General features: G+C 39.4%; 4 protein-coding genes, 1 non-coding gene and 1 pseudogene across 6 annotated transcripts; 3 read left to right on the forward strand and 3 right to left on the reverse strand.

Annotated features, from left to right (window-relative positions):
- Positions 1-10,963: 10,963 nt before the first annotated feature.
- On the forward strand, positions 10,964-11,938 carry LOC136857130 (U6 snRNA-associated Sm-like protein LSm2 pseudogene; annotated as a pseudogene).
- Positions 11,939-12,068: 130 nt separating this feature from the next.
- Positions 12,069-151,189, reverse strand: LOC136857129 (uncharacterized). Its single transcript, XM_067135539.2, has 11 exons — positions 151,000-151,189; positions 117,496-117,608; positions 117,169-117,363; positions 103,461-103,593; positions 81,551-81,678; positions 75,220-75,348; positions 62,722-62,904; positions 62,101-62,314; positions 44,595-44,809; positions 33,354-33,550; positions 12,069-15,543 (listed from the first exon to the last, which is right to left on the reverse strand). The coding sequence occupies exons 1-11, from the start codon at positions 151,029-151,031 to the stop codon at positions 15,376-15,378; spliced, it is 1,707 nt and encodes a 568-aa protein (XP_066991640.1). The 5' UTR covers positions 151,032-151,189; the 3' UTR covers positions 12,069-15,375.
- A 23,888-nt stretch (positions 151,190-175,077) lies between these two features.
- PAPLA1 (Phosphatidic Acid Phospholipase A1) lies at positions 175,078-474,025 on the reverse strand. 2 transcript variants are annotated; one of them, XM_067135540.2, is made up of 13 exons: positions 473,872-474,025; positions 289,535-290,398; positions 285,437-285,768; positions 271,161-271,290; positions 261,887-262,221; positions 236,359-236,509; positions 225,305-225,549; positions 216,668-216,877; positions 204,486-204,669; positions 201,343-201,537; positions 197,250-197,392; positions 193,079-193,260; positions 175,078-176,505 (listed from the first exon to the last, which is right to left on the reverse strand). In XM_067135540.2, exons 1-13 carry the CDS (start codon positions 474,017-474,019, stop codon positions 176,166-176,168), a joined length of 3,459 nt encoding a protein of 1,152 aa, XP_066991641.2. In that variant the 5' UTR covers positions 474,020-474,025; the 3' UTR covers positions 175,078-176,165. The 2 variants fall into 2 exon arrangements, with proteins under 2 accessions (XP_066991641.2, XP_068081170.1); XM_068225069.1 differs by lacking the exon at positions 473,872-474,025 and adding an exon at positions 361,234-361,341.
- On the reverse strand, positions 238,663-238,739 carry TRNAS-UGA (transfer RNA serine (anticodon UGA)). Its single transcript has one exon. It is a non-coding gene; the product is annotated as a tRNA-Ser (tRNA).
- Positions 337,126-443,948, forward strand: LOC136857133 (uncharacterized). The gene is made up of 11 exons (XM_067135541.2): positions 337,126-337,535; positions 348,009-348,247; positions 351,771-351,926; positions 354,739-354,868; positions 359,007-359,261; positions 384,160-384,381; positions 400,880-401,096; positions 403,930-404,083; positions 410,991-411,114; positions 433,957-434,136; positions 443,359-443,948. The coding sequence occupies exons 1-11, from the start codon at positions 337,151-337,153 to the stop codon at positions 443,499-443,501; spliced, it is 2,205 nt and encodes a 734-aa protein (XP_066991642.2). The 5' UTR covers positions 337,126-337,150; the 3' UTR covers positions 443,502-443,948.
- LOC137496940 (uncharacterized) lies at positions 458,560-463,306 on the forward strand. The gene is made up of 3 exons (XM_068225071.1): positions 458,560-458,675; positions 459,071-459,365; positions 463,007-463,306. Exons 1-3 carry the CDS (start codon positions 458,571-458,573, stop codon positions 463,267-463,269), a joined length of 663 nt encoding a protein of 220 aa, XP_068081172.1. The 5' UTR covers positions 458,560-458,570; the 3' UTR covers positions 463,270-463,306.
- Positions 474,026-487,587: the final 13,562 nt, after the last annotated feature.

Below are 487,587 nucleotides of genomic sequence, written 5' to 3' on the forward strand. Positions count from 1 at the left end.
GTGTGTGTTCCTTCGAAAGGGACAAACGAACCGTTTCACCGTTCTGAGTGAACATTTATCCGTGTATTTATGTATATAACGATCCCATGGCCCTTGGCTGCATTAAATTAAATTAAATGAACATAAACCTCCCAATATCATTAAATAAATCATCACTAACACACGCCCAAAACATACTCAAACTGTTTCACCTAACCTTCATACGAAAATAAACAACACTGAATACTCAACTAACCGAATACAGAAGAAATATAATGTTAACTTCGATGGAATAAACCTACGAAATTACACGGATTTAAAATGTAATATCAGACTAGCATACATATTTTAATCATCTTTCAAGAGCACAATCATACAACCAAGCGCCATCCTCAACATCTAATCCCAAGCAATGCAAATACAGTCTCTACTAGAGGCGGAAAACTATCGATAGTCCTATCGATAGCGACCACTATCATCATTCATCAATAGAGTTGCCTATTATCGATAGTCAACGATATTTTTTCCTCAGAATGTCTCGCACATGCCACTGAAGTGATTTATGAGTGATTTTAGACATTACATAGCATGAAATAGTTGTGCTTTCTACTGATTTTTTGTGGATTGTTTTCAATAAATGTTCTATTTTCTGGCATAACAATATGATTCGTTCCACTTTTTTGAAAACTATCGATTACTATCGATAGTAGAGCTCATGATATCGGAAAATATCGATGGCGATTACTATCAATAGTTTGCCGCCTCTAGTCTCTACCAAGACCAACTACAATTACATCAGACCCTAATGCAGAAAAAACATGGCGGACATCGGCGTGCGATATGAGTGGTTGAGGGAAAGGTTATGCATGTTTATTCCGAGTCACCTAAAGAAAATATCACAAGTCGAACCTCATGAAATGCAACTCACTAACTCAAAATATGAATAATTAAACACCATAAGTAGCGTTATCGCGTATTGTAAGTCTAAATGAAATTTCAGAGGGGAAGAACGAAGGGAGATTTATTGTATCAACGTCAGGTTGAAACACAGAGTATAAAAATATTTCACATATGAATCTCCGGTCAGCAAATACTATACATAGATGTCAACAAATTACATTATTAACCTTACATGAAATACTATGTAACACTACCATTAACCACAGCCCATTATGTAAAACACGCAAACAAATTTCCCCAACAAAATTTCAACCCTCCAAAATCCACCTGTATTGTTGAGTAGGTACAAGCGATATTTGTACGGTATGATAAACTTGACCGTCTAAAGCACTCGTCACCTTAAAACTCATCAGAATTGATGGCATAATAATATTTTATATAAAAAAGAACATAATCCTCACGTTAACTCACGGGAAATGTGGTTAGGTTTAGTTTACGCATGTTCACTGTTAAATGTTGAAAATTAATTAAATTACATCATTCTTGCACCACCGTTTAAGATTAATTTAGTCTCTAAATCATAAATCTTGGTCATGATTTTCCGGATCTTTCTGGGACTGATTCAATTTTCTTTGTAGTAAGGTACCTTGGCTAATAGGGTAAATGCTAGGATAGGCATCATTAGTTTTAACATCGGAAGTTTGCTCGGCACTGGAATTAGATCACCACCTTCTATAGGTACCGGTATATGTCTTCCCTCAGAATACATTTGATTTCAAAAATGATAAAATCATTAATGCACACAACATTATTAGTCCTATGATTCGTTTCGAAGTTTTCCTTACGAATGCTCTTAACCCAAATTTGCCTTAATACTAGGTCTATTGGAAACGGGAACACTGAGCTCTTACTTACATCCAGGCACACAGCACATTGAACTATAAACATATTGCATAGGTAACTAAAAATAAATAAAGTACTTTCGGAGAAGAACACGAGAAACAAAATTAACCTAATCACCACCGACATTGTTGGAATAAATAAGCTCTTTGAGAACAAACAGCTTCTTAAGGCACTGAAAGAGGATCTATAATCTTCTTAAGACCATAAATAAATATCATGTACGATTAATAATACTCAAATTTCTATAAATATTTGGTAACAACACGGCTTACACAAATCAAAACAAACGCATGATAGTACTCCAGCTGCCGCCATTATGGCCAGTTTCGATAGGTCGGTTAAGGTCTGAGATATTGTAGTTTGTCTTGTCTCTACCATCACCGCTCTCCACTATGACTGCTGTAATACGCCTTCTCATTCGCCCAGTCACACGTGTAAACGAGCGAACACGGCGTAGTTACCAGTTCAGGCGCTTGGAGCGCTGAGAAGCTGGCAATAGTCTGCTTGATGGAACACGCTCAGTGATCATTGCTAAGAGTGCTGGTGTAATTTGAGCCTATGTTTACCTTATTCGGATTGTTTCTTTAGTCTTGAACCGTCTTAATGTATATGTACATAGTGTTTACTGCGTGTGCCTTAATATAAGATGAAAAGCAGATCGGGAAGTGGGATTTCGTTTCATGAATTTCCTCTCAACGACCAACAACGTCATAAATTGCTAAATGTTATTTTAAGAAAGGATTTCTCGCCGAATTTCAATTGCAGATCATCGAGACGATATGTTTGCCACACCGAATAAATCCATACTTTCACGCTACGTAGGAGATATAAACTGCGAGACTGGAATAACACTCATAGTAAAGGAACGCCTCTTAGTAGAAAGTCAGTGCCTAAATGAAGCAGAGAGATTTTGATTGTCGGTAGTCCATCGAACAGCAAATGTTATATGACCAGAAACTCGACACCTTCTTTCATTCCATGTTGAGCGAATAAAAACTACTCAAGATGACTGTCATGCAAGCGAAAGTAGAAATCGAATGACCCTAGTCAATAACCTTTTCTGTTTTATAATTTCTGCTGTGACTATAAAATAAAAGTTACGGCAGAATTTTTTTCTTTAAGAGGCTTTTAGGCACAGAGTTACATACATTAACACTCAAAACAATAAAGGAAGTCTAAGCCTGCTTTTTTCGTGTTGCGCATTGTGAGTGATAATCATAACACTAATGTTAGCAGCATAAGAATGTCTTCTTCAAAAACCGAAGATCTGTCATCCTGTTGATAGTAAAGTGCCTCTTCTTGCTTTGACAAATGGCACATTCTGAAAAGTAAGAAATTCTTTACTCAAAAATCTATGTTTGGTAGTTCCCAGGATATAAATGGTGATTTTATCAAGAAATTGCATTAGATGCAATCAAATGAAACTCTGGAACCGGTTCGTTTTTGTTACATGCAAAAACATCGAGCTGTCTAAGTTTTAGAAAGTGAATTTGCGGCGCGAGAAATATATTTTCGCGTCTGAAGTAATAACGGCCCTAGAATATTTAAAAAGACCATTCGTATACAAATACGCACGATTTTTTAATGCAGGTACCACTGTCAAATACATAAGGTTGATTCGACATACGTGTCAGTAGCACAAATGTAGCAACATTGCAGTGGGACAAGATGCTTGATTCTTTTGAGAAGACCAAGTTGTTGAACAGTGCTAATGGACATGATTTATAAAAGAGATTAAAACAACAGGCTACAGTACCCATCTGATTTGCCATTGTGAATTTTGAAAGTTATTCATGATTTTCTATTGAAAGCACAACCATTTTGTGCATAAAAATCTTGTTTCGTCTATGAGTGACTAGTGCCTGTGTTGCGTGGTTTTCCTCACTTCAGTTGTCCTAAAATTGGTCATTCATAGTTATTGAGTGAAGTTATTTGCGAGTGAGCCATTCCAGTATTCTTAAATAACATAGCCACACAAATAACATATATCTTTGAAAGAATTAAACGCGAGAATGCGAAACACTTAAACAGAAAATTGTGTGAAATGATTTAGGCTACTACCTACCGTTAACATTATTTTGTACGTTTTTCCGCTGCGGGGGGTACGTTATTCACTAAATTTCTTTATTTAGGTGTAAAGTGTGTTTCAAATATGTTTATTGAGTGACTGATTATATATTTGAACAGAAATATGTAGAACACTTAACGTGTGCTGTAATAAATAATAGTATATTAATGCCAGGGAAGCAGCGCTCGGTAATAGAAATGGGAACTAGGCTCATGTCGCTCATATTGCTGTATTGGGAAGGCTTATTAGCGCAGTCATAGCAGGGGCGGTGCGAGGTATTGTTGCAGGTTTGCACAACTCCCAATAATTTTACGCTTCATTTGTCATCTTTTCTTTCTATTTTGCAGTTTAATAAACCTAACATGTACTCCAAAATGTGTTGAAACCAAGCACCTTTTGTCGTTCGATGTACTAATACTTCGTAACGAACCAATAAACTCCGCCGTCTTCAAATCAAACTCAAGGGGTTGACTTTCCTACGCCAAAATCCCTAGCGACAGCGCGCCGCTGTTTAGTTTCAGCAGGGTCAAGCCTAAGCCTGTATACGATGTATAGCATCAGGTAGCAAGCCCGCCAGTATCGGTCCTAGGGAGTTGCATGAGACCAGCAAGTCCCCTGTCGAAAAACAACTCCACATGTCCCCGTTAGATTGCACCACTCTGCAGAGATGACTTCATCCCTGCTTTCTCTCCACTCGCAACGGTAATTTAATAAGGGAAGTAAGCGATACGCAAGGTATCCGTACGGGAAGCAGTCAAACGTATAGCGCAAAATCCGTTACGAGAAGCGGCAAAGTTAGGCCTAAAATCCCACACAGTGCACCAGCTAAAGTGTCGAACATTCTTATATTTGGTGATAGCCAGGCGAGGGGAATTGCGGAGAAAATGAACAATAAAGGTTTTGCAGCTCCGGCTGTCGTCTATCCTGGGGCCCCAATGAAGAAGGTATTGGAAAACACGGAGCAGGCGGCAAGAAATCTCGGAAGTCGTGATGCAGTAGGGATCATCGGCGGGACGAACGACGTAGCTCACAACGACGCTAAAAATGTCATTTCTGAACTTAAATGTACACTAGGTAAGCTGACTCACACTAACATCTTTGTAGTGAACGTGCCCCACAGGAATGATTTGATTAGAGACTCGTGTGTGAACATTGAAGTGGACAAAGTTAATACAGATATGGTTAAAATTTGTAAACATTTTCGTAATACACAGGTAATTGATAGCAGCAGTTTCGAGCATGGCCTTCATCTAAACAATTCACGTAAACGAAAGATAGCAAATATTTTTCTAGATTTTATTAATCTTAGGATACGTACTGTAAAAAAGGCAACTCCCTTGAGTTATAATACTGACCAGGAAAACTAGTAGAAAGAGCCAGCTGTACTTCAAGCTGGCTCAGCCAACTAGAAAACGAAACTCAGGAAAGTAAGGAATTTCAAGTTACCCAATTGCAGCAGTCAAGTTTTAGGGAAGAAGGGGGTCTGAGATTGCTCTTGATAAACTGTCAGAGTGTAGTAAATAAACAATTAAAATTCGGTACATTGATGGAATCTTATGAGACTGGTGTGGTGATAGGAGTGGAATCGCGGTTGAGAGAAGGGGTGGGTAATAGAGAAGTATTTCGAGAAGGGTACACGGTCTATCGTAGAGACCGAGAAGATAAAAATTGAGGGGGGTGTTTATTCTGGTGAAGGAAACTTATTGTTCACATGAATGGTTTACCGATGAAAGGGATGAAATATTAGGGATAAAATTAATTTGTGATAATATGAAGGAGGTGGGAATTATAGGAACATACAGGCCTGGAAGAGAGAAAATAGACATGGAAATATTAGAGAAACTAATAGATTATACTCATAAAAACAATAATAATGATGTGGTAATAATTGGGGGAGATCTAAACTTGCCAGAAGATGAATGGAATGGAGCTGCAAGTGAAGCCCATGAACAGAAACTGGCAAATAAGTTAATTTGGGAGGGAGGATTTACACAAGTAGTACAAGAACCAACTCGTCTCAATAACTTACTAGATGTCTTCTTGGTTAAACCATGGGAAATTGTTGATAAAACTGAGATAATTGAAGGAATAGGTGACCATAAGGCTGTAATAATGGATGTAGGACTCGTACCAAAAAGGCTTAATAAGAGGGTTACACAAGACAAGAAATTGTACAGAAAAACTAAAGTTGATGAATTTGGGACTTACCTTAAATCACAATTCAGTTGTTGGATAAGTGAAGGGAGTAATGTGGATACACTTTGGGCTAAATTTAAAGGAATCATTTGAGAAGGAGAGAAGAGATTTGTACCTGTTAAGAAGGGTAAAATGACCTCAGACCCTGTTTATTATACAAGGGAAATAAGAAAATTAAAAAGAAAATGTAGAATAGTAAACAAGAAAATCAAAGAAGGTAGCGAGAGTAGAGAAAGTAGAAAACAGCTAATGAGGGAACTGAATAGAGTGAAAAAGGAAGCAAAAGAGAATTATATGAATGGCATTCTTCAAGAACATAATGAACACAAAGGGAAATGGAAAAATCTGTATTCATATATCAGGAATCAAAAAGGAAAAGGAATCCAAATTCCTACAATGGTGGGAGAAGGGGGTGAACACTATTTAACAGATACTGAGAAAGCAAACCTCTTTAGTAGGGAATTCAGAGATTCAGTAGATGATTGTCAGGAGTTGGAAACCGAAACAGACGATAGAGAGGGAGAGACACAAATGGAAACAAGAAGCTTCTCATTCACAAATGAAGATATTTTCAGAGAAATCCAACTGCTCCAGCAAGGAAAAGCAGCAGGAAGTGATCAAATTACTGGGAAGGTGTTAAAGGCAATGGGGTGGTACATAGTGCCTTATTTAAAATTTCTCTTTGACTATGTCATAAATAATAGTGTAATACCAAAGGAATGGAAGGAATCTATAATAATGCCAATTTATAAAGGAAAGGGTGATAAAAGGAAACCAGAGAACTACAGACCAATCAGCCTGACCAGTATAGTTTGTAAAATACTGGAGAGTTTAATATCAAAGTACATCAGAGGGAAATGTGATGATAAAAATTGGTTCATGAGGAGCCAGTATGGATTTAGAAAGAAATTTTCTTGTGAGCCACAACTGGTGGGATTTCAGCAGGACATATCAGACCAGTTGGATTCAGGGGGCCAGTTAGATTACATAGCCATAGATCTTTCCAAAGTCTTTGTTAGAATGGAACATGGAATATTATTAAAGAAATTGGAGGGAATAGGATTGGACGTAAGGGTTATACGTTGGGTAAAATCATTTCTAAATTCAAGGGTTCAGAAAGTCAAAGTAGGAAATAACGTATCGCAGGAAGAGAAAGTTTGGAAGGGAATTGCACAGGGTAGTATAATCGGTCCATTGCTTTTCTTAATATACGTGAATGATTTAGGGAATGATATAACATCAAAAATAAGATTGTATGCAGATGACATAATTGTTTATAGGGAAATAAATACCATTGAGGATTGTTCAGAATTACAAAGGGACCTTGAGAGTATCCAACAATGGGTTGAAGAGAATAACATGAAGGTTAATGGAGACAAATCAACTGTTACAACATTTACAAACAGGAGTTTTAAAACTGAATTTGAATATACTTTGGATGGTGTAGTTATCCCAAAAGATGGCAAGTCCAAATAGTTAGGTGTAGGATTTGAAAGTAATTTGCACTGGAAGGGTCATGTGGATGGCATTGTTGGGAAAGCATACAGATCGTTACATGTCATAATGAGGGTACTTAAAGGATGCAACAAAGAATTAAAGGAGAAAAGTTACCTAAGTATGGTTCGTCCATTATTGGAATATGCAAACAGTGTTTGAGATCCTCACCACGAATACCTAATAAAAGAAATAGATAGTGTGCAGAGGAAAGCAGCAAGATTTGTAACAGGGGATTTCAGGAGAAAGAGTAGTGTATCAGAAATGTTAAAGGAACTTGGGTGGGAAACTTTAAGTAAGAGAAGGGAGAAAACTAGACTTATAGGATTATATAGAGCCTATACAGGAGAAGCAGCATGGGGAGATATCCGTGAGAGGCTTCAGTTGGAAAATAATTATATCGGCAGGACTGACCACAAATATAAAATTAGAAGGAATTTTAGCAGAAGCGATTGGTGTAAATTGTCATTCATTGGGAAGGGTGTGAAGGAGTGGAACAGTTTACCAGGGGTAGTGTTTGATCTTTTTCCAAAATCTGTACAGGTATTCAAGAAGAGAATAAACAGCAACAGGGAAAATAAATGAAATGTTAGAGGGCATTCGACCAGTGCAGGCTATTGTAAATAAAAAATGTGTGTTAAAAAAATTAATTCCATCCCCTGGTCCATGGAGTTTGGACAGCCAAATTAGGGGACTGCCTGTAGGGGTGAAGTACAGTGGGGACTTCAAGGGCCCTGGGACCGCTACGGTAGCTGTGAAGGCCGTTCAGGAACTCTGAAAAGGGGCTCTGGTTAAGACGCAGCAGGTCGTTATGCTACTTAGGTTCCAGAATGGGTAAAAAAAGAAAAGAAAAGTAAATGAAAGTAAATAAATGCAATGTAAATTTTAATCTTATACCGGTTGTACAGTATCATTTGAAGTAATTCCACATACTGTATATCAGTTGACTATATTTGTAAGTAGTTCAGGAGATATTTTAAGTAGAATTTTGTAAATATAAATTTATTAAGGATGAGCTGTGTGTTTAATAGAAAAAGTTGGTAGCGTAAATTGTATAATATTGTATTATAGGAAAATGTTCTCTTGTTAATTTAATATTTAGTGCTTGACAATAATGTATTTTAGTGTACCATTTGCCACCGAGGTAGACACCTCATTTGCAAATAAAGAGATTTGGTACACTTCATGGGCAATCATAACCTTTTATTAAATCCCAAAATTTGTTTTGAGGATATACTTTCGGAGGAAACATTTTCTCATCAGCATAACTTCATGTTATACATTTGCCAACCGTAAAACGAGCTTTGTGCCAACATCGTCACATGTTAGCGACATGGAGTTGTTGGTGTTAACGTAGACGTTATGTTTACATTTAACACCTGCAGGTCTTGGTGTGTTTTCAGGTGATTGAGTGTTTTGGTTCTAGATAATTTTTCTGTGCGTTATTATTAAAACTGATGGATTATAAATTGTGAGTAAGAGTTCGTAGTTTAGTTTCAACAAATAGTGTGTACGTCCATCTATTTAGCACAAGAAAGCAAAGCAATGTCACCTACGTACAGGCCATGAAGGCCCTTGTAGGAGTGGAAGATAAAGGCTTCCACCATTGTTAACCTCGGCACATGATGGGGTAGAGTGGTTAGCTCTACGCCTGGCCGCCTTTGCTCCTAGAAATTAACCTGGTACGCATTTTTGGTGTAGGCTGAGTGAACCTCAGGGCCATATGCACCTCCGGAAGTGGAAAACTCGTTTCTTAAATTTTACGACTTCCTGACGGGGATTCGAACCCACGTCCTTCCGGGCGAACCGAGCACGCCTTTACCGCCTCGGCCAGGCAGCCCCTATTTAGCACATGAATTCAGATCATTGTCGGGTCCTGTTAGTTTAGCAGAGTTTATAATGACCAACAACCTAGAGAGGACGTTCACTGAACTGAGTGCTTGAAACTGCTGAAATTTAATTCTTACAATCCCTATGACGTCTGTCGAAGCAGAAAGATGTTTTTCTACTTTGAATAAAATAAAAACTTCCTTAAGGAACTTTATGACCCAGGAAAGATTGTCGACCTTGGCGATGCTCTCTATAGAAAGAGATCGCTGATTGAAATCGCAGACTTCAATCAACGGATGACTGACAAGTTCGCATCAATGAAAAACAGGAGGGCGAATTTTCAATTCAAGTGAGGTAAGAATAACTGTAGTTATACTCTTATTTCCTGTATTTTAATTGCTGGATATATTTCAATTTTAACATGAATGCAGTTCATTACATACGGATACTGAGGATTCTTGTTATTTCTATTAGATTCTCATTTAAAATTGCAACATTGAAAATTTTGGTGCAACACCCAGTCTCTGATACGACCAGCCGCCACTGAGTCATAGTAGAGGGCGATGCTACCTTTTTTTTTTTTTTTTGCTTTTTAATTTAATATATTTAATGCAGCCAAATAGCCATAACAGATAATATAGGTTACATTGATGGGTTACATATTTGCATAATCACTTATAGACATTGTTCTTCTTGTACAGAATTCAATGTGGTACTGTTCACACGTTTTTCCACATAGTTTGCACTCACAGTCTATACTTGTGTCATGGAAGTGTTTTGATTTGCAGAGTAGGTGATGAAAACCGTGAACTGCTAATCTTGTAATGACATGTCTTAATTCAAAATTAGCTTTTGTCCACGAGCGATCTATCATTGCCCCTGTGCCATAGAAGTCTGGTTGGACTTCTTCTCTCTTCTCCGTCAGATTTGCTAGCAGTTTCTTTGATGCACCAGTGTTCGGTAGTGGCATACTTGTCCTGAGATCTTCTATAAGAAATGATTCCCTTGCGACGAGATATACAAGTCTAGATCGTGTCGTTTTTGTTACACCTATCACCTTCTTTATATACCGTAGTTCGCTTTCACCTTTTCCAAGGTTGATAAGTTCCTCGTTGTTAAATGTGTCCAGATAATTTCAATGCCATAAGTCATTATTGGAAGAATTTTTACTCTGAATAGTAACATTGCTGTCTCCAGACTAAGTGATCTAATGTTTTTTATATCATGCATTGCCATCATTGCTTGAGTTGCCTTTTCTGTGACATGTTTTGTGAAACAATATGCGCTCGATTGCAGGGTGATGCCTAAATATTTGAAGTCTGATACTATCTTTAATTTTTTATCCCGAATGAAGGTCTGTGCTGAGGCGGGTACTCTCCCTCCTTTCCTGAACACCATGGTGTCTGTTTTTGAGATGCTACCATTTAAATGTAGTTGAACTGTAGGTAAATGGTCTCTACTGTATTTGTCCCAATTTCATAGATATTCAAGACTGCCAACATAAGAATACAAAAACAACAACAGAAATAAATAAACAGTGTTACTGGATAAAGAGCAAAGCTAGGCCCAATAACAGACTGTCATACTAGAAGAAGAAGAACCCATCCAATTTGAAAATTAAACACCTACTTGGGCTGGAAGAGTGCGGTTTTCTGCGGTACTGTCTGATAGCAAGGGATATTTTTTGTTGTACTTGATCCTACCCTGAATATAAAATACTTCAGCTTTTCTTAAGCCGTGATATTTGAAGTAATAGTTTTGTAACTGTGATCTCTGCATAGTCTTAACAATGTTGTTCTACTCGTTCTTCAAGTCTTTGGTTGGAAAAGATGTTGTTGTTGAATTGAAAAATGACTTGAGCATGTGTGGAACTTTACATTCAATTGATCAGTACTTGAATATTAAGCTGACAGACATAAGTGGTACTGATCCAGACAAGTATCCTCCCTACATGCTGTCTGTGAAAAGTGTCTTCATCCGAGGTTCTGTTGTACGATATGTACAGCTTCCACCCGAGGACGTTGATACTCAGTTACTTCAAGATGCAGCAAGGAAGGAGGCAGCTATGGCAGTGCGATAAAGTAGGCGGAATTATTTCTGCATTCCCCGTGTCATGTTCGGCAATTCTTTCTTCTGCATTGTATTCCCGTTACTTTTTATTGTCGCTTCTTTGAGATGCTGATGTGTTTCATTAAGTTGTGTGGTACATATCCTGAAGGTGGTTATGATTTTGTATATAATGTCTCCATGTGTAAAACAGACTTAAGGCTCGAAAACTTCAGTTGAATGATAAAATATCCTTTTTCTTTGTGTGTTTCCGAATGTAACTTTTGAATGCAATGTCATCGAGATAAACAGAAGGTACATAGTGAGAGGGCTATTGTGCTTCCAAGTTTCTTATTGATGTAATGTTATGCAATGAGACTTAAATTCTTCGTTCATGCATTGTTCTTACTTTGTTCACTGTATTCATATTATTTGAACTGCAATTGTGTTCTATAAGGCAGTTATTTTTGTGTTCTAGCCTTTCATTCGAGATTTGAGATTAAAGATTTGTATATCCAGTAACGTGTTAAAGTACTGTAGGCTATGTTGACTTTATTGAGGTACCGTATGGAAAAAAGTGGATTTTAGAAGTAGTGCCGGTGATTTGTAATATTTTGGTAAATTCCATTTGTATAGTCCCTATAACAGGAATACTTGCCAGGGGGAAGCAGAGAGGGGGGTGTATGTCTAAATGCATTTATAACATTGTATACATGATATGGGCTTATGCCTTGTCAAGAAAACAAGGTGATACCGTACTCTTTACATTTCACAGAGAACTGCTCCGCGTCTTCAGAAGAAAACCTAGACTGTTCCCGAGGAAGTCGTCTACAATAATGAAGGTTTTCTTGTGAAGACGCAGAGCAAAGTTTTCTTCGCAACGCAGAGTTTCATCTTGTTTTCTTGACACAGCATAAGCCGAAAAGCCCATATCGCGTATACAAGTATGGGTCATGAAAACATCAGTGTTAGCATAAAATATTACTGTACTAGCTGATGTACCTGTGCTTCGCTACGGGATTCTCAGAAAGACTGACTTTGTGGTTTTCTCAACCTGAAATCAACATAGGTCATTACAAAAACGTAAGTATGAATGTAGCGATTAAAAGCAATGCTATCATATAAAATACTCGATCAAATGGAAAGCCGCACGTTTTATCACTTTTAACGAACAGTGCTGCGGTTAGATTGCGGTGCCAATCTAATAGTCCAAAGTTCCAGAGCTGGGATGACCAGGCCGCAGATTGCCATGAACACTCATCTGCCATTATTCCGCTAAATATGCACACTGTTCATTCCAATCAGTGCCTCAGAGTAGGGAATGAATAGCCTGAATGCTATGATGGTCCAGTGTGTTACATACCAGTAGTATCAGAAAATTTAAAAACCAGGGGAATGGCATGCTAAAGAAGAAAGTTATCTAACTCCCCAGCTACTTCCAATCAATATTCAGGCAGGCTGTTACACTCTGTACGACTGGGCGAGTTGACCGTGTGATTAGCGGTGCACAGCTGTGAGCTTGCATCCGAGAGATAATGGATTCGAACCCCATTGTCGGCAGCGCTGATGATGGTATTCCGTGGTTTCCCACTTTCACACCAGTCAAATGCTGGGCCTGTACCTTAAGGCCTAAGGCACTCCTAGCCCTTTCCTATCCCATCGTCGCCATAAAACCTATCTATGTCGGTGCGACGTAAATCAAATAAAAAATACTCTGTATGCAGCAGTAATCCTATCTACCGGAGATGAAGGGCAACAGATGACACAAAGCACATCACGACAAACAATGGTCAATGTAATGTTATTGTTGATCAATGTTATGAGCTTTCTGTATTGTAGGCCTTCACATTTAGTTTTCTTTCGACTCTGTGATTTGTAAAATATTTTATACCATAAACTGTAGTTTCTTATTCTCCGACTTCACATACCGATTTTCATTAAATACTGTTTACCCATTTCTGGTTACTCGGCGCTGATATGCACTTAGTAACAAAAATTCAAAATCATGAATATCTTTGTGATCATAGCCAGTACGGTAACAATGTACAGTATAAGACATGAATAATAGGAAATTTAATACTATATAACCATACTTGTGTAGCATTCATCGATTACACCTTTAATAAGAAATATTTGAGAATTACATTTTAGGCCTTCCCCTAAACTACAATTTCACTCAGCGTGAATAAAATAATTTACAGCCCAGACTATTGCGACTTATCCCCCAACTTTGCATACCCATTTTCTTTAAAATACGACCACTAATAACATAAATAGTCGAGAATTCAACTTTAGGCCTTCCCCTAAACTACCATTTCACTCAGCGTGAGTGAAATGATTTATAGCCTAGATTGTAGAGGCTCATCCCCCGACTTCACATATCGATTTTCATTAGACCACTAATAACATAAATAGTTGAGAATTCAATTTTAGGCCTTCCCCTAAACTACCATTTCACTCAGCGTGAGTAAAATGATTCATAGCCTAGATTGTAGAGGCTCATCCCCTGACTTCACATACCGATTTTCATTAAATTCTCTTCAACCGTTTTCTCGTGATGCGTGTACATACAGACAGAAATTACGGAAAAGTAAAAAGTGCATTTTCTTGTTACTATGGACATGACCGATACAGAAATACCATTATTTTCAAATTCTGAGCAATGTACAGACAAAACTCTTATTTTATATATATAGATTGCTAAAATAATAGTGAGAATTACAATAATTCCATTAATATCTATATTGATGATGTTTGTTCTGATCTCTGTGTAGGTTGTAACAGTCATCTATGAAACTTTAATTGATTTGGTGAATAATGAGCATGACGAGAACTATAGTGCTACTATACGCTAGATGACACTGAAGATATATCACTAATAAAAGAAAGATAACACTATAACAGGTCAATGTAGGAAGAGGGAACTATGGAAAGAAGAGAAATGAACGAACATGAATTCACAAAAGAACATCTTAATGCACTGCAATCTTCACATAGATATACTCTCTCTCTCTACCTATTAATCCTAGTTCTTTTACATCCTTTTTTTCTTTTTCCTCAAACCCTGCCAAGCTGGATTCTGCATCCCAGCTTCATCAGGACAAGCTTCAAAACAGATTGAAGAGAGTATCTGGAGAGATATTTAGTCTTAATTTTGGGAATGTAGCATAAAAAGAAAGCAAGATAAACAGAGGAAAGGAGATACAAAAAATTAGGTTTATGCAGGTGGTTGAAAATTAGGAACATCGAACAAACAGAAGATTATTTTTTTTAACAATTGGCTTTGTCGGACTGACACAGATAGGTCTTATGGTGATGATGGGACAGGAGTGGGGAGGAAGTGGCCGTGGCCTTAATTAAGGTACAGCTCCAGCATTTGCCTGGTGTGAAAATGGGAAACCAAGGAAAACCATCTTCAGGACTGCCGATAGTAGGGTTCAAACCCACTATCTCTCGAATGCAAGCTCACTGCTGCGCACCCCTAACCACAGGGTCAGCTCGCTCAGTAACAGAAGAAGAAATGAATCTATTGGATCATTGTCCTACTATTCTGTCCATAACATTTTCATAACAGACACCATACCAAGTCTCACTGTTGCATCACATGTATTATCTATTGAGACACTGTCTAATAGCTTCCTCCCCAGACTTGGACTCTTCCATTTCCTTGCTTTAAAATTGTGCTGTAGTACAATGTTATGGTGAATCAGTTGCCTATAAAAGAAAATGGTTTTCCAAAAAAACTATCTAAAATAAAAATATTAAGATTGTTATTAGTAACAAATCTTATGCTGCATTTCCTCTTCTAGTCTTCACATCTTTGATTTTATTTTATTTATTGGAAGGTTTGGAAAAGATAAATGTGAATCTTAGTAGTGTTCAAATAGTTGTCTGCTGATATTGCATGAAGTGTAACAAGAATAAGAACATACGTTCTATAATTTTTATTGTTTTTATTTTCAAGTAAATGCATTTACATCAATCCATTTAAGGTACTCAGATACCCTAGTGTAGAGATCTGGAAATGCAGGGATCACAGCACAGCCCGTCACTCCAAAACTTACAATACCAACAAGTACGTCACTTCCATCAGGCTCTTCTATTGTTAGAGGACCTCCGCTGTCACCCTGGCATCAGAAATATAATATTTTGTAATATACCGATAGACAAAGTACATATATATATATAAACAATCACATCTTGCAGTAATTTAAAATATTATGTACAGTTATGATTTACAAGGAACACTGTTTCCTCTTAAATGTGAACCACAAAGTCTCCTTTATCAAAAGATTATTTGCCAGGTTGTCAAAACTTTCTACTCTTTCACAAACAGATCTGTTTTTGTACCATATGTATTGCTGTTTTTGTACCAAATATATTGCAATATTTTCTAAAATCGCAGTGCCAGTATTTGTCTGTGTACAATATTGATTGTGATTTTAATATGAGAGCAGTTCTGTTTTAACACAGCTAATCCAGACTTAACCAGTACTGGTACTGTTTAATGGGAGTGGTAGCACTGCCCATTGTGTGCTAGCATTCAGTCACTCCAATTTTAATAGTACATGCAACAAAACGAGCACTGCATCAATCCTCTTAAGATATTCAGTTATCCTGGTGTAGAGATCTGGAAATGTGCATGTCTGACATGCATGCACGTTGTGAGGACAGTTCCTGATGCCTACTGTAGTGCTTACTTGAGTATGGCAGTCTGCAGTTGGAGTAGTGATAATGATACAACAGAGGAGGTGTTTTATCTTCAAACACTATTTGTGCTCATATGGAGTGGGGCATCAAAATGGACAGAGCTTGTGCTGTTTTAAAGAGCAGACCAGGAGCGATTTAAGAAGGCAGCATCAAGTAACACAACAACGTTATCTGTCATATATTATCAATCTTGTGACAACAGAAGGGGATTACTGGTTGCCCAAGGACTGTCACAACAAACAAGAATCACGGACGATTTCTCCAGCAGGTATTACAGTTCCCAAAGCATAGTCTGCTATGAACATCGTTGAAACTTGGTGTGAAAGATAGGTCTGTTTGGATGTATAAAGAGCTGGGGGATTTCTGTACCAAATTTAAGTTGCACAGCATCTAAAAATGGATGAATGCACTTGAGTACAGTATTGTAGCTAAGTGTTGGCCATGGTGTACGCAGACCCAGATTTCTTGTGCAACATATGGTTTACAGATGAGACATATTCACCATTATGGCTACTTCAACCAACAATCGACCCATTTTCTAGGGTTTGAACAGCGTGATGTTATCATACAAAAACTTCTGTACAGTGTGCTGGTTATGTTTTGATGTGCTATGTCCAGACATAGGATATTGCACCTTTTTTCTTTGAGGATGATGCAGGAAATCTGCTAATAGATATTGCTAACAGTAAACCAGGGATGCTACAGAGACTTCATTACTGCCCATTCATACGGAATTGGTCATGCCTGAAACCTGCCTCTGCAACAACAATTTGATTCAGACAGATGAAGTTACAGCCACACCACTAAAGACTTGCCCTTCTACAACAACACTTTAGAGATAGCTTAATTTCCCATGGAATTGAATGCCCGTACCTTTCCCACTTTCCATATCTCATGCTTAGAGTAAATTAATGTATTATTAGGGTCCACCTTTTCAATACAAAATGTAAAGAGTTTACATAAATGATTAGGGACTAGTTTCGACCTAGTACTAGGTCATTGTCAGCCTAAAGCAAAATTAAAACACAAATACCGAAGAAATTAAACAATGTAAAGACACATAAGATCTCGTAAAAGTACATACCATGTGAGATATTGTGCAGCACTATGTTAAAAAATAACTTTATGAAAGAGATTCATAAAAAGTCCAGTGCGCGTTAAAAAGATGTTATAGATAGGAATCTTTGAGTTGCTGGATATGAAGATTAGAATATGCTGGCTCCTTTAAGATGCTGGTATCCAACTGAAGAACCACTGAGCCGAAGTACGTTGTTTATTTATGAATAAAGTCCAGTGCGCATTAAAAAGATGTTATAGAAAGGAATTCTTGAGTTGCTGGATAAGGAGATTAGAATATGCTGGCTCCTTTAGGATGCTGGTATCCAGTTGAAGAACCACTGAGCTGAAGTCACATCATTTATATACGATTAAAGTCCAGTGCGCCGTATAGCATTAAAAAGTTGTTCAGGATGGAAATTTTTCAGTTGTGGGTCAAGGAATTCAATATATGCTGGCTTCTTAAATGTGCTGCTGTATATTCGAAGAACAACTGAGATGAAGTTACGTCGTTTTTTAAGATATTCATAGACGTAAAAACACACAAATGCTGGAAATGCTCTTCAGTTTTTTGGAACTTGAAGGAAGGTAATTGTTGCGCGTGGAGGCTTAAGAATCCAGAAATGCGCTACATTATGTTAAAAAATATAGATCCATAAAAAGGTCCAGTGCGCCGTATAAAAGTAACAAGTTGTAAAAGTAATCCTTAAGTTGTTGGTCATGGAAATCAAAAAAGGTTGGTTTTCAAGCGATGCTGCTGTTCATTCAGAGATCAATTGAAATTACAGTAACATTGTCTTCTCAGGATGTTTATAAACTTGAAATAAATGTCGATGCGAAGTAAGATGCTAGAAGAAAATTCTTCTGTTTCTAGAATCTTGAAGGACGATGGATGTTACGCGAGGAGGATTAACATATATGGAGTTAAATAAAGTTGGATAGAAATTCGCAGTTCAGTGCAGACCATACATTTGACTCTGAATAAATGAAATTTGGTCAGGTGGAAGAAAATATTTAAATAAAATATGTCATAAGGGAATTAATACATGTTGTAATAAGCTGAAGAGAGAAATGGTGGGGTAGGTGAGGTTCAAAGGAAATCTTGAGGAGGTGAAGGGAAAAAAAGAAAAACGGTAGGAGAAAAGGGGGAGGGGTAAGAGGGTAATAAGGTGGGGCTGAGGGATGTGGGAATGTGGAAGATTGTTTAAGAAAAGTTTTATGAATAGAATGAAAAATCGGACCTTTAATATTTGATTTTGATTGTCTGAAAAGCTGAATGAGCAGGTTAAAAAGAATGCTCGGTTTTATAGAAATGTCATTAAGATTGAAGTTTGGATTAAAATATTGGTCCAGATGTATAAAACAATTTTCTGTTATGTTAAGGAAGGGTCCTTTATTCATAATTTTGAAAATTACCATATCATGTTTAATGTCTGAAAATTTATGGTTATAATCATTCTTGTGTTGACCAACTGCTGAAAATTTATTGTATTTTAGGGCATTGACATTTTCATTTAATTAATATCTCATGCTCCCAACCTGTTCATCAACAATCTACAGGACCGTTATGAATAATGCGTGAAATGTGAGGGTGCACATTTTGAACGTGTGCAGTACTGACAGAGTTAGATGCATTTTGCTGTCATTAGTTTGCTTGTTATAATGATGTTCAGAGCATATGCCTATTTGTCATTTCAGTAGCCTACTGTTTGTTTTGCTGCAGACTATATTTATAGGTGAACGATAGTATCAAGTTTAAGGTTCAGTCATTTACTGAACCTGAAGCCATTGGTTAGTGTTCCTTGTTATGTAGTTGCTCAAACTATTCCATTTTTACTCCAAAGGAATCATAGTAAATGTCAAAATCATAGAATATATATTGGTTAGTATTCTTTGCTAGGCAATTGCTCAAACCAGTGAGAGAAGTGTGAAAAGACCAGAGGCAATATACCACCCAAAGATTTTCCCACTGGCATGCCTCTAAGAAAACAATGTAGTATGATGTTTAAGATTTTCATTTAGAAACTTCCAGACTGCTTTTAATCCTGGAGGTGCAACTTCTGATTCTCTTTGTTTCATACAACTGTTTTCATCAGCACTGTGACGTCCCTTTCCTAACTATATTTTCACATAGGCCTATTTATTAGGCTTGAAATTGTGTACTGAGGCCTTTCTCAATTGCAGGAACATAAAGTTTCTGACAGTTTTCGCTTGCAGTCAGCTCTCCTTTCAGGGGAATATACACTCATATTCATAAAAAACAGAACGCCTTGAAAGACTAGAGATAGGAAGTTCATATTCGCAGGACATGCTCATTAGCATGTTCTGCAGAAACTATCAGCATTTCAGTCATCAGTCATCTAGGTTCAGCATGTGTCCTGTTGCCTAGTAGGCACTGGGTCCTCCATGGGCACTGGTTACTTGTTCCATGCGTGATGGCATTGACTCGTATAAGGCGCGAATAGCCATCCATGCTGCATTCACCTGGTTCCACAGTTCATCTTTGGTGGTTGGCATTGGGTCACAGCGCCGCACCCGTCGCTTCTCCATATCCCACACATTTTCGATTGATAACAAGTCCGGTGATCGGGCGGGCCAGGGCAACAGTCTGACATCCTGTGACAACAAGAAGGCACGCGTTCGTGCAGCAACATGTGATCGCGCATTGTCCTGCTGAAATATGGCGTCTGGGGTGTCGTGCAGAGAGGGTATGACTACAGGTCGCAGCATGTCATTCACATAGGTCAAACTGGTCACAGTGCCCTGGACACGCACGAACTGTGATTTGTGGTTGTACGCAGTATCATCAGACACCATAAGGCCTAGAGTTGGCGCTGTATGTCTTGTGTGAATTCAGTCAATGTGATGCCTCTCTCCCTGTCTGCAGTGAACCAAAATGCGGCCATCATTTTCAAACATACAGAACCTGGATTCGTCCGAAAACACTTTCTGCTGCCATTCCTGTCCCCAGCGATGTCGTTCTATTCACCATTGCAGTCTAGCATATTTATACGCATTAGTCAAAGCTAGGCGGAGAAGTGGACGACGCGCCGGTAACCTAGACTTAATAAACGGTGACGGACTGTCACTCCTGATAGTGTACGATGTGTTACACTGTTGTGCCAGAGCAGAGGAGGATGCAGATCAGTCCTGCAATGCCATTCGGATGAGGTGTTGATCTTCTTGGGGGGGGTTATGTGTTCTGTATGGTCTGACCAGACCCATCTCGTTGTGTTCTATGGTGTTCCGTGAACCATTCTGTACACATCCGTTGCACTGCCGACACAATTCGTCCCACACGAGCAGCAATTTCCAGGATGGATGCATTACATTCTCTCATGCCAGTTATGTGCCCTCTTTCAAACTCACTCATTTGGCAGTGCGGTTTTCACATACGTCTGCGAGGCATCCTGCACATCTGCTCGAGTCACACTGATTCATCACCTTCGGTTTATAGCGACAACGAGAGCTGCAGGCACATTTTACCAGTCGATGGTGGTACGCCGACATATCGATGTCGACCTTGAACCTGAGGACCGACATAGTTCAAATGCTAATCATTTCTTCAGAACATACTAATGCACATGTCCTGTGAATATGAACTTCCTATCTCTAGTCTTTCAAGGTGTTCTTTTTTTTTTATGAACATGGGTGTATTACATTCATCCCATTGAAAGAACGCCCATATTCTGCGGTTGATACAATCATGGTTTTCACAGTTCAAAGCAGAGGTTTCAAATCATCTGACATTGTTTTGTCTTATGCATACAGCTTAAAAGCTGTTATCAGTCGTCACTGATCTGCATTTGGGACTCGTCCAGGTGGCATGTTCCCTATTAGTTGACTACCTAATCTTTTCTTAATTAAATGAACTTTGAAATTTATTGAACATTTTCCTTGATAAATGTTTCCATTCCCTAATTCCTGTTCCTATGAATGAAATTTTGCCCAAATTTGTCCTCTTAAATTAAACTTTATCTTCATATTATGATCTTTTCTACCTTTAAAAGCTCAATTCAAGCTTATCTACTAATGTCAATCCATGCCATTTCTCCACTGGCAGTTTGGAACATATCGCTTAGTCGAACAGCTCGTCTCCTTACTCCCACATCTTCCCAGCCCAAAGTTTGCAAAATTTTCATAACAGTACTCTTTCGTCGGGAATCGCCCAGAGCAAATCTTGCTACTTTCATTTCGATCTTTTCCAGTTCTCGAATCAAGTAATCCTGGTGTGGGTCCCTACACTGGAACTATATTCTAATTGTTGGGTCTTAACCAGAGACTGTCCCGCTATAGGAACTGAAATATAAACTTCGGGCCAATTGTTTACTCTAAAATTTGCAGATTATTTAAAAGTTCTTCATACTTTATTGCTAAAGATTGTGAGTTTGAGGAAGATAATCTAGAAGATTACCTAGATTACTTAGCCTTCTCTTTTCCTATTCTTCCACAAATGCACTGTAGAAAGCATTTCCATCAAGCTTGCACATTAGTCTTCCAGTTTCATGCAAGTTCACACCATTAAGTTTCTTACACTCAGCTGCAGTTTTGCTAACTCTGTGTACCTTGAAACCTAAACCAGACATGCCGACTGTGGTTTAAATGAAGTCTTAACATAAATTCCTGTATTGTCAATGATTAACACTTTATTTTCATCACTAACACCTAATAAACATTATAAATAACTTACCCTGTTTAAACAGTTTACCAGTAGTACTTGTGTTTTGTAATAAATAGATAAGGTGTATCTGTGCAGATACTGGCAACAATGGCCATCATAAGCTACATGTTGCAACCTTCTAAACTCAATTATATTACATAACTTGCTCGAAAAGAACAAAATATTTGTGTTGAAATCAGTTCTAGAACAAGGATAATACTGGCAGAACTATGCACTTATACAAATTCATTATTACTCTTGAAAGCTACTGTTGTCTGGAATGGAAACTAATGGCAATTTGCAAATCATCTTACTTCCCACACTGGATTAATCTATTCCTTTTTTACTGCAAATAAACCTCAATAAGTATTAAAATCAAAGAGGATGTATTTGGTAGTGTTCTTTTTTAGGCAATTTCTCAACTATTCTATTTTTACTTAAATGATCTCTTGTAAATGTTCATGGGCACAATCACTAGATATAATGTATAGGAATGGAACAAACAAGTGCATATCAAGTCATATATAGGAAGATAAGAACATTGAAAGGAACACAGAAGAAACACGACAGGATGGAGATTACCCTTGTCCTGTGTTTTCTTTCTATTTCTCCCTTTTCCCACACTGAGATATCATATAGGGCTTTTCTACAGTCTGTTTGGTTTGTTTGTTTCTCAAAGTTACTTTCACCAAGAATGCTTAGAACTGGCATTGATACTTGCGGTGGGTGAGTTTGAAAAAGTGTGTTTCTTTTCCTTTCTTTTTTTAAGTGGCTGCCATTTCATGGTTCTGATTTAGGTGTGAGGCATTGTATTGGGATCAAGGAGTACAAAAAATGTTGTGCACTTGCACATAGGCTATTATCTGCTTAATTCAGAACTTAGAGGGTTTGTCTGATATGGTAAGTGCGACAATCCTGAGCTCCTCTGACCACTATGCACAGACTGTAGGAAACTCCCTACATTATCAATCGTCAATGCTGTCTCCTTTACATCCTTAACTATAAACCCTAAATACCCTCATAACCATGTGAAGAGATCTGCAATCTTTCATTATAACCTCATTAATGTGATTACTCCAATGAAGATCATTCCTTATATTAACACCTAGCTACTTACAGTGACCCCCATGAGGTACTATCATTCCATCAACACAGTAATTAAAACTGAGAGGACTTTTCCTCTTGGTAAAACTTATAATCTGACTTTTCACCCTATTTACCATCATACCACTGTCTGCTGTCCATCTCACAACATTGTCTATGTCTTTTTGTAGTCGCTCACAATCCTGTAACTTATATACTACTCTATACTGTTTAACATCATCCGCAAAAGTAGTCTTATCGATGATACCAGTTCTTTACTCGCATCATTTGTGTATATTGTACCTGACCGGAAGTATGAACCAGTGACCCGGCAGCATTAATTTATTTTTTAGCATCATGTCTTTATGTGTTGCTAAGTCATACAATGTGATGAATCTGGACATTACTAAAAGAAATAAGTCATACAATGTGTCAGTGTAATTTATGGACAAATTTTACTAGGAGATTTGTATTATCATTGATTTAGATAAATTATGCCGAAGGAACAAACGTTGAGCACTGAAATTTCTACTGCAACACCTGTTCACCAGATGTCGGCTAGGGGAATTCCAAAGCTCTCTCAGAGGAAAAAGGGACGTGAAAATAATTGCAGCCAATTGTATGATCGATTTGTTTATGGATGATGATAAAAAGTTATTGGGATATGCTAACCACCTGTTAAAGGCGCATTACCTCATTGATTTCACCGAGTTTAACGGAGTGAGATGTCACAAGCTAGAAGTTATGTATACTACTTACACAGATTAAGAAAAGTGCTGCTACATAATGCTCGTATGAGTTAACAGGGTAATTATCATCGTGTGTGGCAGTTCAGACCTCTACAGGCCGATCATTGAAGTTTACTCCTCCATGTCCTTGGCCCTGGATCCTATGGAAAGTTGGTTTATGGTCGCCACTGTTGTGTCCATGTTGGTGAAATTATCCTGGGTTCTACTGCGCTTTCGGCCATGCCGGGCCTTTTCTAATATATGTGAGGGTAGTGTTCACTTCGAGGATAGTTCTACCTCAGTTTCGAGGCCGACAGCGCGCGGACCAGTATTTCCCTTGTGAGTGCTATGAACTTTCAAGAACACAGGTAGATGAGCTTCACTAAGATATGCTATGTTGCGAGTGTTAAGAGTAGGCTACATAGTTTTAATAACTTTCTATAGTGATAGAATGATAAATGTTTGTAAGGAGGGACTTGGGAAATTATATAATTCCACGAGGTTATTGAATGGACCAGTTACCTTGGTGTTAGGAATAGCTTCAAATTCAGTATTTAGTGTGTTCAAATAATAAGGTAGGAGAAAGGAAACTGTCAATGTAAGTTTGGGAGGTGATTGAAACAGTGCGTTGTTGCATAAAATAGTGCCGTAGTAGTAATCTCATGAACTGTGACTCTGTGTGACAGTAGAACCCAGGATAATTTCACCAACATGGACACAACAGTGGCGACCATAAACCAACTTTCCATAGGATCCAGGACCAAGGACATGGAGGAGTAAACTTCAATGATCGGCCTGTGGAGGTCTGAACTGCCACACACGATGATAATTGCCCTGTTAACTTATACGAGCATTATGTAGCAGCACTTTCCTTAATCTGTGTAAGTAGTATACATAACTTTAAATGTAAAGAAGCTTAGCGCAGCTTACATGTCATTTTCATGTACAAATTGAGGGGAAAGCCAGTAGGTAAATCTTTTAATATTTGTTTGATATTTATGGGTTTTCATTTCATTTAATGTTTTACTTGTTTGTTGAATTGTCGTGATTGGAACTAAAATAAATGAGTGATAAATTAGCCATATGCCTTTGCCGGCAAGATGTAGTGTTTACAGTGCACTATGTCTTTTGGTATGGGCTATATCAAATTTGTTACTTTCATTGACCTGTCTTGGTCTCATCCTTGGCTTTGACAATATGAAAGTGACTGAGGTATGAGTGATGCTAGTAATACCATTCCTTATGCAGCCAGTCCCTGTTATGAATGGTGTGAAAATATCACTCATAGGGTCGGTTGGTGCATGCATTTCAGTGGGCTTGGCAGACTGATATGTAATAGCAACGGCTGGCTCGGTGAGGAAAGCAACGGGAAACTACCTCACCCCTCATTTCCCTAGTACGCCTCTTCAGTGACGCCTAGGCTATTGATGACAGCTGTTGGCGAAGCTGCAGAGGATCAAACCAGCCTTCGGACTGAATACCCAACATACAACACACGAATTAGCCATCATCTGATGGTTTAATATTGGGGGATATTTTTGAAGGTTTTTCTTGTGTAAATTTAACGATATGTTTTATATTGCACAAGAGTGTTTAGTAATAGTGTTTGGTTAGATTTATTAGGATGACACTCCTTCTTAACGTAGATTTTGCTTGTGCAGCATGACACAGATGAAAGTAGTTAGCATTGTGTTTAATTTGTGTGAAAAACAACGGACGGGATTCAAAGCCATACCCACCAAAACTGATAGCAGGGATTCACTTTGAGAAATCAGATAGATATTCCCCAGGCAAATAGGGAGTACTCAGAATTTAAGCCATGTTAGTGACTGAGTATTGTGAAGATGTCTGATGTGTTTTACTTTGTGTAAGGCAGAATGTGTATGTTTAGAATAAGAACTCATATTGGTAGTCTGTAGATTATGAGAAAATATGAAGGAACTATTGGGATTACATAGGATACAGAAGACTGCCATGAATAACAAAAGATTTCCATGAGAATATTAACCCATTGTCATGCTGTTATTTTACTTGAAAAATGTACCTTGGAATGGATTACAGTTTAACTTCCTACAGTTAACTGAAGTATTTTAAGGTATGGTACACCGACGGAAGCCTTGAATACTCTACTAGACCTCCCATCACTATGCAATTTCATGAACGGACAGGCTAGAATGAGTTCATATAGATTGGCACAATCAGAGTGCTGGAATGCACAAAGACCCAATCTAGAACACTGTAAAATTAACAGAGTAATAACAAAGGAAGTTCTACACATTTCTTCTGATCATATGATACCGAAGTACAACTTTGAAAAACTGTTTGAGACCCAGATAATTAAAAAAAAAGAAGACTGGGATATCAACAAATGGAATACTGAAAAAGAAGATATAGTGTGGTGGACTGATGGCTCAAAGGCTGGGGATGGCACAGGAGGAGGGATCAACGGGGGAAGACCCGAGAGATCAATCTAGATGATCCTGGGCAAACACACTACAGTCTTTCAAGCAGAAGTAATAGCTATCACAGCATGTCTTGAAGAAAATCTGAAAATGAACTATAGGAATAAGAACATTTTCATTTTTACGGACAGTCAAGCGACCATTAAGGCACTACAAGCAGTCCGGATAATATCCAGAATTGTCTGGTATTGCCATTGATTTCTCCTGAAGCTCTCAAGGTACAACATTGTCAAAATAATAGGGGTACCAGGGCATGCAGGTATAGAAGGAAATGAAAAGGCAGATAAACTGGCCAGGAAAGGGGCAGAAACATATTTTGTAGGTCCAGAACCTGTATGTGGGATTTCCTATGGACAAGCCCGACACTATATAGAAAAATCGGTACAAAAGAAACAAATGGAGAACTGGAAAAATACTCCAGGATGCAGGCTTGCAAAGGAACTGATAAAAGGAGCAAACAAGAAGCATAGTAAAGAACTGTTGAAACTCAGCAGAGAAAATATAAGATGGGTAGTAGGACTGTTGACAGGACACTACCATCTTAAAAAACACCTACATAGAATTGGAGTAATAAGAGACAATATATGTAGGAAATGCAATGAAGCAGAGGAATCAGCTGAACACATACTTTTCGAATGTGAGGCAGTGGGTAGAATCAGACTTTCCACTCTAGGACTACCAGGTGAAGAGAGAGAGAAAATCCAAGAAGACCCAATAAGAAAATCTGCAGCTTTGTGAAGAGAGCAGGTATATCTAAGTGGGAATGAAGGAAAAACATGGTAGCAAAAGATCTTGGAGGTCGACGCTAATTAGGAACTAATATTTAGAGGCCCCATGAAGAAAAGAAGAAGAAGAAGGTATGATACACCTTCAAACATTCATCCACATGGTGGGCAATTTTGCATTCGAAGCAAGATTCCTTCTGGATTCCATGCTCAAAACAGACTTTACATCTGCTTGATGGAGCTGATTTACTTGCTGTAGGAGAGATCTTCTCTCAGGAAAATGACCCCAGTGCCTTCCCTGGGACGTCCTCTAGTGGCGTAATCAGGAAGGGTGACATCTTCCAGAATTCGCTCTGCAACGTTGACTTGCATTGATGAGAAGCTAATTCTGTTTTTCCTGCGCTCAGCATGCCATGTTCTGCAATGTCACATCCAGCAAGTAGAAGTACAATTTCTTGTACCCTTTCACATACCTGTGCATGAGAGGGTAAGATGCTAAGCACTGGTCATGTGAATCCACACCAACCTTTCCTGAATTGTAGTCCAATACAATGTTTGGCTGTGGTTCCTTTTTACTTTGGCCATACTTCTTTTCTACCTGTATGAAGTGTGGTGTAGACTGTACTGTTGACATCATGTGCACAGGCTTCTTGGCAATCCATTTTATAGCTAAAATACCATTGGAAGAGGTGAATGTGAGTTCGCCTTTCTTCAAACTTGTGAACTTGAAGGTAGGTGGGATGAACTTTCTGTATAGTCATACTGTTCCAATTGCATTAGTGTCCCTCTCTGACAATAGCCTGAATAATGTACGAGAACTATACCAATTGTCCATGTTCTCCAAACACCAACTAATTCTTTGCAGAGTTCAAGCACTACCTTTTCACTTGTTAACAGCAAGTAGAAATTGAGCATTTTTGAAGGATTATATTGGACATAACCTAATCTACCTCAGAACTTAATGAGGCTTTCATCAATAACTGCTTTTTTGCCAAGAGAGTAAACTTTCTGAAATCTGTCCCAGGAGGTCAACTACTGGTCTTAGGTTTTCTCAATTTATCCCTTTCTGTTTCTTGTGAATCTGTGGCAAAGTGTAGATATCTTGATATTGCTGCAAATCTTCTGTAGGGCATTGTTTCTCCAAATCTTGGGGACTCCACAACACTTCATTTAGTCCAATAACTTTGCTGTGTTGATTTCTTTGACTTTGACATCAATATACAAAGAGCAAATTGTGCTTTTTAGCTCATCTGGAGTGAGTGGGTACCAGCAAGCTTCGTCATACAACTTTTTTTTTTCATTGGGTCATTTTCAATAAAATCAATTTTGTTTAGCTGGAATACTATGATGAACCAGTGTGTTACGTACCAGCAGTATCAGAAAATGTGTGAACCAGAGGAATGGCATGGTAAAGAAGAAAGTTTTCTCACTCTCTAGCTATTTCTTGGCAATATCCAGTCAGGCTGTTATACTCGGTACGCAGCAGTAATCCCACCTATCGTAGTTGAATGGCAGTATAAGAGACAAACAACATCACAACAAACAATGGTCAGTGTAATGTTATTGTTGATAAATCTTATGCGCTTTCGATATTGTAGGCCTTCCTTCCCATTTAGTTTTCTTTCGACTGAAATACCATTCTTATCATAGTCGGTATGGTAAAACTGAATAAAGCTTAAATAATCAGAAATTGTATTCCCTATAACTTTTGTTATGTAGTACTTTTCGATGGGACACAGGTATTTTAAAATTAAATTTTAGGTGCCTTCCCCTAAACTACAATTTCATCCAGGGTGAATAAAATTGTTTTTAGCTTAGACTGTAGTTTCTTATCCCCCCACTCTATATACTGATTTTCATTAAATTCTGTTAGCCCATTTTCTCATGGCTTGGCATTGAATTGGACTGGGCAACAAAAATACAAATTAATGAATATCTGTCTTCATAGCTGGTACGGTAAAAATGTAGCCCAGATTTAACGGCATGTTATTTTTATTTGTGGGGATTGTTGAAAAATGTTTTTGGGAACAACCCTCACACACTAGATGAACTTAAAGACAATATAAGAGTTGCAATTGCATCCATCAGTGCTGAATAACTTGGTAGAGTAACCGAAAACTTCATTAGGTGATACCGATTATTTTGGCAGCGCATGGGGAACATTTTCAGTATAAACTGTAAAAATGGTGAGTAAAATGCATGATAAATGCATGATAATGATTTCTGAGCATAAACTGTAAACATGGTGATTAAAATGCATGATAAATGCTTGATACCGGTAATGCATGGTAATGATTTTTGAGCATAAACTGTAAACATGGTGAGTAAAATGCATGATAATGATTTTGAGCACCATATTCTGCCGTACATACGCATGCGCGATAGCCGGCAACTGAACCGTCACTGGCGGCCAAGGTCGAGCTTGAAAGTCCCTTTCAAGCATAAATAAAGACCCTGAATAAGTGTGAAGAAAAAAAAACATGACCCATCTACTTGAAGGTCCCCTTGCATGCAGCTGTTCAATCAACTTTGTCTCTCACGGACACAGGTAGCTCTTATAGTGCCAATGGGATAGGAAAGGGTGCAGTCCCAGCATTTGCCTGGTGTGAAAATGGGAAACCATGAAAAAAATCCTTCAGGGCTGCTGACACTGAGATTCGAACCCACTATCTCCCAACCTTAGCTTACTAGTGGTTTCCTTCACTTTTCGTGTTGAAGACACTTCAACTACTTGTACCACTTTCATCCTACTGCACTATCAATTGATGCACTTTCACCTGTATTCAGTTATTTTTCAAAATACTCCACTCACCTATCTAGTATATTTCCTTCTTCACCTTTTATATTCCCATCCATATCTTTACATGTATTTAAGGTCAAAAATCCTTCGTCATTCTTTTCACACCTTGGTAAAATTTCTTAGTTTCATTCTCAGAGTTGATTTCCTCTATTTGTCTTTTTTGATTTTTGAGATAGGATGTTTCTTCTGTTTTAAGATTATATTTTCCTCTCTTCTACTGTTCTTACACTCCTCATAAATTTGTCTTATTCTTCTATGCATCATGATTTTTCTATCTTCATTCTTCTTTTTAATTGCTATTTTATCAAACCATTCTTCATTTCTTATTCTTTTCCCATAACACTTGTTTTGCAGTTTGTTTGATGATTTCCATTTTCTTTCCAGTGAACTATTATCTACCTTTGCCATAGTTCCTTCAAAATTCTTACTGAGCATCTCTTGGTATTAGGTTACTGTCTCCTCCTGCCTTAGTTTATCCAAATCCTATATTTTTTCTCATAGTAAGGAAGATGTGGCTAAATCTGCAATATTAATGCAAAATTGGAAGTATGACACGTTTTCAGAATGATTATCAAAATAATATTTATACACCGGAACATCTTTTAGTTATGGTATATTTCTTTAGTGCTTCAGAACAATACTATACTTTTTTCAGTTAACTTACTTAGTTGCAAATGTAATACTTTGTATAAAAACGCAGCGGTGTGAGTAATTCCGCAGCATGATATGACTAATTCCGTAGTAGTCCATGAATTCATTACCAGTAACACTACAGATACTACTACTTGAAAGTTGTAATAAAAATTGTTAAAGAACTCACTTTAAAGAGGATAAGTACTGAAGTTTCTACTGTAGATGCTACCACCAAAGGGATTCACTGCAGAACTTGCAACCTTTACCATCAGAGTACAAGATGTTTAGAGGACATAATAAGCACCTTCTTATCATGCTGGGCTAAAGCCATTGTAAAGTTATATTTCAGTTACTGCAGAATTAGCCATACTGAAGATTTAGTTAAGCGTCTCCTACCTGTATAAGAATAAACATTTGCAAGTCTCTCATAATACAGTTCTCATCATGTAATGATCAGAGTCACAATCAGAGTCGCATAAAATTCCTCACATCCATGGTTGTTAAAGCATCTTTCCTTGACACCATGGCATGAACCTTGAATGCGGGATAGTTGAAACCAACGGGTGTCTGGGAGCTTGCACCATATGTATTGAACAACATACACTGTATCATGACTGCATACTAATGACAGTTCAAGAAAGTCTACAGCATATCTTATCACCTCCACCATTCAACCCCCTCTTCCAAGACTGAAAATGTTTCTCTGTACCCTTTACAATGAAGGATGTTGGTTGCTGCTTGAACCAATTCTCCATAGCATCATGAATCGCTTGATTAGTATTAAAATGTTTACTCTTTTGAGCCTTTTTGAACAGACCAAAGACACAGTGGTTGCAAGAGCAGGGATCTTAGCTGTAAGGCTGTTGATCGATAAGACCCTAGCGTGAATGGCACAGACTGTCCATTGTTGCCTTGACAGCATGTGAGTATGTATTATGCACATATTATCATGGAGCATAAGCAGTTCTTGATAGTTATCCCATCAATGGCTGTGCAGTTAGGGTTGCGTAGCTGTGAGCTTGCATTTAGGAGATGGTGGGTTTGATTCCCACCGTCAGTAGCCCTGAAAATCGTTTTCTGTGTTTTCCCACTTTCACACTAGACCATGGCCACTACCTTCCCAATCTTACTCCTTTGCCATCCTTGTATTGCTTAAAACAATTTTAGAGGTTAAACAAGTAGCAAAAATAAAAGTTGCCCCATCCAAAGCAACTTTGCAAAATAATTCAATCATGCCATGCTATACTCCTTTTGATGTATCCATTACATACCAATATACGTAGGCAAGTCAATAAGTATCTGCACGTTTGCTCTATGATGTGTGCTCACCAGCCGCTAGATGGTACCGTTGTCTACGTCTGGTAGGTTTCAGTGTTATTAGATCAGTACAGCTTGTGCTGTTGCGATGTAAAGATGGGTGTGCCACTTTCTGTTTGCTCCCCTGAAAATGGTTTTCCATAGTTTCCCATTTACACACCAGGCAAATGCTGGGGCTGTACCTTAATTAAGGCCACGGCCGCCTCCTTCCCACTCCTAGCCCTTCCTTGTCCCATCGTCGCCATAAGAACTATCTGTGTCGGTGTGACGTAAAAAGCAACAAGCAAAATATTTCTCTGTTTGCTCCAAGGAAGAGCAGCATTACGTAATCCATTTATTGTAGCCTGAGGGTGTACCAGGAACGGAAATTCATCGAAGACTTTCAGCACAATACAGGGACAGTGTTTTGCCACAGCAAAGTGTTTACCAGTGGATTGAACAGTTCAAAAGGGGTTGCACGAGCGTGAAGGATGAGGAAAGATCCGAGAGTCGATCTGCAGCCGTAACTGATGCCAATATTAAACAAGTGTGGATATGATCCTGAATAACAGATGAGTGACTGTTGATGAGGTGCCAAACCATATGCATATTAGCCATGGTTCTGCATATGAAATCATGCAGAACAGGCTTAACTTTCACAAAGTCTGTTCGAGATGGGTTCCAAGACAACTCAATGAAGAGCAGAAGCGAAATAGTGTGAGAATTTGTCAGCAGCTACTGGACCGTCATGCTAACGAAGGTGAAACGTTTCTGAAACGGATCATCACTGGAGATGAAACATGGGTTCACCACTTTGAACTAAAGAGCAAACATCAGAACATGGAATGGAAGCATCCGGGATCCCCAGTCAAAAATGAATTCAAGAGTCAACCTTCTGCAGGAAAAGTGATGCTCACAGTGTTTTGGGACTCTCAAGGGCCAGTCCTGGAACATTACCAGGAAAACGGGGAAACAGTGAATGTTACAGTGATATGCTGGTAAGCAAGCTGAAACCTGCAATTCACAACAAACGCAGAGGTCAATTGTTGGAAGGAGTTCTTTTGTAGCATGACAATGCGCGTCCACATACCACTGCCCACACCGTTCAAACTCTTCAGATGCTGCGTTTCGAGGTGCTGGAACATCCTGCATACAGTCCTAATCTTGCCCTGTCAGATTACCATCTGTTTGGTCCACTAAGAGGCCGTCAGTTCAGCTCCGATCAACAGGTGAAGGAAGCAGTGCATACATGGCCTGCTGTGCGAACAAAAACCTTTTTTGCAGAGGGTATCAGAAAGCTTGTTAAACGGTGGACCATGTGCATTGAAAAGCGGGTGACTATATTGAAAAATGATATCAATAAAAAGTGTGTCCTCTTTTTGTAATAAATTATAAAACTTGATTGCAGATACTTGTTCACTTGCCCTCGTAGCTTCAACCTTCTCCGCTATTCAAGGTATTCGTGTTTCAGACTGACCACATTCTGTACTATTACTACAAACACCAAGCCATATAGTTCTGCCTCCTTTCGGCCTCCTCCTCAAGAATTTATAGCATTGCCAGCTTGTGTCAGTTACATATGAACAAACCTTATATATTTCTTTTGAATTTCACTAAACATCTCTTGATGACTATCTGATGCTTGTTTGTTCCTTTTCATTACTTACTTTTATTTGAAGTCTTAACCTAGCATTACTCAGTTTGTCTTACAAGAATATTGGAAAATGAAGTACATTTGCATTGGCTGCACACTGCACATAATCAAGTGGGTAGTGGGTACTTACGAAGCAGGTCCCTTGTAAAGACTCTGGAGCAGCACAGATCATTCCTAAACCCACTGGTTCCTCAATGATTCTTGCACACTGGAAATTAGAGAGAGTTTCAACAGTCAACTTCTGCAGAATAGGACTAGGTTCCCCCATGGGAAATGAAGTAATTCCCCAACCAACCACCGTGCCACGACGACCAGTGTAAGAATCAGCTGGAACATAGAACAGTTACAAGAAAATGAAATGTAAAGTAAAGTAAATCTGAAAACTACAGTATATATAGGCTCTGTGAAACATGTGGAGTGATTTCGTAGGGTGTTATCAAAATAATGTCAATTAATTCAGGTGTTAGGTTGTGTGAAATCTAAAATACTGTACTAGAATGTAATCCAAAGTAAATAAGCATATCGGTAAATTGTACAACTTCAAAAGACTTGTATCTTGATAGTCATGAAATGCCAATCCTACTAAAGGGCCTATGGAAATAAAATTGTACATGGACTAGCAGAACGTAAACTGTATGCCAGTAAATTGAAAACAAAAAAGGTAAAAAGCTGAGACAACAAGAAGGAAACCAAAAACAAAGAAAAGCACAGAATGACATGCTTCATCCATTCGTGGACATCTTTAGGCTCCCCTAATCACATCAAAAATTAAAACCAGCTGGCTGTGCGGTCTAGGGGTAGCAAACCTGCCTCTTATCCGGATGTCCCAGGATTGATTCCTGGCCAGGTCAGGGGTTTTTGCTAGTTTGAGATCCTTGCAGCCTATTTGAGAACACTTAAAGAGCTTTCTGATGGTGAGATAGTGGCTCTGATCTAGAATGCTAAGAGTAACAGCTGAGAGGATTTGTCACACTGACCACGAGTCGCGTCATAATATGCAGGGCTTCCGGCTGAGCAGTAGTCATTTGGTAGGCCCATCACGGTTGTGGCACCATGGAGGGGGGGTGTTATATTATAAAGGTGCATTTGTGGATTATGGGGTGTTTGGTGCATTGTCCTGCTCCTTGGCTGAATGATCAGCATAGTGGCCTCAGTCCAAAGGGCCGTGAGTTTGATTCCTGACTGGATCAGGTATTTTAACTACATTTGGTTCATTTCTCTAGCTTGGGGACTGGGTTTTTGTGATCATCAATATACATCTTCATTTACACACAACATATCACACTATCAATCATCACAGAAACATGCAGTAGTAAATACATCTCTTCACATAGGGTTGGTATCGTAATACTAGGCTTAATCCACAACCCCAGATAACAGAAAACGTCAGAAAAGAAATTTAAAAATGGCTTTTTTAGTGTGATAAAAAGAAAAGTGGGTGAAATAGTTGCATACTAAATTGTGTTCTATAGCCTAGAAGTCAAAAAATGAAGGAGATGTAGGTTGCTGGAATTCTTAGTTTTTTATTCATATTATATGTAAATAGTATTTGACTGACTGGAAGCTCCTCAGTATCCATAAATGCTTGACATTGGTGCATCAATAATTCACTTACAAGAGGCAGAAACAGGACCTACAAAATAAGCTAGAGGGAGTGGGCTGGGGGAAATCCTTTACAATGTATATACAGTACAAGAAAATTTTCAGGCTTGTAGTCTATAATCAAATTGGGTTTTTAGCTCCCGATGTTTTGCAGAAAACTGTGCCCAGAATTTTCAAGGGTCCACTCTCTCTGAAGTTCAGTGACAAGCTGTGGCTGTGCACTTCCGATATATATGACAGTAGCTCAGTGTTGTCCGCACAGTCAGCACTCGTTGGTCTACTGTGATTCCTAGTGGTCACTGATTGGTTGTATTTACCCTAGCTTTTCCCCGCTCCTGTGTCCACCTGCCTTCTTCCTACAGCAATGTATTTTGCATGTTTCCCTGTTCGGTTTCTTCATTCCTTCAAAATGGAACGTTAGAAAATTTCTCTGGATTCCCATTATAACTAAGTGTTAACAACTACCACATTTGGTTACAGAGCCTGATTACGTGTATTCAAAACAGCAAAGGTTGTGCTTGTATCCCAAAATTATATAGTGTCTGTGTGCATTGATATATCCACAAAGATGCACACAAAATGCTGTCATTTGCTTACACTAATTTATTTACAACTTATTTTCACATTAAACACACATCAATAAACCACCATTTTCAACAACTGACTATCAGAAAGCATAAGGAGGAGACTGCCCAGAAGCATGTCGACTACCAACTCAACAAAACCAATTCCCACACTTCAAACACTCGCTAGCATGACTTCTACACAAGTCTGATCAAAACAACTCCTGTTAAATAATAATTCAACTCCGTCATCAAGACTGCCTCATATATATATATATATATATATATATATGTTGCCTGGCCAGGCTTCTAGAAGGATGTTACACAACACATTTTTCTCATAAATTCTAGAGTGCCTAATAGCATAGTTACAATGTAAAGAAGGTTCTACATACTGTAGTTCTCGTCATACATAGCATTATTCTAGTCATTACAGTGTGTTGTGCAATATTGTAGTGGATTATACATCATATATACAGGTAATAATAGATTATATACTATTAATTACATGTTCTTACATTAACTAAACTCATATTAATATATATACAGCACATGTTTCATGACATAACCTCACAAATAATACGATCGTCTGTACGTATGACATAACTACATAAATAATAATACTAATACTAAATGGATGTAAACACTTCATAGCTATACCTCACAAGTCATAATGATAATAATTTGAGCTTGATATTGGCATTATATACCCATGGGTTAAAGAATATTGTTTTCAAGTTATATCAGTCTATTACACTTGCATCAGCGTATACATACAGAGAGAGGTTCTTATCTACCTTATATTAAACTTTAGTTTAACATAAGAAAAAAATGTAATAGTTACAAGTAATTCTAATGTTTGAGGGCCAGGATATTCTTTATACATCTTGGGAAATGTAAATATTTGTGTTGGATTGTTTGTAAGTTCTGAACACATTTGACTGACATATGTTTCATAATTCTTCATGTTGTTTTCATGTATATCCTTTTGTCCTTGCTTCCTTTTCTATTGCTCCCTCTTCTGATGCTGACCTGTCAGTATGTTTCTGTATGTGGCACTTGTGGGTTATTTCCCTTACTTACTTGACTGTACTGTACAGTAGCAATCTATAAAAGCTGTTTATTTTTACTGATATTCAAATGCTGAAAGCAAAGTTTGGATTTTCCCTTGTAATGTTACCTTTCTATTAAAATCCAGGGGGAAGAAGCTGGGTGATGGTGGAAAAACATGTAAAAACATTTATGAAGGGTGTAAAGGGAGTGTTGTCTGTGATCAAGGTTTGATTGGGGTTTGCAGAACCATGCAAATATGGTTTTATTCTGTGTCTGATGCAGTGGTGTATCATGGATTCTTCACTGAGGGGTGAAACTAGTAACCATGCAGTAACACAATGTATTAAGTAAATTCTTGGTGAACTCGACTCTGTGATTCTTTTTGCAGAATTCCTTGGTGATGTCATCGCAGAAGTACTCAAGTGCTTTTATATCAAGAAGAAGGTCCTTCTCTATAGACATCATTTCTAATGAAGAGAGATGACTCTGACTTTGAGAATTGTAGGCGAAAGAATTTATTCACTTTAGGGCCGAGAAAGAGCATTTTGCAGATGATTATTTGGTGGGAATAGTTGTAATCAATGTGCACAATTTATAAAGATCAGGAAGACTACTATGGAGACCACTGGCTAATAGGAACTTCTGGACTTGAGCCACAGTTTTCAAATCAAATGAAATCAAAATCTCTTTATTTGCAAATGAGGTGTCTACCTCGGTGGCAAATGGTACACTAAAATACATTATTGTCTTGGAAGTGTTCAAAAATGAACATTGCCCTCACTTTGGATTGAAGTTGTACTATATCAGAATATTTTCCATAGACTTCCATCAGTTTATTATATTGCTCTTTAGAAACATTGCCAGGGAAAAATGAAAATTTTTTATAATCAGGCATTTCAATGAAGGACAAATCTCTAGATGAACAGGAGCAATATTTTAACTGTACTAGAATAATATCATGGATTTCTACATAAATCATCCTATACCCATCTTAAACCATATCAGATCAGATCAAATTTCTCTTCTGTTCTGTCCCAGACAGTAACAAATCCACTGTTTCACATTATTATTGATACTTTAGTTAAGAATTCTCTGGTGCAAAACGCAATGTCTGGGGTCTTAGCTTGAAGGATGTCGTATGCAACATCAGTCAAAGAAAAGCTAGCTTAGGAAACCTTTTCTTGAGGACACTGTCCAGCAGGTTGGTTCTCTTAGAAGAACTGCTAAAAGAATGCTGCAAAGCCACTTCTCATTGCGAGGAATATACAACATTCTTTCATCATGTCACAGCTTGAGAGAGAACTAAATTAAGCTTGTGTGAGTAGCAATGGTTGAATAGAGCCTCAGGAATGACTTCTTTTAAATAGTTTGTAGGCCTACACCATTCAGTTGACCTGCAAGCACCACTGCTCCATCGAAAGTCTGCGCAACTAATTTTTTGTGGCAGTCAGATTGATCCAGACATACAGTCGCAAATCTCACCAATGCATTCCCTGTTCTATCAGAACTCACATTATAGAAACCAACAAATCTTTCAACATCACCATTATGAATGTACCTGAGAACAAAAGACGACTGTGAAAAATTCAAAACATTGGAAGTCTCATCAATCAGTTGCAATTCAGCTTGCGAGGTGAAAGGACGTTGTGCTGAGCGCGTAAAAAGTATAGGAGTGTGCTAACATGGGAGTTTCAATTGATCAATACAGGTGTGCTATAGGCAGATGGCAGAGCAGATGGAAAGTGAAATCAACTCAAATGGTGAAAAACAATTTCAACATCACGCAAATAGTATTGTCACTATTGGTGGTAATGGTGGTACTAGTGATCGGTGGAGTGGAGCTAAATCCTGGCCTTGGGCTGTGGTGGGAAGATATTGTGGCATTTCACAGTTCTATATATGCACTAGTCGGAACAAAAATGGAGTTCAAGTTACTAAAATGTCAATGTGAAAACAGCTAACATCAATACGAACTAAAATGATGATCTTTTCATCAGGTAGTTACCAGAAGAACCGTACATAGAAGGCGGTGAAAAAAGAATGACAAATGGAGATTATTTAAACCAATTATTAGGAAGAAGCAGCAAGCAAGACGTAGACGAGTACAAGTAAAGAAACCTGTTTATTGTAATTAAACATCTAATATTGACGGAGAGTATAATTCGCGGCAACACGCACGACATCAGCTGCAGAAATTAAATTGCTGCGCGAAATTAAACGACCAGCGAAAAGAATTATCAAGATTGAAAGAACGATACGTCACGACTTGACCTTGAAGACCTATATTTGTCTGATACTGCTTATTACAGACAGCAGAGACTGACCAGCTGTCAGGTGCATTTATAATAAAGAGAACATAGAGAAATCACATTTGCTTTCGAAGCAAGATAGATAGTTATTACCTATCTCACCTTATTTGAAACTACTATATTGTGATTAATCGTCCCAAAGCAGAACTTACATATCATAAGCATTCCAAAACACATATTAATTGTAAGATGACGACACTAAGTAACATATTTTATTATTCTGTTCCAAACGCATGAGATTCTACTATGATGCTGTAAAAGGACGAAGGCGGTACTACTCGGGCTATGGCAGCGCGATCCGATGTTGATACTCCAGGATGATTAGAGATCAGCTGGGAGGAGCTGAGATGTACCCATACAGCTAAAAGAGAACCATGGAGCGAGGTCTACTTTTCCAGTGACCAGATGCGAGATGGCAACAGGATTCAATAAGTAAAGTTAAGTCCTCTATGAGTCGTTTTCGTAAGTAAAAATCTTTCTTTATATGGCTATGTGATAATATGTTTTGTGACAGTGTGAGTGTGTGCGTACATATACATCGAAATGAGGTTATAGGATGTAGGTATTCATCTGCTATTAATGTCAAATGCACATGTGCGATGATTTCATCAGGCTAGTGGGTTAAGAGATCGTATTTAGGAAATGTCTACGGTGAAATATGAAGTAGTACAGCTTAGAGTTATGATACATTTTTCTTTGACACTATGACGGTAGGAATAATGTTATAATATGAGAAGATTGTGGCACATATGCATCGTGTTTAATGAAATGATGTGCTTATAATATATTGAGATGTTTATTACGTGAAGTATGGAATGATAATTGATGAATAAGAATGATGATATAGGCTGATGATGATTAGTGATAGTAATATTTGTTTTTCTTCGAGAGATTGGTCATAGTAGTCTTATGTGAGATGATGTTATTTCCAAGCTATGGATTCTGAGATATATATTGAAAATGTACTACTTTCAATTGCTAATTCTAATCCTAGGTACACGCAAGGTAGCTTAGGATACGATCTCAATACCATCAGTGCAATGTTATTTTGAGTATTAAGGGTCATCAAACGAGCCATGAGGCTAACGATGATAATAATTTGTCCTTCACTGAATTATTTATGACAATTTTAGAGAACTCTCACACTTGATAACCTAATTTCTGATTTTGTTTAAGCAAGTTGACATATCACTGGAGATCTAGTTATATAAGGATTTTTTTTGTTGAAGATAGAGTCTTCTAACATGCCAGATTTTCTACCTGTGGTATGACTTGTTAGAAAATTAGCAAAATACACTTGATAATGCTACTTTTAGCCAAATACGCACTTAAATTAATTCTTAACCTTGGATTAAGGTAATAATTCCTAGGATTTACCACATAAGCCATATGACTGTATTATTTTAAGATCAATTACGACTTAGAGCGGACATGACTTTGCTTATGCTGAGGTCAAATACTAAGAAACAGGATGATGCAAATACCACTTAAGCATACTGTATATTAATGAACTGAAGTTATTAGAAGATTGCAAATGATTTTCCATGTGATTTTCAGTTGTATATGGACACAAAATATTAAGTACAGCACAGAATGACATTTGTTTTGCTAGTCATGTATGAGTTAAATATTAATTGACAGAATTTTTAAATTATTTTGAGGAGCAATTTGGCTCAAGAAGAAGAGATTCCAACTCTTAATGAAATATTCATTAGACATTTCAAACTGCGTTCCACATTCTTTTGAACAACTGTGATCTGGAATAATGTACATATTAATTAATGTAACTTTCTTTTCATTTTCATCTAGCTAGATGCATCTAATATTTTCAGTGATATTTAGTATATTTTGCTTAACCAATACTTTTAATTTTTGAACTGATTTTCTGGACATTATCTTATATTTTACTTAAATATTTTCAAGAGGCCAAAGTGTTAATAGATTGATAATTATGGCCTAGATTTTAGTTACCTGCTACTAGCTTTCCAAACTTAATTTTTCTCTTACTTCAATTTAGCAGTGACAGACCACTGCATACTGAATTAATGGATCAACGAAGATCGAATAACTTTAATTCCAAGCATCTTAGTTTGACAAACAAGAATTCTTAGAGTACTACGAGATTATTTACTCAATATGAGATATTTCAATGAGGTTGTAGGTGAACCTTTTTTTTCCAATATTTGAATTGAGCAATCAATAAATGATTAATGGTGAAACTTTGCAATTCTTTTAATGTCTACTTAGGATAAGAATTAGTTGTAAGACTACAATAACTTATTCTACCTGCGATTTCTTTGGCGACATATATGGATTAGTTGTAAGACCGTATTAACTTATTTTATCTGCAATTAATTTGGCGACATGTATATATGGTATCTGATACGTGTAGGTGACGTCCTTCGACATAGGTTGAGATTTACCATAAGTTCACCGGTGTACTTTCTCAAGCGGAACTCATAGCCCATAAACGTTAATCAGCAAGAATTACTTATAGTAAGAGCTAGTCTGGATCTCATGCGTCCTCACCTGGACGCAGGAACGGTGCAATATTGAGAAGCTCAAGGAGGCCATGCACGAATGCCAATCGGAGAAGACCAAGGAAATGTTAACGGAACAAAAAAATGAATTCAAGGCTTTGAAGACCTTCATACAAACAGAACTCAAGGATATCAAAGAGAGCATACTGCAGAACAAAATCGAGATAGATGAAATGAGGACAAAAGTCCTGGAGCTAGAAGAAAGGCTAAGGAACCTCGAAGAAAAGGAAAAGACACGAATGAAGGAAGATAGGAAGAGAAACATAATAATCTACGGCGTGGTAGAAACAGAGGGGATATATTAAAATAAGGGACTGAGAGAGAACCATAATGAAAATCATTGTTTATTCTGTGGAGAAATAATGGAAGAGGGTCATCTATTGAGAACATGTAGGGGAACTAATGTACTGAAAACTAAATATTTTGGTGATGAATATAAATTAAAAGTAGAAAGAGAAGGAATTTTATACAATAGCTAAATTGTTAAATAAAGAATGGAGCACCCCAGGAAGAATAGCAAAGTTTTTTTGTATTTTAAGAAGCATGTGGCAGAAAGAAATGAAAAGAGATTAGCACTATCTAAAAGTAGCCTACTTTTACTGTTAGTATGTAGGGGAACTGACGTACTGAGAACTAAATATTTTGGTGATGAATATAAATTAAAAGTAGAATGTGGCAGTAGGCAATGAAAAGAAATTAGCACCACTAGTAGGTTTAACTAATATTAAATGTAATAATATAGAAATGGTTGTATTAAAGAAGCTAAGGAAGGAGAAGATACATGTTGCCCTAGACTATATAATATTGTTAATGTCTAGGACAAAATGAATTATATTTAGTACAGTAATAGTCAAATAATTGTGAAAGGGAAATGTATTCATGTATTGAATTTAATGAATTGCAATAAACGAATGCTCTCTCCCCAGTTTCAGGCAATCCGGAACTGGGAGACGGTAGTATTCTGTTCTAATAAAAAAAGTCTCATCAATCATAATTCCTACAAATTTAGCTTCCCGAACCTGGAACTTTATTTTAGCAGCCATTATAGTGCTGATGCTTTGAATTAAATCATTCTGTATGAGTGGAGAAAGTCCTGTAAATACAGTTGTTTTTGTGAACTAAGAATTTAATTAGGTTAATGTAAAGGACTCAATAGCCTCATTATGCCCACAGAATGGTAACTCTTACTTCCCAAAAGGCATGTCACCATAGTCAAGGTTTCAGAATTTCCCAATTTTTTTAAAATGGCTTTGTTGTGCCTTAGAATATTTTTGCTGCTGCTGCTTATCCAACTGTAAATCTATCCTAGTTTTACCAAATGTACCTAAGAATACCAATACATCGATATCAGAATCTGATTTCTCGTGCCTCTCAACAGCAGTGTGCGGATTGTTTAGATCTACATATCCATGTTTCTTGCTGTTCTGAGGGGAATTTTCACTTTCAAATAATAAGCAAGGCCAACAAATAATTTGTTTAGTGACTCAGAGCCTAGTGCTGTTTTTTAAATTTGCAAGGGAAGGGAGAGGCTTTAACTACAGTATTTAAATCTTTTCATCAAATGTCTGACTTGTTGGCTGAATGGTCAGCGTAGTGGCCTTCGGTTCAGAGGGTCCCGGGTTCGATTCCCAGCCGGATCTGGGATTTTAACCTTAATTGGTTAATTCCAGTGGCTCGGGGGCTGGGTGTGTGTGGCGTATTCAACATTAGAAATCATTCTCGGTAGGGCCCTCATCTTCACAGACATGCAGGTCACCTAATAGGCCGTCTACTAGAAAAAGACCTGCACCAGGCCTCTCCGGAGGCCATACGCCATTATTATTATTTTCAACAAATGAATGGATTGTAAATGGCTTTTCAAACAGCTTTGCAATTATATCCATTTTAGACTCACCCATTGTTAAGACCACATATGCACAACACAGAATAAAACATCAAATACAAGAAATATCACAGAAACAACACACAATGAATGTACTCACTAGTCAAAGAATCACATAATGAATGTACTCGCTAGTCAACCACTACTCAAAACACTGGAGGTAAATCACCCCAATGGCACTGGTCACTTTTGTCATGTTGGGTTCTCGCCAGGGGTAATCCTTGGTTCCTGCTTGCGGTAACATTGGACATTCCAACTTTCTCCAAGCTGCTAACAGATGATGAAGTAGCACATGGATGGTGACAGAGTTTCAATTGCAATGACATACTTCAGCGGGTTTCAGAACTATGTCTGCCACTGAATGCAGTTTTAAGATTGAATGCATTACGTCCTTAACTTCTCCATTTGCTCTCTCTTTCTTTCTACAGTGGAATAAATGACAGGACTATACCAGCACCACATGATGTCAAGCAACGGAACTAGTGCAGTTGTGCGGAACTTCTGAGAGATGAAATTATTAATACTTGACTTCAACAACCTAAAATCGTACTCTGACAGTTCTTTGCACTATCATAATGCAGTAATCATATGCTCCTGGTCTGATGGTATTACTGGGTTACTCTCACTCAAACAAACAATGAACATGTAGGCTACTTCTTACCAGATGGAAAATTTACACAATTGTTTATAGAATAGGCCAGAGCCAGCAAACAAAATGGGTATTGTGTTCTATCAAGTAGTTCCCACCTAGAGATCCAGAATATTGTACTACAGAAACATCCATCATGAAGCTGCTGATACTAAGGATAGCCTTGCATAGATCATTAAATGCAATGGTTTCCCTTGCCTTCTGCATTCTATGCCATTGACAAATACTTGGTTCTTCGTATTTAGATATGATTTTGGACCTTTGGAACAAAAGAGTCCCCTGCTCACTACCCCCTTGTCTGCTGTCTATAGAGGTCATTGGCTTTGCCTTAAATCAAATGGTATTCAGTCCATATGTTCTCTACTTCAGGGAGGTGAACATCAGGATATTCCCTTCCTCAAGTCTGGGACCATAATGGCCTCCAATACGCTAGTGCCCGAGGAGACCTGTTTGCCCAGGCCTGGTATAGGAGAATAGCGGAAGAAAAGGAGAGACTTGCTCCACATCAGTAAAAGAGAAATTATAACGTGTTGGACAACAGTAGAAGAAATCGGATTTCCATTCAGATACAGCTTGAAATAGAAAATAATTTACAGTTAATGAGGTGACAGTAAGTGTATAGGCTTTTAAGAATCAAAAGTTACTTACTTTACAAAGGAATGAATTAGGAGGATACATTTAATTTTTTCCTTTGTGAAGTGAAAACAGTCAGTACGGAATGATTCTAATATCTTGTAAAAGAAGTTATTTAGTTTAAGTTTTTTTAATGTTACCTGGATTGGGTAAGCAGGCTGGCCTCACACGATATGAGAGAGCTACAGGCTTGTCCAGACGAAGCATGGCAATGTCGTTTGCCAACAGGAAGGGATGAAAATGTGAATGGAAGAGTACTGTTTTTACTCGTCGTGTAACGTGGGCGGTTTCGTTGATCGTAGTCAAGTCGTGATCACCAAGCTGCAGAACGATGGCTTCTACTGGAGTGTCACGGCTGGAAATGAGTAGATTTTATTATATGGTGTGATTTATGAATAACGTTTTACTTTCATAAGAACGAGAAATTCTCCATTCAGAATAGATGTAAATGGGGTCTTTTATGCACCAAAAATACTTTTCCTTTACCTCATATAATTTCTAATAGTTAACACTTCCCACAAGACTGAAGATCTGCCAATATGTGTTGATGCGTACCATCCTGATGAAATTTGGAAGAAGAAACAAACTTGTTAGAGGCTAACTGGACAAACTGGAATTGATTGATAAAGAGAAGGCCATATATTTGAAAACGCCAGTGTGTGAATAAGTGGAGGCTGGCCTTGTCCTTCTATATTTGTCTTCGTTCCCTCTTTCTATCGCTCCCTCTGCCTACACTCGCCTGTCCTACTATGTTTGCCTTTTCATGTTCCTCTTTGTCTATATATGACTTGATTTGTCACTTTCTTGCCCCTTTCTATTTTTATATTGACCTAGTGTGAACCTTTTCTCCTTCTCTGTTTGTCTTCTGTTCCTAGTCTCTCACCACCTGTATTCAGCTCTATCTTTTTGTCCCTTTCCATTTCCTGTTCTTATCTATGAGGCTGAATCAAAAAGTAAGTTACACTAGCTCTCCGCGAGAGTATCCTGTGTGTTGTGACCGTGGCAAATGCGGTAACTGCTGACACGTCCAATAGGAAGGTTGGTGTGGTATCCCGTCGTGTTGTGCGTGCAGAGTGGGCTAAGCTCAGTGGAACGTCGATCGGATGTTCACTCCAAATTGGAGGTGCGTGCAGTGATCAGATTTCTGTGGGCTAAACGGCTCAATTGCACAGACATTCATCATAAAATCACTGCTGTATAAGGTGAGCATGGAATTTCTCACCCAGGTTGCGTAAGGCAATTACAGAAGCGGGGAAAATTGAGCGCCGGTGTGATTTTTTGCTAGTTGCTTTACGTCGCACCGACACAGATAGGTCTTATAGCGACGATGAGACAGGGAAGGGCTAGGAGTGGGAAGGAAGCGGCCGTGACCTTAATTAAGGTAGAGCCCCAGCATTTACCTGGTGTGAAAATGGGAAACCACGGAAAACCATTTTCAGGGCTGCTGACAGTGGGGTTCGAACCTACTATCTCCTGAATACCGGATACCAGCCGCACTTAAGCGACTGCAGCTATCGAGCCGGTGTGATTTTGTTGCACGATAACATGGCAACATCCTCCATACAGTCCAGACTTAGCACCATGCGATTATCATGTGTTCGGTAAGCTGAAGAAGGTTCTTGGACGATTCCAAAACGATGAGTAGGTGAAAGCATCTGTCTCTAGGTGGTCACATAGCGCTGGAGGTGATTTCTATGCATCCAGAATTGAAAAGTTGGTTGACCGTTCCGAGGAGTGTTTACAGCCTCTTGGGGACTATCTGGAAAAGTGAACTTGCATTATAAGTTGTCATAGCTGTGTTGCCTATGTGTAAGTGATTTCATAAATGGCCATAACTTAGAAGTGTAACTAATTTTTGATTTGCCTTCATAGCTTTATCTACCCCATGGCAAAATTCACAAGTGAGTTTGTTGGTGGGCTGAGAAGAATAATGGATGTAGAAGAAAAGGGACTGGTGACGAAAGAATGAAAATTGTGGTGTATAAAGATGAGATTGTCCCTGTCTGTTTGTGTTTTCATGTATGTCCTTCTTAATCAATCAATCCGTCACTACTGATCTGCATTTAGGGTAGTCGCCCAGGTGGCAGATTCCCTATCTGTTGTTTTCCTAGCCTTTTCTTAAATGTTCGCAAAGAAATTGGAAAATTATTAAACATTTCCCTTGGTAAGTTATTCCAATTCCTAACTCCCCTTCCTATAAATGAATATTTGCCCCAATTTGTCTTCTTGAATTCCAACTTTATCTTCGTATTGTAATCTTTCCTACTTTTAAAGACACCACTCAAACTTATTCGTGTACTGATGCCCTCCCATGCCATCTCTCCACTGACAGCTCGGAACATACCACTTAATCGAGCAGCTCGTCTCCTTTCTCCCAAGTCTTCCCAGCCCAAACTTTGCAACATTTTTGTAATGCTACTCTCTTGTCGGAAATCACCCAAAACAAATTGAGCTGCTTTTCTTTGGATTTTGTCCAGTTCTTGAATCAAGTAATCCTGGTGAGGGTCCCATACACTGGAACCATACTCTAGTTGGGGTCTTACCAGAGACCCCTAAATACTCATAACCATGTGCAGAGATCTGTACCCTTTATTAACAATCGTATTTATGTAATTACCCCAATGAAGGTCTCTTCTTATATTAACACCTAGGTACTTACAATGATCCCCATAAGGAACTTTCACCCCATCAACACAGTAATTAAAACTGAGAGGACTTTTCGTATTTGTGAAACTCACAACCTGACTTTAAACCCCGTTTATCATCATACCATTGCCCACTGTCCATCTCACAACACTATCAAGGTCACCCTGCAGCCGCTCACGATCTTGTAACTTATTTATTACTCTGTACAAAATAACATCATCTGCAAACAGCCTTATCTCTGATTCCACTTCTTTACACATATTATTAAGATATATATATATATATATAAGAAAACATAAAGGTCCTATAATACTGCCTTGAGGAATTCCCCTCTTAATTATTACAGGGTCAGATAAAGCTTCGCCTACTTTAATTCTCTGAGTTCTATTTTCTAGAAATATAGCCACCCATTCAGTCACTCTTTTTTCTAGTCCAATAGCACTCATTTCTGCCCGTAGTCTTCCATGATCTACCCTATCAAATGCCTTGGATAGGTCAATCGCAATACAGTCCATTTGGCCTCCTGAATCCAGGATATCTGCTATATCTTGCTGAAATCCTACAAACTGAGCTTCAGTGGAATAACCTTTCCTAAACCAAAACTGCCTTTTGTCAAACCAGTTATTAATTTCACAAACATGTCTAATATAATCAGAAAGAATGTTTTCCCAATACATGTCAAACTGACTGGCGTGTGATTTTCAGCTTTATGTCCATCAGCCTTTCCTTTATACACAGGGGCTACTATAGCAACTCTCCATTCATTTGGTATAGCTCCTTCAACCAAACAATAATCAAATAAGTATTTCAGATATAGTACTATATCCCAACCCATTGCCTTTAGTATATCGCCAGAAATCTTATGAATTCCAGCTGCTTTTCTGGTTTTCAACTTTTGTATCTTACTGTAAATGTCATTGTTATCATAGGTAAATTTTAATACTTCTTTAGTATTACTCACATCCCCTATCTGGACATTATCCTTGTAACCAAGAATCTTTACATACTACTGACTGAATACTTCTGCCTTTTGAAGATCCTCGTACCGAGCTCGATAGCTGCAGTCGCTTAAGTGCGGCCAGTATCCAGTAATCAGGAGATAGTGGGTTCGAGCCCCACTGTCGGCAGCCCTGAAGATGGTTTTCCGTGGTTTCCCATTTTCCCACCAGGCAAATGCCGGGGCTGTACCTTAATTAAGGCCACGGCCGCTTCCTTCCACTTCCTAGGCCTTTCCTATCCCATCGTCGCCATAAGACATATCTGTTTCGGTGTGACGTAAAGCAAATGGCAAAAAAAAAAAAAAAAGATCCTTGTATACACACTCCTCTTGTTCATTAATGATTCCTGGAATGTCCTTCTTTGAACCTGTTTCTGCCTTAAAGTACCTATACATACCCTTCAATTTTTCACTAAAATTTGTATGACCACCAATTTTGCTTGCCATCATGTTATCCTTAGCTGACTTCTTTGCTAGATTCAATTTCCTAGTAAGTTCCTTGAATTTCTCCTTACTTCCATAACCATTTCTAACTCTATTTCGTTCCAACCTGCACCTCCTTCTTTACCATTCCTTACCACCTTTAAAGGTACAAACCTATTTTCACATTCCTTAACTATTGCTTTAAACCCATCCCAGAGTCTGTTTTACATTTTTATTTACCATTTTCCAGCAATCATAGTTACTTTTTAAAAACTCCCTCATGCCAATTTTATCATCCATATGGTACTGCCTAATAGTCCTAATTTTAATACCTTCCTTTCTTTCACATTTATTTTTAACTACCACAAGAACAGTTTCGTGATCACTAATACCATCTATTACTTCGGTTTCTCTATAAAGCTCATCTGGTTTTATCAGCACCACATCCAAAATATTCTTCCCTCTAGTTGGTTCCATCACTTTCTGAATCAGGTGCCCTTCCCATATTAACTTATTTGCCTTTTGTTGTTCGCATTACTTTTCCAATTGATATTTGGTAAATTGAGATCACCTGCTACAATCACGTTCCTTTCCTTATCGTTTCCCACATAGCTGATTATCTTATCAAATAATTCTGATAATAATGAATCAGCGTCAGCGCTACCCTTTCCCGGTCTGTACACTCCAAAGACATCAAGTTGCCTATTATCTTTAGAGATGAGCCTTACACCCAGAATTTCATGTTTTTCATCCTTAACTTTTTCGAGCTTACAAATTCTTCTTTCACCAGAACGAATACTCTCCCTCGTACCATTCCTATCCTATCTCTACGATACACACTCCAGTTCCGTGAAAATATTTCTGCATCCATTATATCATTTCTCAGCCATGATTCAACTCCTATTACAATATCTGGTAAGTATATATCTATTAAATTACTTTTTCGATTCCTTTGTTTACAGTGCTTCTACAATTGAGCACTAACATTTTTATGTCATCCCTACTTGATTTCCAGTTGGCTTAACACCGCTCCCTAGGCCACCCCGTTTCCCTGAATTTACCTGCCTATAACCCTTCTAAACAAGTTTCCTAGCTTATATATACCACTGCGGTTTAAGTGAAGGCCATCTGAGCACAGATCCCTGTCTCCTACCCTCCCATTAGGATCTAGAAATCTCACTTCCAGTTTCCCACATACCCACTCCATAGTCTCATTTAAATCCCCAATCACCTTCCAGTCAGTATCCCTCCTACAGAGTATTCCACTGATAACAATCTCTGCTTCCTTAAACTTCATCCGTGCTGCATTTACCAGATCCCACACATCCCCAACTATGTTGGTACTTATACCTGCTTGCCTTACGTTGTTAGTACCAATGTGAAACACTACCACCTTCTCCTCCTTCTTGTCTCTTTCTGTTGCTCCCTCTTCTGATATTGACCTGTCATTTTATTTAACCTATTATGTGTTCCTATTCATGTTTCTGTCTTTTTGAATATGATTTTACATGTATCTGTTCCTCTCCATTACTGTACACTGGGGTAACTTTGCCCGAATTTGAAGGTTTATTAGAAATTCTGACATGTAAATAACAGTGAAAACTGAATTTAGATGAAGTAGATGATATCTCACAATTATGATCTTCATGTGAACAAATGGAGAGAAATTTGTTGCACATCATTCATTAGCTGGTTTATAGATAAATGAATTGTGGCTGAAAATCTGTCAAAATGGCCCCTCATTGAGTGTTTATGCCCGCCCTCCTGACGAAGCTGGGAAGCAGAAACAAGCTCGTCAGGAGCTGAGAAGAGATAGATGCAGAAGAACTGGGATTGATAGGAGAGAGCTTATCTATTTGAAGACAGCAGTGTATGAAGATGTGGAGATCGTTCTTGTCCTTTTGTGTATCCATGTTTGTCCTCGTCTCCTATTCCTGTTGATTGCGGCTGCAATTTCCCCAGATTTAGAGTAACTTCAATCAACATAAGTTCATTGTTCACAGGTTATGTTTTGTTTGCTATTTGTTTTACATTGCACTGACTCAGAAAGGTCTTATGGTGCCGATGGGATAAGACAGGGCTAGACTGGGAAGGAAGTGACTATGGCCTTAATTAAGGTATAGCTTCACTTTTTGCCTGGTGTGAAAATAGGAAACCATGAATAAACCACCTTCAGGGCTGCCAACATTGGGGTTCGAACCCACTGTCTCCCAAATTCAAGTTAACATCTACATACCTTGAACCACGTAACCAACTTGCTTGGTGTACACAGGTTACTTTGGATACTTGAATAAGTAAAATATTGTTAATGATACAAAATTATTGCAGTTATATGAGCAGTAAGGTAGAATGAAACAAATGTATTCATTGAATTTTTAAATTTATTTTGCATGTTTATATGCTTCAATTTAAAAGCACTGAATGTTTAATTTTAATAAAATTCTCTCATGAAATGTTTAAGTTAAAATGTGTTATTGAATTCAGTTTCTCTTAAATGTGCCCACTGAACATGCTTCACAAACATATTGCCACATCTTGATAGACCTGCATAGACTAATAAAACACAAATGCTCTGGGAATTCCAAACATTTCAGATGCCTTCCGAATGGAAAGTCTCTCATTTTAAATTTCATTTAAAGTTCTCTCACTATAGAAAGGGATGTCATTTTGATAATAATGGCCTACAGATCTTTTTTTGAAATTGTAAGGCATGGCTGAAGTTACTCATGAAATTAATGCAATTGTATTTAAAATATGAGAGCCTTATTTAATATTTCCCCAAAAGATTTGCAGAATGTATTGCCAGGCAGTTACCTAATATTAGTACAGGATGTAAAGCAGTTATATTTGTTGTAGAATAACTTTTTTTTTTAGCAATAGGCTACAGACCACACTACCTACAGTATTTAATTAAATATGAAATTAAATTTTTGCAAGTAAATGGCCTGACCAGAAGAATGATTGAAAACATGAACACAGATGTTGACAGATCCCGTCTGTTAGCGTCTGATTGCACTATTTGGAATGAATATCAATTCTAAATTTGAAGTGCCTGTTGAGAATAAGTGATTTAGAAATAGAATGGTTGAATTTTCCCTTGGTGGCCAACGTAACCCTAACTGATGGTACTTCGAAAGGAGTTAGTTATGGTGGATTTGACCAATTGCTGTGACAAATATATGAATATGTCAAACATTATTAAAGAAAGGTATTAGCATGACTCTGTTATCATACAGGTCAACTTTTTCAAAGTTCTCATCCTTATTATACTAGATAAATAAATGCAGTTCACCCATTTTGATATATCCAAGGAGCATGTTGCTGTTTTATGATAGATTACCTGAAAATAAATCATTTTTCTGTAGTGGTAATAAACATTTGTGGCATAAACTAATAGTAATCATGCCCTTCTTCCTGCTCCTGAAATTCATAGCAAAAGAAACAGTAGCGTAGCCAGGATCAACCGATGAAGGGGAGGGGTTATAGTTACAAAATACTGGTAGAACATAATGAAGATGCGTGTGTGGTGCGCACATGCATGACTTGTCTACATAAGGACTCTGATACAAGTGGATTATGTTGATATTCAGATTGCAGTACACTACAAAATCTTACATTAAAATACAGAACAAGAACAATATGATGAAGGTCAATAGTTTTACAGCTTACAATCTAAAATCCAATTTTCGAGGCTTCTTAGAAAATAGATTCAACAGATCTGATGATTTTACAATTATGTCTCTGAATGTTTGTTTAGTTTATAGTCAGTTTCTGTTTATTTTATTTTATTTTCATAAAAATTCCATGGGGGGGGGGGGTTCTAACCACCAGTAACACCCCGCCCCCCCACCAGCTACACCCCTGAGAGAAACCTGCTATGGTATCTAAACTCCATTAAATTGTTATGAGACAACCTCTTTGCTCAACACTGAAAATGTCAGACATTGCAGCAAAGCATTAACTCTACAAATTGTAAAAAATTGGTAGTAATTAGGCCATGCTGATTTCAAATCTGTCATCCGTTTTTCTCCATCGCTCTCAGTTCTTTAGAAATGGTACCCTAACTTATTCGACTTATTGTAAATACTTCACAGATTTGGTTGGACACCCGTGAATAGAATTTGGAAGTTTAAAAGTTCTTATTGATCTATTACACAACAATATAAACATTAAATACAGAATAGGTAGTACACTACCCTTAAACTTTGGATCCTGATGCAGTTTGGAAGCAATTTCTATGCAATATTCTTTTATGCAATACTTCTTTCCTGAGAATTTAATTGAAGTTAGTGATGAGCAAGGTGAATGTTTTCATACTTCTGCAGAAGTATGAATACAGAAAATGAATTTTTAATGACATCCTATATTGTAAGTTTCTGTAGTTATTTAGAAGATCACCGATAAATATATCACTATTTCGTACTTTCTGTTTCCTAAAAGCCCATTCACCACTTCTTTAAATGATGACCACTCAGCAGGTTCGGCGACATTCAGCTTAGTATCGAATTTGGAATTTTGAAGTAATTTTCTTATCTGTGGTCCAATGAAAATTCTTTCTTTCATCTTGGCTTCACATAAACTAGGAAACATTTCTTTCAGGTATTCGAAACCTTCCCCTGTTTTGCCCATTTCCTTCACAAAGTTTTTCATCAGCCCCAGTTTTATATATAAATGTGGAATGTACACATTTAAAGGGTTCACTAATGGTTTATGTTTTATATTCTGCTTCCCTTGTTCAAATTCTTTTTTTCTGGGGCTTCTCTTCAACTATGCAATGTTCTTCAGTAGCTTGACTGTCTAACAGATGCAGCAAACAGAATTTTGTGAATTCATTCTGTAATCCTAGGAGAAGTTCAGTTAATTTTAAATGACCACAAATACATCGCCAACGGTCGTAGCCGTGTTGAAACACCGGATCCCGTGAGATCTCCGAAGTTAAGCAACATTGGGTGTGGTCAGGGGTTGGATGGGTTGCCACGCGCTGTTGGTGGGGGGTAAGGGAATGGAGGAGCGGAAAGGAACTGGCCACCCTACCGCACGTAAACTCCGGCTCATGACACCTCTGCGGAGGTTCGGACCTGCCTTTGGACAGAATAACCCTTACCTTACCTACAAATACGTCAGTTATATTCCTTGCATTTAATGGCTTCTAGAATCAGTGACCTTTCTAGGGTTTCTTTCTAACGGCATTAGCCACAGGAACTGATGGCAGCTCATTGCCATTGTCATGGTAGCACAGCCTTCAAACTAATTTTTTATGAAGTCCAGCCCCACGGTGTAGGGGGCAATGCGTCCGCCTGTCACCCGGCCGCCCTGAGTTCGATTAACGGTTGGAATAGGGGTATTTAACTGTGATTAATATCCCTGGCCTGGGGACAGGGTATTTGTGTTGTCCTTAACGTTCCTTTCCTCACATTCAACACTCTACACTTCTTTCATTCCAATTACACGCAGGTTCATATATCACATGGTGCAAGAACGGGCAAAATATCTCTATAGGTCGATGCCCCGAACAAATAGCATTTATTATTATAAATTTTTTTTTTGGATAAATCTATAAATAAATGTCAATCATCATTATTGTATACAATGTTTAGTTTTGACATCAAATCATTCACATCAACAAGCACACAGCAAACTATCTTTCCTAAAATATGGTAATAAGTCTTGATTTCTATTTTGAAAAATGGTAACTTTTATGTCCTTTCCCAGTAAATTCCACTCCTGAAGTCTTAAAGCCAGGAGTTCTGCATCTTACTTTGACAAGTATAATTCATGCACTTAGACATTCAATTTGTTTTATGCAGGGAAATGTGGTTTTCTTTCTTCCTGAGGATTGTGAAATGAATTGTTTGATGTTGATGCCTGATTCTGAAAGTTCTTGCCATTTTGAAGGGCCTAACAGTATTGGTAATGCATTGTCATAATGTACTAGTCCTCCTCTATGAACCATGTGACCTTGGCGCGGTGGGGAGGCTTGCGTGTCCCAATGACGCAGACAGCCAAGCCACAGGTGCAACCATATCGGATGGGTATCTGTTGAGAGACCAGACTAACGAATGGTTCATCGAAAGCGGGGTAGCAGCCTTTCGGAAGTTGCAAGGGCGGAAGTCTGGATGATTGACTGATATAGTCTTGTAATAATACTCAACATGGCTTAGCTGTGTTGATACTGCTACACGGCTGAAAGCAGCGGAAAACTACAGCCGTAACTAACTCCCGAGGACATGCAGCTCTCTCTGTATGAATGATGTACTGATGATGGCTTCCTCCCGGGTAAAATATTCCGGAGGTAAACTAGTCCCCCATTCGTATCTCTGGGTGGGGACTACACGAGAGGGGGCGATCATCAGGAAGATGGATACTGACATTCTGCGAGTCGGAGCGTGGAATGTTAGAAGTTTGAATCATTGTGGTAGGTTAGAGAATCTGCAAATGGAGATGGATAGACTAAAGTTAGATGTAGTTGGTATAAGTGAAGTACGTTGGCAGGAAGAACACGATTTTTGGTCAGGTGACTACCGAATTATCAACACGAAATCAAACAAGGGAAATGCAGGAGTTGGTTTAATAATGAATAAGAAAATAGGGCAGCGGGTAAGCTACTACGACCAGCATAGTGAAAGAATTACTGTTGTCAATATAGACACCAAACCAATGCCCAGCACAATAGTGGAGGTCTATATGCCTACTAGTTCAACGGATGACGAGGAAATTGAAAGAATATATGAAGATATAGAAGATTGAATACAATATATAAAAGGTGACAAGAATCTAATTGTGATGGGAGACTGGAATGCAGTGGTAGGCCAAGGAGGAGAAGGTAATACAGTAGGATAATTCGGATTGGGACAAAGGAACAAAAGAGGAACTTGGCTGGTTGAATTCTGCACTGATCATAATTTAGTCCTTGCCAATACTTGGTTCAAACACTACAAACGACGGCTGTATACGTGGACGAGACCTGGAGACACTGGAAGGTATCAAACATACTTCATTATGATTAGGCAGAGATTCAGAAACCAGGTGTTGGATTGCAAAACTTTCCCAGGAGCAGAAGTGGACTCTGACCACAACTTGTTGGTCATGAAATGCCATCTGAGGTTGAAGAAATTGAAGAAAGGAAAGAATGCAAAAGATGGGATCTAGACAAGTTGAAAGAAAAGAGTTTGAGGGATTGTTTCAAGGAACATGTAGCACAAGGGCTAAATGAAAAGTCGGAAGGAAACACAATAGAGGAAGAGTGGAGAGTCATGAAAAATGAAGTCAGTAGGGCTGCTGAAGAGATGTTAGGAAGAAAAGATCAACTAAGAGTCAGTGGATAACTCAGATGAACGACGAAAATACAAGAATGCTAGAAATTAAGAGGGCAGAAAAGAATACAGGCGATTAAAGAATCAAGTGGATAGAAAGTGCAAGGTAGATGCTGCATACAGGAAAATCAAGGAAACCTTTGGAGAAGTGAAATCTAGCTGTATGAATATTAAGAGCTCAGATGGAAAGCCACTTCTAGGGAAAGATGACAAAGCAGAAAGATGGCAAGAACATATCCAACAGTTGTATCAAGGTAAAGATGTAGATAATTTGGTTCTGGAACAAGAAGAGGCTGTTGATGCTGATGAAATGGAAGACCCAATTTTGAGGTCAGAGTTTGACATAGCTGTGAGAGCCTCCCCACCGCAGCAAGGTCACATGGTTCATAGAGGAGGACTAGTACATTATGACAACGCATTACCAATACCATTAGCTCCTTCAAATTGGCAAGAACTTTCAGAATCAGGCATCAACATCAAACGACAATTAAAGCACCTGGAATTGATGACATTCCTTCTGAATTACTGACTGCCTTAGGAGAAAGCAGCATGGCAAGGTTATTCCATTTAGTGTGTAAGATGTATGAGACAGGAGAAGTCCCATCCGATTTTCGGCAGAATGTTGTTATACCTATTCCCAAGAAAGCTGGTGCTGACTGGTGTGAAAACTACCACACCATTAGTTTAGTATCTCATGCCTGCAAAATTTTAACACGTATTATTTACAGAAGAATGGCAAAACAAGTTGAAGCTGAGTTGGGAGAAGATCAATTTGGCTTCAGAAGAAATGTAGGAACACGAGAAGCAATCCTGACTTTACAGCTGATCTTAGAGGATCGAATCAAGAAGGACAAGCCCACATACATGGCATTCGTAGATCTAGAAAAGGCATTTGACAATGTTGATTGGACCAAGCTATTTACAATTCTGAAGGTGATTGGGATCAGATACCGAGAACAAAGAATTATCTACAATCTGTATAAAAACCAGTCTGCACTGATAAGAATCAAGGGCTTTGAAAAAGAAGCAGCAATCCAGAAAGGAGTGATGCAAGGCTGCAGTTTGTCCCCCCTCCTCTTCAATAATAATAATTTCGTGTGGCTATTTCTACCCGAGTGCAGCCCTTGTAAGGCAGACCCTCCGATGAGGGTGGGCGGCATCTGCCATGTGTAGGTAACTGCGTGTTATTGTGGTGGAGGGTAGTGTTTTTTGTGGTGTGTGAGTTGCAGGGATGTTGGGGACAGCACAAACATCCAGTCCTCGAGCCATTGGAATTAACCAATGGAGGTTAAAATCCCCGACCCGGCCGGGAATCGAACCCGGGACCCCCTGAACCAAAGGTCAGTACGCTGACCATTCAGCCAACGAGTCGGACTCCTCTTCAGTGTTTACATAGAACAGGCAGTAAAGGAAATCAAAGAGGAATTTGGAAAGGGAATCACAATCCAAGGAGAAGAAATCAAAACCTTGAGATTTGCCGATGATATTTTTATTTTAACTGAGACTGCAGTGGACCTTGAGAAGCTGCTGAATGGTATGGACGAAGTCTTGGGAAAGGAGTACAAGATGAAAATAAATAAGTCCAAAACAAATGGAGTGCAGTCGAACAAAGGCAGGTGATGCAGGAAATATTAGATTAGGAAATGAAGTCTTAAAGGAAGTAGATGAATATTGTTACTTGGGTAGTAAAATAACTAACGATGGCAGAAGTAAGGAGGACATAAGATGCAGACTAGCACAAGCAAGGAAGAGCTTTCTTAAGAAAAGAAATTTGCTCACTTCAAACATTGATATAGGAATTAGAAAGATGTTTTTGAAGACTTTTGTGTGGAGCGTGGCATTGTATGGAAGTGAAACATGGACGATAACTAGCTCAGAAAGAAAGAGAATAGAAGCTTTTGAAATGTGGTGTTACAGAAGAATGCTGAAGGTGAGTTGGATAGATCGAATCACGAATGAGGAGATTCTGAATCGAATTGGTTTAGAGGAGTTCGATTTGGCTAAATTTGACAAGAAGAAGAGATAGAATGATAGGACACATCTTAAGACACCCAGGACTTATGCAGTTGGTTTTTGAAGGAAGTGTAGGTGGTAAGAACAGTAGGGGTAGACCAAGGTATGAATATGACAAGCAGATTAGAGCAGATGTAGGATGCAGTGGTTACATAGAGATGAAAAGGTTAGCACATGATAGGGTGGCATGGAGAGCTGCATCAAACCAGTCTATGGAGTGATAACTCAAACAACAGCAATGTACTAGTCTGATGGCTGATTGCAAATTGGGGTATGAGATTCTGTGTTTATGAAAAATCTGTTATTTTGGTTATGCAGAAGTAATAGTCATCGGTATGACTTGCTTGCTTATGCCATATCATGGGAACTGCAGAAGGCATATGCTATTTTTTCCCTTGTAGCCACCGAGTCAGTTTTACATAGAACCTATTGCAAGTTATATCCGTTGCAATACGGTACCTTCATCTTAATCACTGAGTGGAGAGTTGAAATGCAGGCAATATGCAGGTTTCCGCAGTTGTGTGATAGATTTCCTTTGATTACTACATGTGAATTCTCCACATACAAAACAAAGCAATCCAGGGAATGAATACACTCACATTTGTGCTACGTAATCATTTAAGCATAAAAATGCAACAAAACTTGAGAATTCAAAACTTTGTATGCAACAGCTAGATCCTACCACCAAGGTTTAGTCTGCCTCCATAGCGTAATGGTTAGTGTTGTTAGCTGCCGTCCTTGGGGACCCTGGTACGATTCCCGGTACTGCCAATCTGTATGGTTGAAATGGTACATGCAGCTCACCTCCATTGGGGGTGTGCCTGAAAAGAGGTGCACCACCTCGGGATGAGGACACGAGTTTACTTACCAAGGTTTAAACAAAGATACTTACTAGCTATTGAAAAATGTTGAGAAGCAAACTTCAAACTCTGATAATTTCTATAAACACAGCTGCAGTCATCTACTTAAAATAAGATGAATGGTTCTAATCTCATCCACTTAACAAAACTAATATTTATGCATGCAGAGGTTTGCATAAACTATACAATATTTCATCTTCCTGATGTGATAGAAATAGTCCATTTTCAGCAATGTATCAGCACATTATTTGCAATAAAGTCCATCCCTTCCCTTACCAGTTTCCAAAACCTTGTTGAGTTTGATAATGCTACAGCAGTGAAACTCCAGATAGAGTTTGTGAAACAATGAAAAATACAGCTGCATGGGAGGTTATTCTTGGCAACAGAAACATTACAAATGCTGCACGATGCTTGTGCCAATGTCTCATCAATGACAGAGAAAGCCAATTTTTTAATTTGCCCACGAGGGCTACTGAAACTGAAAATATCATAATTATCTATGGAAAAATCAATGAAGAAATATAATGTAAGATAGATTCTATCCACCATTAGTCATATCGTTTGGTTTGAAACAAAAAATTGCCAAGTAATATTTTATATAATTTGAGATAAATGCAACTGAAATTTCAAACACTCATGAAAAATATTTTTTAGATTCTTGCGAAAGCACTTTTCAATTAAATTCTACCATATTCTATTTACCGAATGTATAATCTCCCTGCCTCCCCAGCGAACCATGTGACCTTGCTGCGGTGGGGAGGCTTGTGCGTCCCAGCGAAGCAGATAGCAACCATATTGGATGGGCATACTGTCAGGAGACCAGACTAACTAATGGTTCATTGAAAAGGGGGTAGCAGCCTTTTGGAAGTTGCAAGGGGAGCAGTCTAGATGATTGACTGATATGGTGTTATAATAATACTTAACATAGCTTAGCTATGTTGATGCTTCTACGAGGCTGAAAGCAACAGGAAACTACAGCCGTAACTAACTCCCGAGGACATACAGCTTTCTCTGTATGAATGATGTACTGATGATGGCTTCCTCCCAGATAAAATAACCCCCATTTGGATTTTCGAGTGGCGATTACACAAGAGGGGGCAATAATCAGGAAGATGGTTAGTGATATTCTGCGAGTAAGAGTGTGGAATGTTAGAAGCTTGAATCATTGTGGTAGGTTAGAGAATCTGAAAAGGAAAATGGATAGACGAAAGTTAGATGTAGTTGGTATAAGTATGTTTGCAGGAAGAGCCGGATTTTTGGTGAGGAACTACCGAATTATCAACACAAAATAATAAAAAAGACCTTTATTTTAGAACTGGCTCCCATGTACCCATCATTTTCTTCCGGCACGGTAATATTATGGGATTCAAGGGCAAGGGGGGTTTTGACACCACTATTTTCAATCAATTTTGCAGATTAGGACATTGTAAGCCTTTGCATTGTTAGTTTTCTTCTGGCTCGGCGATTAGAATATGCAAGGTCAAGGGAGTCTTTCATTTCCCCTCCTATCATGACTCTCTTTTCCCTTCTTGTTCATGACTTTCCTTCTCATTATCTTCCTGATCAATGTGGGCTAATGACCACATGGTTTTTCACCTTATAAAAGCACCATTACAATAACAACAATCATTGCCAGAACTCATCACCATGATGATTGAACAATATTTCCATGTCAGCGATATTCAGCGTTGATGGCTTTTTGTTGACACTCAAAATTTAAATTTGTTAAGATCTCTATTAACCTTCAGCAGTGCTGTTTGAGGATCCAACCAGTCTCAGAGGTGAAGACTTAACAGATGGACATAGTTAATATATAACTGTAACAGTAATACCATATAGTGGAGATGAGTGGCAGTATTTCTACTTGGAATTTCGTAAAAATAAAATAATCGCAGTTATCTTTGTTATTTTTCCTTGTGCAATAAAAACACATTTCAAATAACAAAACTCAATGCAAAGTTATTGTCGATCAATTTTGTGGGTTGGTAGGCCATCACATTATTACATTATTAGGTTTCTTCTGGCTCTGCGATGTAGAGCATGCGAGGTCAAGGGAGTCTTTCATTTCCCCTGCTTTCATGACTCCCTTTTCCCTTCTTCTTCATGATTTTCCTTCTCATTTTGATGGTCATCTTCATTATCTTCCTGATCAATGTGGGCTGATAACCATGTGGTTTTGCACCTTATAAAAGTAACAACAACCACTGCCATCATTGCCAGAATTCAACATCATGACAACGATTGAACAACATTTCCATATCACCAATGTTCGGCCTTGATGGTTTTTTGTTGTCACTAAATTTTCAATTTGTTAATATCTCTGTTAACCTTTGGCGGTGCTGTTTGAGGATCCAGATGGACATAGCCCATACTGTAAAAATTTATCAGACATAAATGATCGGAAATTGTAGTTTTTATAACTCTTGTTATTTACAAATTTTTGATGTCTGTCTGTCTGTCTGTTAGGTCATCAGCCCAGAGGCTGGTTGGATCCACAAACAGCACCACCAAAGACTATGCAGTTATAGGGAAACCTCAAAAACTAATGGCAGAGACCAAATGAGGCGTACTAGGCAAGATGAGGAGTGAGGTAGTTTGCCATTGCTTCCCTCACTGGACCAGAAGGTGCTACTGCAGCACGACTGATCCTATGAGCAACACCTTTCATAACACTCAATATTAGTTGTGCTCCAAATGTCATTACTCAGCACTGGTATTTCCAGAGATACTTGGAATTTTGTGAAAAATGAAATAATTGCAGTTATCTTTGTTATTATTCCTCATGTAGTAAAAATGCATGAAACATAAAAGATCGGGAATAATATTTTGCACACCTTTTATCAAGTACAGTTTTTTGATACAACTAGTATTAATGGAGAAATTTAACGTTTCCTGTTTTGGTCCCCTTAATATTGCTACAAAACTGTACACTAATCAAATAATACTTAGCCTAGAGCACTCTCTAGATATCCTTCAAGAAATTCAAGAAATTTCAAGAAATTCAGACCAGCCATTTTCCTGTGATATTCAGACAAACATTTAGGCAGACAGACAAAAATTGAACTGAACCCACTTTCGACTTTTGTATACATAATCTGAGATAAAAATGAAGTTGTGAGGCAAAATTTGAAGTCTACAGACAAAATTGTAATTTTGTATACAGTATATAGATGATTCATTAACATTTTGAATTTTCTGCATTAGCTCCTCGACTGAGGTTGGTGTTAATTAGAGCATCTGGCCATAAAAACTTGCCGTATAATTTCATCTCGCCTCATATCAGGAAACAGGACTAAGGGAAAGGTAGGCTACACATTAACATTTTGAATATATTGTTGAAAACTTCAAACTGCTACTAAACCAGCTAGATACAAAATTAACCTTATATACTCACGTCATGAGACAGTGGGCTGCAGTGAGGACAAACTGTTCATTTATTAGAGCACCACCACAGAAAAAGAGTTCCTCTAGAAATATGGCTACCTGCCATGGAAATTCATAAAGCTCTGCGTCAGAACCTCCCACGATCCTATCCTCAGCAATGAAATCACTACGCTCTACTTGGAGGGAGTGAGACAATTGTTGCTGGAGGTGCTTCTTCATGGTTCCTGCCACAAAATAAGTTTAATTTATACAGTTGTTAGAAGAAATGCTTGTAAGTGAGAAAGATCAAGTTTTGACTTTTAAGGAATATTTATTCCTATCTACAAATACTAATTAAACATTATCATTCTCTACTACTTTGAAGGAGCAAGGAATATTTTATGGACTGCACATAGACAAATTATCTTGGTTACAAATTAACAGCATATTCTACTAGCGAAACCTATTATTTTGCAATGACTTCTGCCTGAATTACTAAACTAGGCATAAGGATTTCTAGCCATTCTATGATTCATTTGCTAATTTAGGAGTGGAATTTTATTATTGTTGGCTGAGAACCATTTCCTTACAATAATCACATTTAATATGAATTCTAAAGTAAGTTGTTTATTAATAAGACATGCAGTATTACCATAGTAGAAAGTATTAAAGACTGGCTCTGGGAAGCTCCACCAGGTGGATCCTTGGTAGCGATAGCTGTGCCTCCTCCATTTGACATCCTGCCACAGCTGGAAGAGACTGGGGAAATGTTCCATGAAGTGTTCTGAGGCTGTGGCTGATATATCCTGGTCTTTTCTTCCACATGTGCTGGGAACTAAATGAAAATGAGAGATAAAAAGTGACCATCCAATTGGGCTATCTATGAAAGAACCATTTATGGTTTGTGTGTAAAACTTATTTTATCTCCAAGTTTGTGTTCTGCACAACAGAAAATAGAAATTGCAACACCACAGAGGAATATGTCATTTGTGTTGATATTACTGATATGTAATGATGCCAGGCTAGGTACATAAACAATACTGGCTTTAGCCCATCTGGATTGTTCATATGGCTCCCTCCACCTGATTGGTCATGGATGAACCACTTCTTGAGTTTATTTGACATGTAGTCCGTGAGGTACACTGATCTGAAGTGTTTGATTGTGAAACATACCTCATTGGCAGGTCTGAGCAGGATATCAACAACTCTCACTGGTTGATAGCGCCCGGATTATTGGATTCCACGTGACCGGGTTATCTATGCAGGCTCCAGCTGCATATGTTGGCCGGAATGCATCTAGGTACAAAGTGTATGGCAGCAGTGGTCAAATGAAGGGGCATATGCTTGGAGACGTGGGACAGTAGTGTAGGAGGATCGCCATACCATTTGGACATCCTAGACAGACCCCCAAGCAACTGCAGTGGAGATTCAAGTTACCATGGCACCACACATTACAATTACCAATTGTTTGTGAGTAGCTGGCTTGCGATCCTGTATCCCTGCAGCAAGTGTTCTGCTGACCCCATGTGTTGGATGTGTGAGGCTGTCCTGGTGTCAGGAATGGTTATGCTGGGTCAATGAATGGCAAAAACTCATCTTCAGTGGCGAACAGCAGTTTTGTCATGGCCGCAACGATCATCACAATTGTGTCTGACAGTGTACCAGGGAGAGGGGCCAAACCAATCTTATTTTGGAGAGGCACACGGGGCCGAACCCAGGCATTACAGTCTGGGGAGCTATTGGCTTTATGTGAATCTCCATTGGCAATTGCTCAGGGCACAATGTCTGCTCGACAGTATGTTGGCAGGGTAGTCAATCCAGCGGTTGTCCCTCTGATGGCAACCATTGCAAATGTGATGTTTTAGCTTGACAATGTCTGCCTCACAGTGCAGGCATCTTCAGGGAAGCTTTCTAAGACAGTACACTTTTATGGTGGCCCTCTAGACCCTTGGTCCTAAGCCCTATTCAACATATGTGGACAACATGGATAGACACTTGCACAACTTCTCTCAGCTATTCTGAACTGTAGACGAACCGACCTTCATGTTGCAGCAAACATGGGACGCAATTCTGCAGGACGTGATCCAGGGCCTTCTTGATTCCATATCACGTAGGATTCAGCAATGTATTGCAGCTTGTTGCAATTTCCATTTTCCATAGTATAACTTTGAATCTGAGATACAGTATGTTCCTCAGGTAAAAAAAAAAAAAAAAAAAAAGAAATGAATCAAACTGTACTCAATTTGCCCATGAGAGATTTTAAGGAACATTTTAGTTTTACAGGACAGTGCATACAAGAAGGATTTTTCTTTTTCTCACAAATTATTGTACCAATAGATTTACCTCCATTTAAGCATTTTATTTATCCATAAATGTTTTACTTCCTGTTTTTCATTGAGAAGTATTTTGAGTCTTGTGCATGTCTATGTATGTAGTTTAAATTCCTTTCATTAGATTCATTCAGATTCTGAAATATTTCTTATACATTCAAATTCTAAAGCATTCCATAGTATTGTGAATAGCTTGCATATAAATGAGTGACAGAATTTTCCTGGAATACTGGTATCTGATTGCTTAAGAAGGGAGTAGATAATAATAATGTTATTGGCTTTATATACCACTGACTACTTTTATGGTTTTCGGAGACACCGAGGGGCCGGAATTTAGTCCTCCAGGAGTTCTTTTATGTGCCAGTAAATCTACTGTCACAAGGCTGATGTATTTGAGCACCTTCCAATACCACTGGACTGAGCCAGGATCAAACCTGCCAAGTTGGGGTCAGAAAGCCAGCGCCTCAACCATCTGAGCCACTCAGCCCGGCAAAGAGAGTAGAAAAGGTTGAAATAATTGCAAGAAACTCACATCACTATGAGTACTTTTCATGGATTGTTTTTTTTTTTGTTTTTTTTTTGTTTTGTTTTGTATATTTTGTCCATAGGCCTACTCTAATTCATTTACAGCTTCTTAATGTGAAACATGGGTGCTCGCTTTCCAGAAAGCAGTTTCTCTTATGTTTGACCTGCTGCTGCCAGTATAAACCTCTTTGTCTCTGTTTCTCTCCTTGTGTTCAACTTTATCTTACATATCAAACACATCCAGTGGTATAGTGCTAAATTTTTCATTCCCATGTCCTTGTCCTCATGTTTTTTTTCTTCCTTCTTTTCTATTGCTCCTTTTTCTCACTCTAGACATCTCATTGTATAGGGAGTATATTTAAGACTTCCCACTTCTGTTCACAGGCTGTGGGAATCCCCATGCGGATGCCACATGGCAGGGACTCTCAAATGTCCAAAATCTCATGCGTGCAAACTGAAGCGCAGGAGTTGTATGCACTGTGCATCAGTCTGACTCGGCTCAGTTTGGACCAGCGTTTTGTCTCAGGGTGGTTCGGCTAAGCTCGGCTCGACTGTTCGGATGATGGAGCACTGCAGAGGAAGTGAGGAAGGGGGAGAGAGCACTATTGCTCAAAATTAAGGAGTGGGGTCTGCACTCTCGTCAACCTGGCAAAGTCGTCTTTTGCACCGTGCACCGTGCAATGCACCCTAAGAGGCCCTGCCATATGGCATGTGTCAAGTCTAGTGTGATAAGAAGTGTTGACAGCTGAGCCAGTGCTCAGTTCACTAGTAACAATTGGACTTTTAGAGGTATGTTGTAAGGTTATTATCATGATGGTGAAGTACACTACTGCACAGAGAATATTTTTGATCAAGTGTTATTTGCACAAGAAGAAGAATAAACCAGTTCTTAAGGTTCCTTTGAAAATTCCATAGAGAGTTCCCTGGTTCTACAGTACCATAAAAACGTTACATGCATCAACTCGTTCACAAGAGGCATAGTACTGGTTCCATAACTAATAAGAAAAAACAGTGAAGGAGAACAGCTCTCACACAAGAGAGGTTAGAAGATATACAGCCAAGACTACAAGTTAGTCCGCATAAGTCACTTTGGAGAGTAGCTCAGGAAACACGTAAATCACATTCATAAGCACATTATGCAACAAAATTATTACATTTATGATCTTACCGAACTCATTCAGTCCATAATATACAGCCTACAGATTTCATTGCACGAACAAGATTTTGCAATTGGCTAATGAATAGTGTCCACGGTGGTATTGTGGATCCAAGCTTTCTTTTTATGAGTGACGAAGCAGGGTTTCATTTGAGTGGATATGTCGCTTCACTTAACGGCAGGATCTGGGACACAGAGAACTTGCGCGTTTTATAGCCAGGACCTCTGCACAATGTAAAAGTGAGTGTATGGTGCACGATTAGTGCCCGACGAGTTATCGGTCTGATATTTTTTCAGGAGACAATTTACTTTCAACCGTTACATTCTCAACCTTCTCAAACCATTTTTTGCTGAACTGACTGAAGAAGAAAAAAGAAGGTACGATTATTTCCAACAAGATGGTGTTACGGCTCATATGGTGTGTAGCTCTTTGAGATGGTTGCAGGAAGTGTTCGATGATGATCAGATCATCAATAAAGGCTTATGATCCCCTCGTTCACCTGATTTAAGCACCTGTGACTTTCACTTCATCTTCTGTAAATACTGGTGAGTTCAGTTTCATTCATTTATTTATTTATTTATTTATTTATTTATTTATTTACTCTGAGCATGTATATAGCTGGTGAGTTCAGTTCTGTTTAGTTTCTATAGGCATAATCATGCTGCTTGTTACGGGCACTGCCCTTGCTGTCACCGCTTCTCTGCACTCCTATGCCTCAGTACTCCGCGATGAAGTCTTAAAATATACTCCCTGTATTTTTCCTAACCTACACTTAACTCTCGATTAACTGAGATAATGTAGGGTTAAGGCTTCGCGGATAAGTAAAATCACAGTTAACCCACAAAAAGTTAAAAATAGAACAGGCATACTGAAAGTACAGTTAAAATGATAATAAATTATACTACTGTATGGCATTGTTATTTTATTAACTTACCCAATATGTTGCAGTAAAAGTAGCATTTGGCACAATTAATAAATGGAAAAATAAATTGCACTTTTCGTTGAAACTAATAAGGCAAAGAAAAATATTCAGACTACCTAACTTTACTCTTTCTGCAAATAATCAGTCATGGTTTTCTGCTTTTGTGCCGAGAAACACTTTTTCTTTATTTTGCTTCTCAAGTTTCTCAAAACAAGTTTTTCAGTTGATGAGAGCATCATCCTGGCCCTCGATGTACTCTAGCAATGAATCGATATTTGCCAGAGCAGCCCCATGAGTAACTGTTTGTTGTGTGGCGCGAGCGGTTGTTTCCCCATCCTCATCACTTTCACTTCCTGCTCCCTACCTGCTCTTTACTTTGTCAACAATCTGTTTGTCTGGCAGCTCATCGTAGCCTTGGTCATTCTGGTCACATTCAAACCACTGACGAATATTGTCTTCGTCAACTTCCTCTCCACCTGGGACAGTTTTTACAGCTTTATTTACTGTACTAACTATATTTGCTTCATCAAATATGAGAAATCCATTGTCTTCAGAAATATTTGGGATGATTTTTTTTCCAAGACTGCACAATTGTAAATGGTTTTGTTTTTCCCAAGTTGAATGAATCTCATAAATAGCATTGAGAATTGTAAATTGTTTCTAAAAATGTTTAAATCATTGCCCTCTTCAGTCCCCTTTTGAAGAAGAGATGACCGATAATTTCTTTTAAGTGCAGATATTACACTGTGGTCCATAGGCTGGATTATTGCAGTGACATTGGGAGGCAAAAATTTTGCATAAATGTTGCCACCTGATGATTTTAAAATGGTTTGATTTGGGTGTGAGGGCATATTGTCTATCAAAAGAATGGCCTTTTCTGAGAGTCCATTTTACTTTAAATATTTATGAACTTCCGGGACGAAGTTATTGTCAAACCAAAGCTTAAAAATCTCACTGTTCATCCAAGCAGACTTTTGGTTCTTGTACACAACAGACAAATTTTTGCTCTCTGTACCTTTCAAAGAGCGAAGTTCTTTTGCTATTCCAATGGCGAGTAAGCGTAATTTATGAGTGCCTGTTGCATTCACGCAGGTCATAATTGTCATCCTTTCTTTAGATGCTTTATAGCCTGGTGCAGTATGCTCCTGTTTGAAAGCAAGAGTACGGGTTAGTAGGCATTTCGAATACAGGCCAGACTCATCCGCATTGTAAATTTGTTCTGTGACCAAACCCTCATCCAGAACAAATTTTTCAAAATTCGAATTGAACTGTTGAGCAGCTTCTGTGTTTCCACTTAACAACTCGCCTTTTGCGCTGACATCACGGATGCCACGTCACTGTTTAAAGCGTGTAAACCATCCAGATGATACATCAATATCACCCTCCATCCCAAGAGCTTTGAAGAAAACTTTTGCTTTATTCATACAGATCGGTCCCAATACTGGAATCCTTTGAACTCGCTGTTGTGAAAACCACTCCAACATGCATTGGTCAAGCTCCACAAACGTAGATTTTAGCACAGTTTTTCAGTTTGCCATACCACTGTTTGCATTGGACAAACAAGCAAATGATAGAAGTTTGTCTTTGTTGCGTAAAATATCCTGCACGGTGGAATCGCCAACGTTATATTGGACACACACCTGTTTAATGGTAGGACCTCATTCTGTATTTTGTACAATATCCAACTTCTGTTGAATCGTCAAAACGACATGCTTCCGTTTTATTGCCATTGTTTGCGAACTGAACTGCACTGAACAAAAACAAGACAATGACTGAGAGTGGGGTGGTGTGGAGTAGAGCAGGTGCTTGCTGCCAGTGACACACCAGCTACAAATAATTTCAAGGTCACGTCACCCCTGGCACTATTACGTCTCGGCAATATTATCCCGACCCTTTGTAATTCTTTATTACTGTAACTCCTAACACTTGTGCCTTTTTTAGTGTTTTTGATATCGCAGTTAATCCGCAACACGGTTGATCCAATTACGGGAAGTCGAGAGTTGAGTGTATTAGGTTTCTATCCGAGTTCCGATCTTTATCTCTATAATACTTCAGTCATTTATTTGTTTCTTTCCATTTAATGTAATTAAAAACCATAATAGTTCTATCTGTCTATATTAAGAATGCTCCTCAATGCGAGGTTTCTCTCCAGCTAAACAACACAACAAAATACATCAGCATCATGATTTAACTTAAAACAAATCAAGATGAAAATCAAGAACACACTAAGAAATTGTTAGGTACACTTCAGTGACATTTTTCTATTTCTCTTGTTCTTTAGCATCCATTAACAGGCCATACTTTTGCATGAACATCAGTATGTTATGTGACCTGTTAGATAATTGGTGACCTCTTCTCCTTCCTGCTGGCTTCCATTCTTTCATGATCTTTGGTGTACAGATGCCAACCATTCTCTGCACCTGTCCATACCAGCATAATCTCCTCCAATCTATATCATCTAATATATTTGTCTCAGCATGCATCCATCTTCATATCTGTGTTCCTTATCCTTTCTCACCTTGATTTTGTGGCTGGTCTCCAAAAATCCATTTCAACTATGAGTAGCTTTTCTCTGTTGTTCATTGTTCACACTTCGGCACCGTATAATTCTATGCTCTGCAGTATTGACTTACAGATTATGGTCTCCATCATTCTATTTATTATGTTTTGTCCCCATAAAACTGGGTTATGCACACCATTGGTCTTCCTGTCATTTCTGACCCTCTTCAAAATCTCTGTATTAGAGGTTCCATCAGTTTTTAGAATAGAACCTGGGTAACAGAAGTTCTTAGCTTTCATATTTTCCCCCCATCTATATAAAGATCACCAGGGTCATTTGATAGGTACTCTGTTTTATTTAAAATTTATCTTTAATCCCTACTTCTGGTATTTGAAAGATAACTTATTGCACATATAGTTCTACTTTGCTGTCATTTCTATAAATCGGGTACATTAAATGATCATGGAGCTGGCACTATCCTTGTCCGAAAGTCTTCTGCCTATCTGTGGTTTTATAGCTATGGAGTAACAGAGGGCTTGGATTCCACTGATCCAGAGGATGTCCATGTAGTTCTGGTAGTTGAAGAGATGACCGATAATTTCTTTTAAGTGCAGATATTACGCCACGGTCCATAGGCTGGATTATTACAGTGACATTGGGAGGCAAAAATTTTGCATAAATGTTGCCACCTGCTGATTTTAAAATGGTTTGATTTGGGTGCGAGGGCGCGTTGTCTATCAAAAGAACGGCCTTTTCCGAGAGTCCATTTGACTTTAAATATTTACAAAGTTATTGTCAAACCATAGCTGAAAACTGAACTCACCTCGATCATGCGTACAGGAATAATTTGTGAACAACCCAGAAACTGATGTAAATCTTCCAGGATACAGAGAAGATGTCCATGTAGTTCTACAAACCAAAGGGCTGATTACATGGTTTATGAGAAGTGTTGAATGAGTTGGTGTTAGTTGCGAATTCATTTGACTGAACTCACCTTGACCATGTGTACAGGTATAACTTGTGAACAACCCAGAAACTGATATAAATCTTGCAGGATACAGTTAAGGTCCATGCAAAAGTATAGCCTGGTAATGTATTCTAAAGATCAAGAGAAATGGAAAAATGTCACTGAAGTGTACCTAACAGAGTTTTCTTGTGTGTTCTTGATTTTCGTCATGATTTTTTTTTGTAAGTTAATCATGATGTTTATTACAGAGGAAGTAGAAAGCTTAAACTATATAGGCCTATGCAGAAAAATCTTGCATTTTCTGTAAAATTAGCTGATACTTCAGCTAGCCAGTATTCTTTGTCAAGAATAGGCATCTTATTTATCAGACTTGATTATATTTTGAGGTTCATAAGATTGAGAACTTTCCAAGGATGTTGTAGCGCAAACATGTTGCTGTAAATTGTTGACAAGAGCAGTTCAGATAACTATTGAAGACAATTCAGTTGTTTTTTGTTGTTGAAGTAATTGCTCCAAATTTCACTTTCTCAACTGCTTTTTAGAATTCTAGATTTTTTGTGTCAGGTCACTCTTTCAGTTGATTCTCCACTGAATCAGCAATTTATTTCTGCCAACAGAGTAAGTTCAAATAATGCATCATACATTCAAGCTAATCCTTCTTCTCAATACTTGGCATTTGGACAGGGCATGGTAGTGTCTCAAGTGTTGGCACATCTAATTTGGTCATTGCAAATCTAGCATCGTGTCTATTGAGAGAGATATCCCTGTCTTTCTTTCTTTTCCAGGTCTGAGAGTTCCTTACTTACTGTTGTCTCAGCTGCATATAAGCATTCAGGTTTGACTACAGTACTGTAATGCCTGTACATGGCCTGATAGAACAGTGATTTTGATTCGTAAATGGTCTGATATAGCCTGAAAGCTGTTTCCATGTTTATCATCCGTTCTTCATTTGCTGTCTTTTCTTGATGTTTGGAGTCAGAATCTCACCTAGGCACTTGAATTTCTTACCTCATTTGATGGGTCCATACTTAGTCTTCATTGTCCAGGATGAATCTATGGCATTTTAGTTCATGTACTGCATCTTTGGGAAAGATATTTGCAATCTTCTGAGGACTTTAATCTGGTTAGTTGCAATTTGTAGCTTCTCTGCAAAAACTTTACATCATCAGCAAATGTGGGGCATTCAAATTTAAGCCCAGTTCATTTTGAGACCTAATCTAATTCCATTTGGAAAGTTGAAAGTTTTTGCCATTCCCTGATAACTTGCTCTGAAACACATTTAAACAAGATTGGAAAGAGACCATCTTATCTTAAACCTATTTTGATTTCAAAGGATTATGATAGTTTATCAGTGTTTGTTGGATAAGTGTTGTAAGTATTATCAACTATTCCAAATTCATTAAGCACTTTTATTAATATATTCCGGTCTGTGTGGATTGAAGTCCACAAATGTCATGATTGCTTTCTTGTCTGCTGCTAATATCTTTGTTTTGGTTAAGGTCTTGATGATAAAAATCTGTTCTGCACATGACTGTCCTTTTCTAAAGCTAGCTTGGTATTCTCCTAGCTCTAGATCTATGTGTTTTTCTATCCTACACTGGAGGGCTATGGAAAGTATCATGTAGGCAGCTGGTAGAAGTGATATTCCTGTGTAATTATTGACATTTGTTTTGTCTCCTTTCTTGTGCAGCAGGTGGATTACAACATCCCTCCATTCATCTGGGATCTCTCCTATGAGCCAGATTAATTGAATAGTTGACATCTTGTTTTTTAAGGTTATGACTGATAATTGTAACTGAGAAACTTAGCTCAATTAGCAACATAAATGTTTGAGATATTGATTAAGTTACAGACAGATTTCTTTCAAAAAGGAACACTACATGTTATTTTGCATCAAATACATATCACACATAAACATAATTATCTGTCAGTAAACAGAATGCACAGTCCTGAAACACAACAATAATCAATTCACTGTTTAAAATCAATTATTTAAATGAAAAAGTAGAAGAATTTTGGTCACAATTTGAAGAAAAACAGTTCAGAACTCTGGAAAAACATCTCAAGATGATATAGATGTTGATTCCCATAGGGAATCTGAAATATTTGTTCCGAATGAGTAAATTTATAATACCAATATAAATGGTCCGTTATTGGACATTATACATTTTCCAGCCAACTCATTCCTGGTTGCCAGCACTTCGCTCCCATGTGCTAGGCTGGGCTCATCAGTTGGTACCTAGCACACCTACCAAGACGCTGGCTAGTGCATACCGTGGAGGCCATTACGTAGGCTAATTGTAGCCACTGGCAGTGCCAATGCACTATGAGAGACTTTGTCTCATTATCAAAAATTGATGCCTGCTTGGCCATCAGATGATATAGATGTTGATTCCCATGGTTATTAGGTCGTGGGATCCGAACCCACTGGTGTCTAGTTGGCCATTTTTGTTCTGTACTTAACATCTCTTCAACACGTACTAAACGTACGTAGCACGACCTAATAGGTTGAAAGTCGGTTTCGATTACAATGCGGTCGTGAAAATTCAATATTCATTGACTTGGCCCTCAATTGCAATTTAAATGCACTTTACAGTGTGATGGTAGTAGTACCAGACCTGTAGCTTAGATCCTTTCCAACAGAACAAAGAGGCCTAGGCCACCATAGCTCAATTGGTAGAGCAACCGGCGCAAAATCGGGAGGTTGTGGGTTTGGATCCCACTGGTGTCTCGTTGGCCATTTTTGTTCTGTATTTAACATCTCTTCAACACGAACTAAATGTACATAATACGATCTAATAGGTTGAAAGTCGGTTTCGATTCAGGTACCAGTAACATTATCTGACCATACATCCATACCCTACATCACTGCCTGCATGGTTGCTATGGTTATGCTTTTGTCACACATTTTGTCACATCACATACACAGATTTTCGGATGACCCCCAGCCATAAGATATATTTATGTCATAAAGTACTTCAAGTTGTTCCTGTAACTTATCTCCTGCATATTTCAGAAGTTCAGCAACAACTGAATTCTTGCTAGATGCTTTGTTACTTTTCAAGCTCTTTACAATATCCTTAATTTCCAGTTTTTGTTTTGTGGATCCTGGAAGGTCATTTTGTCTTTTGGAGAGTCACAGTTAAGCAGTTCTTTGAAGTATTTAGGTAAGTGTTCACAGCTGTGTTTGTTGCTCATAATCAGTTTACCTTGGTCATTTTGGAAACAGATTTTGGGTGATGAGTAACACTGAAGTTGGGAATAAGTGCTTCATGTTCTGTTTTCTATTTTGGATTTCACTGCTCCACCAACAACAATTCACGAATTCTTTCCGCTAATTTGTTAATTGATTTTAAAATTTATTTCAAAGGTAAATTTACTATCTTCATTTAGGTTGCCTCTATTCAGTTAAGCTTTTATTTAATAATATTGTATTTTTTAAATTCTTCTTCTTTCCTTGAGTAATTAGTATTCTAATTTATTATTAAATTAATATTGATGAGTAAGTTTTTTTTTTTTTGCTAGTTGCTTTACGTCGCACCGACACAGATAGGTCTTATGGCGACGATGGAACAGGAAAGGGCTGGGAGTGGGAAGGAAGCGGCCGTGGCCTTAATTAAGGTACAGCCCCAGCATTTGCCTGGCGTGAAAATGGGAAACCACGGAAAACCATTTTCAGGGCTGCCGACAGTGGGGTTCGAACCTACTATCTCCCGAATACTGGATACTGGCCGCACATAAGCGACTGCAGCTATCGAGCTCGATGATGAGTAAGTAAATGAGTTCTCATTTCACATTATTATCAGAGGTATGCCTTTGGTATCTTTATAAGGTCCCTACCTCTGTGCTGCATTTCAGCCTGGGCTATGCTTGCAGTATGTTCCACCAGTTGCTGATCCAGTGGTATCAGTGTTGAATGCACTTGCCATGTGTCAGCAGTAAGAATAGGCCAAATTCAGACTGGAACATGTGTTGATTGTTCAGGGACTAGCGATGTTAAAGCAAAAGGAATCACTGTATCATCAAAGACTGACCAACTGACTAACTGAGGAGTCATAGATCTAATGCACTACTGTGATAGAGCACTGGACATAATCAAACAGTAGTTCCTGGTATTGCTGATTGCTATCATATTTTGAACACATAATACCAGGTTAATTTCTGGAGGCAAAGGGAGCTTGGCATAGAGCTGCTCACCCTATCATACTTTGTGTCAAGTCTATGAATAGTGAAAAAGCCTTTATCATCTACTCCTTCATGGCTTGCACAGAGATGGCCTTGCTTTTTTTTTTTTTTTTTTTTTTTTTTTTTTTTTTTTTTTTTTTTTTTTTTTTTTTTTTTTTTTTGGAGAGCAAGAATTAAATCACTATGCAGAATTATGGTTTAGGATAAATGAATAAATATTCTTCTGTGGTTTTAATTCATAATTATATGTGGATATTGCTAGCCTGCTTGCAGACTTAAGGCAGACGCTCTTGACAACAGTGGGCAACATCTGCTATGTGTAGGGAACTGCTTGTGATTATATTGGAAAATAGTGTTTTGTGTGGTATGTGATTTGTAGGAATTTTGGGGATAGCACAAACACCAGTCCCTGACAGAGTGAAAGTAACCATTTAAGATTAAAATCCCCATCCTGGCTGGGAATCGAACCCAGGTCCCTCTGAACTGAAAGCCACTGTGCTGACCATTCAGACATGGAGCCAAAATTGTTTTCTATCATAATGAATGATGACAAGCACAAATCACCTCTAAAGTTATGAAGTTCAGAACAACGAATCTGCAATACTTTTATCTTCCAATGGTAATAAGCTTCATTTTGTACGAGGATTGCTAACTTCACTGGTTTATTTTGGCCTGGATTCACTGCCACAGTAGCTGCAACAGAGCAAGAAATTGTTAATTTACCCTTTATTATTCAAAAAACAAGATGCAGAGAGATCAAGAAACTACCAGCTAGTTCTAAGCGATAATGGATCCCACAAGATTTGAGTCCTTAAAATACAAAATATACAGATATTATAACTAGCAGCAATACTGAAAAATATCCTTCATAGAATCTGGATCTGACCATTCATTTCTCCTGAGTTATTAATGTAGGCATTTCTTGTAAAAATACGTAGGGAAATCAATAAGTATCTGCAATTTTGCTGTAATTGTCTTTAGGTTGGCTCTGTGGCATTGTGTGCTTACCAGCCGCTAGATGACACCTTTGTCTTTGTCTGTGGTAGGTTTCAGCATTATCAGATCAGTACAGCTTGTGCTGTTGTGACGTAAAGACGCGTGCGCCACTCATGGTTTGCACCAAGGAAGAACAGTGTTCCGTAATCCACTTTTTGTGGTCTGAGGGTGTACCAGGAGCGGAAATTCATAGAAGACTTTTCAGCACAATACGGGGACAATGTTTTGCCACGAAGAAGTGTTACCAGAAGTGTTTAACAGTTCAAAAGGGGTCGCACGAGTGTGAAGGATCCGGACGTCCATCTGCAACCCTAACTGATGCCAATATTCAACAATTGCATGATATGATCCTGAATAACAGAAGACTGACTGTTGATGACATGGCAAACCATATGCACATTAGCCATGGTTCTGCATATGAAATCATGCATAACAGGTTTAATTTTCACAAAGTCTGTTCGAGACGGGTTCCAAAACAACTCAATAAAGAGCAGAAGCGCAATCGTGTGAGAATCTGTCAGCACCTACTGGATCGTCATGTGGATCATCACTGGAGATGAAATATGGGTTCACCACTTCGAACCAGAGAGCAAACGTCAGAGCATGTAATGGAAGCATCCAATGTGGCAAAACATTGTCCCCATGTATTGCTGAAAGTTTTCTATGAATTTCCACTCCTGGTACACCCTCAGACCACAAAAAGCAGATTACAAAACGCTGTTCTTCCTTGGTGCAGACAGACAGTGGCACGGCCATCTTTATGTCGCAACAGCGCAAACCGTACTGATCTGATAACGCTGAAACCTACCACAGACATAGACAATAGTGCCATCTAGTGGCTGGTGAGCACACAACACTATAGAGCCAACCTAAAGACAATTAGAGCATAATTGCTGATACTTATTGACTTGCCCTCGTATAAGTAAATTTGTATTACAGACTGACTGATATACCTTTCAGTGCCCTGTATTTGATGTAGAGTCAGAGGAGACTTTGAGACTGAGCATACCAAAATAAATAAATAAATAAATAAAATAAATAAATAAGTGATGTCCAAAAACTTGTAAAAGACCCATTATTATTACTACTACTTCCAAAATGAAACAAAATCTTAACTTGTTCCCACTGCAAAGAGGAGACAGGAGATTACTCACATTTCTGCCTATGCTCCAGCCTTAAATTTCAGTTCCAGTTTTTATTCTCATTACTCATATTTTAAGAAAGTATAAACTTTTCAAAGAATCCCACATATGTAAACTTGTGTGTTGCCTTGTATGCATTACATAAATTGGATCATGGTTGACATTACTATCATAAAATAGTAATTTATGTAAGAAGTAGCTAAAAAGTGCTTGATTACAAAGGGGAAGTAAAATATGGCACCGGTTCAGTCCTTCACGATTTGAATATTTGTAGGATAAACATAATAACATTTTCAAATGTACAAATCATAGTTATTTAGGGAAAAAATTCAAGAATGATTGAAACAGCAAAATGTTTTCTTAATTACAGCTTGAACCGCATGGTACATTTAAGGAAGTTTCTTAAGAAGTGTTATTGGGAGGTACATTCAGGGAAACGGAGTGGACTAGGGAGCGGTGATAATGGTATAGGGATCTGGAAATCGAGTAGGAGGACATAAAAATGTTAGTGTTAAACTGTGGAAGGATTGTAAAAAAAAAATTTTAAAAAAAGGAATAGAATTAAGTAATTTAATAGATACATACTTACCAGATATTGTAATAGGGGTTGAACCGTGGCTGAGATATTATATAATGGATGTAGAAATATTCTCACGGAACTGGAATGTGTATCATAGAGATAGGATGGGAATGGTAGGAGAGGGAGTATTCATTCTGGTGAAAGAAGAATTTGTAAGCTATGCAAAAGTTAAAGATGACAAACATGAAATTCTAGGTGTAAGGCTCATTTCTAAAGAAATCAGGCAATGTGATGTCTTTGTAGTGTACAGACCAGGAAAGGGTAGCTCTAATGCTGACTCAGAATTATTCTAAAGTCAAAATGGAACCGGAATGAAGTTCGTTACTTTTCAGAATTATTTGATAAGGTAATCAGCTATGTGGGAAACGATGTGGAAAGGAATGTGATTGTAGCGGAGATCTCAATTTACCAAATGTCAATTGGGAAGGTAATGCAGATGACAAGAAGCATGAACAACAAATGGCAAATAAGTTAATATGGAAAGGACAGCTGATTCAGAAAGTGATGGAACCAACTAGATGGAAGAATATTTCGGACATGGTGCTGGTAAAACCAGATGACCTCTATAGAGAAACCGAACATACTTGTTCGTGGGAAGAGACCAAGAGGAAGACCTTGTGATGTTTGGGAAAAACAGATAATCAAGGGCCTTGAAATTAGAGATGTGAACTGGTGTCACATATATGAGCAGCATAGGGTAGTGATCACAAAGCTGTTTTTATCATAGTTAAAAATAAATGTGACAGAAAGGAAGGTCATAAAAGTAGGACTGTTGGGCAGTGCCATATGACTGATAAGACAGACATTTCATTTGACTGGATTGAATTGGATTTGTTTATTTATCATGAACAGAGTTATTATTTCTCCAATTACAGATGATATAATAAACTCAAATAATAACAATATTAACAGCACTTACTACTAATAATAATAATCACTAAGCAGTATACAATACTGTATTTACATATTTATATGAGAGAGTTTCTAAAAAGTAATTATGTTTGGTGGAAAATGGTAAATAAAAATGTAAACAGATTATGGGATGGATTTAAAGCAACTGTTGAGGAATGTGAAAACAGGTATGTACACAGTTATGCACCTTTAAAGGTGGTAATGAATGGTAAAGACCCACTGTATTATAACAGAGAAGTAAAGAGTAAGGAGGAAGTGCAGGTTGGAAAGAAATAGGGTTAGAAATGATTTTGGAAGTAAGGAGAATGATGGGTAGCATAATTACAGTCGTACAAATTTTAGTGAAAAATGGGAGGGTATGTACAGGTACCAGTACTTAAAGGCAGAAATAGGTTCTAAGAAGGACATTTTAGGAATCATTAATGAACGCGGGAAGTGAGTATGTGAGGTTCTACAGAAAGCAGAAGTATTCAGTCAGCAGTATGTAAAGATTGTAGGTTACAAGGATAATGTCAAGATAGAGGAGGTGACTAATACTGATAAAGTATTAAAATTTACCTATGATAACAAAGACATTTACAGTAAGATACAAAAGTTGAAAACTAGAAAACCATCTGGAATTGATAAGATTTTGGGGGATATACTAAAGACAGTGGGTTGGGATATAGTACCATATCTGAAGTACTTATTTGATTACTGTTGCTTGAAGGCGCTATACCAAATGAATGGAGAATTGCTATAGTAGCCTCTGTGTATAAAGGAAAGGGTGATAAACATAAAACTGAAAATTACAGGCCAGTCAATTTGACATGTGTTGCATGTAAGATTTCAGGGAGCATTATTTCTGATTATATTAGACATGTTTGCAAAATTAATAACTGATTCGATAGAAGGCAGTTCGGGTTTAGGAAAGGTTATTCCACTGAAGTTCAACTTGTAGGATTCCAGCAAGATATAGCAGATATCTTAAGATGGGGGAGGGCAAATGGCTGAATCGCAATTGAACTATTTAAGGCATTTGATAGGGTAGATCATGGGAGACTGCTGGCAAAAATGAGTGAAATTGGACTAGACAAAAGAGTGACTGAATGATTGGCTATATTTCTAGAAAGTAGAACTCATAGAATTAGATTAGGTGAAGCATTATCTGATCCTGTTATGATAAAGAGGGGGCTCCCAAAGGGGAATATTATTGGACCTGTATGTTTTCTTATATATATAAATTATATGAGGAAAGAACTGGAATCGGAGATATGGCTTTTTGTGGGTGATGTTCTACTGTATAGAGTAATAAATTAGAAGTTACAAGATTGTGAGCCACTGCAAAAACTCCTCGATAACATTATGCGAGGGACAGCAGGCAATCGTATGATAATAAACGGGGTTAAAAGTCAGGTTGTGAGTTTCACTAATAGGAAAAGCCCTCTCAGTTGTGTTAATGAGGTGAAAGTTCCTTTCGGTAATCACTGTAAGTACCTCGGTGTTAAAATAAGAAAAGATCTTCATTGAGGTAATCACATAAGCAGGATTGTAAATAAAGTGTACCGGTACATGGTTATGTGGGTATTTAGGGGTTGTAGTAAGTAAAAACAAAAATGGATAAAATAAGGAATGTGGATATCCGACAACAGCTTGGATTGGAAAGAAGCTTGCTGGAGACTCTAGAAGTGAATAGATTGCAATGGTATGGTCACATGAAAAGAATGAACCCTCACAGGACTCCTCAAACATACTTTGACCACAATGTTCCTGGGAAGAGACCAAGAGGAAGACCTCGTGATGTTTGGGAAAAACAGATAATGAAGGGTCTTGAAATTAGAGATGTGAACTGGTGTCGCATATATGAGCAGCATCTGTGGATGGATAGAACAAACTGGAGGAGGCTCGTACACAACCACACCCGGCTTGCTGGAGCGAAGAAATGATGATGATGATGAGTAAAGGGCATGTAAGTCTCTGTTAAGACCCCAACTACGGTATGGTACCCTTACCAGGATTACTTGATTCGAGAACTGGAAAAAATCCAAAGAAAAGCAGCTCGATTTCTTCTGGGTTGATTTCTGACAAAAGAGTAGCGTTACAAAACTATTGCTAAGTTTGGGCTGGGAAGACCTGGGAGAAAGAAGACAAGCTACTTGACTAAGCGGTATGTGAGTGACAACTCTCATGACCTGACATTGGTGGTGATAATAAATAAATTATTTTTATGATCATTTTGCTTAAGTGGTATGTTCTGAGCTGTCGGTGAAGAGATGGCGTGGAATGAGATTAGTAGACGAATATGTTTGAGTGGTATTTTTAAAAGTAAAGATCTAAATATGAAGATAACGTTGGAATTCAAGAGTACAAATAGGGACAAATACTTGTTTAGAGAAAGAGGAGTTAGGGTTTGGAATAATTTACCAAGTGAAATGTTCAATAAATTTCCTAATTTTTTTTTTTTTTTTTTGCAATTATTTAAGAAAATATTAGGTAAAATACAGATAGGGAATCTGCCACCTGGGCAACTGCCCTAAATGCAGATCAGTGGTGATTGATCATAGTATTCAATTAATATACAGTAGAGGTTTTCCCCTTAAAACAAGCTTTTCACACACATTTTATTAATTTGGGAAACATGAGGTATATGCCACTATCATTACTATGTTCAAGAAAGGCGATAATGGGGTTTGTGGTAACTGTCGTGGAATATCACTTCTCTCCATTGTGGGTTAAGTTCTTACTAGAATGTTGCTTAATCATTTCCAGATTATCTCCACAAGGATCATCCCTAAGTCCCAGTGTGTTTTTCGAACCTCCAGAGGCACAACTGACATGATCTTCTATACAAGACAGCTCCAAGAAAAGTACAGAGAGGAATAGGAAACTCCTTTTCCTTTTTTTATGACCTGGGAAACGCATTTGATCAATCCTGAGATCAGCCATGTGGGTAGTGCTGAAAGGCACAACAGAAACCCTGAAAACTCTGAAGTTATTGTGAATATATTGTTGCATATTTTGAGACTTTTAATGCATATCTCAACACTATTTATAACATTATTTGGGCTGTACTATATTTCAATGTTCATACTCCTTCGTTTTTGTCTGTATAACTTCAGGTTACTATTCTTGTTCCCTTTGTATAGTTCTATTGATCCCTCTACTCTGCAGTATTATTTTTTCCTTCCTGCTTCTTATCTTTAGTTACAGTATACATTCCTGCTCTATAGTGCCTTTGTGAGGGACACGAATGAAAGAGAAGGTTTTATTTCATTAGTCTACTTACTGCTATATCCTGAGAGAGGCCCGCATTGGCCTGTGGTGGGACCATCAACAGAATTAAGAATAAAGATCTGATCAATATCACAGACGCCACCCAGTTTCCGGGCCAGTTGAACTTTCTCGTACTCAATCCTAAAGGAGAAATAAAAATTATAGCATATTACTGTTTTACTGGTATTACATAATCACAATACTGTAAATACTTGTTTACAAAAAAAATGATGTAAACCCACAACAGGGAGTTATTAAAATAAGCATCACACAGATAAACTGGCAGGATATTTTTAATTAACATCAGTCACAAAAGGCATCCAAAGTCCAGCTCAGCACAAGTCCAATAAACAACATGGGCTCATTTTATTCCATTCTGAAGCAATGAAGAAACATTCACACAACTATACCGACCCCTGTTACCAAAGGTGAAATGGTTTCCTAACCGAGCGTAAACCAAATTGAAAGAAACAAGATTTCCTCTTTTTCTTTCCTTTTGGACAGTTCTGTTCCCAAATTTTCTATAAAGAGTATTCAAAACCATCATAAAAGAGAGACTTTCAATTCTTTCATTTCCACTTGATTACTACAGACGAGACAATTGTCTTTTATTGGATTATGTTTGTCACACAAATCGCTGCGGTACTCAGTTCAGCCAGCATACACCCTTAAGACACCATGGCCAAACAAATTCCATGGTGCAAGTTTAAGTAACAAGAACAAGTGTTGGCACGAAAAGTTTCAGTCAGCTCCAATAGCCACTATGTGTAGAACAAGCTATGCCATGATTAAGATAGACCCCTGCTCACCTGACCTGTTTTTATGGTAGCACAACATGACAAGAACACAGTTTTCTCTCCTGGGTGAACCACAGTGAGATGCTGAGCGGTTGACTTGGATTTTCATCTCAGTAAATATATGGAAAGTGAAAGAAAAATGGGGAGAAACCCAAAAGAATTGCCTGCATTACGTCATAATAGTCCAGTAAGCGGCCAGGTGATGTGGAGGTCACATGAGTGGGAGAAGTTTTTAACGAGTTGACGAGGAAGGCAGGCACATACTTTTGAAATTAGTCGAAGGAGGCCACCATCATAATAAGCATGAAGTTCTTGAATCCATGTAGAATCTCAACTGCGCCGAGAAAGAGGCACGAGGGCTGGATAAGTTGCTCAGCATGATGAGGGCGAAAGAAATCCCAAGGCCAGAAGCGATGAGGTGAAGTTGATAAGGCAGCAAGCAGGATGTTTGGAGAGAAGAGATCTCTAGCGGGTGAGTAGTCATTACAATGGGCATGTGCCTCCTTGTTTGCAAAGTATAGCCCTAAAAAGAGGGCTGTAGAAAAATAGGTTGCTTATTAGTTGTATTGTGTATTGTCACTTGACAAAATTATTCTGGAGTTCCTGATGTAATTTTTTTGTTACCCAAAATGTTGATATGTTAAGCAAGTGCCCATATAGCAATTTGAGAGACTTTCCATATAACATCTAAAACAACCTCTTCTTTATGACCAGATATTATAAGAGCATCTCTAACAGGAAGTGTCCTTCCAAATGCCTCTACCACACGTAAACATTGTTCAAGACTCTGAAACAAATGACTGTCATTTTTCTTCTCAGGAAGTTGCTTGTAGTTGTAATGGATCTTGTCTTGTTTATTCATAGATGGGTATCATCTCAATGTCTTCATTACTAAAGTACATTATATGTGTAGACTAGTAATTATAATTACATTTACTTCCACTTCAAGAGTGAATGAAGGAGCTCCATGTTGTGTTGTCTATTCATAGGAGTGGAGTTCAGGCAGCATTTATACTTAACATTATGTTGCGCTGCATGGATACAATGAAACTATGAATATGATCAAACACATCTGATTATGTAGGATTCGTACCTTTGATCCATTTTCAGATCTTAAAGACCACATGCACCTTACTGATTCAACCACACCTACTGTGCTTGCAAGATGTGCTCCTTCCACCACAACATTTACTTTCATATTGTATCTCTAATTCATGCTCTCTGATTGCAATCTCTTTGGTCTACTTCTTGCACTCATGTGCAATTTTTAAAATACATGTGAATATCAGTTCTTCAGCGTGCAGCTTCTGTTTAGTTTGCAGCAGTTTGCGGTGTCTGTAAGCACATGGTACACCTGCATTGTGTTCATGTGTGTAAATTAATCTACTGGCATTTGTTATTTGTGCCAAACAATCGTTTGTGTTGGGAGCAGCACTAAAACCTCTGCTGTAGATCACGTGGAAACAGAGAAGCATAACAGTGCTCTGAGTCATGGAAAATGATAACGTGAAGTAAATAAGTAGTAGGTAAGTAGAATGAATAATATTATCTTTTCAAATATGCACGAAGCAATGTAACTGAATGGCAAAACTGACATACAGCACAATACAAAAGTACATTTTACGTGTGTTTATATTAGTCCACAGAAATTGTGAAAAAGCTGTGGTAACCTTAGTGTAGTGGCAATGTCTCTCCAATGCCAGTTGGCTGTTGCTAGCTATATTTTCATGCATTGTATTCTAAAACTAAATTGAGAAGAACACAGAGATGATAGAGTAAATTTTTATCAACAGAGAAATTCATAGTGGTTCGAGTTTATTTTGCGATTTGCAGTTGGTTAGCGGTCATTGGTGGTGATAGTGGTGATAACTGTTTAAGAGGAAGTACAACTAATGTTGTGGAGAAAAGTATAGACACCCGAGTTAATTCTTTAATAAAAAGCTTATCCGTTGTTGCACATAAAAACTAGCTACACTAGCATTTAGCTCATGTTATTCTACATTTAATCACGTGGAGTAGAAATTGTTATCATACCCAGTTAAAATTTTTATGCAGGTTGAGCAAAAAAAAAAAGTGCCAGTATGCTTTTCATTTCCAACGGACCGCTCACTTTGAAAATTTTAAAAGTATTGATCTGCTCATTACCAAACTTTAATACATCTTAAAGTAACTTACTGTTGATCTGTATACCCAGCTTTTATTTAATCTGTTAATTATGAAAGAGGTTGTAAATTTTGTGAAACAATGTTTTCTTATTACTGGGTGATCATAGCCGTAAAAATTTGGCTTGTTATGAAGCTCATGAGGAGCCTCAGTGGTTCAGGTGGCAGTGCGCCGGCCTCTCACCGCTGAGTTCCGTGGTTCAAATCCTGGTCACTCCATGTGAGATTTGTGCTGGACGAAGCAGAGGCGGGACAGGTTTTTCTCCGGGTACTCCGGTTTTTCCTGCCATATTTCATTCCAGCAACGCACTCTAATATAATTTCATTTCATCTGTCATTCTTTAAACGTTGCCCCAGAGAAGTGCGACAGGCTTCGGTAGCCGGCATAATTCCTGTCCTCGCTGCTAGGTGGGGACTTCATTAATTCCATTCCTGACCCAGTCAAATAACTGGAAACAGGCTGTGGATTTTCATTTCATGAAGCTCATGAGAATGTCAAGCTAAAATTAAAACTGCTTTTTTCCTGCATGCAATTCTTGACTTTATATTGATTTATACTGTATTTAACTGGGTGGTTGTGTGAGAAGAAATCAGCCTACCAGCCAGCGAGAACAATGCACTTGGCCCTGGAAACCCTAGCGACGTTGCCGGGTTGAACGTCAGTTGGGTGTTCCCTGCTCTGCAATAAGTGGATGTTTGTTCTTTTGTTTAAAACCTTTATTGGACTACCGCTCGGTATATCAAGGATAGAATTAGGTAGTATATCTCGTATTTTGCTGTAAGTTCAGTCTTATAAGAAGGACCTCTTTGTTTCATTAATGATTAATGCATCAGTGCACTTCGCAGAATTATTTGGAAACTTACTTTCCTCAGAAGTAGAGAAGAAGCCATTGTTTCTTCAAAATGTCTCACTTTTATGTGAACAACAAGAATTGCAGGCAAAATGAAAGAAATCTTCACTGCTCGATTCTGAAAGGAATGTAAAGGTTGTGTGTTAATCCTTCATCGTTGGCTTTTCCCGGTCAGGAAAACTTTAAACCCCTACAGTGTGTGCCAAAAAATCCTTTACTCTTTGTGAGATTCCACAGCTGAACGGTGAGTGTGTTGGTTTTTGGATACACGGGTCCCGGGTTCAATTATTGGCCAGGTCATTGAAATTTATCTTCACTCAGGGCTAGGTGATAACTGTATCATCTCCTCAAGATATCAGTAGTAGTGGTGGGATGTGTTCATTTTCTGAAACATTTTGTATTTAAAATTCCGGGTGATCTGGAAAAATACCACTCTTCGTCATCTAGCATGTTATTCCACTATTCCACCTTCTCACCCCATAACACATTCATTACAAAGTGAAATGGCGTATGGCTTTTAGTGCCGGGAGTGTCCGAAGACAAGTTCGGCTCGCCAGATGCAGGTCTTTTGATTTGACTCCCGTAGGCGACCTGCGCGTCGTGATGAAGATGAAATGATGATGAAGACGACACATACACCCAGCCCCCGTGTCAGAGAAATTAACCAATTATGGTTAAAATTCCCGACCCCGCCGGGAATCGAACCCGGGACTCCTGTGACCGAAGGCCAGCACGCTAACCATTTAGCCATGGAGCCGGACCACTACAAAGTAGCTCTACATGACTCAAAGCTGATACAGAGAATTGAGAGTTCAGTTGGCGCAGCAAGTAGGCCAAATGAGCAACACCGCTCGGTGGATATGCTGATTTCTTCTCTCAAAACCACTCAATTAAATATAAATCAATATAAAACCAACAATTGTATATAGGCAAAAAGCAGTTTTAATTTTGGCCTGATGTTCTCATGAGTTTCACAACAAGCTGAAGTTTTTACTCTTATGATCACCCAGTAATGAGAAAATGTTGTTTCACAAAATTTATAACAGCCTTTTTCACAAATACCAGATGATATAAAACTTGGTATATCGATCAACAATTTAAAACATATTAAAGTTTGGAAACGATCAGATCAATACTTTTAAAGTTATGAATTTTCAAAGTGAGCACTCCTGTGTTAGAAGTTTAACTGCTTACAATAAAAATATTTACTCCACATAATTAACCAAACCAAACCAAACCCCATGGCACTACAGCCCTTGAAGGGCCTTGGCCTACCAAGCGACCGCTGCTCAGCCCGAAGGCCTGCAGATTACGAGGTGTCGTGTGATCAGCACGATGAATCCTCTCGGACGTTATTCTTGGCTTTCTAGACTGGGGCCGCTATCTCACCGTCAGATAGCTCCTCAATTCTAATCACATAGGCTGAGTGGACCTCGAACCAGCCCTCAGGTCCAGGTAAAAATCCCTGACCTGGCCGGGAATCGAACCCGGGGCCTCCGGGTAAGAGGCAGGCACGCTACCCCTACACCATGGGGCCGGCCCACATAATTAAACTTAGAATAAAATAAGCTAAATTTTGGTATAGCTTGTTTCTATGTGAGACAAAGGATAAACTTTTTACTAACATATTAACTTGGGTGTCTATGTTCTTTTCCACAACGGTGAGCAATCATCCTCTTGACTAATCAGAAGGAAAACAGAAGAGGTCCAACACTTTGAAGAATGAAGGTAGGGTATCAGCAAAAGGGAAGAGCCAAGAAGGGCATGAAAATGAGACTCCCTAGGCCTCGCAAACCGAATACCATAGGGGATCGGAAAAGAACAAGAGTTAACCAGGGGAGGTCAGATAGTAAAGATTAAAGTGAGGAGTCTGACACAAGTGAGTAGAAGCAATGCTAGACTCAGCTAGGAGAACAGTGGTTGCCAACCCATGCTCCCAAGTTCAGAGCCCTGTTCCCCTTTTAATTGCCTCTTACAACAGGCAGGAGATACTGTGGGTGTATTATACCACCCCCACCCACAGGGTGTCCAGTGGTCAGTATGGAAACTTCATTTGTATATCACGTCATCATCATCTGCAGTTTCCAGTTGTTGGCCAGGTCTGCTTTGAACATAAGCCTCTCCATCTCCTCTTGTCTACCCACCACTTATCCCTAGTCCCTCATGCCCAGTCCTCTCCTCTTCTCTGTACACACACTTCCACTCCTTTTATCCACCTGTCTCTTTGTCTTCCTCTTGGCCGTTTATCTGTTATCTCCATTTCGTACATCCTCCTCGGTATCCTTTCCTCTGTCATTCTCTTCATGTGTCCATACCATCTAACTCTAGATGCCTCTATCCTATTCTTTTACTATATATTGAACCTTCTCATCTTATCCCATCTTGTCACTCCTATCCTGCTTCTCAGAAATTTCATTTCACTTGACTGTACGAGGTTTGTCCGGAAAATACGTATAAATCTGTCGGGGTGACGTATCACGTATCGTGGAGGCGCCGCCAGGTGGCACTGCTGTTGTCGCCAATGTTCTCAATGCTCAGTTAGAGTCAGAGAGCTCTGCGTGTCAGTAGCAGTGTGCGGCTGCTTGTTGAAAGTTACCCGTTTTCACCTGCCGTCGGTATGGAGCTCTCTCTGATTGAGGAACAGCGCATCAACATCAAGTCTCAGAGCTCGTGTGGCCCGAGTTCGACCGGATTTGGCACAATACTGAATACTGTATCATTTTTGATACAAAAGTATGTTTTCACAGGCCATTCATGATACAGATACAGTGATCTAATATAGGTGTGAACGCACCTTACGAGTGCTTAAACAATGTGAGACACCCATGATTAAGGATTCTGGTTCTCTGGCATTTCTTAAAACATTTTAGTATGTCAAACATAAGGCATTATGTTACTATATGTACAATATATAAATTGGTTGGGTTGCATTATGCTTGCATATTTTGTAAAAATGTGAAGAGAAAACAACTTGAATTAAATAACAGAAGTAGTTCAATAAATTTAGTTTGGAAAATAAGAACTTTTACAGTAAATGTTGTACGCCACAGAAACGTGCTATAGTGAATACGTTCCTCCACATGGGGTTGGTGTCATGAAGGGCAACCAGTCATGAAACTGGACCAGATCTACAGGAAATACCGACCCCAAGATTGAAAATAATAGAAAGAAGAAGATCACTTTCATACCATGTTCATATTCTAAGATACATATTTTGGTGGTAGTCTTTATATAATAAATTTTTCATTTGAGCAGACAAAGTATTCAACATTCTACTCTGCATTCTACAAAACAGACAATATCATATAAATTTATATTTTCAAAAGAAAAAAATCGAAACAGTAAACCTATTAGATGAATTTCTGGTTGAATATTCTTTGGATCAATCCCTATGGGTTAATTTACCGAAGGGAGAAAGTATTACTGATGAAATGCAGTGGCGTATACAGAGGGCTATCAAGGCTATTATCAGTGAAGCCCAAGCCTCAAATGAGAACGATGGAAATCTAAATCTTATTATAATGTAAGCATCTGACACATTCTTCCAATTACAAAACTTGAAAGCATTGAGAAAGAACGTCGCTCATATTTCTGAGAGCAAGGCATCGGAGACTAACATCGCAGCCCAGGCCTTCGGCCCACTCCCCTCGACCCGCCGCGCGAGGCTTGCTGGCGAATGTCAGAATGGTGCGGGGAACGAGGGGATCCTAACCTTGAGCTGGGCTAGGCTTCAGTCTGTCAAATCACTGCCACTAACGAGAGAGACAGCGGTGGAAAGAGAAGGGCCAAAGACCCGAAGTTCTCTGGAAGTTGTCCGAATTGATGGGATTCACCCATGTGCTACAGTATCACAAGTTTGTTTTTGCATGTGCAGGACATCTTATGGATTGCTTATAGTTGGAAATTATTGGTATATTTCAGTTGATCTCAGAACAATATTAGTTTATCTGAAATAATGTTTAACGTGACTGTGGCCTTGTGATGTTATTTTTGTGAAATGGCTGAACCGTGTGTAAGTTGTTGGATAAACCATTCTCGCAACTGAAATATGAAGGTAAATTGCTGATAATTAAAAATGGTAAGCCTACCCCACCTCTTATTCAGTTATAGTGTGAACAGGAGGAGAAAAACAAGAATCCGTACAAAGGGTATTTCAACATAAAAAGTATGAAAAGTATTTGGTTATGTGGCTCATGCGAACTTCACAAACTTTATTGTTGACCATGCTTATTGTTTGCAACTGAGAAAATTATAATAAGAAGAATAAGAATAATAATCAGGGGCGTATTCTCCTTCAATGCAAGGCATTCATTGCATGCGTTATGATAACACAAAGAACTGTCTGATGTACGATTTTAGGTTGTTTCAAGTCGAATATTAATGATTTCATCTCTCAGAAGTTCAAAAGGTCCGCGCAACGGTACTGGTTCCGTTGCTTGACTACGTGTGGTGCTGGTGTAGTCTGGCCGTCTACACCACTCTAGGAAGAAAGAGACAGCGAATGGAGGAGTTAAGGATGTAAGGCATTCAATCTTAAAATTGCATTTGGTGACAGACGTAGTTCTGAAACCCTCCGAACGATGTCGCTGCAATTAAAACTTGGTCAGAATTTGTCACCCCATACCCGTGCTACCCTCTGCCATCTGTTAGCAACTTGGAGAAAGTCGGCATCTTTACAGCGAACGGGACCCACAGATTACCCCCCCAGCGAGAACCCAACGTGACGAAACTGACCAATGCCACTGGGGTGACTTACCTCCAGTGCTTGAGTTGTGGCTAACTAGTGAGTTAATTCATTGTGTTTTCGGTGTTTTATTATATTTTGCGCACATGTGGTATTAACGATGGATGAGTCTAAAACGGATATAATTGTAAATCAGTTTGAAAAGCCATTTACTGGCCGTTCGTTTGATGAAAAGATTCAAATAGTTAAAGCCGGGAGACCACTACCTTCCCTCGTACATTTCTTCTTCTTCTTCTTCTTCTCCTTTTTCTTCTTCTTCTTCTTAATCTGCTTACCCTCCAGGGTTGGCTTTTCCCTCGGACTCGGCGAGGGATCCCTCCTCTACCTCCTCAAGGGCAGTGTACTGGAGCTTCAGACTGTGGGTCGGGGGATTCAACTGGGGAGGATGACCAGTACCTCGCCTCACCTGCTATGCTGAACAGGGGCCTTGCGGGGGATGGGAAGATTGGAAGGGATAGACAAGGAAGAGGGAAGGAAGCGGCCGTGGCCTGAAGTTAGGTACCATCCCGGCATTTGCCTGGAGGAGAAGTGGGAAACCACGGAAAACCACTTCGAGGATGGCTGAGGTGGGAATCGAACCCACGTCTACTCAGTTGACCTCCCGAGGCTGAGTGGACCACGTTCCAGCCTTCCTACCACTTTTCAAATTTCGTGGCAGAGCCGGGAATCGAACCCGGGCCTCCGGGGGTGTCAGCTAATCACACTAACCACTACACCACAGAGGCGGACCCTCGTAAATTTAAAAACAGAAAACAAGAATTGTGTACGCACGTTCAATCCAGAAACTTACAGTAAAACTGTTTGGCTCGAGTTCACCTACATGTAATGAGGGTGAGCTGAATTGAAATTTACTTAATACATTGTGTTAATTGCATGGTTACTAGTTGCATGCCTCAGTGGAGATTCCAGGATACGCCACTGATAATAATGTCCGCCTGTGTGGTGTAGTGGTTAGTGTTTACCTGCCACCCACGGAGACCCAGGTTCGAATCCCGACTCTGTCACGAAATTTGAAAAGTGGTACGAGGGCTGGAACGGGGTCCACTCAGCCTCGGGAGGTCAACTAAGTAGAGGAGGGTTCGATTCCTACCTCAGCCATCCTCGAAGTGGTTTTCCGTGGTTTCCCACTTCTCCTCCAGGCAAATGCCGGGTTGGTAACTAACTTAAGGCCACGGCCGCTTCCTTCCCTCATCCTTATCTATCCCTTCCGATCTTCCCATCCCCCACAAGGTCCCTGCTCAGCATAGCAGGTAAGGCAGCCTGGACGAGGTACTAGTCCTCCTTTGCAGTTGTATGCCCTGACCCAAAGTCTCACGTTCCAGGGCACTGGCCTTGAATGTAGAGGTGGGATCTCTCGCTGAGTCCGAGGGAAAAACTAACCCTGGAGGACAAACGGATTAAGAAAGAAATAATAATGATAATAATAATAATGCATAGCCTCTGGAAAGGCTTGATGGTGACCTGATGAAATGAATGGTGAAGACGTCATAAGCATCCAGTCCCCGAACTAGGGAATTAAGAGTACGAGGCGGCTGATTCTTTAGCTACCATCTACATTGATCAGGTGTTGAGTATTGACAGTAGCAGAGGCTAGGGCTTGTGAACCATCCTTAACACAGTGGGCTACTCCGATGGCTATTAGCTGCAGCTCAAAACCCTTAAGGCTTGACGTTCACTAAACCAACTACCGGAAATGGGTAACCTAAGTCTAGTGATTGCCCATGTCTTGATTGCAGCATACGCCACTGATGAAATGTTCTTTGGGGAAATGAACCTAGAATCGTCATGTAATGTTGCTTACCATTTCTCCCCCATTATTTCCGAAACTAGTGATATATACTTATGGGTATTTTCTAACGGTTGGTTTGAATTTTATGTTGCCACCCTTCTAGTGAGGAGATCCTGCTTACCAATTGCTACCGTTCATATTATTGTATCCCGAAAGTATCTTGCTCCTTGGCTGAATAGTCAGTGTAGACTCCTTCGGTTCAGAGAGCCACGTTTCAGGCTCTCGCCTACTGACTCCAACCTGGCAGGTTCGATCCTGGCTCAGTCCGGTGATATTTGAAGGTACTCAAATACTTCAGCGTCGTGTCGGTAGATTTACTGGCACGAAAAAGAATTCCTGCGGGACTAAATTCCGGCACCATAAAAGTAATTAGTGGAACGTAAAGCAAACAACATATTATTATTTACAGTATTGTTTTAAGGGGAAGTGCAACTAGGCATCCATTCCCTATTAGGACAATATCAGGCATTTTGGCATGTACAAATAATGTAGCAACCTAGCCAGTGTGGCACTGCGTACCGTATTTCTCTCAGTTCCTTCATTATTCCTTCCAGAAGTACGTACAATGCGAGTGGTCGGAAACAACGTGAACATGGTATATGGAGCGTTAGAGGGTTGGCCATACTGATAAATAATTTCAAAAAATAATTTGACATTTCACGACGTGGTCATTTTATCAGCTGCGACTGATGACCTGCTTGAGAGCACCAATCGAAGAAACAAAACCCTTGCCATGGGAGGGATTTAAAGGCGGATCTCCGAGCTGACAGGATCGCGCCATAGCAAGTACGCTACGGTGACACCGACTGAAACCCACGGTGTTTTTATATTTGATGCTGATTTCTCGAGCCGACCTTACATCGCGTGCAGATTTAGTAACACCGCCTCGCAAAGCCCATTCGAATTCGCCCACGAAACGATCTGATTGGCTGATTTCATCAGCTGATAAAATGATAACAGCGTAAGATGTCAAATTATTTTTCTCAAATCATTTATCAGTACGACCAGTCCTCTAATGCTTGTATACCAAGTTCACACTGTTTCCGACCATCCTCTATATACCTATAGAAGATATGAGTTTTGTCTGTACATTGCTCATGTTTGTTTCAAAAAAAGAAAGGAAATAAAATTTTTAATTTTTCGTCATCTCTGTCTGTCGTATGTATGTATGTATGCACGCGCATCACAAGAAAATTGCTTGACAGAATTTGATGAAAATCGATATGTAAAATCGGGGAATAAATCACCATAATCTAGGCTATAAATACGAATGTATTCACACTAGATGATATGGTAGTTTAGGAGGAGGCCTAAAATTAATTCTACCGAGCTCGATAGCTGCAGTCGCTTAAGTGCGGCCAGTATTCGGGAGATAGTAGGTTCGAACCCCACTGTCGGCAGCCCTGAAAATGGTTTCCGTGGTTTCCCATTTTCACACCAGGCAAGTGCTGGGCCTGTACCTTAATTAAGGCCACGGCCGCTTCCTTCCCACTCCTAGCCCTTTCCTGTCCAATCGTCGCCGTAAGACCTATCTGTGTCGGTGCGACGTAAAACAACTAGCAAAAAAATAATAATAATAATTCTCAAATATCTATGATATTAATGGTTCTATCGATAAACACTACATAACATAAGTTACAGATAATACAATTTCCGGTCATTTATGTCTTATACGCTTTTATCGTACCGGTTATGATAACAGAGATAGTCATGAATTTAGACTTGTGTTGCTTAGTTTACGTAAACACCGACTATCGCAAAGATGGATATATTATTGAATGCCTGTGGTGGTTTTGTCGTGATTGTCTTAAAGTGAAAAACTGCATGATCATCAGACCATATCGTTAAAGCGAATTGTAAAGTACCGGGCGAGTCGGCCGTGGGGTTAGGGGCGCGCGGCTGTGAGCTTGCATCTGGGAGATAGTGGGTTCGAATCCCACTGTCAGCAGCCCTGAAAATGGTTTTCCGTGGTTTCCCCATTTTCACACCAGGCAAATGCTGGGGCTGTACCTTAATTAAGGCCTCGGCCGCTTCCTTCCAACTCCTAGACCTTTCCTATCCCATCGTCGCCATAAGACCTATTTGTGTCGGTGCGACGTAAAGCCACTAGCAAAAAAAAAAAAAAAAAAAAAAAAAAAAAATTGTAAAGTTGACTATCAAAATGAGAGAAATATCGTGAACAAACGTCGTGAAAGCAGGACTATCTTTACCTCAGATACCATAATATCACAGAGTTGGACGAAAATTAAATATGAAGGTCTGCAATATAAAAAGCCCTTAAAACTGACCAACAATAATATTGCTTTGACTATTGATTGTTACCCGGTCTCGAAAGCCAAGAATAACGGCCGAGAGGATTCGTCGTGCTGACCACACGACACCTCGTAATCTGCAGGCTTTCCGGCTGAGCAGCGGTCGCTTGGTATGCCAAGGCCCTTCAAGGGCTGTTGTGCCATGGGGTGGGGTATTGATTGTTACGATATGCTTTGTCTCTTCCACTGCCAGTCGTCTCCGATAGAAAACATTACTGCTGCGTACCCAGAAGAACAGCCTGCCTGAATATTGGCGGGAACTAGCTGAGGAGTTGAGATAACTTTCTTTTGTAGCATACCATTCCTCTAGTTCATACATGTTCTGATTACTGGTCCGTGACACACTGGTTCATCATAGTATTCCCGCTATTCGATCCCTGCTATCAAGCGCTGTGCACACTTTACAGAAAACGGAAGACCAGTGTTCGGTGCAGAGTGGGCTTCGGCCTACAGGTGGCTACGGCAGGTCCGTGGTTCGACGGCTCTGCACTCCGACCGACCAACCGAGCAGAGGAGGGGTGCCGCCACTCTGCCGTGGCTCTACGTATCGGCATTCAAGAGACCGAGAGGGGCTGGTCCCCACCGTCAGCTGTCCTCAGAATGGTTTTCCGTGGTTTTTCATTCTCCTGCACTAAGGCGAATGCCGGGACAGTTCCTAGTATAGGCCACGGCCGCACGCCTCCGAACATTCCTTCACCGTATCATACGCGTATCTCCCTGACCTGAGAGACGGCGTTACCATCTAGGAGGCCCGCCGTCCCCTTCAGGGATGGAATGAAACGTTTTAGTAGTAGCGGGAATACCAATGTTCAACGCTGTCCGTGGTGGGGTCATTCCAGTTCTAGAACTTGGAACTGTTAGACCGCCAGCGTAGTACAGATCGTAAAAAGTGAGAAACTCTATCGTTTCTCATTTGATCGAGCATTTCATATGATAGAATTGCTTTTAAACGCGACATTCCAGTTGGTTAATATTGTATTTTGACAAGAGTACTGAAGTCATTGTAATGAACTAAGTTATGTTGAGTTCAGGTTAATGTTTTTCTGTGTCTGACATAACATCAGGGGAAAGGGGATGGGTGGATTTTAATGAAACTTGGTATTTCACATTAGATAAGATCGAGTAGGATCTTAGTTGTAAGTTGTCCAAGAAATTTCACCAGGGCGGGGTGCTTCAGAAGGGGCCTGAAGCATAAAACTCAATGTTTCTCTCCAAGAGTTGCTTTTGCACGAAAATAGCTCATGGCTATTTTTTGATCTTATACTTCTTTCTAATACAGACAAAAGACGGGAAATATCAGTGCCAGTCTTGTGAAAGTTTAAGTCCAAGAGCCGGGCAGAGTGGCTCAGACGGTTGAGGCGCTGGCCTTCTGACCCCAACTTGACAGGTTCGATCCTAGCTCAGTCCGGTGGTATTTGAAGGTGCTCAAATACGTCAGCCTCGTGTCTGTAGATTCACTGGCACGTAAAATAATTCCTGCGGGGCAAAATCTCGGTACCTCGGCGTCCCCGAAACCCGTAAAAGTAGTTAGTAGGACGTAAAGCTAATAACATTATTATAATTATTATTCCAACTCTTTAGACTGTAAAGAGAGTTGCTATACAGATCGTTCCGGCAACGTTAGTACATCTGTCGCTATTTTTTTTTTTAAATATTAACCCGATAGGCCTTTCTTTTATATGGGAGGAAAAGATCAATTCAAGATCAGCAATAATGCAAAACAAGAAAAAGAAAGTTCAAAGGGCCACAGAGAGCAAGGGGAAATGATTACTTCACGACAAGCCGCTGACAGAGAGCCTCCGTGGCTCAGGCGGCAGCGTGCCGGCCTCTCACCGCTGGATACTGTGGTTCAAATCTCGGCCACTCCATGTGAGATTTGTGCTGGACAAAGCGGAGGCGGGACAGGTTTTTCTCCGGGTACTCCGATTTTCCCTGTCATCTCTCATTCCAGGAACACTCTCCATTAACATCTCATCTGTCAGTCATTTATCATTGCCCCAGAGGAGTGCGACAAGTTTCGGCAGCCGGCACATTTCCTAATCCTCGCTGCTAGATGGGGGCTTCATTCATTCCATTCCTGACCCGGTCGAATGACTGGAAACAGGCTGTGGATTTTCATTTCAAGCCGTTGACAGGAAGAGGCATACCCACTAAGTCTGGGAACAATGTGAGGTGAACGAAAATGTAATCATGCATACGCTAAGTGAGTCCCGTCAACGACGGGTACTATAGCTAGTCTGACAATACAATGACGGAAAAAAAAATCCAAACACCAAGAAGGGTTTGTGATAGATTAACGAACGTTGGTAGGCGTGTTTATACACCTGAAAGATGACGTTGATTCAAATTTCCCGCAAATCGCATTAACGTGGCGCTAGTAGCGGCCCCATGACGTTGCACATCAGGTTTGCTCTAAATACGGGCTGTACTGTGCGAGAGCGTAAGTTACCTGTGAGATTGGACGGAGTGACTGTGAGTGGGTCAAGAATGCCTTTACGACGACGAAGAGGCCAGTATCAACAGCTCACTACGGTTGAACGAGGCCGTATAATAGGGCTACGTGAAGGTGGATTTTCCTTCCGCGTTATTGCAGAACGACTTGGCAGGAATGTCTCCACTGCGCATGCGTGCTGGCAGCAGTGGTTATGAGAAGGTATGCTCGTAAGAAGACCGAGCTCCGGACGTCCCCGTGGCACCACCGAGAGGCAGGATCGCGGTATTCGGCGTATGGCTGAGGCGCAGCGGACTGCGTCTGCAGCAGCAATTCGAGCGGCAGTTGGCACCACAGTGAAGCAACAAACTGTTCGAAATCGGTTACTTGAAGGACAGCCCCGAGTAAGACGCGTGCGGCGTGCATTCCACTTACCCTAAATCACCGCCATATGCGACTTCAGTGGTGTTAAATGAGAGCTCATTGGAGGATGGAGTGAAGGCCCGTTATGTTTTCCCAGTGATTTAGTTGGAACAAAATATTTACAGGAACTCAACTTATTAATTCAGTAGTTTCCAAATGGACTCGTATTGGGTGTCAAAATCAGCGAATTCATGTCTCCAACAAGCTGTTTCATCAGCTGAACTTCTCCCTTTCCGTAGCCATGACTTGACATATGGTTGTGTGTTAAATAAATGCACAGGAGGTCCAACGCTGCTTATGAAAATAAGTCCGCTTGATCTTGCAACCAGCAGCCTATTTCTCTTTTCGGTGTCGATCTCATTCATGGTACTGAAAGCTCTTTCAGCTTCTGCTGAAGAGATTGGAATGGTCTGTACAGTCTTGATTAAAGGCATCAGCTCCACTGGAATTTCCTTGGTCTCGACATACTTTATAAAAGCATTAATGTACCTCCTCCTGTCTGGCATGTGGAAAAAGTCACAAAGGTTGCCAGCACTCTCATCACCATAGCAGATATCCAAAGTAGAAAGTGGAGGGCCAATTATTTTTTTATAGTACCTTTAAATCACTGAGAACTTTTGTTATTCTCTCATATGTCTGCTGACTAGAGCTGGAACCAAGATGAGATGATGTGGACACATTTTCCATAAGCCTGTTATTTAAATTGTTCACAATACTTCTGATAAACTACTTTCCGTCAATTTTTACAACTTTTTCGAATCATGTAATCCTATTTTTGTAAACTTTTTGATTTCTGCTGCTTTATGAACTGTTCTGTGAAGCTGAGTTACACATAGATTCAAACACTTTTATAGTGTGCTTGATTGCATTTTGAGCCTCTGTCAGACTTGTCTCTGTTTTCTGCAACTCTAATGACAAATCAGCTAACTCAACAAGAGCATCATACATAATTGCAATGTTTTGTAGAAATTCTACACATGTTAACATATTTTCTAGACCTTGGAATTTTGCCCTTTCTTTGGAGTCTCTCTGGTGGTCATTTTTGGCCTCACTATAATGTTTTACTAGTGCACTATAGTTTTCCCAGACAGCTTTTACAGTTCTCTGGCCTGATGTTACCCATCTTATTGTAAATAATTTCCCAATCTTCTTAACTCTTTGTTCCAGTGAAGCACCACAAATGTTGAGTTACCTTTGATTTTTGGGAGACATGCTATGTAAAGAATACAATTTGTCAAAGAAAGAATGGAAATGATTAACACCTGTAACTTCATTTCTTGTACCAGAAACGGCCATTCCAAGCGATGGTTTAAACAGTGCCAGATTACTATATCTGGAAATAAATTTAAAAACTGTGCTCCAACTCATTTTTTCTACCTAACATTACAGAGGCCGCATCACATGCTAGACCAACTAAATGTTCAGCTAGAAATTTTCATTCATCCCATATGAAGAAAGATTCTTCAATATCTCTCGAGTAATAACATCTGCTGTATTTGATTAAAGTTCTATCAAGTCCCAGAAAAAAGGAACAACTTCAGAATTATCTGAAAGGGCACATCTCAAACATAATACATATTTTACACTAACTGTTGTTGGGTCTTCAATCATAATACTGATTCTCCTCTGGTTATCGGTTATAGATTTTGCTATTTTATTTCTCATTTCCTGTCAAATGTGTTCAATAATATTAGCACAACTAAAATTTGTATGAAGAACTCGTCCAATATCTAAATCATTTAATTGTTGAAGTTCAACATAAGTCTGTAGGTCTACGAAGGGTCTATTTCTTTTCGCAATTGAGTATGCTGTTCGAAATACTCGAACGGTGGTTTCTAGGTGTTTGACATTCATAGTGTCCAAGCAACTTTCAAATATATTTTGATGAGATTCTGATTTTTGTAACATAGCTCTTTTGTGAGATTCTGAATGTTTGTGCTGAAATTTTTTTCCGAAGGCTTATTTGTTGTTGATTAATATTATTTCGGTTGGGATGAACCTTGCTTTCTACCCATACTTTCATTAGCTTAAATCCTGCCCCATTAGAAACTCCTAATCCTAATATACTTTCCTATATAGGTACTTATATTGCAGCCTTTTTTTTTCTGCAAATAACCACTTGTTCTCTGCCAAAAAATAACGGTACTGAGACTCCTTCCAATAGTCTGGAAAATCTTGTTTTCGGTAGCTGGGTCCTTGAATTTCACAGTCGATGGTAGAAGGTGTAGAACCATAACTTAGATTCTCCCTTGAATCTGCATCACATTTCAGCAACATTGAACCCAGGCTCTGTCTTTATACTCAGGTCTTTAATGAAACTAATGTTCTCGGAAGTCCATTCATTTTCGTTTTTACTTGAGCCATCACACACATTTTTAGTATTCTTTGATTCTTCATTTTCATCCCCAGCACGTTTTTTTTTAACCCAGCCACTTCAGTAAACTCATGGTCACACTCACAACTCACTTTCACAGCCACTGGAAAACTTGGAAGGTACTAGGGGACTACTGATGTTCTTTAACTGCAAAGAGATTCCATTATATCTGCTTCACAGCAACACATTGAGCAAAACAAAATAAAACTTGGATTCACACAAATAAAACAAGTGGAAGAAAGTTGTGCTCACTTCCCGCTCTCCGAATCCAATAGCAGTGTAGCCAATCTTAGAAAACCAGAAAACCGCCCAGGAGTGTAATAGCGACCGAATCTTATGAACATAAAACCGTAGGGTTCGATATTAGTTCGCTAGAGTACACCCATGACGTTTCAGCGCTATCTACAGATTATAAGATTTTCTTACTGAATGTAAAAATATTACGTCATTCTAAAGCGGGAAAGTATTTTCCGGAACGGCGTTCCGGCCCATTCCGGTCCAACTAAACCACTGTGTTTTCCGATAAAAGCAGGTTCTGTCTTGGTGCCAGTGATGGCCGTGTGTTAGAAGGAGGCCAGGTGAGCGCCTGCATTCCGCCTGTCTGCGGCGTCGACAATCTGGATCTACTGTACACTGAGAGTTCTGGTCTGGGATCAATTTCCTATGATAGCAGGAGCACTTTCGTGGTTATCCCACGCACCCTGACTGCAGATGTGTACGTCCGTCTGGTGATTCGACCTGTTGTGTTGCTGTTCATGAACAGCATTCCCGAGGGGTATTTTCCAACATGATAATGCACGCCCCCACGCCACTGTTTTAACCCAACGTACTCTACAGAGTGTCGACATGTTGCCTTGGCCTGCTCGATCCCCCAATGTGTCCCCAATCGTGCACGTATGGGACATCATTGGACGCCAACTCCAGCGTCATCCACAACCGGCATTAACCGTCCCTGTATTGCCAGACCAAGTGCAACAGGCATGGAACTCCATCCCACAAGCTGACATCCGGCACCTGTACGACACAATGCATGCACATTTTCATGCCTGCATTCAACATTCAGGCGATTACACCAGTTATTAATGGACCAGCATCACACATTTGCGATGGCTTTTCTCGTGCGGATATCAACCTGTAGTCTTGTACCTTTAATCAATAAAATATGTTACCTCGACAAATATATAGCCAACACTTCTTTATTCTACATTCCTTATTTCGCGGTGTTTGGATATTTTTTTCAGCCAGTGTGTAAGATGAAATTAAAGTAAGTAACATTGCGATTTAGTGCGTTGGAACTGGCTGAAAGTTTCGTTGGACTAGATTAACAACTGATAGGGAATCTGCCAGCTGGGCGACAGCCCTAAATGCAGATTAGTGGATCTGGAAGGTCACACACAGTTCTCCGCGTGACCAGAAGGTAGGTTTTGTTTTGGTTACATCCTATCTAACAGCTTGCAAGTTATCTCTTTCCACACGGCGACTCGGACTGCCCCTACTGATTCTTCTAAAAGCTGTGAAGTGGCTAAGAAGCTCTTTCTGGATTTGAGTCTCTTTTCAGCATGCGTATATCCAAAGAGCGGGAGTGGTGGATGATTTATGACTTTCGCTAGTGCAGTCAGGTGCGGTAGTCTAGAAATCTACGTTGTTGCTATTTGCATCGAGATACTACTGGTTTTAATAACGTTTGGTGAATTTCGTAAGTAACTAATCAAGATGACTGCTATTACAGATCATAAGAGACACTACGCATAGTGCACTCACCGATATTCATGAAACTAGTAACAATAAAAATACTTTCAGATGATGAACAACGATACCCATTTAGTCGGCAATCATCAATATTCAATAGTACAGACATAGAACTTTTGTTGTTAACTAGTCAGTAGCAAGAAAAATGAGAAAGAGATTTAATTAGCTAATGATGCTACATGATATTGGCAATAATGAATATAAAAGTGAGAGATAGGCAAATATTTTTGACACTAACAGCAGACTTGTTTGTTTAGTCCTCAGCCCGAAGGCTGGTTGGATCCTTAACAGCTCCGCCATCAGCTGTCATAGGTGGCCTAGGCATCACTGAAGAGGCGTACTAGGGAAATGAGGAGTGAGGTAGTTTCCCGTTGCTTTACTCACCGAGCCAGAAGTTGCTATTACATATCAGTCTGCCAAGCCCACTGAAATGCATGCATCAACTGACCCTATGAGCAATATTTTCACACCATCCATAGCAGGGACTGGCTGCAGAAGGAATGGCATTACTAGCATCACTCATACCTCAGTCACTTTCATTTTATCAAAGCCAAGAATAAAGCTGAGACAGACCAATGAAAGTAACAAAATTGCTCTAGCCCATACCAGAAGACACAGTGCACTGCAAACACTAGGTCCCGCCAGCAAAGGCACAACCGCAGATTTAAGAAGTGAAAATCTTCACGAAGATCTTTATTCAATGTAGCCATATTTAAACCATGCATACTTAAACATGTTTACAATCTAGGTAAGAAAACTTGGTTATGGACGAGGAATTACAGTTTGATTATGTTGTTGCGTTGATAAACGCACGATGAAGGACACAATCAGAAAAGTTTTGAACGAAACTTTTCCAGATTCTGATTTCATACAGACCGAATGGTTGAGGAAGTTTGTTTAGAAATCGTTAGTATTTCCAACTCTGAGCCATTAGTAGAAAGTGCATTCGTTATGAAGTCATTGTAAGTTGTCCAAGAATCTACTAATAACTTATTTCGCCGATAGGTGGTAAGAATATATCACTGATCCATGCTTTTAGATGTTCCTTTGTTAGTTTACGAGATCTACAAGTAGTTGCGCAAACGTTTACTGCTACTAAAACCAAACCAAACCCCACGGCACTTAACTCCCTTGAAAGGGCCTTGGCCTGCCCTGCGACCGCTGCTCAGCCCGAAGGCCTGCAGATTACGAGGGGTCGTGTTGTCAGCACGACGCATCCTCTCGGCCGTTATTCTGGGCTTTCGAGACCGGGGCCGCCATCTCACCGCCAGATAGTTCCTCAGTTCTAATCACGTAGCCTGAGTGGACCTCGAACCAGCCCTCAGGTCGAGAGAAAAATCCGTGACCTGCCCGGGAAATCGAACTGGGGCCTCCGGGCGAGAGGCAGGCACGCTACCCCTACACCACGGGGCCGGCGTTTACTGCTACTACTACTAACATGGTTTCATTCTGTGCCGTCATGGTGTATGGCGAGCCTCGTAGAGGGTGACGTCCTCTCGAAGACCAGGAGATGTGTTGCAGGTGATTGAGATGCAGAGAAGGTAAGAGGGTAGTGGCCGTTGACTATAAAAGGAACTGTTCCGGCATTCCCCTTAGTGAGGAAAATGGAAAACCATTCTGAGAACAGCCGACGGTGGGACCAGCCCATCGCCTCCCGAACGTAGTGCCGTGCCTACTCTTAGCCAAAACTACTTTGCTCGGTGGACCAAACTTTCTGCTTGTTTCTTGCAATACATGGATGATTGCCGCCAGTGTAGGCGTCATTGATATTTTGTTTCGTTTCGTTTTTTCTGTCTAATTGTTTAACGTCGCACTAACACATGAAAAGTTTTCGGTGAAATATTGTTCTTCATTTTGACAGTATTTTTAGTGACACTGATTTCGTCAAAATTGCAGTAAACACTGCGAGTGGTGTCAAACTGCGTGTAGAAATACCATACGCATGCGCCAGGAAACTGTGTTGCCATGGCTGCAATTTTCCACTTGAGCCGAGTTGCCCGTCGCTTTTCAGTAGGAGACTGCGTTGTTGTAAGGTAAGATTTGTGTTTAAACTTTTCATACATTTTGCTTCTTACAACATGGTAAACAGTGCAAAGCCTGTTAAAGAGACCTTTTTCTATTAGAACTCTGGTGGGGAAAAAAGTGGAAATAAAAGAGTTGGGTAGGCCGAATCCAGAGTGAGTATATTATATTATTGTTTATATAATTTCATTTTTTTTTCATTAGAACATCATACGAGATGGATGCTGAAGTTAACAAGTCATCAAAAGGCTGTATGAGATAATACGTACCTAACAGCGCACACGTCATTTTGTATGCTGACATCGTAGTCGCAGGCCAGCGTCCCCATTGACTGGGCCGGGTAGTCTGGAGACAGGAAGTACGTAACTCGCTCTGCTGACACGTCCCCGCATGACAGCTCAACTGGAAGTAACAACATCTTGTATGTTATCATTGTACACATCTGTAACAACTAACTTTCCACTCAAAGAAGCCGTCACTCTGCATGCTGGCTGACTGCAAAGCGGGTTGCGAACAAATTATTATTATTAACAAATACATCCCAAATGGGAAATATCCCGGTGGCAATGCTCACTTACAGTAGTGTAATACTAAAGTAAGGTTAATATGATTACCCAACATCAAACAAATAAACAAACAACAAGAGTAAAACAAGCAATTCCATGAAAAGAAAATATTATAAGAAATACTACTACTATTTTAATATTCTAAATCCAGCATCATCATATACAAATTCACACACAACTTAAGTAGTTGCAGTGCTTAACACTACGGCTTACAATACTATAGTTTGAGCTTACTACTAGCTTAACACTACAGTGATAATAATAAAGTTAAAAATATAATTACCCTATAAGAACAACAACAACAGTACAACAAGCCAATCCCTGGAAGTAAAATATTACATACTACTAGTTTAGAGTTCTAAATTCATCATCATCATCATATACAAATTCACACAAAACTTAAGTATTTCCCAGTGCTTAACACTACAGCTTACAATACTACAGGTTGAACTAATTACTAACTTAACATAACAAGTGATAATAAAGTTTAAAATATTGGTAATTACCCAACAACAACATGAGTACAACAAGCAATTCCCTGGAAAGAGAATACCACAAGAAAAACTACTAGTTTCACAATCTAAGCCAAGCAGAAAATCACAAATTCAGTGTCCGTAATTTACAACTTTTACTTTTCACTTAACACTAGCACTAATGGCCTTCTTAAATGACTTGATACCGGAAGGGAATCTATCAAAGACTGCTGCAGGTAATTTATTCCAATCTCTTATGAACCTGTTTATGAAGGAAAACTTTCCCACGCCCGTGTGCTGGTTTCTGGCCCTAATTTTATGCTTATGATCATTTCTCGATAAGTATGAGGTAGGTTTCAACCTCTTCTTAATACTACTCCAGACAGCCCTTTCCGTATAGCTCTTATAAAGACCACACAGGCGAGCTCTAGTTCTTCTAGATTCTAGACTTTCCAAATTAATGGTATTTCTCCTATTCACGGTTACGAAACGCATCGCTCTTCTTTGAAATTTTTCCAGGGAATTGATTAAACCCACCATGCACGGTACCAGCACGCAGATCCATATTCGAGAATCGGTCTTACCAAGCATGTATAAGCTTTACTTTTGGCACCAGAATTGGAAGTAAAGAAATATATTCCATTCTGTTTACAAAGCGATTGAAACGCATCACAAAAAGATATATCCAACATCCGTTTAAGATACTCTACACTAGTGATGGGCAACGCTCTCGCTCGAGACTATCGAGACCGATCCTCCTGTAGTGCAAGCTGTGCGGCGTACCAGTAAGTACGACTGTAAACTTGATAGTATATCGTTCTCATATGAAAACGTGTGAGCCAATACATTTTGTCAAAAGCCTGGAAAAGTACTGCATGTTCAACTGTGAACCCCTTAATACCATTAATACCCTAGTTATAACCGAATGTCAATATCTTAAACTGTTCACGGCTCATTTGAGGTAGAAATCTTAGCTGAATAACCCTGCATAATTTGTGAATAACTGTAGATAGGATGTACACCTGCTTGGATACTGGAGGCGTGCATTATTCAAACTTGAGACGCGGAAGATGTGGTTTACTACATATGCAACCCTCATTACACATCAGTGGAACGTGTTGGGCATTAGTTTATAAACTAGGTTTTCAGTGGCGGCTCGTTTGGGAGGCGCTAAGGCGCGCGCCCCCCACGGGGTTCCATTAAATTCGGGAATTTTAATCTTAAATGTTAACAAGGGAAATATTTTACTATAAGATTATTATCAAGGGCGCGAGTTGTACTGTGCTGCGGCGCGATGCGCTGCTGGCCCTACGCAGGAGGGCGCTCTCTCACAGCGGACCAAATACTCCCGAGTCTCGCTTGACTGGCCTTGAGGGAGCCAATCAGAGGCGCAGTAGAGATGTGCTGTTCTACGGAGATTCCGGCGCGTTTCTGCCGCGGCCCATCGTTGCAGCCAACCTACCCGAAACATTGGTGATCTGATTTCTATTTAACAGGGGTCAGTTTATGCCATTTCTCTCCTAAAACTAGGAACTATTTTACTGAGGCACTTACCTGAGTTAAATGTGCCGGTATACATTTAAAATAGTCTTGTAATTTTTAGGATTATTAACTAACGAAACGAGTAACGACTGTAACTACTGGCTCCTCGCACTTGACTCATGTTGGCCATACTCACTGGAGAGCGCGATGTTTAACTTTGAGTTAGTGAATGACCGTGATGTGACTGTGACAAGGTGAAATTAGGAGAAAGGTTGTGATTTATATGTAGGCGTAGTGTTATGTATGCACTTCGTACAGTATGATTACCGTCGAACATATTAAAGAACTAACGTTTTCTTCTCTTTCTACCGAGAAGAAAGTCGAACTGAAGGAGTGTTTTAGGCCGACACCAGACTTCTTGTTGAAAAAACCGGAGACAAAGAAAAATGAAAATAGGGCTTTCCAAAGACAAATTAGTTCTCCTGACGTATATAACAAGAACTCGCGGATATGTGGAAGTGATATCTCAGAAACCTTTTACTGCTTTCCTTGCCCGCTATTCTCCCGTTCTAGGAAAGGAGATAAATGGATCACCACAGGGGTGATATCAATAGTACCATGGACTTTGAAATGCTTGGTGAAGTCAATGTCGTGTCTTGTGTAAGTGATCACTACAATGAAACTATTCGTAAACATAACTCGATGGTGGACAAGAACAGGCAAATATTATTATTATTATTATTATTATTATTATTATTATTATTATTATTATTATTATTATTATTATTATTATTATTATGTTCAGTCTTCAGCCCTAAGGCTGGTTGGATCCTCAACAGCTCTGCCATCAGCTGTCATAGATGGCCTAGGCATTACTGAAGAGGCATACTAGGGAAATGAGGAGTGAGGTAGTTTCCCGTTGCTTTCCTCACTGAGCCAGAAGTTGCTGTTACATATCAGTCTGCGAAGCCCACTGAAATGCACGCACCAACCGACCCTATGAGCAACATTTTCACACCATTCATAGCAGGGACTGGCTGCAGAAGGAATGGAATTACTAGCATCGCTCATACCTCAGTCACTTTCATATTGTCAAAGCCAAGGATAAGACAGAGACAGATCAATGAAAGTAACAAAATTGCTCTAGCCCATACCAGAAGACAAAGTGCACTGTAAACACTAGGTCCTGCCAGTAAAGGCATATAATAATAATAATAATAATAATAATAATAATAATAATAATAATAATAATAATAATAATAATAATAATAATAATCAAAACAATTGCGTATGCATTGCACCGTATAGTGTTCGAATTGTGTATCTTGATAACATGTTTTGAAGAACTTGAGATATTTGTGGAATTATGAAACTAAGGTGCGCCCCCCACTGCTGATATCCACGAGCCGCCACTGTAGGTTTTACAATAGTAGTATAAGTGCGGGATTCGGGCGCCACCACCACCACAGGCCCTCCGTAGAGGCATCCTCCTCCTCCTCCTCCTCCTCACGCTCTCGGGCCAAGAGCGCGAGCCTAACCTCACATGCGCCATCTTGGAGGGGCTTAACCTAACATTTTATGCGTAAGAAAGCTAGCCTAACCTCATGGAAGGGCCTAACCTCAGTTTTACAGCCGGATGCCCTTTCTGACGCCTAAGAGCGCGGAACTAACCTCACATCCGCTATCTTGGAGGGGCTTAACCTAATTTTTTATGCGAAAGAGAGCTAGCCTAACCTCATGGAAGGGCCTAACCTCAGTTTTACGGCCGGATGCCCTTCCTGGCGCCTAAGAGAGTGAACTTAACATCACATCCGCCATCTTAGAGGGGCTTAACCTAACTTTTGACGCACAAGACAGCAAGCCTAACATAATGGAAGGGCCTAACCTCAGTTTTACGACCGGATGCCCTTCCCGATGCCAATTACACAAGATGGTGGCTATACATGGCTCCTTATGAGACGCCTTAAGGGTGCTTGCGCAAGATGGCAGTCGCAAGATGGCTGCTATACATAGGCTCTTATGAGACTCCCTACGGATGCTTGCGCAAGATGGCTGCCCGGGTGCTTGCTCACGATGGCGGCTGCTCTTATCAGACGGTTTAAGGGCGCTTGCACAAGATGGCGGCTGCTCTTATGAGACTCCCTAGGGATGCTGCGCAAGATGGCGACTATACATAGCTCCTTATGAAACGGCTTAAGGGGGCTTGCACAAGATGGCTGCTATACATAGGCTCTTATGAGACTCCTTAAGGGTGCTTGCGCAAGATGGCTGCTATACCTAGGCTTTTATGAGACGCCCTAGGGATGCTTGCGCAAGATGGCGGCTAATTCTACAAGATGGCGGCTATACATGGCTTCTTATGAGGCGGCTTAAGAGTGCTTGCGCATGAGGGTGGCCGCAAGATAGCTGCTATACATTGGCTCTTTTGAGACGCCCTAGGGATGCTTGAGCAAGATGGCGGTTAGAAGATGGTGGCTATACATAGGTTCTTATGAGACGCCTTTATGAGACTCCCTAGAGGTGCTTGCGCAAGATGGCAGCGACAAGATGGCGGCTATACACAGCTCCTTATGAGACGGCCTAGGGGTGCTAGCACAAGATGGCGGCGGCTCTTATGAAGAAAGCTAGCGTAGAGGTTACTGCGCAAGAATGCGGCTGCTGTTATGCATGCGGTGGAGGGCAATTTGAAATTCTACGTGCTCTTCAAAGCTACGTTCTTTTTGACAGCGGCCATCTTTAATCAACAAAGCATCGTGCTGCCATCTGTAGCTACTACTTTTGAAATGTGGTGGCGGCAATGTCTACGTGTTTTTTGACAGGTGCCATCTTTAATTAACAGAGAACCGTGCTACCATCATTAGCTACTACCTTTGAAATCTGGTGGCGGCAATTTGAAAAATTCTACGTGGTTTTGATAGCTGTCAGCCGCATCTTTAAACAACAACGCATCGTGTAGCTATCTTTACGGCACTAAACCTCATCCATATACATGTGGTGGAGGGTAATTTAAAAAATTCTACGTGCTTTTTTGACAGCTGTCATCCGCCATCTTTAACCAACAGAGCACCGTGCTGCTATCTTTACAGCACTAAACCTCATACCTTTGAAATGTGGTGGCGGGTGATTTAAAAAATTCTGTTAGCTATACAGCAAAACTTTAGTGCATTCGCGAACCTAACCTCTCATCTACCATCTTGAATGAGACTATCCTTAGTTTACGACAAGATGCCCTTCCCAACGCTAATTAGCACTTAGAGGTTACTACACAAGATGGTGGCTGCTGTTATGACCTTCTTCTCTGATAACATGTATCGCGAAGGCTAGAGTGAGCACGTGCTGCAGTGATGACGTTGTTGTGCATGTTTAGACTTGATCGTTTTCTCAAGAGTAAGGAGGCAAAAGAATGCAAGAAGTATGCATCGTGAAAGCAAGAATGTGCATGTGCTGTAGCGATGACATCGTAGTTGTGCATGATTAGATTTGCAGATTACAAAAGAAGTGAATGAAACATAACAAAACTAGAATCGAACACTGTACTCGATGTCGTTAACTTCAACATGCGTTTAGAACATTGTTTGATGTGTTCAGATCACTAAATAAGTAATAACAAGACTAGAATCGAACACTGTACTCGACACAACATGTGTTTAGAACATGTCAGGGATACCTTTGTTCTAAGAAGATCAGATTACCGCACATTCCTTGTAGGGCTAAAGGGCTAATAGGCTAATAGGCTGAAGGGCTGATGGGCTAAAGGGCTAATGGGCTAAAGGCCTAATGGGCTATGGTGCCTTTCCTCTCTTTATCTGGGCTTGAGATCGGCTCTACATCTAGAGGCGGAGTTAGCACCCTAAGGAAGGGAGAATGTTAAAAATAGTCTATACGAATATAGCTACTCGATCGACTATATACTACAGAACGGTGACTTAGGTGAGGGTAAGCGCTGGGATTGTAGGAAGGTGTTTAAGCTGCTGTACTGTCGAGAGAGAGAGAGCTATTACTTAATAATACCTACACGACGTAATTCTTGCTCTATTTCAAAAATATCTGCTTTGTACTCTGTGTAACCGGCATCATGATAGGCTCTTAGCAGTTGCAAACGTTTTACGAGTACGTTGGGGTCTTTACAGTATCTTATGTCTACATAGGGTAACAGAGGCTTGTTGTGAGCTTTGAGCCTATATGCAGACAGTTGATGTGTAGAGACTTGTTTTGATGTAATACGTGCTTCAGCAGTAGCTTTTCTAGGTACAAACTTAACTTGTTTCGATAGCAATGAAACGTTGAAGTTTTCTTCTTCATCTTGCATCTCTTCTTGATATGTTTGCACTGCGACAGAACGTGTAGTAGGCTTAGAAAATGAAAATCATCAAGCTTTAATGGCAATGAAACATTGAGATCTTCTTTTTCTTATTCTACTTTCCCTTTACTACTGTTTTGATCAACATCATTATCCTTACTATTATAATCATGATCTTGCCTCTCTTTATCTTGAAGTTTGTGCTTAGTAACAGAACTTGTAGCAGGCCTAGACAACAAGGGAGAATTAAAAATCTCTCGCAGAGGTGTACTTTTTAAAAATAAATCAGTGTTCGCTTGACTACAGTTGAGATCTTTGTATTTTCTTCTCGATGAAGCTACATTACATGCGGCTTCATGACGTTGAGCGTTGTATGTGTTCTTGAACTCTCTTCTACAATGTTTGCATTGAAAAATTGTCCTACATGATATCTCATGACGTCTCTTGTGATAGCTTCGGGAAAATGCTTTTCCACACTCTTTGCAAATATACCTAGAAATAGGTTTTTCCATGACGGACTTTTATCTTCTGCTAACAGACTCTTCTTTAAATCTGCTAGACACTTGTTACTCGCTACTTCGATGATGCGAACAGCTTAGCGATTAACAGTAAACTAACACAAAAGCGTATAACCAATGTAGCAACAGTGAGCAATAATAGTTTTTTGAGATTTTGATTCAATACTATAAGTTCACCAAAGAAACAGTATTACACACATATTACAATTAAATAGAAGTACGGCGTGATTATAAAATTAAAAATAATTTATTATTTGACTACACTCTAAGAAACTAACAGACAATATTAAAGAGACTGACGAATGCACGCGGCAAGCAGGTGAATCATACCTCAGTGTCCACGACCTTGGCAAAAAAATATACGCCTGTTACCTTTCCTCATAGCATTTTCAAAGTCTCCGCTACTTGCTGTGGTGCTATACAAATCGGTTAGCCGGGACGAACGACTGTTTGTGCGTATTTTCGATAATAATTTTGTTAATAATTTAAAATTTGTACAATTTTTTAAATAATTCCTAGTTTCAGCCGGCTAAAATGGAATAAAAATGTAATGTTTTCTCTACAAAGTCGCCCCTACTCTCTGTGGTGTAGAAATCTAAATCGATTCCTCTCCTCTTGGCTATTCTTCCTTCTATATGCTCGGTATAGCATAGCTTCTTATGGATGGCAGTGATAGTTGTAACCTCAGATCTTGTACATAGAAGGATTCTTCAGCTAGTTCATAAACCAGCCTTGTCGGTGCAAAATTTCCCCACTCTCAATACATGCTTTAAAAATCGACCCACAACAGGTGGTTTCTACTTTCGGCAGGCTTCGGCTACTCTCGGGTTATGACATCACGGAGAGACCTGCCGGTAAGAGACTGTGGAGTAACGTGCGAGTTTATTTAATATGTGCAAGTGAGTTTTGTTTTTATAGTTTCATGGTGCTTTCTACGAGTTAGTCACTAGCCCTGTGGTGAATAGCTGCTTTCTTATTCCAGTGTTATTCCAAGTTCGACTTGATTTGATGTCGAAATTTAACCCTCATGAAAATGCAGTTTTAGTTGTTTTTGAATGAGCAATACTTTATGGAAAACATAAACTATTCTTTTTAGGCGCTTTTTTAGCAACGATGAATGAGTAAAAACATAAGTCCACAAAAATCCGCATACAGTCGACATAAAATCGATATAAAAGTTCGCGGATTGCAATTAACATACCTTTTATGAGGTGTCCGGTTGTTGTGTGTAATAACAGCAGGATGTAAATCAGGAAAGATCCCTCCAAAAGTCTCATCAAATACCTCAGTTTCTCGAAAAAAGGAGGAGTTAAGAAAGCCGCGGGTCCAAAGATGTAGGCGTGATGAAAAGTAGAACGTGGATTTGTGCCGTGTGTGTGTTTGAACGGGATCTAAAGGGGAAAATTATTAGGGCTTCCTTCCAAACGTATGTTTAACGAAGAAGCTGCTCCCTATAAAAATTTGGGTATTTTGCGGAGCATAGCTTAAGTGTCCAAGGGATTTAAAAATGAGCGGGGGTGCTGTAACTCACAGTCCAACTGAGCAAGTGGCTGCGGAGTTTGAGTCACGTAGTTATCAGTTTGAATTCGGGAGATGGTGGTTTGAACCCCACCGTTGGCATCCCTGAAGATTGTTTTCTGTGGTTTCCCACTTTCACACCAGGAAAATGCTTAATTAAGGCTACGGCAGCTTCCTTCCCACTTCTAGTCCTTTCCTCTCCCATAGTCGTTATAAGACCTATCTGCTTTGATTCGATATAAAACAAATTGTAAACACTCACAGTCCAAAAAGGGAGAACGGTCTCGAAAATGTCGAAATTTAACCCTCATGAAAATTGTGTACTAAAGACTTAAGATTTTCAGTTTCTCTTTTATTATTATACTAAATAAAAGCCAATTTTGAGATAGTTTGTCTTTTCTTAAACTCATTTTTGTATCATTCTACGAGAAAACTAGACTATTACAGTATGTTTTTTCCCTAATATTTTAAAGGCAGAATTTGTATTTCTTTAGCTTCCCTTCTTTTAATTCACGTGTATTTAAAATGTAAAATCACTTACTTTTTCATTATTAAAACTCACCTTTACCTTTTATGTGTATTTTATGTCAACTGAATATGGAATTATGTGGACTTTTGTTTGCCCTCATTCATTATAAAATAAACTATTGTTGTATTAGGAGCTTTGTCAACAATAATGAATGAGTGCAAACAAAAGTCCACATAATTCCATATTCAGTTGACATAAAATACACATAAAAGGTAAAGGTGAGTTTTTATAATGAAAAAGTAAGACATTTCACATTTTAAATATATGTCAATTAAAAGAAGGGAAGCTAAAGAAATACAAATTCTGCCTTTAAAATATTAGGGGGAAAAATACTGTAATAGTCTAGTTTTCTCGTAGAATGATACCAAACTGAGTTTAAAAAAGACAAACTGTCTCAAAATTGGCCTTTATTTAGTATAATAATAAAAGAGAAACTGAAAAATCTTAATTCTTTAGTACACAATTTAAAATCTTTGTGGAACTTCTAATTCTCACTAATAAAGTGAGTGTTCCTACGAACAGTCGATCGTTTGATGAAAATGTTCGCCAGTTTTGAGGATCAATTTAATTTTTTGTTTCTTGATTATTGACATGCATGATTCCATTGTCGTTCAGTTTTCCTTGCGTCATGGTACTGCGTAGGTAGGTTTTAAATCTTCTGAAGGCGGAAACAGAACGTTCTGATGTATATGTAAAAATGAGTATAGGTAAAGTGATCTTTAGAAAACTTCACTATCTCTGAAATCAATTAGCCTTCCTGAAGTTTTGGATGAATCGTTTCTTTCTTTCTTTCTTTCTTTCTTTCTTTCTTTCTTTCTTTCTTTCTTAATCTCATTACCTTCCAGGGTTGGTTTTTCCCTCGGACACAGCAAGGGATCCCACCTCTACGGCCGCAGAGGCAGTGTCCTGGAGCGTGAGATTTACGGTCGGGGATACAACTGGGGAGGATGACCAGTACCTCGCTCAGGCGGCCTCACCTGCTATGCTGAACAGGGGCCTTGTGGGGGATGGGAAGATTGAAAGGGATAGACAAGGAAGAGGGAAGGAAGCGGTCGTGCCCTTAAGTTAGGTACCACCCCGGCATTTGCCTGGAGGAGAAGTGAGAAACCACGGAAAATCACGTCGAGGATGGCTGAAGTGGGAATCGAACCCACCTCTACTCAGTTGATCTCCCGAGGCTGAGTGGACCCCGTGGCAAAGCCGGGAATCGAACCCGGGCCTCCGGGGATGGGAGCTAATCACGCTAACGACTACACCACAGAGGCGGACTGAATCATACCTAATCAATAAACTATCCATATAACTCACGTGTGATTGAGACTAAAGTAAACAAGAGTTTCTTAGTGGGCTCCTCAGCCTCCTATTGGTAATGTAGGGACAAATGGAATGAAATATGACAGGGAAAACCGGAGTACCTGGAGGAAAACCTGTCCCGCCTCCGCTTTGTCCAGCACAAATCTCTCACGGAATGACCGGGATTTGAACCACGGAACCTAGCGGTGAGAGGTCGGCGTGCTGCCGCTTGAGCCACGGAGGCTACGCTAGGTTTAAAACTACGACAAAAAGTTCCCATTCTTCTTGCTTTTCTTCTGTTATTCTTTATTAAATCTTTCTTCTCTATGTTTGTAGGGCGTGTTGAGCACCACCACAAAATGTTGGGGGGCTGCTCGAACACCGTAGCATCCCTGTAGTCGGCGCCCCTGTAAGTGTCACATGATAAAGTAAGAAGAGAGGTGCAATAAAAATGGCTGACGAATTGTTAAAGGGCTCAAAATATAACACGACTATTGCAAGCTCACCTCCTCCTACAGCCACTCCACCTCCCCAAGCCTGTGATAATTCGATGGCCCTGTCTGAAGAAATTGTAAGGTTGAAAAAACAGATGAAAGAAAAACTCACAATGGTCACAAACTGAAATTAGAGATTGCGTAGAGTACATTACATCAAATTCGCGTATCAGTAATTTGCGTAAGGAGTTAATTAAATGCAGGAGGTAAAAACATTCTGTTCAGAGCATTCACACAAAACTGGTAAACGATCAGAAAGGAATTTTTACTGAAAATCAAATAAAGAAGCTCACAAATAAAAAAAACGCGTGAATTTGACTGATGAAGATATATCGGCGGCTTTCGTCTTAAGGTACCTAATGAAGAACACTTACATTTAAACGAGACAGAAACTACATTATTCTCTGCTTGGATTTTCAACATTGGAAAGAGGGGCTTCAAAAATTGACATATTCTGAACGGAAGAGGAATCCTGGAAGATATTCTGTATATGATGCAGATAGCTGTTGTCTCGTATAAAGACCGCTCGGAAACTGTAGTCCTCCCGTTTGACGAAATGCGCGCCAAAAGTGCTTTCGAATATGATTCTCTGAAGGATAAAATCATTGGTTCCAGTTTACAATTGCAAGCTTTGATGGTGAGAGGACTATTCAAGAATGGAGCAAGTAGTTTGCGGTGATTTCGATAAAAAGATGGCAAAAGTCATACTAGACAATTTGGTTTCACCTCTTTCAGAAATAGCGTACGGAGTAATAGTGTGTGTTTTGACATGGACCTAACGAATTAAGGTTTATGGAAAGCATATAGAATCGATGAAACAAAAACATGGTTTTTGAACCCGTGAACGTCACAAAAAGTATACTTCTTTAAAGATACCAGACCCTTCTTGAAACTAATCATGAACTGGTTTCCCGACATCGGCTTCGAATTTTCAAATTGCGACATTCTCCTTTAAAGTTTGTAATTATGACAGCCTGTTTCCTTTGAAATGAGCTCCTTCTCGTCGTTTGCTATTCACATTCCTGTAATTTAAAATTAATTTGTAATTTGGTTTCTTGCTAATGCACTGATAGCCTCATTAGTTTGCTATGAGAGTTGAAGCCACGACCGTAATACTCTTCATAAATGTTATCCAGTATGCCGTCATCAGTATCTTATAATACACTGGGCCGCGACTTTTTGGGTGGAGATACTCACTTTGACTTGACGGTTTGTGTTGCTCTAGAGATGAAAGTCTGGTACTGCTTGAATAGCCAGCTTCAAAACCAATATATCTGACCAGCGTAATGTCATGCATTTCTGTATCATCCCCATTATATTTCTGCATTATCATACTATATAACATATTCGCGACCTTCATATCCTCGATTCCGATTGCGTTTCCATATTCAGCACGTCATATCTTTGTGTCTAGTGTTTTGAAAACTTTCATGGAGTTAATTCTCCTAATGATACCGGTGTACGCTGTAACCCACAACCGAACACTCAAAGAGACGCACTCATACTGCAGCTACACTTGCCAGTGCAGGTACAACATGCCATCATCTAATGGCGCTAGCAGGCAACTGCTGAGTTTTGCACTGTCACAGACAGTTTTTATGAAATATATTATGTTATATAACTGATGTCACTGACACTAGTTCACCATTGTGATTATTCTTTTACACAGAGACTCTGAGGCTGGAAGACACAGTGCTATCACTTATCTGTGAAATCCACAAAGCAATATGTTATGGGAGGGAATGCGTTGGGGAGGATAGATTCTGCTTTAAACTACATTAACGATACGTTGAAGACCGAGCGAGTTGGCTGCGTAGTTCGAGTAACATACAGAATCTGTGAACTTACATTCAAGAAAGGGTGGGTTATAACCCCACTATCGGCAGCTTTGAAGATAGTTTTCCGTGGTTTCCCAATTTCACAACACTCAGATTAAGGTTGTATCTTAATTAAGGCCATAGTTACTTCTTTCCCAGTCCTAGCCCAACGTCGCTATAAGACCCGTCTCTGTAGGTGCGACGTTAAACCGATAGGAAAAAGTATACCTCGAAGAGTGCGAACAAGTTTTACGTCGAGTTTTAAGTGTCATTTTCTCAGAATTCATGGTTTACCACTTCGTAGTAGGAAGGAAAATGAGATGTTCGATTCAAACGAAAACTGTAACTTCAAAGAACTTTTGAAACCCACAGCTATATATGACGAATTCTTTAAAAAAATAAAAAAATACATAAACATATGGTAATCCAGGGAGTGGGAAAACAAGGTACTGTATATGTCAAAAATAATTTGCAGTGAATTTATTTATCTAATGCGAGAAAAGACATTAAATGGAAAATTGTGCAGGAAATTAAGACATCCAAATGCTATTCATACCGTACTTAATAATAATAATATGACAATTATTTAACAATTAATATATTTAAATTATTAATTTGACGCGAGCCTATAAGGATTATAAGTAGACATTTTATTGGTTCTCTGATCGCGAAAGCCAAGCTATACGGCTGAGGATGTCGTGTCGCTGAACAAGTGACACTTCAATATCTGCAGGCCATTTGGCTAGGGAGCGTTCGTCTTAGCAGGACAAGCCTCTTAATGGGTTGTTGTGCCACAGGTTTTTTATTTTATTACTTTTGTTTTTTATGAAATGCATTATGTTATATAACCAATCTCCCTGACACCGTAACAAACCGAATCCCTGTTGTAGTAACAGGTCTTTCGAACTTTTCCTCCATTTCTTGACTCTTTTCTCCTCGTTATAATTGATCCACTGCCGTACTCCATTCATAATATGAGTTACTTACATACACAACAAAGCAAATCCCTGTTGTTGGAGCAAATCTCCCCTCCCTTTCCTCCTCGATGTTGGCACTCCTGTTTGGTGTAGCAGACCCCTTCATTTGATCCTGACACACATCGCTCTTCCAAGTACTTGAAGGTTGTGCTTCCTTGTTCAGTTGGACCAGTAGAGAGTGATGTGAAATTGGAGCTATCGAGTGCTGGAATAAAAAATTAAAAAAATAACGGCTAGTTTACCTAAAGTACTTGTTTCTTATACTTTATTGCTTAATATTTGTGTATGACTTAACACAAATGGAACATTTGCTTATCCCAGAGTAGTGAATACTTACCCGTGACATTTCTCTTGTTGGTCCGAATCTCAGAATAGGGAGCGAACGGGCGTGGCAGTCTGTCTGAGTCCACCGAGTTCAGTTCGTAGCTTCTCACCAGGATACAAAGAAATCTGAAAAAGTGGTCACAAAAACATTTGATAGTATATACTTTGAGGTATCGATATTCCTTTTGCCTACAAGCCATATCTCCGACCTCAGTACGGTATTTTACAACAAAGATCAAGCTTACTCAGTTATCCTTGTTCTGTTTATTGCTGTTGGGGTTATTTATTCGTTGAAGGGACTTGGAATACAAGGTGATACCCAGAATTTCAGAGATTTTGCTCATAGAAACATGAATACTTCCGTTAACGCCTAATTTCTACATCACTTCAAAGTAGTTACTATGAGCTTGAATACAGCGATTCCAGCTATTTAAGCACTCACGAAAGTCTTCCAGCTTCAGTGTGTACAACACCTCCTGAGATTCCACTCGAATCTCTTCAGTGGAGTCTAAACGCCACCCTTTCAATCGGAGTTTCATTTTAGGGAAGAGGTGGAAATCGCACGGGGCCAGATCAGACGAGTAAGGTGGAGGGGGGGATTGCGAAACGGTGGTCATGTTTGTTGTCTTGAAGCCCCTCACAGTGAGCGAGGTCCGTGCAGGGGCATTGTCATGACTCATGTTGCAGCAAGACCGTATCCAGGATTATTTTGGAAGTGGTTATGATTTTTTCGGCGGGGAGCGGGGACTTCGAAAAACATATTGGAACAAAATATTGTAACAAAGAAAGGGGCCGTGTTTTGGTTATCATACAGATTCCATCGAATAAAGGTTTTTCAAACAATTTTAGAGCACTTCCTTTTACAGATCAACGGGTTCAATGGAAAGGTAAATTCTTAGCGGTGTAATGCCAGCTCACGCTGTGATTGCGAGACAGAGTTGTCATTTGTTTTAAAATAGGGTTAACTAATTTGTAATTATAATTATTAAAAATGTTAAAGATTGGACACATTTTAGAAAACATTCCAGCTACTTGATAACATGAAAATATGTATACGTATATGTGTATTATAATTGATTTTTAAATTAAAGAATTATGCCATCTGAGTGTCTTATTTAACAGTTTGTTCTTGCTTACATGTTAAATATAGGAAAATGTCATTAATTTACAACTTACATTTATACATCGCATAAAATTAATTCGTTTATATTTTTAAATAATATTTTCAATTTTTCAAAGTTACTTTTAGCCAATAAGTATGTATTTCTTTTTCAGTGTTTTAAAGCAAAGTATCATGTTTGCATCTCAGTAATGTTACTGAAATAGGGGTCACTTCACATACATTGTTTTGACACATTTATATTATCATTTTCACTTCATTCATCAAGTCTGTCCGGATTACTTTTTCAAAAGTGTAGATGAAAATACTTTTAGTTTTCCCGTAAGTACCACATGTTGCCTTTTTACATCAATTTATAAGAAATAATGTTTTCATACAATTTTTGAGATTTTAACATAAATACGGCATATTCACTAATATGTCCTATGTTAAGGAAACGGATTATAATTTTTGCTGTATAGAAAAAACTATTGCTAAGAAAGGGTTAATATTTCATATATCTTATACACAAATATATGTGCAAATATTAACATACGGCAAATTTAATTCTTTGATTACGTCTACTTGCATATAATCTACTTAAAATCAATTCATCCCTACAATCCAATAAACTAAAACATTTAACTCAAATAAATAAATAAATAAATAAATAAATAAATAAATAAATAAATAAATAAATAAATAAATAAATAAATAAATAAATAAATAAATAAATAAATAAATAAATAAATAAATAAATAAATAAATAAATAAATAAATAAATAAATAAATAAATATTATAGCAATTTATATAGTTTATAACACGTTTTCATAAAACGTGGGGGCTCTTGTAACGTTAGAATAAGTAACTCGCAAGATCGCGGTCAAACTATCACTATTGACCATTAAGAAGTTAATTGGTAGTCAGAACGATGCGACGGTGAGACATTATGTCTGAATACGATTTTGATTCATTTTTTCCATTTGTTTGCTGCAAAATGACCCTTTCAATCAATCGCCAATAAATCAATACATCAGTCACTACTGATCTGCATTTAGGGGCATATTATCTATCTGTTGTTAAACTAGTCGTTTCTTAAATAATTTCAGAGAATTTGAACATTTATCGTTCCTTGGTAAATTATTCCAAGCCCTACTCCTCTTCCTATAAACGAATATTTGCCCAAGTTTGTCCTCTTAAATTTCAACTTTATCTTCATATTGTGATTTTGTAACATACCACTTAGTTGAGCAGCTCGCGTCCTTTCACCCAAGTCTTCACAGCCCAAAACTGTAACATTTTCGTAACGCTACTCTTTTGTCGGAAATCACCCACAACAAATCGAGCTGCATTTCTTTTGATTTCTTCCAGTTCGCGAATCATGTAATCCTGGTGAGGGCCCAATAAAGTGGAACCATGCTGTAATTGTGGTCTTACCGGAGACATATGGTCTCTTTTTTTACATCCTTACTACAACCCCTAAATACCCTCATAACCATGTGAAGAGATCTGCAATTTTTATTTACAACCCCTTTTATGTGACTGCCCCGTCTACGCAGTAATTAAAGCTGAGAGGACTTTTTCTCTTTATAAAACTCACAACCCGACTGTCCGGCTCCATGGCTAAATCGTTAGCGTGTTGGCCTTTGGTCACAGGGGTCCCGGGTTCGATTCCCGGCAGGGTTGGAAATTTTAACCATAAATGGTTAATTCCTCTTGCACGAGGACTGGGTGTATGTGTCGTCTTCATCATCATTTCATCCTCATCACGACGCGCAGGTCGCCTACGGGAGTCAAATCAAAAGACCTGCATCTGGCGAGCCGAACTTGTCCTCGGACACTCCCGGCACTAAAAGCCATACGCCATTTCATGTTTTTACAACCCGACTTGTCACCCCGTTTATCATTATATCATTGCCTGCTGTCCTATAGGTGGGGAAAACAAAAAAGAACTAAAATGAGTACGCTAAGAAAATTCAGTTGGTATTTGTTCATATTTCTGTGGATCTGAATCTGTACTACATCTGTTTAGTCACGTCATTTTCAATTTACTTTGTAAGGAAAAAAAAATTATGTTCATTGCAGTGTCTGTACTAGTCCAGTGCGGTCAGGCTGGCCCAACGTCATTGCGGGCAGCTTACGTAGCAAGCATACGAGATCGGTGAGTGCTATCTCTTTGACTCTTATAAATCCTTAATTTTGTTTTCGAGGACTTTGAAAGAAAAGAAACGCACTTCAAGATAGTAGATTGGGATCTTTATTAACAATTACAAATCAGTGTACACTTCTAAATTGAATGTAAATGAATATTGATGTTGTATAAGTAATAAGAAGTGTTTAGTAGCAAGAGTATTTGTAGTTTTCCCCCCACATCTGGCGACCGTGACAGGACAGGCTTAAATTAGCAATGGATAAGGTAACAAAAATTCGTGCGGTATATCGACGTACATATACGCGAATTTACCATAAGATAGTCGACAACTGAGAGAGTGAAGAAACATATCCTATTTTCATTGAACCGGACTTTAACTTACTGCGGGAGAAAGATGAAGATCTACGGGCACTAGGCCTGCGGATATTCGATTTGATGTTGGAGCAAGACATGGATGAGGATGACCTAGAGAAATGTGTTAGTGCCACTGATGATATAATTTGTAAATTTAATAACCTGCAGATTAAGATAGCTGTTATGTTAAAAGAGAGAAAACAGCAGAATATTATCAATGAAAGTACCCCAAGTGTTATCTCATTTACTCAAAGAAAATGTAGTCTTCCATTTCTAGAACTTACAAAATTCAGTGGCGAACCAAAGGACTGGATACAGTTTTGGGCCCAGTTTAGAAAATTGATGAAGATACCAGTTTAGATCCCTCAGATAAGTTCCAGTATCTCATTCAAGCCACTACTGAAGGCTCTCGTGCCAGAGAAGTGGTCAATAGTTATCCCGCTACCAATGAGAACTACCCTAAGGCTGTGGAAGCATTAAAGTCCCGTTTTGGGAGAGTTGCTTAGGCTCGTAACCCATCCTCTGGCATGACCGTATGCTCATTATATTGCCGACTTGAAAGTTACTTAAGGGCTCTGGAAACTTTAAAATTTACTACGGATAGGTGTGAAGCAATGCGTTTTCCTCTCATGGAGTCTTGTTTGCCTGAAGAACGTCTACGAGCATGGCAAAGATCTCTAGCTTCACATGCACGAGAGGCTAACAAACCCGGTGAGGACCCCGGAAAGGTTTGGCTGAAACAACTCGTGAAGTTTTTAAGATCTGAGGTCGAAAGTGAACAAAGAATTTCTATGGCAATGGCTGATTTCGGTCGCAGGGGTGCGGATAAATCTACACGGAAAGTCATAAAGCATATGGCAAAAGGTGCAGTGAGGCAACCCACATTTGTTTCAAATGATATTCCCACTGCTGCAGGGCTGTTCACCGCCTCTAAAGGTGAGAGGAAATGCCTATTTTGTTCTTCTGGGCACAGTCCTCAAGACTTTATTAAAGCTCAAGACTTGTTCTTATTAAAAAGACGACACGTGGTGGATAAAAATAGGGCCTGTTTCTGCTGTCTGCGAGTTGGGCACCCAGCTAAGAGATGTATACATCGTCCCGAGTGCGTCAATTGTGGAAAGGGGAATTTTGCATTAAGGTGTGGATTTAGAAAGAGCGATGCAGCAAAAGGTATGAAGTTGCTCGGTCAGTGATCCAAAATAATGATAATGTTGTTAAAGATGAGGCCCTTGCAGCTGTAGCAAATCATTGCAATGTTCTAATGCAAACACTTGTAGTTTATGTCAGAGTTAATGATCGAATGCGTAAGGCGAGACTTTTGATCGACTCGGCATCTCATCGCTCATATATATTGGCTAGCACTGCTGCTGAAATTGGGTATGTTCCACGCCCTCAGGAATTAATTCAGCATTCACTTTTTGGAGGAGCTGCCACGGAAGTGGTGCAACACAATGTTTTCACACTTTACCTTTCTAAATTGGACAAATCATATCATTGCCATTTTGACGTGCTTGGACAATTGAAGATATGCGGACGAATTACCCCTGTTATTGATGGCCTTTTGATACAGGAACTTGCTTCGCAAAACATAGAGTTAAGTGATGTTAGCTCTTCGACAGATATTGAGATTTTAGTTGGAGCTGATTTTGCTGGCAAACTTTGGACTGGTAGACGGGCATAATTGAGTTCAGGACTAGTAGCAATGGAGACAATTCTTGGCTGGAACATTGACAGGGAAAATTCCTGATATCACACCCAGTAATGAGAACCTAGCCATGGTGGTATCAAGCATATTGACCAAAGAAGCCACCAGCACAGATTTGTGGACTCTAGATACTTAAGTGATTAGTGATCCGTCGGAGAAACTGAGCAGGTCTGAGATCGAGTCTACTACACAACAACATTTCCTGGATACAGTATCAATCAATAAAGAACGTTTTGAAGTTCACCTCCCGTGGGTTGAGAACCATCCTACAGAGCCTGATAACTACCAATTATCACTGAAGAGACTGCAGTCTACTTTTAAGAAATTTAGGACTGAGGGTTACTATGATACTTATCAGGAATTACTAGATGATTGGCTGAGGGAAGGGGTGATAGAAGAAGTGCCTCGTCAGGAATTGGATGTTCACTGCCACTATTTGCCTCACCGTCATGTTGTGAAACCTGGTTCAACAACACCAGTGCGCCCCGTGTTCGATGCCTCGTCTAAAGAAAATAAACAATCCAGCGTCAATCAGTGTCCTGAGAAAGGTCCCAATTTAATCGAGAAGATACCTTCTGTATTGGCACGTTTCCCATTGAAGAAGGTGGGAGTTATTGGAGATGTAAGAAGAGCTTTTCTCCAGATCAGCATTAGCGAGAGAGACAGGAATTTTTTGAGATTCTTATAGTTAGACAGAAATGGAAATCTCAAGACATATAGACATTATCATGTTGTTTCTAGCGTCTCTCCGAGTCCTTTTCTGTTAGAATCATGCATCAAACTTCACCTTGAAAATACATTAGTACTGTGTGAGGAAGGGAAGTCACCATGGCCCAATTCATTTGTGGATCTTCTTACCCATAGATTCTATATTGATAATTGCTTTGCCACCGAGCTCGATAGCTGCAGTCGCTTAAATTCGGCCTGTATCCAGAATTCGGGAGATAGTGGGTTTGAACCTCACTGTCGGCAGCCCTGAATATGGTTTTCCGTGGTTTCCCATTTTCACACCAGGCAAATGCTGGGGGCTGTACCTTAATTTAGGCCACGACCTTTCCTTCCCACTCCTAGCCCTTTCCTGTCCCATCGTCGCCATAAGACCTATCTGCGTCGATGCGACGTAAAGCCAATTGTAAAAAAAAATGCCTTGCCAGTTTGGACGACGAAGAACAATCTAAAGAGTTTATTGACGTGGTTTCAGGTGTCATGAGGGGACGGAAATTTTGTCTTCGAGGGTGGGGGTTGACCGGAAGTAATGACTTTTCCGGACCTACCAATGTGTTAGGATTCTTATGGAACAAGTCCAATGATTCCCTAGCAATCAATATAACAAATAAAGTTATTTGGAGTCTTTTTTGATCCAGCGGATGTCATAGGTAGTGTAGCACTAATACCACAATTGTTGCTACAATAAACTTGGAGGAAGGGTTTGATATGGGATGAAGAAGTCAATGAATAGATCAAAATGAAATTCTTGAGTTGGCTTGAAGATGTTCCTCTTTTAGCTCGAGTTAAGATTCCTCGTTGGGTGTCTAACGGCAACAGCCCAGGCGACTTCTGAACACTTCACATTTATTCAGAAGCCTGTCAGAAACCATGTGCAGCGGCTGCGTGTTGAGCAAGAGGGTGAATTTGAGTGTTCACTTGGTGGCTGCCAAGTCAAGAGTTGCACCAACTGGAAAATCAGGCAAGGTATTGACCATTCCCAGGTTAGAACTTTTAGCAGCATCAATTGCAACGAGATTAAATGCATCGATTGTAAAGGATTAATGTATTCCATATATTAAGACAATGTTTTGGACAGTGCTACAACTTTCCTCGCTTGGATTCAGCGAAATGAAGTATGGGATGTCATGAACTGAACTAAAGAGATACCGGAATTGTCAGTTGGTTGTGAATAGCGACATGTTCCTGGAAACGAAAGCCCATCAGATCTTTCATCACGTGGCTGGCAAGTCAAGAGTTGCACCAACTGGAAAATCAGGCAAGGGATTGACCATTCCCTGGTTAGAACTTTTAACAGCATCAATTGCAACGAGATTTTATGCATCGATTTTAACGGATTATTGCATTTCCGATATTAAGTCAATTTCTGGATAGATGCTACAACTGTCCTCGCTTGGATTCGGCGAAGTAAGCATGGGATGCTTTTGTTATGAACCGAACTAAAGAAATACGGGAACTGTCGGTTAGTTGTGAATGGTGACATGTTCCTGGAAAATAAAACCTATCAGATATTCCATCACGTGGATTTTTTTTTAAGAAGTTGATATAATGTCATTGGTGGGAGGGCTTTGGTTGGTTGAGACAAAATCCGGATTGTTGGCAACAAACTGACGTTTCTTCTAATGAGGAAGAGATAAGTTCGGAGAGAAGGAAGAATGTCGTTTCATATGAAGTAATTCAGGAGGCACCAGTAAAGGCTGGTATTACCGACACTTTTCTCAGTACAAGAAAATTGGAAGGATGCTTCGCTTTCTGACCAACTGTCGCACCAGCAAAGCTCAACGCATACATCGTGACCTCCTCCTGTGGGTGGGGGTGGTAGAATAAAACCCACGGTATCCCCTGTCTGTCGTAAGAGGCGACTAATAGAAGCCCCAGGGGCTCTGAACTTTGGAGCTGGATTGGCGAGCTCGAGGCCCTTAGCTGAGTCCTGGCATTGCTTCCATTTACTTGTGCCAGGCTCCTCACTTTCATCTATCCTATTCGACCTCCCTTGGTCAACTCTTGTTCTTTTTGTTCTTTTCCGTCCCCGACGCTGTTAGGTTTCCGAGGGCTAGGGAGTCCTTCATTTTCATGCCCTTCGTGGCCCTTGGCTTTCTTTGGCCTATACCTTCATTTTCGAAGTGTCGGATTCCTTCCATATGTTCTTTCTGATTAGTGTTAATATAGGATGGTTGCCTAGTTGTACTTACTCTTAAAACAATAATCACCACTATCACCACCACATCGTGACCTGACAAGTGAGGAATTCATCACAGCATGGAGGAAGATTTTACAGTGGGTACAGGAGGAAGTGTTCATATATGTTTTCAATCCTAAACTCAAAAACTTACTTCCATTTGTTGACGATCAGGGATTGATTCGTTTGATAACCAATATGTCTAACAGGGAAGATGTCAAGGATTGTTGTCATCCCATTGTGCTCCCAAATGCTCATCACCCACTCGTTCAGCGACTGATTATGGACGCCTATCTTAGCAACTGACATGCTGATACGCAGATGCTTTTGTCAATTCTGAGACAACAGTATCGGATTCTAGGAGTTAGGCAGACAATTAGAGCCGTTATTAACTCCTGCACGATTTGTAAACGTCACAGCTCAAAGAGGTTGGCAACTCTTTCTTCATCATTATCCGAGAGTAGAGTGCGTGACGCAATAATTTTTGAAGTTACTGGAGTTGATTTTGCTGGTCCTCTCTACATCAAGGCCGATGGAACCTCCAAGAAGGCATGGGTTCGCTTATTCACTAGCGAAGTTTACCGTGCGGTACGATTGGAATCGGTGTCTTCGTTATCCACAGACAGCTTTCTACAAGCATTCAGACGTTTCTGCAGCAAACATAGAAGACCTGTCATTGTCTACAGTGACCAACGGACAAATTTTGTTGTGTTTAACAACTTCTGTCACAAACGGGATTGGAATCTAGTCTCTCAATACAGTTTAGCGTGGAAGATAAATTGGCGTTTTAATCCTCCAGCTTCGCCATGGTGGAGAAGCTGGTGGGAACGACAAGTAGGAATCCTCAAAACTCTTCTCCGTCGAGTGCTTGGTCGATCATCTGTCTGCTATGACGAGATGTGAAGAGATGCAGACAATCCTCTGTGACTGCGACAACGTCATAAATTCTCGGCCATTATCCTATTTGTCCGACAACCCATCAGATCTTGCTGCTCTAACTCAAACACGTTTCTACACGACGTAGAAGAAGTAGGAGTACCTGAGTATAACCTGTTCGAAGCCACTGCAGTATCGCCATCAGATGAAAAATAATCTTAGAGAAAGATTTCGTACTGAGTATTTCGGTCGCTTGAAGTTATTTTCCAGCAAGAATAAGCCACGTGATCTCAAACTGGGAGAAATTGTTTTGATTGGCAATGATGGCACTAAAAGAATGGATTGGCCATTGGGACGAGTTACTGAACTTTTTAAGGGAAAGGATGGCAATGTTAGAGAACTTCGTGTCGTCACTGCTTCAGGCGAGCTTATAAGGCCAGTTCAAAGAATCTAACCCTTAGAACTCGAGTTCCAACTGCCTGAGGATATCCAGGAAATCCGAAACCACCTAAGGAAAGACTTAGTTCCAGGTGAAGAAAATATAAAGAATAATCACGCTGCAGGAACATGTGAGTCTTCTATTACACCTGAAGATGGCCCTCAAGTTTCAGAACAGGCAGTGTAAATAACTCGTCTTGGACGATTGGTTCACAAGCCCAAAAAGTGAAATTTGTGATGTGTGTTAATTAACATATTTCTTTGTATTTATGTTACTTAAATTTATCATTTTGTTATTGTTTCAGGCATATAATTCATTGAAGTGGAAAAGTGTGTAATATAAGTCAGTTTATGTCAACATTGACTTGACTTAGGTGGGAGGATGTGGTGCAAGATTGGTGAGTGTAATCTCTTTGACTCTTATAACTCCTTAATTTTGTTTTCGAGGCCTTTGGAAGAAAGGAAACGCACTTCAAGATAGTAGATTAGGATCTTTGTTAAAAATTGCAAATCAATGTACACTTCTAAATTGAAAGTAAATGAATATTGATGTTATATAAGAAGTGTTTAGTAGCAAGAGTATTTGTAGTCTTTTCCCCACACAAGATATTCCGATTTGATTTATACCGCGCTCGGTATAAACAGTCCGTTTTATTTTCTTACATTTATATCTATGCATTCAAAGAAAACTTGCACGTTATAATTTTTGTGTTACAATTTACAAAGGTACAGTGTTTAAGCGTAAAAGCTACGATTTACAATTCCTTGGATGAAAATAACAGTATTTCCATTTTTTAAAAGTATAATTTCTGTTAATCATTCAGAAAAACGTAATAATACCTATATTTCAAAAAGTTTATTGCTTGATTTTGCACAGTGTTGTGTGACTTTCCCTGTTCTGTGAATTTCTGAAAAATAGTATAGAAATCTTATCAGGCGTCCGATGATAATAGCTAGCCTCTAAATGGCGAAGGAGTTTCATCACGAGAGAGAACATAGATACTTACCATCCAAGATTAAAGTACAACAACAGTGTAAATATATCTAGCAAATAAATGTACAGTATGCCTTCAAATAAATAATCTAACTAATAACTGATGTTATTTCCGATAAGTACCGGTATGACTGGTTTGTTGGTGAGTTTATCAGATAATTCAAATCTAAGCAACCACAAGCCACAGCTTATCCACTTTAACTCTGTATTATATTAGACATGTTTCTAAAAGCATCTCTTAAAATGCAACAGTGAGCATTGTAATTCATTACGTACAGTACAAATATATTTGTATCCGGTCAAAGTACATAAATTGCAATGAATATAAATCACTTGTTCCTTACAACGTAAATTGAAAATGACGTGGATTTCTGCCCTCTTCCTTAAATTATTTTTGTCTCCATTTCAAACTCGGGTATCGCCGCAGTGATCGAGACTGACTGGGAGAATTTCCCCCAACCTTCACGGCCTGTGACGTAACCACAACGTCACTCTGGCTGAATAGCATACGCTCATCGGCTGCCTGCCCGCCCACCCGCGGGACGATGTGCCCAGCGTGAGCACTTCTGGGCTACAGAGTATCCTTGCGAGCCTTTCTTTTAGCAAATACAGTAGAGACAATACGCGACACTCTGCGCGATATCGAGGGACAGCTATTCGAGCTCTCTCTGGCGGGTTGACCTGAGAACTACTGATTCTGTCATAAAAGCACGTGCATTTGTGTGTGAAGTTTTTGGGGTTATTCATGTGTTTGCATTAAGTTGACATAACTAAATAGTAGTATGTGTCACTCCTTTATATCTCCTGTCAATATGAGTGGAAAGATATGTGCTGCGTTTGGTTGCAGTAACTATGAAGTGCAGAAGGATTCGCGGTCTTTCTAACGTTTCCCTCGTGACAAGAAAATGTAAGTAAATACTGTGTTTGCATATATTTCCTTCAAGTTACAAAGATATATTTATAGTACTTCCTAAACTTCTGACCTGCGCGACCCATATTTTAACTGGCTTAAAATATAATAAGCTTATTTTATTGTATTAGTGCAGCAGTTAACATTCAATTCAATATTGTTGTAGGTGTGATCTGTGGGTTTTGATTTAATTCAGGAAAATGCATATGCAGATGTGTGTGGCTGGTTGTGTTCCAACTTACCCCATTTGGAATGTCGTAATGCGTTGTCAAGCACTGAAGAAAATATGGGTGATTTAAGAAATGTAATGAAGATGCAAATTTGCTTTACCCTAACGTAATGGCAAGTATTGCTTATAGGGAAACTTTGAATGTTTCTGCGGCTAAATTTATAGGATTTTCTTTCTGTTAGTAGGCTTTAAGTTGAAAGGAAAATTGTCCAGCTCTTATATGTAAATTCATTGAATCATGTGTAAGGAATGTGCCGACATTTTTATTGACAAGTGTACTAATGTGATGTACAATGCTTTTAAATGAGAAAATAAGACAAATCTAGCCTGAAAGTTCAGGCAGGTATGCTAAAGCTAAAAAAGTAATGCATAAATAAAAGATCAAGCCCTTTCACAACAGTCCATTTCACATCTTGTTTATATGTCTAATTTCAGTCTTTGAATAATAACCTGTTAAATAATTCTTCATTCATGTATGCAGAATTGCTTTAGCAACTTTAAAGTTAATATTTTAGCAACACTTTCTTTCTAGACATAATTTATTTATCCATTTCCTTATACACATTTCCATTGATATTTGAATTTAGTGCAAATTTTCAGGTCGCGCCACTAGGAGCGCCACTTGCGAATTGTCTCCCATTTTTAATAAGGCTAAATGCGAAAGTGTCGCATATTGTCTCTACTGTATTTGCTTTTAGTGCTTTTGAGTCAGGGATTGGTGGTTTGTTTATCGGCTGACTCAGGTAAGAGGAAAATTCCAAATGATGAAATACTGTTTTAGTGATCATCACGAACTGTTTAAAATAAATTTTCATTTATAAGCATGAATATGCGACAACTATAGTATTTGGGACGCAGTCCATAGTAAGACTGAAAAATTTGAGACTAAAAACGGAATATTTTATTTACAAAAATGGAATCGATTTGAATTATTTACTATAGGCTATGGAAAATCCTGTTAAGAATTTTTATTTCAGACTCTCTTAAGTATGGTAGCGTATATCTGAAAGCTGAACTTCTTGATTGAATGGTCAGCCTATATTGCAGCTGATAATGAGAACGCGCGCGCGTGCGCGAGTGTGCGTTTGTGTGAAAGAAGAAGAAGAAGAAGAAGAAGAAGAAGAAGAAGACGATGATGATGATGATGATGATGATGATGATGATGATGATTAAGATGAAGATGATGTGAAGAAGAAGAAGAAGATCCATATATATATATTGTGCTTTGATAAATTTCACTAATTTTAGTAACTTGGTATTAGATATACCAAATTTTTGCATTCACCATACCTTCTTTTACAACCCAGTACAACCTTTGACAAAAATAAGCTAATACTCAACATTTTCAGCATATCTCTCATGACCTTACTCTATATGTTCTAATCACTAACAGTTTGTGAATTGACAATGCACTGATGTCAAGGCTGTAGTGATATTCCTAGAATTGTTAAAGGGGTTTAAAAACATTATTTCGTTTAACATGCAGTGCTATTCTGTTTGTGGAGTGTATCATCTCATAATGCCCGAAGAATCTGATGTGGGTTCATCTCGTCATTACCACCTGTGCCAGTTCAAGGTCCCTTCACCAGATGCTTTAGAAGTCTTATGCTCTTATGTCCCTTCCATTCTTCTAATTCTTACTTTGGATTTATCCGTCAGAGGGTAACTCGTCTTTCATTAGTTACCCATTGATCTCCGCCAGCTTATTAATTATTTCAAATACGTTAGAGACAATACAGGACATCCCTCTAGGGATACCAGGACCTTGATGTCGGTGTGGGAGCTTGTATATTCGTTGATCCCGAGGGCTGTGCTAGCTCAGGGTTTTCGCCATGCCGGATTAGCCTCGGAGTAGGGCCGGACTAACAAGGTGTCCCCCGAGTAGCCTAAGAAGTTCTGTGCTTTATTTTCTTCATTTCTACCTCGCTTTTTACTATCCTTAATGTTCATTTCTCTGGCTGTCTCGGGTAGAATGTTTGTTTTCTGAGTGAGTATCCCCTGTCTGTCTTAAGAGGCGACTAAAAGCGGCCCCGAGGGCTCTTAACTTGGGAGCGTGGTGTGGCGGTCGCTGAGCCCTTACCTGAGTCCTGACATTGCTTCTGCTTAATTGTGTCAGGCTCCTCGCTTTTATCCGCCCTGTTCGGCCTCCCTTGGTCGGCTCTTGTTCTTTTCCGACCGCGACGGTGTTGGGTTTGCAAGACCTGGGCAGTATTTCATTGTCGTGCCCTTAGTGGCCCTTGTTTTTCTTTGGCCGATGTCTTCGTTTTTTGAAGTGCCGGACTTCTTCCATTTTCCCCCTCCCTTATTAGTTAATAGAGGTTGGCTGCCTAGTTGTACTTCCTCTTAAAACAATAATCACCACTAGGCCTAACACACGCCACTTCCCGCTTTAACCTTGTTAAAATTGAAGACACTTCGCTCGTGGCGCTCATTGTGGCGAGGACTGGTAAGTTGCCCCCAAATTCAAAATCAATGCAGACTCGTATACAGAAATATGGGGAATGGGTATATTTTATCTTTCCATTGTTAAATTCGGGAATTTGATGTACTTTATTTCAGGACTATTTCAATGAGCGCCTTCATATTTACAACACTTAGACTACCGTACATGCCTTCGCGATTAATTTAACACAGCCGTTTCTTTAGAAAATAATTTTCAGATAATTTACGAAATTTTAATCCTACCCTTACATTTTTGTACTACTTTCTGATACAAAATTTGAACTAAATGAAATGTTCAAAAACAGCCGTGTTAAATCACGTACTACACTTTCAGTAATAGATACTGAAAATTTCAGATTCTCATGTAGAATAGTTGTCTAGAAAAAGGATTTTCCATGTCCAAGAATTACTTTCTTTGGAAAATGGCTATCAAAGTTGTTGTCAGGTTCTCAGTACATGCCGGCACCATAGGAATTATCTTCTTTCATCTCAAACAAAATCTTTCGCATTTCTCTTCTCCCCGCTGACTTGTTTTGTAGCTCCATAACTGCCCTGTCTGCCTTCTTAACCCTCTCACTGTCAACGGATTGCATACTGCATAGTTTACACATATAGGTTCCCACACTACCGATAATTTTATTGATCACCTTGCATTTTTTCAATGCAGCCTTTGTTAAATCCTAAGATTGCATCGTAAACACCAACATGCAGGTTCCCTATCCGCACAAATGTTGTCTTGGGGAGTTCCGACCATATTACATTGTTTACGCTCTCATTGGGATTTTGCGTTTTACCATGAAGGCACTTTTTCAACAATGCACTGTCGGAAAGATCTTTGAATATTGGTTTTATCACGTCAATAGTGGGAGTGATACACTGTGCTTGTGCTCGTAAACATCGTCAGGTTCTAACCCCCTGTTGTAATCGCACCAGCTTTCGTTTCCTTTAGGACACAATCCATGTTGTGGATTCTGATCTGTTGATGCCGTGTGAAATAACAGGGCCCAAACAGCACGCTTCATGTCTTCAACACTCTGGATGCTTTGCCTAACAGCCAAACCATAATACAGTAGTCTTGGGAGGCGATTTATGGCATCGTCTCTAAGCTTCCCCCTTCCTTCAAGGGGCTTTCCATCTGACAGCTTAGTATCCTTTCGGCTTTCTTTGAGCCTTCGCAACCACGTACCCATTCTTTTCTGGATATTCCCTATGTGTTCCATTTTCGTTATATTTGTGTCATCTCCATATGGTTTCGATGTCTCTATAGTTCTGCATGCTTTAGAGTCCATATCACCTAGGTAGGCCCTAATTGGTGTATTTTACCATGTGCCATGATAGTGAACGCTGGGGCAATTTGGTCACCCCTGCGACCTCCATGCCACCACTAGAACCACTGTAATTAACCTCGCAGTCGTCTGAATGGTTTCCCTTCATTCTGTCCACACATCTGAAATATTTAGACAATATTGCCACATCGATAACCTTCCCAACGCTTGTGGCTGTGACGACACCGTTCAGGAGCCAGGAGCCGTCGAATGCAGTACTCAAATTTGATTTCCATCATTTTCACTAACTGCCTCCTCAACTACTTCCTTCATGCATTTCAAGGTAATATCCTCTTCTACAGAATCAATACCATTTACGTACCTACGGAACTTATTATATTATTATTTTTTTTTTTTTTTTTTTTGCTATTTGCTTTACGCTACACCGACACAGATAGGTCTTCTAGCGACGACGAGATAGGAAAGGCCTAGGAACGGGAAGGAAGCGGCCGTGGCCTTAATTAAGGTACAGCTCCAGCATTTGCCTGGTATGAAAATGGGAAAACACGGAAAACCATCTTCAGAGACAGTGGGGTTCGAACCCACTATCTCCCGATTACTGGATACTGGCTGCACGTAAGCGACTGCAGCTATCGAGCTCGGTACCGAACTTACTAGGATGTGGGGGCAGATTCAGGACACTATAGCGAATGATACCAGCTGACTTTCCCATTCCAACTGACAGCAAGCCATACACCAGTCTAAGATCAATCGCACGAACTCTGGTTGTTCCTTTCTCCTCTACTGCACTCTCACTTTCTACACAGGCAGATGAGAAAAATTCCACAACATGGGAACAGTTGCCACAGGTCAACAAAATTTGAGCTGAAAGACCTACACGATTCTTTATAGAAAGACTAAATCTACCCTCTTTGCACTGTTTACAAACGACACTGTTCGCACAAATTTCACCCAATATCTTCATATCAAATACTGCGTTCATATCTCCTTTTGAATTTTCAAGAAATGTTTTATACTCTTCGTCTGATGACCAGTTTCTTTTCAGAAGAACTGACATGAGTACTCACTTCACATCGCGAATTGCTTGGCGATTCGCTGTTGAGATTATGAATTTTCTGGTCACTCTTAGGTTTCTCAACACGACTCCTCTTCTTAAAAACCTTCAGAGTGCTTCTAGGGATGATGTCCACTAACGTACACGCAACCAGTAGCGGCGATTATGGGGGGGGGGGGGGCGAGGGAGGGCAGTCGCCCCCAGCCCCTCACATTTTGTGGAGAAAACGTTATATTTCATTACATTTTAGTCGGCAGAAACTGGGAATTATTAAAAACAAGCAATTTGTACAAGCCCTGTTGTCTTATCAGCTACTTCTTTCCTTTATTCTTTAACTGTTAATAACGTTATTAGCGGAAATGCGCACAAAATTTCGTTCGCCGCGGTACCCAATTCGTATAGTTTCACGGCAAGTAGTGGAGACTTTGCATGTGCTGTGAGGAAGGGTAGCAGGTGGATATATATTTTATCCAAGGTCATGGACATTTGCATTGCAGTCTGTTAATTTCTTAATGTGTACTCAAATACTTACTGATTTAGAATTGTATAATCACGCCCCTTTCTATTTAATTGTAATACATGTGTAATATTGTTCTTTTGGTGAATGTTGCATTGTATAGTATTGAATCAAAATGTCAAAAAACTATTATTACCGCACTGTCAACCTTTACCTCTCTGTCGTCTGTTAAAATTCGCTCACAGAACATTCAAAAACTTACAAATTTGCAGCTTTTATTTCCCCTTCAGTTTTAATGTATATACACTGCATCACCCCCCCCCCCCCATCTCGCTATATCCCTCAAACCCGGGTAGTTGTTGTCTGTACAACTTTTTGCCCCCCCCCCCCCCGACTTCTAATTCCCAATCGCCGCTACAGCGCAATACAAGACGGACACTAGTCTGTAATTCAACGAAATTATAACACAATCAAGCCGGACACAAATTGGCGCGAGAATTCAACAGTTCCATGGACACCACTTCGAAGATGGAACTAAGCAATTGAAAACAAACAAATGACGATCTAAAGAGCTCACCACCGCAGCCAACTTCAAGAAATAAAAATACGTTCAAGGATGACTAGATGGAGAAATGGTTTTTTGCTTCCAAGCCACTGCCACTCCATTGCCGTCTGTCATTTTTTCCAGAATTTAGTGCCCTTAGGAATGATATATGGCAAAATTATAGGTACCATTTGAAAGTGCAAAGTCCACAGAGTAATTTGACCCCAAAAAAGCAATTTAGAAAATTTCGGAAGTTTTGGACACACTCACTCCCCTAATAATCTCCACTAACACAGGACACTTCCCGCGTTAACCTTGTTAAAATGGAATACACTTCGCTCGTGGCGCTCACAGTGGCGAGGCCTGGTAATTTTTTCCACTTCTTGAATCAAGTAGTCCTGGCGAGGGTCCCATACACTGGAACCATACTCTAGTTGGGGTCTTACCAGAGACTTATATACCCTCTCCTTTACATCCTTACTACAACCCCTAAATACCCTCATAACCGTGTGCAGAGATCTGTACCCTTTGTTTACAATCATTTATATGATAACCCCAATGAAGATCTTTCCTTTTATTAACACCTAGGTACTTGCAATGATCCCGAGAAGGAACTTGTATCCCCTGACCCAAAGTTTCACACTCCAGAACACTGTCCTTGTGGCGGTAGAGGTGGGATCCCTCACTGAGTCCGAGAGAAAAACCAACCCTGGTGGGTAAACAGATTAAGAGAGAAAGAAAGAAAGAAAGAAAGAAAGAAAGAAAGAAAAGAACGATATAATAATAATAATAATAATAATAATAATAATAATAATAATAATAATAATAATAATAATAATAATAATAATAATAATAAATAGCACGTCAGCCAATTTCACGTAATAAAAATGGAGATTATCTTATTAAATGGCAGTGAAGATGTTATGAGGTGAGATTACTATGACAATTATGTGCACACAGATTGGAGATGGCGTCTTAATAAGGGCGAGGCCTCAATAAATACAGTTACCGCATATCTGCAGGAGCATCGCACTCGGAACACCACACGCCTTCATTGTTCGCACAGGGAAGTTAAAGAGTTGTAATAACGTTGCATGAGTTGGTGACAGTAGCGTAGCCAGGATCAACAGATTTGGGTGGGGGGAGGGGGGTGTAATAGTTACAAAATGATGACAGGACATATTGAAGGTGCTTGTGAGTGTGTGGTGTGCGCATGCAAGAATGTATTTATAATAACACTGGTACAAGTGTATGTTGATATTCAGATCGAAGTACACTACAAAATCTTACATTAAAATGCTGAACGAGAACAATATGATCAAGATCGACAGTTTTACAGCAAATGTTATATTCAAATTACAATCTAAAATCCAACTTTTCAGGCTTCTTAGAAAACAGATTCAAGAATTTTCAAAGGAGCCAACATATTGAGTCGACTTTCGCTTGTTTATTGACCGAGCTCGATAGCTGCAGTCGCTTAAGTGCGGCCAGTATCCAGTATTCGGGAGATAGTAGGTTCGAACCCCACTGTCGGCAGCCCTGAAGATGGTTTTCCGTGGTTTCCCATTTTCACACCAGGCATATGCTGGGGCTGTACCTCAATTAAGGCCACGGCCGCTTCCTTCCCAGTCCTAGCCTTTTCCTGTCCCATCGTCGCCATAAGACCTATCTGTGTCGGTGCGACGTAAAGCCAATAGCAAAAAAAAAAAGTTTGTTTATTGTCAGTTTCCATTTATTTTCTTTTGCAAAAAAAAATTCCATGGGAGGAGGGGTTCTGACCGTCAGTAACTCCCCCTTCGCTACTCCCCTGAGTATTACGAATATTGAAAGTGATTATATAATAATAATAATAATAATAATAATAATAATAATAATAATAATAATAATAATAATAATTTTAATTAATTTCTAGCCGAGTGCAGCCCTTGTAAGGCAGACCCTCCGATGAGGGTGGGCGGCATCTGCCATTTGTAGGTAACTGCGTGTTATTGTGGTGGAGGATAGTGTTATGTGTGGTGTGTGAGTTGCAGTGATGTTGGGGACAGCACAAACACCCAGCCCCCGGGCCATTGGAATTAACCAATGGAGGTTAAAATCTCCGACCCGGCCGGGAATCGAACCCAGGACCCTCTGAACCGAAGGCCAGTACACTGACCATTCAGCCAACGAGTGGGAGTGGGACATAATAATAATAATAATAATAATAATAATAATAATAATAATAATAATAATTTTATTACCGAGCTCGATAGCTGCAGTCGCTTAAGTGCGGCCAGTATCCAGTTTTCGGGAGATAGTAGGTTCGAACCCTACTGTCGGCAGCCCTGAAAATGGTTTTCCGTGGTTTACCATTTTCACACCAGGCAAATGCTGGGGCTGTACCAATTAAGGCCACGGCCGCTTCCTTTCCACTCCTAGCCCTTCCCTGTCCCATCGTCGCCGTAAGATCTATCTGTGTCGGTTCGACGTAAAAAAACAACTGGCAAAAAAATAATTTTATTTTAAGCATCATATATACAAAATTCACTCACTGTTTCACAGATACATCCGAAAGGGATAAAACTAAACATTTTAGAAACTCTAGAAATTTACAAGCATCAATTAATAGATCCTTAACACATGCTCAATGATAAAAGTGACAATGTATAATTAAAAACTAAGCTTCGGCAGCAATTTCACAATTTATTCTTATAACTCCTGGGTGGGTTTAGGAAGTGGTTTGAATGACATCTGCCGGGAAGTTCGGCATAGGGGGGTGAGAAGGGTGAAAAAAAATAAAAAATAGGGGAAGGTAAGTAAACCGCAAGACAAGTCTGATGAGCGGGTTGCCTAACCAACAGTATGTGAAGTTTATGTGTGTTTCTTAAAACTTATCTTCTCTTTCTTCTTCTAAAAACGGTATATAAAAATAAAAAGTCCAAGTTCACTCCCCATGGCATAGGGGGCGAAAAGGAGTGATGAAAGAAAATGTCGAAAATGATAGAGATAACGTGTGAATTTGTGTGTATGTTTCAGTATACTGTAGCTCTCAACCAAACTAGATACACATATAACTTACTGTCTGGAAAAATTACTATAGGGGCAAGAAAACCCTAGCACCTCTAAAGAAAGGGGTGAAATGTAAACATCCGAAAAATGATCGATATTAGTGGCGAGTTCATAGTCTTTGGGGTAGCTGAGATGAAGCGTGAAACTCTGGATGCCGTCTGAGCCAAAGTTCATTCCCAATCGAGATTGGAGTTAGAAGGGGTGAAAGGAATGGCCAAAATGACCGAGATAATGGATGTACGCGTGCATGTTCTACTATAGCTCTCAACCAAACGCGAAACTCATATGACTTACTGTTTGGGAAAGAAAACTGTAGGGTAAGACACCCTACGGGCGGGGGTGGAAAGGGGGTCAAATATTAAAATAATAGAAAACGACCAATATTAAAAGTTAAAACGATGTATGTTAATAAATATAGTTTTTCTTCCGCATTTAATTCAACTATTTAGAAACATCTAACGCAGTTGAATTAATAAACGCGGGCGAAGCCGTAGGCACCTGCTAGTCTACAATAAAATAGTATAATATTCTTAGAAAACAACTGTGTATTAAATAGAGCAACAATTAAATGCCACAATTTCACTACGTGATGATAGAGTATAAGCTTTGAAACGCGTTGTGGAATACAAATTAATAAAACGTGTAACTGGTAATTATTTCATAAAGAATAAATCACCTATATTTACCAAGAGTGTCACACTTAACTTGCACAAGCAATGCTCCAAACCACGAACCTACAACTTTAACGGGAACGGAACAGGATGAAGAAAAGCTGAGCACAAAGTAACTTACACAGTTTGTGTTTTAGGTTGATATACTTACACAAATGTATTCATATCCTAAGGGATAGATGGATACGCACTCACATGAATTCACTCGCACTGAGAAGTATATCAGCGAACATACACTGACAGACAGAGCAAATGCAACACCAAGGAGGAGTGGTTCGAAAGGGATGAAAGTTGGGGAAAAAACAGAGTCGGCACGGAAGAATAATTGATGTTTATTTCAAACCGATATGCAGGTTACACAATGCGCACGGCATCGACTCAGTAGGATGTAGGACCACCGCGAGCGGCGATGCACGCAGAAACACGTCGAGGTACAGAGTCAATAAGAGTGCGGATGGTGTCCTGAGAGATGGTTCTCCATTCTCTGTCAACCATTTGCCACAGTTGGTCGTCCGTACGAGGCTGGGGCAGAGTTTGCAAACGGCGTCCAATGAGATCCCACACGTGTTCGATTGGTGAGAGATCCGGAGAGTACGCTGGCCACGGAAGCATCTGTACACCTCGTAGAGCCTGTTGGGAGATGCGAGCAGTGTGTGGGCGGGCATTATCCTGCTGAAACAGAGCACTGGGCAGCCCCTGAAGGTACGGGAGTGCCACCGGCCGCAGCACATGCTGCACGTAGCGGTGGGCATTTAACGTGGCTTGAATACGCACTAGAGGTGACGTGGAATCATACGCAATAGCGCCCCAAACCATGATGCCGCGTTGTCTAGCGGTAGGGCGCTCCACAGTTACTGCCGGATTTGACCTTTCTCCACGCCGACGCCACACTCGTCTGCGGTGACTATCACTGACAGAACAGAAGCGTGACTCATCGGAGAACACGACGTTCCGCCATTCCCTCATCCAAGTCGCTCTAGCCCGGCACCATGCCAGGCGTGCACGTCTATGCTGTGGAGTCAATGGTAGTCTTCTGAGCGGTCGCCGGGAGTGCAGGCCTCCTTCAACCAATCGACGGGAAATTGTTCTGGTCGATATTGGAACAGCCAGGGTGTCTTGCACATGCTGAAGAATGGCGGTTGACGTGGCGTGCGGGGCTGCCACCGCTTGGCGGCGGATGCGCCGATCCTCGCGTGCTGACGTCACTCGGGCTGCGCCTGGACCCCTCGCACGTGCCACATGTCCCTGCGCCAACCATCTTCGCCACAGGCGCTGCACCGTGGACACATCCCTATGGGTACTGGCTGCGATTTGACGAAGCGACCAACCTGCCCTTCTCAGCCCGATCACCATACCCCTCGTAAAGTTGTCTGTCTGCTGGAAATGCCTCCGTTGACGGCGGCCTGGCATTCTTAGCTATACACGTGTCCTGTGGCACACGACAACACGTTCTACAATGACTGTCGGCTGAGAAATCACGGTACGAAGTGGTCCAATCGCCAACGCCGTGTCCCATTTATCGTTCGCTACGTGCGCAGCACAGCGGCGCATTTCACATCATGAGCATACCTCAGTGACGTCAGTCTACCCTGCAATTGGCATAAAGTTCTGACCACTCCTTCTTGGTGTTGCATTTGCTCTGTCAGTCAGTGTATTTTTAGAGTCAAATCGCTATGTTTACACTAGAACACATATTCACGAAATCCTGTCCGTGCGACACGTGAAGTCTATAGAGGAAGATTTAAAGATAAAAATTTCATTGTTCCGTATTGAAAGTATTAACGTTAAAAATTAAATAATTGAAAGAGGTTCAACCTATTCAATACATAGGAAAGAAATGTAGTGATTACATTTTATTTAATAGTAAAAATAAATGGGACCGGTTTCGACCTTACTCCAGGTCATCGTCAGCCGTAAAAACATGTAAAACAATGCATATGAAAAAGAAAAAGAATAAGATTAATTAAACTCTGGATCGGTATAAGATGAAACAGTACGTAATATTAAGAATGGTAGTATGGCACACGCAATGATAGGCGAAGATTCACAATGTTTATGAATATTGGAGAACAGTCAAAAGGGTCAGTTTCCACACTCTGTCAGGCACAAAGTCACAACACTATCAAATAATATATGAAGATCATAAATAATTTGAAGTCGCAGACGAATAGATTTGTAGAAGCAAACCGCCAGCTCCCGGTGATCAGCGCGGCACATTCAAGGTCATGCGCTGCGGTCTCGAACGCCAAAGTAGAATGGAGAATATCCTGAAGGTCCAGTATTTGTCTCGGTTGCAGGAAGTTAAGTACGTGTATATAGAAATATACAACGCAAATCAGTATAATTGAATGAGTATTTGTGCTCCTGCTAAGTTCTTGGAAAACAGTTGACTTGAAAAAACAATTGTAAAGAGAAAAAAATATCGTAAAAAGCGCAATATCAGAAAACAAATGAAAACTTATATGCACAGTGCGCTATTTTTTAAATTGAAAAAATTTTAGGTCATGATTGAAGTAGTCGAAGTTGGCGCAAGACAAGAGTTAAAATTTGAAAGAGGAAAACCGAAATGAAGGTCGATGGTTTTTTTTTAGAGAAGGTAGAATAAATTAACAGAGGAAGAGTGATAGTGAAATAAGAGAAAGAATAAAAAGAAATTGAAGTTAGATGGTATTGAGGAAGGATAAGATAGGGAAATGAAGGAGGGGTAGTTTAGGGTGGGTTAGGAGGGTGGGTTATTGGAGGTAGAAAATTTGGGTGGGAACTTTGTAAGGCATGGAAAATAGAATTGGGGTTTTGGAATTTGGAATTTTTGAGAAGAAGAATTAGGAAGTCAAAAAGGATATTGGGTTTTTCAGAAATGTCGTTTAAATTGAAATTAGGGTTGAAGTACTGGTCAAGGTGGATAAAGCAATTTTCAGTAATGTTTAAGAGGGGGCCTTTGTTAATGATTTTAAGTATATTCATGTCATTGTCAATACTGGTGAAACTATGCTTGGAGTCTTGTATGTGCTGTCCTATGGCAGAGAATCTGTTGTATTTAATGGCGTTGACATGTTCAGAGTACCTGATATTGAAGTTGCGGCCAGTTTGTCCGACGTAGGAGGAATTGCAGTTGTTGCATTTGAATCTGTATACACCAGATTTAGAAAAAGCATTAGACTTATTTAGAGATTTAGAGTTGTGTAAGATATCAAGATTTCTATTGTTAGTTCTAAAAGAAATTTTCATGTTATGTTTTTTAAAAATATTAGTTATTTTATAAGCATCCTGAGTGAAAGTGAAGGTGGAAAAAGCAGTTGGTTTTATTGTGTCTTTAGATAAAGTGGTTTTTGGACGGTGTTTGAATTTGTTGATGATGCGGTTTATGAAGGAGTTGTTAAAGCCATTGAATTTAGCAATGTTGCGGATGGTGTTTAATTCATTATTTAAATCTTTTTTGGACATAGGGGTGTTGAAGGCACGAAAAATTAAGCTGTTATAAGTAGCACGTTTATGAGCTTGGGGGTGCGAAGAATCTTGTCTTATTGTGGTTGCTGTTTGGGTTGGTTTTCTGAAAATTTTGTAAGATAAAGAAGAAGGATGTCTAGTAATGGTTAGGTCTAGAAAATTAAGAGTTTAGTTGTGTTCTGATTCGAGGGTGAATTTAATGTTAGAGTCTAAGTTGTTGAGATGAAGAAGTGTAGAGGCTGCGTTGGTTGATTCCTCATTTAATATTACTAATGTGTCATCGACATATCTCGCCCAAAAGAGGATGTTGGAGAAAATATTATTATTATTAATTCTTGTGTTTTCTAAGAAGTCGAGGTAAATTTCAGCAAGAATGCCAGAAGCTGGTGAGCCCATAGCCAAGCCATCTTGTTGATAAATGGTGTTGTCAAAGGTAAAATAATTATTGTTGAGAACTAATTTTAAAATAGACATGAAGTCTTGAATTTCAAGTTTACTTAGGTTACTGAATTTGTTTAGGTTGTTGTTTATAATGGGGAATAATTTTGAAATTGGAATACTAGGGTACATGTTCACAATGTCAAAAGAATGGAGAGAAAGATTTGGTTGGATTTCAAAATTATTTAATTTGCTGATTAGATCAGAAGTGTTTTTGATAGATTTGTTGGATAAAAATCGATAATTTTTTAGTAAAAATGTTTGGATGAATTTAGAAGTGTTGTATAGGGGACTGGGTCTGTAATTGATTATTGGACGGATGGGAATGTTAGTTTTGTGAATTTTAGGGAGGGCTTTGGCAGTGGGTAGTCCTGGGTTCATGTTTATTAATTTAGTTTTTTCTTGATCTGTGAGGAGAAAGGAAGCGTTTTTTTAAGTATGTTTGTAGTTTGGAAAAAACTGACTACTTAGATAAAACCAAAAACTTTTTCAGTGACCCTTCTTTCTCTATAGTAAAAAAAGACCCAACCACAAAAATCCAACGCCTACTCACGCGTTCTCGAGAAAATTCCCGTTGCTTTCACGAGCACGAGATGGCGACGGTGGAATGGTTAGCGTTCAAGCTTCGTAATCGCTGGATCGAGTACCGTTCATCTCTTTTATTTTTCAACACTGGTCATATTCTTTCATATTATATAATACACATATATTACAGGTCAAAGCGTCCAGGTGCAAAGCAGTTCCGGGTACCTTAACCGATTTCACCATCAGGTATGAGGGATTTTGCAAATCACGACAGCCATACATTGTCAGGAAAACTTTATGCATTTTGTCGTTTACTTGTCTTCTTCTTCTTCTTCTTCTGTTTACCCTCTAGGGTAGGTTTTTCCTCGGACTCAGCGAGGGATCCCACCTCTACCGCCTCAAAGCGCGTTTACTTGTCGGTAATTATAAATAATATATTTTTTGTAATGATAACATTTAGAATCCGCCTCACTGGGAGTAGAGGGGGGTTCGATTCCCTCCTCAGCCATCCTCGAAGTGGTTTGACGTGGTTTCCCACTTCTCCTCCAGGCCCCTGTTCAGCATAGCAGGTGAGGCCGCCTGAGCGAGGTACTGGTCATCCTCCCCAGTTGTATCCCCCTACCCAATGTCTCACGCTTCAGGATACTGTCCTTGAGGCGGTAGAGGTTTGATCCCTCGCTGAGTCCGAGGAAAAAACCAACCCTGGAGGGTAAGCAGATTGAGAAAGAAAGAAAGATAATTCGCTCCGCTCCCAAATCTACTCCACTCTCTACAGCAGGCTGCTGTCAACCGGCCTGAAGTATCTTCCACTCTTGGCGACTGGAAGCTCACTAATAGTCCAATATTTTTTTGAGTTAATCTTGTTAGTTATTCTAATTACCTTCCACTCAGTCATGAAATACAGAACTAATGGATCTTTAGATGCCGTAACATTTATCGTCTAAAACTAATACGAAAATATACGACTTCAAATCCGGCTCTGTAATGACAGACACACTCACAAAAGCGATCGTGAAGTTGAGAATCAATATTTTACGAACAACTATGAACCCAGGCTTAATAATGCCACAGTTTAAAGAAGGAAGAGAAGTACGAGCATTATTCCACTTGTAGGTCGCAAAAAGTACAGTAATTTAAGATTATTTCGTTATGAATTTGTAAATTATGTTGATATTCAGATATAAATATTTGTAATTTCTGTTGTATACGGAAGGAGATTTTTAAGACTTTTCAACGGGGAGTAGGAATGAAATTAACTCATCTTCATTTTACATCGTTGAAATATAAACAGACTGACAATTCTCGTGTTCTCTGGATGAACTATCAGTAAAAAAAAAAAAAGGCGTATGGCTTTTTAGTGCCCGGAGTGTCCGAGAACAAGTTCGGCTCGCCAGATCCAGGTCTTTTGATTTGACTCCCGTAGGCGACCTGCCCGTCGTGATGAGGATGAAAATATGATGATGAAGACGACACATACACACAACCCCTGCGTCAGCGAAATTAACCAATTATGGTTACAATTCCCGACCCAGCCGGGAATCGAACCCGGGACTCCTGTGACCAAAGGCCCGCACGCTAACTATTTAGCCGGACACTATCAGTAAAGTTATCGGTGCGCTATGTAACCTGCAAGTTATTATTATTATTATTATTATTATTATTATTATTATTATTATTATTATTATTATTATTATTATTTACAACCTGGTTTGGGACTTCAGTGATGTAATAATGTATAAAAATTTAGGTACTATAAAATTAAATATTATGATTCAAGCACACTGTAATTTTAAATTCCTCTAACGCACATTTCCCGATTATCTGAATAGGTAACAAGGTATAGTAGGTTAGAAGAGTTTTAGAAAAGAATTTATAGGCCTACAACTACCGTCGATCAAACTACTGTATTGGTATGTTCATTCGAGCTTGGAGGTTGTTTATGAAACAACCAATAGGCCTATAAAATCCAATAACACCCATTATTTTCCTCGTTTTATTTCACGTTAGTCATGTAGGTTTGGAATTTTAAATTTATACTTTTTTATGGCAAGTGGAGCGCAGGAAGTGTCAATTTTTAAACGTGTTTCAACTATTCGTCAAGTTTAAGAAAGTATTTCTCAAAAACACGTTATCTGATCGAATTCAAATTTTAACACGACATACAATGGAATTTTTTTTTTACCTTGTTTATAAATTTCAGAATTTCATGGTCCCAAGAAAAAGAAAGCTGTTATCACTTTTGTAAGACAACTTTTTCTCAGCTCAGGGTGGTTGGAAAATTGCGTTCTTGGTCGCTTTGTAATCTTTATATTATGTATATCCAATGGTTATGCCGTATGGCTGTAAAATACGTAAATAAATTCAATTCCTTCATATCAGTTTGTATTTATATTGAATAGAATGATATGCATCACTGGCCGGCCAGTACAAGGAAAGACGTGAGTCGTTGCCACGGCGGTTAATGCACTACCTGATCTGTATACATATCGGTTGGAGTTTTATACAACGGTTGTCTGCGCGCAACGGTTTCGGTGACAACCGTTGTCTAAAAGCAACTGTTTCGCCCAGCACTATTGCGCTATATATGCCGTAACGACTTAAAAAGTAAAAGAGTTATGATCCTAAGATTCCCTTTCGACCTCAATTCATGTTTGTTAAACTCTTGGTTAATAATCAAAAACTACTGATCGGAGTGGGATACATATCTGACCTAGAAGTGGCACTACCGAAGTTAACCCCGCTGTATGAAAACATAATCATTCTTGGTGACTTCAATACTAATATCCTAGTTACAAGTAACGAATCATCCTTACAAAACTTATTCCACGGCATGGATTACAATACACTGACACTGGACGCGACTAACCACGTTCACACAATAAACCATACCTCTCACACACTGATCGACCTTATTATAACAAACAATCCGCAGAAAGTGGTAAAACATGGACAGCTTGCTGTACCAGGTATTTCAACCCACGATCTCATGTAGTAATGTTACTCTCTCAAGGCACTAAAATACAAACCCAGGTACATAATGCAAAGAGACTTCAAGCATTTTGACATTGAGGTAATACGAAATGAAGCATATCAACTGCCGTGAATGACATTCCACTGACAAATGACATTGATTATAAGGTTGACAGCCTGAACTCATTAATACTAGGGCTGTATGACAAATACGCTCAGGAGAAACAAATTCGAGTTTCTCATCCTTCATCTCATAGGCTAACAAATGAAATCAAGTCGGTCATGGCAAATCGCGATTAATGGTTTAGGCGATTTTAAGCGAACTGGAATCGCTAGTGATTTCCAAAATTACCGTATTCTTCGAAATAAAGTTAAGCAATTAATTAGTAATAGCACGTATAAATATACTCAAGAGATAACAAACAGGGGAAGTTCAGCACTAATATGGAAACATTTGCATCAGATGGGTATAGGTCGCAGCCTGACCAAGCGGGCACCCAGTATACCACTTGATGATCTAAATTCTCATTTTACGAAAGCAGCGTATACTAATAATATTAATAATAATAATAATAATAATAATAATGATGATGATGATGATGATGATGATGATGATGATGATGATGATGATGATGATGATGATGATGATGATGATGATGATGATGATGATGATGATGATGATGATGATGATGATGATGATGATAATAATAATAATAATAATAATAATAATAATAATAATAATAATAATCCAGATGATGACCTAACTGCTATTGATATTAACGCCATAAATACTCATTCTCGAGTAAATCAAGTAACAATTTACATTCAAAAAAGTTAGTGCGAACGATATGAAGCGCGTAATTTACTCCCTCAAGTCAGATGCTCCGGGTAATAACGACATACCTTTATCTTTCATTTTAAAAATATTATTGGTGCAATATTAGCTATTCTGACGCATATATATATAATCATTGCCTCATGCAGGGAGTATTTCCAACTATGTGGAAGTTCGCTATCGTCATTCCCATTCCTAAGAAGAATTCACCTAGTTTACTATCAGATTATCATCCTATTTCATTCTCCCACCCCTTTACAAAGTACCAGAATGCTTAGTACACGAACAAGTCCTTGCTTACTTGACTAACTACTCACTGCTTGATCCTTACCAATCTGGTTTCAAGAAAGAGCGCACAGCACAACGACTGCCTTACTGAAAGTATATGCGACACGCAATGGATATTCGACAAGTGACTGTACTGGTTCTACTTGATTTTTCTAGTGCTTTCGGTGCCGTTGTTCTTCAACTGCTACTTTCGAAATTGGATTCATTACATTTCAGCAAGATGGCAAAAACTTTTTCACTTCGTACCTCAAAAATCGCCGTTAGTGTGTCACAGCAAATAATAACAGATATTAGTGGCTTAACAAACCCCTAGGCGTCTCCCAAGGGTCTGTACTTGAACTACTGCTATTTGCAGTTTACATACACAATGTTGCCAAATCGATTATACACTGCACGTAACGGTATCATCTTTATGCTGATGATCTGCAGATCTACTACCACTCAAGAACTGATAACATTTAGAGTGCTGTAATTACGACAAGTTAACGCAGATTTAAGTCTTATAAGTAAGTTTGCACTGAGTAACAATCTCAAAATTAATCCTCTTAAAACGCAACCAATAATCATCAGCACTTCAAAAAAACAGTCCGCCTCTGTGGTGTAGTGGTTAGCGTGATTAGCTGCCACCCCCGGAGGCCCGGGTTCGATTCCCGGCTCTGCCACGAAATTTGAAAAGTGGTACGAGGGCTGGAACGGGGTCCACTCAGCCTCGGGAGGTCAACTGAGTAGAGGTGGGTTCGCTTCCCACCTCAGCCATCCTGGAAGTGGTTTTCCGTGGTTTCCCACTTCTCCTCCAGGCGAATGCCGGGACGGTACCTAACTTAAGGCCACGGCCGCTTCCTTCCCTCTTCCTTGCCTATCCCTTCCAATCTTCCCATCCCTCCACAAGGCCCCTGTTCAGCATACCAGGTGAGGCCGCCTGGGCGAGGTACTGGTCATACTCCCCAGTTGTATCCCCCGACCAAGAGTCTGAAGCTCCAGGACACTGCCCTTGAGGCGGTAGAGGTGGGATCCCTCGCTAAGTCCGAGGGAAAAACCGAACCTGGAGGTTAAACAGATGATGATGATGATGACTTCAAAAAAACAAATCTTAAATCAATACGACATTCCTCTTGTATCACTAAATAATACCATTATTTCATATTGTGAAACAGTTATGAATCTTGGTGTGGCTAGAAGCGAAACATTAAACTGGTCGCAACATGTGACGAATGTGTGCAAAAAGGTATATCACAAAGCCTGCATCCTCTGAAACGGTTTAAAAATATATTTCCTTGGTCCCTGAAAGTAAAGCTCAGTCACTTTTGTTTCTAATTCTCGAATATTGTGATACAGTTTTTATTGATATCAATAATCAGCAAGGCATGTGACTGCAACGTGCCCAAAATGCATGTATCAGGTATGCATTTGACATACGTCCATATGCCCACGTATCCCCCCATACTATAGACAATTACCTTGGTTACGACTGAATGACAGACGTGGACTCCATGCAACTATTTTGGTGTTTGAAGTGCTTTCTGAAAACACTCCTCCTTACCTATTCACCAGATTTCGTTACCTTAGTTCCCTACACCTGTTCAATACCCGGTCAGGCTGTGCGCTAGAAATTCCTGTACATCCAACTGCAACCTACAACAGATCGTTCACGATCACCGCCAGGAACTGATGGAATGAACTCCCCAATGACATCAGGGAAGCTAAATCTAAAACAAAGTTTAAATTCCTCTGCCAGCGTCATCTTATAAGCACTTCCAGTCTTTCTTGAGTGTGAGTACCGGGCGAGTTGGCCGTGCGCGTAGAGGCGCGCGGCTGTGAGCTTGCATCCGGGAGATAGTAGGTTCGAATCCCACTATCGGCAGCCCTGAAGATGGTTTTCCGTGGTTTCCCATTTTCACACCAGGCAAATGCTGGGGCTGTACCTTAATTAAGGCCACGGCCGCTTCCTTCCAACTCCCAGGCCTTCCTATCCCATCGTCGCCGTCATACCTATCTGTGTCGGTGCGACGTAAAGCCCCTAGCATAATAATATTGAGTGTGAGTGGGATGCATGGATGAGAGTGAATATGCTTGTTTATTGTAACGTGTTACAGTTTATACTTTATACTTTAGTTAGTCTAGTTTATACTTTAGGTTGTAAAGATTTAATATGTTTAAATTAGGTCATTTCAGTTGTTATACTGTCAGTATACATTAAAATGTAAATTGTTGAAATTCTTACATTGTAAAATTGTAAAAATTTTATTGTAAATTAGTACTCATTTATGGTACATGAAGTGGTTAAATGTAAGAAAAAGCCAGGAGCTCTAACTTCGTCACAATAAGGTCGCTTTAATAATAATAATAATAATAATAATAATAATAATAATAATAATAATAATAATAATAATAATAATAATAATAACAGAGCACTGTAAAAGCTAGATCTCTGCAGCAAAAGGCATTAGTGAAACTAAGTACAGATACATGTGCTGGCAATAAAGAGAGTCATAGTAAGTTGAAGGCAAATCAGTAATGTTCAGTTACGTAATAACATTACCAATACCGGTACCGAGCGAGTTGGCTGCGTGGTGCACGTTGCATAACTGTAAGCTTGCATTCCGGAGGGTGGGTTCGAGCCCACCATCGGCAGATCTGAAGATGGTTTTCCTTATCCCCATTTTCACACAAGGCAAATGATAAGGTTGCGCCTTGATGTAGGCAACTGCCGTTTAATTACACATCTTAGCTCTTTCCTCTTACATCGACGCTGAATATACTTGTCTGAGTTTGCGGAACATAGACAGAATGGAGGGGCTAAAGGCGGTAAAGGTGAGCTCGGTTTTACCGAAATGAGATGGTTTCGATTTCCTGTCAGGAAGTCGAAAAACGTAGGAACGAGATTTTTCCTACTGTAGAGGCTCGTGGTCTTTGATCACTAGGTATTTTTCCTCTCCCCCCCCCCCTCTCGCCCTCTCTCTCTCTCTCTCACACACACACACACACGATTTATTTGCCGGGATGAGTAACTCAGAAGGTTGAGGCTCTGGCTTTCTCACCTCAACTTGGGAGGTTCGATCCTGGCTCAGTCCGATGGTATTTGAAGATACTCAAATACGTCAGCCTCCTGTCGGCAGATTTACTGGCATGTAAAAGAACTCCTGCGGGACTAAATTCCGGCACCTCGGCGTCTCCGAAAACCGTAAAAGTAGTTAATGGGACGTAAAGCCAATAACAGTATTATTCTCTCTCACACATACATACGATTTCTTTGCCGGGCTGAGTAGCTCAGACAGTAAAGCGCTGGTCTTCTGACTCCAGATTGGAAGATTCGATCCTGGCTCAATCTGGCGCTTTTTGAAGGTGCTTAAATACGCCAGCCTCGTATCAATAGATTAATCAGCTTGGAAAATAACTCATGCGGGACGAAATTCCGGCACTTCGGTGTCTTCGGAAACCGTAAAAGTTGTTAGTGGGACATAAAAACATTATTATTATTATTATTATTATTATTATTATTATTATTATTATTATTATTATTATTATTATTATTATTACTTTGTCTGGAGAAGAAGTTGTTACGAATAGTGGAAGCGCTTACCTTCTCAGTTCAAAATTTAGGAAAATCAATATGAAGCGGACGTGGGAATTACTTAAGACTTATCAGGCTGTCTACACCTATCTAAAATATAATTGACAATGTTCATACAGATAGAATAGACGTAGTGGTTCTTGTGTGATCTGTCTAGTAGAGATTTATCAACAACGTTGTAATCACCAATAAAAATAATTACACCCTAATATATTTTCAATTTAAAAAATAGAGTAGTTTGGCAGACGGTTTTAAAATTAGGTTCTTTGTATACTCACATTATAACTGTCTGTAATAACAAATAGACCATTATTTGTAAATTCCAGTTCCTTGTTCTGAGAACACTTTGTTCTCCATTAACTAAAATATACACAACAAATTATGTCCACATATTGATGTCACATATTGGTAGGTGGATGCACCAGAGTTCCATGTTCCACTGACAGTGTTTGAAGTAGACTGTTATTACCACGCTCTCATTGTTCCGCTAGGCTAGAATAACTGCGTGTTGAGAGGGAGCTCATCGCTCGTCACAGACGAGTTCAGCAAAAACACGGAAGGTACGCGTGTGAAAACTTAGCACCCACGCTCCTGCTATAAGAATGGGGTCTGCGAATGCAGTGCGTGTTGTTTGAAAGACAGGACTGCGCAAAAAAAAAAAAAAGTATGTCGCTATCGGAAATACTTTTGAAGATCAAACAGATGGAGGTGTGGTGATCGTTGCTTTAATATCTTCAGTCGTAATAAAACATCTGGAGCATAATAAAATACTGCATGTTATGAGAAACGTAAAAGAAAGAGGAATCTAATGGGTTCACACTTCTTTTACCAGATTTTCTTCCTTTTCAAGTCATAAACATTAATTCTAATTTTAAGTACTCTTGCATCATCCAAATTAGTAGGTATGAGGAATGTAATATCTTATTCCTCTTACGATGTTTTTAGTAACATTGTTACACTGCCTCCATAATATCAACATTCATTTGGTGATTTGTTTTATTCAGCAGATCTTAAATGATGGGTGAAGATATGTTTATATATAATACTAGCTGTTACCCATGGCTTCGCTCGCGAGGATTTCGTAAGTTGATACAAATTAATTGTTCCTCGGTACTGCACTAAGACATTATCTGAAAATCTCTAAAGTATAAAAACTCGCCGAAAAATTGCATTTCATTTACGCCAAAACCTCTTTGTTAACCACGTTTGTGGCGTTGCCTTTTGGGGCTAAGATGACGAAGCTACTGGCAGAGCTAAATCTGGAACTTGCGACATGGAACTCTACATGTGAGAAACAGTCCAAAAAAAAAAAAAAAGAGAGATTACAAATACCAATTTTCATGCCTGTAACATGTTAAAGTTTATGAGATATACTGGTGATATACTAATTTTAAAAACTGCCCCACTCCTTGGCAGAGAGTTCATCGTTGAGGCTTCCAGTTCACAGAGTTCCGGTTTCGATTCCGGACTGGGTCGGATATTTTAATCGGATGTGATGAATTCTTCTGGCTTGGGGACAGGTTGTTTGTGTTTGTCCCAACACTCTCCTCTTCATATTCACTCAACACACCACATTACCAACCACGATAGGAAAATCTTCCCTACACATAGGGTTGGCGTCAGGAAAAGCGTACGGTCGTAAAACAGCATCAAATCCACATGTGCGACACAGTTCACACCCGCGACCCTACAGGTTTGGGAAAGAAGATACTCATTTTAAAATATCACCCGCTTAAAAAAAAAAAAAATTCACATTCTTAAGTGGATTTTCCAGAAAAAGTGCGTTCATTTGTTTTTAAAAGAGATTCCAAGTACGGCCTACCAATTTTAACGTCTGTAACACCTTCCGTTTCTGAGATATATGTATCCTCATATAAAGAATTCAACTCCTTCCTCACTTCTTTACAACCCTCACCCCTTAAGTGGATTTTCTGAAAACAAAAATTTGTGTTCTTTTATTTTAAAGGAGATTCCAAATACAAAATTTTATGTCTGTAACATGTTAGGTTTTTGTGATATAATGTAGACTAGCAAATGTACCCGTGCTTCGGTACGGTATTCTACATTGTATACGAATATCGAAGTAAATTACTGTACATTAAGAGAATAAGATTTTTTAAAATTGCATGTATCTTGGAGTTAATCCGAGAAAAAGCACAGGGAGGTCCGCAGACGTTGTTTCCAATGTAAAGTGCGAGCTGCGGAGTTGTGATGATAATGACAGGTCCACTTGTCTACCGCAATTCACTATGCGTAACGTCAGTCACATGTTGATGGGTAAATTTGTTTATAAATCGGGGGCACCCTTACAAGGGGGCATCTATACCCAATGACAAAGAGAATCAGGTAAAAGAGTTTTGAAAAAATACACGCTCCCTTGCCTTCCACTAGTCAAATCGAGAAGGGAATTATTCATTACAATGGTACACAGACGTTGGAGGAGGACCCCATTACTACTGCCAGTTAAACTCGGTGTGGGGAGTACTGATTACAACAGCAGACGCCCTCCTGCGGACAGTCACTTTCGATTTGTAAAGCATAAATTACAATGTCAGACACACCCCTTCTAGATCGCTACAAATCGACTTAAATGAATAAATGTAGATCGACATACGGAAGTATATGCATGTTCACCTTCATTTACAGAATAAATGCTTCTAAACGGTGCATCATATCGAAAAACGGATTGTACGAAAAGATGCCTCTAGTCTCATTTAGCGATCTAAATGGCTGGTCCTATGATATTACCTCTATCTCATCTATTTAAAGGTAAAATTGTTTTAGAAACGTTGAATAGGGTGAAATTTGTGTAAGGTTTTCACACAGTGAATTAGTTTTCAGATACTTACGCGACAGCTTCAGATATAGAATTTGGCTCACATGTGGCTAGTGGGTGGGCCAATATTCGTGTAGAATTTGATGATCCCATCTTTCCTATAAGTGAATCAAACCATCAATTATACGTGTACAAAGTGCAAAATTTACGTAAATCCAGAAATACAGCCAAATTTAACGCATAAGGGATAGAGATACGACAAAAAGTCACAGGACCAAAGTTGTAGATCACTCCAAATTGAATGGAGATTGTGCCATCCGTTTTGTGATACGACTTACCATTTAGCCACCAAATACCTCGAAAGGAAGGTCTGCACCGTCATTAAAACTGCCTCCATATTTCGATATTTTTCGGGGATAAAAAATAAAATGTTTAAACATCTCGTAAATTTTCCGTCGCTTACAAACAAAAAGCTATAATTTTGCCAAATCTCTATTTTCTAACTCGTCTGGGAGATTGTCCTGCCATCTTGATATGGGGGAGGGGGTTAAAAATTAGGACTTTCAGGAAACATTTAAGCCCATGAAATCTATAGGTTATCGTTTTGAATAAATATCACGGACTGTGTTCTTATGCAGATTTGAAACTCCCAGCGTGCCCCCCTCAGTGAATTTTGAGAATTTTAGATTTTTCTAGGGATCCTGAAGTCATCAGCTTGTCTGGTACCAAGTTTTAAGATTCTAAGATGCCTAGAATGGTCTCATTAATTCACGTCTGTTTTCATTTTTATGCCTTAATTTATATATGTATGTAGTACAGTATGTATAGATCGCGTCAAACAATTTATTTTGACAACATAAAAAGTACAATTTTTATAGTTAATCGATTTACAAAGGTGGCTATGGAATAGGCAAGTTGGGAGTATTCTATCCTCTATGGTATTAAAAGACCTGGCGGGAACAGCTCTACAGTATTTTGTTTTCCCGTTTGTTTTGAGCTATCCCCTTTTGAATACTGCCGCTGAGTCAAGAGGGTGCCACCGGTCATGTTCACATTTCGGTCGTAATGCAACCTCCTAGACGTAGACTGACCTTGAATGCAGGTGTAACTAGTGCTTCCTCTCTGTGGTCGAACGAAGAATCGCTGTGAAGTAATGTCTTGGCTGTTGTTTCCACAGTCTATTGGTAAAGTTGGGCACGCATGCGCAAAATGCAGAGTTCCTGCTTTCTGGCAAATAGCTTATTCATTCTCGCTGAGCTGTGATCGCACAGCCCAGCGCCGCTACCCGGCGTGGAGAACACGACTCGCTACCTGGTTGTGAGGGGAAATAAATAATTTCCTGTTCTTTCGTATTTCGTATTTTTCAATGCACTTTATTTGATTGCAGATAATATTTTTAAAGAACCATTTATTTTTCAAATAGGCAATGTGCTGCAGCACTTCAGCACATAAGGTACGGCCGCCCCTGATTGTGATTTCCTTTAATAAAAATGTCTAGTTTATAAATGTCACTATAAAAACATACGTAACATGTAATTTTGCATTACGACGTTGCTGGTTTTATTTGAATGATTTTAGTAACATTGGGAAGTTCTGTTTTTGCGCGCTCACATCAAGTGTTTGAGTTCGTGAATATTTTGCCATTGCAAGTGTTATTGTGTGTTTAATTATGTTTTATAATTTTTTTATGAGGAATGTGTATATGGGTTGGGGTGGTTTGCGTGTTTGTTCAGTGTGGAAAACTCAGTGGAGAGCTTCTTGACAACCGCATATCGGTATGGTTCTCAATATTTGCATTTTTGGGGGGGGGGGGGGGGGTTTACAGCACACAACTGATTTTCTGCACCAGCCGCCACTGGTTTAGAATAAGGGATCCTCTCACTCTCTCGTTTGTTCATAAGTAGTGCCTGGATCTTATGACCACTCAGGGTCAGAGTTTCTTATGACATCCCTCAAGAGTGTTTTCTCCATAAATTATGGGAACGTCGTGGGATTTGAACTCACAAAGTTCGTTTAGATAACCTGGCATACTAACCACTACACTATTTCTGCATTTCAACAGGTTATTAGCTGGACAATCCCTCATGTGTAACAATAGGTTCAAACATTATAAGTATATTTGCATTCTGATCCCAAATTGGACAAACAAATTGTTCGTTATTATTACTAAAAATTTTGATTAATCCTATTGAGATCACTGCTCATAGACAGGTCTGCCAGCACTTTCCCTTACATATTCTTTGCTTTATAATTTTGCTCACAGATAGCGTGAATGACGCGTGGGTGGCGGAAACCTTTGAAGCGACTTCTAATTTTGTATCTACATCCAGGGCCGTCGCGTGGTATGTAGGCGCCCAAGGCAAGGCTTAAATCGCCGCTCCCCCCACCACCCCCCAGTAAAACTCGTAATTTTGTTCGTTCCAGCTCTTTAGAACCACTTCATTATCCACCACCTATGGGCCCGCCGTGTTGCGGACTGGGAAAACAGGCAGCTATTATAAATAACAGCATCATGGATCATCCATCCTCCACTACATGTTTGATATACATATACAAAGATTTGATTTATTTATATACAAAATACAGTCTTTGATTTTAAATTATTTGTTCTTGTCTTTAGTGCGTTTAGTCGTCTATATACGAACTTCAACACTGAAAGGCATTCGAGTGGCTTTTGCATGAGCAAATGTTGTTAGAATTTCTCTAAAGTCTAAACTTTTTGGAGTGTAATTTTCTATTGCTAGAATGGCGAGAGTGTTCAGCCTTACATGTGCCATTGTAGAACGCAAATAAGTTTTTATAAGCTTAAGCTTACTAAAGCTTCGCTCGGCACTAACAACTGTCACGGGTATTTTTTTCTATTTGTTTTACGTCGCACCGACACAGATAGGTCTTACGGCTACGATGGGATAGGAAAGGCCTAGGAATTGGAAGGAACAGGCCGTGGCCTTAAGGTACAGCCCCGGCATTTGCCTGGAGTGAAAATGGGAAACCATCTTCAGGGCTGCCGACAGTGGGGCTCGAAGCCCACTATCTCCCGATTACTGGATACTGGCCGCACTTAAGAGACTGTAGCTGTCGAGCTCGGTACGGGTATTGTTAGTAACACTCTTAACGCGACCCACAAGTTCGTAAACAAATTTTCACTGTTAGTGTTTTTGATCATACGCATACTCCTTTAGGTGTGACTTTGTTCTTTCCATGATCCAAAATTGAACTTACATATTAAAAAAATTCAAGATACAGTTCAATGCCGTTGATATCAGACACTTCGGTTGTTTTGTCAGTTAAATATCTTCAAGGTCCAAACAACTTTGTTGTAGACCTTATTTTCCTGGAAGTTCAGCAACATTACCCAAAAATCCCCACACTTTTTGGTGTTCTTTCAACGCAGTTGACCTTCTCTTAAGTGAGTTCAAAACTTTATCCACTAATGGATAAACTTCTCTCATAAGGTTTCTTCAGGTGACGATTGCATTTCCTCAGAAGACTCATACAAAAAAACGCGTTTTCGTTTACGAATCCTTTTCTCGGGGAAATGTTCGATACCAAGTTCAGCAGCTATTCCTTTAGCGGAGATTATTGCGTCCACATATCCATTCTCTCTAAATCTGTTTAAAAACTCCAAACACTTATTGAACTTTTCAGAACAGTCACTGATGTCTACCTCTTTTCATTGAATCCTTTTACTGATCAAATTCACTTCAAAAAGAATGTCATTCCTCAAGATCAAAGTTACGATGAAGGAAAAGTCTTCCATCTGATTAGTCAAAGATTGACCTTCAGAGGCTATTTGGGGCCCCCAAATTGGGGGTCATCAATTTTGTCGCCTAACTCAACCAATGCATCCCTAACTTCTGCGTATTGGTATCTAACAGCCTGAACAGCACATATGCGAGATTCCCAACGCGTTTCACACAATTGCTTTAAAGTAAGTACTTTAGTATGGTCGCTTACTTATTACACATCAGCGCTTCGTTGAACTAGAGAAGATGGTTAAGAGGCGTTCTAAAATCTATATAGCCTACATAAAATAAGAGTTTTGTCTGTACATTGCTTACAATTTAAAAAGGATGGTATTTCTGTATCGGTCGTGTCCACAATAACAAGGAAGTGCACTTTTTAAATTTCCCGTAATTTCTGTCTGTCTGTCTGTCTGTCTGTCTGTGTATCTATCTGTCTGTATTTATGTACACGCATCACTAGAAAACAGCCAAAGAGAATTTAATGAAAATAGGTAGCCTATGCAGAGTCGGGGAATAAGTCACTACAATCTAGTCCATAAATTATTTTATTCACGCTGAGAGAAATGGTAGTTTAGGGGAAGGCCTAAAATTTGATCAGTGTTGCCAACTCAGCTGATTTTCCGCTAAATGTGGCGGAATTTTAAATGGAACAGCGGATAAAATTTCCTTTTAGCGGACAGCGGAATATTTTTGATGGATTTTCAAACTTGTGATAACGGTTTTCAGCGGTAACATTATATGTTATCGTAAGGAGAAACAATAATATAAAACTTACCATCATTATTTGCTGCTGCTGCTGTAATCGTCAATGAAATCATGGTGAACTGGGTATGTTGTGTTTGATACCGTGTTTCTATGCAAGTATTAATGCTCTAAGCCGAAAGGAAAGGTGCAGCAAAGTAACACAAGATGGCTGTCTATTCAAGTCGCGAGAAATCGTGTCCTTTCCAAAAGGCTTGAGTTAATGGCCCATTTTCAAGGAAAGTCGACGGAAAGTTCCTTTGGTTGCTCTGAAAGGGTAATAAAGATTTAGGATATTGGTCTAATGCTGTTGCTGAAAGAGCTCTCATCCAATTACATTAGGTAAAAAAAAAAAAAAAAAAAAAACAACTTGAATGCCTACCGCTATTGTTCACCATTCGAACAGGTTTGAAACGAGTGAAAAATTGTTGCAGTGATTATGAATTGGCATCCGATATTTCGAAAAGGAATGTTACCAAGGCTTCATATAAAATCACCGGAGAGGAGAAGAGTATGAAACCCTGTTCGAAAACTGGCGAGTGTCGACTTAATTTCCTCTGTACAAAAAGTTGGTATATGCCATTTTGATTTAATTCGAAATTTAGCGGAATTAGCGGATAAAATATTTCTCGGTTGGCAACACTGTCTAGGAGTGCGAAGGAAGCGACCGTGACCTTAATTAAGGTCAGCACTTGTATTTGCCTGGTGTGAAAATGGGAAACCACGGAAAACCATATTCAGGGCTGCCGACAGTGGGATTCGAACCCACTATCTCCCGGATGCGAGCTCACAGCTGCGCGTCCCTAACCGCACGGCCAGCTCGCCCGGTTTAGCTTACCCCTTGTTGATGGTTGTTTTAGTGAACATCAAGCTTTAAGAGTTTTGAGCCGCAGCCAGAAGCCAATGGAGATGTTGTTGTGTTGTCAAGGCTGCTTCACTAGCTACTGCCAATGCTCAACCCCTGATCAGTGGAAACGGTAGCCTAAGGTTAGCAAATTAAAGTCCAGCTTTGTGGCTAAAAGGATAGAATGCTTGCCTTTGGTCCAATGGCTCCGGTTCAATTCTTAGAATCAACTCCTTTGTATTTTTAATTCCTCTGGCTTTAGGACTAGGTGTTTATGACAGCTTTTCCGTTCCTTTTATCCTCATTAGGTCACCACCAACCCTACACAGATGTCGTGCACTATTATTATTATTATTATTATTATTATTATTATTAAATCAAAATGTTGAATTTTACAGTGATTATACTCATTGTTCACTTCACTGGTTTATTAGCTCCCTCAGGAGATCAGTAGTGGTGTCCGACCCATGATCATGGGTTCAATTCCAACCAACAAAAGAGAACACTAAATCTGAAAGATTGCATTTCATTTTACACGTAGCAGATCTACGTATAAAATGAAAACTATATTACTCCTATAACAGCAGCCCTGCATTGTCTTGCCAAAAGGATGTCGAAGTAAATGGGAGTGAAATACCAGCACTCTGTTATCTATATAATTAAGTCAGAAGTACGAGGTGAGGAAGTATATATGATCAGGAACGCATGGTTGTTAGTTAGCAGTGGCAATCTGACGGAGCGAAGCCTTCACACGTATCTCCCCCGGTCCCCGCACCTATCTAACATACAGCAGCAAGCTGTGTGAGGTAGGTTGAGGGGAGAGGGACTCAGAGCCTCTTCTGCAAGCCAGTCTTCGATGCTTTGCTCTCAGAAATACGTGGGATGTTTTTTCTCATTGCTTGCAAGTTTTGTAAATGGAAGATTGTATCAGATGCTTACATTATAATATGCTTTAGACTTCCATCATTCTCATTTGAGGTTTGGGCTTCACCAATAGCCTTGGCAGCCCTCAGTATATGTTAATGTTGTAATGATAATATAACCGACTGTTATGAAAATATAGTCATAGTTATCATATGCCTTTTTATTGAATAGGTAGACCCTATCAAGCATTCCTAGGCCAGAAATTGCTGAGGGACAGCTGCAAAGGGAGCCTCGAGACTTTATGGGTGTATGACGTGACTGTCAACATAGGACTTGAGCTATGGCTTGGTAGGCAAGAGATAATGCTCTGATGCCCAGGAATGCAACCCTGAGTGGCAAGAATAACACTTCCCAATGAAGGGGTGATACCCACCTAAAGTGAGGTAATGGTGATGGCATGGCAGGAGGGTCCTGCACAAGGAGACAATGTGCTAGTGGATCCCGGAGAAACAACCACTGAACTAGGACTTTACCTGGCCAGGACATTTGTCCTGAGACAAATACTGAATTTGACATTACGGGATCAGAAGATACGCAGTGGGACTGAGCTTGCGATGTGTGAGCCAGTCATGTGCATCATGCCAGTGGGTGACGACTCACATGCCCCGGAGGCAGATGAAGATTTGGTCAAGGATCCAGAAGATTATCTCTGACTCACATGAACATCTGGAGATGGGTTACCTGGGCCACATCTTATCATCAGAAGGAGTAGACTCAAATCCTCAGAAATTAGAAGCCGCCATGTACTGGCTGGTGTCCAAGGACAAGTGAGAACTCAGAAGCTTCCTTGGCCTTTGCACCTACTATCACAGGTTTATGCTATAGCTATGAAGCCACTCATGCAGTTTATTGAGGAGAGAAGGCCGTTCAACGGTTGTCAAAGGCAGAGGATGCCTTCCGTACACAGAAGGAGTCTCTGTGCATGGCACCAATCCTGGGAAATCCCAAATGTGAGAAAAAGTTCATCATAGACACCAGCGATGTGGGGATTGATGGGGTGCTGTCGCAGTTGCAGAATGGCCAAGAGAAGGCGATCACGTACTACAGCAAAATGCTGCCCAAAGATAAATGGAACTACTGCATGATGCACTAGGAACTCCTGGCCATCATAAAGACCACAAGTACCTGTAAAGACAATCATTCCATCTAAGCACCAACCACTCTGCCCTGACAGGGCAGGTGGCCTGTTGGTTACAATGCCTCCAAAAGTAAGACTTCATCACCGAACACTGTCAGGGAAGAAATCACTGCAACTCTGATGCTCTGTCTAGAAGGTTGTGCCCACTGCCGGAAAGTGGAGAGGCAGGTGGGTGCCATGGAGGTCCAGGCCGTGAGGGCTATCCGCTGAAGGCTGGGATGGAGCTGCTCTAAGGAAGGAGCATCTGAAGGATGACGACATCGGGTAGGTTTTGCTGAATGTCGAGTCAGGACAGTGATTGGAGTGGAATATTGCCAAGTGCAGCCCAATCTACAAGGTTTACTGGGCCCAGTTGACATCTCTGAATGTCAGTGACAGGGTGCAAACCAATGTGTGGGAGTCAACCGATGGCAAGAAGCCGATTGCACAGCTGATAATCCTCCGCCTGAAAGCAGTCACTGATAATTTTGGCCCTACTCTTCGCTGTGTGCTACCACTCAGGAGAACAAGTCAGGAGTACAAGTGGAGTGTTCTGAAGTCTCTTCACCACTTCCCTGCAAGCATCTCTTGACTACTACAAACCTTGGGGGAACTGGAGATTGAGAATGATCCAGGTGAATTCACCTTCTGGGATGCTCTAGGCTGCTACGGCCTCCCTATATAAAGCAGACTGGACGATCTTGGAGTTGAGTTGATGAACTGTTCCAATTGCGAAGTTTATTTGTGTTGTATTCAGTTCTGTTCTCTTCTATTGTGGAGTTGAATCGGTCTTGAGTGAAATCAGGAGTCCCCCAAGTCTTGTCTTGTGCAAGTGCAGAGTTTATGAAGACTTAAGCGACTGCAGCTATCGAGTTTGGTCAGTTGGTTTTTGAAGAAAGTGTAGGTGGTAAGAACGGTGGGGGTAGACCAAGGTATGAATATGACAAGCAGATTAGAGCAGATGTAGGATGCAATAGTTATGTAGAAATGAAAAGGTTAGCACAGGATAGGGTGGCATGGAGTATGCATCAAACCAGTCTATGGACTGATGACTCAAACACACATCGTTTACAACGTCCCGATCACTGTCATCACTTGCACCAACTTCGTCATCCTACCAATGCTCGATTTGATCCATAAATCTCAAAATAAATCGCAGTAACTCCCTGGAAATAGGACGCAATATAATTATTCATAGGTCATTTTGTAATATCGTGTCCATCCCACTGTAAATAATCACAAGTAGAAAATATGTCACAATTTGCCCACTACCACAATTGTGTAGTTAATAAGAGTATATAATTTTATAATAAATAACGGAAGAATGGATGACATACCGAAAGACTGAGTAAGATTAACAAGTCGCCAATACACGCCTGCGGACTGAGACTCCGCAAGTCTGCAGTTGACAATATAAACTTCTCTAATCAACAGCTCGGCGATTATTGAGACATTCTCACACCATCATGGCCTTTGCATTGTTGCAGAAGGAAGCTACAAGAAGGCAGCTTGTTTCACCTTGCTTTGTTGACCTGAGATACCAAAAAATAATAAGTACGGACTCTCCCTCCGCGGCGCACATAATGGAGGGTTAAATTACCCAGAAAAATCAGGCATTCACTGATTTTTAATCTGAAATTGATCTCCAACAAGTGAATGGATGGGCCAAATTCTTCGTTTGACCAATGCTTGTATTAACATGTCAAGTAAGAAGACCCTAATGAAAAATATCTTTAATCTAATTGCAAGATGTCTTTACTAATTGACGAGAGCACTACTATTAGCCAATTATCTTTAATAATATACTGTATGTAAGGACAATTCTTCCTGATATGGATGAACATACAAATCTATTACTGATATTGAGTTGTAAAATGTGTCTGTCCAAGGACATTTTTTTCTTTTCCTTTTTTTTTTTTTTCATCCGGGAGATAGTGGGTTCAAAGCCCACTGACAGGAGCCTTGAAGATGGTTTTCCGTGGTATCCCATTTTCACACCAGGCAAATGGTGGGGCTGTACCTTAATTAAGAATATGGCCGCTTCCTTCCAACTCCTAGGCATTTCCTATCCCATCGTCACCATAAGACCTATCTGTGTCGGTGCGACGTAAAGCCACAAGCAAAAAAAAAAGTAATTTTCAATGACTGATTAATGCATTGAATGAATTAGGCTTCTCTCAAGAATTTTTGAAAGAAAACCTTATTCCAGTAGCATGTGATGGAGCCACTGTGATGTTAGGGGGGGAAAAAAAGTCATAATGGCTTTGATTAAGGAGCAATATCAATGTTTTGGTACTGTGCAAACCAGACTTGAACTGTTTGTTGGAGATGTAATTACGAACGATTTCCCATCATTTTAAGTAATTTCTTCACAAAATTTATATATTACTAGCAAGATACCCGTGCTTCGCTATGGGATTATACTGAAATTTATAATTGAATGCTTATTGTTTTAGATATATAATCCGCCAAAATTCACGATCTGACTTGTTTTCTATTATTTTACACCACGTTTCCTCCCATTTTTCAATCTTCCTTTCCAGCAATCGATTTCGTACTTCCCGGGCTAGGCTCAGGTATTCTCCCGGTCAGTTGGGTCCGTAAATCTTTGCCATCTTTTCCTATAATCATTTTTAATAAGGATAAAATCCTTCAGGAGATCCGGCGTGGTGTCATATTGGGTGCCTTGGCGGCACTGAACCTGCGGCCGGACTGCATTCTTAGTCATTATCCGTCCAGGAGCCGTTTCCAGCGTGGTCCGCACATTTGACGACGGTCCGGAACATAATAATAATAATAATAATAATAATAATAATTATTATTATTATTATTATTATTATTATGGCTGATGACAGGGAAAACCGGAGTATCCAGAGAAAAACCGGTCCCACCTCCGTTTTGTCCAGCATGAATGTCACATGGAGTGACCGGGATTTGAACCACGGAACCCAGCTGTGAGAGGCCGGTGTACTGCTGCCTGAGCAACGGAGGATCCTTAAAAGTACATTAATAACAGTAAAATCAATTGGTCTCACCTCCTTCCACACCCCACCGCCGTTAAGTTTATTTAGAGCCACCCCGCCCCCCCAAAAAATTAAAAGAAGGCTTGTTTCTTTATGTTTAAGGGAGATTCGAAACACCAATGTTCATGTCTATTACCTTCAGTTTTGAGATATAAGTATCCCCATAAAAATAATTTACTTTTTTCACTTCATTTCACACTACTCCCCCCCCCCCCCAAATGAATTTTCCCGCAAAAAATACTTGTTTCTTTAATAGTACAGGATCTTCTAAATATCAATTATCATGACTCTAACTTCTTCAGTTTTTGATTTATGTGTCCTCATGAAAGGAATTCAACTCCTTTACACTTCTACCCTCCAAGATGGTTTCCCCCCCAAAACGCGTTTTTCTTTGTTTTTAAAGGAGATCCAAATACGAATTTTCACGTCTGTAACAACTTTAGTTTTTATTAGATGTATGTATTCTCATACAATTAAGTCAATTAATTTTTCAATTTTTTCACCCCCCCCCCCCCCCCCGTTCATTGGATTTTCCAAGAATACGTGTTTCTTTACTTTTAAAGCAGATTGCAAATATCAAATTTCACGTCTGTAACATCTTCATTTTTGAGATATCAGTAGCCTAATTAAAATAATTCAACATTTCAGTCAGTTTTACTCCCCCCCCCCCTCCACCCAAGTGGTATTTCCGAAAACTAAAAATACACGTTTCTTTATGTTTAATAGAGATTAAAAAAATACCATTTTTCACTTCTGTAACATGTTCAGTTTTTTTATACTGTAAAAATTTCATTTTAAAATGTCACCCCCTTTTGAGTTCCCCTTAAGTGGAGTTTCCAAAAACAAATCACCTATGTTTCTTTACATTTACAGGAGATTCCAAACACCCACTTTTTACGTCTGTAACATTTTACGTTTCCAAGATATTCTGTAGATATAGTCTTTCAAAAAATTCACCCCAATTTGTCACTCCTGTTTAACCGCCATTAATTGGATTTTCCAAAAACTAAAAAAATACGTGTTTTTTTATTTTTAAAGGAGATTCCATATACAAATTTTTGAGTTCTGTAATATCTTTCGTTTCTGAGATATATGTATCCTCGTTAAAGGCATTCAACCCATTTTCACCCTTTTACACCCCTCCTATTGGGATTTACAGGAAACAAAAAAAATACGTGTTCCTTTATTTTTAGAGGAGATTCTAACTATCAATTTTTACATCTGTAAATTTTAAAGTTTTAAGATGTAGACACACTCATTTTAAAAATTTCACCCCCCTTTTCACCCCCCAATAATTGGATTTTCCAAACACGAAAAAATACATGTTTCTTTATTTTTAAAGGAGATCCCAAACACCAATTTTCAGGTCTGTAATATCTTCAGGTTCTGAAATATAAGTAGACTCATGAAAGGCATTTGACCCCTTTTTCAACCTTTTCCACCCTTCCTATTAGGATTTTCCGAAAATAAAATATACGTGTTTCTTTATTTTTAAAGGAGATCCTAAATACCAATTTTCAAATCTATAACCTTTAAAAGTTTTGAGATATAGATACGCACATTTTAAAATATTACCCCCTTTTTATCCCCCCCTTAATTGGATTTCCCTCACCCCCCCTTAATTGGATTTTCCAGAAACAAAAGAATAGGCGTTTCTTTATTTTTAAAGGAGATCCCAAACACCAATTTTCAGGGCTGTAATATCTTCAGTTTCTGAGATGTAAGTACCGGTATCTTGATTAAAGGCATTCAACCCATTTTTTCCCATTTTCACCCTTTTTCACCCCTTCTGTTGGGATTTTCTGAAAACAAAAAAATACGTGTTTCCTTATTTTAAAAGAAGATTCTAAATACCAATTTTTACATCTGTAAACTTTTAAAGTTTTGAGATATAGATACACTCATTTTAAAATTTCACCCCTCTTTTCACCCCCTTAGCGACGGAATATCCAAAAATCCTCTCCTAGCGAGCACCTACATCTTAATATGAATGTATCTCCAAAATTTAATTTCTTTATGTCCAGTAGTTTTGGCTCGGCGATGATGAATCAGTGTCAGTCAGTCAGTCAGTCAGTTAGTTAGGACAAGTTACTTTATATATATAGATGTCACCAGTCACTTAACAATGGCAATGAACTGAGAAATATTTCTGATGATCTTGAGCAGTAACTATACAACAATGGAAGAATTATAAATACTCTTTGGGTAGCTTCAAGTTACAGAAGAGTTTCAGCAGTTTGGAAAGACTATGGATGACTAGTGGCACATTTTGAAAGAGCAAAACAGGATGAGAACAGCAGTAAGAGTGAAAGAGTAATGGTCTCTTCAAAGAAATTACGAATGTTGATTTTATTCTTGATCTTGGTCTTATGTGTAATGCTCTTCCAGAGTTATTGATTTTATTCTTGATCTTGGTCTTTTGTATGATGCTCTTTGAGAGTTGTCAGAATTTGGCGTTGGACTACAAGCATTACATACTATCCACTTCATTCCGTATCGATATTGTAATCAAGATAACAATTAAGTAAAAGGTTCCACCTGATCGATATTTTTTTATTATTTAGCCTTCGGCTAAATTTATGTCCTTAAGAACTTACAGAACATGTTTTGATTGCTTGGCAATCATCATCAGCTGTTTTGCTTAAAGCTTAGGTGAAAAAGCATTAAAACATTTCATAATTAAAATTAAAATGTGTTAGTAAGGGACGTTTAAGTGGTGAGGGAGGGTGGATGGGGGTTGTGTTTGTTAAGTAAGATTAAAATTATACAAATTAAAAACTATTCTAAACTAAAACATCTTTGATTTCATTCGTTGTCACTTGCACTGGTTCATTATTAAGTTTGACAGTTTTCCGTTAATACCCCTATCCAATTATTCGTTGTACGAATTTTATTCAGAATCATTAAGTCGGGAAGTTTGGTTTACTACCTGTAACCGGTAGAGAAAACATGTTTGTTAATTGAGAATACCTGGAAATGTGTTTCCTAAAGGAATTATTTATACTGTGAAAAACTTATTTAAACTTACCCGTCCAATTTGTTCTTGTTCTGATGTTTACACGTAAATAATTCCTTTAGGAAACACATTTCCAGGTATTCTCAATTAACAAACATGTTTTCTCTACCGGTTACAGGTAGTAAACCAAACTTCCCGACAGTAAGAAAGGTCTAGAAAAAGAAGGAACACTATACCATCAAGACAAGTGTGCAAGAGCATTAACGGAAAACTGTCAAACTTAATAATGAACCAGTGCAAGCGACAACGAATGAAATCAAAGATGTTTTAGTTTAGAATAGTTTTTAATTTTAATTATGAAATCTTTTAATGCTTTTTCACCTAAGCTTTAAGCGAAACAGCTGATGATGATTGCCAAGCAATCGAAACATGTTCTGTAAGTTTTTAATGACATAAATTTAGCCGAAGGCTACATAATAAAAAAGTATCGATCAGGTGGAACCTTTTACTTAATTGTTATCTTGGACTACAAGCATACGATACGATTCTTTATAAGGCTCTTAAAGTAATATACAGGCAGAATCTTCTGTTTGAAGATAGGAAATTTTATATTTGATCTATCATGAAGGTTGCAGTGCAGCTGGGAATTTGAAATTCAAGGGAATTACCCTGGAAAAGTGAGAAGAAAGTCCAAGCTGCCAACAAAAAAAAGCTCACCTAAAATGTTCTATGACAGCTTAAGACAACGGATGGAAAATAGTCTGTTAACAAAAGAAGACACACAAATATCAGAATGGACAAAAGTATACGGTATCCTGAATGTTGGCCAGATAATGTTTAGAAGAATATAACTCTTGGTGAAGATGAAGTACAACATTTACAAGGGCTTCTCTACACCTCACAACTGGAGTTCATTGATGTTTATCAAGCTGGTACGTCCTCTACAAGATTTTCGACCTCTACCATATGTCAACTCCTGGTGCCTGAAAGGAGGACACAAAGACCAAAGAATGTTCACATGAAGATGGCTGCAGCTGCATCATGTGTCCAGTTTGGAAGTTACTGTAATGGAAAAGGTACTAATGACATGTCTTAATTTTTGCTAATACTGTATTTAGTTACATATGTTGAAGTCTGAAAGTTAATGTAAAGATTAGATTAAGTTGTGTTTTGCCTTATAAACTGGGTTAGACGTTATGGTACACTACGTGTTTTAAATTGTTTAAATAATTTACTGAAACCAGCTATCTAGTAGTAAAATATGATTATATGACACCATAGAACCTGTAGCCTGAGACTCCAGTATTCTACGTTTGGGATGGGTCGAGTGAGTATCGGTTAATGTTTTTCCAGAAAAAAGGCACTGATAATACTAATTGCAATTGCATGTCCTCAGCCAATGTAAGCAAGCATTTTAATCCAACACCGTTTAAGCTGACTACCTGTCAATGTTCCATTTTGCTCTATTTAATGGAAAAGAAATCGGAACTCTATTGGCTGTCCTTTTGCGAGCATAGGACATGTCACAGAGATATTTTTACATGTCACCATGTCAAAATGAGATGGATTGTCAAATATACTTTTTCCCTCCCTTAGAAATCTGATTACCTCGGCTGGGTTTGAATCCACAGTCATGGACCGGTGTCTAACTCTACTACTGATCCACAGAGGGCGCTACGAAAATTATAATTATTTCAACATTTGGAAAGATGATAAAAATTACAGTGATATTAAAAAAACAATGTAACATTTATTTAAATAAAATTAGATACATTTTATATTAACATACATACAATAATACAGGATATCTAGCATTTTCTGCAGAATTGAACCTTTTGCCAATCGATGTATTAAATAATACGACTCGAAAAATAAATAAATTGTTAGCTTAGAAACTGCAAATATTAATATCATACACAATTTGTCTAAAATACTACCAGAGCATCAACAAAAATTTGTGTTTTATGGGCTATAACCCTTAATTCTTCTCCAGGTAAAAGAAGAGCATTACTTAAATCAATACATGTAAACACATGTTAAAAATAAATAGCTGGGAATACAAAATGTCAGAATTCTCCTGTCTTCCCTCCTATTAACAGTAAAGAAATGACCTATGAACAGATTGCACATAAAATATGAGCAATACGTAACACACCTAGTGATTCAACTCATCCAGCAATTTTTTGAGTTAGGTCATGTCGATATTATACAGACCATGCTGTAAATATTCACAACTATCCACTAGTTCAACTGATCTAAGGTTGCCACATACACGGTCTCCCACATAAACTAATATCGAACACACGGTGTTTGTACTCTGTGCTATGGCAGTTGCCTCAGCTGAACTTACGTAGTGCATGGCCACCCTGCTTTAAGTGTGGAAGTGCCTTTCTACCTAGATTATACAGGCACTGCAAGTGGTAACCACATTCTGGCTAACGCGAGTGAGATCTGTCACTGTAATGTTTCTAATTTAATTTGTAATGTTTTCTTTCAGTTCCTTCAATGTGCGAGGATTTCTTCGATTCACTTTTTTTTTTCCAGTTTACCTCTCAAGTAAAAATCATCTGTTAGATCTGGAGAACAAGGGGGAAATAAACCAGCACTGATCACTCTGTATGCAAACACTTTCGAGATTGTGAGAAGGGAATCTTCTGATGTATGAGCAGGTGCTGAATCTTGTTGAAACCACCCATGCGATTTTTCTTCTTCTGTTAAATGATGGAAGAACAGTGTCAAAATGTCATCTTGGTACCTCTCTGCCTCTCTGCATTTACTACTATCTCAAAAAAAAAAAAGGCCCAATTTTTGTCTTGCACTAATAGTACACCAAACACCAATCTTACCTTATAAAAGATGCTGAAAGTGCCTTCCTTCCTAGGTTATACAGGCATTGCATCTGGTAACCATGTAATGAGGGACCATTAATATGAATCCAGGCCTCACCCGAAAAGAACACAAGCTGTGGGTCTAATAAACGATCATTCACCGATGCAAGATACCACTCACAATCTCTCACTCTTGTAGTTGGATCAGCAGGTTTTAAACAAAAGGCTGTGTAAACCTGTACAGTTTGATGTGCAACAGCTTTGTAGCTCTGTGTGCAAAAGAAACCGAAACTCCTATTTGTTGTGCTAATTTTGTGATTTATTTGGCGACCGTTCAAGATTTGCACCAATGTCATCTAGCTTTTCTTCTGTTAAAACTGTTCGTGTGTGAGCATGTTTTTTATTGAGCACTGAGCCAGTAGTTTCAAATTTATTTACAATCACCTGAATCTGTGCTCGTGAGGGTGACATTTCACCAGGAAATTGCTGAACAAATGTGTCGCGCACCCACCGTACTTAAAATAACTTTCACATGTGAAAATAAGGTGTTGCAATGATAAATGTCTCACCATAGTAACAGCTGAGATTCCGACTGGCGATTGATGCTTGTGAGGTCGAACACGTGCACGCTGCTTGCAAAGAATTGTGTAGAATACTGAAAAATACTGCAGCTTACGTATCGAAAAAAAGCCACTTGGACGGTCTTAGTTTATAAGGGAGACCCTGTATATGACAAATGAAATCACAACTTTTTTGATCTATGGATGCAGCTGGGAAGGAAAATTACATAATAGCCTATGTACAAATATAAACAAATTTATTTTCAATGTGATTTAGCACACCAGGCATATTTTTCTGACTGTTAGAAAGGTATGTTCAAAAAAGCAAAGCAAAAGCAAATTCATCTCCATATAGACCATGAAGACACTTGGAGAAGTGGAATGTAAAGGTTTTAACTATCTGAACCTCAGCACTAAGCGAGATGAGAGTAGTCAGCTATCTCTAACCCCAAGAATTAATCTAGCACTCATTTTTGGTGCAGGCTGAGTGAATGTTAGGGTCATGTGTCTTTTGAAACTAGGAAATTTTGTTTTTAAAATTTCTGACTTCGTGATGGGGAACTGAACCTACATCCTTCCGGATGAACAGAGCACATCTTGGCTAGACAACCCCTTGTTATACATTCCAGCAGGTTCTTATTTTTTTAAATACATATAATTCAGTACAACTGAAGTTTTTCATCACAGAGTGTTCATGAGGGAAAATATCCTGCTCTCTTCTCAAGCACAACTGCAGGTGTATGGAAACAAGGAATATATTTGACTTAGACTCTAACAATATTTTCAAATCGAAAAGCAAGCAAATACATATTTTAAAAAAATCTGATATCACATTCTTTTGTAGTGATACACAGTAAACCAAATTTAATATTGAGTTTGTCTTGACTGTTCACAGTAAACTGAATCATCATTTTTAAAGATTTCTCGTGGAATCCTTTCTTGGTACACAAAATAGGGACAGCTTAGATTTTTGGGACATATGGTAACCCTACACAGATCATGCTACTTTGTTCCTCCTGAACTAGTTTATTCTTCCTGAGACTTTTTTTTACACATATGTTCTAGATAGTGAAAATTCTTCTCTGCGTCAGAATTCTAAATAATAAAATATTTTCAACATTTAAATAGATGAATACTGATCGTAGTCAGTAAGCAGTAACAGTGGCATATGTCCCTGAACAGCTATATTTGATGTATTAATATAACAGAAATTCAGCCAGTCCTCTGTGGAAAATCCACCACAGGACAAGGATTCAGCCTTGTGCATAAATATCAGGACTTGTGAGAGCTGGACCATGGATGAGATTGGTGTTCACTAGACGGGAACTAACAATAGGCAAAAATAAATCCTCATTTCTTGAAGACTGTGAATATGACCTCACATTCTATGGGAAAAGTGCTATGCCCATTTCCTACAGCATGGCTTTTGACTCAATTGGATAGGATTCTATTACAGTCAAGAATCAATATCAAATCAACCTGCCTTATTAGGATGGATTGGTTTAGACCAATTTAGTCATCATTTCTGACCTTACTGAAGGGGGAGGGCTATCTTTAAAGACACTGTATGCTAACAGCAGTTAGCCAATTCTCAACTGCTCAGGAAGCACAACTTTACTCTAGCAGTACAACAGATGGCAAGAATGTTGATGCTGGAGAGGATCTACTATGGTAATCTTACAAAGGGTGGCCAATTCAAAAGCAAAGATATCGACGGGAAGTGGACACCTAATATATTTATTATGTCTATTCACGGTGATGTCACTGGATTTAAATCTACTAAGAGACCATCAATCCACAGGATGACATGTATCATCTGATCACCTGGATCCTATTTATCATAATTACGCATTTTATGAAAATAATATTTATTTATTTTACTCACTTTGAGTTTTCTATGTCATTTCTGTACATTTCTAGCATTTTATGTCTAACAGGCAGAGAAATTAGTCATGGTGACACTATAGCCCAAAACTGTGTTCATGTGATTTGTCTGTGGTTTACAGCCTTAAATTTGTCCTAGTAATGCAACCATGATCTTACAGGCAGATCATATTCTTTGTTGATCACATATCTGAAAATGGACAATGCCCAAACATTCTAACAGAGAACTCTACAGTCACAACTTTGAATAACAAACAAACCTTTTGTCCCTGAGATGCTAACATATTACATAATTTTCTTAACCCTTGATCACTAACCTCTCCCACAACAAACATTATCACTAACCATTCACCTGTGGGACTATGTAAATGAAACCATCAATATCTACAATTATCACCTTTATGCACATAATAAAAGTAAACCAAAACTTAAAAATACACATATACATGCACACTTTCCTATTTTCGAAGACCTAAAAGTCATTTCTACATAGAGCGCACTTGTTCAATTCTTGGTCACTGCACATCTCCATCATAACCAATACACTAAGAAAACATCAATTTCAATACCTTCAAAGGATAAAATTGCACAAATGTTTTTCTTTCATTCTGTTCTGGGTTAAATCTCTCTACCACTGCATTTTCTCCGACCGAGCTCGATAGCTGCAGTCGCTTAAGTGCGGCCAGTATCCAGTATTCGGGAGATAGTGGGTTCGAACCCCACTGTCGGCAGCCCTGAAGATGGTTTTCCATGGTTTTCCATTTTCACACCTGGCAAATGCTGGGGCTGTACCTTAATTAAGGCCACGGACGCTTCTTTCCCAGTCATAGCTCTTTCCTGTCCCATCGTCGCCATAAGACCTATCTGTGTTGGCGTGATGTAAAGACAATAGCAAAAAAAAAAATTCTCTGAAAACATAAGGGATCATGTTTCTTATCAGCAGCTTGGTTTACTAGTGCATACGGGTCCTACTTTGAGTATCTCTTATTAATATTAGCAAATGATGATTAACTTTAAGGTCTGTCTATTTGCTCTTACCTACCTACGTATCACTTAAACATTCTGAACAGGTATTTGATCGGTGGCTACCACATACTGTCCAACTGCAAGCAGTGCAAAAGAAGCAAATCTGCAACCTTGAAGGTGAAAAGAAAACTTTTTTCCTTCTTGTAAAGAAGCTCTTGCTCAGGTTTTTCGCACTTCCGTATTTACTTTGAGTATTTCACCTAACATTGCTCTCAGCAGCTGCAACAAATTTGACTGCGAAAGGCGGTGCCGAAGGCGAGGTGTAATCAGATCATCACCTAGCTGCTGTGCATAGATCATTTGCAAGAGTGATTTTTCTCCCATCCTCAGAATACTGTGGCAGTGTATTATGTAATCACTGACAAAGAACAACTTGATTATGTAGAAAGAAATACATAGAAGGCAGTATTCGGTCTTTCTTCTACAGCACATACCGTCATGTTATTAACCATTCGTTCCTCAGATGATGGCACTCCGTAATGAAATTAGGCAAAAAGGAACTTTCAGGCCTTCTCAGGTTAGGACGCATGCTGGGAAAGGTACTGAGAAGGAAAAGAAAAAAGTTACTGGAAGTGTGGGGGGAGAACATTCATCTCTCTGTGCGTCGTCCAGCAGACAAATGGTTAGTGATACAGGGTTAAGTGGCTCCTAAGTGGAATTGTGGGAGGATCTCTCTTCATGATTTCATGCCAACAGGAATATTATTTCATACCACTCAAGTTAACCACTATATATATATTTAATAATAATATCATTATTATTATTATTATTATTATTATTATTATTATTATTCCTATGCATTCCCAAAGCTGAAAGTAGTTGGAGAGACTCATTAACAAGGTAAAACTGGGAATAAAGAAAATTAATTTTCAACTGAACTCCATACATTAAATAAATGACTTCGAATACATTGACTGAATTTGTGATTTATTTTAGCTTTGTTTTTCTGAAGTAACTATATCACCACAATGTAGATCAAACCAGAAATATCCTTCATTCCTTTACAACCATAAATTGTAACGATGAAAATATTGTAACACAGAATTTATAACAGTGAAATCAGTTGCATAAAGGTGAATCTGTTAATTATGAAAAGATAATCTCTTTTAGAGTAATTCTCAAAGTTGAGATTTTCCCTTCCTGTACTCAGTCCCTTAATTAGACTTTCCACAGTATGAATTGTAGAGTGAAGCAGATCCAATGCGATTCTTCCAATGTACTTTATATCCTCTTACTTTCATATTTAAATAAACCTAAATTTTATATTATTAAAAATGTTTATATACAAAATAAAATTGCCTTTTAAAATATACAGATTGTTATAAAATTTACAGCTTAAAAATTCAACCAAAGCATTCAAAGCCTTTATTTTACATCTAATAAATAAACTCTCTGCTTTCAAAAAATGATGAAACATATTTTAGTTACTATTTTCACGTTGATTTCCTCTCCATTATGAATCATTACCACAACATGAATTTCAATACTGAAGAATAGAAAAATAGAGAAAGCAAAAAAGAAAATAACACAACTTCATGAAAGCTTGGTTACTGAATATTATAAAAATATGACAAACACATCTAAAACTTTATAAACTTCACTAGGACACAAATTATACAAAACTGATACAATGCATGCACTTTTCTGGTTTTGTTTGTCATATGAGGAGAGAATCAAGTACCAGTAAACCATTCTTGAAACAAAACCTAAATAACTTACGAGTGCCTTATCATTAATACTGATACTATGCTCCATACAGAATTTCACATTTGAATGTGCAAGATTAGGGCTATATACAAGAAGAAGAAGAATCATATCACACAATGGCAATTGTTTCAGCAGCAATGATACATCAGATGTTGAATGAATACAGGAATTGTTATAAAATTTTTGTGAATGCATGATCTTCTGTCAATACAATACAATACAATACAATACAACGAAAGAGAGGCAGAATAAAACTGGAATCTGAGACAGAAGGACCCCTCTCTCAACAAGTTATCAAATAAATTTTCTTTCAGATTACCTTTTCATGTACACTTCGTTTCTTTACCAAAGTTCACAAGCAATGGATGTATATAGGGCCTTTAATGCAGGCAGAACGCAGGTGGACACTGTCCCCATACTTTGGTGCAGCGGGAAACTGCTTTATCCACGGAAAACATTACTTTCCTGGCTCTACTAGCATTTTTCTTAGTTAAATGTTTGACAACATTGCCTGAGATCTGCAACAACTAACTGGGGTACTCCAACACAATATGCCAAATTTATTACTCTTTCGGTAGCTAGTAATTTAAAAAAAAAAAAAAAATTCAAAGAGAGTCCCCCACTTCTTTTTGTTAGGAATCAAGCCCTGGATGTGATTTTAAACATATGAACACATTTTACCATTCACCATCATCCTACTTTGTTACATGGAAATTTTTCTCTGCAAACACATGCTGAAGAAGGGCTTGGATGTATTTCCCTCCACAAGTACATCAAATACCCTCCACAACTAATTTAGACTTCATTCTCTAAGGCTCTGTAATTCCAGTCATAATGGAGAGATATAAAGGCCCAAAGAGAGGCATATACAAATTTGAATACGATTTCTTGAAGGATATTCTCAGGTTTTCACTTGTTCTCAAACTACCAGCTCCACTCATTAAACAAAGTACCGGTATCTTTGTAAGTCAATTAACTAGCAACTCACTTATCATAATACAATAATTTGCAGATGCAATATTGTTAACTTTTTATGATAAAAATAATACAAGCAATAAATAAAACCCTTAATAACAAAATAACATTAATAAACTCTGGAAGAGGCAAAACTTTGCACAACCAAGAAACATCTCTTCACTTACAAACTAAGCTTATGATTTATACAACCATTCCAATTACAAAAGTTAAAATTTACACTATTTATAGTTCTTATGTACTTTACATTATTCATTAAATTACAGTTTTATTAATAATCATTTTATTTACAAAAACTTATGTATAAAACATTTTTCTTAAAAAAAGAGGAAAACATTTATTTCCTAACAAAACCTGCAACTGGAGGTGGACCCAAATGCTTATTTTCTGAAGGTGGTGCTGTAGGATCCATTCCTAATATTGGCTGGCTACTGGAGGGCACTGGAGACTGGCTATAGGAAGGTAGTGTTCGAGTGCTGTGATGTGATTCATCTCCCACAAAACTGGACATGCTAGGCCCTGTTAATACCAAACTGTCTTGATATGGTTGGCTATAAGAAGAGGACGAAGCTACCTTCTCATAAGAAGAGTTTGACTGAGGAACATTGCTGTCAGCAGATATACCCATGGCACTATAGATCTCCTTCAGTATCATCAACATTGTATCTTCTGATTCCCTATAAATAAAAGAGTGAACAACTTTATATCTTTCAAGCACAGTAAAGTATCAACAACTGCAAGGAAACTACAATAACAGCAGCAGAAAACAAGAAAGGAATGCTATCTACAAATTACAGCCACATTATCAGAGGTACAACTCTGGTTTTCCCTGTCATCTCTCATTCCAGCAACACTCTCCAATATCATTCATTTTATCTGTCAGTCATTCATCATTGCCTCAGAGGAGTGCGACAGACTTCGACAGCTGGCACAATTCCTATCCCCGGTCAAATGACTGGAAACAGGCTGTGGACTTTCATTTCATTTATCAGAGGTACAGTAAACCCTCAATTTAATGGACGTCGATTCAACTGACTTGGGATATATATATATTTCAAACGAAACTTTAAATGTATGATTAACATTCTATAAAACAATTTTGCTGCAGTAATAACAATGGCATGTGGCCTCCAGAGAGTCCTGGTGCAGGTGTTTTGAGTTGACGCCTGATAGGCGACCTACACATCTGTGAGACCGGGGCCTTAACTATGATAAATTCTAATGCTTAAGATGGCATACATGCGCGCGCACACACATCCCTCAAACTATTGGAATTAACCAACGAAGGTTAAAATCCCTGATCCAGCTGGGAATCGAACCCAGGACCCCTTGGGCCAAAGACCAGTACGCAAACCATTTAGCCATGGAGACGGGCTTTACTGCTGTAATATGGTTGCCATTTAGTTAGTAACTGAATGAGGTTGTCAACAGATGGTGGTAGCGGCAGGTAGAGGACATAGAAATAGATTATTGAAGTGTGATGTCCTCTCCTTACTTACACACTCATGTGTTCCTTCAGTCGCAATTCATCTTTGGGCTCGTTTGTGATCTGCCTGCTACTGTAAGATATGTAATTATTGAGCATGTGTTTTGCAGTTACAGTTTTCTTTACTAACGCAGACATGTACAAAGAGTTGAGAGAAAATGCATCACTCAAAAACTCAAACTGATAGGTGCCCTAAAAGCCCAGGAGCTAGTGCCCATTTGACCTTTAACCAATGCATGTGAGGCTCACAATAATTTACTATCGAAAAGGAATCATAGGTTATAAATAATTTAATAATTATAATAATTAATTTAATAATTATATTATCGAAAAGGAGCCCAAAAAATTGGTATGTGTGAACTACAGGAAGAGTGAACTCCTCTAAATAAATCTCAGGATAGGAATGAAGAGTGCGCTCTGGGCAGAAGTGAACAACAGAGGTCTTCGCAGTTGAAAACCAAAAGCCATCTTTCCCTGTTCCACTCTTCTAATAGTTTGTTGTAATCATCGCTCTGGGACTGCCATTTTTTGAGAGCTATAAAGCAGACCAAAATCGTCCACATATAGCGTCGGTACTAGAGCTGAACTAGCAGCAGTGACAATACTATTTATGGCAATTGCGAACAGAGTGACACTGTGTAAAACAAGCCCAGATGTGAAAAACACATATGTTACAACAGGAGGTGCACACACAGACTAGAAATGGGTATTATAGGCTGAGAACTGTCCACTGCATGCCAAGACACGCAATAGCACATTTGGCAGTGGAGTATGATATTGGACAGGGCTTAAGGGTATGAAGATTCAAATCCCATTAAATACTTTTTTTTATAAACAACCAATTATCTGGGATGTGGCAAGGTTGCATACTTCATAGTGTCCACGGACCGATTTATTTCACCCTGAAAGGGCGTTGGAATCGTGGAGCAGGGTTCGAAGAGGCTAGAAAACATTTGATAGGATTGCGATTACTTACGTCGTTTAACGCAGCACCTGCTCAGCTGACAGTTTTCATGGCCAGTACAGAAATGCATGCAATGTTGAAAGGACTGTCTAGCATGTTGAAACACCTCTGGTGTAACAGATCATCATGACTCAGTGATGAACTGTCTAAGGTGATAAGGACTAGCCAACTCCAGTGCATAAAACAGTTGTTTTACATGGCCCCACAGGAAGAAAAAATTCTGCGGTGTAACATCGGGCATGCCAGGGGACAGGTCCTCCCCTTATTGAAGCCACATCATGCAGTGGTCATGAAGTGGCACATGTTCCAACAATGGTGAGTTCATTGTGGAGAAACCGCAGATAGTGTGCTACCATCAGATGGCCCTCAAAGAAATGGGGACGGATGAGTTAACCATCCACAATCCACAATGCCACAATATTGTACAACACTGTACCTGAAAAGCTGCTTGTCATACCCAATGGAGGTTATCCACACTCTAGTTGCACATATTGTGGCGATTAATGGTTTCATTGTTGTAGAACCGTGATTTGTCTGTAAATAACATGGTCACTGAAAAGGCAGGATGAATTTCATTACATGCAATAGGATCAGTGTCCACATGCTGTAAGGCCCACTGACAGAATGCTACCCAGGCTTCAAAATTATGACTGTGGAGCTCCTCTGGTAAAAGCAGATGTATGGGTGAAATCTATTAGTATCCTCATAACAGATGTCTAGCTGATTTTAGTCTCCTGTGCAATGGCCCCTGTGCTAGTGTGAGAGTTATATGTTGGATAGCATCCAACACAACCTCTTCATTGCAAGCACTCAACATAGAATGATTTTAAACAGGCCATGTCCTTCCCAGGGACACAGCTGTATGCAGATGTTTCTCCACACACCAAAATGTTATGCCTGCATAGTGTTCTTGATACAGGCGTTGTGCCTGATAAGCATACTGTCTAGCTTCTCCACAGATGAGTAGCATATCCACACACTTGCTGGAGGTATACATCATGACGGAGGGATTTTTTTTCAATTAGCTTCACGTCGCGCCAACACAGACATGTCTTATGGCGACAATGGGATAGGAAAGGCCTAGGAATGGGAAGGAAGTGGCCGAGGCCTTAATTAAGGTACAGCCCCAGAATTTACCTGCTGTAAAAATGGGAAACCATAAAAAACCATCTTCAGGGCTGCTGACAGTGGAGTTCGAACCCACTATCTCCCGGATGCAAGCTCACAGCTGCACATCCCTAACTGCATGGCCAACTCGCCCAGTGAGGGAGTGAATAAGCTTTGTGATGCGTTGTGACCTACCTTGAAGGAGGGAAATTCACAGAGCTACATACCTACCTGCCACCACATGTTGTTATCATTCCAATGTCCGACTCGTTGGCTGAATGGTCAGCATACTCACCTTCGGTTCAGATTGTCCTGGGTTGGGGATTTTAACTTTCATTGGTTAATTCCATTGGCTCGGGGGCTGGGTATTTGTGCTGTCCCCAACATCCCTACAACTCACACACCATACATAACACTACCTTCCACCACATTAACATGCAGTTGCCGCCTACCCTCATCAGAGGGTCTCCCTTACAAGGGCTGCACCCGGCTAGAAATAGTCATACGAAATTAATTATTACTAGCAGTTTCCTGCTGGCTCTGCCCGCAATGTACAAAGTATGGTGGTGTTCTTTACTATCCTCACAGATGTATTTGCAAAGTTTACAGTTAATGAAATAAAGCACATGATCTGCTGTTGTAATAGAATGTCAACAAAACACTTGAAAATACATCACACAAAGAAAGTGAATTAAACGTTCCTTGGAAAAACACTATGCGCCGAACTGTTAAAAAGTCCTTCAAAGATCTTCGTCATGGAGACAAATGTACTCATAACTTTTCTCAGAATCTACCAATTTAAGTAGTTATTACCTCAAAAGAAAGCGCTTAATCCAATGAGCGTCTTTAGACCAAAATGAACTGTGTACCTCAATTGGAATGAAAGATATGATTGCTTCAATGAGAAAAAATGTTGAAGAAATGAGACGTCAAATTGAATGTGCACTCATAACTTTCCTCAGAATCAACTAATTTTGAATAGTTAAGAGCTGAAATGAAAGAGCTTGATCCACTGAGTGTTCTCAGGCTAAAACGAACTCCGTACCTCAATTAAAACCAAAGATATGATTGCTTCAAAGAGAAAAAAAATTGAAAAATCAAATAATTTGGGGAAGGTGGAAGTTAAGTGATTAATGTACCTGATGACAAATCTGTGCATGAATAACTTTCAGTTAAAAAAAAAAAAAGTAATGAAGGAAATCGACTAGATAAATGGCCGGACTGACCGACTTTAGTTTTCGTAATAATTTTTGGTATATAGATTATCGATTATCATTCCTTTTTTTTCCCCCCCCCCCTGCTATTTGCTTTACGTTGCACCAACACAGATATGTCTTACGGCGACGATGGGATAGGAAAGGCCTAGGAATGGGAAGGAAGCGGCTGTGGCCTTAGTTAAGGTACAGCCCCAGCATTTGCCTGGTGTGAAAATGGGAAACCACGGAAAACCATCTTCAGGGCTGCCGACAATGGGTTTCGAACCCACTATCTCCCGATTACTGGATACTGGCCGCACTTAAGCGACTGCAGCTATCGAGCTCATTGATTATCATTCCAATGGGGCACACTTTTCCCTATCTCTGTCCTACAAAGCTTGGAACCCGTACGACATACCTAACTGGAATGTTGGTTGCCTGTGTCCTACGCACAGACCATCACCTCCTCATCCTTGTCCAACCCATCTGCATACCCAATCCCACCATACCAATGGCCCTTTTCAGGGCCACATAAACGAATCAGTCTGTAGAAACTATTAAGTATGCAACCTTGCCAGATTCCAGGCAATTAGCAGTACAAGAATACAAAATCACTTGCGTGGGATTTAAAGCTCCATTCCCTCGAGCCCTGTCCACTATAATTTCTCCGACTGCACCACTGCTAAGTGAGCCACTGCGAGGCTTGGCATACAGCGGGCAGTTCCCAGCTTATACAATACCTGAGCTGTATATGCACCTTCTGTTGTAACATACAAATTACATGTATCTGTGCTCGTTTTACAGATTCGTTCAGGGTACTAATAATGAATTCATAATGGCACTCACGATTTTTGCTGTCTTCTACTAGCCCATAACCACACACTTCATTATATTACACCACATTGGGGAGAGAGACTGATGTTTTTCAAAACTGTAATAAATGTGGCGGGTTGCATAAAACTGGATCGCAAGGGGTGGGTGAACCACCTGATATAAACGATTGGGTCATTTATAACCTGATAAGCATTTGCTCAGATATGGGGTTATGAGATTAGCTGGAAATTTTTTATCAGGCAACAATTTACTTTTTAAAATACATTGAAATCTTGACACAACGATACCGGGCGGACCAGAGAAAAATATTATTGTAGTTTTGTTATATCAATGATTTATCCGTTATTCATTCACATTTTGACAGGAGTACAGATAAACCCTATGACTGAACTACATTAATTACCTCACAATTCACAACATTTAATTCCGACAAAGATGAGATTTAAGAGCATAAAACAAAGAATACACAAAAGCTAAAAGTAGAATAGCTTAACTCATATTCAATCAGCAACAGTATACTGTACACTGTTATTTACTATGTTAACTCATTTTTGTTCTGTTTGATCAAACTTGTTTTTCACATTAGCAAAGAACTACAATATTCAGAGCAATTTATTGTTGTCAGCAGTGCTCAACAGTATTGCAAACATCGGAAATTATAAGTCATAAATGAAAGAAAAGTTCCACCTAATCAATACTATTTTATTATCACATGTAGGACTGGTTTCGACCTCTCGGAAGGTCATCCTCAGCTACACTAGAATTGCATTTACATACTATGCCTCATATTGAGAGTTAATGACATAATCTAGAATTCAACAATTTTATAGTGGTAATACCCATGCTAAGAATTCAATGTTTTACATAGTTACAATTACAAAAATTAATTGCTCTTATTACACTCAATGTACATATGTAAGAACTAATATGAGTTCGTCTTTTCTTTAACGTGATGAGTATGTCGGAGTAATTTTTAACATAGGCATTTGCCTAGTCAGTTTAATGTATCTCCAATCTTATGAATATTTAGTCCTGTATGACATGAACTTAGTTGAACAATTGTAAAATAGCCAGTATTATAGTCGTTTTAACAATAATATACACTAAATATGTGTTGATAGTTCAATAAAACAAATGACTAGCCAAAATAAAACATCAGTAAACATGGTTTAATGTGCTTGACTGCACTGTTGATTGTCTAATGCGGCAGGTAACAGTGGTTCTTGCGTTGTACAGTTCGTGTTATATTAGAATAATAAGAAGTTAGCCCTTAAACAGAACACTTAAACACATTAAAACAATAAAAGTCACAATAAAAAATTAGTAAACATGGTTTAACGTGCTTGATTGCACTGTTGACTGTCTAAAGCGGCAGGTAACAGTAGTTCTTGTGTTGTTACAGTGCGTATTATGTTAGAATGATGTGAAATAGCTCATAAGCAAAACTCTTAAACTCATTAAAACATTAAAATCACTGTAATGTGTGTTGGACATAAACTGCAGACAGCCAAGCAGCAAACATCTCAACCACCCCACAGCAATGTTCACCATCATAAGAAAGGAAAGAGCCACCATTAACGACCTTGGATTCAAAAAGTGAACAATTTCTAGAACATTATTCAATGTCAAACAAATAGGACTATCCACAAGTTACAAATACTAAATTGAAAAGTGGTTGAGTAATATTCAATGCATATTGGCAATGATTATAATAATTTAAGCTTATAACTTGCAAACAACATAAGAAGGTGCCTGTCACTTATTACTTTGGACTGTCAATTGAAGTTTCATAAGATATTCATAAGATTGGAGATCCATTAAACTGACTAGGCAAATGCCTATGTAAAAAATTACTCCGACATACTCATCATGTTAAAGAAAAGACAAACTCATATTAGTTCTTACATATGTACATTGAATGTAATAAGAGCAATTAATTTTTGTAATTGTAACTATGTAAAACATTGAATTCTTAGCATGGGTATAACCACTATGAAATTGTTGAATTCTAGAGTATGTCATTAGCTCTCAATATGAGGCATAGTATGTAAATGCAATTCTAGTGTAGCTGAGGATGACCTTCTGAGAGGTCGAAACCGGTCCTACATGTGATAATAAAATAGTATTGATTAGGTGGAACTTTTCTTTCATTTATGACTTATGGTGACTATCAATATGGAACAAAAATGAAATTTATTAATCAAGATCAGAAATTATAGTTTGTTTCATAATCTTTACAGAAGGAGAAGTATACAAAGATCTTATTGTACCAAATAACCCAATAATTCACTGGAACATAACCAAAATTCTAAAGAAATTTAATGAGTGCTTTACAAGATAGCTCAATTTGAAAACAACAATGGCTCATTCAAATTTCTGCTCTTCAAATGACTTTTTTGTGATCCCTGAAGCCATCTCTTTTCAGCTTCGACTGAGTTAATTTATAACTGTTAGGCTCTTCAGTGTGCCGAAGCTAATTTTGAATCTGTTACAATGTGTCTTCTTTCTTTCAGGTAGTTTATAAAACTGATTTATTCAAAATTAGTTTCAGGAGACTGAAGAGCCTAACAGTTACAAATCTTCAAATGATGGTGATCTGTCTTCCTAACTCTTTCACAGTTCGTATTATCGTAGCATGGAGAGGATAGCATGACAGCGGGGTAGGAAAAATTAATTTCAATACAGAGACTTTTTGTTGTCGAGAGTATTATTAAATCAAGATGAATTTTACACTGAATTAACCCTTTAAAGCATAGTGGTTTTGATTGAAACCACCTAAAATTTTATTTTATATTTTCCTTATGCCTTAGTGTATTATTTGATACCACCTCTGTGAGGTGCTGTTCTCTGGTAATGATTTTTGAAACTGATGAAATAGGATGATATGTATAGAAATTCCATGGAGATATTTTGTGCTTGAAGTATTGTGTAGCAGTTGTTTTGAAAGTGTAATTTCCTTTGGTGTAATTTGATTTGATTGTTTGCATTTCAGGTACATTTATTGTTGTGATATCTAAGAAACTAATTGAAAATAATAAATACATGATAATTTATGAAGTTTTAAGTTTAGAGAATGTACGGAAATGTGGACTGCAGCTTATCGCATGTTGAGCACCATAACCTTACATTTTTGTTCAGAGCAGAATGTTGAGAAGTAAGTTAGGCAAGAAGGAAATAACTTAACTGTTGAAAGATATTACGTCAGATGGGGAATCGGAAGACGATGACAGTGATCCAGGACGTGATATGAAGATAGTGAAATATATGCTATATAGTGATAGTGATGTGTGAATAAGACCAAGGACACCAGTCATACGTGAAGGCTTAGAAAATAATGGTTATCACATCCATTTCAGCAATTATTTTACACGCTTAGCACTAGTCGAGAAACTCAAATCAAAGGGACTCCTTTCCTGAGGAACAGTAAGGATTAACTGGAAAGGGATTCTAGCTCTGAAACATGACAAAGAACTCGAGAGGGGTGAATGTACAGGCAAGTTAGATCTGATGGTATAAGTTGTGTGAAATGGAAGGACAAGTGTACAGTGATGTTCTTGTCAACTATGGAATCACCTACAGAAGTAACCACAGTAAACAGAAAAAACTCAGATGGTAGTGTTACAGAAGTAACATGCCCAAAAATTGCACAATCTTACAGGAAATAAGGGACGTGCAGACAATGCAGACATGCTAAAATCCTTCTATGCTCTTCATAGAAAGTCAAAACGATCATGGATGCGATTATTTTGGCATTTCGTTGACGTTTCAGTTGTGAATGGTTATATTATGTACCGCTTAGGTAATGCAAATAAGAATATGCGTCTGAAGGATTTTCGTAGAAATGTTGTCTCTGGCCTAGTAGAAAGTAAGAGTTTCAAGGAGTCTTATGGCCCATCTACCACTCCTAAACTGATGAGTTTTAAACCTAAAGTGGCAGCAGAGAAAGGAAAGCCTGAAGCAAAACACATGCCAATACATGGGTCTCAAAACACTGTGGACAATGCAGTACGAAGACGGCATGATGGGATTTGAACCCACTATCCAGTGTTGTCAACTTATATTTTCAAGATCCGCTAAATACTACTAAAAATCCGCTAAAATTCTGCCAAGAAATCCAATCTCAAATAATAATAATAATAATAATAATAATAATAATAATAATAATAATAATAATAAAAGTAAATATCTCCACTCACCTGATCTGTGAGTTTCACTGGGATTAACCCCGTGCCTGCGAGCCGGTGAGCTAAAACTTGTAGGCGTTTTACTGCCGGGTACAATCCCCTACCTCAAGGGCCACACACAGAACAGGCCGGTTCATTAAACGGTCTTCCTTCATAGCATAAATATAAATGCTACTTTTTCAAAGTTTCATTATCTGTCGTCATTCGTCAACTAAGAGATAAGTACCCTTTCCCCACGCATTACAAATTGATGATACCATGATCTCATAACATCAAATCAAATTAACAGGTTTTTCCTCATGTGACTGCTAGCTCCTGACAAGAAATACGAAATAGCTCAGAGACAGACTAGAGCACAATATTTTTTAAAAAAAAGGAAAATCTATAAAACGCTAAATTCCGCTAAGATAAATGTAGAATTCCGCCAAAAAATTCGCTGTCCACTAAATGGTATATTTCTCCACCGACAGTCTTCTAATTCCGCCAAATTTAGCAGAAAATCCGCTAAGTTGGCAACACTGCCACTATCTCTGGAATGCAAGCTCACAACTACACAGTCAGAACTAAGTAGCCAACTCATTAAATACTCCAATAATTACTGTAGCTATGTGTTTAATGTGCCTTCAAATACTATTAATCTCTAGACACCTTAAGTATTCGAGTTCAGTCCTGAAAAGAAATTCTTTCAACATGCTAGCAGTCTGCTGACATGGGTCTTGCTGCTCTGAGACTCAATAATAGTAAAAGACCAGCACATAATCAGTAAAGCTACACTTTCACACCAGTGATACTCCAAAATATTTGTTTCCAGTCATACCGGAAGACTGTGACAGTTACTACAAGCCAGCTTGTTTTTACAACTCAGTGTTCAATAGAAAACATCCCTTTCCTCCAGCACTAGTTAGGATCAACACACTAGATTTTCCTCTGTGGATTAGCAGTAGGGTATCAGCCTCCTGATCCGAAGATTGTGGGTTCAAACATGGCAGAGTAATCAGATTTTTGAAGGGCTGAGAAAAGGCTATTTGGCATTCCATGTTGTACGATTTCGGAGACACATTTGGTGTTTACCTGATAAAATTAATTAAAACTCAGCCAAAGAGTTTTGGTTACAGTATTTTCTGTCATCTTGTAGAGTAAAATGAAACATTAAAACTGACACAGGGGAAGCCTAAATGTTTTTAAATCAGAATGCCCGCATACAGTAATAAAGGCCATACAATAATGATTATAACGAATTAGTTAAGAACTGATAAGAGAAAATGATATGTGTAGAAAGAAGAACAATTAAAATTTGCTACCAGTATATTTACATTGTTAGATATATAAATTTTACCTGTTCTAATCATGGATACTTTTATTATAATTTTTTGTTTTCATATTATAACCTTTCAATGGATTGCGAGTCGTAGATGAAGGAATCATTGAAGTTTATAATAGTATGGAAGCTATTTGAAATCATGTGAAAGTATACATCCAGTCAATTTACGTCCAGATACATTGATAATTCGAAGTAAGTCGAAGTACGTGGTAAGCTTTAATTAAAAAAATTAAATATATGAGAATTCATAAGCTCTGAACCCCATGGTATCTAACGAATTCACATCCAGAAGTTTAATATTGAAGTACAACCAACTACTGTTGAATGAAAAGGACTATATTCAACGCGAGAGTAAACTGATTTCTTATGTGCAATGTTCAGTTCCGATAACAGTTTATACAATAGAGGCCATGGACTGAATTAAATATTATGAATGATACATGTCAAGTTCACCTTCGTTTGCACTAGTCATGCCTATGAACATCTACAAGTGATTGAGAATTTATGAAACGATCGATTAGGACACAATTGAAGAAAACAATATGAATTATTGGGTGCATTCCATTGTTAGCATTCCTGATTGTGAGAGTAATTTATGTCAAGGAGAATGTTCCTTGAACATCAGAAATATTAAAAAAGAGGTTATATGGTAACAATTTATTCTCAAGTATAAAACCGCACGCAATTATATTATTGTTATTATAGAATAGGGTTTTGTTTTTATTAAAAACAATGCTTTTTTTTTTTTCTAGTGGCTTTACGTCGCACCGACACAGATTGGTCTTATGGTGATGATGGGATAGGAAAGGCCTAGGAATTGGAAGGAATCGGCCGTGGCCTTAATTAAGGCACAGTCCCAGCATTTGCCCAGTGTGAAAATGGGAAACCACGGAAAACCATCTTCAGGGCTGGCGACAGTGGGATTCGAACCCACTATCTCTCGGATGCAAACTCACAGCCGCGCACCCCTAACCGCACGGCCAACTCGCCCGGTTAAAAACAATGAGAGAAGGAGAATGAGCATCGACATTGACACACACAGACATGAATGAGATAAAAGCTGGTTGCAGACTAAATTAATCTGTATAGTTATTATATGCTAATAAGTAAAGTAGATTGTAAAGATATAAAGCATAGCATTTAATAGAAAAACAAAAGGCAAGTGTTGTATCAAAACGTTAATATATCTGTTTTTTGGTGTGTGATACTGTACTAATCGTTTTATATAAGTTGCAGGTTGCATCATACCAGGTCAGATGGAGAATTGTTATACTGAGATATCCACTAGTATGGTCATGCAGGCCTAAACCGGGTTGGGATCCCGGCGGGTCTGGAAAAATGTATTGAAACAAACAAAATGATAATATTCCAATGACCAGAATGATGGAGCTGTGTCTTCAAGAATTAGTCAGATACAATGAGAACCAAAAGCTTGTCTTTTTTCCTATTCTGTTAGAATTGTACACTAAGTAGATGGAGATTTTCTTTCACGTTTATAACTGTGACGTGTTATATGTAAACACAACTTGAGCGATGCTATAAGATCATCTCTAAGCATCTTATAATATTCGTGCAGTGCAATAATCCTCTTAAATAATAATGGCATAATTGGAATCATAATTTATAATGCGCTATTTCATCCGGTTTCGAGCACACAACCATGGATTATGATACGGGAATTTTACTAGGAATTAATTGATCGTTTTCTGAAGTACGGACTTCCTAACTAATTCAATGTGCCAATCAATACATGGATAGTTCCTATTGCTATGATTATAAATATTTATTACGTGTGTCGAGATTGGAAGTTTCCTTGTAAAGCAATGTTTCATATAACGTGAATGAGTCTTCATGACAGAAATACTGTATTAAACCGCGTTGATGTAGATGGTGAAGTTCACATGTATTTGGAACCGAAATAGTCTTCTTCGGTAATTTTGAAGTTATGTATTTAAAGGAAGGATTTTGAATAAGCATACTGTGTAGATGAAATGATATGTTTGAATGATACGGTCGTCGAAGTAAATGACATGATGTTATGTGCGATAGTTATGTTGTAATATTTTGTTGGGAAATAAGCATTACTTGTAATGTAATGTCATCTTTGAAGAATCCCAATAACGTTGATAGTGAAGGTAATGGAATAAATGCTCATCATGCGAATATTAAAATGATATGGAGGAATAGACAAGCATTTAGAACTTGATAATTATATTTCAAAGGCATTGTTTTCCAAGGAATATTTTCTTATTGGACATGTGAATAGTCATTAATAATATTAATTCGAGATAAATATGATAGGAAGATCTTCAACACAATGTTATACCAATGAGATGTACGAGTTATACAATGATTGGAAATGAAATTAGGGTCATATTATGTGATGTAGAGTCGGCTCCATGGCTAAATGGTTAGCATGCTGGCCTTTGGTCACAGGGGTCCCAGGTTTGATTCCCGGCAGGGTCGGGAATTTTAACCATCATTGGTTAATTCCTCTGGCATGGGGGCTGGGTGTATGTGTTGTCTTCATCATCATTTCATCCTCATCACGACGCGCAGGTCGCCTACGGGAGTCAGATCAAAAGACCTGGCGAGCCGAACATGTCCTCGGACACTCCCGGCACTAAAAGCCATACGCCATTTTATTTCATTTCATTTCATTTCATTTCATTTTTTAAATTTTAAATGTGATGTACAACTTAGTATTTCCTGTAGAATAGCAGTTGTTGTAGTGCACGTGTCTTGTAGATATTAGTAGAATTTCAGATCTTTGGAGGAAAACCTATGGATGGATCCAGATGCTGTGGTCTCAAATCATGATTGTTGATGATGGTATTATGTAGTTTTGAATGCCTACTTTATTTAGGTGCAGCGATTTGAGGACACCATGATTATATTCTTATTCTTACAGTTCTTGCGATTATTTATCTGAGATTAGCTGCAGATCTTATTTTGAAGGTCCACGATTGTTTTATTTTTAGGTTCCATGATGTTGCACATATTTATGTAATGAACACTCAAGTTGTTAGAGTTCGTTGATCTACGCGACGATTATAATATTACATTAATAAAATATTAAAGGACAAGGTTTTGACCTAGAAATGAATAGATATGAACGAATAATATTTCTTTAATTTTTGGTGGCAGACAAAATAAATAATTTAAATAATTATACTGTAAATTGTACATATAAGTCTTCAGCAATTTTCATGTTGGCAATAACGATTTGTTTGCTTTGTTTAACTTAGGCTCGGTTTCTTCAACGAATGTTAAGTGTTAACACTGCTGTTAAGAAGACTTAACACACAATTTAACAAAATGGTCGTCTCATCAAGAATTGTTAACTCTAACAATTGTTAAAATTTCAAAATGGAGGCATGTAGAAGATGTACGTTTGAAGCTTTACTGCTGTATGAGGACTATTTATAAACTGAAGAAGGCAAAGGACGACCCATACTAAGAAATAACGACCTTTTAGAGTTGTCAGAAGAAAGATTTCTAATAACCGAAGCCATAATGAACAAGGTACTAGACAATATAGAAAATAGAATAGAGTTTCCAACAGACTGCAACTTACCAATCTCTCCAGTGCAGCAGTTGCTTATAGATTTTACAAGGATGGGTCAGACCCTGCGTCCAATCGATTTCAACTAGCTTAATGTACCTGTTGGGGGACACTCAACAGTAACTCGTGTAAAAGGGTTTGGGTCAATACCGTACAGTTTCGTTTTCGAAATAAATGAGGACAAATGTCATGAGGCAGGATCCGCTTCAGACCACGTGGAGGGGATAGAACACTAAAATGCGAACACATTTAACTTGAACTTGTTAGGTCCGCAACCTAACAATTTCCGAAAAAATTATGAATTCCCGATTGTAAAGCACCGCGTATATACTTGAAAAGTTGCAAAGTAGTCAAGTGTAGCAGTGGCCGAGTGGTAATCGTACTTGTCTACGAACCGCGACGATGAGAGTTCGAGTCCCGCGTTAGATTACTAAAAATACAAATTTAATTAATTATTTCAGGGAATGTGAAGGTAAAAATGCAAATAAAAGTAATGATCAAATTGCAGTGGAACTTTATTTCCTACCTCAAATTAATATAGTCCGCCTCTGTGGTGTAGTGGTTAGCGTGATTAGCTGCCATCCCCGGAGGTCCGGGTTCAATTCCTGGCTCTGCCACGAAATTTGAAAAGTGGTATGAGGGCTGAAACGGGGTCCACTCAGCCTCGGAAGGTCAACTGAGTAGAGGAGGGTTCGATTCCCATCTCAGCCATCCTCGAAGTGGTTTTCCGTGGTTTCCCACTTCTCCTCCAGGAAAATGCCGGGATGGTACCTAACTTAAGGCCATGGCCACTTCCTTCCCTGTCCCATCCAATCTTCTCCCCATCCCTCCACAAGGCCCCTGTCAGCATAGCAGGTGAGGCCGCCTGGGAGGGGGGGTACTGATCATTCTCCCCAATTGTGTCCCCCGACCCAAAGTCTGAAGCTCCAGGACACTGCCCTTGAGGTGGTAGAGGTGGGATCCCTCGCTGAGTCTGAGGGAAAAACCAACCCTGGAGGATAAACAGATTAAGAAGAAATTAATATATATACAGAGAAAGAGATCCAGCAGTAACTGTGAGAACGTTTAGACCTATATTAATTTCAGGTAGAAAACAAAGTGTACCGGTACTGCAATTTGTGCAATATTTTTGTTCCATAAATAACGTTCCCTGAAACGAGACTCGACTCACGTCTACGACGCTCGCAGACAAGTACGATGACCACTATGCCACAACTCCTAAGTATATACGCCTTGCAATGGAATCTGGGATTCATCAATATTTCAGAAGTTATTAGGTTGCGGACCTGACATGTTTAAGTAAAATTTGTTCGCCTTTAGTGTTATATCCCCTTCACTTTGTCCGAAGCGGAGGTTTGTAATGACATCTGACCTCGAGACACTTTCCATGTAGGCCTAATTGTAGGGGCAAAAGATCTTCATAGGTCGACGTCCCGAACAAATAGTATTTTTTTAAAAAGAAAAAAGGCCTAATTGTAGGCGACTATGTTCACGAGGGCAAGAAAAGAGTGTGTAGAATTCTACAAAGAATTCTAGAATTCTACAAAGAATTCTTGCTGCCATTGCAGCATTAACAAGGCACGACATTATTTTCCCCGCAATAAAATAATGCCTGAAAATCATTCAAAACATATCAATTATCACATTTTCCCGGTGATGTAGGAACCTGAGATTGCACTCCTACAAGAATAGGCTATATCGAATGTTGTGATATAACAGTCCGTTATTTCATTTTTTAAGCACACTCGCATAATTTTAAACTATAACAACATTTGTCTCACATTCATCATAATAACGCTGTTGTTGCCTCTTACTTGACACGTTTACTTCTTAGCGGTCTCCGCTAACCATAACCTATAATAATGTGAACCATGTGTCTGTGTGACAAAATACTATTTCAACACGCCACTAGGAGCGCTATATGTAAAGAAACCAAAGACGCTCACTGCTAAACGCATTCAGAAATCTTATGGAAATGTGTTAATTTGTCTTTAACAATTGTTTCATAATAAATGTTGGAAATACGTTCGTGAAACAGGTACTTTTAAACGAAGTGTTAAATTAATAACAATTGTTAGTTAACATTTGTTAAGCAAAATTTAACATAGAGCTGAAGAAACCGGGCCTTAATGTTAGATTGGTTAGATTGTAGCACCTTGCGAGCAAGAAATGACAACCAATACAAGTATATTGGTATTTATTTTTAACTGCGTTGATTACCATGTTGAACATTTGACTTATCCATCCATTTTGCAAGATTTCATTTATTATTGTTGTTAATTATATTTTATCAATGAATTGATTTGATTAAAGCGGAACATCCTTCCAATTAAAATCGATTCTCAGTATTGTCATTTATAGATTAAGAGTTAAAATAGCATCAGATAATTAAAAGATACATATTCTCATAATGACGATGATAACGTGCTAAGGATCGCCACGAATTGTAACCGATGCCTGATTGAATCCGTACGTCCGCGAGTGGAATCTTGTGGATCACCGTTGAGTAAGGCCAAGGCATATCTACAACATTTCTTCGAACCCATAATTATACTTATACTTGAACAGTTAAATATGTGACTGGGAAGCTTACCAATAACACACATGACTTCCAAGAGCAAACAGGTATTCGTTGAAACTTTCTAGGGGAGCTTCCTGAAGAACATAATCCACACGTCGTCCACCATTCAGCTGGCCCACATGCACATCTAGGTCAGGCTCTTCAGCAGACTGATTGCTCTCTGTCTCCTGCTGTTTCAGTTGTTCTTCAAGGACCTGCAAAACGATGTTTAAAAGTCACTATTTTTTTAAGTTATGCACATGAGGGATAATATCGAAGTCAGGAAATAGCAATAACGAGATAACACAATGGAAAGGGAAAACATGCCATAATTTTAAACTTGTTCATTAAGTGCACATTCAATGCAAATAAAAATTTTACTTCCAATGTATTCCAATACAGTTTTGAAGCAGCATGAGGTTTGGTGACAACAGATCCAAAATGAGTTTATTTGGATGGGAAAAAAGTACAGAGGACTCATTTACTACACCTGGGAAACTAAAGTCAGTCCATGATGGTGGTGATGATGATGATGGCATTTTTGGAGAATTATTTATTATGCCTTTAACTTGAACACAAACGTCATAACTTTACCAAAAACAAACCCATATTAAATTTCCAACAGTACTGTAGTACTACTTCCCACATACCCAGTTCACCAACTTGCAGTGTTGCCACTGTTCTCTATTACTGAACATGATGTGTCTGATCTTTAAACATGATTTTCAAATATTTCAATACTTCATAAAATTCTGAGAATTAAAGCTTCATTCAAGATGGTTTCGAGTCCAAAATATTCTGCAGGAGTTGACAATAAGAGCTGAGAAGTTTATGCAATAGGATGTTTTTGTTAACTGTCAAATGTTGATGACATTAGATCAGATGAATGCAGGAAAATGCAAAAAGCTCATTGGAGGACTGAAAGACACATAGATCTATTGATAACAGTTGATGAGGAAATGGCAGTATGTGAACATGTTACAGTTACTGCTTGCCATTTTGTGTTTCCATGTTTTTCCCCACACTGACCTGCCACAGCATTCATCCTTCAAATATGTTTCTAAACTCCTTCCTGCTTCTTAGATGATATTCATCCACTTAAAACACTCCCATTCCATATCATAGTATACGGACAAACTCCCATCAAATCTGTGGTTGTTTGCTATATAATGTTGCCAGATGTATGGTTTTGCCCGGAACAATGTAGTTTTTCCTCATTTTGTTCTGCGTATGGTGCATTCTCTTTCATCGAAAGTATAATCAATAAGATTAAACATCGTCTGCAAACCACGCTTACCAAAGATAAACAAAGTCATAATTCCTATTCAACTTTTACATTTAATAATAACGTTCACAGAGTCACTAAGATATTCAAAAAGAATAATGTAAAGATATCTTTTCGCACAGATAACAAAAGTACCGAAGTTTTACACAATGCAGCTACTGTAAATAAATCTAACCCTTATCTTAGGTGAGGTGTTTATAGGTTCCAATGCAATGACTGTGGCAGCGCCTACCTAGGGCAAACTGGGCGCAACTTTAAGACAAGGTATGGCGAACACGTTAATGAAGTAAAATATAATAGATTCTCCGCTGTGGGACAACATATCCATGAGCTAAGACATAATTTTACAAACTTGGAACAAGACATTAAAATATTAGAGATTTTGAGCAAGGGACCATTGCTGGACGCTACCGAGTTATGTTACATTCATATAGACCAATATTTTGACGCTAACCTCAATCTTAATGATATATCTGAAACTCCAAAAGTTATCTTCGATTTCCTGATAACATTTTTAAAAAGTGTTCAAATCCCAAACAAGAATTTAATTTTACGTATAATTCGCAACAAGTTTTCCCGATATTCATTCCGCAATCCACGCCCACCAGACTCCCTCCACACGCGCGGCCAACATACATCGTCTCAACCCACCCCTACTTCCCCTTTCTAGCTACGTCCGATCATGCAAACCAGCTCAGAGCCTTCATTGTTCATTGAGCGCGGCTAGTAATAGCATCGCCTTACGGCATTACAATCACTTTATCATTTTTCTGATTAGAGCCACAACACATTTAACACAGGATCGTTAACTGCATTTTAATATATTTACAGGTTCCGCATTGAACCAGGAAACATTGGTTTCACAAACATCACAAGAAACTACTTTAATGTTTCCACCTCATAGGCCTAAGACATAGAAGATTTTATGCAGAAAATTCCATATGACCAACCTTCACGTTTTTCGAGATGGTTCAGCAGTATACAAGTTGTAGTGAAATGGAACACAACATTTTATCTATCGCTCAACAAATTTAAGGACTCCATAACTGCTTGATCATAAGAATATCATTTAACCAATGAACTTTTATTATACGACTGACTTGCAAGTCTTTTACTTGTCATAATAGTTTTTAATGAGTTAAGGTTTTAATTATAGATTTAACTGGATTTCATGCCAAACATTTTAAGACATGTCATGAATTTTAAGGTTGCCTATTTTCGGAAAAAGCTGAAGATGACGCAAGTCCGCGTCGAAACTAGTCCTGTGAAATTTAATATGTTGTAATTGAATAACAGCATTAAAATTGTATTGAATAGGTGGAAATATCAAGTTTATTTATTGTAATTCTTGGTTCAATACGGAAAAATGAAATTTCTTACGTTAACTTCTCTAAACCGTGCGCCCAATGTTCCGTTTTTTAAAATATTGCGGTTTAAACAATAGTATAGTATCGAAAAATGCGCAGTTATGATCAAAATATTCTGTATTCTGACCAATGATCAGTTGTCACAGTTGAGAACAGAGTCTCTTGCAGTGTGCTAGCGGCACTAGTGGGCATATAATGAAAGAGTATTTTCAGTAATGGCAACAAAATGGAGAGATGACAGAAACAGATGCTCAGTAGATTTAATCAAAATGAACTTCTTGTGTACTTCAGCTATGATGAGAATTGTAAGGAATTTCTCAAGAAAGTTTTGTTGAATAGGAAACTGTTATCTTCAAACGGCAAGTACTTGTGAAATGTTCCAATGTAAAGACTAACGCATTATTAGTTTGTAATAAATTAAGTACTACATATTTCATGCTGACGCTGTTATATTATTATCAGTATTTATTTGTTAATAATATGGAATCTAGTTAGTGTTCCTTATTTGCCACTGGAAATCAAGCAATCCTATTGCTATAGGAGTAATTTAAGTTTCAGAGAATCTTCACGAATTAAGTGACCAAATAGTAAGGAATACGAGGAAGAGAAAATGTTCTTAATGGTTACTGATTCTGTATCTTGATTTTACGATGATAAAATCTTTGTTTTCTAATTTGGTACATTCTACTTGCTCTGCACGTCCTTTGCCTCGAGTAGCTGAAAAGTCCAAGAACTTGAAGTAAAAGTAAATGAAGCCATTACCCAAGTAAATATCTTTTGAAAGCCCCTCAAAGAATTTTATATAACATGAAAATGATGGAGGGTCTTCCTCTACTTCATAAACTTATCACAACTTCATAGTACTTTCAAAGTTTTCCAGAATTACAAGCTTCCAGTTAAAATTTTCTCTCAAGTTAGGAAATGCCTCCTGCAAAATTTCCCTACCTCTCTTGGAACTGCTGTCAGCTTCCTTTCAGCCCCTACGTTTAATTCCTGGTCAGCTAAGTATTTTAGTTGCATCTAGTCTCTAGTTTGGAGAGCAGGTGTTTGTGTTTGCCTTTTACACCTCTCTTCATTTACACACAGTATACCACACTACAACCACAACAGAAACACATAATGGCAAATACATCCTGCCACATAGTTGTGTCAGGAAGGGTATCCAGCCATAAAACTGAGCCAAAATTAAATGTGGTACCAATCCCAAGTACTTGGGAATAGGGCCAATACAGAAAAGAGAAACTTCCTCTACCCTGGGCAATGTTTTGCAGCATCAGCATAAAGTTACAGGAATACACAAAACAAAATTCAATGCATCACTGCACATCTTCATTATATCAAACTCTTCAGAGACACTTACTCTACAACATGCAAACAGGAGATAAAGACCACTTCCATGGTGTGCCTGAATGTTATCAAGACTGTACTACTCAGAAGTACAGTAGTATGAATCCAAGATCTACCATTAAAAAACAATGAGAATTCACTATTTGAAGGAACTAATAAAAGTATGTAAAATCAAATCAGAAATAATGATATTAACTGTATCTACCTTATCAACCTCTTGTTCCAAAGCCTGACCATCAGCACGATGAAACATCGCCAATTGGTAAACCGTGTTCCAGGTACTGCGAACGGAATCAAGAAGCTTCTGCTTCAAGTCAGCACCCACTCTGGCCATCGTCTCCTTCAGTTCTGTGGCAAAGAGATTCGTATATTTCATAAGAAGCGAATTTTCAAATAAGAGGCAACATTGCTGTTACACTTTAGGAGTGAGAAAGATAAAACACAGTTCTTTAGAAAAACACGTACAGGTTTTAAATGTATTCTGATTACCCAAGTAAATATCTTTTGAGAATTTTATAACATGGAAATGATGGAGGATCTTTCTCTGCTTCTTAAACTAATCACAACTTTGTGGTACTTTCAAGGTTTTCCAATTATATAAAGGTATTAAAAGTATTTGGTTAAAATTTTCTACAGTTAGGAAATGCCTCCTGCAAAATTTATTTCTGTTTTTTTAACAACAAACATATTCCCAAGCAAGGATAAGGATCTTGTTATTAGGTCTCAAATGTGCATGTTCCAACCTGATATATTCCTCATATGTAAATGTTTAGTTCCTCTGTGTGGAACCAAGTTGATTGTATTAATGGTATTTATCCAACCAAATGTGCTGGGGACAAAAGAAACAATTAAACTGTGAATAAGGAATAAATGAAAAACCAGTAGCTGAGGAGAATACAGAAACCAGAATTTTGTACACAGTTGTGAAACTACTATTCATAAGTTACCAACACTATATCTTCATTTTTAATGTTGATCTACATGGTGTCTGATAATTCCCACATTATAAGTGAATGAATTAAATATAGCTGGTCATCTCCTTAATGTATTAATTTCTTTATGGGTGAATCATGTTGATGTAATACGATCACCTTGACATCATTTAACTATGCACACAGGAGCGTTCATCACAAAAAGAGGTAGTTGATATCAACAGATGGTACAGGAAAGCATGGTTACCCGATTGCTGAATATGTTCAACAAAACAGGGCTGATTTTTCCAAAACTAAGAAGTTAAAAGCTCCTACCAATTTCCTGAAACAGTTCTGGCAAAGTTCCATGCCAAGTCACAGTAGAACATACGGAATACGAGTTTGGAATTACGCATGGCAAAGAGCACCCTTTCTTTTTATATACGCTGCAGGTTCTATGGCACTTGTGGGAAGATGGTCCTTAATATTCAAATGGAATGTGTTAGAGGTTTCTCAATGAGAAGCTTATTATGTATGTTATGCATTATCTACAATTGTACATTCTTGTTTGACAATTTGACAGTTTGTTGTAATTCTCTAGTTCACCACCAGATGGTGGAAAGTGTAGTGTTTTTAAGTCATAATGAGTGTGCAGTGGATCAGTCAAGTAAAGCAGGTCCTGGAAGGAGGAGGAGTTTTATGGCACCAAGTTGAGAAGGAAGAAATATACCTGAATAGACAAAGACGGATAGCGCTCTTGTAGCGCACCCGGACAACTGGAGACGTTTGTAGGATGACGATGATTATGATGAATGAGTGTGCAGCTGAAACTTGCCGCTTGGTTCAATCGTGGTTGCAAACAAACGCAATGTGGTTAAGTGATGTTTATTTCAGTATTCAAAGCTCGGCATGCCATCAGCATGGCACATTACAGAAATAAGTGTATATTGTGTCTTTGTAAATATTTAATTGTACTCTGTTTCATTACATGTTTGACTGTTCATGCTACATCTGTGTAATTTGAATTCAGTCCTATGAAGTGCATTAACCAGAGACATTGAAGCAATGAAATTTACAACACCTAGTTTCAAATGCTATTCAATCACAAAACAAGTATTTTTATGTAAATAGAGAACTGAATGAGTAGAACCTCTGATACTGGTTGCCTATTAACCCACATTGGTATTCCAGGCACAAGAACCAGAGCAGGTCATGGTATGGTGTGGAATTTGGAGCAGAATGTCACTGGACCATTCTTCTTCCTTGGAAAGGTGGGAGGAGAACTGTTGCAACTCAGCAGTGAAAATACAAGAATGGTAGTAGGACTGTTGACAGGACACTGACATTTGAAAAAACACCTACATAAAACTGGAGTAATAAGAGACAATATGTGTAGGAAATGCATTGAAGCAGAGGAATCTGAACACATACTTTTCGAATGTGAGGCGCTGGGTAGAATCAGACTCTCCACTCTAGGACTACCAGGTGAAGAGAGAGAGAGAGAGAGAGAATCCAAGAAGACCCAATACGAACAACCTGCATACTAAAGTGTGAAGGGAGCGGGTATATCTAGGTGGGAATGAAGGAAAAACATGGTAGCAAAAGATCTTAGAGGTCGACGCTAATTAGGAACTAATATTTAGAGGCCCCATGAAGAAAGAAGAGGATGAAGAAATTCAAAATTTCTCTGTGTCACGATAGCATGCGTCTTCCGGAATGTGCAGGGGTAGCTTTCCGCACTTTCTTTCACTTCGGTGTGTCAACAGTGTGTTTCATAGTTGCTAAGTTTGAGTGAAATCATTTTTCTTTTGTATTCAGCGTTTTAAGGAACGCCACAATATCACATAACAAGCTGTGTGCAGAGAAGCAGAATCCGCGAACACTTGCGATGCCGACAGTTGGTGAAAAAACATGGCTCATAATTATAATCAATTTGTATGCACCAAACAATAATATCTATGCCAATGAACTGCATTTTTTTAATGCCTAGCCCAAACAGAGTTTTTTAAAGGGGATGGGGTCACTGTACTGTGTTGCAATGCAGACGGAAGCGAAAGACTTCCTCCCCTCATCATAGGAAAGCTTGATAAGCTACGATATTTTAAGGGCGTCGGGTACTTTCCGTGCAAGTACAAGGCACCTGAAAATGCAAACAGAGTAATCCAAAAAATAAAGCACTTGCATAGGGGAGCCAGTAAAAGTTGTCCTTGTGTTTCAATCGTGTTTCTTTTTTCCTTTTGTTGCGTGAAGTTATGTTTGCTACTGAGTTATCCAAGTGCATTATTTGAATAATCTAAAAGCACCTTGTTGGATACATTTTGGAAATAGTTCTTTTCCATGGCATTTGAAAGGTTTAAAATGTGAACCAATATTAGTTTCACGCAGTAACGGGTCTTGAATATTTTGTGATGCAGCAAGGATTGATATTTCTGAAGCACCAATTTGCGATTAATTCGAAATCACATAATTCTAAGTCCGATTTTGTGTCCCAAAAAGTTTGAATTAACGAGGTTTTACGGTATCACAAAACTAACATTAGTGTTTGCCGGTGTGTCTATTTCAAGTGTTTACATTTCATGAAAAGAATTATCCACCATCGGTCGTGTTAATATTGAAGTAAAAAGAGACCGCGTGCGAAAAGTGTTTAGCCGTGGAATGTGATAAATTTGTAAGTAATTTAGGAGAGGCTTCTAATTATGCAAGAGACAACGAACCTTTCGATCGAGCTTATTGCAAGTTCAGATTAATGAAATGCCTAGGCCTACTTGCTAATTTTCATGGGAAATATCTTTTATAGCAGTGATAATGTATTTTTATAATCTCTGATATGTTCAAGCAAAGCAGCTATATTCGTAAATTTACACGTTCATATTTGCGTAAAGACTATGTGGACCTCGCGGAGTAATATGAAATGTTTATGACTACGTTACTCTTTTGATGGAAGGAATTTTAGTTCATTTCTTTTTTTTTTTTTCAAAATGATCTTTTATAAAATTAGGGTGCGGGGATTATTAGTGTAAATACGGTATTTTCATGCACATTTTCAACATTTTTAGCGCATATGTGCAAGAATATTTTTGGAGTTTTTAGTGCATATGAATCCGGGCCCTACTTATCACCACCACCACCACCACCACCCTCTGGCTCCATGGTTAAGTGGTTAGTGTACTAATCTTTGGTCCATCCTCACAGACGTGCAGGTCGCCTATAAGGCATCACCACGAAAGACCTGCACCAGGCCTTTGAAGAGACCACATGCCATTATTATCCGACTTTATTAATTTTCGGTGGAGAAATATACATTTTCGATAAACCACGAAGTTTCCTGTAATCTCTATACCACTTATGAAATCTTACTGAAGGGACATAGGTTACAATTACACTTACCCAGGTGCATTCGTTTCCTTCCTTTATGATGGGGTACCATAACAGGTTTTAATGATACTAAATCTTGGTTGATAAGTGCTTCTATCCTGTATGCTACAGGATCAAAAGGATGGAAAATATTGAAGAACGAAGGACATGTTGGCAATTTGAAATCTTCTCCCAACGTATCAATTCCTCGGACTGTTACAAACATCCCTGTAAGTAAAAGAGAAAACAAGATTACAATGCAAATAGTTAAAACTCAAAATATTTTATGAGTGCTTTATCTGCAGTACAGCTAAAGCCTGGAGTGCACTGAATCTGTAACAGATCAAGAACTTCCTAGAATGTCAATTCCACATTGTTTAGTGAATTCTACGTAAAGTAATCTATGTGTTGTGAGAGAGATTTTAATAATTAATGTTATTTGCTTTACGTTCCACTAACGGCTTATACGTTTTTTTGAGACGCTGAGGTGCTGGAATTTAGTCCTGCAGGAGTTCCTTTACATGCCAGTAAATCTACCGACATGAGGCTGATGTATTTGAGAACCTTCAAATACCACCGGACTGAGCCAGAATCGAACCTGCCAAGTTGGGGTCAAAAGGCCAGCCCCTCAACCGTCTGAGCCACTCAGCCTGGCAAAGAGTGATTTTATTTAATTGCATGGCTCTTAGCATTACCCAAGAAACACCACAGGGAGGTCACGATACACTGTTTCTGATTTGAAGTCCAGGCTGGAGAGTTTACATTATAATGGCAGGCCCCTTGCCTACTGTCAATCGCAACTGAATTGGGTAGTTGTCATTTTATATTTTTTGCTAGTGGCTTTGTGCGAGAAACCAGTAATATGTGTTCTTTGTGTTGTTTACTTCTTTGAACTTGGTTATGTACTCATTGGAATGGGGTACTCGGTGAGTGTGAAAAAAGGAAAATGGTGTGATTGTTTGTGGTTTATAAATGTCTGGAGAATTAAACCTTGTGTGAAAGTATATTCTGTGTTGTGAACTATGTTCACATGTGTAAATGAAGTCCTGTAGTTATTAATGTTGGTGCAAGGATCTGTGACACGGGTAGTGCGCGAGTGTCTAACCCAACATTTAGTTTGGTGACCCCGACGTGTTAGTATAACTGTACGTGCCACAATGGAGAATTTGTGTAAGAAACGGAAACCTGTGAGGATATCATTAACGAAAACCTCCCGACTTTTATTAGATGAGCTAAATAAAGACGCGAAAAATGACGAAGATGTTAGGTTAATGTCCGTAAAATTGGAACGGTTATTTCAAGAACTTTCGATGTTAGATGAGCAAATACTGGACTTGGTTTTGCAGGAAGAAGGGAGTGATAAGAAATATGAAGATGAGTATACCAATATAGAAGAGTATAGGGATAGAGTGGACACTGAGAGATTCAAAATAGAAGCACACACTCAGAGGTTAGGTGTAACCCAAGAAAATGGTAGGTTTGAGATTGCATGTTCTGTTGAGTATAAAAAGATAAAATTACCAAAAATAGAGTTGGTTAAATTTAGCGGTAACTTAAATGACTGGCTTTCCTTTTGGAGTCAGTTTCGCAGAATTCATGAAGATGAAGACATAGCAGCAGAAGATAAATTCCAGTACCTGATCCAGGCAACAGTTCCAGGAACAAGAGCACGAGAAATCATCGACAGCTATCCACCGACTGCAGAAAACTATCAGAAGGCAGTGGACGGACTGACTGAAAGATTTGGTAAGAAGGAGTTGCTGACAGAGTTCTACATCAGAGAGCTCCTTGAAATCTCTGTCTTCAAGGATGCAGAAGGAATCCTGCGGGTGAAGACGAAAATTGTGGAAAGGAAGGACGATGATAACTTCAAATGCCCCATTGTCTTGCCAAACAATCATAAACTAGTTCAGCTTTTGATTCAGGAGGAACATGAAAGACTGCTTCATAGTGGAACTCATATACTACTAGCTCACTTGCGACAAAGATACTGGATACTGAAAGGTCGAAGAACTGTTAGAAATGTACAATGTTGATTAAAGATAAAAGGTTTCCACCTGTTCAACACACTGACATAGTGACTTAATTAAAATATCACATATTTATTATTATCACTATGGTACCGGTTTCAGCACTTCCCGTGCCATCATCGGCCAATGAAAATTTGCAAGGTATTTTGGGTAATTACATGAAATATTTATGCAGTATAGAAACATATACAGAGCATGCTATCTAGTGATGTGAAATTTTACAATTATATATATATATATATACACATTAAAATCTGTGTGATTAAAATACAAAGACCGCTTAATCTTTTAAGATGTTAGACACGTCATAAAACACAACACTTTCTTGTGCATGTCAAAAAGATTTTTACAGCTAAAATATATGTGAATGGCCTTGAAGAGTACAAGGTGTTCCTTTTAAAACTTTATCTTCAGTCTTTATACACTTATTGACGTACTGAATTAACTACTGATTTCTAGAACATTGTTCCTTTTGTTTATGTGATTAGGATATTTAATCATTGTTCATATTTATATGAATCAGTTCCTCCTAGTATGTATTCCTGAAATTTCTATAACATACAGATTTTTTCTGTTAGAATGTCACAGTCTTTGTGTAGCTATTCTAAAACATCTCATACTTAATATGATTTAAGCTTGAACTCTGCATTTTTGTTGTTCGAAAATTATTGTAAGGCTGAGGCCGTGCGTTGATAGATGAGATATTGAGAATTTCAATATCAGGTGGATTTTGACGAGTTAATATCGATCTCGAACCAACATGGACCTAGAAATATAGAACGAATTGTGAATTTTACGTTAGAATTGTAAGCTGAAATAGATTCAGGTTCACCCTATACTCAACCTTGTTTAAACACTACCAAGTTTCAGAAAAAAACCCTTATCAGCCTTCATATTAACATTTTGCAGTATTCACTATTGTGCGTTTCTGTGGTAGTATGGTGTGTTGTGTGTAAGATGTATTAAGATGAACACAAACACCCAGTCCTAGAACCATAGAAATTAACCATTCATGGTTAAAATCCATGGGCTGGATGGGAATTGAACCCAGGGCCCTCCAATATGAAAGCCAGTATGCTGACCATTCAGCCAAGGAGCCGGGTACAGAACACATCAATAAAAATGCATTAATTTCGAATTACTTACCAATTGGTGAACCCATAGCAAAGAATGCGCTGGGGTGAAAATTTAACTGTGGGTATGTAATGTAGGGTTGTCCAGTTCCAGCATTGCCCATTACATAACTGACACGATGGCTTAGTTTTCTGAGGTGTGGTGGTGGGATTTTGATGCTTGACATGGGACTTAAAGTGTCCTTAGAATCTTCATCCTAGAACAAGTAGTTTAATTTGTATTTATCATTCCACATAGTTAAATTTCTTTTCATTGATCACAGTAAATGAGAAAACTGAAGAGATAGAGTACATGTTCATGGAAAGGTACAAGATACATGCGTACTCATTTATGATTCAAGTAACTGAACTGAGTTAACACATAATATTTATTTTAAAATAGGAGCTGAACTTAGGTTTATAATTTCATCTAATTTTTTTAATGAACAAGTGTAAGCTGAAATAGATTCAGGTTCACCCTATACTCAGCGACCTCAACCCTGTGTTTAAACACTACCAAGTTTCAGAAAAAGACCCCTTTATCAGCCTTCATATTAACTTTTTGCAGTCCTTTGTTGTGTGGGACTGACCTAAACAACTCTTATAGCACTTCCATGTCAATTATGCTGACTTTATGAACATTGTTGGACATGCCAGTGAACGGTCAACTGTTCAATGTTCATATAAATTTTTGTGAGAGAGTAATCCAGTTAGTGGAATAAATAATTTGTGTTTGTAGGAAGTAATCAAAATTAGCAATTTCTTTTTTCCAATTTTACTCTGAGTAGTTTTTCGTGGTTCCTGGTGTGGGTTACTGTAGTCATGCCCTAGTTTGTGAAACACGGGCAACGGCTGAGTGGCCTAGTAAGCGGTCCTGAGAGTCAGGATACCAGTTGCTATGGAATAGGAGTGGGCATCTCGAAAACATTTTGAGTCATGGCCTTCTTTGCACTCAAGCGGCAAGGACTATACAGGATCCGCCAGAAAAATGTATACACTCTTTACGGAACAAAAACTATTTATTGTGTGTTCTTTTACATTTAAATTTTGATTACACATATAGTACTGTCTACAGTTAAACATATGGTTACATGAGATGTTCAAAATGTTCACCGTTGGCTGCCAGACACATAGCAGAACGACGAGCGGTTGCTGCAACTATGTCCGTCAATGTTTGAATGGGGATCTCTGCACATGCCACTGTAATCTCCTGGCGAAGGGCCTCCAGCGTGCGTGGCTTACGTCGATAGACTTGATTTTTCACAGTTCCCCACAAGTAAAAGTCCATAGGTGCAAGATCTGGCGAGCGTAGGGGGAAGTCAATGGACCCTCGTCGTCCAATCCAATGTCCCGGCAAACTGTCATCCAGGAAAGCTCGTACTGCTACATGGTAGTATGGTGGCGCCCCATTCTGTTGGTAGAAGACTTCATCATCGGCTCCATAAAGCGCACGTACAGCTGGTAAAATTAATCTGCGTAACATTTCCAAATATACTGCTCCAGTGACAGTACCATCAAAGAAAAAGGGTCCTAGTAAGCCCTTTGATGACAGTCCACACCAGACATTAACCCCTTGTAGATTGACCGCCTTGTCCACATGAACATGTGGATTTTTCGGAGCCCAGTAGACAAAGCTATGTCTATTCACTGTTCCATTAAGTTTAAACTGGGCTTCATCAGACCACACTAACTTTGTCAGAAATTGTTCATCTTGGGTTACCACTTGCTGATACCATTCGCAAAATTGCATTCGATGATCGTTATCGCCCTCATTAAGCGCATGCAGTAATCGTGGGATGTAAACTATCCACTTAGCTGTTTTCAAAATTTGTTGTACACTTGTACTGCTAATCCCCACTTCCCGTGCACATTGCGTAGCAGACTTCTGTGGAGAATTAGCATAACTTTCCAACACGTGAGCCGAGGAAGCAGGACTGGTAGCGGTGCGCATTCTTCCCGATCTTCATTTGTGAATATCACAAATTGTTCCATGCGTCTCAAACTTCCCAGCAATGCGTTTCAAACTCCCTCCTCCACTGATGCACTTCAACGGCATTATCAAACCTGATAAACCACTTCAGAATGTACTTTCGTTGCTCGAACGTCAAGCGTGCTCGAACCATTTTGTTTTCCCACTATCGTGATGCAAGTACCGACATCTTTTGAGCGAAAGACCATACTACAACATTTAAAAACAATGATAATAGTTGACAATGTCATGTCCCGATATCGTCTAACAAAGAGTGTATACATTTTTCTGGCGGACTCTGTACAATCTACAGGTGGTCTTCAACCTGTTATAGGAGAGATCCTCACTGGGACTATGTGTAAGTAGGGTAACATCCTGCTTCAGAGAATTTACCGAGCTCACAACAATTCCATTTGATAGACGAGGGACTCCTTGGAAGCAACTTGGAGAACAAAATGGAATTTGATGGGGAGCTATCAATATTAATGGGGCTTATGGAAGAAAGAAAGTAGAACTGGCTGAGTAAGCAAAGAGGATGCATCTGGGTATGTTAGGAGTTAATGACCGAGCTCGATAGCTGCAGTTGCTTAAGTGCGGCCAGTATCCAGTATTCGGGAGATAGTAGGTTCGAATCCCACTGTCGGCAGCCCTGAAGATGGTTTTCCGTGGTTTCCCATTTTCACACCAGGCACACCTTAATTAAAGCCATGGCCACTTCCTTCCCACTCCTAGCCCTTTCCTGTCCCATCGTCGCCACAGGACCTATCTGTGTTGGTGCGACGTAAAGCAACTTGCAAAAAAAAGAAGTTAATGATATACGGTTAAGGGAGATATGAGGAAGAGATCATAAAGCATTATTAACAAGTGTTAAAAACGGAAAGGCCGAGTGTGGGGTAGGACTGTACACCAGAAATACTATTGCATGCAACATGGTTTCTATTAATATATAAGTAATAATAATAACGTAAACGTGGAAACGTTTACGTTGTTATTATTATTACTTATATATTATTCTCAGTTCAATACGGACCAAAAACATGAAATTCATAACCATCAATGGTTTCTATTAGGCATATAAATGAGCGAATATTGTGTGTAGATTTAGCTGCTGGAAGAACTAGAATGAGAACTGTCTCAGTGCATTCACCAGCTGAGGGTGCAGATAAGGATGAAGTTGACAAGTTTTATGAAGCACTGAGTGACCTTGTAGTCAGGATCAACAGCAAGGATAGGACAGTGCTAATGGCCCATTTCAATGTGAGAGCTGAAAATAGAATTGAAGGATATGAGAAGGCGAGGGGGAAATGTGGGCAAGCTATGGAAGCTAATAGGAAAGGGAAGCAATTACTGGACTTCTGTACTAGTATGGGATTAGCAATTACAGAGGCATTATTCAAGCATAACGCTATTCACTACCATACTTGGGGAGGGTAGGGCACCAGATCTATTATACACATTATCATATCAAACTTTGAGTTCAGGAAATCTGTTAGGAATGTGCAGGTATTCCAGAGATTTGTTGATGATACAGACCACTATGTTATCTGTAGTGAACTAAGTATCCTTAGGGTAGAATATCTACACAACGAGGAAATTAGACATATGTTGATACGATGAGCTTAGATGTTAGGTCCCTTTAAACAACAATCATCATCATCATCACGATTAGTAAAAATTTCCAAACAACAGACAGTAAGCAGGTTCAAGACATAGAAACAGAATGTGTGGCATATGGAGATGCTATAGTAGAAACAGTAAGGGAATGCCTAGGAACAACTGTGTGTAAAAAAGAAGGGGAAAAGCAAACATTTTGGTGAAATGATGAAGCGAGTTCAGCATGTAAACGTAAAACGAACATCACTTTTGGAGGATGTTTAGGTGCTTAATGATGTTCTCGCTCATGTTTCTCTACACACATAAGGAACACACTGTCCTCAAACATCAAAATGGCTTTCATCTGAAAATACGACTTTCTTGCCATCTGTTACGGAAATCACACTTTTCAGTGTCGACTCAGTTAATGTAACTTCAAAGCTTTTCAGTCTGTTGAACACTAATTATAGAAGCTATAACACTATGACATACTTGCAAAAATAGTGCATCTTTTTTCTGCAGTGATGCTGATGCAGTATTATTTGGTTAATTTACTAGGTTCCCACCTGGGTAACTATGTTATGAATCACATTTCAAGCATATAAAGTTTTGCAAAAAGTTTTTTTAAACATTTTGTTTTATGTTGTACCGACACAGAGACAGGTCTTATGGCAACGATGCGATAAGAAAAGGCTGGGAGTAGGAAGGAAGCAGACATGGCTTTAATTAAGGTACAGCCTGGTATGAAAATGGGAAACTAAGGAAAACAATCTGCAGGGTTGCCTACAGTGGGTTTTGAACCCACTATCTCCCGAATACAAGCTCACATTTGCCAAAAAAAAAAAAAAAAAAAAAAAAAAAAAAAACTTATTAAGACTGTAACATATTTGTAAAATAGTGTGTGTGTGTTTTTCCTTTCCTAATCTTCTACAATCCTGTCTTTATGTACTTTACCCCATATCAATTGCTTTTCATGCGTAGCGTTCATCAGAAGCTGCTTCTCTGCTTGTCTGCACACTCCTCTTCATCTTGCCTCAAACTGTCTGGAGCTAAGTTTTGTAATGTGAACATTCATCCACTCTGACCCAAATCTCAGTTTATGTCAACAGATGAGAGCTTGGGGTTTATTTTGCTCTTCCTAATGAGTAAACAGTCTTCTTTTGATGTAGTCTTGCATTTCTGACTACAGTTTCCTTCCTTCAGCAATAAAAAATGACCCAGTTTCTTGGTATCGTTTCAAAATTGAATTTACCATGGCCGCACTACCACCACATTGTGTAACAATTTGTCTGTGTGCTACAGAGGTACATTCAGCTAATGTCATAATTTTTTAACGTACCTGTGGGTTGTATCCATTATCAATTTGCAGTACAATAACATGGCAATACTAAAAATGTATACAACCTTTACCAAATATATTCAACCTATTACCGAGTAATAAAGAAAATCCAATAATGCCGCCACACACGTACAATACAATTACCTTGAAAGCGGAATGCACAATTCTGCCAACATTAGTCATAAACAATCTTAGAAATTACTGTGTTCGGATAAATATACACATTATTGTAGATACTGGCTAATAAAATTACTACACTACAATCTACTTACATCCCACTAACAACTTTTTACATTTTTTGGAGATGCTGAAGTGCAGGAATTTTGCCCCGCAGGAGTTCTTTTATGTGTCAGTATATCTACCGACACAGGGTTGTCTTATTTCAGCATCTTCAAATACCACCGGACTGAGTCTGGACTGAACCTCCCAACTTGGGCTCAGAAAGCCAGAGCCTTAACCATCTGGTACTAAGCATTAAAAGGTTAGAAATATTGCCATGTAGTTAGACATATATTATAGACTGTTCAGCGAGTTAAGCGAATCTTCTCACCAAGCAATTGAAGTATTTATGATTCAGAGAGGGGTGGAGGAGGGTCTCCAAATGCAGAGCAGGGAAAAAAGTTCATGTGCCCTCCGAACAGGAAAACTGACCACAACTGTGTCACTCAAACAAGCAGTTTGTCACGTATTGTTGTGTGCACATGAACTGTAATAATAATCTCAGTGTCAATGTTGTTGTTCAATGTATTGTTATACATCAGAGTACACAACAGAAGCCGGGAAATCAAATGTACAAACTAATGCAGGTTTAGAGAGCGAAGAGTTAATGGCATCATTGGTTATAATGTCTATTACTCGTGTGTTTGTTTAATTTAATGTTATTTGCTTTACGTCCCACTAACTTCTTCTGTTAGTAGCGTTTGGGATCGAAACGTAAAAGCTACAGGATCAACCATATCCTGTAGTTCGGGAGACAAAGAGGACAAGGAGGAGGACACGGAAGAAGAAAAGAAAGAAGTCACTGCAACTCCATCATCATAATCGTCACCACCATCATTATCATCAAGGAGATAATAATAATAATAATAATAATAATAATAATAATAATAATAATAATAATAATAATAATAATAATTTTCTGACACATTTCAGTTTGAGTGATTGTACGATTCATTTATGATGAAGAGATTTAATGCTCAAGGCATTTTCTTAATCCGCGTACCTAAACAGTGAATAAGATTTTTTAAATTCCATGTCTCTTAGCGTTATCGAGAAACAGCATAAAGAGGTCCACATATGTTGTTTCCAATGTAAAGTGCGATTTGTGGAGTTGTGATGACAACGGCAGATGCACTTGCCTACAGCCATTCATAATCGAGATGGAAATTTTCATTACAATGACAGGCCCCATTACCTACTGCGCGGGCACAATCGATTAGAGGAGTTTTCATTGCAATGGCAGGATCCATTTCCTACTTCCAGAGAGACAACAATTGAGGAATTTTTATTATAATGGGAGGAACCGTCTCTACTGCCAGTCAAAATTGAGTTGTAGTGTTATCATTACAATCACAGGCTCCTTTTCCTAATGCCAGTCAGTTTACTACCAGTCACATCGAGTTGGTAAGTTTCCATTATAATAACAGGCCACTATGCCTAACGTCAGTCACATTTTAGAGGGTGAATTTGTTTACAATGGCGGGCACCCTTGCCTACTGCTAAACACAATCGGGTAAAGGAGTTTTGAAAAAAAATCCATGCTCCCTTACCTTCTGCCTGTCAAATCAAGAAGGAAATTATTCACTACAATGGTACACAGGAGTTGGAGAAGGACCCCATTCCTACAGCCAGTCAAAGTCGATCTGGGGAGTACTGATTACAATAGCAGATGCCCTCCTGCTTACAGTCATTATCGATCTGTAAAGTAGTAATTACAATGGCACACACAACCATTCTAGATCGCTACAAATCAACTTCAATGAATAAATATAGATCAACATAAGAAAGTATATACATGTTTACCTCCAGTTAAAATTTAACTGCTGGTAAACGGTAGATCATATTGACAACCGGATTGTACGATAAGACGCCATACTTAGCAGTTTAAATGACTGGTCCTATGATATTTTCTCGTATCTCATTTATACATGGGTAAGTTATTTTCACAGTGCATTACTTCTCAGATACTTATGTGACAGCTACAAACACAGAATTTGGCTCATATATAGCTAGTGGGAGGGCCAATGTTTGTGTAGAATTTGATGATTCTATCCTTTCTATAAGTGTGTCAGAGTATGAAATATATGTGTGAAAAGAAAGAAAAAGAAACTTACGTACAATTGAGAAATACAGCCAAATCTAACGTTGGGAGAGAGAGAGATACAACAAAAAAATCATAGGACCAAAGTTGTAGATCACTCCAAACTGAACTGAGGTTGTGCCATCCATTTTTTTTATTACGATTTACCATTCAGCCACTTAATATCTCGAAAGGAAGGTCTGAAGTGTTATTAAAATTGTCTCCATATTTCAATATTTTTCGGTGGTAAAAATGAAAAATTTAAACATCTCAACATTTTTCCGTCGATTACTGGCTAAAAGCTATAATTTTGCCAAATTTCAATTTTCTAGCTCGTCTGGCAGATTGTGCTGCCATGTTAATTTGGGGGAGGGGGTTAAAATGAGGACTTTCAGGAAACTTTTAAACCTACAGGTTATCAATTTGAATAAATATATCCGACTATGTTCTTATGCTGAGCCCCAAATTTGAGACTCCCAGCGAGGCCCCCTCAGGGTATTTTGAGAATTTTATATTTTTCCAGAGATCCTGAAGTCATAAGCTTCTCTGGTACCAAGTTTTAAGTTTCTAAGGTGCCTGGAAGTGCCTCATTAATTCACGTCTATTTTCATTTTTACACTACAGTATATATAAGTTAGATCATTCTAAACCGACTTCCATTTATTAATATAGATTATATTTCAGCCCCTCCCCTAGGGGTACTAGGGACGTCTTGTCCCCACAGTATTTTTTCCAGATAGTAGGTAATATTTGTATGCCCCCACCCCAAAGAGGGCCAAACCTGTAGTTTAAAAATGTCCAGAGTGTCACAATTCATCTTAACGACCCCGAAATCAATGGAATAAACACTATTTTTGATTATTTTTGTACATCACTCCCCCCCTCGCCGCCATCCCAAAGGGGGATGAATTTGGACTTTTAAAAAATCCGGAGTGTCACTATTCATCACAGCAAACCCAAAAACTAAGTATTCGACACTGATTTAGATTAATTTTATATATAACACCCCCCTGACCCCACACCGCCACTAAGGGTGCTAGGGATGGCTTACCCCCCCCCGTGCTCGTCTCCTGATAGTAAGTTAGAAGTGTACCAAGTTTCGATGATTTTGCTCCAGTGGTTTAGGAGAAGATGTGTCATTTACATACAAATATACATACATACATACATACATACATACATACATACATTTTTATATATATAGACTAGCTGATGTACCCGTGCTTCACTTCGGGATTCTCAAAAGACTGAACTTGTGGTTTTCATAAAATAGTTCATTACAAAAATGTCAGTAGCTGTGAGCTTGCATCCAGTAGATAGTGGATTCGAACCCCACTGTCGGCAGCCCTGAAGATGGAATTCCGTGGCTTCCCATTTTCACCCAGGCAAATGCTGGGGCTGTACCTTAATTAAGGCAAAGGCCGCTTCCTTCACACTCCTAGCCCTTTAGTACCCCATCGTCACCACAGGACCTATCTGTGTTGGTGCGACGTAAGGCAAATTAAAAAACATACTCAGTACGCAGCAGTAATCCTATCTACCAGAGATGAGTGGCAACAGAAGACACAAAGCACGTCAGAACAAACAATGGTCAAAGTAACGTTTATGTTGATCAATTTTATGAGCTTTCTATATTGTAGGCCTCCACATTTAGTTTTCTTTTGACTCTGTGATATTACAGCGTCTTATAAAATTATTTATAGCGTGGATTGTAGTTCCTTGTTCTCCGAATTTACATACCAATTTTCATTCAATTCTGTTTACCCATTTTTTCGGGACTCGGCGCTTGAATACCTCTGTATTCATAGCCTGTTCCGTAACAATGTATCCTCCCCTAAACTATCATTTCACTCAGCGTGAATAAAATTATTTATGACCTGGATTACAGGGGCTTATTCCCTGACTTTGCGTACCAATTTTCATTAAAATAGGTCCACTAATAACAAATATTTGAGAATTAAATTTTAGGCCATTCCCTAAACTACCATTTTTATCAGCGTGAATACAATTATTAATGACCTAGATTGTAGCAACTTATTCCCCGACTTTGCCTACCAATTTTCGTTAAGATGCGACCACTAATAACGTAAATATTTGACAATTAAATTTTAGGCCTTTCCCTAAACTACCATTTCACTCAGCGTTAATATAATTATTTATGGCCTAGATTACAGCGAATATGCATACCGATTTTCATTAAGTAACAACCATTAATAACATACATATTAAATTTTAGGCCTTCCCCTAAACTACCTTTTCACTCAGCGTGAATAAAATTATTTATGGCCTAGATTGTAGGGACTTATTCCTTGACTTTGCATACTTTCATCAAATTCTCTTCAGCCATTTTCTCGTGATGCATGTACAGACAGACAGACAGACAGACAGACAGACAGACAGACAGACAGACAGACAGACAGACAGACAGACAGACAGACAGACAGACAGACAGACAGACAGACAGACAGACATACATACATACATACATACATACATACATTATCATTATAGACTGTTATGCCTTTCAGCGTTCAGTCTGCAAGCCTCTGAGAAGTTACTAAACGTCGCCACAATCCTCGATTTGCAACTAGTGTTGTGGCCTCATTTAGTTCTATACCTCTTATCTTTAAATCGTTAGAAACAGAGTCTAACCATCGTCGTCTTGGTCTCCCTCTACTTCTCTTACCCTCCATAACAGAGTCCATTATTCTCCTAGGTAACCTATCCTCCTCCATTCGCCTCACATGACCCCACCACCGAAGCCGGTTTATGCGTACAGCTTCATCCATTGAGTTCATTCCTAAATTAGCCTTTATCTCCTCATTCCGAGTTCCCTCCTGCCCTTGTTCCCACCTGTTTGTACCAGCAATCATTCTTGCTACTTTCATGTCTGTTACTTCTAACTTATGAATATCCTGAGTCCACCCAGCTTTCGCTCCCATAAAGCAAAGTTGGTCTGAAAACAGACCGATGTAAAGATAGTTTCATCTGGGAGCTTACTTCCTTCTTACAGAATACTGCTGATCGCAACTGCGAGCTCACAGCATTAGCTTTACTACACCTTGATTCAATCTCACTTACTATATTACCATCCTGGGAAAACACACAACCTAAATACTTGAAATTATCGACCTGTTTTAGCTTTGTATCACCAATCTGACATTCAATTCTGTTGGATTTCTTACCTACTGACATCAATTTAGTCTTCGAGAGGCTAATTTTCATACCATACTCACTGCACCTATTTTCAAGTTCCCAGATGTTAGACTGCAGGCTTTCGGCACAGTCTGCCATTAAGACCAAGTCGTCAGCATAGGCCAGGCTGCTTACTACATTTCCACCTAACTGAATCCCTCCCTGCCATTTTATACCTTTCAGCAGATGATCCATGTAAACTACAAACAGCAAAGGTGAAAGATTACAGCCTTGTCTAACTCCTGTAAGTACCCTGAACCAAGAACTCATTCTACCATCAATTCTCACTGAAGCCCAATTGTCAACATAAATGCCTTTGATTGATTTTAATAATCTACCTTTAATTCCATAGTCCCCCAGTATAGCGAACATCTTTTCCCTCGGTACCCTGTCATATGCTTTCTCTAGATCTACGAAACATAAACACAACTGCCTATTCCTCTCCTAGCATTTTTCAATTACCTGGCGCATACTGAAAATCTGATCCTGACAGCCTCTCTGTGGTCTGAAACCACACTGGTTTTCATCCAACTTCCTCTCAACGACTGATCGCACCCTCCCTTCCAAGATGCCTGTGAATACTTTGCCTGGTATACTAATCAATGAGATACCTCGATAGTTGTTGCAATCCTTCCTGTTCCCTTGCTTATAGATAGGTGCAATTACTGCTTTTGTCCAATCTGAAGGTACCTTACCAACACTCCACGCTAATTTCACTACTCTATGAAGCCATTTCATCCCTCCCTTCCCACTATACTTCACCATTTCAGGTCTAACTTCATCTATTCCTGCTGCCTTATGACAATGGAGTTTATTTACTATCCTTTCCACTTCCTCAAGCATAATTTCACCAACATCATTTTCCTCCTCCCCATGAGCTTGACTGACAGAGACAGACAGAAATTATGGAAAATTAAAAAGCGCATTTCGTTGTTACTGTGGACACGACTGATACAGAAATATCATCCTCTTTTAAATTCTGAGCAATGTACAGAAAAAACTCCTTTTTTATATAAACAGATTATTATTGCACACAGGGCTGAACATGAAGTGACCATGTGCTGGTGTATTATTAATTTCTGCTTATTCAAAGTAATAGGTCCACTATAGACCTCTAAAACTGATATGGTATCCATGAAACACTGGAACACACATTTTTCTGACATTTCACTTCTTCATACAACTTCATATTTCAGTTTGAGTGATTGTATAATTCATTTATGATGAGATTAATACTGAAGGCATTTTCTTAATCCGTGTACCTAAACACTAGCAATATAGTATTAAAAGAGCCTGTGCTCAAAGATTATTGTATGATGGGACTGATTGCTATGCAAGGTGCATGTATTATTAAATGCTGGGTGGTCACACGCCCCCCCCCCCCCCCCCCCCCCCCCCACAGGCAGAGCATGTGTCTGCTGTTCAAATAACTGGCAGGAAGATTCTCTTAACTCACTGAACAAACTCTATGACACTTTCTTGACTAACAGGATCATTTATTGGTCTCATCTCCTTCCACCTAATATCCTACACACTATGTTACACTAGCACATGCTAAAGATAAATATAAACTGTAAATATAAAATAAATGAATTAGTCCATATTTTCCAAATGTAAGAAGGCACTCTCTTTTTTTTTTTTTTTTTTCCAGCACCTAGCAATGTAGGCACCTAGTATTTTAAGAAAAATATGTAATAAAATAGAAAGGTTTAAAGGTCTATGAGAAAGTTTACAGAGATAGTTTAGAACTCTTAACAGTGCACAACATTCTCTAGAATTGTTTCAAGTTTTATTATATGATGTGTGTTACTTCCTACTTACCAAAGAAATAGGTTCAAGGGAACCTTCCCTGGAGTCAGGCTGTGGAGACCCAGGAGTGACTGGTGGCTTCTGATGGCAGAGCAAGTCAAATAAAATAAGTGAGCCTAAACTATGGCCACCAAGGGACACACCTCCAGTAAATGACGGGTGGCGACTTCGAAACAGTTCATACAGGCGATTGATTTCCCTGCCAACTGTATGCATGATGGTCTGGGGAACAAAAGAAATGGTCTTCAGCAATCAAGTCTTTCCATTATTTCTTTTAACCAAAACAGAATATTACAAACATATTACTCATATTTTACTCAATTTTGATCTCAGAATTATGGGTGTAAACATTAGGTTAGAATTGAGATAACAGGTTGCATCATTAAATATTCTGCCATGGTATCCTGCCATAAATTACATAGAATGAGAAGTACTAGAAATATATATATATATATATATATACTTTTGGAATCTTTCTCACTCAAACTCTGGTGCACATGTACCAAATCCTACTGACAATAACCATTATGTCTCAGTCATCGACTTCAGGTTGTGCTTTTTAAAACTCTATATACAGTACATTAATAAAAAGACTGTCATACGAATACATATTTATGTTATTATTAGTATTATTATTTAACCCCTTAAGCGGGGAGCTCGGTACACACCGGCTCACTTCCAGGTGGGGAGTGATTTCCCTGATTGAAGAAATATTTAATTACTTGCTTAAAAACAATCTTAGACTAAAATGAACTATACAAGGGCCCTAAGAGAAATATTTACTTGAATACAGTGTATTAAATTGTTGAAAAATCCTATTATTTCAATTTTTCAATACTTTGTGCAAGAACGTACTAAGTGCTTTCACACTGTGATACCGAGCTTGGTTCTTCCTAATAGCAAAGCTCTGGTTTTTGTTTACACAGTAATATACAGAAATATTTTAGGCAGTTTGCCAACAATCTCTGCCTGGAAATAAATTTTTCTGTACATGTAAATTTACAAAGTTTACATGTAGTTCAACATTTATAATGGAATAAATGTTATCATCATCATCATCATTTCCCCCTTATCCAGCTCCTGCTAGGTCGGTGTATTTATGGCACTTCTCCATCTTCCTCTTCCATGATTCTTCTTCCACGATCTTGTTCCAGTCTAAATTTTGTCTTCATATGACGCTCATCACTGATTCAATCCACCTTGTTCTAGGTCTTTCTCTTGCACTCTTGCCCTAGCACTTTGCCTCCAGCATCTGCCTTGGAATTTTATTCTACTCCATCCTCTGTCTTTCCTCGTCTTTCCTATCACATTTCTTAGGAATTTCATCTTCTCCTTCTACTATTGCTTTTCCCATACCTGTGGAGTTGCGGGTGCAAACTGTGTCGCACATGTGGATTTGGCCCTGTTTTACGGCCGGATGCCCTTCCTGACGCCAACCTTATTACATTTGAAGGATGTAATCACTATTGCGTGTTTCTGTGGTGGTTGGTAGTGTAGTGTGTTGACTGAATACGAAGAGGAATGTGTTGAAACAAACACAAACACTTAGTCCCCGAGCCAGAAGAATTAATAAAACACAATTAAAATTCCTGACCCGGCGGGGAATCAAACCCGGGACCCTCTGAACCGAAAGCCTCAACACTGACCATTCAGCCAATGAGTAAGACTTCTTAGGAATTTCATATCACTGGCTTGAATTCTACTCTCTTGCCTGCTAGTCAAAGTCCAAGTCTCAGCTGCATAAGTCAGTATGGGTACATAGTACATTTTGTACATTCTCTCTTTACTTTTCCTTGGTACTTCATTGCTCCAAACAAGTTTTCTTACACTTTGGTAGAATGCATTGCCCTGCTGTACCCTCCTGGTGATGTCCATGTCCACCCTAGTATTTTGCATTAATTCACTTCCTAGGTATTTAAAGCTGTCCACTATTTCCAGACTGACTTCCGATTTTCACAGTGCCCTTTCCATGTCTTTTCCCCCTCGACATCACCATAGTTTTGCTCTTATCCGTACTGATTCTCATGCCTTACTTCTGAATTTTTTTGTTCAGTACATCTAGTTGCTGCTGCACTTCTTTGTTGTTCTCTCCCCAGTCACAACATCATCTGCAAATAGCAGTATCTTCATCTCTTTATCTCCATAGGCTTCCTTTGTTTCCTTTACAATTTCATCCATGACCAAAATAAACAAAAAAGGTGACAGCACACTCCCCTGTCTTAGTCTAATCTTATTCCTTTTCCCAAACCTTCTCTCTGGGGACACTATCATATGCCTTTTCTATATCTATGAAAGACATAACCAAATCCTTTCCATATCCCCAGTTCTTTTCCATCAGCTGTCTCAAGCTAAATTTTGGGTCCACTGTAGATTTTCCACTCCTGAACTCTCCTTCAATCTTTCTTCCCATTCTTCTTTCTAATATCCTTTCCAGCATTTTAACTACCTGCGATATAAGTGTGATTCCTCTATAGTTACCACAGAATTTCTTGTCCCCTTTCTTAAACACTGGTATTATTATCCCTTTTTCCAGTCTTCTGGTACACAACATTTGTGTTTCCACATACACTTTAGTAGTCAGCACAACCATTGCATACAAACAGGTCCAGCAGCCTTTATCATTTCCGCACTGATTTCATCCATCCCTGTTGCTTTTCCCATCTTCATCTTTTGTACCACTAACTCCACCTACAGCATTGTTACATCATCCTCTGTTGTTGAGTCCTCACACTGTATTACTTCTATCTCCCCTGTACAGTTGTTCACATTCAACAGCTTATCAAAATACCCCTTCCATCTTCTCTTTACCTCTTCTGGGTGTGTTAACAATTCCTCATCTTCCTTTTTCACTAGCTTTGTGATAACTCTTTCTGTCCTCTTATTTCTTATAAGTCCTTACAGCATCCTTTTACTGCCACTTACATCCACTTCTATTTTTTATGTAAATTTTTCCCAACTCTTCTCCTTTTCTTCTCCTACCACCTTCTTATATCTCCGTTTGCTATTGAGATACTTCCTTTTGCTTTCTTCTGTTTGATCTCTGTTCCATTCTCACCAGGCTGTCATCTTTTCTTTCACCACTTTCCTCACTTCCTCACTCCATCACGGCGTCTTCTTTTCTTTCACTCTTGTAGATGTTCTGCCACAAGTACTCTCTGCTGCACTAACAAATGCATTTTTAAAATTGGCCCACTCCTATTCTACATTTTCCACTTCAGTAACTGGGATTTGTTGCTTCAATCTCTCCTGAAAATCTTCCTGTACATTTTTGTCTTTCAATTACCACACTTTTACTTTGCTTTCTCTTATTTCTTTTAGTTTTCCTTTTTTCCCCAACCATAATTTTGCCACCACAACTCTATGGCCCCCATCAAATGCTTCTCCAGGTAAAGTTGTCACATCCATCAACTTCCTGAGATTTCTCCTTTCCACCAAAAAGTAGTCAATTACTGATTTTGTCCTTCTGTCACCCCACCCATATCTTGTAATTTGCCTGCTGTTCTTTCGAAACCATGTATTCCCCACTATCAGTCCATTCCTTTCAAAGAAGTCCACTAGTTCCTCTTCTTCAAGATTCTTCTTCCCATATCCATATGGTCCAATGACTTCTTCCTTTCAATGTCTCTCGTTTCCGACCTGTGCATTCAGATCTTCCATAATAACCACTTCCACACCTGAAATTTCTCTTTCTCCAAGAATCCTTCAATATCTTCTTCCCTGTTTCCCATCTGTGGTGTATAACACACTTGTATGAAGTGCATCACTTCACTCTTCATCTTCAGTCTAATCTTCATTATTCTGTCACTCACACATTCCACCACTTCAACATACTTCTTCAATTGATTCGAAATGATTAGTCCCACTTCGTTTATTGACTCTTGGCCACCACTCCCGTACAATGTGTATCCTTTCCTCAATTTCTTCCTTCCATTACCTCTCCATTTCACTTCACTCAGCCCCACCATTTCCATCTTCTTCTTCATGAAATCTACTACTTCCTCCACCTTTCCTGTCAGGGTAATAAGATTTACTATTCCTATCTTAAGGTTGGTTACTGGTCGCCCATTTCTCACAATTCCCCCAGTACCTTGAGAACTGCACATTGCCTTAAGCAGGGGACGCCCTAATCTTTTCCGAGGTTGATTTACTAGTACCATACCATATGTAGGCTATTATTACGATGGGGTCGCCACTTCCAGAGGCATTTTATACCTACTGCCAGGTGTTATTCTGGGCCGCTCCACTGGAGTACAAACGCCTTCTGTAGCCGCTCGTCTGGAGTAAAGACACTGCAAGTTTCCCTCTTCCGCCACCGATGCCGTACCATAGTCCACCTTCTCCACCACTGATGCCACTGGGGTTTTCACTCATACCCTGGGCTTGGGCCTTCCATGTTTGTGACCCCTGGAGGGAGGGTGTCCCCGTATTTTAAAGCCCCCAGGAACTGGGCTGCCTGTTGGTCCGCAGTTGTATTGGGTATTTCAACCAGCCCTACTGAATTGTAGGGTCCTCCTATCCGCCACCTAGGGACATGCCCTCTAGGGCTTAAGAGGCTCCCCCGAAGGGGAATAAATACTCACAAAATCTTCTGTTATGTTTGTTAGCCATTTTGAGGGATCCAGTTTATACATCTACAATTCATAAGTGATGCACACGGACTATATTATACTACACTACACATAATATTTACAGTATTTAGTCTTCACAGTGTTACATCTTTTACAGTTGTTCATTATGATACACATGGAAGCAGATCATGTTACATACCCTGTCCCGCCTTCGCATAATTTGTATGATTCCATTCCGAAACGCAATCAATTTCTTGGTATGTAAACTTTTCATCCTAGCCACACTTTCCATAACAAGAGGTTCTCATTAATTGTCACTTTGCCATCAGGGGTATAAGCTTACGAAAATTTTACTACCAGGTGGTCAAATATTGGCTTTATCTTGTACGGGAGGAATCTGTCCATTATACGCCTCATTGTCAGAGAAATGTAAAACGCTGTGGAGGAAAATCTAATAATAATAATAATAATAATAATAATAATAATAATAATAATAATAATAATAATTACAGCCTCCGTGGCTCAGATGGCAGCGCGTCGGACTCTCACCGCTGGATACCGTGGTTCAAATTCCGGTCACTCCATGTGAGATTTGTGCTGGACAAAGCAGAGGCGGGGCAGGTTTTTCTCCGGGTACTCCGGTTTTCCCTGTCATCTTTCATTCCAGCAACACTCTCCATTCTCATTTCATAGCAGCTATAAGGCATTAATAAATCACTTTGGAAGTGGCGACCCCATCGTACTAATAGCCTATGTCTGCTTCATTCATTACATCCCTGACCCGGTCAGTGACTAGAAAACAGGTTGTAGGTTTTCATTTTCAACAGTAATTAATGTTATTGGCTTTATGTCCCACGAACAAATTTTATGGTTTTCAGAGAGGCTGAGGTGCTGGAATTTAGTCCCGCAGGAGTTCTTTTGCATGCCAGTAATTCTACCAACACAAGGCTTGAGCACCTTCAAATAACACCGGACTGAGCCAGGATCGAACCTGCCAAGTTGGTGACAGAAGGTCGGCCAACGCCTCAACCGACTAAGCCACTCAGTGCGGTGAGGAAAAATCTCTTCTGTGTCATCAGCTCATAGAAAATAGGCATAGTCAACAAGAGATTGCAAGAAATATGTCCTAATTTAGGTTTCTGTACAATCCCCTGCAGCAACAGTATGCCCATAAAAATCTTCATTTCATCCTTATTTGTCTGGACCTGGTCTTGATCTTGACTCCTTCGTTTCATCTTACTAAAATGGGTTTTGTGTGCGATTTTCTGCTGAACATCTTTTGTATGTTCGGCTATGTTCTGGCATATCTAGTTATCAAAAAATAATTCATATATTTCGCTCGGTTTTGTTTTCCCTAAAACCTCTCCCTTTACATCAGGATGGAATTTTAAATCAAAGCAGCACCTTCTTTGTTCATTTTCAGTCAAAGTTTACAAAGAAGTTGCACTGGTTGTAATATTATCAGTATTATTGTCATCACTGTCACTGTCTTGATCGCTGCTTGAACTGGAATCGAACACGTGTTGTCTCTTTTGCTACAGCTGAACATTCGCATCAGCTGGGCCCGAAGTCTGTACATTCAAGCCTGCAGTACTTGTTCCAGGTAAATTCTGTCACTTATGAATTCCCCTTCGGCAGAACTTATTTCACTAACATCACTATCCTCCCCACTAAATTCCAACATTTCATTTATCATGACCTGTAAATCATCTTCCTCCAACGGTGGGGCCGGTATTCCTTTTAGACATTTTAGCGGAAAAAATGTAAGAAAAAGAATTGAATAGAACCCTGGTCTTTGCAGTTTGGAAGTAAATCACAAATTGTGCCTGTATTACAGAACACATGCTTGCGATAATAAATGTTGTGTAACTCGCAGTAAACACACTCCAGTTGTGAAGGAAAATCTCAAGGATGGGGATAATAAATCAGGTCACGGTTCTAATGTGTCATCAGAGAGGTCTGTTTAGTGTCATAATCTCCAGAAATCCCTTCTACAGCAACATTATTGAATCCTTGGGACAATTAGGCGATGAGCTAAAGCTTCAGTGCAAGGCTATTAGGCTTTAGGTCGTTCTTGTCTAGACGTAAATTGCATTCTTTATGATGCAACTCGTGGACAACACACTGGTATTGGGAGAACACAGTTGAAAAATTTGCAACAGAGGGCAGACTCATCCAGAATACGCTGCTGAAAAAGAAATAAACCTCTGCAGGCAGGCAACTGAGAAAAAAAAAAAAATAGAATTGGTGGATATATCCGCGTTCCCCACCAAGCAAGAGACTCGTAGCTGCGGATCTCGCTGCATCTCCCACCGAACAGGTTAATTATTAACACTTTTTGGCCTTCATTAAACCACTTTAGTCAATTGTATGAATAGGGTTTCTCAGTTTTCTGCCAGCCCAGCACTTCTTCGTTCTCTTGGATCTAAACTTTCTTTCTCTGTCTGAAATCATCCATCCCACTGACCATCTGTAGATCTTGATTTGTAGTCTGATTTGTTTGTCTTCAAGTTTCTTGATTTTGTCTGTTTTGTTTTGTAACTCTTTTACTGTAATTTGTGATTCCCACATATCCTCCTTGATTTCTGTAATCCATCTAAGGTAGTCATTATTCCTACTGATTGTGGTGTATAAAAAGTTTATTTTCTTGTTAGTTCCTGGAATTTCTAATTTCCCTACAGGAGGAAAGAGTAAAATAGGCATTCACCTTATGCCTACATTACTGAAATATGATATAAAAGTCTGCTTATTAGCGCAAATGCAATTATTGTTTCATGTGTTATGGGAATACAAGAGACCTGCATTATTGCATAAACTGGCTGTGATTAGCATAAAAGCAACAATGAAATTATTGTAAGCCTCAAAAAGTCGAAAGTTTGGTGGAAGTTCAGTGTTTGAACATATGCAAACCTATAGGCTACTGTAAAATGAATAGTTCCTCAAGAGGGAAGATGAAACTGCAACTTGCTGTGAATCAAGCATGTGGAGTGAGAGGTAAATATTTTTATGTTTCTTACTGAAGAGTTCCGTATTAGCCTACATTTTGTTACTGACTGTGCTTTGTGAACTTTCACACTAATCACCAACTTTTATGTATAGAATGTAAGTAATACTGACTTCCAACTGATTTAAATTATATCACTTTTAACATATGCTGCATTACTATTAGTAAAATCTCTTTTTTTAAATATTATTATTATCATTATTATTATTATTATTATTATTATTATTATTATTATTATTATTATTATTATTATTGCATTAGTGCTATTTATTAACATTAAACATTGCTCCTAAACTTACTACAGGCAAAATGTTTCTAATCTCAAAAGATGTATGGCTTAAAGTTTCCGCTGACAGACCTGACCTAACTGCCTACAGGACATACTTCATCGATACCTGTATTCAAGAAATTGATATCAAAATGCATCATACCGGGTGAGTTGGCCGTGCAGTTAGGGGCGCGCAGCTGTTAGCTTGTATCTGGGAGATAGTGGGTTCGAACCCCACTGAAGATGGTTTTCCGTGGTTTCCCATTTTCACACCAGGCAAATGCTGGGGCTGTACCTTAATTAAGGCCATAGCCACTTCCTTCCCATTCCTGGGCCTTTCCCGTCCCATTGTCGCCATAAGACCTATCAGTGTCGATGCGACGTAAAGCAAATAGAAAAAAGACAAAAAATTCATGATAGAAATGCTTTACTTCTGCTGAAGGAAAGTGTGACCATATGAAGCGGACCGAAACCCATTAGTTCAGCAAAATATGCAGATTTGCAAATGTTAACTCAGTGGATTCCACGGCAATACAGAGCATTTTACAGTGATCCATCGAAAACAAGACGACAAATTAAGATCTACATAAATATGTGACATACAGAAAAAATATACAGTACGTAACATATACAATTCTAAAGCATTTGTATAAAGAGCAATTGGCAGAAATGTGCAGCCAATTACTGTTTTTAGCTTATATTGTAAAATTAACAAATATATTAACAAACAAACAAATTAACAAACATAAGCCCTTTTGCTTGTCAGGTATGGATTTGGGTATGGTTTTGCAAAGCACTCCTCCACTTACCTGGCAGAAGACAGGACTTGTGTAGAAGAGAATATCTAGAAGTGTATCATTAGTGAAATGGCGGAGTCTAGGAATGCTGTGAAGTGTTATTGCCTTAAGCTTGCGATCAATACCAGTATCTTCTCCGTGAAGAGTTGAATGCCAAGAGACAGGAAGTACTTCAATGCGATTGACTTGTGCCTGTTCCACAGCTGTACGGAAGTGTGACTGTACCAACTGCAGTGACAGACTTCGGAAGTCATCAACTGTAAACAACAGAATGAACAGAATGAAACAGAGCAAGGATTATAAATAAATAAACGAATAAAATTTATTTTTAGATCAAGTACCCCAAGATCAACCATTTTAAAAACTGCTTAGAAATGTGAAATCAGAAGTTACATTTTAAAATTTTGACAGTTAATTTGGGTGGATAATAATGAACAATATGGTTGGAGGCTACTGCTAGTATTAGTGGTCAGGAACAACAACAACAACAACATGTCCTCAGCTACCATGTACAGGCATATTGTTTTGATGCAACTAGAATGCCTGCATGTCAATTTAGATATTCTCTCTCTTTTTTTTTTTACCGGATGAAGAGAAACAGATCTCTGTTGAGTGATCTATGGTTGAGTTTTAATTAATCAATGATGATGATGATGATGCTTGTTGTTTAAGGGGCCTATCATCTAGGTCATCAGCCCCATTTTTAATTAATTTAATCAGGTAAATATGTCACCAGAGATCTATTACATAATGACATTATACAACATTAAGTGCTGAATGGATTCTTCCATCCTTTGAAAACCCAACTACCTCTGTTGGGTAAGAGACTTAAAGGGAGACTAGGGGCTCTCAACTTGGGAACATGGATAAGCATGCACAGTTCCTCTAGCCGAGTCTAACATTGCTTCCACTTATTTGTGCCACGTTCCTCACTTTTATCTTTCCTATCCTACCTCCTTTGGTCAACTCCTGTTCTTTTCTGACCTTAATGGTATTAGCTTTGTGAGGCCTAGGGAGTCTTTTATTTTCACGGCCTCTGTGGCCCTTGTCTTTCTTTGGCAGATACCTTCACTTTTCAAAGTGTCAGACCCCTTCCATTTTTTCTCTCTGATTAGTGTAAATTGAAGATGGTTGCCCAGTTGTACTTCCTCTTAAAACAATAATCACCACCACTACTGGTACTCTACCAATGATCAACAGAAGAAGCTAATTACTGTACCGTATCTCCTGTTTCTTCTAAATACCAGTCCTGCTAAACAATAAAGATCTTTCTCTAACATCCATAACAAAAGTGTGCCTCCTGACTTGGAGCTGGCTGCCTTCCTTGGGACAGTATTAAAATCTTTACACAGTAAATTCACATATAACTTCTTTCTGCCCTTCAGCAATTCAACTACCTCTGCTGGGTATGAACTTGTAATTTTAGAATCCGGAGGTTGATACTCTACTACAGATCCACAGAGGTAGGTTTATTATTAGCAGAAAGAGAATTAGAACTTCTTTAATATAAACCATACATGTATATCTTTTTTTCAAAGTAAATGCACTGGATACTCTATATCGTACCTAATTAATCTTAATTTTTATCAACTAAGTGATGAACTCCAAAGGAAAATTGTATTTTAGGCTCAAGATATTCAGTCGCTTGATTTCCTGCTAGTGATATTCTTCTAGTAGCCCACAGAATTGGTAGTTAGCATCAGACACAGATTTTTCAGGATTCTCATAGAGGACACTAGAGGTTGCGGAGTCACTGGAATTCTTGACCATTTGTTATTCTTGAGGACATCATTTTAGAAAATTTATTGTCTAGATGCAGCTGTTGCAGACTTCCAGAGGATGCTGATTCCTAATATCATGACGTAATCTTAATATTTAAAGAGGGACTACAGTTTATTTCTATTTCTTTGATCATACGGTTGGTATAAGCGACAACGTTGTGAGCATGTCACTGGAGCACCCAAGTTGTTTTATTAAATTTTACTGAATCATGTAATGATTTAAAGAAATGACGAAATACTGAAAGACATGAATTTTTGGGGTCAACGAATACAAGTGCCAAAGAATAAATAATTCAAATTTTATTTGTTAACCAGGAAGTAAATGATGTAAATAATGGAATCTGTAATGTTAAAGTTAAGCCTTCAGCAACTTTTGTGTTGGTTTCCCTTTCTTTTGATGGAATCGTTGGATCTTTGAATTTAATGTTCATAATATTGCCAACATATTTTAATTGTATTATGAAAGCTTGTTATTAGGATTCATTGTAACCAACAAAAGTTGGGATTTTTGGCTATTTACAGTCAATGATCGTGTTCAATTTTAACTAGCTGTCCAATCATGTTGCTATTTCAATTATTTTGTAATTAAGTTTTGTTAAAAATATTATTCATTAAAACGGAATATCCCTCCAGAGTAAAAATAATTCTCGGAATTCTTATTTATAGGCTTAGTATGACAGTATGATATAGACTTAAGTAATTGCAGGATATGTGGTCTTGTACGTCAACAACATCTCAAAGTTTAACGGTGTGAAAATGTGACCCGACTCGAACTTGCACGTCCCTTGAGTGGAGTTTCTTGCATCTCCGCATGACACCAGCCGCAGCATAGTACGATAATTTGAACCCTAAATCACAAATCCGTGTAAGGTCACAATGAGAAGTGTGGGAACTTGCACTTCTCTAATTGCTGTTGAAATAATTTCAATGTGTTTTGGAATGCTAACATGTAACTATACACTTCATTTAAAAGCCTGCCTTCCCCTTGTAATCCCCCATTCGAAAGATTCAAAGGCTGAGTTAAGTCTGAGTATTGCTGAATCTCATAACCAGTTTCTGTCATCCAATCTGACACTTCTTTCTGTTCAATGTTCATAAATGGGCTTGTTTCTTCACAAAGTTGAAATAAATATCTCACATGTTAACACAACTAAGCCAGTGATGATGGTGATGGTGGTGGTGATGGTGGTGGTGATGATGATGATGATTGTACCGGTTGGTACACCCCGACCCCGCAAATTTAAATTGTGCGCCTACAAGTAATCCCCTACAGGAAAACCCTGAACTTTAATAACTGAAGCAACTCTACAGTTGCCCAGAAGATGTCACCACTGTAAATTTTGTAATTTTGAAGTGTTCTGAATGGTGTCTATTTCGATTTTGTGTTTGTTTTGCCCTGTATCAAGAAGTGTGGACATTCCCTTCTAGATGTCTCTACAGAGAAAAGACTACGATTGTGCACTCTGGTGCGAAGTGAAGGGACTGTTTTTTAAGAAACTTTGTATCTATAAGTTTGTTCTTTGTTAAATTTCTTCCTCATTTTTTTGGGTTGGCAATACTGATCTCTGTTTCCGCTAGTTTTGAATTCAGCCAATCCCGAATTTTCTAAATTAATTTTCCTCCAATCCTAGATTTCTTGTTCATGTTGTGTGTAACTTTTGATGTTAGCCAATAAAGGGACGGGGTGTGGCGCTTTTATTTCATGAAAGGTCTCGAAGCTTCCTTGTGGGTATAAAACTGCTGAGGTTCATGGCTCGTTGCCACTCCATCTACATCTTGCTTAGTGTGTGAATATGTAGCAGGGGGCGGGAAGCGCCTCTTTCTTCGGGCAGCAGTTCATCAACAAGGTAATGGCCGTTTAATAACTTTATTTCTTGCTAGCTCAGCAGTTTAACCCACGGGGCAGGTTCGAAACTTTTCTCATGTAACCTACCTTTAAAATGTAAAGACATTTGGTAAAAATTCCGTCTCTTTAACTACAAATTGGGATAGAGAGTGCCTAACCCTCTCGAGCTCCCACTCAGATTGTTTTGAGGTGACTACGTTTTCATAACCGATTTTCTTCTTTCTTAATGTAATAAAGTTTTCTTATACAAGTCACCTCCCTAGTATGGGATTAGCCCTTGTGTAAGCGGCCTAGAGCCGAGTAGGTTTTAATAGTGTAATGTAGGAGTGCAAGCTACGCCTCCAGTCATTTTGTATTTTGGGCCATTTAATTATCCTGTTCTTTTTCAGCCGAGGCCCAGTAGACTGGGTACTAATACCCCTGTTTCATTTGGTGCGGTAGCGGCAATTGATTTGTAAGGTCTGGTGTGCCTTTAATAGGCTTGACAGATAGAGAGCGGGACAGCTCTTTATAGTGTTGTGGTAAAAGGGCCTTAGAGAGGCTTGAGATGTAAGATTGGGAGCTAATGCTCCATGTAATTAAGGGGGTTCTGCCCTTTAGTATTTTTGTTGTTGTGAGCTAAGAGCTCAGGAATTATACTTGGGGCTCGAAGCCCAGATCTTGTAATAACCCCCGAAATCTTGTGATTTCTTTGTACCTGATTTTGGCTATGTCACCATTGTTAAGCTTTGAAAATATAACCTTTATTGAAATTTTAATGCATCTTTCGGACTTGTAGTTAGACCCATTCCAGCCTGCACCTTCTCCAACCTCTGCTGAACCACCAAACCCCCTAACAATGATGATGATGCTTGCTAACATCTAGGTCTTCAGTCCCTAATGGTATGAAATGAGACAAAATGTAGGCCTCATGACAATTTAAAAGTCCAAAACTTATCCACTGACCAGAATTCAAAACATGATGATGAAGAATGAATGGATGAATATGAATTTAAAATAATCAGAGGACCCAACTTGCAATATTGAAAGTTGCAAATATTCCAAAATTAATCCACTGACTACAATTAAAAAAAGAGACGATGAACAATGATTATGAACTTAAGTTGATCCTGCAATGCCCCACCTTCCCAGAAACTATCTTAATACAATAGTATATACTGATCAAGGGGCTGTTTCCAAAGCACAATCCTGAATCCATGATGCTTGTTGCCTAAAGAGGTCCACATTCCAGATCAATGGCCCTTCATAATGGTACTTATCCGTAGGAAAGTAAGAACCATGGTATTTCTCATGTAGCAGTACTAATCATGAATAACGTAGATTTATAGTGTTCCACACGTTGTGGCGCTACTCACAGGTAATGTAATATGCACAGGTAACACAAACCTATGGCATTTCTCACATTACGGCGCCACACATAGGCAACGCAAACCCATAGTGTTCCTCACATAGGTGTACTAATTACAGGGATTTGTACTATCCCATGATGTTCCTCACATTGTGGGTGCTAATCACAGGCAACACCCAGACCCGTGGTGTTCCTCACAATGATACTAATCACAGGCAATGTAAGCCCGTGATGTTCTGTATATAGTGGTACTAAAAACAGGTACTGTAAAACCCATACTGATTCACCCTCTGTTGCTACTAATCACAAACCTATTGTGTATCTAACACAGCGGTACTACTTACAAGTAAAGGCGACCCATGGTGTTCCTCGCATGATGGTACTAATTACAAGTAGTCTTGTGGTTCTATTTCAATCATCCCTTGGTCTTCCCTTTTAGTTGCCTCTTACGACAGGCAGGGGATACCATAGGTGTATTCTTTGCCTGCGTCCCCCACCTACAGGGGGTTGTGTGTTTCGTCTGCAAGAGCTATTTCATTTCACTTAAGTCCGCCGGTAAGCCGGTTAGGAGCCCCCTATCCGCCACCTGGGACAAGCCACATCGGAGTATCACTTCTCCCCCTGCTACGCCAGCGTAGTAGGTTCGTGGAACTAAGCCAGTAGATCTTGCTATGACAAATTACATTGCCATATTCATAATCAATTTCAACCAGAAATAACTGGAACTGCTGATGGTTGAGTCAATGAAATCAAATATAATTAATTGTAGATGTCACTGCGTTCATCACACGATGTAATAATAATGTTATGTTTTTACGTCTCATCAACTACTTTGATGGTTTTCAGAGACTCCGAGGTGCCAAAATTTAGTCCTGCATGAGTTCTTTTATGTGACGGTAAATCTACAGACACGAGGCCGATGTATTTGAGCACCTTTAAATACCACCGGACCTAGCCAGGATCGAATATGCCAAGTTGGGGTCAGAAGGCTGCCTCAACCGTCTGAGCCACTCAGCTCAGTACATGATGTAAGTTCAGTACTTTTCCACGTAACACTTGATGATGAATAATGTAGTGTAATTCAAGAGCTATATCAGTATTTCTGTTACTAATTACAAGTAGTCTCGTGGTTCAAATTCAATCATCCCTTGGTCGTCCCTCTTATTCTTCTAATTAATCAGGGTTTTGTACCACTCATATTCTTTGCTCCAGCTGTTGTTCCCATTCTAAATCGAGATCCATCAATGTTTCATTCAGTGGAAGAAACAAATCCTCGCCTGCTGTAAACTCAGAGATGTTTCTTAAAAATTCCAGCAACTCAATAATTTAATATGCTTTCTCAATGCCAGGAATAAAAATAAAAAGTAGTTCTGTATCACGGACGTCATTACTTCCAACCAAAGTCAACAAAAAGTACAGGAATGATCAATGTTTCACCCCGAGTTGTTCTCATAATTGTGCTCTTCAATAAGCTGACTGAATTTATTAACTGTTTCTTCTGTTACAGAAAACACACAGTTCTTCACGAACTCACCATCAGAAAATGGTTTCCCTTTCATGCCAAATAAACGTGGAACTCTATAGCTAGTGCAAACTGTAGCTACATTTTCCTTGATATGTTTCATGAACATTTCTTTCTGAGCGCCGAGAAACAAATCTTGAACTCTTTTTCTTCCGTAATACTCCATCCTATTTATTATACACAAATTTATGCTTAGAGTAATAACGATGCCTGAATGTATTCTTTAAACAGTGAATTATTTTCTTTACACATCAGGGACATCACTTTTCCACAGTTCTCGATACAAAAATAACGAGTCCATTTTTCTTCGAAAACATATTCACTGTGCCCACTCTCCTATGTTTGGAAAGGGACATCTTCACAAACAAAACATTAAAATGTCTTAAAATGTTGTCCAACATCTTGGCGATACAAGCAGTCCCTGGAAGGTGCCCAAGTACAACCTGCTGCCATCATCCTGACTGTGGCAAGACTGAAACTTTCAGACATGTACTTGATATCTGTCCCAAGAGAGAACTACAACCACCATCACAAGGTCAGATCAGCTTTATCTTCAGCATTAAAAGAAATGAAGTGGCAAGTTTATGAAGTACACTCATGTTCATAGAAAACAGAACACCTTGAAAGACATTCACGAGACATGTCGATTAGTATGTTCTGCAGAAACGATTATCATTTCAGTCCCCTAGGCTCGGCATGTTTCCTGTTGCCTAGTAGACACTGGGTCCTCCATGGGCACTGATAACTTGTTACATGTGTGATACCATCGACGCGTATAAGGCGCAAATGGTGTCCTGGAGTATAGCCATCCATGCTGTATTCACCTAGTTCCACAGTTCATCTTTGGTGGTTGGCATTGGGTCACAGCGCCACACCCGTTGTTTCACCATATCCCACACATTTTGGATCGGCGACAAGTCTGGTGATCGGGTGGGCCAAAGCAACAGTCTGACATCCTGTGACAACAAGAAGGCACGTGTTCGTGCAGCAACATATGGTTGCACATTGTCCTGCTGAAATATGGCATCTGGGGTGTCGTGCAGAAAGGGTATGGCTACGGGTCACACGATGTCATTCGTGCAGGTCAAACTGGGCACAGTGCCCTGGACATGCACCAACACTGATTTGTGGTTGAACTCAACAGTACCCCACACCACACGGCCTTGAGTTGGCGCTGTATGTCTTGTGCGAATGCAGGCAATGTGATGCCCCTCCCCCTGTATGTGGCGAACCAAAATGTGGCCATCATTTTCAAACAAACAGAAACTGGATTCATCCAAAAACACTATCTGCTGCCATTTCTGTCCCCAGTGACGTCGTTTCATACACCATTGCAGTCTAGCATGTTTATGCACATTAGTCAAAGGTAGGTGGACCGTAATAAATCGCAACGGATTGTCACTCCTTATAGTGTACAATATGTTTAAGAATAATATCACCAATATCATAATGGAATAATAATATGATTGTTAACATCTCCAATATCACATAGGAAAAACTGTAACATTCCAATGACATGAAGCGTAGCTTACAGAAACATATAAATTTTGTCACATAGATTCTCACATCAGCTTTCTGTATGAATAGCAGCAGTGTGACATGCCCCTCCCCCTTTATATATATAAAAGCAAAATACCACTTACCAATCATGAAATCTCCAGATCCAAAAGACATAGAAAGCCGAAATTAGGAACATAGGTTCATATTTTTGCTCTAGAGGTGCACTAAGAAAGGACTTTTCGAAATTCAGCCAGGGAGAGGTACCAACCTTGGAAGTGGACTATCAGTAATCGCCGTTCGCCTCAGAGAAAAATTTCGAGTGAAGTCCAAAGCATGCTCCTCCCTTCTCGATAATGACACCCCTTTTGCCCTTCCCCCTAGCAATCTATTAGCCATGCGATTAGGGGCGCGCAGCTGTGAGCTTGCATCTGGAAGATAGTGGGTTCAAACCTCACTGTCAGCAGCCCTGAACATGGTTTTCCATGGTTTCCCATTTTCACACCCGGCAAATGCTGGGGCTGTACCTTAATTAAGGCGACGGCTACTTCTTTCCCAATCCTAGCCCCTTCCTGTCCCATCGTCGCCGTAAGACCTATCTGCGTTGGAGCGACGTAAAAGCAACTTGAAAAAGATAAAAGTAATCCACTCGAAAGTTATTACAGAATAACATTTGCAAACAACCTGTTAGTTCTGTGATAATACATTCCTTGTAGCTTGTTTCTCATGCAGCAGCTGCTTTTCAGTGTGGTTTTTCTTGAAGCATCCTTCCCACTGTAATGACATCTTCATTTCTGAACCACAAGCGATTCCAGTGAAGATGTGCTTAATGTAGGCCTCACTTCTTTCTCAATCTTTCTGTCAACTGTCAGGTACACTTAACGCAGCAAATACAGCATTACTGAAGCATTTATAGTGGAGAAGAGCAGCGCCTGAACTCCTTCATTCACAATTAATTTTACAACGCTTATGGGTAGTAAAAGGAAGTCACGATTGAATAAGTATCACTGCCAACTCACAAGCATTGAAACGAGGACGATTTAGGAGAAAAGCCTTTTTCCTTCTTTTCTTTTTTCCATAGAAAATAATTTTTTTCCCTGATAATGTCAGCTTTTCTGTAATAATTTCACCTTTGACCGCAATTCCATAATCGTGAGGTGAAATCTGTAATAATTACGGACAATCCGTAATAGTTGGCACCTTTGACAAAGGTAACATATAATCATTATAAAATATCAAAGCCATTTTGACAGTGCTGATGTAATTATTATTATTATTATTATTGATATATACCGTCGTATCAGCACACACGTTATTAAAACATAACCGGTTTTCGGACACTAAGGTCCATCATCAGTGTTAATATTTAAATTTAATTTCACATAAGTGTGCTTCCTACGTAACCTTGAGGTGACGCAACATCATGTGCTTGCAGTGTGGTTCTGTAGTTAAAGCTGAACGTTTGTTAGTACTCGACCAACAGCCTGAGCACGAAGGAAAGCCAGCCTTACCATGGTATGTCCATAACTTTTACAACAACATTGTAAGTTTACATGTATTGATTTCATAATTTTACACTTGTTTTCTTTTTTCTCATTTTACAGTTGATGTCAACAGGGCTACAAATTTAAACTCATTTTAACTCATTTTGACGACACACTTATGTGAAATTAAATTTAAATATTAACACTGATGATGGACCTTAGTGTCCGAAAACCGGTTATGTTTTAATAACGTGTGTGCTGATACGACTGTATATATATCAATAATAATAATAATAATAATAAAAGGTAACATAAGCATACAAGTATGAAGGATGGGAGTTTTCCACTTAATCAATACAAAGTACAATACAAAGTATTAATTAGGTGGAAAACTCTCATCCTTCATTACTTGTGTGCTCAAACTATCAACACGGACCATGAAGCTGATAGATTATAGTAACATAAGCATAGGCGAAGATCAAATTTGTCACACAAGGACGAGACAAAGCTCACTGTATGTCTTAAAGTCCCTTTGCGACACTGCAAACCACGTTTCAAGGCCCTAAAACAACCATTTTTGAGATATTTGCACCACATGCCACCGCTTTACAGTCAAAGTGCTGGAGAGCAGATGTTGACAGACTCACGAATAAGTTGACTTCCACTTTGGCAGATAGTGTAAGACATGCAGAAAGATTGCAGGAAGGAGATATTACTCTGTGAGAGAATTTCACTGTGTTCACTGTCAGTTCAGAGCTGCCAATCACCAAATCAGAAAAACCCTAGATTAATTACTGAAGAAAGCAGTCCAAACCAGATTGAAATGAATGAAGACTATCAAGAACGTACTTGCCGTGGCCACCACAGAAACAGTGCGGGTGCCCTACGAGCTTAAGACATGACCCTGATAGTGTTAGAGCAAATGACTGATTGAACTACAAAAACCCAGAATTTGTCAGTACTGTATTATAACATTACCGTACTCTTAGTCGAAAGGAAGATCTGCAAAATATACATACACCCTTGCATCATATTTATATGTCGCACCGACACATATACGTCTTATGGTGACAGGATAGGAAAGGGAAAGGAGTGGGAAGGAATCGACCTTGCCAAGTGTGAAAATGGGAAAATACGGTAAACCATCTTCACAGCTGCCGACAGTGGGGTTCGAACCCACTATCTCCCGAATGCAAGCTGACAGCTACAGGATCCAAACCATGCAGCCACTCTCTCGATTTAGTATATTTAAAATTTTAAAAAAATTGTTAATGTTTTATCACTGCATCAACACATGGCATTTTTTGGTGAGGCAAGGATGGGAAACGGGTAGGATTGGGAAAGTAGTGGTCATGACCTTAATTTGCAGAGTGTGAAAACGGGAAATCACAGGAAACAATCTTCAGAGCTATCGACGGTGAGGTTCGAACCCGCAAATTCCTGAATCCAAGCTGAAGCTACGCGACCTAAACCACGGAACCAACTTGCTCAGCAGATGAACTCCTTCTCTGCTTTACACTATCAAATTACATCACCATCCAGGTTATAATAAAAGCTCAAAAATATCTGGTCCTAAGTTAAAACTTACCAACTTCTTCGACTGAGCGGAATTTGAGATCACATGCAGAACCAACTCCATGCACAAGGAAAAGAAGATGATCCACTTTGCTTGGCTCTCCTTCATCAATATCAAATTCATCAACTCCACGTTTCACAACACGAGGCCTAGTAGGTACTTGCTGAAATAAAAAAAATTCCTTTCAGAGCATCTCCCAAGGTACAGAAAGATATTCCTAAATTAGGTTAATGTCTGAGGCTTAACTCTTCATACATAACTGCGGTTTTAACAGTTAATCACACTGCAACAGATGCAATATTAGGAACATAGCTGAAGAGTAAAAATACACAATGAGTCGATCATAAATAAGGAAATGTTTATAAACAGAACAGAATTTTGATTTAGTTTTACAGCATGGCATCCATAAACAACAGTAAATTCGAAATGGGAATTCAGTAAAACATCTCTATAAGACACCCCTTCGGAACTGAAGAAAATGTCCATTATACGAGGGTATCCGCTCGAGAGAGGGTATGAAACGAGTAACATTAAAAATAAGTAATGTACTATGTGTTACAAAAACTCTTGCAAATTAGTGTACAGTACATGTACAGTATACTGTACTATATTTCTGCAATGTGCTGTACTCACATGAGAAAGTTGTAGATGTACTGCTGCAGCTGTGATGCATGGAAGATACAAAAACACTTCTATGTAAAACTCTACTGAATGTTATTACCGTACACCACGTTAAATTTAAGACTAAGTTAAAAGTTAAAACTCACTAACTTCTTTGACCGAGCGGAATATGAGATCACATGCAGAACCAACTCAACGCACAAGGAAAAGAAACTTTAAATCAATGTGATCATACAGCAGTAAAATATTAAAACTTGAAAAAGATATTTGTTTTTTTTTTTTTTTTTCTTGTATACAGCGGTTTAACAATGATATTTTCATTATGTGCAATTATGTCTTGTCTCAAATTTACACCTTTTTCATCAATGTATATATAATATAATTCTTTCAGTCTCTTAACAAAGATCAGGGCCTTAAAGTATAAGGTTATTGGCAGCACAACAATTTCCATATTTTCTTCAATGTCAGCATTAGCATCACCTTTACTGCCACTTTCATGTGAATCTTCATTTTTGTCCACCTTCCCTTGGCTTGACTGAAGAACTGCTTTCACACCCCCAGTCTCACACTCTATTGGAGTATCTAAATCTATTTTGATATACGAAGGCTGAAACTTAAATAGTGGCAACTATTTATTTACAACAGATACAAAAGAGTTACATGTTAGCAACCTTTACTGTCCTTCAATGTAGTCACCAGCATTGTGTATAACCCGTTGCCAGCGATGTGGAAGTCGTAGTATACATTTAGCAGAGCCTGTTCTGTTGATGGTGCGAATGGAGCAGTCTACTGCTTGTCGAATCTCTGCAACAGTTAAGTGGTTCCTTCGTCTTCGGAATCAAAGTGTGTCTTAGCAGTGTCGTAACGCAACCACTTGTGCATTTCCGTCAAATCATGCGGAACCCATCGTGATGCAATTTTTCGCATGCCCAGGCGTTCCTTCAAGATGTGAAGCACAGTCGTATGTGCTAATCCGGTTTCCTGGGCGAGCTCACGAATCGTCTGGTTTCGATCACTGTCCAGTAACGCGGCAAAAGCATGCACTACTTCTTCACTGACGTTCGTAGGACGATCTGCCCGATGAATGTCCGCCAGTTTGCCGACCATCGTTGAAGGCTTTTACCCAACGTGCCACTGTTCTGTAAGGCAATGAAGATTCCCCACAAGCCTCTTGAAGACCTTGATGACACTGTCGTGCTGTACGACCTCTGGCACATTCAATCTTGATCCAACTCCGTTGTTCCTGTTTGGAAAACATAGTGACAATGTTACGTTAGACCGCTAGCTGAAAAGTGACTCTGTTTCTCACGCTTGTGCGCACGCAGGTGATGTGGGAAGGGCGAGTCCATTTGCTCTGAAGTAAGGTAGGTATGTAACCAACGTGTGCTATCAGCGACAATATTAGATTCCGTTGCATAGCGTCTCCACAGCAGTGTTGTCACTATTTAAGTTCCAACCCTCGTAAGTGTTTGCTTCTACCCTATAACCTGCTGTATTAATTAACTGTTATGTTGCTTCCCTTTCAGGATTTCCACAACTAGCAGGAAACCCAGCTTTCAGAAAGTAGTTACAAAGTCAATGAATATTGAATTTTCACGACCGCATTGTAATCGAAACAGACTTTCAACGTATTAGGTCGTGTTACATACATGTAGTACGTGTTGAAGAGATGTTAAGTACAGAATAAAAATGGCCAGCCGGACACCAGTGGGATCCGAACCCACAACCTCCCGATTTCACGTCGGTTGCTCTACCAATTGAGCTATGGTGGCCTAGGCCATCTTTGTTCTGTTTGAAAGGATCTGAGCTACAGGTCTGGCACTGCAACCGATGCAAAATCGGGAGGTTGTGGATTTGGATCCCACTGGTGTCCGGCTGGCCATTTTTGTTCTGTACTTAACATCTCTTCAACACGTACTACATGTATGTAACATGACCTAATACGTTGAAAGTCTGTTTCGATTACAATGCGGTCGTGAAAATTCAATATTCATTGACATGCCCCACAACGGGCGACTTAAATGCACTCTACAGTATGCTAGCAGCAGTGCCAGACCTGTAGCTCAGATCCTTTCAAACAGAACAAAGATGGCCTAGGCCACCATAGCTCAATTGGTAGAACAACCGACGCGAAATTGGGAGGTTGTGGGTTCGGATCCCACTGGAGTCCGGCTGGCCATTTTTGTTCTGTACTTAACATCTCTTCAACACGTACTACATGTACGTAACACGACCTAATACGTTGTTTAGTTACAAAGTGTTGAAACTATAATGCTTTTCCATGCCTTGGTAATTCATTAAATTGTTTGGAGAACATTCAGTCTCTTTATCAGTGTCTGAAGGGTTCCTTCATTCCCATAAAGTTCTGATACAATTTGCTTCATTACTAACTCTCCTTGAACAACGTGCATAAGCAGAAACGTATCAGAAAGAAGAAGAGATTAACTGCCTGTACATGACCTTGAAGTTCTGCTTTTTTTTTTTTTTTTTAATACTATTGGCTTTACGTCGCACCGACACAGATAGGTCTTATGGCGACGATGGGACAGGAAAGGGCTAGGACTGGAAAGGAAGCGGCCGTTGCCTTAATTAAGGTACAGCCCCAGCATTTTCCCGGTGTGAAAATGGGAAACCACGGAAAACCATCTTCAGGGCTGCCGACAGTGGGGTTCGAACCCACTATCTCCCAAATACTGGATACTGGCCGCACTTAAGCGACTGCAGCTATCCAGCTCGGTCTTGAAGTTCTGAATCATTCCTTGGTCAAGTGGCCGAAAAACCTATTTTACATTATTGATAAGAAAAAGACTATCTTCACATTTAGCAGCTTAATTGTATCTGGATGTGATGCTGCACTATTGAGGATTAACAACACTTTTCTCTCCTGGCATATTTCCCTAGTTATCCATGCTTTCCTCTTTGTAACGTTCCAGACGTTACAGTGTAATTATGTTAATTTTATTATGTGTAATTAATTCAGGAAGTTAACGTCATGATATTTATTTTGGTATGTAATTGTATTATAATTCATGTTTAATCATTTGCTCACTATCATTTCATTACTTTGTAACTACGACTTATAAACGAGGGCTGAATATCCTAATATTCACTTAGATTCTTGCGACAGTTGATTAAAATTAACTTGCAGTAGATTTCAGTTATCTTGCCACATCACCGAGGAGGAAGGGAGGACAAATTTAGACATCAAGTTCTGAGAAAAGCGAGCACGTGTTCACGCGTCCTAACGTAAGCTACCGTATTTCGACCAGAATTATTCGAACTGATCAACGCCTATATTTTCAAAGGAGCGTCATGTTGCCATGGATACTGATTGAAAGGACGAATAGAAGAACAGTTGATATCTTGTGTGGGACCCATCTACTCTAAAATCTAGAGTGGGGAGAGAAGTGTCATCTGATTGGACCACGTGTAGCGGCCTGTAATTAGCGCGAGAGAAAGTTATAAAAGGGCGTGTTGGAGCTCCTGGAGGGTCTCTCTACAACGTCTTATTCGCTCTCTACATTATTCTACGAGTTATTCTACAGCTTCTACTTGATTTTCTACTTGATTCTTCGTCTCGATACTTAGAAATTCTGAATGAGGGGTGTATAGCCACTCTTATCAGGAAGTACGTACAGCACGGCTATAAGACCGGTTTGAACCAGTCTAAGTCAATAGATAGTTTTAATCTAGATAGAAATGAAACTTCAGAGAACATTTTCAGTAAAGTTGGAAGGATTCTTAATTGAGTATCCTCTCCATATAACCCAAGGTGGTTCTTCTAACTGTGACATAGGGCTTATCTCCAATCTATGGAATAAAGCATAATAGGGAGTGTTAGTTTTGAAGTCATCTTCCAATTAGTGGTGGGTGCAATTTGCAAGGCAGGAATGGTACTGAGCTGCAGATGAAGAGATATCAAAGACGACCGGTGATGTTCCAGCTACAAGGAGGGAAGCTTTCCAAGGACCAGCAGAACAAGACGACATGGTGAGCAAGCGAGTTAAAGATATTGCAAGTTTTCGCGAAGTAGAGTCATTCAATTTTTTGTTAAATTCATTTTCTATGTTAGATTCAGTTCTCGTTAAACCGTCGTCATTCATCTTAAATATAATAAATAGTATTTTTCTAGTTCATTGTAATCAATCTGCCTTAATTAGCCTTTTGATTTCTAATTCTCCTACTTAATGATTAGTGTACTATCACCTCACCCCTGTGATAAGAGTCTGTCCAAGCTTGAATATAAATTTTATCTTTAAGTCCTCAACTTAAAGATTGGCGCCCTTTGCTTGCTTGGTTGCATTTCTCATTTGATGATTGTTCTCCGAAAGGGGAAGTCACATAAATGCCGCTCCAACGTGTGGCGAGAAAATCATTAAGTACGGAGCAGTTAATAACGGTAACGATATCAGAATTAGTATTATGGGCAAAATTTGGATATCCACGTTTCATTAAGAGTGTTTGATTGTGGGAAGGGTCATGGCTGATCAGACGAAAGAGGAGAGGATGTTGCGCAGTGGACGGGCGATAAAAGGCAATAATGTATTGAGTTCAGAGGAAGAGTTGTGTAGTCTAGGAGAGGAAATTGAAGATAGAAGTGTAAGTAGTATGGAGAGTGAAGGCAAGCAGAAAGAAGTCAGTATGGAGTCAGATGATAGTAGGATGGGGGGCGAAGCGGAAGTAAACACTAACAATGAAAGTAATAATAATGATCAGTTAATGGGAATGATGCAGTTAATATTGAGTAAGATAGAGGACAGTAAATCTGAAATAAAAAATGAATTGGAACAAATTAAATCTGAGCTTAAAAGTGAATTAGAACAAACTAAAGCTGAATTAAGCAGGGAGATGAGGGAAAATAAGGAGGAAGCGAATCGGAGAATGGACGAACACAGTAGGCAGTTACGCGATCTGGTGGTAAAAAATGAACATTTTAATAAGCGATTAGAGGACCAGGAAAGTGAATATGTACGGCAAGGGAAAAAGGTAGAAGAAAAGTTTGCGGAACAGAGAAGTGAATTCCTGGAATTAATGGGGAAGGAAAACAACTCTACTAGGGAGGAAGTAATGAGGCAGGTCACTAGTATTGATAAGAGAGTTGAGACTCAAAGAGGGGAAATACGGATATTTAAAGACCACGTCCAACAAGACATTGACACGGTAAAGCTTAGAATAGAAGATGAGACCCGGGCAAGTGAAGAAAGGTTTGCGATAGCTGAAGAGAATAAGATTGAAATTAGGATATTGAAAGAGAAGCAGGTTAATTTGGAGAGAGAAATTGATAGGAGAGACAAAGATGTAGAATGCCGGATGGAGAAAGCAGAAAATCAGTTAAAACAGGTGGCAAAGGATAAACAGGTTTTCACGGGAAGGCAATGTCTAGGAAATAGCTACATTAGGGAAATTGAACTACCTAAATTTAATGGGAAACAAACGAACCCGCTAGATTTCCTTAAAATAATTGAAAAACGATTTGAAAAGCGTCTAGAGGAAGGGTCTATGGACTGGGAAGACGTTATGGAAAATATTGACCATGCTTTTGTAGGAGAAACTCGGTCTTGGTTCATGGTATATAGGCAGACGATGACGAACCTGAAAGAATTCAGAAATAAGTTTAGAGAGAAATTCTGGAATGAAGCGATACAAGCTCGGGAGAGAGAAAGGGTGGTATTTGGGAGGTACAAACAGCATGAGGGAGTTACTATGACCGAGTACTTCCTGGCACATGTCATGATTTGTCAGAACTTAGATGGTATAACCGAGGGGTCTGATGTAGTAAGACTACTTTTAAGACATTTTCCGGACAGGGTGAGAGAAGCGGCCTGTATGCAAAAAGTTGGAACTATTCAGGAGATGGAGAACCTACTAGGCAGTTTTGATGCTTTAGGTAACCTTAGGAGTAGAACGGAGAATATTCAGAACTTTAGTCATCACAACGGAATGAGACATAACGGTAGTACACAGAATCACGAAACTCGCAATCAGTTCAGACCTCAGCAGAACAGCAGGAGAGGAGCATCTGAATATAGGACAGGAAATTCCCAACGGAGGCCAGAGCAATGTACTAATGAGTCCAACGTCAATACACAAAGGGAACCTTTAAACTAACGAGAGGCTGTAATGTTAGGTCAGAATTCCAGCCTAGTAAGAAGGTAGCGAAGTGTCTTGCCATGAAAGTGTTACCATATGACCTCGATGTTAGAGACGATTTGTTGTATGAACACGAGCAGAATAATGAAGAGTCAAGTAATAAAGTAGTCAATCCCGTTGTTAAATTGAAAGTCTGGGGGGCGTGGGTTAAAGTTTTGATTGATTCTGGTAGCCAAATATCATGTATTAGTTCTCAGTGGTATGAGTCATTAGTGAAACAGGGTATTCAGTTGGAGGAAATGCCTGTTAAGTCTACTTTCATCATGACGGCTGTTGGAAAGAGGTCTAAGCAAATTTGTAAACAAGTAGCTGTCCCGATCTGTATTAATAATTTTATTAGCGTTCAGATATGTTTGGTAATTCCGCATTTAATATTTGATCTTATCTTGGGATCTGACTGGTTAACGTTAAAATTGGCTCAGTTATATTACAATGATCTAGTGCTAAATTTGAGGTGGAATAATGAGGATATTAAGGTCAAGTTTGAGGAGGAAATTCAGAGGAAAACGGAAGTTAGTACAGTGTGGAGAATGAAAGAGGTTTCTAAAGTAAATGAAGAGGCTAGTGAGGGCCTGAAGTTGTGTCAGTTGTGGATTCATGAGGATAAAATATGTGGCTTGAAAGAAGCCGTAAGTAGAAATGAGTTGAATGAAGTCCAGAAGGACAAGTTATTTGAAGTGTTATGTGAACACGTGGAGATTTTCTCCGAGAAACCTGGTGTTACCCATCTGTATGAACATTCTTTTTCTGTGCTGGATAAGACTCCATTCAGCGGACCGCGATATCCGATACCACACAAATATGCAAAAGCCGTAGAAGATCAAATTCAAGCTATGTTAGCAGACGATGTGATTGAATTATCAAACAGTCAATATGTTAATCCCTTAATTGTTGTGCCTAAGTCTGATGGATCAATACGTTTGTGTATTGATGGCAGGGAGATGAACAGACGCATTGGTGCTGATCAGTTGAGATCACAAACCATTGAAGAGTTGATACAGAATTTTCAGGGTAAGAGTTGGTTTTCTACGTTAGATCTCAGGAGTAGTTTTTGGCAGATACCTTTAAGATCAGAAGATAGGCCTCTTACTGCTTTCAGCTATAAGCATAGTTTGTACCAATTTAGGCGTGTTCCTTTTGGGACCCGTACGAGTTCGGCAGCTCTTATTCGCGCACTTAGTATTGCCTTGGGAGATGATACTGGAGATTATGCTACTATTTATATCGATGATTTGGTTTATCCACAAGGAATTAGGACATTATGGAGCTAATAAAGTTCTGTATGAGATCCGACAGAATTTTATATGGGACAAGATGGGAAGAGATATAAGAAAAATTCTTTCCACTTGCGATCTGTGTCAGCGTAGCAAAGTTCCTAACCGCTATTTAGAAGGACCTCGTCAAGCAGTAATCTCAGAAAGACCTGGTGACTTGGTGTGTACTGATTTATTTGGACCTGTGGTTAAGGGACAGTTCGGCTTCCAATATATTTTAGTCATTATTGATGCCTTCTCGAAATTGGTCAGATTATACGGTATGAGAAAAGCCACTGGAAAATCTTGTAGTCGTATAATCAAAGAGAAGTATATACCTGAATTAGGTACTCCTCTTAGAATATTATCAGACAGTGGACCGCAATTTATTTCGAGAAAATGGAAGTCCATAATTAGAGAGCTAGGTATTACACAGGTTCATTCATGTATTAGATACCCTCAGGGTAATATGTGTGAGCGCGTTATGAAAGAGTTATCTCGCATGTTTAGATGCTTAGTGTTCGATAAGCATACAGCCTGGGTGGCTCATTTATCCCGCATAGAGACATGGATCAATGCAGTTCAACATGAAAGCACGAGATTGACGCCGTCACAAGTTCATTTTGGTTGTAAGCCTCAGAATGAACTAGTGAGAGTATTAGGTTTGCCTGAGGAACCCCCTCGTAATGCTGAATTTTACGTCCGACTGGCACAGGAGATACCTGTCGTGTGAGGTGGCTGAACCGGATTGTGAGATATAGGTCAGTAACTCGGGGAAGTTGCCACTTGTTATGTCAGACTACGAGCGGTATGTGTTTACGTCTCAATTGTGGTGGTATTTCCTAGTTGTGTTTGAAAACAAGGAAAGTGTTTGTGTGGCGGTAGATTTACGCTTGTTCAAAGACGATCGATCATCTGTTTTCCGTATGTGAGGCCATGAAATTTTATATATTTGTTTTCTGAGATGTTACAGAAGGCTAATTAAAGCTGGCGACGGCAAATAATTAATTTTCCCGTATGTGCATTTCTAACTTGCAATAATTTTACCGTGAGCTTAAATCACGTGTGTATTCGAGTGAAGTGTATTGCATCCTGCTTCAAGATAAAGTTGAAACATTCGAAAGAGTGATAAAAGTGTAAATTGTTTGTATTATTTGTTTTCTATGTTTCTAATGTAAAAGATTGGAAGAGAACGTGTTATTGCTATCTAGCAAAGAATGTCGGAGAGATGTGGGGAGTAAAAGGACAGATAGACACTCGGCAGAGTTTGTAATCTGAATTGTATATATTATGTTATATTCTCTAGGGTAATCTTGTTTTTTTTACAAAAATGGAAAGTTGCTTATGATGGGCATAATTTAGCATCTAAACCTCAAGATGAACTGAAATAACAGACAGTCGCAATGGTAAGCAGTCTAAGCGAGATATGGAAAGAGTGAGATATAATTAATTGTATGAAAACACTGTCGCTCGTAATGGGCAGGTAATAGAGGTATTACAAGTCAATGTGGGAGTAAGTGTGTGAGTTCTCAACTCATGTGATATTTGTTAAGAACTCATGGGGGCGTATGTAACGTTCCAGACGTTACAGTGTAATTATGTTAATTTTATTATGTGTAATTAATTCAGGAAGTTAACGTCATGATATTTATTTTGGTATGTAATTGTATTATAATTCATGTTTAATCATTTGCTCACTATCATTTCATTACTTTGTAACTACGACTTATAAACGAGGGCTGAATATCCTAATATTCACTTAGATTCTTGCGACAGTTGATTAAAATTAACTTGCAGTAGATTTCAGTTATCTTGCCACATCACCGAGGAGGAAGGGAGGACAAATTTAGACATCAAGTTCTGAGAAAAGCGAGCACGTGTTCACGCGTCCTAACGTAAGCTACCGTATTTCGACCAGAATTATTCGAACTGATCAACGCCTATATTTTCAAAGGAGCGTCATGTTGCCATGGATACTGATTGAAAGGACGAATAGAAGAACAGTTGATATCTTGTGTGGGACCCATCTACTCTAAAATCTAGAGTGGGGAGAGAAGTGTCATCTGATTGGACCACGTGTAGCGGCCTGTAATTAGCGCGAGAGAAAGTTATAAAAGGGCGTGTTGGAGCTCCTGGAGGGTCTCTCTACAACGTCTTATTCGCTCTCTACATTATTCTACGAGTTATTCTACAGCTTCTACTTGATTTTCTACTTGATTCTTCGTCTCGATACTTAGAAATTCTGAATGAGGGGTGTATAGCCACTCTTATCAGGAAGTACGTACAGCACGGCTATAAGACCGGTTTGAACCAGTCTAAGTCAATAGATAGTTTTAATCTAGATAGAAATGAAACTTCAGAGAACATTTTCAGTAAAGTTGGAAGGATTCTTAATTGAGTATCCTCTCCATATAACCCAAGGTGGTTCTTCTAACTGTGACATAGGGCTTATCTCCAATCTATGGGATAAAGCATAATAGGGAGTGTTAGTTTTGAAGTCATCTTCCAATTAGTGGTGGGTGCAATTTGCAAGGCAGGAATGGTACTGAGCTGCAGATGAAGAGATATCAAAGACGACCGGTGATGTTCCAGCTACAAGGAGGGAAGCTTTCCAAGGACCAGCAGAACAAGACGACATGGTGAGCAAGCGAGTTAAAGATATTGCAAGTTTTCGCGAAGTAGAGTCATTCAATTTTTTGTTAAATTCATTTTCTATGTTAGATTCAGTTCTCGTTAAACCGTCGTCATTCATCTTAAATATAATAAATAGTATTTTTCTAGTTCATTGTAATCAATCTGCCTTAATTAGCCTTTTGATTTCTAATTCTCCTACTTAATGATTAGTGTACTATCACCTCACCCCTGTGATAAGAGTCTGTCCAAGCTTGAATATAAATTTTATCTTTAAGTCCTCAACTTAAAGATTGGCGCCCTTTGCTTGCTTGGTTGCATTTCTCATTTGATGATTGTTCTCCGAAAGGGGAAGTCACATCTTCTCTTTCCATTCAAAACCAAACTTTGCAATGTCCATGTTCTTAAAATACCTTGCCTTTGCAGCTTTACCTATCACAAGGAACTTCTCCTGTTTTCCATTCATATTTGCACATAAGAAGATCATAAGACAAGCCTACATAATTTTTCCACCAGTACAAGGGTTTCCTTTCAAACACAGAGTTTTGTTGGGTAAAGTAAGGGAAAAAAATCCAGTTTCATTGGCATTCAAAATATTTTCTGGAGAATACACATCTATGATTGAAGGCAATTTTTCTTGCCAGTTTTAGACAATCTTCATATTAACACTAGGTGATCCTCTGCAAATCACTCTGAAGTTGATACCATGTCGCTTTCTGAATCTCTCTAGCTAATAGGTTAATTCTGCTGTGAATTCTAACGCTTTTGCCTGACCTTTTATTTTACCAAATCATTCTAGCACTGCCTTGTCAATAAGAATTCCACTACCTTTTTGAAACTATTTTATCCACTGTTTGTTGCCAAATAAATGTCATTCTTTCATTAGTTCCTCTTGATTTTTCACAATTTCTGCTGCCTCTGTCTTTCCAATCTTAGTATTTAAGCCTACCTTTTGTTTTAAAGTTGAACACTTCCTTGGAGCCATGTTAAAACATACTAACGTAAAACTGAACACATCAAAAGCCTACGACTCAATTTAAAACTAACCCGACAGAGAAAGTACAAATTCCGGCGTTGTTGAGCATTTCCTATAATGGAACTGAGGGGTGATGAGAGCATAGCTTACTGCTGCTTTCCAAGAATTTGTACAACCCGCGCCACACATTACGGAACTGCTATTCTTGGAAATACTCTCTGTGCAGAATGTAAGTAAATACTGTACTACAGCTCGGGACACATCACTGCAGGCCTGAAGGTCAACCGACTCACTGTTCCGCTTTTTACCCCTTCCGGCGGTGTTGTCATGCTATTCCACTGTATCTTTAGTCGTCTACTTTATCTAGATGCCAGAACGTGCAGTTGCCTGACAACAGTGATCTTAATTAAGGTTGTTTTCAACTATGTGTAATTCTGACAGTGATAATGAGGATTTTCCTCGTACGCCACCACCGGGAAGACCAGGAAAACGACTCTGCAAGAAAGACTTCAATAAAGAGTGTAAATGTATTATTACACATGTGTACAGATTTTTCTAAACTTTGGCTGATAATCCAGACATTTTAAATACTGTAAAATTCAAGCAAGTTCAAAATCTGACTGGAGATACATGTAGAGTAGGTAGATCAATTGTTCAGAACATTAAAAGGGCTATAGATAATGCTGAAGAAAACGAGCCTCACTTCAGTACGCTGTGGAAGCACTTTAAAAAGAGAAAATAAAGTACAATAACCGGATTAGATGATTTCGATAAGGGAGCAGAGCAACTGTCATTATCATCATCATTTCCCGTTTCCAGCTTCCCGGATCAGGTTGTGAATCAAGGACCTCTATCGCTGCCTTGTCTCTCCACCACTCTTCTCCTTTTTTAAGTACATCTTCTGGTTTTCCTCCCCTCTTCTCTATGCACTCCCACACTGAATCTGTCCATCTCTTTCGGGGACTTCCTCGTGGTCTCTTTTCTGTTAACTTCTCTGAAAAAACTTTTTTTGGCACTCTTTCTTCTCCCATTCTCATCATATGCCCATTCCACTTTAGCTTTGTCGTTTCTATCCTGTCTTGAAGTTTCAAGATTCCTGTCCTTTTCCTTATCTCTTCATTTCTAATTCTATCCTTTTTTGGTCTTGCCCTCGATACTTCTTAGGAATTTCATCTCCGCTGCCTGTATTCTACTCTCTTCTCGTTTTGTTGTAGTCTACGATCCTGCTGCAATTGTCTGGTGTGAAAATGGGAAACCACGGAAAACCATCTTTAGGACTGCCGACAGTGGGTTTTGAACCCACTATCTGCCAAGTGCAAGCTGACAGCTACATGACCTAAACCGCACAGCCACTTGCAAGGTACCTATATTTTATTTAGATGAAACATTTGTGAACCAAAATCACAGCAGGAAAATTATTTGTTTGATTGCAACAAAACTTTTAAAATAACAGATGCTGAGAAACTGCTGCATGACGCCATTGAGAGAGTGACTACAGAGGACTGGAAGAAATGTGACAGATACGCAGAAGTCTTATAAGACGTGTATTCATGATATGGCCATTGAACGAACTGTGAAGCGATGACTCCCGTGGCGCGTGAAGGAGGTCGTGCTTCTCTGTTGTACCATACGGAGATAATGATAATCAGTGCAAAATAATATGTTGTTCTTTTCTATAGTGTTTCATTCAATGAATATTTAAAATTCAGTTTTTAGTCGCAGAAACATTTGTATCCTTAACTGAACTGAAATTGACTTACTATTGTATTTAATTAATTATATTACAATTTAAAAATTTAATATATGCTGACCTAATTTTGATGATAAATTCCAAATTTGCTCTGGTTTAATATCCTCATTGCTTATCATCATCATCATCATCATCATCAGTTGTCTCCAGTTTCCCAGGTGTGTGCTCGCCACTTCAGTCGATTCAGGTACCATTCTTCTTCCTGTAATTTGTTCCAATCCATTCCTCTCTATGTTCTAGTTCTTGTTTGACTTGTTTGATCCATTTCCTTCGAGGTCTGCCTCTAGATCTTTTGCCATCTTAAGGTTTTCTTCAACTATTTCTTAGCTACTGACCAAGAATCCATGTTCATTACATGGCCATACCATTTCAATCTTGATCTGGTTATGGCATCACATAATGATTCTCTTATTTGAATCTCTTGGCGAATCCTCTAGTTGCGGAGCTTATCTCTCCTGGTTTTTAAGTAGCATTGTCTGGAGGAATTTCATTTCTGCAGCTTGGAGTCTACTTTTATCTCTGCCTGTGATGATACAAGTTTCAAGGCCATAAGTTGTTATGGGCAAGAAGTAAGCTTGATAAAGTGTTCGTTTGGCTAGTATTGGAATCTGGCTGTCCCAGAGAAGGCCTCTAACCTGATAGTAAAGGACAGCTCCTCTTTGAACTCTGTTTATGATTTCAGCATTTGATCGGTTATCTTCAGTCAGGACACTGCCGAGGTATTGGAAGTGGTTAACTTCTTGCAATTTCTGTCCGTCTACTGTGATATTTTCTCCTGACTTTTGTCTGTTGACTGTCGTAACAACTGTTTTCTTAAGGCTGATTTTAAGTCCAAATTCCTTAAAATGACAATTCCAAGCATTAATCTTTCCTTGAACTTCTTCCTCATTACCTCCCCAAATAACCACATCATCTGCAAATTCAAATGCCTTGAATGCACTGTTCTTGCTGTTCTGTTTCACTCTTTCCATTATCCTCACTGTTATGATAATTTATATTTTCATGATTTTTCTGTACAAAACAGAACAAAATAACCTTTTCTTCCAGTTTCAGGGTAACTAGGAAGAGGGCACTTGTTAATCAGCCAGATGTAAGTGATTCTTATACATTTTAAGTGTGAAGTTCATGTATTATAAATCAGCCCTTCAGACCCCCCCTGAGTACAAATGCCAGGTAATCACTTGTCTCAGGACTGCCAACGATGTGGTTTGAACCCACTGTTCCCGAGTCTGCGAGTAGCTTGAACACATTAACGCTTGCAGCTAAAGCACATTTCCTCGCAAACATTAATTTAAGAAATGACATATAGACATATCACCTCTTAATAGAAACAGGCTTGAAAACTTTTAAGTGCTTTATTGTGGTGTAGAATGAGAGAAAGAGAAGGAACATGAGTTCAGTTGGACAACACCACAGTGGCTACGCGTGACCTTGAGACCTGCAATGTTGTGTTCCGAGCTATAGAAGAATAATTTCATACAAAATCAGTGCACACACAAATCTGTTTTGGTAACAACTGTCCGTTTAGGAGAGGTTTTACTGGAGCTTCTAGTGGCTGTGGTGTGTCCGCGTCCATAATGGAGAATGTGCATGTAAGAAGAGATAAATTACTCACATAAAATATGGGATTTTATCATGGACCTACAAAATCGTTCGCTGAGGAGGGGTGTCCACCGGTGAGAGGTGTCTGTTAAAACAATCTTTACTGTAATTGCCAAGAAAAGGATGAGTAAAGGCTGTTCATCCATCTAAATATGAAAATACAGAGAATGAGAGAAGACTCAAAGGCCCACACATGGTACAATAGAACATTTACAAAGGGGAAGAACAAAAGACAGCTCCCCCCACTTAAACTGGGAATTCTTGTTTATGACCTTAGAGATATGCCCATGTTGAGTGCTGTTCCAACTCCTCCCTGAATTCTCATAGCACTGAAATGGCAAAAACAATTTCACCAGACTGGCCTGTATAGAGGAGCACAGCATGTGAACTCATAGGCTATGTATGTAGCACAGGTACAAAATTCCTCTCTCAGCATATTCAGTTAGGTTACCTTAAAAACTTCACAAATTACTAGAAATTACATGCAATACGACTCTTCTTGAAATCATCCTTACTATATGGAAATGCTGGGTGCCATCATGACCAGAAACCTATTTACTCAGTTTCTATGAAGGAGTAACAATTACACTGTAAAGACAGCTTGTTGGCGGAATATCACAGCAACCTAGGATTGTAGATTTTTCCAATTATACAGTTATCTGAGTTTCAAGTGCCATGTTACTGTTGTTAATTCATAATAGGGATTCAGACATTCAATGATTATCTTCTGTAAGTTCCCTGAAGACTTGAAATAAAGGGAAAACTTAATAGTGAACATATGTTTTAAAATCATGAGAGCAATCCCACCATAATGTGGGGTAATGAAACATATGTTCACTGTTCTCCAAACTACAATGATCAAAGATCTATCATTCAGAAATCTTACTCCCAATGAACCTTGATCCCCGACTGATTGCTTTCAAGAAAGGACAAATAGAAATATTTTTGCTGCAAAACTCACGACTAATCGGCACCCTTGCCTATTGTTGTTGAAATGCATCTCAATGTATTTGAAAGGAAGTGGGCTAGTGGCTTTACGTCGCACCGACACAGATAGGTCTTATGGCGACGATGGGAGAGGAAAGGCCTAGGAGTTGGAAGGAAGCGGCCGTGGCCTTAATTAAGGTACAGCCCCAGCATTTGCCTGGTGTGAAAATGGGAAACCACGGAAAACTATCTTCAGGGCTGCCAATAGTGGGATTCGAACCTACTATCTCCCGGATGCAAGCTCACAGCCGCGCGCCGCTACGCGCACGGCCAACTCGCCCGGTTGAAAAGGAAGTGTACCTAAACAAGATTTCCAATGGGTTATAGAAACATTACTATTTACACGTTGTCTACAGTGATTGCGCATTGTTTCATATATTAATTTGTTGTTTTAATGTATTTTTCATATGAATGTTTTGTTAATCTAGTTGTTTTCTCTTGTTTAGAGAAACAAGAAGGTATTAACCCTCAGTTGGTCGTGCGTTGATCCCTTCGGCACCGTTTTTCTTCACCCAGTGATAACACTAATTAAAGTCTCCTACAGTGTTGTTTTCCATTGTAGCTTCTGTTCCTATGTAAACTGTAAATTATGGTCGACACTATTTATTTTTGTTGCTCTGTTCTTGAGTGAAGTGTTGACAAACACAGGGTCGGTCGTTTAGACCGTGGCATGCCTTGTAAGGAAGGCAAAGATTTTTGTAGCGATGCAGTGTTTTCATTCAGCAATTCTGAGTTATATATTGTACATTTTCTTTACAGCTGGTGGACTTCTTTGATTTTATGAACCCTTAACAACAGATCCTTGATAAAGACGAAACTGGTAGACATGAGGTGGGGGTAGAAGATATTTTGCAAGAATGTGATCATAACATGGACACTGAGAATGAATTTTCTGAAGGAAGGTAATGTTGGGAGTGATTTATCAGATACTGATGGGCTTTTGTTTTAAGAAAGGACAATATGACAATCTTGACAAATTTACCACACAATTGTTTTATCATCAACATGTTCTAGTATACTACACACACAGGAGAAGGGGGAGATAACAATCCTAAGAGAAAGAAAACTTTGTGACATTGTTTGAAACAGTTTGTACTTCACTTTTCAATTCTCTTTATGACTTGCAAGGCTTTATTAAGCATGTATACGATGTAGCCAGCAATTTTGACATAAGAACCAAGGGCAGTGATACGACCAACATGCGACCACTAACGTTGCAGAATTAAGCAGACCTCACTATGGTTAATACGTGTTAAAATTACTTCAAGTAGTTTTACAAGAAGTAGCTAGTACGAGTATTATGCATGCTGGAAAGAAAGCAGGAACAATGTATAGTCTTCTGCTGGTGAATCATGTAACCAATTTTACTTGATTGCCTTTGCTATGATTAGGCAATGTAGAAATAAAATTAAAACCAAACAAGGAAAAAGGCTGCATTTGCCTGATGTGAAAATGAGAAACCATGGAAAACCATCTTCAGGGCTGCCGACAGTGGGGCTCGAATCCACTATCTCCCGAATACTGGATACTGGCCGCGCTTAAGCACTGCAGCTACCGAGTTCAGTAAAGGCTGCTTTTTACCGGGCGAGTTGGCCATGCGTTTAGGGTCGCGCAGCTGTGAGCTTGCATCCGGGAGATAGTGGGTTCGAACCCCACTGTCGGCAGCCCTGAAGATGGTTTTCCGTGGTTTCCCATTTTTACACCAGGCAAATGCTGGGGCTGTACCTTAATTAAGGCCACGGCCGCTTCCTTTCCACTCCTAAGGCTTTCCCGTCCCATCGTTGACATAAGACCTATCTGTGTCGGTGCGACGTAAAACAGAAAGAAAAAAAAAGCTGCTTAATAAATTGGCAGTAGTTAATATTGTGATAACCAGATGATGATAATGGGAATGTCACCTTATTCAATTGGACCCTGCCAAGAGAGTTCAGCAAATACAGACTGGAAGAATGTCCACCTCCATAGCATAACGATTAGTGTTATTAGCTGCCATCCTCGGGTGCCTGGGTTCGGTACTACCAGAAATTTAAGAATGGGAAGAGGGCTGGTATGTGGTTGAAATGGTACATGCAGCTCGCCTCCATTGATCCCTGGCTGATTGCTTTCCAGAAAGGACAAATAGAAATAATTTTGCTGCACAGCTCGCTTACCTCAAAAAACCTGCGCCACCTTGGGATGAGGACACAAGTTGTCTGGCTCCATGGCTAAATGGTTAGCACGCTGGCCTTTATTTCAAGGGGTCCCAGGTTCGATTCCCAGCAGGAAAGGGATTTTAACTTTCATTAGTTAATTCCTCTGGCTCAGGGACTGGGTGTTTGTGTCATCTTTAGCATTAGAATTACTTTCATGTAGGGCCCCATCCTTACAAGATGCTCAGGTCGCCTATATGGCGCCAACTCAAAAGACATGCACCAGGACTCTCCAGAGGCCACACACCGTTATTATTATTATTATTATTATTATTATTATTATTATTATTATTTGAAGAATCCAAGTTTATATAACTCCTAGGAGAACAAGGAGTAGATGGCATTATAAGATTACTACAGACTGCAAGGAAATGGGCACCAACAGACAGAGGCAACACTGGATTGGAAGAAATGGAGGCTAGTACTGAGAGCAGCATTAGCAGTCAAGAGTGAGTGAATGACTGTGTTACATAAAATACCCTCACCACGACAGTCCTTTTCAGCACCAAGACTGAGTATGACTTTAGTAAATGTTCAGCGTTTATCATCCAACAAGGAGGAGCTAGATGTGGCATGATCACATGACCAGAAACGTTGGATAAGTTGCATTCAAGTGACTCACAAAATTACGTGCCTTTACAGATTTACAGTCACTGAGAGGAAGTTGGATGAAAACCAGTGTGGTTTCAGACCACAAAGGGGCTGTCAGGATCAGATTTTCAGTATGTGCCAGGTAACTGAAAAATGCTGCAAGAGGAATAGGCAGTTGTGTTTATGTTTTGTAGATCTAGAGAAAGCACATGACAGGGTACCGAGGGAAAAGATCTTCACCATTCTGGGGGACTATGGGATTAAGGGTAAATTATTAAAATCAATCAAAGGTATTTATGTTTACAATTGGGCTTCAGTGAGAATTGATGGTAGAATGAGTTCTTGGTTCAGGGTACTTACAGGGGTTAGACACGGCTGTAATCTTTCACCTTTGCTGATCGTAGTTTACATGGATCATCTGCTGAAAGGTATAAAGTGACAGGTAGGGATTCAGTTAGGTGGAAATGTAGTAAGCAGTCTGGCCTATGCTGACGACTTGGTCTTAATGGCAGATTGTGCCGAAAGCCTGCAGTCTAATATCTTGGAACTTGAAAATAGGTGCAATGAGTATGGTATGAAAATTAGCCTCTCAAAGACTAAATTGATGTCAGTAGGTAAGAAATTCAACAGAATTAAATGTCAGATTGGTGATACAAAGCTAGAACAGGTCGATAATTTCAAGTATTTAGGTTGTGTGTTCTCCCAGGATGGTAATATAGTTAGATTGAATCAAGGTGTAGTAAAGCTAATGCAGTGATCTCGCAGTTGCGATCAACAATATTCTGTAAGAAGGAAGTCAGCTCCCAGATGAAACTATCTTTACATCGATCTGTTTTCAGACCAACTTTGCTTTCTGGGAGCGAAAACTGGGTGGACTCAGGATCTCTTATTCATAAGTTAGAAGTAACAGACATGAAAGTAGCGAGAATGATTGCTGGTACACACAGGTGGGAACAAAGACAGGAGGGTACTCGGAATAAGGAAATAAAGGCTAATTTAGGAATGAACTCGATGGATGAAGCTTTACACATAAACCAGCTTCGGTGGTGGGGTCATGTTAGGCGAATGGAGGAGGATAAGTTACCTAGGAGAATAACGGACTCTGTTATTGAGGGTAAGATAAGTAGAGGTAGACCAAGACGACGATGGTTAGACTCAGTTTCTAACGATTTAAAGATAAGAGGTATAGAACTAAATGAGGCCACATCACTAGTTGCAAATAGAAGATTGTGGCGATGTTTAGTAAATTCACAGAGGCTGAATGCTGAAAGGCATAACAGTCTATAATCATAATGTATGTATGTATGTGTATGTACAGATTTAATCAAATTTGAGGAACGAAGCAAATTTCAACACTAAATTACCAGGTTTGTAAAAGGTTATTTCAACAGCCATAATCTAATATGGGTCTAGTTGGACATCAACTGAAGAGGTGAAGCTATTGTGGAAATTGCAAACTCATGTCACCTAATCCTGCTGCACAATAACAAACATCCAGAATCCTACAATGATTAGATACAAGTGTCAAAAATACTTCTAGTAGTTTTACGAAAAGTAGCTAGTATGAGTCTCATGCATGCTGGAATAAGTATTATTCCCTCACATCTATTTCTCATTTGGGAAAGATAGCAAAACTAGCTGGCAGTCCCACCTGAAGGTGACTGGCACATCACACATCCCTGAAGCAGAGCACAGACCCACAGAAGATTCACAGAAAGGGAAGGCAAAGTTTACAGTGACAGACTTGTCACAGGTACTGTCAGTTGCTTAAAATAAGCCGATTTACTGTATGGATTCAAATCATTAATATACAAAGTGACCTGTGTCACCAGTACAATCTAAGCTAAGAAGAGTAAAGCTCTATGTAGAAGAGTAAGAACACCAAGAGTGAGTTTTGCTGGTTTCAAACCAAATTTGTTAATGAAAATACGCACTCCGCCTCTTTTCTGTTTTGTATTTTTGTTCTAAATGAATGTGCAAATGATTCCTTCTTTTACATCATAGGAAACATTTCCATATTGATATGATTGTATAAGTAGCATTTAAGCAACTAGGCTTCGTTATACAAAATGGAAAGAAATATCTAAATACTATGTTCTCTCGAAACTCCTTTGTGAGTCAAAATAAGAATATGCATCTGTAATATGTATATCATGTTCAAATTTATTTATTTATTTATTTATTTTTTTTATTTACAAGAAGCATTATCAATCAACTTCTAGGTTGAGAAGCTCATACAGTTCAGTGGTGTGTACAGATATTTGTTGGAGGGGGACAGTTCATATTTAAGCTGGTAATTCAAGACCATTTTACCAGTATTGTGTTTACAGCATGCAGCAAAAGCATTACTGAAATACAAACATGTTCTGAACATTAAACAGTAATGAAACCTGTCATTGCAATGATGTTGGATGCTGCAAGATGGAGCTATAACCTACACCACAAGGGGGTTACTTGCCTTTCAGCAACAATACTCGGAGATCACCTAACTTCCTGTACACTTACTACTCCCAGGATCTCATGCCTCCAGTTGCTTATATATATGGAGAATGATGAAAGAATCCATTTTCCAGTCACAGGAACCATTAAATTCTATTTCTCCAAATCATCAAGTCATATGCAAACATCATTGCTCTCACTCCCTCCCCCCATCCTTCTTGCTTTCATTTTCAATATCTCATCCATTACCATAATGAATAGTAAGAGGGAGAGTGCACTGCCTTCTTTCAAGCCACTTTTCTATTCCACCTAATCTGTTCTTTCTCCTCCTGCTTTCATACATCTCATGCTCCCTTGGTAGATTTACTTCACTTCATTTATAGTCTGCTTTATGATGACTTGGACCAAAGGCCAGCATGCTAACCATTTAGCCATGGAGCTGGACAGCAAAACAAATGATTATGAGTAAAAAAAATGAAATCTTTTATTTAATCTGTGAAGTTTCTTTTAACACTTGTTGTAATGCAAGCCTTATTTATGTGTCTATACAGCCCATCTACAGGGTATACTGTATCTGAACATTAGTAACATGTCCTACAATGCGATGTGCAATTGAGGTATAGGTGTTGCACATAGCTGCTACCATACTGATCTTGTCATCATCCATTTTATTTACCGACGAGGCCACATTTGGAAGAGATGGCATGATATATTTGCATAACACATACACACGTGGGCAGCTGAAAATCCCCAGGGTATGGTTGTCGATAATCAAAAGCACTTTGAATATAATGTGTAGGGTGGTACTATTCATGACTGACTGATCAGGTCATACATGCTACCCCAATGACTGCATGGATTTGTATGTCTGACCTTCTTGAGGGACACACTGCCTGTACTACTGGAACATGTACCCCTAGCAGTTTGTCACATCAGGTAAATCATGTATGATGGGACCCCAGCACGCTTCAGTTTGCATGTATGCTAGTTTCTGGACAACACCTACCCACTTCTGTGGATCGGGCATCGAGGTCCAGTGGATTAGCCTGCCCGGTCTCCTGACCTTAATCCACAGGACTTTTATCTGTGAGGACACATGAAAAGTGTGGTGTACACTACTCCTGTTAAGGAAATCAACGACCTAGAACACCTGTGTAGCCGTTCAACAGGATCCAGGTATCTTCGAGCAGCTTTGCCAGTCAATATTGAGGCTACTCATGACAGACACTTTCAGCATCTCCTGTGATGGGGTCAATGTATGTTCTGTAACAACAATGATGTAACTTGGTAACAACACATTGTAGGATAAATGTTCATATGTAAATTTTTTAAAATTTTCAACCTAATACCATATCTATATTTTTATTTTTGTAATCTCATAAAAAATTTGGAATCGAATATGTAATATACAATGCTACACTAACATAGGGTGTTTGTATTTTGTGCTAAACTGAAAATAATAAAGCAATGATGGTATGTTTATATCTACCTCAAAAAACACAGCCTCAGGCTAATATTCGGGATAAAACCTCCGTTATATCTAACCTAACAGTGCTAAATCACCAACATATTTACAGCCAAACAATGACACTAAGAGACAATTTCATACAGCATAAAATTCCACAACTTTCCTGGAGCACAATTGGGTGTCATATGATCAGCATTACAAACTGAGCGGAGTGGCTACACGTGTTAACGTGCTAAAGCTATGGAGCAAAGTTGTTCATTCGGGAGATGCGTTGGCTCAAATCCCACCATAAGCTGTCCTACCATCATTGCTTTATTATTTTCAGTTTAGCACAAAATACAAACACCCTATGTTAGTGTAGCATTGTATATTACATCTGATTCCAAATTTTTTATGAGATTACAAAAATAAAAATATAGATATGGTATTAGGTTGAAAATTTTCTGTTGTTTCTTATTTTCACTTCCAGGCAAATGCAGGGACGGTTCCTATTCATAGGCCTCAAACAATTCTTTCCATCTCTTTACCCAATTTCATTCACCACCATTCGTTTCACCTGGCATCAGGAAGGACATCTGGCCGTAAAACATGACATATAAATTCATCTAACCACATCCCCAACCCTGTATCAAGAAACGGAAATAAGGAGTAGACATACAAGATCAGCTTTACAAATTCTACTGTAATTAATGTCAGTATCATGGCCAGTACATAATACAATGCTATCTATGGATTTAAAATAAATAAATATGACGGTGAAGGCAGCAGGGGAGGTAGGGAAACAGCGTCTTTATCGGGTGTTGAAAGTAGTATGGAAGGAGAGGAAGACCCCTGAAGACTGGAAGAAGGGGATAATCATACCCATTTTCAAGAAGAGGAATAGGAAAGATTTTAAGAACTATAGGGGAGTCAAGCTGATATATCACTGTGCAAAAGTGGTTGAGAAGATTCTGGAGAATAGAATCAGAAAGAGGGTGGAAGAGAAGAGAAGACCAATATGGCTTCAGATCAGAAAGGTCGACAGTAAACCTTTTATTTGCAGTAAGACAGTTACAAGAGCATCATTATGAATGGGGTAAAGATCTACTGATGGCCTTATTGGATTTAGAGAAAGCAATGAGCTATTTTGTTTTACATCGCACCGACACAAATAGGTCTTATGGCAACGATGGGATAGGAAAGGCCATGGCCTTAATTAAGGTACAGCCCCAGCATTTGCCTGGTGTGAAAATGGGAAATCATGGAAAACAATCTTCAGGGTTGCCGACAGCAGGATTCAAACCCACTATCTCCCGGATGCAAGCTCACAGCTGTGAGCTCCTAACCGCATGACCAACTCGCCCGGTGAGAAAGCACTGAAAGCATATGATCACGTGTGCAGAAACAAGATATGGGAAGCCTTACAGATAAAAGGTGTCGAGAAGCAGACAATAGAAAGAGTGCGGGAGATGTACCATGAAAGTGTCAGTTGCGTGAAAGTAGGAGAGAGAACAGACTGGTTTGAGCAAAGAAGTGGATTAAGACAGGGAAGTGCTCTGTCACCTTAGTTCTTCGTTGTAGTAATGGACGAGCTAATGAGAAAAGTGGCAAGGAAAACTGATGAAGGAAAAATGAAAGCAATGATGTTTGCAGATGGCTTGTTAGTCTGGGGAGAAAAGGAAGAGGATGTCCAGGAACAGTTCGATGCATGGGAAGAGGAGGTGAAACAATATGGAATGAAATTTAATTATTAAATCTTTAACAACTAATTTATTGAAACCACCTATTCAATATTCATGAACGGCTTGTTCACTCCAATATGACCTAATATCTTGTACTTCAGTGCAAATTGTTATATAAAAAAATATTGATTTATGAATAACCCTAGTATAGCATCCACTCAGAGCTCTGACTTGGAGACAGATTTCATGGCTGATGATGTCTGCAATGACAGGCGAATAACTAGTATTGAATAGGTGGTTTCAATAAATTAATTGTTTAACATTTAATAACTGAATTTCCATACGGTCAAAATGAAAATAATCACTTGTAATGAAATTTAATGCCAAAGAAGAGCAAGATAGTGATCACAACTAGAGAGAAGGAGAGATGTACGAGAGGGATAATGCTTGGAGGGGAACAGCTTAGGAAGGTAGAGAGTTTCAAGTATCTAGGAAGTATCGCAGAGGAAAGTGGAAGAAATGAAAAGGAAATAAGCAAGCATGGAAGACAGAAGGAGCATTCCTGAAAAGTGTCAGAAGGCTGGTTTGGAGCAAGGATGTCCCTCAGAGAAGCAAAAGAGTGATATACAGGACGTAATATGTACCTATTCTGACGTATGCAACAGAAACTTGGGTAATGAGGCAGAGAGCCAGAACTAGGATACACCCAAGTAAAATTACAGTTTTGAGAAGCACGATAGAAGTGACAAGAATAGATAAGATGAAAAACAAGAGCATTAGAGATATAGTAAAAGAAGAGCCACTACAGAACTGGAGAGAGGCATCTGGACTTAGATGGTATGGACACATGAAAAGAATGACAAGAGGAAAGGATACCAAGGAGGATGAATTAAATGGAGACAACAGAAAAACGACTGAGAGGAAGATCAAGAGACAGGTGGATAAAAGGAATGGAAGAGTGTGTACAGAGAAGAGGAGAGGACTGGATAAGAGTGAAGAGGGAGAAGTGGTGGGAAGACGAGAGGACATGGAGAGGCTTATGTTCCAAGCAGACCTGGCCAACATCTGGAAACTGCATATGATGATGATGATGATGATGATGATGAATCCAGATAATCATACTTAATTATTTATTTTAGTATAATGAGCCACAAAAACCTACGTCCACTATCTACAGATTTGTTCTGCCAGTTTCAAAATCACAACAAGAGTCAAAACTTACTGGTGTGTTACCCCAAACATCTGGTGATGTGGCTTGTGGAAAATGAACCATCACATTTGGTCCATGAAACATAACACTTTCTCCATTAGGAAATTCAACTCGCCGATGCCACTCATCACTCTTGAAAGCGATCTCGAATTCTTCCTCCAACTTGGCTGCAACACTCTCTTCATAAGGAACATATCGACTATCAGTAGCACCTTTATAAAACCATGAGCAACGTCGAACCTCTGTTGGCTTTTCCTCCCAGTATACTGCTTTCCTCTGTCTTTGTTGAATTAGAACATCATAACGGCCTCCATCAGTGGCAACAGTAGTATCCGCGGAGATTTCAGCTAGAAATACAAAACCACACAAATGTTAGTGAAATAAAAGATGGGTTTTCTTGACAACATACATTACTGCTGAAAATCAAAAGAGTGTAAAAAGAAATATTGGAAAGCAAATAAAATATGTACAATTAGCATTAAAGCAAAAATACAAGATGCTTCTCTGGCTAAGAGAAGTGGTGGTGGTGGTGGTGGTGGTGGTGGTGGTGGTGGTGGTGATGATGATGATGATGATGATTGTTTAAAGGGGCCTAACATCTAGGCCCGTAATGGTATGTAAAAAGACAAAATAGAATGACAATTTAAACGTCCAAAATTCATCTACTGACCAGAATTCAAAATGTGATGATGAAGAATGAATGGATGAATATGAATTTAAAATAATCAGCAGATCAAACTCACAATACTGAAAGTTAAAAATAATTCCAAAATTGATTCACTGACTAGAATTAAAAAAGACGAAGATGAACAATGATTATGAACTTAAAACAATCAGTGGATCTAACATGCAATTTCCCACCTTCCCAGAAACTATCTTAACACAATAGTTTTACTGACAAAGGGACTGCTTTCAAATCACAATCCTGAAATGATGATGCTTGTTGTCTAAAAGGGTCAAACATTCAGGTCAACGGCCCCTCATAATGATACTTATCACTAGTAAAGTAAAACCATGGTATTTCTCATGTATTTAAATCTAAGAATTTCATTTTTTTGTCCGTACTGAACTGAGAACGGAAGATAGGAAACTTAAAAGGGTCCACCTTTTCAATACAAATAAATGTTATAAGTTTATTTACAACATATTTTTACTTGGAACTAGTTTCGACGCTGTTTGGCGTCATCTTCAGCCAAAATGTGGGAAATAGGCATAGGCGTAAACATGCAGACATTTACATTACACAAGATGTTACATCATTGTGATTAAATAAGAGACATGAAATAGTGAATTACAATGTCAGAAATTGTCAGTCCACAAAATGGTCATGAAGGGTGAAACAAAATTGTATAAACATGAGTTAGGACTCAAAAACATAATCAATTAAAGAACATATAAACCGCAACAAAACCACACGGAAGTTCGAGATGAAATTGGCGTTGGAGATTCAAATTTTTCAGACATTCTTCCATTGGATGTTGCCTGGTGCGAGTGTAGTACAAAACATAGGTTAGGGTTCAACAAACACAATCGTCTCAAAAACGCACATAACATTTTTAAAAATATTTTTGGGTTGAGATGAACTTGGCAGTTGGGGATTGAAATTTGTATTCACTTATTCACTAAGCGTCATTTCAAAACCAGGTGCGAAGGATGAGACAAAATTGCACAAGCATGAGTTTGGACTCGATAAATGCAAACCCTGAAACACATGCAACACACTTGAAACTGTAAGTTTGCGATGAACTTGGCACTTAAAGATCTGCGTTCACTCATTCGTTGAATGTCACTGGTGCAAGTGTAGTTCAAATACGAGTTAGGATTTAACAGAATCAAGCCTCTCAAAATTGCACATGACACCTGAACCCATCGTTCGAGATGAACTTGGCAGTTAAAGAATCAAAATTTGTAGACACTTCTTCATCAGTTGCCATATAGGTCGAGCGCAGCATAAACATGAGACAGGGCTCAACATACCCGAACTTTTACAAATGCATATAACATATCTAAATCCAAGTGTGAGATGAACTTGGTAGTTGAAGATTCACATTTGTTGAGGGTGTAGTAAACATATTCAGCTCGACAAGAATACAATAGACCATAGATAATAGCACAGTCAACTTCTAAGCTCTCAGAGGAACGTTTTACATAATTCGAATTTTGTATTCTTGTCGAGCAACGTTGCAACAATAGATCACAGATAATAGCACAGTCAACTTCTAAGCTCTCAGAGAAACGTTTTACATAATTCGAATTAAGTACCCTGAACCAAGAACTCATTCTACCATCAATTCTCACTGCAGCCCAATTGTCAACATAAATGCCTTTGATTGATTTTAATAATCTACCCTTAATTCCATAGTGCCCCAGTATGGCGAACATCTTTCCCTCGGTACCCTGTCATATGCCTTCTACGTAACATAAACACAACTGCCTATTCCTCTCGGAGCATTTTTCAATTACCTGGTGCATACTGAAAATCTGATCCTGACAGCCCCTCTGTGGTCTGAAATCACACTGGTTTTCATCCAACTTCCTCCCAACCACTGATCGCACACTCTCTTCAAAGATGCCAGTGAATACTTTGCGTGGTATACTAATCAATGAGATACCTCGATAATTGTTGCAATCCTTCCTGTTCCCTTGATTATAGATAGGTGCAATTACTGCTTTTGTCCAATCTGAAGGTTCCTTATCAACACTCCACGCTAATCTTACTACTCTATGAAGCCATTTCATCCCTGCCTTCGCACTATACTTCACCATTTCAGATCTAATTTAATCTATTCCTGCTGCTTTATGACAATGGACTTTATTTACTATCCTTTCCACTTCCTCAAGCATAATTTCACCATCATCATATCCTTCCTCCCCATGAACTTGGTTGTTGGCAACCCCACCATGAAGATTTTCCTGTTACGTTGAGAAGATTTTCAAAGTATTCCCTCCACCTGTCCAGTGATTCCCTGGGATCTGTTATGAGTTCACCTGAATTACTCAAAACACTGTTCATTTCCTTTTTCACTCCCTTCCTAAGATTCTTTATTACTGTCCAGAAAGGTTTCCCTGCTGCTTGACCTAGCCTTTCCAGATTATTACCAAAATCTTCTCACGACTTCTGTTTGGATTCAACAACTATTTGTTTCACTCTGTTTCTTTCATCTACGTACAAATCCCTGTCTGCCTCGGCCCTTGTTTGGAGCCATTTCTGATAAGCCTTCTTTTTACGTTTACAAGCTGCTCTCACTTCAACATTCCACCAAGATGTTCGCTTTTTCCCGTCTTTACACACAGTCGTTCCTAGGCATTCCCTTGCTGTTTCTACTACAGCATCCCTGTATGCCACCCAATCTCTTTCTATATCCTGGACCTGCTTACTGTTCACTGTTCGAAACTTCTCACTAATCATATCTGTGTACTTCTGTCTAATTACCTCATCCTGGAGATTTTCTACCCTTATTCATTTGCAGACAGATTTCACTTTCTCTACCCTAGGCCTAGAGATACTTAGTTCACTACAGATCAGATAGGGGTCTGTATCATCGAAAAATCCCCGAAAAACCCATACATTCCTAACAGACTTTCTGAGTTCGAAGTCAGTTAAGATATAGTCCATTATGGATCTGGTACCCCTAGCCTCCCATGTGTGGCGGTGAATAACCTTATGCTTGAGGAATGTATTCGTAACTGCTAAACCCATACTAGCACAGAACTCCAGCAAACGCTTCCCATTTCCATTAGCTTCCATATCTTCCCCACATTTACCAATCATCCTGTCGTATCCTTCAGTTCTATTCCCAACTCTCGCATTGAAATCGCCCATTGGCACTATTCTATCCTTGCTGTTGACCCTGACCACGATGTCCCTCAATGCTCCATGAAACTTGTCAACTTCATCCTCATCTGAACCCTCACATGGTGAATACACTGAAACAATTCTCGTCCCAATTCCTCCAACTGACAAATCTACCCACATCATTCGCTCATTTACGTGCCTAACAGAAACTATGTTGCGTGCAATAGTATTCCTGATAAACAGTCCTACCCCATACTCTGCCCACCCCTTTCTAACACCCGTCAAGTACACTTTATAATCTCCTATCTCTTCCTCGTTATCTCCCCTTACCCGAATATCACTTACTCCTAGCACATCCAGATGCATCCTCTTTGTTGACTCAGCCAGTTCTACTTTCTTTCTTCCATAAGCTCCATTAATATTGATAGCTCTCCATCGAATTCCATTTTGTTCGCCAAATTGTTTCCAAGGAGTCGCTCGCCTGTCAAATGAGAGTGAGACTCCATTATTCCCATATGTCTGAGGCTTGCTTAAAATGTTCTGAGCTCAGTAAATTCATGAAGCAGGATGCCACCCTACTTGCATATAGTCCAATTGAGGATCTCTCCTCTAACGGGTTAGGGACCACGGTGGATTGCATAGTCATAGCCACCTGAGCACACGGACGGTCACGGCTCAGAATATGTCCGAGATGCCCACTCCCATTCCATAGCAACTGGTATCCCGACTCTCAGGACCACTTACTAGGCCACTCAGCCGTTGCCCATGGTTCACGAACTAGGACGTGACTACAGTAACCCACACCATGAGAGCAAACTTATTCTACCATAATTTTAAATGAATGTATTTTTATCAACTTTTCCACTATTAAGTCCTTGTTAATTAGGCCAATGATTCTGCCTTCTATGATGTTTTAGTAAAATAAGTTTAAGATTGTAAAATGTACAAATAGTTTTTAAGTCATTAGTTACACAACATAAACCTACCTTTGAGATTCTAGATTGGCTGATGACGCTCTATAAAGGAGCGAAACATGCCCCGCATATAACTTCATATTAATGAGGAAACTCTAAATGTAATAACATTTTGATGTATTGAATATTTATTTATTTATTTTATTTATTAATGCCTTTTTTTCAGTGGCGAAGTTAGGGCTCGAGGCCCTCTCTTCCACTTAACCACATACTAATCAAAACCATACATAAAGTTATGAGATATTTAAAATAGTTAAAACCAAACAAAAAATTAATAGAATTGAGAGCTATTTTAAATACATTACTTAATAATAAAACTAATTAAAAGTAAGAACTCTTAATAATGACTTATCCTCAGGCGCGCACACATTCATACTTCAACCATTCAGTTAGCTGTCCTCAGCAGGTAGTCTCGGCAGGTGACCTTAAACCTTTGTAAAGAGCTAGTTTCTCTGACCTGAGCTGGCAGGGAATTCCATAATCTGGCGCCGGTCACTACAAACGATCTATTAATTTTATTTGTGCGGTGCACTGGAATAGAAAGAGTGGATCTGGAACGTGTATTTAAGTTGTGAAATGATGATAGAAAGGTGAATTTAGAAGAAATATACAGTGGCTGACTTTCCGCTAGTACTCTAAATACCATCGTTAAAATGTGTAGCTGCCGACGTTTATCAGGCTTCAGCCATGAGAGAGCCTTATAGTATGGAATAATGTGAACATCGTACCCAATATTGTAAATAAATCGCAGGCAGGAATTCAGTGCTCGTTGAAGTTTAAGTGTTTCTTCTCTTGTCATATCAACTAGAACAACGTCACAATAATCAAGAATAGGGAGAACCAGTGTCTGTATTAGTTTGGCCTTAAGCTCAAATGGAAATACATCCCTTTGCCGTTTAAGAGGGTGTAGCGCTCCAAAAATCTTTTTACAGATGATTTTCGTGTGATCAGACCAATCAAGTGTTTCATTCATAATTACGCCGAGATTTTTAACTGTTTTATTGTAGGGAATAATGTTACCATTCAGTAGGATAGGCGGGATTGCAATATTGTTTGAGCAGTTCAGTAATTTTCGTGTTCCTTTTATGATTGCCTGAGATTTTGTGGAGTTTAGTATGAGAGAATTTCGTTGTGCATATATACTGAGTCGTCGGAGGTCATTGTTAATATCTTGTATTGTTTCATCTAAGTCTGAAGTCTTGCAGTGTCGATAAATCTGAAGATCGTCAGCATAGAGGTGGTGTGTGTTATTTCCTGTCACTGATGATATGTCATTGATATAAATACAGAAAAGTAAGGGCCCTAGAATACTGCCCTGTGGGGCACCACCAAGTTTCATTTTCCATTTAGAGACCTTGTCGTTTACTGTTACACGCTGCTGACGGTTACTCAAATAAGAACTAAAAAACTTAAGCGCAGCCAGGTCAAAATTTAGTAGTTCCATTTTCTTTATCATAGTCTGAATGTCTATAGTGTCAAAGGCGCTACTGAAGTCAAGAAGGATAAGTATAGTAAGCAGTCGTTTGTCCATAGCATTTCTAATGTCTTCAGTAACCTTCAAAAGTGCTGTCGCGGTACTGTGCCCCTTCTTAAATCCAGACTGCAAAGGGTCCAAAAGAGCATTTTTATTTAGGTACTCCAGAACCTGCTCGTATATTAAACGTTCGAAGGCTTTAGAAAGCGCAGGGAGTATGGACACCGGACGACAGTCAGAGGGTGATTGTGGGTCTAAACTCTTAGGTACCGGTATAATATTGGCTGTTTTCCAGACAGTTGGGAAAGTTCCGTTTAGTAAACAAACGTTCAGTATGTGCATCAGTATATGCAGGACAGCACCCATAATGTTATGTATAAAAGCAATAGGAATATCGTCTACACCTGTGACCTTTGATTTAATCGAGTACAAAGCCTTTTTAACCTGATTTTCTGTGACACTGTGAAATGTGAATGGTGGATTGGCTGGAGGGGAGGGCGGTGAGACGGTACAGTTAATTGGGGTAGGTTGAATATTTATTCTACTAAAGTAATCGTTCAGTTCGTCAAGTGGAATGTCAGGAGTTGTCTGTCTCTGTTGATGTTTTCCTATTCCCAGAGCTCTAAGTTGGTCCCAAGCACGATTAGAATTTATGTTGTTAGCTAAATTCCGGAAATATGCACATTTTTTATTTCTGATTAATTGCTTTGTGCGATTTCTTAAGATCCGGTAAGATTCGAAGTCTGCGTCATCTAGGGTATGCTTATAATGTCGAAATAAAGAGTCACGGTGGGCCATCATTCTCTTGGTTTCATCATCTAGCCATGGACAAGAAGGGCGAGAAACCTTTATTCGACGTTTGGGGGCATGTCTGTCATATAAGTTCTTTACCATCGTATTAAACAAGTTAACTTTAGCGTCAGTATCATTTAGACTCTGTATATCGTCCCACGGTAGTTGATAAGCGTCATATTTCAAGTAATCCAAGTTTAAGTCCTTCGTATTTCTGACAGTTATGTACTTGGGTTTGTATTTAGGCACTTTGAGGGAATAGGATAAATATATAAGGTCGTGGGTCGAAATGGATGGTACAGGGATTTGTACATGGGTTATTACTTTACCTGGGTTGTTCGTTATAATGAGATCTATGAGTGTGTGTGATAAACGGTTTGTTGCATACACGTGGTTCGTGGGTTGTAGTGGGAGAATGGTCATGTTACAAGTACTAAACAAATCTACTAATCGTTTACTGTCATGAGTCGTATTAAGTAGGTTACAGTTAAAGTCACCCATAATGATTATGTGTTCATAAATAGCTTGGAAGTCTAGTAAAGACGTTTCGAATTCGGTCATATCAGTTACACCAGGCGGTTTGTATATGACAGAAAACATCACTTTTTGTCTGTTGATATTTACTTCAACGAACATGAATTCCGGCCGTGTTCGTACACCCTGGGAAGAAGTACATATCACTCGGCTCTGTAGATCGTTTCTACAGTAAATCGCTGTCCCGCCACCACGCCTTCCATCTGACCGATCGAAGCGTATTAGATCATATCGATCGATATCAACCATGGAGGAAGGGATGCTAGGAGACAGCCAGGTTTCAGAGATGCAAAGTATATGTAAATTATTTTCCGTTAGTATTGCTTGAATTTCGTCGTAGTGCGCCGGAAGAGAAAGAGCATTTACATGGCAACACTGTAGACTGTAAGAAGAGGACGACAATGCTTGTTTCAACAGAGTACCGGTACTTGCTGAGAAGGGAGAGACCGAGAGTGAGGGATTATTGATACTGTCACTGCCAAGGTCAGGTCCAGGTGCACAATAACTGTCTAGCTGAATACTAAGAATTCCAACAAGTAGATTATAAGATAACAATACATGCTATTTAGAAAAAGGAAACTCACCTCGACTTCCTGGAGAATGAGACAGCTAACAATCACTTGCCGGCATTTACACACACATTCACACATTCTTAAAAACACTATAATAATAACAACAACAACAATAATTATTACAAGAAACATAGTTGTTAACGTTTATCCCACTAAAACTTTAAAGATTTCAAATCCGCATTCGTGGTAATAATCTTCTTAGTGCCGTCTGGAAGCAGAACTACAATACGACCATCTAGTGTCCACACATTTCTCATGCCGAATCTGTCCCGAGCAGAATTTAAAATTGCCTTACGTGTTCTTGTCAGCGATTCAGTGATCAGGATTTTCGTGCCTTTTAGCTTGCGCTTAGCACCCCACACGCGTTCACGTTCCCAGTAGCGAGTGAACTTGACGATAATCGGCCGCTTACCCGCTGTTAGTACCTCTGCTGCTGTCCTCTGAGGCTTTCCAATTCGGTGGATTCTATCGATCCCTTCCATGGGCACTTCCAACTCTAGGTGTTTGGAGAATACGTCCTTCACTTTTCTGTAAATGTCTTCATTTGGTTCCTCGGCGATACCATGTATGAGCAAGCAGTTTCTTCTACTGTACTGCTCTGCCTCATCCAGTAGCTCGTCATGTTCCTCCAGTTTATGTTGAAGATCATTTAGTTCATCTCTAAGCGTCTTGAGTTCACTGGTTATCGCTGACCTAAATTCCATGAATTCCTGCCTCAAGGAAGCTAGGGAATTACCAGCAGGGTTGGTTGTGCTGGAGCCTTGGGAGCCATCAACAGGGCTGCCGACAGTGGGGTTCGAACCCACTATCTCCCGGTTGCAAGCTCACACCTGCGTTTTCCTGTTCCATCACTGCCGTAATACCTATCTGTGCTGTTGCAAAGTAAAGCAAACTATAAAAATTTTTAAAAATAAAAAACAGAGGGAAAAAATCTTGAGAGACAGAATGGCAACAAAAACCAGAACAGCAAATATGACTGGATTGTAGAAATTACTGTAGAAGAGGCTCATTTATATACTTGCTGAAGCAGAGAAATTATTATGATTATGGATTAATGACCATGAGTACGTAAATATGCTACAGAGCCTTTATACTTTAGTTTTTTATTCATGAATACATTACAAAACATAACATTATTACTTACGAGAATTGAAAGCCTCTTCCAGTGCTAACGAGTCCACCATACTGAATGGCTCCCATATTACTTTAGTTTCCACCTCTTTTTTCCGGAACCAATGGTGATAAACCTTCCGATAAATTGGCTGCCCCTGGGTCTGGAACACAAAACTATGTGATCAGTGCCAACCAAAATTTGTTCACCAGACACTTCAGTCAGGTGCCCTTAGGAAATTATAAAAATGTAATTTTTCTTCTCAAGAAGAAAAAGAAGAAAAAATATTGTGATACAGTAAATTACTGATCAGTTATACAAAAATAAAAGTTCTAAATGACCATACAGCTTTATTGTGCAGTAAATAACACTGAAAGATGTCTAATGCCTAATCAACTGCAGAGAATTTCTGCATGAAATCAATATGATGAGCCTTCCAGAACAATTTTCCCATAGCACAAACAAAAAAGACCAATCTTCTTTCTAGTTCAAATTACAAATAAAAACCCACAGGTTAAACCACAGTCACCGAGCAAGTAGCTGTGTGGTTTGGGCCACGTAGCTATTGCATTCGGGAGATAGTGAGTTCGAACCCCACTGCCCGCAGCCCTGACGTTGGTTTTCTGTGGTTTCCCTCTCTCTCCCTTCTTCCTAGGGACACCACAGGCACTTCAATACATTTGTAATCTTGATGTAGAACTACAAATGATTTTCATATATGCCATACAATAAATAAAATGTGGTTTCCCTATTTTCACACCAGGCAAAAAAATGCTGCGGCTGTACTTTAATTAAGGCCACAGTCACTTCCTTCCCCCCTCCTAGCCCTCTTCCCCCCATAGTTGCCTTAAGACTTACAAGTATCTGTGCAACATAAAGTAAACTGTAAATCCTCATTTAGGCCTAGTTGATACATAATTTTATAACTCTACCAATTTAATAATTAGAAGAAGAATTCAAACTCTCCGTAAGATTGTCTTATTACAATTAGTAATTAATATTTACTAGAATAATTACAGTAATAAATTCTTTGAATGAAGACCCCACTGCTATATTAACCTTATATGACGAAGTCCTATGATTACTGGTATATTTCCCATTTGCCTGTAAGGATTTAAAAGGACATTAAATGCAATTTATTTGTTTTCATAATTGGTACTGTTCAAAAGTCAGTACTAAATTCCTAGCTATTTTATGGTAATTATACATCCAAAATTGACAAATTATAATGTCATTAATTACTTTGAAAGTTGCTTTACGTCGCACCAACACAGATAGGTCTTATGGCAAAGAAGGGACTGGAAAGGGCTAGGGGTGGGAAGGTAGCGGCCGTGGCCTTAATTAAAGTACAGCCCCAGCATTTGCCTGGTGTGAAAATGGGAAACCACGGAAAACCATCTTCAGGGCTGCTGACAGTGGGGTTCGAACCCACTATCTCCCAAATACTGGATACTGCCCACACTTTAAGTGACTGCAGCTATCGAGCTTGGTCATTAATTACTAAGGCTAATGGTAAATGAAGGGACATTGAGCCCTATGTATGTCATCTAAGTATTAACTGAGATTCATAATACAAAGAGTATTTTCTGATCAAGTTTCTTTTCCTTACATGTACCAGTTCCCTGCCTTCTAATCTAATGCTCATTTTTGGTTCACAAGTTTTTAAGAGTGATTGCTGGTTTTACTTCTACAGATCATTATCTTTTTATCACTGTCAATCCTGTTGAGATCATGCATACTTCCCATTCAACATAAGAATACAATATAAAAATAGCGAACTAGATATTTGGATGAAAGGTGGACGGAAGATGCGTCTAAGAAAAATCGAACTTCCATATCGTTGAAGCAACTGACTTTGATAATTGTAATTTATCAACAAGCAAATAATGATTGTGCGAGTTGGCTGTATGGTTTTGGCTGTGTACCCATGAGCTTACATTGGATAGATGGTGGGTTTGAACTCCACTAACAACAGCCTTGTAGATAGTTATCTGTGCTTTCCTTTTTTCTCACCAGACAAATGATGGCGCAATGTTAAAACGAAAAGGAAAAAAGTTAAATGAAGAAAATGGAATTTCTCCTTTGGGTGGTACCTTCATTTTCCCAAGTGTAGGACCCCTTCCATTTTTACCCTCTGGTAAGTGTTAATAGAGGATGGTTGCCTAGTTGTAATTCCTCTTAAAACAATAATCATCACCACCACTCTACCATAGTATGATCAACAAAATGTTAAAAGCACATTTATGTAACTTCTTTCAACAAAATATGTGTAGGTATAACAATGCCAACTCAAAGCCCTCTGTAAGAAAGACTAAAGCTTTAAGAATTCTGTAACCACAGCAACATTCCAACACAGTGAAATTCATCTTCTATTTAGAACATAACTACCATATAAAGGGAATAAAATCCAATCTGATGATAGATATTAAAGTAAAATGTAATATCAATAAGTAGATACCATTTTTAGCAGGTTCCTAAACAAGAAAATAAAATGAGCAGCTCTACCATAGAGCAGTAAATACCATGGATTCATACAATGAATTGAGGTAAACTTCTACAAAATGAACCCAGTCAATAAAATAATATACAGTATGTGTACTTCTTATTTCATTGTTTACTGTTACTATGGTAAAGATATACTATCATGGAAACTACAAAATGCCTACATGAACTCATGTAATACACCACTAACTAGGCCTATTTCAATACATTCTATGGCAGCAATTGTCCAATGCAGAAACCATAATTATTTTTTCGCTTTCACTGCTTGTGTTTGAATTCACATGCATTTGCATCCATTACTTGTAAATATACAGTATGTACCGTAATCTGAATTGCATCTGCCTCAAAACAGTCACCTGATGAGAAGTAAAAATACATACCCCAAATTAAGGAAAGTGTCAAATTAAGGAAAGTGTAACAGGAAAGGTCGATTCACACATCTCCAGGACGTGACGGCGCTCTCCGTGTCCGTATCCGTCCTTTCCGACATGAATATTTCACGTCTGTTCTCACACTTCAGTTCCATGCAGTTCCGCGCAAAAGTCGGCAATCAACTGTTCCATGATGACTTTTTTTAGTGATGATGAACAGTTAATGACAGCTATAATCTTGGATAAAGAGGAGAAAGAGAGGAAGAAACAGTGGGTTCATCCTATTTGGAAACACAGGGGTAAGGAAAGAGTTTTCTACTCTATCCTCCTGAGGCCCAGAACATTTCTCTTTTGGTCAAATATCATAAAAGTGTATACTCCCTTAACGGTGTCTTGGTGGGAGACAGTGAAGTGAGAAGCATATCACACCAAAATAAATGAATTGCCCTCAAAAAATGGAACACCAACAAAAGGTCAATTTTTATTTATTTTATTTTTAAAATATTTTTTTACGGGATATTCCATTTTAAAACATGTCCTTTTAAAAGGACACCAGGCCTCAGGAGGCTATATTTATAAGTGCTTGAAGGACGAGGAAGTAAAATTTCAAGGATACACTATATTTGCTTTTAATTACTTGAAAAATTAAATAAATGAAATTGTTGATTAATTTTTAATACCCCTGACTTTGTAGGTTGGGGGAAGAAAGTGCCTTGCCGCGCCAAAGACGGACCGATTTTCTTAATCTTAAAAGCAAAAAATGTTAGTTACCTACCTTCAGCTTCCACTTTCTCGCCAATTTCGTCCCATACACGCTTCTTCAAACCACTATCCATATATTTCGAATCAGCTAAATTATATAGAAAAGAGTGTACCTTCACTAATTCAATCAGCAGTTCAGCCTTCATTTTGGGAGGTAAAGAACAGTTCAAACATACACAGGTAACCTCAGTACTCGAAGAACGCAGAGAAGCAGGAAGGCGGCAAACGAGAAATCACGTCCGCAAAAACAAGAAAATATCGTTGGCGAGTGAATACGTACTGACGGCATGGATCACAGAGAAGCACTGAAAGTCATGGCGAATGACGTCAACGGAAGTGTTGGAATTCATTCCTTTGTTTACATGGCGACGATATTTTATTTTCATGGAAGATGCCGTCACGTCACGGAAAGCGCCGTCACGTCCCAGAGATGCATGAATCGACCTTAAGGGAAATGCAAACATTTATCAAGGGTTAGAATATTATAAGGGATGATTCTCTGAAACCTGAAATGCACACCAGTATTCTCAACAGAAAACTATTAATTTAACAGTGTTCTAGTTAAGGATGTACAAATCTAACGTTGTAATGGTATTTATCCTCTCCTGTCACTTACTCCTTTCAATGTATTTTATGGCTATTTTATTCAAGAGCTATGAACACTGTAATTATTAGCGGTGAAAATTTATTGTACATGGATCTTCTATCATAACCTGGGCTAGGTTTTTTGGTGTTAAATTTTCAAAAATTTAGCAAAAAAACCCTGTGTTTATGGTTTAAAATATGGAAGTAATTTCAAGATAAATTTTAATGCCATACATTTATACATTATGTTACTAAATCAATGAATGGTGATTTTATGCATGGCATAATATTTGCAACATTTAGAAAATAAAGCTTCAAAGTAGAAAATAATAAATTGTACCTTCTGAAAATCGGCCTTACTCAGTTATGCTGTACTTATATACAGTGGAAGCCTGGTTAAATGCGGTCTGATTCACAGCGGATTCAAATTGAGCACTGTACAAAGTACGTCTCTGGAAAAAAGATCATAAATAAAATTCTTATTTTTAAATCTAGTAATGAACTGCATAAAGGGATTCTGCATTACAGTCTATAACACTGTTACAGACTCCGAGTTAGAACTTTTGGAAACTGCGTGCCTGTCTATTCACAGAAATAATGGGACATGAACAATGGGCCAAGCTTTTCTGTACCACAGGGACGGTAGAATAAAACCCACGGTATCCCCTGCCTGTCGTAAGAGGCGACTAAAAGGGGCCTCAGGGGCACTGAACTTTGGAGTGTGGTTTGGCGACCATGGGGCCCTTAGCTGAGTAATGGCATTGCTTCCACTTGTGCCAGGATGCTCACTTTCATCTATTCTATCCGACCTCCCTTCGTTAACTCTTGTTCTTTTCAGACCTCGACGGTATTACGTATGGAGGCCTCGGGAGTCTTTCATTTTCATGCCCTTCATGGCCCTTGCTTTCCTTTGGCCGATACCTTCATTTTTTGAATTGTCGGACCCCTTCCATTTTTCTCTCTGCTTAGTGTTATATAGAGTGAAATTTAGGGGTGAAACATCAGAGACATTTGAGATTAAAACTGGACTACGGCAGGGAGATAGGCTCTCACAACTATTATTTAATTGTGCTCTAGAAATGGTAATGAGGGAATGGTTTAGGAAATGTCCCCCCAAAATAAAGATTGGCCGAAAAATCAAAACAAATTGCCTGGGTTTTGCTGACAATTTAGCATTACTAGCAGTGGACATAAAAGAAACAAAAACCCAGATACCAGAACTTCTAAACATTGCAAATAAAATTGGCCTCAAAATATCATTTGAAAAAACAGAAATTATGCACCAAAAACCAACACAACTAAAAGAAGTTGCCATAAATGGTAATAAAATCAAAATAGTAACTCAATTTAAATATCTTGGAGAAATAATAACACACAACCTAAATGAAAAATCTCAATCCAAACAAGAACAAATAGATTAGCTAAAGCACAAAAATCAACATGGGATATCTACAAAAAGAAATGTCTATCAATAAATGCAAAAATAAAACACTACGACACAGTTATAAAACTGGAAGCTACATATGCAGCAGAAACACTTTTTCACCTGAATAAACAATCAAAGACTGACAGACTTCAGAAAATTGAAAGGAGGATTGGAAGAACCTGCATCAACAAAAAATACCAGAAAGATGGACAGTGGGGGTTAATACCTAACAAAGTTGTGTACAAAGAGCTAGAACCCATTACAGATACTATGCGTAAGAGGAGACTGGGATTCTTTGGACACATCATGAGGATGCAGGATTCGAGACTTCTGAAACAACTAGTACAACACAATCTCGTCTCAAAAAATACCACAACAGGATGTAAATGGATCAGAGAAGTAAGAGAGGATCTGAAGGAAATAGGCCTTACAATAGAAGACACCACAAATAAGATAAAATTGAATACAAAACTCAAGAACACAAACCTCCACTTTACCCTTACATAAAACAAACCAACACCACGCATATTTTCAACTGAGGAAAGGGCACAAAGATCGGAGCGTCTGAAGAAGCACTGGGAGGACCGCAAAGCCCAAACAACCCTTCAAAGAGACCTGAACGACGGATTGACTAAAGTGATCCTATGTGTTCATAAAAGAAGAAGAAGAGGATGGTTGCCTAGTTGTACCTCATCTTAAAACAATAATCACCACCACCACCACCACAGGGGAAAGTTAAGATGACCTCCCATCTTTCTTAACAACTTAAATTTGTTTGCCTGCACCTGTGCTTTCAAAACAAGATGTATGTATTTTTAGATTTTGTCAGACAATCTCCTAGTTAGATGATGATGATGCTTGTTGTTTAAAGGGACCTAACATCGAGGTCATCGGCCCCTAATGGTACAAAATGAGACGAAATGTAGAGCTCGGATTTTTATGTAGTAATAGGTTAGAATGCAAAGTTTCTGAAGAGAGCAGCAAGTATAGGCTACCTTCACAACAATTGTGCTATGAGGTTTGCATAAACACTAGGGGTACGACCCATCAGAACTCCTATAATTTATGTTACTCTTGCCACATTATGGAAGAGCAGGTGGCCGACACTTCCTATTATCCAAATTTAGTTTGCTTTGGTAATGACAATTTAAAAGTCCAATATCCTCCACTGACCAGAGTTCAAAATGTGAGGACAAAGAATGAACGGATGGATATGAATCTGAAACAATCAGTGGATCCAACTCGCAATGCCCAACATTTCCAGAAACTAGCGTTAAACAATAGTATTACTGACCAAGGAACTGCTTCTAAAGCACAATACTGAATCGATGATGCTTGTAGTCTACAGGGGTCCATAATCAAGGTCATCGGGCCCTCATAATGGTACTTATCGCTAGAAAAGTAGAACCATGGTATTTGTCATGTTGCAGTACTAATCAAAAGTAGCGTCGACTCGCAGTATTCCAAACATTATGGTACTACTCACAGGTAATGTAATGCACACATGTAACACACTTATAGTGTTTCTCACATTGCGGTGCCATTTACAGGCAACGCAAACCTATGATGTTCTTCACATAAGTGTACTAACCACAAGGACTTGTACTATCTCGCGGTGTTCCTCACATAGTGGGTACCAGTCATAGGCAAGGCAGAACCATGGTGTCGCTCATATAGTGGTACTAATCACAGGTACTGTAAAACACAGCCAGCAGCAAACACTGTTGCAACTTATCACAAACCTATTGTGTACCTAACAGAATGGTACTACGCGCAAGTAAAAGCAACCCATGGTGTTCCCTGTGTGATGGTACTAATTACAAGTAGTCTCATGGTTCTAATTCGATCATCCCTTGGTCGACAGGCAGGGGATACCGTGAGTGTATTCTTCATCTGCGTCCCCCACCCACAGGGGGTATCTCCTAGTTAAGTCTTGAGTTCAGTTCAGGTGCCATATTGTCACCAAAAAAAAGCAAAGCATACTTTGTGAACAATAAATCGATCGTGTGAAGAACAGGAGGTCGAACGTGTCTATTTTAGGTGCAGTGTCTTTCCTAAAATTGTGTTATCTTGTAGCCTACTATTGTTTCCCTATCTTCTGTCACCCTACAGGTCATTTTCCATCTATCACGGTTAAGCTATAATGTGGGGTAAAGCATTTGCCTTGACAAACGCATTAAATCAAGCTTCTACTGAATTTGAAAGAGGTAATCACAATAATTGCATACATTTATCAACAAATTCTTTACATGCATCACCTCTTGGCTTTAATGCTTCTGATTTATAATTGAGGGGCTCTGTAGTAAAGTAATGGTTAATGTTGTCAAGTTTGTGGTTGCTATTAAACAGACCTTACTATTATTTACACATTAATTACCTATTTATTATTTATTTATTTACTCATTATTTAACAGCAACCAAAAGTGAATCACAACATTGACAAGTTTGTGGTTGCTATTAAACAGACCTTACTATTATTTACTCCCGAGCTCCTCAACTGAATATACACATAGCTAAGTTGCATCATGCTACATAACTTAAAAGAAAAACAGACTGCTCATCAACATCTACGAACTCTGGTAATTTGCTGAACATTGAAGACTATCAAGGTAATTTTGTTTGTACAAAAATATAATGCTTGAAATATTTCAATATTACGTTCATCATTTAACCTCACAGCTTTTTTCTTTTTCATAAGTCTTAATTCAGCACATATTTGTAATGAATTCTCGACTAGAGCTTTTCTTAGAATTAACATCTTCAATTAGTTTATTAATTTTATCATCAAACTAGCCGATGTACCCGTGCTTCGCTGTGGAATTCTGCACTGTATACAGAATTCTAGGTTCAGCAGTGCACACGTGAGTAAGATTGTATTAAATTGCATAGCTCTTCACATTACCCCAGAAACGCGACGGGGAAGCCACCATACATCTTTTCTCTTGTGAAGACTGTGTTAGGGAATTTTCAGTGTAATGGCAGGCCCTCTTGCCTACTGCCAGTCAGAACTGAGTTAGGCAATCTTCATTATAACGGCAGGCACTCACTCTCCACGGGCCTTTGTAGATCCTCAGGAAGATTGTTTTTGTGGTTTTTCCAAATGAAGTCAACATAGGTAATTACAATTATGTCAGTAGGAATGTCGCGATTAAAAGCAATGCTTCATATGAAATATTCAATCAAATGAAAAACTGCACATTATCTCACTTTTAATGAACAGTACTACGCTGCCCATCTAACAGTCCCAAGTTCCAGAGCTGGAATTACCAGGCCGCAAACAGCCATGAACACTCCTCTGCCATTATTCTGTTAAGTGTGCACATTGCCCATTTCAATCAGCGCCTCAGAGTAGGGATCGAACAGCTGGAATACTGCGATGAACCAGTGTGTTACGTACCAGTAGTATCAGAAAATTTATGAACCAAAGGAATACGAGTAGCATGCTAAAAAAAAAAAAAAAGAGTTATCTAACTCCCCAGCTACTTTCCGCCAATATTCAGGCAGCTGTTATACTTGGTACGCAGCAGTAATCCTATCTATCGGAATGAGTGGCAGCAGAAGACACAAAAGTCATCACAAAAACGATGGTCAATGTAATGTTTTTGTTGACCATTTTTATGAGCTTTCCATATTGTAGGACTTCACATTTAGTTTTCTATTGACTCTGTGATACTAGGGCATCTAGTGTAAATTGACTCCTCCCTTCTTTCATGAATTCCTTTTGTCTTATTCTTCAAGCGATCGTTCCTTTACGTGAACACTCCTCTGCCATTATTCCGTTAAATGTGCACACTGCTCATTCCACTCAGCATCTCAGAATTCTACAAGATCCTAGTTACATATTTCAATTATATTGAATTATAATATATGTATATACATACATTTTCACGACCGAAGAGAATACTGGATCATTAAGCTATTCATCGAGTTCCGTCGGCGTTTGAAAGCACAGTGCCGGACGTTGAACATGTTGCGCTGATCTTTGGGAGCTGGCAATTTACTTCAATTGAGCGACTCGTCTTCGGTCTCTGCACGATTTTGGTTCTTCATATTTGTTGGTTTGTGTTGTGACTTTGCGCCTGATAGTGTATGCAAGCTGACTCACTTAACTGTTCTCCGCTTCTCGTAAACATTTTGAGACAGTGCCGAACTTTGCGTGTGCTATGCTGCTGTTCACAAGATTGCGCCTTGCTTCTTTTAAGTCACCTACCTTCTACTTCTTCTGGATTTTACAGTGCCTATCCCCATTGTTTTATATTGCCTCTTCAACTGTTTTTGTGGGGACTCGTTCTTTAATTTCTTTCTTACCTATGCATTGTTTTTTTTGCGTTTTATTCGGGTGATGATGACCCGGATTGGGGTCGAAACCGGTACCGCTTCTGCTTATAATTAAATAGGAATGTAACCCTACATTTCTTATTTATTTGTATAATAGGTTGAACTACCTTATTATTTCAATTTAATCTCAGAGTAGGGACTGAATATTGGCGGGAAGTAGATGGGGAGTTAGATCTCTCTTCTTTAGCATCCTATTTATCTGGTTCATAAATTTTCTGATGCACATAAACCTTAATTAATACCATATTTCTTGGTTCTATTTTGATTTTCAGCATTATTATCCTTTCACTGCAACCCCAAATGCCACCATGAGTACTTAATGAGTAGATCCCGCTGACTTGCTATATAATATAGTTGAAGGAATGAACGAACGAATGTTCACCACAAGAGAACAACATACAGAACATCAGATGAACATCAGATCAGTGAATAACAGGCTTTTGACCACATCAGTCATGAATGGAACAGATTTGGAACCTTAAGATGATAATGAAATATTATCAGTCGAACCACAGAGAAGTCACTTTTGGAGATTCAAATTTAAAAAAAAAAACATACGACTCAATTGGCCGTATACTTCAAAAATATGGTGTTATGACAACAAAACAATTATGTGAATCCAAAAAACATTTGACAGACACAACCTCTACAGTAAAATTCATGGAGAAAATATCTGATCCTTTTAAACTAGGAACAGGCATTAGACATGGTGATGAGCTGTCCCCACTCCTGTTCAACCTAATTCTAGATAAGGTCATTAAAACATGGGAAAAAGAAGTACCTGGAATAATATGGGAATAAAAGCTCACTGGTTCAACATAAAATGGCTTGCCCTTGTTGTCAGCCTGGCAATAATTACCAGGAAACCTGAGGAAGGCAGACACACCATCAACAAGCTTCATAAGATGGCTATCAAAACTAGCTAGGAGCCCAAATATGGAATCACTTGTAACAAACTATGGCAATATCACACAAGTTTAAGTACTTAGGTAAAATCATCGGGAGCAATGGCAATGAAAGAGTAACCAATAAATCCCATGCAGAAAAACTACATAAAGTCTGCAATTAAAAAAATACTTCCTACCAAAGGTGAACTTTGACATCACCATACTGTTGTTCTCCCAGAGACATTTTACATCATCACCAACCATCAACATCCAGGATTATGAGAAAATGGAGCAGCAGATACTGAGGAAAATATTCGGACCCAAGTTTCAAGAAGGTATCTGGATGTGAAAAAGCTAGGAAGAACTTATTCATTAACTGAGCGATTCACTTCAGTTGCATGCAAAAGACGTATGAAGTTCTATGGACATTTAGCAGGAAAGGATAACTCCTGAGTGACTAAGAAAACCTTTTGCGTTATCAATGAAACATGGGTATGCTGGCTAATAGACACACCAAAAGATCTCACAGAAGTCGATATTAACCCACTGACAACAACAAGGACTACATACAGAAAAAAGATTAACACCCATAAATTTGCAACCGAGAATCTAACGGCAAGAAACTTGAAGCTAAGGAACAAACGGACACAAGAAAAAAGACAGGCCCATAGTGGAAGGATGAGAAAGTTTTGGGAAAATTAGAATAGGAAGGTCACGCTGAAGAATTTCAATGCAATATAATGGTTCTATGTGCTCTTTAGAGGAATACATGCGTATAATAATAATAATAATAATAATAATAATAATAATAATAATAATAATAATAATAATAAATAATAATAATAATAATAATAATAATAATAATAATAATAATAATAATAATAATAATAATAATAATAATAATAAAGTGGATCGGGAGTAGAGTCCTGGCCTCCAAACCTGATATTGCAAATTCAAACATAACAGAGAGAGTTGGATTTTTGAAAAGCGGAAAACAAGTCCACTTGACACTTCATAGTATCATATCAGCATGTAAAAAATACAGTTTTTTTACCCAACAAAATTAACTGAAACTCGGCCATAGATTGCCCTACAGAGATCCTGTTTATTCTGCCACCTAATACAGTAAAACAGGGCATCCAAATTGAGGTGGTGGTAGCCTTAAGGCCTCAAATTAAAATTCCCCCAGGTAAGAGGCAAGCATACCTATCCCAATATATATCCATCTGCAAATAACTAGGTAGCTGTGAGCTCAAACGAGGCTCTTTCCATTACAGCATTCTTAGCAATGATGAAATATACAGTAACATTTTCTGCAGATCCAACTTGAGTAATATTGTGATGGTATTAATTAACATATATTCTAACCCTGTGTCCATGAATATTTGTCAACAAAATAAATTAAACACACTCAGAGAGATGCACACAGTTCATGCATTACTGGAATGATAGTATTTCCAGTGACCATTAATAACAATAATAATAATAATAATAATAATAATGTTATTGACTTTACGTCCCACTAACTACTTTTATGGTTTTCGGAGATGCTGAGGTGCCAGAATTTAGTCCAGTAAATCTACCAACACGAGGCTGACATATCTTAGCATCTTCAAATACCACCGGACTGAGCCAGGATCGAACCTGTCAAGTTGGGGTCAGAATGACAGCACCTCAATCGTCTGAGCCACTCAACCTGGCAGACCATTATTAAGTCTTGATGGTATCTGAAACTGAATGCAGTCTATTTCCTGAATTCTAATGTGCTGTGATCTGATAAACATAAACTGATAAACAGTGCACCTTTTTCACATTTCCCACTGTGAGGAAGGTTTTAAAGACAGCCAAAACTACTTTCAAATAAATTGTTCTCTGAGATCCTTTTTTTTTTTTTGCTACTGGCTTTACGTCGCATTGACACAGATAGGACTTATGGCGACAATGGGACAGGAAAGGGCTAGGGCTAGGAAGGAAGCGGCTGTGGCCTAAATTAAGGTACAGCCCCAGCATTTGCCTGCTGTAAAAATGGGAAACCATGGAAAACCATCTTCAGGGCTGCCGACAGTGGGATTCGAACCCACTATCTCCCGAATACTCGATACTGGCCGCAATTAACCCGCCATCGGTATCGTTGTCCGCACTTACGCGAGAGGTAGCGTGTATAGGAGCTCCCTAACATCGGCTTGGTATATGATTTTAGTTCTTATACGAGCTCTTCTCGGCAGTTTGAATAAATTATACTAGTATTTGGGTATTTAGTATATATACTTACATATTTGCATATATCCACAACTGTTTATTACCTAAATACTTGTTTCGACTCGTACACTGTTTTCATTATTATTTATTAATTATAATTAAAATTTTGTTTTAACAGACCGGTTTTATGTTAACTATTTATATAAATTTACATAACTATTACTAAATATTATGAAAAGTAACAAAAATCCTTGGCATTACAAATACTTATTACAGTACAAAACAAATGTTAACATGATTTGTAAACCTCATTATTTTGAGTCATTGTCCTGTTCACTCATTTCTTTCAACTTGCGAAAAACATTCACTGCATACTACTTTTGTTAGTCCAGTGTGTTCTTTGCACGTTGAGCGTTTGCACGCATCACAGCGAGCTGACGTAAATCGGTTTTTTCGATCTGGGAGTAGGCACATCTTGGTTTCCGCCCGGAACGTCTGAAAATATAAACAGTAAACACCATAGCTTTTTTTTTTTTTTGGTAATGATTATAAACAAGTTTTACAAAGTGTCCAATTAGATACTTGTAAAAATGTAGAAGTGAGAACTGTTAGCAATACTTATCCGGGGCTGCTGGTGTCGCATTTCTGACGGGACGTTTTTGTCCAAAGATATTTTTGATGGAATTTCTGAGACCAATTGACAGATCATCGACTAAAGCACGTCTCAACAGATGTGGCTTTACGATTTCCAGGGCAAGATTCTTCAATCCAGCTCAAAATAAGAGATTCACTAGGCCTATTAGCCATTATAATTTCACTGTGATACTGTTTACTAAAACATTACACCAGCACGGAATGTGCAAAAACTGTGACGCCAAAGGTATCGAGGCTAGAATGCTCCTAACACTGCCTGTGACGCGACCGGTATCGTAGCGAGGCGCGGACTAACAGTCCAGATAGAACGCACTTCCCCCACTCCTCCACGTGACATGTGGGCTTGAATCATCGCGTAACGAAGGAAAACATGTGATTCATATACTCATTTGAGAATACCTGGAGTTTGAAAAGTTTGAGTCTTAAACCGAAAAACTTTTCTTAATAAGGAATGTTTTTGTTAGGGGCTACCTAACAACGATACCGATGGCGGGTTAAGCGACTGCAGCTATCGAGCTCAGTATCTGAGATCCTTGATATCAGTATAAATGATACATATGTAACAATATTACTTTTCTAGCTTACCAGGTTGGAGAAAGATGGAGGAATTACAGCTGGTTCCGGTGATGAAGCAGCAGTCTGGTAAGCTGACGCTGGCCCACCTGCACTAACGGTTGGTACAGATGTCATTGTTGCGGCCATCACTGAACCTTGGCTAGGAACCACCAACGGTGTAGATGCATAAGCTGATGATGATAGAGATGGACTGGAGTAGCTTGTTGGAAGGTAACCTGTTACTGGAGCTGAACTTGTGGGACTGATTTCCTTTGGAACTGGAGTAGTAACAGATAAACCTGGAGGCTGAGCGTACTGTAGTCTCCTCTGACCACCAAGGCGGTATGTGTTGCTTCCTCCAGCTAAAAGATGTAAGCATAACAGGATATGAAAAGCAAGTAAAAGAAAAAAAAACTAACACTACAGGATATAAAAATAGATACTATCATATAAATCAGTCTATGGTGAATTGGATAACTAGACCCCTTTAAATATACATTTTAGGAAACTAAAATGATTCTTCTTCTTCTTCTTTTATGACCACATACGATCACTTTCAGTCAGTCCGTCGTTCAGGTCTCTTTGAAGGGATTGTTCGGGCTTTCTGGTCCTCCCAGTACTTCTTCAGACGCTCTGATCTTCGTGCCCTTTCCTCAGTTGAAAATGTGCGTGTTGTTGGTTTGTTTTGTGTAAGGGTAAAGCAGAGGTTTGTATTCTTGAGTTTTGTATTCAATTTTATCTTATTTGTGGTGTCTTCTGTTGTAAGGCCTATTTCCTTCAGATCTTCTCTTACTTCTCTGATCCATTTACATCCTGTTGTGGTATTTTTTGAGATGAGATTGTGTTGTACTAGTTGTTTCAGAAGTCTCAAATCCTGCATCCTCATGATGTGTCCAAAGAATCCCAGTCTCCTCTTACGCATAGTATCTGTAATGGGTTCTAGCTCTTTGTACACGACTTTGTTAGGTATTAACCCCCACTGTCCATCTTTCTGGTATTTTTTGTTGATGCAGGTTCTTCCAATCCTCCTTTCAATTTTCTGAAGTCTGTCAGTCTCTGATTGTTTATTCAGGTAAAAGAGTGATTCTGCTGCATATGTAGCTTCCGGTTTTATAACTGTGTTGTAGTGTTTTATTTTTGTATTTATTGATAGACATTTCTTTTTGTAGATATCCCATGTTAATTTTTGTGCTTTAGCTAATCTATTTGTTCTTACTTGGATTGAGATTTTTTTATTTAAGTTATGTGTTATTACTTCTCCAAGATATTTAAACTGAGTTACTATTTTGATTTTATTACCATTTATGGTGACTTCTTTTAGCTGTGTTGGTTTTTGGGGCATAATTTCTGTTTTTTCAAATGATATTTTGAGGCCAATTTTATTTGCAATGTTTTGAAGTCCTGATATCTGGGTTTTTGCTTCTTTTATGTCCACTGCTAGTAATGCTAAATCGTCAGCAAAACCCAGGCAATTTGTTTTGACTTTTTGGCCAATCTTTATTTTGGGGGGACATTTTCTAAACCATTCCCTCATTACCATTTCTAAAGCACAGTTAAATAATAGTGGTGAGAGCCCATCTCCCTGCCGTAGTCCAGTTTTAATTTCAAATGTCTCTGATGTTTCACCCCTAAACTTCACTTTTGATTTGGTATTGGTGAGAGTCACTTTTACCATATTTATTAATTTGGGGTGTAGTCCAAGGTGTCTTAAAATTTTAAACAGAGATTCTCTATGGATGCAATCATAAGCTTTCTTGAAATCTACAAATGTTATCACCATATCTCTGTTTCTTCCCCTGTTATAGTCCATTATCAACTTAAGACTCATGATCTGATCAGGACAGCTCCTCCAGGGTCTGAAACCACCTTGATATTCTCCTAGTTCTTTATCAAGTTGTAAACTTATCCTATTAAGGATGATTATTGAAAATATTTTGTATGTTATGTCTAGGAGCAAGATTCCCCTGTAGTTATTAGGGTCAGTTTTGTCCCCTTTTTTGTGCAGTGGATGAATGAGGGCTGTTGTCCAGTGTTCTGGTAGTTCTTCTTTAATCCAGATAGAGACAAGTTGTTGATGGAGGGCAACTTTTGCTGATGTTCCTGCATATTTCCAGACTTCCGCAAAGGTATGATCTTCTCCTGGTGCTTTGTAGTTTTTTAATTTATTCAGAGCTTGGTAGACTTCCTTTATTGTGGGGGGATTGATGTTCTCTGGTAATGTTTTTATCGGGGTGTTGGTGTCCAAATGAAGGAGTTCTGTAGGTTCCTCACAATTTAAAAGCTTGTTGAAATGTTTAGCCAGAATTTCTGCATTGTCTTTATTGTTATGGGCCAGCTTACCATCTTCATCCTTCATCAGTAGGGTCGGGGGTTCATATTTTTGGAGCTGCTTTCTGAAGGTTTTGTAGTAGTCCCTTCATTGAGTTTTACTGAACTGTTCTTCAATTAACTGCAGGGTGTCCTTATGATGTTGTCTTTTTATTCTTCTTAAGACTTGGGTAGTTTCTTTCATAACATGATTCATAACATGAAAAATTTTCTACTTTAAGATGATCACATCTATTACAAGAAAGTGGACTAGACAAAAACCTTTCTTACATGATTCAGAGGTAAGATTCCAGAAAAAAAAAAAAAAAATAATAATACTGGAACATGGCCTCCAGAGAGGCCTGGTATAGGCCTTTGGAGTTGATGCCCTATAGGTGACGTGCTCACCTGTGAGGATGGGGCCTACCAACAATGAATGCTAATGTTGAAGACGGCACAAACACCCAGACCAGACCCCCAAACAAAGCAATTAACTAACGAAGGTTAAAATCCCCAATCCCACCGAGAATCAAACCTAGAACCCCTTCGACTGGAGACTAGCACACTAACTATTTAGCCATGGAGCTGCAAAACTTAATAATGAAACAAATTAAATATTCAGGACCACTACTGGATTAAAAATGAAATGGTAAACATGCATTTCCAGTATGTGTCATGGGCTGCAGAAACCAAAATCAAACTCTTCCCTCCAAAACTATCCTACACTACAATAACAAGCAGTTATCTACACATGGCAGATGCCTCATCGGAGGGTCTGCCTTACAAGAGCTGCCAAATTCTGAATTAGGATCAACTTAATTCCAAGCAAGCGAGCTAACAAATTCTTTGTTTTATTTGTTCATTTTATGTTTCAAACCTTAAATCTAAAATACAACATAGCCCTACACAGAAAGCTATTTAGTAATGAATGTGTATAGTATATATAACTTACCAGTTGGTGCAACTGTAGCAACAGGAATTGATTTAACTGATTGTGAAAAACCTGAATACTTTTATTTTTGCAATCAATGAAATTTAATTATGGTTGCTTTCAGGGAACAGTCCTACAAATGAGGCTTGCAGTGCTGTCTCACTGATGCACTACCCACCAGCATCTTGGAAAGATGTGGGATCCAACTGAAATGGCTTTCAGTGCCGGGAAATCCCAGGACGGGTTTGGTTCGCCAGGTGCAGGTGATTTGACGTCCGTAGGCGAGCTGCGCATCGTGATGAGGATAAAATGATGATGAAGACAACATATACACCCAGCTCCCGTGCCAGGGAAATTAACCAATGATGGTTAAAATTCCCGACCCTATCGGGAATCGAACCCGGGACCCCTCTGACCAAAGGCCAGCATGCTAACCATATAGTCATGGAGCCGGACAGCGAATTAGAGAATTTGCTTTACGTCGCACCGTCTTATGGCGACGATGGGATAGGAAAGGACTAGGAGCGGGAAGGAAGCTGCCATGGCCTTATTTAAGGTACAGCCCCAGCATTTGCCTGGTGTGAAAATAGGAAACCACCGGAAAACCACCTTCTGGGCTGCCGACAGCGATTCGAACCCACTATCTCCCAAATGTTAGATATCAGACTGAACAATATGACACACTTCTCTCTAGCAGCCTTCCTGTTCAGGAGAATGTTTCCACAATCTGCCAAATTCTAAATTAGGATCAACTTAATTCCAAGCAAGCGAGCTAACAAATTCTTTGTTTTATTTGTTCATTTTATGTTTCAAAGCTTAAATCTAAAATACAACATAGCCCTATACAGAAAGCTATTTAGTAATGAATGTGTATAGTATATATAACTTACCAGTTGGTGCAACTGTAGCAACAGGAAGTGGTACTTGTCTTGATGATGTATTCAACAGTGGTGGTGCTGGACTGTAACTAGTTTGAACTGGAGGAGTTGCTGATGGTGATGGATGGAGATCAGGCTGTGTTAAAGAAGGACCTGTCTGAAAGGATGGAGGCGATGGTGATGGTGAGGGATGAGTAGGACCAGGAAGCAGTGCTGGAGATATTGAACTTAGGAAAAGTGACTTATCTGTTGCAGCAGGGCTTTGACCAGTTTGAGGGGTGTAACTCGGGGATGAAAATGGAGGTGGTGCAAATCCTGTTGGTGGTTGGATGTGCAATGGAGGAGCAGCTGGAAAAGGCTGAGAAAATGGATCATTTGTTGAAGGTTGATTACTAAAATAGCTGAAAGTAGTAGGCTTCTGTTCTGAAGCTGAGGTTAGAGATGATGTGGGAAGTTGGCTAGATGAGAATGGTACCTGGAGCTGTGGACCACGCTCACTTGCTGCTTGGAGAGTTGGCTTGACTTCAGAAATTAATGGAGATGGCTTGGGAGGGTGGTTGATTGGAAGCGAAGCCCAAGGTTTTTGATCAGACTCTGTTACTGACTGACGAAGGGAGTGTACTTCTGATACAATTGGGAGTGAAAATGTAGATGACTGGCTGCTTGAGAATGCAAGTTGGGGTTTCAAATCAGAATCACTAGCAGCCTGTAGACTTGGTGCAAGCAAGGTGGTGGATGGAAGACTGCTCGAGAATGGAAGTCGTGATTTTGTTTCAGATGCAGCTGCTGGCAGAGGACTTGTTTGTACTTCAGATACTAATGATGTTGGTAATGGCGGTGCATTTTGACCAATAAAGCTGTCTGGCTCACCAACATCTAAAACAATAAAATTTTAAATTAGCATAACTAATGAACAGATTTATCTAGACACAGCCGCATGCCTGGCTAAGTAAAAAGAATGGCAACTTTTAACTCACATTTAGGTAAATATTATCACTGCATTATTTTACTGATTGTCACAATTCTATTCGATATGATACCACTTTTCAGCAGTTACAAACAAAAATTATTACCAACAGAATTTATTCAATTTCATAGCATTCAAAATGCTTTAATTGTAATTTAGAGAAAATTCAGTAAGTAATTTACAAGACCTGTATTCATGACATTCTGTATCTAAGGTTACATATGTATACTTTTCCACACAGAAAAACAGTAATTAAAGTATATTACAGCCATGTCTTGTAAGGTCAAGTGTTAATGCTCATTTTCTGATAAAAATTCATAGCGGTATCTGAAGAAACAGTTTCCAAAGCAATGGTCATAACGTATGTCAAGATAGAGGAATCATCATCATCATCATCATCATCTACACCATGGTAAACTTACACACTAAGACTATAGATATATACAATATAATTATAAAAACAGAAAAATGTCCCACAATTAGGAAACAAAGTCGCAGGACTTGATCCATGCAATGGTCTCCTCTTCTGTTATATGCAAGACCTGCAGCCTACCAGGAAATCATCTCTTACTGCACTAACTAGACTGCAATGCAGTCATATAAATTGTCCCTGCAGAATCCCCACTTGTGCTTTATATGCTTGCACATGACCAGTACAGCATCAGTTCAGCTGTACAAATGTCTGTCTTGGATGATAGAAACCAGGCACTTCAGCACATGAAACGCTGATTAGTTCATGGTTACATGACTTTGCCTCCACTGCCCTTTCCACCGTTGGGTCAAACCCACCTTCCACCAATTGTGTTGCATCTTTGTGTGCTGGATCTTAGCCACTTTACAAGTAGAGACTAGAGGTCTGCATGTAGAGCGATAGAATCATCCTCAAAGACTTTTCTCCACTATCAGAAGTGCTATTTCCTATGGATGTGAGGGGGTGGGGAATAAAGTGTGAGAGAACCAGAATCAAATCTAGCCGATCTTATTGTGCTGCTGATAGTCCTAATGGCTACACTGCCGGGCTGAGTGGCTCAGATGGTTAAGGCGCTGGCCTTCTAACCCCAACTTGGCAGGTTCGATCGTGGCTCAGTCCGGTGGTATTTGAAGGTGTTCAAATACGACAGCCCCGTGTCGGTAGATTTACTGGCACGTAAAAGAACTCCTGCGGGACTAAATTCCGGCATCTCGGCGTCTCCGAAGACCTTAAAAAGTAGTTAGTGGGACGTAAAGCAAATAACATTATTATTATTATTATTATTAATGGCTACACTTAACTGTACATCAACCTTACTGGTGTGACTACTGCAAAGCCAAATAGGTCAACAGTACTCTGCTTTAGAATAAAAGAGCAAGTGTTGCTCCATGAAGCACTGATGCACCTGCTCCGCAAGTTGTGCCTGAGTTTCTTGACAACATTTATTTGAGATTTTACTTTCTGTGCAGGTTAATTAGATAGCTTTGGAATGTTAGGGCTCTGCTCAGGGTAACCCCAAAATATTCATGGTGTCAAGAGATCCAAATCTTAGTACAATCTGCACCGATGCCATGAGTCTTCATTGTTGTTTACCTGCTGATCAATGGCTGCACTGCTTGAAGGACAGGCCAGCAAAATCCCTCTGTTGCATTGTTAAAGTCAACTTATTACATTTGAGCCATTACCTCTTTAAACCAGATATTTTTCTCAGAAAACTGATTGAATATCATAACTTCTTCAATACAGAGGTAAAGTTAAAGATCAGAGCCTAGAATCTCCAGAACAGAAATTTACAATGCAAACTACAAGATTTGGGAAGTGATCAAATAGTTAACTTCTTTTTCCACCACTTTTTCCACACACTACGCAGTTTGCAGGTGTGAACTGTGTTGCACATGTGGATTTGACCCTGTTTTACGGCCAGCTGCCTTTCCTGATGCCAATCCAGTGTGGAGGGATATATTCCAATATTGTGTCATCCTGTGGTGGTAAGTAGTGTAGTGTATTGTGCGCACATGAAGCAATGTGTATTGAGACAAACATAAGCAGCCAGTCTCTGAGTCAAAGGAATTAACCATATGGAGCTGGACTCCCTCACTCTGCCAGAATAGAACCTAGGACCCTTTGAACCAAAGGCCTTGTCACTGACCATTCAGCGAAGGTGCCAGAATAGTCAAATTGATCTATAAAACAGTATTTTTTAACTTTACAACACTACAAGCAATACAATCCAGTAGCATCTCAATGCATGTTGCTTTTTGATTAGCAAGTTGGCCGTGCGGTAAGGGGCACGCAGCTGTGAGCTTGCATCCGGGAGATAGTGGGTTCAAGCCCCACTGTCGGCAGCCCTGAATATGGTTTTCCATGGTTTCCCATTTTCACACCAGGCAAATGGTGGACTGTGCCTTTATTAGGGCCACGGATGCTTCCTTCCCACTCCTAGGCCTTACCTATCCCATTGTCGTCTAAGACTTATCTGTGTCGGTACGATATAAAGCCAATTCCAATTCCTTCTTGATTAGATACTTTAAAAGCTGACCTCTTCACGAATATTTTTTCTTTACAACTGACTTTACACTGCAATAACACAGATAGATCTTATCTGTACGACAGGAAAGAGCTAGGAGTGGGGAGGAAGCGACCATGGCCTTAATTAAGGTACAACCCCAGCATTTATCTGGTGTGAAAATTAGGAACTACGGAAAACCATCTTCAGAGCTGAGGTTCGAACCCACTGTCTCCCGAATGCAAGCTCACAGCTGCAAGCCCCTAACCCCACAGCCAACTCGCTCGGTCACGAATATGTCTGGGTCATTTATATAAATAAAATTACAATTTTGTCTGCACACTTCAAATGTTTGCCTCATACCGCTTTTATCTTGGATTAGGTATTCAAAAGTTGCAAGGGTTCAGTTTAATTTAATTTAATTTTCTGTCTGTCTGTCTGGTTGGTTGTGTGAACAACACGGGAAAATGGCTAGAGAGAATTTACTTAAATTCCGTGTTTAAGTTGAGGAATATCCGAAGCACGCACCAGGTGTGGCGTAGCAATATTAAGGGGATGAAAACACGAAATGTCAACATTTCTCTGGTAATATAAACTGTATCGAAAACTGTACATTATAAAAGTTGTGTAAAATAACATTTCCAATCATTTATGTTTAATGGACTTTCCCCTTAAGAATAATAAAAACAGAGGTGTTCGATATTATAACATTTTCACAACCTTCCAGGTATCTCCGGAAATATTTGTTCCATCTAAAACCAGTACATGACAAAAGTAAAATAAACTACAATTTCCGATCATTTATACCTTACATTTTTCCATACGGGTTGTGCAAAGTACATCATTGTTGAATATCCCTAACATAGAAATACTGTTCAATAGTCATAGTAACGAGCAAATGGAGATGATGGTCGTTATTGTCATGATTATTTTCATAAGGGACAAAACCGCGTGATCATCAGCCTATACTGATAGAGAAAGGAGGATGCTTATGATAACGGCTGAATTGAGAAAGTGGTGAAAAATAATAAAAAAGGGAGTCATGAAGGGAGGTGGAAGTGAAGGACTTCCTTGCCCTCGGATGCACTAATATCACCGAACCAAAACAATGCCGTGGTCTAAGGCCACAAAAATATTTTTAATTTTTTTAGCGTATGGCTTTTGACGCCGCGAGTGTCCGAGGACATGTTCGGTTCGCCTGGCGCAGCAGGTCTTTCCATGTGACTCCCCTGGGCTACTTGCGTGTCTGGGTGTGAGATGATGACGGTAGTGATGATGCAGAGAGAAGGTGACACCCAGTATCGGTGGTGGTGGTGGTGTTACTTGTAGAAACAACATAGATTTGTCCTTGTATGAACATTTATGTCCTACATAAAAATGATATTCCAATGAGTTGTATTTTTTATTTAGTAAGGAGTCATTTTGTGTTGATTTTTTGTATGTATGTGTTTAAGTCGAGATGTTAATAAACAGATGTTCAATAGTTAATTACGTTCTCTTATATAATTAAACCTGATGAAATGTTGTTTCCGTATAAACCCACCTGTATGAATACTTATGCCCCGCACTGTAAATGTTGTGCTTCCTTATTAAAGTTTGCATCTGCTACCTCACATATAAAAGCACACGTGTCTAAAGTGCTGCCGAACGCAGTACGTCCATCAAATAGCGTACCGTACCATACAATATCAAACAAATCATTACACAGAAAATGCGTCAAAAAGTGTGCAACAGATCTCCGTCCCTTTACGGTTGTTTCGGGAATAGATTCCTAGATCTATGTCCAAAACGAGTTACTGTTGGCGCAGACTAGGGACGAATAAACTTTGCCGATATTCTTATTACAACAATTTATTTATTAAAAGATCGCCTTTATGGAGAAATAACAACACAGAATATCCAAGACTTGCTCAGCTAGCGAAGAAAATATTGTCCATTCCAGCCTCCTATGCGGCAATTGAAAGAAATTTCAGTTCGGCTGGTAACTTCATTAGTGACAAAAGGAACTCACTTAATCAAGATTCATTCTGTACTAAAACAAACACAATAATGGTGAATGTTTGTGACGATATTAAAGACAGTACAAGTCAATATTCTGCGTCTACTAACATGGCAAGTTGATCAGTGTTTATAAGCTCACCGGACAAAAAAATAGCCACCCTAGTGCGCACGAACAGATGGATTGTTACGCCTGTACATATGGTGCAGCGAAAGGGTCCCATGCTCGACCACACGCGCACTGCCTCTACGTGAGCACAAGGCGGTAGCGATCAGTGAGACATTGATGTTTCAAGCGGACAGTGTATGTCAACATGGGTAGATGTAAGGAAGTGACAGAGTGGCAAAACGGGGCAATCGCGTTTGGCCGTGTCCATGGTCATACGGTGCGTAAAGTTGCCGAATTTGTTGGTGTTTCGCAGCGGACTGTTCAACGTGTCTACCAGCAGTGGTGTACTATACGTGGCCACGAAACACGTCAGGATTGTGGGCGGATCAAGATCCTGATTGAGAGAGACCGGAGACGCGTTTCACGGCTTGTGAATCAAAATCGCTTCCAAACCCGAACAGGAACTACTGCAATCAGTGAATACAGGTCCATTCCAACCTGTTAGCGAGAGAACAATGCGACGGGAACTGCATGCAATGCACATTTGGAGTCGGTCACCTCGCAAGAGACCATTGCTCACACAGGCTCACAAAGCTGCGGGTATTCAATGGGCTAGAAATCATCGCACGTGGACAGTGACTGGCGGAACGTAATATGTTCTGACGAATCACATTGTTTGCCTGTATTCCAATTACGCATGTCGTCGAGTGCACCGAAGTCTAAATGAAGCATTTCATCCTGGATGTGTGCAAGGTCAGGTTCACGCCGGAGGTGGGTCCGTGATGTTTTGGGGGTGTTTTTCGTATCATGGATTGGGCCCACTCACTCAGGTGGCCACTGACATGAACCAGCATGTTAATTTAAACTTTGTGGATGATCAGGTGCTGCCTTTCTGTCAATATCTGCATGGTATGCTATTGATACCTCGATTTTTCAAGACGACAACAGCAAAGTTCATCGGGCTGGACGTATATGTGACTGGTTTTATGAACACTCCACCACCCTATTGCATATCAATTGCCCTGCAAAATCACCTGACTCGAACCCCATTGAAAAGGTGTAGGACCTGTTGGTAGGACCAGCTGGTAAAACGCCAACAACATCTGGTGGAATTGCACGATCAAATCGTTAACGAGTGGATGCGATGTACCTGCACAACCTTGTAGACTCGCTTCTTAACTGAATCCTTTTTTTTTTTTTTTTGCTTTACGTAGAAACCGACACATATGTCTTATGGCGACGATGGGATAGGAAAGGTCTAGGAATGGGAAGGAAGTGGCCGTGGCCTTAATTAAGGTACAGCCCCAACATTTGCCTGGTGTGAAAATGGGAAACCACGGAAAACCATTTTCAGGGCTGCCGACAGTGGGGTTCGAACCCACTATCTCCCGATTACTAGATACTGGCCGCACTTAAGCGACTGCAGCTACCGAGCTCTTAACCGAATCCAGGTGGTTATGAAGTCCAGAGGTGGAATTATATGGTATTAAATTACGCATGTAATGATTTATCCAGAGGTGACTAATTTTTTGTCTGCAGTCTAGCCTAAGCAAGCATCGCGTGCGGATGTACTGGGTCGAGTGTGCCGGTAGAGCGGGAGTGGAGTGTAGTGTAAGCGGAGAGTGCAAGAGGAAAGCTGAGAGTGACGGGGATGATGATTGGTGTGGAACAATATCGGGCAGTTATTGGAAGATGGCAGGGGAGAAGGAAGGAAACAGCCAAAAGAGAGGAAGGTAAAGTGGAAATGGGAATGAAGGGTGAGTGGATGTTGGTGGCAGCGGTGATTATGGTACTGCTAGTTATAGGGGGCGTGGAAGTAAACCCCGAACCGATTTCCAGTGGCAATATGAGCTGGGAAGATGTGGAAAACATAAGGAGGGTGGTAAAGGACGTTATGGAAGAAGTATGCCCGTTTGAACAGATTCAAAATATGATACAGGAACAAATGAGAGAATGGGTCCAGAAAAAAACGGACGAAAAAATGACCAAAGTGAGAATCAACGAGGGAGAAATTGTCTTACTCAGAGAGAGAATAAGATTTATGGAAGAGATGTTGAAGCTGAAGAGAGAAATAGAAGACAGTAGTCAGGAACGCAGGAAGAATTGCTTATTTATATATGGAGTGCCGGAAGAAAAGGGTGAGGACAAAGTGGGGACAATTTACCAAGTTGTGGACGTCATCCAGAATAAAATGAAAATTAACTTCAGCGAAGTAGATATAGATGATGCAGAAAGGATAAGTAAAGCGCATGGTAACAGGCCTATAAAAATGAAGTTATCCACATCGATGGCTGAAATAGTGATAAGAAACGCGGGGAATCAACAGAGTGAAAAAAAATTGATTAAAAAACATGGAAACAGAAGGGAAAAAGAATCTAAGAATCCTAAAGAAACATTTAGTGAGGGCCAGAGTTCAAGGATTAAGAGCGCACACTAGGGGGCAAGAATTATTGGTAACTACTGGCAGATGGGCTAAATTTTGGACTGTGGCGAAATTACAGGTATTAGAGGAGGGTCTGATGCAGGAAGAAGTTGTGGGGATGAGAGTGGAAGAAAGGCAGGTAATAGAAAGCAGCGCAGGAGAAGACGGGCATGGTGACAAGGAAAGAACAAATGGAAGCAGTGAGCTGTGTGAGCTTAGAATAGCGTCGAGATCGGAAGAAAGGAAGGTAAGAGGAGCACAGAGGAACAGTGAGATCATAGAGGCGCTTGTAGAAGGAATCGGTGAAGTGCTGATGAAGAGAAAAATACAAGACAGGGCAAGTGGACACACGCATAGTGAAAAGAATGGTGTGACGGAAGAAGCAGAAATAAGAGGAACTACTATTTAAGGGAGAAGCATGAGTTTAAAGGACCTATGGGGTAAGAAAGGTAAAAGTGAGGAAGGCATAGTAACGAGAAGTAAAAAGTCAAGTAGTACTAGTAAGCAAGCTAGGTATTAATGAAAGGTTATTCGGTTTGTAAATAATTAGATTGGAAGACGTTAAGAAGTTAAATTTGGTAGGTGCTGGAGTGAGTTCAATGTATTTGAGCTAAAGGCGAATGAGTTATTTAATGTGCAATTCAATGTGGAGTTTGGATTGGAAATATTGGAAGGGGAAGGCATTTGAATTTGAATTGAATTTGAATGCACACTTGAAAATATGATTATTGCAGCTTGGGAGTGTTTCCGGTTTGCTAAGAGTGAAATTTATTTAAATGGTAAGAAGTGGGATGATGATGTCATAGAACATAACGAGAGGTAACTTGAAAGTAAAACAGTGCACAATGAGGTGGTGGTGATGATGATGACGATGCTTGATGTTTTAAGGGGCCTAACATCTAGGTCATCGGCCCCTGATGGTGGTACGAAATGAGACGAAATGCAATGACAAAATAAAAATCCAAAATCCTCCACTGACCAGAATTCAAAGCGTGAGGACGAAAAATGAACGGATGGATATGAAGTTAAAACAATCAGTGGAGACGACCCGCAATGCCTCAGTCTCAGAAATTGACGGAAAACAATACTAATACTGACCAAGGGACTGCTTCTATACCTCAATACTGAACCGATGATGCTTGCAAGCTAAAGGGGTCCAAAATATAGGTCATCGGCCTCTCATAATGGTACTTATCGCTTGGAAAGTAGAACCATGGTATTTGACATAGTGCGGTACTAATCAAAAGTATCGTAGACTCGCGGTATTCCACACATTATGGTACTATTCACAGGTAATGAAATTCGCACATGTAATACAGACCTATGTTGTTTCACACATAGCGGCGCCATTTACAGGCAACGCAAAGCTATGGTTTTCATCACATTAGTGTACTAACCACAGGGACTCGTACTATCACGTGGTGTTCCTTATATAGTGGGTACTAATCATAGGCAAGCCAGAACCCTGGTGTCGCTCATAAAGTGCTACTAATCATAGATACTGTAAAAGCCTGACCGCACGGTGCTCCTGATTGCTACTAATCAAAAACCTATTTGGTACCTAACATAGTGGTACTACGCGCAAGTAATAGTGACCCATGGTGTTCCCCGCGTGGTGGTACTAATCGCAAGTAGTTTCATGGTTCTAATCCAATCATCCCTTGGTCGCCCCTTCTAGTCGCCTCTTACGACAGGCACGGGATATCGTCTGCGTCCCCCACCCACAGGGGGTGTGTGTTTAGTCCGCGAGAGGTATTTTATTTCCCTCAAGTCCGCCGGCAAGCCGGTTAGGACCCCCCTATCCGCCACCTGGGACGCGCCACGTGGGAGAATCACCTCTCGCCCTGCTACGCCAGCGTAGTAGGTTCGTGGCACAAGGAGGAATCAGTAAAAAAATAAAGGACACAGACTCAGCAGATGACACAACGTTATGGCTAATCAGCAAGGTGTAACAGATCATAAGTGAATATGTAGGAGTGGAATGTATAATGACTTGCTGTGTCAGCCAGGAGAGGAAAAGTAGGGCACTCCCCTTCACATGGGTGGCCATTCGCCAGGTTGCCGTAGTGCCGTTTAATTTATTTTAATTTTTCTTGTTTTAAGTCATTTTGTTTTTTCTTTCTGTTCATACAGTTGCCGTGTGTATGATTTTGTTTTGTTTCGCCGATGCTCAGTTTATGTTTCATGGCGATGTATTACCATGGCGATCAAATCTCCAATAGGGGCTGGCCAGGGGCCATTTTGCCGTGGTGAAAATTATTCATTCTAATTTTCTCTATTTTGGTCTGATTGATTGCTCATTTTATCTAATTTAATTCAATCTAACTTTCTGTTAGTATAATTATTGTGTTTCCTTGTTGCACCAGCCGCCTTGCCTCAAGACTACAAGCTGATAGCCAACCCGCTCTCGAACGTATGAGGTTCGAATGAGCGTTGTGCCAGGCTCCTCAATTTCACCTATCCTATCTGACCTCCCTTGGTCAACTCTTGTTCTTTTCCCACCTCGACCGGTACTAGAGCACTCTAGGTCTAGTCTTTCATTTTCACGCCCTTCATGGCCCTTGTCTTTCTTTGGCCGATACCTTTGGATCCCTTCCATTTTCTCTCTCTGATTAGTGTTATATAGAGGATGGTTGCTTAGACTTCCTCATAAAATAATCACCACCACCACCACCGAGCGAGCGAACTGGGTCGTTTGCAGAACTCTATTCCACACCGTAACATTTCTCCAAGGTGTAGCCGGTATCACGGTACCATGGTTTGGAAGGATCCGTGAGACTGGGAATGTGAAAAGTTATAAATTTTCATTTTACTCTAACGTCAAGTTCCTCCTACTATGTTTGAATCCAAAATAGAAACAGGTCATTTAACATTAATGGAAAATATCTTAAGCCAGTTTTCGCCTTTACAGGCGTCCTCTACGGTAGCATCACCTGAGAGTACACGTGGGTATTAGTTTTTTTTTTCTTTTTTGTAAACGAGACAAGCCAGCGCGGGACAAACTCACTGGTATTAGTGACTAATGAATACTACTTGACTTCCACTATGGACGTCACAAGACATCATCAATTAATTTGAAAACAAGAAAGATAAAAAATATTTTATGACTTCATGAGTTTTCGTTTCATTTTATACGAAACTTGCAAGTGCACTCTTTACAACAGAAGGTTACTATTTTGTCTTTATTAATGTTTGAAAAAAGCTATACCTAGACTTTTCATTTGTATTCCATTTATAATATAGTAAAGCTGTAATTTAAAAATTTCACAATCAACGATACAATTACGTGTGTGGCATTACTGAAGAAACAATTTTCATTATATTATTATTATTATTATTATTATTACATGTAGACGAGGTCTCCCTAGAGTTAGTCCACATTATGAACATTTTCTTCAATGACATTCTAGCGGGGAACACGGTCGTACTACCATTAATCCTGGTTCTGTTATTCAGCCTGCTAATAAGCAACCCTTCATACATCGACCTGAGGACCACTAAGAAATAATGCTCGAACTTTTAGGAGCTGCTACACCTTATTTTCATAAGATGTCACTAACTGCGCCCTAACAGTAGAGCCCTGCACGGATGCGATATCGCGAAGTTAGGGTGTTGGCGGATACAAACTGAATGACAGTGCGGATAATTTTGCTGATAATTTCTAAATAATGAATTTTATTAATTTTCACTCACGTATATTCTTATTTTTGCTTGTGGTTAGGCGACCCTTGACAGTGGTATGGGCGGATGGTAACATATAACGAACCTTGAGACCATAAAGCCGTAAATATTAACGTAGCCTAACAGGCCTCTGCCCGCAATTCATCGAAGGAATAAAAGTCAATACGTCGGTAGTTGTCGCAAGAGAAAATCCCTTATAAACCTGTGATTGCGAAGGGTCTGGTGCCGGGTATCGGGCCAATTGTATTAACAGATCTATCCGTTTCAATACCTTGGGTGTAATATATTGTAGTTAAATAGTCACAATATTCGCGGATAATCATTGGTGGATGCGGATAATATGTTTATATCCGCGCGGGGATCTACCTATCAGCACTCAGCTCCCCGCCAATAACGGATCCCGCAGTCGCCTTCTCATCTTGTCAGAGAGAGGGAGACACCTACGTGGCCCGCCCCACCCCTTCAGGGTGGAAAAGGAAAACTTTCGGATAGGGTAAGATAGTATAGGACTTTTCAAGGTGTTGCTGGTCCTCTCCACGTGGAGTACAGACATACCTAGGTCGGACGGCTGAGGCAAAGTAAGCAACAAGGCTCTCAACATGTAAAAGCAACCTTAAAATCTCTTGGCGGAAGGAGATACTTTAGTGGTGTTATAATGTAAATGTTAGGAAATGTTGAAGTTCCTACCCTATTTCATTTAATTATGTAAGCCTCTCCTCAAATTATTTATTACATTTCAAAAAGAATGTAGGTGCCAACATATGGCTACAAACTTCTGAAGGACGCACGAGTGTTGACTCTCGTTTCCCCCTTTCAATCTTCTTCCAAAGAGACTAGAATTATTTTAAATCTACATCCTTTACAAGTTTTCAATTGTAATTTTCTCTCCCCCCTAGTCACAGATTAGTTTGGGCTTAGACTCTGCATAATTGGGAATTTATGCCCCATTAGATGTTTAATGTGTCATTATTTGGGAATCGTGAGTAATGTTTTCTATGCCCACATTCTCTTTGCATTGCTGGCCTATTCTACATTTAAATGTTTGCTTCGATTATGGATCTAATTTGCGATTATGGCTTTTTGTAGGATGAGCTCTGCTCCCTTTATTTTCCTGGAATATCTTCCCTATTTGGATATCGGGATGAATTTTCCTTTGGAAAGGGTAACGAGCATTGACACCGTAATCGATTTGTACCTCAATGTATTAAGGCCTACTGGGTCTATTACGAATAAGTTATTTCCTAGTGCTCTGAGAACACCAAGTATATTTCCTATTAAATTGTTATTTCTTAAACAAAGAAAAGAGAAAAAAGAAAGAAAAGGGAAATCATTGTTCAACTTTAATATATATTCTTATCTACGAAAGGCTATGGTGAATGTAGGCCTACTTATTGATCCTTCATCCAACCCTAAAGGCCCTGCCGCTTCTTATTCCCCACACCCTGACTACCATAACAAGAATTATTATTATTATTATTATTATTATTATTATTATTAAAAGCGAATAGTTCAACTTCTAACCATACGCAATTTCAGGAATTATCTTGAAATATATGCTCGTTAATTCATTTCCGGATGTCCCAAGGAACCTTCAACTACGACTGAGTATGTTAAATTAAAATCATCTATAACAACCACTGAATCATGTTCAAATATAGAATAAAATTCGGATATTATTATTACTAAGCGACTTTAATGAGGCGAAGTTAGGGCTCCTGGCCGTTTCTTACACGTAACCACTTCCATTTTTACAATTTAAGACTTTCAACAATTTACATTTTAATATATACCGGTACTAAGAGTATAAAAACTGAAATTATCTAATTAAAACATATTAAATCTTTACAACCTAAAGTATAACATATAGGTAAACTAACTAAAGTAAGAAAAGTATAACTAAACTATAAAGTATAAAAAGCAACACGTTACAATAAACAACCATGTTCACTTTCACGTATGCAGTCCATTCACACTCACGCCCAAAACTGGAAGTGCTACGTTAAACGCAAGGTGCCATTGTTTCATTTCTGTTACAAGATCCTACTAAAACGCACATCAAATTTATCTAAACGACGTACTGGAAAGAAAACTACGCTGCGATGTTCCTCGGTAGGGAAGGGGGCTCCCAGGACGTTCTTGCGCGTATTTTCGTAACCATTTAAAAAGTGCACACAACAGAAGTTGTAAAAAAAATCATTTATATTGAACAGTTTCCAATTTATTTTCTGAATTAACTATGCGTTACAGATATATCGACGGACCAAAATTCTAACCCTAATAACTTCAGTTCAATAGAGCCACGACAATATAACCCGATTATTAGACATTCTTTCTTAATAATAATAATAATAATAATAATAATAATAATAATAATAATAATAATAATAATGTTATTTGCATTATATCCCACTAACTACTTTTACGGTTTTCGGAGACGCCGGGGTGCCGTAATTTAGTCCCACGGGAGTTCTTTTACGTGCCAGTAAATCTAGCAACACGAGGCTGTCGTATCTGAGGACTTTCAAATACTACCGGACTGAGCCAGGATCGAACCTGCAGAGTTGGGTTCAGAAGGCCAGCGCCTCAACCGTCTGAGCCACTCAGCGCGGCTTTCTTTCTTAATCCGTTCACCCTCCAGGGTTGGTTTTCTCCCCACGGACCAAGCGAAGGATCCTACTTCTACCGCCTCAAGGGTAGTGTCCTGGAGCGTGAGACTTTGGTCGGGGGATACCACAGGGAAGGAGGACCAGTACCTCGTCCAGGCGGCCTCACCTACTATGATGAACAGGGACCTTGTGGGAGATTGGAAGATTCGGAGGAATATACATGGAAGAGGGAAGGAAGCGGCCGTGGCCTTAAGTTAGGTACCACCCAGGCATTGCCTGGAGAAGTGGGAAACCACGGAAAACCACTTCGAGGATGGCTGAGGTGGGAATCGAACACCTCTCTACTCGGTTGATCTCCCGAGGCTGAGTGGACCCCGTTTCAACCTTCATACCACTTTGAGCCGGGAATCGAACCCGAGCCTCTGAGGTTGGCAGCTAATCACACAAACCACTACACCACAGATATACGACGAGATAATTATCTTCCTTTCATAACAAAAGGAATACGAAGAGTTCCGATCCTCTGCAAATAGACACATAAGCAAACGAAAGGGAAAGACCGTGAAAAGTGTGAAAATGGAAAATTCTCCAGGCCTCGCAACCCAATACTGTCGGGCTCAGAGGAAAACACAAGTTGAGCAAGTAGAAGCAATATTAGACACAGCTACGGGGCCCGTGATAGTCGCTCCACGGTCCCAAGTGGACAGCCCCCAGTGAGAATGACAACAATCGAAACAATAGGGACGAGGTATTTAATTTCAATATCATACTTGATTTAAGGATGATTTGAATCTTAAGACTCCACGGTGGGAAATAAGCAACGGTGTCATTAATTTACCACGCCTGCAGAAAGGCAGTTTTTGAGAGCATGATTCGATGCGGGACACAAAGAATATTGATGAGGTGACCATGTTTCAGGAGTACCTTGACACCAATCATAAAATGAACGTTGTTGGCTTTACGTCCCACTAACTACTTTTACAGTTTTCGGTGACGCCGAAGTGCCGGAATTCAGTCCCGCAGGAGTTCTTTTACGTGTCAGTAAATGTACTGACACGAGCCTGACGTATTCGAACACCTTCAAATACCACCGGACTGAGGCAATGATAAAGTATAACCTATAACTGCGGTCAAAAAACGGCATTATATTGTTAAAAATAAAACGAATCATTAATGTTTGTGGGATGTGCCTAGTTTGTTTAGATGGAAAACTGACGTGTACAGTAAAGAAACAGTAGGGAAGTTTAGTTTATACCTTTATTTAAGTGTGATTATTTGTAAGCAGCTCAGATTGAACGCAAGGCGGATGTTTAAAAGGCGGATGGTAGTAGTAGTAGTAGTAGTAGTAGTAGTAGTAGTAGTAGTAGTAGTAGTAGTAGTAGTAGTAGTAGTAGTAGCGGCGGATTCGACACCGAGATCTTCAACACAGACAGCTTACATTACTTAGTCGATCGACACTGAATAAACTTTTACAAATTAAAAATAAGCCTGCAAAAGGAATGCAGATGAATGAATTTGTTCTATTAGCTGTAATTAGCCGGCCCCGCGGTGTAGAGGTAGCGTGCCTGCCTCTTACCCGGAGGCCCGGGGTTCGATTCCCGACTAGGTCAGGGATTTTTACCTGGAGCTGAGGACTGGTTCGAGGTCCACTCAGCCTACGTGATTAGAAATGAGGAGCTATCTGACGGTGATATAGTGGCCCCGGTCTAGAAAGCCAAGAATAACGGCCGAGAGGAGTCGTCGTGCTGACCACACGACACTTCGTAATCTGCAGGCCTTCGGGCTGAGCAGCGGTCGCTTGGTAGGCCAAGGCCCTTCAAGGGCAGTAGTGCCATGCGGTTTGGTTTTAATTAGCTGTAATTAACGTCAATCTCGTGATCAGTTCACTGTGGACCAGTGGCGGCTCGTGATCAATTCCACCAGTGGGGCCCCGATATTTTTTTTTTTTTGCCATGGGTTTCTACACTGTACTGTACTGTACTATCCTGTACCACAAAAACTCTAAAAGACAGTACATATAGCAACATATATCGGCCTAAATATATACAGTAAATAGTTAATAATAAATAGAATTGAACTCACCAAATGGCACATTACTTATAAAGCAGTTGACCACGCTATTCTTCTGACTACCGGGCGAGTTGGCTGTTAGAGCCGCGCGGCTGTGAGCTTGCATCCGGGAGATAGTGGGTTTGAATCCCACTGTCGGCAGCCCTGAAGATGGTTTTCCGTGGTTTCCCATTTTCACACAAGGCAAATGCTGGGGCTGTACCTTAATTAAGGCCACGGCCGCTTCCTTCCAACTCCTAGGCCTTTCCTATCCCATCGTCGCCATAAGACCTATCTGTGTCAGTGCGACGTAAAGCCACTAGCCAAAAAAAAAAAAAAAAAAAATCTTCTGACTGGCAAACATTTCGATGACTCTGTTGTTGAAGTTGGGAACTTCAGCGATTTCCTCTTTATGAATTGATCAAACAGTGAGTTAATTCAGTCTGTTTTGACCCATATTATTCCAAAGGTAAATATTGACTCTTTTTAATATGCTAAAACGTCGCTCTGCTTCCGCTGTTGAAACCTGCGTAGTTACTGCAATTTGTAGTGTTGTGTACCTCAGAGAACGATTCTTCAAAGGAATGTTTCATGAAGAATGTGAACAAATCACGGACAGAAGGAATATCTTTAAATGTATCACTGCGATAAATCACTGAAAGTTAAATTTCTCAGTTTATCTTGGGAAATAAATGGACTGCAACTCAATGAAAAATTATTGACTAAATTCGTTGTAAAAATTCTCTGGACGTAGCAAACATTTTCAGATCAATCGGTCTTTCAGTTGGTTTATCACAATATCACACACTTCTTTGGCATCAGATTTACACCACAGCTGTATTCACATCTTTTTGTTGTTGGAGTAGAACATTCATCTTCGTCTACTTGATACCTTTCATTGTTCTCTCTTATTTCAGAAACAGCTGTTTCAAAACCATGTAATGCATTGGATATGGTAACTGCATTGGCATTCTGAGTCGGAATCGTGTTATACCTACAAAATATCGACATGTTCTCATAGAAGAATTCCAGAAAAACAAAAATTCTGAATTATTAAGTAATTGCTTAAACCAAAACACTCCCTTATTGTTACATCATCCCAACCATCTTCGTTCTCAATCCTCTCAAAACACTCCACTACTCAGCAACCTGAGACTGAAAGCTCCATCTTGTTGAAGAAACTGATCGCAATACATCACCTCTCTTAAGCGATGAAGAGTAAAACGTAGTGAATTCAGTAATGTTTGCGAAGAACAACCGAACAGATTTCATGTTCTTGCTACAAGCATTTCGTATTACCAAACGTAGTTGATGAGCGTAACAGTGAACGTACTTGGCATACGGAAAAGAATTCTTTATAAGAGCCTGAACACCTCCCTTACTTCCTTGCATCACCGCGGCTCCATCAAAGGAATGGGCTATGAGCTTTTCCTCAACATTGAAAGGTTCAAGCAGTATTTTCAGAACGTCGCTGAGACCATACCTGTCCTATCAGTAACATTTTCAAAGGAAAGGAATCTCCCAACAGGTTTATTGTCCTTAATGATAACACTACTCAGCATGATTTTTGCGGCAAGACATCTGATACATGATTTTAACTAAATAAGGTCTCCCGATTTCAGAAATGTCATTGGTTCTATTGTATCACATCTAGTTTTCATGATATTTGCCATTTACTGTTTGAAAATGTGTCATTGCGGCACAGTGCTGCATTGTGATAACGGCGAATCGGGTGTTTGTGGATTCCTACAAGAGAAGCTTAAAGGCTGTACTACTTCATAACGGAAACATTCTAGCTTCGATTCCTGTGGCACATTCGGTTTCACTAAAAGCAAATTACAATATATCACAATGCAAACTGTTTTAGATAAAATCAAGTATCGTGAGCACCGGTAAATTTAATTTCGTGTGGCTATTTGTAGCCGAATGCAGCCCTTGTAAGGCAGACCCTCCGATGAGGGTGGGCGGCATCTGCCATGGGGAGGTAACTGCGTGTTATTGTGGTGGAGGATAGTGTTATGTGTGGTGTGTGAGTTGCAGGGATGTTGAGGACAGCACAAACACCCAGCCCCCGGGTCATTGGAAATAACCAATGAAGGTTAAAATCCCCGACCCGGCCGGGAATCGAACCCGGGACCCTCTGAACCGAAGGCCAGACGCTGACCATTCAGCCAGTGAGTCGGACGTGAGCACCGGTGGGATGTGTGTAGTGACTTGAAGGTGTGTGGTATTGTATTAGGACAACAACCAAGCTACACTAAATTCCCTTGTTATTTATGTGAATGGGACAGCAGAGCTAGGGGCAAACACTGGTCTACACCTTCCTGGCCCAAGCGACAAGTTTTGACACTTGGTGTGAAAAATGTTACAAATGCTTCATTAGTTGACCCACAAAAAAATGATTTTGCCACCGCAACACATCAAACTGGGAATCATGAAGCAGTTCGTTAAGGCCTTGGACAAAAGTAGCCTCTCTTTCAAGTACATTGCAAGCAAATTTCCACATTTATCTGATGCAAAAGTCAAGGAAGGCATTTTTAATGGCCCACAAATTATAAAGCTTATGAAAGACAGAAACTTTGAACAGACGATGAATGCCATGGAACTTGATGCATGGAATTCAATAAGAGACGTCATAATGAAGTTCCTAGGAAATGAAAAGGATGAACAATACGAAACAATAGTGAAAACGATGTTGGGTGATATGAAAGAGTTGCGTAGAATGAGTCTGAAACTGCACATTCTCATTTCGATCAATTTCCGAAAAATCTTGGGGCTGTTAATGAAGAGATGGGAGAGAGGTTCCATCAGCTCATCAAGGAGGCAGAAAGAAGATACCAGGTGAGGTGGGATGAACCAATGATGGCTGACTACTGTTGGTGTTTGAAAAGAAAAGACAAACTTTGACGCAGTCAGACGCCGGGGAGACAAGCGTTCATTCCAAACGGTCATCTAGGACTGTTAAAGTTTATTTTGTTCACATTTATGAATTCATAAAGATACTGAATAAAAGTTACATTGTTTGCTTGTAAATCACGTTTAATTGTAAAAATAGAATGCATTCATTGCCTCAGAGTTGTTTATGTGTAAATCAGTATTGTATTTCAATAAATGCTAAATATTTCATTGTAATTTTATACTCAATAATTAATCATTGTATATAATAACTCAAGACAATATTTAACTATTTCAAAAGATATATAATAATACAAAGAAATATAGATATTTCCAAAATTATAAACATTTTTCAGTACTTTTGGGTCGATCTCTTATTTTGATATACCTATTGCGAGAAAACGTGACGTGATACGTAGAAACGGACAACGGATTCGTGTTCAGCGACCCAAAATTAGTTAAGATCACATATCACACCTCTTGCCGCAAGAAAAAAGTTTTAAAATGCTGGGTTGTGTAACACATTGATTTTGGCAAGTTATGTCTGTTACTTCATCTGCCTGCATAGAAACAAAAGTTGCAGTGTTAATATCTTTGACCAAGTATTCAACGTACATTTGATACATTTCTCAATTTCTCTTCGGAAATAAATGGACTGACTGCAACTCAATGAAAAAGTATCGACTAAAATCGTTGGAAAATTTCTGTGAACGTAGCAAACTTTTTCGGAATAATAATTTCGAAACTACAAAATATATGAGCCTATTGGAATCGGTCTTTCATTTGGTTGATCACTGATCTTTGGCATCTACAGACAGACTTACACCAGAGCTGTATTTAGATCTTTTTGTAGCAGGCGAGTTGGCCGTGCGGTTAGGGGCGCGCGGCTGCAAGTTTGCATCCGGGAGGTAGTAGGTTCGAACCCCACTGTCGGCAGCCCTGAAAATAGTTTTCCGTGATTTCCGATTTTTATACTAGGCAAATGCTGGGGCTATATCTTAATTAAGGCCAAGGTCGCTTCCTTCGCACTCCTAGGCCTTTCCTATCCCTTCGTCACCATAAGACCTATATTTGTCGGTGCGACGTAAAACAGCAAAAAAAAATATATTTTTGTCGTTGGAGTAGAACCATCATCTTCATCTACGTGATACCTTGCATTGTTCTCTCTTATTTCAGAAACAGCTGATTCAAAACCATATAAACCGGGTGAGTTGGCCGTGCGGTTAGGGGCGCTCAGCTGTGAGCTTGCATCCGGGAGACAGTGGGTTCGAACCCTACTGTCGGCAGCCCTGAAGATGGCTTGCTGTGGTTTCCCATTTTCACACCAGGCAAATGCTGTGGCTTTCTATCGCATTACAAAAGAATCATACTTGACATGGATCAAATTATTTCTCCATCCATACGACAGAGGAACACAAGAATAAGGGAATGTGTGGATGTGTGGATGCGGAAGAAATAATTCTGATCACTCCGAGGTAAGTAATCGTCCTTTCTATTCTGTTAAAAGTGTTATTTCTTGTACAACACATACTTCATTATTTTATTATCATTACTCTATGCAGCAGTTTAGAATGTAATGTGGGGACAGGAAGAGAAAGAAGTATGCCAAGTTTCCTTGATATTAGCCCCCATTTATAACACACAACTGTACTTAACTAGTGCAGTATTTCTATAATTATAAAATCATAGTTTTGTAATTTAGACCCTATTAACGCGAAAATGAACAAGTTTCTATACCTAGCAACTTAACCAATACTTTATCTCTGTATTTAAACAGAAAATGTGAAATAAAATAAGAGAATGGGAAAACTTCTATATGTTTCAGAATTGTCTGAATTCCTCATATTCCATATTTTTTTAAAGTCTAACTTCTTTTCGTCATAATGAGGAGCAGTTTCTTCTGAAAAATGAATCGTATTTCAATTATATTGTGTTTATTAACCTGGTAGGTTTTAGACATGTATATAAGCCTAGCGTAAAACAAAGCATAAATAACTAAAGAAAAATGCGACATTAATTACCGGTACCTAAAAAAATTCATTTATTTTTATTTTTGGGAACAATAGTTTTTCTTCATATTCACTAGATGAAGATTGTAAAAAGTCGTCGCCTTCCATAATAACCTCAATAACCTAACATCTGATTAAGGTATCGCAAGGAAGAAAGAAGCGTACATCAGGAAGCAATAATTCAATGTTTCTGCGCATGTCACAGAAATGTACGGATCAGTACCTGCTCTAGACCGCGGACTACTTCCGACCGTTAGGGATCGATGCGAAGAGTTAGTTGGAAACCCTGACTGTAGTACACGGACGAATACATGAACGCAATTTTGACTGTGTTGGAAAGGATTTTTCGTGTTGCGCATGCGCAAAGCGTCCATGTACTGGTACAGGGACTGTGTTGGAAATAACCTAATGTGTACGGCTCTCGTAGAATAGGTTATGAGTTTTGGGGACAGTTATTTCATTAGTTAGCAGAAAAACCCTTCTCCAAAATTGCTTTACTTCATTTTAAAGACACTGATTCCATTTCTGGATATAGGCTGACAAGAAAAGATATTAAATCTTTCATCTTTTGGAGTAGAAAGTTCTGTTTTCTTTGCTCTGAAATATTCGACAAAGGACGTATCTACTGATACGTGCCAGCCCTGTGGTAGTCCCTTTCGGTATTTCTAGGAAGGGGCTAGTGACTCTCACGACCTGAGATCTTCCAGCCGGTATGTAGGGTGGGGCCGGCCTTTACGTGTATTGCTCTCGTCGGCCGGCTTACCTGTGAATTTCTTGGAGATTCAACCGGAATGTTCTGTCTCTAGTGACCTTGCGACAATTCCGGCTCAAATCAACCGACCTATAAAAAGGGAGGCTAGTCGCGGACAGTCAGTGACGGTAGGGCTCCGGGGTGGAGCTAGAGTCAGTGCTGGACTCGGGGTCAGAGTAAGACTCCGTCGTTCGGTGGCTGGGCTGAGGGCAACAGAGGTGTTTGCTGTCGCTAGTGTCCCACCGAGGTCTGAATGAGGAGCTGTCCTTGTGGTGTCGGAGAGACCAGTGAACAGATGGGCTGGAGACGACGGAACGGAAGACTTGTTCTACCTGAGAGAACTGTGTGTTTGTGTATTTCTGTGGGCTGAGGATTACCGTGAGCCTACAAGGAAACCCGCTATCGTGAATGCAAGGATAAATGGACCTGTATTAATGTTCGCTGTTGTGAGTATTGTCCTGTTGTTGGATACTGTTGAGCAATTTAGTTGTTCGCTGCATGTGACTGTGTGAATTACTGGAATATCTGTGGAGTCGAACCAACGAACAGTTGTCGTGTAGTCGTGTGGCCCGTAGCCCTTTGTTCAGATCCAGCGGTCTACACGCAGCTGCTGCATGAGGTAACTGGACTTGGGGAAGTGAAAGTAAGGATTAAGTGTCCCCAGTCCCCACGTAGAGTAACGGGCTGGACCGCCTGCTGCGCCATAAGGAAGGGCAATTTTAATTAAACAGTAATTAGTGTGACCATTCATAGCTGATTAGATCTGTGTGCGTGTGTATGTGTGTGTGCATTTTTTGGGTCATCCTGAAATAAACTAGAGTATTGAAACTGATTGAGTTTTATTCGTAACACTACATTACTGCTCCCACCGTTACGTTTGTGAACTCATTCCTGTCGCCGAGGTTTTGAGAACACGCGCTGCTACTCTGAGACTGAAAATGCTGAGATATCGATGGTGGTTTTGAAGGTGAAGGTTCATTCCATGGAAAACAGGTTCTGGCGGAGGAAATGGAGGTTGTGATTCTTGTAACAGTGGTGGAGGGAGCGGTGTTAACTCAGTGAAGGAGACCTGTTGTGATTGTTCTGGGTTTTGATCTGCGTCATTGACTACTTCCTGGAGTAGTAAACTTGGTAACTTCCTGGATTCGGCGGCAAATTTCCATACGCAACATGGTAGGGAAAATTGCCTAGCCTCCGTTAAGTAGTAAGGTTTAATTTTCCTTCGTACTCGAACCACTAAGCGGAGGCTTCAAGTTCCGAACGAGAACTGATCCTCAAATTCTTCCAGAGTTCCTTACTTTTCACAGCTAGAACAGATAAAATGAAATGCAGATTTAAAGAAAATAATTATATTATTTAAATAATTTAATTATTTTACAAACAGAAAACACTTTATTGTTCAGGTCCTTTGGTAAAGGAAGCACATTTGTCTCACTATCCTTTCACTTCGCCAGACGAGTGAGTACCTTTGGATAGATCGTGTATGAGACCACGCAGAAAATACGGAAAATGCTTTGAGAAATGTATGATGGGCTATCCCTCGTAAACGAGTATGATTGTCTTCCTGAAGAACTTAGTTTTTGTGAGATCTTAGGTGACAGTAGAGGCCAATCCTAGAACCGCAGATTTTCCCACATTTTTGACACACATTTGTTCTGTTAGGTACTGGCTGTGTAGTTTGGTTTTTCTTCATGAGCTGACGTTGTCTTCTTGCATTGCGCTTGTCAATTTCTATTCTCCGCCCTTCTTTCTCGAAGCGCTGAGTTCCTTCCCAGACATTGCGACGCCAAACTGTGCGGTTATGTGCCGTAGCTTCCCAGTTGTTAGTTTTCATTTGACACTCTTCCATGTTGGTTTTTAGTGCATCTTTGTAACGCTTTTGTGGTCTTCCAATTTTTCTATGACCATCCTTTAGCTGGGAGTACATAATTTGTTTTGGGAGACGGAATTCAGGCATGCGAACGATGTGGCCTGTCCAGCAAAGTTGGTGCTTGATAATCATGGCCTCAATGCTAGTGGAGTTAGCTTCTTCCAGAACACTGATGTTAGTGCGTCGATCTTGCCATTTAACCCTCAGGATCCTTCTCAGGCAACGTTGATGGTATTTTTCCAGGCATCGTATGTGCCTCCTGTAGGTAGTCCACGTTTCACATCCATATGTAAGAGATGGTATAACGGTAGCTTGTACACATAAAGCTTGGTCTGAGTGCTGATATTATGATTATCAAAGACCCTTACCCGAAGACGACCAAAAGTCATACTAGCACATTTGAGACGGTGTTGAATCTCATCATCAAGATTTGCATTTGCTGAGAGATGGCTGCCAAGGTATGAGAAATATTCTAACTTTGCCTTGGACTGTGATTGTAGGGCATACGGAGATGGAGTTGGGTGCAGGCTGGTAAAGGATCTGAGTCTTTTGGATGTTAAGGCTTTACGCCAATACTTGTATAAGCTTCATCAAGTGCATTTAAGATTGCTTGTAAAACATGTTCAGAGTTTGCAAGAACGACATTGTCATCAGCATACTGAAGTTCAATGATGGATGTAGTGGAAAGTTTGGTCCTGACTCGTAGTCTACTGAGATTGAATAAACCTCCATCAGTCCTGTATTCGATTTCTATGCCTTTTGGTAGTTTCCCATCAACAAGATGCAGTATAGTCCCAGCAAATATTGAGAACAGAACGGGAGCTATCACACAACCTTGCTTCACGCCTGCAGTGATTTCAAAAAAAATTTCCAGGGTTATTGTTGACAAGAACCATGCCCTTCATATTATCATGCAGCAATCGAAGAATATTTATGTACTTCTGAGGACAGCCTATTCTTGCTAGGGTCTTCCACAGGGCATCTCTTTTAACCGAATCAAAGGCTTTGGCAAGATCTATGAATGCCATGCACAGAGGTAGATGTTGTTCTTTGCATTTGTCCTGCATTTGTCTAGCACAGAAAATCATATCTGTTGTGCTGCGATTGGGTCGAAATCCACACTGAGTTTCAGGTAATCAGTCTTCAGCGAGAGGTATCAGGCGGTTGGATAGAATTCGAGCGAGTATTTTCCCAGCAATAGACAGAAGGGTAATTCCACGGTAGTTACCACAGTCAGTTCTGTCTCCTTTCTTGAAGTACGTAACTATCAGAGCATCTCTAAGATCAGGAGGTATTGTTTCAGTGTTCCATATTTTGACTATGAGCATTAGTGTATATTTAGCAAGAATTCGTCCACCTTCCTTGAAAAATTCAGCAGGAATTTCATCTGATCCGGCAACCTTATTATTTTTGAGCTGTTTAATAGCATTTTCAACTTCTTGTAAGGAAGGTACTTCGCCAAGGTGAGATTTTGTAGGTTTTTACGGGATTTTCAGAACGTCTACTATGTTGATCTCTGGATCCTTGTTCAGCAGTTCACTGAAATGTTCTTTCCATCGTGCATTAATGGAATTGCTGTCTTCTAGAAGAGTAGAACCATCCCTAGATTTAAGAGGGTTTAATCCTTGAGCTGTTGGGCCATATACGGTTTTTATCATGCTGAAAAAAGCTCTAGTGTTATTAGTTTCGGCTAGATGTTGCATTTCTTGAGACTTCATCGTCCACCAGCTGTTTTTCAGAACACGGGTTTCCCTCTGAACATCTGCTTTCGCTTCCTGATATTCTCGTTTTTTAGAGAGTGAACTAGGATTGATCTGCCAAGCTTGATGTGCTACTCTCTTTTTGTCTATTAGAGTCTGTATTTCTTGATCATTTTCATCAAACCAGTCTTGGTTTTTGACCCTAAGGTGCCCTACCGATTCTTCACCAGCTGATAGTATTGCAGTCTTCAGTGTTGCCCAGTGTTATTCAGTGCTTTCAGGATATTCATCTGGCAGTTTATCACCTAGCAGTTGTTGAAATTTTACTTTAGTGCTATGATCTTTGAGACGGTCTGTGTTCATTTTAGGTCTCGTAAGTTTCCTCTGTTTCCTTCGCTGCTCGTGGATGTGAAGGGTCATCGTGGACCGTATAAGTCGGTGGTCCGTCCAGCAGTCATCAGCACTTGTTAGAGCCTTTGTGATTAATACATCGCGTTGGTCTCGGGCGCGTACAATTATGTAATCAATTAGATGCCAGTGTTTTGACCGTGGATGTTGCCATGATGTTTTAAATTTATCGTTTTGTCTGAAGAGAGTATTAGTGATAACTAGATTGTGCTCTGAGCACTTCGTGAGCAGAAGGGTTCCATTAGAGTTGCAATTCCCTACTCCATCTTTTCCAATTACTTTGGGCCATAGCGTTGAGTCTCTACCAACTCGCACATTGAAGTCCCCTAAGTGATTTTGTCAGCTTGGGGTATTCTTGTTAGAAGTGTGTCAAGTTGGCAGTAGAATGCTTCTTTTTCATCTTATTCACAAGTGAGGGTTGGAGCATAGGCACTAATTAATGTAACTCGTTGATTGTTGGTGAGCTTGAGGCGTAAGCTCATGAGTCTTTCATTTAATCCAGAGGGAAGTTCGTCAAGGTGAGGGAAAGTTAATTTGCAATGGCTAAACCAACACCATGAATGCAGGGCTCATGAAAGCTTTTACCTTTCCAGAAGAAAGTGTATCCGCCTCCTTGTTCTTTAATTTGTCCTTCATCGGGCCTTCTAGTTTCACTCAATGCTGCAATATCGATGTTAAATCTTTTTAGTTCACGAGCTACGATAGCTGTTCTCCTTTCTGGCCGATTAGCTGTATAATTAACCATTAGAGTACGGATGTTCCAGGTTGCAAAATTCATCTTTATTTTCTTTTGACCGCTTATGGTGTATGTACCCTTTGGGCGCGGTTTCCCAGTCGGGATGTGTTGAGGCTGACTATGTTTAGGGCACCTTTTATAGCCCCCTCCCCATTCAGGGTGAGCAGAGTGGTTCCTGAATAGGCCTGCTCAGTCACGAATGCAGCACACGGGTTGCTTTACAGCCTCTCCTCAAGCAAAACGGCGATCACACATTCGTCGCCTACGTGCCGGTTCGTCACTAGGAGCTCCCAGACTACACAATCCTGCTCCCGTCACAACTCCCCGATCACCGCAGGGCTTGTAGTGTATGTGTTGAGTTCTTCAGAAGACGCCTGTGCGTGACATCTTTTAGTGTGGGAATGCTGCTGCACATCAACAATCACACATTTCTTGACAGACTCGGAACCTGTCCCCAGTGGCATAAGAGTTACGACGACTGGAGGCTCCAAGACTGCTGCAGCCTTCGCCCGCCTTCCCAGGCGCCAGGGAAGTTTTAGTTGTCCCTACGCCTGGTCCGCCGTTGTTGAAGACTTTCTATGCCGTTGACCATATATGTTTTTTCCGCCTTTAGAGGTGGCTTCCCACCTCAAGGGCAAGAGAGTGCCCCAGCCTCTGCCAGCTCATGCGCCTTCATAGGGAGAGGTTGGCATAGCAGAGGGGGACTCCTTATCCCGGGAGTCGCTCGGTCGCCAGAGCCTCGTCAGTGGAAAGCAGGGTGCGCCACGTGCAGGTGAGGTTGACATTTGAGTAGGACAATACCAAATAGACAACAGTGGAAATGCATTGCTAAACGTTTCTATTCTTTGTGGAATTTCTCAACTATATTGGTGCAATGGGTGGAAAAACATACCCGCATTGAAAAATCCAGAAAGGTGGCTCAAGCAATTTTAATTATAAAGATTATCATTCCGTAGTATTAATGGCATGCTGTGACGTTGACGGTTTATTCAAACCAAACCCCACTGTGCAACAGCCCCCAAGGATCGTGGCCAGCCAAGCGACCGCTGCTCAGCCCGAAGGCCCGCAGATTACGAGGTGTCGTGTGGTCGGCACGACGAATCCTCCCGGCCTTATTCTTGGCTTTCTAGACCGAGGCCCCTGTCTCATCGTCAGATAGCTCCGCAATTGTAATCACGCAGGCTGAGTGGACCTCGAACCAGCACAAAGATCCAGGTAAAGATCCCTTACATGGCCGGAAATCGAGCCGGGGCCTCCGGGTAAGAGGCAAGCATGCTACTCCTACACCGCGCGGCCAACCTGATGGTTTATTCACCATGAGCGAATGTGGTTTCGCAGGAAGAGATGAAGTGGTCCCATTATCTCCGCATTTAATGACACCATATTCAAAAAGAATCTCTGATAATGTGACAACAGTGTTAAATATTACAGGTTAAGTTGGGGTCGAAAGAGTATCGAATGCACTTTCGGAATAACTGAAGCATTCCAAATATTAAACAGCCCAATACGTTGTCAAAATCCGGATAAGGTTAACGACATGATAAGACCTGTATGTGTCCTCCACAATTAGGGTTCGTCAGAAAAAGATAATGTATTCAGTACAATAATAGATGTGAACATCATGAAAACACTGCGAACAGCGCCATAACATTACCTGCAGAAATCCCCATAATAAATGTCCAATCTTCTACGACAGCAATGTAAGATACCATACCTTCCCGTAGGTAAGGGTTTTCAGTGCAGCTTGTGAAAGTGGATTGGAAATAATCCTTTGCCACTCCTCGGACATTTCTACCCTGGTAATGGAGCTACTGCCTTTCTTAGGTTAAGAAAGTGCACACTTTATGTAAGTATGTAAAGTAATGCTCGTATTTATCTTTTTCAGTATATGTATGTAATACATACTACTTTTGATACACGTTACCGAAATTAGTAGGCCTAATTTGTTAAAATTCTGAAGTTGCTTTACATACAATGTTAGTATGGTAACTGACCCCGTGTACATAATACCAACAAAAATTTTCCAAGGCTGTATATACCTGGCATATTCATCTTCCAGTTTCGTTCCTTTCTTTCTCCACCAAGTTCTTTCTTGTGTATTCTGGTAGACTGACATTATGGAGCTTTGGATACTTTTCCACTTCCCCCACAAATATAATATTAAACGCCTGTTCTCTCATCGCACTACTTAACTGGAGACGCGGGACTTCAGTAACGGTGCGACCTTCCTGGCAGGTCGCTTGAGAGAGGTAGGATAGCATCGGATACGCATCTCCTTGGAGTGGCGCCGTTTGTGCCTCCTCAAACAGTGGAAGTGGAAGAGATTATGAAGATACCTAAGTCCTCATCGCGGCACTTCAGTTGAGAGATAGAGAGTAAGTTTTTAGTGTGACGTCTCCATTACAACTTCATGTCCCCGGAGCCGCAATTCATGTTTACGTCAAAGCTTGCACTCGAATAAAGCTTAGCCCCCCATCAGTGACTTTCGGAACATTCAAGGCTTAAGATGGACGTCACAAATAGTTCAGCGTTAATCATACGGGACATACCGGATACTTGTGGTTGTCTTACTAGGCAATGAATACGTAAGAGGAGATACGGAATGATAACTCATAGTGCTGGCACACATACAAAATGACCTAAATATGATTCTTAATCTCTTACTTCGCAGTGTAAATTCTCCGCAGTAGATATTACATTGATTAATCAAATTAATCATTACGCATTTCCCATATGTTGAAAAGCTTAGTCACAGAACTTTAACGATTACTATTAATAGACGATCGACTACACATAAACTACACGATATGCTCTAAAGAAGGCTTCCATGAAATATTTCCAATCCACTTTCACAAGCTGCACTGAAAACTCTTACCTACGGGAAGGTATGGTCGTATTTTACGAATATAGTATGTTTTTATCTTACATTTACCAACCTTCCTGATGCAGACACTTGCCGGCACGCTCTATACGATGGGCCTTCGATTACTTTTCCCTAGAGTCCGGACTGATGATAATATTGCAATAAAGTGGGTTCTGAGGTACAAATATTTGGTTAAATAAAACAGTTGTTGTTCTTGCTTACCGTGGTCGGTAACTCCGTACAATAATTACAGAAAAAAGTAAATATGGTGTATCAATCAGCATTGTATTTCCCTGCATTTCTAAAATATCAACCAGTGGAGTGTTTACATAAAATACACTCAAATACAAATGTAATTTTAGTGTTCATACGTACGATTGAAACATATAATTTATCCACCCAACCTCACTGTCATTAGTAACAGAAGTCACATATCTTGTTTTGTGAAATTGTTCAAAGTTTAGAATGCTCGAAGTTCCAGCAATGGTTAGTATTCAAGAGTGTTCATTAGTAATTCTGGACCTGAAATTGTCATAAAATTCGGATTGGAAAATATATTTTCAAACATATATGTTGACCCAAACATTATCAGCATACCATTTCGAAAACTTAAGCTAGTTAGGGTAAGAATAAAGAGAAAGCCATAACGACACATCAACTTTTCCCGTCCTTCCTTCTGTAATCTGCAGCTGTAGCGTTCCCATGTGTAATACTGCTGTGTCATAGTTTCACAATTAATTTGCTATAGTAGATCATTATAATCACCAATCTATGGAGAATGTTTTCTTTACACAGACTGAAGTCTTCCAATTTGTTGTACATCAACGGTTAATATTCTCTCTTCAGCCCGTACAAAAATTCCGGAAATTTTCATAACAAACCTTCATTACAAGATACCGAAGGAAGTCTCGAGTAAAGAGATCAAAGTTAGCTGTAACTTCTTCCGCACACGAATTCAAAAATAACGCTAACTAGTAACTGAAGCAGGGAAGAGGCTGCAGACTAGATAAAAACCAAGTAAAAAGTCACTGCCGTCTTTGGAGCATATACGCAGAAAACCTGTTCACATTCTTATCTTCAAAATACGATACTGCCGTCTATGGAGGAAACACTGTTCAATGCCAAGGGCCGTATAAGTCTGAAATATTACGAGTATTACTGTTTTAATCGTAATTTGTTCTCTTTCTTTCTTACTCCTGACATCGTATGAACTGTGAAGGTCCAGGAAAAAGAGACATTAAGGTCCGGATGCGGACCGGAGTTCGCCATTTGAACACCCCTATCGCCCGCTGTTTGGTAGTATTGGTTCGGAAATTATAGCATCTTTTTAATAATCAAAATCTGGTTCAAATATACAGTACTGTATGTATGTGAAAATAAACTTGCTCTACGTTTTACAATCAGATGTATAACATTTCTTCACGAAATAATTACACTTTCACGACCTTTTCCTTCTGAAAATGTATTCTACTTCCATATATTTAATTTCATGATTCAATGTATTTCAAAACTTACACAAACAGTAATCCGCGTGGCTTTAAGAACATTCTCAATAAAATGAGAACAAATTTTGAGGGAATCGCAAGGTGCACTTTGTAAGAAATATTTAAAAACTACCTAGCGAAAAAAGTAAGAGCTCGAACTTAAAATATTAAGCACTGTTCGTTTAAATTGTTATTAGAAACTTATAAGATGGAAATAAGACGAGATAAATATTTAATGTTATATGAAATACCAGGCAATACTTTACCAGTAAAACAACTAATTTATTTTCTAAAAGGCACAACTTAGCCATAACGCTCCTAAATGTGGAACATGACCTTCAGAACATTTACCAGTGGCCTTCACCTTCTCCGATTCTCACTCTCCCATTTCAGCCTTCTAATTATTTTTACAGTTCTGAAACATTTTTACAGATTTTACCCACGTCGAAACATCATCAAGGAAAATAACACCTTAACTACCTTATAAGACAACGACCACAGTGGCCAGAGATGATAATTTTTTCAGTGAATTGGCCAAATAATAATAATAATAATAATAATAATAATAATAATAATAATAATAATAATAATAATAATAATGGTGATGATGACGACGAAGACTAATCCCCCTGTGGATGGGGGATATAGCCTGCTTGCCGTAAAACGCGACTAAATATAATATAATTACATATAATTTAAAATATAGACAGGGACTAGAGGCTCTGAACTTGGAAGTGTGGGTTGGCAACCACGGTTCCCCTAGCTGAGTCGGACATTGCTTCCACTTCTATCTGACCTCACGACCTCTCTTCCGACCCACACTGTATCAGATTTGCGAGGCCAGAAAAGTCTTCCATTTTCACGCCCTTCGTGACCCTTTTCTTCACTCTTCGAAGTGTTGGACCTCTTCCGTTTTCTAATCGGTCTGCCCAGTTGTACCTCCTTTTAAAACCTTAACCACCACTATATGATGACTAATGACTTTTAAATTGTATAGATATTATTACCGTGAAAATAAATATGGCATGGGTTAAATCCAATCCACGCGTATCTGTTAACCGATTTTGTTCAGATTCGACCTCGCAATCTAGGGCAATGAAGGCAAGCCGCTAACCTATTACAATAAGCAGTCTGTCTATATTACAGTGAAATATTGTTTTTATATTAAATTATATGTAATTATATTATTATCCTTGGCTTTGACGATATGAAAGTGACTGAGGTATGAGCCATGCTAGTAATGCCATTCCTTACGCAGCCAGTCCCTGCTATGAATGGTGTGAAACTGTTGCTCATAGGGTCGGTTGGTGCATGCATTTCAGTGGGCTTGGCAGACTGATATGTAATAGCAACTTCTGGCTCGGTGAGGAAAGCAACGGGAAACTACCTCACTCCTCATTTCCCTAGTACGCCTCTTCAGTGATGCCTAGGCCATCTATGACAGCTCATGGTGGAACTGTTGAGGATCCAACCAGCCTTCGGGCTGATGACTAAACATACAAACATATTATTAACTAGTATTAATTATACTATAGTCTATCTCATTTTCCAAACGTATACATTTTATATTGCTAGGGTGTAGTTACAAAGTTGTAAAACAAAAGCTGCACGAAAGCTTTTGTTATGAAGGATCAATATGAATACCAACGCTCCCTGCCACATATTTCGAATTGTATGGTAAACGATGTGGGGTGCGATGTTTCAGAAGTTTTCCGAACACAACAAACAATTCGAATGAGGTACAATTGCAGTATTAAGGACTCAGGTACCAATACAATATTATGTACAGATTAGAATGGATGTAGACTGTAATAACTAAGTATGAGGACATTTTAGACCACAGGAGCTAACAAACTATTTCGTTTCGGGAATATTATTTTGTTTTATGACGCAAATTTGTTTGTAGTCCAAGAAATCCGACTACAGCTGCATGCCGTCACACAACTAACGTCTGATGACGAAGTCCATAACGCAGCACACAATATGTGATACATATATCTGTCCATGACGAATCTCTGAAATACGATGTTACCGGTCGAGTCTTGAAGGATTTCCTGTGTTTTAACGCTGTGTCAAGGCCTTGTGATAAGGAGTTTCCGAGCTGGATGTTTCGTGAGTCATTTTAGACGCAATATAACAGGAACACTGACAAAATAACAATTCATTGAGAATGACGCGCTGATCCTTCTCTGTATAATCATTCAACGACATGTTTCACACTTTTCTCATTAAGAAAAATACATGCCTCACCTGATTAACTTCATTTACTATAACTGACCCATCACACACAAATAACAATTGAATATTCACAAAAATCTTTTCTAAAACGTATCGAACATCAACATGCACTGTATCCTCACATTAAACATGTTTCTTTCAGCTTATCACTTGTTTCGTTCAGCCTGGCCAACACAATCGCATAGAAAACCGACAAGCACGAAACGAATATCTACTAAATTCCTTGATCATAAATTAAAAATAATGTTACTATGTGCTAGAATAATTTCCAATAAAACCTAAATCGCTACATGAACGTAACAATTAAAAAACATCCCCTACTAAAAATATCTCGAATCCACTACACCTAGTGAATTTATTATTTATTTATCGTATGGCATATATATACAGAAACAGGAATGCAAGTACATTATATTTTAATGCCTGAAAGTTGTTATCCATTCTAGAGCCTCTGTATTGGCCTTTAGAAAATCAAACCAATCTCCAGGGTAGGCTCTTCTGCTACACTCCTTTACAATGTGTTCGATGGTATGAAGGAACACCACAGTCACACTCGGGGGATTGTATCTTTCCCCATTTATACAGGGACGCAGCACAAGACTCCATGACCACATCGAATCCTATTAAGGATGGTCTTGGGTGGTGCAAAGGAAGCAACAACATTGGCTGCTGGACCTATATTCTAAAGATCTCCCAGCAAATATGCAAACTGTACGCCTAGTGAAAAAACTGCTACACTGGTATCACTGGTTTGGTTCTCCCCAAAACAGAAAATGCAAATCTAGCACGAACATTTCTCTTTTCGTTCTTTTCGCTCGCATTATTTGTATTTCTATCACACAATAATCACGAAAAAGCTGTTCTTCGTTGGACAAAGGGGATTGAAACTTTCTAGGGAGGGGAGGGGGGGAGCAGGAGGAGGAAATTTCCTTCGACCCACCAGACTGCTCTAAAGTAAGTTAACAAAACTGTTCCTGTCAGCATCTAGAATATCAACAATGCGGAAGATCTATTACAGCGCCGAAGTGCCCAGTTTCAAAATCATTGTGACCTTGGTGGATTTTACCGTAACCTCCCCTCCCTCACTCACAGTTGTAACAACATGCAGCACCACACCTCTATCGGTGGAGTTGCAACATGGTCCTCGTGAATAAGAGAAGAAGTCGAGAACTAGAATGTGACCATTGCTATGTTGCTTAATTTGTCCCAATATTCAGGAAGCAGCGTAATGCATACAAGCTACAAAAAGCATACATTAAATAAAAAATAGCGTTATAAATGCATGTTCTTTTAAACGCTTCATGAATGGAAGGTCACATGACCGTTGGATCTAGGGTAGACTCGCGCCTGTGGAAAGCGCTATTAGCAGCTGTATTCGGGGGCCAGCATTTGATTCAGGGTACTGACAACAATTTAAGATTGGCAGGAGGGCTGGTATGTAGTTAAACAGGTACATGTAGCTCACCTGTATAGAGGCGTGCCTGAAAAGAGCTTCACCACCTCCAGATGGAGAAAATGAAATTGTTTATAACGCTTACAAGCCTTATGAGTAAATGTAGGTGTATTGAATGCATGGAAAACTATACCCGTCAACATGTGTAGTACTAGACGTTAAGTTCTAAGGAGGTGACATTATGGAGGTATTCTTCCAGGAATGGGTAGATACAACAGAAATTCTGCACGGCCATCTAAAAGCAGAAGGGAAAAAATCAACTAGATGCATACTGTTTGCGATGGAAGATACGTTCTTATCTCTTCACAGGCTTTAAAAAATCCTCAAGAAGTATTTAATAAAACCTCTGGCTCTTTCTCACAGTGTTACATTAATGAAGTATACCATGCCACGAGCAAAGAACTACGCGAGGGGCTGCTAACAGCTCACAATGGATGCATCAGATATACAGTCACTCCCATAAATATTCGGCCAGTGATAAAATCCGCGAAAAGGTGATGAGAATAACACAACCATGAGCAGAACGTGAAACCAAATGTGTCTAAGTAATGCAACTACATGTGGTTGCTTATGCCAAGAGGAATCAATGAGCATTGATTTACAGTATGCTATAAAATCAAGGACATTGCTCACATGGGTGAAATGACACGTCTCAAATACAGTCATAGTAAAAAGTATTCGTACACTTAATACTGAAACAGAAATACTTTACTTAGTACAATTATTGTCATGTACATTGTATAATATCACTTGTTTAGAACGGCTGAAGCACAACTGACTTGGTACAAGACGTGACCTTTACTGCTTACCTGCGTTGCAAGGGATGTTATTAATGACTTTGATGTGAGATAAACCATCTGTACGAATACTTTTTATGCATCTACACTGACTGACAGAGCAAATGCAACACCAAGAAGGAGTGGTTCGAAAGGGATGAAAGTGGGGAAAAAACAGATACGGCACGGACGAATAATCGATGTTTATTTCAAACCGATATGCAGGTTACACAATGCGTACGGCATCGACTCAGTAGGATGTAGGACCACCGCGAGCGGCGATGCACGCAGAAACACGTCGAGGTACAGAGTCAATAAGAGTGCGGATGGTGTCCTGAGGGATGGTTCTCCATTCTCTGTCAACCATTTGCCACAGTTGGTCGTCCGTACGAGGCTGGGGCAAAGTTTGCAAACGGCGTCCAATGAGATCCCACACGTGTTCGATTGGTGAGAGATCCGGGGAGTACGCTGGCCACGGAAGCATCTGTACACCTCGTAGAGCCTGTTGGGAGATGCGAGCAGTGTGTGGGCGGGCATTATCCTGCTGAAACAGAGCATTGGGCAGCCCCTGAAGGTACGGGAGTGTCACCGGCCGCAGCACATGCTGCACGTAGCGGTGGGCATTTAACGTGCCTTGAATACGCACTAGAGGTGACGTGGAATCATACGCAATAGCGCCCCAAACCATGATGCCGCGTTGTCTAGCGGTAGGGCGTTCCACAGTTACTGCCGGATTTGACCTTTCTCCACGCCGACGCCACACTCGTCTGCGGTGACTATCACTGACAGAACAGAAGCGTGACTCATCGGAGAACACGACGTTCCGCCATTCCCTCATCCAAGTCGCTCTAGCCCGGCACCATGCCAGGCGTGCACGTCTATGCTGTGGAGTCAATGGTAGTCTTCTGAGCGGACGCCGGGAGTGCAGGCCTCCTTCAACCAATCGACGGGAAATTGTTCTGGTCGATATTGGAACAGCCAGGGTGTCTTGCACATGCTGAAGAATGGCGGTTGACGTGACGTGCGGGGCTGCCACCGCTTGGCGGCGGATGCGCCGATCCTCGCGTGCTGACGTCACTCGGGCTGCGCCTGGACCCCTCGCACGTGCCACATGTCCCTGCGCCAACCATCTTCGCCACAGGCGCTGCCCCGTGGACACATCCCTATGGGTATCGGCTGCGATTTGACGAAGCGACCAACCTGCCCTTCTCAGCCCGATCACCATACCCCTCGTAAAGTCGTCTGTCTGCTGGAAATACCTCCGTTGACGGCGGCCTGGCATTCTTAGCTATACACGTGTCCTGTGGCACACGACAACACGTTCTACAATGACTGTCGGCTGAGAAATCACGGTACGAAGTGGGCCATTCGCCAACGCCGTGTCCCATTTATCGTTCGCTACGTGCGCAGCACAGCGGCGCATTTCACATCATGAGCGTACCTCAGTGACGTCAGTCTACCCTGCAATTGGCATAAAGTTCTGACCACTCCTTCTTGGTGTTGCATTTGCTCTGTCAGTCAGTGTATATTTCGAACTTATTGGATGACACGTTTGTTAAAACAAATATTTCTAAAGTACTATTGTTATTTCCGGTACGTAGTCATATTCATCTTTCGCGAAATACCGAAATATAGAACATGAGTGAAATTTCTAGCAGCCTATGGGTATGCGTCAACTACAAACGACAACATTGCTTAATGTTTAAGGTGTACGTATACTTTTTCCTGTGACTGTATATTCGGTCACCCGGAAAGGCCGGGATTGCCGTTGTGTTCATTGACAGCAACAGGGCAGATAGCGTTGCAAAACGTTCATTTCAGTAGTGTGATGCCGCAAGACATATTTACTGCAGTGTTGCGGACTGGTATCAAATGGGGTGCAAAATACAACACAATACCACGTCTGAAGAAAGCCAGCTCGTGATATTCGATTATGCTCGAGGTAAATCGCATAGAAAGATATCGCAATGCTAAACATGCAGAATAATAGTTGGAGATATAATCAGACGATTGAAAAATGAAGACTGAATTGATTCAGTTCCCCAGACAGGCAGACCAAGAAGGCTGACAGAACGAAAGGAGCGGTTTGTGCTTCACAATGTGAAACGAAATCCGAAAATTAGTGTTCCGAAACTGGCAGCAGCTCTTATAGAGAAGTGTGGAAAGAAAGTGGGTACTGAAACCGAGCGAAGAGCACTGCGAAGGAATGAGTTCTTTGGGAGAAGAGTTAGTAGAAAACGATTCATTCGTGCGGTAAATAAAAAGAAGCGGTTAGAGTTCGCAAAAACTAACGTAAGCAAAAGCAGTGCTTGGTGAGAGGACGTGTTACATGTTGATGGGTAAACGTTCAACGTCTTTGGGTCCGATGGAAAGCGATCGGTGTGGCGGAAACATCACGAAGAACTGAAAACAAGCAATTTACAAGGAACTGTAACATATGGGGGAGGAAGTGTAATGATGTGGGGATGTCTTGCATCGAACGGGGTTGGTGCATTGAGTTTCACTAAACATATTTTGACAAAAGAGGGCTATTTGGTTATCCTCAAAGCCAATTTGCGACAGACTGCGGAACAACTTGGTATACAGCGTGCTTTCAAGTTCTACCAAGATAACGACCCCAAGCACAAGTTGTAACTTGTCATGGAGTGGCTGCTGTACAACTGCCCGAAGGTTTTGAAACTCCACCATAATCACCCGACCTGAACCCCATCGAGAATGTGTGGAGTCAAATGAAGGCAGCTCTGCAATTGCGGCTGCCAAGTTCCCTCACAGACTTGAAGAAGAGACTACTACAATAATGGGTGGCATTAAGCCCTGATTATATCAAGAAAGTTATCGCCTTATGCGGAATCGACTGGAAGAGGTCATAAAACATCAAGGTGGACCTACAAAGTACTGAATGTGTAACAGGGTTGTGAATAATGCGAATTTATGTTGCTTTTTTGTATAGTGGCCAAATATTTTTGAGGCGGCACTGGAATTATTGCTTTCATTTAACGAGGTGGCGTACTAATGACTGTCAGAAGAGTTTGACTTACATCACAATGTTTCTAGAACGTGGTATTGTGTCTTTATACATGTTTCGTTGTATTATACATTATCAGTATAGTGTAAGAATAATTACCCAATAACAGTGTGTCAAAAATCAGAGTGACCGAATATTTATGGGAGTATCTGTATCTGCGATCTCGAGCTCTGGCTCCTCGTTCTCGAGACTGACGTGACTTTGTTCAGAGCAGCGACGTAGCATGTAGGTATCACCATGCAGAGTGGTTTTAGTAAGTATACCATCAGGTGGAAGCACCTGTAACCTTAGCCGTGTTGTCTGTAAAGAAATATGTACAAATGAAGGCGGTACACCCTGCTGTGAAAGAGACCAAGATTAAAAGTTATTAGAAGTAAGAAAACAATGTATGTTTAGCTATCTCTACTGTGCAATAAAGTTACATATTATTTATTTCAGGTATTGACAGTGGCGGCCGGTAATTATTCTATTGGTGGTGCCTGAAAATTGGAAGATTTGCTTACAAATTTTGAAAGTTGCAAGTACCGACAGTGCATATTTATCAATGCTAAGTTGCATGAAAACACATTTAACTGTGCTCTTGCTTACGACCGTTCTTTTTGATGAAGTATCGATTGAAACGAATTTAGAAATTGAGGAACTGATATAAATATTTATTTTAATCCACATGCATTTGTCTTAAAAATCCTGTTTTAAGAAAATTATTGATAAAATTTACGATCTTTCACAACAACAACAACAACAACAATAATACTACTAATAATAAAAAAACATACGTAGGGCCTACTCACCGGAAGTACTTGTTCCAAAATCTCGAGCGAAATCTTCAAATGAACTAAAAGAACGGCACTGAAAGTAACACGTCCTTGCCGAACATAGGAATAAACAAGCCTGGCTATTGCCAACACAAGCAATTGGTCACAAGCTTAGCTGCCACGAAAACGAAATGAACAAAATTCCTTACCTTCAATTTGAAGATTTCACGACTACTTTACCCACATACGGTATATACATTTGGAAAGGATACCTTTTTGCACCCGATATAATTATACCCAAAAATAATTTTACGGCGCTATTCAAGAACATGTGAAATAAACAGCAGAAACCTTAGCAAATAATATTTTGTGTTTGGGTTCTGGAAGGTAAAGGTAACAGTGTCGCCAGCTCTCATTACGAAACGTATCAAATTTATTGCAGAAGTCCCAAATTGTTACATTACAGATAGAGAAAGATTTATTTCTGTTGCTAATGCGAATTTTTGAAAAAGTCACTAAATGTCTGTTTAACACGAAAGAATTAAGAATGCCTTGTCGTTAAAAGATAACAGTATTTAACAGTCGTCAGATACAGGGACAAAATCGCTAAATTCGTAACGCAGGGTGTTGTCTGCATTGTGCTTATTACATGCTGCACTCTAGTGAGTAAAACTGAAGCGTTACATCACGCGGTCACTGTCTCTGCCGCAATGCTTTACAATAGGTCTACACACAAACCTAGTCAAAGAGTCTTCTGTAGCTGTTCTACATAATATCTCGATGCCCGGAGATGGTGCCCTGAGATATGGGATACACACTCAAACAAGCGTCGCCAGAGCGCACGTCGGTTTGCGTGCTCATTCAAATTTAAGCAGAAGGCATACATTTTCTTGAAATTTGAATTTAGTATGAACTGTTCTTGAGAGGAAAACATTCTCATGTTTTTCTTCATTGCATGTGTGGTGCTATGGCACAGCGGCACTACCTCACGAGCCCTCCACCCCCCTAGGGTTTAATGTGGAGACATCTGAGTTATAATGGTTTTTCTTTTACATTGTGAGCACAGATATTACAATGTACAATAATTTACTTCCTAAATGCATGGAACGTAAATCGCATGCGATTAATACGTAGACAGGTTTTATATATTGAAAAACGACTTTCCACACCACATGACGTAACAGGAGCAAATAAAAACACATGAAATATTAGAGTTGCTTGAGATACCCTGACTGAGTAATGAGTCCGTCGCTTTACACATTTCTGCAGTATTCTTCTCTAGAATACTTTTAAGTTTATTTGTCACCCGTTCTTTAACAGTTCCGATGGTACTTGATGCGGTGTTCCTGAAACCTGTTCTATTGCCTCAAGAGCTTCTGACATTTTAGTGAAGATAACTGTAAATATGTTATTGTACTGTAGCTGGAATAATACTGAAATTATTATGAATATATGAAATTTCAAACAAAGCTGGTGAACATGCTGCCTTCACTGCACAGGTAGCGGCATTTATCTCATCGTCAAAGACATTAATTATATTAACAATTTTGTCCTCATATTGAGCATAGTATACTACAGCCTGTAGCCGAGTTACAATTCGTTGTGAAGGCAAGGGAATTCCAGGCTGCCATCTCCTTAAATATTTTTATATATGAGGGTGCCTTGCGAAATATATTTATCATGTTCGTTATAAAATATCAACGTCTGGAAAACAGGCTCTGATTTCTTCCGCAACTCGACGAAGACCATGTGCTAGACAGGTTAAGTGTATTAAATGTGGATGTGAGTGTTGTATTTCTGTGACAGTCTTCTTATAATAAGACGAGATATCCGTAACTAGAAGCAAAACATTTTCTTTTAATATCGGCAGTCCACAACAGAGACAAGGAATAATTAAACAAGCGAGAAATTGTAGAATGATTAACCTCCCCCATCTCTTTGGAGGTTAAGGAAAATGTTTTACCTGGTCTGTCAGGCGTCAGGGTTCCTACATCAACAAATGACCTATTAGCGGCATCTTTAGTGTCGTCTATAGATAGGGAAATATTTTTGTCTGCTACTGCATCTCTTAAATTATTTAGGCATTTGTCGCAGGCTGTTGGTAACTGTTTTGCGTAACTGTGTTTCCGACGGCATTTTTCTGGTAGTACATTCGTCAATGAATTCTACGAAACAAGGGCGCAGCATCTATTTTGAAGGAATATTTGCTCTTATTAGCTTACGACACATATCCTCGAAAAATTCCGATCTGTAGTTTGGAGCAGAGGAGGTTGACGGTCCACTTTCCTCATTGTCTCTTTCGAAGTGTCTTTTAAATATTAATGACTAATAGAATGAATCGTAAATTATTTTAAAGAACTTCCTTTCGACGAACGCACATTCGGGATTGGAGAGAGAGGCCGCTTGATGGGAAAAGGGAATGTATTTGCCGTTTGCATCAGGATGAGCCACCGAGCATAATGACCGCGCGTATTAACGCGGTACGGCTATAGAGCCAAACTGTGCATTTGGGAGACGAGGAGGTTTGAACCCCATCGTCGGTTTTTCTGAGAATGGTAAATTAAAGTAATTGCCGACTAGCACACTGCAGTCTGCCTCACCTCACGAAATAACAAACAGAAAATCATAATCTGATCGTTAACACAAGGATCAAATTTCCCAGTTTCACTTTCAGGCAAATGCCTTACCCAATTCACACAGGAGAAGACATACATGAGGACATAGGGTACATATAACAGGACGTAAGCCCTAAATGAAGCAGGGCAAACAAGATTATTAATTAAAAACAATTAGTTAGCCACAGAAATGCAACCTGTAGCAACTCACAACACGACGCAACTCCAAGTAGAAATTGCAGCTCCAGGAAGGAAGAGGATGATTGAGCTTAAATTAGGCATACGAGGGACAGAGGTGTTCAGAGACTTCAAGTCTGAATTAATTGTGGCAATGAGCCAATAGCATCTAGCTGGACTTGACTCAATGCTCGAATTCCGAATCCTAGTTGGCTGAACATTAAGGGCTGGCGGAGTAGAATATTTAGCACCATAACGCAATACTCACTCGCAGTAGGAGTAAAGTTCATGAACCTTCAATAATTCATTAATTCGTTGCAGATGTGTGCTCTGTAAAGTGGAGACGATGGGCGGGGGTTGAAAGCCATTCACTGGCTTCGTTACACTAACGACGTACTGTCAAGAAAGTCGCCAATATTTCCTTACCGATCACCAACAGGACTCCACATTAAAGTCATTGTCGGCTGACACACACACACCCACACAAAACAAATCATAATCTGATCATTAACGTAAGGATCAAATTTCAGACTGCAAGGCTTTCCGCTTTACTCACAACACGCTCCAACATATGTTGTGTTTGAGTCATCAGTCCACAGACTGGTTTGATGCAGCCCTCCATGCCACCCTATCCTGTGCTAACCTTTTCATTTCTACGTAACTACTGCATCCTACATCGGCTCTAATCTGTTTGTCATATTCATACCTTGGTCTACCCCTACCGTTCTTACCACCTACACTTCCTTCAAACACCAACTGAACAAGTCCTGGGTGTCTTAAGATGTGTCCTATCATTCTATCTCTTCTTCTCTTCAAATTTCGCCAAATCGATCTCCTCTCACCAATTCGATTCAGTATCTCTTCATTCGTGATTCGATCTATCCATCTCACCTTCAGCATTCTTCTGTAACACCACATTTCAAAAGCTTCTATTCTCTTTCTTTCTGAGCTAGTTATCGTCCATGTTTCACTTCCATACAATGCCACGCTCCACACGAAAGTCTTCAAAAACATCTTTCTAATTCCGATATCAATGAAGTGAGCAGATTTCTTTTCTTAAGAAAGCTCTTCCTTGCTTGTGCTAGTCTGCATTTTATGTCCTCCTTACTTCTGCCATCGTTAGTTACTTTACTACCCAAGTAACAATATTCATCTACTTCCTTTAAGACTTCGTTTCCTAATCTAATATTTCCTACATCACCTGCCTTCGTTCGACTGCACTCCATTACTTTTGTTTTGGACTTATTTATTTTCATCTTGTACTCCTTACCCAAGACTTCATCCATACCATTCAGCAACTTCTCGAGATCTTCTGCAGTCTCAGATAAAATAACAATATCATCGGCAAATCTCAAGGTTTTGATTTCCTCTCCTTGGACTGTGATTCCCTTTCCAAATTTCTCTTTGATTTCCTTTACTGCCTGTTCTATGTAAACATTGAAAAGGAGAGGGGACAAACTGCAGCCTTGCCTCACTCCTTTCTGGATTGCTGCTTCTTTTTCAAAGCCCTCGATTCTTATCACTGCAGACTGATTTTTATACAGGTTGTATATAATTCTTCGTTCTCGGTATCTGATCCCTATCATCCTCAGAATCCTAAATAGCTTGTTCCAATCAACATTATCGAATGCCTTTTCTAGATCTACGAATGCCATGTACGTGGGCTTGTCCTTCTTGATTCGATCCTCTAAGATCAGACGTAAAGTCAGGATTGCTTCACGTGTTCCTACATTTCTCCTCAAGCCAAACTGATCTTCTCCCAACTCAGCTTCAACTTGTTTTTCCATTCTTCTGTAAATAATACGTGTTAAAATTTTGCAGACATGAGATACTAAACTAATGGTGCGGTAGTTTTCACACCTGTCAGCACCGGCTTTCTTGGGAATAGGTATAACAACATTCTGCCGAAAATCGGATGGGACTTCTCCTGTCTCATACATCCTGCACACTAAATGAAATAACCTTGCCATGCTGGTTTCTCCTAAGGCAGTCAGTAATTCAGAGGGAATGTCATCAATTCCAGGTGCCTTGTTCCTATTTAGGTCACTCACAGCTCTGTCAAACTCTGACCTCAAAACTGGGTCTCCCATTTCATCAGCATCAACAGCCTCTTCATGTTCCAGAACCAAATTATCTACATCGTTACCTTGATACAATTGTTGGATATGCTCCTGCCATCTTTCTGCTTTGTCCTCTTTCCCTAGAAGTGGCTTTCCATCTGAGCTCTTAATATTCATACACCTAGATTTCCTTTCTCCGAAGGTTTCCTTGATTTTCCTGTATGCAGCATCTACCTTTCCCAAGACCATACAGTCTTCGACATCCTTGCACTTCTCCTTCAGCCATTCTTCCTTAGCTACCTTGCACTTTCTATCCACTTGATTCTTTAATCGCCTGTATTCTTTTCTGCCCTGTTCATTTCTAGCATTCTTGTATTTTCGTCTTTCATCAATCAGGTCTAGTATCTCCTGAGTTATCCACTGATTCTTAGTTGATCTTTTCTTCCTTCCTAACATTTCTTCAGCCGCCCTACTGACTTCATTTTTCATGACTCTCCACTCTTCCTCTATTGTGTTTCCTCCAGCCTTTTCATTTAGTCCTTGTGCAACATGTTCCTTGAAACATTCTCTCACACTCTTTTCTTTCAACTTGTCTAGATCCCATCTTTTTGCATTCTTTCCTTTCTTCAATTTCTTTAACTTCAGATGGCATTTCATGACCAACAAGTTGTGGTCGGAGTCCACGTCTGCTCCTGGGAAAGTTTTGCAATCCAACACCTGGTTTCTGAATCTCTGTCTAATCATAATGAAGTCTATTTGATACCTTCCAGTGTCTCCAGGTCTCGTCCACGTATACAGCCGTCGTTTATGGTGTTTGAACCAAGTATTGGCAAGGACTAAATTATGATCAGTGCAGAATTCAACCAGCCGACTTCCTCTTTCGTTCCTTTGTCCCAATCCGAATTCTCCTACTGTACTACCTTCTCTTCCTTGGCCTACCACTGCATTCCAGTCTCCCATCACAATTAGATTCTCGTCACCTTTTACGTATTGAATTAAATCTTCTATCTCCTCATATATTCTTTCGATTTCATCATCCGCTGAACTAGTAGGCATATAGACCTGCACTATTGTGGTGGGCATTGGTTTGGTGTCTATCTTGACAACAATAATTCTTTCACTATGCTGGTCGTAGTAGCTTATCCGCTGCCCTATTTTCTTATTCATTATTAAACCAACTCCTGCATTTCCCCTGTTTGATTTCGTGTTGATAATTCGGTAGTCGCCTGACCAAAAATCTTGTTCTTCCTGCCAACGTACTTCACTTATACCAACTACATCCAACTTTAGTCTATCCATCTCCCTTTTCAGATTCTCTAACCTACCACAACGATTCAAACTTCTAACATTCCACGCTCCGACTCGCAGAATGTCAGTATCCTTCTTCCTGATGATCGCCCCCTCTCGTGTAGTCCCCACCCGGAGATCCGAATGGGGGACTAGTTTACCTCCGGAATATTTTACCCGGGAGGAAGCCATCATCAGTACATCATTCATACAGAGAGAGCTGCATGTCCTCGGGAGGTAGTTACGGCTGTAGTTTCCCGTTGCTTTCAGCCGTGTAGCAGTATCAACACAGCTAAGCCATGTTGAGTATTATTACAGGGCCGTATCAGTCAATCATCTAGACTGCCGTCCTTGCAACTACCGAAAGGCTGCTACCCCCCTTTCGATGAACCATTCGTTAGTCTGGTCTCTCAACAGATACCCATCCGATATGGTTGCACCTGCGGCTCGGCTATCTGCATCATTGGGACACGCAAGCCTCCCCACCGCGGCAAGGTCACATGGTTCGCAGAGGAGGCTCCAACATATATGGCTATGAAAATAATAATAATAATAATAATAATAATAATAATAATCTGGAAACATCAGGTGTGCTGCTGGTAAACCTTCCACTGCACAATCCTTGTAAATACGTTTCTATTTCCAAAAATGAAGAACGAAAATATGTTTTACTTCCGCTTATAATATTACCACTGCCCTCAGTAGCAGCCACATCAATGAGGATTTCTTTTCCATTCTTGAGTACCAACGTGATGTCTAACTGGTATGTATGCCTGCTCTAAGTTATTGGAGTATAATCTGTGGCTCCCATCCTATTCCACCAAGGCAATTGCAATTGCAATGTAGGTACTTTTTCACCAAGATGTAAGTACCGGTAACTGCATCATTCCGCCTGTTGCCATTTCTTGATGGATGCAGTATTTTTGTATCCGTCTCTTGGCAGAGGCCAGAACAAAGTGCAGCTTTCACCGAAGTCCCAGTCTCAGCCATAGCTGTGACAATATGGGTATGGGTGGTGCTGAGTAATGACATTTGGGGCACAACCAGTGTCTGAATATTATGAAAGGTGTTGCTCATAGGATCAGTCGTGCTGCAGTGGCACCTTCCGGCCCAGTGAGGAAAGCAATGGCAAACTACCTCACTCCTCATCCTGTCTAGTACGCCTCATTTAGGCTCTGCCATTGGTTTTTGTGGTTTCCCTATAACTGCATAGCCTTTGGTAGTGCTATTTGAGGATCCAACCAGCCTCTGGGCTGATGACCTAACCGACAGACAACTGCATCATTTCTGATGAACAATTAGGGCAACTGCCCACATCCACTTCCAAGCGCAAAACCTTATCAAACTGCACTTATTACGATTACAATTATCTCCAAACTACTGCACAACCAACAAAACGTTAAACCATTGTCTGAAATAAAATAAACTATAAATTACTGTAGTTCAAACATAAAATCAGGACGATCAATATAGCAGAAAAACGGTGACTAGATGAAACTAAGTTGAGAAAGACAGTAGATTTTTTAAATACTCTTATGTCGCTTTCTTACTGAATGAACTGTGTAATATTGTACTGGGAAGCTACAACTACTTTCAGTTTATAAATGATCGATAAGTATTTTAGTTAGTTTACAGACATGTATTATCAGGCACGGCTCGTCCGGCTCCTTGGCTGAATGATCAGCGTAATGGCCTTCAGTTCAGAGGGCACCGGGTTCGATTCCGGACCGGGTCAGGTTAATTCCTCTAGTTCGGGGGCTGGGTGTTTGCGTTCGTCTTAATGTACACCTTCATTTACGTACAACACGACACAGCACGAACCACCATAGAAATGCGCAATAGTTAATGCAGGAAAGATATCCGGCCGTAAAAGTAGGCCGAATCCATATAAAGTGTCGACATCAGGTAACTGGGAAAATGCCAGGAAGAAGAAGAAAAGGAATAAGAAGATGATTATCATACACTCGTCACAACAGCAAAGAGAATTATCAGTCTATTTGAAACCCATATTATCGTTTCCGCTCACAAGAAAAAAAGCAATCTAAGACGGATCCTCCCACAATTTGTGTGGCAAGAAGCTGCCGAGACCACATCCGGCTGAATACACACTGTTCCTCCCAAATACGTCATCCTTCAAGTCAATATATAGACGGACAAAACTCAACGGTGCAATAGTAGAACAGTATTCAGAGTGTACGAGGTATTAAGTGTTATAAAATGTTGCGCTTCAGTTCGTGTGTTTTTGGTATCCTCGTAGCGGTGCTCATATCCGACGCTGCAGCAGAAATTAAAGCACAAGGTCGCATTGTTAGTACGGGCGAGGTGCAAGACATAGACGACAGGTGGTGGCCAAAGGAAGAAAAGCAAACAAATATCCCAACACTGTCTACGACGTTTGAGTCAACGACTGAATTGTCTCCAGAAGGTCCGATGCAGAGTATAAAGAACATTCTTACAAATCCGCGCATACGAGGACCGATCGCTGTTCTGGTTGACACAGACCCCGAGTCGCTGAGCCAAGCGCAGATAATTTGGGAAGATGCCCTGGACGACGTACGCTACTTGACAAACAACGCCTACCTTATTGCGTTCAATGAAAGTGGTGAGTACAGAGCCAGATAAATTAGCTAAATGTACGATAATGACTTGACTGAATGAATATGATTTATCCAGACTACCACCTCTTTCCCTGCAGCTCAATACTGTTCTAAGTGCTGTTGCTTTATTTAGGAACTACAGTCATTCAACTATCAGTTTCGATTTCATATTATAGTCTTACCCAATCAATAGACAGGTATGCATTTTCTACCGAATGGTATTGGGAAATTTTCAGAATGAGATATCCCATACGAAGTTACAATATGTTTAAGGTTAGCCTTAATTATATACTAGGCCCTACATGGCATGTGACAAGAACGCAACTCACCTGCTTTTTTGAAGACATCTCTCTGGGTAAGCAGCGCAAATGGCTGGCGAAATTCAACAACAGTCCTGAACGCTCCAGGTTCTCTAATACACAATATGTGTGTGTGTGTGTGTGTGTGTGTGTGTGTGTGTGTGTGTGTGTGTAAAAGAGAGACATTCTGAATTAATGACAAAATTTGGTTCATTCATTTTCCTCCCGGTTCCACAATTGTCTGGCTACGAATAGAACAAAAAATAAAATTACAATCGTGCAAAATTAACATAAAATCGCATAGTAACATACTCACTAGACCAGAAATAACTAATCCCAAGGTATTATACCAAAAATAAAAGCACTTCCGTTAGAAAACTTTCACGTCATGGAATATACTATTACTTTCGAGGACAATTATTTTCTCTCCCCCTCAAGGTTCGTAATGATAATGGGGACGGCTATAGATCAGCCTCATTTGGCCCTATTGCCCCGAGCATAAGGTGGGGCGGAGGCGAGGGCTTAAAGGAGTCTTATCGAGACTGTGACTACGCACGCTCATAAACGCTAAACCGTTTCAACACCTCGGCGGATAAGAGGTCTTGCAAAAATACATCTCGAATAATCAAGGATCAAATTGAAATAAAGATGGACCTATTAATTCGAAGTTGCAATAAAATAAATTACCTTTACTTAAGCTCACATTTGGGTCCGATTTGAAAAAACGAAAAAATCTTAAGTAACAATAGCCTTTCGCACTTTAACCTGCGTAAAATATCTATATTTACAACTACCAGCCTAAACCTGAGTAGGGCGTGCTACATTTGAGTCTTCAGCAAGGTGTAGTGACGCAACTACGTAAAGAAATCGCCTATCACACTGTGATTTACTGCACTAAACTGTCCCGTTGAATAGTCTCAAAGAAAACAGTAAATCACTTCCAATCCAAAAAGGCTTCGAGTTAATTGCCTTTGTTCCCCTAAAACTCTTCCACAATAGCCGAGTTTTCTTTTCAAGCTGCTTTACGTCGCACTGACATAGATAGGTCTTAGGGCGACGATGGGATAGAAAAGGGCTCGGAGTGGGAAGGAAGTGGCCGTGGCCTTAATTAATGAACAGTCCCGGCATTTGCCTAGTGTGAAAATGGGAAACCACGGAAAACCATTTTCAGGGCTGCCGACAGTGGAGTTCGAACCCATTATCTCCCGAATGCAAGCTCACAGCTGCGAGCTCCTAACCGCTCGGCCAACTCCGGCCAGTTTCAGTTGTAGATGTAATGTCATTATTGTAGATATTATTGTTATCATTATTATTATTATTATTATTATTAACGCAATTGTTTTTACGACAGACTAACTACTATTGACGGTTTTCGGAGACGCCGAAATGCCGGAATTTTGTCCCGCAGGAGTTCTCTTACGTGCCCATAAATCTACCGACACGAGGGTGACATATTTGAGCATTATTATTATTATTATTATTATTATTATTATTATTATTATTATTAATCAAGACATGGGAAAGTCTACTGCACCGGAAAGTACTATTTAGAGTTAAATGTAACGATTTGTTACCGCAAACTTAGTTAAATTCCAACCATACAAAGCACGTTATAATCTCAACTACTCTTCCTAAATGACGTAGGTCGTTTAGTGGGCTAAGGACATCGAGACCAACATGCCATCACTATTAAGGTAGAACATGCGTATTACAAAGAACACACTAGTCTGAAAGTAGTTAACGTAAATTATTATTAATAACATGTACCCGCAGCTTCACCGGCGTTGATTAATTCAACCGTTAGATGTCTTTAAACCATTTAACAGCAATAATAATAATAATAATAATAATAATAATAATAATAATAATAATAATAATGCTATTTGCTTTACGTCCCACTAACTACTTTTACTGTCTTCGGAGACGCCGAGGTGCCGGAATTTAGTCCCGCAGGAGTTCTTTTACGTGCCAGTAAATCTACCGACACGAGGCTGTCTTATTTGAGCACCTTCAAATACCACCGGACTGAGCCAGGATCGAACCTGCCAAGTTGGGGTTAGAAGGCCAGCGCCTTAACTGTCTGAGCCACTCAGCCCGGCTAACAGCAAACGAGCATTAGGCCTATATTTATTAACACACATGATTTTTACATAAATTGCCCGAATTACATTATTTTTAATTATATTGTTGCTTCCAATGTTTAAGATACCGGGTTGGTGAATGGTACAAATAATATTAAAGCAATATAAAAACCATATTGTATAAAAACAAAATGGTTTTTTCCTTATAGAGCTTCCAGATAAACAATATTGTGTCCTTCCATTTGGAACTGAGATGTATCGTGTGTTTGCCTTTCTAAATCTTGAACAACCCACGTACAGTTGACCATGGAAGAAGCACCGTTTCCGAAGATGGAGTCCTACAACTTCAAGCGATTGTTGTACTCGTGCCTTTTAGATGCATGTAGCGAAACTCAAAGAACGGGGAACTGCAGACGTCTAAATTGAAACGATATATCCGAAGTGATTATTTGAATCTCAGGACCACGGAATGTCCGGTCATGATGGTATCTTCAGTAATATTCGGCATCACTTCCTTGACTGAGAGTCGTGTTCCGTGGCAAAGGAAATGAGGATTTACATTCCTGAGAAGGAAAATCGGTGCCACAATCTTCGGCTCCAACATGTTCGAGGATACTCCACGTGAATCTAAGTTGTTCAAAAGCTCTTTCGTGTAGCTGTCAGCCTCACCTGTATTACATGCCGTGTCAACAGACTTGTACGTTTGCAGAACACCGAGTAATTTCCGTAAAAGTTGCTTGTTGTCGAGAGGGGTCCAAAATCCAAGTCATCGGCCCCTCATAATGGTACTTATCGGTAGAAAAGTAGAACACTGGTATTTGTCATGTTGCGGTACTAATCAAGAAGAGCGTAGACTCGTGGTATTCCACACATTATGGCACTACTCACAGGTAATGTAATTCGCACATGTATTACAGACCTACGCTGTTTCGCACATTGCGGCGCCATTTACAGGCAACGCAAACCTATGGTGTTCATCACATAAGGGAACTAACCACAGGGACTCGTACTATCCTATGGTGTTCCTCATATAGTGGGTACTAATCATAGGCAAGCCAGAACCATGGGTTCCCTCATCCCATGGTGTCGCTCATATAGTGCTACTAATCACAGGTACTGTAAAAGCCGTCGCGCCGTAGTTTGCTACTAATCGCAAACATATTTGGTACCAAACATGGTGGTACTACGCGCAAGTAAAAGCAACCCATGGTGTTCCCCGCGTGGTGGTACTAATCACAAGTAGTTTCATGGTTCTAATTTCATCATCCCTTGGACGCCTCTTTTAGTCGCCTCTTACGACCATGGGTGAATTCTTCGTCTGCGCCCCCACCCACAGGGGGTTGTGTGTTTGGTCCGCGAGAGGTATTTTATTTCCCTCAAGCCCGCTGGCAAGCCGGTTAGGATCCCCCTATCCGCCATCTGGGACGCGCCACGTGGGAGTGTCACCTCTCCCCTTGCTGAAAATGAAAATGAATGAAAACCTACAACCTGTTTTCCAGTCATTGACCGGGTCAGGGATGTAATGAATGAAGCAGATATAGGCTATTAGTACGATGAGGTCGCCACTCCCAAAGTGATTTATTAATGACTGATAGATGCTATGAAATGAGAATGGAGAGTGTTGCTGGAATGAAAGATGACAGGGAAAACCGGAGTACCCGGAGAAAAACCTGTCCCGCCTCCGCTTTGTCCAGCACAAATCTCACATGGAGTGACCGGGATTTGAACCACGGTATCCAGCGGTGAGAGGCCGACGCGCTGCCGTCTGAGCCACGGAGGCTCCTCTCCACTTGCTACGCCAGCGTAATAGGTTCGTGGACGCCATGGACTTACAATGGCTCCTTGACGTAATTGCTTATCTTATGTACGTTGCCTTGCGACAGTGAATCTATGTATTCAATCATGGTGATTACACGATATAGTTTATTATTGTTGGTATTATTATTATTATTATTATTATTATTATTATTATTATTATTATTATTATTATTATATTTCCGTTGACTTTTCAAGAAAAGCAAGACTTTTCCTGTACTATTGAGACGATTTGGAAGAGTTTGGTACAAAACGCACCTTTTTACTCCCTCTGGTTTAAGAGCTTGAGTTTTGTGAAACATACACGTTAGAGTTATATATAGATTATTATCTAGTTTGACAAAATGTGACTAATATTCAGTGTGCCTTTGAACTCAACGCTCCTCTAACAAAGTAAAGCAATTTTGTCACAGTAACGTACTTCGTACATTCCTCTCAAATTTCTTATTGATCGAAGATCGACGCTGACACAGGTTTTGTTGTTAGCAACCACATACATCTACGAAAGGGAATTATATTTCGACACATCTCTGTCACATTATTTTGAATAATGTTTTATAATGGAATCAGAACTTCTGACAATATATAGCCGTATGTACAAAACGTGAGACTATCGGTTTCTTAAACTAAATCTTAAACAACCTTTTGCAATCCGAAGCTCAATCATCTTGCCTATTTAGATCCAATGTCTGCATTTTCATACATTGAGTTCCATCTTAATTGTGTATTAATTCTTCATTTAAAAAATATCATCCTATAAGATTTCTCCATTTTTAGCATCAGTGATCATTCTTGTAGATTTTCTATTCTCTAATTCCTGTAGGAAAAAAAACTGTGCTGTGCTGTGTATTTCAAAATGAATGGATTGTTTAGCCTGGTGCCAGAGTAAGTCACAACACACTGAATTTATCTTCAGACTATGATTCTATTACTCACAACTGCTGTGAAGCGTAAGCCTCTAATGCTTAACACAGTCCCCTGGCATTTAAGATCGCTCTCTTTAGATTGGTATTTGAAAGCGAAAGGATGTTAAAGCAATACTGTAATAATAATAATTTTTGCTAGTGGCTTTACGTCGCACCGACACAGACAGGTCTTATGGCGACGATGGGATAGGAAAGGCCTAGGAGTGGAAAGGAAGAGGCCGTGGCCTTAATTAAGGTATAGCCCCAGCATTTGCCTGGTGTGAAAATTGGAAACCATGGAAAACCATCTTCAGGGCTGCCGACAGCGGGATTCGACCCCACTATCTACCGGATTCAAGCTCACAGCTGCGTGCCCCCAACCGCCCGGCCAACTCGCCCGGTCAATAAGAATATTAATAATAACCATTGTACATAATTTGCAGCTGCGATTTACATTGGTGCCTTCAGGAATTTGAAACTTCATATAATATCATTTAGCATTTGCCTGCAGTGAGAGCAGAAGAACACTGTTTAGCTGTCGAAAACGAATTTTTGCTTCCTGATACACCCATTGAGCATAATCGTAAAAAGAAAATATATAAAGAGAAGTGACTCCCTGTATTTGTGTAAATGTCTCTGTTTCTCTTTACTCAAATGCAGTGGCTTAAAAAACAACAAAAAACAAACAACACCCGGCGAGTTGGCCATGCGCGTAGAGGCGCACGGCTGTGAGCTTGCATCCGGGAGATAGTAAGTTCGAGTCCCACTATCGGCAGCCCTGAAGATGGTTTTCCGTGGTTTCCCATTTTCACACCAGGTAAATGCTGGGGCTGTACCATAATTAAGGCCACGGCCGCTTCCAACTCCTAGGCCTTTCCTATCCCATCGTTGCCATAAGACCTATCTGTGTCGTTGCGACGTAAAGCCACTAGCCAAATTTTTTTTTTTTTAAAGACTCGCAAGAGTATTAACAAAAAATACTGTAAGACAAAAGCCCCCCCCCCACTACTCCCCGGCATTCTGCATCTTTTCGGATAGAAAATATGCATGATCAGCGTAACCGATTCATACGGAACACAATGCAGAGCACATAAAGACGCCCAAATACAACTAATAATTTCCTTGTGCGACAGGCGTGCAATTCCTACCATTTACACAATAATTATGAAAGCTCACGTCGTTCAGTAGTCAGGAGAGACACTCCAGATGATATCACATTTATAAAATGACTTCTTGTAATAGTCTGACGGTAAACTCTGATTATTAGTGTAATTTTACTTTTCCCTTATTGTGTACGTTGCATTTTATCACTGTTCTTGTTTTTTAAAGACTACGTGAGATTACACTTCGCATGACTGGTCCACCTCAAGTTATGTACGGTACTTTCCCCCTTTCCCCTTTACAGTTGACTAGGAATTATTTGCTAAGCTTGTTATGAGTACATCATACTTTCTCATATGTCTTTTTATTCCAATTAGAATGTGTTATATTGCATTATACTGTTTATCTTTCATTCTATTGTATTGTGCTGTATAATCTATTATTTGAGAGCGGAGTATGTGCCCTAAATGTATGCAATCTTGAATTAATCACTAAATCAATTCCCCCCCCCCCCCCTCATCTCCGACGGTAGCGTAGTAGAAAATTTCAAACTGAACTAAAAAATAAGTTTTGGAAGACCAGTAGGCCAAACCGGAGGGAAAAATGGGAAATCGTTTACTTAACTCGAGAGCTTTCGGCCCAAAGTCTTGAATCAAATGGGCAGTAAACAGGTAAGGAAGGAAAGGAACAAAGAAGAAAGGAAAACGAAAGAAAGCAAGTTAGCAGAAATAAAGTGCTTACAACAAAGATCTAGGCCATCCCGACCATCTGAACCTTATCTACTGAGTTATTTAATTTACTTTGTAAGAAGATTAACACGCTATAATTTTATCTTCGAGGGCGTCGGCGGCACACCCCTGTAGTCCTAAAGGGCCTGTACCTCTACTAGAAACAAATTCTTGTTAGATAAGAAGACAACTACTTTATACTTCCGCAGCACATTCTAGTTAGCTAAAGCGTCACAACGAATAGCTACATGATTGCAATATACCACCTTCACTTATACAGCAAAAAGAGGTAGAGCGTGCGAAAGGAATATCTTGGGACGAGAAAATCCTCTGTCAACGAGAGAATGTTATTAAACACTCGATCATAATAAAAACCAAAACCACACCCCATGGCACAACAGCCCCGAAGGGCCTTGGCTTACCGAGCGACCGCTGCTCAGCCCGAAGGCTTGCTACAGATTACGGGGTGTCGTAGGTCAGCACGGCGAATCCTCTCGGCCGTTATTCTTGGCTTTCTAGACCGGAGCCGCTATCTCACCGTCAGATAGTTCCTCAATTGAAATCACGTACGCTTGAGTCGACCTCGAACCAGCCTTCAGATCCAAGTAAAATTCCCTGGCCTGGCCGGGATTCGAACCCGGGGCTCCCGGGTAAGATGCAGACACACTACCCCTACACCGTAGGGCCAGCACTCGATTATGATTGTATTAATTTGTTCATTTATTTATTCCTTGATTCGTCCGTGTAAACAGCATTCCTCACAGACCAAATACTGAGAAATGACAATTGAAATAGCAAGCAGAACATTCGTAGAATTAGCAGAGGTACCTGATTAGTCGGAGTCTTAATAAGGAACTCGTGCCCGAAATATACCTCTGTTTTACTATGGTGGTGGTGTTAATGTCCCTTAAATTAAATCAATTATGACTCCATATGATCTTGTTCTTTGTCTCTTCGTGTTGTTCACCAAACAGACATAATGAATCACCCCTTTTACTACAATAATGAAAGTAACGGAACTGGAGTACTCTTGACTCTGGAGGTATAGAAGTTGTTAGTTTCAGAACAAGTATGTCCGGCTCCATGGCTAAATGGTTAGCAATCGGTTCAAGAGGTCCCTGGTTCGATTCCCGGTCTGGTAGGGGATTTTAACTTTCATTATTCTGATTTTAAAATATATAATATGAAAACGGTTCTTAAGATCTATTTATACCCCAGGAGTTTTACCATGCTGTATTTCGTCTCGATTACCTTTTACCAACAAATGTCTTCACCTGCTTATCTGTTTACCTTAACTGGACGCCTCTCTAATGTAAGTTTTCCTTTGATTTCCTGACCTCCAAAGGCACACTGATGAATTACAAGGAATCCAAATCTCCTCGTAACCAAGAACATGATTTTCTTCAAAATCTGTGTGTTAAAGAGATCGGGTACCCGTATTTTAGAGAACACTTGGCTTGGGTGGTGATGATTGTTTTAAGAAAAAGATAACGAGTTCCTCTCAAACATTACTCTATGAGAAAGTGGATATTTTTAAAATTATTGTTGATAGCAGTGGCTTTTTATGCCTTAAAACAGATACATTTGCGACAATTTCTCATCGAGTCTTATGAAGCAGGTCAATAATAAAATATAACTTTTCCATAGCCACTGGTTCTACATAACTCGTAAGCAGCCCTGCGCGTTTCATGGATCTTCATTCAGCAGCCGAAATGGCCTACATCATTTTCTGAGGAGCACTACAGCCGTGCTACAGCCACATCCCGTAAGAATCGGCAGCAAGCGATTCCGAAATGACACTCCGTTACGAATTGGCCTCAGTGGTAAGTCTAGTTTAGTACGGACATCCAAGGTTGACGAATGCAGTTTTCATCCTGGCTCGGGCAAACAAGATTAAATCCGAAAGACATGGGTACGTATGAATCTATGCATCCCCCGAAAAATGTTGGCAGGTAATATGTTCTAAAAATTATATTACTATCGTCAGATTTAACTATATTTATAAGGTAGGTCAAGCATTACTCTCCGAACCGGAAATATTTCGTGTAAGCAAACTACCCCCATTAGAGTCATGACACGAAACTATGAAAATCAGCATAATGCTGGTTTCAAAGAACATACAGTATGTAAATAGATGGAATGGTTATTAAAATGTAGATAGAAATTATTATATAAAACGAACAGAACGGAGAAGGGTATTCGTCTATATTTATTTACACAGATCTTTTTTTTTTACCATAAAGATTATGACAGGAAACATACCTACTGCACAATTCAAATCCCCAGTCATCACGTCATATTTAAGTTCATTCACGATAGCGGCTCCATTTTTTTGTAAATCGGGAAAATATACAAACTGATAAACCGCCCATGAACTCGCTAAACTCTACAAACACCCCGGCAGAATTGCGAAATTAAAACGTCGAAGGCTGCTGGATAACAAAAATTGGAGGCTGAAGATATACGTCACAGCTGATAACCGAGGAAGTTTCAGCTGTATGGGTACGAATGATAAAGAGAATTCAATATGGCTTGTAATTCAAGCAATATTTGTACAATATTCATGGAGACTGCGTATGTAACATGTAATAAGAAGCAATGCTCTCAATTTCTGACTGTTTGGGAGTGTCTTTCACTTTTACTGTTAACTTGGGAGCAGATAATCCATGTTTTGTCCCTCAACACTACTGGCTTGAAAACACGCCAGCTAGACGTGGAACAGTATTTAAAATACGTCTACATATGGCGATCTCTTGTTTTCCAATTTACTTTACGTCGCACCGACACATATAGGTCTTATGGCGACGATGATATGATGATTATGATGATAAGGTCAACGGCTCCACGACGATGACATAGAAAAGGGCTACGAGTGGGAAGGAAGCGCCGTGGTCTTAATTAAGGTACAGTCCCAGCATTTTCCTGGTGTGAAAATGGGAAACAACGGAAAACCATCTTCAGGGTTGCCGACAATGGGGTTCTAACCCACTATCTCTCGGACGCAAGCTCACAACTGCGCGCCCCTAACCGCACGGCCAACTCGCCCGGTATTGGTGATCTCAGACTTAATTACGAAAATAATTCTAGACGAAATTTTGCGACAGGTTTGAATATCTGGTATAAAAAAGACAACATAAGCAACGTATGTAGCTTGACAGCTTTTCCTTCTACTATTTTGAAAGTCAATTAGATCTGATGTTTAATAGCACCGACTTCGCTAAACTGTAGGAAGTGGCATGCAGCCGCTATCAGGAAGGATATAATCAAATTTTAAAAATCTCCATTGGTAACGAAGAGCACAATAATATAGGCTACTGGACACCTTTCACTCACACACGTAAATAAGTACTGACAGACATCCTAACTCCAAAAATGAAACACAAATAGATGTGACTGTAGGCGAGGTGATACAAAAAAGTAAGGTTGAATATCGATGACAAAAAGCGTACTTCTGACCCTTTTGCTCACTTCTGGCGGTGTAATATAGAATATGTGTAATGTATGAGATATTACTGCAGATTTTCATAGGTGTTGTATGGTCTGTTACAGAGCGAGTGAGAACGCTGGTGATCCGAAACGTTGAGGGTCTACGCAAAGCTATCTTGTCACTGCCGCCATCTGGGAAGCGAGAGGGCTTGAACAATACGGGGGCTGTGTTCCTCTCGATGCTGAAAGCCACTCAACAGATACCTCCGGACAGCGCCATTTTAGTGTTCACCAGCCGGACACCAAACGACAAGGACCTCGCACAACTTGCTGTCCAAACACTCATTGCTAAGCGATGCAGGGTAAGAACAGCTATCTTTTTCTCTACTGCTATTCCAGGACATCGCAAAGTTAAAGGGCTTTTCCTAGCCCAAGTATACCGTGCCTGCTGTCTGTTACAGAAGCCTTTTCGAGTTCATATCTACATAATCTATAAAACTCCGAAGCCTTTCGAGTTCGTATCTACATATATACAATTCTGCTTTTAGAGTCTGTATGTCTGTCTATTGTTGGAAAAATGATGAAAGGAAGCCGAGCAGTGAAGCAATGGCGTAATACTGAAGGCTACGTAGGCTATCGGTGAAGCTCAAACCTCAAATGAGAACGATGGAAGTCTAAAGCACATTATAATGTAAGCATCTGACAATTGTTCCATTTACAAAACTTGAAAGCAATGAGAAGAAACGTCGCACGTATTTCCGAGAACAAGGCATCGGAGACTGACATTACCGTCCAAGCGCTGCGTCCCACTCCCCTTGCCACACCGGGGGGATAGGTGTGCTAGGCTTCGCTCCGTCAGATCGCCACGAACAACCATGCGTTACTCATCGTATATACTTCCTCACCTCATACTCACAGATAACAGTGCTAGTATTTCACTCCCGTTTACATCTAGATCCTTGTAGGAAGACACTGCTGGACTGCTGTTATATGAGTAATATAGTTTTTTTTTAATTTTTTTTTTTTAATAGGAAGATCTGCTAAAATGATATGCAATCTTTCAGGTTTAGTGTTCTCTGTTGTTGGCTGGAATAGAACTCGTGATCATTGGTCGGACACCACCACTGGTCTCTCGAGGAAGCTAATAAACCAGTGATCGACGAGTACGACCGGTAGTAATGCTGTAAAATTCAGCATTTTAATAATAATAAAAATAATAATAATGGTGCATGGCATCTGTATAGGCTTGGTGGTAACCTAATGATGATGAAATAAATGGCGAAGACGTCAAAAACACCCAGTTCCCAAGCCAGGGGAATTAAGAGTACGAGGGGTTTGATTCTGAGAATTGAACCGGGGCCATCGGACCAAAGGCTAGCATTCTATCAATTTAAGCCGGACTTTAATTTGCTAAACTGATGAGGTGTTGAGTATTGACAATAGCAGAGGCCACGGCAGTAGCTTGTGAAACAGCCCTGACAACACAGCAGGCTACTCTGTTGGCTGCAGCTCAAAACGCTTAAGGCTTGACGTTCACTAAACCAACTATCGAAAAGGGATAACCTAAATCTAGTGGAAGCCCACGTCTAGATCCCAATATACGCCACTTCAGTAAAGCTTTCTGAGAAACAACTAGAAGGAAGTAGTGTATACCCAGAAACTATATGCGTACGAACAGTACAGCACGAAAAGTTGTACTAAAATAGTCCGCGGGACCACATAAATATATTTAAAAGGTCGCCAGCCATAGCATTCGCTGCACTTACCAGTAAAGAAAATAAGATATGAAGTTTAGAGCTGTAATTTCATTTCTCTACCATCAGCTGACTGTATCGGAAATACAGTGATTCGTCACCCTGGTCTCCCTCTACTTCTATTACCCTCCACGGTCGAGTCCATTGTTCTCCTAGGTAACATATAATCCACTCCCCTCATATAGCTCAACCTTTGCAGCCACCATATGCGCATAGCTTATGTTCCCAACCCGTTTACACCAGAAAACAGACCTATGGAAATCAATTTTCGTTCGAGAGCCGACTTCTTTCTTAGGCAACTCCACTGATAGCAACCAAACACTCACAGTGTTAGCCTTGTTACACCTTGATTCAATTTCACTACAGGGAGAATATACATCTTAAATACTAGCAGTGCTCCGAAACAACTGAAAAGAGAGTGATACCATCGTACTGAAGTAAACCAATTAAAACAGACAAGTTTCAGTAATGGAAGCAATCAGTACGAAGTTCGTTTATGATTAGTGGTCCTGGTGATTGTTTTAAAGGAAAGTACAATTAGATATCCAGTATTTATTAACCCTAATCAAGGGCGAGGATAAAAAAAGAAGTAACCCTTCAAAGAAACCCGGTATCGCCAAAATGGGTAAGGACTACAAATGGCATCAAAATGAACTTCCTTGGTCTAGCAAACCTGGGTCGGAAGAGAACACAAGCTGGTTAAGGAAGGTCAAATAGGAAATTCGTAAGAAAGTGAAGAGGCTGGCAAAAGTAGTAATGCCAGAGTCAATTAGGGACGCTTGGTCGTCAACCCACGCCCCGAAGTTCAGAGCCCCTGGGCTCTTTAGTCACCCCCTTAGAACAGCCAGGAGATACCGCGGAGGCACACACAGGGGGATCAATTATGAACACCTAAACGCCTGAGACAAATTTGGACGAAGGTATTTCACAGTACTGGGGGTGACTGCTAATTTAACACAGGGGGATCAATTATGAACACCTAAACGCCTGAGACAAATTTGGACGAAGGTATTTCACAGTACTGGGGGTGATCGCTAATTTAACACAGGGGGATCAATTATGAACACCTAAACGCCTGAGACAAATTTGGACGAAGGTGTTTCACAGTACTGGGGGTGATTGCTAATTTAACACAGGATTATCAGCTCCTCTTAACACCAACCCACGGAGAAAGAAGGTAACGGCTAAAGAAAGAAAAGGTCATTGAAGGATAGGTAAATGACAGACCCGCTTAGGCCTCGCAAATATGATACCGTCGTGATACGAATAAAATATAAAAGATTAATGAGAATGAACAGAAATGGAAGCAGTGCAAGACTCAGCTGGAGCCCCTAGTTCGCCTCACCACTAACGCAAGTTATGAGTCCTTTAGGGTGGCCTTTTAATGCCCCATTCAATGTTCCAATTTCAGTGACTGGAAGTGAAAAATGTGAACAAGACAGAACCAGACAAGTATTCTCTAGATTCTCTGGATTCTTGTATACATTTCATTACAGATTTATCTCGAAAACATTAGTATCGGCCTCGGGGTGTAAAACATCTCCCTTCAGAACTTTGTAACTAGGCACAAGCGTAGACCTAGTACTTCAGGTGGGACCAGATTAAGTAAACTATTGATTAGTTGTAGCTACTATGTAGTAGGGATGCAGTTAGATGCATTAATATTTTTGTAGATTTTTTACTGCTTCGTCATTATCATCTTTTTCATCATTATCGTCCTTAACTTCATTACTATAATTATCTTTATTAGTATTCCATTAGGTTATTAGTTGTAATGTCTATTTCTGATTATTACTGTATCTTTTAAACTGGTTGAATGGAAGAGAGGGCCAAAAGGCCCTAATCTTACTATAAAAAACAAACCTAATCTAAATCTACAACCCGTATTCAGCTATAATACCGAGATGAAACTTGTCCAACTAGGAAAATATAGCAATTCCTTTTTGAATCAACTCCACAGTGTTCGATCAGATTTCATCTTGTTAAAACTGTCTTAACGCCTGCAATTCATGAACGTTGCAAAACTCACAAATCGTCCCTGAAAACATCAAACAAAACTAGGGCTGCAATCCTAATTCTTAAGACCAATCTCGGAAATTACAGCTTCAAAATCGTTCGTGTTTGGTTGCAGCTGTATGTATGGTGGAGTGCGAGTCCTAGTATCAATCACCTTAGCGTGGTCCGACTCTTTCTACAAGTGGCTGAACGATCGGGAGGAAGCTTCTTCCACACTGAGACGAGCGAATCTGGTGAAGACGACGTAAGCAGTCATCCCTCAGTTAATAAGGTAAGAATATAAAGATTAAGACATAATTATTTTAAGAAAACCGAACTTGCAAACATCAGTAGTAAGAAAGCGATGGTCAAAAATTAAATCAAAATAATATTAAGCTGGTGATAACGCAAGAAAAGACAAATTCTGTCTCTTAATAGTGTACATACGCACACAGGTTTGAATACATCTAATTTCTGCAACTTCCATTTGATTGTTGGTATACGGATCATTTTATACAACAAAGATGTTGGTCACATTTCCGACAACAAATGCGATAATCTCAAATGATAACAATTTTGAAAAAATACAGCATATACTAATATACGGTAGAATTAATAAAATGTTGCATCCATTTTGGTGGCGATGATCGTCAAGGCATCAAGTATAAGTATGGTCTGAACCCCTAGTTAGCGGGTTCGAGTTCCCTTGATGGAAAAAAAATCACCGTCAGAATGTGGTAGGAGAGGTAGTGATGGCCTGAATTCACGTACTTCCTTTCTTAAATATGCGTAGTTTTTGCTGTAAATAAAAATATATACATTTTTCTGCAATTACTCAACTACAGCGAAGCTTTACTTTTGAATATAATTATAGGAAATTATTGTTCTGACCGAGTGTGTAGCGCTGGACTTAGCCGTTTTAACTTACATGCCTAAGGCAGTGCGATCGATTCCCAACCGTCAGGTGGTATTTGGCAAAATGGAAGCGACCGAGTCATCAAGTTTAATGACAAGTTAATGAGCTACTGTTCAGGACAAAACTCCGGTATTCCGATCTTTCTTATAATATATAGCAACTGAAGAAATGTTATACACATACAGACTGCCTAATATTAGAAAGAAAACTGAAACTCCCAGAAGGGGAGGAGGAAACGAGATGAAACTTCACGTGTTGAGAGGGTATGTGATATTTCAGTGATTACAAAATCGAATCAATTTTACAAAGAACTTGGCATTACGAGCCCACTTATAAGTATGACGTTGCACTCTCTCTCTCTCTCTCTCTCTCTCTCTCTCTCTCTATCTGGCCTGGTTGCATGTACTGTTTCGGTTGGGAAGGGTGTCATAAAGCCGTTGCATCCTCTCCTGACGCAAGCTGGCCCACAACTGTTGTAACAAATATCCTGGAAACTGGCACTGGGACGGAGTTGACGTCTGAGCTGGTCCCACGCATGTTCTATCGAGGACAGATCTGGGGATCTTGCTGGCCACGGGAGTACCTCAACACCACGCAGACTGTTTATAGAGATACGTGCCGTGTGTGGACGAGCAATGTCCTATTGAAAAATGGCACCACGATACTGTCGCAAGAGAGGTAACACACGAGGACGCAGGGTGTCCGTGACATACCGTTGTGCCGTCAGAGTTCCTTCAATCACTACCTGCTGTGACCTGAATTCATACGTGATAGCTACCCACACCATGACGCCAGGAGTAACACCGCTGTCCCTCTCCAAAACATTGGAAGAATGGTACCTCTCCCCAGATTGCCGCCATACTTGCAGACGATGGCCATGCGGGGTAGTGCAAAACCGCGATTCATCGCTGAATACAGTGCGACGCCATTCATCAGTAGTCTAAGCGTCCCGGTCACGGCACCAAGCCAAACACAGCTGTTTGTGTTGTGTCAACGGCAGCCTACGCATGGGATAGCAATTCCCTAGTCCGGCTGCTACAAGTCTCTGACCAATGGTGCGGGATGACACAGAATGTTGCACGGAGTCCATTACTTGTTCTCGCATGGGAAGCACAGATGTGAAGGCGTTATGATGTGCTCGGTGCACAATACGGCGATCCTCCCTTATTGTGGTCAGACGTGGTCGATCGGAACCTTGACGACGAATATGCCTGCCCTCACGTTCCGATGCAGCCCAAATGCCCCACATATCTGGATATTGCACGATTCGTCCAGCCGGCTAAATGGAGACCTACAAAGAGACCCCTTTCAAACTCTTGGCAGGTGCTGATAACACTGCCTCACACGAGTACGCGGCATGTCCGTCATTCACAAGTGATAACTCAACACCTGATGCTGTTCGCGCCCCTTATATACCCTACCAGGCCTGGTAACAACACTAATGCACTCCTGGTGGCCGTTCTACCTGTCACAGAGAATTGCAACTCTTAATCATTTACATACCCGCCGATGTACGCACGAGAATGAAGTTACAATGACATCCGACCATTTCTTCTGGGTGATTCAATTTTGTCAGGCAGTGTGTAATAATAATAATAATAATAATAATAATAATAATAATAATAATAATAATAATAATAATAATAATAATAATACTGTTATTTGCTGTCAAGGGTCCCCAAAACTTAGTCGAGCAAGTTTAATTTATTTATTTATTTATTTATTTATTTATTTATTTATTTAAAGAGCAAGGGTGATCTTTGTCTTTGGCTCACATATTTGTTTCTTGATTGAGTGCATATAAACAATACACTGATAATTATTTTGAAGTGACTCATATACCGTTAGTCCCAGAAATTTAAAAATTTCAAAGAATGAATTTGTACTACAGGAGTAAAAAGTTTCGAGAAGGCTGTTTTTCGATACTTCTGCTAGTAAGCCTCTTTCTAATATAATACTTTGAAGAATGCGGTAAATTTTCACCTAGGTTGTTGGAGAGAAAAGCGCGTATTTTATCCCAAACCAAAAGATAATTCGATAATGAGTTACAATATTATAAGTTTTCTGACTGTACAATAGTTTGTAACTTATGGGCCACAGGAATTCATACAAGGGGATACAAAGACGAATTCAATTAATTACGCTCAGGAACCATAATTGATGAGGTTTTTTATTATGCTTATTTCAGACAATCATGGCAGTGAGACGCCAAGCCAATGAATATCAAGAGATCCCTATCTACCTGGACTCTACAGTGCAGAGCATTACAATCACCATCGTTGGCAATATTTCCAAAGCTCACCTGCATCCTCCCGAAGGTACGTAACAAGTAATAATAATAATAATAATAATAATAATAATAATAGGTAACAAGTAATAACAATAACAATCGACAAGGTAGATCCCTGCATAGCTACAATGAAATGGCGAAGGACTAAGGTTTAAATCACCTGTTATCTAAATGTGACCTTCCAAATCTGATTCCTTTTACATCTGACGAAGCGACATGTCTCAATTTCTGTGGAATTTTTAAAACATTTTAGAGAGTAACGACAGCTGGTATCCTTTTCTATAAGTACTATTCAGAAATTATTTTAAGATTGTGAACAACTTTCGTCAGGTTATCCCAATTATTTCTGGGGTCACAGATGACACACAGTCCCAATTGTTCAAAATATTAGCCGGGAGTTTAAGGTCGGATGCTCTTCCAGACGGCACATGATTTTTTAGGTGAAAATCTCAACCCAAGATCGACCGGGATTCGAAGCTCAAACTTCCGGGTGCGAAACCAGCAGCTAAGCCAGTGAATCCCCCTACAGAATATATACATATCAATTCTGATAATGCTACTTCAATACATATGATGTGACTAACCTGAACTAAATAATTTTGAATGCCACCTGATATCCTGTGTTAACATGAAACCTGTTCTAAAACACACTGCTCAAGGATTGAGCAAAAACAAGCCTTAAGCCTTCGACATTAGGCCCTTAAATAATTTTATCAACACGATGAAAAGGATCTTGGGGACTAATATTAACATTTGTCAAAATTACACATGGGGAGCTACGAGGGAGTGTTGGTGGTGATTATTGTCCTCAGAGGAAGTACAACCAACACACTAAACACTAATCAGAAATGAAAATGAACTGGTTCCATCCTTCGAATTATGAAAGTATCGGTACAAGAAAGAGGAGGACCACGAAGGGCATGAAAATGAAAGACTCCCTAGACCTCACAAACCTAATGCCGCCGGGGTCGGAAATGAACAAGAAATGACCAAGAAAGGCCAAAGAGAAAAGGTGAACGTGAGAAGCCTGGCACAAGTACGTGGAAGCAATACCAGACTCAGCCAGAGGACTCGTGGTCTCCAACCTATGCTCCCAATTTTAGTCGCCACCTACATCGGGCAGGGGATGCCGTGGACTTATTCTGCCGCCCCAACCCACACCACGGAGAGATTGGATAGGGATACGGTAACTAAGAAACCATAACAGGGATGGCCACTAGAAGTCACCAATGCCCATATTCATGCCACCCAACTCTGGGGTTTGAGCCCTCTCAAATGACACAAATGATGGTAAAATATACTTCTAGACAAGTGTTTTTAAAAAAAACGGTCGCGCGCCGTTACGATAAAAATCATAAGAGAAGAAGACAGGAACATAGGATTTAGAGATCGTGTTACGCAATCATTCTTAAATATTGCACAAAGTGCTCAAGATAAAGAGCATTCGAATTAACTTCGGAAAAAGAATGAAAACCAGCTCGTAATATCAGAAACCATCGCTTAACGCGCAACTGTGGATTTAAGACACTTGCCAATACACGGAAGTATGGCCACATGCCGCCGACAAGTTATTAAGAACTGGTGGTCTGAATGCACTTAATCTCAGACTCGAATAACCGTTTAACTCAGGGATTTTATCAAAAACCTAGTATTCAGGGACTGTATATAACCTCTGCTTTGAGTTGGCGATGGTGCAAGCCCAAGTGCAGTCGTATGAGTCACTAACATGTGCTACACGCAATGTTCTTACGAGTGTGAGTGGAAGCTTCCGTCAGTACGCCAGATGGCTGTCAGTTTGAAATGCCTTCTCTATTTAATCTTGCAACCTTTCTCTGAACTGCTGGAATAGAGCTCTGAAGTTTCATGGACGTAAAAACAGTGTGCACTCCCTAGCAAACATTTCGACCTCCAATTTGTAGTCTCACGAATTGGGAGCGATAGATCAAATCGCCATTCCAGTCTAAGTCAAGGATAGACATACATGACGTTCTGGGCTGACGTTTCGCGAGATTAATTGGTGACTTCTATTCAACTCATTCGTTTGAGTCACTATTATTATTATTATTATTATTATTATTATTACCATCTTCATCACTGCATATAAATAAGAAGTTCGTGCTTTATTGTGGCCATTATTAGGATGTCTCGCGTATGATCTTTACTGGGATAAATTAAATATACTGTACTGTAGACCATCTTGGGCAATAGATATGCTACAGATTTTAAAATGTGTTCCATTTTACAGCGATTCACTGGAGCAACAAAGTATTTCCTCCCCCTCCAAAATAACTGTGCCGTGATAAAAACGTAGTCGGATCAAACAAGGGGAAAATGAAAAATTCGTCCATCCAGAAATATGTACTCAAACATGAAAGTCTCCTACATCCAGAAATATATCAACGACGCGATGTAAAGAATTGCTCAAGGTACGTCGGGGAGGAATGGTGAAAAAGAAGTGTCTGGTGCACGTGGAAGCACCATTAGTTATTCTATAGGCACCATGGTCGACATCCACAAGTAAACCATCCCCTGAGAACAGTGGTAGAGTATCAGCCTCCGGATTCCAATATAGCAAGTTCAAAATCAACAGTGGTACCATTTCTAGGCTATTCACAACAATCATGTAACTTAGGGCTATCTATCAATACAACTGCAATGGCATATATATTTTTACAAATTTAAATTGAGTAATTTATGTCTGAAATATTTCTAAATAAAACTGGCCGGTTTTTAAAAATATCAGCAAGAAACCGTCTCAGCTCCCCTCCACCCTTCGAATATCGTAATGCCAATTAGCTCAGCATCTAAGTTAACAGATAAGAGCGCAGAGCCCAACTTGGCAAGTTCGATACGTCAGTATCGTGTCGGCAAATTTACGGGCACATAAAACAACTCCTATGGGACAAAATTCCGGCACCTCGGCGTCTCGGTAAACCGTAAAATTAGTTAGTGGGACGTAAAACTAATTTATTATATACATCCAAAAAGAGAAATTGAATACATGTTTTCTAAGATCTTTATATGAGACGAAAAGGTTTTAGTCGAACAAAATTACCATTTTCATCGTGAACAAACACAAAACGTAATTTTCCTTTATAGATAGACTGCAATCCCTACAACTGACTTATACGGGATTCAGGAAATTCCGGACGGGAGAACCACATTTATAGCGGCATTTTTCTCACGTTAGAATCTCAGAACTTTGCTGTTCGGGTTGCGGATTACTGCATCCACGTTCAATATTCAAGGAGAATGCCTATTTGTGGGAGAGAGATGACGTTAATGACCTCCATCCCATACATAAAAGTGAGTTTTAACGTCATTAAAATGGTATGTATCCTTGGAGAAGATGGCTATGTCATATAGGCTAATTACTTCTCAACAGGACATGCTACCTATGTCCTTGCTACGGCAGAACGCGGCTTATAATATTGATTCGTCCAGTTTCTACAGTTGCAGAACACGACCATAGTCTTATTAGCCACTGGGCACGAATGGGCCAATAACAAATGTATGCCAGAAAACGCTTTAGAGCCCCGTAGAAGCATTATTGGTCATCAGTCCCGTGGAGTTGAATGAGTAGAGCGCATCTGGTAATTACTGTGTATGTTCTAAACGCATACCGAGAGAGAGAGATTAAAACCAGTGCATTCAGAAGTACAACATTAAATTAAACTAATTTATTTCACTAAGAGAATGAAAATATTCTGGAAGATGTACAGAGATAACAACAACAACAACAACAAAAGTTATGCACTACTTCTAACATTAGCATGCGACAGATGTTCATGTTAAGAACTGAAAGATCAAACAATACGACATAGTGCCCCTCAGAAATAGATATATCAGAAAAATGCAATCAGAATACAATAATTTTAAACTGCGCCCTGTCACAATTCCTTTTAAACTTCAGAGTACGACAAGGAAGTTGCACAACATAAGTAATCTAATAAACACAGTACAGGGGGTTGCAATAGTAAATATTGCAAAATACACTGACTAAAGGAGGATTTCAAATTCCGCTTCAGACAGTAAATGTGGCCTTAAATCCCCAATAGTTGCATCATATGTCTGCTGTAACACACTACCATTTTTTTAACAAATGGAGTAACTAGAATAACTATCACTTACAGACCAATGACGTTAGAGTATTGTTGCTGTTACAGATGAAAATGTCATCAACCTGAAGGACCCTCTGGATTTAAGAAGTGTGGGCGCCCAAGTGATACACAATGGATCCGCTCTGGTACAGATCTACCTCAACACTAGCGCCTCTTTCCCCGGTCTATGGAAGCTCACGACCGCTGGTGTAGGTGGAGCAAGCGCACAAGATGTTCAATATGACGTAATTGTCGAAGGATACAGCCGCCTAGGATTCAATCCCGTCAATGTTGACACACTGCACAATAACGCCCTGACAGGTGAGTACTAGTTAATTTTCATTTTGGCTCTGGCAACTCCTTACAATGCTATATAGGACTACTAACGATGAAACCAGCTCCATTCCTTCCATATAAATTCTAGCGAACTATAATTCACGGATCTTTTTTTTTTCATTCTATATTCTATGTATCTCCATCTCTACATAGTGTTTTTCGTTCTTATGTTAATACTGTATTTAAAATGAATTACGTTTTTAGCATGTTCTTTTCTTCCACACTACGTGCGCGGCTTAACATACCATAACCTAAACAATTATCAAAGATTCAACTAACCTTCAAGTTGCAGACAGTGGAAAGTTCAAGCTCGTGTCAGTCAAATTATAATAGTCGTAGAAATATGGATATTGCATTTTAAAAAAGCACAAGGGGACAATTCTCGGTCCCGTCTTAAGCTCCACCAAAGGTGGTCCATATTTCTTATCAGAGCACAGTAGCAAACTCATATCTTGCACATCCGTACAGTGTGAAGAGCAAACCTATGCCAACATGTTCACACTGGTTAACATTTCAATCCCATGCTGATTTTAGGACGTTCTTGAAAAATGTCGACACAAATTGTTGTTACTGTTCCTCCACAGCTCGGTTTGATGCAACTCTATAATGTGTCACGCTATTCAGCTTGACGTAAACAGTGAAGTCGGCACCTCATTTCTTTCAAGAAAGTTCGACTAACCTTCAGGTAAAGAGGTTGAAACTACCGAGCAAGTGGCCGTGCGGTTTGGGTCACGTAGCTATCAGTTTGCATTGGGGAGACAGTGGGTTCGAACCCCACTGTTGGCAGCCCTGAAGATGGCTTTCCGTGATTTCCCAATGTTCATACCAGGGAAATGCTGGGGTTGTACCTTAATTAAGCCTGCAGTCGCTTCCTTCCCACTCATAGTCCTTTCCTAGCCTATCGTCGCCATAAGGCTTAACTTTGTCGGTACGACGTAAAGCCAATTGAAAAAATTGATTAGGCTACGTGATTTATAAGCTCTGACAAAATTGCCAGCATGCCCTAACGCATTGTATTTCCAAGGAAAAACATACTAGGTACAGATCTCAAATCAGTGTCCAAAGAAAAGCCCGGGTATCAATTTTCACGCTACTAAAATGTTTTCACGCTTTTTCACTTCCGGCCAGTGTGTGCTGTGCTGAGTGGCTCAGAATGTAGCTGAAGTTGGTGGGTTCGATCCCGTCCGAGTCTGGTGGTATTTGAGTTGTTCAAACACGCCAGCCTCGTGCAACAGTTTTATCGGCACTAAAAGAATTTCAGCGGGACAAAATACCAGAGCCTCGGCGTATCAAAAAATCGTTATAGTTAGTGAGACGTAAAATTATTATTATTATTATTATTATTATTATTATTATTATTATTATTATTATTATTATTCAGTTCTCCATTGGGCTATACGCTTTGATATGCAAATAAAGGTACTTGTTAAAGAAGTACCAGAGTTCTTGGGAATACTTTATTTATTCCTAGTTCACTTAGTTTTCAATAGAGGAATGGTAAATACATACAGGCATGCTTTAAAATAGATGAGGGATAGTTAAATGGATAAAAGTATTTTTAAACGATTCTCCTAAAAGGTTTATGACCAGTTATTTAACTCAATGAAGCTCGTATCGATGGTAGCGCACCTGCTATAAACAAATCCCCTTGTCGGCAATCCTGACGTCGTTTTCCGTGGTTTCTCATTTTCACGCCAGGCAATTGCTGGGACTGTACCTTAATTAAGGCCACGGCCTCTTCCTTCCCACTCCTAGATCTTTCTTCTGCCATCGTCGACATAAGATCCTAGTCGGCGTGACGTGAAGCAAATTCTACTACAACAAAATCCACTCATATTCCTAACCTCTTTAAACGTTGAGCGCCTTTTAAAGCTTTCTCCAAGTTATTCAATCCAGTGTCCATGAACTGAATTCCTACAGTATATTCACTAACAAAACAGAACGCAGATGCACCCACCTGTGTATGGAAATGGCTTTCCTTCCGTATCCACTACCATCACATCTGCAATGGTAATACTTCCTTCAATATCAATACGGTAGCTTTGTACAGCAGGCTATGATTAACAATCCTCCAGTGCCTGTACAGCAGACTATCCAGCATACACTACTGCTAAGCGCATTGCCTACACGCGATGAGACCCATGCACAAAAGACGAATCGATACTTGGAACTGTGGCAAGCGATGTCTTTCAACGAACAACTGCAAGTTGGCATAGCATGTTTCGGTTAATACCAGCGTGTTGAGAGTGATATATAATTATTCCGAAGGACAATGATCGGGTGCTTCATTCATATCCCAGACTCCGATTAACAAGCACAATTTCACTTTCGGATTTTCATAACGTTTTGTACAGTGCAGTAGTACGAAGTAAGTATTATGGCGCTTACTGCTAAGAATGTACACCCTGAACTTAAGCGGTTGCCCCAATAGCGCTTAATGAAGGAACAGAGTGTCACATCGCACATTATAAGCTTTCAGAATTTCACTTGAAGTGATCGGTCAGAGTACTGTAATTTTCCTCTACCGACGCGTTTCCTAATTTAGTATGTTAACAGCCACCTGTTACTCATACGGATAGAACAGGAGACTGAATGTTTTGACAATGATTGTCGATATACAAACACGTAGAGCAGACTTCGACAAAAGTGTAGTAGAAATATTGGATTGCAAAACAGAGATTACTGATGTACGAACCCATGACCTTAAGACAACATTTTTTTTTTATTATTATTATTTTTTTTTTTTTTTAAAGAACGGGCGGCTTCGTCGGAGGTACGGCCGAAGGTTTATGGCGAAGGATAAGTTTGACAGAAATGAAGTAGATCGAATTAGATGTTTAGGCAGTGTTTGCTAGTCCGCTCTTCTGTAATGTAGCGAGAGTAACAAACTTTCTAGGAATAATAACAGGCCGTTCCCCAAATGTTTATACAAATCCCATAGCAGAACTGTTGTGCAGGCTAGAGTACAGTTATTACTAGATTCAGTAAGTTTGTTTGCTTTCTAACCTATTAATACCTACACATCTGTCGGAGCCGTTGGCTGAATGGTACTGGCCTTCGGTTCAGAGGGTCCCGGGTTTGATTCTCGGCCGGGTCGGGGATTTTAACCTTAATTGGTTAATTCCATTGGCTGGGGTGCTAGGTGTTTGCGCTGTCCCCAACATCTCTGCAACTCATACACCACACAACACTATCCTCCACCACAATAACACGCAGTTACCTACACATGACAGATGCCGCCCACCCTCGTCGGAGGGTCTGCCTTAGAAGAGCTGCACTCGGCTAGAAATAGCCACACGAAATTATTATTATTATTATTATTACCTACACATATGGACTCTTAATAACAATAGGCGCCGCCGTAGTGCTGGGCCGTACGTCCGTCTGCGTAGAAGCCACCACTTTCTTGCGCTTCCGGTACACACTGTCCAAGCCCGTCTTCATAGCACGCCGGAGTGTAAGATGTAGCAACAACGCCGAGGAGCTGCTGCGGGGGCCGGTCAGGAATGAAGTCAGCCATCTCCGAACGTTCTATTGGCGAAACATTTTCCAGCGCCCAGTAACCGGCATTTTTCTTGCCCGTAAATGAAGCTACTGCTTCGGTCAAGCGGCTTATGAGAGGGCGCGTCGATTTGCAGCTACGTTACGCGATAGTTAAATCTTAGCGTAGTTGGGGATCAGCCCTAATAAAACTCACCTCATCTTCTAAATACGCCAGGCGTAAAATTTCATAAAATCACGACCCAAAACCCAATGAAGGAATGAACATGATTGTTAACTGTCTCCTTTACCCAAACATAACAAAACACCTTTGGTTTTATTACGAGTTTTCTCCGGTACAAGGAGCAGACAGGAAGTAAGATAACGAAACGGTAAAATTAAAAAGACTGATATTGTTACAGTAAATCGATATTATTGAAGTCTTGAAGAGAATATTTAATGTTTCGTAATCACATCACGACTTCCTCAAGCTGGAAACATTAATATTAATGCCACAATACACAAATGATACCTCATTTACGCTAATGTTATAATCCCTAATTTCCTCTTCTTAGGCTCTTTCCTTTCATAAATTTTACTATTTCTATGTTTAGAGGAATTATTCAGGAATGTATTAGAAAATATGCTTGACATATCATGCCCCTATCTTCTGAATTGCATTACAAAAAAATATATATCACTTAAAGTTTTCAAGGAAACATTGCTAGTTATGGTAACTTCCGTATATCATTATTCAAGCGATAGCTACCAACGCCACATCCACAATTCGGTTAGACAAAGCAGTTAGCAATCTAGCATAAACGAGTCTACACGATAGATCCATGAGGATTTTCTTATGTAAACAAACGTTTACAAAATAAATAAACAGGCATATTCCTCACAAACTACTGTACAGCATAATAGAAAACATGTACATGCCTATCTCAATTACAAAATCAGAGGGTGCTGTGACTCCTCACCTATTCAAAATGTTGAAATATTCATTTGGGTTTTCAACCTGTCCACATATTAGTGAAACAGAAAAGGAACAATTGAACGATGACATCTTATGTACTATATAAGCCCTGGTTCATTTAAAATATTACTCTCTAAGTAGTCACTAGTCAAAATGCTTATGAAGCTACCTGTTAAGTTACTACCGAGAGGGAAAAATAAAACTAGCCCAGAAAAAAATTACAATAGGACTGACGCGCAGATGCTGGAAATGGTGGCATTTAAAGAAATGAAAAACTGCGGATCCGAAAGTCTTAACTCCACTTCACTCAGAAACCACCGGCAGTATTCAACACGCGAATGTTCGTCTGGACACTTAACGCATGCACAACAGCAAATATGTAAGGATATATATGCAAGTCCTTTTTTATAATGTTTCGACACGACGATTTCTTAATTCCCACTTGCACACATAAACGGCGTTGACTTTTCGTCGGAGTTCTTTCCAGAATTTCCTTCACTTGAGTAATATTTTCTGGTGTTCGAACTCTTCGGATAGTTACGGTTTTTATTCACTACAAGTTTTGCATTGCAGACTCTGCTGGGTGTTTTGCCACAACACTTCCAGTCTTAAACTCTTGCGCAAACAGTTCCGCACAGGTTTTCTACGAATCGTGCTTCACATAACATTCGTCAATGATGATGATGATGATTGTCGTTTAAAGGGGCCTAACATCTAGGTTATCGGCCCCTAATGGTACGAAATGAGACGAAATGAAATGACAAATTAGAAGCCCAAAATCCTAAACTGACCAGAATTCAAAACGTGAGAACGAAGAATGAATGTATTACTGACCAAGGGACTGCTTCTATAGCACGATACTGAATCGATGATACTTGTAGTCGAGAGGGGTCCAAAATCCAAGTCATCGGCCCCTCATAATGGTACTTATCGGTAGAAAAGTAGAACCATGGTATTTGTCATGTTGCGGTACTAATCAAAAGTAGCGTAGACTAGCGGTATTCCACACATTATGGTACTGCTCACAGGTAATGAAATTCGCACATGTATTTCAGACCTACTGTGTTTCGCACATTGCGGCGCCATTGACAGGCAATGCAAACCTATGGTGTTCATCACGTAAGTGTACTAACCACAGGGACTCGTACTATTCCGTGGTGTTCCTCATATAGTGGGTACTGATCATAGGCAAGCCAGAACCATGGGTTCCCTTATCCCAGGGTGTCGCTCATATAGTGCTACTAATCACAGATACTGTAAAAGCCGTCGCGCACTCGTTTGCTACTAATCACAAACCTATTTGGTACCTAACATAGTGGTACTACGCGCAAGTAAAAGCGACCCATGGTGTTCCCCGCGTGGTGGTACTAATCAAAAGTAGTTTCATGGTTCTAATATAATCAGACGTGTTTAGTGACCAGTTGAATGCAACACAAAATGGTGCTCATTGCCGAATGACCCCCTGTGGGTGGGGGACGCAGACGAAAAATACATCCACGGTATCCCCTGCCTGTCGTAAGGGGCGACCAAGCGATGATTATATTAGAACCATGAAACTACAGCAGCAGGTTGGTTAATCGAAATCATGGTTTCCAGCATTTCCTGTGATAGTCAGTAACAAAGGTCAATTCCGCGTCACTCTTATAAATAATTTCCAGGCCAGTTTTATTTTGCCCACTAGGTATGTAAGCTACGCAAGAACTTATCTTCTGATTTGTTTCACTGCCACCGATTCCGGTAGGCCTACTTGGTTAAGTTTTAATTTGAGATTTAATAATGCTTAAACTGAATTTAATGTAAGTAACGATGATGTCATCTAAACGTATTAAGTTCATGAGTGATATTACATCAGACTTAACATAACCTGAATCCAAGAGGCCGTTTTACGAGAACGGGGCTTGGCAAAAGCCAGCTATAGACTGTAGCCCTACAAATTATGATCACCAGTTTTGAAATGATGTTGAAAACATAATACAGATGTCTGCTTTGTACCATTTTGTGGGGCGGTAGAATACATCCACGGTATTCCCTGCCTGTTGTAAAATTTGACTGAAAGAGGGCTCAGGGACTCAAGTTGGGAGCGTGGTTTGCGATACAGGGCCCTTAGCTGAGTCCTGGCATTGCTTCCAATTACTTGCCTGGCTCCTCACTTTTTCCATCCTATCCGACCTCCCTAGGTCAATTATTGTTCTTTTCCGACCCAGACAATATTAGAACAGTCGAAGCCTAGGGAGTCTCATTTTCACGAACTTCGTGGCCTTCGTATTTCTTTAGTCGATACCTTCATTTTTGAAGTGCCGTATCCCTTCATTTTTCCCTCTAGTGTTAATAGTGAATGGTTAAACAAACCACTAGCAGCACTTTGTACTATTTAGCTGCATGGGTTATCCATAAACGAGTTAGAGTAGCTAATAACAGCACTCTTGTTGTATACGTGAAGTGTAGTTTTGCCTCAGAACCCAACGGAACTTGCCACATGAATCGACAACAACAGTTAGCAAACATAATGAATGCATTCAATGTTTGTCAACATGCTGAATAAAGCTTTTAGAAATGCAGTGCCGGTATTTACTTTCTTAATAAAGGAAATGTCGAAGGTAATTTACTCAACTGTCCTTAAGTACTTACAGTTAAATATTCCATGTATTTATAGTATCGTACAGATTTCTGTGTTTCTGTCAATGAGGTTACGTATTTTGACAGATGATATTAATAAGAAACACAGTACGACCAAGCTGTACAGAAGTAAAAGAGTATACAGAACACTTCTGCTTGTTCTTGTTTCTCAAAAAATGAAATGTTGGTTCTATTAATTATCTTCCTATTCACGTAGCTGTGAATTTATTCATGTCGTTTACGAGTTATACAGTTATATATATGAACAATAGATGCCCAGTTAAATTTACACGAAAAATAGTTGTTCGTTTGTCTTTATTTCATTGTTTGGTACCTAAATCCTCTAAATTCGAATACGCTTGTCTTAAGGGCCCCATACACGCGCAGACTTAGTCGGAGGTAAGTCTGCACAAACCAGTCTCATCAGACATGCCTCTGTGTGTATGGCCGATAAGTCTGCCGACAAAAAGTCTGCAGGCAAGTCTCTGACATTCTAGCGGTGCTTGAATTCAGCCGGAGACTTTGCGACAAAAGCGCCATCTCAGAGTTGCGGCAGAAAATGTAAATGTGTTAACCTACAAATATGAAAACTGAAATTTATTTTTTGCGCGTCTTTTTTGTGCAGAGCGCTAAATTGTGTCCAAATAATAACTCATCTTCTATACCGACTATCTAATTAGTTTCGATCCGTATACATTTTTCAACCATCCGAAGCCCATAATCTTAAACAGAAAACAGCTGAGCGTGATGTATTCAACTTCCTCTGTAAATAGTCATTTAGTCTGAACGTGTGTGGGCAACTGTATACTTCCGACTTACCTCCCGGAGGCAAGTCTGTGCAGGTAAGTATTCCAGAAGTCTGCGCGTGTATGGGGCCCCTTAGGTTACGCTCACTTAAAGACTCAATATGGCGGCTCCATAAGTAACATTCGTGTCTTGACCTCCCTAGACTGACCTCGTGCAATGGTATGCAGCGAATGAATTATTAATACAGTATATACTAATGGTAACAGAAAAACAAAACGGATGACTTGCTCGTAGCTTTCCTATCAGCGATTTCGTCCTTGACCTATAAACTGAGAGCGTACAACATATAACAAAGTAGATAAATCAACAACAAATAGCTGAACTCTAAACATATGTTAAAATATGAAAACAGAACTATTTTTGAATAGTTCAAGGGTCCAAACTGTCTTATGGCGACGATGGGATAGGAAAGGCCTAGGAATGGGAAAGAAGCGGCCGTGGCCTTAAGGTACAGCCCTAGCATTTGCCTGGTATGAAAATTGGAAACCACGGAAAACCATCTTCAGGGCCGCCGACAGTGGGATTCGAACCCACTATCTCCCGGATGCAAGCTCACAGCTGCGCGCCCCTAACCGCACGGCCAACTCGCCCGGTAAACATTGGTTAACGTGGTACCAAGAAATCAACTTAGATTTTTTCAAAAATTCGAACTACAACTACTAAAGGTTACATTCAGTTATAGACAATATATGTCAACATTTTTTGTAGTTCTCATACTTTTTTTAATTTCACTCTTCCCAACGAAACTACGTATACACAAAATCATTAAACTTTACAGCACCATCTGCCATCAAAATAATGTTAATATATGATATACTGTAAATGTAATATTCCTAAACACGCTTGGAAACTGACAACACGGAAAACCGACGGTACGAGAGGGACAACATAAAATAACGGGGTTGTCCCAGGGAAAACGGGACATATGATCACCCCGGCTAAAATCCAACAGTACTTTTCATCTTAAACACAATCTGGTGCACCGTAAACTCAACACAACAAAGAACGATTGGTGCACACAAACCAACCAAAATATTTAAGCGTTACTTTTGATCGTACTCTGACATTCAAGCAGTGTAGCCAAAACACAGGGTTGAAAATGTACTTCAAAACAAACCAAGTGACGCGGTTGATCAATTTAGGCAACAATCAATGCACATACTTCCGTGAGTTAAAATGGGGCATGATTTCAAAGGTCCCATAAATTGTACTACGACAAAGCCATGCAAAAAAGGGGGGGGGGTCTCTTTAAAATTAAGGGATTATTTACTTAATAATCAACGGCACTATTTTTTAGAAACGAAAGACTAAGCATTAATAAGAACAAATTTCTATTTTGACCAATAAATAACGAAACGTTATTATTTAAACCCTGACACACACATGGATCCCACAATCAGTATAGATATGCCTGCATTAACTTTAAATTGAAATATAAACAATAATGAACAGACGTGGGAGAAGAAGGCGAATGTGCCTATCAAAACTAACTCAGATGGCAAAGCTGCCGTATTTATACCAAATAAAAGTCACTCAAAATATCAACACTAACATTCAGATCCTGTCTACAAGAGCTCGAGAATGTTTAACATCGCCCGATATTTTAACGTTTAACTTACCCGGCACAATGAGATGTAACTCGCAAGTGAACACAAAACTGACTCTTCACTAACTGAAGTCCGAAAGCTCGTCTGTCTTCTCTTATAACTGTTATGATAACAGCACGAGACTTTGGACTGAGCAAGCCTTCTTAAAATAAAATAAAAAATAGTTCTGATTCATCGTCACTGTAAACGCAAATTAATATCAAAACACGGTGAGCCAACAGAGTAATAACGCTATTTGCTGACATTAAATTAAAAGCGCGTCACGTTAAGCTCATCCTACGTTCGTTTCCTGACCCTTCACTTTTAATGTTTATCGTTTTCTCATACTATGGACAATAGAAACATTTCTGAAGAAGAAAAATAAAAGCCCATATGAATTCAGCTAGTTGACAGTAAATACTACCCAATACAAAACCGTTAGCTAACACGGCTTGGAAAATGTAATTTAACAACACAGAGATATTTTGAATCCTGTGTATCTCGGTAATAGAGGGGGACTGGGAGCATAACATTAGAAGTGTGCCTTCATCATCTTCGCTTCGACAACGCCTTTGTAGGACCCCTGGCATTTAGAAAAGTAGAGTATAAGGGATTTCATACAAATAGGTCTATATTTTAACAATTTTTCCTGCTGTTCTACTTTAGATCCAATGCAAGTGGAGGAGGGGAGTTATTTCGTGTGGACAGGAATTGAAAAATATTTCTTTCTCACGCCTAAGTGAAACTTTGTGAACTTCAGAAGCTTACAGTATCATGGAATCTAATACAGATCTCGGTAGTTGATTATTGGAATAACTCCCGAAAGCAGTTTGTAGACTTGACTACGAAAAAAAAAAAACTTCACACGCATAATATTTATTTCAATTTTGTATCATCTTCTGCGTACACCTGCAATAAAATACGCACGAACAAATGAAAACATGCACCGGTCATTAATAAACGGTATATTCAGTATATGGCAATCGACGGGACGCGTGCCATTTAACTTTTTTGAATGAACATAAATGCTCTACTTGAAATGAATTAGATACTGCGGATGTTGTATGGAAATTAGTGATGTAGCTGGCGAACATTGCACCTTCACACAGAAGCTGAGTAACGTCTAAACCAGAGATGCTCAGCTGGGCGCCCGTTGAGGCTAGCCCAGTGCAGCCGGGCAGGCCTAACGTAAATGCGGGCAGCTTACATAGCAAGCATACGTCACAGTGAAGCAAGAGAGCGAACATACTTGAGAGGGATGTGGAACGGTGATATTCGATTGTGACTTCGAAGCTCTCCTCCACTACTCAGCGAAATGTTGATTGCGGTACCGTGAAAAAAAACCCCACCTTTTCAATATATTCTGGTTTGATTTATACTGCACTGGATATAAACAGTTTTATTTTCTTATATTTATACATTCAAAGAAAACTGACACAATATAATTTTTGTGTTTCAATCTACAAAGATACAGGGTTTAAGCGTACAAGCTACGATTTAAAATTCATTGATGTAATGACAATACTTCCATTTAGAAAATTAACATTCATTTTATTCATTCAGCAAAACATAATATATTTTCATAATTCAACAAATTTATTGCTTGATTTTGCACAGTGTTGTGTGACTTTCTCTGTTCGTTGAATTTCTAAAAATAGTATTTAAAATTTAACAGGCGTCCAATGATAACAGCTAGCCTCTAAATGGCGAGGGAGTTTCATCATGAGTGAGGACATACATATTTAATATTCAAGATTAAAGTACAACAACAATGTTAATGTATCTACCAGATAGCCGTACAGTTTGCCTTCAAATAAATAATCTAACTCATGTTATTTCCGGTAAGCATGACTGGATTGTTGGCGAGTTTATCAGATAAATTACCCAAACAACCACAAGCCACAGCTTATCCACCGTAACTCCGTATTATGAAGGTCGATCAAATATAAACGGGATTTTTGTTCCTGAATTATTAACAGTTGGTAGGACTGGTCCCGCGCTTCTCCTATGCTTAGGCAGGACCGTTAGGAGTGGGGAGATATTTCCCGCGGTTTCGTCAGTCACGATGTCGAAGCAACAGGTGCACCCCTCCACTGCGCAACGCAACGCATAATTATCAAATTTCTTGCTCGCGAAGGAGTTACAGCGGCGGAAATTTGCCAGAGATTGACTGCATAGTTCGGTGATCAAACACTGTCAAGGACGCGTGTGTTTGCCTGGCATAAAGAGTTCAAGGAAGGACGAAAACGTGTGGAAAATCAGCAACACGATCGCCGTCCTTGGACCATCATTACAGATGAAGACATTCGTGCGGTTAAAGACATTACTGCTGATTGATTTTTTGCATGAGCGACGCACAATCAATGACGCTTACTACTGCGAGTTGTTGAACAAGGCGAGGATTGCATATCGCAGCAAAAGACGAGACCAACCGATTCGATAGGTCATCCTCCTCCGCGAAAATGCGCGGCCACATACTGCAGCTCTAATTGTCTCCAAGCTACCGGAAATGCACTGGACTACACTTGATCATCATCCTTACAGCTTGGACTTATCGCCCTGCGATTTTCATTTGTTCGGACCGCTTAAAGAAGCTGTAGGAGGGCAACGATTTGAAGATGACGAGAGTGTGAAAGACTTCGAGCGCAACTGGCTGGTGACACGACCCTGTTCTTTTTACGATGTGGGCATCAAAATATGCCCATGCGCTGGGACAAATGCATTTCTAAAGCAGTAAACTATGTGGAAAAATAAATTGTAATTGCCTTGTGTTTTTCAATAAATGAATTTAAATAAAAAATAAAATCTCGTTTATATTTGATCCCCCCTCGTATATTAGAAATGTTTCTAAAGCACCTCTTAAAATGTAATAGTAAAAACTATAACTCATTACATACAATGTAAAAATATTTGAGGTTGTAGGCCTAATTGTTTATTGTATCCGGTTAAAATACGTAAACTGCAATGAACGTAAATAACTTATTTCTTACAACGGAAATTGAAAATGACGGGGATCTCTGACCCCTTTCTTCATAATTTTCTACCTCCATTTTACACTCGGATGTCGCCGCAGTGATCGAGAATGACTGGGAGAACTTCGCCCTACCTTCATGGCCTGTGACGTGTACGTCTTTTGCAGTAATTTCAAACTTCTATGATAATGAACTTTTAACCATCGTTTAACTTTAAAAGGAGTAATTCTTCAAAGTCTCTACACTTCATCAGAGGCAACACAAGGAATTCGAATAAAGTGCAAGTACTACGAAAGTGATATTATGAAGTCACATTGCTTCAGCAGCAACCCGCAAGACCCGAACATAATTACCTCATCGGGATAGTGGATTCTCACACTCGGAACCAGCATCGTCCCATCTTTTTTTTTTTTTTTTTTTTTTGGAAACATCGCGTGATTCTGAGGTGGCCAAACCGGCATCATGCACTCGGTTGCGGACAATCTGAGAACATCCAGGGAAATAGAAGTCTTCCTTTAGATGGACTGCGTTTAAAACTGGATTTTCCACTGAACTGACAATCTAGAGGAGTATAAATAAGTCTTAAACGCACCCTTCGACGTCAATCAATTACCCCTCTCTAATCCATATGTGGATACTGAGAAGTGAACACTGCATATCTGGTCGTACCTTCACGAACACTGAAATCACCATGCTGACAGAACAAGGACACGCTCCCTCCGAGTCTGCTGAGGAATTCGAGTCAGGAAATAACCTTTTTTTCTTCTTATAATATTGACGTGTGTTCCAAATCGATAATGTTCTCACCATTTCGACCCTATTTGTCCGTTAACCCTTCAAAGAGGAAATAAAACTGTCTGGAAAAGAACAGTATATGTACTGGCAGTCACGTCTCGAACCGCTGACATTCTACACTTCTCACCACGTATCCACTGCGGACGTTATTAATTTACACATGTATTTATTTGTACACAGTAGGCCTACTATACACTCGTAAGCAACTGAATCAGAGATACCTGGCTAATAACTTGTATCACCCCCTTTCACCTTGATGACGGCGGCGTGCGGCATGGCATGGGCTCCAAAGACACCGAAAGCGTTGGGGAGCCACACTGATCAATGACCGCTATACAGCCTCCCACAATCCACGAAGATTGGTCGGAGCAGGGTCCAAGGCACGCATATCCCTCTCGACAGCATCCCAGATGTGCTCAATGAGGGCGCCAGGCAAGCATCTTCACATCCGTGGAGTGCCCATCGAACCACTCAGCCACAGCTCGGTAGAGATGGGCTGGAGTCTTTCTGTAAATACAGGTCATCTGGAGGGTGTTGGCGTCGAACAAAGGGGTGAAAATGATCTGCCAGCAGGTTTCTGTAACGCTCGCCGGTGAGGGACCTACGCGAACAGTTCCCATACGAAGGTACCACCACTACTCGCCTGAACTGTACCCTGCTGTCAAGAGGAATCCATTGCCTCAATGCAGTTGACTATGCATTCGTAGCCGACCATCGGCGTGTACCAACTGGTATCTCGACTCATCTGTCCAGGCGACCTTTTTTCCATACTTCGGGCGTCCAATGGCGGTGTTCCTTTGCCCACGACAGTCATTGTGCCTTGAGACGGGTAATGAGTAGAGGTGCCTTCGTGGGACGCTTGCTTCTGTACCCCATAGCGAAGAGTGGGTGGTATGACCGCTCATACGTCGTTATTGTCCAGCACTGAATTGACAAGTGATCTGCTGTACTGTGGGCCATAACAACTTCAGAGATGAGTGGCCCATACGTCTGGCGACGCATCTAGCCACGGTCAAATGCGCCGAGTTCCCGTGCCTTGCCTATCCTGTGGTCAACTGTTAATCATATAAACCGTACGAGGTCTAATGTCTTCATTGTTACATGCTACGTTCTCGAATTAAGGCCCGCCCCCACCCAGTGGAAACGAATCGAACCGAACAGAATTTGTTTTTGTTTTTAACATGTGTTTAAATGGGAGATAGAGATGGCGATCGCCACGAGTCGAATCGAACGGAATCGAACCGAACGGAACAGGATTCTCTGCCAAGAATATTCTTCGACTAGCGGAGTGGAATCGAACAGAATTATCAAGATTCGTGCAACTTCGTAGACGGTCGGGTCGAGATCTTTCGGACGACCATTTGGCGGCAAATGTGTATCAGCTTCAGCTGGAAAGTCAGCTGTTTCTTGGATACGGTCGGGAACGTTCTGTTTTGTGTTAGTTTATTTAATTTATTGATAAAAGACACGGAAAAAATTACCAGTTTATTTCAAAAATATAATTTCCTGTACTACAAGACCCACGAGCATTACTACAATAACGTAAAAAATAATGCCTAGGAGGAAATAAGCAAGGCTATGAAAAACCAAACTTACTAGAATATTCAATTTTGTGGTAGGTTACTGTAGTCTACATACAATTTATTTCATAATTTTTGTTGACTTCATCACAAAATCATGTTATGGTGGAGTTCACATGCGGTATATCAGTACGATAATTGACACCACATCTCACATGAGATCTATATTTAAGTGTTTATTATATGTACTGTGAACGATTTCTAAGTGGCATTCCGTAGGTTTCAAATTATCGTATAAGTGTTCCTAACAAATAGTATTCTGCTGTATATTTAATTGCTCTGTTGTGGACAATAAATACATTTCACGGTCTTAAATTAATGTTACAGAGAGTTGGCCGTGCGGTTAGGGTCGCGAAGGTGTGAGTTTTCATTCGGGAGATATTAGGTTCGAAACCCACTGTCGGCAGCCCTGAAGATGATTTCCCGTGGTTTCCCCATTTTTCACAATAGGCAAATGCTCGGCCTGTACCTTAATGAACGCCACGGTCCTGGCCCTTTCCTATCCCATCGTCGCCATAAGACCTATCTGTGTCGGTGCGACGTAAAGCAAATTGTAAAAAAATAATGTTGAGGCTACCTCGATTAATGATTTCATCCTGCCACAGGACACAATCTGCTGCATTAAAGTTGTTTTAAAAATGATCACGGACTCCCATTGCATCTGAGGTAGCATTTCCTCCTGTAAAATTGAACTTCGTTTAAATTCTTCTATCTGAAATTGTTGTTGAAATTGCGATACAGTAACTCTGAAGTAGGCCTACCGTCGAGACTTTTAGCTTCATCGCGCAATATTCAAATAAGTTTGAATACCCTTCTTTCGGCTCTCTTGTTAATTTCATGTACCAAGAAACTTCTCCGATCTCTCGTAATTTTCTGTCTCCTCAAACCTATCAGACTGTCCAAGAATCCCGTTCGATTCTGTTCCGCTAGATGTGAGCGGTCGAGTGGACATTTCGGCTGTTCGGTTCGATTCGATTCCACTAGGTGGGAGCGAGCCTTACATTTGCTGGGCCGAGTACAGCCAAGGCCGCACTAGATAGACAGGCCACAAGGCTCGGACCGTGACGTCACGCTAGTGGCTGGCGTTCAGCATGGCAGTGTAGGGCCCGCTCTCACTTTCACCATGATATTGTTCATTTATTCAACCTTAACGATAAAATTGAACACTCCTTCAATTGTGGCTTTACTTAGGCTTGTATACTACAGGAGTTTTATGCGGGGAGAAAACTGGAAGGGCAGTACATGTACATTTCTTTACGTAAAATTATGATGACATCTGTCACTTGTAACTCAACACGGTGTCTTTAAAAGATTAGAACGCATAATACGTATACAAAAAGTTTTAATGTTACTAGGAAAATGCATGATGGCAATTCACAACAAAAGTCTGAAACCTTTCTTAGAAATTAAGCTGCAACTTAAAACTTACCTAAGAATTCCTAAGGTCTCAGTTTATACATTTTTATTTTCCTGAGGATTTCTTCTTCTCAGCGATGAGTTTATCTACGGTAACTTTTCTATTGTTATTCAATAATATATTACAAAAGATGTATATACATCTGTCAACGAAATGTTTAAAACTATTTATTTAATCACAGCATGTTTAAACATTTTCGTTTTCCAGAACATTGTTGACAAGCGAAGTCAGAATTTTTCTCTGAGAATCCTCATGTAAAAACATTAGTATACAGGTTTACATTTTGTAGCTCTAAAAGAGTCTGGTACAACACCTTTTGGTACAGGGCAGGAGCAAGCCAAGGCCGCACTAGATAGACTCAGACATTTTTTTGTCTGACTCAGAGTTGTCAAAGTCAGGATAAGTTGTCAGCTTGATTAAGCCAGTTATTTATTAAGATTTTAAATAAATGACCAGTATCAAACAATTTTGTGTGTGTGTGTGTGTGTGTGTGTGTGTGTGTGTGTGTGTGTGTGTGTGTGTGTGTTTCTTCAAATGGATTTTGAAAAGTGGTTTGTAAATTGCTTTTGCACAGCTTTTCAAACATTTTCCTGCTATTATTAGAAATTATGCATTCTACCTTATAAGCTATAGGACTATCTGTTAATACTTTAAAGACTTGCAAAGTTAGTTCTTCTAAGAAATGTCATATTAGGTTCTTACATGGAAACAAATCAACGTCTTTATTTTTTTCAAGACTGGATGACAACATAAAAGTTTGTGTAGTTGTAGCTAATGTAGTGTTATTTTCTCCGCTTTTACTACTAAAAGCAACTCCCTCTACCTTTCCTCCTAGCGGGCGATCTGGCCGTGCGGTTAGGGGCGTGCGGCTGTGAACCTGCATCGGGAGATAGTGGGTTCGAATCCCACTGTCGGCAGCCCTGAAGAAGGTTTTCCGTAGTTTCCCCATTTTCACACCAGGCAAATGCTGGGGCTGTACCTTAATTAAGGCCACGGCCGCTTCCCTCCAGCTGTTATGCCTCTCCTATCCCATCGTCGCCATAAGACCTATCTGTGTCGGTACGACGTAAAGCCACTGGCAAAAACAAAAATAAAACCTTTCCTCCTTTATAGTTCAGCTCACGTTTTATGTAGACTCCATTCAACAAGTTACAAAATATTTCATACTCCTTTAACAATTTTAGTTTCTTTTTTCAAGTAATTCCAATGTGAATCATCAATACCCGAATTTCCCGTGCCTAGTTTTGCAGTAAAAGACTGTGAATAACCAAGTGGGGCATTGTAAGAAACGTTGACTGTCTTATCTTCTTTTACGCCCCAGGAAATGCGAAAAATATTGAAGTGAACCATGTTATTAGAATACAGGAGTAAGATACTTTCTTTGCAAAGGCTATATTTAACTGTTCCTTAAAAAAATATAATTTATCAGTAATGATACACTCATTAACTTAACTTTCAATTTCATCGATTATTTTGTGTACAGATTCTATTTTGTCGTGGACAGTCACTTTTGAGTTACGAGCAGGTCTAAACAGGAAGTTATAAATACTTTTCTAATTTGACCATTTTAATATCTTGCCCCCATCACCTAATGCACGTATATCAGGGTTATAACTCATGAAAATATCATGTTTAATGGATTTAAAATCAAGAGCCTCGGTTAATGTTAAGGAAGTACCAATTTTCGGAATATTTTCCTCAGTCACATACATTTTGAAAATACAGACTTTGGCTGTTAAAGTTGACGGAAACTTTGTCCAAATCTAATTTGCGTTTAATACTGAAATTACCCTGAACGTCGTCGAAGTCCTTGATCCTGTCATATTCTTCCTCAGCTTTCTTTCTTTCCTTCCTCTTCCCGTTTTTCAATTTTTTCTTGTCTTTGAATAGGATTTTTGCTCGTTGTTGGAAGATTTTTTATACAGATAGGCAGGCACATTTTAAAACTTAGGAATAGCATCGTTTGAGAGTTTTAAATGGTTAGGTTTTACAGTTAAAAGAGACTCATCAGGTCTTTTAACGGAATCGTCCCTAATTACGAAACTTCGTCGAAGTGTATTATGCACACAACTGAGCTTGCTGAAGGGATGAATTCGGTTCGATGGATAGCTATGATCCACTTTTGTTTCCGAAACACGCCAGTAGGAAATTTAAACACTGAAATATTAGGCTGTTTTGAACTGTAGTTTATTCTACAACCAGGTATACAACACGACGTGGCCATAATTCACAATGTTCACACACGTTTAAATCATTCAACAACATCGATAGCCTCACTGCTGCGAAGTTCAGATCAGCTTATAAGTCACTGGCGAGAAGTGAAGCGGCTGGCGACTAGTGTGACGTAGCGCCCGAAGTGGAGGGGGAGCCTTATGGCCTGTATATCTAGTTGGCCTTGGTACAGCACTATTTCCCCCTCTACGGCAGCCATCTCATTGCTCACGAGTGTACTTCGTCAAGTGCATGGAGCGAGTCCGGCTCCTTTGAATAGTCAGCGTACTGGCCGTCAGTTCAGAGGGTTCTGGGTTCGATTCTCAACCGGGACGAGGATTTTTAACTGAGTATTGTAACCAAGATGGCGTCGATAAATGTAGCCCCTGGTTCTCTTGTAAATTCCTCAGTAATAAGTGTGATGTAAAAAAACTAATAAAAAGACTGTATCCAAGATAAAAATTTAGTTTGGTACCATACTTAATGTATATGTAGCGTGCGAATGAAGATACTTGACTTGCTTGAGCTGTGATGAGTGTAATTCGAACAGCGGATCGTCTGCGTCCCATTTGTTAGACGAAGGAAGTAATGATGATGTACGTGTAATTTTATCTTTATTACAACAGCGTTTATAAGCATTGCAGACTGAAAATGAACGCTTAAAGGAGAAAAAAGTAAATAGTCTGTCCACGAACGATTCCGCAAATTCAACCACGTGGTGGCAAGTTCTTGAAGGTCACAAGAGGGAAAGTGTTCAGTTAGTTACAGTTACAGAAAATTATTTGATAGATGTCAAAAACAGATTTTCAGTTCTGAAATAATAAGTGATTCGCAAAGACTGAGCTCGAGAAAAAACATCATAACTGAGAGAAGTATCCATGTTACGAGACGCGGCAAAGTTAGGCTAAACATATGTTGGAATTGTTCATCTCTCCACGCACCTCGCCTCAGCACAACATATTGAAGCATTTTTCCTCGCCACACTTCCCGCCGGTTCATACATTGAGTAATAATATTTAATAATAATAATGTTATTTGTTTTACGTCCCACTAACTACTCTTTTACGGTTTTCGGAGACGCCGAGGTGCCGGAATTTAGTCCCGCAGGAGTTCTTTTACGTGCCAGTAAATCTACCGACACGAGGCTGACGTATTTGAGCACCTTCAAATACCACCGGACTGAGCCAGGATCGAACCTGCCAAGTTGGTGTCGGAAGGCCAGCGCCTTAACCGTCTGAGCCACTCAGCCCGGCAATAATATTTAGTCAGTAAGCGAGTTGCTTTTAGAGAACACTAAAGGGGCTGTGCTACCGTAATAATGAGACGCTTGCAGACTCTGACAGTGATAGTGATTTATCTGCAAGTAATGCAGTAGAGTCGCGGTTACGTTCTAGTACAAAAAGAAAATATAGCGTACATCCAGTTACTGAGGAACGAATCGAACAGGGAGAATTCCAAAAATTGTATCCGAAGCTTAAAATGTACGCGGGTAGTTTTATGAATACTCAAGTATGTCTCAGTCAACATTTAATTATATATTGACGCTAGTAGAACCTACAATGCCAAAAGTGCACACGAACATAAGCAACCTGTCTTTGATGAAGAAAGGTTGATGGTGACTCACGTAATTGATAATTATTATCTATAATTTACTACAAATAAATCTGTCAACAACAACCTTCCACTCATGCTCCCAGCAACACTTCTCAATCATACCGGATAGGAAACACGAATATGATGAAAAAAAATACAATGTGTTGTCCAAAATGTATAAACACTTTGTAAACGAAAAATACTGCAACTGCTATTACTAACAACAACAACAACAACAACAACAACAACAACAACAACAATAATAATAATAATAATAATAATAATAATAATAGGTTTAAAATTAACTTGGTTAATCAAATAGAATATACAAACTATGACAGAATTAACTAATTAGATCCACTATTAATTTCTCTCTATTAATTTCATTTGTATTAATAGTTGTTAAGTTTCCGTACGATTTATTTCTTTCCGATGTACCCTGCAACGATGCTGGGGTAGGCTGGAGTATTGTTGAATATATTTGCTATGACAAGTGGCATATGAAACCACCCACAGGCAGAAATTCAAGGAGACTGTGGAATCATTTTATCGTGTTTTGAACTGTCTAGGTGCAAATGACAAAGGGCATATTTCATTTAAGTGCCCCTTTCCGTTGTTCTGCAAGCAGTTAGTGATGCCAACTCTAAATTAATTTCTATTGAAATGGTAACATATACAAAATGGAATGATGGTAGAACTTTTTGGAGTTCAGTAATTTACAAATTAATGGAAAAGCTCGCACTACATACCCTGCTAAAGAATGTCTCCCGAGTTCGAATACGAGAACGCCATATGTCTTCACTGATGATGAGGCGTGCCATTTGGAAAAAATTTGTTTAAACCATACGCTCCCAAACATCTAGATGAAGAGAAGGAGCTATTTAATAAGAAACTGTCGGTGACGCGAAAAACTGTGGAATGCAACGTCAAAATACTATCCGCGAAATGAGGATAATGCACAAAGCAGCAGAAACGTCCTGGAACTGCAGAAGCTACTGTTAAAGCTATTTGATTTCTCCATAATACAATAACTGAAAGAGAGAATAAATGACATTGCAGAGATCTGAACCTCCAGTGTGATGTTCGAATTCGAATGTTTAGAGGACCAATCTTTCAGTTCATTCATGTATTTATTCTTTTCTGTTACCCCTTAGCACTACAGCCCGAAGACCTGCAGATTACGAGGTGTCGTGTGGTCAGCACGACGAATCCTCTCGGCCGTTATTCTTGGCTTTCGAGACCGGGATAATTACATTATATTACGTTTAATTTACATTTTCACTCAGTTTCTCGTTTCATTTTTCTTTAATACCATGCATGAGTAAACAGAACGAAATAAATGCAAGCCAATATATAGGGAACGATTTATTATTGTTACCTGTGGCACTACAACTGGCTGCAACCTCTTTTCAACATGTATCTAGAATGCATTTGTTATGGCAAGAATTGCCCGCTGCTGTGATTCAGGAAAGGGAGAGGAAGTGCGGTGTATGATAGACGGCGACAGAGATAATGCTCGGTGCGAATGCACAAGGTCCTCGTTACTTTTGTGCAGTCGCTTCCCAGCCCCAGTATGCAGTATACAGTTTATTTTGTCCATATTGGCTACTAAGTTTGCTGTATAAATCGGTGAGAATAACTCCGTTTCAGTACACCGACGAAGAAATGGCGGATATGCACCTAGCCTACGGCGCAGCAAATGGCAACGGGAGGGAAGACGCGTCCCGCACCCTAATCGCCGCCAAACTCATCATTCAAACTTAGCGTCCATTAGCAGGTGACTGCGTGAAGGAGAGTGGGGGGAAAACCCTCTTGTAACAGTAGTGCACACTTTTCAATATCAGTTTGGTATCAGTATTTGGGCCGGCATTGTTGGTGACTATTTACTTGAGCCGTATGCCCTTCCTCCTCTCCTGAATGGTGAGGAATGCTACCGTTTCTCGGTTCGTAGAATCACTGCCAGGATTATTGGAATATGTTCCTCTGGGTATTCGGCAGCGAATGTGGCCGTGTCATAACGGCGCTCCATCGCATTTCACTCGCCCTGTAACGCAGCGTTTAAATGATCACTATCCAGGGAGAGGTGGTGGTGATTACTGTTTTAAGAGGAAGTACAACTAGGCAACCACCCTCTATTATCCAGGGAGATGTGTAGGTTGTGGAGCCTGTTAAAACACTTTGCTTGGATGATTTAACTCCCATGGACTTTACTTGTTACATGAAGATCGAAGTAGTAGGACGGAATATTGATTTACTGTAATCAAACCGTAGGGTGTATTGTTCCTTTTGTTCAGTATTTCATTCCTTTTACAATGTTTTGAGTAAAGGATTGCACGATTGTATGACTGCAGCGATACATCTTCGCGCATGTCAAATAAAGAACGTTACTGAGACGAACAGACAAAAGAAGAAATAATCGGGTGCTTTCCTTGACTGACAAGTGTGTCTTAATTACTGTGCGCGTGTGTGTAATTACGACTACTTAATAAATAAACTGCAGACAATTCTGCACGAGTCGAACAAACAAACGTGTGCATTCGCACATTCTCCGTCTATCATACACCGCACTTACCCTCCTTTCCCTGAAGCACAGCAGCGGGCAGCGGTTTGCACTCTGGCACAGCAAATTCGGCGAGTTCGTCAATTTTAATCGCGCGCCAGAAAGTAACAAAGTAACCTAATTTTCTCAAAAAGAAAAATTTTCTCCACCAATCCGATTTCGCCATCGTTCTTTATATAACACGAAAACTTTTTCCTATTCTTCTGTCGGTATAATTTGATGATGCTTCTTGTTTAAAGGGGCCTAACATCTAGGTCATCGGCCCCTCATGGTACGGAATGAGACGAAATGTAATGATAATTTAAAAGTCCAAAATCATCCAATGACCAGAATTCAAAGCGTGATGACGAAGAATGAATGGATGGATGGATATGAATTTAAAGCAATCAGTGGATCCGACCCGCAATGCTCCACATTCCCAGAAACTACCGTTGAACAATAGTATTACTGAACAAGGGACTGTTTCTCGAGCACAGTCCAGAATCGATGATGCTTGTAGTCTAAAGGGGTCCAAAATCCAGGTCATCGGCCTCTCATAATGGTACTGATCGCTAGGAAAGTAGAACCATGGTATTTGACATGTTGCGGTACTAATCAAAAGTAGCGTAGACTCGCGGTATTCCACACATTATGGTACCATTCACAGGTAATGTAATGCACACACGTAATGCAGACCTATGGTGTTTCTTCACATTGCGGCGCAAACCTATGGTGTTCCTCACATAGGTAGCTGTACTAATCACAGGGACTCGTACTATCCCGTGGTGTTCCGCACATAGTGGGTACTAATCATAGGCAAGGCAGACCCATGGTGTCGCTCATATAGTGGTTCAAAACACCGGTAGTGTAAAACTCACCCTGATTCACGCATTGTCGCTACTAATCACAAACCTATTGTGTACCTGACACAGTGGTACTACGCGCAAGTAAAGGCGACCCATGATATTCCCCGCGTGATGGTATAATTACAAGTAGTCTCACAGTACTTTTTTTTAATTTGCTTTACGTCGCACCGACACGGATAGGTCTTATAGCGACGATGAGGGAGGAAAGGGCTAGAAATTGGAAGGAAGCGGCCGTGGCCTTAATTAAGGTACAGCCCCAGCATTTGCCTGGAGTGAAAATGGGAAACCACGGAAAACCATCTTTAGGGCTGCCGACAGTGGGGTTCGAACCCACGATCTCCCGAATACTGGATACAGGCCGCACTTAAGCGACTGCAGCTATCGAGTTCGGTAGAGTTCTAATTCGATCATCCCTTGGTCGATCCTTTTAGTCGCCTCTTTCGACAGGTAGGGGATATCCTGTGTGTATTCTTCGTCTGCGTCCCTCACCCACAGCTATTTTATTTCGCTCAAGTCCGCCGGCAAGCCGGTGAAGACCCCCTAACCGCCACCTGGGACGCGCCACGTGGGAGTATCACCCTCATCCTGCTACGACAGCATAGTAGGTTCGTGATGTCGGTATAATTTAGATAGACTGTATATGTAGTACGGCCGTAGGCGTGTTGAAACACCGGATCCGTGAGATCTCCGAAGTTAAGCAACATTGGGCGGGGTCAAGATTTGGATGGGTTGCCACGCGCTGTTGCTGTTGGCAAGGGAATGGAGGAGCGGAAAGGAACTGGCCACCCTACCGTACGTGAACTCCCGCTCAGATACACCTCTGCGGAGGTTCGGACCTGCCTTCGGGCAGAATACACCCTTACCTTACCTTATGTGTAGTACCATCACTTCCATAACAGTCTGTATCCTCAGACTACTCGCAAAGTCGACCGGGAGAAGCTCGCACTGCGGCCGCAACGTTTTCATTTTTTGCCGCCTGTTTAACGTCCCAATAACACGTCGAAGATTTTAGACGACGGAAGGATGGGAAAAGGGCTATGATTGGGAAGGTACCGGCCCTGGCCTTACTATAGGTACAGCCATCTTCAGGGCTGCTGACAGTGGTATTCGAACCCACCATCTCCCGAATGCAAGCAGAACTTTTATTTAAAAGCTCTATAAAAGCTCTGTATTATAACAACCACTATCAAAGTAAATACACATGTGAATGCGTGTAACAGATATAAAATCAAAACAGAATGATTCTGTAACGGACGATATTTGGCCCTTTCAAAGTCTACCACAGAACAGAAAGTCAGCATTAAGAGGAAAGACTGCACGACGCAATACCCCAAAATCTCTTACGCCACTGTTATTAGATGTGAAAATATAATTTGACCATAAACTTAACCCACTTTAGCATCATAGTATATCGTCAGACATTCAAAGGTATTTCTTTGTTACAGGTAATGGCAGTCCTCTGTTGTTCAACATTGAAGGAGATATAACCAATATCACAGGCGTGACTGTGCTAGACCAAACAGGACGGGAAGTGAAGACTGCCTACTACAGACAAGAGGCGACGACCCGCCGTCCAGATGGCACTGTCTCTCTTGAATTGCAAGTTCCTCCTCAGGAGCTACCCACGGAACCGTTCTACTTACAATTCATGGGGCATGATATCAAAGGTATATAATATGTTCATGACCTGCTAGTATACATAGTGTGTTATATCCATCTTACGCTCATATGTACACAATAAGAGTTGTGTCTGTACATTGCTCAGAATTTAAAAACAATGGTATTTCTGCATCGGTCGTGTCCACAGTAATTAGGAAATGCACTTTTGATTTTCAGTAATTTATGTATGTATGTATGTATGTATGTATGTATGTATGTATGTATGTATGCGCATCACGGAAAAACGGCTGAAAAGAATTTAATGCGAATCGCTATGTATTAAAGTCGACGAATAAGTCGCTACAGTGTAGGCCATAAATAATTTGATTCACGCTGAGTGAAATGGTAGTTTAGGGGAAGGCCTACAATTTTATTCTTAAATATTTATGCTATTAGTGGACCTTTCGATAAATACTACATAACTAAAGTATATAGTATTAAATTTCCAATGATTGATTTATCTCCCCTGCGAACCATGTGACTTTGCCGCGGTGGGGAGGCTTGCGTGTCCAAATGAAGCAATAGCCGAGCCGCAGGTGCAACCACATCGGATGGGTATCTGTTGAGAGACCAGACTAAGGAATGGTTCATCGAAAGGGGGGTAGCAACTTTTCGGAAGTTACAAGGGCGGCAGACTAGATGATTGACTGATATGGCCTTGTAGTAATACTCAACATGGCTTAGCCGTGTTGATACTGCTACACGGGAAACTACACCCGTAACTAACTCCCGAGGCATGCAGCTCTCTCTGTATGAATGATGTACTGATGATGGCTTCCTCCCGGGTAAAATATTCCGGAGGTAAACTAGTCCCCCATTCGGATCTCCGGGTGGGGACTACAAGAGAGGGGGCGATCATCAGGAAGGTGGGTACCGACATTCTGCGAGTCGGAGCGTGGAATGCTAAAAGTTTGAATCGTTGTGGTAAATTAGAGAATCTGAAAAGGGAGATGGATAGACTAAAGTTAGATGTAGTTGTGTAAGTGAAGTACGTTGGCAGGCAGAACAGGATTTTTGGTCAGGCGACTACCAAATTATCAACACAAAATCAGAGGAAATGCAGGAGCTGGTTTAATAATGAACAAGAAAATAGGGCAGCGGGTAAGCTACTACGACCAGCATAGTGAAATAATTATTGTCGTCAAGATAGACACCAAACCAATGCCCTCCACAATAGTGCAGGTCTATATGCCTACTAGTTCAGCGGACGATGAGGAAATCGAAAGAACATATGAAGAGATAGAAGATTTAATACAATATGTAAAAGGTGACGAGAATCTAATTGTGATGGGAGACTGGAATGCAGTGGTAGGCCAAGGAAGAGAAGGTAGTACAGTAGGAGAATTAGGATTGGGACAAAGGAACGAAAGAGGAAGTCGGCTGGTTGAATTTTGCACTGATCATAATTTAGTCCTTGCCAATACTTGGTTCAAACACCACAAACGACGGCTTTATACGTAGACGAGACCTGGAGACACTAGAAGGTATCAAATAGACTTCATTATGATTAGGCAGAAATTCAGAAACCAGGTGTTGGATTGCAAAACTTTCCCAGGAGTAGACGTGGACTCTGACCACAACTTGTTAGTCATGCAATGCCACCTGAAGCTGAAGAAACTGAAGAAAGGCAAGAATGCAAAACGATGGGATCTAGACAAGTTGAAAGAAAAGAGCGTGAGGGATTGTTTCAAGGAACACGTTACAAAAGGACTAAATGAAAAGGCTGAAGGAAACACAATAGAGGAAGAGTGGATAGTCATGAAGAATGAAGTCAGCAGGGCTGCTGAAGAAATGTTAGGAAGGAAGAAAAGATCAACTAAGAATCAGTGGATAACTCAGGAGATACTAGACCTGATTGATGAAAGACGAAAATACAAGAATGCTAGTAATGAAGAGGGCAGAAAAGAATGCAGGCGATTAAAGAATGAAGTGGATAGAAAGTGCAAGGTAGCTAAGGAAGACTGGCTGAAGGAGAAGTGCAAGGATGTCGAAGGTTGTATGGTCCTAGGAAAGATAGATGCTCCATACAGGAAAATCAAGGAACTTTTGGAGAAAGGAAATCCAGGTGTATGAATATTAAGAGCTCAGATGGAAAACCATTTCTAGGGAAAGAAGACAAAGTAGGAAGATGGCAGGAACATATCCATCAGTTGTATCAAGGTGAAGATGTAGATAATTTGGTTCTGGAACAAGAAGAGGCTGTTGATGCTGATGAAATGGGAGACCCAATTTTGAGGTCAGATTTTGACACAGTTGTGAGCGACCTAAATAGGAGCAAGGCACCTGAAATTGATGACATTCCCTCTGAACTACTACTGCCTTAGGAGAAACCAGCATGACAAGGCTACTCCATTTAGTGTGTAAGATGTATGAGACAGGAGAAGTCCCATCCGATTTTCGGCAGAATGTTGTTATACCTATTCCCAAGAAAGCCGGTGCTGTCAGGTGTGAAAGCTATCGCACCATTAGTTTAGTATTTCATGTCTGCAAAATTTTAACACGTATTATTTACAGAAGAATGGGAAAACAATTTGAAGTTGAGTTGGGAGAAGATCCATTTGGCTTCAGAAGAAATGTAGGAACACGTGAAGCAATCCTCACTTTACGTCTGATCTTAGAGGATCGAATCAAGAAGGACAAGCCCACGTACATGGCATTCGTAGATCTAGAAAAGGCAATGACTACACTGGAGCAGGTGGGAGGACGTCTGGACTTCGCCACATTCACATAGCGGCGACTCCGTACGGAAACCCCATGTCATTAAGTTATTCTTGCATTTAACATCACCTTATCGTAATCTACTGAGCGATCTCCATGTGGTCCATTTCTCTGTGTATCCAGCGGGAAGTTTTTCACAGGGTGTGAGCCATTCCTCAGGGCTGTTAAACCTTGCACGCCGATTATAAGTTCGGGAACGCTGTGGTGTCCCGACAAGAGCCTCTGTTCTGAGGATTTTAGTCGTAGGGTTCTGGTTGATACCCATGTAAATGATGTACTTGAGAAGCCCACACCTTGTAGGTGCAATACCAGCAAGGCAATAAAGCTTGTCAAGCGGAGTGGGCTTTCTGGTGATGTTCCGTCAAGTATCATAAAGAGCACCATCTACTAATTTGGCACGACTAGATCGAGACCACACTGGGCTTGCATATTCCCCGGCACAGTAACAGAGTGCAAGGTAAGATGTCCTTACAGTGGTAGGATTAGCTCCCCCATGTTGTGCCTGTAAACATCCGTATAATGTTTTTTTTTCTGGCTGCCACTTCTTGTTGGTATTCAGGCAATGCCTCCTCTAAGTTCAAGCACAATCGAGGGTGATTCCTAGATATTTTGGAATTGTGCAGTGTTCTAGTGTGATTCCTTCCCGAGTAATGTTAAGGGTTCTTGATGCCTGTCTGTTTTGAAGGTGGAAAGCGCAAGTCTGTGTTTTACTGGGATTTGGTCTCAGGTGGTTTTCTCTGTAATAGTGAGACAATTCTGTCAATACCTTAGTAAGTGTCTGTTCAACATTACCAAAACAATGAGCTTGGGCAAGTATGGCACAATCATCAGCATAGATGAAACCCAGCGTTCCCTCAGGTATTGATTGATCGTTAGTATAAACTTTGAACAGCGCTGGAGCAAGCACACTACCCTGGGGGTAATCCGTTCCTCTGCGATCTCCATTTCTCTGTTCTTGAAATTCAACGAGGAATCTTCTATTTTCAAGGATATTCCTTTTGAAGCATGTTAGTTGATAATCTTTGGTAGCATTATAAAGTTTCATCAGAAGTAGTCTGTGATTTATTGTATCATAAACCGCTGTTAGATCAATAAATACAGCTCCTGTAATCTCTGCCCTTTCGAAACTATCTTCTATGTGCTGTGTTAATTTCAACACCTGAGTCGTGCAATTCTTCCCTGATCTGAATCCAGCCTGTTGTATACTCCGTTATTCTGTTTAGAATGAGCCTTTCAAGAACTTTATACAAATGATGACAGAGGCGAGAGATAGGACGGTAACTTCTAGGATCATCCTTATCCTTTCCTGGTTTACGAATAGCCATAACACCATTTATATCATACATTTTTACCGTCCCAGCTATAAGAACAGAGATATTCATGAATTTGGATTTTTGTTGCTAAGTCCATATCAGCGCCGAGTCACGAGAAAATGGGTAAACAGAATTGAATGAAAATCGGTATGTAAAGTCGGGGAATAAGGAACTACAGCCTACGGACGCTAATAATTTTATAAGACGCCTTAATATCACAGAGTCAGACGAAAACAATGTGAAGGCCTACAATATAGAAAGCTCATAAAATTGATCAACAATAACATTACATTGACCCTTGTTTGTTGTGATTTGCTTTGTGTCTTCTGCTGCCACTTAACTCCGATAGATGGGATTACTGCTGCGTACCGAGTATAACAGCCTGCCTGAATACTGGCGGGAAGTAGCTGGGGAGTTAGATCTCTCTCTTCTTTAGCATGCCATTCCTCTGATTCATACATTTTCTGATACTACTGGTACGTAACACACTGGTTCATCATAGCATTCCAGCTATTCAATACCTACTCTGAGGCACTGATTGGAATGAGCAGTATGCACATTTAACGAAATAATGGCAGAGGAGTGTTTGCGGCTGTCTGTGGTCTGGTCATTCCAGCAGTGGAACTTTGGACTGGTAGATCGGCAATGCAGTAGTACTGTTCGTTAAAAGTGACAAAATTACGGTTTTTCATTTGATCAAGTATTTTATACGATAACATTACTTTTAATTGCTACGTTCCTACTGACGTCATTATAATGTTGAATTCAGTTCGGAAAACCACAAATACAGACTTTCTGATAATTCCGTAGCGAAGCACGGCTACATCAGCTAGTATATTATAAAATTAAGTCCCAGGTAACTGTCTGCCCTGGTTTGCGCGGGCTAATCTCAAGAACCACCGAAAAGATTTTGGTGCGGTTTACACATCTTACGTTTTGCCGCTACCGCTCTACGGATGTCAGGAGGTGCAATACCAGCAAGGCAATCAATTCTTTCCTTCCGAAACCATCTTCTATGTGCTGTGTTAATTTCAACACCTGAGACGTGCAACTCTTCCCTGATCTGAATCCAGCCTGTTGTGGTATGTGGACTGTATCTAGCTTCTACGTTATTCTGTTTAGAATGAGCCTTTCAAGAACTTTATACAAATGACAGAACTTCGTGCTGAAGTTAAATGTATGCAGTTAAGTCACGTAATACTTATCAACATAAATTGTTTATTCACTTCAATAATCTTCAGGAAGGTTTAGACATAACTCTACGACAAAAGGGAGCCGAGCAAAGGCGATTTTCGTGGAGGTCAAAGAAAACCCGGCTATCCGAGCGCTTCCTTGGCTACCGCTGCCTAAACCGTCAACGATAGACCAATTATATGGAAAAAATTGCTAAGGAGCGCGAGTGAACTTACTGTGGGTGTGGCGAGGCATTGAGGGGTATGAGGGAGGAGTTGGAAAGTTTGAGGGAGATAATTAGGATTCTCACAGAAGACAGGAAGGAAGATAGGACTCCCTCAAACAATGTACAGGTTACAGCAGGTGTACAAGAGGGAGGGGAAGGAAAGGGAGGAGTTGTAGAAGACAGGTGGTCTAATGTTCTAAGGGGAAGGAGATTGCAGGCTAAGGGCTCTATTCAGGATCAGAATTCAGGACAGGCATCTGTGCGAAATCGGTTCGAGTCACTCCAGGTAGAACAACAGAGGGAAGATGAGGGACAGGGAACTGTTGCTGAGATGTGTGGAAGTAGGAGGAAGGGAAAAGGTAGGAAAGGAAAATGTAGAGTAGAGGATAGGAAAAGACAGGTGGAACAGGGTCATGGGAAGGAGAAAAGGGAGGAGGAAGTAGCTTCTGCAGCTATCAGGAAAGATAGGGCTGACCAGAAGGGGAGCGGATCAAATGAGGTGGGTAGGGTTGAGGCTCTGGTCATGGGGGATTCCATCGTTAGACACGTGGGGAAAGTGTGTGGAGGAAAGGGTATCAGAGTAGAGTGTTATCCAGGAATTAGGTTGAGGCAGATGTTGAGGAAAGTAGAAGAGAGGGAGGAGGGGAAGGAGAAGGTGGTAGTGTTTCACGTTGGTACCAACAACGTAAGGCAAGCTGATATAAGTACCAACATAGTTGGAGATGTGTGGGATCTGGTAAATGCAGCGCGGGTGAAGTTTAAGAAAGCGGAGATTGTTTTATTAGTGGAATACTGTGTACAAGGGATACTGACTGGAGGGTGATTGGGGATTTAAATGAGACTATGGAGTGGGTATGTGGGAATCTGGGAGTGAAATTTCTAGATCCTAATGGATGGGTAGGAGACAGGGATCTGCTCTCAGGTGGCCTTCATTTAAACCGCAGTGGTACGTATAAGTTAGGAAATTTGTTTGGAAGTGTAATAGGGAGGTACATTCAGGGAAACGGGATGGCCTAGGGAGCGGTGATAAGGGAACAGGGAACTGGAAATCAAGCAGGGATGACATAAAATTGTTAGTGTTGAACTGTAGAAGTATTGTAAGGAAAGGAATAGAATTAAGTAATTTAATAGATATATATTTACCAGATATTGTAATAGGAGTTGAATCATGGCTGAGAAATGATATAATGGATGCAGAAATTTTCTCACGGCACTGGAGTGTGTATCGTAGAGATAGGATAGGAAGGGTGGGAGGGGGAGTGTTCATTCTGGTGAAAGAAGAATTTGTAAGCTACGAAAAAGTTAAAGATGAGACACATGAAATTCTAGGTGTAAGGCTCATTTCTAAAGATAATAGGCAACTTGATATATTTGGAGTGTACAGATCGGGAAAGGGTAGCACTGACGCGGATTCGGAATTATTTGATAGGATAGTCAGCTATGTGGGAAACAACATGGAAAGAAATGTGATTGTAGCGGGAGATCTGAATTTGCCTGATGTAAATTGGGAAGGAAATGCGAACGACAGGAAGCATGACCAACAAATGGCAAATAAGTTAATATGAGAAGGACAGCTGATTCAGAAAGTGATGGAACCAACCAGAGGGAAAAATATCCTGGATGTCGTGCTGATAAACCAGATGAGCTCTATAGGGAAACCGAAGTAATAGATGGTATTAGTGATCATGAAGCTGTTTTTGTGGTAGTTAAAAATAAATGTGATAGAAAGGAAGGTCTTAAAAGTAGGACTGTTAGGCAGTACCATATGGCTGACAAAGCAGGTATGAGGCAGTTTCTAAAAAGTAATCATGATCGGTGGAAAACGGTAAATAAAAATGTAAACAGAATCTGGGATGGGTTTAAAGAAATTGTTGAGGAATGCGAAAACAGGTTTTTACCATTAAGGGTGGTAAGGAATGGTAAAGACCCACCTTATTATAATAGAGAAATAAAGAGACTAAGAAGGAGGTACAGACTGGAAAGAAATACAGTTAGAAATGGTTGTGGAAGTAAGGAGAAATTGAAGGAACTTACTAGAAAATTGAATCTAGCAAAGAAGGCAGCTAAGGATAACATGATGGCAAGCATAATTGGCAGTCATACGAATTTTAGTGAAAAATGGAAGGGTATGTATAGGTATTTTAAGGCAGAAACAGGCTCCAAGAAGGACATTCCAGGAATCATTAATGAACAAGGGGAGTGTGTATGTGAGGATCTTCAAAAGGCAGAAGTATTCAGTCAGCAGTATGTAAAGATTGTTGGTTACAAGGATAATGTCCAGATAGAGGAGGAGACTAAGGCCAAAGAAGTAATGAAATTTACATATGATAATAATGACATTTACAATAAGATACAAAAGATGAAAACTAGAAAAGCGGCCGGAATTGATCAGATTTCTGAGGATATACTAAAGACAATGGGTTGGGATATAGTACCATATCTGAAGTACTTATTTGATTATTGTTTGGTCGGAGGAGCTATACCAGATGAATGAAGAGTTGCTATAGTAGCCCCTGTGTATAAAGGAAAGGGTGATAGTCATAAAGCTGAAAATTACAGGCCAGTAAGTTTGACATGCATTGTATGTAAGCTTTGGGAAGGCATTCTTTCTGATTATATTAGACATGTTTGTGAAATTAATAACTGGTTCGATAGAAGACAATTCGGTTTTAGGAAAGGTTATTCCACTGAAGCTCAACTTGTAGGATTCCAGCAAGATATAGCAGATATCTTGGATTCTGGACGTCAAATGGACTGTATCGCGATTGACCTGTCTAAAGCATTTGATAGGGTGGGTCATGGGAGACTACTGGCAAAAATGAGTGCAATTGGACTAGACAAAAGAGTGACTGAATGGGTTGCTATATTTCTAGAAAATAGATCTCAGAGAGTTAGAGTAGGTGAAGCTTTGTCTGACCCTGTAATAGTTGAGAGGGGAGTTCCTCAGGGCAGTGTTATCGGACCTTTATGTTTTCTTATATATATAAATGATATGAGTAGAGTGGAATCGGAGGTAAGGCTTTTTGCGGATGATGTTATTCTCTATAGAGTGATAAATAAGTTGCAAGATTGTGAGCAACTGCAACGTGACCTCGAAAATGTTGTGAGATGGACAGCAGGCAATGGTATGTTGATAAACGGGGTTAAAAGTCAGGTAGTGAGTTTAGGAAAAGTCCTCTCAATTTTAATTACTGCGTTGATGGGGTGAAAGTTCCTTTTCGGGATCACTGTAAGTATCTACGTGTTAATATAAGGAAAGATCTTCATTGGGGTAATCACATAAATGGGATTGTAAATAAAGGGTACAGATCTCTGCACATGGTTATGAGGGTGTTTAGGGGTTGTAGTAAGGATGTAAAGGAGAGGACATATAAGTCTCTGGTAAGACCCCAACTAGAGTATGGTTCCAGTGTATGGGACCCTCACCAGGATTACCTGATTCAAGAACTGGAAAAAATCCAAAGAAAAGCAGCTCGATTTGTTCTGGGTGATTTCCGACAAAAGAGTAGCGTTACAAAAATGTTGCAATGTTTGGGTTGGGAAGAATTGAGAGAAAGAAGAAGAGCTGCTCGACTCAGTGGTATGTTCCGAGCTGTCAGCGGAGAGATGGCATGGAATGACATTAGTAGACGAATAAGTTTGAATGGCGTTTATAAAAGTAGGAAAGATCACAATATGAAGATAAAGTTGGAACTCAAGAGGACAAACTGGGGCAAATATTCATTTATAGGAAGGGGAGTTAGGGATTGGAATAACTTACCAAGGGAGATGTTCAATAAATTTCCAATTTCTTTGAAATCATTTAGGAAAATGCTAGGAAAGCAACAGATAGGGAATCTGCCACCTGGGCGACTGCCCTAAATGCAGATCAGTATTTATTGATTGATTGATTGAAATGTTAAGCAAGAAAAGCTACATTTAAAAAATCCAGGACGGTATATTCTTATTTGGAAAAGGCAGCCCATACGAGTTTTTGTTATAGTTTGCAATAATAAACCGACTTCAAAATAATAAACTATATAGATAAGTCAAGTAATACTTATCGAAATAAATTGTTTATTCGCTTCAATAATCTTCAAATCTTCACCTGGGGAGAAAGGAGTGAGCCAACACGCAGGCGGTAGGAAAATGTCGCACTGTGTGTATTATGTATCCACATCAGAGGTAAACAATGTCTGTTTAGTAACGCTGTCTGTAAGGAAAGGTTATACGGCTTATCACCACAAATTTAAAATTGCTCCCATGCGAAGCCAGTATATAATGCATACATGTGATTTTATTTTAAATCAGTCCATTCTTGGCGAGGACAGTACTATCAAATGATTGGCTCCGTACTAAGAAATTCCTTTCTATGAAATTTACCGAAATTCTTCTTTCGTTTAATTAACTACAATCGCCGACAATGTTATCTGAAATAGATTACTTGTTTGTATCGACAGGTGCACTGAGCATCTCTACAAGCTTAACGCGATATCATCACACATTGCAGCGGTTTCTATATGAAAATCCATCAATTTCATGACTCCCATTCTGCTTTATTCTTTGAAGGTGTGCCTCGGTGACAGTTTCTCATCTTTCGCTTTCATTTCCAACTGGAAATTTAATTTACTAATTGGTCGTTTTTTTTTTTTTTTTTTTTTTTGCAAGTTGCTTTACGTCGCACCGCGTGGCATTAATTAAGGTACCGCCCCAGCATTTGCCTGGTGTGAAAATGGGAAACCACGGAAAACCATCTTCAGGGCTGCCGACAGTGGGGTTCGAACCCACTATCTCCCGAATACCGGGTCGGTTTTTCTCGCGCTTCTAATGCACATGAACATTTTTTCCAGATACCGTAGTAGTAGTAATTTACCGCTTTTCCCACATTCTGGTGAGGTTACGGGGTGTGAATTTTGTCAATTCTGTCACACATGCGGACTTAGCCTTGTTTCACGGATGTTCTTCCTAACGCCAACCCTATGTGGAAGGGTGGATTCAACATCGTGTGTTTCTGTGGTGGTAATGTGGTGTACTGGCTTCATATGAAGGTTATGGGAACAAATACAAACAGTCCACGAGTGAGAGGAATTAACCTTTTGGGGATCGTTGTAAGTACCTAGGTGTTAATATAAGGAAAGATCTTCCTTCATTGGGGTAATCACATAAATATTCTGGTAAGACCCCAACTAGAGTATGGTTCCGGTGTATGGGAGCCTCACCAGGATTACTTGATTCAAGAACTGGAAAAACAAAACAAAGAAAAGCAGCTCGATTTGTTCTGGGTGATTTTCGACAAAAAGAGTAGCGTTACAAAAATGGTGCAAAGTTTGGGCTGGGAAGACTTGGGGGAGAAAGCAGACGAGCTGCTCGACTAAGTAGTGTGTTCCGAGCTGTCAGTGGAGAGATGGCGTGGAATGACATCAGTAGACGAATAAGTTTGAGTGTCTTTAAAAGTACAAAAGATCACTATATGAAGATAAAGCTGGAATTCAAGAGGATAAATTGGGGCAAATATTCGTTTATAGGATGGGGAGTTAGGGATTGGAATTACTTACCAAGGGAGATGTTCAATAAATTTCCAATTTCTTTGCAATTATTTCTTCTTCTTGCTATTTGCTTTACGTCGCACCGACACAGATCTGTCTTATGGCGACGATGGGATAGGCAAGGCCTAGGAATGGGAATGAAGCGGCCGTTGCCTTAATTAAGGTACAGCCCCAGCATTTGCCTGGTGTGAAAATGGGAAACCACGGAAAAACCATCTTCAGGGCTGCCGACAGTGGGGCTCGAACCCACGATCTCCCGATTACTGGATACTGGCCGCACTTCAGCGACTACAGCTATCGAGCTCGGTTGCAATCATTTTAAAAAAGGCTAGGAAAACAACAGATAGGGAATCTGCCACCTGGTCGACTGCTCTAAATGCAGATCAGTAGTGATTGATTGATCAGATTGATCAGCTATGGCCTTCAGGTAGGTCCTATTCCGGCATTTGGCCAAAACTGAAGGCAGAAACCACATAAAACCAGTTGGAGAATGGCCGAAGATTGAGATTTCAACCCACTGTCCTCACGAGGCTGAGTCCACTATGCTCCAGTCGTACGTGTAAGCATTAGGCTCCTTTTATACTTATATGCCACATGCTTGAAGCCAGGCATGTGGCGTTCGCACTTGGAAAGGACCCTTTTATAGTTTCGTATCTGTCGGGCAGGCACAATGGCAGAGTTCACATCTAAAGTATTCGCAGCTGCATACCTCTTCGAGATAAGGGCAGGAGAAAAAAAAAAAAAAAAGAGGAAAAGGCATGTCAGTTTTCATCCTCTGAACATTCAAATATACAATATAACATAGGAGCTTTCAAAATCCTTTACACTGACCTACGAGAGGACGAAACAATGTTTTTAATTATTTTAGGATGACCCCAAAATCATTTGATGAATTATTTGGAAAAATAAAGTATATCCATATTACAAGAAAACACTTCCTGCCCATTCGTCCAATAGAGCGGTTCTGTGAAACTACAATCTACAGATGTATTAAATACAAAGAACATTATATAAAATACCATGGAAAAAACTAAATGTAAATTATTTCTAACATTATGTTTGTAACTTTAGCTTTGAGTAAAGTTCATGTCCTTTGTATATTGCTGGCTAGTCATTTCACATTTAAAACTATTCAGAACTTGCTGATTTCCAAGAATGTGTAGATTCATCTAGGCAAATATATGATGGCCGGCGTTGATGTGGATCATTATAGTAAATTTGGAATTGACCTGGATCAGACAAAGATGTAGAAGGTTGATTTGGGAGGACATAACTCAATTGGGACTGACCCGAATCGGTTTGGTTTCGAGAGTGTGCATTATATGAATCTTTCTTCATACGTAGGGGTGATAACGCTGCAGATTTACTCCCACGCCTTATTCCGAAGATCTCGATTTTTGTAGTCTTCGTTACCTGGATCCCGTAATACCGATCTACACTGCATTCGCTAATGAGCAGTTCCGTATCTAATCCAGCATCCGTTGTCCTGTTTAGCACTCGACTAGACCACAAACTGTACTGAACTGTCCGGCATGAGGCGTCAACTATAAACATTCCCATAAGGTTTTGGTCCCACCCGCGCGGCGTGACATGTCAGGCGTGGCGGCCACCTGCTCGTCCCGACCCGCCTCAGTCACATGCCTGGCGGGAGGAAGCGACCGCGAGCAGGTAAGTATAAAATGGTCCCATTTAAACAATGTTAATTCACATGCTTGGCGTGTAGCATGTAACTATAAAAGGAGCCTTAGTGTATTCCACAGTTAATATACGTCTGACTTAGTGACAGAAATCACCCACTGCTAATTTCAAACGCCTAGCGGAGCCGGGAATCGAACCGAGACCCACCGGGACAGACGTCTTAATGTGTACCCCGAGAACAGTGGTGGTAGTAGTAGTAGTAGTAGTAATAGTAGTAGTAGTTTCATCCTGCAACCCTGAGAGTACAAGGTAAGTGAATACTAACCTTTCATCTACTGGATTGATTAAAGAACATCCAAGATGGCCTAGCTGCTAGTCACACGCAAACTTTCTCTCGCAAAAATTGTAAATCGCAAATGGTATACTGCTTGAAGTGAGAAATACGTTATTAGATTCGTGCTGAAATTAAACGTGTGCAGTTAACTGAAGTAAACTATCGGTGTTCTACTAGTAAGTTTTCATAATGGCTCCTAAGAAGCTTCCCAAGCCAGCCAGCCAGCCGCATGGCGCCAGCATACACGAACTCGTCGTAGCCGAACAGTTACATCCTCTTAATGTCGCAGCTCCAGGAACTAAGAGCGGAATACAAGGAAACTGTCAAACTATTTCAAGATCAGCTTCATGCTAAGGACAGGGAACTTGTGAAAATCAAATGTGACTTTAAAAACAAGCAAGATGAACTGGAGCAATACCAGCGGCGGCATTGCATCCGTATTTTCGGCATTCCGGAAAAGGAAGATTCCGATGTCATCGCAATAAGCATTGCAAGAGATCTTGGTGTCGACCTTGACCTTCGGGACATTGACAGGAGCTATCGCATTGGAAGACGACTGGGCGCGAAGCCACGACCTCTAATAGTCAAATTCGTTTCCTGCCGGAACTTGACGTCAAACTTACCGGTCTGTGGTTATTCAAGTCGCTCTTGTCACCCCCTTTGTGAATAGGAACTACAATGGCCGATTTCCAATCTTCTGGAACCTTCTTATTGTTCAGTGATATATTTAATTATGGTAGGATCGCTTCACCCCCGAGTTTAAGTGCCTCTCCTGAAATAGGTATATCGCGGCATGGTGCTATATTTATGGCATATTCTATTAAAAGTCCCAAGTTCAAACTGAAAATAATTTCATATCGAGATCTACGAAGAATTGATAAGAATAAACTTTTACAAGACGCAGTTGCAGTGCCATAGCATGACATATTTAAACTTAAAGGCATAAATGACAAAGTAACTCTTTTCAAGCAACATATGACTGAGCTGTACGATAGACATGCCCCTGAAAAGAAGGCTCGAGTTTTGCGGAAGCCAGCTCCCTGGCTCTCAGATGAGATTAGAGCACTAATGGCTGAACGCGATGCTGGTTATAGACGAGTTAGAAATCATTGCACTCCTGACAATCTACTTAACTATAAGAGACTGACAAACGCTACGACAGATTAGAAACGCGAAACTACCACACGCTCACAGGTTAATTCAACCAAATGTTTCAACAACTGTGTTGTGGAAATCCATAAAGAGCTTTGGCATTACCAAAGGACGAGACGACGACGAAATAAATATACCCTTGGAAAAATTGAACGATTATTTTTCATCTAACTGCACATTAACTGCAGCCCTGAAACAGGAAGTTCTAGACGGGAATTATTGCAAAGACGCGAACAGATGGAGAAAACTTGTACTTCCGTCCAGCAACCTACTCACAAGTAAGGTTTGCTATAAATCGGATAACATCAACGGCGAAAGAGAATGACAGTATACTGTAGGAATAGAGATGATAAAAATCATTCTAGATGTGATATTGCCCGCACTAATTAACATATTTTACTCTTCCCTTGTAAACAGCACATTCCCCGAAACAGAGAAAGCGGGCATTATACGTCCTCTAAAAAAAGTAGCTTCCCCTTCTGAACCATCTGCATACTTTCTGCTTTATCCAAAACGCTAGAGTTCATCGCTCATAGACAAATAACAGACTACATGACGACTTACAACTTACCTGACCCACTACAATCTAGTTTTCGTCAAGCACACATTACTACAACGGCACTACTGAAGGTCACAGAAGACATTCGAGAAGCAATGAACAAGGAAGTGACAGTATTAATACTTCTAGACTTGAGCAAAGCTTTTGATTCTGTTGACATTGACACTTTGCTCTCGAAATTGTATTCCCTCCATTTCTCGGACAGTGCCCTCATTTGGTTGCATTCCTTTTTTTGTTTTTTGTTTTTTTTGCTAGTTGTTTTACGTCGCGCCGACACAGATAGGTCTTATGGCGATGATGGGACAGGGAAGGGCTAGGAGTGGGAAGGAAGCGGCCGTGGCCTTAATTAAGGTACAGCCCCAGCATTTGCCTGGTGTGAAAATGGGAAACCACGGAAAGCCATCTTCAGGGCTGCCGACAGTGGGGTTCGAACCTACTATCTCCCGAATACTGGATACTGACCGCACTTAAGCGACTGCAGCTATCGAGCTCGGTGGTTGCATTACTACCTGAATGGTCGTCGGCAGTGTGTTACAGATATGATAAATAAATCGACTTGGCGGTCGTTGCAGTGTGGTGTGCCCCAAGTGTCGGTGTTAGGACCCCTTTTTTCTATTTACATTTGATGTACAAATGTACCTCCATACATCTCCAGATCTAATATTTTCGGCCATAGGCAAAAATCAGGATCTAACATCGTTTTCTTCTTGGTCTTTGAGATGTGGTCTTACGTTAAACCCAGCCAAAACGCAAGCCATCATTCTTGGATACTCGAAACTACTCGTGAAGGTCAATCTACCAGATTCCATCTATAAGGTTATGTAATACTAACATACCATTCATGTCATAAGTCCTAGGCGTTACTTTCGATGATATGTGATGGAAAACGCATATTACGAACATTACCCAGAAAACATTCTCTGCATTGCACATGCTGCGCGGGTATAAATAATTTCCTGTAAAACTGAATAAAATGCTCGTAAAAGCTCTGGTTTTCCTTCATTTCGACTACTATGGCGATTTATAAAGACGCTGGGTGCAAGTTATTGAGCACATTACAACGTGGTCAAAATGCATGTGTGAGATACGTCTGTAACCTTATGTACTATGAGCATGTAACTCCATCATATAACCACCTATCTTGGCTCCGACTAGAAATCCGTCACACTGTGCATACCCTATGCCATCTCCACAAAATCCTTCATTCTTCACAGCCATTTTACCTTACTTCATATTTCAAATACCTCTCTTATCATCACAGTATTAACACGAGATCTACTAATAATTCCATCCTTGCTTTATCTACCCATAGAACTGCCATCTACGATAAATCATTCACAGTAATTGCCTGCCGTGAGTAGAACCTCCTTCCCAAAAGTATCAGAGAGTTAAGCGCTATTCGCACTTTCAAAGAAGCACTTTGGATACATTTTATGCACCAGTAAGGATCATCTGTAAACCTGATGATGCTACTCACAACCATTCTATTGTCACGGATGTCCTGGTAGATTAGTCTAAAATTCTTACCCGATTTATATTTCAAATGTTATTAAATTTTATGCACTACATCTTTTTTTACATGTAGGATATTAGTTTTAAGAATTTATCCCTTTATTATATATAATTTATTTCATCTTAATTTAATCTCATCACTCATCATTCTTGTATTATTATTAATTTAATTTGTATTAAATCTAATTAGTGTAAAGCAATACAATGTAATATATGTATATTTCAGTGCCTGGTAAGAGAAGGCCTGAAGGCCTTAATCTTGCCAGATAAAATAAAACATTACTAACTTAAAGATAAAAATGTTATAGATAGTTGATTCAAAAAAGCATTTGCATGAGTCTCTGAATAATTTCCAGGAGAGCAGTTTACAAGGCTTGCCTACGTGCAGTCTGCGGAATATCAACAATCTCAGTACCTGGTAGTGAAGCTAACAGAGAAATCCGAGCTGTTTGTATTACCTGGCCAGATGACAAGACTCTACTTCAAAGTAACCAATAACAATAGCCTACCCACGCAGGTGAAATTCGCGTGTCGGAGTAAATTCAGCAGATTCATTAACGTCCAGCCATACGAGTAAGTATATTACAGTATAACTGAAAATGTACTCCGAAATTTACACACTTAACTAATCTTGCTAATAGCAGAAACCATTCACTAGTACGTAATTAATATCAATGGGGCTGAGTAGCTCAGATTATAGAGCTCTGGCTTTCAGAGCCTAGATCCCCGCTCAATCCGGAGTATTTGAAAGTGATCAATGAGCCAATCTCGTGCCGGTATATTTATTGGCATGGAAAATAACTCCTTGGGAAAAAAGTCAGGTACGTCGGAGCCTCAACAAACCGTGAAAATACTTAGTGGGACGTACAATCAGTAATTGTATTGCAGCTAGAACTAATGATGCCCAGAGTACTGAAAAAGGTAAATTCAATGTATAACAGGAGAAAAAGAAAGGAATAGATACAATGAAGACCCCTTCAGCAGACGTGCTAAAATCTACTCTTAATTTGGATATATTTTTCTGTTTCTTGTGTGAGGAGACAGTAACATACTAAATTAATAATAATAAAAAAAAAAGACCGGAAGAGTTCGTCGTGCGATTGGAGTCGCGTAGCTGTGAGCTTGCATTAAGAAGATTGTGGATTCGAATACCATCGTCGCGTCGGCAGCCCTGAATATGGTTTTCCGTGGTTTCCCATTTTCACGCTAGGCAAATGCTGGAGCTGTATCTTAATTAAGGCCACGGGCACTACCTTCCCAATCCTAGCCCTTTCCTATCCTTGCCTCGACGAAAACCTTCGATATGTTACTACGACGTTAAACCACAAGCAAGATTATTATTATTATTATTATTATTATTATTGAGAATACTTTTGTTCGTGGTGCGGATTACTGTAGTCGCGTCGTAGTTCGTGAACCAAGGGCAACGCTTGAGTGGCCTAGTAAGTGGTCCTGAGAGACGGGACATCAGTTGCTATGGAATAACAGTGGGCATCTCGGACATATTCTGAGTCGCGGTCCTCCTTTTGCTCAGGCGGCCAGGATTATACAAACCAGTCTTTTTTACAACTTGCTTTACGTCGCACCGACACAAAGGTCTTCTGGCGACGATGGGATAGGAAAGAAGTAGGAGGGAAGCGGCCGTGGCCTTAATTAACGTACAGCCCCAACATTTGCCTGGTGTGAAAAAGGGAAACGGCCAACTCGCCCGATAAATTATACAATACACTGTGGTCACTAAATCGTTAGGGAGAGATTCTCACTGGAACTGCGTGTAAGTAGGGTAGAATCTTACTTTACATAAAACTTACAGAGCGCGCTCAAAATGTTTTAAGAAAGCCTCGGACCTATGGGAATGATGGAATCCCACTACCATTTGACAGGCCTAGGCTTGGAAACAATTTGGCGAACGAAATGGAATTCAATGAGGAGCTATCAATATTAATGGGCTCATGGAAGAAAGTACAATTGGCTGAGTCAGCAAAGAGGATGCGTCTGGATATGTTCGGGAAAGGGGGGATTACGTGGTGTTACAAGAGAAATGGCGTGGAGGGATGGTATCGTTCATTAGGAAAACGACAGCACTCAACAGTTTGTTAGGCACATAAATAAAAGATTGGTGAGAACAGATTTAAGGTTATAAGAATTAGGACGGGATTCGTTTCAATGTATTCACCCTGTGGAGGAGCAAATGAGAATGAAGTAGATAAGTTTTCTGAGGCACTAAACGATATCGTAGACAGGGGTCAACAGCAAGCATAAGACAGCGTTAATAGACTATTTCAATACGACAATTGGAAACAGAACTGAAAACACAGTAGCGAGAATAACTGCTGGTGTAAACATGTGGTAACAATGGCAAGAGCGTAATCGGAATGAGGAGATAAAGGCTAGTTAGGAATGAATTCTATGGATGAAGTTCAAACCGGCTTCGGTGGTGGGGTCGTGTAAGACACGTTATCTACGAGAATAATAGACTCGGCCATGGATGACAAGAATAGCAGGAGACCAAAGTGACGACGGCTGAACTAGGTGTTTCATGATTTAAACATAAGAGGTGTAGAAATGAACGCGACCACAGAGCTATTTGCACATGGAGTATTATGGACGCGTTTAGCTAATTCACGACTTGCAGACTGAACGCTGAAAGGCATAAGTCTATAATGTGTATGTACAGTACGTCTAAATAATATTATTAGTTTTAGGTCCCAGTAACTATTTATGCGGTTTTCAGAGACGCCAAGGTGCAGAATTTTTTTCCGCAAGACTTCTTTAACTTGCAGGTAAATCTACCGACACGAGGCTGACGTACGTAAGCATCTTCAAATACCATCGGACTGATGGAACCCTACAACTTGGACTCAGAAGGCCTGCGCTCTTCTATCTGAATCAGTCTGGCATAGAGGAGATGATTAAGGTTCACAAATCATATGTAGGATGGAGCAAAGATAACAAAAATAATTTGTTGTTGCTGTACTTCTGTAAATATAGGTAAACTATAGTACAATATTTAGTTGTTATGCTTGGCTGAATGCTTCCAACTTTCATAAACATAATTTTAGGAACGACTTCAAAGTGTGTTAAAAATGTTGAAAATGGAATGTGTTTTTGCTCTTACATAGCTCTGATTTCTTCTCCTTTGTATGTTATTCAGAAGCACAACTTCAGAAAACTACAATAGCTTCAATTACACAATATGCATAGGTTTATAATACTACCTTGTATTATACCTATCTATTTTATTACTGGCAAAATCAGATACAGGTTACTTGATTCAAAGGATGGAAATAGATTAAAATAAGCTTTTACTGAGAAAAATTGTCATTCATTATCTACTGTCCCAATGTCTTTAACAAAATAAGTTATCCTTCTAAGCAGCATAATCAAAACAAAACATGTTGTGCAGATTGTACCTCCAACCATACCAGACTGCAGTACATGTGGTAAGCCTACAGCCACCAGTGTTAGTACCCAAAGGAAGTACTGACAGTATCACCTTCACAGCAGAGAGTGTGTATGCACGTGTCACTGTACCAGTACTGCTCAACATTGGAGAAAAGGTAAGGAAGAAACCAGTTAAGAAATTTAATCAGGTGTGTTAAATGACAGAACTCTCGGCTTTGATTCGCTAACTGCAAAAGAAAGTTCACACAAGAAAAATGAGGGTTAGTTCCAGAATTAATGCAATGCTGAATTGTCTTTACTATGCAGATTCCCATGATCTGAGGTTTAATAGTGACTAGGAAAAAGATAACAAATACCGGCTGCATATCAGTATTGTTTACCAGGTAGGGAACTCACTTTCATCTTATCAAACTTCCCTTGGTGACCTCTTGCTTGCATGGAGGAGGGTAGGTTACTTAGGAGAATAATGGACGCTGTCATGGAGGGTAAGAGAAGTATAGGGAGAACAAGACAATAATGGTTAGGTGAATTAAAGTTAAGAGGTATAGAACTAAATAAGACCAAAGAGCTAGTTACAAACAGAGGATTGTAAATTCACAGAGGCTTGCAAAGTGAAAGGCATAACACTCTATAATGAAGTATGTATGTATGTATCCACAGTCCCTACACCTGTATTCCTCAGCAATTCTTTGATTTTCTTCACAGAAATATGAAATAATACAAAAATATCCACAAAACCAAAATAACATATTGTCTAAACACAAAAAAAAAAAAAATCAAAAGAAACACTGTATACTACACAAGGATTGCACAACAATAAGCAAAATACTGACTAATAAAATAATTACACCACAATTCAAAACTGCACTTAAGTGTAACCTAATTACAATAGTAACAAGGAAAAATTACAAGGATTTACTGAAACTATAGAAATGTAGTTTAACCCTTATGCTGTGCAATTATTTTTGGACTAGTGCACAAAAAAAAAAAAAAAAAAAAAAAAAAAAAAAAAAAAAAAAAAAATGCAATTATAAGGCAAAAATTACCCAATGTTGTTAAATGCTGTGCCTGATGTACTATACTTGTTCCAGTGGCTGATAGGAACTGACTCATAAAGCCTGACCATTGCTGAAATTCAACAAGGAGTTTTGCTGACTATAATCAATATGAATTATGTTTTATTACCAAAGAAACAACAATGTTAATAAGACGGTGATTTAAGACTTTGGTACTTAAAAACAACAGAGTTGACCACTACACACCATTATACACAATGCGCCAATAGTAAACCTCTGGCACCAAAAGATTGTTTTCTTTTAGGTCAAGGGAAAAAAAATATATTAAAAAGTGCAAAATACCAAATATAAAAATATCAAATTGCTACATTGTTACATGTAAGTTGACCAAAGTTGAATATCGCAGTGAATGGAAAGAACATCACATCTGACCACAGTCACAGCTTAAGAGTTAAACTAAATATGCAAATACGCAGAAAGATTATTATTTTTATCCTAGTACAGAAATGAAAATGCCATTAAATGCTAAACTATCGATTTCACAAGGATTTCACAAGGATTACACAACAATAAAGAAAGCTAGATACTATCTAATAAAATAACTATACTACAATTCTTAATACAACATATTAATTGAAACAATATAAATGTGGTTAAAACCGAATGCTTAAATACTTAGATTTTTTCATCCTAATTATAGCAACTTAGTTATTATTACACAGTATTAAAACTGAACATAAAGTAGAGTTCAAAAAGCACTACAGATTTATGAATGATCAAAAGATTAAAGAACTACATGTATAAACAACATTTTGCTTCCTGTTTAGTGTTTACATTTTTACATCACTATTAAATATTTTAAACAGAAACACATGCTTTGAGGCTTCCTCTGTGCCTAATCAATTCTGTTCTTTTGCATGCACTAACCAAAAAGATGAAACGATTCTTTGAACACTTGCTGAAGAAACCAATACTGTAAGTAAGTGTTCAATTATGAGAAAACTTTGTCACTCTCTTCACTTTTCTACCAATGGTCAGTTGTAATGTGATTCTTTCTCAAAATGCATAAGTCAAATCTGAGTGCTGCTTTCTTTTCTTCTTCAGTTAAATCCAGAACTAAATTATTTTCTCTTTGACCCAGCAAGTAAGCAAAACAATGAGCTGACGTTAGAACCATATTATATCTGGTTTTGAAATTTTGTGTTACATGTCTGACTTCTGTAGCTTCAAATTCCATTTGAAAATTTTTACACACACATACTGACAACTGTTTTATGACAAGCGCTAAGGTCAATAACAATAGGCTTCAAATTATGCACATCCTGCACATTCCACTTTAATACAAAATTAGAAACTTGTTTTTTCACTGCTTTATCAATAGCATTTGCCTGCTGCCATTTCTTGATGGATACAGTACTTTTGTATCCATCTCTTGGCACAAGCCAGAGTAAAGTGTAGCTTTAACCAAAGTCCCAGTCTCATCCATGGCTGTGACAATATGGAAGCTGCTGGGGTATGGGTGGTGCTGAGTAATGGCATTCAGAGCACGACTAATGCATCTGAGTGTTATGAAAGGTGTTGCTCATAGGGTCAGTCGTGCTGCAATAGCACTTTCTGACCCAGTGAGGAAAGCAATGGCAAACTACCTCACTCCTCATCTTGCCTAGTACGCCTCATTTAGGAGCTGCCATTGGTTTTTGTGGTTTCCGTATAACTGCACAACCTTTGGTGGTGCTATTTGAGGATTCAACCAGCCTCTGGGCTGATGACCTAACAGACAGACATCAATAGCATCATGGTTTTCTTCAAAATTTGCAGCCAAGTTGATCAGATTTAAGATATGTCTCCAGGCAATCTATTATTAAATTCCCGTGCACTTCACTTGGGAGAGGTAGTTTAGGGGCACCAATTTTTCTATTAAAATGCATTATAAAAGGGGCTGTTTATTAAGTACTTTATTACATTCATCAAATGTTCTGTCACACTTGGAAAATTAATGTTATTTCCTAGTAGATTTAGTACATATGCCAAGCATCCATATGTGATGACATCAAAACCATCATAATTTTCAAGCAGAAGATGCAGTTCTGATATGTTGGCAATATTATCATTCCTTCCATATATTTTGAATGCTGACAAAAGCCACTTCTACCAGATAATTGGCAGTGTGACCAATGTGTAAACCAAACCAAACCCCATAGCGCAACAGCCTCAAAGGGACCGCTACTCAGACCGAAGGCCTGCAGATAAGGCATATTATAGGTTCATAGTGAACATTTGACCAACCATCAAACCCTAGAAATACATTCAGACTTTTCAGAACAAGGGAAAAAGTTTTCTTTTCCTCTTCAAAAATAGTTTCCATTTAAGACACACTACTTTCCTTTCTGTTGAGGGGGAGGGGGTGTAACCTGGGCGAAGTATCTGCATAAGTCACACAAATTGACGATGTTCATTACTACAGAAAGTGTTATTTATTGAGAATATAAGAAGTGTTACTTGCTTACTCTACAGTTTCTTCTGAATTGGTGTTGATCTAACCACACATAAATCCAATGATATTGCAGCTCTAACCTGAAAGTATTTGATTTATTTTAATTTCTTTCATTAGAAGGTATTGCAATAACAGTGGTAGAAGTGGTGAAAGTATAAGTGGATGTACTAGGGCTAGGTGTACCTGTCCAAGTTGTGGCTGAAAACGTATCTGAATAAAAAATCAAGTTCATGTCAATACCATATTTTCCAGATGGATTAGCAGTGATATATTTATTCTTACAACTGAACAAGAAGACACATGTAATATATTCACTAATGTACATTATATGTACTTTGTATTACATCCCCTCCCTTAAAATTAACACACCCCTGAGCCTGATCCAAAACCGCCTCATTCAGTCTTAGTCCATCAACAAAAGTCATGAAACTCCCTAGAAATTCCCCAGGCAAAAGTAGCACTGATACCAGTAGGCACCAACACAGCATAAAATTAGTATTCTGTTTTTAAATCTACATCTTTATAATAGTCAGTTTTCTAGTTCATTACTTATGCAAGATATAATACACTCACTGGCAAAAAAAAAAAAAAAAAAAAAAAGTGAAACACTATTCATTTCAGAAAAAATTTATTGTTAGTCCATTTGAAACATGGTAAATATCAAATATTATGACATTACAAAGATATAGCAATATAAGCTAATCAGCCCATTTGGGAAGTTTCAGCACAATATAATAATTGATAAAGATTGTTGATTGTGATAATCACAACAGTCTACCAACATGAATTTGGAAACGTTGACATTTGGAGCACTGCACAGTTTCGTATGCAGTTCATTTGTCCACATGTTTTCAACATGTTTCCATTGCCTCAGTAACAGGTATTATCACATCTAGTCGCAGTTACAGCTGTCATTCGATCAGGCATGTTCAGGATGCAATCTTGAATATTCTCTTGTGGTATAAACTCCCATTCTGCCTGGAGCGCAGCTCGAAGTTGAGGCAGTGTATCAGAGGAACGACTCCCAACATGTCTCTCAAGCACACCCCAGAATTGCTCTATCGGGTTTAGGTCGGGACTACGAGCAGGCCACACCGTGCGCTCAATTCAGACTTCATCCAGGTACTCACGTACACAAAAGGCAACGTGTGGGCGAGCATTGTCACGCATCAGGATAAAATTCTCGCTGATAATAAGTGCAAAAGGCACCACGTGATCCAATAAAATCTCCTTGATGTATCGGTGGGCTGTCAGACTTCCATTCTTGATGAACACAAGTTCCATGCGCACATCAGTGGTAATCCCAGCCCAGAGCATCACAAAAGCCTCCACTGAATGGTGTACTTGCAGATAAAGTACAGGGTGAAAAATGTTCCCTGGAACTTCTCCAAACTCTCTTCCTTCCATCCAGTGCCCACAAACAAAATCTGAATTCATCTGTGAACAGTACTGAGATCCACTGCTCCATAGTCCAGTTTCGATGGGCATTGGCAAATTGCATCCAAGAGGGGCAGTGTTCACATGTAAGCAGAGGTCATGCGGCAGGCTTCTTGGACTTTAAATCCGCTTCATACAACCTCCTCCTTACTATCCTTTCGCTGATATTCGTGCTCTGTACTTCCTGCAAATGATTTCTGGCCTCCACGGCTGTTGTGCGTCGATCACAAAGAACTTGCATTACGAGAAAGCGATCATTGCGCTCAATAGTGCTTCTCCTATGACCAGAACCACGCCCCTTGGTGTAAATATTGTCCTCTCAGTACCTTTTACCAATTCTGGATAAGTGTCTATACTGTCTGCTACATAGCGTGTACTGCGCCCACCCTCCACTAATGCTACAGCCCTTGTTGCGTTTTTAGGGGAAAGTTCCATTTTGACCTGACTTAGAAGCGAGATTTACTGTTGTTGACAAGCCATCATGTCCACAAAAAGAAGTGGCACGAGAACTCACAGCGATAAACCGTAGGACAGCTGTTTGTGGTTATTCTTGTCAAAAGGCAGGAAACGGCAGTGTTGGTGTTGCAATTGTCACAATCAGTAATATTTATCAAGTACTGCACTGAAACTTCTCAAATGGGCTATTAACTTACAATACATTGCCATATTATTGTAATGTTATAACATTTCATTTATACAGGGTTTCATATGGACTAACATTACATTTTGTCTGAAATACGTCGTGTTCTGCTTTTTTTGCCAAGGGGTGCATTATTATTTTTGTATTTTACATTACTGGAAATTACATAAGCTGTTTTTATATTTTTTGAAGTATTTTGATTCTTTGAAGCATTTCTTTATATTCTTAACAAAAAATCAAAAATTCATTTAATATCTCACCTGCATTAACTTCACTGTTCTTATCTTCTGTGTGTGCACATTTTGTGTCAAATGATCTTTCATTCTGATGACTTGGCTCCCTATTTCATAATCATATATCCTGCATTTTATCCTCAGACCTTTTCCTGATTCTTTTTTTTTTAAATAAAAGCCAAACAATATAATGCTTTCTACCAGTCATACAGAATTGTTAAGCTTAAAATACTCAAGAGTCTAAGCCTAATAAGTACACGTCTCCACACTTCCACTTCTTTTCCTACCGCTTTTTCCCCACACCTGTGGGGTCGCAGGTGCGAACTGCTTCGCACATGTGGACTTGGCCCTGTTTTACGGCCGGATGTCCTTCCTGACGCCAACCCTATATGGAGGGATGAAATCACTATTGTGTGTTTCTGTGGTGGTTGTTATTGTGGTATGTTGTCTGAATATGATGAGGAGAGTGTTGAGACGGACACATACACCCAGTTCCCGAGCCAGAAGAATTAATCAGAAGCGATTAAAATCCCCAACCCGGCCGGGAATCGAACCCGGAACCCTCTGAACTGAAGGCCAGTATGCTGACCATTCAGCCAACGAGTCGGACACGTCTCCACTCTTCCACTAAATTTCATAAATTGCTCTGGCTCCTTGCTTCGAAGCCTGCAAGAGCATTTGGAAGGGAATTTATGCCCCTGAATAGGAATTCACATTCGAAACAGGATTATTCATTCGGAAGGGGTTTACTTTAGAGTGGGAATTCACGCTTTTATCAAGAACCCACCTCCATAATCGATAATCTTAACCATAATGGTTGATATTAAAATGGTCAGTACTGAACAATAATATGTCACATGAATATATCCAATTAAATGTCCACCTTGTCCATACGGTTTGTAACAAATTTCATATTTAGTATTGACCCACTTCTTGTTTAAACCAGTCGTCATCCCTGTTTACAAAGTAATTTCTCCAGGATTTGCTTTTACTATCTGCTGGCAATTGTACCATGCAGCTATTTTTAAAAAATGATATTATACCATAATCCCTAACAGTATTAATGTAAGAATCATAGGCTGCTTCAAGTTTACAACTGATCTTTAATATTGATAGGTGCATTTTTCAAACCGTACAAAGCACTAGAAGATCTTTACATTTACTGCTATGAACAGGCAATATGCCAAGTCAAATTACAGTACAGAAAAAAAGTTTGAGTATTAACTTCTTTCTTCATTTCAGGTATATGATTTCGAGAAGCCAACTTTACAATATACATTTCAAAGCAACTGCAAAGGTACTGAAGAGAAGGATTGTTTTTCCAAATCATGGACAGTGACAGCTACAGCACAAGATAAAAGTTCAGGTTAGTAAATCAATCATATAATATCCAACAGCCATTCATTTGGAAAGGAGAAACCCACTGAAAGCTAAAAACAAAACTAAAACCAATGAAACTCTAACTAAATCATAAGACTAGAAAGAAGCCTACACAGGTGCAGACATTTTTGAATCCATTTGAGCACCATACCAAGTGGGTGTGATGATGAAGCAAGTACACAAGGAGCAGGAATAAACAATATTATGCCACTTTGTTAATTAAGAAAGTAATCAAAAGTGCATAATGATTTTTAAAAGGGCATTATATGCTGGGCTGAGTGGCTCAGACAGTTGAAGTGCTGGCTTTCTGACCCCAACTTGGCAGGTTCGATCCTGGCTCAGTCCAGTGGTATTTGAAGGTGCTCAAATACATCAGCCTCATGTCGGTAGATGTACTAGCGCACAAAAGAACTCCTGCGGGACTAAATTCCTGCATCTCGGCGTTTCTAAAAACCGTATAAGTACTTAGTGGGACGTACAGCCAAAAATATAATTATTATTTTAAAGGGCATTATAACACATTTTTGGCAACAAAAAAAAGAAATTAGAATGCACTACCATTACATATATTTAGCACTAAGTGATGTACCCGTGCTTTGCAACGGAATTCTACATTGTATACAGAATTGTAGGTTAGGTATAGTACACGTTGTGAGCAAGACTGTATGAAATTGCATAGCTCTTAACACTACCCTAGAAACGCGACGGAGAAATCGCCAAACGTCTTTTCTCATGTGACGACTGTGTTAGGCAATTTTCATTGTAATGGTAGGCCTGCTTGCCTACCATCAGTCACAATCAGGTTGGGGAATTGCATGGTAATGGCAGACACTCACTCTCCACCTGCCTTTTTAAATCATCAGAAAGACTGCCTCAGTAATTTTCCTAACTGAAATGAACATAGGTCATTACAATGACGTCGGTAGGAATGGCGCGAGTAAGAGCAATGATTTCACATGAAATACTCCATCAAATGAAAAACCACACATTTTCTCACTTTTAACGAACAGTACTACGCTGCTGATCTAAGAGTCCAATGACCAGGCCGCAGACAACCGCGATGCGTGAACAGTCTTTATTCGGGGGGGGGGGGGGGGGGGGTCGAAAAGTGGAGAGTCCCGGGGCAAAAACTATGCCCTTTTACTAATCTGTTTGCTAGGAGTACCCGATAAGTCTGAAAATCTCAATTCACTACACTGGCGGCGGAAAAATCTGACTTGGAGGCAATTTTTTTCCTCCAAGCCAGAGGAGAAACCCGCTCTTCACTGCTAATTTTGAATAAGATAAATGTACAATTGAATAAAAGTGAAGAGGAAACAGCTCTTTTTAAGAAACGAACGGCTCTTTTCAGGGTTGAATTTTGAGTTAGTGAATTGTGGTGCTATAATTTGGAATATGACTAAATTGTAATTCTAGACCAGGTCATACTACTACTACTACTACTACTACTACGTGATCCTCTGCCTTAAGACTGCACACAAGTGCGGCCAGTATCCAGTCGGCAGCCCTGAAGATGGTTTTCCGTGGTCTCCCATTTTCACACCATGTAAATGCTGGGGCTGTTGTACCTTAATTAAGGCCATGGCCGTTTCCTTTCCACTCCTACTCTTCCCTGTCCCATCGTCGCCATAAGACCTATCTGTGTCGGTGCGACGTAAAGCAACTAGCAAAAAGACTGCACACTGCTCATTCAAAACAGGACGTCAGGGTAGGAACCGAATAGCAGGAATACTGTACTATGATGAACCAGTGAGTTACGTACCAGCAGTACGGTATTGTAAAATGTATGAACCAGAGGAATTACATGCTAAAGAAGAAAGTTTTCTAACTCTCCAGCTATTTCTTGCCAATATTCAGTCAGGATGTTATACTCTGTACGCAGCAGTAATCCCACCTATCGGAGTTAAGCGGCAGCATAAGACACAGAGAACATCACGACAAACAATGGTCAATGTAATGTTATTGTTGATCAATGTTATGCGCTTTTAATATTGTAGGCCTTCACATTTCGTTTTCTTCCGACTCTGAAATACCACTCTTATCATAGTCGTTATGGTAAAATTGAATAAAATTTAATTTAGTATTTATCAATAGGACCACTAATAATATAAAAATTTGAGAATTAAATTTTTGACCTTCCCCTAAACTACCATTTTGCTCAGAGTGAGTAAAATGATTTATAGCCTAGATTGTAGTGGCTCATCCCTCGACTTCACATACCGATTTTCATTAAATTCTCTTCAGCCGTTTTCTCGTAATGCGTGTACATACAGTCAGAAATTACGGAAAAGTAAAAAGTGCATTTCCTTGTTAATATGGACATGACGATACAGAAATACCATTCTTTTCAAATTCTGAGCAATGTGCAGACAAAACTCTTATATACATAGATTACAATACTTACAGAGAATGAAAATAATAGAATATAAAACCTTGAACAAAATATTATGACACCAGGAAGAAATTATTCATATCACTTGAAATTTATAACAAACTAGCAGTTACCCGCGGCTTCGCTCGCGGGGATTTTGTAATTTGATAAAAGTAATCGTTCCTCGATACTGTACTAAGACATTGCCTGAAATTCCCTGAAGTATAAAAACTCACCAAAAAATTTAATTTCATTTACCCCAGAAACTCTTTGTTAACCACGTTTGTGGTATTGCCTTTTGGGGAAAGATGACCATGCGACGTAGAACTGTCGAAAAATATAGCTATTTAAAAATGTTTCTTTATTTTTAAAGGAGATTTCAAATACCTATTTCCACGTCTATAACATCTTCACTTTTTGAGATATAAGTAGAACGAATAAAAAGAATTCAACCTCTTTATCAATCCTTCTTCCACCCCCACCTAAGTGGATTTTCCAAAAACAAAAAAAATACATGTTTATTTTTTAAGAAGATTCCAAATACCAATCTTCACGTCTGTAACATCTTCAGTTTTTGGGATATAGTATCCTCACGAAAAATAATTCGACTCATTTTCACTCCCGTTAAGTGCTTTTTCTGATTAAAAAAAAAACACGTTCATGTATTTTTCAAGGACTTCCCAAATACCAAGTTTCCTGTCTGCAACATCTTTAGTTTTTTATGTAAGTATGCTCATAGAAATAATTCAACTATTTTTTCAATTCATTCACCCCCCCCCCCTAAGTGAATTTTCCAAAAACAAAAAATACATACTTCTTTATTTTTCCGTTTGTAACATCTTCGGTTTTTGAGATATCAGTATCCTAATAAAAATAATTCAACCCCCTTTTCATACCTTTGAAAAACCCCACCTCGAGTGTTTTTTCCGAAAACAAATAAATGCATGCTTCCTCTTAAAAGAGATTAAAAATACCAGTTTTCACATCTGTAATATGTTAAGTTTTTGAGATATACTGTAGATATGCTCATTTTTTTAATTCGCCCCCTTTTTCAGTTCCTCTTGGGTGGATTTTCCAAAAAATTTATCTGTTTCCTTATTTTTGAAAGATTATAAATACCTATTTCCACGACTGTAACATCTTCCATTTTTGAGATATAAGCAGGGGTCGAAAAATACCGGGCGCCCAGTCGCCATGGCGCCTGAAAATTTTTACCTGGCGCCTAAATTTTCAAATTTATTTTTTGAAATCCGGAGTTCCCTTACATGTACGTTCCCATCACTTTACAAAGTAACAAGGCGTGTGGTGTTTCACGTTGTTTTCTGTAGCTCATATATTCTAATATGTGCAATAAACATTTTCTGAGCTTCTGGCAGTCTTGAATTCCGTAATTGCTCTTCGTACCTTGAAACTGGACGTTTCAGTTCTGCGCGGGAGCTGCCTAGCGGTCATGGGAGACATCGTTGTAACCCGTCAAACAGGTATCCTTTCATATGGACATACCGTGACACATCCAGTTCTATTACAGATGATCAGCCATCGGTAGCCGAGTACAAAGATCAGACCAGAGTTGTGGAGAAATGCAGAGAACTACTAAGTGAAATAATTCCACAAACACTACATTACAGCCATCCTTCCCGTGACTAGCCGTTCCTCAACTATTGCCGCCTAAGCAGTGCTGATAAATTCCCGTGGAATTCATTCTTTGCATTTAGAACATACGGAATGACGTGTTTATCAATTCTTGTATTTTCACCGAACAATATTTATACTTTCAATTTAATTACAACATCTTGGTATTGAACGGTTTGCACTTTATAAATACGGTTGTGTTTATTCCTGTGCGTTTACGGAAAATTTGCAACGTAGCATCAGACGTCGAAGCTCGCGAAGCCGGAAGCCATTTAACGGTGGTGTATTTTACGTTTCTGTGCTATACTTGAGAAAATCGGCAAAATGAAACGAACAAAACCGCACAAATTGACTGATGTGAGTAACAGTGTCTTCTTTCAGATTTCTTCGTAAGTAGGGCCCGTAAATGTAACACAAAGTGATACAAAAGGGCGTGAATGTGAGGGAACACTTGATGGAAGTGCCGACTGTAGAGTTCAGGACGACAATGACCGGCGTGAAATTTATGGTGTTCAAGACAATGATAGGTCAAACATCAAAAATACGTCGAAATTTCAAATTTCAGGCAAACGGAAATTTCAGCACTTTCAGCGAAGTGCGTAAAGAAAATGAATGCTAATGTTACAGCATATGAATGCATTGTTCATGGCATATTATATTGCAAAAAATAACAGACCCTACACTGATATTGAAGGTTTGGTTACATTGTTAAGCAAGCTGAATGTTACTGATTCAGAGAAGTATGAGAATGATACACAATGCAGAGAATCGTAGCTTGAATGACTACCGTGGCTGTGCTATGAAGAAGGAATTGCGAAGTGTAAATTATGCATAACTTTCGTAGTATTGCCGACAAACATTTTAAAGGTGTATCCGGATTTTCAGGACCATTTAAACTGGAAATGTTTAAAACAAACGAAAAATTATATCCTCACTCGAAGTGTTAGGAGGCTGAAAAAATGGCGTAACAGCCCCAAAGTGCCTTGGCCTACCAAGCGACCGCTGCTCAACCCGGAGGCCTGGAGATTATGAGGTGTCGTGCGGTCAGCACGACGAATCCTCTCGGCCGTTATCCTTGCTTTTCTTGACCGGGGTCGCCATCTCACCGTCAGATAGCTCCTCAACTGTAATCATGTAGGCTGAGTGGACCTCGAACCAGCCCTCAGATCCAGGTCCAAATCCGTAACCTGGCCGGAAATCGAACCCGGGGCCTCCGGGTAAGAGGCAGGCACGCTACCACTACACCGCGGGGCCGGCAGGAGGCTGAAAGTTTCATGAAAAATCCTGAATGTGCACTTTTAGCGAGGTGCGTCAAGAAAAAAACAGACCCTACACTGATTTTGAAGGTTTGTTTGCATTGTTAAGCATGTTGAATGTTACTGGTGGGAAATCAAACAGGCACATGTAGTGTAATTTTAAAAGATGCTGCCCTTGAAGGTGACTGGTGATTACTTGGGTTAGTATATCTTAAAATATAAATTTACATTCTTATATGAAATGAGACTATACTACTTACGGCCACATTTCAAAAATAATACGTAGCTTTATCCTAGTCTAACCTGCGGTGTTCATAATGTATATTTGTGAAAAATGTGCTGGCTCCTGATGAAAAGGGGCTGGCTACTGAATTATTTCTACCCCTGGATATAAGTATCGACATCAAAGAATTCAACCCAATTTTCAGTCCTTCTCCCACCGCCATCTCCAACTAAATGGATTTTTCCGAAAATAAAAAAATACATTTTTATTTTTAAAGGAGATTCAAAAGACCAATCTCAACGTCTGTAACATGTTAAGTTTTTGACATATACTGTGCATATACCTGTACTTATTTTAAAAATTCACCTGCTTTTTCAATTCTTTTCACCCCTTTAAGTTGATTTTCCCAAAAAAAAAAAAAAAAACACATTTCCTTTATTTTCAAAGAGATTTCAAATAATAGTTTACACGTCTGTAACATCTTCAATTTTTGAGATGTAAGTATCCTCATAAAAATAATTCAACTTCTCCACTTCTTTACATACACCTCTGCCCTCTTAAGTGGACTTACCGAAAAAATGAATAAATGTTTCTTTGTTTTAAAGGAGTTTCAAAATACCAACTTTAACGACTGTAACAATTTTCAATCAACTTTCACCTCTGTAAAATCTTCAGTTTTTGAGATATAAGTATCCTCGTGAAGAGAATTCAACTCATTTTTCACTTCGTTTTACCCACCTCCCTAAGTGGATATACCGAAAACAAAAGAATATGTGTTTCTTTATTTTTAAAGGAGGTTAAAAATACCGATTTTCACGTCTGGAACCTTCCGTTTTTTTGAGATATAAGTATCCTCATAAAAATAATTCATAAATAATTTTTCCACTTTCTTTCACCCTTTCCCTTTAAGTGGATTTTCCGAAGAAAAAACAGTACGTGTTTCTTTATTTATAAAGGAGATTCCAAATACCCAGTTTTAAGACTGTAGCATCTTCAGTTTTTGTCATATAAGTATCCTCATAAAAAGAATTCAACTCCTTCTTGCCCCACTCCCCTGCTTGTGACCTTTCAGAAAACAAAAATACGTGTTTATTTATAAAGGAGATTTCAAATACCAATTTTCACGCCTGTAACATTTTCAGTTTATGAGATATAAGTATCCTCATAAAAAGAATTCAACTCATTTTCAGTCCTTTTTATCCCCCCTAAGAGGTTTCTCTGAAAACAAAAAATACGTGATTCTTTATATTTAAAGGAGATTCCAAATACCAATTTTCACGTCTGTAACGTTAAGTTTTTGAGATGTACTGTAGATATGATGATTTAAAAAATTCACCCCTTTTTCTCTTCCCCTTAAGCGTATTTTCCGAAAACAAATTAAGAGTGTTTCTTTACTTTTACAAAGATTCTAAATACCAATTTTCATGTCTGAAACATGTTACGTTCTTTAGATATACTCATTTTCATAATTCACCCCTTTTCTCACACCTGTTCACCCCCTCCCCCCTTAAGTGAATTATCGAAAACTGAAACATACTTCTCTTTATTTTTAAAAGAGATCCCACATACCAATTTTCATGTCCGTAACATCTGCAGTTTTTTAAATATAAGTATCGTCATAAAAGATATTTAGCCCCTTTTTCCTTTTACATTTTTTCACCCCCCTTAAGGGGATTTTCCGAAAACAAAAAATACGTTTTTCTTTATTTTAAAAGGAGATTCCAAATACCAACCTTTTACGTCTGTAAACTGTTAAATTTTTGAGATATAGATATACTCATTTTTATAATTCACCCCCTTTTCTCAGACCCGTTCACCCCCACCTAACCCCTTTAATTGCATTTTCGGAAACCGAAAAAATACGTGTTTATTTTTAAAGGAGATTCCAAATACCAATTTTCATGTCTCAGTTTTAGAGATATATATACAAACTCATTTTAAAAATTCAGCCCGATTTTCACTCCCTTGGCGACGGAATATCCAAAAATCTTCCCTTAGTGAGCACCTGCATTATAATATGAATGTATCCCCAAAATTTCATTCTTATTATGTCCAGTAGTTTTGGCTCGGCGATGATGAATCAGTCAGGACATTATATATATATAGGTACACAGTATATATAGATTATAATAAAATAATGCACAGAAATAGCCCTTAGTGAAATAAGCAATGATAGAATAATTATAGTAATAATAAAACAATACAGTGAAATGGTGGAAATTGCTGATATTCGCTTAAAGAGAAGAAGACAAAAGGGCCTGGTTCAGTGAGGTAGAAAAAGAACTACAAGAGGTGGGCATCACACATGATAGCCTAGAGCCCAACTCACTTAAGAAGATACTTCAAGAATACAAGAGTTTCCAAGAAAAGCCAGAGCTGAAAACAGGGAAAGAACGACACTGGTGTCGTATCCCGGCCAACAGGTGAGACGCCGAGCGGTGAGTGGAATCACCTGATGGCTAACAACAGTACTAAAAACGAAAGGGATATAAGATGGTAATTTATAGGCATTAGGTAAGTTGGTTGTTAAGAGTTGAAACTCATTATATTTCCTATATATGTGCGTATATTAACAGATGATGTACAAAGAATATACACGTACAATTGAAGTCGGTCACAAATGTGACGTACTGGAACTAGCCTTCCTCAGAACGGCTACTCCAAGTAAATGCAAGTGGACTCTAAAGCATTAGAGTACCACTGAAATGCTAAGCGATGTTAAAAACAGAGTATCGTGGAATCTCACAGAGATTCCTCAAGCTTTAAGTTGCCAACTACGATAAAACCCAGAAGAACTAGGGCTTAAGTCGAGAATCAAAGTATGAATGGTGAATACCAAGTGTTAGCACCACCGTTCAACCTGATCTACTAAGAAATATTCTAAGTAGCGAGACCGCTTGGAGAATTGATCGCAATTCTCTAACGTGAGCGGAAGGCAAGGCTCCCAAAGCGAAGACTAATGCAATAAGACGCTTGTTCCTTCAATTACATACATATTTAAAGGGACTAGCAATATGATATGAGGGTCTCCCCTCCTCTCAGATAAAGCCTTACTGGCTTACCATTGGTGCTACCACCTCCCCCATGCATCACAAAATTCCAAGCTATGCACATGGCAATATTTATTAACATGAACTTGACTTCTCGCCCTTAAACCTATGCTCATAAAATAACTCCCCCATTTCTAATACTTGTCATCGTAAACATGACTGCGTCCCGTTTCACTTAACTGGGTCTCCCATTAATTTTAAGTATGGTATCCTTCAAACTACCCCCTTTTCTTGCCATCTCCAGACGACAGGACGTGACTATTTCGATTTGTCCGTATCGACTTCCTCGTGAGACCTCTTGACCTCACACAACTCTGTTTTTAACTGTCATTCTATATCACCCCCAACACATGGCTGCTCAGACAGCACGGCCAATGGATTGAGTTACCAAAATAATCACTATGTATTACTTATGTGCTGCTACTTGATGAAGGTTCGTGTCCCTGGACATGACATCTCCCCCCTTAGGAAAGAAACTAGTTGCCACACATGCAACTGGTTTCCACCTGAGTACACGTACATATAGGGTTAATTACCGCATGTACCTTACATGGCACATTACATTTTAGCAATATTACATTACATTTCATAGATACCCTTCAACTTATTACATTTTGACATTAATACAATTCTCTTTACCCTTCAGACAATTAATATTCATAAATACATTTCACATTACAATTAACATATTCTTTCACAGTAAACCATATTGCATTAATACATTTCAATTCATATATTCCACGGTACACGTAGTACTTAATATAACACAGTTTAGATTTAACATCTAATACATATCAATTTATATATTTCGCAGTACATATAACACTTCATTTTTCATTTCACAATACTTAATATAACTCCTTTACATTTCACATTTTTCATTTCACATTTTACAGTGATTAAAACATATCAATTTATATGCTTCACAGTACATACAACTTTACCTTCCACCCTTCTCTGGTCGGTTTTTTACTTCAGTACCAAACTCTTGGAATGGCCGGCTTCGAGATTGCAGTAGCAACTCGGTTCCCCTGACTATACTTCTTGAGTAAGTCTTAGAAACTTGTGCAGTCACTGCTGACACATTACCCGTACCAAACTCATAGGAATGGACGCTTGGACCGTGCCTCACTCGACACGTCCGAACTGTGCCTCCTTAGGTCAGTCTCACAATTTTTTTGTGCAGTCATTACTGACACATTACCTGTACCAAACTCGTAGGAATGGACGCTTGGGTCTTGCCACCCTCGACAAGCCCGAACTGTGCCTCCTTAGGCCAGTCTCACAAATTTTTGTTCAGTTATTACTGACACATTACCCGTACCAAACTCATAGGAATGGACACTTGGGTCTTGCCTTCCTCGACAAGCCCGAACTGTGCCTATTAGGCCAGTCTCATGAAATTTTACCTTAACATAAGGTTGCCTGTTCGACTCTGCCCCTTGGCAAGTCTTTTTTCTTACTTTAATAATTTTAAAGTTACATTTGTTACATTACAGCCTTAACACTCTTACTAGTGATTCATTACTTATACAATGGTCACTGAGATTTTTACTTTACTAATGTGGTTACGCTCCCTCTTTATTGCCTCCTTGGCTCTCTGATGAGAGACCTTTCATTAAGCTCTATACTGGAAGTAGTAAGATCTGTCATACTTCTACCCCTGCGCTCATTTACGCGCTTACCTCTTACATACTCCTGTCTATCAAAGTGCACTGTGACGTCCTCGTCTGAACAATGTGAGTTAGGACCATTAATTATAGTTTGGCGATTACATACCTTTCCGCAACACTCATCTCCCAGCTCTGAAAGTTTATGAGCAAGTCTAAATCTTTTGCAACATCTTTTGCAACAACAGCAGGAACATAATAACAAAATAACAGCAATTGTTCCTCCACTTATATAAGACAGAAAATTCAACTTATCCAATTTATGATTTTGCTTTAATTCATCCTCCTGTTCAAGTATTCATTTTTCAACTGCTTCTACTTTATGACTTGCTAATTTTAATTCCTCTGCATGGTGAAGCACATTTACCAACGGTATCTTTCCTTCATCCTGCAATTGACTCAATTTAGTGTTAATTCCTAAATGATCGCAACAGTCATACTGTAACAATAGATCAGGTACAAACCCTTGATCTTTGGTACTATTTGTTTTAATTACATTTGAAGATTGAATTTTTTATATTGGCCCAAAGGCCGTACATCTATTAAACATTGTTATTATTCCTGCACCTGTTAACTTAACATCACTTGTGTGCAACTCTTGACATACTACTGTTATTTTTACCTCCTGTGGAGCGATATAAATCCATTTATTTTCTCTTAAGGGAAACCACATTACTTCTTGTACTCTTACATTTTTTTGACAATCTTGTGGCATAACCTGTGCCCCTGTCAACAATTTTACTACACATTCCTCATGTGAATGAGCTAGTTTGATAGCAAACTCTTGTTTGCATACCTTAAGTTTATCATTCAGCCTCTTACAATTATTAATTTCATTTTCAGTTAACATTACATAATTTTGCCTGTTCTGGTCCAAAAGAATAAATTCATTTTCACTATTAATAAAAACAAAGTTTTCTACCTCACCATTCACTCTTGTTGGGAATGGTATAACCTTAATAAGATCATATTTTATCTTATCTACCAAAGGCACCTTTACAATGTAACCAAGTATCTCTTTAGTAATGAACACTTCAATCTCTGCTATTCTAGTTATTAAATAGCCATAAGCCAGTCTCAACTCAACAGGTAATGTCATTCCTGGTGGGAAATTATTCTGTGCCTTTGAAAATGACTTTATTATATCACTAGGACTTATAATCTGAGGTTGTAAGACTCCCTTTTGAGCCAACATTATTCCATTTAACAGAATCTCATAATGATCTTTTAATTGCGCTAAGAATCCTTGCGTGTCAATTAAATGCCTATTACTGCGATTTCAATCTCCGTTCTCCTAAATGCGCTTTCTATTTGCTCAGTCTCATTCTTCAGATATCCCCGTATTGTTGCTATATTATCACTTAATTCTTTTTCGTTCTTAGCGACGTAAAAACAATGAGCTATTCATTGATTGTAACGTACTTTTTACAAGAATCATATGTTCTTTCGCGACTTTTAACATCGACAAATTCTCTGATTCAAGATCCTTAATGTGACTTTGATAATAGGCTGCATCTTGCGAGTCTAAGGTTCCAAATAAAATTTTAGCAATACTTCCTACAAAATTAAGAACTCCTCGCTTCATTCTATTCTGATCTGAATTTTCTTTCTCCTCAGTCTTAGTTGTTTGTCTTATTAAATCGCGCAAATTTTGAGTTTTATTTAATTGCATAATTAAAATTTTTACCTCATTCTCACACGTATATGTTAAATTTATTTCCAGTTCTGAACACAATCTCATGGTTCTTTGAATGTATTTCTTACCAACATTATACGCATCATTTAACGCTTCTAAATTTACATAAGTTACTACCTTCCATTCAGTGTTATAGAGTTGAACTTCACCTAGCTTGTCGAAATAAACCCCTGGGGTGGACTCATATGGTAGGAGCTGGAAATCAATTGCCTTTCCTCCTTTCGTAAATATCGCCATCACTGCGATTGCCGCTGTTATCAGCCCCATTGATCTGCAAGTAACAGATTTGTGTTACCTTGCGTTGCCTGTAATTTATTACTGGTTGTTCACAATGTATTTACATACAATTTTCCTTCTCGTTTAAATATATAACTTTAATCGGTTACTGTGTACTGTAATGAGCTTCCCTCGCTTATTCATATTCAAACCGCAGTTCACTCCTGAAACTTCCTGTACTGTGTACAGGCCAACAAAGTTTGGACTTAATTTTTTGCTACGACCTTGCCTTACTGAATCATTTCTTAAAAGAACTTGGTCTACTATCTTAAACGTTACTTCGTTTACTCTTGTATCATACTGGACTTTATTTTTCAACTTGGTTTCTATTAGAGTTTTACGCGCTACCTCGTGGCTTTCTTTAAGCTTCGAGCTAATTCCTCCACATAGCTTCCGTGTTCATTGTAATTCTTCTCGTTCGGTTTTCTCTGCAATGTCCCTGGTATATTCGCCTTTCTTCCAAATACTAATTCAAATGGTGTGAAATTAGTTGACGTACTTTTCGTTGTATTGTAAACAAAAGTTGCCATTGAAATAAACTTGTCCCAATCGTCTTGGGTTACACATACATAGTGTCTCAAAAATTCAGCTAATACTGCATGAGACCTCTCTAAACTTCCGTTTGACTGTGGCCTAAATGCGGCAGTATGAATATTCTTGATATTTAACAATCTACATAATTTCTTCATTACTTCGCTCAAAAAGTTGCTACCTTGGTCAGTTAATATTACACTTGGTATTCCAAATGTTCGTACTACATTGTCCATCAATGCCCTTGCAATTGTCTCTGCTTCTTGATTTTTCATTGGCACTGCTACTAAGTACTTCGATAACTGATCTTGACACGTTAAAATAAATTTGTTTCCGTCGAGTGCAAGTGATCCGACTACATCTAACGCGATATTTTCAAATACCGTCTGTGGTGTGACATTACCATAAGCGCATTCGTATCTGGCTTCGTAAACTTATTAGTTTGACATGAATGACATGATGGATTGTATTGCTCTACATCTTTCTTCATTCCTGGCCACTCAATATAATCTTTTAACCTAGCATATGTGCGTGTAATGCCTTGGTGTCCTCCAACTAAAGATGCATGAAATTCTTTCATAATCTCTTTCTTTTCATCCTCTGTTAATTTCTCTGTGAATTTCTCATCTGTTTCCATTTCTGAATCTTCTTCCAGTTCAACCTCATCTAATTTGTGTATTCTGCTCAGTGCGTCTGCATTTGTATTTAACTTTCCTTGTTTATAAACAACATCGAAATCGTATTCTGCTAACTTCAATCTAAATTTTAGCAATCTTGAGGTTGGATCTTGCTCATTAAATACCCATTTAAGTGGTTTATGATCCGTCACTACAGTGAACTTTCGTCCTAAGACATACGGTCTAAAATACTTTACTGCAAATACAATTCCTAACATTTCCTTTTCTGTTGTTGAATAATTTCTTTCTGCCTTATTCAATACTCTAGATATGTATGCTACTGGCAAATCGCTTCCTACCTTCCCTTGTGACAATACTGCGCCTAACGCTTCATTGCTTGCATCAGTTGTTACAATAAACGGCTTCTCAAAATCTGGATATTGTAAAATCGGATACGTTATCAACTTATTCTTTAAAGTCTTAAATGCTTCCTCTTGTTTAATTTCCCATTTATAGTCTACTTCTTTCTTTAAAAGTTCATACAGTGGTTTAGCAATTTTGCTATAAAACGTCTGTAATATCCCGATAATCCCAAAAATCCCTTAAGTTGTTTAGTGGTCGTGGGTTGAGAAAAATCTCTCTTAAATTCTCAAAAATGTCGATCATTTTACTACTATTATTATCATTATTATTATTATTATTATTATTATTATTATTATACTGAATCTCCAAAATATATAATTTAATTTCATTTAATAAACATTTAATTCACTTTACTTCCGCTAATACATTTGTCATTAATCTCATGAACGTCACTGACATACGTTTATATTCAAAATTCCGATCTAATGCTGAAAATACTGTGTTTTTGTAATATAATTAGCATAAACACTTAGTTCCATTTACTCCGCTAATTAATCTCATGAACGTCATTTGCATAAATTTATATCAAATGAATATCTAATACCAAAAATGTGATCTTTCAATATCTTTTTCTCTGCTTCAACTTGATAATAGCTACTGGCTAAATCAATTGTCGAGAAATAATTCGCTTTCCCTATTGAGTTACTTAATTCCGTAGTACCTGGTATAGGGTACATGCTACCGATCGTAATCTCGTTTAATTTTCTATCTAAATAAAATCTATCATTACATTCTGAACATATTTCAAATATCTTTTCTTTATCACTCTTTAGCGTATGATCTGCCCTAATTAGTTCGATTATTCTTCGAGTTCTCGATTGTGTACATTTCTGTGCGTCACTTTTTTCTACTTTCATTACGTGCGCAATTTCATCTTGTCCTATGTCATACATAGTTTCCGTTCTCGGACCTACTTTTATTACTTTAGCTTCTCTAATTTCTATTTGATGTCTATCACCATTTACTTCTATGAATTCCTCCGTGAAATTAATTACAGAATCTTTCAATAAATCTCTACCTATCAATCCGTCTTGTGACAGCTAAAATTCATCATCTACTACATGCATTTTGCATTGAGATGTTCCCAAAGTTACCTTCACGGTTCCACACGTGAATAGTGTTCCCTTGCTAAATCCTAGCAATTTTAATCTATCACTTGTATCTATCTTTATTTCCTTCGGTACGCATTGTTTCTTTATTACACTTATTTCTGAGCCTGTATCGATTAAAAATTGAAAAGGTCCGTGTACATCATTTATAGATAGTAAAACTGTCCCTTCATTGTTATTACACTTATTGTGTACTCGGCCTATGTGAACACTTTTAGGACCTATAACCGGCCTTGCGTCATGATCCTGTTCTAGTTTTCCGCCTGCTTGTTCTCGTAACCTTTACCCTTGTAATTAGTGAATTGCTGCGGTTTACTACTTTTACAACTTTTCTCTACATGCCCTGTTCTCTTACAACATTTACAAACTATTACTCTGCACTCTCGTGAATAGTGCCCTTCCTTATTACAATTGAAACACGTTATTGCCTTAACTTCTTTTGGTCGCATTTTAAGAAAACATGAGGATGCCGAATGTCCTTTCTTATTGCAATTACTACAATATTTATCTCTCCTAACTGATTCACCGTGCTTATCTTTACTTGGGCCGCTACCTCAACTGCTAAACCGAAATCACCTGTAATGTTCCTACTACGGACAATCGTTTGAATGCTTTTATCAATTAATCCTTGTACAAAACTTGATATCCCTAACTCTCCTATTAAATTCGCTCTATGTACTTTTGCCTCCGGTTCGACTCTTGCCGTGGCAACTTCTTTAAGTTTGCTTACCATTGCATCCATTCTTGAACGCCAAGCTATTACAGATTCATCTTTATTTTGCTGTGCTTTAAACATTTTACATGCGTAGTGATCAATAGTCCTACGCTCTCCATAATTTTCAAACAAAGCTGCCTTCGCTTTTGGCCAGCTTGTAACATCCTGTCTTACTAATAACTTGCTTCTAGCTTCACCCGTTATTCTGGTAAGAACATATTTAAAAAACAGCGGATGTTCATCTGGTTGAACAAATTCTATTGCTGAATTTACATTTGCACAGAACTCTTTCAACCTACTCCCGTCAAAAGGATCTCCGATTAACTTGAACGCTTGATTGATATTAATATAATTGTAATCTGAATTATCAATGGCACTTCCCACTTCAGAATTAGACATACTGATTTTGAGTTTGGTTTACCTTACAATATTTGGTCTTCTACTGCGTGCTGATGGTGAGTTGACGACGTGCAGGTACGCCGGGTCGATTGCGTCTTCCTTCCTTGGATTCCTATGAATCCTTCTGCTACTCCGTGGGCCAGCCCTTGCGCCTTCTTGGTTCTGCTCTCTGTCTGCTTACGGACTTCTTCCTCCTGCCGACCGCCCCTCAGTCTACTAGGATAGACAGCCGTTAGACTTCTTCTTTCTCCTTCGGACGGCCCCTCAGTCTACTAGGATAGACAGCCTCCGGACTTCTTCTTTCTTCCGACCGCCCCTCAGTCTACTAGGATAGACAGCCGCTTAGGAAACCACCAACGCCTGGTCAAGAGCTAAAACAACCCTGGATGGACGTCGAACTCAGGACCAACCCACAAAACTGACACCAGTTTTTCTTTTCCTGTCGTATCCCGGCCAACAGGTGAGACGCCGAGCGGTGAGCGGAATCACCTGATGGCTAACAACAGTACTAAAAACAAAGGGATATAAGATGGTAATTTATAGGCATTAGGTAAGTTGGTTGTTAAGAGTTGAAACTCATTATATTTCCTATATATGTGCGTATATTAACAGATGATGTACAAAGAATATACACGTACAATTGAAGTCGGTCACAAATGTGACGTACTGGAACTAGCCTTCCTCAAAACGGCTACTCCAAGTAAATGCAAGTGGACTCTAAAGCATTAGAGTACCACTGAAATGCTAAGCGATGTTAAAAACAGAGTATCGTGGAGTCTCACAGAGATTCCTCAAGCTTTAAGTTGCCAACTACGATAAAACCCAGAAGAACTAGGGCTTAAGTCGAGAATCAAAGTATGAATGGTGAATACCAAGTGTTAGCACCACCGTTCAACCTGATCTACTAAGAAATATTCTAAGTAGCGAGACCGCTTGGAGAATTGATCGCAATAACTCCCCCATTTCTAATACTTGTCATCATAAACACGACTTTGCATCCCGTTTCACTTAACTGGGTCGCCCATTAATTTTAAGTAATGTATCCTTCAAACTACCCCCTTTTCTTGCCATCTCCAGACGACAGGACGTGACTATTTCGATTTGTCCATATCGACTTCCTCGTGAGACCTCTTGACCTCACACAACTGTTTTTAACTGTCATTCTATATCACCCCCAACACATGGCTGCTCAGACAGCACGACCAATGGATTGAGTTACCAAAATAATCACTATGTATTACTTATGTGCTGCTACTTGATGAAGGTTCGTGTCCCTGGACATGACACTGGCAACAAATGTGGGAATAATGGACAAATGATATTAAAGTCTGAGGAAGGCAACAGTTGAAATGATGTGGTCCTTACAGTAGTTGGCCGGAACGACATGAATGAATAAAACAAGACGTTATCAGATAAAATGATCAAGCGAGTTGGCCGTACGATTGGGGTCACGTAGCTTTGAGCTGTCATTGGGAAGATGGTGGGTTCGAATCCATCGGAAGCCCTGAAGATGGTTTCCTACCTTCACACTAGGCAGATGTTGTAGCTGTACCTTAACCACTTGCCACTCCTGCAAACGTTGCCCCCCATCAACCATTTGGTAGTGCCTAATATTCTTAATTTTACAACCTTTCTTTCTATCACATTTATTTATAAGTGCAACTAGAACAACTTCATAATCACTTATACCACCTATCATTTCAGTTCTTCTGTAGTGCTCATATGGGTTTTATCAGCAGCATGTCTAGAATATCCTTCCTTCTAGTTCAGCTGCCCTCCCCAGTTTAACTTATTAACCATTTACTGGTCATGCTTTCTGTCAGTTGCCTTAGCTTCCCAGTTAACATTCAGCAAACTGAGATTACCTGCTACAATCACGTTCCTTTCTATGCCATTTCCCTTCCAGGTCTGCCCACTCCAGAAACATCAAGTTGGCAATTATCTTTAAGATGAGCCTTACGATAAATACTGCAGTTTCAGGGAAAAATTTCCAGGTCTATATCACTTCTTAGGCATGATTCAACTCCTATTACAATACCTGGTAAATATACTGTATATTTATTGAAAATGAAAATCCACAGCCGGTTTCCAGTCATATGACCGGGTCAGGAATGGAATGAAACCCCTTTCTAGCGGTGAGGATGGGAATTGTGCCGGCTGCAGAAGCCTGTCACACTCCTTGGGGCAATGATTAATGAATGATTAATTAAATGATATTGGAGTGTGTTGCTGGAATGAAAGATGACAGGGAATATCGGAGTACCCGGAGAAAAACCTGTCCCACCACCGCTTTGTCAAGCACAAATCTCACATGGAGTGACCGGGATTTGAACCACGGAACCCAGCGGTTAGAGGCCGCCGTGCTGCCGCCTAGCCACGGAGGCTTCACTGTATATCTATAAAAATCCTAAATTCTATTCCCTTCCCTGCAATACTTCCACCGAGCTCAATAGCTGCAGTCGCTTAAGTGCGGCCAGTATCCAGTATTCGGGAGATAGTAGGTTCGAACCCCACCGTCGGCAGCCCTGAAGATGGTTTTCCGTGGTTTTCCCATTTTGACACCAGGCAAATGCTGGGGCTGTACCTTAATTAAGGCCACGGCCGCTCCCTTCCCACTCCTAGCCCTTCCCTGTCCCATCGTCGCCATAAGACCTATCTGTGTCGGTGCGACGTAAAGCAAAATAGCAAAAAGCTGGGAATATGAGAATGACCTTTATCGATTTGGAGAAGGCTTACGATAGCATCCCTAGAACAAAAGTTTGGGAATGCCTAATAAACAGAGGGATGGACAAGGAATTGAGAAACATGATAATTGCAATGTACAAAGATAGCTACAGTAGTATGAAGACTACACTCGGGGCATCAGAATGGTTTAGAATTGAGAACAAATTAAAACAAGGAAGTGTGTTGTCACCCTTATTGTTCTTAATAGTGATAGATGACATCATGAAGGCAGCAATGAAAGATTACAGTAGAAAGAAAATGAAGGTGATGTTTGCAGATGATGTGGTGATTTGGGGTGAGGATGAAGTGGGGGTTCAAGAACAGTTAGACGCAATAAATAAAAATACTGAAAAATGGGGATTGAAGATAAATGTGGAAAAGAGTAAAACAGTGGTGATGAGTACAGGCGAGAAAGAAGGAAAAGGAATTAAAGTGGAAGATAAGAAATTGGAAGTAGTAAAACACTTCAAATACCTGGGAAGTGTACTGTCTGAAGATGGAAGAATAGATTTGGAAATTTACAGAAGAATACAACAAGGGAGTGTTTTCTATCAACAAGTGAGAGGACTAGTATGGAACAAGGATATACCAATGAAGGCTAAAGAAGTTATGTATAAAGCTTATTATGTTCCTATAATGACATATGCAGCAGAAACTTGGACAATGACTCAGAGGGATGAGAACAGAGTACAAGCAGCTGAAATGAAATTCCTGAGAAGTATGGTACAAAAAACGAGGAGAGAGAGAGAGAGAGTAAGAAACTAAGATATACGGATAGAACGGGGAGCACAGAAATTAAAGGACAAACTGGAGCAAAACAGATTGAAATGGTTTGGACATGTCAAACAGATGAATGAATAAGACTACCAAGACAAGCACTGGAAGGCCGGATGACAGGGAAGAGAGGACCAAGAATGCGGTGGATGGACTTGGTGAAGAGTAGCATTAGAAAACAAAACATGGATTCGAACATCGTGCCAGAAGAAGGATGGTGGAATGACAGAACAAAGTGGAGAGGAATCATATTGGCACCCACCCAGTGTCAGCTGGAAATGGGAAAATGATGACTTGGAGGCAAAGCTTTTTAACGCATTTGTCACTTGAAATTATTATTATTATTATTATTTTTATTATTATTATTATTATTATTATTATTATTATTATTATTATTATTATTATTAACAAATAAATTGCAACTGGGAAATATCCCAGTGGCAATGGTCACTTACAATAGTGTTATAATAAGATAAAGTTAAAAAATAATTAACAACAAAAGTACAACAAGCAATTCCGTGGAAAGAAAATATCACAAGAAATATTTCTAGTTTAACATTCCTAAGTATATCCAGTGCTTAATATTACAGCTTACAATACTATAGGTTGAGCTTACGTTTGACAAGGAATGTTGTACATAAGAACTTCCTTTAGTTATATCACTGCTAAATTCAAGTCCCTCCACTTAACAGTATTGCTACGAATTTTCTAGTTACGAGTTACCAGCAGCTGTCTCGTCCGTCAAGTACAAACGAAAAATCACATGTACATGTGCTGGTGGTGTGTGGGGGGAGAGATTTCAAAGACTACAGTAACCATAGTCATACTTCCTTCCTGCTCTGTAACACCAGAAACAACTCCCTTGAAAAATTAATGTTTGAACATTCTGCCCAAGCTGATAATTCTCATTTTAGAGATGATCAGCCTATTTAACTACCATTAGGCCACCTCTTTTGTGATAAGTATGTTAGAACCTATTAAACATCAAATCAAACCAAACCCCATGACGCAACAGCCCCGAAGGACTGTGGCCTAACAAGCAACCGCTGCTCAGTCTGAAGACCTGCAGATTATGAGGTGTCGTGTGGTCAATACGATGAACCCTCTCGGCCATTATTCTTGCATCCTAGATAGGGGTCGCCATCCCACCACCACATAGCTCCTGAATTGTAATCATGTACGCTGAGTGGACCTCGAACCAACCCTCAGATCCAGGTAAAAAACCCTGATTTGGCCAAGAATCGAACCCAGGGCCTCCGGTTAAGAGGTAAGCATGCTATTCCTAAACCACGGGGCTGGCATCCTACTAAGCATCACAAAGATTTAACTCCGACAATATATCTGCATCTGGACATATAGCTCGTCACCAAACGAACAAGAACAATAATCCCTGCCAGTTCTCACTACATAGGCAATCAGCCATGGCATAGAAGAGAAGTGCTCACACTGGGCATTCCGTCCCGCAGGCACCCAGGACTGTAAGTGGGCGGGCTGGCAGGCGATGAGGACAGCACATACTATTTAACCACAGTGATGTGGCGGCTACATCACAGGCCATGAAGGTTGGGCGATGTTCTCCCAGTCACTCTCAATCACTGCGGCGATACCCGAGTTTGAAATGGAAACAGAAAATAATGAAAGAAAGAGGGCAGAAATCCACATCATTGTTAATTTATGTTGTAAGAAATAAGTTATTTACGTTCATTGCAGTTTATGTATTTTGACCGGATACAAGAGAGAGTTAGGCCTACAACCTCAAATATTTTTATAATGTACGTAATGAATTGCAATTGTTACTATTAAGTTTTAAGAGGTGCTTTAGAAATATTCATAATATAATACTGAGTTAAGGTGGATAATTTGTGGCTTGTGGTTGCTTGGGTTTAAATTGTCTGATAAACTCACCAACAATCCAACCATGCTTACCGCGAATGACATCAGTTATTTATTTGACGGCATACTGTACATCTATCTGGTAGATGTATTTACATTGTTGTTGTATTTTAATTTTGGATAGTAAATATCTATGTCCTCACTCGTGATGAAACTCCCTCTCGCCATTTAGAGGCTAGCTATTATCACTGAACGCCTGTTAAATTTTAAATAATATTTTTAGAAATTTAACGAACAGGGAAAGTCACACAACACTACCACACTGTGAAAAATCAAGCTAAATTGTCATTATATTACATTTTGCTTAATGAATAACAGGAATTTTACTTTTTTTAATTGAAAATACTGCCACGTCCATCCAAGGAATTGTAAATCGTAGCTTGTACACTTAAACCTTTTAGCTTTGTAGATTGTAACAAAAAAATTATAACGTGTCAGTTTTCTTTGAATGATTAAATATAAGAAAATAAAACACACTGTTTATATCGAGCGCAGTATAAATCAAACCGGAATATCTTGAAAAGGCAAGGGTTTCTTTGTTGCGATTATAGCCCTTAGTTTTTAAATACCGCACCGCAATGAGCATTTTGTTGAATAGTGGAGGAGAGCTTCGTAATCACAAGTGAACGTCAATGCTCCCTCCCTTCCATTCAAATTGTGTTTGCTCTCTCGCTTCACTGTGACATATACTTGTTACGTAAGCTGCCTGCACTTACGTCACGCCAGCCCAGCCGCACTGGGTTAGCCTCAACGGGCCCCCAGCTGAGCACCTCTGGCATAGAAGATGATCATGTGAGAAACATAAACATAGAACATAATCAAAACTCACACCATTTCCACAAAATGCACAGCTCTCGGAACAGCTATTCACTACAGATGTAATCAAGCATAAAATTAATCCCATGAGAAACAAAAAAATTGAACGCTACCAGTTTCTTAGTATTTGGGTACTGGAAGCACATACTATACTCATTTTGAAAAAGAAAACTCTATATACTTCTCGATCAATATAAAATCATAATTTCTGACACATCATTCCTAAAAACATTTCAGACTGTCTCCCCATAGTCCTTTACATCATAATCTTTTAAATTTCTTTTTTCTATTTGCTTTACGTCGCACTGGCACAGATAGGTCTTATGGCGACTATGGGACAGGAAAGGCCTAGGAATGGGAAGGAAACGGCCATGGGCCTTAAATAAGGTACAGCCCCATGGAAAACCACCTTCAGGGCTGCCGACAGTGGGGTTCAAACCCACTGTCTCCCAGATGCAAGCTCACAGCTGCACGCCCCTAACGGCACAGCCAACTCGCCCGGTAAAGAAAAAATCTACAGAATGATTTAACACAACTGAAAAAATAGATTTGTCAAAGAATTTTTATAAATTGCAGAGACCTAAAAGTAAAATACTAAATTATTATATATACAGTATAATGTACATGCATTAACAGAACTCTTAATGTTTCAGGTCTCCTTAGTGTAAGTTCACAACCATCAGGGATAAGATTTGATTCTGTATTCACCATAGGAAGCAAGGATCCAGTAACATTCACATACAGAGCTACATGCTGCGACTCAAGACTGAACCTGTACATCACAGATACACAAAATAATACTGCAATCCATAGTTTGAATGCATATGATACTGGTAAGTAACAGAATACCAACATCAGAAGACAAGATAAGTCTCAATAAGAGAAGCAACATTATGTGAAAATCTTAAGTATGGTATATCAATCGTGCTAATATGTTAGAAATATTTAGGGACCTCTGGTCCATGAGTAATCCCCTCATGATCAGAAAATAGTAGTGTATGGCATAGTAAGCACCTACAGGAAAAGGGGCCAAGTTTTCATTTTAGGAAACAATTAATAGTGGAAACATTCAAAATAATTTGCAACCCCTTTTTGGTGAAATAACAGGAGCATCATTTACACCTTTTTTAAAAGTAAGATTCTGCCTGGCCTCATGCAGTCAATGATTCCTTGGAGGCAATCTACAACAGAGTTATTAGCAACAACATATGGCTTACACAATCCCTCCTCCCAAGCTTAACAACCTGTGATTATTATCTCTGGCCTCTGGAAAACATTAAAAAGATACAAGTTCAGAAGTCAAATCTGTACAATTTAAACCAACTCAAGAATAATATCTCCCAACTGATAGTTTTTTTCTTTTTATTGGCTTTACACTGCACTGACCCCATAGGTCTTATGATGACAATTGGATAGGAAAGGGCTAGGACTAGGAAGGAAGTGACTGCAGCCTTAATCAGTACACTTCAGCATTTGCCGAGTGTTAAAATGGAAAACCATAGAACGAAAATGGGGTGTCAGATCTGCAGTGTAATTTAAACAGTTATTTAGCATCTTTTTGGATTAAATGCTGTTCTCTATCATGATAATAATAAATTAGTGACGTGCTTGAAATCGGCAAATATTGACGGTTTCGACTGATATAAAAGTCGACAAGGAAAACCATGCCTACAAACTCAAATCAAATTGATTTCTTGTTGAAAGGAGGTCTGTTTAAACCTTTGAAATAATTCTCCACCACAGTGATATCTAAAAGTAATCTCTAAACTCAAAAACATTTACAAAGTATATGAATCAGTTTAGGTTCAAACATTCTAACTCTGCCTTAATGGGTTCATACACAGCTGAATGAAAGAACATTGTAAGCTGAACATGTTACATTTTTCCTTGGTGGAGACATTATTCAAAATGTGAAAGCTTGTCACTTGAGGAATGACTTTCAACAGATCAACTGATCAGTGATGGTGGACTGTTAATGAACTTTTCTTGTTTAAAGCAGTTTGAACTGGTCTATAAACTACTACTACTTCCTGATCCTTTTCCCAATTTTCTTGGGGTCGCACATGTGAGTCTGGCTCAGTTTTATGACCAGATGCCCTTCCTGCAGTCAACCGTATGTGGACAAATATAATCACTACTGTGTATTTCTGTGGTGGTTAGTAGTGTAGTATGTGAAGTAATGAAATGGCGTATGGCTTTTAGTGCCGCGAGTGCCCAAGAACAAGTTCGGCTCGCCAGATGCAGGTCTTTTGATTTGAAGCCCGTATGCGACCTGTGCGTCGTGATGAGGATGAAATGATGATGAAGATGACACATACACCCAGCCTCAGTGCCAGTGGAATTAACCAGTTATGGTTAAAATTCCCGACCCTGCCGGGAATCGAACCCGGGACCCCTGTGACCAAAGGCCAGCATGCTAACCATTTAGCTACGGAGCCAGACGGTATGTGAAGTGTATTGAGATGAACACTAACACCCAGTTCCTGAACTATGGAATTAACCACAGGCAATTAATATGATCCAACCAATTATCGAATCAACCAAGACCAGTACGATGACCAGGGGCAGCTCGTGCTGAATTATGTTGGTGTTTCTGCTCTGTGACGCCCAGTCCATTGCAGTAAGTGTAATAGACAAATTAAATTCGTATTGCATACGGGAAGTGCCAGCTGAGCTCATGTTCATCCGTTCTCCAACCCCACGGAAACGCCTTTCTCCATGTCCTATCAGCTTTGAAGTTCCTGATAACTTACAGAAAAAATACAGGTCAACATACAGCTCAATTTGTAAGACCTCGATTTCAAGGGATTCCGACGATATAAAGAACCGACTTGCACAAAAAATACAACAGTTAAAAAGTTACAAAAATAATGCTTTTCTTACGCTTATTGAAATTTTTTGGATCTAGTATCGACCCACTCATATTTATATTCCAAGACCAGCATACAACTTTGTGAGCCAGCTTTCTTAATGGAGCGGGAACATCATCTGATAATACTACCATTTCTGTTTTCATTTTCATGACTACCCAACTTCAAAGAGCTCACTACCATTACGGAGGAACATCTTCATGATACTTGTAGAATGTTCCTTCAGGTATTGATGTAATTAATTTTACAGCTTGTCTCATCTTGCCAGCTGTATTACGAAGAGTGAAAGACCACCTTTGTTGAAAGGAGGTCTGCTTAAACCCTTGAAATAATTCTCCGCCACAGTGATTTCTAAAAGTAAGGTGCCAACCTGGAGCAGTGACATTTCAATACAAATCGTCAAACCAAGTGTAAAGACCTTCCTATCCTTTCACATCCAGCACGAGGTCATCTCAAAGAGGGTGATAGTCCAAGAGAGGAGAGCATGTGATTTACAGCTGCCCTCGGGGAGTAAGTGTCAACGATTCCAAGAATTGGGACATCTCAGCGACAGGTTTCCTATAATATACACGTGGATAGGCCTGCCATGCTGCAAGGCATGCGGATCATACAGAATCTTAAGGGCTATAAATTTCATGTTGTTGGTCCATGTTGAACTGAGAATAACATATGAGTAACAACACAGTAAAGGTTTCCACCTATTCAATAGAAAATATATTCACAATATTTTAAAATTACATGGTACTAGTTTCGACCCAGCCACATCAAAGCAAAGATATAATCGTGGCTGAAAATCAGGAGTTTATAAGATCAAATGTAACACCTGTGGAAAAACATACATCGGGCAAACAGGTAGAAACTTCAATATCAGATACCACGAGCACACTAACACAATAAAATACAACAAGTTTTCAGCCATCGGCCAACACATGCAAGATTATAACCATACTTTCACCAATATCGAACAAGACATGGACATCCTCGTATTAGCAAACAAGGGCCCTTTACTCGACATAATGGAAAATTACTACATACACCTAGACCAATACTTTAACGCCAGTCACAATCTCAATGAAATCTCAGAGAAACCCAACATACTCTTCGATCTATTTATCACTTTCCTCAGAAACAATAATGCAGCCAACCAAAACTCAATCCTAAATTTAATCAAAGGTACTTTTCCAAGACAATTATCCTTTCTCCCGCACCCTTCAACCCCACCTTAAGCCCTCTTCCCCTCCTAAACCACCTCCACTCTTCCTAAGCCATATATAATTTTATATGTGTCATTTCACATTGCATTCTTCATTATAAGGACTTACTGTTTTCCATGATTATATAATTTTTACAACACTAAGCCCCCTTTTATACTTTGTTCCAAACCTCTTATGTATATTCCTTGTATATTTATTAGCTATTACTCACCTGTCCCATACTAACATCTCTTTTCATTTACCACATTCACTTGTTATTCCATAATAATCTTACTGTTAAAATTAACATGTTCTTAGGATTTCGTCAAGAGTGATCTTTGCTTTGATGTGGCTGATGATGACCCCTAGATGGGTCGAAACTAGTACCATGTAATTTTAAAATATTGTGAATAGATTTTGTATTGAATAGGTGGAAACCTTTACTGTGTTGTTACTCATATGAATATTAAGGGCATCTTGGCCACCTATCAGAGAAAGCAGCAGTTAAGTGTGCTCTCATGCTTTCACCCTAATGTTCTGTCGTTCATAAATCCAAGCAAGGTTGCCAGATCACCATTATCTGAATGGGTATCGATCTTTGGCATGATGAAGACATACAACATGAAGGATGGGATCGCTGTATATTACATATATATTTCATTCTGGTGATTCTGCAGCTCTGCAGATCGTATTATGAAGCCACACCTGACGACGGCCATTCATCCAAGGAGCAGGAATGATCTGAAAAACTGTTTCTTTTAAATAATTGTCTTATTTGTTCAGTATCTATAATTTAAAACCTGTTATTTTAAGAAAAAGGGTTTAATCATGCAAATAATAAAACCTTTAAGCTGTTCTTGAAAGTTTTAAATAATACTCAAATATTTAAAATATTCTGAAAACAGCTTTTCTATACAAAATTATTTGCTCTCATATGAGGGGTCTTGCTGAACATTAAGCGGTAGAATGTGCACAGAGATAGTAAATATTTTGTACAAGGGGGATGATATCAACAGTGAATTCTTTAAATATTCTAAAGCAAAGGTGCTCAGCTGAGTGGCCGTTGAGGCTAACCCAGTGTGGCCGGGCTGGCGTGACGTAAATGCGGCAGCTTATGTTTTTTAACAAGCATACGTCACAGTGAAGCGAGAGAGCAAACACTTCCCAGGGAAGGGAGGAATATTGACGTTCAATTGTGATTATGAAGCTCTCCTCCAATACTCAGCAAAATGCTGATTGGGGAACAGTATTTAAAATAAAGCACTATAATCGCAAAAGAAAAACTAAAAAAAAAAAACAAAAAAAAAACTGACCTTTTCAAGATATTCCAGATTGATTTATACTGCGCTCGATATAAACAGTCAGTTTTATTTTATATTTATTCATTCAAAGAAAACTGGCACATTTTTGTTACAATCTACAAAGGTACAGGGTTTAAGCTTACAAGCTACGGTTTACAATTCCTTGGATGGGCATGACAGTATTTCCATTTCAAAAAGGTAAAATTCCTGTTATTCATTAAGGGAAAAGTAATATAATTACAAATTACAAAATTCAACAGGTTTATTGCTTGATTTTGCAGTATTGTAGTGTTGTATGACTTTCCCTGTTCAATGAATATCTGAAAATAGTATTTAAAATTTAACAGGCATCCGATAATAGCTAGCATCTAAATGGCGAGAGGGAGTTTCCTCACGAGAGAGGACATATTTACTATCCAAGATTAATGTTCAACAACAATGTAAATGTATCTGCCAGATAGAGGTAGAGTATGCCTTCAAATAAATAACCTAATTGATGTTATTCCCAGTAAACATGACTGGATTGCTGGTGAGTTTACCAGATAATCTAAACCCTAACAACCACAAGCCATAGTTTACCCACCTTAATTTTGTATTTTATTAGAAATGTTTCTAAAGCACCTCTTAAAATGTAATAGTGAAAACTGTAATTCATTACATACATTATAAAAATATTTGAGGTTGTAGGCCTAACTCTTTATTGTATCCAGTCAAAATATATAAACTGCAATGAACATAACTTATTTCTTACAACGTCAATTGAAAATGCCTTTCTGCCCTCTTTTTTTCATTATTTACTACCTCCATTTCAAAATGGGTTATCGCCGCAGTGACTGAGAGTGACTGGGAGAACTTCCCTCAGCCTTCACGGCCTGTGACGTAGCCAAGTTACTGTGGTTGAATAGCATACGCTGCGCTCATCGCCTGCCTGCCCGCCCCCTTACAGTGCTGGACACCCGCGGGATGGAATGCCCAGCGTGAGCACTTCTGTTCTAAAGGATTTAGAATACTTTTGCTTGGCTTACCGTAATCTATAACAATTCTTGCAATTTCCTAAAGACAGAAATGTTAAATATCTTGAGATTATGTTTAATTTGCAAAATATTCTTAAAATGTTTAATGTAACCACCTTAGATCTGCCAAGATTAGAGTTTGAAACCACCATCTTCCGAATTAAAGCTAATAACTACACGACTTGAACTGTGCAGCTAACCTGCTTAGTACAGATCAATTTAATTTCTCAAAGTGAATTACAATACATATTAGATAATTTACTAAATTTACTAAACCCAGAATGATGCACTGAGAAGAGTATAAGCATGAAGAAAGAAGCCTGGAAATAGGAAAAGACTTAATTCACAGAGAGAAGTGGTAGCACTGGACAAGATAAAAGTAGGGAAATCCTTTAGGTTTAGATGAAGCCAGTATTGAGATGGTGAAGAATGTAGGAGAGGTACGGGTACGGAAACGGTGAGTTTATCATGTGTTAAAAGTTGTACAGAGGGAGAGGAAGACCCCTGAAGACTGGAAGAAGGGGATAATCATACCAATTTTCAAGAAGGGGAAAAACGGAAAGATTTTAAAAACTATAGGGCAGTCACACTGATATGTCACTGTGCAAAGGTGTTTGAGAAGATTCTGGAAAATCAAATCAGAAATAGGGTGGAAGAAAAGCTAAGAGAAGACCAGAATGGCTTCAGATCAGGAAGGTCCACAGCAGACTTTATATTCACAGTAAGAAAACTGCAAGAACATCATTATGAGTGGGGTAAAGATCTACTGATGGCCTTCTTGGACTTTGAGAAAGCATATGATTGTGTGTGCAGAAACACATATGGGAAGCTTTGCACAAAAAAGGTGTCAAGAAGCAGGAAACAGAAAGAGTGCGGGAGATGTACCGTGAGAGTGTCGGTTGTGTGAAAGTAGGAGGAGAGTGAACAGACTGGCTTGAGCACAAAAAGTGGATTAAGACAAGGAAATGCTCTGTCACCTTTGCTCTTCATTGTAGTAATAAATGTGTTAATGACAAAAGTGGCAAGGAAAACTGGTTAAGGAATAATGAAAGTGATGATGTCCGCAGGCTTGTTAGTGAAAGAAGAGGATATTCAGGAACAGTCAAACGCATGGGAAGATGAGGTAGAAAAATATGGAATGAAATTTAATGTCAAAAAGAACGAGATGGTGATCACAATTGGAAAGAAGGAGACACCTATGAGAGGGATAATGCTTGGAGGGGAACAGCTTAGAGTTTCAGTTACGTGGAAAGTATCATACAGGAAAGTGAAAGAAATGATGAGGAAATAAGAGCGTGGAAGACAAACAGGAGCATTCCTGAAAAGTGTCAGAAGCCTGGTTTGGAAGGATGTCCCTCAGAGAAGCAAAAGAGTGATATAAAGGACATACTATGTACCTATTCTTACTTATGCAGCAGAAACTTGGGCGATGAAGCAGAGAGCTGTAGCCAGAATACAAGCAAGCAAAATGAAATTTCTGAGAAGCACATTAGAAGTGACAAGAATGGATAAGATGAGAAATGAGAAGCTTAGAGATAAAGTAAAAAAGCCCTTCAGAACAGGATAAAGGCACTTAGACTTAAATGGTATGGACACATGAAGAGAATGACAGAGGAAAGGATACCCAGGAGGATGCACGAAATGGAGATAACAGGAAAACGACCAAGAGGAAGACAGGTGGATAAAAGGAATGGAGGAGTGTGTGTGTGTGTGTGTGTGTGTGTGCAGAGAAGAGGTGAGGGCTGGTCAAGAGTGAAGAGAGAGAAGCAGTGGGAAGACAAGGAGATGGAGAGGCTTGTGTTCCAAGCAGACCCGGCCAACATCTCGAAATTGCATGTGATAATGTGAAATGAAGGCAAGCACAATTCCAGCATCACTTTGCATGGCAAGGATGAATACATTAAATGTAAGTGCATTAGAATTTATTAGATGATGATGATGATGATGATGCTTGTTATTTAAAGGGGCCTAAAGAATTTATTAAACTGTCACTCTAGTGATCCCTGGCTAGGCGATGGATTTTAATTGCTACCACTAACTTTTCATGATTGCAAGTGAAGCCTCACTGGTTGATGCAATTCCTGCAAGACCTGGACATCAAATATAGGATGATCTTCCTCCTTCCTGATCTTTTCACAATTACTTGGGGTCAACACGTATGGATTCAGCTCCTTTTTACAGCTGGTGCCTTCCCTGGTGCCCACCCTACGTGGTAGGACGTACTCCCTATTGTGTGTTTGGTGGTGGTTTGTAGCATGATGTAATGTGTTGACCAGTATGACGGTCCTATTCACCAGTAGAGTTTGGATTTTGCAATACTATGTTTTCCCTGCCCTTCTGTACGGTTTTGAAGGCTGGATGCCCAGTCCATTGCTGGAAAGGTGGATTGAAGCTTTCGAAATGTACAGAAGAATGCTTTGAATATTCTGGGTAGAAGAGATGACTAATGAGAAAAGTCCTCAACTTGTTAAATAAGAAAAAAAGGCTCTAACAGTCAAGAAACAAAAGCTCACGTACGTCGGGCACATTATGAGAGGTGAACGATATAAACTTCTCCAACTCATCATCGAGCTGTTCGCAAGTTATTGTATTCAATTGGATTGCCAATCTTCGTAGGGAGACGGCGTCCTAAGATGAAAAAATAATGTGTTGTTCGTAAATGTGTATTAACATGAACACAAGCACCCAGTCTTCAGGCTAGAGGAATAATTAAACAGATAAAGTTTAAATCCCTGACCTGGCCAGAAATCAAACTTGGGGTCCTCTGAACCAAAGGCCAGTACACTAACCATTCAGCCAGGGTGCCAGATATCAGATGTAGGATGACAGTTATGTTAACAGATCTATAAAAGGCATATGACAGGGTACAAAGAGAAAAGAGGTTGAAATTAAAGCTAGGCTATTACGGTATAATCAAAGATGTGTTTTCATCAACAATCTGACTGTAGTGGAAATAATTTCTTGATTCTAAGTCTTTATAGGGAAGGCACAACTGAAATCTTGCCTTCACATTATTCAATGTACATGTGGATCATTTACAGAAAAATTTAAAATGGCACGGTGAGATTCAATTGGGCAGAAATGAAGCAGAAAGACTTATGATGGCTTAATGTTAATGACAACTTTTGGAAATTCGTGATCTAGCATCTTGGAACTTGAGAAGGAATTCACATTAGATTTCCAAGGCATGTGACACTGGTTGGAAATAAAAAACTGGAAGAGGAGGATTACTTCAGGTACTGTATTTAAGATGTACATTCTCTCAGGATGGTGGTACAGTAAGACAATTAAGAAGTAGTAAAGCTAAGGCAGCACATTCCAGTTATACACAAAGGTATTTAGTAAGAAAGTGTTACACTATTCAGGAGTGGAAGCTGGAAAGAATCCAGTTATTAAATACAAATTCCAAGCTTTATCAATTATTCTCAAATGTCTACAGTGCATTACATGCAATTTTATGGGATGCTATAAATCTGGGTAGTGAAAAAAGGTGTAATTCATAATAAGTTCCCTGCAAATTGTAAAATAATAAGGATTTTAAAGTACCTTCAAAAATAAACTTTTTAGTATTCAAAATATATTTGTTCCATCAATAAAAATGGCATAAAAAGCAAAACTGTATCCCTTATAGAAATACCTTAAAAAGATTTTAATGTATACTTTTCTCTTATATTACAGCATCCAGTTTGAGCGATGGCGAAATAGCAGCAATTGCACTAGGAGTCATCATTGTTATAATCATCATAGTGATCATTGTGGTTCTGATCGTTCGGAAACGTCAACGTACACACACCTTCCAAACACATCAAACCGCTCATTGAATTATAATTTCTCGTAATGAAATGTACAATGCTATTTATTAAATATTTCTAATAATTTCTAATCACAGAATAAGTCAGCCTAATGCAGAACACTTGCAATCAACAGCTGCATAACAAATTACAGTTTCCATTATAATGAAATTTAAAACGTGCATGCAAATCATCCGAGAAGAATAAAGTTGATGCAAAATTAAAAAACCTGATTTTTATAAAAATTTCACTAAAACAACATAGTGAATTATTGAGAGTACTTAAGAATAAATAAAAAAGATACACTGTACTTCACCATGAACACAGTTCGAAGAACTGCACAAAATTACGAGTCCTAAAGAGGATAAAAGAACCACGTAAACATAAAATTTAAAGCTAGTTTTCTGTTAAAACAATAGAATATACTAGAAATACGCTGCTTAAGATAATCTAGCAATATTAAAAATTGTAAACTGAAAAAAAATTGTAAATAAAACGTACTGTTCTATAGGCCTAGTTTATTTTCCTATGAGTCATTCAAGCTCTGCCTCCGAGCAGTACTAACTGCTCACAAGAAATTAAAATTTCAATTTAAAAAAAAGTTTGAAATCTACTATATAAACATTCTAGATCAACAAGGAATGAAATTTTATAATTTTAATTACTCTCTATCATTTCATAAATATCTGAGGTGAGCCCTCTTTTGTATTCAAAATCATGCCATTGTTCCCATCATTCCATACAAGTCATTATTCTCATTACATTGTCTGTTATCTCCAGCTTATGGATGAGATATCCCGAGTCCACCCTTTGAATACAGTGAAGAAAATGGAAATTGCAACACCCAGAAGGAGCAGTGCTAAATTGATGCAAGTGAACATGCAGGACGAGTGTTCGTTTGTGCTTCGATGATTACACTTTCAGGTCCCTCTGACCGCAAGTTTGGACAACAATCAATACAGGATGTGCCCACCACGAGCTGCAACACATTGATGAATTCGTCGAGGCATGAAGTCAATAAGGCCCTGGATCGCTTCCTGAGGAATTGTGGCCCATGCTTGCTGCACTGCATGGGTCAGTTGTTCCAGAGTTGTGGGTGGCTGAGGACGGTTGGCCAGTTGTCGACCCATCATATCCCACACATGCTCAATAGGACTGAGGTCCGGGGATCTGGTGGGCCATTCTAAGGTTGTGATATCGTGGAGAGCTACTCTGGAGATGTGTGCAGTGCGAACCCCGGCAATGTCCTGCTGAAACATCCCATTAGCAATGTTCGCCATCATAGGGACAACCGCTGGATTGAGTACCCCCATCAACGTACTGTCGAGCAGTCATAGTGCCCTCAACAAGCACTAAGTGTGATTTCACATTAAAGCCAAGAGCTCCCCAGACCATAATGCTTGGTGTCGGCCCTGTATACCTCTCGATAATAAGATCTGGGCGGGCCCTCTCCCCGGTACGTCGGCGCACACAATTCCGGCGATCACTGCGGGCAAGACAGAAGCGCGATTCATCATTAAAGACGACCCTATGCCATTCGTCTTCCCACGTCAATCTTTCTCGACACCAGGCCAGCCTTAGACGTCGCTGTTGTGGGGTCAATGGAACACCTTCTGCAGGGACACGGGCTCGTAAGCCAGCTGCATGCAGGCGATTACCAACTGTTTGCTCTTTAACGTGGGGTGCCACAGCTGCTCAAATATGCGCTGCTGTTGCATGGGGGTTCCATCCGGGCCATCCGAATGATGCGGCGATCCTCTCTCATAGCTGTCTGTCGCGCTGCGCCTGTGCCAGGTCTATGTGTGTGGGAACCTTCATTTGACCACTGCTGCCATACACGTACCGTAGATGCCTGTCGGCCAACATGTGCAGCGACAGTCCTTAGCGATAATCCAGCCTCACACAGCCCAATTATCCGAGCCCTCTCAAACGGCGACAGTTGCTGATAGCGTGCTCTTCTCTGCCGCCCGGGCATGTTTGACGGGGAACACTTCACTGTACAGACTGCAAGTCAACTATGCTACACGAGAGTCCGTATACTGGAGTTGATTCCTCCGCCACCAATCACGTGGGGAGACCTGTAGCAACAATCCAATGGATCTGAAACTTTGATCGTTTAAATACCTACATGGCAACGTTCCATATCTTGAAAATCAACACAAACGACCAATGCCTTCATGGTGTTGCAATTTCCATTTTCTTAAGTGTATATTATAAACTAGCTGATGTACCCGTGCTTCGCTACGGGATTCTCAGAAAGACTGTCTTTGTGGTTTTCTAACTGAAGTCAACATAGGTCGTTACAATAAACATCAGTAGGAATGTAGCGATTAAAAGCAATGTTATCATCAGGGCCCGGATTTCAATGACATGTCATCTTTTAATTGGTGCGTCATAGAAGTTGCTAAGTTATATACAAATCCTGTTCATGGCCCCCAGATTACAGAAATGCGTATTTATTAAGTCATTTTATCGTCATTTTTTGAAGTATTTGATTTTTAGATTTTTTTTTTTTTTTTTTTTTTTTGCTTTTTGCATCATTATTTTGTCATTTTTAATTTTCTTATTGGTTATTTTTAAATAAGAATCCCCGTTTTACGCCATCAACCAACCAGTTGCTATATCTTGACGTACTTGAAGGTTTACGTGAAGGTTCATCTTCAAAAGTTTCTGCACTCAGTTGTGAGCTGAGTACGTAGCTTTGTACATCCCTCACCTTTGTGTCTTAACAGGAGGTGAGAGCTAAGCTGTTCTTGGGTGACCTTCAAACGAGGGCTAAGCCTTTATCAGTTCACCAGGGAAGTGTGTTCACAGTGTGACGTCAACAGTGAGCTATATCCTGCCAGTGTACTCTATTTCCTTGTTCCTTCAAGTCAGTTTTAGTTGTACAGCTTGCAGATGTCAGTTGTGTGTAACCATTTCGAGTGCATCATTTGAGACAAATTGTCTCTGAATTCAGGGAAGATACCTTTTCTACAGATGGTGAAATATTATTCTGTAAAGTGTGTCAAGTGAAAGTGGCAGCAGCAAAAAGATACACTGTTCAACAGCACGTCAGTCGCGACAAACATCTGTGCGGTATTCAGAATATCAGCAGAAAGAAAAGTACTCAACAGTCAATCATGCAAAATGCATCATCAAGCAGAGGTACAAACTCAGCCTTTTTTAATGAACTGTGTGAAGTTTTAGTCACAGCAAATATTCCTCTTCATAAACTAACTATTCCTAAATTAAGGCAGTTCCTAGCACGGTATACAGGTCATTCCATTCCGGACGAATCTACACTAAGGAAAAATTACATACAGCTCTGCTATGAAAAAACACGGAACTCCTGATGCTGAAGGTCGTTACGTAGCTAATGTAATTGTAGGAACCATGGAAATAGATAATCCCGGAGAAATATTTTTGCTAACTTCTGAAGTCCTGGAATCTGTCAATCATTCTACAATATGTCGAATGTTTGACAGGGCCATGGTTCTGCTGTGGCCTGACGGTGTGAGGTACGATGACGTTTTACTTTTCGTGACCGATGTCACGCCTTACATAGTTAAAGCTGGTAAAGCTATCAAAGCTTTTCATTCAAGAATGGTGCATGTAACTTGTCTAGCTCATGCTTTCCACAGAGTGGCAGAAGACGTGAGTGAGAATTTTCCTGACATTGATAGACTTGTGTCGCAGGTAAAAAAGGTATTTATCAAGGCCCCATCGCGTAGGAAACTCTTTAAGTCTCTACCTCCCGATATCCCACTACCTCCGCAGCCTGTAGTCACACGTTGGGGTACATGGATCAATGCGTGCGAGTACTACAGCGACAACTTTTTAGCAGTGAAGCGAATGATAAACTCTCTAGAAGCCCAAGATGCCAGGGCTATTGAAATTGCAGAAAAGAGATGTTTTCAGCTGACGATGTGCAGGGTAAGTTGGCATACAATAAGGCAAATTTTAGCTCCCTGCCGTAAGCTATTACACGACTTCAGGAGAGAGATGCGACAATCGAACAGGCGACAGGTTTGGTGAGAGCAACGCAGGAAGCTTTGGAAAATGTGCGTGGTGAAGTTTGCGAGTCGGTATTTTGGAAACTAAAATTTGTTCTTGATAAAAACACAGGATACAAGGTTTTGTGCTCAGTCGTCCGGGTACTCACCGGGGAAGATTTCAGTGTAGTGGATATTGAAGAAGAGCTGTCACCAAGTGATTTAGCGCACTTCAAGTACGCACCCCTCGCATCTGTGGACGTCGAAAGGAGCTTTTCGATGTACAAGAACGTTTTGGCCGATAATCGACGTTCTTTTACCTTCGAGAATCTACGGATGGTCACAGTTATCTACTGCAATACGGTCTGAGGTAAATATTATAACCTACATAATATGGCATTATATATAGCTTTACAGTTAAATCTGCAACCAACGGAGATTACGATTATCTTTATAGGAACGTTGATTTCCTTTTCAGATCATTTCTCTTTACGGAATACCTGGTGTCAGAAGATCTTCGTAACGGTACATTTTGTTTCTAAGGAAAACCGAGATTCCAAAACAAAGAACTGACATCTTGCTATGTAAAAATTAGAGAAAACATAAATTATCGATTTTGTTCATATCTAGAAATGTATATAATTTAGTTTCAAACAATAAATACCTGGGATTTTTAGGTCATTTTTTGTTTAAGGACATTATTTGATAATGCTGCAAATATTAAAGGCCATTTTTTAGCATTTTTAGGTCAACAAAATCCGGGCCCTGGTTATCATAAAATACACGATCGGATGAAAAACCGCATTTTCTCACCTTTAACGATCAGTACTACGGTGCCTATATAACAGTCCAAAGTCCCAGTGGTGGAATGACCAGGCCGCAGACAGCCATGAACACTCCTCTGCAATAGTTTATGTAAGTGAGCACACTGCTTATTCCAAATCAGTGCCACAGAGTAGGGAGTGAATAGCTCGAATGCTATGATGAACCAGTGTGTTACGTACCAGCAGTATCAGAAAAATTTATGAACCACAGGAATGGCCTGCTAAAGAAGAAAGTTCTCTAACTCCCCAGCTACTTCCCGCCAATATTCAGGCAGGCTGTTATACTCGGTACGACCGGGCGAGTTGGCAGTGCGGTTAGGGGCACGCAGCTGTGAGCTTGCATCCGGTAAATAGTGGATGCGAACCCCACTGTTGACAGTCCTGAAGATGGGTTTCTGTGGTTTCCCATTTCCACACCAGGCAAATGCAGGGGCTAAACCTTAATCAAGGCCACGGCCGCTTCCTTCGCAATCCCAGGCCATTCCTATCCCATCGTCGCCATAAGACCTATCTGTGTCTGTGCGACATAAAGCAAATTTTAAAAATAAACCGGCACACAACAGTAATCCCATCTATCGGAAATGCGTGGTAACAGAATACACAAAGCATATCACAACAAACAATGGTCAATGTCATGTTATTGTTGATCAATGTTATGAGCTTTCTATATTGTAGGCCTTCACATTTAGTTTTCTTTCAACTGTAGTTCCTTATTCCCCAACTTTACATACCGATTTTCATTAAATTCTCTTTAGTCGTTTTCTAGTGATGCGTGTACATATATAGACAGACAGACAGAAATTATGGAAAATTAAATAGTGCATTTCCTTGTTACTGTGGACACGACCAATATAGAAATACCATCCTTTTTAAATTCTGAGCAATGTACAGACAAAACTCTTATTTTATATATATAGATTGGCATGACTTACATGAAAGTAAGTAAGTTTGTTTTCTATACCATTCCACCCATCAAAACCAAATTTTACATGGCTGAGTTTTAGAACCCTGCAAGTAATTTGTTTCACATTTTAAAAATCCACTTCCCTCGTCAAATTTCGGTCCTTTGATATTTTGGTGAATTTAGGCTCGTGTCAAAGTTGTAGTAATATTGAAATCCCTGTCATGTGATGAACAAAACTTAAGGGTCCCTGTATGACTAAGAAAGCCATGTTTTAAGGCCCAAGAATGCATAATTTCTGAGAAAAACATCTTTAAACATCCAAGCAGCTTCCCACTTCTTTCCCACTTGAGAACTCTCCACTCCTCCTCAACAAGCCGAACATGGATCATTATGCAGCCTTATCCAAGTCTTAATTGTTTCAAACTGCCCATGAATGACAAGAACTATTGATGTGTGGTCCCAGAGACCCCACCGAGCCTGTTGCTATTATGAGAATCCATAACAACGTCCATCAAAGTAGATTGGCTCCAAGAGTATTCCACTTATATATTTACTTGTGTCCAAAACATATTTAATATATAGAATTAAAACAACAAAATATTATTCAACTATTTACAGAAATTAACAAACAAAAATTGACCAAATTTACTGTACATCTAGATGGTGTTTTTCCAAAACTGAGCCATACCTAGCGCATTGTCATCAGCAAGCATTAAATCTTGCTCTGAGCGTGAAAAAGGGCAGAGAGGACACTGGTACAAACGGTTCACTCTTTGTCGCACTTGCTGTCCTCTGATGTGAAGCCCTATAACTTAAGTGAGGACTTAACCCTACCGACACCAGTTCTTAATCGGTTAAGGGATCTCCAAACACTCCAGTCGTCATTATAGCCAGCCGAAAAATGTTCACGTGGCTCCATCCAGTCTCACTGCTTAGATTTCCACAAGGAAAGTCTTGCCTTATCTGGTGGTCCTTTCAAGGGCTTTGATGTCTGGAGGAATCTTTTCCTGGATTTCAGCCAAGGCTGAGATTGTTGATTACCAAACAGTGGGTGAGCCTCAACGTTCTCAACCTTCAGTCGTTCTTGATCAACAGCGACTTCTCGGCGAATACCTGGAGGTGCAACGCCAGCAAGACAGTATAGTTTCTCAACAGGGGTAGGTTTTAGGCATCATGTGATTAACCTACAAGCTTCATTCAGGGCAGGGTCTACAGTCTTGGCATGGGATGATCTATACCACACAGGGGATGCGTATTCTGAAGCAGAGTAACACAGAGCCAATGCAGTAGTTCTAATAATAATAATAATAATAATAATAATAATAATGTTATTTGCTTTACGTCCCACTAACTACTTTCTAAGGTCTTCGGAGACGCCGAGGTGCCGGAATTTAGTCCCGCAGGAGTTCTTTTACGTGCCAGTAAATCTACCGACACGGGGCTGTCATATTTGAGCACCTTCAAATACCACCGGACTGAGCCAGGATCGAACCTGCCAAGTTGGGGTTAGAAGGCCAGCGCCTTAACCGTCTGAGCCACTCAGCCCGGCTGCAGTAGTTCTAAGAACTTGTTGCTTTGCACCCCAGTTTGTACCTCTCAGCTTCCTCAGGATATTGTTTCTGGGACTGACTCTGTGTCTGATGTTGGAAAAGTGTTTTCTGAAAGTGAGGGAGCAGTCCAGCATTACCCCTAGGTACTTTGGGATGAAAGAGTGTTCCAAGAGGGTTCCATTCCAGGAGACATGTAATTTCCTTGATGCCTCCCTGTTCCTGAGGTGGAAAGCACAAAGCTGAGATTTTGACGGATTCGGCTTTAGGTGGTTAGCCTTGTAATATGTGCCTAATTCCTTCAGAGTGCTGTCAAGAGCGAGTTCTCTTCAAAAGTTGCACTCTGGCAAGCTAGTGCAAGGTCGTCTGCCGAGATGAAACTAACTGTTTTGTTAGGGAGTGGCCGGTCATTGGTATTAAATAGCAATGGAGCCAGTACACTTCCTTGGGGCAGTCCATTTTTCTGTAGTCTCCATCTGCTTCTTTGTCCTTGAAAGTCAACACAAAACCTATGGTTCTGCAACAAGGTCGACATCAATCTGGTAAGTTTTGAATCTTTCATGAGTGTAAAGATCTTCTGAAGCAGTATACAGTGGTGCACTGTATCATATGCAGCACTGAGGTCAATGAAAGCTACCCCTGTGATCTGTCGATTTTCAAAACCATCCTCAAGGTACTGCGTGAAATTGAGAACTTGTGCAACAGCATTCTTGCCTGGTCTAAAGCCTGCCTGTTGTGGAATGAGGTTTTTGTTGATAGTCTTGAGTATCATCCTTTCAAAAATCTTATGTAAGTGGCACAGGAGAGATATTGGTCTGTAGTTCCTGGGGTCTCTGCCCTCCTTTCCAGGCTTTAGAAAAGCAATTACACGTGCTTTGCTCCACAATTTTGGAATCATGGACATCTGTAGGCAATAGGGAACATTAATTTTCAAAAATATTTTTTTTGAAAAGTACCCCAATGAAATAGTACGTAAACATATTACATTGTGGTAAGTTGCCTTGTTTTCTACCAATAAAAAAATATTTAAAAGTGTCTTTCCGCAAGGCGAGTGAAACGGCCTCTGACGTAAGCGGCGCACTGTGACGTCACGATCCAGTACCACATGCAGCTCTGCCAGCCTTTTGTGCATCAGCCGATTGTTTATTATTCGTGATTGCGAATAATTTCAAAATGACAGAAGAAAGGTTCAAAACAGAACAGTCAGACAATCTACCATGTGTAGATCTCATCATTCTTCAAAAATAGTGACTTTTGTGGCCGCAAAACTTCGCGGATGAAAAGCAAGTTTGTAAGTGGCATCTTTTATATACATGCAATGTACTGTAACTCATAGTATTAAGATAACAACGAACCTGGATAGAAATTACATCACTTTCAACATTTCCTTCTAGACTGATTCCCATATTAAAGAATAACATTCCATTTTCGGGCTTTCAGCATTAGTAAAATAAGAAATCGGATTTCAGCACTAACATAAACATATAGGTAGCATTATAGTACTAGTCAGCCTCTGTGGTGTAGTGGTTAATGTGATTAGCTGCCGCCCCTGGAGGCCCGGTTTTGATTCCCGGCTCTGCCATGAAAGTTGAAAACAAATAGTACGAGGGATGGAACGGGGTCTACTCAGCCTCGGGAGGTCAACTGAGTAGAGGGGTTTTTAATCCCACCTCAGCCATCCACGAAGTGGTTTTTCATATTTTCCCACTTCTCCTTCAGGCACCTAAGGCCACGGCCGTTTCCTTCCCTCTTCCTTGTCTATCCCTTCCGATCTTCCCATCCTCCAACAAGGCCCCCTGTTGAGCATAGCAGGTGAGGCCGCCTGGGCGAGGTAATGGCCCTTCTCACCAGTTGTATCACCATACCCAATGTCTCACGCTCCAGAACACTGCCCTTGAAGCGGTAGAGATGAAATCCCTCACTGAGTCCGAGGGAAAAACCAAACTCGAAGGATAAACTGATTAAGAAAGAAAGAAAAAAGGAAAGAAAGAAAGAACATAGTACTATAGGTCTATAACCTATCATTCCCGAAAAAATATATATTTATGGTTGGGGCAACTGGCCTTTACGTCGCTCCGTCACAGATAGGTCTTATGGCGACGATGGGAGAGCAAAGGCCTAGGAATGGGAAGGAAGCGGCCGTGGCCTTAATGGCCTTAATTAAGGTACAGCCCCAGCATTTGCCTGGTGTGAAAATGGGAAACCACGGAAAAACATCTTCAGGGCTGCCGATAGTACGGTTCGAACCCACTATCTCCCAGATGCGATCTCACAGCTGCGCGCTCCTAACCGCACGGCCAGCTCGTCTGGTATTTTTACCCTTCGGTTTATTGACTTGGCTTGTATAACCTAAAACTTAGGCTAAGTTGGAGAATATTTTAAACACCAACATCACTATTTTCACCTGTGTGCAATTATGTTATTTATTTCATTAATATTATGATAATTATTATAACTGAGCATTGTTAACTTATAAGACCCCAGCAGACAAGCAATGGTTTTGTGTAGAGATATACATTTGTTAAATTCATGTTGTTTTATTTCATGATGTACACGCCTATTTTTTTTTCCTTATATTATAGAGTATTTAGCGATAGCCTAAATTTCTTTACAAATGTAAGCTCTTCAATAAAGATATAAATAACTGTCGCATGCCAAGATAAATTCGTATAATTAGAGTGGTCAATATGGTTCATAACCCCTTTTGATTTATTACCTTGACATGGATCACCCAAAACATAGATTGGGTTTGGAGAATAGTTTAATAATCAGCATTAATTAATGCACTGTTTATTACTTTCATATTCCAAGATGTAATTGAAGCATTTAATTAAAGCATCATACATTAAAATTTTAAGTTTTACCACTAGAACAGCTGACATGGAAAAGTGATTGAAAATTCAAACTAATTCAACTTAAGTTAAAATGATCTTCAAAAAAATAAACTGTAGGCTTTTCTGATATATCACCAGCATTTCTCCGGCTCGCCAAAATCCATTTCTCCCAATTTTTAGCGTCTTGGAACATTTATAAACAATTTGTTTGGTATGGTATGCGATGTGCTATTGCACGTAATATACACCATTTATAAGTTTTCTGTCTCACTGTCTGTGCAGGATACATTTTAAGTCAAAAATATACCACTCAGATTATTATCCAATGTATAGACCTTGAATTTAACTATGCCAGACACTAACATAAAGTAGAAATACACAAAGTGTATCGTTTTTCTCACAGCACACTATGTGTTATTTTGTCTACTAATTCAGTCAACCTATACGATGACGTCAGACCAATGAGATTGCGTACTTGTGTCACGTGACATTTTCGTACTTTTAGATTTTTATTATGTTTGGAGTTATTATTTGTACATTCTGATCACATTTTTGATTTCTGCATGAAATTTTGAATCAGATTAGCATATTTTTAATTAAAACCCCAGATCATGCATGTTCCCTATTATTATAGGAATTTTCACCCTAGATTAATTAACAGATCAGACACTACCTTTTCAAAGAATGAAATAGATCTGCTAGAGAAAGGTCTCAAATTCAACTGCCAGGAACGTCATAACGAAAACAACATAAAACAGCTCATCACTGACGTAGAAATTGCCTGCGACAAAATACCCTCTCCACAAAGAGAAATAATAAAAAACGTAGCCACCAACGAAGCCCTAAAAATAATCGCACATGAGAATTCCACTAAGCAACCGAATTACACTACTCAATACTCAGCATTGAAAACAGTTAAGAACAAAATTAAAAACGACAACCTTATCACGAAAGCGGACAAAGGTAACACAACAGGCATAATGAAGAAAGACGAATACATAGAAAAAACAATAGAATTTATCAACAACAACGGTATTCAAGAATTGCAACGCGACCCTACAAATAAATTTCAAAACCAAATAAAGCAAGCTATCAAGGAAACAGACTTAATTTTCACAAAACAAGAAAAAGAAAGCCTCATCATCAAAAATCCTAAACTCCCCACACTAAGAGCCCTGCCCAAAATACACAAAGAGCTGTGTCCCATTAGACCAATAGTAAATTTCAAAGATGCGCCAAGTTACAATTTAAGCAAACAATTGAACATCATTCTAAAAGAGAAAATTTCACTTAAAGGAGACAGATTAATTAAAAACGGCCTAGAACTAATTAAAGAATTAAATAAACTTAAAATAACAGAGAGCACACGTATGATATCTTTTGACATCACTAACATGTACACCAACATACCAATAGATGAATCCATTAGAATTATCGAAAACCTTCTTAAAGAAAACACCTCTCTACAAGAAACCAAAGAAATTATTAACCTTCTTAGAACAACACTACACCAAAATTGCTTTGCATTTAACGACAAAATCTATTGCTAAACAGAAGGGCTAGCCATGAGCTCACCGTTATCAGGTATAATAGCAAACATTTTTCTGAATAACTTCGAAAACATCTTCTTAATGGGCCAGCTTTCAAAAGGAATCTTACATTAGAGCAGATTTGTGGATGATGTCATATGCATATATGATAATGACGTCACTAATGCAGACCAGTTATTAAACACTCTAAATTCTTTATACAAATACATCAGCTTCACAATGGAGCCAGAAAATAACAAAAAAATAAACTATTTAGACATCACAATCAACAGGAATAATGACAACCTATCTTTCAAAGTATACAGAAAGCCCACTCAGACGTCGCACACTATTGACAACAACTCGAACCACCCATACACACACAAAATAGCAGGACTGAATACAATGATACATAGAGCTATTTCCATACCAATGAGCACAACAGATTTCAATGAAGAGATGCAAATCATTAAACAAATCGCGAAAGAAAACAACCATCCTCCAGGCACAGTGGATAAACTATTAAATAAACATAAGAAAAGTCGCCGGGAAAGCACCACACACGACAAAGAAAACTACGTGGTTCTCAACTATGTTAACAATAACACATACAAAGTAGCTAACATTTTCAAGAAACAAGGTTTAAAAGTAGCTTTTCGAACGAATAACACACTACAGACACACTTCAGCAGGTGCAACTTAAACAAAAAGGACCCTTTCTCAAAGTCAGGAGTGTATGAACTCAAGTGCCAAGAACCTAACTGCAACGCCACATACATAGGTCAAACAAAACGTAATTTCCATACAAGATACAAAGAACACAAAAACGCGATCAGATATAATCGGCATTCAGCCTTCGGGGAGCACATCTACGACTGTTCACACCATTTCACAGACATCAACACTGATCTAAAAATTTTACACTTCAAAAATAAAAGTAAATCTTTGAATATAAAAGAAGCAATAGAAATTTACGTCGCAAAAAATGCTAATGCCAATAACCTGAATGAGCATACACATTTAAATAATTCCCCCCTATTCGCTCTACTCACATAATATCTGACAACACTCATTAAATTGCTTCTATCGTAATAATAATAATAATAATAATAATAATAATAATAATAATAATAATAATACCGTTCCTTACTTTATTCACCTATAAAAAAATTTAAAAAATAAAAATTATTTTGTATTCATCCATATTACATACAGGTACAATTAACATGAAATAGGTCAATAACATCTTTCCCCCCTCCAATGTTGATGGAAAGTTCCACAGTGCTCCAGCCGCTCCGCCCTACATCTCCCTCCCCTCTCCTCTCTATAGTCTACTCGATCTTATCATCCAATAGGAGAGATCCACATCGATCTACAAGGCCCCTCCCTGTCTTGCCCTCCCGTCTCCACGCGCAGCGTGGCTCACCACAAACTTTCCATGACCACAGTCCTGAAATAGTGTTTGGTGACAACAGACTTAACATCGGCAGTCTAGATAAATACGTAAGTTTATCATTATATTAATAATCTATATTTCATTTTTTGTCATCACTGTTTCATATTATCACTAATCTCTCTATCATTGACAAGTTTAAGCTACGTAAACAATACTGTACATATATAAGCTTATTTTTAAGTGATTTGATAAAATCTGAGGATGTTCTTGTAGAACGAAACATGTCATTCTTTGTATGTTAGTATGTGTTTTACAGATATGTTTATAGTGTTTTAATTTACATTGTATTTGCTGTGTGTTTGACAGACTGAAAAGCCTTTGTTACATTTAACTAAGTCAACACTGGAAAACATGGCTTCATTTTTAACAAACAAACAAAAAAGAAAAAAAAAATCATTTTGCAAGCTAAATCTGAAAAGTAATGGTGGAACAAACTCTGAACTGAAAAGTGCAAAGTTTGTTCGTGGAACAGGCCCCTGATTGGCTGTAACAAAAGAATGTGTGTTACTCATGGTTGGATCTCTGCTCAGCTTCTTTAGGAGTCTCCAGGCCTTTTGACTGCTCTGCTTCATATCCAATTCTTCCAATAATTTTGACGGGGCCTGTTTCATAAAACTAACTAATAATATTAGCTAATAATATTAGAACTCATAAAACAAATTATTAGTTGTCAAAATTCTGTTTCATAAAGATGTATGCATGACTAATAAAATGGCTTCACTAATAATATTAGTTCATTAGTCAGCTGATACAGTTTGAGGTTAGAATCGAATTGTTGCATGTTCTTACAGTAGTTTGTTTTCGTTCCTTGCAGTAGGCTAGCGCTTGACCCACTCATACTCTGTGCTTTTTGTGTTTGACTACAACCGGAACCGGCAATTCAGTGCAGTTTCAGATTCTTGTCAGTTTATATAGGCTACAATGGGTAAAAGAAACGACAATAATGTCAGGAAAGAAAGTTTCCTTAGAAAAGTGCTGGAGTTGAAGGGGCAGTTGTTCGGAGCCTTTTCACTAACCGTGACAAAGGACTCGAAAAGGCAAGCATGGATGGAACTGCGGGATTTTGCTGTGGCTATTGGGCTTCATTCCTTGCAGTGGGAGATTCTAAGATATTACCAATCCTATCAAGCACATATTCAAATGTTCTGTAATCTAACCTAAATCTCTCATTGTATTCATATGATTGTTCCATACCCGTATAGGCTGTTCTTGGCCTAAAAGTTCTTGGACGGCGAATATAAACTCTCTCCTCATCACTATTGGAATCAGAGTCACCCATTTCACTGATCTTCACAATTTTATGCCAATATATCAGAATACCACACACTTTGGTTTCACTAATAATATGAAATATGAGTCAAAATACACTAATGGAAATCATCCTAATAATATGAGTAAATTTTATTAGTTATGTTGTCTATGTAACACTTTACTAATATTATTAGGAACATCTACTAATAATTTTGACTCATAAACTAATAACTAATATTATTAGCTAATAATTTTATGAAACACAACACTAATATTATTAGTTAATATTATTGGTTTTTACTAATAATATTAGTGAAATATGTTTTATGAAACAGGGCCCAGGGGCCTGTTTCATAAAACTAACTAATAATATTAGAACTCATAAAACAAATTATTAGTTGTCAAAATTCTGTTTCATAAAGATGTATGCCTGACTAATAAAATGGCTTCACTAATAATATTAGTTAATTAGTCAGCTGATACAGTTTGAGGTTAGAATCGATTTGTTGCATGTTCTTACAGTAGTTTGTTTTCGTTCCTTGCAGTAGGCTAGCGCTTGACCCACTCATACTCTGTGCTTTTTGTGTTTGACTACAACCGGAACCGGCTATTCAGTGCAGTTTCAGATTCTTGTCAGTTTATATAGGCTACAATGGGTAAAAGAAACGACAATAATGTCACAGGAAAGAAAGTTTCCTTAGAAAAGTGCTAGAGTTGAAGGGGCAGTTGTTCGGAGCCTTTTCACTAACCTTGACAAAGGACACGAAGAGGCAAGCATGGATGGAACTGCGGGATTATGCTGTGGCTATTGGGCTGGTCACAGCCGACAAAGATCACACTTATGTGCGGGATGCTACTTGGCCTAACATGAGGAGCAGAACAGTGGTAAGTTTTAGCTGTTGTTTTTCTCTTAGTTGGAGGTTATGTTAGTGTTTATTTACTAACTTCAAGCCACCCTTTTCTCAACTGGGTGTCGATATTTTTTAAAGGGGGAGAGGGGGAAATAAGGAGACTATTAGCTCCGCAGTATAGTTTACTGTGCTGTATACTACCCATAGTCATTTAACATTATGCATCATACAGCCATCCTTTGTGTTTTTATGACTGTGACTGAGCAGAACATAACCTGAAATGAATTCCAGTGATATTTATAAATCTTTGTTATAATATGCAAAAAAGCATACAAAAATTATTGTATACAATAGATGTAGGTAGTACTTTAGTATAGACAGTTACAACAGGATGTCCTTCTAGACTTACATGGTTTCTATTATTTACAGGCAAAAGTTGATAATGCTTATCAGACAGGAAGTGGGGGAGGAAGTAGCAAAAAATTAGATGTCATAGACCACCTGGTTCTTGACATTATCGGAAGAGAATCTCCTGTTTTACAGGGATTCGGAACAGAAGATTCTCTTGGAGAAATCGTTCTTCCTACAATGGGACCAACTTCCGCTTCAACCAGTGACTATATAGTGGCGTTGGAAGAAAGTAGGCCTATATCTGCCACTGAAATTGATGGAAGCTGGCAAAATGGAGAGCTCCAGCATCAGCAGGAGACACCTAAGGCTAGAGGTAAGCTGGAAATGATTTAACTTAAGACTGTATTCTGGTATCTAATTCCACCTCTTGACTGCGACTTCTTTGTGTGACTTTAAACTTACAGGCTCAGGCTGCCCGCTAGTAACCAAGATCTGTTTTCCCTGGATTACATTTAGTGGAACACTGTACATAATAATGTGATGCTTGAGCATGTTTATCATACTCTGGTATAGTCATCTTGAAACATATTTTGCATGAACACTAATGGCATAAAGAAGTTGAAATAAATGTATCATATGTCAAAAAAGCTACACTTCATCATAAAATATAAATCTGTGAAGTGGATCATCGGCAATCCCATTGTACACAGCCACTACAACCAACAAAAATTGACTACATTGCTCACAGCAAGCCATCAGACATTCCTCTAATGCCTGTGCTCATCAGGGACCCTTTCTTGAAATTGGCACGAGTGAGCATGCCAGTTTTAAACATGCTCATAATAGAAACGTGTGGATTATTGTTCAGAAACTTGGGTACGTTCCCAGTTCTTGTCGCAAATGGAAGTGTCGTTAAATATGTAAGCTGGTCAACTAGTGTGTACAAAAGAAACACACCACTGACACAGTACTTTATTTGTAGAATTCTTTTCTGTGATAATTTCCTTTTTCTATAATATTTTCTCCTTAATAGCAAGGGAAAATCTGGAACAAATATTCGTTTATAGGAAGGGGAGTTAGGGATTGGAATAACTTACCAAGGGAGATGTTCAATAAATTTCCAATTTCTTTGCAATCATTTAAGAAAAGGCTAGGAAAATAACAGATAGGGAATATGCCACCCGGGCGACTGCCCTAAGTGCAGATCAGTAGTGATTGATTGATTGACAATACTTGAGCACCTCTACGGTATGTAAATTATATGGGCAGATTTTAAAACATGGGGTGTTTGAAAAAAAAAAACATTAAGAAGATAAGAGTTATTGTCTTTTTAATCTGTAATATTATAATTTAAATTTTGGTTCAACGATTACAAGGAAATTAGGCCTACAAATTTATATTATTATTCCTAGCATTTACCCGTTGGTGTAAGGTCCGCCATTTTGCACGATCTTGGGCATCGTGTGGTCTTAACATGAGAGTCTTCGTATCATTTACTGTGTCATGCCAGCTTTGCTCTGGACGTTCGTGTGGACGTTGCCCATTAATTTCAAAGGAGCGAGTTGGCCATGCGGTTAGGGGCGCGCGGCTGTGAGGTTGCATCCAGGAGATAGTAGTTTCGAATCCCACTGCGAAAGCCCTGAAGATGGTTTTCTGTGATTTCCCATTTTCACATCAGGGAAATGCTGGGGCTGTACGTTAATTAAGGCTACGACCGCTTTCTTCCAACTCCTAACCCTTTCCTATCCCATCGTCGCCTTAAGACCTATCTGTGTTGGTGCGACATAAAGCCGCTAGCCAAAAAAAAAAAAAGGAACAAACTGTTCCAGATGCAGCACACAGGACATGACCATACCATTTGAGATGGTTTTCCTGTGCTTTCTCAGTGATGGGTACAATGCTCATTTGCTAGTGAATGGTGTCGTTTTTGACATGATACAAGTGTGATGCCATTTCCATATTATACATATTATTAACTTCATTATATATACCTGCATTGACTTTTGCTCACCTGTAATGGAGTGTGTTCCACCTTCCAATACCTATTTTATTGTAGGCCTTTATATGTTTAGGACTAACACATTACACATGGTATTGATAATAATTAGGACAAAAAATAGCTGAAGATGTCTCTAATAGAGACTAAAACATAATAGCCGAATATGTGTCTATTACAGATTATTTATAAAGGCTGGTGTTTAACAATTTATTCCTGTCATTAGTCTTAGGGTACCCATTTTCTGGAAAAATAGGGAAAGCATGGAAAACACAGGGAAATGACTTGTCACATCAAAATTAATCTTTCAGTGTAATACTGTACCCAAACGTAATGATCGAGTGAGACTGATATTAGGCGCGACACGAGCCGAACGCAGTGAGTAGTATTTTGAGAGAGAGATAGAGACAGATAGTGAACACATGCAGTAATGAAGAAGAGTGAATGAAAAAGAGAGACATACTTGCACGAACCGCTCAAATGTTCCATCAGCCGTATTGTTCCAAATACAGTGTGTCCCACTCCCAACATGGCCGGGAGACTACATGCATGTTCTGAGCGGTATATTCATAACCTTCTGCGTATTCTGTGTCCACTATTACTACATTTATTGCTTACTCATGCACCCAACAGCCTTCATCATGAGTACTAACCTCTTTAATTTCACTATGTATGGAGGATTTTGAGATACCGACTTCTTGTGCAACACATTGTACAGATGTAGTGGGAGATCGTACGAATGATGTGTTAATGTCGATATTTTTTTCTAATAGAATCCCTCGTTTCAGTTTAGGAATCACAACATTAAGTGATCCTGTTAATTTATTCACGAGATATCTGTTTCTTTACCTGGAAGAGGAACCCCGGGAAATATCTTCTGAAATTGCCTACTCACCTCTTTGAGTCGGTTTTTACATATGTGTCATACATAAGAATTCTTTGTTCTAGTATGAATTTAACTGGCATTTCAACATTGTAGTAATGTAATTAATCTAATTAATTCTACTGTAATTCAGCCCCACACAGTCTTGTAACAAATGTATCGCTTCACGGCTTCCCACGACACACAAACTCGAGTACTATACGCGAACTTTTTCTTGAGCCCAATTTTTACGGGGTGAGGGGTAAGGAGGGAGCATTGACGGTTCCGGTAATACTGCCAACTGGATGGAAATGAAATCTGAATTGAATCGATAATATGATCGATCGATATGAATTTTCTAAACATTTATTATCTTACGCCAACAACTCTGTTACACATACATTATTTAACATTATATAACATTTCTCAATGCAAATCTTGTTCCTAGCATGAATTATTATATAGTTTGGCTTTGCTGTGTAAACAACATCAGTACTAGTTCGTAAAGTGTACGCCAGATGTCGCACAGCAATGCATAGTTTGTGTTTCAAAGGTTGCCAATATGGATATCGAAGATAACCGAGGTCTACCGATTCAGCACTAGGGAGCTCAGGGCTCAAGAAAAGGTTTGCGTATAGTAACTGACCTCCTCATGGCAATGCAGTGAGTCAGCATGAGATTATGAATACACCGCCCGGAATGTGCATGTCGACTACCAGCTCCGCTGGGAGCATGACACACTGTACCAGCTTCTCCACCGTAGCTACCATTGTGGACTTCACTCATAACCCTGGCTGGGGCCCTCCGTATTTATTTGGGGATGCAGCCTCTGGAGGTTGGCGGGCTCCCCCGAGGCAATCACAAATCAATGGGGAAAAGTTATTATCTATGAACATTTAATTTTACTATCAAGGTCTGGAATTAAGTTTCATTAAGAAGGAATTTTAAGCTACACCACATGTAATACTAGATACATCACACGTCTCTTGCACTGCCTCCTTTAAGCGGTTACCACAGTCTTAGATTGAAAGATTAAATTTGTCCATAAAATGGGTACCCTGAGATCAATAGCGGGAATAAATTATTAAACATTAGCCAATATAAATTAGCTTAACTGTAGTCTTAACTTTCACCTAATTTTCTCTTTTTTTTATAGGTACTGTCAAGAAGAGGGTACTCGTCCAGCATCCCCAGGAAAGCAAAGAAATAGAGTCCCTCAAAAAACGGAAGCTTCAACTTGAAGTCCGGAAGCTGGAGCTGGAGGTGTGGGAGAAGGAAAATTTACTCAATATTGAGCATTCACCCCTCACAAGTGGTGTTCAGGAACGTGGAAAAAAGGAACTTTCTGTACCAAACAATGAATATTTAATTGTAGAAAACAATGATGGTAACTTTGTTGTAGTTCAGCCTCAGATGTAAAAAGTGTAAATAAAAAAAAGTGTAAATAAAAATCATAAAAAGTACAGAATTACTGTGTTGGGTGTTCATATGATTTGTCTTTTATTCATCACAATGTCTGTTCACACGAAGTGGTCGTAAAGGAATTGCAGTTTTTCTTGAGCCTGGACTGGAACCTCCTCACCCTCCTGAATATCCTCTTGCTCCAAATGATCCTCTTCCATTTCAGGAGCCATGTAGTTATCTAGAGGTCTTGACAGGTTACAAAGTACTACACAAGCATTGATAACTTTACAAGCCCTGGAATCAACAGGCCACAGACAGCCGTAATCACTCCTCTGCCATTATTCCGTTAAATATGCATACTGTTCATTCAAATCAGTGCCTCAGAGAAGGGATTGAATAGCTCGAATGCTATGATTAACCAGTTTGTTACGTACCAGTAGTATCAGAAAATTTATGAACCAGAGGAACGCCATGCTAAAGAAGAATATTCAGGCAGGCTGTTATACTCGATACGACCGGGCGAGTTGGCGGTGCGGTTAGGAGCGCAAGGCCGTGAGCTTGCATCCGGGAGGTAGTGGGTTCGAACCCCACTGTCGAAACCCCTGAAGGTGGTTTTCCATGTTCTTGCATTTTTACACCAGGCAAATGCTGGGGCTATGCCGTAATTTCGGCCAGGGCCACATCGTTCCCACTCCTAGCCCTTTCCTACCCCATCGTTGCCATGAGTCCCATGTGTGTCGGTGTGACATAAAGCAAATTTAAAAAAAGAAATCGCTATACAGCAGTAATCCGATCTATCGGAGATGACTGGCAACATAGACACAAAGCACATCACGACAAAAAGTGGTCAATGTAATGTTATTGTTGATGAATATTACGAGGTTTCTGTATTGTAGGCCTCCACATTTAGTTTTCTTTCGACCCTGTAATATTAGGGCGTCTTACTAAATTAATTATAGCGTAGACTGTAGTTCCTTATTCCCCGACTCTACATAGCAATTTTCATTAAATTCTGTTTACCCATTTTCTCGTGACTCGGCACTGATATGGACTTGGCAACAAAAATCCAAATTCATGAATATCTCCGTTATCATAACCAGTACAGTAAAAATTTATAATAAAACCGGGCGAGTTGGCCGTGCGCGTAGAGGCGCGCGGCTGTGAGCTTACATCTGGGAGATAGTGGGTTCGAATCCCACTGTCGGCAGCCCTGAAGATGGTTTTCCGTGGATTCCCATTTTCACACCAGGCAAATGCTGGGGCTGTACCTTAATTAAGGCAATGGCCGCTTCCTTCCAACTCCTAGGCCTTTCCTATCCCATCGTCGCCATAAGACCTATCTGTGTCGGTGCGACGTAAAGCCCCTAGCAAAAAAAATTATAAGACATAGATGATCGGAAATGTAACACTACATAACTAACATAACTTTAGTTATGTAGTATCTGTCGACAGGCCCGTTAATAACACAAATATTAGAGAATTTAATTTTAGGCTTTCCCCTAAACTACCATTTCACTCGGCGTGAATAAACTTGTTTATGGTCTAGATTGTAGCGACTTATTTCCAGACTTTTCATACCGATTTTTATAAAGATAGGACCACTAACAACATTAATATTTGAGAATTATATTTTAGCCCTTCCCCTAAACTACCATTTCTCTCAGCATGAATAAGATTATGTATGGCCTAGATTGTAGAGACTTGTTCCCCAACTTTAGATACCGATTTTCATTAAGGTAGGATCACTAATAACAAATATTTGAGAATTAAATTTTAGGCCTTCCCCTAAACTACCATTTCTCTTAGCATTAATAAGATTATTTATGGCCTAGATTGTAGCGACTTACTCTCAGACTTCACATGCCGATTTTCATTAAATTCTTCTCAGCCGTTTTCTCGTGATGTGTGTACATACATACAGACAGACAGACAGACATTACGGAAAGTAAAGAGTGCATTTCCTTGTTACTTTGGACATGACCGATACAGAAATACCATTCTTTTCAAATTCTGAGCAATGTACAGACAAAACTCTTATTTTATAGATATAAAATCTGACCATAAATGGATCTCATTCGTTTATCAGCCACAGAGTGTATTTCTCCAGAATGTTGTAATTGAGATAATAATCATGGAAGTAAAAATAATGATTAGGATGAAGGATTTAATAATGTTGAGACACACCGGGCGAGTTGGCGGTGCGCGTAGAGGCGCGCGGCTGTGAGCTTGCATCCGGGAGATAGTAGGTTCGAATCCCACTATCGGCAGCCCTGAAGATGGTTTTCCGTGGTTTCCCATTTTTACACCAGGCAAATGCTGGGGCTGTACCTTAAATAAGGCCACGGCCGCTTCCTTCCAACTCCTAAGCCTTTCCTATCCCATCGTCGCCATAAGACCTATCTGTGTCGGTGCGACGTAAAGCCCCTAGCAAAAAAAAAAAAAAAAAATGTTGAGACATAAAAGTTTGTGTGAGTGATAGCTGCATAATGGTTTATTATAATGAGGAGATTACTGACAGCTTAGTGACCGCTAGGGTACACGTTGGTCTTGGTGATGGTCATGGTTATAGTCATAGCCATAGTTATTGTCTTTAGGGATAATAATAATAATAATAATAATAATAATAATAATAATAATAATAATAATAATAATCTGATAACTCAATGACAGAATTCAATGTGATACGATGATTTAGAAATTATTCCATGAGTTTGAGTATGTGTATTCTCCGAAGTATTTGCGATAGTATGTGGTTGTGATGGTTTAAGTTCATCTGATTGTGGTCATTTGTCTTCGCATTGTACTGCTATTCATTGCTATGAGTCGTGTACTGTATGTCATTACTGTAGGGTCTTCTACAGAATCAGAGGGTTCGAGATAACAATAACAATAAAAACCTATACGGTGATAAATCTATTTCCATAAACTCGAGGGGATTGTATGGTCGCGTGATATTTTGCACCAGTGTACTTTATGTTCTAGGATTTCTTTTGGTGAATTCTATGTATACTTTCATTGTGATGATTCTGATATGGCTGAATTTAGAGTGTTTTTGTTTTATTGATTGTGATTGTGTTCTATTTCTCAGTTAATGATTTAGTTAATGGAAGGAGTATTGGTGATTAAATGGAGGAATACAATCAAACAAGATCTGAGAAGGAAGAGAATAAGCTAAAGAATTTGAATGGAAACAAAAATTATAAAAGAAAATCTTATATGTAAGAATTTGAATCCAGAATTACAGAAACCTTATATGAAAGAATTTAAGTTAAATCAAAAATTATGGTAACTGGTTATGTGAGGATTTGACCATTAAAAATAAAAGGAAATGTAATGATCTGTAAATGCAAGAATCACAGAGATATTAAGAACTGATTAATTATAAATTCATGAGTAAAATATAGAAGGCAAGAGTATCTTTTTGGAGCCCAACTTTATAGAAACTAAGCCATGAGGAAAAAAAATTATAATATCAGTTAATTTACTGGGATGAATAAAATAAAATTGCATAAACCATTTAAAGAATACAGAATAGGGTTAAATGGTAAATATGATAGGAGTAAAATTTTACCAATAATTAATTAGGAACAAGAGAGGCTAAGCTAGGATATAAAAATACAGTAGAGTCTCGATTATCCGACTTAAACGGGACCTGGAGTACGTCGGATCACCGAAAATGTCGGATAATACAGAATAACTTTGAAAACGAACTAAAACAAACAGGAAGGCTATACTGTATTACGGGACTCTATTTATTGACTTATTAATTCAATTGTACAGTAGATGCAGTACTCTTTTCTTACTACGCCTGTAGCCAGGTGAAGACGTCTTGGCTTGGGCTGCAAGAGTTTTGATGTCATCTTGAAATTCAGCCCAGTCTCATCACAACTAAAAATCTGATCACCGGTTAATCCTTCAGCAAGAATTATTTCTCGAAATTTTCTTTTAAATTTCACCACCTCATCGGATTTAGCTGACAGTTTTTCTCCACAGATATTAAGCTGCCCAATGCCGTACCGTTTTTTCCACCGATCAAGCCACCAAGCACTGGCAGTAAAATTAGGGACCCTTTAAACTCCTGCTGAATATACACCGCCATTTCTTGCAGAATGGGGCCAGATATTGACAAGCCCTTTTCCTGGTTTTTAGTGAACCAAAGAAATAGTGCTTCACTTACTTTTTCGTACTCACACTTTTCATTGTTTTTCTTTCTTTCTAATTTTCAGTGCATCACTTGTTGCTCTGGTAGAGCACCACTTTTCAATTTATTCCCTCGTATGTTTCCAGTCTCCCACTGTAACACGTCCAACACCATAATCTGAAGCCATTTTTTGGAGAGTTTCCCCTTTGTTCAGTCTCTTTAACCCACTCTACTTGTCTTCTACAGAAACAATCACTTTCTTACGTTTACTCGCCATACTCATAGACGATATGAAAACTATAACATCCGCACCCAACCAATACTACATTGAACAATCCTACCGCATGACTGCCAGTGCTTGTCCCACAGTCGCACCCTCCACACCCCGTGTCCCAGAATTGCATCCACCTAAAGTTCAAATTAAGCCTACCAGTGTCGGATAACACAGAGTGTCGGATAAGCGAAGGTCGGTTGAGCGAGACTCTACTGTATGCACAACTGAGGAGCTTATTTAAACCCTAAACATTTAAATCCTTGCTGACTTAACAATTTTGCAAAATAAGCTCCTCAATTGTGCATATTTTATCCTAGCTTAGCATCTCTTGTTCCTAATCAATTATTGGTAAAATTTTACTCCTATCATATTTACATTACCATTTAACCCTACTCTGTATTCTTTAAATGGTTTACTCAATTTTATTTTATTCATCCCAATAAATTAACTAATATTATAATTTATAATTATTGAATGTGTTATTAGGCCTATTGATGAGATCAATCCATGTTTAAATAAAATTCCTAATGACATCACAGTAATCCTAGCAGGAGATCTAAACTGTTATATCGAGATTCCAAACCACAAATCAACCAGTTCTGGACTATTTGCAAAATGAGGGATTATCATTAATTAATGATAGCAAAATGAAGGCATACGTTCGCTACAACAGTACCAGCTCCATCGATTTAGTTTTTACAAATATGAGGAATATAATACCAACTTCCCAGCAAACAATAAGGAACAATGATAGGAAGCACGTACCAGTTGTAACCAACCTTTCTATGCACAGCGAGCAAATCGGACCAATGGACAGAAAAACAGCAGTCTCTAGGAAAATTAATCCAGCGCTGCTAACAATGGTTGATCAAATCACAGTAAGGAAAGCCCTAGATGAAAAAATCAACGAGGCACCGACTGCACTAGAAACACTAATAAAAAGAGCCACAACTATGGTAGCCCATTGTTCAAAGAAAATCTAAACTATGGTTTAATGGGACATACTACACAGCTCGGAAAGAAGCGTTAAAACATCTGCACCTTCAGATTCAAACTTACAGGAATATGCTACGACAAGAAGGCTATATAAGGAGACAGTGAACAATGCCAAAAGGACCCACCAAGCAGAGGAGGAAAGGAAATTAGTGGATGAAGAGGAGAACTCATTCAAGGTATTAAACCCAAGGAAACCGAGATTTTCTAGACACACATCAATGGACGTATGGGAGAGACATTTTACAGAAATATTGCAGGCGAGGAATATCTGCCCAATAGGGAATCCATACACAACCTATGATTTGCCTGAACCAGAAGAACTTTCCTCGGAAGAAGTAGTATGGACTGCCACATATAACTCCAAAGATAATGAAGCATGTGGCCCTGACGAGATTTTCAACGATCATATAAAAGCATTAGCCCTAGCGTTAGTGGGATTATTAACAGACCTTTTCAATGAATGTCAGAAAACAGGATGTATTCTGGAAAATTGGAGAAAATCTGTGAAAATGCTCTATAAAGGTAAAGGAGATGTTGGGCACCTCAACAATTATAGAGGAATCGCCCTAGAATGTTCACTTCTTAAAATAATGATTGGACTTATAACTACCGGACTCTCATCTTTAGAGGACGATTTTCTTCCAGAAAAACAATTTGACTTCAGACGGGGTAGGTTCACTCTTCAGGCTATCCAGTGTCAACAGGAAAATATAGAGACAGCCCCATCAAGGCCCAAGGGAAAACTACATGCCATCTTCATTTATTTCACGAAAGCATTTGATACTATCAATAGAAATAGAATCAGAGAGAAATTGGAAACTTCAGTTGGTGATCAGAATTTTCTACACAGGATCATTCGGAATATTCTAAATGACAATTTTATTGAAATCAATTACTGTCTTTCTCACTCGTAACATATAAGACAATATTGGAGTCCTGGAGGGCGACCCTTTGAGTCCCCTTTTATTCATAATAGCCACAGCAGATGTTATTCAGTCCATGTACTTGTAAAATCCAGATAAGCTGCAAATGTAGATCAACGCGGATGATATGGTGTTAACATCAACGTCACAGGAAATGCTTCAAACATCCTTCGATCAACTGACAGACTGGGTGGAAAGAAATAAACTCCTCCTAAACAAGGGAAAGACTGTGTCGATGTCCTTTAGAAGAGGTGGAAAGCAAGTAGTCTTTCTATACAAGTCGCGTCAGATATCTACTGTGATCAAGTTGAAATACCTACACATAACATTCCAAAGCCAGGGCATTTACCCTACACGTGGACAAGGTAAATGCAGCAATACAATCAATGAATGACATAAAGCAGCTCGGCAAATTAGCCCTCGAAACAGCTATTAAGCTGTTCAATATCAAGGTATCACCAGTCGTTACATATGCTCTAGAAAATATTTTGACATACCTCACAAAGAAACAATTATTACATATTGAAAGTCTAAAATCAACTTTTCTAAAAAAATGCCCTTCGTTTGTCAAAATTCACGCCATCCCATCTTGTATAGATACTAGCCAGGGAGTTATACTACATAGAGGAACTACGGTTTAAGCTGCTATTTCCAGCCACTTCCAGCTACATTAATGCCCTATAAGATTTATCGGCAAAGAGAGCGGAAATCTGGGACTACTACTTCTTTACCACTGATGCAATATTCTCGCAAGACTGGAAACGAGCAAATTACGAGATGCGGCACACTGTGACTAGATTCGCAGTGCATGGTTTCCACCGTAAGTTATGCAGATCGTTTCATCAACCTCACTCAGACTGTGTACGCTTTCATTGCAGGGAGCCATGTGGTAGATCACATGCCATTTCCTGTAGACAGAGACATGAATCACTGACAAAGTTTTGTTTAACAGAATTGTAAGACTTCATATGTATTTATATGACCATTAGCTGCAATTCAACTTTCATTCATAACCCATTCACGCTAATAATAAACAACCTTTTGACACAAAACGAAGTAAAAAATTCATGATAGCAAAACAACTTCAGATCCTATTAAACAATGCAACGGAGTATTACAGGCTGATCCCATCAGCCTGCTTCTATTCAATATCACCATAGCAAACATTACGAAAATAATTTATAACTCAACCAAATTGTACTTTCTGAACTCGATAGCTGCAGTCGCTTAAGTGCGGTCAGTATCCAGTAACAAGTAACTAATCTCATTTTGTTCGGTATTGAAGATACAGCAAGTAAAATTCTTTCTCGAATAAAATTACTGTGTCCACCTATTCAATACAATTATGTATCCACCTATTCAATACTGGACACAGTAATTTTATTCAAGAAAGAATTTTATTTACAGTATCCAATATTCGGGAGATAGTGGTTTCGAGCCCCACTGTCGGCAGCCCTGAAGATGGTTTTCTGTGGTTTCCCATTTTCACAACAGGCAAATGCCGGGGCTGTACCTTAATTAAGGCCAGCACTGCCTCCTTCCAATTCCTAGGCCATTCCTGTCCCGTCATCGCCATAAGACCTATCTATGTCAGTGAGACGTAAAGCAAATAGAAAAAAAAAAAAATTGTACTTATATGCTGATGACCTAGTCATATGTTCTAACAACAAAGACGATTTTCAAGCAACTATTGTCAGCCTTGAAAAATATGCTGAAGACAACAAACTTAAAATTAACTTGGACAAAACAGTGCAAATTTTTTCAGAAAGGGAGGAAGAGTACGAGTGGGTGATGGCATAACATCAACGAGCTAGAATAACATAGAGGAGCTGTATGCCTGACATCAGCGCTCCCTGCGGAAGCAAGTTGATAAGGGGCAGCCATTTTAACGGTTGTCGAAACAAAGCGAATTGGCGCGAGAACATAATGTTGAGGTGACAAGGAGACTCCGCATGCCAATTTAATTTCCTAAGTTTTCGTAAGTTTTAAGAAGTGAAAAGATAGATTCTTGCTTCCAAGAATACCAGCCGTATGCTCAGCGTAACAAATGATCAACGGCGATTACTGGCAAATGCCGTTCCCACCCTATTTAATTTTCATTCACATTTACAAAGACAATGGAGCGCCCACCACAAAGGAAAGGTAACCAAGAAAAGTCATCTATTTCGGTCAAGCGTTCACCAAGCATGGCAAATACAGTATTTTACTGCTATTTGTGAAATTTATGCAGCCTTTATTTCCTTCAGGCTAGCAACCCGTCGGAAGGACATTTGATTGCTTTCAAGTCTTGCAAGAAGTAAAATGCAAGACCGTAACGGGTCACATGGCCCAATACTTGGAAGGAAGATGATGATGATGATGATGCAGCCTTTATTGTAGATGTCAGTTGCATTGGTAATTAAAACTAGGCTACACTTCGTAATGGACAACTTCCCAGTATGATATGGTAATGGGAAAAACACGATATGCTCCTAATATTATAAATAATTACATTAAACAATTATAGTGGTACAGTACTTGTGGGCTACCTCTATAGTGTAGTGGTTAGCGTGAATAGATGCCACCCCCGAAAGCCCAGATTCGATTCCCGGCTCTACCACGAAATGCTTTAAGCTTTCGGCAACGATCTTTAATTCTCCCCCCAGTGATTATAAAATGCGTATTTTCTACACTTCTCGCCATTCCAGGGCCATGACCCCTTGCTTGTGTGACCATAGAAAACATGGCGGACGTCCGTTCTATTAGCTTCACCCAGGCAGCGCTTCCGCCTCTCTCTGTTATTCTAGCTCGTTGCATAACATACAAAGGAGAGGAGCTGAGGATAGCGAGCTGCTTTAAATACCTCGGCATCACACTTCAGCTAACGTCGACGACATTTAAGATCCATTTTAAGGATAAGGACATCGGCAGCCATTAGGAGTATTTATGACATACATGACCCTACAAAACTGTCTTCAACCACAGTGATATTCCTCTTCAAAGCAAAGCAAGGAATAAACTTTGCACATTTGTGCACTATTCTGTTAATAAAATAAAATGAAAAGATGCATAGGCCTAATCCAGTAAGTGAGAAGAGAATGATGAGACCAAAATTGACCAGAAGAGGAGAAGTCTTGATTGGTCGTGGTTATGGCTGTTTTAAAAGGAAGTGCAACTGGGCAACCTTCCTCTATTGCCAACTATTCAGAAAGGAAAAATGGAAGCGGTCCAAACCTTTGAAAAATGAAGGTATTGGCAAAAGAAAGGGAAGGACCACAAAGTGCATGCGAAATGAAAGACTCCCTATGCCTCGAGAACCTAATATAATAGGGGTCAGAAAAGACCCAGAGTTAACCCAGGGATGTCAGATAGGAAGTTGAAAGCGAGGAGCCTAACACAAGTCAAGTGGAAGCAATGCCAGACTCAACTAACGAAACAATGAGATGGTTGTCAACCAACGCCTTCAAGTTGAGAGACCCTGGTACCGCTTATATAACCTCTTATGACGAGCAGGGATATAGCATGGATGCAATCTACTGCCCCCATCCACAGCGGATAATACTGATTGGATACTTCTTGAGACACCCAGGACTTGTTCAGTTAGTTTTGGAGGATAGTGTGGGGAAAGTGGGGTCGAAATATTACTTTTTAAAAAATGTATTGGATTAAAAGTAAGATGCAATACCAGTAGTCATGTAGAAATGAACGGGTTAACCTGAATCAAAACAATCTAACGACTTATAACTTAAACAACAACAACTTATGGCAAACTTATTTCTCACTCCCTTCATCCTTACTTGTGTAACTGAACTACTGTGAGGGAACTGTCATTCACAATTCTTATTGTGTGTCACAATTTTTAACGGAATGAAAGAATGAGATATATCAATATGGTGTTGGCTAAATGTATTTCGGTATCACTAGAACTATGGAACAACTTCCAGGCGTCTCAGATAGTCAAACATTTTACCATTGAAAATAAAGTTACCAGGTACTATCATGTGATGATGTGTTATAATCCAACGACGAAGTGTACACAATACATTCGTCTAATTTAAGATATTCTATGGCTTTGAAGTGCGTCAATTAAAACAGGTACAGAGTGGAAGAATGTTACTAATACTGCAACAACGCAAAAATAATTTCAAACGTATTTTGTCTCTACTGTCAAGCAACCAATAATTCAAAAATGAATGTATATAAATCGTTCAAAGCTACACGACAATGACCGAAATAAACAGAAGATTAACCCAACAATTGTTACCTATTGAAATGTATAACCCTAAACAATACATACGTCCTACCTTCAGGCAAAAGTGAAGAGTCGCTTTGAGAAACTGGAACCAAGAGGGCGCTTCCCGTGAAATTTTCAAATGGAAACCCACTTCCGGCCGCTGTGAGAAGTGGATTTTGTATTTTCCTCAGAGAATCACTTTTATTTTTGTCAGACATTGCACATTTGGCTACTGACGTCGTGTTCATTCAATGTAGCCAACATAGTTACGTCTGAACAGAATACAGGACAACGAGCACGTTGAAACAGGGAGTAAAGAATATAAACATCAGGTAAGCCAACCTGAAGTGAACAAGCAATTAATGCTAATAAGGGCCCCAAAGCAGAGCCATCTACAGTAAAATGTAGACGGCTCTGCCCAAAGGCTCTGAACTTTGGAGCGTGGGTTGGCGACCATGGAGCCCTTACCTGAGTCCTGCCGTTGCTTCCACTTACTTGTGCCAGACTCTTCACTTTCATCTATCCTATCCGACCTCCCTTGGTCAACTCATATTCTTTTCCGATCCCGACGTTATTAGAGCACTCGAGGCCTAGGGAGACTTTCATTTTCACGCGCTTCGTGGCCGATGTCTTCCTTTATCATTATTTTTCGAAGTGTCGGTTCCCTTCCATTTTATCTCTCTGATTAGTAGTATTATATAGAGGATAGTTCCCCAGTTGTACTTCCTCTTGAAACAATAATCACCACCACCACCACCCAAGGTCAGTCAAAGGAGGTCAAAGCACAAATGTTACTTAAGGAACCGCCAAGAGCGTAACCAAAGGCAAGTGTATTCTGATTTAGAGGATTTAGGAAAAAATAATAATAAACGGACAACTGTGTTTCATGTAGAATTTAACTGGGCATCTACTGTTCATGTATGCATGACTCGTAAATGACATGACCACATGCAGAGTTATTTCAATAGGAAAATAATTAATATAACATGTATTGCATTTCTTGAGAAACCACAGTCAGCAGAAGTGCTCATGTATACTCTCCTACTTCTATTCTGTACAAATTGGTCTTATTGAGTTTCTTACTAATATCATTTGTCAAAATACGTAATAATCATTCAGTCTTTGTTGAGCTGAGCTAGTGAGCAGACGTGCGTGGTAACGGTGCGGAAGTGCAGGAAAAGCAATATGGGCGTAACAGTGCAGCAGTATAGGAGTGTGATAGGGCGATGGCACAACCGGGTCAAGTGGATCAAGACGGACTGTAAATCAGGATTTAATAAAGATAGGACTGAGAGAACTGTTGATGGCGGCAGCTATAGTGGCTACTCTATTAGTCATCGGAAGCGTCGAGATGAACCCAGGCCCATTGACATGGGAGGACATTGAGAAAATCAAGGAAGTTGTTCGCGATGCTTCTCAGGCTGACCAGACCAAAGAAATGTTCGAAGCACAGTTCCAACAAATCAACGATATGAAGGACAGCATAACCAAAGATCTAACAGAAATAAAGGCGAAGATAAGAGAAGACAAGGAAGAAAGAGCTATAATAAATCAGAGGATACAGGAGCTAGAAGAACAAGTACAGGTACTTCAATGGCGAGATAGCAGAAGAACGGAGGAGGAGAAGAGAAGAAATATTATTATTTACGGACTGGACGAAACGGAAGGAGAATCTAAGATGGAATTGATGAGCTCAGTCCTTAAGCTAATGAGAGAGAAATTAGGCATTGAGTGTACCGAAAGGGAGATAGATGATGTGTATAGGATGGGAAAGAATAGAGGAAGAAGACCCGTTAGAATTAAGTTTGTTTCCTCATTAATGGCAAGCCGAATTTTGAATAGTGCGAGGAACTTGAAGGGCAGCAGAATTTGGATAAAAAGGGATATGGACAGAAACAGCCTCCAAGAGCAAAGAGTTCTACAATTCCATTTACGACAAGCAAGAAAATCGAATCTACGAGCATTTATAAGAGGAAACCGCTTGCATGTGATGGGAGATACCTGGGCGAGAACGTGGACGGTCAGTGATCTGGGTGACATGTTTAAGGAACGAAGTAAGCAGTTTGGGTCATCAGCGGAAGTGCATGGTGAAGGAGTGATGACACAAGAGATTCCAGAGTATACGTGCGATGCTCGGGTTGATAACCCCGGGCAGGTGATTCAACAGCCTACGTCAGATCTTCCAGCGGAGTTAAATAACAGTGGGAGGAACGACGAGGAGAGCCGGATGTCAACAGCGGCGCCGCGTGGAGGAGCTGAGGATACTTCCAGGCGTAGGTCAGTGAGTCTAAAAGACTTTTTTCAGAAGAAGGGGATGGGTTCAGGTAGTAGATTAAAACTCACAGAAGAACTGTCTGAGAAGGACGTTATTTGCTCTCCGGAGGGAAGTATAATGGAAGTGGAAAGATCTAGAATAACTAGAAGTAAGTCAGGAAGTTTAGAACATAGAAGTAAAAAATAACTAGAGTTAAAGGTATCATGTGTTAACATTGAAGGAGTATGGAGCAAAATAGGTAACGAGGACTTTAAAGAGCTACTGGAAGAAATGGACATCCTTGGGCTTGTAGAAACTTGGGCTGATTACAAGAAAAACTTAAAGATAGAAGGGTGTATCGTATGGAGTCAATATGGATCAAGGAGATCCAATAGAGGAAGGATATCGGGAGGAATTTCAGTGGTTATCAAAAACAACTTAAAAGATAGAATACAGCTGTTAGAATCTGAGTTTAAGGAATTAATCTGGATAAGAATATTAGATAGGGTCAATTGGAGGAATGAAATATATATAGCTTTTATATATAATCCACCTTTGAGCTCCCCATTTGCGCAGAATGATTTTTTTGAGGATTTAGCGACAGAAATTAGACGAATGAGAAGTACGTATGATCAGGCAAGCATTATTATTATAGGCGATCTTAACGCGAGGATAGGGGACAAGAAACCAGTTTATAGTCAACTTGAAGACGGGGTATTACTAGTTAATAGAAATAGCCAGGATAAAGAATGTAACAGAAATGGAGAAAAACTACTAGAGTTATGCGCGGTAGAGGAGCTTTATATATTGAATGGGTGGTGGTTTGGAGATGAGAGTGGAAAACTAACCTATATAGTAGAAAATGGGGGCAGTACAATTGACCTAGTTGTATGCTGTAGGGATAGTTTGCAAATTATCAAAGAGATAAGCATTAAGGATTGGGCAGAGGCAAATCATATGCCAGTATCTATAAAATTAATTATTCAAGAGATAGGAGCGCAAGAGATCGTTTACGATAGCGTACAGGAGAGGAAAATAGCTAGGTATCGTTGGAGAGAAGAATTAGGAAATGAATTCAGAGAGTACTTCAATGGAGAAAATTTTGAGATTTGGAAAATAGGTATTGTAAAATTGATAGAAGAGAATAGAGTGGAGGAAGCCCTAACCAGGATAGAAAATTTAATAGGAATGGCAGGAAAAGGTATGAGGCAAAATCTAAGTAAAACGCAGATAAGAGGTGGATGGTATAATACAGAATGTGTAAAGAAAAAGTCACAAGTTATGAAGGCACTTAGGAGATACAGGGTGGATGGTGGTCAAGTAGCTAGAAACGAATTTTGAAAAAAAAGGAAAGAATACAGAGAATTGTTAAGAAAGACGAAGTTGGAATGGCAACAAAAGATGGCTGCAGACATAAATAAAAAGTGTAAGGACAATGACAGTAGGAAAGTATGGGATAAAATAAATCAAATAACCAAGAAGAAGTCAGGCTCTGGGGGGACCAATATAAGTTATAATACATGGGTCCAGTATTTCGAGAAATTATTAAATAAAGAAGACAAATGGAGAGCTCAGCATGAGGGGATTACTGTTTCGAGGGGTTTGAGTGTCACTCTGCCTGAATTAGATGAGGCTATTTCGACTCATGAAATAAGGAACCTGTTACAAGGAGCCAAAAAGGGAAAATCAGGAGCTATTTCAGGTATCACATATGAATTTTGGAAAGAGGTGGGAGAACGAAGCGGCATGTTGGAAATTTTGACAAAGATATTCAATAAGATATTCGAGAAAGGGATATTTCCAAAAGCTTGGAAAGAGGGGATTATATGCCCTATATACAAAAAAATAAGGGGATAGATTAAATCCAGGAAACTATAGGGGAATAACCTTATTAGATACATTGGGGAAAGTATATACGGGTATACTAGCAAATAGACTAAGGAACTGGGCAGAGAGACATTCAATCCTCTCGAGATTTCAAAGTGGCTTCAGAAGAGGGAGAACAACACCAGATAATGTTTTTATTGTGAGAACTCTTATTGACAAATATGTAAAGAAAAAATGTGGAAAACTCAATATTACATCAATAGATTTAGAAAAAGCATTCGATACTGTGAACAGGGGGGCAGTCGTTACTAGATTGAGACAAGTAGGAGTGTCATGTAAAATGATAAGGGCTATAGAAAAGATATATGCTGAAGTAAAGTGTACTGTGAGAGTCAAAGAAGGAGTAGTAGTAGGAGATATTATTTCTAAAATGGGTTTGAAACAGGGATGTAAATTGTCACCGATTTTATTTTTATTGTTCATTAACGATATACTAGAATTTGAAGTTGAGGAAAGATTAGCACTGCCGTGTTTAGAAAATCAAGATATTCCTGGTCTTGTCTTTGCTGACGACATACTCCTGTTCACATTAACGCCAGTTGCAATGCAAAAAAGTATTGATGGTATCGAGAAGTACTGTAAAGAGTGAAATATGAAAATTAACGCACAGAAAACTAGAGTAATAGTGTGCAAAAACGGGAACAAATTAGTAAAAAAGGAAAAATGGTATCTTGAAGGAGTAAATCTGGAAGTAGTTAATAAGTTAGAATATTTAGGAATTATCATATCAGGAAATGGAAATTGGTCTGAACACGTCAAGAGAGCAAAACTGATTGGTACAGCTGCCCTAGCTAGTATAAGAATATTAGATAACAGGATGCCTAATATTGATTTTAGGGTACAAAGAAATGTATACAACGCTGTGATTAAATCTAAAATGATATACGGTTCAGAAGTATGGGGCACAGAAAAGGAAATAGTAATGCTCGATTCAGTCACTAGTAGATTTATTAAAATAATTACAGGCTTACAAATGTGTACAGCGAATAGTGGAGTAAGATTAATGTGTACTGACATTAATATAAAAGTGGATATAATTAAGAGATTAATAAAATATTGGTTTAGGTTAAAAAGGGGAGGAGGGGGAGAAATTCTAGATATAGCTTACCGACACCAAATGAGGTATCAGGATGGGTACTGGGCGGGCAACTTAAAGAAAATACTAGAAGGAATTGGGATGGGGAACTATTGGGACAACGATTTAGAAGAAAGAAACGTCTGTGGGAGAGTGGCACAGAGGGTAGCAGATATAGAAATACAAAGGCTAAGAGCTGAGGGTAATAATAGGAGAACTCTGGAGGAATTCATGAATATATACCCAGGTATGAAAATAATACATGATAAATTAACCAAAAGAGAATACAGGGGAATGATATGGTGGTTGATGGGAGTTTATAAAAATAAGGCATTTACAGAAGTTGCAAATACATGTTTATTGTGTGAAAAGGAGTTAGGAAATGCACATTTCTTGAGACAGTGTGAAAGTACAAGAGCATTACGGGTTAAATACTTGGAAGCGGAAGAGATAAATAAAATGGAAAGAGAATCTGAGTACTATACTCTTGTCAAATTAATAAACAGGGAATGGAGAAGGCCAGGGAAACTATCAAAACTATTCACAATTATAAAAAGCTTGTGGGAGAAAAAAACGAAATTAGTGCATGAGGGAAGGGGCACATGCTGCTGAAAAAAAAATGAAACAGCGAAATTAGCACGAGTACACATGGTTGAAAGGATATTATGGGACACTTAAGCTACACATACAGGAATGCATGCTAGTATTTCAGGATGAACCAAGTCTCGGCTCTCCTACTTCGGACGACCGAAGTTGGAAGAGGGAGACTCCAAATCGACCAGTTACCCGTACACTGAATAAGAAGTTTAAAATCATTATAGTCAGTAGAAGAAAACATACGGAAAGTAGTTATCTCTGAAGTATCATCTCTGTATGGGTTAATAATAACGAAGTTTTGTAATCATGTATGTACATAAAACAACTTTGATTCACAGATATAGAACATTATAGAGTTTAACTCACTAATAACTAAGGGCGACAATAATTATAAGTTTAGTATTATTTTCGTTTTTCATATCTGTTCAGTTTTATTCCCTTGTTCCTTAGGTATTGTATATTTCTAATTAGTAGATTCAATTCATTGATATGTAAGCCGTACCGTATTACTTCTAATGAGGTTGTTTGTTGTTTGTCTGCCTGTTTTATTTTCTTTGGTTGTTAGTTAGTTTGTTTTGGCTACCTTCTAATGACATTGTTGGTTGTTTGTCTGCCCGTTTTATTTTATTTTATTTTGGTTTTATTTTAGTTTGGTTTTGTTAGTTTGTTTGCTTTGGCTGCTGACGTACAGTAGAGTTGGAAGAGGCGGGGATAGGCCTGACCTATCTCAAGCTAAAGTGTTGATTCGGTACGTCTGCACATGTAAAGTAGAGTAAAGTAGTGAATAGTGTTAGGTTAGAGGAATTAAGTTGTCAATGAGACAGTGAAAGATGAGCCGAGTTATGGAATCCGTCTCGGCAGTGAAATATAGGTGTGACAGCCTACATGTAGAGCTAGGCAATCCGCACACATGTGGGTTGTTACAGGAAGGAGTGGTGAGGAAATAACATTGACAGCTTAAAGGGTCTATGAGGTATCGGTTTCCGAGCCTCATGAGACATGTCTGGTTGTGACATCCCAGGGAAGGGTGGTAGCAGTTCCTCACCAGGGGTGATGTCGCGGCCAGACAGATTTAGGATAGATTTAGTATATATTCATGTAGTAAAGTAGTGAGTTCAGTTAGGTGGTGTGTTGCATGTGGAGCTGGCGATCCGCCCATGTGCAGGATGCTACAAAGTAGATTTAGAAGTAGTTAAGTAGTATATTTATGTAGTTAAGTAGTTAGTTTAGTTAGGTGGTGTGTTGCATGTGGAGCTGGCGATCCGCCCATGTGCAAGATGCTACAAAGTAGATTTAGAAGTAGTTAAGTAGTAAGTAGTTAGTGTCTAGCTATAGTCTGTGAGTGTTTATTTTATTGAAACATTGTAACTGGGCGAAAGCCTGTTATGTTCAGTTCAATGAATTCATTCATTCACGTAATAATCATTGACAGAAACGATACCTCGGTTATACATGAATTATCCCTTTCAGACATGAAAGAAAACTGGCAGTGTAAATTTTTGTTTGTACGACAAAAACTGACTAAAATGCTCTTAAATACATATATTTTTAGTTTATTCTACAAAATAAAAATTAACATCTGAAAAAAGCACCCGCACAATTGTGAGTGTCAGGACTTAATTCACTACTTACAAAAAATAAAAATTACCTCAATGCATGTGAATACACATATTTACATGATCAAATGTTCTATTTTACTGTGGGGAATAATTTAAAACAATTAAATCTTCGTTCAAACACAAGTAAATGTTACATTTTCTACACTGAGGAAGAGTTTTGCTTCTACTGCCCTATTGGCAGCAGCAACTTGTCGTCAGACCTGAAAGAAATCCGGAGGTGTCAACAGGTCAAAAATTTACTAAAAATGCTCTCAAATACATGTTTTTACAGTTTATTTTACAAAATAAGAACTATCGGGTGAAAAGCAGAACCCACACAATTGTGCGTGTCAGGACTTCATTCACTACTTGCAAAAATTAAAAATTAAAACATTTCAACTCGGTACATGTGAATATGCACATGTACATGATCAAAAATTCTATTTTACAGTGTGGAACGATTTTAAACAATTAGAATCGTATACATTACATTTCTCATGTAGAGTAAGAGTTTTGCTTTCACAGTCCTTTTTGTGACAGCACCCAACACTCCTGCATGCATTGCCTGTAAGGAAACCTAGCCCGCACATATGTGCGTATCAACATTCAAAACCTCATGGTATTACGTACGATGTTGTAAGTTCACAATTTACGTTTGCTACACAATTTACACACTTAATTGATTATATTCTGATATTCAGTAAAGCTTCTAGATTAATATGAATGCAATAAATAAATACTTACTTTAGGCATTATTGCTTCCCGCCACATTGCTAATGAACTGTAGTTTTAAACTCTTCTTCCTGCCCCCTGGTGGTCAAGTACTAAATAAAAACAGCTGAAGTACATGCTACGTGTCCCGCACAAGCACTGCAGTCCGGTCTAGCGCCAAGAAAACGTCAAATAAGCTCAGATATAAATAAAATACGAACCCGCACAATTGTGCACACACGGTCTGAAAGGGATATTGACCTTAAAGTTCATAAAGACAATTGTAGTTAATTACCTTCAGCATTTCTTTTATTAAGAAAGTAGCTAGCGGTACAGTGTTTCTAGGTTACTTCAGCATGTTGACAAACACCTGAATGCCTCTTGATTTGAGTGCATTAAATTATATTCGCTACCAGCAGTATGCATTAGTTTTTGCCGGTTTTTGTGGTAAAGAATGCCAGAAAATCTGCTTGTCTTTTGCGGCAATACATTCGTCGAGCCATTTTCCAACTTCCTCCAAATTGCTGAAATGCTGCTCTGTGAGCGCGTGCCCCATTGATGTGAACAGGTGATAGTCAGATGGCCCCAGGTCGGGGCAGTATGGCGGGTGAGGAAGGATGTCCCATCCAAGCGATTTCAAGGTGTTTTTCACTGGTTTTGCTGTGTGAGACGGCGCATTGTCGTATAACAAGATCACTTTGCCATGTCTTCTGGCAGACGCAAAGCATGGTTTTCTGGCCGAAACGATTTGGCCCTGGTGTTGAAGGACGGGCTTCGCCAGGTGACAGCCACGATTTTCTCCGCTTCGGGTTTTCAAAATAAATCCCTTTTTCAACCGTCACAATTCGGAACAGAAATGATTTTCTTTCGTGGTGTTGAAGCAGCATTTCACAAGTGACTTTGTGATTTTCCATTTGCAGTTCATTCAAATCGTGCGGGACCCATTTACCGAGTTTATTGATCTTCCCCATTGCTCGTAAAAGTCTGCTGATTGTTTCTTGTGTCACGTTTAATGTTTAAAGTGATGATGATGATGATGATGATGATGATGATGATGATGATGATGCCAATTGTGCCAATTGCTATTGCGTTTGAGTTGGGTCTTCGCACTTTTGTGGTCTACCAGAGCGCACACTTTCACATCAAAATCAGCACGTTTAAATTGTCGAGACCATATCTCACATGTTCTAATCAATGAAGCGTGTTCATCATATGTTTCTACCAGCAAACGATGAATTTTCACAGCATTTTACTTTTGATTAAATAAGAAAAGCAATGAGTACCGCAGATGTTCTTTTTCAGGCACAAACGTCGGCATGTTGCCGTACGATACAACACAGATGCTAGTATTTGGCGGACTCAACTTGTGTGTGTTGGTAGGTTAATGTCAGACGAACAAACTGATGTATATGTCGAATTCATACCCTGCGTACTGTTCACTGACGCCATCTCGGAGTGAAACCGGAAGGGACTTGTGCATACACCAGGTAACTGTTGTTATCCATTCATCTGGTAAATTATTTCAGTTCTGAGGCAAAAATACACTTCACATATACAACAATGATGTTCCTAGCCATTCTAACTACATTCATGCTCATAAATTAAGGATAATTGCATATTGTGGTGCCACACAACGTGGCACTACACAAAACTGGCGCTAATAGCATAGGCATATAGTGAACACAAATGAAACATATCTGTCAGTCCAACGTAATGGTAATAAGTTGAGAAAACCGTCCCAAAACACATGTGCTACAAAACGCCACTGTTTCCTGCGCATGTACCCCGACATCAATATGGAATATGATCACCATGCACACGTACACATCCAGCACAACGGGTTGGCATACTCTGGATCAGGTAGTCGAGCAGCTGCTGGGGTATAGCCTCCTATTCTTGCACCAGTGCCTGTCGGAGCTCCTGAAGTGTCCAAGGGGTTTGAAGACGTGCAGCGATACGTCTACCGAGAGAATCCCAGACGTGCTCGATGGGGTTTAGGTCTGGAGAACAGGCAGGCCACTCCATTCGCCGGATATCTTCTGTTTCACGGTACTCCTCCACGATGGCAGCTCGGTGGGGCCGTGCGTTATCATCCATCAGGAGGAAGGTGGGACCCACTGCACCCCTGAAAAGGCGGACATACTGGTGCAAAATTACGTCTCGATACACCTGAGGTGTTACAGTTCCTCTGTCAAAGACATACATGGGTGTACGTGCACCAATCGTAATCCCAACCCACACCATCAAACCACTACTTCCATACTTCCATACAGGTCCCTTTCAAGGACAACGAGGTTGGTATCTGGTCCCTGGTTCACGCCAGATGAGAACCCAGCGAGAATCACTGTTCAGACCAGTGGTTTAGTTGGACCGGAACGCCGTTCCGGAAAATATTTTGCCGCTTAAGGAATGACGTAACATTTTTACATTCAGTAAGAACATCTTATAATCTATACATAGCGCTGAAACGTCATGGGTGTACAATGAGATCCACGCTGAAAAGAGAAATAGGCTGCTGGTTGCAAGATCAAGCGGACTTATTTTCATAAGCAGCGTTGGACCCCTGTGCATATATTTAACCCACAATCATATGTCAAGTCATGGCTACGAAAGGGGAAACGTTCAGCTGATGAAAATACTTGTCGGAAACATTAGGCCGCTGAATTTGACACCTAATACGAGTCCATTTGAAAATAGAATTAATAAAGTGAGTTCCTGTAAATATTTTGTTCCAACTACATCACTGGTTCAGACTATACCTGGACTCGTCCGCGAACATAACCTGGGACCACTGTTCCAATGACCATGTACTGTGTTCTTGACACCAGGCTTTACGGGCTCTCCTGTGAACAGGGGTCAGTGGAATGCACCTTGCAGGACTCCGGGCGAATAAACCATGTCTGCTCAGTCGTCTGTAGACTGTGTATCTGGAGACAAGTGTTCCAGTGGCTGTGGCAAGGTCCCGAGCAAGGCTACCTGCAGTACTCCGTGGCCGTCTGCGGGCACTGATGGTGAGATATCGGTCTTCTTGTGGTGTTGTACACTGCGCACGTCCCGTACTGTAGCGCCTGGACACGTTTCCTGCCTGTTGGAATCGTTGCCATAATCTTGAGATAACACTTTGTGGAACACGGAGGGCCCGTGCTACGACCTCCTGTGTTTGACCAGCCTCCAGTCACCATATTATTCTACTCCACATAACGTCATCAATATGTGTTCGTTGAGCCATTTGCACCACACAGTCACCATTAGCAAGTCTGAAAACATCTGCACACTTACTCGGTGAACTCTGACGCCGACGGTATTACATGCACCAACACACCTTTGCGTATTTTGACTGCTGCCAGCGCCACCGTGCGACGACCGCAGGTCAAATGCACCACATGGTTAAAACCGCAAACTGCCCACTATAGCGTTGTTTCACCATGTATCAGCATTATCCTTAATTTCTGAGCATGAGTGTAGTTTATGGATAACCTATGCAGGTAAATAGCACGAAATGCTGCTGCTGGTGGTGGTGGTGGCGGCGGTGATTATTGTGTAAAGAGCACGTACAAATCGGAGGGAAAAATTGATGGGATCTGATAATTAGAAAAAAGGAAATTATCGGCCAAAAGAAGACAAAGGCCATGAAGTTCGTGAAAATGAAAGAACTCCCTAGGCTTCGACTGCTCTAATACCGTCGGCGTCAGAGTTCACCAAGAGATCGGATAGGAGAGATGAAAATGAGGAGTCTGGTACAAGTAAGTGGAAGCAAAGCCAGAACAAAGCTAAGGGTCCTGTGGCCGCCAACCCGCGCTCCCAAGTAGAGTCCCTGCGGCCGCTTTTAGCTGCCTCTTACGGCAGACAAGGGATACCGTGGGTGTATTCTACCGCCGTCACAAAAGCCGACATCTGTGTTATGTTTATGTCAACATCATGTGAAAATCGGTGATCATAATTTGTAGGGCTACAGTCTTCAGTTGGCTTTCGGCAAAAACAAGTCATCATTATCAAGAGAAGGAGAAGTAGACTGAGCAAATGGCTGTGTGGTTTGAATCACGTAGCTATCAACTTGTATTCGAGAGATAGTGGGTTTGAATTCCATTGTTGGCAGCACTGAAGTTTCTCCGTGGTTTCTACATTGTTCACACCAGGCAAATTAATTACGGTCGCGGTTTTTTTATTTCCAATCCTATCCCTTTCCTACCCCATCGTCGCCATAAGAGGTATCTGTGTCAGTGCGACGTAAAGCAGATTGTAAAAGAAGAATAATACGCATTATGTTTTATTGGGCTACACTTATCATCCGAATCACATGTCTCACTTTTATAGGAGTGATATAACACTTGCGGCAGGTAACTTCGAACCTGGTTGTATAGGCTTTCATAATATTTACCACCTGTGGGTGGGGGTGGTAGAATAAAATGCACTCTATCCCCTGCCTGTCGTAAGAGTTGACTAAACGGGACCTCAGAGTCCCTTAACTTGGAAGCGTAGGTGGTCGACTACGGGACCCCTAACTGAGTCCTAGCTTTTTTACAGCCTACTTGTGCCAGGCTCGTTACTTTAATTTTCACTGAACGACTTCCCTTTTGTAGTTAACTCGAAAAAGAAAACACAAATAATATTAATATACAACTCCTGCTACAATTGTTGCTTCTTGATGTTTGGAAAATTTACAATAACATTTTTAAAGACTTGAATGGATTAGAAATATTTCTGGGATGGAATTCCACTTGAGTGTTCCTGTTCATTTACCCACTTCTGTTTAAACTGCGATTCATCGAAATTATATCAAGAGAAAAAATCGTTCATGTAAATATAGGATTATTTAGGATAACTTCATCGTAATAACTTACTAATCTCGAACAAGACTGAATTATACGTGGGTTGCCATTTGTCACGCCTTTTAATTTTATACCGTACCCACTGAGCTCACCATTGCTTATCACTGCAAAGAGAAACACTCTAATCCCTACACATGACTTATTCCGTTAATTTGGTCTAGCGCAGTACACCATTTTCCTTAAAAATTCAAATATATTTCACATTATCACACCGGGCTCACCCACGCTATGACGATCCTTAAGACCCAATATTGCCGTCATCGCAAAAGGTTATGGTAGCGTGTCCAGACCGTCTAATGGGGCTTATGGTTCAAATCTGTAGCTAGCTTCAGGTAGTTTTAGTCTCCCATTTTAGATAGCGCTGGAGGTCATTCATAACGTGTAGATAGTTATATACAGGTTCTGTAAGCATGAAATGAGCGATGTTAATAATTAAAGGTAGTTTGTCTCGAAGTGAAGTATTTCAAGTATTTCAAGTCTAACCTCAATCAGTGGGCCCTTCTAACAAATTAATTAGTAATATAACGTCAAATATTGTGGAGATAATATTGCTGGATTGCATCGAATTCGACTTTACCCAATCGATTAACCTTGTTCGAACCAAGACCAAATAAAATATCTCAGACCTTAACCGACCTATCGAAACTGTCCATAATGGCGGCAGCTGGAGTGCTAGCATGCGTTTGTCTTGATTTGTGTAAGCCGTGTTGTTACCAAATATTTACGAAAATTTGAATATTATTAATCGTACATTATATTTATTTTTAGTCTTAAGAAGGTTATAGTTACTCTTTCAGTGCCGTAATAAGTTCTTTGTTCTTAAAGAGCTGATTTA

This window comes from Anabrus simplex, chromosome 1 (assembly GCF_040414725.1).
Source record: "Anabrus simplex isolate iqAnaSimp1 chromosome 1, ASM4041472v1, whole genome shotgun sequence".
Taxonomy (NCBI): domain Eukaryota; kingdom Metazoa; phylum Arthropoda; class Insecta; order Orthoptera; family Tettigoniidae; genus Anabrus; species Anabrus simplex.

Bases quoted from the DNA above. Each gene is read 5' to 3' on its own strand.
- LOC136857129 (XM_067135539.2), bottom strand. From the start codon at position 151,031: ATGGTCTATTTGTTATTACAGACAGTTATAAT. The intron at 81,679-103,460 runs GTACGTATTATC...TTTCTCCTTTAG, and splicing joins AATGACGTGTGCGCTGTTAG to GATTGAGTACGAGAAAGTTC. The intron at 44,810-62,100 runs GTGAGTATATAA...ACTCATTTCCAG, and splicing joins GCAGCCCACTGTCTCATGAC to CCGTGACACTCCAGTAGAAG.
- LOC136857133 (XM_067135541.2), top strand. From the start codon at position 337,151: ATGTTGCGCTTCAGTTCGTGTGTTTTTGGTATCCTCGTAGCGGTGCTC. The intron at 348,248-351,770 runs GTAAGAACAGCT...GTTTGGTTGCAG, and splicing joins TCATTGCTAAGCGATGCAGG to CTGTATGTATGGTGGAGTGC. The intron at 384,382-400,879 runs GTATATAATATG...AATAATTTCCAG, and splicing joins CATGGGGCATGATATCAAAG to GAGAGCAGTTTACAAGGCTT.
- LOC137496940 (XM_068225071.1), top strand. From the start codon at position 458,571: ATGGAACTGCGGGATTATGCTGTGGCTATTGGGCTGGTCACAGCCGAC. The intron at 458,676-459,070 runs GTAAGTTTTAGC...TATTATTTACAG, and splicing joins ACATGAGGAGCAGAACAGTG to GCAAAAGTTGATAATGCTTA. The intron at 459,366-463,006 runs GTAAGCTGGAAA...TTTTTTTTATAG, and splicing joins GGAGACACCTAAGGCTAGAG to GTACTGTCAAGAAGAGGGTA.
- PAPLA1 (XM_067135540.2), bottom strand. From the start codon at position 474,019: ATGTCTGACAAAAATAAAAGTGATTCTCTGAGGAAAATACAAAATCCA. The intron at 225,550-236,358 runs GTAAGTTTTAAC...TGTTGTTTACAG, and splicing joins CCGCTCAGTCGAAGAAGTTG to TTGATGACTTCCGAAGTCTG. The intron at 193,261-197,249 runs GTAGATACAGTT...ATCGTTTTGCAG, and splicing joins TGGAACAAGAGGTTGATAAG to GTCCTTGAAGAACAACTGAA.